The 487,587-nt window shown below is 45.7% G+C and overlaps 1 protein-coding gene and 477 non-coding genes across 478 annotated transcripts in view; 332 read left to right on the forward strand and 146 right to left on the reverse strand.

Moving 5' to 3' along the window:
* Trnav-cac (transfer RNA valine (anticodon CAC)) overlaps positions 1 to 16 on the forward strand; it is a 73-nt gene extending 57 nt beyond the window's left edge. Inside the window, exon 1 of the tRNA in view lies at positions 1 to 16. This exon is cut by the window's left edge and continues 57 nt beyond it. This is a non-coding gene — a tRNA (tRNA-Val).
* Positions 17 to 174: 158 nt separating this feature from the next.
* Positions 175 to 247, forward strand: Trnav-aac (transfer RNA valine (anticodon AAC)). Its single transcript has one exon. It is a non-coding gene; the product is annotated as a tRNA-Val (tRNA).
* Positions 248 to 441: 194 nt separating this feature from the next.
* Trnap-agg (transfer RNA proline (anticodon AGG)) lies at positions 442 to 513 on the reverse strand. The gene has a single exon. It is a non-coding gene; the product is annotated as a tRNA-Pro (tRNA).
* Positions 514 to 915: 402 nt separating this feature from the next.
* Trnav-cac (transfer RNA valine (anticodon CAC)) lies at positions 916 to 988 on the forward strand. Its single transcript has one exon. It is a non-coding gene; the product is annotated as a tRNA-Val (tRNA).
* Positions 989 to 1,146: 158 nt separating this feature from the next.
* Positions 1,147 to 1,219, forward strand: Trnav-aac (transfer RNA valine (anticodon AAC)). The gene has a single exon. It is a non-coding gene; the product is annotated as a tRNA-Val (tRNA).
* A 668-nt stretch (positions 1,220 to 1,887) lies between these two features.
* On the forward strand, positions 1,888 to 1,960 carry Trnav-cac (transfer RNA valine (anticodon CAC)). Its single transcript has one exon. It is a non-coding gene; the product is annotated as a tRNA-Val (tRNA).
* Positions 1,961 to 2,118: 158 nt separating this feature from the next.
* Trnav-aac (transfer RNA valine (anticodon AAC)) lies at positions 2,119 to 2,191 on the forward strand. Its single transcript has one exon. It is a non-coding gene; the product is annotated as a tRNA-Val (tRNA).
* Positions 2,192 to 2,385: 194 nt separating this feature from the next.
* Trnap-agg (transfer RNA proline (anticodon AGG)) lies at positions 2,386 to 2,457 on the reverse strand. The gene has a single exon. It is a non-coding gene; the product is annotated as a tRNA-Pro (tRNA).
* A 402-nt stretch (positions 2,458 to 2,859) lies between these two features.
* Trnav-cac (transfer RNA valine (anticodon CAC)) lies at positions 2,860 to 2,932 on the forward strand. The gene has a single exon. It is a non-coding gene; the product is annotated as a tRNA-Val (tRNA).
* Positions 2,933 to 3,090: 158 nt separating this feature from the next.
* On the forward strand, positions 3,091 to 3,163 carry Trnav-aac (transfer RNA valine (anticodon AAC)). Its single transcript has one exon. It is a non-coding gene; the product is annotated as a tRNA-Val (tRNA).
* A 189-nt stretch (positions 3,164 to 3,352) lies between these two features.
* Trnap-agg (transfer RNA proline (anticodon AGG)) lies at positions 3,353 to 3,429 on the reverse strand. The gene has a single exon. It is a non-coding gene; the product is annotated as a tRNA-Pro (tRNA).
* Positions 3,430 to 3,831: 402 nt separating this feature from the next.
* On the forward strand, positions 3,832 to 3,904 carry Trnav-cac (transfer RNA valine (anticodon CAC)). Its single transcript has one exon. It is a non-coding gene; the product is annotated as a tRNA-Val (tRNA).
* Positions 3,905 to 4,062: 158 nt separating this feature from the next.
* Positions 4,063 to 4,135, forward strand: Trnav-aac (transfer RNA valine (anticodon AAC)). The gene has a single exon. It is a non-coding gene; the product is annotated as a tRNA-Val (tRNA).
* A 668-nt stretch (positions 4,136 to 4,803) lies between these two features.
* Trnav-cac (transfer RNA valine (anticodon CAC)) lies at positions 4,804 to 4,876 on the forward strand. Its single transcript has one exon. It is a non-coding gene; the product is annotated as a tRNA-Val (tRNA).
* A 158-nt stretch (positions 4,877 to 5,034) lies between these two features.
* Positions 5,035 to 5,107, forward strand: Trnav-aac (transfer RNA valine (anticodon AAC)). Its single transcript has one exon. It is a non-coding gene; the product is annotated as a tRNA-Val (tRNA).
* Positions 5,108 to 5,296: 189 nt separating this feature from the next.
* On the reverse strand, positions 5,297 to 5,373 carry Trnap-agg (transfer RNA proline (anticodon AGG)). The gene has a single exon. It is a non-coding gene; the product is annotated as a tRNA-Pro (tRNA).
* Positions 5,374 to 5,775: 402 nt separating this feature from the next.
* On the forward strand, positions 5,776 to 5,848 carry Trnav-cac (transfer RNA valine (anticodon CAC)). The gene has a single exon. It is a non-coding gene; the product is annotated as a tRNA-Val (tRNA).
* Positions 5,849 to 6,006: 158 nt separating this feature from the next.
* Trnav-aac (transfer RNA valine (anticodon AAC)) lies at positions 6,007 to 6,079 on the forward strand. Its single transcript has one exon. It is a non-coding gene; the product is annotated as a tRNA-Val (tRNA).
* A 189-nt stretch (positions 6,080 to 6,268) lies between these two features.
* Positions 6,269 to 6,345, reverse strand: Trnap-agg (transfer RNA proline (anticodon AGG)). The gene has a single exon. It is a non-coding gene; the product is annotated as a tRNA-Pro (tRNA).
* Positions 6,346 to 6,747: 402 nt separating this feature from the next.
* Positions 6,748 to 6,820, forward strand: Trnav-cac (transfer RNA valine (anticodon CAC)). Its single transcript has one exon. It is a non-coding gene; the product is annotated as a tRNA-Val (tRNA).
* A 158-nt stretch (positions 6,821 to 6,978) lies between these two features.
* Positions 6,979 to 7,051, forward strand: Trnav-aac (transfer RNA valine (anticodon AAC)). The gene has a single exon. It is a non-coding gene; the product is annotated as a tRNA-Val (tRNA).
* Positions 7,052 to 7,719: 668 nt separating this feature from the next.
* Positions 7,720 to 7,792, forward strand: Trnav-cac (transfer RNA valine (anticodon CAC)). The gene has a single exon. It is a non-coding gene; the product is annotated as a tRNA-Val (tRNA).
* Positions 7,793 to 7,950: 158 nt separating this feature from the next.
* Positions 7,951 to 8,023, forward strand: Trnav-aac (transfer RNA valine (anticodon AAC)). Its single transcript has one exon. It is a non-coding gene; the product is annotated as a tRNA-Val (tRNA).
* Positions 8,024 to 8,217: 194 nt separating this feature from the next.
* On the reverse strand, positions 8,218 to 8,289 carry Trnap-agg (transfer RNA proline (anticodon AGG)). The gene has a single exon. It is a non-coding gene; the product is annotated as a tRNA-Pro (tRNA).
* A 402-nt stretch (positions 8,290 to 8,691) lies between these two features.
* Trnav-cac (transfer RNA valine (anticodon CAC)) lies at positions 8,692 to 8,764 on the forward strand. Its single transcript has one exon. It is a non-coding gene; the product is annotated as a tRNA-Val (tRNA).
* A 158-nt stretch (positions 8,765 to 8,922) lies between these two features.
* Positions 8,923 to 8,995, forward strand: Trnav-aac (transfer RNA valine (anticodon AAC)). The gene has a single exon. It is a non-coding gene; the product is annotated as a tRNA-Val (tRNA).
* A 189-nt stretch (positions 8,996 to 9,184) lies between these two features.
* On the reverse strand, positions 9,185 to 9,261 carry Trnap-agg (transfer RNA proline (anticodon AGG)). The gene has a single exon. It is a non-coding gene; the product is annotated as a tRNA-Pro (tRNA).
* A 402-nt stretch (positions 9,262 to 9,663) lies between these two features.
* Positions 9,664 to 9,736, forward strand: Trnav-cac (transfer RNA valine (anticodon CAC)). The gene has a single exon. It is a non-coding gene; the product is annotated as a tRNA-Val (tRNA).
* A 158-nt stretch (positions 9,737 to 9,894) lies between these two features.
* Positions 9,895 to 9,967, forward strand: Trnav-aac (transfer RNA valine (anticodon AAC)). Its single transcript has one exon. It is a non-coding gene; the product is annotated as a tRNA-Val (tRNA).
* Positions 9,968 to 10,161: 194 nt separating this feature from the next.
* Positions 10,162 to 10,234, reverse strand: Trnap-agg (transfer RNA proline (anticodon AGG)). Its single transcript has one exon. It is a non-coding gene; the product is annotated as a tRNA-Pro (tRNA).
* Positions 10,235 to 10,635: 401 nt separating this feature from the next.
* Trnav-cac (transfer RNA valine (anticodon CAC)) lies at positions 10,636 to 10,708 on the forward strand. Its single transcript has one exon. It is a non-coding gene; the product is annotated as a tRNA-Val (tRNA).
* Positions 10,709 to 10,866: 158 nt separating this feature from the next.
* Trnav-aac (transfer RNA valine (anticodon AAC)) lies at positions 10,867 to 10,939 on the forward strand. Its single transcript has one exon. It is a non-coding gene; the product is annotated as a tRNA-Val (tRNA).
* A 189-nt stretch (positions 10,940 to 11,128) lies between these two features.
* On the reverse strand, positions 11,129 to 11,205 carry Trnap-agg (transfer RNA proline (anticodon AGG)). Its single transcript has one exon. It is a non-coding gene; the product is annotated as a tRNA-Pro (tRNA).
* A 402-nt stretch (positions 11,206 to 11,607) lies between these two features.
* Trnav-cac (transfer RNA valine (anticodon CAC)) lies at positions 11,608 to 11,680 on the forward strand. Its single transcript has one exon. It is a non-coding gene; the product is annotated as a tRNA-Val (tRNA).
* Positions 11,681 to 11,838: 158 nt separating this feature from the next.
* Trnav-aac (transfer RNA valine (anticodon AAC)) lies at positions 11,839 to 11,911 on the forward strand. The gene has a single exon. It is a non-coding gene; the product is annotated as a tRNA-Val (tRNA).
* Positions 11,912 to 12,100: 189 nt separating this feature from the next.
* On the reverse strand, positions 12,101 to 12,177 carry Trnap-agg (transfer RNA proline (anticodon AGG)). Its single transcript has one exon. It is a non-coding gene; the product is annotated as a tRNA-Pro (tRNA).
* A 402-nt stretch (positions 12,178 to 12,579) lies between these two features.
* On the forward strand, positions 12,580 to 12,652 carry Trnav-cac (transfer RNA valine (anticodon CAC)). The gene has a single exon. It is a non-coding gene; the product is annotated as a tRNA-Val (tRNA).
* Positions 12,653 to 12,810: 158 nt separating this feature from the next.
* On the forward strand, positions 12,811 to 12,883 carry Trnav-aac (transfer RNA valine (anticodon AAC)). Its single transcript has one exon. It is a non-coding gene; the product is annotated as a tRNA-Val (tRNA).
* Positions 12,884 to 13,551: 668 nt separating this feature from the next.
* Positions 13,552 to 13,624, forward strand: Trnav-cac (transfer RNA valine (anticodon CAC)). The gene has a single exon. It is a non-coding gene; the product is annotated as a tRNA-Val (tRNA).
* A 158-nt stretch (positions 13,625 to 13,782) lies between these two features.
* On the forward strand, positions 13,783 to 13,855 carry Trnav-aac (transfer RNA valine (anticodon AAC)). The gene has a single exon. It is a non-coding gene; the product is annotated as a tRNA-Val (tRNA).
* Positions 13,856 to 14,049: 194 nt separating this feature from the next.
* On the reverse strand, positions 14,050 to 14,121 carry Trnap-agg (transfer RNA proline (anticodon AGG)). The gene has a single exon. It is a non-coding gene; the product is annotated as a tRNA-Pro (tRNA).
* Positions 14,122 to 14,523: 402 nt separating this feature from the next.
* On the forward strand, positions 14,524 to 14,596 carry Trnav-cac (transfer RNA valine (anticodon CAC)). The gene has a single exon. It is a non-coding gene; the product is annotated as a tRNA-Val (tRNA).
* A 158-nt stretch (positions 14,597 to 14,754) lies between these two features.
* Trnav-aac (transfer RNA valine (anticodon AAC)) lies at positions 14,755 to 14,827 on the forward strand. Its single transcript has one exon. It is a non-coding gene; the product is annotated as a tRNA-Val (tRNA).
* Positions 14,828 to 15,016: 189 nt separating this feature from the next.
* Trnap-agg (transfer RNA proline (anticodon AGG)) lies at positions 15,017 to 15,093 on the reverse strand. The gene has a single exon. It is a non-coding gene; the product is annotated as a tRNA-Pro (tRNA).
* Positions 15,094 to 15,495: 402 nt separating this feature from the next.
* Trnav-cac (transfer RNA valine (anticodon CAC)) lies at positions 15,496 to 15,568 on the forward strand. Its single transcript has one exon. It is a non-coding gene; the product is annotated as a tRNA-Val (tRNA).
* Positions 15,569 to 15,726: 158 nt separating this feature from the next.
* On the forward strand, positions 15,727 to 15,799 carry Trnav-aac (transfer RNA valine (anticodon AAC)). The gene has a single exon. It is a non-coding gene; the product is annotated as a tRNA-Val (tRNA).
* A 189-nt stretch (positions 15,800 to 15,988) lies between these two features.
* Trnap-agg (transfer RNA proline (anticodon AGG)) lies at positions 15,989 to 16,065 on the reverse strand. Its single transcript has one exon. It is a non-coding gene; the product is annotated as a tRNA-Pro (tRNA).
* Positions 16,066 to 16,467: 402 nt separating this feature from the next.
* On the forward strand, positions 16,468 to 16,540 carry Trnav-cac (transfer RNA valine (anticodon CAC)). The gene has a single exon. It is a non-coding gene; the product is annotated as a tRNA-Val (tRNA).
* A 158-nt stretch (positions 16,541 to 16,698) lies between these two features.
* On the forward strand, positions 16,699 to 16,771 carry Trnav-aac (transfer RNA valine (anticodon AAC)). The gene has a single exon. It is a non-coding gene; the product is annotated as a tRNA-Val (tRNA).
* Positions 16,772 to 17,439: 668 nt separating this feature from the next.
* Trnav-cac (transfer RNA valine (anticodon CAC)) lies at positions 17,440 to 17,512 on the forward strand. Its single transcript has one exon. It is a non-coding gene; the product is annotated as a tRNA-Val (tRNA).
* Positions 17,513 to 17,670: 158 nt separating this feature from the next.
* Trnav-aac (transfer RNA valine (anticodon AAC)) lies at positions 17,671 to 17,743 on the forward strand. The gene has a single exon. It is a non-coding gene; the product is annotated as a tRNA-Val (tRNA).
* Positions 17,744 to 17,937: 194 nt separating this feature from the next.
* Positions 17,938 to 18,009, reverse strand: Trnap-agg (transfer RNA proline (anticodon AGG)). The gene has a single exon. It is a non-coding gene; the product is annotated as a tRNA-Pro (tRNA).
* Positions 18,010 to 18,411: 402 nt separating this feature from the next.
* Trnav-cac (transfer RNA valine (anticodon CAC)) lies at positions 18,412 to 18,484 on the forward strand. Its single transcript has one exon. It is a non-coding gene; the product is annotated as a tRNA-Val (tRNA).
* A 158-nt stretch (positions 18,485 to 18,642) lies between these two features.
* On the forward strand, positions 18,643 to 18,715 carry Trnav-aac (transfer RNA valine (anticodon AAC)). The gene has a single exon. It is a non-coding gene; the product is annotated as a tRNA-Val (tRNA).
* Positions 18,716 to 18,904: 189 nt separating this feature from the next.
* Positions 18,905 to 18,981, reverse strand: Trnap-agg (transfer RNA proline (anticodon AGG)). Its single transcript has one exon. It is a non-coding gene; the product is annotated as a tRNA-Pro (tRNA).
* Positions 18,982 to 19,383: 402 nt separating this feature from the next.
* Trnav-cac (transfer RNA valine (anticodon CAC)) lies at positions 19,384 to 19,456 on the forward strand. The gene has a single exon. It is a non-coding gene; the product is annotated as a tRNA-Val (tRNA).
* A 158-nt stretch (positions 19,457 to 19,614) lies between these two features.
* Positions 19,615 to 19,687, forward strand: Trnav-aac (transfer RNA valine (anticodon AAC)). Its single transcript has one exon. It is a non-coding gene; the product is annotated as a tRNA-Val (tRNA).
* Positions 19,688 to 19,876: 189 nt separating this feature from the next.
* On the reverse strand, positions 19,877 to 19,953 carry Trnap-agg (transfer RNA proline (anticodon AGG)). The gene has a single exon. It is a non-coding gene; the product is annotated as a tRNA-Pro (tRNA).
* Positions 19,954 to 20,355: 402 nt separating this feature from the next.
* Positions 20,356 to 20,428, forward strand: Trnav-cac (transfer RNA valine (anticodon CAC)). Its single transcript has one exon. It is a non-coding gene; the product is annotated as a tRNA-Val (tRNA).
* Positions 20,429 to 20,586: 158 nt separating this feature from the next.
* Trnav-aac (transfer RNA valine (anticodon AAC)) lies at positions 20,587 to 20,659 on the forward strand. Its single transcript has one exon. It is a non-coding gene; the product is annotated as a tRNA-Val (tRNA).
* A 668-nt stretch (positions 20,660 to 21,327) lies between these two features.
* On the forward strand, positions 21,328 to 21,400 carry Trnav-cac (transfer RNA valine (anticodon CAC)). Its single transcript has one exon. It is a non-coding gene; the product is annotated as a tRNA-Val (tRNA).
* Positions 21,401 to 21,558: 158 nt separating this feature from the next.
* Positions 21,559 to 21,631, forward strand: Trnav-aac (transfer RNA valine (anticodon AAC)). Its single transcript has one exon. It is a non-coding gene; the product is annotated as a tRNA-Val (tRNA).
* Positions 21,632 to 21,825: 194 nt separating this feature from the next.
* Positions 21,826 to 21,897, reverse strand: Trnap-agg (transfer RNA proline (anticodon AGG)). The gene has a single exon. It is a non-coding gene; the product is annotated as a tRNA-Pro (tRNA).
* A 402-nt stretch (positions 21,898 to 22,299) lies between these two features.
* On the forward strand, positions 22,300 to 22,372 carry Trnav-cac (transfer RNA valine (anticodon CAC)). Its single transcript has one exon. It is a non-coding gene; the product is annotated as a tRNA-Val (tRNA).
* Positions 22,373 to 22,530: 158 nt separating this feature from the next.
* On the forward strand, positions 22,531 to 22,603 carry Trnav-aac (transfer RNA valine (anticodon AAC)). Its single transcript has one exon. It is a non-coding gene; the product is annotated as a tRNA-Val (tRNA).
* A 189-nt stretch (positions 22,604 to 22,792) lies between these two features.
* Trnap-agg (transfer RNA proline (anticodon AGG)) lies at positions 22,793 to 22,869 on the reverse strand. Its single transcript has one exon. It is a non-coding gene; the product is annotated as a tRNA-Pro (tRNA).
* A 402-nt stretch (positions 22,870 to 23,271) lies between these two features.
* Trnav-cac (transfer RNA valine (anticodon CAC)) lies at positions 23,272 to 23,344 on the forward strand. Its single transcript has one exon. It is a non-coding gene; the product is annotated as a tRNA-Val (tRNA).
* A 158-nt stretch (positions 23,345 to 23,502) lies between these two features.
* Positions 23,503 to 23,575, forward strand: Trnav-aac (transfer RNA valine (anticodon AAC)). Its single transcript has one exon. It is a non-coding gene; the product is annotated as a tRNA-Val (tRNA).
* A 194-nt stretch (positions 23,576 to 23,769) lies between these two features.
* On the reverse strand, positions 23,770 to 23,842 carry Trnap-agg (transfer RNA proline (anticodon AGG)). The gene has a single exon. It is a non-coding gene; the product is annotated as a tRNA-Pro (tRNA).
* Positions 23,843 to 24,243: 401 nt separating this feature from the next.
* Trnav-cac (transfer RNA valine (anticodon CAC)) lies at positions 24,244 to 24,316 on the forward strand. Its single transcript has one exon. It is a non-coding gene; the product is annotated as a tRNA-Val (tRNA).
* A 158-nt stretch (positions 24,317 to 24,474) lies between these two features.
* Trnav-aac (transfer RNA valine (anticodon AAC)) lies at positions 24,475 to 24,547 on the forward strand. The gene has a single exon. It is a non-coding gene; the product is annotated as a tRNA-Val (tRNA).
* Positions 24,548 to 25,215: 668 nt separating this feature from the next.
* On the forward strand, positions 25,216 to 25,288 carry Trnav-cac (transfer RNA valine (anticodon CAC)). Its single transcript has one exon. It is a non-coding gene; the product is annotated as a tRNA-Val (tRNA).
* Positions 25,289 to 25,446: 158 nt separating this feature from the next.
* On the forward strand, positions 25,447 to 25,519 carry Trnav-aac (transfer RNA valine (anticodon AAC)). Its single transcript has one exon. It is a non-coding gene; the product is annotated as a tRNA-Val (tRNA).
* A 668-nt stretch (positions 25,520 to 26,187) lies between these two features.
* Positions 26,188 to 26,260, forward strand: Trnav-cac (transfer RNA valine (anticodon CAC)). Its single transcript has one exon. It is a non-coding gene; the product is annotated as a tRNA-Val (tRNA).
* A 158-nt stretch (positions 26,261 to 26,418) lies between these two features.
* On the forward strand, positions 26,419 to 26,491 carry Trnav-aac (transfer RNA valine (anticodon AAC)). Its single transcript has one exon. It is a non-coding gene; the product is annotated as a tRNA-Val (tRNA).
* A 194-nt stretch (positions 26,492 to 26,685) lies between these two features.
* On the reverse strand, positions 26,686 to 26,757 carry Trnap-agg (transfer RNA proline (anticodon AGG)). Its single transcript has one exon. It is a non-coding gene; the product is annotated as a tRNA-Pro (tRNA).
* A 402-nt stretch (positions 26,758 to 27,159) lies between these two features.
* Trnav-cac (transfer RNA valine (anticodon CAC)) lies at positions 27,160 to 27,232 on the forward strand. Its single transcript has one exon. It is a non-coding gene; the product is annotated as a tRNA-Val (tRNA).
* Positions 27,233 to 27,390: 158 nt separating this feature from the next.
* On the forward strand, positions 27,391 to 27,463 carry Trnav-aac (transfer RNA valine (anticodon AAC)). The gene has a single exon. It is a non-coding gene; the product is annotated as a tRNA-Val (tRNA).
* Positions 27,464 to 27,652: 189 nt separating this feature from the next.
* Trnap-agg (transfer RNA proline (anticodon AGG)) lies at positions 27,653 to 27,729 on the reverse strand. Its single transcript has one exon. It is a non-coding gene; the product is annotated as a tRNA-Pro (tRNA).
* Positions 27,730 to 28,131: 402 nt separating this feature from the next.
* Trnav-cac (transfer RNA valine (anticodon CAC)) lies at positions 28,132 to 28,204 on the forward strand. The gene has a single exon. It is a non-coding gene; the product is annotated as a tRNA-Val (tRNA).
* Positions 28,205 to 28,362: 158 nt separating this feature from the next.
* Trnav-aac (transfer RNA valine (anticodon AAC)) lies at positions 28,363 to 28,435 on the forward strand. Its single transcript has one exon. It is a non-coding gene; the product is annotated as a tRNA-Val (tRNA).
* Positions 28,436 to 28,629: 194 nt separating this feature from the next.
* On the reverse strand, positions 28,630 to 28,702 carry Trnap-agg (transfer RNA proline (anticodon AGG)). Its single transcript has one exon. It is a non-coding gene; the product is annotated as a tRNA-Pro (tRNA).
* Positions 28,703 to 29,103: 401 nt separating this feature from the next.
* Positions 29,104 to 29,176, forward strand: Trnav-cac (transfer RNA valine (anticodon CAC)). The gene has a single exon. It is a non-coding gene; the product is annotated as a tRNA-Val (tRNA).
* A 158-nt stretch (positions 29,177 to 29,334) lies between these two features.
* Positions 29,335 to 29,407, forward strand: Trnav-aac (transfer RNA valine (anticodon AAC)). The gene has a single exon. It is a non-coding gene; the product is annotated as a tRNA-Val (tRNA).
* A 668-nt stretch (positions 29,408 to 30,075) lies between these two features.
* On the forward strand, positions 30,076 to 30,148 carry Trnav-cac (transfer RNA valine (anticodon CAC)). The gene has a single exon. It is a non-coding gene; the product is annotated as a tRNA-Val (tRNA).
* Positions 30,149 to 30,306: 158 nt separating this feature from the next.
* Positions 30,307 to 30,379, forward strand: Trnav-aac (transfer RNA valine (anticodon AAC)). The gene has a single exon. It is a non-coding gene; the product is annotated as a tRNA-Val (tRNA).
* Positions 30,380 to 31,047: 668 nt separating this feature from the next.
* Positions 31,048 to 31,120, forward strand: Trnav-cac (transfer RNA valine (anticodon CAC)). Its single transcript has one exon. It is a non-coding gene; the product is annotated as a tRNA-Val (tRNA).
* A 158-nt stretch (positions 31,121 to 31,278) lies between these two features.
* Trnav-aac (transfer RNA valine (anticodon AAC)) lies at positions 31,279 to 31,351 on the forward strand. Its single transcript has one exon. It is a non-coding gene; the product is annotated as a tRNA-Val (tRNA).
* A 194-nt stretch (positions 31,352 to 31,545) lies between these two features.
* Positions 31,546 to 31,617, reverse strand: Trnap-agg (transfer RNA proline (anticodon AGG)). Its single transcript has one exon. It is a non-coding gene; the product is annotated as a tRNA-Pro (tRNA).
* Positions 31,618 to 32,019: 402 nt separating this feature from the next.
* On the forward strand, positions 32,020 to 32,092 carry Trnav-cac (transfer RNA valine (anticodon CAC)). The gene has a single exon. It is a non-coding gene; the product is annotated as a tRNA-Val (tRNA).
* Positions 32,093 to 32,250: 158 nt separating this feature from the next.
* Positions 32,251 to 32,323, forward strand: Trnav-aac (transfer RNA valine (anticodon AAC)). Its single transcript has one exon. It is a non-coding gene; the product is annotated as a tRNA-Val (tRNA).
* Positions 32,324 to 32,512: 189 nt separating this feature from the next.
* Positions 32,513 to 32,589, reverse strand: Trnap-agg (transfer RNA proline (anticodon AGG)). The gene has a single exon. It is a non-coding gene; the product is annotated as a tRNA-Pro (tRNA).
* A 402-nt stretch (positions 32,590 to 32,991) lies between these two features.
* Trnav-cac (transfer RNA valine (anticodon CAC)) lies at positions 32,992 to 33,064 on the forward strand. Its single transcript has one exon. It is a non-coding gene; the product is annotated as a tRNA-Val (tRNA).
* Positions 33,065 to 33,222: 158 nt separating this feature from the next.
* Trnav-aac (transfer RNA valine (anticodon AAC)) lies at positions 33,223 to 33,295 on the forward strand. The gene has a single exon. It is a non-coding gene; the product is annotated as a tRNA-Val (tRNA).
* A 194-nt stretch (positions 33,296 to 33,489) lies between these two features.
* On the reverse strand, positions 33,490 to 33,562 carry Trnap-agg (transfer RNA proline (anticodon AGG)). Its single transcript has one exon. It is a non-coding gene; the product is annotated as a tRNA-Pro (tRNA).
* Positions 33,563 to 33,963: 401 nt separating this feature from the next.
* Trnav-cac (transfer RNA valine (anticodon CAC)) lies at positions 33,964 to 34,036 on the forward strand. Its single transcript has one exon. It is a non-coding gene; the product is annotated as a tRNA-Val (tRNA).
* A 158-nt stretch (positions 34,037 to 34,194) lies between these two features.
* Trnav-aac (transfer RNA valine (anticodon AAC)) lies at positions 34,195 to 34,267 on the forward strand. The gene has a single exon. It is a non-coding gene; the product is annotated as a tRNA-Val (tRNA).
* Positions 34,268 to 34,456: 189 nt separating this feature from the next.
* Positions 34,457 to 34,533, reverse strand: Trnap-agg (transfer RNA proline (anticodon AGG)). Its single transcript has one exon. It is a non-coding gene; the product is annotated as a tRNA-Pro (tRNA).
* Positions 34,534 to 34,935: 402 nt separating this feature from the next.
* Positions 34,936 to 35,008, forward strand: Trnav-cac (transfer RNA valine (anticodon CAC)). The gene has a single exon. It is a non-coding gene; the product is annotated as a tRNA-Val (tRNA).
* Positions 35,009 to 35,166: 158 nt separating this feature from the next.
* On the forward strand, positions 35,167 to 35,239 carry Trnav-aac (transfer RNA valine (anticodon AAC)). Its single transcript has one exon. It is a non-coding gene; the product is annotated as a tRNA-Val (tRNA).
* A 194-nt stretch (positions 35,240 to 35,433) lies between these two features.
* Trnap-agg (transfer RNA proline (anticodon AGG)) lies at positions 35,434 to 35,506 on the reverse strand. Its single transcript has one exon. It is a non-coding gene; the product is annotated as a tRNA-Pro (tRNA).
* Positions 35,507 to 35,907: 401 nt separating this feature from the next.
* On the forward strand, positions 35,908 to 35,980 carry Trnav-cac (transfer RNA valine (anticodon CAC)). The gene has a single exon. It is a non-coding gene; the product is annotated as a tRNA-Val (tRNA).
* Positions 35,981 to 36,138: 158 nt separating this feature from the next.
* Positions 36,139 to 36,211, forward strand: Trnav-aac (transfer RNA valine (anticodon AAC)). The gene has a single exon. It is a non-coding gene; the product is annotated as a tRNA-Val (tRNA).
* A 668-nt stretch (positions 36,212 to 36,879) lies between these two features.
* Positions 36,880 to 36,952, forward strand: Trnav-cac (transfer RNA valine (anticodon CAC)). Its single transcript has one exon. It is a non-coding gene; the product is annotated as a tRNA-Val (tRNA).
* Positions 36,953 to 37,110: 158 nt separating this feature from the next.
* Positions 37,111 to 37,183, forward strand: Trnav-aac (transfer RNA valine (anticodon AAC)). The gene has a single exon. It is a non-coding gene; the product is annotated as a tRNA-Val (tRNA).
* Positions 37,184 to 37,851: 668 nt separating this feature from the next.
* Trnav-cac (transfer RNA valine (anticodon CAC)) lies at positions 37,852 to 37,924 on the forward strand. Its single transcript has one exon. It is a non-coding gene; the product is annotated as a tRNA-Val (tRNA).
* A 158-nt stretch (positions 37,925 to 38,082) lies between these two features.
* Trnav-aac (transfer RNA valine (anticodon AAC)) lies at positions 38,083 to 38,155 on the forward strand. Its single transcript has one exon. It is a non-coding gene; the product is annotated as a tRNA-Val (tRNA).
* Positions 38,156 to 38,349: 194 nt separating this feature from the next.
* Positions 38,350 to 38,421, reverse strand: Trnap-agg (transfer RNA proline (anticodon AGG)). The gene has a single exon. It is a non-coding gene; the product is annotated as a tRNA-Pro (tRNA).
* A 402-nt stretch (positions 38,422 to 38,823) lies between these two features.
* Trnav-cac (transfer RNA valine (anticodon CAC)) lies at positions 38,824 to 38,896 on the forward strand. The gene has a single exon. It is a non-coding gene; the product is annotated as a tRNA-Val (tRNA).
* Positions 38,897 to 39,054: 158 nt separating this feature from the next.
* On the forward strand, positions 39,055 to 39,127 carry Trnav-aac (transfer RNA valine (anticodon AAC)). The gene has a single exon. It is a non-coding gene; the product is annotated as a tRNA-Val (tRNA).
* Positions 39,128 to 39,316: 189 nt separating this feature from the next.
* On the reverse strand, positions 39,317 to 39,393 carry Trnap-agg (transfer RNA proline (anticodon AGG)). Its single transcript has one exon. It is a non-coding gene; the product is annotated as a tRNA-Pro (tRNA).
* A 402-nt stretch (positions 39,394 to 39,795) lies between these two features.
* Trnav-cac (transfer RNA valine (anticodon CAC)) lies at positions 39,796 to 39,868 on the forward strand. The gene has a single exon. It is a non-coding gene; the product is annotated as a tRNA-Val (tRNA).
* Positions 39,869 to 40,026: 158 nt separating this feature from the next.
* Trnav-aac (transfer RNA valine (anticodon AAC)) lies at positions 40,027 to 40,099 on the forward strand. The gene has a single exon. It is a non-coding gene; the product is annotated as a tRNA-Val (tRNA).
* A 194-nt stretch (positions 40,100 to 40,293) lies between these two features.
* Positions 40,294 to 40,365, reverse strand: Trnap-agg (transfer RNA proline (anticodon AGG)). Its single transcript has one exon. It is a non-coding gene; the product is annotated as a tRNA-Pro (tRNA).
* Positions 40,366 to 40,767: 402 nt separating this feature from the next.
* Trnav-cac (transfer RNA valine (anticodon CAC)) lies at positions 40,768 to 40,840 on the forward strand. The gene has a single exon. It is a non-coding gene; the product is annotated as a tRNA-Val (tRNA).
* Positions 40,841 to 40,998: 158 nt separating this feature from the next.
* Positions 40,999 to 41,071, forward strand: Trnav-aac (transfer RNA valine (anticodon AAC)). The gene has a single exon. It is a non-coding gene; the product is annotated as a tRNA-Val (tRNA).
* A 189-nt stretch (positions 41,072 to 41,260) lies between these two features.
* Positions 41,261 to 41,337, reverse strand: Trnap-agg (transfer RNA proline (anticodon AGG)). Its single transcript has one exon. It is a non-coding gene; the product is annotated as a tRNA-Pro (tRNA).
* Positions 41,338 to 41,739: 402 nt separating this feature from the next.
* Trnav-cac (transfer RNA valine (anticodon CAC)) lies at positions 41,740 to 41,812 on the forward strand. The gene has a single exon. It is a non-coding gene; the product is annotated as a tRNA-Val (tRNA).
* A 158-nt stretch (positions 41,813 to 41,970) lies between these two features.
* Trnav-aac (transfer RNA valine (anticodon AAC)) lies at positions 41,971 to 42,043 on the forward strand. The gene has a single exon. It is a non-coding gene; the product is annotated as a tRNA-Val (tRNA).
* Positions 42,044 to 42,237: 194 nt separating this feature from the next.
* On the reverse strand, positions 42,238 to 42,310 carry Trnap-agg (transfer RNA proline (anticodon AGG)). Its single transcript has one exon. It is a non-coding gene; the product is annotated as a tRNA-Pro (tRNA).
* A 401-nt stretch (positions 42,311 to 42,711) lies between these two features.
* Positions 42,712 to 42,784, forward strand: Trnav-cac (transfer RNA valine (anticodon CAC)). The gene has a single exon. It is a non-coding gene; the product is annotated as a tRNA-Val (tRNA).
* A 158-nt stretch (positions 42,785 to 42,942) lies between these two features.
* On the forward strand, positions 42,943 to 43,015 carry Trnav-aac (transfer RNA valine (anticodon AAC)). Its single transcript has one exon. It is a non-coding gene; the product is annotated as a tRNA-Val (tRNA).
* Positions 43,016 to 43,209: 194 nt separating this feature from the next.
* Positions 43,210 to 43,281, reverse strand: Trnap-agg (transfer RNA proline (anticodon AGG)). Its single transcript has one exon. It is a non-coding gene; the product is annotated as a tRNA-Pro (tRNA).
* A 402-nt stretch (positions 43,282 to 43,683) lies between these two features.
* Positions 43,684 to 43,756, forward strand: Trnav-cac (transfer RNA valine (anticodon CAC)). The gene has a single exon. It is a non-coding gene; the product is annotated as a tRNA-Val (tRNA).
* A 158-nt stretch (positions 43,757 to 43,914) lies between these two features.
* Trnav-aac (transfer RNA valine (anticodon AAC)) lies at positions 43,915 to 43,987 on the forward strand. Its single transcript has one exon. It is a non-coding gene; the product is annotated as a tRNA-Val (tRNA).
* A 189-nt stretch (positions 43,988 to 44,176) lies between these two features.
* On the reverse strand, positions 44,177 to 44,253 carry Trnap-agg (transfer RNA proline (anticodon AGG)). The gene has a single exon. It is a non-coding gene; the product is annotated as a tRNA-Pro (tRNA).
* A 402-nt stretch (positions 44,254 to 44,655) lies between these two features.
* Trnav-cac (transfer RNA valine (anticodon CAC)) lies at positions 44,656 to 44,728 on the forward strand. The gene has a single exon. It is a non-coding gene; the product is annotated as a tRNA-Val (tRNA).
* Positions 44,729 to 44,886: 158 nt separating this feature from the next.
* Positions 44,887 to 44,959, forward strand: Trnav-aac (transfer RNA valine (anticodon AAC)). The gene has a single exon. It is a non-coding gene; the product is annotated as a tRNA-Val (tRNA).
* A 194-nt stretch (positions 44,960 to 45,153) lies between these two features.
* Positions 45,154 to 45,226, reverse strand: Trnap-agg (transfer RNA proline (anticodon AGG)). The gene has a single exon. It is a non-coding gene; the product is annotated as a tRNA-Pro (tRNA).
* Positions 45,227 to 45,627: 401 nt separating this feature from the next.
* Positions 45,628 to 45,700, forward strand: Trnav-cac (transfer RNA valine (anticodon CAC)). Its single transcript has one exon. It is a non-coding gene; the product is annotated as a tRNA-Val (tRNA).
* Positions 45,701 to 45,858: 158 nt separating this feature from the next.
* Positions 45,859 to 45,931, forward strand: Trnav-aac (transfer RNA valine (anticodon AAC)). The gene has a single exon. It is a non-coding gene; the product is annotated as a tRNA-Val (tRNA).
* Positions 45,932 to 46,125: 194 nt separating this feature from the next.
* Positions 46,126 to 46,197, reverse strand: Trnap-agg (transfer RNA proline (anticodon AGG)). Its single transcript has one exon. It is a non-coding gene; the product is annotated as a tRNA-Pro (tRNA).
* A 402-nt stretch (positions 46,198 to 46,599) lies between these two features.
* Positions 46,600 to 46,672, forward strand: Trnav-cac (transfer RNA valine (anticodon CAC)). The gene has a single exon. It is a non-coding gene; the product is annotated as a tRNA-Val (tRNA).
* Positions 46,673 to 46,830: 158 nt separating this feature from the next.
* Positions 46,831 to 46,903, forward strand: Trnav-aac (transfer RNA valine (anticodon AAC)). The gene has a single exon. It is a non-coding gene; the product is annotated as a tRNA-Val (tRNA).
* Positions 46,904 to 47,092: 189 nt separating this feature from the next.
* Trnap-agg (transfer RNA proline (anticodon AGG)) lies at positions 47,093 to 47,169 on the reverse strand. Its single transcript has one exon. It is a non-coding gene; the product is annotated as a tRNA-Pro (tRNA).
* A 402-nt stretch (positions 47,170 to 47,571) lies between these two features.
* Positions 47,572 to 47,644, forward strand: Trnav-cac (transfer RNA valine (anticodon CAC)). Its single transcript has one exon. It is a non-coding gene; the product is annotated as a tRNA-Val (tRNA).
* Positions 47,645 to 47,802: 158 nt separating this feature from the next.
* Positions 47,803 to 47,875, forward strand: Trnav-aac (transfer RNA valine (anticodon AAC)). The gene has a single exon. It is a non-coding gene; the product is annotated as a tRNA-Val (tRNA).
* A 194-nt stretch (positions 47,876 to 48,069) lies between these two features.
* Trnap-agg (transfer RNA proline (anticodon AGG)) lies at positions 48,070 to 48,142 on the reverse strand. Its single transcript has one exon. It is a non-coding gene; the product is annotated as a tRNA-Pro (tRNA).
* Positions 48,143 to 48,543: 401 nt separating this feature from the next.
* On the forward strand, positions 48,544 to 48,616 carry Trnav-cac (transfer RNA valine (anticodon CAC)). Its single transcript has one exon. It is a non-coding gene; the product is annotated as a tRNA-Val (tRNA).
* A 158-nt stretch (positions 48,617 to 48,774) lies between these two features.
* Positions 48,775 to 48,847, forward strand: Trnav-aac (transfer RNA valine (anticodon AAC)). Its single transcript has one exon. It is a non-coding gene; the product is annotated as a tRNA-Val (tRNA).
* Positions 48,848 to 49,515: 668 nt separating this feature from the next.
* On the forward strand, positions 49,516 to 49,588 carry Trnav-cac (transfer RNA valine (anticodon CAC)). The gene has a single exon. It is a non-coding gene; the product is annotated as a tRNA-Val (tRNA).
* Positions 49,589 to 49,746: 158 nt separating this feature from the next.
* Positions 49,747 to 49,819, forward strand: Trnav-aac (transfer RNA valine (anticodon AAC)). Its single transcript has one exon. It is a non-coding gene; the product is annotated as a tRNA-Val (tRNA).
* A 668-nt stretch (positions 49,820 to 50,487) lies between these two features.
* Trnav-cac (transfer RNA valine (anticodon CAC)) lies at positions 50,488 to 50,560 on the forward strand. The gene has a single exon. It is a non-coding gene; the product is annotated as a tRNA-Val (tRNA).
* A 158-nt stretch (positions 50,561 to 50,718) lies between these two features.
* Trnav-aac (transfer RNA valine (anticodon AAC)) lies at positions 50,719 to 50,791 on the forward strand. The gene has a single exon. It is a non-coding gene; the product is annotated as a tRNA-Val (tRNA).
* A 194-nt stretch (positions 50,792 to 50,985) lies between these two features.
* Trnap-agg (transfer RNA proline (anticodon AGG)) lies at positions 50,986 to 51,057 on the reverse strand. Its single transcript has one exon. It is a non-coding gene; the product is annotated as a tRNA-Pro (tRNA).
* A 402-nt stretch (positions 51,058 to 51,459) lies between these two features.
* On the forward strand, positions 51,460 to 51,532 carry Trnav-cac (transfer RNA valine (anticodon CAC)). The gene has a single exon. It is a non-coding gene; the product is annotated as a tRNA-Val (tRNA).
* A 158-nt stretch (positions 51,533 to 51,690) lies between these two features.
* Positions 51,691 to 51,763, forward strand: Trnav-aac (transfer RNA valine (anticodon AAC)). Its single transcript has one exon. It is a non-coding gene; the product is annotated as a tRNA-Val (tRNA).
* A 189-nt stretch (positions 51,764 to 51,952) lies between these two features.
* Positions 51,953 to 52,029, reverse strand: Trnap-agg (transfer RNA proline (anticodon AGG)). The gene has a single exon. It is a non-coding gene; the product is annotated as a tRNA-Pro (tRNA).
* A 402-nt stretch (positions 52,030 to 52,431) lies between these two features.
* Trnav-cac (transfer RNA valine (anticodon CAC)) lies at positions 52,432 to 52,504 on the forward strand. Its single transcript has one exon. It is a non-coding gene; the product is annotated as a tRNA-Val (tRNA).
* A 158-nt stretch (positions 52,505 to 52,662) lies between these two features.
* On the forward strand, positions 52,663 to 52,735 carry Trnav-aac (transfer RNA valine (anticodon AAC)). The gene has a single exon. It is a non-coding gene; the product is annotated as a tRNA-Val (tRNA).
* Positions 52,736 to 52,929: 194 nt separating this feature from the next.
* Trnap-agg (transfer RNA proline (anticodon AGG)) lies at positions 52,930 to 53,002 on the reverse strand. Its single transcript has one exon. It is a non-coding gene; the product is annotated as a tRNA-Pro (tRNA).
* A 401-nt stretch (positions 53,003 to 53,403) lies between these two features.
* Trnav-cac (transfer RNA valine (anticodon CAC)) lies at positions 53,404 to 53,476 on the forward strand. The gene has a single exon. It is a non-coding gene; the product is annotated as a tRNA-Val (tRNA).
* A 158-nt stretch (positions 53,477 to 53,634) lies between these two features.
* On the forward strand, positions 53,635 to 53,707 carry Trnav-aac (transfer RNA valine (anticodon AAC)). Its single transcript has one exon. It is a non-coding gene; the product is annotated as a tRNA-Val (tRNA).
* Positions 53,708 to 53,901: 194 nt separating this feature from the next.
* On the reverse strand, positions 53,902 to 53,973 carry Trnap-agg (transfer RNA proline (anticodon AGG)). The gene has a single exon. It is a non-coding gene; the product is annotated as a tRNA-Pro (tRNA).
* Positions 53,974 to 54,375: 402 nt separating this feature from the next.
* Trnav-cac (transfer RNA valine (anticodon CAC)) lies at positions 54,376 to 54,448 on the forward strand. Its single transcript has one exon. It is a non-coding gene; the product is annotated as a tRNA-Val (tRNA).
* A 158-nt stretch (positions 54,449 to 54,606) lies between these two features.
* On the forward strand, positions 54,607 to 54,679 carry Trnav-aac (transfer RNA valine (anticodon AAC)). Its single transcript has one exon. It is a non-coding gene; the product is annotated as a tRNA-Val (tRNA).
* A 189-nt stretch (positions 54,680 to 54,868) lies between these two features.
* On the reverse strand, positions 54,869 to 54,945 carry Trnap-agg (transfer RNA proline (anticodon AGG)). The gene has a single exon. It is a non-coding gene; the product is annotated as a tRNA-Pro (tRNA).
* A 402-nt stretch (positions 54,946 to 55,347) lies between these two features.
* Positions 55,348 to 55,420, forward strand: Trnav-cac (transfer RNA valine (anticodon CAC)). The gene has a single exon. It is a non-coding gene; the product is annotated as a tRNA-Val (tRNA).
* Positions 55,421 to 55,578: 158 nt separating this feature from the next.
* Trnav-aac (transfer RNA valine (anticodon AAC)) lies at positions 55,579 to 55,651 on the forward strand. The gene has a single exon. It is a non-coding gene; the product is annotated as a tRNA-Val (tRNA).
* Positions 55,652 to 55,845: 194 nt separating this feature from the next.
* Trnap-agg (transfer RNA proline (anticodon AGG)) lies at positions 55,846 to 55,918 on the reverse strand. The gene has a single exon. It is a non-coding gene; the product is annotated as a tRNA-Pro (tRNA).
* Positions 55,919 to 56,319: 401 nt separating this feature from the next.
* Positions 56,320 to 56,392, forward strand: Trnav-cac (transfer RNA valine (anticodon CAC)). Its single transcript has one exon. It is a non-coding gene; the product is annotated as a tRNA-Val (tRNA).
* Positions 56,393 to 56,550: 158 nt separating this feature from the next.
* Trnav-aac (transfer RNA valine (anticodon AAC)) lies at positions 56,551 to 56,623 on the forward strand. The gene has a single exon. It is a non-coding gene; the product is annotated as a tRNA-Val (tRNA).
* A 194-nt stretch (positions 56,624 to 56,817) lies between these two features.
* On the reverse strand, positions 56,818 to 56,889 carry Trnap-agg (transfer RNA proline (anticodon AGG)). The gene has a single exon. It is a non-coding gene; the product is annotated as a tRNA-Pro (tRNA).
* A 402-nt stretch (positions 56,890 to 57,291) lies between these two features.
* On the forward strand, positions 57,292 to 57,364 carry Trnav-cac (transfer RNA valine (anticodon CAC)). The gene has a single exon. It is a non-coding gene; the product is annotated as a tRNA-Val (tRNA).
* A 158-nt stretch (positions 57,365 to 57,522) lies between these two features.
* Positions 57,523 to 57,595, forward strand: Trnav-aac (transfer RNA valine (anticodon AAC)). The gene has a single exon. It is a non-coding gene; the product is annotated as a tRNA-Val (tRNA).
* Positions 57,596 to 57,789: 194 nt separating this feature from the next.
* On the reverse strand, positions 57,790 to 57,861 carry Trnap-agg (transfer RNA proline (anticodon AGG)). Its single transcript has one exon. It is a non-coding gene; the product is annotated as a tRNA-Pro (tRNA).
* Positions 57,862 to 58,263: 402 nt separating this feature from the next.
* Trnav-cac (transfer RNA valine (anticodon CAC)) lies at positions 58,264 to 58,336 on the forward strand. Its single transcript has one exon. It is a non-coding gene; the product is annotated as a tRNA-Val (tRNA).
* A 158-nt stretch (positions 58,337 to 58,494) lies between these two features.
* On the forward strand, positions 58,495 to 58,567 carry Trnav-aac (transfer RNA valine (anticodon AAC)). Its single transcript has one exon. It is a non-coding gene; the product is annotated as a tRNA-Val (tRNA).
* Positions 58,568 to 58,761: 194 nt separating this feature from the next.
* Positions 58,762 to 58,833, reverse strand: Trnap-agg (transfer RNA proline (anticodon AGG)). Its single transcript has one exon. It is a non-coding gene; the product is annotated as a tRNA-Pro (tRNA).
* Positions 58,834 to 59,235: 402 nt separating this feature from the next.
* On the forward strand, positions 59,236 to 59,308 carry Trnav-cac (transfer RNA valine (anticodon CAC)). Its single transcript has one exon. It is a non-coding gene; the product is annotated as a tRNA-Val (tRNA).
* A 158-nt stretch (positions 59,309 to 59,466) lies between these two features.
* Trnav-aac (transfer RNA valine (anticodon AAC)) lies at positions 59,467 to 59,539 on the forward strand. Its single transcript has one exon. It is a non-coding gene; the product is annotated as a tRNA-Val (tRNA).
* Positions 59,540 to 59,733: 194 nt separating this feature from the next.
* Positions 59,734 to 59,805, reverse strand: Trnap-agg (transfer RNA proline (anticodon AGG)). Its single transcript has one exon. It is a non-coding gene; the product is annotated as a tRNA-Pro (tRNA).
* Positions 59,806 to 60,207: 402 nt separating this feature from the next.
* Positions 60,208 to 60,280, forward strand: Trnav-cac (transfer RNA valine (anticodon CAC)). The gene has a single exon. It is a non-coding gene; the product is annotated as a tRNA-Val (tRNA).
* A 158-nt stretch (positions 60,281 to 60,438) lies between these two features.
* On the forward strand, positions 60,439 to 60,511 carry Trnav-aac (transfer RNA valine (anticodon AAC)). Its single transcript has one exon. It is a non-coding gene; the product is annotated as a tRNA-Val (tRNA).
* A 194-nt stretch (positions 60,512 to 60,705) lies between these two features.
* Positions 60,706 to 60,778, reverse strand: Trnap-agg (transfer RNA proline (anticodon AGG)). Its single transcript has one exon. It is a non-coding gene; the product is annotated as a tRNA-Pro (tRNA).
* Positions 60,779 to 61,179: 401 nt separating this feature from the next.
* Positions 61,180 to 61,252, forward strand: Trnav-cac (transfer RNA valine (anticodon CAC)). Its single transcript has one exon. It is a non-coding gene; the product is annotated as a tRNA-Val (tRNA).
* A 158-nt stretch (positions 61,253 to 61,410) lies between these two features.
* Trnav-aac (transfer RNA valine (anticodon AAC)) lies at positions 61,411 to 61,483 on the forward strand. The gene has a single exon. It is a non-coding gene; the product is annotated as a tRNA-Val (tRNA).
* Positions 61,484 to 61,677: 194 nt separating this feature from the next.
* Positions 61,678 to 61,749, reverse strand: Trnap-agg (transfer RNA proline (anticodon AGG)). Its single transcript has one exon. It is a non-coding gene; the product is annotated as a tRNA-Pro (tRNA).
* Positions 61,750 to 62,151: 402 nt separating this feature from the next.
* Trnav-cac (transfer RNA valine (anticodon CAC)) lies at positions 62,152 to 62,224 on the forward strand. The gene has a single exon. It is a non-coding gene; the product is annotated as a tRNA-Val (tRNA).
* Positions 62,225 to 62,382: 158 nt separating this feature from the next.
* Trnav-aac (transfer RNA valine (anticodon AAC)) lies at positions 62,383 to 62,455 on the forward strand. The gene has a single exon. It is a non-coding gene; the product is annotated as a tRNA-Val (tRNA).
* Positions 62,456 to 62,649: 194 nt separating this feature from the next.
* Trnap-agg (transfer RNA proline (anticodon AGG)) lies at positions 62,650 to 62,721 on the reverse strand. Its single transcript has one exon. It is a non-coding gene; the product is annotated as a tRNA-Pro (tRNA).
* A 402-nt stretch (positions 62,722 to 63,123) lies between these two features.
* Positions 63,124 to 63,196, forward strand: Trnav-cac (transfer RNA valine (anticodon CAC)). Its single transcript has one exon. It is a non-coding gene; the product is annotated as a tRNA-Val (tRNA).
* Positions 63,197 to 63,354: 158 nt separating this feature from the next.
* On the forward strand, positions 63,355 to 63,427 carry Trnav-aac (transfer RNA valine (anticodon AAC)). The gene has a single exon. It is a non-coding gene; the product is annotated as a tRNA-Val (tRNA).
* Positions 63,428 to 63,621: 194 nt separating this feature from the next.
* Positions 63,622 to 63,693, reverse strand: Trnap-agg (transfer RNA proline (anticodon AGG)). The gene has a single exon. It is a non-coding gene; the product is annotated as a tRNA-Pro (tRNA).
* A 402-nt stretch (positions 63,694 to 64,095) lies between these two features.
* Trnav-cac (transfer RNA valine (anticodon CAC)) lies at positions 64,096 to 64,168 on the forward strand. The gene has a single exon. It is a non-coding gene; the product is annotated as a tRNA-Val (tRNA).
* Positions 64,169 to 64,326: 158 nt separating this feature from the next.
* Trnav-aac (transfer RNA valine (anticodon AAC)) lies at positions 64,327 to 64,399 on the forward strand. The gene has a single exon. It is a non-coding gene; the product is annotated as a tRNA-Val (tRNA).
* Positions 64,400 to 64,593: 194 nt separating this feature from the next.
* Positions 64,594 to 64,665, reverse strand: Trnap-agg (transfer RNA proline (anticodon AGG)). Its single transcript has one exon. It is a non-coding gene; the product is annotated as a tRNA-Pro (tRNA).
* Positions 64,666 to 65,067: 402 nt separating this feature from the next.
* Trnav-cac (transfer RNA valine (anticodon CAC)) lies at positions 65,068 to 65,140 on the forward strand. The gene has a single exon. It is a non-coding gene; the product is annotated as a tRNA-Val (tRNA).
* A 158-nt stretch (positions 65,141 to 65,298) lies between these two features.
* Positions 65,299 to 65,371, forward strand: Trnav-aac (transfer RNA valine (anticodon AAC)). The gene has a single exon. It is a non-coding gene; the product is annotated as a tRNA-Val (tRNA).
* A 194-nt stretch (positions 65,372 to 65,565) lies between these two features.
* Positions 65,566 to 65,637, reverse strand: Trnap-agg (transfer RNA proline (anticodon AGG)). Its single transcript has one exon. It is a non-coding gene; the product is annotated as a tRNA-Pro (tRNA).
* A 402-nt stretch (positions 65,638 to 66,039) lies between these two features.
* Positions 66,040 to 66,112, forward strand: Trnav-cac (transfer RNA valine (anticodon CAC)). The gene has a single exon. It is a non-coding gene; the product is annotated as a tRNA-Val (tRNA).
* A 158-nt stretch (positions 66,113 to 66,270) lies between these two features.
* Positions 66,271 to 66,343, forward strand: Trnav-aac (transfer RNA valine (anticodon AAC)). The gene has a single exon. It is a non-coding gene; the product is annotated as a tRNA-Val (tRNA).
* Positions 66,344 to 66,537: 194 nt separating this feature from the next.
* Trnap-agg (transfer RNA proline (anticodon AGG)) lies at positions 66,538 to 66,610 on the reverse strand. The gene has a single exon. It is a non-coding gene; the product is annotated as a tRNA-Pro (tRNA).
* A 401-nt stretch (positions 66,611 to 67,011) lies between these two features.
* On the forward strand, positions 67,012 to 67,084 carry Trnav-cac (transfer RNA valine (anticodon CAC)). Its single transcript has one exon. It is a non-coding gene; the product is annotated as a tRNA-Val (tRNA).
* A 158-nt stretch (positions 67,085 to 67,242) lies between these two features.
* On the forward strand, positions 67,243 to 67,315 carry Trnav-aac (transfer RNA valine (anticodon AAC)). The gene has a single exon. It is a non-coding gene; the product is annotated as a tRNA-Val (tRNA).
* A 194-nt stretch (positions 67,316 to 67,509) lies between these two features.
* On the reverse strand, positions 67,510 to 67,582 carry Trnap-agg (transfer RNA proline (anticodon AGG)). Its single transcript has one exon. It is a non-coding gene; the product is annotated as a tRNA-Pro (tRNA).
* A 401-nt stretch (positions 67,583 to 67,983) lies between these two features.
* Positions 67,984 to 68,056, forward strand: Trnav-cac (transfer RNA valine (anticodon CAC)). Its single transcript has one exon. It is a non-coding gene; the product is annotated as a tRNA-Val (tRNA).
* A 158-nt stretch (positions 68,057 to 68,214) lies between these two features.
* On the forward strand, positions 68,215 to 68,287 carry Trnav-aac (transfer RNA valine (anticodon AAC)). Its single transcript has one exon. It is a non-coding gene; the product is annotated as a tRNA-Val (tRNA).
* Positions 68,288 to 68,481: 194 nt separating this feature from the next.
* Trnap-agg (transfer RNA proline (anticodon AGG)) lies at positions 68,482 to 68,553 on the reverse strand. Its single transcript has one exon. It is a non-coding gene; the product is annotated as a tRNA-Pro (tRNA).
* Positions 68,554 to 68,955: 402 nt separating this feature from the next.
* Trnav-cac (transfer RNA valine (anticodon CAC)) lies at positions 68,956 to 69,028 on the forward strand. Its single transcript has one exon. It is a non-coding gene; the product is annotated as a tRNA-Val (tRNA).
* A 158-nt stretch (positions 69,029 to 69,186) lies between these two features.
* On the forward strand, positions 69,187 to 69,259 carry Trnav-aac (transfer RNA valine (anticodon AAC)). The gene has a single exon. It is a non-coding gene; the product is annotated as a tRNA-Val (tRNA).
* A 194-nt stretch (positions 69,260 to 69,453) lies between these two features.
* On the reverse strand, positions 69,454 to 69,525 carry Trnap-agg (transfer RNA proline (anticodon AGG)). Its single transcript has one exon. It is a non-coding gene; the product is annotated as a tRNA-Pro (tRNA).
* A 402-nt stretch (positions 69,526 to 69,927) lies between these two features.
* Trnav-cac (transfer RNA valine (anticodon CAC)) lies at positions 69,928 to 70,000 on the forward strand. The gene has a single exon. It is a non-coding gene; the product is annotated as a tRNA-Val (tRNA).
* A 158-nt stretch (positions 70,001 to 70,158) lies between these two features.
* On the forward strand, positions 70,159 to 70,231 carry Trnav-aac (transfer RNA valine (anticodon AAC)). The gene has a single exon. It is a non-coding gene; the product is annotated as a tRNA-Val (tRNA).
* A 194-nt stretch (positions 70,232 to 70,425) lies between these two features.
* On the reverse strand, positions 70,426 to 70,498 carry Trnap-agg (transfer RNA proline (anticodon AGG)). Its single transcript has one exon. It is a non-coding gene; the product is annotated as a tRNA-Pro (tRNA).
* Positions 70,499 to 70,899: 401 nt separating this feature from the next.
* Positions 70,900 to 70,972, forward strand: Trnav-cac (transfer RNA valine (anticodon CAC)). The gene has a single exon. It is a non-coding gene; the product is annotated as a tRNA-Val (tRNA).
* Positions 70,973 to 71,130: 158 nt separating this feature from the next.
* Trnav-aac (transfer RNA valine (anticodon AAC)) lies at positions 71,131 to 71,203 on the forward strand. Its single transcript has one exon. It is a non-coding gene; the product is annotated as a tRNA-Val (tRNA).
* A 194-nt stretch (positions 71,204 to 71,397) lies between these two features.
* On the reverse strand, positions 71,398 to 71,469 carry Trnap-agg (transfer RNA proline (anticodon AGG)). The gene has a single exon. It is a non-coding gene; the product is annotated as a tRNA-Pro (tRNA).
* A 402-nt stretch (positions 71,470 to 71,871) lies between these two features.
* Positions 71,872 to 71,944, forward strand: Trnav-cac (transfer RNA valine (anticodon CAC)). Its single transcript has one exon. It is a non-coding gene; the product is annotated as a tRNA-Val (tRNA).
* Positions 71,945 to 72,102: 158 nt separating this feature from the next.
* On the forward strand, positions 72,103 to 72,175 carry Trnav-aac (transfer RNA valine (anticodon AAC)). Its single transcript has one exon. It is a non-coding gene; the product is annotated as a tRNA-Val (tRNA).
* A 194-nt stretch (positions 72,176 to 72,369) lies between these two features.
* On the reverse strand, positions 72,370 to 72,442 carry Trnap-agg (transfer RNA proline (anticodon AGG)). The gene has a single exon. It is a non-coding gene; the product is annotated as a tRNA-Pro (tRNA).
* A 401-nt stretch (positions 72,443 to 72,843) lies between these two features.
* Positions 72,844 to 72,916, forward strand: Trnav-cac (transfer RNA valine (anticodon CAC)). Its single transcript has one exon. It is a non-coding gene; the product is annotated as a tRNA-Val (tRNA).
* A 158-nt stretch (positions 72,917 to 73,074) lies between these two features.
* Positions 73,075 to 73,147, forward strand: Trnav-aac (transfer RNA valine (anticodon AAC)). Its single transcript has one exon. It is a non-coding gene; the product is annotated as a tRNA-Val (tRNA).
* A 194-nt stretch (positions 73,148 to 73,341) lies between these two features.
* Positions 73,342 to 73,414, reverse strand: Trnap-agg (transfer RNA proline (anticodon AGG)). Its single transcript has one exon. It is a non-coding gene; the product is annotated as a tRNA-Pro (tRNA).
* Positions 73,415 to 73,815: 401 nt separating this feature from the next.
* On the forward strand, positions 73,816 to 73,888 carry Trnav-cac (transfer RNA valine (anticodon CAC)). The gene has a single exon. It is a non-coding gene; the product is annotated as a tRNA-Val (tRNA).
* Positions 73,889 to 74,046: 158 nt separating this feature from the next.
* Trnav-aac (transfer RNA valine (anticodon AAC)) lies at positions 74,047 to 74,119 on the forward strand. The gene has a single exon. It is a non-coding gene; the product is annotated as a tRNA-Val (tRNA).
* Positions 74,120 to 74,313: 194 nt separating this feature from the next.
* Positions 74,314 to 74,385, reverse strand: Trnap-agg (transfer RNA proline (anticodon AGG)). Its single transcript has one exon. It is a non-coding gene; the product is annotated as a tRNA-Pro (tRNA).
* A 402-nt stretch (positions 74,386 to 74,787) lies between these two features.
* On the forward strand, positions 74,788 to 74,860 carry Trnav-cac (transfer RNA valine (anticodon CAC)). The gene has a single exon. It is a non-coding gene; the product is annotated as a tRNA-Val (tRNA).
* Positions 74,861 to 75,018: 158 nt separating this feature from the next.
* On the forward strand, positions 75,019 to 75,091 carry Trnav-aac (transfer RNA valine (anticodon AAC)). Its single transcript has one exon. It is a non-coding gene; the product is annotated as a tRNA-Val (tRNA).
* Positions 75,092 to 75,285: 194 nt separating this feature from the next.
* Positions 75,286 to 75,358, reverse strand: Trnap-agg (transfer RNA proline (anticodon AGG)). The gene has a single exon. It is a non-coding gene; the product is annotated as a tRNA-Pro (tRNA).
* A 401-nt stretch (positions 75,359 to 75,759) lies between these two features.
* Positions 75,760 to 75,832, forward strand: Trnav-cac (transfer RNA valine (anticodon CAC)). Its single transcript has one exon. It is a non-coding gene; the product is annotated as a tRNA-Val (tRNA).
* A 158-nt stretch (positions 75,833 to 75,990) lies between these two features.
* On the forward strand, positions 75,991 to 76,063 carry Trnav-aac (transfer RNA valine (anticodon AAC)). Its single transcript has one exon. It is a non-coding gene; the product is annotated as a tRNA-Val (tRNA).
* A 194-nt stretch (positions 76,064 to 76,257) lies between these two features.
* Positions 76,258 to 76,330, reverse strand: Trnap-agg (transfer RNA proline (anticodon AGG)). Its single transcript has one exon. It is a non-coding gene; the product is annotated as a tRNA-Pro (tRNA).
* A 401-nt stretch (positions 76,331 to 76,731) lies between these two features.
* Positions 76,732 to 76,804, forward strand: Trnav-cac (transfer RNA valine (anticodon CAC)). The gene has a single exon. It is a non-coding gene; the product is annotated as a tRNA-Val (tRNA).
* A 158-nt stretch (positions 76,805 to 76,962) lies between these two features.
* Trnav-aac (transfer RNA valine (anticodon AAC)) lies at positions 76,963 to 77,035 on the forward strand. The gene has a single exon. It is a non-coding gene; the product is annotated as a tRNA-Val (tRNA).
* Positions 77,036 to 77,229: 194 nt separating this feature from the next.
* Trnap-agg (transfer RNA proline (anticodon AGG)) lies at positions 77,230 to 77,301 on the reverse strand. The gene has a single exon. It is a non-coding gene; the product is annotated as a tRNA-Pro (tRNA).
* A 402-nt stretch (positions 77,302 to 77,703) lies between these two features.
* On the forward strand, positions 77,704 to 77,776 carry Trnav-cac (transfer RNA valine (anticodon CAC)). The gene has a single exon. It is a non-coding gene; the product is annotated as a tRNA-Val (tRNA).
* Positions 77,777 to 77,934: 158 nt separating this feature from the next.
* On the forward strand, positions 77,935 to 78,007 carry Trnav-aac (transfer RNA valine (anticodon AAC)). The gene has a single exon. It is a non-coding gene; the product is annotated as a tRNA-Val (tRNA).
* A 194-nt stretch (positions 78,008 to 78,201) lies between these two features.
* Trnap-agg (transfer RNA proline (anticodon AGG)) lies at positions 78,202 to 78,274 on the reverse strand. The gene has a single exon. It is a non-coding gene; the product is annotated as a tRNA-Pro (tRNA).
* Positions 78,275 to 78,675: 401 nt separating this feature from the next.
* Trnav-cac (transfer RNA valine (anticodon CAC)) lies at positions 78,676 to 78,748 on the forward strand. Its single transcript has one exon. It is a non-coding gene; the product is annotated as a tRNA-Val (tRNA).
* Positions 78,749 to 78,906: 158 nt separating this feature from the next.
* Positions 78,907 to 78,979, forward strand: Trnav-aac (transfer RNA valine (anticodon AAC)). Its single transcript has one exon. It is a non-coding gene; the product is annotated as a tRNA-Val (tRNA).
* Positions 78,980 to 79,173: 194 nt separating this feature from the next.
* Trnap-agg (transfer RNA proline (anticodon AGG)) lies at positions 79,174 to 79,246 on the reverse strand. Its single transcript has one exon. It is a non-coding gene; the product is annotated as a tRNA-Pro (tRNA).
* A 401-nt stretch (positions 79,247 to 79,647) lies between these two features.
* Trnav-cac (transfer RNA valine (anticodon CAC)) lies at positions 79,648 to 79,720 on the forward strand. The gene has a single exon. It is a non-coding gene; the product is annotated as a tRNA-Val (tRNA).
* Positions 79,721 to 79,878: 158 nt separating this feature from the next.
* Trnav-aac (transfer RNA valine (anticodon AAC)) lies at positions 79,879 to 79,951 on the forward strand. The gene has a single exon. It is a non-coding gene; the product is annotated as a tRNA-Val (tRNA).
* A 194-nt stretch (positions 79,952 to 80,145) lies between these two features.
* Trnap-agg (transfer RNA proline (anticodon AGG)) lies at positions 80,146 to 80,217 on the reverse strand. Its single transcript has one exon. It is a non-coding gene; the product is annotated as a tRNA-Pro (tRNA).
* A 402-nt stretch (positions 80,218 to 80,619) lies between these two features.
* On the forward strand, positions 80,620 to 80,692 carry Trnav-cac (transfer RNA valine (anticodon CAC)). The gene has a single exon. It is a non-coding gene; the product is annotated as a tRNA-Val (tRNA).
* Positions 80,693 to 80,850: 158 nt separating this feature from the next.
* On the forward strand, positions 80,851 to 80,923 carry Trnav-aac (transfer RNA valine (anticodon AAC)). The gene has a single exon. It is a non-coding gene; the product is annotated as a tRNA-Val (tRNA).
* Positions 80,924 to 81,117: 194 nt separating this feature from the next.
* Trnap-agg (transfer RNA proline (anticodon AGG)) lies at positions 81,118 to 81,190 on the reverse strand. The gene has a single exon. It is a non-coding gene; the product is annotated as a tRNA-Pro (tRNA).
* Positions 81,191 to 81,591: 401 nt separating this feature from the next.
* Positions 81,592 to 81,664, forward strand: Trnav-cac (transfer RNA valine (anticodon CAC)). Its single transcript has one exon. It is a non-coding gene; the product is annotated as a tRNA-Val (tRNA).
* Positions 81,665 to 81,822: 158 nt separating this feature from the next.
* Trnav-aac (transfer RNA valine (anticodon AAC)) lies at positions 81,823 to 81,895 on the forward strand. The gene has a single exon. It is a non-coding gene; the product is annotated as a tRNA-Val (tRNA).
* Positions 81,896 to 82,089: 194 nt separating this feature from the next.
* On the reverse strand, positions 82,090 to 82,161 carry Trnap-agg (transfer RNA proline (anticodon AGG)). Its single transcript has one exon. It is a non-coding gene; the product is annotated as a tRNA-Pro (tRNA).
* Positions 82,162 to 82,563: 402 nt separating this feature from the next.
* Trnav-cac (transfer RNA valine (anticodon CAC)) lies at positions 82,564 to 82,636 on the forward strand. Its single transcript has one exon. It is a non-coding gene; the product is annotated as a tRNA-Val (tRNA).
* Positions 82,637 to 82,793: 157 nt separating this feature from the next.
* Positions 82,794 to 82,866, forward strand: Trnav-aac (transfer RNA valine (anticodon AAC)). Its single transcript has one exon. It is a non-coding gene; the product is annotated as a tRNA-Val (tRNA).
* Positions 82,867 to 83,060: 194 nt separating this feature from the next.
* Positions 83,061 to 83,132, reverse strand: Trnap-agg (transfer RNA proline (anticodon AGG)). Its single transcript has one exon. It is a non-coding gene; the product is annotated as a tRNA-Pro (tRNA).
* A 402-nt stretch (positions 83,133 to 83,534) lies between these two features.
* On the forward strand, positions 83,535 to 83,607 carry Trnav-cac (transfer RNA valine (anticodon CAC)). The gene has a single exon. It is a non-coding gene; the product is annotated as a tRNA-Val (tRNA).
* A 157-nt stretch (positions 83,608 to 83,764) lies between these two features.
* On the forward strand, positions 83,765 to 83,837 carry Trnav-aac (transfer RNA valine (anticodon AAC)). The gene has a single exon. It is a non-coding gene; the product is annotated as a tRNA-Val (tRNA).
* A 194-nt stretch (positions 83,838 to 84,031) lies between these two features.
* Trnap-agg (transfer RNA proline (anticodon AGG)) lies at positions 84,032 to 84,103 on the reverse strand. Its single transcript has one exon. It is a non-coding gene; the product is annotated as a tRNA-Pro (tRNA).
* Positions 84,104 to 84,505: 402 nt separating this feature from the next.
* Trnav-cac (transfer RNA valine (anticodon CAC)) lies at positions 84,506 to 84,578 on the forward strand. The gene has a single exon. It is a non-coding gene; the product is annotated as a tRNA-Val (tRNA).
* Positions 84,579 to 84,735: 157 nt separating this feature from the next.
* On the forward strand, positions 84,736 to 84,808 carry Trnav-aac (transfer RNA valine (anticodon AAC)). The gene has a single exon. It is a non-coding gene; the product is annotated as a tRNA-Val (tRNA).
* Positions 84,809 to 85,002: 194 nt separating this feature from the next.
* Trnap-agg (transfer RNA proline (anticodon AGG)) lies at positions 85,003 to 85,074 on the reverse strand. Its single transcript has one exon. It is a non-coding gene; the product is annotated as a tRNA-Pro (tRNA).
* A 402-nt stretch (positions 85,075 to 85,476) lies between these two features.
* Trnav-cac (transfer RNA valine (anticodon CAC)) lies at positions 85,477 to 85,549 on the forward strand. Its single transcript has one exon. It is a non-coding gene; the product is annotated as a tRNA-Val (tRNA).
* Positions 85,550 to 85,706: 157 nt separating this feature from the next.
* Trnav-aac (transfer RNA valine (anticodon AAC)) lies at positions 85,707 to 85,779 on the forward strand. The gene has a single exon. It is a non-coding gene; the product is annotated as a tRNA-Val (tRNA).
* Positions 85,780 to 85,973: 194 nt separating this feature from the next.
* On the reverse strand, positions 85,974 to 86,045 carry Trnap-agg (transfer RNA proline (anticodon AGG)). Its single transcript has one exon. It is a non-coding gene; the product is annotated as a tRNA-Pro (tRNA).
* Positions 86,046 to 86,447: 402 nt separating this feature from the next.
* On the forward strand, positions 86,448 to 86,520 carry Trnav-cac (transfer RNA valine (anticodon CAC)). Its single transcript has one exon. It is a non-coding gene; the product is annotated as a tRNA-Val (tRNA).
* A 157-nt stretch (positions 86,521 to 86,677) lies between these two features.
* Positions 86,678 to 86,750, forward strand: Trnav-aac (transfer RNA valine (anticodon AAC)). The gene has a single exon. It is a non-coding gene; the product is annotated as a tRNA-Val (tRNA).
* Positions 86,751 to 86,944: 194 nt separating this feature from the next.
* Trnap-agg (transfer RNA proline (anticodon AGG)) lies at positions 86,945 to 87,016 on the reverse strand. The gene has a single exon. It is a non-coding gene; the product is annotated as a tRNA-Pro (tRNA).
* Positions 87,017 to 87,418: 402 nt separating this feature from the next.
* Positions 87,419 to 87,491, forward strand: Trnav-cac (transfer RNA valine (anticodon CAC)). The gene has a single exon. It is a non-coding gene; the product is annotated as a tRNA-Val (tRNA).
* A 157-nt stretch (positions 87,492 to 87,648) lies between these two features.
* Trnav-aac (transfer RNA valine (anticodon AAC)) lies at positions 87,649 to 87,721 on the forward strand. Its single transcript has one exon. It is a non-coding gene; the product is annotated as a tRNA-Val (tRNA).
* Positions 87,722 to 87,915: 194 nt separating this feature from the next.
* Trnap-agg (transfer RNA proline (anticodon AGG)) lies at positions 87,916 to 87,987 on the reverse strand. The gene has a single exon. It is a non-coding gene; the product is annotated as a tRNA-Pro (tRNA).
* A 402-nt stretch (positions 87,988 to 88,389) lies between these two features.
* Trnav-cac (transfer RNA valine (anticodon CAC)) lies at positions 88,390 to 88,462 on the forward strand. Its single transcript has one exon. It is a non-coding gene; the product is annotated as a tRNA-Val (tRNA).
* Positions 88,463 to 88,619: 157 nt separating this feature from the next.
* On the forward strand, positions 88,620 to 88,692 carry Trnav-aac (transfer RNA valine (anticodon AAC)). Its single transcript has one exon. It is a non-coding gene; the product is annotated as a tRNA-Val (tRNA).
* A 194-nt stretch (positions 88,693 to 88,886) lies between these two features.
* Trnap-agg (transfer RNA proline (anticodon AGG)) lies at positions 88,887 to 88,958 on the reverse strand. The gene has a single exon. It is a non-coding gene; the product is annotated as a tRNA-Pro (tRNA).
* Positions 88,959 to 89,360: 402 nt separating this feature from the next.
* On the forward strand, positions 89,361 to 89,433 carry Trnav-cac (transfer RNA valine (anticodon CAC)). Its single transcript has one exon. It is a non-coding gene; the product is annotated as a tRNA-Val (tRNA).
* A 157-nt stretch (positions 89,434 to 89,590) lies between these two features.
* Positions 89,591 to 89,663, forward strand: Trnav-aac (transfer RNA valine (anticodon AAC)). The gene has a single exon. It is a non-coding gene; the product is annotated as a tRNA-Val (tRNA).
* Positions 89,664 to 89,857: 194 nt separating this feature from the next.
* Positions 89,858 to 89,929, reverse strand: Trnap-agg (transfer RNA proline (anticodon AGG)). The gene has a single exon. It is a non-coding gene; the product is annotated as a tRNA-Pro (tRNA).
* A 402-nt stretch (positions 89,930 to 90,331) lies between these two features.
* Positions 90,332 to 90,404, forward strand: Trnav-cac (transfer RNA valine (anticodon CAC)). The gene has a single exon. It is a non-coding gene; the product is annotated as a tRNA-Val (tRNA).
* Positions 90,405 to 90,561: 157 nt separating this feature from the next.
* On the forward strand, positions 90,562 to 90,634 carry Trnav-aac (transfer RNA valine (anticodon AAC)). The gene has a single exon. It is a non-coding gene; the product is annotated as a tRNA-Val (tRNA).
* Positions 90,635 to 90,828: 194 nt separating this feature from the next.
* Trnap-agg (transfer RNA proline (anticodon AGG)) lies at positions 90,829 to 90,900 on the reverse strand. Its single transcript has one exon. It is a non-coding gene; the product is annotated as a tRNA-Pro (tRNA).
* A 402-nt stretch (positions 90,901 to 91,302) lies between these two features.
* On the forward strand, positions 91,303 to 91,375 carry Trnav-cac (transfer RNA valine (anticodon CAC)). Its single transcript has one exon. It is a non-coding gene; the product is annotated as a tRNA-Val (tRNA).
* Positions 91,376 to 91,532: 157 nt separating this feature from the next.
* On the forward strand, positions 91,533 to 91,605 carry Trnav-aac (transfer RNA valine (anticodon AAC)). The gene has a single exon. It is a non-coding gene; the product is annotated as a tRNA-Val (tRNA).
* A 194-nt stretch (positions 91,606 to 91,799) lies between these two features.
* Trnap-agg (transfer RNA proline (anticodon AGG)) lies at positions 91,800 to 91,871 on the reverse strand. The gene has a single exon. It is a non-coding gene; the product is annotated as a tRNA-Pro (tRNA).
* Positions 91,872 to 92,273: 402 nt separating this feature from the next.
* Positions 92,274 to 92,346, forward strand: Trnav-cac (transfer RNA valine (anticodon CAC)). The gene has a single exon. It is a non-coding gene; the product is annotated as a tRNA-Val (tRNA).
* A 157-nt stretch (positions 92,347 to 92,503) lies between these two features.
* Trnav-aac (transfer RNA valine (anticodon AAC)) lies at positions 92,504 to 92,576 on the forward strand. The gene has a single exon. It is a non-coding gene; the product is annotated as a tRNA-Val (tRNA).
* Positions 92,577 to 92,770: 194 nt separating this feature from the next.
* Positions 92,771 to 92,842, reverse strand: Trnap-agg (transfer RNA proline (anticodon AGG)). Its single transcript has one exon. It is a non-coding gene; the product is annotated as a tRNA-Pro (tRNA).
* A 402-nt stretch (positions 92,843 to 93,244) lies between these two features.
* Trnav-cac (transfer RNA valine (anticodon CAC)) lies at positions 93,245 to 93,317 on the forward strand. The gene has a single exon. It is a non-coding gene; the product is annotated as a tRNA-Val (tRNA).
* A 157-nt stretch (positions 93,318 to 93,474) lies between these two features.
* Positions 93,475 to 93,547, forward strand: Trnav-aac (transfer RNA valine (anticodon AAC)). Its single transcript has one exon. It is a non-coding gene; the product is annotated as a tRNA-Val (tRNA).
* A 194-nt stretch (positions 93,548 to 93,741) lies between these two features.
* Trnap-agg (transfer RNA proline (anticodon AGG)) lies at positions 93,742 to 93,813 on the reverse strand. The gene has a single exon. It is a non-coding gene; the product is annotated as a tRNA-Pro (tRNA).
* Positions 93,814 to 94,215: 402 nt separating this feature from the next.
* Trnav-cac (transfer RNA valine (anticodon CAC)) lies at positions 94,216 to 94,288 on the forward strand. The gene has a single exon. It is a non-coding gene; the product is annotated as a tRNA-Val (tRNA).
* A 157-nt stretch (positions 94,289 to 94,445) lies between these two features.
* On the forward strand, positions 94,446 to 94,518 carry Trnav-aac (transfer RNA valine (anticodon AAC)). The gene has a single exon. It is a non-coding gene; the product is annotated as a tRNA-Val (tRNA).
* Positions 94,519 to 94,712: 194 nt separating this feature from the next.
* Trnap-agg (transfer RNA proline (anticodon AGG)) lies at positions 94,713 to 94,784 on the reverse strand. The gene has a single exon. It is a non-coding gene; the product is annotated as a tRNA-Pro (tRNA).
* A 402-nt stretch (positions 94,785 to 95,186) lies between these two features.
* Trnav-cac (transfer RNA valine (anticodon CAC)) lies at positions 95,187 to 95,259 on the forward strand. Its single transcript has one exon. It is a non-coding gene; the product is annotated as a tRNA-Val (tRNA).
* Positions 95,260 to 95,416: 157 nt separating this feature from the next.
* Trnav-aac (transfer RNA valine (anticodon AAC)) lies at positions 95,417 to 95,489 on the forward strand. The gene has a single exon. It is a non-coding gene; the product is annotated as a tRNA-Val (tRNA).
* A 194-nt stretch (positions 95,490 to 95,683) lies between these two features.
* On the reverse strand, positions 95,684 to 95,755 carry Trnap-agg (transfer RNA proline (anticodon AGG)). Its single transcript has one exon. It is a non-coding gene; the product is annotated as a tRNA-Pro (tRNA).
* Positions 95,756 to 96,157: 402 nt separating this feature from the next.
* Positions 96,158 to 96,230, forward strand: Trnav-cac (transfer RNA valine (anticodon CAC)). Its single transcript has one exon. It is a non-coding gene; the product is annotated as a tRNA-Val (tRNA).
* A 157-nt stretch (positions 96,231 to 96,387) lies between these two features.
* On the forward strand, positions 96,388 to 96,460 carry Trnav-aac (transfer RNA valine (anticodon AAC)). The gene has a single exon. It is a non-coding gene; the product is annotated as a tRNA-Val (tRNA).
* Positions 96,461 to 96,654: 194 nt separating this feature from the next.
* Trnap-agg (transfer RNA proline (anticodon AGG)) lies at positions 96,655 to 96,726 on the reverse strand. Its single transcript has one exon. It is a non-coding gene; the product is annotated as a tRNA-Pro (tRNA).
* Positions 96,727 to 97,128: 402 nt separating this feature from the next.
* On the forward strand, positions 97,129 to 97,201 carry Trnav-cac (transfer RNA valine (anticodon CAC)). Its single transcript has one exon. It is a non-coding gene; the product is annotated as a tRNA-Val (tRNA).
* Positions 97,202 to 97,358: 157 nt separating this feature from the next.
* Positions 97,359 to 97,431, forward strand: Trnav-aac (transfer RNA valine (anticodon AAC)). The gene has a single exon. It is a non-coding gene; the product is annotated as a tRNA-Val (tRNA).
* A 194-nt stretch (positions 97,432 to 97,625) lies between these two features.
* Trnap-agg (transfer RNA proline (anticodon AGG)) lies at positions 97,626 to 97,697 on the reverse strand. The gene has a single exon. It is a non-coding gene; the product is annotated as a tRNA-Pro (tRNA).
* A 402-nt stretch (positions 97,698 to 98,099) lies between these two features.
* On the forward strand, positions 98,100 to 98,172 carry Trnav-cac (transfer RNA valine (anticodon CAC)). The gene has a single exon. It is a non-coding gene; the product is annotated as a tRNA-Val (tRNA).
* Positions 98,173 to 98,506: 334 nt separating this feature from the next.
* On the forward strand, positions 98,507 to 98,579 carry Trnav-cac (transfer RNA valine (anticodon CAC)). The gene has a single exon. It is a non-coding gene; the product is annotated as a tRNA-Val (tRNA).
* Positions 98,580 to 98,736: 157 nt separating this feature from the next.
* Trnav-aac (transfer RNA valine (anticodon AAC)) lies at positions 98,737 to 98,809 on the forward strand. Its single transcript has one exon. It is a non-coding gene; the product is annotated as a tRNA-Val (tRNA).
* A 194-nt stretch (positions 98,810 to 99,003) lies between these two features.
* Trnap-agg (transfer RNA proline (anticodon AGG)) lies at positions 99,004 to 99,075 on the reverse strand. Its single transcript has one exon. It is a non-coding gene; the product is annotated as a tRNA-Pro (tRNA).
* A 402-nt stretch (positions 99,076 to 99,477) lies between these two features.
* Positions 99,478 to 99,550, forward strand: Trnav-cac (transfer RNA valine (anticodon CAC)). The gene has a single exon. It is a non-coding gene; the product is annotated as a tRNA-Val (tRNA).
* Positions 99,551 to 99,707: 157 nt separating this feature from the next.
* Trnav-aac (transfer RNA valine (anticodon AAC)) lies at positions 99,708 to 99,780 on the forward strand. Its single transcript has one exon. It is a non-coding gene; the product is annotated as a tRNA-Val (tRNA).
* A 194-nt stretch (positions 99,781 to 99,974) lies between these two features.
* Positions 99,975 to 100,046, reverse strand: Trnap-agg (transfer RNA proline (anticodon AGG)). Its single transcript has one exon. It is a non-coding gene; the product is annotated as a tRNA-Pro (tRNA).
* Positions 100,047 to 100,448: 402 nt separating this feature from the next.
* Positions 100,449 to 100,521, forward strand: Trnav-cac (transfer RNA valine (anticodon CAC)). The gene has a single exon. It is a non-coding gene; the product is annotated as a tRNA-Val (tRNA).
* A 157-nt stretch (positions 100,522 to 100,678) lies between these two features.
* Positions 100,679 to 100,751, forward strand: Trnav-aac (transfer RNA valine (anticodon AAC)). The gene has a single exon. It is a non-coding gene; the product is annotated as a tRNA-Val (tRNA).
* Positions 100,752 to 100,945: 194 nt separating this feature from the next.
* Positions 100,946 to 101,017, reverse strand: Trnap-agg (transfer RNA proline (anticodon AGG)). Its single transcript has one exon. It is a non-coding gene; the product is annotated as a tRNA-Pro (tRNA).
* Positions 101,018 to 101,419: 402 nt separating this feature from the next.
* Positions 101,420 to 101,492, forward strand: Trnav-cac (transfer RNA valine (anticodon CAC)). Its single transcript has one exon. It is a non-coding gene; the product is annotated as a tRNA-Val (tRNA).
* A 157-nt stretch (positions 101,493 to 101,649) lies between these two features.
* On the forward strand, positions 101,650 to 101,722 carry Trnav-aac (transfer RNA valine (anticodon AAC)). Its single transcript has one exon. It is a non-coding gene; the product is annotated as a tRNA-Val (tRNA).
* A 194-nt stretch (positions 101,723 to 101,916) lies between these two features.
* Trnap-agg (transfer RNA proline (anticodon AGG)) lies at positions 101,917 to 101,988 on the reverse strand. Its single transcript has one exon. It is a non-coding gene; the product is annotated as a tRNA-Pro (tRNA).
* A 402-nt stretch (positions 101,989 to 102,390) lies between these two features.
* Positions 102,391 to 102,463, forward strand: Trnav-cac (transfer RNA valine (anticodon CAC)). The gene has a single exon. It is a non-coding gene; the product is annotated as a tRNA-Val (tRNA).
* Positions 102,464 to 102,620: 157 nt separating this feature from the next.
* On the forward strand, positions 102,621 to 102,693 carry Trnav-aac (transfer RNA valine (anticodon AAC)). The gene has a single exon. It is a non-coding gene; the product is annotated as a tRNA-Val (tRNA).
* A 193-nt stretch (positions 102,694 to 102,886) lies between these two features.
* Trnap-agg (transfer RNA proline (anticodon AGG)) lies at positions 102,887 to 102,958 on the reverse strand. Its single transcript has one exon. It is a non-coding gene; the product is annotated as a tRNA-Pro (tRNA).
* Positions 102,959 to 103,360: 402 nt separating this feature from the next.
* Trnav-cac (transfer RNA valine (anticodon CAC)) lies at positions 103,361 to 103,433 on the forward strand. The gene has a single exon. It is a non-coding gene; the product is annotated as a tRNA-Val (tRNA).
* Positions 103,434 to 103,590: 157 nt separating this feature from the next.
* Positions 103,591 to 103,663, forward strand: Trnav-aac (transfer RNA valine (anticodon AAC)). Its single transcript has one exon. It is a non-coding gene; the product is annotated as a tRNA-Val (tRNA).
* A 194-nt stretch (positions 103,664 to 103,857) lies between these two features.
* Positions 103,858 to 103,929, reverse strand: Trnap-agg (transfer RNA proline (anticodon AGG)). Its single transcript has one exon. It is a non-coding gene; the product is annotated as a tRNA-Pro (tRNA).
* A 402-nt stretch (positions 103,930 to 104,331) lies between these two features.
* Trnav-cac (transfer RNA valine (anticodon CAC)) lies at positions 104,332 to 104,404 on the forward strand. Its single transcript has one exon. It is a non-coding gene; the product is annotated as a tRNA-Val (tRNA).
* A 157-nt stretch (positions 104,405 to 104,561) lies between these two features.
* Trnav-aac (transfer RNA valine (anticodon AAC)) lies at positions 104,562 to 104,634 on the forward strand. The gene has a single exon. It is a non-coding gene; the product is annotated as a tRNA-Val (tRNA).
* Positions 104,635 to 104,828: 194 nt separating this feature from the next.
* Trnap-agg (transfer RNA proline (anticodon AGG)) lies at positions 104,829 to 104,900 on the reverse strand. The gene has a single exon. It is a non-coding gene; the product is annotated as a tRNA-Pro (tRNA).
* Positions 104,901 to 105,302: 402 nt separating this feature from the next.
* Positions 105,303 to 105,375, forward strand: Trnav-cac (transfer RNA valine (anticodon CAC)). Its single transcript has one exon. It is a non-coding gene; the product is annotated as a tRNA-Val (tRNA).
* A 157-nt stretch (positions 105,376 to 105,532) lies between these two features.
* Trnav-aac (transfer RNA valine (anticodon AAC)) lies at positions 105,533 to 105,605 on the forward strand. Its single transcript has one exon. It is a non-coding gene; the product is annotated as a tRNA-Val (tRNA).
* Positions 105,606 to 105,799: 194 nt separating this feature from the next.
* Trnap-agg (transfer RNA proline (anticodon AGG)) lies at positions 105,800 to 105,871 on the reverse strand. Its single transcript has one exon. It is a non-coding gene; the product is annotated as a tRNA-Pro (tRNA).
* Positions 105,872 to 106,273: 402 nt separating this feature from the next.
* Trnav-cac (transfer RNA valine (anticodon CAC)) lies at positions 106,274 to 106,346 on the forward strand. The gene has a single exon. It is a non-coding gene; the product is annotated as a tRNA-Val (tRNA).
* Positions 106,347 to 106,503: 157 nt separating this feature from the next.
* Positions 106,504 to 106,576, forward strand: Trnav-aac (transfer RNA valine (anticodon AAC)). Its single transcript has one exon. It is a non-coding gene; the product is annotated as a tRNA-Val (tRNA).
* A 194-nt stretch (positions 106,577 to 106,770) lies between these two features.
* Trnap-agg (transfer RNA proline (anticodon AGG)) lies at positions 106,771 to 106,842 on the reverse strand. The gene has a single exon. It is a non-coding gene; the product is annotated as a tRNA-Pro (tRNA).
* Positions 106,843 to 107,244: 402 nt separating this feature from the next.
* Trnav-cac (transfer RNA valine (anticodon CAC)) lies at positions 107,245 to 107,317 on the forward strand. Its single transcript has one exon. It is a non-coding gene; the product is annotated as a tRNA-Val (tRNA).
* Positions 107,318 to 107,474: 157 nt separating this feature from the next.
* Trnav-aac (transfer RNA valine (anticodon AAC)) lies at positions 107,475 to 107,547 on the forward strand. Its single transcript has one exon. It is a non-coding gene; the product is annotated as a tRNA-Val (tRNA).
* A 193-nt stretch (positions 107,548 to 107,740) lies between these two features.
* On the reverse strand, positions 107,741 to 107,812 carry Trnap-agg (transfer RNA proline (anticodon AGG)). Its single transcript has one exon. It is a non-coding gene; the product is annotated as a tRNA-Pro (tRNA).
* A 402-nt stretch (positions 107,813 to 108,214) lies between these two features.
* Positions 108,215 to 108,287, forward strand: Trnav-cac (transfer RNA valine (anticodon CAC)). Its single transcript has one exon. It is a non-coding gene; the product is annotated as a tRNA-Val (tRNA).
* Positions 108,288 to 108,444: 157 nt separating this feature from the next.
* Trnav-aac (transfer RNA valine (anticodon AAC)) lies at positions 108,445 to 108,517 on the forward strand. The gene has a single exon. It is a non-coding gene; the product is annotated as a tRNA-Val (tRNA).
* A 194-nt stretch (positions 108,518 to 108,711) lies between these two features.
* On the reverse strand, positions 108,712 to 108,783 carry Trnap-agg (transfer RNA proline (anticodon AGG)). Its single transcript has one exon. It is a non-coding gene; the product is annotated as a tRNA-Pro (tRNA).
* Positions 108,784 to 109,185: 402 nt separating this feature from the next.
* On the forward strand, positions 109,186 to 109,258 carry Trnav-cac (transfer RNA valine (anticodon CAC)). The gene has a single exon. It is a non-coding gene; the product is annotated as a tRNA-Val (tRNA).
* A 157-nt stretch (positions 109,259 to 109,415) lies between these two features.
* Trnav-aac (transfer RNA valine (anticodon AAC)) lies at positions 109,416 to 109,488 on the forward strand. The gene has a single exon. It is a non-coding gene; the product is annotated as a tRNA-Val (tRNA).
* A 194-nt stretch (positions 109,489 to 109,682) lies between these two features.
* Trnap-agg (transfer RNA proline (anticodon AGG)) lies at positions 109,683 to 109,754 on the reverse strand. Its single transcript has one exon. It is a non-coding gene; the product is annotated as a tRNA-Pro (tRNA).
* Positions 109,755 to 110,156: 402 nt separating this feature from the next.
* On the forward strand, positions 110,157 to 110,229 carry Trnav-cac (transfer RNA valine (anticodon CAC)). Its single transcript has one exon. It is a non-coding gene; the product is annotated as a tRNA-Val (tRNA).
* Positions 110,230 to 110,386: 157 nt separating this feature from the next.
* On the forward strand, positions 110,387 to 110,459 carry Trnav-aac (transfer RNA valine (anticodon AAC)). The gene has a single exon. It is a non-coding gene; the product is annotated as a tRNA-Val (tRNA).
* Positions 110,460 to 110,653: 194 nt separating this feature from the next.
* Positions 110,654 to 110,725, reverse strand: Trnap-agg (transfer RNA proline (anticodon AGG)). Its single transcript has one exon. It is a non-coding gene; the product is annotated as a tRNA-Pro (tRNA).
* A 402-nt stretch (positions 110,726 to 111,127) lies between these two features.
* On the forward strand, positions 111,128 to 111,200 carry Trnav-cac (transfer RNA valine (anticodon CAC)). The gene has a single exon. It is a non-coding gene; the product is annotated as a tRNA-Val (tRNA).
* Positions 111,201 to 111,357: 157 nt separating this feature from the next.
* On the forward strand, positions 111,358 to 111,430 carry Trnav-aac (transfer RNA valine (anticodon AAC)). The gene has a single exon. It is a non-coding gene; the product is annotated as a tRNA-Val (tRNA).
* A 194-nt stretch (positions 111,431 to 111,624) lies between these two features.
* Positions 111,625 to 111,696, reverse strand: Trnap-agg (transfer RNA proline (anticodon AGG)). The gene has a single exon. It is a non-coding gene; the product is annotated as a tRNA-Pro (tRNA).
* A 402-nt stretch (positions 111,697 to 112,098) lies between these two features.
* Positions 112,099 to 112,171, forward strand: Trnav-cac (transfer RNA valine (anticodon CAC)). Its single transcript has one exon. It is a non-coding gene; the product is annotated as a tRNA-Val (tRNA).
* A 157-nt stretch (positions 112,172 to 112,328) lies between these two features.
* On the forward strand, positions 112,329 to 112,401 carry Trnav-aac (transfer RNA valine (anticodon AAC)). The gene has a single exon. It is a non-coding gene; the product is annotated as a tRNA-Val (tRNA).
* Positions 112,402 to 112,595: 194 nt separating this feature from the next.
* On the reverse strand, positions 112,596 to 112,667 carry Trnap-agg (transfer RNA proline (anticodon AGG)). The gene has a single exon. It is a non-coding gene; the product is annotated as a tRNA-Pro (tRNA).
* Positions 112,668 to 113,069: 402 nt separating this feature from the next.
* Trnav-cac (transfer RNA valine (anticodon CAC)) lies at positions 113,070 to 113,142 on the forward strand. Its single transcript has one exon. It is a non-coding gene; the product is annotated as a tRNA-Val (tRNA).
* Positions 113,143 to 113,299: 157 nt separating this feature from the next.
* On the forward strand, positions 113,300 to 113,372 carry Trnav-aac (transfer RNA valine (anticodon AAC)). The gene has a single exon. It is a non-coding gene; the product is annotated as a tRNA-Val (tRNA).
* Positions 113,373 to 113,566: 194 nt separating this feature from the next.
* On the reverse strand, positions 113,567 to 113,638 carry Trnap-agg (transfer RNA proline (anticodon AGG)). Its single transcript has one exon. It is a non-coding gene; the product is annotated as a tRNA-Pro (tRNA).
* A 402-nt stretch (positions 113,639 to 114,040) lies between these two features.
* Trnav-cac (transfer RNA valine (anticodon CAC)) lies at positions 114,041 to 114,113 on the forward strand. Its single transcript has one exon. It is a non-coding gene; the product is annotated as a tRNA-Val (tRNA).
* A 157-nt stretch (positions 114,114 to 114,270) lies between these two features.
* On the forward strand, positions 114,271 to 114,343 carry Trnav-aac (transfer RNA valine (anticodon AAC)). Its single transcript has one exon. It is a non-coding gene; the product is annotated as a tRNA-Val (tRNA).
* Positions 114,344 to 114,537: 194 nt separating this feature from the next.
* Trnap-agg (transfer RNA proline (anticodon AGG)) lies at positions 114,538 to 114,609 on the reverse strand. Its single transcript has one exon. It is a non-coding gene; the product is annotated as a tRNA-Pro (tRNA).
* A 402-nt stretch (positions 114,610 to 115,011) lies between these two features.
* Positions 115,012 to 115,084, forward strand: Trnav-cac (transfer RNA valine (anticodon CAC)). The gene has a single exon. It is a non-coding gene; the product is annotated as a tRNA-Val (tRNA).
* A 157-nt stretch (positions 115,085 to 115,241) lies between these two features.
* Positions 115,242 to 115,314, forward strand: Trnav-aac (transfer RNA valine (anticodon AAC)). Its single transcript has one exon. It is a non-coding gene; the product is annotated as a tRNA-Val (tRNA).
* Positions 115,315 to 115,508: 194 nt separating this feature from the next.
* On the reverse strand, positions 115,509 to 115,580 carry Trnap-agg (transfer RNA proline (anticodon AGG)). Its single transcript has one exon. It is a non-coding gene; the product is annotated as a tRNA-Pro (tRNA).
* A 402-nt stretch (positions 115,581 to 115,982) lies between these two features.
* Trnav-cac (transfer RNA valine (anticodon CAC)) lies at positions 115,983 to 116,055 on the forward strand. The gene has a single exon. It is a non-coding gene; the product is annotated as a tRNA-Val (tRNA).
* A 157-nt stretch (positions 116,056 to 116,212) lies between these two features.
* On the forward strand, positions 116,213 to 116,285 carry Trnav-aac (transfer RNA valine (anticodon AAC)). The gene has a single exon. It is a non-coding gene; the product is annotated as a tRNA-Val (tRNA).
* A 194-nt stretch (positions 116,286 to 116,479) lies between these two features.
* Trnap-agg (transfer RNA proline (anticodon AGG)) lies at positions 116,480 to 116,551 on the reverse strand. Its single transcript has one exon. It is a non-coding gene; the product is annotated as a tRNA-Pro (tRNA).
* Positions 116,552 to 116,953: 402 nt separating this feature from the next.
* Positions 116,954 to 117,026, forward strand: Trnav-cac (transfer RNA valine (anticodon CAC)). Its single transcript has one exon. It is a non-coding gene; the product is annotated as a tRNA-Val (tRNA).
* A 157-nt stretch (positions 117,027 to 117,183) lies between these two features.
* On the forward strand, positions 117,184 to 117,256 carry Trnav-aac (transfer RNA valine (anticodon AAC)). Its single transcript has one exon. It is a non-coding gene; the product is annotated as a tRNA-Val (tRNA).
* A 194-nt stretch (positions 117,257 to 117,450) lies between these two features.
* Positions 117,451 to 117,522, reverse strand: Trnap-agg (transfer RNA proline (anticodon AGG)). The gene has a single exon. It is a non-coding gene; the product is annotated as a tRNA-Pro (tRNA).
* A 402-nt stretch (positions 117,523 to 117,924) lies between these two features.
* On the forward strand, positions 117,925 to 117,998 carry Trnav-cac (transfer RNA valine (anticodon CAC)). The gene has a single exon. It is a non-coding gene; the product is annotated as a tRNA-Val (tRNA).
* A 157-nt stretch (positions 117,999 to 118,155) lies between these two features.
* Trnav-aac (transfer RNA valine (anticodon AAC)) lies at positions 118,156 to 118,228 on the forward strand. The gene has a single exon. It is a non-coding gene; the product is annotated as a tRNA-Val (tRNA).
* Positions 118,229 to 118,422: 194 nt separating this feature from the next.
* Trnap-agg (transfer RNA proline (anticodon AGG)) lies at positions 118,423 to 118,494 on the reverse strand. The gene has a single exon. It is a non-coding gene; the product is annotated as a tRNA-Pro (tRNA).
* Positions 118,495 to 118,896: 402 nt separating this feature from the next.
* On the forward strand, positions 118,897 to 118,969 carry Trnav-cac (transfer RNA valine (anticodon CAC)). Its single transcript has one exon. It is a non-coding gene; the product is annotated as a tRNA-Val (tRNA).
* Positions 118,970 to 119,126: 157 nt separating this feature from the next.
* Trnav-aac (transfer RNA valine (anticodon AAC)) lies at positions 119,127 to 119,199 on the forward strand. The gene has a single exon. It is a non-coding gene; the product is annotated as a tRNA-Val (tRNA).
* A 194-nt stretch (positions 119,200 to 119,393) lies between these two features.
* Trnap-agg (transfer RNA proline (anticodon AGG)) lies at positions 119,394 to 119,465 on the reverse strand. Its single transcript has one exon. It is a non-coding gene; the product is annotated as a tRNA-Pro (tRNA).
* Positions 119,466 to 119,867: 402 nt separating this feature from the next.
* On the forward strand, positions 119,868 to 119,940 carry Trnav-cac (transfer RNA valine (anticodon CAC)). The gene has a single exon. It is a non-coding gene; the product is annotated as a tRNA-Val (tRNA).
* Positions 119,941 to 120,097: 157 nt separating this feature from the next.
* Positions 120,098 to 120,170, forward strand: Trnav-aac (transfer RNA valine (anticodon AAC)). The gene has a single exon. It is a non-coding gene; the product is annotated as a tRNA-Val (tRNA).
* Positions 120,171 to 120,364: 194 nt separating this feature from the next.
* On the reverse strand, positions 120,365 to 120,436 carry Trnap-agg (transfer RNA proline (anticodon AGG)). The gene has a single exon. It is a non-coding gene; the product is annotated as a tRNA-Pro (tRNA).
* A 402-nt stretch (positions 120,437 to 120,838) lies between these two features.
* Trnav-cac (transfer RNA valine (anticodon CAC)) lies at positions 120,839 to 120,911 on the forward strand. Its single transcript has one exon. It is a non-coding gene; the product is annotated as a tRNA-Val (tRNA).
* Positions 120,912 to 121,068: 157 nt separating this feature from the next.
* Trnav-aac (transfer RNA valine (anticodon AAC)) lies at positions 121,069 to 121,141 on the forward strand. Its single transcript has one exon. It is a non-coding gene; the product is annotated as a tRNA-Val (tRNA).
* A 194-nt stretch (positions 121,142 to 121,335) lies between these two features.
* Positions 121,336 to 121,407, reverse strand: Trnap-agg (transfer RNA proline (anticodon AGG)). Its single transcript has one exon. It is a non-coding gene; the product is annotated as a tRNA-Pro (tRNA).
* Positions 121,408 to 121,809: 402 nt separating this feature from the next.
* On the forward strand, positions 121,810 to 121,882 carry Trnav-cac (transfer RNA valine (anticodon CAC)). Its single transcript has one exon. It is a non-coding gene; the product is annotated as a tRNA-Val (tRNA).
* Positions 121,883 to 122,039: 157 nt separating this feature from the next.
* On the forward strand, positions 122,040 to 122,112 carry Trnav-aac (transfer RNA valine (anticodon AAC)). The gene has a single exon. It is a non-coding gene; the product is annotated as a tRNA-Val (tRNA).
* A 194-nt stretch (positions 122,113 to 122,306) lies between these two features.
* Trnap-agg (transfer RNA proline (anticodon AGG)) lies at positions 122,307 to 122,378 on the reverse strand. Its single transcript has one exon. It is a non-coding gene; the product is annotated as a tRNA-Pro (tRNA).
* Positions 122,379 to 122,780: 402 nt separating this feature from the next.
* On the forward strand, positions 122,781 to 122,853 carry Trnav-cac (transfer RNA valine (anticodon CAC)). Its single transcript has one exon. It is a non-coding gene; the product is annotated as a tRNA-Val (tRNA).
* Positions 122,854 to 123,010: 157 nt separating this feature from the next.
* On the forward strand, positions 123,011 to 123,083 carry Trnav-aac (transfer RNA valine (anticodon AAC)). Its single transcript has one exon. It is a non-coding gene; the product is annotated as a tRNA-Val (tRNA).
* A 194-nt stretch (positions 123,084 to 123,277) lies between these two features.
* On the reverse strand, positions 123,278 to 123,349 carry Trnap-agg (transfer RNA proline (anticodon AGG)). Its single transcript has one exon. It is a non-coding gene; the product is annotated as a tRNA-Pro (tRNA).
* A 402-nt stretch (positions 123,350 to 123,751) lies between these two features.
* Positions 123,752 to 123,824, forward strand: Trnav-cac (transfer RNA valine (anticodon CAC)). The gene has a single exon. It is a non-coding gene; the product is annotated as a tRNA-Val (tRNA).
* Positions 123,825 to 123,981: 157 nt separating this feature from the next.
* Positions 123,982 to 124,054, forward strand: Trnav-aac (transfer RNA valine (anticodon AAC)). Its single transcript has one exon. It is a non-coding gene; the product is annotated as a tRNA-Val (tRNA).
* A 194-nt stretch (positions 124,055 to 124,248) lies between these two features.
* Trnap-agg (transfer RNA proline (anticodon AGG)) lies at positions 124,249 to 124,320 on the reverse strand. Its single transcript has one exon. It is a non-coding gene; the product is annotated as a tRNA-Pro (tRNA).
* A 402-nt stretch (positions 124,321 to 124,722) lies between these two features.
* On the forward strand, positions 124,723 to 124,795 carry Trnav-cac (transfer RNA valine (anticodon CAC)). The gene has a single exon. It is a non-coding gene; the product is annotated as a tRNA-Val (tRNA).
* Positions 124,796 to 124,952: 157 nt separating this feature from the next.
* Trnav-aac (transfer RNA valine (anticodon AAC)) lies at positions 124,953 to 125,025 on the forward strand. The gene has a single exon. It is a non-coding gene; the product is annotated as a tRNA-Val (tRNA).
* A 194-nt stretch (positions 125,026 to 125,219) lies between these two features.
* Trnap-agg (transfer RNA proline (anticodon AGG)) lies at positions 125,220 to 125,291 on the reverse strand. Its single transcript has one exon. It is a non-coding gene; the product is annotated as a tRNA-Pro (tRNA).
* Positions 125,292 to 125,693: 402 nt separating this feature from the next.
* Positions 125,694 to 125,766, forward strand: Trnav-cac (transfer RNA valine (anticodon CAC)). Its single transcript has one exon. It is a non-coding gene; the product is annotated as a tRNA-Val (tRNA).
* A 157-nt stretch (positions 125,767 to 125,923) lies between these two features.
* Trnav-aac (transfer RNA valine (anticodon AAC)) lies at positions 125,924 to 125,996 on the forward strand. Its single transcript has one exon. It is a non-coding gene; the product is annotated as a tRNA-Val (tRNA).
* A 194-nt stretch (positions 125,997 to 126,190) lies between these two features.
* Positions 126,191 to 126,262, reverse strand: Trnap-agg (transfer RNA proline (anticodon AGG)). The gene has a single exon. It is a non-coding gene; the product is annotated as a tRNA-Pro (tRNA).
* A 402-nt stretch (positions 126,263 to 126,664) lies between these two features.
* On the forward strand, positions 126,665 to 126,737 carry Trnav-cac (transfer RNA valine (anticodon CAC)). Its single transcript has one exon. It is a non-coding gene; the product is annotated as a tRNA-Val (tRNA).
* Positions 126,738 to 126,894: 157 nt separating this feature from the next.
* Positions 126,895 to 126,967, forward strand: Trnav-aac (transfer RNA valine (anticodon AAC)). Its single transcript has one exon. It is a non-coding gene; the product is annotated as a tRNA-Val (tRNA).
* A 194-nt stretch (positions 126,968 to 127,161) lies between these two features.
* On the reverse strand, positions 127,162 to 127,233 carry Trnap-agg (transfer RNA proline (anticodon AGG)). The gene has a single exon. It is a non-coding gene; the product is annotated as a tRNA-Pro (tRNA).
* A 402-nt stretch (positions 127,234 to 127,635) lies between these two features.
* Positions 127,636 to 127,708, forward strand: Trnav-cac (transfer RNA valine (anticodon CAC)). The gene has a single exon. It is a non-coding gene; the product is annotated as a tRNA-Val (tRNA).
* A 157-nt stretch (positions 127,709 to 127,865) lies between these two features.
* Positions 127,866 to 127,938, forward strand: Trnav-aac (transfer RNA valine (anticodon AAC)). The gene has a single exon. It is a non-coding gene; the product is annotated as a tRNA-Val (tRNA).
* Positions 127,939 to 128,132: 194 nt separating this feature from the next.
* On the reverse strand, positions 128,133 to 128,204 carry Trnap-agg (transfer RNA proline (anticodon AGG)). The gene has a single exon. It is a non-coding gene; the product is annotated as a tRNA-Pro (tRNA).
* A 402-nt stretch (positions 128,205 to 128,606) lies between these two features.
* On the forward strand, positions 128,607 to 128,679 carry Trnav-cac (transfer RNA valine (anticodon CAC)). The gene has a single exon. It is a non-coding gene; the product is annotated as a tRNA-Val (tRNA).
* Positions 128,680 to 128,836: 157 nt separating this feature from the next.
* On the forward strand, positions 128,837 to 128,909 carry Trnav-aac (transfer RNA valine (anticodon AAC)). The gene has a single exon. It is a non-coding gene; the product is annotated as a tRNA-Val (tRNA).
* Positions 128,910 to 129,103: 194 nt separating this feature from the next.
* Trnap-agg (transfer RNA proline (anticodon AGG)) lies at positions 129,104 to 129,175 on the reverse strand. The gene has a single exon. It is a non-coding gene; the product is annotated as a tRNA-Pro (tRNA).
* A 402-nt stretch (positions 129,176 to 129,577) lies between these two features.
* On the forward strand, positions 129,578 to 129,650 carry Trnav-cac (transfer RNA valine (anticodon CAC)). The gene has a single exon. It is a non-coding gene; the product is annotated as a tRNA-Val (tRNA).
* Positions 129,651 to 129,807: 157 nt separating this feature from the next.
* Trnav-aac (transfer RNA valine (anticodon AAC)) lies at positions 129,808 to 129,880 on the forward strand. The gene has a single exon. It is a non-coding gene; the product is annotated as a tRNA-Val (tRNA).
* Positions 129,881 to 130,074: 194 nt separating this feature from the next.
* Trnap-agg (transfer RNA proline (anticodon AGG)) lies at positions 130,075 to 130,146 on the reverse strand. The gene has a single exon. It is a non-coding gene; the product is annotated as a tRNA-Pro (tRNA).
* A 653-nt stretch (positions 130,147 to 130,799) lies between these two features.
* Trnav-cac (transfer RNA valine (anticodon CAC)) lies at positions 130,800 to 130,872 on the forward strand. The gene has a single exon. It is a non-coding gene; the product is annotated as a tRNA-Val (tRNA).
* Positions 130,873 to 131,029: 157 nt separating this feature from the next.
* Trnav-aac (transfer RNA valine (anticodon AAC)) lies at positions 131,030 to 131,102 on the forward strand. The gene has a single exon. It is a non-coding gene; the product is annotated as a tRNA-Val (tRNA).
* Positions 131,103 to 131,296: 194 nt separating this feature from the next.
* Positions 131,297 to 131,368, reverse strand: Trnap-agg (transfer RNA proline (anticodon AGG)). The gene has a single exon. It is a non-coding gene; the product is annotated as a tRNA-Pro (tRNA).
* A 402-nt stretch (positions 131,369 to 131,770) lies between these two features.
* Positions 131,771 to 131,843, forward strand: Trnav-cac (transfer RNA valine (anticodon CAC)). The gene has a single exon. It is a non-coding gene; the product is annotated as a tRNA-Val (tRNA).
* A 157-nt stretch (positions 131,844 to 132,000) lies between these two features.
* Positions 132,001 to 132,073, forward strand: Trnav-aac (transfer RNA valine (anticodon AAC)). The gene has a single exon. It is a non-coding gene; the product is annotated as a tRNA-Val (tRNA).
* A 194-nt stretch (positions 132,074 to 132,267) lies between these two features.
* Trnap-agg (transfer RNA proline (anticodon AGG)) lies at positions 132,268 to 132,339 on the reverse strand. The gene has a single exon. It is a non-coding gene; the product is annotated as a tRNA-Pro (tRNA).
* A 653-nt stretch (positions 132,340 to 132,992) lies between these two features.
* On the forward strand, positions 132,993 to 133,065 carry Trnav-cac (transfer RNA valine (anticodon CAC)). Its single transcript has one exon. It is a non-coding gene; the product is annotated as a tRNA-Val (tRNA).
* A 157-nt stretch (positions 133,066 to 133,222) lies between these two features.
* Trnav-aac (transfer RNA valine (anticodon AAC)) lies at positions 133,223 to 133,295 on the forward strand. The gene has a single exon. It is a non-coding gene; the product is annotated as a tRNA-Val (tRNA).
* A 194-nt stretch (positions 133,296 to 133,489) lies between these two features.
* Trnap-agg (transfer RNA proline (anticodon AGG)) lies at positions 133,490 to 133,561 on the reverse strand. The gene has a single exon. It is a non-coding gene; the product is annotated as a tRNA-Pro (tRNA).
* Positions 133,562 to 133,963: 402 nt separating this feature from the next.
* Trnav-cac (transfer RNA valine (anticodon CAC)) lies at positions 133,964 to 134,036 on the forward strand. Its single transcript has one exon. It is a non-coding gene; the product is annotated as a tRNA-Val (tRNA).
* Positions 134,037 to 134,193: 157 nt separating this feature from the next.
* Positions 134,194 to 134,266, forward strand: Trnav-aac (transfer RNA valine (anticodon AAC)). Its single transcript has one exon. It is a non-coding gene; the product is annotated as a tRNA-Val (tRNA).
* A 194-nt stretch (positions 134,267 to 134,460) lies between these two features.
* Positions 134,461 to 134,532, reverse strand: Trnap-agg (transfer RNA proline (anticodon AGG)). The gene has a single exon. It is a non-coding gene; the product is annotated as a tRNA-Pro (tRNA).
* Positions 134,533 to 135,187: 655 nt separating this feature from the next.
* On the forward strand, positions 135,188 to 135,260 carry Trnav-cac (transfer RNA valine (anticodon CAC)). Its single transcript has one exon. It is a non-coding gene; the product is annotated as a tRNA-Val (tRNA).
* Positions 135,261 to 135,417: 157 nt separating this feature from the next.
* On the forward strand, positions 135,418 to 135,490 carry Trnav-aac (transfer RNA valine (anticodon AAC)). Its single transcript has one exon. It is a non-coding gene; the product is annotated as a tRNA-Val (tRNA).
* A 194-nt stretch (positions 135,491 to 135,684) lies between these two features.
* Positions 135,685 to 135,756, reverse strand: Trnap-agg (transfer RNA proline (anticodon AGG)). Its single transcript has one exon. It is a non-coding gene; the product is annotated as a tRNA-Pro (tRNA).
* Positions 135,757 to 136,158: 402 nt separating this feature from the next.
* On the forward strand, positions 136,159 to 136,231 carry Trnav-cac (transfer RNA valine (anticodon CAC)). Its single transcript has one exon. It is a non-coding gene; the product is annotated as a tRNA-Val (tRNA).
* Positions 136,232 to 136,388: 157 nt separating this feature from the next.
* On the forward strand, positions 136,389 to 136,461 carry Trnav-aac (transfer RNA valine (anticodon AAC)). Its single transcript has one exon. It is a non-coding gene; the product is annotated as a tRNA-Val (tRNA).
* Positions 136,462 to 136,655: 194 nt separating this feature from the next.
* Positions 136,656 to 136,727, reverse strand: Trnap-agg (transfer RNA proline (anticodon AGG)). The gene has a single exon. It is a non-coding gene; the product is annotated as a tRNA-Pro (tRNA).
* Positions 136,728 to 137,129: 402 nt separating this feature from the next.
* Trnav-cac (transfer RNA valine (anticodon CAC)) lies at positions 137,130 to 137,202 on the forward strand. The gene has a single exon. It is a non-coding gene; the product is annotated as a tRNA-Val (tRNA).
* A 157-nt stretch (positions 137,203 to 137,359) lies between these two features.
* Trnav-aac (transfer RNA valine (anticodon AAC)) lies at positions 137,360 to 137,432 on the forward strand. Its single transcript has one exon. It is a non-coding gene; the product is annotated as a tRNA-Val (tRNA).
* Positions 137,433 to 137,626: 194 nt separating this feature from the next.
* Trnap-agg (transfer RNA proline (anticodon AGG)) lies at positions 137,627 to 137,698 on the reverse strand. The gene has a single exon. It is a non-coding gene; the product is annotated as a tRNA-Pro (tRNA).
* A 402-nt stretch (positions 137,699 to 138,100) lies between these two features.
* Trnav-cac (transfer RNA valine (anticodon CAC)) lies at positions 138,101 to 138,173 on the forward strand. The gene has a single exon. It is a non-coding gene; the product is annotated as a tRNA-Val (tRNA).
* A 157-nt stretch (positions 138,174 to 138,330) lies between these two features.
* Trnav-aac (transfer RNA valine (anticodon AAC)) lies at positions 138,331 to 138,403 on the forward strand. The gene has a single exon. It is a non-coding gene; the product is annotated as a tRNA-Val (tRNA).
* Positions 138,404 to 138,597: 194 nt separating this feature from the next.
* Positions 138,598 to 138,669, reverse strand: Trnap-agg (transfer RNA proline (anticodon AGG)). The gene has a single exon. It is a non-coding gene; the product is annotated as a tRNA-Pro (tRNA).
* Positions 138,670 to 139,071: 402 nt separating this feature from the next.
* Positions 139,072 to 139,144, forward strand: Trnav-cac (transfer RNA valine (anticodon CAC)). The gene has a single exon. It is a non-coding gene; the product is annotated as a tRNA-Val (tRNA).
* A 157-nt stretch (positions 139,145 to 139,301) lies between these two features.
* Positions 139,302 to 139,374, forward strand: Trnav-aac (transfer RNA valine (anticodon AAC)). The gene has a single exon. It is a non-coding gene; the product is annotated as a tRNA-Val (tRNA).
* A 194-nt stretch (positions 139,375 to 139,568) lies between these two features.
* On the reverse strand, positions 139,569 to 139,640 carry Trnap-agg (transfer RNA proline (anticodon AGG)). Its single transcript has one exon. It is a non-coding gene; the product is annotated as a tRNA-Pro (tRNA).
* A 402-nt stretch (positions 139,641 to 140,042) lies between these two features.
* On the forward strand, positions 140,043 to 140,115 carry Trnav-cac (transfer RNA valine (anticodon CAC)). Its single transcript has one exon. It is a non-coding gene; the product is annotated as a tRNA-Val (tRNA).
* Positions 140,116 to 140,272: 157 nt separating this feature from the next.
* On the forward strand, positions 140,273 to 140,345 carry Trnav-aac (transfer RNA valine (anticodon AAC)). The gene has a single exon. It is a non-coding gene; the product is annotated as a tRNA-Val (tRNA).
* Positions 140,346 to 140,539: 194 nt separating this feature from the next.
* Trnap-agg (transfer RNA proline (anticodon AGG)) lies at positions 140,540 to 140,611 on the reverse strand. Its single transcript has one exon. It is a non-coding gene; the product is annotated as a tRNA-Pro (tRNA).
* A 402-nt stretch (positions 140,612 to 141,013) lies between these two features.
* Trnav-cac (transfer RNA valine (anticodon CAC)) lies at positions 141,014 to 141,086 on the forward strand. Its single transcript has one exon. It is a non-coding gene; the product is annotated as a tRNA-Val (tRNA).
* Positions 141,087 to 141,243: 157 nt separating this feature from the next.
* Positions 141,244 to 141,316, forward strand: Trnav-aac (transfer RNA valine (anticodon AAC)). The gene has a single exon. It is a non-coding gene; the product is annotated as a tRNA-Val (tRNA).
* Positions 141,317 to 141,510: 194 nt separating this feature from the next.
* Trnap-agg (transfer RNA proline (anticodon AGG)) lies at positions 141,511 to 141,582 on the reverse strand. The gene has a single exon. It is a non-coding gene; the product is annotated as a tRNA-Pro (tRNA).
* A 402-nt stretch (positions 141,583 to 141,984) lies between these two features.
* On the forward strand, positions 141,985 to 142,057 carry Trnav-cac (transfer RNA valine (anticodon CAC)). Its single transcript has one exon. It is a non-coding gene; the product is annotated as a tRNA-Val (tRNA).
* Positions 142,058 to 142,214: 157 nt separating this feature from the next.
* Trnav-aac (transfer RNA valine (anticodon AAC)) lies at positions 142,215 to 142,287 on the forward strand. The gene has a single exon. It is a non-coding gene; the product is annotated as a tRNA-Val (tRNA).
* A 194-nt stretch (positions 142,288 to 142,481) lies between these two features.
* Trnap-agg (transfer RNA proline (anticodon AGG)) lies at positions 142,482 to 142,553 on the reverse strand. Its single transcript has one exon. It is a non-coding gene; the product is annotated as a tRNA-Pro (tRNA).
* Positions 142,554 to 142,955: 402 nt separating this feature from the next.
* On the forward strand, positions 142,956 to 143,028 carry Trnav-cac (transfer RNA valine (anticodon CAC)). The gene has a single exon. It is a non-coding gene; the product is annotated as a tRNA-Val (tRNA).
* A 157-nt stretch (positions 143,029 to 143,185) lies between these two features.
* Trnav-aac (transfer RNA valine (anticodon AAC)) lies at positions 143,186 to 143,258 on the forward strand. Its single transcript has one exon. It is a non-coding gene; the product is annotated as a tRNA-Val (tRNA).
* Positions 143,259 to 143,452: 194 nt separating this feature from the next.
* On the reverse strand, positions 143,453 to 143,524 carry Trnap-agg (transfer RNA proline (anticodon AGG)). Its single transcript has one exon. It is a non-coding gene; the product is annotated as a tRNA-Pro (tRNA).
* A 402-nt stretch (positions 143,525 to 143,926) lies between these two features.
* On the forward strand, positions 143,927 to 143,999 carry Trnav-cac (transfer RNA valine (anticodon CAC)). Its single transcript has one exon. It is a non-coding gene; the product is annotated as a tRNA-Val (tRNA).
* A 157-nt stretch (positions 144,000 to 144,156) lies between these two features.
* Positions 144,157 to 144,229, forward strand: Trnav-aac (transfer RNA valine (anticodon AAC)). Its single transcript has one exon. It is a non-coding gene; the product is annotated as a tRNA-Val (tRNA).
* Positions 144,230 to 144,423: 194 nt separating this feature from the next.
* On the reverse strand, positions 144,424 to 144,495 carry Trnap-agg (transfer RNA proline (anticodon AGG)). Its single transcript has one exon. It is a non-coding gene; the product is annotated as a tRNA-Pro (tRNA).
* A 402-nt stretch (positions 144,496 to 144,897) lies between these two features.
* Trnav-cac (transfer RNA valine (anticodon CAC)) lies at positions 144,898 to 144,970 on the forward strand. The gene has a single exon. It is a non-coding gene; the product is annotated as a tRNA-Val (tRNA).
* Positions 144,971 to 145,127: 157 nt separating this feature from the next.
* Trnav-aac (transfer RNA valine (anticodon AAC)) lies at positions 145,128 to 145,200 on the forward strand. Its single transcript has one exon. It is a non-coding gene; the product is annotated as a tRNA-Val (tRNA).
* Positions 145,201 to 151,513: 6,313 nt separating this feature from the next.
* Trnav-cac (transfer RNA valine (anticodon CAC)) lies at positions 151,514 to 151,586 on the forward strand. Its single transcript has one exon. It is a non-coding gene; the product is annotated as a tRNA-Val (tRNA).
* A 157-nt stretch (positions 151,587 to 151,743) lies between these two features.
* Trnav-aac (transfer RNA valine (anticodon AAC)) lies at positions 151,744 to 151,816 on the forward strand. The gene has a single exon. It is a non-coding gene; the product is annotated as a tRNA-Val (tRNA).
* A 6,017-nt stretch (positions 151,817 to 157,833) lies between these two features.
* Positions 157,834 to 157,906, forward strand: Trnav-cac (transfer RNA valine (anticodon CAC)). Its single transcript has one exon. It is a non-coding gene; the product is annotated as a tRNA-Val (tRNA).
* A 157-nt stretch (positions 157,907 to 158,063) lies between these two features.
* On the forward strand, positions 158,064 to 158,136 carry Trnav-aac (transfer RNA valine (anticodon AAC)). Its single transcript has one exon. It is a non-coding gene; the product is annotated as a tRNA-Val (tRNA).
* Positions 158,137 to 164,161: 6,025 nt separating this feature from the next.
* Positions 164,162 to 164,234, forward strand: Trnav-cac (transfer RNA valine (anticodon CAC)). The gene has a single exon. It is a non-coding gene; the product is annotated as a tRNA-Val (tRNA).
* A 157-nt stretch (positions 164,235 to 164,391) lies between these two features.
* Trnav-aac (transfer RNA valine (anticodon AAC)) lies at positions 164,392 to 164,464 on the forward strand. Its single transcript has one exon. It is a non-coding gene; the product is annotated as a tRNA-Val (tRNA).
* A 6,038-nt stretch (positions 164,465 to 170,502) lies between these two features.
* Positions 170,503 to 170,575, forward strand: Trnav-cac (transfer RNA valine (anticodon CAC)). The gene has a single exon. It is a non-coding gene; the product is annotated as a tRNA-Val (tRNA).
* A 157-nt stretch (positions 170,576 to 170,732) lies between these two features.
* Trnav-aac (transfer RNA valine (anticodon AAC)) lies at positions 170,733 to 170,805 on the forward strand. The gene has a single exon. It is a non-coding gene; the product is annotated as a tRNA-Val (tRNA).
* Positions 170,806 to 176,832: 6,027 nt separating this feature from the next.
* Trnav-cac (transfer RNA valine (anticodon CAC)) lies at positions 176,833 to 176,905 on the forward strand. The gene has a single exon. It is a non-coding gene; the product is annotated as a tRNA-Val (tRNA).
* A 157-nt stretch (positions 176,906 to 177,062) lies between these two features.
* Trnav-aac (transfer RNA valine (anticodon AAC)) lies at positions 177,063 to 177,135 on the forward strand. The gene has a single exon. It is a non-coding gene; the product is annotated as a tRNA-Val (tRNA).
* A 194-nt stretch (positions 177,136 to 177,329) lies between these two features.
* Trnap-agg (transfer RNA proline (anticodon AGG)) lies at positions 177,330 to 177,401 on the reverse strand. Its single transcript has one exon. It is a non-coding gene; the product is annotated as a tRNA-Pro (tRNA).
* A 632-nt stretch (positions 177,402 to 178,033) lies between these two features.
* On the forward strand, positions 178,034 to 178,106 carry Trnav-aac (transfer RNA valine (anticodon AAC)). The gene has a single exon. It is a non-coding gene; the product is annotated as a tRNA-Val (tRNA).
* A 7,277-nt stretch (positions 178,107 to 185,383) lies between these two features.
* Trnav-cac (transfer RNA valine (anticodon CAC)) lies at positions 185,384 to 185,456 on the forward strand. The gene has a single exon. It is a non-coding gene; the product is annotated as a tRNA-Val (tRNA).
* Positions 185,457 to 185,613: 157 nt separating this feature from the next.
* On the forward strand, positions 185,614 to 185,686 carry Trnav-aac (transfer RNA valine (anticodon AAC)). The gene has a single exon. It is a non-coding gene; the product is annotated as a tRNA-Val (tRNA).
* A 194-nt stretch (positions 185,687 to 185,880) lies between these two features.
* Positions 185,881 to 185,952, reverse strand: Trnap-agg (transfer RNA proline (anticodon AGG)). The gene has a single exon. It is a non-coding gene; the product is annotated as a tRNA-Pro (tRNA).
* A 632-nt stretch (positions 185,953 to 186,584) lies between these two features.
* Positions 186,585 to 186,657, forward strand: Trnav-aac (transfer RNA valine (anticodon AAC)). The gene has a single exon. It is a non-coding gene; the product is annotated as a tRNA-Val (tRNA).
* A 194-nt stretch (positions 186,658 to 186,851) lies between these two features.
* Trnap-agg (transfer RNA proline (anticodon AGG)) lies at positions 186,852 to 186,923 on the reverse strand. Its single transcript has one exon. It is a non-coding gene; the product is annotated as a tRNA-Pro (tRNA).
* A 632-nt stretch (positions 186,924 to 187,555) lies between these two features.
* Positions 187,556 to 187,628, forward strand: Trnav-aac (transfer RNA valine (anticodon AAC)). The gene has a single exon. It is a non-coding gene; the product is annotated as a tRNA-Val (tRNA).
* A 7,045-nt stretch (positions 187,629 to 194,673) lies between these two features.
* On the forward strand, positions 194,674 to 194,746 carry Trnav-cac (transfer RNA valine (anticodon CAC)). The gene has a single exon. It is a non-coding gene; the product is annotated as a tRNA-Val (tRNA).
* Positions 194,747 to 194,904: 158 nt separating this feature from the next.
* Positions 194,905 to 194,977, forward strand: Trnav-aac (transfer RNA valine (anticodon AAC)). The gene has a single exon. It is a non-coding gene; the product is annotated as a tRNA-Val (tRNA).
* A 194-nt stretch (positions 194,978 to 195,171) lies between these two features.
* On the reverse strand, positions 195,172 to 195,243 carry Trnap-ugg (transfer RNA proline (anticodon UGG)). The gene has a single exon. It is a non-coding gene; the product is annotated as a tRNA-Pro (tRNA).
* A 768-nt stretch (positions 195,244 to 196,011) lies between these two features.
* On the forward strand, positions 196,012 to 196,084 carry Trnav-cac (transfer RNA valine (anticodon CAC)). Its single transcript has one exon. It is a non-coding gene; the product is annotated as a tRNA-Val (tRNA).
* Positions 196,085 to 196,242: 158 nt separating this feature from the next.
* Positions 196,243 to 196,315, forward strand: Trnav-aac (transfer RNA valine (anticodon AAC)). The gene has a single exon. It is a non-coding gene; the product is annotated as a tRNA-Val (tRNA).
* Positions 196,316 to 196,509: 194 nt separating this feature from the next.
* On the reverse strand, positions 196,510 to 196,581 carry Trnap-ugg (transfer RNA proline (anticodon UGG)). Its single transcript has one exon. It is a non-coding gene; the product is annotated as a tRNA-Pro (tRNA).
* Positions 196,582 to 197,349: 768 nt separating this feature from the next.
* Positions 197,350 to 197,422, forward strand: Trnav-cac (transfer RNA valine (anticodon CAC)). The gene has a single exon. It is a non-coding gene; the product is annotated as a tRNA-Val (tRNA).
* A 158-nt stretch (positions 197,423 to 197,580) lies between these two features.
* Trnav-aac (transfer RNA valine (anticodon AAC)) lies at positions 197,581 to 197,653 on the forward strand. The gene has a single exon. It is a non-coding gene; the product is annotated as a tRNA-Val (tRNA).
* Positions 197,654 to 197,847: 194 nt separating this feature from the next.
* Positions 197,848 to 197,919, reverse strand: Trnap-ugg (transfer RNA proline (anticodon UGG)). Its single transcript has one exon. It is a non-coding gene; the product is annotated as a tRNA-Pro (tRNA).
* A 951-nt stretch (positions 197,920 to 198,870) lies between these two features.
* On the forward strand, positions 198,871 to 198,942 carry Trnav-cac (transfer RNA valine (anticodon CAC)). The gene has a single exon. It is a non-coding gene; the product is annotated as a tRNA-Val (tRNA).
* A 158-nt stretch (positions 198,943 to 199,100) lies between these two features.
* On the forward strand, positions 199,101 to 199,173 carry Trnav-aac (transfer RNA valine (anticodon AAC)). Its single transcript has one exon. It is a non-coding gene; the product is annotated as a tRNA-Val (tRNA).
* A 194-nt stretch (positions 199,174 to 199,367) lies between these two features.
* Trnap-ugg (transfer RNA proline (anticodon UGG)) lies at positions 199,368 to 199,439 on the reverse strand. Its single transcript has one exon. It is a non-coding gene; the product is annotated as a tRNA-Pro (tRNA).
* A 1,134-nt stretch (positions 199,440 to 200,573) lies between these two features.
* On the forward strand, positions 200,574 to 200,646 carry Trnav-cac (transfer RNA valine (anticodon CAC)). The gene has a single exon. It is a non-coding gene; the product is annotated as a tRNA-Val (tRNA).
* Positions 200,647 to 200,804: 158 nt separating this feature from the next.
* On the forward strand, positions 200,805 to 200,877 carry Trnav-aac (transfer RNA valine (anticodon AAC)). Its single transcript has one exon. It is a non-coding gene; the product is annotated as a tRNA-Val (tRNA).
* A 194-nt stretch (positions 200,878 to 201,071) lies between these two features.
* On the reverse strand, positions 201,072 to 201,143 carry Trnap-ugg (transfer RNA proline (anticodon UGG)). The gene has a single exon. It is a non-coding gene; the product is annotated as a tRNA-Pro (tRNA).
* A 768-nt stretch (positions 201,144 to 201,911) lies between these two features.
* Trnav-cac (transfer RNA valine (anticodon CAC)) lies at positions 201,912 to 201,984 on the forward strand. Its single transcript has one exon. It is a non-coding gene; the product is annotated as a tRNA-Val (tRNA).
* A 158-nt stretch (positions 201,985 to 202,142) lies between these two features.
* Trnav-aac (transfer RNA valine (anticodon AAC)) lies at positions 202,143 to 202,215 on the forward strand. The gene has a single exon. It is a non-coding gene; the product is annotated as a tRNA-Val (tRNA).
* Positions 202,216 to 202,409: 194 nt separating this feature from the next.
* Trnap-ugg (transfer RNA proline (anticodon UGG)) lies at positions 202,410 to 202,481 on the reverse strand. The gene has a single exon. It is a non-coding gene; the product is annotated as a tRNA-Pro (tRNA).
* A 768-nt stretch (positions 202,482 to 203,249) lies between these two features.
* On the forward strand, positions 203,250 to 203,322 carry Trnav-cac (transfer RNA valine (anticodon CAC)). The gene has a single exon. It is a non-coding gene; the product is annotated as a tRNA-Val (tRNA).
* Positions 203,323 to 203,480: 158 nt separating this feature from the next.
* Trnav-aac (transfer RNA valine (anticodon AAC)) lies at positions 203,481 to 203,553 on the forward strand. Its single transcript has one exon. It is a non-coding gene; the product is annotated as a tRNA-Val (tRNA).
* Positions 203,554 to 203,747: 194 nt separating this feature from the next.
* Trnap-ugg (transfer RNA proline (anticodon UGG)) lies at positions 203,748 to 203,819 on the reverse strand. Its single transcript has one exon. It is a non-coding gene; the product is annotated as a tRNA-Pro (tRNA).
* Positions 203,820 to 204,770: 951 nt separating this feature from the next.
* Trnav-cac (transfer RNA valine (anticodon CAC)) lies at positions 204,771 to 204,842 on the forward strand. The gene has a single exon. It is a non-coding gene; the product is annotated as a tRNA-Val (tRNA).
* A 158-nt stretch (positions 204,843 to 205,000) lies between these two features.
* Trnav-aac (transfer RNA valine (anticodon AAC)) lies at positions 205,001 to 205,073 on the forward strand. The gene has a single exon. It is a non-coding gene; the product is annotated as a tRNA-Val (tRNA).
* Positions 205,074 to 211,725: 6,652 nt separating this feature from the next.
* Positions 211,726 to 211,798, forward strand: Trnav-cac (transfer RNA valine (anticodon CAC)). The gene has a single exon. It is a non-coding gene; the product is annotated as a tRNA-Val (tRNA).
* Positions 211,799 to 211,956: 158 nt separating this feature from the next.
* On the forward strand, positions 211,957 to 212,029 carry Trnav-aac (transfer RNA valine (anticodon AAC)). The gene has a single exon. It is a non-coding gene; the product is annotated as a tRNA-Val (tRNA).
* Positions 212,030 to 212,220: 191 nt separating this feature from the next.
* Positions 212,221 to 212,292, reverse strand: Trnap-agg (transfer RNA proline (anticodon AGG)). Its single transcript has one exon. It is a non-coding gene; the product is annotated as a tRNA-Pro (tRNA).
* A 32,462-nt stretch (positions 212,293 to 244,754) lies between these two features.
* LOC126458571 (venom protease-like) lies at positions 244,755 to 477,255 on the reverse strand. Its single transcript, XM_050095703.1, has 8 exons — positions 477,128 to 477,255; positions 383,796 to 383,988; positions 355,357 to 355,499; positions 330,116 to 330,276; positions 321,313 to 321,419; positions 318,726 to 318,985; positions 270,553 to 270,719; positions 244,755 to 245,103 (listed from the first exon to the last, which is right to left on the reverse strand). Exons 1-8 carry the CDS (start codon positions 477,225 to 477,227, stop codon positions 244,930 to 244,932), a joined length of 1,305 nt encoding a protein of 434 aa, XP_049951660.1. The 5' UTR covers positions 477,228 to 477,255; the 3' UTR covers positions 244,755 to 244,929.
* Between the last annotated feature and the right edge of the window lie 10,332 nt (positions 477,256 to 487,587).

Raw genomic sequence — 487,587 nt, forward strand, 5'->3', positions numbered from 1 at the left:
ATCCCGGGCGGGAACAGTACTTTCCTGCCTATGTCGTATTGTGCTCCAATGAGCCACGTCGTGTGTGGATCTGCTGCATGTCCCTTCGTTTTGCAAGTACCACATTTATTGAATTTTATAGTTACGATGGCAACATCACTACAAGTTGTCTGTGAAGTAAGGTGTACACAAGCAGTTTCCGTGGTGTAGCGGTTATCACGTCTGCCTAACACGCAGAAGGTCCCCGGTTCGATCCCGGGCGGAAACACTTTTTCATCACTTTAAGCAAGACGTACTAACATGCATCTGCTACCATCTGTACCCGAAACCCTCGTAATCGCCTTCACGCGTCGGACCCGAGTGTCAATTGCTCACATCGAATAAGAAATTCATTTGATATTGACGGCGAGCTTTTTGCGCTGACTCAGCCACTGACGTGCGATCAGTTTGCACAAAACGCTAGGGCTCGTCCGGGATTTGAACCCGGGACCTCCTGCACCCTAAGCAGGAATCATACCCCTAGACCAACGAGCCCTGTGACCCGGCGAATGCCAATTATTCCAGTCCCTCGATGTCGTCCAGGGTGCCCTAGAAGTCTCGTGTACGCTGGCGGGATGGGGGCGGCGCGAATTCCCGCGGTCGGCGGCCTTCCTGGGCTATTGGTACCTTCATGTAGAGCTGCCGCTGGGCTCGCAATGCCTGCTGCTGAGAAAGTGATTGCTTTTGCTGATATGACTTGCAATAACGACTGCGCGAAACGCCGCTATCTCGTTAGGGGTGCTACGGCAGACACCCTCTCGAGCACCCCGAAGACTTCTTGAGCCCTCGGCTGTGATGGGTTCCAGGCTGACAAAAGAACTGTCGTTTGTGCATTCGCGGACGAGAGAAAGTCTGAGGCAAGTTCGAGTGAACAAGGATGGACTCCTCGGGTCCGTCGTTTCCGTAGTGTAGCGGTTATCACGTCTGCTTCACACGCAGAAGGTCCCCGGTTCGATCCCGGGCGGGAACAGTACTTTCCTGCCTATGTCGTATTGTGCTCCAATGAGCCACGTCGTGTGTGGATCTGCTGCATGTCCCTTCGTTTTGCAAGTACCACATTTATTGAATTTTATAGTTACGATGGCAACATCACTACAAGTTGTCTGTGAAGTAAGGTGTACACAAGCAGTTTCCGTGGTGTAGCGGTTATCACGTCTGCCTAACACGCAGAAGGTCCCCGGTTCGATCCCGGGCGGAAACACTTTTTCATCACTTTAAGCAAGACGTACTAACATGCATCTGCTACCATCTGTACCCGAAACCCTCGTAATCGCCTTCACGCGTCGGACCCGAGTGTCAATTGCTCACATCGAATAAGAAATTCATTTGATATTGACGGCGAGCTTTTTGCGCTGACTCAGCCACTGACGTGCGATCAGTGTGCACAAAACGCTAGGACTCGTCCGGAATTTGAACCCGGGACTTCCTGCACCCTAAGCAGGAATCATACCCCTAGACCAACGAGCCCTGTGACACAGCAAATGCCAATTATTCCAGTCCCTCGATGTCGTCCAGGGTGCCCTAGAAGTCTCGTGTACGCTGGCGGGATGGGGGCGGCGCGAATTCCCGCGGTCGGCGGCCTTCCTGGGCTATTGGTACCTTCATGTAGAGCTGCCGCTGGGCTCGCAATGCCTGCTGCTGAGAAAGTGATTGCTTTTGCTGATATGACTTGCAATAACGACTGCGCGAAACGCCGCTATCTCGTTAGGGGTGCTACGGCAGACACCCTCTCGAGCACCCCGAAGACTTCTTGAGCCCTCGGCTGTGATGGGTTCCAGTCTGACAAAAGAACTGTCGTGTGTGCATTCGCGGACGAGAGAAAGTCTGAGGCAAGTTCGAGTGAACAAGGATGGACTCCTCGGGTCCGTCGTTTCCGTAGTGTAGCGGTTATCACGTCTGCTTCACACGCAGAAGGTCCCCGGTTCGATCCCGGGCGGGAACAGTACTTTCCTGCCTATGTCGTATTGTCCTCCAATGAGCCACGTCGTGTGTGGATCTGCTGCATGTCCCTTCGTTTTGCAAGTACCACATTTATTGAATTTTTTAGTTACGATGGCAACATCACTACAAGTTGTCTGTGAAGTAAGGTGCACACAAGCAGTTTCCGTGGTGTAGCGGTTATCACGTCTGCCTAACACGCAGAAGGTCCCCGGTTAGATCCCGGGACGAAACACTTTTTCATCACTTTAAGCAAGACGTACTAACATGCATCTGCTACCATCTGTACCCGAAACCCTCGTAATCGCCTTCACGCGTCGGACCCGAGTGTCAATTGCTCACATCGAATAAGAAATTCATTTGATATTGACGGCGAGCTTTTTGCGCTGACTCAGCCACTGACGTGCGATCAGTTTGCACAAAACGCTAGGGCTCGTCCGGGATTTGAACCCGGGACCTCCTGCACCCTAAGCAGGAATCATACCCCTAGACCAACGAGCCCTGTGACCCGGCGAATGCCAATTATTCCAGTCCCTCGATGTCGTCCAGGGTGCCCTAGAAGTCTCGTGTACGCTGGCGGGATGGGGGCGGCGCGAATTCCCGCGGTCGGCGGCCTTCCTGGGCTATTGGTACCTTCATGTAGAGCTGCCGCTGGGCTCGCAATGCCTGCTGCTGAGAAAGTGATTGCTTTTGCTGATATGACTTGCAATAACGACTGCGCGAAACGCCGCTATCTCGTTAGGGGTGCTACGGCAGACACCCTCTCGAGCACCCCGAAGACTTCTTGAGCCCTCGGCTGTGATGGGTTCCAGGCTGACAAAAGAACTGTCGTTTGTGCATTCGCGGACGAGAGAAAGTCTGAGGCAAGTTCGAGTGAACAAGGATGGACTCCTCGGGTCCGTCGTTTCCGTAGTGTAGCGGTTATCACGTCTGCTTCACACGCAGAAGGTCCCCGGTTCGATCCCGGGCGGGAACAGTACTTTCCTGCCTATGTCGTATTGTCCTCCAATGAGCCACGTCGTGTGTGGATCTGCTGCATGTCTCTTCGTTATGCAAGTACCACATTTATTGAATTTTTTAGTTACGATGGCAACATCACTACAAGTTGTCTGTGAAGTAAGGTGCACACAAGCAGTTTCCGTGGTGTAGCGGTTATCACGTCTGCCTAACACGCAGAAGGTCCCCGGTTAGATCCCGGGCGGAAACACTTTTTCATTACTTTAAGCAAGACGTACTAACATGCATCTGCTACCATCTGTACCCGAAACCCTCGTAATCGCCTTCAGGCGTCGGACCCGAGTGTCAATTGCTCACATCGAATAAGAAATTCATTTGATATTGACGGCGAGCTTTTTGCGCTGACTCAGCCACTGACGTGCGATCAGTGTGCACAAAACGCTAGGACTCGTCCGGGATTTGAACCCGGGACCTCCTGCACCCTAAGCAGGAATCATACCCCTAGGCCAACGAGGCCTGTGACACAGCGAATGCCAATTATTCCAGTCCCTCGATGTCGTCCAGGGTGCCCTAGAAGTCTCGTGTACGCTGGCGGGATGGGGGCGGCGCGAATTCCCGCGGTCGGCGGCCTTCCTGGGCTATTGGTACCTTCATGTAGAGCTGCCGCTGGGCTCGCAATGCCTGCTGCTGAGAAAGTGATTGCTTTTGCTGATATGACTTGCAATAACGACTGCGCGAAACGCCGCTATCTCGTTAGGGGTGCTACGGCAGACACCCTCTCGAGCACCCCGAAGACTTCTTGAGCCCTCGGCTGTGATGGGTTCCAGGCTGACAAAAGAACGGTCGTGTGTGCATTCGCGGAAGAGAGAAAGTCTGAGGCAAGTTCGAGTGAACAAGGATGGCCTCCTCGGGTCCGTCGTTTCCGTAGTGTAGCGGTTATCACGTCTGCTTCACACGCAGAAGGTCCCCGGTTCGATCCCGGGCGGGAACAGTACTTTCCTGCCTATGTCGTATTGTCCTCCAATGAGCCACGTCGTGTGTGGATCTGCTGCATGTCTCTTCGTTATGCAAGTACCACATTTATTGAATTTTTTAGTTACGATGGCAACATCACTACAAGTTGTCTGTGAAGTAAGGTGCACACAAGCAGTTTCCGTGGTGTAGCGGTTATCACGTCTGCCTAACACGCAGAAGGTCCCCGGTTAGATCCCGGGCGGAAACACTTTTTCATCACTTTAAGCAAGACGTACTAACATGCATCTGCTACCATCTGTACCCGAAACCCTCGTAATCGCCTTCACGCGTCGGACCCGAGTGTCAATTGCTCACATCGAATAAGAAATTCATTTGATATTGACGGCGAGCTTTTTGCGCTGACTCAGCCACTGACGTGCGATCAGTGTGCACAAAACGCTAGGACTCGTCCGGAATTTGAACCCGGGACTTCCTGCACCCTAAGCAGGAATCATACCCCTAGACCAACGAGCCCTGTGACACAGCAAATGCCAATTATTCCAGTCCCTCGATGTCGTCCAGGGTGCCCTAGAAGTCTCGTGTACGCTGGCGGGATGGGGGCGGCGCGAATTCCCGCGGTCGGCGGCCTTCCTGGGCTATTGGTACCTTCATGTAGAGCTGCCGCTGGGCTCGCAATGCCTGCTGCTGAGAAAGTGATTGCTTTTGCTGATATGACTTGCAATAACGACTGCGCGAAACGCCGCTATCTCGTTAGGGGTGCTACGGCAGACACCCTCTCGAGCACCCCGAAGACTTCTTGAGCCCTCGGCTGTGATGGGTTCCAGGCTGACAAAAGAACTGTCGTGTGTGCATTCGCGGACGAGAGAAAGTCTGAGGCAAGTTCGAGTGAACAAGGATGGACTCCGCGGGTCCGTCGTTTCCGTAGTGTAGCGGTTATCACGTCTGCTTCACACGCAGAAGGTCCCCGGTTCGATCCCGGGCGGGAACAGTACTTTCCTGCCTATGTCGTATTGTCCTCCAATGAGCCACGTCGTGTGTGGATCTGCTGCATGTCCCTTCGTTTTGCAAGTACCACATTTATTGAATTTTTTAGTTACGATGGCAACATCACTACAAGTTGTCTGTGAAGTAAGGTGCACACAAGCAGTTTCCGTGGTGTAGCGGTTATCACGTCTGCCTAACACGCAGAAGGTCCCCGGTTCGATCCCGGGCGGAAACACTTTTTCATTACTTTAAGCAAGACGTACTAACATGCATCTGCTACCATCTGTACCCGAAACCCTCGTAATCGCCTTCAGGCGTCGGACCCGAGTGTCAATTGCTCACATCGAATAAGAAATTCATTTGATATTGACGGCGAGCTTTTTGCGCTGACTCAGCCACTGACGTGCGATCAGTGTGCACAAAACGCTAGGACTCGTCCGGGATTTGAACCCGGGACCTCCTGCACCCTAAGCAGGAATCATACCCCTAGGCCAACGAGGCCTGTGACACAGCGAATGCCAATTATTCCAGTCCCTCGATGTCGTCCAGGGTGCCCTAGAAGTCTCGTGTACGCTGGCGGGATGGGGGCGGCGCGAATTCCCGCGGTCGGCGGCCTTCCTGGGCTATTGGTACCTTCATGTAGAGCTGCCGCTGGGCTCGCAATGCCTGCTGCTGAGAAAGTGATTGCTTTTGCTGATATGACTTGCAATAACGACTGCGCGAAACGCCGCTATCTCGTTAGGGGTGCTACGGCAGACACCCTCTCGAGCACCCCGAAGACTTCTTGAGCCCTCGGCTGTGATGGGTTCCAGGCTGACAAAAGAACGGTCGTGTGTGCATTCGCGGAAGAGAGAAAGTCTGAGGCAAGTTCGAGTGAACAAGGATGGCCTCCTCGGGTCCGTCGTTTCCGTAGTGTAGCGGTTATCACGTCTGCTTCACACGCAGAAGGTCCCCGGTTCGATCCCGGGCGGGAACAGTACTTTCCTGCCTATGTCGTATTGTCCTCCAATGAGCCACGTCGTGTGTGGATCTGCTGCATGTCTCTTCGTTATGCAAGTACCACATTTATTGAATTTTTTAGTTACGATGGCAACATCACTACAAGTTGTCTGTGAAGTAAGGTGCACACAAGCAGTTTCCGTGGTGTAGCGGTTATCACGTCTGCCTAACACGCAGAAGGTCCCCGGTTAGATCCCGGGCGGAAACACTTTTTCATTACTTTAAGCAAGACGTACTAACATGCATCTGCTACCATCTGTACCCGAAACCCTCGTAATCGCCTTCAGGCGTCGGACCCGAGTGTCAATTGCTCACATCGAATAAGAAATTCATTTGATATTGACGGCGAGCTTTTTGCGCTGACTCAGCCACTGACGTGCGATCAGTGTGCACAAAACGCTAGGACTCGTCCGGGATTTGAACCCGGGACCTCCTGCACCCTAAGCAGGAATCATACCCCTAGGCCAACGAGGCCTGTGACACAGCGAATGCCAATTATTCCAGTCCCTCGATGTCGTCCAGGGTGCCCTAGAAGTCTCGTGTACGCTGGCGGGATGGGGGCGGCGCGAATTCCCGCGGTCGGCGGCCTTCCTGGGCTATTGGTACCTTCATGTAGAGCTGCCGCTGGGCTCGCAATGCCTGCTGCTGAGAAAGTGATTGCTTTTGCTGATATGACTTGCAATAACGACTGCGCGAAACGCCGCTATCTCGTTAGGGGTGCTACGGCAGACACCCTCTCGAGCACCCCGAAGACTTCTTGAGCCCTCGGCTGTGATGGGTTCCAGGCTGACAAAAGAACGGTCGTGTGTGCATTCGCGGAAGAGAGAAAGTCTGAGGCAAGTTCGAGTGAACAAGGATGGCCTCCTCGGGTCCGTCGTTTCCGTAGTGTAGCGGTTATCACGTCTGCTTCACACGCAGAAGGTCCCCGGTTCGATCCCGGGCGGGAACAGTACTTTCCTGCCTATGTCGTATTGTCCTCCAATGAGCCACGTCGTGTGTGGATCTGCTGCATGTCTCTTCGTTATGCAAGTACCACATTTATTGAATTTTTTAGTTACGATGGCAACATCACTACAAGTTGTCTGTGAAGTAAGGTGCACACAAGCAGTTTCCGTGGTGTAGCGGTTATCACGTCTGCCTAACACGCAGAAGGTCCCCGGTTAGATCCCGGGCGGAAACACTTTTTCATCACTTTAAGCAAGACGTACTAACATGCATCTGCTACCATCTGTACCCGAAACCCTCGTAATCGCCTTCACGCGTCGGACCCGAGTGTCAATTGCTCACATCGAATAAGAAATTCATTTGATATTGACGGCGAGCTTTTTGCGCTGACTCAGCCACTGACGTGCGATCAGTGTGCACAAAACGCTAGGACTCGTCCGGAATTTGAACCCGGGACTTCCTGCACCCTAAGCAGGAATCATACCCCTAGACCAACGAGCCCTGTGACACAGCAAATGCCAATTATTCCAGTCCCTCGATGTCGTCCAGGGTGCCCTAGAAGTCTCGTGTACGCTGGCGGGATGGGGGCGGCGCGAATTCCCGCGGTCGGCGGCCTTCCTGGGCTATTGGTACCTTCATGTAGAGCTGCCGCTGGGCTCGCAATGCCTGCTGCTGAGAAAGTGATTGCTTTTGCTGATATGACTTGCAATAACGACTGCGCGAAACGCCGCTATCTCGTTAGGGGTGCTACGGCAGACACCCTCTCGAGCACCCCGAAGACTTCTTGAGCCCTCGGCTGTGATGGGTTCCAGGCTGACAAAAGAACTGTCGTGTGTGCATTCGCGGACGAGAGAAAGTCTGAGGCAAGTTCGAGTGAACAAGGATGGACTCCGCGGGTCCGTCGTTTCCGTAGTGTAGCGGTTATCACGTCTGCTTCACACGCAGAAGGTCCCCGGTTCGATCCCGGGCGGGAACAGTACTTTCCTGCCTATGTCGTATTGTCCTCCAATGAGCCACGTCGTGTGTGGATCTGCTGCATGTCCCTTCGTTTTGCAAGTACCACATTTATTGAATTTTTTAGTTACGATGGCAACATCACTACAAGTTGTCTGTGAAGTAAGGTGCACACAAGCAGTTTCCGTGGTGTAGCGGTTATCACGTCTGCCTAACACGCAGAAGGTCCCCGGTTAGATCCCGGGACGAAACACTTTTTCATCACTTTAAGCAAGACGTACTAACATGCATCTGCTACCATCTGTACCCGAAACCCTCGTAATCGCCTTCACGCGTCGGACCCGAGTGTCAATTGCTCACATCGAATAAGAAATTCATTTGATATTGACGGCGAGCTTTTTGCGCTGACTCAGCCACTGACGTGCGATCAGTTTGCACAAAACGCTAGGGCTCGTCCGGGATTTGAACCCGGGACCTCCTGCACCCTAAGCAGGAATCATACCCCTAGACCAACGAGCCCTGTGACCCGGCGAATGCCAATTATTCCAGTCCCTCGATGTCGTCCAGGGTGCCCTAGAAGTCTCGTGTACGCTGGCGGGATGGGGGCGGCGCGAATTCCCGCGGTCGGCGGCCTTCCTGGGCTATTGGTACCTTCATGTAGAGCTGCCGCTGGGCTCGCAATGCCTGCTGCTGAGAAAGTGATTGCTTTTGCTGATATGACTTGCAATAACGACTGCGCGAAACGCCGCTATCTCGTTAGGGGTGCTACGGCAGACACCCTCTCGAGCACCCCGAAGACTTCTTGAGCCCTCGGCTGTGATGGGTTCCAGGCTGACAAAAGAACTGTCGTTTGTGCATTCGCGGACGAGAGAAAGTCTGAGGCAAGTTCGAGTGAACAAGGATGGACTCCTCGGGTCCGTCGTTTCCGTAGTGTAGCGGTTATCACGTCTGCTTCACACGCAGAAGGTCCCCGGTTCGATCCCGGGCGGGAACAGTACTTTCCTGCCTATGTCGTATTGTCCTCCAATGAGCCACGTCGTGTGTGGATCTGCTGCATGTCTCTTCGTTATGCAAGTACCACATTTATTGAATTTTTCATTTACGATGGCAACATCACTACAAGTTGTCTGTGAAGTAAGGTGCACACAAGCAGTTTCCGTGGTGTAGCGGTTATCACGTCTGCCTAACACGCAGAAGGTCCCCGGTTCGATCCCGGGCGGAAACACTTTTTCATTACTTTAAGCAAGACGTACTAACATGCATCTGCTACCATCTGTACCCGAAACCCTCGTAATCGCCTTCAGGCGTCGGACCCGAGTGTCAATTGCTCACATCGAATAAGAAATTCATTTGATATTGACGGCGAGCTTTTTGCGCTGACTCAGCCACTGACGTGCGATCAGTGTGCACAAAACGCTAGGACTCGTCCGGGATTTGAACCCGGGACCTCCTGCACCCTAAGCAGGAATCATACCCCTAGGCCAACGAGGCCTGTGACACAGCGAATGCCAATTATTCCAGTCCCTCGATGTCGTCCAGGGTGCCCTAGAAGTCTCGTGTACGCTGGCGGGATGGGGGCGGCGCGAATTCCCGCGGTCGGCGGCCTTCCTGGGCTATTGGTACCTTCATGTAGAGCTGCCGCTGGGCTCGCAATGCCTGCTGCTGAGAAAGTGATTGCTTTTGCTGATATGACTTGCAATAACGACTGCGCGAAACGCCGCTATCTCGTTAGGGGTGCTACGGCAGACACCCTCTCGAGCACCCCGAAGACTTCTTGAGCCCTCGGCTGTGATGGGTTCCAGGCTGACAAAAGAACGGTCGTGTGTGCATTCGCGGAAGAGAGAAAGTCTGAGGCAAGTTCGAGTGAACAAGGATGGCCTCCTCGGGTCCGTCGTTTCCGTAGTGTAGCGGTTATCACGTCTGCTTCACACGCAGAAGGTCCCCGGTTCGATCCCGGGCGGGAACAGTACTTTCCTGCCTATGTCGTATTGTCCTCCAATGAGCCACGTCGTGTGTGGATCTGCTGCATGTCTCTTCGTTATGCAAGTACCACATTTATTGAATTTTTTAGTTACGATGGCAACATCACTACAAGTTGTCTGTGAAGTAAGGTGCACACAAGCAGTTTCCGTGGTGTAGCGGTTATCACGTCTGCCTAACACGCAGAAGGTCCCCGGTTAGATCCCGGGCGGAAACACTTTTTCATTACTTTAAGCAAGACGTACTAACATGCATCTGCTACCATCTGTACCCGAAACCCTCGTAATCGCCTTCAGGCGTCGGACCCGAGTGTCAATTGCTCACATCGAATAAGAAATTCATTTGATATTGACGGCGAGCTTTTTGCGCTGACTCAGCCGCTGACGTGCGATCAGTGTGCACAAAACACTAGGACTCGTCCGGGATTTGAACCCGGGACCTCCTGCACCCTAAGCAGGAATCATACCCCTAGACCAACGAGGCCTGTGACACAGCGAATGCCAATTATTCCAGTCCCTCGATGTCGTCCAGGGTGCCCTAGAAGTCTCGTGTACGCTGGCGGGATGGGGGCGGCGCGAATTCCCGCGGTCGGCGGCCTTCCTGGGCTATTGGTACCTTCATGTAGAGCTGCCGCTGGGCTCGCAATGCCTGCTGCTGAGAAAGTGATTGCTTTTGCTGATATGACTTGCAATAACGACTGCGCGAAACGCCGCTATCTCGTTAGGGGTGCTACGGCAGACACCCTCTCGAGCACCCCGAAGACTTCTTGAGCCCTCGGCTGTGATGGGTTCCAGGCTGACAAAAGAACTGTCGTGTGTGCATTCGCGGACGAGAGAAAGTCTGAGGCAAGTTCGAGTGAACAAGGATGGACTCCGCGGGTCCGTCGTTTCCGTAGTGTAGCGGTTATCACGTCTGCTTCACACGCAGAAGGTCCCCGGTTCGATCCCGGGCGGGAACAGTACTTTCCTGCCTATGTCGTATTGTCCTCCAATGAGCCACGTCGTGTGTGGATCTGCTGCATGTCCCTTCGTTTTGCAAGTACCACATTTATTGAATTTTTTAGTTACGATGGCAACATCACTACAAGTTGTCTGTGAAGTAAGGTGCACACAAGCAGTTTCCGTGGTGTAGCGGTTATCACGTCTGCCTAACACGCAGAAGGTCCCCGGTTCGATCCCGGGCGGAAACACTTTTTCATTACTTTAAGCAAGACGTACTAACATGCATCTGCTACCATCTGTACCCGAAACCCTCGTAATCGCCTTCAGGCGTCGGACCCGAGTGTCAATTGCTCACATCGAATAAGAAATTCATTTGATATTGACGGCGAGCTTTTTGCGCTGACTCAGCCACTGACGTGCGATCAGTGTGCACAAAACGCTAGGACTCGTCCGGGATTTGAACCCGGGACCTCCTGCACCCTAAGCAGGAATCATACCCCTAGGCCAACGAGGCCTGTGACACAGCGAATGCCAATTATTCCAGTCCCTCGATGTCGTCCAGGGTGCCCTAGAAGTCTCGTGTACGCTGGCGGGATGGGGGCGGCGCGAATTCCCGCGGTCGGCGGCCTTCCTGGGCTATTGGTACCTTCATGTAGAGCTGCCGCTGGGCTCGCAATGCCTGCTGCTGAGAAAGTGATTGCTTTTGCTGATATGACTTGCAATAACGACTGCGCGAAACGCCGCTATCTCGTTAGGGGTGCTACGGCAGACACCCTCTCGAGCACCCCGAAGACTTCTTGAGCCCTCGGCTGTGATGGGTTCCAGGCTGACAAAAGAACGGTCGTGTGTGCATTCGCGGAAGAGAGAAAGTCTGAGGCAAGTTCGAGTGAACAAGGATGGCCTCCTCGGGTCCGTCGTTTCCGTAGTGTAGCGGTTATCACGTCTGCTTCACACGCAGAAGGTCCCCGGTTCGATCCCGGGCGGGAACAGTACTTTCCTGCCTATGTCGTATTGTCCTCCAATGAGCCACGTCGTGTGTGGATCTGCTGCATGTCTCTTCGTTATGCAAGTACCACATTTATTGAATTTTTTAGTTACGATGGCAACATCACTACAAGTTGTCTGTGAAGTAAGGTGCACACAAGCAGTTTCCGTGGTGTAGCGGTTATCACGTCTGCCTAACACGCAGAAGGTCCCCGGTTAGATCCCGGGCGGAAACACTTTTTCATTACTTTAAGCAAGACGTACTAACATGCATCTGCTACCATCTGTACCCGAAACCCTCGTTATCGCCTTCAGGCGTCGGACCCGAGTGTCAATTGCTCACATCGAATAAGAAATTCATTTGATATTGACGGCGAGCTTTTTGCGCTGACTCAGCCACTGACGTGCGATCAGTGTGCACAAAACGCTAGGACTCGTCCGGGATTTGAACCCGGGACCTCCTGCACCCTAAGCAGGAATCATACCCCTAGGCCAACGAGGCCTGTGACACAGCGAATGCCAATTATTCCAGTCCCTCGATGTCGTCCAGGGTGCCCTAGAAGTCTCGTGTACGCTGGCGGGATGGGGGCGGCGCGAATTCCCGCGGTCGGCGGCCTTCCTGGGCTATTGGTACCTTCATGTAGAGCTGCCGCTGGGCTCGCAATGCCTGCTGCTGAGAAAGTGATTGCTTTTGCTGATATGACTTGCAATAACGACTGCGCGAAACGCCGCTATCTCGTTAGGGGTGCTACGGCAGACACCCTCTCGAGCACCCCGAAGACTTCTTGAGCCCTCGGCTGTGATGGGTTCCAGGCTGACAAAAGAACGGTCGTGTGTGCATTCGCGGAAGAGAGAAAGTCTGAGGCAAGTTCGAGTGAACAAGGATGGCCTCCTCGGGTCCGTCGTTTCCGTAGTGTAGCGGTTATCACGTCTGCTTCACACGCAGAAGGTCCCCGGTTCGATCCCGGGCGGGAACAGTACTTTCCTGCCTATGTCGTATTGTCCTCCAATGAGCCACGTCGTGTGTGGATCTGCTGCATGTCTCTTCGTTATGCAAGTACCACATTTATTGAATTTTTTAGTTACGATGGCAACATCACTACAAGTTGTCTGTGAAGTAAGGTGCACACAAGCAGTTTCCGTGGTGTAGCGGTTATCACGTCTGCCTAACACGCAGAAGGTCCCCGGTTAGATCCCGGGCGGAAACACTTTTTCATCACTTTAAGCAAGACGTACTAACATGCATCTGCTACCATCTGTACCCGAAACCCTCGTAATCGCCTTCACGCGTCGGACCCGAGTGTCAATTGCTCACATCGAATAAGAAATTCATTTGATATTGACGGCGAGCTTTTTGCGCTGACTCAGCCACTGACGTGCGATCAGTGTGCACAAAACGCTAGGACTCGTCCGGAATTTGAACCCGGGACTTCCTGCACCCTAAGCAGGAATCATACCCCTAGACCAACGAGCCCTGTGACACAGCAAATGCCAATTATTCCAGTCCCTCGATGTCGTCCAGGGTGCCCTAGAAGTCTCGTGTACGCTGGCGGGATGGGGGCGGCGCGAATTCCCGCGGTCGGCGGCCTTCCTGGGCTATTGGTACCTTCATGTAGAGCTGCCGCTGGGCTCGCAATGCCTGCTGCTGAGAAAGTGATTGCTTTTGCTGATATGACTTGCAATAACGACTGCGCGAAACGCCGCTATCTCGTTAGGGGTGCTACGGCAGACACCCTCTCGAGCACCCCGAAGACTTCTTGAGCCCTCGGCTGTGATGGGTTCCAGGCTGACAAAAGAACTGTCGTGTGTGCATTCGCGGACGAGAGAAAGTCTGAGGCAAGTTCGAGTGAACAAGGATGGACTCCGCGGGTCCGTCGTTTCCGTAGTGTAGCGGTTATCACGTCTGCTTCACACGCAGAAGGTCCCCGGTTCGATCCCGGGCGGGAACAGTACTTTCCTGCCTATGTCGTATTGTCCTCCAATGAGCCACGTCGTGTGTGGATCTGCTGCATGTCCCTTCGTTTTGCAAGTACCACATTTATTGAATTTTTTAGTTACGATGGCAACATCACTACAAGTTGTCTGTGAAGTAAGGTGCACACAAGCAGTTTCCGTGGTGTAGCGGTTATCACGTCTGCCTAACACGCAGAAGGTCCCCGGTTAGATCCCGGGACGAAACACTTTTTCATCACTTTAAGCAAGACGTACTAACATGCATCTGCTACCATCTGTACCCGAAACCCTCGTAATCGCCTTCACGCGTCGGACCCGAGTGTCAATTGCTCACATCGAATAAGAAATTCATTTGATATTGACGGCGAGCTTTTTGCGCTGACTCAGCCACTGACGTGCGATCAGTTTGCACAAAACGCTAGGGCTCGTCCGGGATTTGAACCCGGGACCTCCTGCACCCTAAGCAGGAATCATACCCCTAGACCAACGAGCCCTGTGACCCGGCGAATGCCAATTATTCCAGTCCCTCGATGTCGTCCAGGGTGCCCTAGAAGTCTCGTGTACGCTGGCGGGATGGGGGCGGCGCGAATTCCCGCGGTCGGCGGCCTTCCTGGGCTATTGGTACCTTCATGTAGAGCTGCCGCTGGGCTCGCAATGCCTGCTGCTGAGAAAGTGATTGCTTTTGCTGATATGACTTGCAATAACGACTGCGCGAAACGCCGCTATCTCGTTAGGGGTGCTACGGCAGACACCCTCTCGAGCACCCCGAAGACTTCTTGAGCCCTCGGCTGTGATGGGTTCCAGGCTGACAAAAGAACGGTCGTGTGTGCATTCGCGGAAGAGAGAAAGTCTGAGGCAAGTTCGAGTGAACAAGGATGGCCTCCTCGGGTCCGTCGTTTCCGTAGTGTAGCGGTTATCACGTCTGCTTCACACGCAGAAGGTCCCCGGTTCGATCCCGGGCGGGAACAGTACTTTCCTGCCTATGTCGTATTGTCCTCCAATGAGCCACGTCGTGTGTGGATCTGCTGCATGTCTCTTCGTTATGCAAGTACCACATTTATTGAATTTTTTAGTTACGATGGCAACATCACTACAAGTTGTCTGTGAAGTAAGGTGCACACAAGCAGTTTCCGTGGTGTAGCGGTTATCACGTCTGCCTAACACGCAGAAGGTCCCCGGTTAGATCCCGGGCGGAAACACTTTTTCATTACTTTAAGCAAGACGTACTAACATGCATCTGCTACCATCTGTACCCGAAACCCTCGTTATCGCCTTCAGGCGTCGGACCCGAGTGTCAATTGCTCACATCGAATAAGAAATTCATTTGATATTGACGGCGAGCTTTTTGCGCTGACTCAGCCACTGACGTGCGATCAGTGTGCACAAAACGCTAGGACTCGTCCGGGATTTGAACCCGGGACCTCCTGCACCCTAAGCAGGAATCATACCCCTAGGCCAACGAGGCCTGTGACACAGCGAATGCCAATTATTCCAGTCCCTCGATGTCGTCCAGGGTGCCCTAGAAGTCTCGTGTACGCTGGCGGGATGGGGGCGGCGCGAATTCCCGCGGTCGGCGGCCTTCCTGGGCTATTGGTACCTTCATGTAGAGCTGCCGCTGGGCTCGCAATGCCTGCTGCTGAGAAAGTGATTGCTTTTGCTGATATGACTTGCAATAACGACTGCGCGAAACGCCGCTATCTCGTTAGGGGTGCTACGGCAGACACCCTCTCGAGCACCCCGAAGACTTCTTGAGCCCTCGGCTGTGATGGGTTCCAGGCTGACAAAAGAACGGTCGTGTGTGCATTCGCGGAAGAGAGAAAGTCTGAGGCAAGTTCGAGTGAACAAGGATGGCCTCCTCGGGTCCGTCGTTTCCGTAGTGTAGCGGTTATCACGTCTGCTTCACACGCAGAAGGTCCCCGGTTCGATCCCGGGCGGGAACAGTACTTTCCTGCCTATGTCGTATTGTCCTCCAATGAGCCACGTCGTGTGTGGATCTGCTGCATGTCTCTTCGTTATGCAAGTACCACATTTATTGAATTTTTTAGTTACGATGGCAACATCACTACAAGTTGTCTGTGAAGTAAGGTGCACACAAGCAGTTTCCGTGGTGTAGCGGTTATCACGTCTGCCTAACACGCAGAAGGTCCCCGGTTAGATCCCGGGCGGAAACACTTTTTCATTACTTTAAGCAAGACGTACTAACATGCATCTGCTACCATCTGTACCCGAAACCCTCGTTATCGCCTTCAGGCGTCGGACCCGAGTGTCAATTGCTCACATCGAATAAGAAATTCATTTGATATTGACGGCGAGCTTTTTGCGCTGACTCAGCCACTGACGTGCGATCAGTGTGCACAAAACGCTAGGACTCGTCCGGGATTTGAACCCGGGACCTCCTGCACCCTAAGCAGGAATCATACCCCTAGGCCAACGAGGCCTGTGACACAGCGAATGCCAATTATTCCAGTCCCTCGATGTCGTCCAGGGTGCCCTAGAAGTCTCGTGTACGCTGGCGGGATGGGGGCGGCGCGAATTCCCGCGGTCGGCGGCCTTCCTGGGCTATTGGTACCTTCATGTAGAGCTGCCGCTGGGCTCGCAATGCCTGCTGCTGAGAAAGTGATTGCTTTTGCTGATATGACTTGCAATAACGACTGCGCGAAACGCCGCTATCTCGTTAGGGGTGCTACGGCAGACACCCTCTCGAGCACCCCGAAGACTTCTTGAGCCCTCGGCTGTGATGGGTTCCAGGCTGACAAAAGAACGGTCGTGTGTGCATTCGCGGAAGAGAGAAAGTCTGAGGCAAGTTCGAGTGAACAAGGATGGCCTCCTCGGGTCCGTCGTTTCCGTAGTGTAGCGGTTATCACGTCTGCTTCACACGCAGAAGGTCCCCGGTTCGATCCCGGGCGGGAACAGTACTTTCCTGCCTATGTCGTATTGTCCTCCAATGAGCCACGTCGTGTGTGGATCTGCTGCATGTCTCTTCGTTATGCAAGTACCACATTTATTGAATTTTTTAGTTACGATGGCAACATCACTACAAGTTGTCTGTGAAGTAAGGTGCACACAAGCAGTTTCCGTGGTGTAGCGGTTATCACGTCTGCCTAACACGCAGAAGGTCCCCGGTTAGATCCCGGGCGGAAACACTTTTTCATCACTTTAAGCAAGACGTACTAACATGCATCTGCTACCATCTGTACCCGAAACCCTCGTAATCGCCTTCACGCGTCGGACCCGAGTGTCAATTGCTCACATCGAATAAGAAATTCATTTGATATTGACGGCGAGCTTTTTGCGCTGACTCAGCCACTGACGTGCGATCAGTGTGCACAAAACGCTAGGACTCGTCCGGAATTTGAACCCGGGACTTCCTGCACCCTAAGCAGGAATCATACCCCTAGACCAACGAGCCCTGTGACACAGCAAATGCCAATTATTCCAGTCCCTCGATGTCGTCCAGGGTGCCCTAGAAGTCTCGTGTACGCTGGCGGGATGGGGGCGGCGCGAATTCCCGCGGTCGGCGGCCTTCCTGGGCTATTGGTACCTTCATGTAGAGCTGCCGCTGGGCTCGCAATGCCTGCTGCTGAGAAAGTGATTGCTTTTGCTGATATGACTTGCAATAACGACTGCGCGAAACGCCGCTATCTCGTTAGGGGTGCTACGGCAGACACCCTCTCGAGCACCCCGAAGACTTCTTGAGCCCTCGGCTGTGATGGGTTCCAGGCTGACAAAAGAACTGTCGTGTGTGCATTCGCGGACGAGAGAAAGTCTGAGGCAAGTTCGAGTGAACAAGGATGGACTCCGCGGGTCCGTCGTTTCCGTAGTGTAGCGGTTATCACGTCTGCTTCACACGCAGAAGGTCCCCGGTTCGATCCCGGGCGGGAACAGTACTTTCCTGCCTATGTCGTATTGTCCTCCAATGAGCCACGTCGTGTGTGGATCTGCTGCATGTCCCTTCGTTTTGCAAGTACCACATTTATTGAATTTTTTAGTTACGATGGCAACATCACTACAAGTTGTCTGTGAAGTAAGGTGCACACAAGCAGTTTCCGTGGTGTAGCGGTTATCACGTCTGCCTAACACGCAGAAGGTCCCCGGTTAGATCCCGGGACGAAACACTTTTTCATCACTTTAAGCAAGACGTACTAACATGCATCTGCTACCATCTGTACCCGAAACCCTCGTAATCGCCTTCACGCGTCGGACCCGAGTGTCAATTGCTCACATCGAATAAGAAATTCATTTGATATTGACGGCGAGCTTTTTGCGCTGACTCAGCCACTGACGTGCGATCAGTTTGCACAAAACGCTAGGGCTCGTCCGGGATTTGAACCCGGGACCTCCTGCACCCTAAGCAGGAATCATACCCCTAGACCAACGAGCCCTGTGACCCGGCGAATGCCAATTATTCCAGTCCCTCGATGTCGTCCAGGGTGCCCTAGAAGTCTCGTGTACGCTGGCGGGATGGGGGCGGCGCGAATTCCCGCGGTCGGCGGCCTTCCTGGGCTATTGGTACCTTCATGTAGAGCTGCCGCTGGGCTCGCAATGCCTGCTGCTGAGAAAGTGATTGCTTTTGCTGATATGACTTGCAATAACGACTGCGCGAAACGCCGCTATCTCGTTAGGGGTGCTACGGCAGACACCCTCTCGAGCACCCCGAAGACTTCTTGAGCCCTCGGCTGTGATGGGTTCCAGGCTGACAAAAGAACGGTCGTGTGTGCATTCGCGGAAGAGAGAAAGTCTGAGGCAAGTTCGAGTGAACAAGGATGGACTCCGCGGGTCCGTCGTTTCCGTAGTGTAGCGGTTATCACGTCTGCTTCACACGCAGAAGGTCCCCGGTTCGATCCCGGGCGGGAACAGTACTTTCCTGCCTATGTCGTATTGTCCTCCAATGAGCCACGTCGTGTGTGGATCTGCTGCATGTCCCTTCGTTTTGCAAGTACCACATTTATTGAATTTTTTAGTTACGATGGCAACATCACTACAAGTTGTCTGTGAAGTAAGGTGCACACAAGCAGTTTCCGTGGTGTAGCGGTTATCACGTCTGCCTAACACGCAGAAGGTCCCCGGTTCGATCCCGGGCGGAAACACTTTTTCATTACTTTAAGCAAGACGTACTAACATGCATCTGCTACCATCTGTACCCGAAACCCTCGTAATCGCCTTCAGGCGTCGGACCCGAGTGTCAATTGCTCACATCGAATAAGAAATTCATTTGATATTGACGGCGAGCTTTTTGCGCTGACTCAGCCACTGACGTGCGATCAGTGTGCACAAAACGCTAGGACTCGTCCGGGATTTGAACCCGGGACCTCCTGCACCCTAAGCAGGAATCATACCCCTAGGCCAACGAGGCCTGTGACACAGCGAATGCCAATTATTCCAGTCCCTCGATGTCGTCCAGGGTGCCCTAGAAGTCTCGTGTACGCTGGCGGGATGGGGGCGGCGCGAATTCCCGCGGTCGGCGGCCTTCCTGGGCTATTGGTACCTTCATGTAGAGCTGCCGCTGGGCTCGCAATGCCTGCTGCTGAGAAAGTGATTGCTTTTGCTGATATGACTTGCAATAACGACTGCGCGAAACGCCGCTATCTCGTTAGGGGTGCTACGGCAGACACCCTCTCGAGCACCCCGAAGACTTCTTGAGCCCTCGGCTGTGATGGGTTCCAGGCTGACAAAAGAACGGTCGTGTGTGCATTCGCGGAAGAGAGAAAGTCTGAGGCAAGTTCGAGTGAACAAGGATGGCCTCCTCGGGTCCGTCGTTTCCGTAGTGTAGCGGTTATCACGTCTGCTTCACACGCAGAAGGTCCCCGGTTCGATCCCGGGCGGGAACAGTACTTTCCTGCCTATGTCGTATTGTCCTCCAATGAGCCACGTCGTGTGTGGATCTGCTGCATGTCTCTTCGTTATGCAAGTACCACATTTATTGAATTTTTTAGTTACGATGGCAACATCACTACAAGTTGTCTGTGAAGTAAGGTGCACACAAGCAGTTTCCGTGGTGTAGCGGTTATCACGTCTGCCTAACACGCAGAAGGTCCCCGGTTAGATCCCGGGCGGAAACACTTTTTCATTACTTTAAGCAAGACGTACTAACATGCATCTGCTACCATCTGTACCCGAAACCCTCGTTATCGCCTTCAGGCGTCGGACCCGAGTGTCAATTGCTCACATCGAATAAGAAATTCATTTGATATTGACGGCGAGCTTTTTGCGCTGACTCAGCCACTGACGTGCGATCAGTGTGCACAAAACGCTAGGACTCGTCCGGGATTTGAACCCGGGACCTCCTGCACCCTAAGCAGGAATCATACCCCTAGGCCAACGAGGCCTGTGACACAGCGAATGCCAATTATTCCAGTCCCTCGATGTCGTCCAGGGTGCCCTAGAAGTCTCGTGTACGCTGGCGGGATGGGGGCGGCGCGAATTCCCGCGGTCGGCGGCCTTCCTGGGCTATTGGTACCTTCATGTAGAGCTGCCGCTGGGCTCGCAATGCCTGCTGCTGAGAAAGTGATTGCTTTTGCTGATATGACTTGCAATAACGACTGCGCGAAACGCCGCTATCTCGTTAGGGGTGCTACGGCAGACACCCTCTCGAGCACCCCGAAGACTTCTTGAGCCCTCGGCTGTGATGGGTTCCAGGCTGACAAAAGAACGGTCGTGTGTGCATTCGCGGAAGAGAGAAAGTCTGAGGCAAGTTCGAGTGAACAAGGATGGCCTCCTCGGGTCCGTCGTTTCCGTAGTGTAGCGGTTATCACGTCTGCTTCACACGCAGAAGGTCCCCGGTTCGATCCCGGGCGGGAACAGTACTTTCCTGCCTATGTCGTATTGTCCTCCAATGAGCCACGTCGTGTGTGGATCTGCTGCATGTCTCTTCGTTATGCAAGTACCACATTTATTGAATTTTTTAGTTACGATGGCAACATCACTACAAGTTGTCTGTGAAGTAAGGTGCACACAAGCAGTTTCCGTGGTGTAGCGGTTATCACGTCTGCCTAACACGCAGAAGGTCCCCGGTTAGATCCCGGGCGGAAACACTTTTTCATCACTTTAAGCAAGACGTACTAACATGCATCTGCTACCATCTGTACCCGAAACCCTCGTAATCGCCTTCACGCGTCGGACCCGAGTGTCAATTGCTCACATCGAATAAGAAATTCATTTGATATTGACGGCGAGCTTTTTGCGCTGACTCAGCCACTGACGTGCGATCAGTGTGCACAAAACGCTAGGACTCGTCCGGAATTTGAACCCGGGACTTCCTGCACCCTAAGCAGGAATCATACCCCTAGACCAACGAGCCCTGTGACACAGCAAATGCCAATTATTCCAGTCCCTCGATGTCGTCCAGGGTGCCCTAGAAGTCTCGTGTACGCTGGCGGGATGGGGGCGGCGCGAATTCCCGCGGTCGGCGGCCTTCCTGGGCTATTGGTACCTTCATGTAGAGCTGCCGCTGGGCTCGCAATGCCTGCTGCTGAGAAAGTGATTGCTTTTGCTGATATGACTTGCAATAACGACTGCGCGAAACGCCGCTATCTCGTTAGGGGTGCTACGGCAGACACCCTCTCGAGCACCCCGAAGACTTCTTGAGCCCTCGGCTGTGATGGGTTCCAGGCTGACAAAAGAACTGTCGTGTGTGCATTCGCGGACGAGAGAAAGTCTGAGGCAAGTTCGAGTGAACAAGGATGGACTCCGCGGGTCCGTCGTTTCCGTAGTGTAGCGGTTATCACGTCTGCTTCACACGCAGAAGGTCCCCGGTTCGATCCCGGGCGGGAACAGTACTTTCCTGCCTATGTCGTATTGTCCTCCAATGAGCCACGTCGTGTGTGGATCTGCTGCATGTCCCTTCGTTTTGCAAGTACCACATTTATTGAATTTTTTAGTTACGATGGCAACATCACTACAAGTTGTCTGTGAAGTAAGGTGCACACAAGCAGTTTCCGTGGTGTAGCGGTTATCACGTCTGCCTAACACGCAGAAGGTCCCCGGTTAGATCCCGGGACGAAACACTTTTTCATCACTTTAAGCAAGACGTACTAACATGCATCTGCTACCATCTGTACCCGAAACCCTCGTAATCGCCTTCACGCGTCGGACCCGAGTGTCAATTGCTCACATCGAATAAGAAATTCATTTGATATTGACGGCGAGCTTTTTGCGCTGACTCAGCCACTGACGTGCGATCAGTTTGCACAAAACGCTAGGGCTCGTCCGGGATTTGAACCCGGGACCTCCTGCACCCTAAGCAGGAATCATACCCCTAGACCAACGAGCCCTGTGACCCGGCGAATGCCAATTATTCCAGTCCCTCGATGTCGTCCAGGGTGCCCTAGAAGTCTCGTGTACGCTGGCGGGATGGGGGCGGCGCGAATTCCCGCGGTCGGCGGCCTTCCTGGGCTATTGGTACCTTCATGTAGAGCTGCCGCTGGGCTCGCAATGCCTGCTGCTGAGAAAGTGATTGCTTTTGCTGATATGACTTGCAATAACGACTGCGCGAAACGCCGCTATCTCGTTAGGGGTGCTACGGCAGACACCCTCTCGAGCACCCCGAAGACTTCTTGAGCCCTCGGCTGTGATGGGTTCCAGGCTGACAAAAGAACTGTCGTTTGTGCATTCGCGGACGAGAGAAAGTCTGAGGCAAGTTCGAGTGAACAAGGATGGACTCCTCGGGTCCGTCGTTTCCGTAGTGTAGCGGTTATCACGTCTGCTTCACACGCAGAAGGTCCCCGGTTCGATCCCGGGCGGGAACAGTACTTTCCTGCCTATGTCGTATTGTCCTCCAATGAGCCACGTCGTGTGTGGATCTGCTGCATGTCTCTTCGTTATGCAAGTACCACATTTATTGAATTTTTCATTTACGATGGCAACATCACTACAAGTTGTCTGTGAAGTAAGGTGCACACAAGCAGTTTCCGTGGTGTAGCGGTTATCACGTCTGCCTAACACGCAGAAGGTCCCCGGTTCGATCCCGGGCGGAAACACTTTTTCATTACTTTAAGCAAGACGTACTAACATGCATCTGCTACCATCTGTACCCGAAACCCTCGTAATCGCCTTCAGGCGTCGGACCCGAGTGTCAATTGCTCACATCGAATAAGAAATTCATTTGATATTGACGGCGAGCTTTTTGCGCTGACTCAGCCACTGACGTGCGATCAGTGTGCACAAAACGCTAGGACTCGTCCGGGATTTGAACCCGGGACCTCCTGCACCCTAAGCAGGAATCATACCCCTAGGCCAACGAGGCCTGTGACACAGCGAATGCCAATTATTCCAGTCCCTCGATGTCGTCCAGGGTGCCCTAGAAGTCTCGTGTACGCTGGCGGGATGGGGGCGGCGCGAATTCCCGCGGTCGGCGGCCTTCCTGGGCTATTGGTACCTTCATGTAGAGCTGCCGCTGGGCTCGCAATGCCTGCTGCTGAGAAAGTGATTGCTTTTGCTGATATGACTTGCAATAACGACTGCGCGAAACGCCGCTATCTCGTTAGGGGTGCTACGGCAGACACCCTCTCGAGCACCCCGAAGACTTCTTGAGCCCTCGGCTGTGATGGGTTCCAGGCTGACAAAAGAACGGTCGTGTGTGCATTCGCGGAAGAGAGAAAGTCTGAGGCAAGTTCGAGTGAACAAGGATGGCCTCCTCGGGTCCGTCGTTTCCGTAGTGTAGCGGTTATCACGTCTGCTTCACACGCAGAAGGTCCCCGGTTCGATCCCGGGCGGGAACAGTACTTTCCTGCCTATGTCGTATTGTCCTCCAATGAGCCACGTCGTGTGTGGATCTGCTGCATGTCTCTTCGTTATGCAAGTACCACATTTATTGAATTTTTTAGTTACGATGGCAACATCACTACAAGTTGTCTGTGAAGTAAGGTGCACACAAGCAGTTTCCGTGGTGTAGCGGTTATCACGTCTGCCTAACACGCAGAAGGTCCCCGGTTAGATCCCGGGCGGAAACACTTTTTCATTACTTTAAGCAAGACGTACTAACATGCATCTGCTACCATCTGTACCCGAAACCCTCGTAATCGCCTTCAGGCGTCGGACCCGAGTGTCAATTGCTCACATCGAATAAGAAATTCATTTGATATTGACGGCGAGCTTTTTGCGCTGACTCAGCCGCTGACGTGCGATCAGTGTGCACAAAACACTAGGACTCGTCCGGGATTTGAACCCGGGACCTCCTGCACCCTAAGCAGGAATCATACCCCTAGACCAACGAGGCCTGTGACACAGCGAATGCCAATTATTCCAGTCCCTCGATGTCGTCCAGGGTGCCCTAGAAGTCTCGTGTACGCTGGCGGGATGGGGGCGGCGCGAATTCCCGCGGTCGGCGGCCTTCCTGGGCTATTGGTACCTTCATGTAGAGCTGCCGCTGGGCTCGCAATGCCTGCTGCTGAGAAAGTGATTGCTTTTGCTGATATGACTTGCAATAACGACTGCGCGAAACGCCGCTATCTCGTTAGGGGTGCTACGGCAGACACCCTCTCGAGCACCCCGAAGACTTCTTGAGCCCTCGGCTGTGATGGGTTCCAGGCTGACAAAAGAACTGTCGTGTGTGCATTCGCGGACGAGAGAAAGTCTGAGGCAAGTTCGAGTGAACAAGGATGGACTCCTCGGGTCCGTCGATTCCGTAGTGTAGCGGTTATCACGTCTGCTTCACACGCAGTAGGTCCCCGGTTCGATCCCGGGCGGGAACAGTACTTTCCTGCCTATGTCGTATTGTGCTCCAATGAGCCACGTCGTGTGTGGATCTGCTGCATGTCCCTTCGTTTTGCAAGTACCACATTTATTGAATTTTATAGTTACGATGGCAACATCACTACAAGTTGTCTGTGAAGTAAGGTGTACACAAGCAGTTTCCGTGGTGTAGCGGTTATCACGTCTGCCTAACACGCATAAGGTCCCCGGTTCGATCCCGGGCGGAAACACTTTTTCATCACTTTAAGCAAGACGTACTAACATGCATCTGCTACCATCTGTACCCGAAACCCTCGTAATCGCCTTCACGCGTCGGACCCGAGTGTCAATTGCTCACATCGAATAAGAAATTCATTTGATATTGACGGCGAGCTTTTTGCGCTGACTCAGCCACTGACGTGCGATCAGTGTGCACAAAACGCTAGGACTCGTCCGGAATTTGAACCCGGGACTTCCTGCACCCTAAGCAGGAATCATACCCCTAGACCAACGAGCCCTGTGACACAGCAAATGCCAATTATTCCAGTCCCTCGATGTCGTCCAGGGTGCCCTAGAAGTCTCGTGTACGCTGGCGGGATGGGGGCGGCGCGAATTCCCGCGGTCGGCGGCCTTCCTGGGCTATTGGTACCTTCATGTAGAGCTGCCGCTGGGCTCGCAATGCCTGCTGCTGAGAAAGTGATTGCTTTTGCTGATATGACTTGCAATAACGACTGCGCGAAACGCCGCTATCTCGTTAGGGGTGCTACGGCAGACACCCTCTCGAGCACCCCGAAGACTTCTTGAGCCCTCGGCTGTGATGGGTTCCAGGCTGACAAAAGAACGGTCGTGTGTGCATTCGCGGAAGAGAGAAAGTCTGAGGCAAGTTCGAGTGAACAAGGATGGCCTCCTCGGGTCCGTCGTTTCCGTAGTGTAGCGGTTATCACGTCTGCTTCACACGCAGAAGGTCCCCGGTTCGATCCCGGGCGGGAACAGTACTTTCCTGCCTATGTCGTATTGTCCTCCAATGAGCCACGTCGTGTGTGGATCTGCTGCATGTCTCTTCGTTATGCAAGTACCACATTTATTGAATTTTTTAGTTACGATGGCAACATCACTACAAGTTGTCTGTGAAGTAAGGTGCACACAAGCAGTTTCCGTGGTGTAGCGGTTATCACGTCTGCCTAACACGCAGAAGGTCCCCGGTTAGATCCCGGGCGGAAACACTTTTTCATCACTTTAAGCAAGACGTACTAACATGCATCTGCTACCATCTGTACCCGAAACCCTCGTAATCGCCTTCACGCGTCGGACCCGAGTGTCAATTGCTCACATCGAATAAGAAATTCATTTGATATTGACGGCGAGCTTTTTGCGCTGACTCAGCCACTGACGTGCGATCAGTGTGCACAAAACGCTAGGACTCGTCCGGAATTTGAACCCGGGACTTCCTGCACCCTAAGCAGGAATCATACCCCTAGACCAACGAGCCCTGTGACACAGCAAATGCCAATTATTCCAGTCCCTCGATGTCGTCCAGGGTGCCCTAGAAGTCTCGTGTACGCTGGCGGGATGGGGGCGGCGCGAATTCCCGCGGTCGGCGGCCTTCCTGGGCTATTGGTACCTTCATGTAGAGCTGCCGCTGGGCTCGCAATGCCTGCTGCTGAGAAAGTGATTGCTTTTGCTGATATGACTTGCAATAACGACTGCGCGAAACGCCGCTATCTCGTTAGGGGTGCTACGGCAGACACCCTCTCGAGCACCCCGAAGACTTCTTGAGCCCTCGGCTGTGATGGGTTCCAGGCTGACAAAAGAACTGTCGTGTGTGCATTCGCGGACGAGAGAAAGTCTGAGGCAAGTTCGAGTGAACAAGGATGGACTCCGCGGGTCCGTCGTTTCCGTAGTGTAGCGGTTATCACGTCTGCTTCACACGCAGAAGGTCCCCGGTTCGATCCCGGGCGGGAACAGTACTTTCCTGCCTATGTCGTATTGTCCTCCAATGAGCCACGTCGTGTGTGGATCTGCTGCATGTCCCTTCGTTTTGCAAGTACCACATTTATTGAATTTTTTAGTTACGATGGCAACATCACTACAAGTTGTCTGTGAAGTAAGGTGCACACAAGCAGTTTCCGTGGTGTAGCGGTTATCACGTCTGCCTAACACGCAGAAGGTCCCCGGTTAGATCCCGGGACGAAACACTTTTTCATCACTTTAAGCAAGACGTACTAACATGCATCTGCTACCATCTGTACCCGAAACCCTCGTAATCGCCTTCACGCGTCGGACCCGAGTGTCAATTGCTCACATCGAATAAGAAATTCATTTGATATTGACGGCGAGCTTTTTGCGCTGACTCAGCCACTGACGTGCGATCAGTTTGCACAAAACGCTAGGGCTCGTCCGGGATTTGAACCCGGGACCTCCTGCACCCTAAGCAGGAATCATACCCCTAGACCAACGAGCCCTGTGACCCGGCGAATGCCAATTATTCCAGTCCCTCGATGTCGTCCAGGGTGCCCTAGAAGTCTCGTGTACGCTGGCGGGATGGGGGCGGCGCGAATTCCCGCGGTCGGCGGCCTTCCTGGGCTATTGGTACCTTCATGTAGAGCTGCCGCTGGGCTCGCAATGCCTGCTGCTGAGAAAGTGATTGCTTTTGCTGATATGACTTGCAATAACGACTGCGCGAAACGCCGCTATCTCGTTAGGGGTGCTACGGCAGACACCCTCTCGAGCACCCCGAAGACTTCTTGAGCCCTCGGCTGTGATGGGTTCCAGGCTGACAAAAGAACTGTCGTTTGTGCATTCGCGGACGAGAGAAAGTCTGAGGCAAGTTCGAGTGAACAAGGATGGACTCCTCGGGTCCGTCGTTTCCGTAGTGTAGCGGTTATCACGTCTGCTTCACACGCAGAAGGTCCCCGGTTCGATCCCGGGCGGGAACAGTACTTTCCTGCCTATGTCGTATTGTCCTCCAATGAGCCACGTCGTGTGTGGATCTGCTGCATGTCTCTTCGTTATGCAAGTACCACATTTATTGAATTTTTCATTTACGATGGCAACATCACTACAAGTTGTCTGTGAAGTAAGGTGCACACAAGCAGTTTCCGTGGTGTAGCGGTTATCACGTCTGCCTAACACGCAGAAGGTCCCCGGTTCGATCCCGGGCGGAAACACTTTTTCATTACTTTAAGCAAGACGTACTAACATGCATCTGCTACCATCTGTACCCGAAACCCTCGTAATCGCCTTCAGGCGTCGGACCCGAGTGTCAATTGCTCACATCGAATAAGAAATTCATTTGATATTGACGGCGAGCTTTTTGCGCTGACTCAGCCACTGACGTGCGATCAGTGTGCACAAAACGCTAGGACTCGTCCGGGATTTGAACCCGGGACCTCCTGCACCCTAAGCAGGAATCATACCCCTAGGCCAACGAGGCCTGTGACACAGCGAATGCCAATTATTCCAGTCCCTCGATGTCGTCCAGGGTGCCCTAGAAGTCTCGTGTACGCTGGCGGGATGGGGGCGGCGCGAATTCCCGCGGTCGGCGGCCTTCCTGGGCTATTGGTACCTTCATGTAGAGCTGCCGCTGGGCTCGCAATGCCTGCTGCTGAGAAAGTGATTGCTTTTGCTGATATGACTTGCAATAACGACTGCGCGAAACGCCGCTATCTCGTTAGGGGTGCTACGGCAGACACCCTCTCGAGCACCCCGAAGACTTCTTGAGCCCTCGGCTGTGATGGGTTCCAGGCTGACAAAAGAACGGTCGTGTGTGCATTCGCGGAAGAGAGAAAGTCTGAGGCAAGTTCGAGTGAACAAGGATGGCCTCCTCGGGTCCGTCGTTTCCGTAGTGTAGCGGTTATCACGTCTGCTTCACACGCAGAAGGTCCCCGGTTCGATCCCGGGCGGGAACAGTACTTTCCTGCCTATGTCGTATTGTCCTCCAATGAGCCACGTCGTGTGTGGATCTGCTGCATGTCTCTTCGTTATGCAAGTACCACATTTATTGAATTTTTTAGTTACGATGGCAACATCACTACAAGTTGTCTGTGAAGTAAGGTGCACACAAGCAGTTTCCGTGGTGTAGCGGTTATCACGTCTGCCTAACACGCAGAAGGTCCCCGGTTAGATCCCGGGCGGAAACACTTTTTCATTACTTTAAGCAAGACGTACTAACATGCATCTGCTACCATCTGTACCCGAAACCCTCGTAATCGCCTTCAGGCGTCGGACCCGAGTGTCAATTGCTCACATCGAATAAGAAATTCATTTGATATTGACGGCGAGCTTTTTGCGCTGACTCAGCCGCTGACGTGCGATCAGTGTGCACAAAACACTAGGACTCGTCCGGGATTTGAACCCGGGACCTCCTGCACCCTAAGCAGGAATCATACCCCTAGACCAACGAGGCCTGTGACACAGCGAATGCCAATTATTCCAGTCCCTCGATGTCGTCCAGGGTGCCCTAGAAGTCTCGTGTACGCTGGCGGGATGGGGGCGGCGCGAATTCCCGCGGTCGGCGGCCTTCCTGGGCTATTGGTACCTTCATGTAGAGCTGCCGCTGGGCTCGCAATGCCTGCTGCTGAGAAAGTGATTGCTTTTGCTGATATGACTTGCAATAACGACTGCGCGAAACGCCGCTATCTCGTTAGGGGTGCTACGGCAGACACCCTCTCGAGCACCCCGAAGACTTCTTGAGCCCTCGGCTGTGATGGGTTCCAGGCTGACAAAAGAACTGTCGTGTGTGCATTCGCGGACGAGAGAAAGTCTGAGGCAAGTTCGAGTGAACAAGGATGGACTCCTCGGGTCCGTCGATTCCGTAGTGTAGCGGTTATCACGTCTGCTTCACACGCAGTAGGTCCCCGGTTCGATCCCGGGCGGGAACAGTACTTTCCTGCCTATGTCGTATTGTGCTCCAATGAGCCACGTCGTGTGTGGATCTGCTGCATGTCCCTTCGTTTTGCAAGTACCACATTTATTGAATTTTATAGTTACGATGGCAACATCACTACAAGTTGTCTGTGAAGTAAGGTGTACACAAGCAGTTTCCGTGGTGTAGCGGTTATCACGTCTGCCTAACACGCATAAGGTCCCCGGTTCGATCCCGGGCGGAAACACTTTTTCATCACTTTAAGCAAGACGTACTAACATGCATCTGCTACCATCTGTACCCGAAACCCTCGTAATCGCCTTCACGCGTCGGACCCGAGTGTCAATTGCTCACATCGAATAAGAAATTCATTTGATATTGACGGCGAGCTTTTTGCGCTGACTCAGCCACTGACGTGCGATCAGTGTGCACAAAACGCTAGGACTCGTCCGGAATTTGAACCCGGGACTTCCTGCACCCTAAGCAGGAATCATACCCCTAGACCAACGAGCCCTGTGACACAGCAAATGCCAATTATTCCAGTCCCTCGATGTCGTCCAGGGTGCCCTAGAAGTCTCGTGTACGCTGGCGGGATGGGGGCGGCGCGAATTCCCGCGGTCGGCGGCCTTCCTGGGCTATTGGTACCTTCATGTAGAGCTGCCGCTGGGCTCGCAATGCCTGCTGCTGAGAAAGTGATTGCTTTTGCTGATATGACTTGCAATAACGACTGCGCGAAACGCCGCTATCTCGTTAGGGGTGCTACGGCAGACACCCTCTCGAGCACCCCGAAGACTTCTTGAGCCCTCGGCTGTGATGGGTTCCAGGCTGACAAAAGAACTGTCGTGTGTGCATTCGCGGACGAGAGAAAGTCTGAGGCAAGTTCGAGTGAACAAGGATGGACTCCTCGGGTCCGTCGATTCCGTAGTGTAGCGGTTATCACGTCTGCTTCACACGCAGTAGGTCCCCGGTTCGATCCCGGGCGGGAACAGTACTTTCCTGCCTATGTCGTATTGTGCTCCAATGAGCCACGTCGTGTGTGGATCTGCTGCATGTCCCTTCGTTTTGCAAGTACCACATTTATTGAATTTTATAGTTACGATGGCAACATCACTACAAGTTGTCTGTGAAGTAAGGTGTACACAAGCAGTTTCCGTGGTGTAGCGGTTATCACGTCTGCCTAACACGCAGAAGGTCCCCGGTTCGATCCCGGGCGGAAACACTTTTTCATCACTTTAAGCAAGACGTACTAACATGCATCTGCTACCATCTGTACCCGAAACCCTCGTAATCGCCTTCACGCGTCGGACCCGAGTGTCAATTGCTCACATCGAATAAGAAATTCATTTGATATTGACGGCGAGCTTTTTGCGCTGACTCAGCCACTGACGTGCGATCAGTGTGCACAAAACGCTAGGACTCGTCCGGAATTTGAACCCGGGACTTCCTGCACCCTAAGCAGGAATCATACCCCTAGACCAACGAGCCCTGTGACACAGCAAATGCCAATTATTCCAGTCCCTCGATGTCGTCCAGGGTGCCCTAGAAGTCTCGTGTACGCTGGCGGGATGGGGGCGGCGCGAATTCCCGCGGTCGGCGGCCTTCCTGGGCTATTGGTACCTTCATGTAGAGCTGCCGCTGGGCTCGCAATGCCTGCTGCTGAGAAAGTGATTGCTTTTGCTGATATGACTTGCAATAACGACTGCGCGAAACGCCGCTATCTCGTTAGGGGTGCTACGGCAGACACCCTCTCGAGCACCCCGAAGACTTCTTGAGCCCTCGGCTGTGATGGGTTCCAGGCTGACAAAAGAACTGTCGTGTGTGCATTCGCGGACGAGAGAAAGTCTGAGGCAAGTTCGAGTGAACAAGGATGGACTCCTCGGGTCCGTCGTTTCCGTAGTGTAGCGGTTATCACGTCTGCTTCACACGCAGAAGGTCCCCGGTTCGATCCCGGGCGGGAACAGTACTTTCCTGCCTATGTCGTATTGTCCTCCAATGAGCCACGTCGTGTGTGGATCTGCTGCATGTCCCTTCGTTTTGCAAGTACCACATTTATTGAATTTTTTAGTTACGATGGCAACATCACTACAAGTTGTCTGTGAAGTAAGGTGCACACAAGCAGTTTCCGTGGTGTAGCGGTTATCACGTCTGCCTAACACGCAGAAGGTCCCCGGTTAGATCCCGGGACGAAACACTTTTTCATCACTTTAAGCAAGACGTACTAACATGCATCTGCTACCATCTGTACCCGAAACCCTCGTAATCGCCTTCACGCGTCGGACCCGAGTGTCAATTGCTCACATCGAATAAGAAATTCATTTGATATTGACGGCGAGCTTTTTGCGCTGACTCAGCCACTGACGTGCGATCAGTTTGCACAAAACGCTAGGGCTCGTCCGGGATTTGAACCCGGGACCTCCTGCACCCTAAGCAGGAATCATACCCCTAGACCAACGAGCCCTGTGACACGGCGAATGCCAATTATTCCAGTCCCTCGATGTCGTCCAGGGTGCCCTAGAAGTCTCGTGTACGCTGGCGGGATGGGGGCGGCGCGAATTCCCGCGGTCGGCGGCCTTCCTGGGCTATTGGTACCTTCATGTAGAGCTGCCGCTGGGCTCGCAATGCCTGCTGCTGAGAAAGTGATTGCTTTTGCTGATATGACTTGCAATAACGACTGCGCGAAACGCCGCTATCTCGTTAGGGGTGCTACGGCAGACACCCTCTCGAGCACCCCGAAGACTTCTTGAGCCCTCGGCTGTGATGGGTTCCAGGCTGACAAAAGAACTGTCGTTTGTGCATTCGCGGACGAGAGAAAGTCTGAGGCAAGTTCGAGTGAACAAGGATGGACTCCTCGGGTCCGTCGTTTCCGTAGTGTAGCGGTTATCACGTCTGCTTCACACGCAGAAGGTCCCCGGTTCGATCCCGGGCGGGAACAGTACTTTCCTGCCTATGTCGTATTGTCCTCCAATGAGCCACGTCGTGTGTGGATCTGCTGCATGTCTCTTCGTTATGCAAGTACCACATTTATTGAATTTTTTAGTTACGATGGCAACATCACTACAAGTTGTCTGTGAAGTAAGGTGCACACAAGCAGTTTCCGTGGTGTAGCGGTTATCACGTCTGCCTAACACGCAGAAGGTCCCCGGTTCGATCCCGGGCGGAAACACTTTTTCATTACTTTAAGCAAGACGTACTAACATGCATCTGCTACCATCTGTACCCGAAACCCTCGTAATCGCCTTCAGGCGTCGGACCCGAGTGTCAATTGCTCACATCGAATAAGAAATTCATTTGATATTGACGGCGAGCTTTTTGCGCTGACTCAGCCACTGACGTGCGATCAGTGTGCACAAAACGCTAGGACTCGTCCGGGATTTGAACCCGGGACCTCCTGCACCCTAAGCAGGAATCATACCCCTAGGCCAACGAGGCCTGTGACACAGCGAATGCCAATTATTCCAGTCCCTCGATGTCGTCCAGGGTGCCCTAGAAGTCTCGTGTACGCTGGCGGGATGGGGGCGGCGCGAATTCCCGCGGTCGGCGGCCTTCCTGGGCTATTGGTACCTTCATGTAGAGCTGCCGCTGGGCTCGCAATGCCTGCTGCTGAGAAAGTGATTGCTTTTGCTGATATGACTTGCAATAACGACTGCGCGAAACGCCGCTATCTCGTTAGGGGTGCTACGGCAGACACCCTCTCGAGCACCCCGAAGACTTCTTGAGCCCTCGGCTGTGATGGGTTCCAGGCTGACAAAAGAACGGTCGTGTGTGCATTCGCGGAAGAGAGAAAGTCTGAGGCAAGTTCGAGTGAACAAGGATGGCCTCCTCGGGTCCGTCGTTTCCGTAGTGTAGCGGTTATCACGTCTGCTTCACACGCAGAAGGTCCCCGGTTCGATCCCGGGCGGGAACAGTACTTTCCTGCCTATGTCGTATTGTCCTCCAATGAGCCACGTCGTGTGTGGATCTGCTGCATGTCTCTTCGTTATGCAAGTACCACATTTATTGAATTTTTTAGTTACGATGGCAACATCACTACAAGTTGTCTGTGAAGTAAGGTGCACACAAGCAGTTTCCGTGGTGTAGCGGTTATCACGTCTGCCTAACACGCAGAAGGTCCCCGGTTAGATCCCGGGCGGAAACACTTTTTCATTACTTTAAGCAAGACGTACTAACATGCATCTGCTACCATCTGTACCCGAAACCCTCGTAATCGCCTTCAGGCGTCGGACCCGAGTGTCAATTGCTCACATCGAATAAGAAATTCATTTGATATTGACGGCGAGCTTTTTGCGCTGACTCAGCCGCTGACGTGCGATCAGTGTGCACAAAACACTAGGACTCGTCCGGGATTTGAACCCGGGACCTCCTGCACCCTAAGCAGGAATCATACCCCTAGACCAACGAGGCCTGTGACACAGCGAATGCCAATTATTCCAGTCCCTCGATGTCGTCCAGGGTGCCCTAGAAGTCTCGTGTACGCTGGCGGGATGGGGGCGGCGCGAATTCCCGCGGTCGGCGGCCTTCCTGGGCTATTGGTACCTTCATGTAGAGCTGCCGCTGGGCTCGCAATGCCTGCTGCTGAGAAAGTGATTGCTTTTGCTGATATGACTTGCAATAACGACTGCGCGAAACGCCGCTATCTCGTTAGGGGTGCTACGGCAGACACCCTCTCGAGCACCCCGAAGACTTCTTGAGCCCTCGGCTGTGATGGGTTCCAGGCTGACAAAAGAACTGTCGTTTGTGCATTCGCGGACGAGAGAAAGTCTGAGGCAAGTTCGAGTGAACAAGGATGGACTCCTCGGGTCCGTCGTTTCCGTAGTGTAGCGGTTATCACGTCTGCTTCACACGCAGAAGGTCCCCGGTTCGATCCCGGGCGGGAACAGTACTTTCCTGCCTATGTCGTATTGTCCTCCAATGAGCCACGTCGTGTGTGGATCTGCTGCATGTCTCTTCGTTATGCAAGTACCACATTTATTGAATTTTTTAGTTACGATGGCAACATCACTACAAGTTGTCTGTGAAGTAAGGTGCACACAAGCAGTTTCCGTGGTGTAGCGGTTATCACGTCTGCCTAACACGCAGAAGGTCCCCGGTTCGATCCCGGGCGGAAACACTTTTTCATTACTTTAAGCAAGACGTACTAACATGCATCTGCTACCATCTGTACCCGAAACCCTCGTAATCGCCTTCAGGCGTCGGACCCGAGTGTCAATTGCTCACATCGAATAAGAAATTCATTTGATATTGACGGCGAGCTTTTTGCGCTGACTCAGCCACTGACGTGCGATCAGTGTGCACAAAACGCTAGGACTCGTCCGGGATTTGAACCCGGGACCTCCTGCACCCTAAGCAGGAATCATACCCCTAGGCCAACGAGGCCTGTGACACAGCGAATGCCAATTATTCCAGTCCCTCGATGTCGTCCAGGGTGCCCTAGAAGTCTCGTGTACGCTGGCGGGATGGGGGCGGCGCGAATTCCCGCGGTCGGCGGCCTTCCTGGGCTATTGGTACCTTCATGTAGAGCTGCCGCTGGGCTCGCAATGCCTGCTGCTGAGAAAGTGATTGCTTTTGCTGATATGACTTGCAATAACGACTGCGCGAAACGCCGCTATCTCGTTAGGGGTGCTACGGCAGACACCCTCTCGAGCACCCCGAAGACTTCTTGAGCCCTCGGCTGTGATGGGTTCCAGGCTGACAAAAGAACGGTCGTGTGTGCATTCGCGGAAGAGAGAAAGTCTGAGGCAAGTTCGAGTGAACAAGGATGGCCTCCTCGGGTCCGTCGTTTCCGTAGTGTAGCGGTTATCACGTCTGCTTCACACGCAGAAGGTCCCCGGTTCGATCCCGGGCGGGAACAGTACTTTCCTGCCTATGTCGTATTGTCCTCCAATGAGCCACGTCGTGTGTGGATCTGCTGCATGTCTCTTCGTTATGCAAGTACCACATTTATTGAATTTTTTAGTTACGATGGCAACATCACTACAAGTTGTCTGTGAAGTAAGGTGCACACAAGCAGTTTCCGTGGTGTAGCGGTTATCACGTCTGCCTAACACGCAGAAGGTCCCCGGTTAGATCCCGGGCGGAAACACTTTTTCATTACTTTAAGCAAGACGTACTAACATGCATCTGCTACCATCTGTACCCGAAACCCTCGTAATCGCCTTCAGGCGTCGGACCCGAGTGTCAATTGCTCACATCGAATAAGAAATTCATTTGATATTGACGGCGAGCTTTTTGCGCTGACTCAGCCGCTGACGTGCGATCAGTGTGCACAAAACACTAGGACTCGTCCGGGATTTGAACCCGGGACCTCCTGCACCCTAAGCAGGAATCATACCCCTAGACCAACGAGGCCTGTGACACAGCGAATGCCAATTATTCCAGTCCCTCGATGTCGTCCAGGGTGCCCTAGAAGTCTCGTGTACGCTGGCGGGATGGGGGCGGCGCGAATTCCCGCGGTCGGCGGCCTTCCTGGGCTATTGGTACCTTCATGTAGAGCTGCCGCTGGGCTCGCAATGCCTGCTGCTGAGAAAGTGATTGCTTTTGCTGATATGACTTGCAATAACGACTGCGCGAAACGCCGCTATCTCGTTAGGGGTGCTACGGCAGACACCCTCTCGAGCACCCCGAAGACTTCTTGAGCCCTCGGCTGTGATGGGTTCCAGGCTGACAAAAGAACTGTCGTGTGTGCATTCGCGGACGAGAGAAAGTCTGAGGCAAGTTCGAGTGAACAAGGATGGACTCCTCGGGTCCGTCGATTCCGTAGTGTAGCGGTTATCACGTCTGCTTCACACGCAGTAGGTCCCCGGTTCGATCCCGGGCGGGAACAGTACTTTCCTGCCTATGTCGTATTGTGCTCCAATGAGCCACGTCGTGTGTGGATCTGCTGCATGTCCCTTCGTTTTGCAAGTACCACATTTATTGAATTTTATAGTTACGATGGCAACATCACTACAAGTTGTCTGTGAAGTAAGGTGTACACAAGCAGTTTCCGTGGTGTAGCGGTTATCACGTCTGCCTAACACGCATAAGGTCCCCGGTTCGATCCCGGGCGGAAACACTTTTTCATCACTTTAAGCAAGACGTACTAACATGCATCTGCTACCATCTGTACCCGAAACCCTCGTAATCGCCTTCAGGCGTCGGACCCGAGTGTCAATTGCTCACATCGAATAAGAAATTCATTTGATATTGACGGCGAGCTTTTTGCGCTGACTCAGCCACTGACGTGCGATCAGTGTGCACAAAACGCTAGGACTCGTCCGGAATTTGAACCCGGGACTTCCTGCACCCTAAGCAGGAATCATACCCCTAGACCAACGAGCCCTGTGACACAGCAAATGCCAATTATTCCAGTCCCTCGATGTCGTCCAGGGTGCCCTAGAAGTCTCGTGTACGCTGGCGGGATGGGGGCGGCGCGAATTCCCGCGGTCGGCGGCCTTCCTGGGCTATTGGTACCTTCATGTAGAGCTGCCGCTGGGCTCGCAATGCCTGCTGCTGAGAAAGTGATTGCTTTTGCTGATATGACTTGCAATAACGACTGCGCGAAACGCCGCTATCTCGTTAGGGGTGCTACGGCAGACACCCTCTCGAGCACCCCGAAGACTTCTTGAGCCCTCGGCTGTGATGGGTTCCAGGCTGACAAAAGAACTGTCGTGTGTGCATTCGCGGACGAGAGAAAGTCTGAGGCAAGTTCGAGTGAACAAGGATGGACTCCTCGGGTCCGTCGATTCCGTAGTGTAGCGGTTATCACGTCTGCTTCACACGCAGTAGGTCCCCGGTTCGATCCCGGGCGGGAACAGTACTTTCCTGCCTATGTCGTATTGTGCTCCAATGAGCCACGTCGTGTGTGGATCTGCTGCATGTCCCTTCGTTTTGCAAGTACCACATTTATTGAATTTTATAGTTACGATGGCAACATCACTACAAGTTGTCTGTGAAGTAAGGTGTACACAAGCAGTTTCCGTGGTGTAGCGGTTATCACGTCTGCCTAACACGCAGAAGGTCCCCGGTTCGATCCCGGGCGGAAACACTTTTTCATCACTTTAAGCAAGACGTACTAACATGCATCTGCTACCATCTGTACCCGAAACCCTCGTAATCGCCTTCACGCGTCGGACCCGAGTGTCAATTGCTCACATCGAATAAGAAATTCATTTGATATTGACGGCGAGCTTTTTGCGCTGACTCAGCCACTGACGTGCGATCAGTGTGCACAAAACGCTAGGACTCGTCCGGAATTTGAACCCGGGACTTCCTGCACCCTAAGCAGGAATCATACCCCTAGACCAACGAGCCCTGTGACACAGCAAATGCCAATTATTCCAGTCCCTCGATGTCGTCCAGGGTGCCCTAGAAGTCTCGTGTACGCTGGCGGGATGGGGGCGGCGCGAATTCCCGCGGTCGGCGGCCTTCCTGGGCTATTGGTACCTTCATGTAGAGCTGCCGCTGGGCTCGCAATGCCTGCTGCTGAGAAAGTGATTGCTTTTGCTGATATGACTTGCAATAACGACTGCGCGAAACGCCGCTATCTCGTTAGGGGTGCTACGGCAGACACCCTCTCGAGCACCCCGAAGACTTCTTGAGCCCTCGGCTGTGATGGGTTCCAGGCTGACAAAAGAACTGTCGTGTGTGCATTCGCGGACGAGAGAAAGTCTGAGGCAAGTTCGAGTGAACAAGGATGGACTCCTCGGGTCCGTCGTTTCCGTAGTGTAGCGGTTATCACGTCTGCTTCACACGCAGAAGGTCCCCGGTTCGATCCCGGGCGGGAACAGTACTTTCCTGCCTATGTCGTATTGTCCTCCAATGAGCCACGTCGTGTGTGGATCTGCTGCATGTCCCTTCGTTTTGCAAGTACCACATTTATTGAATTTTTTAGTTACGATGGCAACATCACTACAAGTTGTCTGTGAAGTAAGGTGCACACAAGCAGTTTCCGTGGTGTAGCGGTTATCACGTCTGCCTAACACGCAGAAGGTCCCCGGTTAGATCCCGGGACGAAACACTTTTTCATCACTTTAAGCAAGACGTACTAACATGCATCTGCTACCATCTGTACCCGAAACCCTCGTAATCGCCTTCACGCGTCGGACCCGAGTGTCAATTGCTCACATCGAATAAGAAATTCATTTGATATTGACGGCGAGCTTTTTGCGCTGACTCAGCCACTGACGTGCGATCAGTTTGCACAAAACGCTAGGGCTCGTCCGGGATTTGAACCCGGGACCTCCTGCACCCTAAGCAGGAATCATACCCCTAGACCAACGAGCCCTGTGACACGGCGAATGCCAATTATTCCAGTCCCTCGATGTCGTCCAGGGTGCCCTAGAAGTCTCGTGTACGCTGGCGGGATGGGGGCGGCGCGAATTCCCGCGGTCGGCGGCCTTCCTGGGCTATTGGTACCTTCATGTAGAGCTGCCGCTGGGCTCGCAATGCCTGCTGCTGAGAAAGTGATTGCTTTTGCTGATATGACTTGCAATAACGACTGCGCGAAACGCCGCTATCTCGTTAGGGGTGCTACGGCAGACACCCTCTCGAGCACCCCGAAGACTTCTTGAGCCCTCGGCTGTGATGGGTTCCAGGCTGACAAAAGAACTGTCGTTTGTGCATTCGCGGACGAGAGAAAGTCTGAGGCAAGTTCGAGTGAACAAGGATGGACTCCTCGGGTCCGTCGTTTCCGTAGTGTAGCGGTTATCACGTCTGCTTCACACGCAGAAGGTCCCCGGTTCGATCCCGGGCGGGAACAGTACTTTCCTGCCTATGTCGTATTGTCCTCCAATGAGCCACGTCGTGTGTGGATCTGCTGCATGTCTCTTCGTTATGCAAGTACCACATTTATTGAATTTTTTAGTTACGATGGCAACATCACTACAAGTTGTCTGTGAAGTAAGGTGCACACAAGCAGTTTCCGTGGTGTAGCGGTTATCACGTCTGCCTAACACGCAGAAGGTCCCCGGTTCGATCCCGGGCGGAAACACTTTTTCATTACTTTAAGCAAGACGTACTAACATGCATCTGCTACCATCTGTACCCGAAACCCTCGTAATCGCCTTCAGGCGTCGGACCCGAGTGTCAATTGCTCACATCGAATAAGAAATTCATTTGATATTGACGGCGAGCTTTTTGCGCTGACTCAGCCACTGACGTGCGATCAGTGTGCACAAAACGCTAGGACTCGTCCGGGATTTGAACCCGGGACCTCCTGCACCCTAAGCAGGAATCATACCCCTAGGCCAACGAGGCCTGTGACACAGCGAATGCCAATTATTCCAGTCCCTCGATGTCGTCCAGGGTGCCCTAGAAGTCTCGTGTACGCTGGCGGGATGGGGGCGGCGCGAATTCCCGCGGTCGGCGGCCTTCCTGGGCTATTGGTACCTTCATGTAGAGCTGCCGCTGGGCTCGCAATGCCTGCTGCTGAGAAAGTGATTGCTTTTGCTGATATGACTTGCAATAACGACTGCGCGAAACGCCGCTATCTCGTTAGGGGTGCTACGGCAGACACCCTCTCGAGCACCCCGAAGACTTCTTGAGCCCTCGGCTGTGATGGGTTCCAGGCTGACAAAAGAACGGTCGTGTGTGCATTCGCGGAAGAGAGAAAGTCTGAGGCAAGTTCGAGTGAACAAGGATGGCCTCCTCGGGTCCGTCGTTTCCGTAGTGTAGCGGTTATCACGTCTGCTTCACACGCAGAAGGTCCCCGGTTCGATCCCGGGCGGGAACAGTACTTTCCTGCCTATGTCGTATTGTCCTCCAATGAGCCACGTCGTGTGTGGATCTGCTGCATGTCCCTTCGTTTTGCAAGTACCACATTTATTGAATTTTTTAGTTACGATGGCAACATCACTACAAGTTGTCTGTGAAGTAAGGTGCACACAAGCAGTTTCCGTGGTGTAGCGGTTATCACGTCTGCCTAACACGCAGAAGGTCCCCGGTTAGATCCCGGGACGAAACACTTTTTCATCACTTTAAGCAAGACGTACTAACATGCATCTGCTACCATCTGTACCCGAAACCCTCGTAATCGCCTTCACGCGTCGGACCCGAGTGTCAATTGCTCACATCGAATAAGAAATTCATTTGATATTGACGGCGAGCTTTTTGCGCTGACTCAGCCACTGACGTGCGATCAGTTTGCACAAAACGCTAGGGCTCGTCCGGGATTTGAACCCGGGACCTCCTGCACCCTAAGCAGGAATCATACCCCTAGACCAACGAGCCCTGTGACCCGGCGAATGCCAATTATTCCAATCCCTCGATGTCGTCCAGGGTGCCCTAGAAGTCTCGTGTACGCTGGCGGGATGGGGGCGGCGCGAATTCCCGCGGTCGGCGGCCTTCCTGGGCTATTGGTACCTTCATGTAGAGCTGCCGCTGGGCTCGCAATGCCTGCTGCTGAGAAAGTGATTGCTTTTGCTGATATGACTTGCAATAACGACTGCGCGAAACGCCGCTATCTCGTTAGGGGTGCTACGGCAGACACCCTCTCGAGCACCCCGAAGACTTCTTGAGCCCTCGGCTGTGATGGGTTCCAGGCTGACAAAAGAACTGTCGTTTGTGCATTCGCGGACGAGAGAAAGTCTGAGGCAAGTTCGAGTGAACAAGGATGGACTCCTCGGGTCCGTCGTTTCCGTAGTGTAGCGGTTATCACGTCTGCTTCACACGCAGAAGGTCCCCGGTTCGATCCCGGGCGGGAACAGTACTTTCCTGCCTATGTCGTATTGTCCTCCAATGAGCCACGTCGTGTGTGGATCTGCTGCATGTCTCTTCGTTATGCAAGTACCACATTTATTGAATTTTTTAGTTACGATGGCAACATCACTACAAGTTGTCTGTGAAGTAAGGTGCACACAAGCAGTTTCCGTGGTGTAGCGGTTATCACGTCTGCCTAACACGCAGAAGGTCCCCGGTTCGATCCCGGGCGGAAACACTTTTTCATTACTTTAAGCAAGACGTACTAACATGCATCTGCTACCATCTGTACCCGAAACCCTCGTAATCGCCTTCAGGCGTCGGACCCGAGTGTCAATTGCTCACATCGAATAAGAAATTCATTTGATATTGACGGCGAGCTTTTTGCGCTGACTCAGCCACTGACGTGCGATCAGTGTGCACAAAACGCTAGGACTCGTCCGGGATTTGAACCCGGGACCTCCTGCACCCTAAGCAGGAATCATACCCCTAGGCCAACGAGGCCTGTGACACAGCGAATGCCAATTATTCCAGTCCCTCGATGTCGTCCAGGGTGCCCTAGAAGTCTCGTGTACGCTGGCGGGATGGGGGCGGCGCGAATTCCCGCGGTCGGCGGCCTTCCTGGGCTATTGGTACCTTCATGTAGAGCTGCCGCTGGGCTCGCAATGCCTGCTGCTGAGAAAGTGATTGCTTTTGCTGATATGACTTGCAATAACGACTGCGCGAAACGCCGCTATCTCGTTAGGGGTGCTACGGCAGACACCCTCTCGAGCACCCCGAAGACTTCTTGAGCCCTCGGCTGTGATGGGTTCCAGGCTGACAAAAGAACGGTCGTGTGTGCATTCGCGGAAGAGAGAAAGTCTGAGGCAAGTTCGAGTGAACAAGGATGGCCTCCTCGGGTCCGTCGTTTCCGTAGTGTAGCGGTTATCACGTCTGCTTCACACGCAGAAGGTCCCCGGTTCGATCCCGGGCGGGAACAGTACTTTCCTGCCTATGTCGTATTGTCCTCCAATGAGCCACGTCGTGTGTGGATCTGCTGCATGTCTCTTCGTTATGCAAGTACCACATTTATTGAATTTTTTAGTTACGATGGCAACATCACTACAAGTTGTCTGTGAAGTAAGGTGCACACAAGCAGTTTCCGTGGTGTAGCGGTTATCACGTCTGCCTAACACGCAGAAGGTCCCCGGTTAGATCCCGGGCGGAAACACTTTTTCATTACTTTAAGCAAGACGTACTAACATGCATCTGCTACCATCTGTACCCGAAACCCTCGTAATCGCCTTCAGGCGTCGGACCCGAGTGTCAATTGCTCACATCGAATAAGAAATTCATTTGATATTGACGGCGAGCTTTTTGCGCTGACTCAGCCGCTGACGTGCGATCAGTGTGCACAAAACACTAGGACTCGTCCGGGATTTGAACCCGGGACCTCCTGCACCCTAAGCAGGAATCATACCCCTAGACCAACGAGGCCTGTGACACAGCGAATGCCAATTATTCCAGTCCCTCGATGTCGTCCAGGGTGCCCTAGAAGTCTCGTGTACGCTGGCGGGATGGGGGCGGCGCGAATTCCCGCGGTCGGCGGCCTTCCTGGGCTATTGGTACCTTCATGTAGAGCTGCCGCTGGGCTCGCAATGCCTGCTGCTGAGAAAGTGATTGCTTTTGCTGATATGACTTGCAATAACGACTGCGCGAAACGCCGCTATCTCGTTAGGGGTGCTACGGCAGACACCCTCTCGAGCACCCCGAAGACTTCTTGAGCCCTCGGCTGTGATGGGTTCCAGGCTGACAAAAGAACTGTCGTGTGTGCATTCGCGGAAGAGAGAAAGTCTGAGGCAAGTTCGAGTGAACAAGGATGGACTCCTCGGGTCCGTCGTTTCCGTAGTGTAGCGGTTATCACGTCTGCTTCACACGCAGAAGGTCCCCGGTTCGATCCCGGGCGGGAACAGTACTTTCCTGCCTATGTCGTATTGTCCTCCAATGAGCCACGTCGTGTGTGGATCTGCTGCATGTCTCTTCGTTATGCAAGTACCACATTTATTGAATTTTTTAGTTACGATGGCAACATCACTACAAGTTGTCTGTGAAGTAAGGTGCACACAAGCAGTTTCCGTGGTGTAGCGGTTATCACGTCTGCCTAACACGCAGAAGGTCCCCGGTTAGATCCCGGGACGAAACACTTTTTCATCACTTTAAGCAAGACGTACTATCATGCATCTGCTACCATCTGTACCCGAAACCCTCGTAATCGCCTTCACGCGTCGGACCCGAGTGTCAATTGCTCACATCGAATAAGAAATTCATTTGATATTGACGGCGAGCTTTTTGCGCAGACTCAGCCACTGACGTGCGATCAGTTTGCACAAAACGCTAGGGCTCGTCCGGGATTTGAACCCGGGATCTCCTCCACCCTAAGCAGGAATCATACCCCTAGACCAACGAGCCCTGTGACCCGGCGAATGCCAATTATTCCAGTCCCTCGATGTCGTCCAGGGTGCCCTGGAAGTCTCGTGTACGCTGGCGGGATGGGGGCGGCGCGAATTCCCGCGGTCGGCGGCCTTCCTGGGCTATTGGTACCTTCATGTAGAGCTGCCGCTGGGCTCGCAATGCCTGCTGCTGAGAAAGTGATTGCTTTTGCTGATATGACTTGCAATAACGACTGCGCGAAACGCCGCTATCTCGTTAGGGGTGCTACGGCAGACACCCTCTCGAGCACCCCGAAGACTTCTTGAGCCCTCGGCTGTGATGGGTTCCAGGCTGACAAAAGAACTGTCGTTTGTGCATTCGCGGACGAGAGAAAGTCTGAGGCAAGTTCGAGTGAACAAGGATGGACTCCTCGGGTCCGTCGTTTCCGTAGTGTAGCGGTTATCACGTCTGCTTCACACGCAGAAGGTCCCCGGTTCGATCCCGGGCGGGAACAGTACTTTCCTGCCTATGTCGTATTGTCCTCCAATGAGCCACGTCGTGTGTGGATCTGCTGCATGTCTCTTCGTTATGCAAGTACCACATTTATTGAATTTTTTAGTTACGATGGCAACATCACTACAAGTTGTCTGTGAAGTAAGGTGCACACAAGCAGTTTCCGTGGTGTAGCGGTTATCACGTCTGCCTAACACGCAGAAGGTCCCCGGTTCGATCCCGGGCGGAAACACTTTTTCATTACTTTAAGCAAGACGTACTAACATGCATCTGCTACCATCTGTACCCGAAACCCTCGTAATCGCCTTCAGGCGTCGGACCCGAGTGTCAATTGCTCACATCGAATAAGAAATTCATTTGATATTGACGGCGAGCTTTTTGCGCTGACTCAGCCACTGACGTGCGATCAGTGTGCACAAAACGCTAGGACTCGTCCGGGATTTGAACCCGGGACCTCCTGCACCCTAAGCAGGAATCATACCCCTAGGCCAACGAGGCCTGTGACACAGCGAATGCCAATTATTCCAGTCCCTCGATGTCGTCCAGGGTGCCCTAGAAGTCTCGTGTACGCTGGCGGGATGGGGGCGGCGCGAATTCCCGCGGTCGGCGGCCTTCCTGGGCTATTGGTACCTTCATGTAGAGCTGCCGCTGGGCTCGCAATGCCTGCTGCTGAGAAAGTGATTGCTTTTGCTGATATGACTTGCAATAACGACTGCGCGAAACGCCGCTATCTCGTTAGGGGTGCTACGGCAGACACCCTCTCGAGCACCCCGAAGACTTCTTGAGCCCTCGGCTGTGATGGGTTCCAGGCTGACAAAAGAACGGTCGTGTGTGCATTCGCGGAAGAGAGAAAGTCTGAGGCAAGTTCGAGTGAACAAGGATGGCCTCCTCGGGTCCGTCGTTTCCGTAGTGTAGCGGTTATCACGTCTGCTTCACACGCAGAAGGTCCCCGGTTCGATCCCGGGCGGGAACAGTACTTTCCTGCCTATGTCGTATTGTCCTCCAATGAGCCACGTCGTGTGTGGATCTGCTGCATGTCTCTTCGTTATGCAAGTACCACATTTATTGAATTTTTTAGTTACGATGGCAACATCACTACAAGTTGTCTGTGAAGTAAGGTGCACACAAGCAGTTTCCGTGGTGTAGCGGTTATCACGTCTGCCTAACACGCAGAAGGTCCCCGGTTAGATCCCGGGCGGAAACACTTTTTCATTACTTTAAGCAAGACGTACTAACATGCATCTGCTACCATCTGTACCCGAAACCCTCGTAATCGCCTTCAGGCGTCGGACCCGAGTGTCAATTGCTCACATCGAATAAGAAATTCATTTGATATTGACGGCGAGCTTTTTGCGCTGACTCAGCCGCTGACGTGCGATCAGTGTGCACAAAACACTAGGACTCGTCCGGGATTTGAACCCGGGACCTCCTGCACCCTAAGCAGGAATCATACCCCTAGACCAACGAGGCCTGTGACACAGCGAATGCCAATTATTCCAGTCCCTCGATGTCGTCCAGGGTGCCCTAGAAGTCTCGTGTACGCTGGCGGGATGGGGGCGGCGCGAATTCCCGCGGTCGGCGGCCTTCCTGGGCTATTGGTACCTTCATGTAGAGCTGCCGCTGGGCTCGCAATGCCTGCTGCTGAGAAAGTGATTGCTTTTGCTGATATGACTTGCAATAACGACTGCGCGAAACGCCGCTATCTCGTTAGGGGTGCTACGGCAGACACCCTCTCGAGCACCCCGAAGACTTCTTGAGCCCTCGGCTGTGATGGGTTCCAGGCTGACAAAAGAACTGTCGTGTGTGCATTCGCGGACGAGAGAAAGTCTGAGGCAAGTTCGAGTGAACAAGGATGGACTCCTCGGGTCCGTCGATTCCGTAGTGTAGCGGTTATCACGTCTGCTTCACACGCAGTAGGTCCCCGGTTCGATCCCGGGCGGGAACAGTACTTTCCTGCCTATGTCGTATTGTGCTCCAATGAGCCACGTCGTGTGTGGATCTGCTGCATGTCTCTTCGTTATGCAAGTACCACATTTATTGAATTTTTTAGTTACGATGGCAACATCACTACAAGTTGTCTGTGAAGTAAGGTGCACACAAGCAGTTTCCGTGGTGTAGCGGTTATCACGTCTGCCTAACACGCAGAAGGTCCCCGGTTAGATCCCGGGACGAAACACTTTTTCATCACTTTAAGCAAGACGTACTATCATGCATCTGCTACCATCTGTACCCGAAACCCTCGTAATCGCCTTCACGCGTCGGACCCGAGTGTCAATTGCTCACATCGAATAAGAAATTCATTTGATATTGACGGCGAGCTTTTTGCGCAGACTCAGCCACTGACGTGCGATCAGTTTGCACAAAACGCTAGGGCTCGTCCGGGATTTGAACCCGGGATCTCCTCCACCCTAAGCAGGAATCATACCCCTAGACCAACGAGCCCTGTGACCCGGCGAATGCCAATTATTCCAGTCCCTCGATGTCGTCCAGGGTGCCCTGGAAGTCTCGTGTACGCTGGCGGGATGGGGGCGGCGCGAATTCCCGCGGTCGGCGGCCTTCCTGGGCTATTGGTACCTTCATGTAGAGCTGCCGCTGGGCTCGCAATGCCTGCTGCTGAGAAAGTGATTGCTTTTGCTGATATGACTTGCAATAACGACTGCGCGAAACGCCGCTATCTCGTTAGGGGTGCTACGGCAGACACCCTCTCGAGCACCCCGAAGACTTCTTGAGCCCTCGGCTGTGATGGGTTCCAGGCTGACAAAAGAACTGTCGTTTGTGCATTCGCGGACGAGAGAAAGTCTGAGGCAAGTTCGAGTGAACAAGGATGGACTCCTCGGGTCCGTCGTTTCCGTAGTGTAGCGGTTATCACGTCTGCTTCACACGCAGAAGGTCCCCGGTTCGATCCCGGGCGGGAACAGTACTTTCCTGCCTATGTCGTATTGTCCTCCAATGAGCCACGTCGTGTGTGGATCTGCTGCATGTCTCTTCGTTATGCAAGTACCACATTTATTGAATTTTTTAGTTACGATGGCAACATCACTACAAGTTGTCTGTGAAGTAAGGTGCACACAAGCAGTTTCCGTGGTGTAGCGGTTATCACGTCTGCCTAACACGCAGAAGGTCCCCGGTTCGATCCCGGGCGGAAACACTTTTTCATTACTTTAAGCAAGACGTACTAACATGCATCTGCTACCATCTGTACCCGAAACCCTCGTAATCGCCTTCAGGCGTCGGACCCGAGTGTCAATTGCTCACATCGAATAAGAAATTCATTTGATATTGACGGCGAGCTTTTTGCGCTGACTCAGCCACTGACGTGCGATCAGTGTGCACAAAACGCTAGGACTCGTCCGGGATTTGAACCCGGGACCTCCTGCACCCTAAGCAGGAATCATACCCCTAGGCCAACGAGGCCTGTGACACAGCGAATGCCAATTATTCCAGTCCCTCGATGTCGTCCAGGGTGCCCTAGAAGTCTCGTGTACGCTGGCGGGATGGGGGCGGCGCGAATTCCCGCGGTCGGCGGCCTTCCTGGGCTATTGGTACCTTCATGTAGAGCTGCCGCTGGGCTCGCAATGCCTGCTGCTGAGAAAGTGATTGCTTTTGCTGATATGACTTGCAATAACGACTGCGCGAAACGCCGCTATCTCGTTAGGGGTGCTACGGCAGACACCCTCTCGAGCACCCCGAAGACTTCTTGAGCCCTCGGCTGTGATGGGTTCCAGGCTGACAAAAGAACGGTCGTGTGTGCATTCGCGGAAGAGAGAAAGTCTGAGGCAAGTTCGAGTGAACAAGGATGGCCTCCTCGGGTCCGTCGTTTCCGTAGTGTAGCGGTTATCACGTCTGCTTCACACGCAGAAGGTCCCCGGTTCGATCCCGGGCGGGAACAGTACTTTCCTGCCTATGTCGTATTGTCCTCCAATGAGCCACGTCGTGTGTGGATCTGCTGCATGTCTCTTCGTTATGCAAGTACCACATTTATTGAATTTTTTAGTTACGATGGCAACATCACTACAAGTTGTCTGTGAAGTAAGGTGCACACAAGCAGTTTCCGTGGTGTAGCGGTTATCACGTCTGCCTAACACGCAGAAGGTCCCCGGTTAGATCCCGGGCGGAAACACTTTTTCATTACTTTAAGCAAGACGTACTAACATGCATCTGCTACCATCTGTACCCGAAACCCTCGTAATCGCCTTCAGGCGTCGGACCCGAGTGTCAATTGCTCACATCGAATAAGAAATTCATTTGATATTGACGGCGAGCTTTTTGCGCTGACTCAGCCGCTGACGTGCGATCAGTGTGCACAAAACACTAGGACTCGTCCGGGATTTGAACCCGGGACCTCCTGCACCCTAAGCAGGAATCATACCCCTAGACCAACGAGGCCTGTGACACAGCGAATGCCAATTATTCCAGTCCCTCGATGTCGTCCAGGGTGCCCTAGAAGTCTCGTGTACGCTGGCGGGATGGGGGCGGCGCGAATTCCCGCGGTCGGCGGCCTTCCTGGGCTATTGGTACCTTCATGTAGAGCTGCCGCTGGGCTCGCAATGCCTGCTGCTGAGAAAGTGATTGCTTTTGCTGATATGACTTGCAATAACGACTGCGCGAAACGCCGCTATCTCGTTAGGGGTGCTACGGCAGACACCCTCTCGAGCACCCCGAAGACTTCTTGAGCCCTCGGCTGTGATGGGTTCCAGGCTGACAAAAGAACTGTCGTGTGTGCATTCGCGGACGAGAGAAAGTCTGAGGCAAGTTCGAGTGAACAAGGATGGACTCCTCGGGTCCGTCGATTCCGTAGTGTAGCGGTTATCACGTCTGCTTCACACGCAGTAGGTCCCCGGTTCGATCCCGGGCGGGAACAGTACTTTCCTGCCTATGTCGTATTGTGCTCCAATGAGCCACGTCGTGTGTGGATCTGCTGCATGTCCCTTCGTTTTGCAAGTACCACATTTATTGAATTTTATAGTTACGATGGCAACATCACTACAAGTTGTCTGTGAAGTAAGGTGTACACAAGCAGTTTCCGTGGTGTAGCGGTTATCACGTCTGCCTAACACGCATAAGGTCCCCGGTTCGATCCCGGGCGGAAACACTTTTTCATCACTTTAAGCAAGACGTACTAACATGCATCTGCTACCATCTGTACCCGAAACCCTCGTAATCGCCTTCAGGCGTCGGACCCGAGTGTCAATTGCTCACATCGAATAAGAAATTCATTTGATATTGACGGCGAGCTTTTTGCGCTGACTCAGCCACTGACGTGCGATCAGTGTGCACAAAACGCTAGGACTCGTCCGGAATTTGAACCCGGGACTTCCTGCACCCTAAGCAGGAATCATACCCCTAGACCAACGAGCCCTGTGACACAGCAAATGCCAATTATTCCAGTCCCTCGATGTCGTCCAGGGTGCCCTAGAAGTCTCGTGTACGCTGGCGGGATGGGGGCGGCGCGAATTCCCGCGGTCGGCGGCCTTCCTGGGCTATTGGTACCTTCATGTAGAGCTGCCGCTGGGCTCGCAATGCCTGCTGCTGAGAAAGTGATTGCTTTTGCTGATATGACTTGCAATAACGACTGCGCGAAACGCCGCTATCTCGTTAGGGGTGCTACGGCAGACACCCTCTCGAGCACCCCGAAGACTTCTTGAGCCCTCGGCTGTGATGGGTTCCAGGCTGACAAAAGAACTGTCGTGTGTGCATTCGCGGACGAGAGAAAGTCTGAGGCAAGTTCGAGTGAACAAGGATGGACTCCTCGGGTCCGTCGATTCCGTAGTGTAGCGGTTATCACGTCTGCTTCACACGCAGTAGGTCCCCGGTTCGATCCCGGGCGGGAACAGTACTTTCCTGCCTATGTCGTATTGTGCTCCAATGAGCCACGTCGTGTGTGGATCTGCTGCATGTCCCTTCGTTTTGCAAGTACCACATTTATTGAATTTTATAGTTACGATGGCAACATCACTACAAGTTGTCTGTGAAGTAAGGTGTACACAAGCAGTTTCCGTGGTGTAGCGGTTATCACGTCTGCCTAACACGCAGAAGGTCCCCGGTTCGATCCCGGGCGGAAACACTTTTTCATCACTTTAAGCAAGACGTACTAACATGCATCTGCTACCATCTGTACCCGAAACCCTCGTAATCGCCTTCACGCGTCGGACCCGAGTGTCAATTGCTCACATCGAATAAGAAATTCATTTGATATTGACGGCGAGCTTTTTGCGCTGACTCAGCCACTGACGTGCGATCAGTGTGCACAAAACGCTAGGACTCGTCCGGAATTTGAACCCGGGACTTCCTGCACCCTAAGCAGGAATCATACCCCTAGACCAACGAGCCCTGTGACACAGCAAATGCCAATTATTCCAGTCCCTCGATGTCGTCCAGGGTGCCCTAGAAGTCTCGTGTACGCTGGCGGGATGGGGGCGGCGCGAATTCCCGCGGTCGGCGGCCTTCCTGGGCTATTGGTACCTTCATGTAGAGCTGCCGCTGGGCTCGCAATGCCTGCTGCTGAGAAAGTGATTGCTTTTGCTGATATGACTTGCAATAACGACTGCGCGAAACGCCGCTATCTCGTTAGGGGTGCTACGGCAGACACCCTCTCGAGCACCCCGAAGACTTCTTGAGCCCTCGGCTGTGATGGGTTCCAGGCTGACAAAAGAACTGTCGTGTGTGCATTCGCGGACGAGAGAAAGTCTGAGGCAAGTTCGAGTGAACAAGGATGGACTCCTCGGGTCCGTCGTTTCCGTAGTGTAGCGGTTATCACGTCTGCTTCACACGCAGAAGGTCCCCGGTTCGATCCCGGGCGGGAACAGTACTTTCCTGCCTATGTCGTATTGTCCTCCAATGAGCCACGTCGTGTGTGGATCTGCTGCATGTCCCTTCGTTTTGCAAGTACCACATTTATTGAATTTTTTAGTTACGATGGCAACATCACTACAAGTTGTCTGTGAAGTAAGGTGCACACAAGCAGTTTCCGTGGTGTAGCGGTTATCACGTCTGCCTAACACGCAGAAGGTCCCCGGTTAGATCCCGGGACGAAACACTTTTTCATCACTTTAAGCAAGACGTACTAACATGCATCTGCTACCATCTGTACCCGAAACCCTCGTAATCGCCTTCACGCGTCGGACCCGAGTGTCAATTGCTCACATCGAATAAGAAATTCATTTGATATTGACGGCGAGCTTTTTGCGCTGACTCAGCCACTGACGTGCGATCAGTTTGCACAAAACGCTAGGGCTCGTCCGGGATTTGAACCCGGGACCTCCTGCACCCTAAGCAGGAATCATACCCCTAGACCAACGAGCCCTGTGACACGGCGAATGCCAATTATTCCAGTCCCTCGATGTCGTCCAGGGTGCCCTAGAAGTCTCGTGTACGCTGGCGGGATGGGGGCGGCGCGAATTCCCGCGGTCGGCGGCCTTCCTGGGCTATTGGTACCTTCATGTAGAGCTGCCGCTGGGCTCGCAATGCCTGCTGCTGAGAAAGTGATTGCTTTTGCTGATATGACTTGCAATAACGACTGCGCGAAACGCCGCTATCTCGTTAGGGGTGCTACGGCAGACACCCTCTCGAGCACCCCGAAGACTTCTTGAGCCCTCGGCTGTGATGGGTTCCAGGCTGACAAAAGAACTGTCGTTTGTGCATTCGCGGACGAGAGAAAGTCTGAGGCAAGTTCGAGTGAACAAGGATGGACTCCTCGGGTCCGTCGTTTCCGTAGTGTAGCGGTTATCACGTCTGCTTCACACGCAGAAGGTCCCCGGTTCGATCCCGGGCGGGAACAGTACTTTCCTGCCTATGTCGTATTGTCCTCCAATGAGCCACGTCGTGTGTGGATCTGCTGCATGTCTCTTCGTTATGCAAGTACCACATTTATTGAATTTTTTAGTTACGATGGCAACATCACTACAAGTTGTCTGTGAAGTAAGGTGCACACAAGCAGTTTCCGTGGTGTAGCGGTTATCACGTCTGCCTAACACGCAGAAGGTCCCCGGTTCGATCCCGGGCGGAAACACTTTTTCATTACTTTAAGCAAGACGTACTAACATGCATCTGCTACCATCTGTACCCGAAACCCTCGTAATCGCCTTCAGGCGTCGGACCCGAGTGTCAATTGCTCACATCGAATAAGAAATTCATTTGATATTGACGGCGAGCTTTTTGCGCTGACTCAGCCACTGACGTGCGATCAGTGTGCACAAAACGCTAGGACTCGTCCGGGATTTGAACCCGGGACCTCCTGCACCCTAAGCAGGAATCATACCCCTAGGCCAACGAGGCCTGTGACACAGCGAATGCCAATTATTCCAGTCCCTCGATGTCGTCCAGGGTGCCCTAGAAGTCTCGTGTACGCTGGCGGGATGGGGGCGGCGCGAATTCCCGCGGTCGGCGGCCTTCCTGGGCTATTGGTACCTTCATGTAGAGCTGCCGCTGGGCTCGCAATGCCTGCTGCTGAGAAAGTGATTGCTTTTGCTGATATGACTTGCAATAACGACTGCGCGAAACGCCGCTATCTCGTTAGGGGTGCTACGGCAGACACCCTCTCGAGCACCCCGAAGACTTCTTGAGCCCTCGGCTGTGATGGGTTCCAGGCTGACAAAAGAACGGTCGTGTGTGCATTCGCGGAAGAGAGAAAGTCTGAGGCAAGTTCGAGTGAACAAGGATGGCCTCCTCGGGTCCGTCGTTTCCGTAGTGTAGCGGTTATCACGTCTGCTTCACACGCAGAAGGTCCCCGGTTCGATCCCGGGCGGGAACAGTACTTTCCTGCCTATGTCGTATTGTCCTCCAATGAGCCACGTCGTGTGTGGATCTGCTGCATGTCTCTTCGTTATGCAAGTACCACATTTATTGAATTTTTTAGTTACGATGGCAACATCACTACAAGTTGTCTGTGAAGTAAGGTGCACACAAGCAGTTTCCGTGGTGTAGCGGTTATCACGTCTGCCTAACACGCAGAAGGTCCCCGGTTAGATCCCGGGCGGAAACACTTTTTCATTACTTTAAGCAAGACGTACTAACATGCATCTGCTACCATCTGTACCCGAAACCCTCGTAATCGCCTTCAGGCGTCGGACCCGAGTGTCAATTGCTCACATCGAATAAGAAATTCATTTGATATTGACGGCGAGCTTTTTGCGCTGACTCAGCCGCTGACGTGCGATCAGTGTGCACAAAACACTAGGACTCGTCCGGGATTTGAACCCGGGACCTCCTGCACCCTAAGCAGGAATCATACCCCTAGACCAACGAGGCCTGTGACACAGCGAATGCCAATTATTCCAGTCCCTCGATGTCGTCCAGGGTGCCCTAGAAGTCTCGTGTACGCTGGCGGGATGGGGGCGGCGCGAATTCCCGCGGTCGGCGGCCTTCCTGGGCTATTGGTACCTTCATGTAGAGCTGCCGCTGGGCTCGCAATGCCTGCTGCTGAGAAAGTGATTGCTTTTGCTGATATGACTTGCAATAACGACTGCGCGAAACGCCGCTATCTCGTTAGGGGTGCTACGGCAGACACCCTCTCGAGCACCCCGAAGACTTCTTGAGCCCTCGGCTGTGATGGGTTCCAGGCTGACAAAAGAACTGTCGTGTGTGCATTCGCGGACGAGAGAAAGTCTGAGGCAAGTTCGAGTGAACAAGGATGGACTCCTCGGGTCCGTCGTTTCCGTAGTGTAGCGGTTATCACGTCTGCTTCACACGCAGAAGGTCCCCGGTTCGATCCCGGGCGGGAACAGTACTTTCCTGCCTATGTCGTATTGTCCTCCAATGAGCCACGTCGTGTGTGGATCTGCTGCATGTCCCTTCGTTTTGCAAGTACCACATTTATTGAATTTTTTAGTTACGATGGCAACATCACTACAAGTTGTCTGTGAAGTAAGGTGCACACAAGCAGTTTCCGTGGTGTAGCGGTTATCACGTCTGCCTAACACGCAGAAGGTCCCCGGTTAGATCCCGGGACGAAACACTTTTTCATCACTTTAAGCAAGACGTACTAACATGCATCTGCTACCATCTGTACCCGAAACCCTCGTAATCGCCTTCACGCGTCGGACCCGAGTGTCAATTGCTCACATCGAATAAGAAATTCATTTGATATTGACGGCGAGCTTTTTGCGCTGACTCAGCCACTGACGTGCGATCAGTTTGCACAAAACGCTAGGGCTCGTCCGGGATTTGAACCCGGGACCTCCTGCACCCTAAGCAGGAATCATACCCCTAGACCAACGAGCCCTGTGACCCGGCGAATGCCAATTATTCCAATCCCTCGATGTCGTCCAGGGTGCCCTAGAAGTCTCGTGTACGCTGGCGGGATGGGGGCGGCGCGAATTCCCGCGGTCGGCGGCCTTCCTGGGCTATTGGTACCTTCATGTAGAGCTGCCGCTGGGCTCGCAATGCCTGCTGCTGAGAAAGTGATTGCTTTTGCTGATATGACTTGCAATAACGACTGCGCGAAACGCCGCTATCTCGTTAGGGGTGCTACGGCAGACACCCTCTCGAGCACCCCGAAGACTTCTTGAGCCCTCGGCTGTGATGGGTTCCAGGCTGACAAAAGAACTGTCGTTTGTGCATTCGCGGACGAGAGAAAGTCTGAGGCAAGTTCGAGTGAACAAGGATGGACTCCTCGGGTCCGTCGTTTCCGTAGTGTAGCGGTTATCACGTCTGCTTCACACGCAGAAGGTCCCCGGTTCGATCCCGGGCGGGAACAGTACTTTCCTGCCTATGTCGTATTGTCCTCCAATGAGCCACGTCGTGTGTGGATCTGCTGCATGTCTCTTCGTTATGCAAGTACCACATTTATTGAATTTTTTAGTTACGATGGCAACATCACTACAAGTTGTCTGTGAAGTAAGGTGCACACAAGCAGTTTCCGTGGTGTAGCGGTTATCACGTCTGCCTAACACGCAGAAGGTCCCCGGTTCGATCCCGGGCGGAAACACTTTTTCATTACTTTAAGCAAGACGTACTAACATGCATCTGCTACCATCTGTACCCGAAACCCTCGTAATCGCCTTCAGGCGTCGGACCCGAGTGTCAATTGCTCACATCGAATAAGAAATTCATTTGATATTGACGGCGAGCTTTTTGCGCTGACTCAGCCACTGACGTGCGATCAGTGTGCACAAAACGCTAGGACTCGTCCGGGATTTGAACCCGGGACCTCCTGCACCCTAAGCAGGAATCATACCCCTAGGCCAACGAGGCCTGTGACACAGCGAATGCCAATTATTCCAGTCCCTCGATGTCGTCCAGGGTGCCCTAGAAGTCTCGTGTACGCTGGCGGGATGGGGGCGGCGCGAATTCCCGCGGTCGGCGGCCTTCCTGGGCTATTGGTACCTTCATGTAGAGCTGCCGCTGGGCTCGCAATGCCTGCTGCTGAGAAAGTGATTGCTTTTGCTGATATGACTTGCAATAACGACTGCGCGAAACGCCGCTATCTCGTTAGGGGTGCTACGGCAGACACCCTCTCGAGCACCCCGAAGACTTCTTGAGCCCTCGGCTGTGATGGGTTCCAGGCTGACAAAAGAACGGTCGTGTGTGCATTCGCGGAAGAGAGAAAGTCTGAGGCAAGTTCGAGTGAACAAGGATGGCCTCCTCGGGTCCGTCGTTTCCGTAGTGTAGCGGTTATCACGTCTGCTTCACACGCAGAAGGTCCCCGGTTCGATCCCGGGCGGGAACAGTACTTTCCTGCCTATGTCGTATTGTCCTCCAATGAGCCACGTCGTGTGTGGATCTGCTGCATGTCTCTTCGTTATGCAAGTACCACATTTATTGAATTTTTTAGTTACGATGGCAACATCACTACAAGTTGTCTGTGAAGTAAGGTGCACACAAGCAGTTTCCGTGGTGTAGCGGTTATCACGTCTGCCTAACACGCAGAAGGTCCCCGGTTCGATCCCGGGCGGAAACACTTTTTCATTACTTTAAGCAAGACGTACTAACATGCATCTGCTACCATCTGTACCCGAAACCCTCGTAATCGCCTTCAGGCGTCGGACCCGAGTGTCAATTGCTCACATCGAATAAGAAATTCATTTGATATTGACGGCGAGCTTTTTGCGCTGACTCAGCCGCTGACGTGCGATCAGTGTGCACAAAACACTAGGACTCGTCCGGGATTTGAACCCGGGACCTCCTGCACCCTAAGCAGGAATCATACCCCTAGACCAACGAGGCCTGTGACACAGCGAATGCCAATTATTCCAGTCCCTCGATGTCGTCCAGGGTGCCCTAGAAGTCTCGTGTACGCTGGCGGGATGGGGGCGGCGCGAATTCCCGCGGTCGGCGGCCTTCCTGGGCTATTGGTACCTTCATGTAGAGCTGCCGCTGGGCTCGCAATGCCTGCTGCTGAGAAAGTGATTGCTTTTGCTGATATGACTTGCAATAACGACTGCGCGAAACGCCGCTATCTCGTTAGGGGTGCTACGGCAGACACCCTCTCGAGCACCCCGAAGACTTCTTGAGCCCTCGGCTGTGATGGGTTCCAGGCTGACAAAAGAACTGTCGTGTGTGCATTCGCGGAAGAGAGAAAGTCTGAGGCAAGTTCGAGTGAACAAGGATGGACTCCTCGGGTCCGTCGTTTCCGTAGTGTAGCGGTTATCACGTCTGCTTCACACGCAGAAGGTCCCCGGTTCGATCCCGGGCGGGAACAGTACTTTCCTGCCTATGTCGTATTGTCCTCCAATGAGCCACGTCGTGTGTGGATCTGCTGCATGTCTCTTCGTTATGCAAGTACCACATTTATTGAATTTTTTAGTTACGATGGCAACATCACTACAAGTTGTCTGTGAAGTAAGGTGCACACAAGCAGTTTCCGTGGTGTAGCGGTTATCACGTCTGCCTAACACGCAGAAGGTCCCCGGTTAGATCCCGGGACGAAACACTTTTTCATCACTTTAAGCAAGACGTACTATCATGCATCTGCTACCATCTGTACCCGAAACCCTCGTAATCGCCTTCACGCGTCGGACCCGAGTGTCAATTGCTCACATCGAATAAGAAATTCATTTGATATTGACGGCGAGCTTTTTGCGCAGACTCAGCCACTGACGTGCGATCAGTTTGCACAAAACGCTAGGGCTCGTCCGGGATTTGAACCCGGGATCTCCTCCACCCTAAGCAGGAATCATACCCCTAGACCAACGAGCCCTGTGACCCGGCGAATGCCAATTATTCCAGTCCCTCGATGTCGTCCAGGGTGCCCTGGAAGTCTCGTGTACGCTGGCGGGATGGGGGCGGCGCGAATTCCCGCGGTCGGCGGCCTTCCTGGGCTATTGGTACCTTCATGTAGAGCTGCCGCTGGGCTCGCAATGCCTGCTGCTGAGAAAGTGATTGCTTTTGCTGATATGACTTGCAATAACGACTGCGCGAAACGCCGCTATCTCGTTAGGGGTGCTACGGCAGACACCCACTCGAGCACCCCGAAGACTTCTTGAGCCCTCGGCTGTGATGGGTTCCAGGCTGACAAAAGAACTGTCGTTTGTGCATTCGCGGACGAGAGAAAGTCTGAGGCAAGTTCGAGTGAACAAGGATGGACTCCTCGGGTCCGTCGTTTCCGTAGTGTAGCGGTTATCACGTCTGCTTCACACGCAGAAGGTCCCCGGTTCGATCCCGGGCGGGAACAGTACTTTCCTGCCTATGTCGTATTGTCCTCCAATGAGCCACGTCGTGTGTGGATCTGCTGCATGTCCCTTCGTTTTGCAAGTACCACATTTATTGAATTTTTTAGTTACGATGGCAACATCACTACAAGTTGTCTGTGAAGTAAGGTGCACACAAGCAGTTTCCGTGGTGTAGCGGTTATCACGTCTGCCTAACACGCAGAAGGTCCCCGGTTAGATCCCGGGACGAAACACTTTTTCATCACTTTAAGCAAGACGTACTAACATGCATCTGCTACCATCTGTACCCGAAACCCTCGTAATCGCCTTCACGCGTCGGACCCGAGTGTCAATTGCTCACATCGAATAAGAAATTCATTTGATATTGACGGCGAGCTTTTTGCGCTGACTCAGCCACTGACGTGCGATCAGTTTGCACAAAACGCTAGGGCTCGTCCGGGATTTGAACCCGGGACCTCCTGCACCCTAAGCAGGAATCATACCCCTAGACCAACGAGCCCTGTGACCCGGCGAATGCCAATTATTCCAATCCCTCGATGTCGTCCAGGGTGCCCTAGAAGTCTCGTGTACGCTGGCGGGATGGGGGCGGCGCGAATTCCCGCGGTCGGCGGCCTTCCTGGGCTATTGGTACCTTCATGTAGAGCTGCCGCTGGGCTCGCAATGCCTGCTGCTGAGAAAGTGATTGCTTTTGCTGATATGACTTGCAATAACGACTGCGCGAAACGCCGCTATCTCGTTAGGGGTGCTACGGCAGACACCCTCTCGAGCACCCCGAAGACTTCTTGAGCCCTCGGCTGTGATGGGTTCCAGGCTGACGAAAGAACGGTCGTGTGTGCATTCGCGGAAGAGAGAAAGTCTGAGGCAAGTTCGAGTGAACAAGGATGGCCTCCTCGGGTCCGTCGTTTCCGTAGTGTAGCGGTTATCACGTCTGCTTCACACGCAGAAGGTCCCCGGTTCGATCCCGGGCGGGAACAGTACTTTCCTGCCTATGTCGTATTGTCCTCCAATGAGCCACGTCGTGTGTGGATCTGCTGCATGTCCCTTCGTTTTGCAAGTACCACATTTATTGAATTTTTTAGTTACGATGGCAACATCACTACAAGTTGTCTGTGAAGTAAGGTGCACACAAGCAGTTTCCGTGGTGTAGCGGTTATCACGTCTGCCTAACACGCAGAAGGTCCCCGGTTAGATCCCGGGACGAAACACTTTTTCATCACTTTAAGCAAGACGTACTAACATGCATCTGCTACCATCTGTACCCGAAACCCTCGTAATCGCCTTCACGCGTCGGACCCGAGTGTCAATTGCTCACATCGAATAAGAAATTCATTTGATATTGACGGCGAGCTTTTTGCGCTGACTCAGCCACTGACGTGCGATCAGTTTGCACAAAACGCTAGGGCTCGTCCGGGATTTGAACCCGGGACCTCCTGCACCCTAAGCAGGAATCATACCCCTAGACCAACGAGCCCTGTAACCCGGCGAACGCCAATTATTCCAGTCCCTCGATGTCGTCCAGGGTGCCCTGGAAGTCTCGTGTACGCTTGCGGGATGGGGGCGGCGCGAATTCCCGCGGTCGGCGGCCTTCCTGGGCTATTGGTACCTTCATGTAGAGCTGCCGCTGGGCTCGCAATGCCTGCTGCTGAGAAAGTGATTGCTTTTGCTGATATGACTTGCAATAACGACTGCGCGAAACGCCGCTATCTCGTTAGGGGTGCTACGGCAGACACCCTCTCGAGCACCCCGAAGACTTCTTGAGCCCTCGGCTGTGATGGGTTCCAGGCTGACAAAAGAACTGTCGTTTGTGCATTCGCGGACGAGAGAAAGTCTGAGGCAAGTTCGAGTGAACAAGGATGGACTCCTCGGGTCCGTCGTTTCCGTAGTGTAGCGGTTATCACGTCTGCTTCACACGCAGAAGGTCCCCGGTTCGATCCCGGGCGGGAACAGTACTTTCCTGCCTATGTCGTATTGTCCTCCAATGAGCCACGTCGTGTGTGGATCTGCTGCATGTCCCTTCGTTTTGCAAGTACCACATTTATTGAATTTTTTAGTTACGATGGCAACATCACTACAAGTTGTCTGTGAAGTAAGGTGCACACAAGCAGTTTCCGTGGTGTAGCGGTTATCACGTCTGCCTAACACGCAGAAGGTCCCCGGTTAGATCCCGGGACGAAACACTTTTTCATCACTTTAAGCAAGACGTACTAACATGCATCTGCTACCATCTGTACCCGAAACCCTCGTAATCGCCTTCACGCGTCGGACCCGAGTGTCAATTGCTCACATCGAATAAGAAATTCATTTGATATTGACGGCGAGCTTTTTGCGCTGACTCAGCCACTGACGTGCGATCAGTTTGCACAAAACGCTAGGGCTCGTCCGGGATTTGAACCCGGGACCTCCTGCACCCTAAGCAGGAATCATACCCCTAGACCAACGAGCCCTGTAACCCGGCGAACGCCAATTATTCCAGTCCCTCGATGTCGTCCAGGGTGCCCTGGAAGTCTCGTGTACGCTTGCGGGATGGGGGCGGCGCGAATTCCCGCGGTCGGCGGCCTTCCTGGGCTATTGGTACCTTCATGTAGAGCTGCCGCTGGGCTCGCAATGCCTGCTGCTGAGAAAGTGATTGCTTTTGCTGATATGACTTGCAATAACGACTGCGCGAAACGCCGCTATCTCGTTAGGGGTGCTACGGCAGACACCCTCTCGAGCACCCCGAAGACTTCTTGAGCCCTCGGCTGTGATGGGTTCCAGGCTGACAAAAGAACTGTCGTTTGTGCATTCGCGGACGAGAGAAAGTCTGAGGCAAGTTCGAGTGAACAAGGATGGACTCCTCGGGTCCGTCGTTTCCGTAGTGTAGCGGTTATCACGTCTGCTTCACACGCGGAAGGTCCCCGGTTCGATCCCGGGCGGGAACAGTACTTTCCTGCCTATGTCGTATTGTCCTCCAATGAGCCACGTCGTGTGTGGATCTGCTGCATGTCTCTTCGTTATGCAAGTACCACATTTATTGAATTTTTTAGTTACGATGGCAACATCACTACAAGTTGTCTGTGAAGTAAGGTGCACACAAGCAGTTTCCGTGGTGTAGCGGTTATCACGTCTGCCTAACACGCAGAAGGTCCCCGGTTAGATCCCGGGCGGAAACACTTTTTCATTACTTTAAGCAAGACGTACTAACATGCATCTGCTACCATCTGTACCCGAAACCCTCGTAATCGCCTTCAGGCGTCGGACCCGAGTGTCAATTGCTCACATCGAATAAGAAATTCATTTGATATTGACGGCGAGCTTTTTGCGCTGACTCAGCCGCTGACGTGCGATCAGTGTGCACAAAACACTAGGACTCGTCCGGGATTTGAACCCGGGACCTCCTGCACCCTAAGCAGGAATCATACCCCTAGACCAACGAGGCCTGTGACACAGCGAATGCCAATTATTCCAGTCCCTCGATGTCGTCCAGGGTGCCCTAGAAGTCTCGTGTACGCTGGCGGGATGGGGGCGGCGCGAATTCCCGCGGTCGGCGGCCTTCCTGGGCTATTGGTACCTTCATGTAGAGCTGCCGCTGGGCTCGCAATGCCTGCTGCTGAGAAAGTGATTGCTTTTGCTGATATGACTTGCAATAACGACTGCGCGAAACGCCGCTATCTCGTTAGGGGTGCTACGGCAGACACCCTCTCGAGCACCCCGAAGACTTCTTGAGCCCTCGGCTGTGATGGGTTCCAGGCTGACAAAAGAACTGTCGTGTGTGCATTCGCGGAAGAGAGAAAGTCTGAGGCAAGTTCGAGTGAACAAGGATGGACTCCTCGGGTCCGTCGTTTCCGTAGTGTAGCGGTTATCACGTCTGCTTCACACGCAGAAGGTCCCCGGTTCGATCCCGGGCGGGAACAGTACTTTCCTGCCTATGTCGTATTGTCCTCCAATGAGCCACGTCGTGTGTGGATCTGCTGCATGTCTCTTCGTTATGCAAGTACCACATTTATTGAATTTTTTAGTTACGATGGCAACATCACTACAAGTTGTCTGTGAAGTAAGGTGCACACAAGCAGTTTCCGTGGTGTAGCGGTTATCACGTCTGCCTAACACGCAGAAGGTCCCCGGTTAGATCCCGGGACGAAACACTTTTTCATCACTTTAAGCAAGACGTACTATCATGCATCTGCTACCATCTGTACCCGAAACCCTCGTAATCGCCTTCACGCGTCGGACCCGAGTGTCAATTGCTCACATCGAATAAGAAATTCATTTGATATTGACGGCGAGCTTTTTGCGCTGACTCAGCCACTGACGTGCGATCAGTTTGCACAAAACGCTAGGGCTCGTCCGGGATTTGAACCCGGGACCTCCTGCACCCTAAGCAGGAATCATACCCCTAGACCAACGAGCCCTGTAACCCGGCGAACGCCAATTATTCCAGTCCCTCGATGTCGTCCAGGGTGCCCTGGAAGTCTCGTGTACGCTGGCGGGATGGGGGCGGCGCGAATTCCCGCGGTCTGCGGCCTTCCTGGGCTATTGGTACCTTCATGTAGAGCTGCCGCTGGGCTCGCAATGCCTGCTGCTGAGAAAGTGATTGCTTTTGCTGATATGACTTGCAATAACGACTGCGCGAAACGCCGCTATCTCGTTAGGGGTGCTACGGCAGACACCCTCTCGAGCACCCCGAAGACTTCTTGAGCCCTCGGCTGTGATGGGTTCCAGGCTGACAAAAGAACTGTCGTTTGTGCATTCGCGGACGAGAGAAAGTCTGAGGCAAGTTCGAGTGAACAAGGATGGACTCCTCGGGTCCGTCGTTTCCGTAGTGTAGCGGTTATCACGTCTGCTTCACACGCAGAAGGTCCCCGGTTCGATCCCGGGCGGGAACAGTACTTTCCTGCCTATGTCGTATTGTCCTCCAATGAGCCACGTCGTGTGTGGATCTGCTGCATGTCCCTTCGTTTTGCAAGTACCACATTTATTGAATTTTTTAGTTACGATGGCAACATCACTACAAGTTGTCTGTGAAGTAAGGTGCACACAAGCAGTTTCCGTGGTGTAGCGGTTATCACGTCTGCCTAACACGCAGAAGGTCCCCGGTTAGATCCCGGGACGAAACACTTTTTCATCACTTTAAGCAAGACGTACTAACATGCATCTGCTACCATCTGTACCCGAAACCCTCGTAATCGCCTTCACGCGTCGGACCCGAGTGTCAATTGCTCACATCGAATAAGAAATTCATTTGATATTGACGGCGAGCTTTTTGCGCTGACTCAGCCACTGACGTGCGATCAGTTTGCACAAAACGCTAGGGCTCGTCCGGGATTTGAACCCGGGACCTCCTGCACCCTAAGCAGGAATCATACCCCTAGACCAACGAGCCCTGTAACCCGGCGAACGCCAATTATTCCAGTCCCTCGATGTCGTCCAGGGTGCCCTGGAAGTCTCGTGTACGCTGGCGGGATGGGGGCGGCGCGAATTCCCGCGGTCTGCGGCCTTCCTGGGCTATTGGTACCTTCATGTAGAGCTGCCGCTGGGCTCGCAATGCCTGCTGCTGAGAAAGTGATTGCTTTTGCTGATATGACTTGCAATAACGACTGCGCGAAACGCCGCTATCTCGTTAGGGGTGCTACGGCAGACACCCTCTCGAGCACCCCGAAGACTTCTTGAGCCCTCGGCTGTGATGGGTTCCAGGCTGACAAAAGAACTGTCGTTTGTGCATTCGCGGACGAGAGAAAGTCTGAGGCAAGTTCGAGTGAACAAGGATGGACTCCTCGGGTCCGTCGTTTCCGTAGTGTAGCGGTTATCACGTCTGCTTCACACGCAGAAGGTCCCCGGTTCGATCCCGGGCGGGAACAGTACTTTCCTGCCTATGTCGTATTGTCCTCCAATGAGCCACGTCGTGTGTGGATCTGCTGCATGTCCCTTCGTTTTGCAAGTACCACATTTATTGAATTTTTTAGTTACGATGGCAACATCACTACAAGTTGTCTGTGAAGTAAGGTGCACACAAGCAGTTTCCGTGGTGTAGCGGTTATCACGTCTGCCTAACACGCAGAAGGTCCCCGGTTAGATCCCGGGACGAAACACTTTTTCATCACTTTAAGCAAGACGTACTAACATGCATCTGCTACCATCTGTACCCGAAACCCTCGTAATCGCCTTCACGCGTCGGACCCGAGTGTCAATTGCTCACATCGAATAAGAAATTCATTTGATATTGACGGCGAGCTTTTTGCGCTGACTCAGCCACTGACGTGCGATCAGTTTGCACAAAACGCTAGGGCTCGTCCGGGATTTGAACCCGGGACCTCCTGCACCCTAAGCAGGAATCATACCCCTAGACCAACGAGCCCTGTAACCCGGCGAACGCCAATTATTCCAGTCCCTCGATGTCGTCCAGGGTGCCCTGGAAGTCTCGTGTACGCTGGCGGGATGGGGGCGGCGCGAATTCCCGCGGTCTGCGGCCTTCCTGGGCTATTGGTACCTTCATGTAGAGCTGCCGCTGGGCTCGCAATGCCTGCTGCTGAGAAAGTGATTGCTTTTGCTGATATGACTTGCAATAACGACTGCGCGAAACGCCGCTATCTCGTTAGGGGTGCTACGGCAGACACCCTCTCGAGCACCCCGAAGACTTCTTGAGCCCTCGGCTGTGATGGGTTCCAGGCTGACAAAAGAACTGTCGTTTGTGCATTCGCGGACGAGAGAAAGTCTGAGGCAAGTTCGAGTGAACAAGGATGGACTCCTCGGGTCCGTCGTTTCCGTAGTGTAGCGGTTATCACGTCTGCTTCACACGCAGAAGGTCCCCGGTTCGATCCCGGGCGGGAACAGTACTTTCCTGCCTATGTCGTATTGTCCTCCAATGAGCCACGTCGTGTGTGGATCTGCTGCATGTCCCTTCGTTTTGCAAGTACCACATTTATTGAATTTTTTAGTTACGATGGCAACATCACTACAAGTTGTCTGTGAAGTAAGGTGCACACAAGCAGTTTCCGTGGTGTAGCGGTTATCACGTCTGCCTAACACGCAGAAGGTCCCCGGTTAGATCCCGGGACGAAACACTTTTTCATCACTTTAAGCAAGACGTACTAACATGCATCTGCTACCATCTGTACCCGAAACCCTCGTAATCGCCTTCACGCGTCGGACCCGAGTGTCAATTGCTCACATCGAATAAGAAATTCATTTGATATTGACGGCGAGCTTTTTGCGCTGACTCAGCCACTGACGTGCGATCAGTTTGCACAAAACGCTAGGGCTCGTCCGGGATTTGAACCCGGGACCTCCTGCACCCTAAGCAGGAATCATACCCCTAGACCAACGAGCCCTGTAACCCGGCGAACGCCAATTATTCCAGTCCCTCGATGTCGTCCAGGGTGCCCTGGAAGTCTCGTGTACGCTGGCGGGATGGGGGCGGCGCGAATTCCCGCGGTCTGCGGCCTTCCTGGGCTATTGGTACCTTCATGTAGAGCTGCCGCTGGGCTCGCAATGCCTGCTGCTGAGAAAGTGATTGCTTTTGCTGATATGACTTGCAATAACGACTGCGCGAAACGCCGCTATCTCGTTAGGGGTGCTACGGCAGACACCCTCTCGAGCACCCCGAAGACTTCTTGAGCCCTCGGCTGTGATGGGTTCCAGGCTGACAAAAGAACTGTCGTTTGTCCATTCGCGGACGAGAGAAAGTCTGAGGCAAGTTCGAGTGAACAAGGATGGACTCCTCGGGTCCGTCGTTTCCGTAGTGTAGCGGTTATCACGTCTGCTTCACACGCAGAAGGTCCCCGGTTCGATCCCGGGCGGGAACAGTACTTTCCTGCCTATGTCGTATTGTCCTCCAATGAGCCACGTCGTGTGTGGATCTGCTGCATGTCCCTTCGTTTTGCAAGTACCACATTTATTGAATTTTTTAGTTACGATGGCAACATCACTACAAGTTGTCTGTGAAGTAAGGTGCACACAAGCAGTTTCCGTGGTGTAGCGGTTATCACGTCTGCCTAACACGCAGAAGGTCCCCGGTTAGATCCCGGGACGAAACACTTTTTCATCACTTTAAGCAAGACGTACTAACATGCATCTGCTACCATCTGTACCCGAAACCCTCGTAATCGCCTTCACGCGTCGGACCCGAGTGTCAATTGCTCACATCGAATAAGAAATTCATTTGATATTGACGGCGAGCTTTTTGCGCTGACTCAGCCACTGACGTGCGATCAGTTTGCACAAAACGCTAGGGCTCGTCCGGGATTTGAACCCGGGACCTCCTGCACCCTAAGCAGGAATCATACCCCTAGACCAACGAGCCCTGTAACCCGGCGAACGCCAATTATTCCAGTCCCTCGATGTCGTCCAGGGTGCCCTGGAAGTCTCGTGTACGCTTGCGGGATGGGGGCGGCGCGAATTCCCGCGGTCGGCGGCCTTCCTGGGCTATTGGTACCTTCATGTAGAGCTGCCGCTGGGCTCGCAATGCCTGCTGCTGAGAAAGTGATTGCTTTTGCTGATATGACTTGCAATAACGACTGCGCGAAACGCCGCTATCTCGTTAGGGGTGCTACGGCAGACACCCTCTCGAGCACCCCGAAGACTTCTTGAGCCCTCGGCTGTGATGGGTTCCAGGCTGACAAAAGAACTGTCGTTTGTGCATTCGCGGACGAGAGAAAGTCTGAGGCAAGTTCGAGTGAACAAGGATGGACTCCTCGGGTCCGTCGTTTCCGTAGTGTAGCGGTTATCACGTCTGCTTCACACGCGGAAGGTCCCCGGTTCGATCCCGGGCGGGAACAGTACTTTCCTGCCTATGTCGTATTGTCCTCCAATGAGCCACGTCGTGTGTGGATCTGCTGCATGTCTCTTCGTTATGCAAGTACCACATTTATTGAATTTTTTAGTTACGATGGCAACATCACTACAAGTTGTCTGTGAAGTAAGGTGCACACAAGCAGTTTCCGTGGTGTAGCGGTTATCACGTCTGCCTAACACGCAGAAGGTCCCCGGTTAGATCCCGGGCGGAAACACTTTTTCATTACTTTAAGCAAGACGTACTAACATGCATCTGCTACCATCTGTACCCGAAACCCTCGTAATCGCCTTCAGGCGTCGGACCCGAGTGTCAATTGCTCACATCGAATAAGAAATTCATTTGATATTGACGGCGAGCTTTTTGCGCTGACTCAGCCGCTGACGTGCGATCAGTGTGCACAAAACACTAGGACTCGTCCGGGATTTGAACCCGGGACCTCCTGCACCCTAAGCAGGAATCATACCCCTAGACCAACGAGGCCTGTGACACAGCGAATGCCAATTATTCCAGTCCCTCGATGTCGTCCAGGGTGCCCTAGAAGTCTCGTGTACGCTGGCGGGATGGGGGCGGCGCGAATTCCCGCGGTCGGCGGCCTTCCTGGGCTATTGGTACCTTCATGTAGAGCTGCCGCTGGGCTCGCAATGCCTGCTGCTGAGAAAGTGATTGCTTTTGCTGATATGACTTGCAATAACGACTGCGCGAAACGCCGCTATCTCGTTAGGGGTGCTACGGCAGACACCCTCTCGAGCACCCCGAAGACTTCTTGAGCCCTCGGCTGTGATGGGTTCCAGGCTGACAAAAGAACTGTCGTTTGTGCATTCGCGGACGAGAGAAAGTCTGAGGCAAGTTCGAGTGAACAAGGATGGACTCCTCGGGTCCGTCGTTTCCGTAGTGTAGCGGTTATCACGTCTGCTTCACACGCGGAAGGTCCCCGGTTCGATCCCGGGCGGGAACAGTACTTTCCTGCCTATGTCGTATTGTCCTCCAATGAGCCACGTCGTGTGTGGATCTGCTGCATGTCTCTTCGTTATGCAAGTACCACATTTATTGAATTTTTTAGTTACGATGGCAACATCACTACAAGTTGTCTGTGAAGTAAGGTGCACACAAGCAGTTTCCGTGGTGTAGCGGTTATCACGTCTGCCTAACACGCAGAAGGTCCCCGGTTAGATCCCGGGCGGAAACACTTTTTCATTACTTTAAGCAAGACGTACTAACATGCATCTGCTACCATCTGTACCCGAAACCCTCGTAATCGCCTTCAGGCGTCGGACCCGAGTGTCAATTGCTCACATCGAATAAGAAATTCATTTGATATTGACGGCGAGCTTTTTGCGCTGACTCAGCCGCTGACGTGCGATCAGTGTGCACAAAACACTAGGACTCGTCCGGGATTTGAACCCGGGACCTCCTGCACCCTAAGCAGGAATCATACCCCTAGACCAACGAGGCCTGTGACACAGCGAATGCCAATTATTCCAGTCCCTCGATGTCGTCCAGGGTGCCCTAGAAGTCTCGTGTACGCTGGCGGGATGGGGGCGGCGCGAATTCCCGCGGTCGGCGGCCTTCCTGGGCTATTGGTACCTTCATGTAGAGCTGCCGCTGGGCTCGCAATGCCTGCTGCTGAGAAAGTGATTGCTTTTGCTGATATGACTTGCAATAACGACTGCGCGAAACGCCGCTATCTCGTTAGGGGTGCTACGGCAGACACCCTCTCGAGCACCCCGAAGACTTCTTGAGCCCTCGGCTGTGATGGGTTCCAGGCTGACAAAAGAACTGTCGTTTGTCCATTCGCGGACGAGAGAAAGTCTGAGGCAAGTTCGAGTGAACAAGGATGGACTCCTCGGGTCCGTCGTTTCCGTAGTGTAGCGGTTATCACGTCTGCTTCACACGCAGAAGGTCCCCGGTTCGATCCCGGGCGGGAACAGTACTTTCCTGCCTATGTCGTATTGTCCTCCAATGAGCCACGTCGTGTGTGGATCTGCTGCATGTCCCTTCGTTTTGCAAGTACCACATTTATTGAATTTTTTAGTTACGATGGCAACATCACTACAAGTTGTCTGTGAAGTAAGGTGCACACAAGCAGTTTCCGTGGTGTAGCGGTTATCACGTCTGCCTAACACGCAGAAGGTCCCCGGTTAGATCCCGGGACGAAACACTTTTTCATCACTTTAAGCAAGACGTACTATCATGCATCTGCTACCATCTGTACCCGAAACCCTCGTAATCGCCTTCACGCGTCGGACCCGAGTGTCAATTGCTCACATCGAATAAGAAATTCATTTGATATTGACGGCGAGCTTTTTGCGCTGACTCAGCCACTGACGTGCGATCAGTTTGCACAAAACGCTAGGGCTCGTCCGGGATTTGAACCCGGGACCTCCTGCACCCTAAGCAGGAATCATACCCCTAGACCAACGAGCCCTGTAACCCGGCGAACGCCAATTATTCCAGTCCCTCGATGTCGTCCAGGGTGCCCTGGAAGTCTCGTGTACGCTGGCGGGATGGGGGCGGCGCGAATTCCCGCGGTCTGCGGCCTTCCTGGGCTATTGGTACCTTCATGTAGAGCTGCCGCTGGGCTCGCAATGCCTGCTGCTGAGAAAGTGATTGCTTTTGCTGATATGACTTGCAATAACGACTGCGCGAAACGCCGCTATCTCGTTAGGGGTGCTACGGCAGACACCCTCTCGAGCACCCCGAAGACTTCTTGAGCCCTCGGCTGTGATGGGTTCCAGGCTGACAAAAGAACTGTCGTTTGTGCATTCGCGGACGAGAGAAAGTCTGAGGCAAGTTCGAGTGAACAAGGATGGACTCCTCGGGTCCGTCGTTTCCGTAGTGTAGCGGTTATCACGTCTGCTTCACACGCAGAAGGTCCCCGGTTCGATCCCGGGCGGGAACAGTACTTTCCTGCCTATGTCGTATTGTCCTCCAATGAGCCACGTCGTGTGTGGATCTGCTGCATGTCCCTTCGTTTTGCAAGTACCACATTTATTGAATTTTTTAGTTACGATGGCAACATCACTACAAGTTGTCTGTGAAGTAAGGTGCACACAAGCAGTTTCCGTGGTGTAGCGGTTATCACGTCTGCCTAACACGCAGAAGGTCCCCGGTTAGATCCCGGGACGAAACACTTTTTCATCACTTTAAGCAAGACGTACTAACATGCATCTGCTACCATCTGTACCCGAAACCCTCGTAATCGCCTTCACGCGTCGGACCCGAGTGTCAATTGCTCACATCGAATAAGAAATTCATTTGATATTGACGGCGAGCTTTTTGCGCTGACTCAGCCACTGACGTGCGATCAGTTTGCACAAAACGCTAGGGCTCGTCCGGGATTTGAACCCGGGACCTCCTGCACCCTAAGCAGGAATCATACCCCTAGACCAACGAGCCCTGTAACCCGGCGAACGCCAATTATTCCAGTCCCTCGATGTCGTCCAGGGTGCCCTGGAAGTCTCGTGTACGCTTGCGGGATGGGGGCGGCGCGAATTCCCGCGGTCGGCGGCCTTCCTGGGCTATTGGTACCTTCATGTAGAGCTGCCGCTGGGCTCGCAATGCCTGCTGCTGAGAAAGTGATTGCTTTTGCTGATATGACTTGCAATAACGACTGCGCGAAACGCCGCTATCTCGTTAGGGGTGCTACGGCAGACACCCTCTCGAGCACCCCGAAGACTTCTTGAGCCCTCGGCTGTGATGGGTTCCAGGCTGACAAAAGAACTGTCGTTTGTGCATTCGCGGACGAGAGAAAGTCTGAGGCAAGTTCGAGTGAACAAGGATGGACTCCTCGGGTCCGTCGTTTCCGTAGTGTAGCGGTTATCACGTCTGCTTCACACGCGGAAGGTCCCCGGTTCGATCCCGGGCGGGAACAGTACTTTCCTGCCTATGTCGTATTGTCCTCCAATGAGCCACGTCGTGTGTGGATCTGCTGCATGTCTCTTCGTTATGCAAGTACCACATTTATTGAATTTTTTAGTTACGATGGCAACATCACTACAAGTTGTCTGTGAAGTAAGGTGCACACAAGCAGTTTCCGTGGTGTAGCGGTTATCACGTCTGCCTAACACGCAGAAGGTCCCCGGTTAGATCCCGGGCGGAAACACTTTTTCATTACTTTAAGCAAGACGTACTAACATGCATCTGCTACCATCTGTACCCGAAACCCTCGTAATCGCCTTCAGGCGTCGGACCCGAGTGTCAATTGCTCACATCGAATAAGAAATTCATTTGATATTGACGGCGAGCTTTTTGCGCTGACTCAGCCGCTGACGTGCGATCAGTGTGCACAAAACACTAGGACTCGTCCGGGATTTGAACCCGGGACCTCCTGCACCCTAAGCAGGAATCATACCCCTAGACCAACGAGGCCTGTGACACAGCGAATGCCAATTATTCCAGTCCCTCGATGTCGTCCAGGGTGCCCTAGAAGTCTCGTGTACGCTGGCGGGATGGGGGCGGCGCGAATTCCCGCGGTCGGCGGCCTTCCTGGGCTATTGGTACCTTCATGTAGAGCTGCCGCTGGGCTCGCAATGCCTGCTGCTGAGAAAGTGATTGCTTTTGCTGATATGACTTGCAATAACGACTGCGCGAAACGCCGCTATCTCGTTAGGGGTGCTACGGCAGACACCCTCTCGAGCACCCCGAAGACTTCTTGAGCCCTCGGCTGTGATGGGTTCCAGGCTGACAAAAGAACTGTCGTGTGTGCATTCGCGGAAGAGAGAAAGTCTGAGGCAAGTTCGAGTGAACAAGGATGGACTCCTCGGGTCCGTCGTTTCCGTAGTGTAGCGGTTATCACGTCTGCTTCACACGCAGAAGGTCCCCGGTTCGATCCCGGGCGGGAACAGTACTTTCCTGCCTATGTCGTATTGTCCTCCAATGAGCCACGTCGTGTGTGGATCTGCTGCATGTCTCTTCGTTATGCAAGTACCACATTTATTGAATTTTTTAGTTACGATGGCAACATCACTACAAGTTGTCTGTGAAGTAAGGTGCACACAAGCAGTTTCCGTGGTGTAGCGGTTATCACGTCTGCCTAACACGCAGAAGGTCCCCGGTTAGATCCCGGGACGAAACACTTTTTCATCACTTTAAGCAAGACGTACTATCATGCATCTGCTACCATCTGTACCCGAAACCCTCGTAATCGCCTTCACGCGTCGGACCCGAGTGTCAATTGCTCACATCGAATAAGAAATTCATTTGATATTGACGGCGAGCTTTTTGCGCTGACTCAGCCACTGACGTGCGATCAGTTTGCACAAAACGCTAGGGCTCGTCCGGGATTTGAACCCGGGACCTCCTGCACCCTAAGCAGGAATCATACCCCTAGACCAACGAGCCCTGTAACCCGGCGAACGCCAATTATTCCAGTCCCTCGATGTCGTCCAGGGTGCCCTGGAAGTCTCGTGTACGCTGGCGGGATGGGGGCGGCGCGAATTCCCGCGGTCTGCGGCCTTCCTGGGCTATTGGTACCTTCATGTAGAGCTGCCGCTGGGCTCGCAATGCCTGCTGCTGAGAAAGTGATTGCTTTTGCTGATATGACTTGCAATAACGACTGCGCGAAACGCCGCTATCTCGTTAGGGGTGCTACGGCAGACACCCTCTCGAGCACCCCGAAGACTTCTTGAGCCCTCGGCTGTGATGGGTTCCAGGCTGACAAAGGAACTGTCGTGTGTGCATTCGCGGACGAGAGAAAGTCTGAGGCAAGTTCGAGTGAACAAGGATGGACTCCTCGGGTCCGTCGTTTCCGTAGTGTAGCGGTTATCACGTCTGCTTCACACGCGGAAGGTCCCCGGTTCGATCCCGGGCGGGAACAGTACTTTCCTGCCTATGTCGTATTGTCCTCCAATGAGCCACGTCGTGTGTGGATCTGCTGCATGTCTCTTCGTTATGCAAGTACCACATTTATTGAATTTTTTAGTTACGATGGCAACATCACTACAAGTTGTCTGTGAAGTAAGGTGCACACAAGCAGTTTCCGTGGTGTAGCGGTTATCACGTCTGCCTAACACGCAGAAGGTCCCCGGTTAGATCCCGGGCGGAAACACTTTTTCATTACTTTAAGCAAGACGTACTAACATGCATCTGCTACCATCTGTACCCGAAACCCTCGTAATCGCCTTCAGGCGTCGGACCCGAGTGTCAATTGCTCACATCGAATAAGAAATTCATTTGATATTGACGGCGAGCTTTTTGCGCTGACTCAGCCGCTGACGTGCGATCAGTGTGCACAAAACACTAGGACTCGTCCGGGATTTGAACCCGGGACCTCCTGCACCCTAAGCAGGAATCATACCCCTAGACCAACGAGGCCTGTGACACAGCGAATGCCAATTATTCCAGTCCCTCGATGTCGTCCAGGGTGCCCTAGAAGTCTCGTGTACGCTGGCGGGATGGGGGCGGCGCGAATTCCCGCGGTCGGCGGCCTTCCTGGGCTATTGGTACCTTCATGTAGAGCTGCCGCTGGGCTCGCAATGCCTGCTGCTGAGAAAGTGATTGCTTTTGCTGATATGACTTGCAATAACGACTGCGCGAAACGCCGCTATCTCGTTAGGGGTGCTACGGCAGACACCCTCTCGAGCACCCCGAAGACTTCTTGAGCCCTCGGCTGTGATGGGTTCCAGGCTGACAAAAGAACTGTCGTGTGTGCATTCGCGGAAGAGAGAAAGTCTGAGGCAAGTTCGAGTGAACAAGGATGGACTCCTCGGGTCCGTCGTTTCCGTAGTGTAGCGGTTATCACGTCTGCTTCACACGCAGAAGGTCCCCGGTTCGATCCCGGGCGGGAACAGTACTTTCCTGCCTATGTCGTATTGTCCTCCAATGAGCCACGTCGTGTGTGGATCTGCTGCATGTCTCTTCGTTATGCAAGTACCACATTTATTGAATTTTTTAGTTACGATGGCAACATCACTACAAGTTGTCTGTGAAGTAAGGTGCACACAAGCAGTTTCCGTGGTGTAGCGGTTATCACGTCTGCCTAACACGCAGAAGGTCCCCGGTTAGATCCCGGGCGGAAACACTTTTTCATTACTTTAAGCAAGACGTACTAACATGCATCTGCTACCATCTGTACCCGAAACCCTCGTAATCGCCTTCAGGCGTCGGACCCGAGTGTCAATTGCTCACATCGAATAAGAAATTCATTTGATATTGACGGCGAGCTTTTTGCGCTGACTCAGCCGCTGACGTGCGATCAGTGTGCACAAAACACTAGGACTCGTCCGGGATTTGAACCCGGGACCTCCTGCACCCTAAGCAGGAATCATACCCCTAGACCAACGAGGCCTGTGACACAGCGAATGCCAATTATTCCAGTCCCTCGATGTCGTCCAGGGTGCCCTAGAAGTCTCGTGTACGCTGGCGGGATGGGGGCGGCGCGAATTCCCGCGGTCGGCGGCCTTCCTGGGCTATTGGTACCTTCATGTAGAGCTGCCGCTGGGCTCGCAATGCCTGCTGCTGAGAAAGTGATTGCTTTTGCTGATATGACTTGCAATAACGACTGCGCGAAACGCCGCTATCTCGTTAGGGGTGCTACGGCAGACACCCTCTCGAGCACCCCGAAGACTTCTTGAGCCCTCGGCTGTGATGGGTTCCAGGCTGACAAAAGAACTGTCGTGTGTGCATTCGCGGAAGAGAGAAAGTCTGAGGCAAGTTCGAGTGAACAAGGATGGACTCCTCGGGTCCGTCGTTTCCGTAGTGTAGCGGTTATCACGTCTGCTTCACACGCAGAAGGTCCCTGGTTCGATCCCGGGCGGGAACAGTACTTTCCTGCCTATGTCGTATTGTCCTCCAATGAGCCACGTCGTGTGTGGATCTGCTGCATGTCTCTTCGTTATGCAAGTACCACATTTATTGAATTTTTTAGTTACGATGGCAACATCACTACAAGTTGTCTGTGAAGTAAGGTGCACACAAGCAGTTTCCGTGGTGTAGCGGTTATCACGTCTGCCTAACACGCAGAAGGTCCCCGGTTAGATCCCGGGACGAAACACTTTTTCATCACTTTAAGCAAGACGTACTATCATGCATCTGCTACCATCTGTACCCGAAACCCTCGTAATCGCCTTCACGCGTCGGACCCGAGTGTCAATTGCTCACATCGAATAAGAAATTCATTTGATATTGACGGCGAGCTTTTTGCGCTGACTCAGCCACTGACGTGCGATCAGTTTGCACAAAACGCTAGGGCTCGTCCGGGATTTGAACCCGGGACCTCCTGCACCCTAAGCAGGAATCATACCCCTAGACCAACGAGCCCTGTAACCCGGCGAACGCCAATTATTCCAGTCCCTCGATGTCGTCCAGGGTGCCCTGGAAGTCTCGTGTACGCTGGCGGGATGGGGGCGGCGCGAATTCCCGCGGTCTGCGGCCTTCCTGGGCTATTGGTACCTTCATGTAGAGCTGCCGCTGGGCTCGCAATGCCTGCTGCTGAGAAAGTGATTGCTTTTGCTGATATGACTTGCAATAACGACTGCGCGAAACGCCGCTATCTCGTTAGGGGTGCTACGGCAGACACCCTCTCGAGCACCCCGAAGACTTCTTGAGCCCTCGGCTGTGATGGGTTCCAGGCTGACAAAGGAACTGTCGTGTGTGCATTCGCGGACGAGAGAAAGTCTGAGGCAAGTTCGAGTGAACAAGGATGGACTCCTCGGGTCCGTCGTTTCCGTAGTGTAGCGGTTATCACGTCTGCTTCACACGCGGAAGGTCCCCGGTTCGATCCCGGGCGGGAACAGTACTTTCCTGCCTATGTCGTATTGTCCTCCAATGAGCCACGTCGTGTGTGGATCTGCTGCATGTCTCTTCGTTATGCAAGTACCACATTTATTGAATTTTTTAGTTACGATGGCAACATCACTACAAGTTGTCTGTGAAGTAAGGTGCACACAAGCAGTTTCCGTGGTGTAGCGGTTATCACGTCTGCCTAACACGCAGAAGGTCCCCGGTTAGATCCCGGGCGGAAACACTTTTTCATTACTTTAAGCAAGACGTACTAACATGCATCTGCTACCATCTGTACCCGAAACCCTCGTAATCGCCTTCAGGCGTCGGACCCGAGTGTCAATTGCTCACATCGAATAAGAAATTCATTTGATATTGACGGCGAGCTTTTTGCGCTGACTCAGCCGCTGACGTGCGATCAGTGTGCACAAAACACTAGGACTCGTCCGGGATTTGAACCCGGGACCTCCTGCACCCTAAGCAGGAATCATACCCCTAGACCAACGAGGCCTGTGACACAGCGAATGCCAATTATTCCAGTCCCTCGATGTCGTCCAGGGTGCCCTAGAAGTCTCGTGTACGCTGGCGGGATGGGGGCGGCGCGAATTCCCGCGGTCGGCGGCCTTCCTGGGCTATTGGTACCTTCATGTAGAGCTGCCGCTGGGCTCGCAATGCCTGCTGCTGAGAAAGTGATTGCTTTTGCTGATATGACTTGCAATAACGACTGCGCGAAACGCCGCTATCTCGTTAGGGGTGCTACGGCAGACACCCTCTCGAGCACCCCGAAGACTTCTTGAGCCCTCGGCTGTGATGGGTTCCAGGCTGACAAAAGAACTGTCGTGTGTGCATTCGCGGAAGAGAGAAAGTCTGAGGCAAGTTCGAGTGAACAAGGATGGACTCCTCGGGTCCGTCGTTTCCGTAGTGTAGCGGTTATCACGTCTGCTTCACACGCAGAAGGTCCCCGGTTCGATCCCGGGCGGGAACAGTACTTTCCTGCCTATGTCGTATTGTCCTCCAATGAGCCACGTCGTGTGTGGATCTGCTGCATGTCTCTTCGTTATGCAAGTACCACATTTATTGAATTTTTTAGTTACGATGGCAACATCACTACAAGTTGTCTGTGAAGTAAGGTGCACACAAGCAGTTTCCGTGGTGTAGCGGTTATCACGTCTGCCTAACACGCAGAAGGTCCCCGGTTAGATCCCGGGCGGAAACACTTTTTCATTACTTTAAGCAAGACGTACTAACATGCATCTGCTACCATCTGTACCCGAAACCCTCGTAATCGCCTTCAGGCGTCGGACCCGAGTGTCAATTGCTCACATCGAATAAGAAATTCATTTGATATTGACGGCGAGCTTTTTGCGCTGACTCAGCCGCTGACGTGCGATCAGTGTGCACAAAACACTAGGACTCGTCCGGGATTTGAACCCGGGACCTCCTGCACCCTAAGCAGGAATCATACCCCTAGACCAACGAGGCCTGTGACACAGCGAATGCCAATTATTCCAGTCCCTCGATGTCGTCCAGGGTGCCCTAGAAGTCTCGTGTACGCTGGCGGGATGGGGGCGGCGCGAATTCCCGCGGTCGGCGGCCTTCCTGGGCTATTGGTACCTTCATGTAGAGCTGCCGCTGGGCTCGCAATGCCTGCTGCTGAGAAAGTGATTGCTTTTGCTGATATGACTTGCAATAACGACTGCGCGAAACGCCGCTATCTCGTTAGGGGTGCTACGGCAGACACCCTCTCGAGCACCCCGAAGACTTCTTGAGCCCTCGGCTGTGATGGGTTCCAGGCTGACAAAAGAACTGTCGTGTGTGCATTCGCGGAAGAGAGAAAGTCTGAGGCAAGTTCGAGTGAACAAGGATGGACTCCTCGGGTCCGTCGTTTCCGTAGTGTAGCGGTTATCACGTCTGCTTCACACGCAGAAGGTCCCTGGTTCGATCCCGGGCGGGAACAGTACTTTCCTGCCTATGTCGTATTGTCCTCCAATGAGCCACGTCGTGTGTGGATCTGCTGCATGTCTCTTCGTTATGCAAGTACCACATTTATTGAATTTTTTAGTTACGATGGCAACATCACTACAAGTTGTCTGTGAAGTAAGGTGCACACAAGCAGTTTCCGTGGTGTAGCGGTTATCACGTCTGCCTAACACGCAGAAGGTCCCCGGTTAGATCCCGGGACGAAACACTTTTTCATCACTTTAAGCAAGACGTACTATCATGCATCTGCTACCATCTGTACCCGAAACCCTCGTAATCGCCTTCACGCGTCGGACCCGAGTGTCAATTGCTCACATCGAATAAGAAATTCATTTGATATTGACGGCGAGCTTTTTGCGCTGACTCAGCCACTGACGTGCGATCAGTTTGCACAAAACGCTAGGGCTCGTCCGGGATTTGAACCCGGGACCTCCTGCACCCTAAGCAGGAATCATACCCCTAGACCAACGAGCCCTGTAACCCGGCGAACGCCAATTATTCCAGTCCCTCGATGTCGTCCAGGGTGCCCTGGAAGTCTCGTGTACGCTGGCGGGATGGGGGCGGCGCGAATTCCCGCGGTCTGCGGCCTTCCTGGGCTATTGGTACCTTCATGTAGAGCTGCCGCTGGGCTCGCAATGCCTGCTGCTGAGAAAGTGATTGCTTTTGCTGATATGACTTGCAATAACGACTGCGCGAAACGCCGCTATCTCGTTAGGGGTGCTACGGCAGACACCCTCTCGAGCACCCCGAAGACTTCTTGAGCCCTCGGCTGTGATGGGTTCCAGGCTGACAAAGGAACTGTCGTGTGTGCATTCGCGGACGAGAGAAAGTCTGAGGCAAGTTCGAGTGAACAAGGATGGACTCCTCGGGTCCGTCGTTTCCGTAGTGTAGCGGTTATCACGTCTGCTTCACACGCGGAAGGTCCCCGGTTCGATCCCGGGCGGGAACAGTACTTTCCTGCCTATGTCGTATTGTCCTCCAATGAGCCACGTCGTGTGTGGATCTGCTGCATGTCTCTTCGTTATGCAAGTACCACATTTATTGAATTTTTTAGTTACGATGGCAACATCACTACAAGTTGTCTGTGAAGTAAGGTGCACACAAGCAGTTTCCGTGGTGTAGCGGTTATCACGTCTGCCTAACACGCAGAAGGTCCCCGGTTAGATCCCGGGCGGAAACACTTTTTCATTACTTTAAGCAAGACGTACTAACATGCATCTGCTACCATCTGTACCCGAAACCCTCGTAATCGCCTTCAGGCGTCGGACCCGAGTGTCAATTGCTCACATCGAATAAGAAATTCATTTGATATTGACGGCGAGCTTTTTGCGCTGACTCAGCCGCTGACGTGCGATCAGTGTGCACAAAACACTAGGACTCGTCCGGGATTTGAACCCGGGACCTCCTGCACCCTAAGCAGGAATCATACCCCTAGACCAACGAGGCCTGTGACACAGCGAATGCCAATTATTCCAGTCCCTCGATGTCGTCCAGGGTGCCCTAGAAGTCTCGTGTACGCTGGCGGGATGGGGGCGGCGCGAATTCCCGCGGTCGGCGGCCTTCCTGGGCTATTGGTACCTTCATGTAGAGCTGCCGCTGGGCTCGCAATGCCTGCTGCTGAGAAAGTGATTGCTTTTGCTGATATGACTTGCAATAACGACTGCGCGAAACGCCGCTATCTCGTTAGGGGTGCTACGGCAGACACCCTCTCGAGCACCCCGAAGACTTCTTGAGCCCTCGGCTGTGATGGGTTCCAGGCTGACAAAAGAACTGTCGTGTGTGCATTCGCGGAAGAGAGAAAGTCTGAGGCAAGTTCGAGTGAACAAGGATGGACTCCTCGGGTCCGTCGTTTCCGTAGTGTAGCGGTTATCACGTCTGCTTCACACGCAGAAGGTCCCCGGTTCGATCCCGGGCGGGAACAGTACTTTCCTGCCTATGTCGTATTGTCCTCCAATGAGCCACGTCGTGTGTGGATCTGCTGCATGTCTCTTCGTTATGCAAGTACCACATTTATTGAATTTTTTAGTTACGATGGCAACATCACTACAAGTTGTCTGTGAAGTAAGGTGCACACAAGCAGTTTCCGTGGTGTAGCGGTTATCACGTCTGCCTAACACGCAGAAGGTCCCCGGTTAGATCCCGGGCGGAAACACTTTTTCATTACTTTAAGCAAGACGTACTAACATGCATCTGCTACCATCTGTACCCGAAACCCTCGTAATCGCCTTCAGGCGTCGGACCCGAGTGTCAATTGCTCACATCGAATAAGAAATTCATTTGATATTGACGGCGAGCTTTTTGCGCTGACTCAGCCGCTGACGTGCGATCAGTGTGCACAAAACACTAGGACTCGTCCGGGATTTGAACCCGGGACCTCCTGCACCCTAAGCAGGAATCATACCCCTAGACCAACGAGGCCTGTGACACAGCGAATGCCAATTATTCCAGTCCCTCGATGTCGTCCAGGGTGCCCTAGAAGTCTCGTGTACGCTGGCGGGATGGGGGCGGCGCGAATTCCCGCGGTCGGCGGCCTTCCTGGGCTATTGGTACCTTCATGTAGAGCTGCCGCTGGGCTCGCAATGCCTGCTGCTGAGAAAGTGATTGCTTTTGCTGATATGACTTGCAATAACGACTGCGCGAAACGCCGCTATCTCGTTAGGGGTGCTACGGCAGACACCCTCTCGAGCACCCCGAAGACTTCTTGAGCCCTCGGCTGTGATGGGTTCCAGGCTGACAAAAGAACTGTCGTGTGTGCATTCGCGGAAGAGAGAAAGTCTGAGGCAAGTTCGAGTGAACAAGGATGGACTCCTCGGGTCCGTCGTTTCCGTAGTGTAGCGGTTATCACGTCTGCTTCACACGCAGAAGGTCCCTGGTTCGATCCCGGGCGGGAACAGTACTTTCCTGCCTATGTCGTATTGTCCTCCAATGAGCCACGTCGTGTGTGGATCTGCTGCATGTCTCTTCGTTATGCAAGTACCACATTTATTGAATTTTTTAGTTACGATGGCAACATCACTACAAGTTGTCTGTGAAGTAAGGTGCACACAAGCAGTTTCCGTGGTGTAGCGGTTATCACGTCTGCCTAACACGCAGAAGGTCCCCGGTTAGATCCCGGGACGAAACACTTTTTCATCACTTTAAGCAAGACGTACTATCATGCATCTGCTACCATCTGTACCCGAAACCCTCGTAATCGCCTTCACGCGTCGGACCCGAGTGTCAATTGCTCACATCGAATAAGAAATTCATTTGATATTGACGGCGAGCTTTTTGCGCTGACTCAGCCACTGACGTGCGATCAGTTTGCACAAAACGCTAGGGCTCGTCCGGGATTTGAACCCGGGACCTCCTGCACCCTAAGCAGGAATCATACCCCTAGACCAACGAGCCCTGTAACCCGGCGAACGCCAATTATTCCAGTCCCTCGATGTCGTCCAGGGTGCCCTGGAAGTCTCGTGTACGCTGGCGGGATGGGGGCGGCGCGAATTCCCGCGGTCTGCGGCCTTCCTGGGCTATTGGTACCTTCATGTAGAGCTGCCGCTGGGCTCGCAATGCCTGCTGCTGAGAAAGTGATTGCTTTTGCTGATATGACTTGCAATAACGACTGCGCGAAACGCCGCTATCTCGTTAGGGGTGCTACGGCAGACACCCTCTCGAGCACCCCGAAGACTTCTTGAGCCCTCGGCTGTGATGGGTTCCAGGCTGACAAAGGAACTGTCGTGTGTGCATTCGCGGACGAGAGAAAGTCTGAGGCAAGTTCGAGTGAACAAGGATGGACTCCTCGGGTCCGTCGTTTCCGTAGTGTAGCGGTTATCACGTCTGCTTCACACGCGGAAGGTCCCCGGTTCGATCCCGGGCGGGAACAGTACTTTCCTGCCTATGTCGTATTGTCCTCCAATGAGCCACGTCGTGTGTGGATCTGCTGCATGTCTCTTCGTTATGCAAGTACCACATTTATTGAATTTTTTAGTTACGATGGCAACATCACTACAAGTTGTCTGTGAAGTAAGGTGCACACAAGCAGTTTCCGTGGTGTAGCGGTTATCACGTCTGCCTAACACGCAGAAGGTCCCCGGTTAGATCCCGGGCGGAAACACTTTTTCATTACTTTAAGCAAGACGTACTAACATGCATCTGCTACCATCTGTACCCGAAACCCTCGTAATCGCCTTCAGGCGTCGGACCCGAGTGTCAATTGCTCACATCGAATAAGAAATTCATTTGATATTGACGGCGAGCTTTTTGCGCTGACTCAGCCGCTGACGTGCGATCAGTGTGCACAAAACACTAGGACTCGTCCGGGATTTGAACCCGGGACCTCCTGCACCCTAAGCAGGAATCATACCCCTAGACCAACGAGGCCTGTGACACAGCGAATGCCAATTATTCCAGTCCCTCGATGTCGTCCAGGGTGCCCTAGAAGTCTCGTGTACGCTGGCGGGATGGGGGCGGCGCGAATTCCCGCGGTCGGCGGCCTTCCTGGGCTATTGGTACCTTCATGTAGAGCTGCCGCTGGGCTCGCAATGCCTGCTGCTGAGAAAGTGATTGCTTTTGCTGATATGACTTGCAATAACGACTGCGCGAAACGCCGCTATCTCGTTAGGGGTGCTACGGCAGACACCCTCTCGAGCACCCCGAAGACTTCTTGAGCCCTCGGCTGTGATGGGTTCCAGGCTGACAAAAGAACTGTCGTGTGTGCATTCGCGGAAGAGAGAAAGTCTGAGGCAAGTTCGAGTGAACAAGGATGGACTCCTCGGGTCCGTCGTTTCCGTAGTGTAGCGGTTATCACGTCTGCTTCACACGCAGAAGGTCCCCGGTTCGATCCCGGGCGGGAACAGTACTTTCCTGCCTATGTCGTATTGTCCTCCAATGAGCCACGTCGTGTGTGGATCTGCTGCATGTCTCTTCGTTATGCAAGTACCACATTTATTGAATTTTTTAGTTACGATGGCAACATCACTACAAGTTGTCTGTGAAGTAAGGTGCACACAAGCAGTTTCCGTGGTGTAGCGGTTATCACGTCTGCCTAACACGCAGAAGGTCCCCGGTTAGATCCCGGGACGAAACACTTTTTCATCACTTTAAGCAAGACGTACTATCATGCATCTGCTACCATCTGTACCCGAAACCCTCGTAATCGCCTTCACGCGTCGGACCCGAGTGTCAATTGCTCACATCGAATAAGAAATTCATTTGATATTGACGGCGAGCTTTTTGCGCTGACTCAGCCACTGACGTGCGATCAGTTTGCACAAAACGCTAGGGCTCGTCCGGGATTTGAACCCGGGACCTCCTGCACCCTAAGCAGGAATCATACCCCTAGACCAACGAGCCCTGTGACACGGCGAATGTCAATTATTCCAGTCCCTGGATGTCGTCCAGGGTGCCCTGAAAGTCTCGTGTACGCTGGCGGAATGGGGGCGGCGCGAATTCCCGCGGTCGGCGGCCTTCCTGGGCTATTGGTACCTTCATGTAGAGCTGCCGCTGGGCTCGCACTGCCTGCTGCTGAGAAAGTGATTGCTTTTGCTGATATGACTTGCAATAACGACTGCGCGAAACGCCGCTATCTCGTTAGGGGTGCTACGGCAGACACCCTCTCGAGCACCCCGAAGACTTCTTGAGCCCTCGGCTGTGATGGGTTCCAGGCTGACAAAGGAACTGTCGTGTGTGCATTCGCGGACGAGAACAAGTCTGAGGCAAGTTCGAGTGAACAAGGATGGACTCCTCGGGTCCGTCTTTTCCGTAGTGTAGCGGTTATCACGTCTGCTTCACACGCAGAAGGTCCCCGGTTCGATCCCGGGCGGGAACAGTATTTTCCTGCCTATGTCGTATTGTCCTCCAATGAGCCACGTCGTGTGTGGATCTGCTGCATGTCCCTTCGTTTGCAAGTACCACATTTATTGAATTTTTTAGTTACGATGGCAACATCACTATAAGTTGTCTGTGAAGTAAGGTGCACACAAGCAGTTTCCGTGGTGTAGCGGTTATCACGTCTGCCTAACACGCAGAAGGTCCCCGGTTCGATCCCGGGCGGAAACACTTTTTCATCACTTTAAGCAAGACGTACTAACATGCATCTGCTACCATCTGTACCCGAAACTTTCGTAATCGCCTTCACGCGTCGGACCCGAGTGTCAATTGCTCACATCGAATAAGAAATTCATTTGATATTGACGGCGAGCTTTTTGCGCTGACTCAGCCACTGACGTGCGATCAGTTTGCACAATACGCTAGGGCTCGTCCGGGATTTGAACCCGGGACCTCCTGCACCCTAAGCAGGAATCATACCCCTAGACCAACGAGCCCTGTGACACGGCGAATGTCAATTATTCCAGTCCCTGGATGTCGTCCAGGGTGCCCTGAAAGTCTCGTGTACGCTGGCGGAATGGGGGCGGCGCGAATTCCCGCGGTCGGCGGCCTTCCTAGGCTATTGGTACCTTCATGTAGAGCTGCCACTGGGCTCGCACTGCCTTCTGCTGAGAAAGTGATTGCTTTTGCTGATATGACTTGCAATAACGACTGCGCGAAACGCCGCTATCTCGTTAGGGGTGCTACGGCAGACACCCTCTCGAGCACCCCGAAGACTTCTTGAGCCCTCGGCTGTGATGGGTTCCAGGCTGACAAAGGAACTGTCGTGTGTGCATTCGCGGACGAGAGAAAGTCTGAGGCAAGTTCGAGTGAACAAGGATGGACTCCTCGGGTCCGTCTTTTCCGTAGTGTAGCGGTTATCACGTCTGCTTCACACGCAGAAGGTCCCCGGTTCGATCCCGGGCGGGAACAGTATTTTCCTGCCTATGTCGTATTGTCCTCCAATGAGCCACGTCGTGTGTGGATCTGCTGCATGTCCCTTCGTTTGCAAGTACCACATTTATTGAATTTTTTAGTTACGATGGCAACATCACTATAAGTTGTCTGTGAAGTAAGGTGCACACAAGCAGTTTCCGTGGTGTAGCGGTTATCACGTCTGCCTAACACGCAGAAGGTCCCCGGTTCGATCCCGGGCGGAAACACTTTTTCATCACTTTAAGCAAGACGTACTAACATGCATCTGCTACCATCTGTACCCGAAACCTTCGTAATCGCCTTCACGCGTCGGACCCGAGTGTCAATTGCTCACATCGAATAAGAAATTCATTTGATATTGACGGCGAGCTTTTTGCGCTGACTCAGCCACTGACGTGCGATCAGTTTGCACAAAACGCTAGGGCTCGTCCGGGATTTGAACCCGGGACCTCCTGCACCCTAAGCAGGAATCATACCCCTAGACCAACGAGCCCTGTGACACGGCGAATGTCAATTATTCCAGTCCCTGGATGTCGTCCAGGGTGCCCTGAAAGTCTCGTGTACGCTGGCGGAATGGGGGCGGCGCGAATTCCCGCGGTCGGCGGCCTTCCTGGGCTATTGGTACCTTCATGTAGAGCTGCCGCTGGGCTCGCACTGCCTGCTGCTGAGAAAGTGATTGCTTTTGCTGATATGACTTGCAATAACGACTGCGCGAAACGCCGCTATCTCGTTAGGGGTGCTACGGCAGACACCCTCTCGAGCACCCCGAAGACTTCTTGAGCCCTCGGCTGTGATGGGTTCCAGGCTGACAAAGGAACTGTCGTGTGTGCATTCGCGGACGAGAGAAAGTCTGAGGCAAGTTCGAGTGAACAAGGATGGACTCCTCGGGTCCGTCGTTTCCGTAGTGTAGCGGTTATCACGTCTGCTTCACACGCAGAAGTTCCCCGGTTCGATCCCGGGCGGGAACAGTGTTTTCCTGCCTATGTCGTATTGTCCTCCAATGAGCCACGTCGTGTGTGGATCTGCTGCATGTCCCTTCGTTTGCAAGTACCACATTTATTGAATTTTTTAGTTACGATGGCAACATCACTATAAGTTGTCTGTGAAGTAAGGTGCACACAAGCAGTTTCCGTGGTGTAGCGGTTATCACGTCTGCCTAACACGCAGAAGGTCCCCGGTTCGATCCCGGGCGGAAACACTTTTTCATCACTTTAAGCAAGACATACTAACATGCATCTGCTACCATCTGTACCCGAAACCTTCGTAATCGCCTTCACGCGTCGGACCAGAGTGTCAATTGCTCACATCGAATAAGAAATTCATTTGATATTGACGGCGAGCTTTTTGCGCTGACTCAGCCACTGACGTGCGATCAGTTTGCACAAAACGCTAGGGCTCGTCCGGGATTTGAACCCGGGACCTCCTGCACCCTAAGCAGGAATCATACCCCTAGACCAACGAGCCCTGTGACACGGCGAATGTCAATTATTCCAGTCCCTGGATGTCGTCCAGGGTGCCCTGAAAGTCTCGTGTACGCTGGCGGAATGGGGGCGGCGCGAATTCCCGCGGTCGGCGGCCTTCCTGGGCTATTGGTACCTTCATGTAGAGCTGCCGCTGGGCTCGCACTGCCTGCTGCTGAGAAAGTGATTGCTTTTGCTGATATGACTTGCAATAACGACTGCGCGAAACGCCGCTATCTCGTTAGGGGTGCTACGGCAGACACCCTCTCGAGCACCCCGAAGACTTCTTGAGCCCTCGGCTGTGATGGGTTCCAGGCTGACAAAGGAACTGTCGTGTGTGCATTCGCGGACGAGAGAAAGTCTGAGGCAAGTTCGAGTGAACAAGGATGGACTCCTCGGGTCCGTCGTTTCCGTAGTGTAGCGGTTATCACGTCTGCTTCACACGCAGAAGTTCCCCGGTTCGATCCCGGGCGGGAACAGTGTTTTCCTGCCTATGTCGTATTGTCCTCCAATGAGCCACGTCGTGTGTGGATCTGCTGCATGTCCCTTCGTTTGCAAGTACCACATTTATTGAATTTTTTAGTTACGATGGCAACATCACTATAAGTTGTCTGTGAAGTAAGGTGCACACAAGCAGTTTCCGTGGTGTAGCGGTTATCACGTCTGCCTAACACGCAGAAGGTCCCCGGTTCGATCCCGGGCGGAAACACTTTTTCATCACTTTAAGCAAGACATACTAACATGCATCTGCTACCATCTGTACCCGAAACCTTCGTAATCGCCTTCACGCGTCGGACCAGAGTGTCAATTGCTCACATCGAATAAGAAATTCATTTGATATTGACGGCGAGCTTTTTGCGCTGACTCAGCCACTGACGTGCGATCAGTTTGCACAAAACGCTAGGGCTCGTCCGGGATTTGAACCCGGGACCTCCTGCACCCTAAGCAGGAATCATACCCCTAGACCAACGAGCCCTGTGACACGGCGAATGTCAATTATTCCAGTCCCTGGATGTCGTCCAGGGTGCCCTGAAAGTCTCGTGTACGCTGGCGGAATGGGGGCGGCGCGAATTCCCGCGGTCGGCGGCCTTCCTGGGCTATTGGTACCTTCATGTAGAGCTGCCGCTGGGCTCGCACTGCCTGCTGCTGAGAAAGTGATTGCTTTTGCTGATATGACTTGCAATAACGACTGCGCGAAACGCCGCTATCTCGTTAGGGGTGCTACGGCAGACACCCTCTCGAGCACCCCGAAGACTTCTTGAGCCCTCGGCTGTGATGGGTTCCAGGCTGACAAAGGAACTGTCGTGTGTGCATTCGCGGACGAGAACAAGTCTGAGGCAAGTTCGAGTGAACAAGGATGGACTCCTCGGGTACGTCGTTTCCGTAGTGTAGCGGTTATCACGTCTGCTTCACACGCAGAAGGTCCCCGGTTCGATCCCGGGCGGGAACAGTATTTTCCTGCCTATGTCGTATTGTCCTCCAATGAGCCACGTCGTGTGTGGATTTGCTGCATGTCCCTTCGTTTGCAAGTACCACATTTATTGAATTTTTTAGTTACGATGGCAACATCACCATAAGTTGTCTGTGAAGTAAGGTGCACACAAGCAGTTTCCGTGGTGTAGCGGTTATCACGTCTGCCTAACACGCAGAAGGTCCCCGGTTCGATCCCGGGCGGGAACGCATTTTCATCACTTTAAGCAAGACGTACTAACATGCATCTGCTACCATCTGTACCCGAAACCTTCGTAATCGCCTTCACGCGTCGGACCCGAGTGCCAATTGCTCACATCGTATAAGAAATTCATTTGATATTGACGGCGAGCTTTTTGCGCTGACTCAGCCACTGACGTGCGATCAGTTTGCACAAAACGCTAGGGCTCGTCCGGGATTTGAACCCGGGACCTCCTGCACCCTAAGCAGGAATCATACCCCTAGACCAACGAGCCCTGTGACACGGCGAATGCCAATTATTCCAGTCCCTCGATGTCGTCCAGGGTGCCCTGAAAGTCTCGTGTACGCTGGCGGAATGGGGGCGGCGCGAATTCCCGCGGTCGGCGGCCTTCCTGGGCTATTGGTACCTTCATGTAGAGCTGCCGCTGGGCTCGCACTGCCTGCTGCTGAGAAAGTGATTGCTTTTGCTGATATGACTTGCAATAACGACTGCGCGAAGCGCCGCTATCTCGTTAGGGGTGCTACGGCAGACACCCTCTCGAGCACCCCGAAGACTTCTTGAGCCCTCGGCTGTGATGGGTTCCAGGCTGACAAAGGAACTGTCGTGTGTGCATTCGCGGACGAGAACAAGTCTGAGGCAAGTTCGAGTGAACAAGGATGGACTCCTCGGGTACGTCGTTTCCGTAGTGTAGCGGTTATCACGTCTGCTTCACACGCAGAAGGTCCCCGGTTCGATCCCGGGCGGGAACAGTATTTTCCTGCCTATGTCGTATTGTCCTCCAATGAGCCACGTCGTGTGTGGATTTGCTGCATGTCCCTTCGTTTGCAAGTACCACATTTATTGAATTTTTTAGTTACGATGGCAACATCACTATAAGTTGTCTGTGAAGTAAGGTGCACACAAGCAGTTTCCGTGGTGTAGCGGTTATCACGTCTGCCTAACACGAAGAAGGTCCCCGGTTCGATCCCGGGTGGAAACACTTTTTCATCACTTTAAGCAAGACGTACTAACATGCATCTGCTACCATCTGTACCCGAAACCTTCGTAATCGCCTTCACGCGTCGGACCCGAGTGTCAATTGCTCACATCGAATAAGAAATTCATTTGATATTGACGGCGAGCTTTTTGCGCTGACTCAGCCACTGACGTGCGATCAGTTTGCACAAAACGCTAGGGCTCGTCCGGGATTTGAACCCGGGACCTCCTGCACCCTAAGCAGGAATCATACCCCTAGACCAACGAGCCCTGTGACACGGCGAATGCCAATTATTCCAGTCCCTCGATGTCGTCCAGGGTGCCCTGAAAGTCTCGTGTACGCTGGCGGAATGGGGGCGGCGCGAATTCCCGCGGTCGGCGGCCTTCCTGGGCTATTGGTATCTTCATGTAGAGCTGCCGCTGGGCTCGCACTGCCTGCTGCTGAGAAAGTGATTGCTTTTGCTGATATGACTTGCAATAACGACTGCGCGAAGCGCCGCTATCTCGTTAGGGGTGCTACGGCAGACACCCTCTCGAGCACCCCGAAGACTTCTTGAGCCCTCGGCTGTGATGGGTTCCAGGCTGACAAAGGAACTGTCGTGTGTGCATTCGCGGACGAGAGAAAGTCTGAGGCAAGTTCGAGTGAACAAGGATGGACTCCTCGGGTCCGTCGTTTCCGTAGTGTAGCGGTTATCACGTCTGCTTCACACGCAGAAGTTCCCCGGTTCGATCCCGGGCGGGAACAGTGTTTTCCTGCCTATGTCGTATTGTCCTCCAATGAGCCACGTCGTGTGTGGATCTGCTGCATGTCCCTTCGTTTGCAAGTACCACATTTATTGAATTTTTTAGTTACGATGGCAACATCACTATAAGTTGTCTGTGAAGTAAGGTGCACACAAGCAGTTTCCGTGGTGTAGCGGTTATCACGTCTGCCTAACACGCAGAAGGTCCCCGGTTCGATCCCGGGCGGAAACACTTTTTCATCACTTTAAGCAAGACATACTAACATGCATCTGCTACCATCTGTACCCGAAACCTTCGTAATCGCCTTCACGCGTCGGACCAGAGTGTCAATTGCTCACATCGAATAAGAAATTCATTTGATATTGACGGCGAGCTTTTTGCGCTGACTCAGCCACTGACGTGCGATCAGTTTGCACAAAACGCTAGGGCTCGTCCGGGATTTGAACCCGGGACCTCCTGCACCCTAAGCAGGAATCATACCCCTAGACCAACGAGCCCTGTGACACGGCGAATGTCAATTATTCCAGTCCCTGGATGTCGTCCAGGGTGCCCTGAAAGTCTCGTGTACGCTGGCGGAATGGGGGCGGCGCGAATTCCCGCGGTCGGCGGCCTTCCTGGGCTATTGGTACCTTCATGTAGAGCTGCCGCTGGGCTCGCACTGCCTGCTGCTGAGAAAGTGATTGCTTTTGCTGATATGACTTGCAATAACGACTGCGCGAAACGCCGCTATCTCGTTAGGGGTGCTACGGCAGACACCCTCTCGAGCACCCCGAAGACTTCTTGAGCCCTCGGCTGTGATGGGTTCCAGGCTGACAAAGGAACTGTCGTGTGTGCATTCGCGGACGAGAGAAAGTCTGAGGCAAGTTCGAGTGAACAAGGATGGACTCCTCGGGTCCGTCGTTTCCGTAGTGTAGCGGTTATCACGTCTGCTTCACACGCAGAAGTTCCCCGGTTCGATCCCGGGCGGGAACAGTGTTTTCCTGCCTATGTCGTATTGTCCTCCAATGAGCCACGTCGTGTGTGGATCTGCTGCATGTCCCTTCGTTTGCAAGTACCACATTTATTGAATTTTTTAGTTACGATGGCAACATCACTATAAGTTGTCTGTGAAGTAAGGTGCACACAAGCAGTTTCCGTGGTGTAGCGGTTATCACGTCTGCCTAACACGCAGAAGGTCCCCGGTTCGATCCCGGGCGGAAACACTTTTTCATCACTTTAAGCAAGACATACTAACATGCATCTGCTACCATCTGTACCCGAAACCTTCGTAATCGCCTTCACGCGTCGGACCAGAGTGTCAATTGCTCACATCGAATAAGAAATTCATTTGATATTGACGGCGAGCTTTTTGCGCTGACTCAGCCACTGACGTGCGATCAGTTTGCACAAAACGCTAGGGCTCGTCCGGGATTTGAACCCGGGACCTCCTGCACCCTAAGCAGGAATCATACCCCTAGACCAACGAGCCCTGTGACACGGCGAATGTCAATTATTCCAGTCCCTGGATGTCGTCCAGGGTGCCCTGAAAGTCTCGTGTACGCTGGCGGAATGGGGGCGGCGCGAATTCCCGCGGTCGGCGGCCTTCCTGGGCTATTGGTACCTTCATGTAGAGCTGCCGCTGGGCTCGCACTGCCTGCTGCTGAGAAAGTGATTGCTTTTGCTGATATGACTTGCAATAACGACTGCGCGAAACGCCGCTATCTCGTTAGGGGTGCTACGGCAGACACCCTCTCGAGCACCCCGAAGACTTCTTGAGCCCTCGGCTGTGATGGGTTCCAGGCTGACAAAGGAACTGTCGTGTGTGCATTCGCGGACGAGAACAAGTCTGAGGCAAGTTCGAGTGAACAAGGATGGACTCCTCGGGTACGTCGTTTCCGTAGTGTAGCGGTTATCACGTCTGCTTCACACGCAGAAGGTCCCCGGTTCGATCCCGGGCGGGAACAGTATTTTCCTGCCTATGTCGTATTGTCCTCCAATGAGCCACGTCGTGTGTGGATTTGCTGCATGTCCCTTCGTTTGCAAGTACCACATTTATTGAATTTTTTAGTTACGATGGCAACATCACCATAAGTTGTCTGTGAAGTAAGGTGCACACAAGCAGTTTCCGTGGTGTAGCGGTTATCACGTCTGCCTAACACGCAGAAGGTCCCCGGTTCGATCCCGGGCGGGAACGCATTTTCATCACTTTAAGCAAGACGTACTAACATGCATCTGCTACCATCTGTACCCGAAACCTTCGTAATCGCCTTCACGCGTCGGACCCGAGTGCCAATTGCTCACATCGTATAAGAAATTCATTTGATATTGACGGCGAGCTTTTTGCGCTGACTCAGCCACTGACGTGCGATCAGTTTGCACAAAACGCTAGGGCTCGTCCGGGATTTGAACCCGGGACCTCCTGCACCCTAAGCAGGAATCATACCCCTAGACCAACGAGCCCTGTGACACGGCGAATGCCAATTATTCCAGTCCCTCGATGTCGTCCAGGGTGCCCTGAAAGTCTCGTGTACGCTGGCGGAATGGGGGCGGCGCGAATTCCCGCGGTCGGCGGCCTTCCTGGGCTATTGGTACCTTCATGTAGAGCTGCCGCTGGGCTCGCACTGCCTGCTGCTGAGAAAGTGATTGCTTTTGCTGATATGACTTGCAATAACGACTGCGCGAAGCGCCGCTATCTCGTTAGGGGTGCTACGGCAGACACCCTCTCGAGCACCCCGAAGACTTCTTGAGCCCTCGGCTGTGATGGGTTCCAGGCTGACAAAGGAACTGTCGTGTGTGCATTCGCGGACGAGAACAAGTCTGAGGCAAGTTCGAGTGAACAAGGATGGACTCCTCGGGTACGTCGTTTCCGTAGTGTAGCGGTTATCACGTCTGCTTCACACGCAGAAGGTCCCCGGTTCGATCCCGGGCGGGAACAGTATTTTCCTGCCTATGTCGTATTGTCCTCCAATGAGCCACGTCGTGTGTGGATTTGCTGCATGTCCCTTCGTTTGCAAGTACCACATTTATTGAATTTTTTAGTTACGATGGCAACATCACTATAAGTTGTCTGTGAAGTAAGGTGCACACAAGCAGTTTCCGTGGTGTAGCGGTTATCACGTCTGCCTAACACGAAGAAGGTCCCCGGTTCGATCCCGGGTGGAAACACTTTTTCATCACTTTAAGCAAGACGTACTAACATGCATCTGCTACCATCTGTACCCGAAACCTTCGTAATCGCCTTCACGCGTCGGACCCGAGTGTCAATTGCTCACATCGAATAAGAAATTCATTTGATATTGACGGCGAGCTTTTTGCGCTGACTCAGCCACTGACGTGCGATCAGTTTGCACAAAACGCTAGGGCTCGTCCGGGATTTGAACCCGGGACCTCCTGCACCCTAAGCAGGAATCATACCCCTAGACCAACGAGCCCTGTGACACGGCGAATGCCAATTATTCCAGTCCCTCGATGTCGTCCAGGGTGCCCTGAAAGTCTCGTGTACGCTGGCGGAATGGGGGCGGCGCGAATTCCCGCGGTCGGCGGCCTTCCTGGGCTATTGGTATCTTCATGTAGAGCTGCCGCTGGGCTCGCACTGCCTGCTGCTGAGAAAGTGATTGCTTTTGCTGATATGACTTGCAATAACGACTGCGCGAAGCGCCGCTATCTCGTTAGGGGTGCTACGGCAGACACCCTCTCGAGCACCCCGAAGACTTCTTGAGCCCTCGGCTGTGATGGGTTCCAGGCTGACAAAGGAACTGTCGTGTGTGCATTCGCGGACGAGAGAAAGTCTGAGGCAAGTTCGAGTGAACAAGGATGGACTCCTCGGGTCCGTCGTTTCCGTAGTGTAGCGGTTATCACGTCTGCTTCACACGCAGAAGTTCCCCGGTTCGATCCCGGGCGGGAACAGTGTTTTCCTGCCTATGTCGTATTGTCCTCCAATGAGCCACGTCGTGTGTGGATCTGCTGCATGTCCCTTCGTTTGCAAGTACCACATTTATTGAATTTTTTAGTTACGATGGCAACATCACTATAAGTTGTCTGTGAAGTAAGGTGCACACAAGCAGTTTCCGTGGTGTAGCGGTTATCACGTCTGCCTAACACGCAGAAGGTCCCCGGTTCGATCCCGGGCGGAAACACTTTTTCATCACTTTAAGCAAGACATACTAACATGCATCTGCTACCATCTGTACCCGAAACCTTCGTAATCGCCTTCACGCGTCGGACCAGAGTGTCAATTGCTCACATCGAATAAGAAATTCATTTGATATTGACGGCGAGCTTTTTGCGCTGACTCAGCCACTGACGTGCGATCAGTTTGCACAAAACGCTAGGGCTCGTCCGGGATTTGAACCCGGGACCTCCTGCACCCTAAGCAGGAATCATACCCCTAGACCAACGAGCCCTGTGACACGGCGAATGTCAATTATTCCAGTCCCTGGATGTCGTCCAGGGTGCCCTGAAAGTCTCGTGTACGCTGGCGGAATGGGGGCGGCGCGAATTCCCGCGGTCGGCGGCCTTCCTGGGCTATTGGTACCTTCATGTAGAGCTGCCGCTGGGCTCGCACTGCCTGCTGCTGAGAAAGTGATTGCTTTTGCTGATATGACTTGCAATAACGACTGCGCGAAACGCCGCTATCTCGTTAGGGGTGCTACGGCAGACACCCTCTCGAGCACCCCGAAGACTTCTTGAGCCCTCGGCTGTGATGGGTTCCAGGCTGACAAAGGAACTGTCGTGTGTGCATTCGCGGACGAGAGAAAGTCTGAGGCAATTTCGAGTGAACAAGGATGGACTCCTCGGGTCCGTCGTTTCCGTAGTGTAGCGGTTATCACGTCTGCTTCACACGCAGAAGGTCCCCGGTTCGATCCCGGGCGAGAACAGTATTTTCCTGCCTATGTCGTATTGTCCTCCAATGAGCCACGTCGTGTGTGGATCTGCTGCATGTCCCTTCGTTTGCAAGTACCACATTTATTGAATTTTTTAGTTACGATGGCAACATCACTATAAGTTGTCTGTGAAGTAAGGTGCACACAAGCAGTTTCCGTGGTGTAGCGGTTATCACGTCTGCCTAACACGCAGAAGGTCCCCGGTTCGATCCCGGGCGGAAACACTTTTTCATCACTTTAAGCAAGACGTACTAACATGCATCTGCTACCATCTGTACCCGAAACTTTCGTAATCGCCTTCACGCGTCGGACCCGAGTGTCAATTGCTCACATCGAATAAGAAATTCATTTGATATTGACGGCGAGCTTTTTGCGCTGACTCAGCCACTGACGTGCGATCAGTTTGCACAAAACGCTAGGGCTCGTCCGGGATTTGAACCCGGGACCTCCTGCACCCTAAGCAGGAATCATACCCCTAGACCAACGAGCCCTGTGACACGGCGAATGTCAATTATTCCAGTCCCTGGATGTCGTCCAGGGTGCCCTGAAAGTCTCGTGTACGCTGGCGGAATGGGGGCGGCGCGAATTCCCGCGGTCGGCGGCCTTCCTGGGCTATTGGTATCTTCATGTAGAGCTGCCGCTGGGCTCGCACTGCCTGCTGCTGAGAAAGTGATTGCTTTTGCTGATATGACTTGCAATAACGACTGCGCGAAGCGCCGCTATCTCGTTAGGGGTGCTACGGCAGACACCCTCTCGAGCACCCCGAAGACTTCTTGAGCCCTCGGCTGTGATGGGTTCCAGGCTGACAAAGGAACTGTCGTGTGTGCATTCGCGGACGAGAACAAGTCTGAGGCAAGTTCGAGTGAACAAGGATGGACTCCTCGGGTACGTCGTTTCCGTAGTGTAGCGGTTATCACGTCTGCTTCACACGCAGAAGGTCCCCGGTTCGATCCCGGGCGGGAACAGTATTTTCCTGCCTATGTCGTATTGTCCTCCAATGAGCCACGTCGTGTGTGGATTTGCTGCATGTCCCTTCGTTTGCAAGTACCACATTTATTGAATTTTTTAGTTACGATGGCAACATCACTATAAGTTGTCTGTGAAGTAAGGTGCACACAAGCAGTTTCCGTGGTGTAGCGGTTATCACGTCTGCCTAACACGCAGAAGGTCCCCGGTTCGATCCCGGGCGGAAACACATTTTCATCACTTTAAGCAAGACGTACTAACATGCATCTGCTACCATCTGTACCCGAAACCTTCGTAATCGCCTTCACGCGTCGGACCCGAGTGTCAATTGCTCACATCGAATAAGAAATTCATTTGATATTGACGGCGAGCTTTTTGCGCTGACTCAGCCACTGACGTGCGATCAGTTTGCACAAAACGCTAGGGCTCGTCCGGGATTTGAACCCGGCACCTCCTGCACCCTAAGCAGGAATCATACCCCTAGACCAACGAGCCCTGTGACACGGCGAATGTCAATTATTCCAGTCCCTGGATGTCGTCCAGGGTGCCCTGAAAGTCTCGTGTACGCTGGCGGAATGGGGGCGGCGCGAATTCCCGCGGTCGGCGGCCTTCCTGGGCTATTGGTACCTTCATGTAGAGCTGCCGCTGGGCTCGCACTGCCTGCTGCTGAGAAAGTGATTGCTTTTGCTGATATGACTTGCAATAACGACTGCGCGAAGCGCCGCTATCTCGTTAGGGGTGCTACGGCAGACACCCTCTCGAGCACCCCGAAGACTTCTTGAGCCCTCGGCTGTGATGGGTTCCAGGCTGACAAAGGAACTGTCGTGTGTGCATTCGCGGACGAGAACAAGTCTGAGGCAAGTTCGAGTGAACAAGGATGGACTCCTCGGGTACGTCGTTTCCGTAGTGTAGCGGTTATCACGTCTGCTTCACACGCAGAAGGTCCCCGGTTCGATCCCGGGCGGGAACAGTATTTTCCTGCCTATGTCGTATTGTCCTCCAATGAGCCACGTCGTGTGTGGATTTGCTGCATGTCCCTTCGTTTGCAAGTACCACATTTATTGAATTTTTTAGTTACGATGGCAACATCACTATAAGTTGTCTGTGAAGTAAGGTGCACACAAGCAGTTTCCGTGGTGTAGCGGTTATCACGTCTGCCTAACACGCAGAAGGTCCCCGGTTCGATCCCGGGCGGAAACACATTTTCATCACTTTAAGCAAGACGTACTAACATGCATCTGCTACCATCTGTACCCGAAACCTTCGTAATCGCCTTCACGCGTCGGACCCGAGTGTCAATTGCTCACATCGAATAAGAAATTCATTAGATATTGACGGCGAGCTTTTTGCGCTGACTCAGCCACTGACGTGCGATCAGTTTGCACAAAACGCTAGGGCTCGTCCGGGATTTGAACCCGGGACCTCCTGCACCCTAAGCAGGAATCATACCCCTAGACCAACGAGCCCTGTGACACGGCGAATGCCAATTATTCCAGTCCCTCGATGTCGTCCAGGGTGCCCTGAAAGTCTCGTGTACGCTGGCGGAATGGGGGCGGCGCGAATTCCCGCGGTCGGCGGCCTTCCTGGGCTATTGGTACCTTCATGTAGAGCTGCCGCTGGGCTCGCACTGCCTGCTGCTGAGAAAGTGATTGCTTTTGCTGATATGACTTGCAATAACGACTGCGCGAAGCGCCGCTATCTCGTTAGGGGTGCTACGGCAGACACCCTCTCGAGCACCCCGAAGACTTCTTGAGCCCTCGGCTGTGATGGGTTCCTGGCTGACTAAGGAACTGGCGTGTGTGCATTCGCGGACGAGAGAAAGTCTGAGGCAAGTTCGAGTGAACAACGATGGACTCCTCGGGTCCGTCGTTTCCGTAGTGTAGCGGTTATCACGTCTGCTTCACACGCAGAAGGTCCCCGGTTCGATCCCGGGCGGGAACAGTATTTTCCTGCCTATGTCGTATTGTCCTCCAATGAGCCACGTCGTGTGTGGATCTGCTGCATGTCCCTTCGTTTGCAAGTACCACATTTATTGAATTTTTTAGTTACGATGGCAACATCACTATAAGTTGTCTGTGAAGTAAGGTGCACACAAGCAGTTTCCGTGGTGTAGCGGTTATCACGTCTGCCTAACACGAAGAAGGTCCCCGGTTCGATCCCGGGTGGAAACACTTTTTCATCACTTTAAGCAAGACGTACTAACATGCATCTGCTACCATCTGTACCCGAAACCTTCGTAATCGCCTTCACGCGTCGGACCCGAGTGTCAATTGCTCACATCGAATAAGAAATTCATTTGATATTGACGGCGAGCTTTTTGCGCTGACTCAGCCACTGACGTGCGATCAGTTTGCACAAAACGCTAGGGCTCGTCCGGGATTTGAACCCGGGACCTCCTGCACCCTAAGCAGGAATCATACCCCTAGACCAACGAGCCCTGTGACACGGCGAATGCCAATTATTCCAGTCCCTCGATGTCGTCCAGGGTGCCCTGAAAGTCTCGTGTACGCTGGCGGAATGGGGGCGGCGCGAATTCCCGCGGTCGGCGGCCTTCCTGGGCTATTGGTACCTTCATGTAGAGCTGCCGCTGGGCTCGCACTGCCTGCTGCTGAGAAAGTGATTGCTTTTGCTGATATGACTTGCAATAACGACTGCGCGAAGCGCCGCTATCTCGTTAGGGGTGCTACGGCAGACACCCTCTCGAGCACCCCGAAGACTTCTTGAGCCCTCGGCTGTGATGGGTTCCTGGCTGACTAAGGAACTGGCGTGTGTGCATTCGCGGACGAGAGAAAGTCTGAGGCAAGTTCGAGTGAACAACGATGGACTCCTCGGGTCCGTCGTTTCCGTAGTGTAGCGGTTATCACGTCTGCTTCACACGCAGAAGGTCCCCGGTTCGATCCCGGGCGGGAACAGTATTTTCCTGCCTATGTCGTATTGTCCTCCAATGAGCCACGTCGTGTGTGGATCTGCTGCATGTCCCTTCGTTTGCAAGTACCACATTTATTGAATTTTTTAGTTACGATGGCAACATCACTATAAGTTGTCTGTGAAGTAAGGTGCACACAAGCAGTTTCCGTGGTGTAGCGGTTATCACGTCTGCCTAACACGAAGAAGGTCCCCGGTTCGATCCCGGGTGGAAACACTTTTTCATCACTTTAAGCAAGACGTACTAACATGCATCTGCTACCATCTGTACCCGAAACCTTCGTAATCGCCTTCACGCGTCGGACCCGAGTGTCAATTGCTCACATCGAATAAGAAATTCATTTGATATTGACGGCGAGCTTTTTGCGCTGACTCAGCCACTGACGTGCGATCAGTTTGCACAAAACACTAGGGCTCGTCCGGGATTTGAACCCGGGACCTCCTGCACCCTAAGCAGGAATCATACCCCTAGACCAACGAGCCCTGTGACACGGCGAATGCCAATTATTCCGGTCCCTCGATGTCGTCCAGGGTGCCCTGAAAGTCTCGTGTACGCTGGCGGAATGGGGGCGGCGCGAATTCCCGCGGTCGGCGGCCTTCCTGGGCTATTGGTACCTTCATGTAGAGCTGCCGCTGGGCTCGCACTGCCTGCTGCTGAGAAAGTGATTGCTTTTGCTGATATGACTTGCAATAACGACTGCGCGAAGCGCCGCTATCTCGTTAGGGGTGCTACGGCAGACACCCTCTCGAGCACCCCGAAGACTTCTTGAGCCCTCGGCTGTGATGGGTTCCTGGCTGACTAAGGAACTGGCGTGTGTGCATTCGCGGACGAGAGAAAGTCTGAGGCAAGTTCGAGTGAACAACGATGGACTCCTCGGGTCCGTCGTTTCCGTAGTGTAGCGGTTATCACGTCTGCTTCACACGCAGAAGGTCCCCGGTTCGATCCCGGGCGGGAACAGTATTTTCCTGCCTATGTCGTATTGTCCTCCAATGAGCCACGTCGTGTGTGGATCTGCTGCATGTCCCTTCGTTTGCTGCCGCTGGGCTCGCACTGCCTGCTGCTGAGAAAGTGATTGCTTTTGCTGATATGACTTGCAATAACGACTGCGCGAAGCGCCGCTATCTCGTTAGGGGTGCTACGGCAGACACCCTCTCGAGCACCCCGAAGACTTCTTGAGCCCTCGGCTGTGATGGGTTCCTGGCTGACTAAGGAACTGGCGTGTGTGCATTCGCGGACGAGAGAAAGTCTGAGGCAAGTTCGAGTGAACAACGATGGACTCCTCGGGTCCGTCGTTTCCGTAGTGTAGCGGTTATCACGTCTGCTTCACACGCAGAAGGTCCCCGGTTCGATCCCGGGCGGGAACAGTATTTTCCTGCCTATGTCGTATTGTCCTCCAATGAGCCACGTCGTGTGTGGATCTGCTGCATGTCCCTTCGTTTGCAAGTACCACATTTATTGAATTTTTTAGTTACGATGGCAACATCACTATAAGTTGTCTGTGAAGTAAGGTGCACACAAGCAGTTTCCGTGGTGTAGCGGTTATCACGTCTGCCTAACACGAAGAAGGTCCCCGGTTCGATCCCGGGTGGAAACACTTTTTCATCACTTTAAGCAAGACGTACTAACATGCATCTGCTACCATCTGTACCCGAAACCTTCGTAATCGCCTTCACGCGTCGGACCCGAGTGTCAATTGCTCACATCGAATAAGAAATTCATTTGATATTGACGGCGAGCTTTTTGCGCTGACTCAGCCACTGACGTGCGATCAGTTTGCACAAAACGCTAGGGCTCGTCCGGGATTTGAACCCGGGACCTCCTGCACCCTAAGCAGGAATCATACCCCTAGACCAACGAGCCCTGTGACACGGCGAATGCCAATTATTCCAGTCCCTCGATGTCGTCCAGGGTGCCCTGAAAGTCTCGTGTACGCTGGCGGAATGGGGGCGGCGCGAATTCCCGCGGTCGGCGGCCTTCCTGGGCTATTGGTACCTTCATGTAGAGCTGCCGCTGGGCTCGCACTGCCTGCTGCTGAGAAAGTGATTGCTTTTGCTGATATGACTTGCAATAACGACTGCGCGAAGCGCCGCTATCTCGTTAGGGGTGCTACGGCAGACACCCTCTCGAGCACCCCGAAGACTTCTTGAGCCCTCGGCTGTGATGGGTTCCTGGCTGACTAAGGAACTGGCGTGTGTGCATTCGCGGACGAGAGAAAGTCTGAGGCAAGTTCGAGTGAACAACGATGGACTCCTCGGGTCCGTCGTTTCCGTAGTGTAGCGGTTATCACGTCTGCTTCACACGCAGAAGGTCCCCGGTTCGATCCCGGGCGGGAACAGTATTTTCCTGCCTATGTCGTATTGTCCTCCAATGAGCCACGTCGTGTGTGGATTTGCTGCATGTCCCTTCGTTTGCAAGTACCACATTTATTGAATTTTTTAGTTACGATGGCAACATCACTATAAGTTGTCTGTGAAGTAAGGTGCACACAAGCAGTTTCCGTGGTGTAGCGGTTATCACGTCTGCCTAACACGCAGAAGGTCCCCGGTTCGATCCCGGGCGGAAACACATTTTCATCACTTTAAGCAAGACGTACTAACATGCATCTGCTACCATCTGTACCCGAAACCTTCGTAATCGCCTTCACGCGTCGGACCCGAGTGTCAATTGCTCACATCGAATAAGAAATTCATTAGATATTGACGGCGAGCTTTTTGCGCTGACTCAGCCACTGACGTGCGATCAGTTTGCACAAAACGCTAGGGCTCGTCCGGGATTTGAACCCGGGACCTCCTGCACCCTAAGCAGGAATCATACCCCTAGACCAACGAGCCCTGTGACACGGCGAATGCCAATTATTCCAGTCCCTCGATGTCGTCCAGGGTGCCCTGAAAGTCTCGTGTACGCTGGCGGAATGGGGGCGGCGCGAATTCCCGCGGTCGGCGGCCTTCCTGGGCTATTGGTACCTTCATGTAGAGCTGCCGCTGGGCTCGCACTGCCTGCTGCTGAGAAAGTGATTGCTTTTGCTGATATGACTTGCAATAACGACTGCGCGAAGCGCCGCTATCTCGTTAGGGGTGCTACGGCAGACACCCTCTCGAGCACCCCGAAGACTTCTTGAGCCCTCGGCTGTGATGGGTTCCTGGCTGACTAAGGAACTGGCGTGTGTGCATTCGCGGACGAGAGAAAGTCTGAGGCAAGTTCGAGTGAACAACGATGGACTCCTCGGGTCCGTCGTTTCCGTAGTGTAGCGGTTATCACGTCTGCTTCACACGCAGAAGGTCCCCGGTTCGATCCCGGGCGGGAACAGTATTTTCCTGCCTATGTCGTATTGTCCTCCAATGAGCCACGTCGTGTGTGGATCTGCTGCATGTCCCTTCGTTTGCAAGTACCACATTTATTGAATTTTTTAGTTACGATGGCAACATCACTATAAGTTGTCTGTGAAGTAAGGTGCACACAAGCAGTTTCCGTGGTGTAGCGGTTATCACGTCTGCCTAACACGAAGAAGGTCCCCGGTTCGATCCCGGGTGGAAACACTTTTTCATCACTTTAAGCAAGACGTACTAACATGCATCTGCTACCATCTGTACCCGAAACCTTCGTAATCGCCTTCACGCGTCGGACCCGAGTGTCAATTGCTCACATCGAATAAGAAATTCATTTGATATTGACGGCGAGCTTTTTGCGCTGACTCAGCCACTGACGTGCGATCAGTTTGCACAAAACGCTAGGGCTCGTCCGGGATTTGAACCCGGGACCTCCTGCACCCTAAGCAGGAATCATACCCCTAGACCAACGAGCCCTGTGACACGGCGAATGCCAATTATTCCAGTCCCTCGATGTCGTCCAGGGTGCCCTGAAAGTCTCGTGTACGCTGGCGGAATGGGGGCGGCGCGAATTCCCGCGGTCGGCGGCCTTCCTGGGCTATTGGTACCTTCATGTAGAGCTGCCGCTGGGCTCGCACTGCCTGCTGCTGAGAAAGTGATTGCTTTTGCTGATATGAGTTGCAATAACGACTGCGCGAAGCGCCGCTATCTCGTTAGGGGTGCTACGGCAGACACCCTCTCGAGCACCCCGAAGACTTCTTGAGCCCTCGGCTGTGATGGGTTCCTGGCTGACTAAGGAACTGGCGTGTGTGCATTCGCGGACGAGAGAAAGTCTGAGGCAAGTTCGAGTGAACAACGATGGACTCCTCGGGTCCGTCGTTTCCGTAGTGTAGCGGTTATCACGTCTGCTTCACACGCAGAAGGTCCCCGGTTCGATCCCGGGCGGGAACAGTATTTTCCTGCCTATGTCGTATTGTCCTCCAATGAGCCACGTCGTGTGTGGATCTGCTGCATGTCCCTTCGTTTGCAAGTACCACATTTATTGAATTTTTTAGTTACGATGGCAACATCACTATAAGTTGTCTGTGAAGTAAGGTGCACACAAGCAGTTTCCGTGGTGTAGCGGTTATCACGTCTGCCTAACACGAAGAAGGTCCCCGGTTCGATCCCGGGTGGAAACACTTTTTCATCACTTTAAGCAAGACGTACTAACATGCATCTGCTACCATCTGTACCCGAAACCTTCGTAATCGCCTTCACGCGTCGGACCCGAGTGTCAATTGCTCACATCGAATAAGAAATTCATTTGATATTGACGGCGAGCTTTTTGCGCTGACTCAGCCACTGACGTGCGATCAGTTTGCACAAAACACTAGGGCTCGTCCGGGATTTGAACCCGGGACCTCCTGCACCCTAAGCAGGAATCATACCCCTAGACCAACGAGCCCTGTGACACGGCGAATGCCAATTATTCCGGTCCCTCGATGTCGTCCAGGGTGCCCTGAAAGTCTCGTGTACGCTGGCGGAATGGGGGCGGCGCGAATTCCCGCGGTCGGCGGCCTTCCTGGGCTATTGGTACCTTCATGTAGAGCTGCCGCTGGGCTCGCACTGCCTGCTGCTGAGAAAGTGATTGCTTTTGCTGATATGACTTGCAATAACGACTGCGCGAAGCGCCGCTATCTCGTTAGGGGTGCTACGGCAGACACCCTCTCGAGCACCCCGAAGACTTCTTGAGCCCTCGGCTGTGATGGGTTCCTGGCTGACTAAGGAACTGGCGTGTGTGCATTCGCGGACGAGAGAAAGTCTGAGGCAAGTTCGAGTGAACAACGATGGACTCCTCGGGTCCGTCGTTTCCGTAGTGTAGCGGTTATCACGTCTGCTTCACACGCAGAAGGTCCCCGGTTCGATCCCGGGCGGGAACAGTATTTTCCTGCCTATGTCGTATTGTCCTCCAATGAGCCACGTCGTGTGTGGATCTGCTGCATGTCCCTTCGTTTGCAAGTACCACATTTATTGAATTTTTTAGTTACGATGGCAACATCACTATAAGTTGTCTGTGAAGTAAGGTGCACACAAGCAGTTTCCGTGGTGTAGCGGTTATCACGTCTGCCTAACACGAAGAAGGTCCCCGGTTCGATCCCGGGTGGAAACACTTTTTCATCACTTTAAGCAAGACGTACTAACATGCATCTGCTACCATCTGTACCCGAAACCTTCGTAATCGCCTTCACGCGTCGGACCCGAGTGTCAATTGCTCACATCGAATAAGAAATTCATTTGATATTGACGGCGAGCATTTGCGCTGACTCAGCCACTGACGTGCGATCAGTTTGCACAAAACGCTAGGGCTCGTCCGGGATTTGAACCCGGGACCTCCTGCACCCTAAGCAGGAATCATACCCCTAGACCAACGAGCCCTGTGACACGGCGAATGCCAATTATTCCAGTCCCTCGATGTCGTCCAGGGTGCCCTGAAAGTCTCGTGTACGCTGGCGGAATGGGGGCGGCGCGAATTCCCGCGGTCGGCGGCCTTCCTGGGCTATTGGTACCTTCATGTAGAGCTGCCGCTGGGCTCGCACTGCCTGCTGCTGAGAAAGTGATTGCTTTTGCTGATATGACTTGCAATAACGACTGCGCGAAGCGCCGCTATCTCGTTAGGGGTGCTACGGCAGACACCCTCTCGAGCACCCCGAAGACTTCTTGAGCCCTCGGCTGTGATGGGTTCCTGGCTGACTAAGGAACTGGCGTGTGTGCATTCGCGGACGAGAGAAAGTCTGAGGCAAGTTCGAGTGAACAACGATGGACTCCTCGGGTCCGTCGTTTCCGTAGTGTAGCGGTTATCACGTCTGCTTCACACGCAGAAGGTCCCCGGTTCGATCCCGGGCGGGAACAGTATTTTCCTGCCTATGTCGTATTGTCCTCCAATGAGCCACGTCGTGTGTGGATCTGCTGCATGTCCCTTCGTTTGCAAGTACCACATTTATTGAATTTTTTAGTTACGATGGCAACATCACTATAAGTTGTCTGTGAAGTAAGGTGCACACAAGCAGTTTCCGTGGTGTAGCGGTTATCACGTCTGCCTAACACGCAGAAGGTCCCCGGTTCGATCCCGGGCGGAAACACTTTTTCATCACTTTAAGCAAGACGTACTAACATGCATCTGCTACCATCTGTACCCGAAACCTTCGTAATCGCCTTCACGCGTCGGACCCGAGTGTCAATTGCTCACATCGAATAAGAAATTCATTTGATATTGACGGCGAGCTTTTTGCGCTGACTCAGCCACTGACGTGCGATCAGTTTGCACAAAACGCTAGGGCTCGTCCGGGATTTGAACCCGGGACCTCCTGCACCCTAAGCAGGAATCATACCCCTAGACCAACGAGCCCTGTGACACGGCGAATGCCAATTATTCCAGTCCCTCGATGTCGTCCAGGGTGCCCTGAAAGTCTCGTGTACGCTGGCGGAATGGGGGCGGCGCGAATTCCCGCGGTCGGCGGCCTTCCTGGGCTATTGGTACCTTCATGTAGAGCTGCCGCTGGGCTCGCACTGCCTGCTGCTGAGAAAGTGATTGCTTTTGCTGATATGACTTGCAATAACGACTGCGCGAAGCGCCGCTATCTCGTTAGGGGTGCTACGGCAGACACCCTCTCGAGCACCCCGAAGACTTCTTGAGCCCTCGGCTGTGATGGGTTCCAGGCTGACAAAGGAACTGTCGTGTGTGCATTCGCGGACGAGAGAAAGTCTGAGGCAAGTTCGAGTGAACAAGGATGGACTCCTCGGGTCCGTCGTTTCCGTAGTGTAGCGGTTATCACGTCTGCTTCACACGCAGAAGGTCCCCGGTTCGATCCCGGGCGGGAACAGTATTTTCCTGCCTATGTCGTATTGTCCTCCAATGAGCCACGTCGTGTGTGGATCTGCTGCATGTCCCTTCGTTTGCAAGTACCACATTTATTGAATTTTTTAGTTACGATGGCAACATCACTATAAGTTGTCTGTGAAGTAAGGTGCACACAAGCAGTTTCCGTGGTGTAGCGGTTATCACGTCTGCCTAACACGCAGAAGGTCCCCGGTTCGATCCCGGGCGGAAACACTTTTTCATCACTTTAAGCAAGACGTACTAACATGCATCTGCTACCATCTGTACCCGAAACCTTCGTAATCGCCTTCACGCGTCGGACCCGAGTGTCAATTGCTCACATCGAATAAGAAATTCATTAGATATTGACGGCGAGCTTTTTGCGCTGACTCAGCCACTGACGTGCGATCAGTTTGCACAAAACGCTAGGGCTCGTCCGGGATTTGAACCCGGGACCTCCTGCACCCTAAGCAGGAATCATACCCCTAGACCAACGAGCCCTGTGACACGGCGAATGCCAATTATTCCAGTCCCTCGATGTCGTCCAGGGTGCCCTGAAAGTCTCGTGTACGCTGGCGGAATGGGGGCGGCGCGAATTCCCGCGGTCGGCGGCCTTCCTGGGCTATTGGTACCTTCATGTAGAGCTGCCGCTGGGCTCGCACTGCCTGCTGCTGAGAAAGTGATTGCTTTTGCTGATATGACTTGCAATAACGACTGCGCGAAGCGCCGCTATCTCGTTAGGGGTGCTACGGCAGACACCCTCTCGAGCACCCCGAAGACTTCTTGAGCCCTCGGCTGTGATGGGTTCCTGGCTGACTAAGGAACTGGCGTGTGTGCATTCGCGGACGAGAGAAAGTCTGAGGCAAGTTCGAGTGAACAACGATGGACTCCTCGGGTCCGTCGTTTCCGTAGTGTAGCGGTTATCACGTCTGCTTCACACGCAGAAGGTCCCCGGTTCGATCCCGGGCGGGAACAGTATTTTCCTGCCTATGTCGTATTGTCCTCCAATGAGCCACGTCGTGTGTGGATCTGCTGCATGTCCCTTCGTTTGCAAGTACCACATTTATTGAATTTTTTAGTTACGATGGCAACATCACTATAAGTTGTCTGTGAAGTAAGGTGCACACAAGCAGTTTCCGTGGTGTAGCGGTTATCACGTCTGCCTAACACGAAGAAGGTCCCCGGTTCGATCCCGGGTGGAAACACTTTTTCATCACTTTAAGCAAGACGTACTAACATGCATCTGCTACCATCTGTACCCGAAACCTTCGTAATCGCCTTCACGCGTCGGACCCGAGTGTCAATTGCTCACATCGAATAAGAAATTCATTTGATATTGACGGCGAGCTTTTTGCGCTGACTCAGCCACTGACGTGCGATCAGTTTGCACAAAACGCTAGGGCTCGTCCGGGATTTGAACCCGGGACCTCCTGCACCCTAAGCAGGAATCATACCCCTAGACCAACGAGCCCTGTGACACGGCGAATGCCAATTATTCCAGTCCCTCGATGTCGTCCAGGGTGCCCTGAAAGTCTCGTGTACGCTGGCGGAATGGGGGCGGCGCGAATTCCCGCGGTCGGCGGCCTTCCTGGGCTATTGGTACCTTCATGTAGAGCTGCCGCTGGGCTCGCACTGCCTGCTGCTGAGAAAGTGATTGCTTTTGCTGATATGAGTTGCAATAACGACTGCGCGAAGCGCCGCTATCTCGTTAGGGGTGCTACGGCAGACACCCTCTCGAGCACCCCGAAGACTTCTTGAGCCCTCGGCTGTGATGGGTTCCTGGCTGACTAAGGAACTGGCGTGTGTGCATTCGCGGACGAGAGAAAGTCTGAGGCAAGTTCGAGTGAACAACGATGGACTCCTCGGGTCCGTCGTTTCCGTAGTGTAGCGGTTATCACGTCTGCTTCACACGCAGAAGGTCCCCGGTTCGATCCCGGGCGGGAACAGTATTTTCCTGCCTATGTCGTATTGTCCTCCAATGAGCCACGTCGTGTGTGGATCTGCTGCATGTCCCTTCGTTTGCAAGTACCACATTTATTGAATTTTTTAGTTACGATGGCAACATCACTATAAGTTGTCTGTGAAGTAAGGTGCACACAAGCAGTTTCCGTGGTGTAGCGGTTATCACGTCTGCCTAACACGAAGAAGGTCCCCGGTTCGATCCCGGGTGGAAACACTTTTTCATCACTTTAAGCAAGACGTACTAACATGCATCTGCTACCATCTGTACCCGAAACCTTCGTAATCGCCTTCACGCGTCGGACCCGAGTGTCAATTGCTCACATCGAATAAGAAATTCATTTGATATTGACGGCGAGCTTTTTGCGCTGACTCAGCCACTGACGTGCGATCAGTTTGCACAAAACACTAGGGCTCGTCCGGGATTTGAACCCGGGACCTCCTGCACCCTAAGCAGGAATCATACCCCTAGACCAACGAGCCCTGTGACACGGCGAATGCCAATTATTCCGGTCCCTCGATGTCGTCCAGGGTGCCCTGAAAGTCTCGTGTACGCTGGCGGAATGGGGGCGGCGCGAATTCCCGCGGTCGGCGGCCTTCCTGGGCTATTGGTACCTTCATGTAGAGCTGCCGCTGGGCTCGCACTGCCTGCTGCTGAGAAAGTGATTGCTTTTGCTGATATGACTTGCAATAACGACTGCGCGAAGCGCCGCTATCTCGTTAGGGGTGCTACGGCAGACACCCTCTCGAGCACCCCGAAGACTTCTTGAGCCCTCGGCTGTGATGGGTTCCTGGCTGACTAAGGAACTGGCGTGTGTGCATTCGCGGACGAGAGAAAGTCTGAGGCAAGTTCGAGTGAACAACGATGGACTCCTCGGGTCCGTCGTTTCCGTAGTGTAGCGGTTATCACGTCTGCTTCACACGCAGAAGGTCCCCGGTTCGATCCCGGGCGGGAACAGTATTTTCCTGCCTATGTCGTATTGTCCTCCAATGAGCCACGTCGTGTGTGGATCTGCTGCATGTCCCTTCGTTTGCAAGTACCACATTTATTGAATTTTTTAGTTACGATGGCAACATCACTATAAGTTGTCTGTGAAGTAAGGTGCACACAAGCAGTTTCCGTGGTGTAGCGGTTATCACGTCTGCCTAACACGAAGAAGGTCCCCGGTTCGATCCCGGGTGGAAACACTTTTTCATCACTTTAAGCAAGACGTACTAACATGCATCTGCTACCATCTGTACCCGAAACCTTCGTAATCGCCTTCACGCGTCGGACCCGAGTGTCAATTGCTCACATCGAATAAGAAATTCATTTGATATTGACGGCGAGCATTTGCGCTGACTCAGCCACTGACGTGCGATCAGTTTGCACAAAACGCTAGGGCTCGTCCGGGATTTGAACCCGGGACCTCCTGCACCCTAAGCAGGAATCATACCCCTAGACCAACGAGCCCTGTGACACGGCGAATGCCAATTATTCCAGTCCCTCGATGTCGTCCAGGGTGCCCTGAAAGTCTCGTGTACGCTGGCGGAATGGGGGCGGCGCGAATTCCCGCGGTCGGCGGCCTTCCTGGGCTATTGGTACCTTCATGTAGAGCTGCCGCTGGGCTCGCACTGCCTGCTGCTGAGAAAGTGATTGCTTTTGCTGATATGACTTGCAATAACGACTGCGCGAAGCGCCGCTATCTCGTTAGGGGTGCTACGGCAGACACCCTCTCGAGCACCCCGAAGACTTCTTGAGCCCTCGGCTGTGATGGGTTCCTGGCTGACTAAGGAACTGGCGTGTGTGCATTCGCGGACGAGAGAAAGTCTGAGGCAAGTTCGAGTGAACAACGATGGACTCCTCGGGTCCGTCGTTTCCGTAGTGTAGCGGTTATCACGTCTGCTTCACACGCAGAAGGTCCCCGGTTCGATCCCGGGCGGGAACAGTATTTTCCTGCCTATGTCGTATTGTCCTCCAATGAGCCACGTCGTGTGTGGATCTGCTGCATGTCCCTTCGTTTGCAAGTACCACATTTATTGAATTTTTTAGTTACGATGGCAACATCACTATAAGTTGTCTGTGAAGTAAGGTGCACACAAGCAGTTTCCGTGGTGTAGCGGTTATCACGTCTGCCTAACACGCAGAAGGTCCCCGGTTCGATCCCGGGCGGAAACACTTTTTCATCACTTTAAGCAAGACGTACTAACATGCATCTGCTACCATCTGTACCCGAAACCTTCGTAATCGCCTTCACGCGTCGGACCCGAGTGTCAATTGCTCACATCGAATAAGAAATTCATTTGATATTGACGGCGAGCTTTTTGCGCTGACTCAGCCACTGACGTGCGATCAGTTTGCACAAAACGCTAGGGCTCGTCCGGGATTTGAACCCGGGACCTCCTGCACCCTAAGCAGGAATCATACCCCTAGACCAACGAGCCCTGTGACACGGCGAATGCCAATTATTCCAGTCCCTCGATGTCGTCCAGGGTGCCCTGAAAGTCTCGTGTACGCTGGCGGAATGGGGGCGGCGCGAATTCCCGCGGTCGGCGGCCTTCCTGGGCTATTGGTACCTTCATGTAGAGCTGCCGCTGGGCTCGCACTGCCTGCTGCTGAGAAAGTGATTGCTTTTGCTGATATGACTTGCAATAACGACTGCGCGAAGCGCCGCTATCTCGTTAGGGGTGCTACGGCAGACACCCTCTCGAGCACCCCGAAGACTTCTTGAGCCCTCGGCTGTGATGGGTTCCAGGCTGACAAAGGAACTGTCGTGTGTGCATTCGCGGACGAGAGAAAGTCTGAGGCAAGTTCGAGTGAACAAGGATGGACTCCTCGGGTCCGTCGTTTCCGTAGTGTAGCGGTTATCACGTCTGCTTCACACGCAGAAGGTCCCCGGTTCGATCCCGGGCGGGAACAGTATTTTCCTGCCTATGTCGTATTGTCCTCCAATGAGCCACGTCGTGTGTGGATCTGCTGCATGTCCCTTCGTTTGCAAGTACCACATTTATTGAATTTTTTAGTTACGATGGCAACATCACTATAAGTTGTCTGTGAAGTAAGGTGCACACAAGCAGTTTCCGTGGTGTAGCGGTTATCACGTCTGCCTAACACGCAGAAGGTCCCCGGTTCGATCCCGGGCGGAAACACTTTTTCATCACTTTAAGCAAGACGTACTAACATGCATCTGCTACCATCTGTACCCGAAACCTTCGTAATCGCCTTCACGCGTCGGACCCGAGTGTCAATTGCTCACATCGAATAAGAAATTCATTTGATATTGACGGCGAGCTTTTTGCGCTGACTCAGCCACTGACGTGCGATCAGTTTGCACAAAACGCTAGGGCTCGTCCGGGATTTGAACCCGGGACCTCCTGCACCCTAAGCAGGAATCATACCCCTAGACCAACGAGCCCTGTGACACGGCGAATGCCAATTATTCCAGTCCCTGGATGTCGTCCAGGGTGCCCTGAAAGTCTCGTGTACGCTGGCGGAATGGGGGCGGCGCGAATTCCCGCGGTCGGCGGCCTTCCTGGGCTATCGGTACCTTCATGTAGAGCTGCCGCTGGGCTCGCACTGCCTGCTGCTGAGAAAGTGATTGCTTTTGCTGATATGACTTGCAATAACGACTGCGCGAAGCGCCGCTATCTCGTTAGGGGTGCTACGGCAGACACCCTCTCGAGCACCCCGAAGACTTCTTGAGCCCTCGGCTGTGATGGGTTCCAGGCTGACAAAGGAACTGTCGTGTGTGCATTCGCGGACGAGAGAAAGTCTGAGGCAAGTTCGAGTGAACAAGGATGGACTCCTCGAGTCCGTCGTTTCCGTAGTGTAGCGGTTATCACGTCTGCTTCACACGCAGAAGGTCCCCGGTTCGATCCCGGGCGGGAACAGTATTTTCCTGCCTATGTCGTATTGTCCTCCAATGAGCCACGTCGTGTGTGGATCTGCTGCATGTCCCTTCGTTTGCAAGTACCACATTTATTGAATTTTTTAGTTACGATGGCAACATCACTATAAGTTGTCTGTGAAGTAAGGTGCACACAAGCAGTTTCCGTGGTGTAGCGGTTATCACGTCTGCCTAACACGCAGAAGGTCCCCGGTTCGATCCCGGGCGGAAACACTTTTTCATCACTTTAAGCAAGACGTACTAACATGCATCTGCTACCATCTGTACCCGAAACCTTCGTAATCGCCTTCACGCGTCGGACCCGAGTGTCAATTGCTCACATCGAATAAGAAATTCATTTGATATTGACGGCGAGCTTTTTGCGCTGACTCAGCCACTGACGTGCGATCAGTTTGCACAAAACGCTAGGGCTCGTCCGGGATTTGAACCCGGGACCTCCTGCACCCTAAGCAGGAATCATACCCCTAGACCAACGAGCCCTGTGACACGGCGAATGCCAATTATTCCAGTCCCTGGATGTCGTCCAGGGTGCCCTGAAAGTCTCGTGTACGCTGGCGGAATGGGGGCGGCGCGAATTCCCGCGGTCGGCGGCCTTCCTGGGCTATTGGTACCTTCATGTAGAGCTGCCGCTGGGCTCGCACTGCCTGCTGCTGAGAAAGTGATTGCTTTTGCTGATATGAGTTGCAATAACGACTGCGCGAAGCGCCGCTATCTCGTTAGGGGTGCTACGGCAGACACCCTCTCGAGCACCCCGAAGACTTCTTGAGCCCTCGGCTGTGATGGGTTCCAGGCTGACAAAGGAACTGTCGTGTGTGCATTCGCGGACGAGAGAAAGTCTGAGGCAAGTTCGAGTGAACAAGGATGGACTCCTCGAGTCCGTCGTTTCCGTAGTGTAGCGGTTATCACGTCTGCTTCACACGCAGAAGGTCCCCGGTTGGATCCCGGGCGGGAACAGTATTTTCCTGCCTATGTCGTATTGTCCTCCAATGAGCCACGTCGTGTGTGGATCTGCTGCATGTCCCTTCGTTTGCAAGTACCACATTTATTGAATTTTTTAGTTACGATGGCAACATCACTATAAGTTGTCTGTGAAGTAAGGTGCACACAAGCAGTTTCCGTGGTGTAGCGGTTATCACGTCTGCCTAACACGAAGAAGGTCCCCGGTTCGATCCCGGGTGGAAACACTTTTTCATCACTTTAAGCAAGACGTACTAACATGCATCTGCTACCATCTGTACCCGAAACCTTCGTAATCGCCTTCACGCGTCGGACCCGAGTGTCAATTGCTCACATCGAATAAGAAATTCATTTGATATTGACGGCGAGCTTTTTGCGCTGACTCAGCCACTGACGTGCGATCAGTTTGCACAAAACGCTAGGGCTCGTCCGGGATTTGAACCCGGGACCTCCTGCACCCTAAGCAGGAATCATACCCCTAGACCAACGAGCCCTGTGACACGGCGAATGCCAATTATTCCAGTCCCTCGATGTCGTCCAGGGTGCCCTGAAAGTCTCGTGTACGCTGGCGGAATGGGGGCGGCGCGAATTCCCGCGGTCGGCGGTATTCCTGGGCTATTGGTATCTTCATGTAGAGCTGCCGCTGGGCTCGCACTGCCTGCTGCTGAGAAAGTGATTGCTTTTGCTGATATGACTTGCAATAACGACTGCGCGAAGCGCCGCTATCTCGTTAGGGGTGCTACGGCAGACACCCTCTCGAGCACCCCGAAGACTTCTTGAGCCCTCGGCTGTGATGGGTTCCAGGCTGACAAAGGAACTGTCGTGTGTGCATTCGCGGACGAGAGAAAGTCTGAGGCAAGTTCGAGTGAACAAGGATGGACTCCTCGGGTCCGTCGTTTCCGTAGTGTAGCGGTTATCACGTCTGCTTCACACGCAGAAGGTCCCCGGTTCGATCCCGGGCGGGAACAGTATTTTCCTGCCTATGTCGTATTGTCCTCCAATGAGCCACGTCGTGTGTGGATCTGCTGCATGTCCCTTCGTTTGCAAGTACCACATTTATTGAATTTTTTAGTTACGATGGCAACATCACTATAAGTTGTCTGTGAAGTAAGGTGCACACAAGCAGTTTCCGTGGTGTAGCGGTTATCACGTCTGCCTAACACGCAGAAGGTCCCCGGTTCGATCCCGGGCGGAAACACTTTTTCATCACTTTAAGCAAGACGTACTAACATGCATCTGCTACCATCTGTACCCGAAACCTTCGTAATCGCCTTCACGCGTCGGACCCGAGTGTCAATTGCTCACATCGAATAAGAAATTCATTTGATATTGACGGCGAGCTTTTTGCGCTGACTCAGCCACTGACGTGCGATCAGTTTGCACAAAACGCTAGGGCTCGTCCGGGATTTGAACCCGGGACCTCCTGCACCCTAAGCAGGAATCATACCCCTAGACCAACGAGCCCTGTGACACGGCGAATGCCAATTATTCCAGTCCCTGGATGTCGTCCAGGGTGCCCTGAAAGTCTCGTGTACGCTGGCGGAATGGGGGCGGCGCGAATTCCCGCGGTCGGCGGCCTTCCTGGGCTATCGGTACCTTCATGTAGAGCTGCCGCTGGGCTCGCACTGCCTGCTGCTGAGAAAGTGATTGCTTTTGCTGATATGACTTGCAATAACGACTGCGCGAAGCGCCGCTATCTCGTTAGGGGTGCTACGGCAGACACCCTCTCGAGCACCCCGAAGACTTCTTGAGCCCTCGGCTGTGATGGGTTCCAGGCTGACAAAGGAACTGTCGTGTGTGCATTCGCGGACGAGAGAAAGTCTGAGGCAAGTTCGAGTGAACAAGGATGGACTCCTCGAGTCCGTCGTTTCCGTAGTGTAGCGGTTATCACGTCTGCTTCACACGCAGAAGGTCCCCGGTTCGATCCCGGGCGGGAACAGTATTTTCCTGCCTATGTCGTATTGTCCTCCAATGAGCCACGTCGTGTGTGGATCTGCTGCATGTCCCTTCGTTTGCAAGTACCACATTTATTGAATTTTTTAGTTACGATGGCAACATCACTATAAGTTGTCTGTGAAGTAAGGTGCACACAAGCAGTTTCCGTGGTGTAGCGGTTATCACGTCTGCCTAACACGCAGAAGGTCCCCGGTTCGATCCCGGGCGGAAACACTTTTTCATCACTTTAAGCAAGACGTACTAACATGCATCTGCTACCATCTGTACCCGAAACCTTCGTAATCGCCTTCACGCGTCGGACCCGAGTGTCAATTGCTCACATCGAATAAGAAATTCATTTGATATTGACGGCGAGCTTTTTGCGCTGACTCAGCCACTGACGTGCGATCAGTTTGCACAAAACGCTAGGGCTCGTCCGGGATTTGAACCCGGGACCTCCTGCACCCTAAGCAGGAATCATACCCCTAGACCAACGAGCCCTGTGACACGGCGAATGCCAATTATTCCAGTCCCTGGATGTCGTCCAGGGTGCCCTGAAAGTCTCGTGTACGCTGGCGGAATGGGGGCGGCGCGAATTCCCGCGGTCGGCGGCCTTCCTGGGCTATTGGTACCTTCATGTAGAGCTGCCGCTGGGCTCGCACTGCCTGCTGCTGAGAAAGTGATTGCTTTTGCTGATATGAGTTGCAATAACGACTGCGCGAAGCGCCGCTATCTCGTTAGGGGTGCTACGGCAGACACCCTCTCGAGCACCCCGAAGACTTCTTGAGCCCTCGGCTGTGATGGGTTCCAGGCTGACAAAGGAACTGTCGTGTGTGCATTCGCGGACGAGAGAAAGTCTGAGGCAAGTTCGAGTGAACAAGGATGGACTCCTCGAGTCCGTCGTTTCCGTAGTGTAGCGGTTATCACGTCTGCTTCACACGCAGAAGGTCCCCGGTTGGATCCCGGGCGGGAACAGTATTTTCCTGCCTATGTCGTATTGTCCTCCAATGAGCCACGTCGTGTGTGGATCTGCTGCATGTCCCTTCGTTTGCAAGTACCACATTTATTGAATTTTTTAGTTACGATGGCAACATCACTATAAGTTGTCTGTGAAGTAAGGTGCACACAAGCAGTTTCCGTGGTGTAGCGGTTATCACGTCTGCCTAACACGAAGAAGGTCCCCGGTTCGATCCCGGGTGGAAACACTTTTTCATCACTTTAAGCAAGACGTACTAACATGCATCTGCTACCATCTGTACCCGAAACCTTCGTAATCGCCTTCACGCGTCGGACCCGAGTGTCAATTGCTCACATCGAATAAGAAATTCATTTGATATTGACGGCGAGCTTTTTGCGCTGACTCAGCCACTGACGTGCGATCAGTTTGCACAAAACGCTAGGGCTCGTCCGGGATTTGAACCCGGGACCTCCTGCACCCTAAGCAGGAATCATACCCCTAGACCAACGAGCCCTGTGACACGGCGAATGCCAATTATTCCAGTCCCTCGATGTCGTCCAGGGTGCCCTGAAAGTCTCGTGTACGCTGGCGGAATGGGGGCGGCGCGAATTCCCGCGGTCGGCGGTATTCCTGGGCTATTGGTATCTTCATGTAGAGCTGCCGCTGGGCTCGCACTGCCTGCTGCTGAGAAAGTGATTGCTTTTGCTGATATGACTTGCAATAACGACTGCGCGAAGCGCCGCTATCTCGTTAGGGGTGCTACGGCAGACACCCTCTCGAGCACCCCGAAGACTTCTTGAGCCCTCGGCTGTGATGGGTTCCAGGCTGACAAAGGAACTGTCGTGTGTGCATTCGCGGACGAGAGAAAGTCTGAGGCAAGTTCGAGTGAACAAGGATGGACTCCTCGGGTCCGTCGTTTCCGTAGTGTAGCGGTTATCACGTCTGCTTCACACGCAGAAGGTCCCCGGTTCGATCCCGGGCGGGAACAGTATTTTCCTGCCTATGTCGTATTGTCCTCCAATGAGCCACGTCGTGTGTGGATCTGCTGCATGTCCCTTCGTTTGCAAGTACCACATTTATTGAATTTTTTAGTTACGATGGCAACATCACTATAAGTTGTCTGTGAAGTAAGGTGCACACAAGCAGTTTCCGTGGTGTAGCGGTTATCACGTCTGCCTAACACGAAGAAGGTCCCCGGTTCGATCCCGGGTGGAAACACTTTTTCATCACTTTAAGCAAGACGTACTAACATGCATCTGCTACCATCTGTACCCGAAACCTTCGTAATCGCCTTCACGCGTCGGACCCGAGTGTCAATTGCTCACATCGAATAAGAAATTCATTTGATATTGACGGCGAGCTTTTTGCGCTGACTCAGCCACTGACGTGCGATCAGTTTGCACAAAACGCTAGGGCTCGTCCGGGATTTGAACCCGGGACCTCCTGCACCCTAAGCAGGAATCATACCCCTAGACCAACGAGCCCTGTGACACGGCGAATGCCAATTATTCCAGTCCCTCGATGTCGTCCAGGGTGCCCTGAAAGTCTCGTGTACGCTGGCGGAATGGGGGCGGCGCGAATTCCCGCGGTCGGCGGCCTTCCTGGGCTATTGGTATCTTCATGTAGAGCTGCCGCTGGGCTCGCACTGCCTGCTGCTGAGAAAGTGATTGCTTTTGCTGATATGAGTTGCAATAACGACTGCGCGAAGCGCCGCTATCTCGTTAGGGGTGCTACGGCAGACACCCTCTCGAGCACCCCGAAGACTTCTTGAGCCCTCGGCTGTGATGGGTTCCAGGCTGACAAAGGAACTGTCGTGTGTGCATTCGCGGACGAGAGAAAGTCTGAGGCAAGTTTGAGTGAACAAGGATGGACTCCTCGGGTCCGTCGTTTCCGTAGTGTAGCGGTTATCACGTCTGCTTCACACGCAGAAGGTCCCCGGTTCGATCCCGGGCGGGAACAGTATTTTCCTGCCTATGTCGTATTGTCCTCCAATGAGCCACGTCGTGTGTGGATCTGCTGCATGTCCCTTCGTTTGCAAGTACCACATTTATTGAATTTTTTAGTTACGATGGCAACATCACTATAAGTTGTCTGTGAAGTAAGAAGCACACAAGCAGTTTCCGTGGTGTAGCGGTTATCACGTCTGCCTAACACGCAGAAGGTCCCCGGTTCGATCCCGGGCGGAAACACTTTTTCATCACTTTAAGCAAGACGTACTAACATGCATCTGCTACCATCTGTACCCGAAACCTTCGTAATCGCCTTCACGCGTCGGACCCGAGTGTCAATTGCTCACATCGAATAAGAAATTCATTAGACATTGACGGCGAGCTTTTTGCGCTGACTCAGCCACTGACGTGCGATCAGTTTGCACAAAACGCTAGGGCTCGTCCGGGATTTGAACCCGGGACCTCCTGCACCCTAAGCAGGAATCATACCCCTAGACCAACGAGCCCTGTGACACGGCGAATGCCAATTATTCCAGTCCCTCGATGTCGTCCAGGGTGCCCTGAAAGTCTCGTGTACGCTGGCGGAATGGGGGCGGCGCGAATTCCCGCGGTCGGCGGCCTTCCTGGGCTATTGGTATCTTCATGTAGAGCTGCCGCTGGGCTCGCACTGCCTGCTGCTGAGAAAGTGATTGCTTTTGCTGATATGACTTGCAATAACGACTGCGCGAAGCGCCGCTATCTCGTTAGGGGTGCTACGGCAGACACCCTCTCGAGCACCCCGAAGACTTCTTGAGCCCTCGGCTGTGATGGGTTCCAGGCTGACAAAGGAACTGTCGTGTGTGCATTCGCGGACGAGAGAAAGTCTGAGGCAAGTTCGAGTGAACAAGGATGGACTCCTCGGGTCCGTCGTTTCCGTAGTGTAGCGGTTATCACGTCTGCTTCACACGCAGAAGGTCCCCGGTTCGATCCCGGGCGGGAACAGTATTTTCCTGCCTATGTCGTATTGTCCTCCAATGAGCCACGTCGTGTGTGGATCTGCTGCATGTCCCTTCGTTTGCAAGTACCACATTTATTGAATTTTTTAGTTACGATGGCAACATCACTATAAGTTGTCTGTGAAGTAAGGTGCACACAAGCAGTTTCCGTGGTGTAGCGGTTATCACGTCTGCCTAACACGCAGAAGGTCCCCGGTTCGATAGCGGGCGGAAACACTTTTTCATCACTTTAAGCAAGACGTACTAACATGCATCTGCTACCATCTGTACCCGAAACCTTCGTAATCGCCTTCACGCGTCGGACCCGAGTGTCAATTGCTCACATCGAATAAGAAATTCATTTGATATTGACGGCGAGCTTTTTGCGCTGACTCAGCCACTGACGTGCGATCAGTTTGCACAAAACGCTAGGGCTCGTCCGGGATTTGAACCCGGGACCTCCTGCACCCTAAGCAGGAATCATACCCCTAGACCAACGAGCCCTGTGACACGGCGAATGCCAATTATTCCAGTCCCTGGATGTCGTCCAGGGTGCCCTGAAAGTCTCGTGTACGCTGGCGGAATGGGGGCGGCGCGAATTCCCGCGGTCGGCGGCCTTCCTGGGCTATCGGTACCTTCATGTAGAGCTGCCGCTGGGCTCGCACTGCCTGCTGCTGAGAAAGTGATTGCTTTTGCTGATATGACTTGCAATAACGACTGCGCGAAGCGCCGCTATCTCGTTAGGGGTGCTACGGCAGACACCCTCTCGAGCACCCCGAAGACTTCTTGAGCCCTCGGCTGTGATGGGTTCCAGGCTGACAAAGGAACTGTCGTGTGTGCATTCGCGGACGAGAGAAAGTCTGAGGCAAGTTCGAGTGAACAAGGATGGACTCCTCGGGTCCGTCGTTTCCGTAGTGTAGCGGTTATCACGTCTGCTTCACACGCAGAAGGTCCCCGGTTCGATCCCGGGCGGGTAACAGTATTTTCCTGCCTATGTCGTATTGTCCTCCAATGAGCCACGTCGTGTGTGGATCTGCTGCATGTCCCTTCGTTTGCAAGTACCACATTTATTGAATTTTTTAGTTACGATGGCAACATCACTATAAGTTGTCTGTGAAGTAAGGTGCACACAAGCAGTTTCCGTGGTGTAGCGGTTATCACGTCTGCCTAACACGAAGAAGGTCCCCGGTTCGATCCCGGGTGGAAACACTTTTTCATCACTTTAAGCAAGACGTACTAACATGCATCTGCTACCATCTGTACCCGAAACCTTCGTAATCGCCTTCACGCGTCGGACCCGAGTGTCAATTGCTCACATCGAATAAGAAATTCATTTGATATTGACGGCGAGCTTTTTGCGCTGACTCAGCCACTGACGTGCGATCAGTTTGCACAAAACGCTAGGGCTCGTCCGGGATTTGAACCCGGGACCTCCTGCACCCTAAGCAGGAATCATACCCCTAGACCAACGAGCCCTGTGACACGGCGAATGCCAATTATTCCAGTCCCTCGATGTCGTCCAGGGTGCCCTGAAAGTCTCGTGTACGCTGGCGGAATGGGGGCGGCGCGAATTCCCGCGGTCGGCGGCCTTCCTGGGCTATTGGTATCTTCATGTAGAGCTGCCGCTGGGCTCGCACTGCCTGCTGCTGAGAAAGTGATTGCTTTTGCTGATATGACTTGCAATAACGACTGCGCGAAGCGCCGCTATCTCGTTAGGGGTGCTACGGCAGACACCCTCTCGAGCACCCCGAAGACTTCTTGAGCCCTCGGCTGTGATGGGTTCCAGGCTGACAAAGGAACTGTCGTGTGTGCATTCGCGGACGAGAGAAAGTCTGAGGCAAGTTCGAGTGAACAAGGATGGACTCCTCGGGTCCGTCGTTTCCGTAGTGTAGCGGTTATCACGTCTGCTTCACACGCAGAAGGTCCCCGGTTCGATCCCGGGCGGGAACAGTATTTTCCTGCCTATGTCGTATTGTCCTCCAATGAGCCACGTCGTGTGTGGATCTGCTGCATGTCCCTTCGTTTGCAAGTACCACATTTATTGAATTTTTTAGTTACGATGGCAACATCACTATAAGTTGTCTGTGAAGTAAGGTGCACACAAGCAGTTTCCGTGGTGTAGCGGTTATCACGTCTGCCTAACACGCAGAAGGTCCCCGGTTCGATAGCGGGCGGAAACACTTTTTCATCACTTTAAGCAAGACGTACTAACATGCATCTGCTACCATCTGTACCCGAAACCTTCGTAATCGCCTTCACGCGTCGGACCCGAGTGTCAATTGCTCACATCGAATAAGAAATTCATTTGATATTGACGGCGAGCTTTTTGCGCTGACTCAGCCACTGACGTGCGATCAGTTTGCACAAAACGCTAGGGCTCGTCCGGGATTTGAACCCGGGACCTCCTGCACCCTAAGCAGGAATCATACCCCTAGACCAACGAGCCCTGTGACACGGCGAATGCCAATTATTCCAGTCCCTGGATGTCGTCCAGGGTGCCCTGAAAGTCTCGTGTACGCTGGCGGAATGGGGGCGGCGCGAATTCCCGCGGTCGGCGGCCTTCCTGGGCTATCGGTACCTTCATGTAGAGCTGCCGCTGGGCTCGCACTGCCTGCTGCTGAGAAAGTGATTGCTTTTGCTGATATGACTTGCAATAACGACTGCGCGAAGCGCCGCTATCTCGTTAGGGGTGCTACGGCAGACACCCTCTCGAGCACCCCGAAGACTTCTTGAGCCCTCGGCTGTGATGGGTTCCAGGCTGACAAAGGAACTGTCGTGTGTGCATTCGCGGACGAGAGAAAGTCTGAGGCAAGTTCGAGTGAACAAGGATGGACTCCTCGAGTCCGTCGTTTCCGTAGTGTAGCGGTTATCACGTCTGCTTCACACGCAGAAGGTCCCCGGTTCGATCCCGGGCGGGAACAGTATTTTCCTGCCTATGTCGTATTGTCCTCCAATGAGCCACGTCGTGTGTGGATCTGCTGCATGTCCCTTCGTTTGCAAGTACCACATTTATTGAATTTTTTAGTTACGATGGCAACATCACTATAAGTTGTCTGTGAAGTAAGGAGCACACAAGCAGTTTCCGTGGTGTAGCGGTTATCACGTCTGCCTAACACGCAGAAGGTCCCCGGTTCGATCCCGGGCGGAAACACTTTTTCATCACTTTAAGCAAGACGTACTAACATGCATCTGCTACCATCTGTACCCGAAACCTTCGTAATCGCCTTCACGCGTCGGACCCGAGTGTCAATTGCTCACATCGAATAAGAAATTCATTAGACATTGACGGCGAGCTTTTTGCGCTGACTCAGCCACTGACGTGCGATCAGTTTGCACAAAACGCTAGGGCTCGTCCGGGATTTGAACCCGGGACCTCCTGCACCCTAAGCAGGAATCATACCCCTAGACCAACGAGCCCTGTGACACGGCGAATGCCAATTATTCCAGTCCCTCGATGTCGTCCAGGGTGCCCTGAAAGTCTCGTGTACGCTGGCGGAATGGGGGCGGCGCGAATTCCCGCGGTCGGCGGCCTTCCTGGGCTATTGGTACCTTCATGTAGAGCTGCCGCTGGGCTCGCACTGCCTGCTGCTGAGAAAGTGATTGCTTTTGCTGATATGACTTGCAATAACGACTGCGCGAAGCGCCGCTATCTCGTTAGGGGTGCTACGGCAGACACCCTCTCGAGCACCCCGAAGACTTCTTGAGCCCTCGGCTGTGATGGGTTCCTGGCTGACTAAGGAACTGGCGTGTGTGCATTCGCGGACGAGAGAAAGTCTGAGGCAAGTTCGAGTGAACAACGATGGACTCCTCGGGTCCGTCGTTTCCGTAGTGTAGCGGTTATCACGTCTGCTTCACACGCAGAAGGTCCCCGGTTCGATCCCGGGCGGGAACAGTATTTTCCTGCCTATGTCGTATTGTCCTCCAATGAGCCACGTCGTGTGTGGATCTGCTGCATGTCCCTTCGTTTGCAAGTACCACATTTATTGAATTTTTTAGTTACGATGGCAACATCACTATAAGTTGTCTGTGAAGTAAGGTGCACACAAGCAGTTTCCGTGGTGTAGCGGTTATCACGTCTGCCTAACACGAAGAAGGTCCCCGGTTCGATCCCGGGTGGAAACACTTTTTCATCACTTTAAGCAAGACGTACTAACATGCATCTGCTACCATCTGTACCCGAAACCTTCGTAATCGCCTTCACGCGTCGGACCCGAGTGTCAATTGCTCACATCGAATAAGAAATTCATTTGATATTGACGGCGAGCTTTTTGCGCTGACTCAGCCACTGACGTGCGATCAGTTTGCACAAAACGCTAGGGCTCGTCCGGGATTTGAACCCGGGACCTCCTGCACCCTAAGCAGGAATCATACCCCTAGACCAACGAGCCCTGTGACACGGCGAATGCCAATTATTCCAGTCCCTCGATGTCGTCCAGGGTGCCCTGAAAGTCTCGTGTACGCTGGCGGAATGGGGGCGGCGCGAATTCCCGCGGTCGGCGGCCTTCCTGGGCTATTGGTACCTTCATGTAGAGCTGCCGCTGGGCTCGCACTGCCTGCTGCTGAGAAAGTGATTGCTTTTGCTGATATGACTTGCAATAACGACTGCGCGAAGCGCCGCTATCTCGTTAGGGGTGCTACGGCAGACACCCTCTCGAGCACCCCGAAGACTTCTTGAGCCCTCGGCTGTGATGGGTTCCTGGCTGACTAAGGAACTGGCGTGTGTGCATTCGCGGACGAGAGAAAATCTGAGGCAAGTTCGAGTGAACAACGATGGACTCCTCGGGTCCGTCGTTTCCGTAGTGTAGCGGTTATCACGTCTGCTTCACACGCAGAAGGTCCCCGGTTCGATTCCGGGCGGGAACAGTATTTTCCTGCCTATGTCGTATTGTCCTCCAATGAGCCACGTCGTGTGTGGATCTGCTGCATGTCCCTTCGTTTGCAAGTACCACATTTATTGAATTTTTTAGTTACGATGGCAACATCACTATAAGTTGTCTGTGAAGTAAGGTGCACACAAGCAGTTTCCGTGGTGTAGCGGTTATCACGTCTGCCTAACACGAAGAAGGTCCCCGGTTCGATCCCGGGTGGAAACACTTTTTCATCACTTTAAGCAAGACGTACTAACATGCATCTGCTACCATCTGTACCCGAAACCTTCGTAATCGCCTTCACGCGTCGGACCCGAGTGTCAATTGCTCACATCGAATAAGAAATTCATTTGATATTGACGGCGAGCTTTTTGCGCTGACTCAGCCACTGACGTGCGATCAGTTTGCACAAAACGCTAGGGCTCGTCCGGGATTTGAACCCGGGACCTCCTGCACCCTAAGCAAGAATCATACCCCTAGACCAACGAGCCCTGTGACACGGCGAATGCCAATTATTCCAGTCCCTCGATGTCGTCCAGGGTGCCCTGAAAGTCTCGTGTACGCTGGCGGAATGGGGGCGGCGCGAATTCCCGCGGTCGGCGGCCTTCCTGGGCTATTGGTACCTTCATGTAGAGCTGCCGCTGGGCTCGCACTGCCTGCTGCTGAGAAAGTGATTGCTTTTGCTGATATGACTTGCAATAACGACTGCGCGAAGCGCCGCTATCTCGTTAGGGGTGCTACGGCAGACACCCTCTCGAGCACCCCGAAGACTTCTTGAGCCCTCGGCTGTGATGGGTTCCTGGCTGACTAAGGAACTGGCGTGTGTGCATTCGCGGACGAGAGAAAGTCTGAGGCAAGTTCGAGTGAACAACGATGGACTCCTCGGGTCCGTCGTTTCCGTAGTGTAGCGGTTATCACGTCTGCTTCACACGCAGAAGGTCCCCGGTTCGATCCCGGGCGGGAACAGTATTTTCCTGCCTATGTCGTATTGTCCTCCAATGAGCCACGTCGTGTGTGGATCTGCTGCATGTCCCTTCGTTTGCAAGTACCACATTTATTGAATTTTTTAGTTACGATGGCAACATCACTATAAGTTGTCTGTGAAGTAAGGTGCACACAAGCAGTTTCCGTGGTGTAGCGGTTATCACGTCTGCCTAACACGAAGAAGGTCCCCGGTTCGATCCCGGGTGGAAACACTTTTTCATCACTTTAAGCAAGACGTACTAACATGCATCTGCTACCATCTGTACCCGAAACCTTCGTAATCGCCTTCACGCGTCGGACCCGAGTGTCAATTGCTCACATCGAATAAGAAATTCATTTGATATTGACGGCGAGCTTTTTGCGCTGACTCAGCCACTGACGTGCGATCAGTTTGCACAAAACGCTAGGGCTCGTCCGGGATTTGAACCCGGGACCTCCTGCACCCTAAGCAGGAATCATACCCCTAGACCAACGAGCCCTGTGACACGGCGAATGCCAATTATTCCAGTCCCTCGATGTCGTCCAGGGTGCCCTGAAAGTCTCGTGTACGCTGGCGGAATGGGGGCGGCGCGAATTCCCGCGGTCGGCGGCCTTCCTGGGCTATTGGTATCTTCATGTAGAGCTGCCGCTGGGCTCGCACTGCCTGCTGCTGAGAAAGTGATTGCTTTTGCTGATATGACTTGCAATAACGACTGCGCGAAGCGCCGCTATCTCGTTAGGGGTGCTACGGCAGACACCCTCTCGAGCACCCCGAAGACTTCTTGAGCCCTCGGCTGTGATGGGTTCCAGGCTGACAAAGGAACTGTCGTGTGTGCATTCGCGGACGAGAGAAAGTCTGAGGCAAGTTCGAGTGAACAAGGATGGACTCCTCGGGTCCGTCGTTTCCGTAGTGTAGCGGTTATCACGTCTGCTTCACACGCAGAAGGTCCCCGGTTCGATCCCGGGCGGGAACAGTATTTTCCTGCCTATGTCGTATTGTCCTCCAATGAGCCACGTCGTGTGTGGATCTGCTGCATGTCCCTTCGTTTGCAAGTACCACATTTATTGAATTTTTTAGTTACGATGGCAACATCACTATAAGTTGTCTGTGAAGTAAGGTGCACACAAGCAGTTTCCGTGGTGTAGCGGTTATCACGTCTGCCTAACACGCAGAAGGTCCCCGGTTCGATAGCGGGCGGAAACACTTTTTCATCACTTTAAGCAAGACGTACTAACATGCATCTGCTACCATCTGTACCCGAAACCTTCGTAATCGCCTTCACGCGTCGGACCCGAGTGTCAATTGCTCACATCGAATAAGAAATTCATTTGATATTGACGGCGAGCTTTTTGCGCTGACTCAGCCACTGACGTGCGATCAGTTTGCACAAAACGCTAGGGCTCGTCCGGGATTTGAACCCGGGACCTCCTGCACCCTAAGCAGGAATCATACCCCTAGACCAACGAGCCCTGTGACACGGCGAATGCCAATTATTCCAGTCCCTGGATGTCGTCCAGGGTGCCCTGAAAGTCTCGTGTACGCTGGCGGAATGGGGGCGGCGCGAATTCCCGCGGTCGGCGGCCTTCCTGGGCTATCGGTACCTTCATGTAGAGCTGCCGCTGGGCTCGCACTGCCTGCTGCTGAGAAAGTGATTGCTTTTGCTGATATGACTTGCAATAACGACTGCGCGAAGCGCCGCTATCTCGTTAGGGGTGCTACGGCAGACACCCTCTCGAGCACCCCGAAGACTTCTTGAGCCCTCGGCTGTGATGGGTTCCAGGCTGACAAAGGAACTGTCGTGTGTGCATTCGCGGACGAGAGAAAGTCTGAGGCAAGTTCGAGTGAACAAGGATGGACTCCTCGAGTCCGTCGTTTCCGTAGTGTAGCGGTTATCACGTCTGCTTCACACGCAGAAGGTCCCCGGTTCGATCCCGGGCGGGAACAGTATTTTCCTGCCTATGTCGTATTGTCCTCCAATGAGCCACGTCGTGTGTGGATCTGCTGCATGTCCCTTCGTTTGCAAGTACCACATTTATTGAATTTTTTAGTTACGATGGCAACATCACTATAAGTTGTCTGTGAAGTAAGGAGCACACAAGCAGTTTCCGTGGTGTAGCGGTTATCACGTCTGCCTAACACGCAGAAGGTCCCCGGTTCGATCCCGGGCGGAAACACTTTTTCATCACTTTAAGCAAGACGTACTAACATGCATCTGCTACCATCTGTACCCGAAACCTTCGTAATCGCCTTCACGCGTCGGACCCGAGTGTCAATTGCTCACATCGAATAAGAAATTCATTAGACATTGACGGCGAGCTTTTTGCGCTGACTCAGCCACTGACGTGCGATCAGTTTGCACAAAACGCTAGGGCTCGTCCGGGATTTGAACCCGGGACCTCCTGCACCCTAAGCAGGAATCATACCCCTAGACCAACGAGCCCTGTGACACGGCGAATGCCAATTATTCCAGTCCCTCGATGTCGTCCAGGGTGCCCTGAAAGTCTCGTGTACGCTGGCGGAATGGGGGCGGCGCGAATTCCCGCGGTCGGCGGCCTTCCTGGGCTATTGGTACCTTCATGTAGAGCTGCCGCTGGGCTCGCACTGCCTGCTGCTGAGAAAGTGATTGCTTTTGCTGATATGACTTGCAATAACGACTGCGCGAAGCGCCGCTATCTCGTTAGGGGTGCTACGGCAGACACCCTCTCGAGCACCCCGAAGACTTCTTGAGCCCTCGGCTGTGATGGGTTCCTGGCTGACTAAGGAACTGGCGTGTGTGCATTCGCGGACGAGAGAAAGTCTGAGGCAAGTTCGAGTGAACAACGATGGACTCCTCGGGTCCGTCGTTTCCGTAGTGTAGCGGTTATCACGTCTGCTTCACACGCAGAAGGTCCCCGGTTCGATCCCGGGCGGGAACAGTATTTTCCTGCCTATGTCGTATTGTCCTCCAATGAGCCACGTCGTGTGTGGATCTGCTGCATGTCCCTTCGTTTGCAAGTACCACATTTATTGAATTTTTTAGTTACGATGGCAACATCACTATAAGTTGTCTGTGAAGTAAGGTGCACACAAGCAGTTTCCGTGGTGTAGCGGTTATCACGTCTGCCTAACACGAAGAAGGTCCCCGGTTCGATCCCGGGTGGAAACACTTTTTCATCACTTTAAGCAAGACGTACTAACATGCATCTGCTACCATCTGTACCCGAAACCTTCGTAATCGCCTTCACGCGTCGGACCCGAGTGTCAATTGCTCACATCGAATAAGAAATTCATTTGATATTGACGGCGAGCTTTTTGCGCTGACTCAGCCACTGACGTGCGATCAGTTTGCACAAAACGCTAGGGCTCGTCCGGGATTTGAACCCGGGACCTCCTGCACCCTAAGCAGGAATCATACCCCTAGACCAACGAGCCCTGTGACACGGCGAATGCCAATTATTCCAGTCCCTCGATGTCGTCCAGGGTGCCCTGAAAGTCTCGTGTACGCTGGCGGAATGGGGGCGGCGCGAATTCCCGCGGTCGGCGGCCTTCCTGGGCTATTGGTACCTTCATGTAGAGCTGCCGCTGGGCTCGCACTGCCTGCTGCTGAGAAAGTGATTGCTTTTGCTGATATGACTTGCAATAACGACTGCGCGAAGCGCCGCTATCTCGTTAGGGGTGCTACGGCAGACACCCTCTCGAGCACCCCGAAGACTTCTTGAGCCCTCGGCTGTGATGGGTTCCTGGCTGACTAAGGAACTGGCGTGTGTGCATTCGCGGACGAGAGAAAATCTGAGGCAAGTTCGAGTGAACAACGATGGACTCCTCGGGTCCGTCGTTTCCGTAGTGTAGCGGTTATCACGTCTGCTTCACACGCAGAAGGTCCCCGGTTCGATTCCGGGCGGGAACAGTATTTTCCTGCCTATGTCGTATTGTCCTCCAATGAGCCACGTCGTGTGTGGATCTGCTGCATGTCCCTTCGTTTGCAAGTACCACATTTATTGAATTTTTTAGTTACGATGGCAACATCACTATAAGTTGTCTGTGAAGTAAGGTGCACACAAGCAGTTTCCGTGGTGTAGCGGTTATCACGTCTGCCTAACACGAAGAAGGTCCCCGGTTCGATCCCGGGTGGAAACACTTTTTCATCACTTTAAGCAAGACGTACTAACATGCATCTGCTACCATCTGTACCCGAAACCTTCGTAATCGCCTTCACGCGTCGGACCCGAGTGTCAATTGCTCACATCGAATAAGAAATTCATTTGATATTGACGGCGAGCTTTTTGCGCTGACTCAGCCACTGACGTGCGATCAGTTTGCACAAAACGCTAGGGCTCGTCCGGGATTTGAACCCGGGACCTCCTGCACCCTAAGCAAGAATCATACCCCTAGACCAACGAGCCCTGTGACACGGCGAATGCCAATTATTCCAGTCCCTCGATGTCGTCCAGGGTGCCCTGAAAGTCTCGTGTACGCTGGCGGAATGGGGGCGGCGCGAATTCCCGCGGTCGGCGGCCTTCCTGGGCTATTGGTACCTTCATGTAGAGCTGCCGCTGGGCTCGCACTGCCTGCTGCTGAGAAAGTGATTGCTTTTGCTGATATGACTTGCAATAACGACTGCGCGAAGCGCCGCTATCTCGTTAGGGGTGCTACGGCAGACACCCTCTCGAGCACCCCGAAGACTTCTTGAGCCCTCGGCTGTGATGGGTTCCTGGCTGACTAAGGAACTGGCGTGTGTGCATTCGCGGACGAGAGAAAGTCTGAGGCAAGTTCGAGTGAACAACGATGGACTCCTCGGGTCCGTCGTTTCCGTAGTGTAGCGGTTATCACGTCTGCTTCACACGCAGAAGGTCCCCGGTTCGATCCCGGGCGGGAACAGTATTTTCCTGCCTATGTCGTATTGTCCTCCAATGAGCCACGTCGTGTGTGGATCTGCTGCATGTCCCTTCGTTTGCAAGTACCACATTTATTGAATTTTTTAGTTACGATGGCAACATCACTATAAGTTGTCTGTGAAGTAAGGTGCACACAAGCAGTTTCCGTGGTGTAGCGGTTATCACGTCTGCCTAACACGAAGAAGGTCCCCGGTTCGATCCCGGGTGGAAACACTTTTTCATCACTTTAAGCAAGACGTACTAACATGCATCTGCTACCATCTGTACCCGAAACCTTCGTAATCGCCTTCACGCGTCGGACCCGAGTGTCAATTGCTCACATCGAATAAGAAATTCATTTGATATTGACGGCGAGCTTTTTGCGCTGACTCAGCCACTGACGTGCGATCAGTTTGCACAAAACGCTAGGGCTCGTCCGGGATTTGAACCCGGGACCTCCTGCACCCTAAGCAGGAATCATACCCCTAGACCAACGAGCCCTGTGACACGGCGAATGCCAATTATTCCAGTCCCTCGATGTCGTCCAGGGTGCCCTGAAAGTCTCGTGTACGCTGGCGGAATGGGGGCGGCGCGAATTCCCGCGGTCGGCGGCCTTCCTGGGCTATTGGTATCTTCATGTAGAGCTGCCGCTGGGCTCGCACTGCCTGCTGCTGAGAAAGTGATTGCTTTTGCTGATATGACTTGCAATAACGACTGCGCGAAGCGCCGCTATCTCGTTAGGGGTGCTACGGCAGACACCCTCTCGAGCACCCCGAAGACTTCTTGAGCCCTCGGCTGTGATGGGTTCCAGGCTGACAAAGGAACTGTCGTGTGTGCATTCGCGGACGAGAGAAAGTCTGAGGCAAGTTCGAGTGAACAAGGATGGACTCCTCGGGTCCGTCGTTTCCGTAGTGTAGCGGTTATCACGTCTGCTTCACACGCAGAAGGTCCCCGGTTCGATCCCGGGCGGGAACAGTATTTTCCTGCCTATGTCGTATTGTCCTCCAATGAGCCACGTCGTGTGTGGATCTGCTGCATGTCCCTTCGTTTGCAAGTACCACATTTATTGAATTTTTTAGTTACGATGGCAACATCACTATAAGTTGTCTGTGAAGTAAGGTGCACACAAGCAGTTTCCGTGGTGTAGCGGTTATCACGTCTGCCTAACACGCAGAAGGTCCCCGGTTCGATAGCGGGCGGAAACACTTTTTCATCACTTTAAGCAAGACGTACTAACATGCATCTGCTACCATCTGTACCCGAAACCTTCGTAATCGCCTTCACGCGTCGGACCCGAGTGTCAATTGCTCACATCGAATAAGAAATTCATTTGATATTGACGGCGAGCTTTTTGCGCTGACTCAGCCACTGACGTGCGATCAGTTTGCACAAAACGCTAGGGCTCGTCCGGGATTTGAACCCGGGACCTCCTGCACCCTAAGCAGGAATCATACCCCTAGACCAACGAGCCCTGTGACACGGCGAATGCCAATTATTCCAGTCCCTGGATGTCGTCCAGGGTGCCCTGAAAGTCTCGTGTACGCTGGCGGAATGGGGGCGGCGCGAATTCCCGCGGTCGGCGGCCTTCCTGGGCTATCGGTACCTTCATGTAGAGCTGCCGCTGGGCTCGCACTGCCTGCTGCTGAGAAAGTGATTGCTTTTGCTGATATGACTTGCAATAACGACTGCGCGAAGCGCCGCTATCTCGTTAGGGGTGCTACGGCAGACACCCTCTCGAGCACCCCGAAGACTTCTTGAGCCCTCGGCTGTGATGGGTTCCAGGCTGACAAAGGAACTGTCGTGTGTGCATTCGCGGACGAGAGAAAGTCTGAGGCAAGTTCGAGTGAACAAGGATGGACTCCTCGAGTCCGTCGTTTCCGTAGTGTAGCGGTTATCACGTCTGCTTCACACGCAGAAGGTCCCCGGTTCGATCCCGGGCGGGAACAGTATTTTCCTGCCTATGTCGTATTGTCCTCCAATGAGCCACGTCGTGTGTGGATCTGCTGCATGTCCCTTCGTTTGCAAGTACCACATTTATTGAATTTTTTAGTTACGATGGCAACATCACTATAAGTTGTCTGTGAAGTAAGGTGCACACAAGCAGTTTCCGTGGTGTAGCGGTTATCACGTCTGCCTAACACGCAGAAGGTCCCCGGTTCGATCCCGGGCGGAAACACTTTTTCATCACTTTAAGCAAGACGTACTAACATGCATCTGCTACCATCTGTACCCGAAACCTTCGTAATCGCCTTCACGCGTCGGACCCGAGTGTCAATTGCTCACATCGAATAAGAAATTCATTTGATATTGACGGCGAGCTTTTTGCGCTGACTCAGCCACTGACGTGCGATCAGTTTGCACAAAACGCTAGGGCTCGTCCGGGATTTGAACCCGGGACCTCCTGCACCCTAAGCAGGAATCATACCCCTAGACCAACGAGCCCTGTGACACGGCGAATGCCAATTATTCCAGTCCCTGGATGTCGTCCAGGGTGCCCTGAAAGTCTCGTGTACGCTGGCGGAATGGGGGCGGCGCGAATTCCCGCGGTCGGCGGCCTTCCTGGGCTATCGGTACCTTCATGTAGAGCTGCCGCTGGGCTCGCACTGCCTGCTGCTTTTTTTTTTTTTTTTTTTTTTTTTAAAGGACTTGTAGTCCGGGGTGATATGTTACAATACAGCATCACCGGTCTATTCCGGTCTAACTGTGTTGGTGAGGCAGTAAATTTCCACAGGGCAGTGACTGCGTCACTGCAATTCACTTTGGAGGTGTGGCGGTGGGACTTGTAGTCCCGTACCACCCTCTGACGGTGATAGTGCTACATGTGTCAGGCAGAAAATTTTGCCTAACATGGGCAGGTGAAGCTGCTGAGAAAGTGATTGCTTTTGCTGATATGACTTGCAATAACGACTGCGCGAAGCGCCGCTATCTCGTTAGGGGTGCTACGGCAGACACCCTCTCGAGCACCCCGAAGACTTCTTGAGCCCTCGGCTGTGATGGGTTCCAGGCTGACAAAGGAACTGTCGTGTGTGCATTCGCGGACGAGAGAAAGTCTGAGGCAAGTTCGAGTGAACAAGGATGGACTCCTCGGGTCCGTCGTTTCCGTAGTGTAGCGGTTATCACGTCTGCTTCACACGCAGAAGGTCCCCGGTTCGATCCCGGACGGGAACAGTATTTTCCTGCCTATGTCGTATTGTCCTCCAATGAGCCACGTCGTGTGTGGATCTGCTGCATGTCCCTTCGTTTGCAAGTACCACATTTATTGAATTTTTTAGTTACGATGGCAACATCACTATAAGTTGTCTGTGAAGTAAGGTGCACACAAGCAGTTTCCGTGGTGTAGCGGTTATCACGTCTGCCTAACACGCAGAAGGTCCCCGGTTCGATCCCGGGCGGAAACACTTTTTCATCACTTTAAGCAAGACGTACTAACATGCATCTGCTACCATCTGTACCCGAAACCTTCGTAATCGCCTTCACGCGTCGGACCCGAGTGTCAATTGCTCACATCGAATAAGAAATTCATTTGATATTGACGGCGAGCTTTTTGCGCTGACTCAGCCACCGACGTGCGATCGGTTTGCACAAAACGCTAGGGCTCGTCCGGGATTTGAACCCGGGACCTCCTGCACCCTAAGCAGGAATCATACCCCTAGACCAACGAGCCCTGTGACACGGCGAATGCCAATTATTCCAGTCCCTCGATGTCGTCCAGGGTGCCCTGAAAGTCTCGTGTACGCTGGCGGAATGGGGGCGGCGCGAATTCCCGCGGTCGGCGGCCTTCCTGGGCTATTGGTACCTTCATGTAGAGCTGCCGCTGGGCTCGCACTGCCTGCTGCTGAGAAAGTGATTGCTTTTGCTGATATGACTTGCAATAACGACTGCGCGAAGCGCCGCTATCTCGTTAGGGGTGCTACGGCAGACACCCTCTCGAGCACCCCGAAGACTTCTTGAGCCCTCGGCTGTGATGGGTTCCTGGCTGACTAAGGAACTGGCGTGTGTGCATTCGCGGACGAGAGAAAGTCTGAGGCAAGTTCGAGTGAACAACGATGGACTCCTCGGGTCCGTCGTTTCCGTAGTGTAGCGGTTATCACGTCTGCTTCACACGCAGAAGGTCCCCGGTTCGATCCCGGGCGGGAACAGTATTTTCCTGCCTATGTCGTATTGTCCTCCAATGAGCCACGTCGTGTGTGGATCTGCTGCATGTCCCTTCGTTTGCAAGTACCACATTTATTGAATTTTTTAGTTACGATGGCAACATCACTATAAGTTGTCTGTGAAGTAAGGTGCACACAAGCAGTTTCCGTGGTGTAGCGGTTATCACGTCTGCCTAACACGCAGAAGGTCCCCGGTTCGATCCCGGGCGGAAACACTTTTTCATCACTTTAAGCAAGACGTACTAACATGCATCTGCTACCATCTGTACCCGAAACCTTCGTAATCGCCTTCACGCGTCGGACCCGAGTGTCAATTGCTCACATCGAATAAGAAATTCATTTGATATTGACGGCGAGCTTTTTGCGCTGACTCAGCCACTGACGTGCGATCAGTTTGCACAAAACGCTAGGGCTCGTCCGGGATTTGAACCCGGGACCTCCTGCACCCTAAGCAGGAATCATACCCCTAGACCAACGAGCCCTGTGACACGGCGAATGCCAATTATTCCAGTCCCTGGATGTCGTCCAGGGTGCCCTGAAAGTCTCGTGTACGCTGGCGGAATGGGGGCGGCGCGAATTCCCGCGGTCGGCGGCCTTCCTGGGCTATCGGTACCTTCATGTAGAGCTGCCGCTGGGCTCGCACTGCCTGCTGCTTTTTTTTTTTTTTTTTTTTTTTTTAAAGGACTTGTAGTCCGGGGTGATATGTTACAATACAGCATCACCGGTCTATTCCGGTCTAACTGTGTTGGTGAGGCAGTAAATTTCCACAGGGCAGTGACTGCGTCACTGCAATTCACTTTGGAGGTGTGGCGGTGGGACTTGTAGTCCCGTACCACCCTCTGACGGTGATAGTGCTACATGTGTCAGGCAGAAAATTTTGCCTAACATGGGCAGGTGAAGCTGCTGAGAAAGTGATTGCTTTTGCTGATATGACTTGCAATAACGACTGCGCGAAGCGCCGCTATCTCGTTAGGGGTGCTACGGCAGACACCCTCTCGAGCACCCCGAAGACTTCTTGAGCCCTCGGCTGTGATGGGTTCCAGGCTGACAAAGGAACTGTCGTGTGTGCATTCGCGGACGAGAGAAAGTCTGAGGCAAGTTCGAGTGAACAAGGATGGACTCCTCGGGTCCGTCGTTTCCGTAGTGTAGCGGTTATCACGTCTGCTTCACACGCAGAAGGTCCCCGGTTCGATCCCGGACGGGAACAGTATTTTCCTGCCTATGTCGTATTGTCCTCCAATGAGCCACGTCGTGTGTGGATCTGCTGCATGTCCCTTCGTTTGCAAGTACCACATTTATTGAATTTTTTAGTTACGATGGCAACATCACTATAAGTTGTCTGTGAAGTAAGGTGCACACAGGCAGTTTCCGTGGTGTAGCGGTTATCACGTCTGCCTAACACGCAGAAGGTCCCCGGTTCGATCCCGGGCGGAAACACTTTTTCATCACTTTAAGCAAGACGTACTAACATGCATCTGCTACCATCTGTACCCGAAACCTTCGTAATCGCCTTCACGCGTCGGACCCGAGTGTCAATTGCTCACATCGAATAAGAAATTCATTTGATATTGACGGCGAGCTTTTTGCGCTGACTCAGCCACCGACGTGCGATCGGTTTGCACAAAACGCTAGGGCTCGTCCGGGATTTGAACCCGGGACCTCCTGCACCCTAAGCAGGAATCATACCCCTAGACCAACGAGCCCTGTGACACGGCGAATGCCAATTATTCCAGTCCCTCGATGTCGTCCAGGGTGCCCTGAAAGTCTCGTGTACGCTGGCGGAATGGGGGCGGCGCGAATTCCCGCGGTCGGCGGCCTTCCTGGGCTATCGGTACCTTCATGTAGAGCTGCCGCTGGGCTCGCACTGCCTGCTGCTGAGAAAGTGATTGCTTTTGCTGATATGACTTGCAATAACGACTGCGCGAAGCGCCGCTATCTCGTTAGGGGTGCTACGGCAGACACCCTCTCGAGCACCCCGAAGACTTCTTGAGCCCTCGGCTGTGATGGGTTCCAGGCTGACAAAGGAACTGTCGTGTGTGCATTCGCGGACGAGAGAAAGTCTGAGGCAAGTTCGAGTGAACAAGGATGGACTCCTCGAGTCCGTCGTCTCCGTAGTGTAGCGGTTATCACGTCTGCTTCACACGCAGAAGGTCCCCGGTTCGATCCCGGGCGGGAACAGTATTTTCCTGCCTATGTCGTATTGTCCTCCAATGAGCCACGTCGTGTGTGGATCTGCTGCATGTCCCTTCGTTTGCAAGTACCACATTTATTGAATTTTTTAGTTACGATGGCAACATCACTATAAGTTGTCTGTGAAGTAAGGTGCACACAAGCAGTTTCCGTGGTGTAGCGGTTATCACGTCTGCCTAACACGCAGAAGGTCCCCGGTTCGATCCCGGGCGGAAACACTTTTTCATCACTTTAAGCAAGACGTACTAACATGCATCTGCTACCATCTGTACCCGAAACCTTCGTAATCGCCTTCACGCGTCGGACCCGAGTGTCAATTGCTCACATCGAATAAGAAATTCATTTGATATTGACGGCGAGCTTTTTGCGCTGACTCAGCCACTGACGTGCGATCAGTTTGCACAAAACGCTAGGGCTCGTCCGGGATTTGAACCCGGGACCTCCTGCACCCTAAGCAGGAATCATACCCCTAGACCAACGAGCCCTGTGACACGGCGAATGCCAATTATTCCAGTCCCTCGATGTCGTCCAGGGTGCCCTGAAAGTCTCGTGTACGCTGGCGGAATGGGGGCGGCGCGAATTCCCGCGGTCGGCGGCCTTCCTGGGCTATCGGTACCTTCATGTAGAGCTGCCGCTGGGCTCGCACTGCCTGCTGCTTTTTTTTTTTTTTTTTTTTTTTTTTTAAAGGACTTGTAGTCCGGGGTGATATGTTACAATACAGCATCACCGGTCTATTCCGGTCTAACTGTGTTGGTGAGGCAGTAAATTTCCACAGGGCAGTGACTGCGTCACTGCAATTCACTTTGGAGGTGTGGCGGTGGGACTTGTAGTCCCGTACCACCCTCTGACGGTGATAGTGCTACATGTGTCAGGCAGAAAATTTTGCCTAACATGGGCAGGTGAAGCTGCTGAGAAAGTGATTGCTTTTGCTGATATGACTTGCAATAACGACTGCGCGAAGCGCCGCTATCTCGTTAGGGGTGCTACGGCAGACACCCTCTCGAGCACCCCGAAGACTTCTTGAGCCCTCGGCTGTGATGGGTTCCAGGCTGACAAAGGAACTGTCGTGTGTGCATTCGCGGACGAGAGAAAGTCTGAGGCAAGTTCGAGTGAACAAGGATGGACTCCTCGGGTCCGTCGTTTCCGTAGTGTAGCGGTTATCACGTCTGCTTCACACGCAGAAGGTCCCCGGTTCGATCCCGGACGGGAACAGTATTTTCCTGCCTATGTCGTATTGTCCTCCAATGAGCCACGTCGTGTGTGGATCTGCTGCATGTCCCTTCGTTTGCAAGTACCACATTTATTGAATTTTTTAGTTACGATGGCAACATCACTATAAGTTGTCTGTGAAGTAAGGTGCACACAAGCAGTTTCCGTGGTGTAGCGGTTATCACGTCTGCCTAACACGCAGAAGGTCCCCGGTTCGATCCCGGGCGGAAACACTTTTTCATCACTTTAAGCAAGACGTACTAACATGCATCTGCTACCATCTCTACCCGAAACCTTCGTAATCGCCTTCACGCGTCGGACCCGAGTGTCAATTGCTCACATCGAATAAGAAATTCATTTGATATTGACGGCGAGCTTTTTGCGCTGACTCAGCCACTGACGTGCGATCAGTTTGCACAAAACGCTAGGGCTCGTCCGGGATTTGAACCCGGGACCTCCTGCACCCTAAGCAGGAATCATACCCCTAGACCAACGAGCCCTGTGACACGGCGAATGCCAATTATTCCAGTCCCTCGATGTCGTCCAGGGTGCCCTGAAAGTCTCGTGTACGCTGGCGGAATGGGGGCGGCGCGAATTCCTGCGGTCGGCGGCCTTCCTGGGCTATTGGTACCTTCATGTAGAGCTGCCGCTGGGCTCGCACTGCCTGCTGCTGAGAAAGTGATTGCTTTTGCTGATATGACTTGCAATAACGACTGCGCGAAGCGCCGCTATCTCGTTAGGGGTGCTACGGCAGACACCCTCTCGAGCACCCCGAAGACTTCTTGAGCCCTCGGCTGTGATGGGTTCCTGGCTGACTAAGGAACTGGCGTGTGTGCATTCGCGGACGAGAGAAAGTCTGAGGCAAGTTCGAGTGAACAACGATGGACTCCTCGGGTCCGTCGTTTCCGTAGTGTAGCGGTTATCACGTCTGCTTCACACGCAGAAGGTCCCCGGTTCGATCCCGGGCGGGAACAGTATTTTCCTGCCTATGTCGTATTGTCCTCCAATGAGCCACGTCGTGTGTGGATCTGCTGCATGTCCCTTCGTTTGCAAGTACCACATTTATTGAATTTTTTAGTTACGATGGCAACATCACTATAAGTTGTCTGTGAAGTAAGGTGCACACAAGCAGTTTCCGTGGTGTAGCGGTTATCACGTCTGCCTAACACGAAGAAGGTCCCCGGTTCGATCCCGGGTGGAAACACTTTTTCATCACTTTAAGCAAGACGTACTAACATGCATCTGCTACCATCTGTACCCGAAACCTTCGTAATCGCCTTCACGCGTCGGACCCGAGTGTCAATTGCTCACATCGAATAAGAAATTCATTTGATATTGACGGCGAGCTTTTTGCGCTGACTCAGCCACTGACGTGCGATCAGTTTGCACAAAACGCTAGGGCTCGTCCGGGATTTGAACCCGGGACCTCCTGCACCCTAAGCAGGAATCATACCCCTAGACCAACGAGCCCTGTGACACGGCGAATGCCAATTATTCCAGTCCCTCGATGTCGTCCAGGGTGCCCTGAAAGTCTCGTGTACGCTGGCGGAATGGGGGCGGCGCGAATTCCCGCGGTCGGCGGCCTTCCTGGGCTATTGGTATCTTCATGTAGAGCTGCCGCTGGGCTCGCACTGCCTGCTGCTGAGAAAGTGATTGCTTTTGCTGATATGACTTGCAATAACGACTGCGCGAAGCGCCGCTATCTCGTTAGGGGTGCTACGGCAGACACCCTCTCGAGCACCCCGAAGACTTCTTGAGCCCTCGGCTGTGATGGGTTCCAGGCTGACAAAGGAACTGTCGTGTGTGCATTCGCGGACGAGAGAAAGTCTGAGGCAAGTTCGAGTGAACAAGGATGGACTCCTCGGGTCCGTCGTTTCCGTAGTGTAGCGGTTATCACGTCTGCTTCACACGCAGAAGGTCCCCGGTTCGATCCCGGGCGGGAACAGTATTTTCCTGCCTATGTCGTATTGTCCTCCAATGAGCCACGTCGTGTGTGGATCTGCTGCATGTCCCTTCGTTTGCAAGTACCACATTTATTGAATTTTTTAGTTACGATGGCAACATCACTATAAGTTGTCTGTGAAGTAAGGTGCACACAAGCAGTTTCCGTGGTGTAGCGGTTATCACGTCTGCCTAACACGCAGAAGGTCCCCGGTTCGATAGCGGGCGGAAACACTTTTTCATCACTTTAAGCAAGACGTACTAACATGCATCTGCTACCATCTGTACCCGAAACCTTCGTAATCGCCTTCACGCGTCGGACCCGAGTGTCAATTGCTCACATCGAATAAGAAATTCATTTGATATTGACGGCGAGCTTTTTGCGCTGACTCAGCCACTGACGTGCGATCAGTTTGCACAAAACGCTAGGGCTCGTCCGGGATTTGAACCCGGGACCTCCTGCACCCTAAGCAGGAATCATACCCCTAGACCAACGAGCCCTGTGACACGGCGAATGCCAATTATTCCAGTCCCTGGATGTCGTCCAGGGTGCCCTGAAAGTCTCGTGTACGCTGGCGGAATGGGGGCGGCGCGAATTCCCGCGGTCGGCGGCCTTCCTGGGCTATCGGTACCTTCATGTAGAGCTGCCGCTGGGCTCGCACTGCCTGCTGCTGAGAAAGTGATTGCTTTTGCTGATATGACTTGCAATAACGACTGCGCGAAGCGCCGCTATCTCGTTAGGGGTGCTACGGCAGACACCCTCTCGAGCACCCCGAAGACTTCTTGAGCCCTCGGCTGTGATGGGTTCCAGGCTGACAAAGGAACTGTCGTGTGTGCATTCGCGGACGAGAGAAAGTCTGAGGCAAGTTCGAGTGAACAAGGATGGACTCCTCGAGTCCGTCGTCTCCGTAGTGTAGCGGTTATCACGTCTGCTTCACACGCAGAAGGTCCCCGGTTCGATCCCGGGCGGGAACAGTATTTTCCTGCCTATGTCGTATTGTCCTCCAATGAGCCACGTCGTGTGTGGATCTGCTGCATGTCCCTTCGTTTGCAAGTACCACATTTATTGAATTTTTTAGTTACGATGGCAACATCACTATAAGTTGTCTGTGAAGTAAGGTGCACACAAGCAGTTTCCGTGGTGTAGCGGTTATCACGTCTGCCTAACACGCAGAAGGTCCCCGGTTCGATCCCGGGCGGAAACACTTTTTCATCACTTTAAGCAAGACGTACTAACATGCATCTGCTACCATCTGTACCCGAAACCTTCGTAATCGCCTTCACGCGTCGGACCCGAGTGTCAATTGCTCACATCGAATAAGAAATTCATTTGATATTGACGGCGAGCTTTTTGCGCTGACTCAGCCACTGACGTGCGATCAGTTTGCACAAAACGCTAGGGCTCGTCCGGGATTTGAACCCGGGACCTCCTGCACCCTAAGCAGGAATCATACCCCTAGACCAACGAGCCCTGTGACACGGCGAATGCCAATTATTCCAGTCCCTCGATGTCGTCCAGGGTGCCCTGAAAGTCTCGTGTACGCTGGCGGAATGGGGGCGGCGCGAATTCCCGCGGTCGGCGGCCTTCCTGGGCTATTGGTACCTTCATGTAGAGCTGCCGCTGGGCTCGCACTGCCTGCTGCTGAGAAAGTGATTGCTTTTGCTGATATGACTTGCAATAACGACTGCGCGAAGCGCCGCTATCTCGTTAGGGGTGCTACGGCAGACACCCTCTCGAGCACCCCGAAGACTTCTTGAGCCCTCGGCTGTGATGGGTTCCTGGCTGACTAAGGAACTGGCGTGTGTGCATTCGCGGACGAGAGAAAGTCTGAGGCAAGTTCGAGTGAACAAGGATGGACTCCTCGGGTCCGTCGTTTCCGTAGTGTAGCGGTTATCACGTCTGCTTCACACGCAGAAGGTCCCCGGTTCGATCCCGGGCGGGAACAGTATTTTCCTGCCTATGTCGTATTGTCCTCCAATGAGCCACGTCGTGTGTGGATCTGCTGCATGTCCCTTCGTTTGCAAGTACCACATTTATTGAATTTTTTAGTTACGATGGCAACATCACTATAAGTTGTCTGTGAAGTAAGGTGCACACAAGCAGTTTCCGTGGTGTAGCGGTTATCACGTCTGCCTAACACGAAGAAGGTCCCCGGTTCGATCCCGGGTGGAAACACTTTTTCATCACTTTAAGCAAGACGTACTAACATGCATCTGCTACCATCTGTACCCGAAACCTTCGTAATCGCCTTCACGCGTCGGACCCGAGTGTCAATTGCTCACATCGAATAAGAAATTCATTTGATATTGACGGCGAGCTTTTTGCGCTGACTCAGCCACTGACGTGCGATCAGTTTGCACAAAACGCTAGGGCTCGTCCGGGATTTGAACCCGGGACCTCCTGCACCCTAAGCAGGAATCATACCCCTAGACCAACGAGCCCTGTGACACGGCGAATGCCAATTATTCCAGTCCCTGGATGTCGTCCAGGGTGCCCTGAAAGTCTCGTGTACGCTGGCGGAATGGGGGCGGCGCGAATTCCCGCGGTCGGCGGCCTTCCTGGGCTATCGGTACCTTCATGTAGAGCTGCCGCTGGGCTCGCACTGCCTGCTGCTGAGAAAGTGATTGCTTTTGCTGATATGACTTGCAATAACGACTGCGCGAAGCGCCGCTATCTCGTTAGGGGTGCTACGGCAGACACCCTCTCGAGCACCCCGAAGACTTCTTGAGCCCTCGGCTGTGATGGGTTCCAGGCTGACAAAGGAACTGTCGTGTGTGCATTCGCGGACGAGAGAAAGTCTGAGGCAAGTTCGAGTGAACAAGGATGGACTCCTCGAGTCCGTCGTCTCCGTAGTGTAGCGGTTATCACGTCTGCTTCACACGCAGAAGGTCCCCGGTTCGATCCCGGGTGGGAACAGTATTTTCCTGCCTATGTCGTATTGTCCTCCAATGAGCCACGTCGTGTGTGGATCTGCTGCATGTCCCTTCGTTTGCAAGTACCACATTTATTGAATTTTTTAGTTACGATGGCAACATCACTATAAGTTGTCTGTGAAGTAAGGTGCACACAAGCAGTTTCCGTGGTGTAGCGGTTATCACGTCTGCCTAACACGCAGAAGGTCCCCGGTTCGATCCCGGGCGGAAACACTTTTTCATCACTTTAAGCAAGACGTACTAACATGCATCTGCTACCATCTGTACCCGAAACCTTCGTAATCGCCTTCACGCGTCGGACCCGAGTGTCAATTGCTCACATCGAATAAGAAATTCATTTGATATTGACGGCGAGCTTTTTGCGCTGACTCAGCCACTGACGTGCGATCAGTTTGCACAAAACGCTAGGGCTCGTCCGGGATTTGAACCCGGGACCTCCTGCACCCTAAGCAGGAATCATACCCCTAGACCAACGAGCCCTGTGACACGGCGAATGCCAATTATTCCAGTCCCTGGATGTCGTCCAGGGTGCCCTGAAAGTCTCGTGTACGCTGGCGGAATGGGGGCGGCGCGAATTCCCGCGGTCGGCGGCCTTCCTGGGCTATCGGTACCTTCATGTAGAGCTGCCGCTGGGCTCGCACTGCCTGCTGCTGAGAAAGTGATTGCTTTTGCTGATATGACTTGCAATAACGACTGCGCGAAGCGCCGCTATCTCGTTAGGGGTGCTACGGCAGACACCCTCTCGAGCACCCCGAAGACTTCTTGAGCCCTCGGCTGTGATGGGTTCCAGGCTGACAAAGGAACTGTCGTGTGTGCATTCGCGGACGAGAGAAAGTCTGAGGCAAGTTCGAGTGAACAAGGATGGACTCCTCGAGTCCGTCGTTTCCGTAGTGTAGCGGTTATCACGTCTGCTTCACACGCAGAAGGTCCCCGGTTCGATCCCGGGCGGGAACAGTATTTTCCTGCCTATGTCGTATTGTCCTCCAATGAGCCACGTCGTGTGTGGATCTGCTGCATGTCCCTTCGTTTGCAAGTACCACATTTATTGAATTTTTTAGTTACGATGGCAACATCACTATAAGTTGTCTGTGAAGTAAGGTGCACACAAGCAGTTTCCGTGGTGTAGCGGTTATCACGTCTGCCTAACACGCAGAAGGTCCCCGGTTCGATCCCGGGCGGAAACACTTTTTCATCACTTTAAGCAAGACGTACTAACATGCATCTGCTACCATCTGTACCCGAAACCTTCGTAATCGCCTTCACGCGTCGGACCCGAGTGTCAATTGCTCACATCGAATAAGAAATTCATTTGATATTGACGGCGAGCTTTTTGCGCTGACTCAGCCACTGACGTGCGATCAGTTTGCACAAAACGCTAGGGCTCGCCCGGGATTTGAACCCGGGACCTCCTGCACCCTAAGCAGGAATCATACCCCTAGACCAACGAGCCCTGTGACACGGCGAATGCCAATTATTCCAGTCCCTGGATGTCGTCCAGGGTGCCCTGAAAGTCTCGTGTACGCTGGCGGAATGGGGGCGGCGCGAATTCCCGCGGTCGGCGGCCTTCCTGGGCTATCGGTACCTTCATGTAGAGCTGCCGCTGGGCTCGCACTGCCTGCTGCTGAGAAAGTGATTGCTTTTGCTGATATGACTTGCAATAACGACTGCGCGAAGCGCCGCTATCTCGTTAGGGGTGCTACGGCAGACACCCTCTCGAGCACCCCGAAGACTTCTTGAGCCCTCGGCTGTGATGGGTTCCAGGCTGACAAAGGAACTGTCGTGTGTGCATTCGCGGACGAGAGAAAGTCTGAGGCAAGTTCGAGTGAACAAGGATGGACTCCTCGAGTCCGTCGTTTCCGTAGTGTAGCGGTTATCACGTCTGCTTCACACGCAGAAGGTCCCCGGTTCGATCCCGGGCGGGAACAGTATTTTCCTGCCTATGTCGTATTGTCCTCCAATGAGCCACGTCGTGTGTGGATCTGCTGCATGTCCCTTCGTTTGCAAGTACCACATTTATTGAATTTTTTAGTTACGATGGCAACATCACTATAAGTTGTCTGTGAAGTAAGGTGCACACAAGCAGTTTCCGTGGTGTAGCGGTTATCACGTCTGCCTAACACGCAGAAGGTCCCCGGTTCGATCCCGGGCGGAAACACTTTTTCATCACTTTAAGCAAGACGTACTAACATGCATCTGCTACCATCTGTACCCGAAACCTTCGTAATCGCCTTCACGCGTCGGACCCGAGTGTCAATTGCTCACATCGAATAAGAAATTCATTTGATATTGACGGCGAGCTTTTTGCGCTGACTCAGCCACTGACGTGCGATCAGTTTGCACAAAACGCTAGGGCTCGCCCGGGATTTGAACCCGGGACCTCCTGCACCCTAAGCAGGAATCATACCCCTAGACCAACGAGCCCTGTGACACGGCGAATGCCAATTATTCCAGTCCCTCGATGTCGTCCAGGGTGCCCTGAAAGTCTCGTGTACGCTGGCGGAATGGGGGCGGCGCGAATTCCCGCGGTCGGCGGCCTTCCTGGGCTATTGGTACCTTCATGTAGAGCTGCCGCTGGGCTCGCACTGCCTGCTGCTGAGAAAGTGATTGCTTTTGCTGATATGACTTGCAATAACGACTGCGCGAAACGCCGCTATCTCGGTAGGGGTGCTACGGCAGACACCCTCTCGAGCACCCCGAAGACTTTTTGAGCCCTCGGCTGTGATGGGTTCCAGGCTGACAAAGGAACTGTCGTGTGTGCATTCGCGGACGAGAGAAAGTCTGAGGCAAGTTCGAGTGAACAAGGATGGACTCCTCGGGTCCGTCGTTTCCGTAGTGTAGCGGTTATCACGTCTGCTTCACACGCAGAAGGTCCCCGGTTCGATCCCGGACGGGAACAGTATTTTCCTGCCTATGTCGTATTGTCCTCCAATGAGCCACGTCGTGTGTGGATCTGCTGCATGTCCCTTCGTTTGCAAGTACCACATTTATTGAATTTTTTAGTTACGATGGCAACATCACTATAAGTTGTCTGTGAAGTAAGGTGCACACAAGCAGTTTCCGTGGTGTAGCGGTTATCACGTCTGCCTAACACGCAGAAGGTCCCCGGTTCGATCCCGGGCGGAAACACTTTTTCATCACTTTAAGCAAGACGTACTAACATGCATCTGCTACCATCTGTACCCGAAACCTTCGTAATCGCCTTCACGCGTCGGACCCGAGTGTCAATTGCTCACATCGAATAAGAAATTCATTTGATATTGACGGCGAGCTTTTTGCGCTGACTCAGCCACTGACGTGCGATCAGTTTGCACAAAACGCTAGGGCTCGTCCGGGATTTGAACCCGGGACCTCCTGCACCCTAAGCAGGAATCATACCCCTAGACCAACGAGCCCTGTGACACGGCGAATGCCAATTATTCCAGTCCCTGGATGTCGTCCAGGGTGCCCTGAAAGTCTCGTGTACGCTGGCGGAATGGGGGCGGCGCGAATTCCCGCGGTCGGCGGCCTTCCTGGGCTATCGGTACCTTCATGTAGAGCTGCCGCTGGGCTCGCACTGCCTGCTGCTGAGAAAGTGATTGCTTTTGCTGATATGACTTGCAATAACGACTGCGCGAAGCGCCGCTATCTCGTTAGGGGTGCTACGGCAGACACCCTCTCGAGCACCCCGAAGACTTCTTGAGCCCTCGGCTGTGATGGGTTCCAGGCTGACAAAGGAACTGTCGTGTGTGCATTCGCGGACGAGAGAAAGTCTGAGGCAAGTTCGAGTGAACAAGGATGGACTCCTCGAGTCCGTCGTTTCCGTAGTGTAGCGGTTATCACGTCTGCTTCACACGCAGAAGGTCCCCGGTTCGATCCCGGGCGGGAACAGTATTTTCCTGCCTATGTCGTATTGTCCTCCAATGAGCCACGTCGTGTGTGGATCTGCTGCATGTCCCTTCGTTTGCAAGTACCACATTTATTGAATTTTTTAGTTACGATGGCAACATCACTATAAGTTGTCTGTGAAGTAAGGTGCACACAAGCAGTTTCCGTGGTGTAGCGGTTATCACGTCTGCCTAACACGCAGAAGGTCCCCGGTTCGATCCCGGGCGGAAACACTTTTTCATCACTTTAAGCAAGACGTACTAACATGCATCTGCTACCATCTGTACCCGAAACCTTCGTAATCGCCTTCACGCGTCGGACCCGAGTGTCAATTGCTCACATCGAATAAGAAATTCATTTGATATTGACGGCGAGCTTTTTGCGCTGACTCAGCCACTGACGTGCGATCAGTTTGCACAAAACGCTAGGGCTCGCCCGGGATTTGAACCCGGGACCTCCTGCACCCTAAGCAGGAATCATACCCCTAGACCAACGAGCCCTGTGACACGGCGAATGCCAATTATTCCAGTCCCTCGATGTCGTCCAGGGTGCCCTGAAAGTCTCGTGTACGCTGGCGGAATGGGGGCGGCGCGAATTCCCGCGGTCGGCGGCCTTCCTGGGCTATTGGTACCTTCATGTAGAGCTGCCGCTGGGCTCGCACTGCCTGCTGCTGAGAAAGTGATTGCTTTTGCTGATATGACTTGCAATAACGACTGCGCGAAGCGCCGCTATCTCGTTAGGGGTGCTACGGCAGACACCCTCTCGAGCACCCCGAAGACTTCTTGAGCCCTCGGCTGTGATGGGTTCCTGGCTGACTAAGGAACTGGCGTGTGTGCATTCGCGGACGAGAGAAAGTCTGAGGCAAGTTCGAGTGAACAACGATGGACTCCTCGGGTCCGTCGTTTCCGTAGTGTAGCGGTTATCACGTCTGCTTCACACGCAGAAGGTCCCCGGTTCGATCCCGGGCGGGAACAGTATTTTCCTGCCTATGTCGTATTGTCCTCCAATGAGCCACGTCGTGTGTGGATCTGCTGCATGTCCCTTCGTTTGCAAGTACCACATTTATTGAATTTTTTAGTTACGATGGCAACATCACTATAAGTTGTCTGTGAAGTAAGGTGCACACAAGCAGTTTCCGTGGTGTAGCGGTTATCACGTCTGCCTAACACGAAGAAGGTCCCCGGTTCGATCCCGGGTGGAAACACTTTTTCATCACTTTAAGCAAGACGTACTAACATGCATCTGCTACCATCTGTACCCGAAACCTTCGTAATCGCCTTCACGCGTCGGACCCGAGTGTCAATTGCTCACATCGAATAAGAAATTCATTTGATATTGACGGCGAGCTTTTTGCGCTGACTCAGCCACTGACGTGCGATCAGTTTGCACAAAACGCTAGGGCTCGTCCGGGATTTGAACCCGGGACCTCCTGCACCCTAAGCAGGAATCATACCCCTTTTTTTTTTTTTTTTTTTTTCTTAGACCTTTGGTACACCCTGTTAAACAAACGGAAAAATGAAGCCGGTACAATTGGAGAGCGATCCGCCTTCACCAACATGCATAAGCAATTCATTAATAGTTTATATATATATTTGAATTACAAAAAACTAATAATAAAAAAAATTGCATGGCGCGAGATTCGATCCGCCGACCCTCGGGTCACGAACCCAAGCGCTTACCGTTTTTTTTTTTTTTTTTTTAGCAGTCCAACGCCTTAACCACTTTTTTTTTTTTTTTTTTTTTTTTTTTTTTTTTTTTTTATAAATGCCTGCAATTCAGTCTCAGCTCATTATGAGCAAATGAAAGCGTAATTATTATTCCTCTAACAAATATGTCTATTGAAAAAAAAAAAATATTAAGGAAACATCCACAACACAGCCACTTCAAAAGAAGTACACTACTGAAATTAAAATCCTAAAACATGACTATATAATGTAGACTGCTTTGTGAAATAAAGATTAAAAAAAAAAAAACAAAAAAAAACACGGAATCTTCAGTCCTGGTGTAGAGAAGAAACATACATAAAGGCGGCAAATCCAGAAACAGTATAAAAGAAAATGGCTCACACAGGTGACCTTAGCCAACACCCTCTCTTTCAAATGTCAGGCTAAGCATATTGGCAAAATCATCTCGGAGGCCTGGCAATCGCAAGCGCTGCCAGTAAGCAGTAAGCATGTACTGCCGAAACGCTAGGTGTCCATCCTCTTCATGACAACTGTTGACAAAATGTACGAAATGGCCAATCAACCACATGACGGTATGGAGCTTCGTTCGCGGAAAAAAGGAAGAATCGGGCCGGACGATGATGTCAATAGTATAAGCGGCTTCAGCAGACCTAGTGACAAAGGCAAGTTGTTTCCTGAGCCAACGCCAATTAGCAAGGTGCCCACAGCAGGTGAATCGATGTTCAAGGGTATCCACGAGACCACACCGAGTACAGGTGTCCGTGTCAGAAAGACCAATACGGTGCAGTCGTACATTGGTGGGAACCAAATTATTTATTACCCTATACCACGTGGACGCCACGGCCATAGAGTGGATCGGCAGACTAACATTCTTCCAGACGTTCCTCCAGGACACAGATGGAGACGCCAGTTCTATTGGATTGGGACCGGCCAGCCCCTCCCAGCGGGCAATCAAGCCCTTGGTCGTTGGCACCGGTCGCCGCAAGAAGACGTCACCGAGGTAACTCACCGCAATGTAAAATTCCCGAATGTGTTTCAACTTAAAATTTAGGCGTCCGACATCGACAGGTGGAGCAAGGCTCGCCGGACGCACAACAGTAAAAAGCCTGGATGTAATCGAAGTCACTTCTTGCGTAACAATTAGAGTCGTTCGGCGGACGTACAAAGCAGACGCCTTGCGAGTAATGTCAGAGAGGCCCAAGCCTCCGGAGATACGCGGTTTCGTCATTACCTCGTAACGTAACTTGAATAGATGGCCCTTCCATATAAACCTGCTAGACAATTGGCGCAACCTTTTCGCCACCATCATGGGAAGTGGGAACAGCTGAGCAACATAATAAGCTTTACATAGAACGTAGGTGTCTAAAATTCTGACTTTTTGCAAAATGGTAGCAGAGCGCTGCTCATGGACCATCAGAGCCCCCTGTATCTTCTCGGTGACAGATTTCCAATTGAGAGCCGCCATTTTTAGAGGACACCGATCAATGATAATCCCCAAGGACGTATGGCGATCGACAACAGTGGCCCAAGGGACGTCAGCATCGCGAAATCCTCGAATATCAAGGAACTTACATTTACCCTGATTGAGACGCGCTCCAGAGACACGACAGTATGCATCAACTGCCCCTTTCAACAACGGGATATCATCACGTTGACGGAGGAGAACAACGACATCATCCGCATATGCCTTAACCGAGAGCTTCCCACCAGAGAGGGACATACCCTGAAGCTTGAGAGCAATAGTCCGAAGCAGCGGTTCCAGGGACAATACGAATAAAGACATAGAGAGCGGACTACCCTGAGGCACTCCGCGGCGGATAGCAATGGGCGGCGTCAGCTGCCCATTGACTGACACCCGAGCTGTTATTCCCCTATACAAATTGCCAAGAACACCACGTGATGAAGCGTTAAAACCTATTGTACCTAAAACACGATCTAAAAACACATGACTGACGTGATCAAAAGCCTTATGAAAATCAAGGAAGGCAAAGGCACAATGTACGTTTGTAACCGCCGCAACCGAGACAACATCCCGATATTCGGCTACTGGTGTCAGAATAGATCTATCATGAAAACAACATTGATGTGCACCAATCACACCCCGAAGCAGAGAGGACAACCGGCTATTGAGCGCTCTAGCAGCTGTCTTGTAGTCAAAATTCAGCAATGTGAGCGAACGAAGATTGGCAGCAGATAAACGACCAGAAGACTTCGGAATTAAAACAATTTTCCCTACTTTAAAATCGGCAGGCACATCCATCCCCCTGACAATCTCATTTAAAATCTGCGTAAAAATGCCACCCAAAAGAGGCCAAAAACGGAGATAAAATTCTTTAGGCAGGCCGTCTGGACCCGGCGATTTACTGGACGGAGAGCGAGCAATAAAATCGAAAACCTCATCTACCTGGAACTCCCGGAGAAATTCGCCGTTCGCGTCAGGCGCGATCGTCGCAGTTAGATCCCCAAAGACATCGTCCGAAAGAGACTCACCAGAATCATCGGCAGAATAGAGACTAGTGTAATACTGGTGAAGAGCACGAACCATTTCCTCCTGTGCAATAAGCTGTCGCCCATCATCCACCGTAAGAGAAGAGATGAAGGAGCGACGACGACGAGTGTGATGCCGTAGCAGGTGGTACAAGGATGTCAGTTCACCTTCAACAAGAGAGTGAGGTTTCGACTTAACTCGCAGACCATCCATCTGTCGTCGTTTAAGGCTCAAGAGCTTGGCTTTAATACGACGAACATCATGGATCCGCAGAGGAGAGGTACCCGCTGCGTCAGATAGTTCACGCAGGACAGAGTAGTAATATTCATACGTGTTCTTAAAATCACGCGCCCTTGCAGCACAGTAAAAAATCAAAGTCTGACGAATCTTGGGCTTGGCAAACGCAGTCCACCAAACCAGCAAGGAGGGGTATCGCGGGTCAGAGCGAAGACATCGCTCCCACACGCCACTTATAACATCATCCATAGCACTGTCGGCAAGGTGGGAAACATTTAACATCCACTGGGAACGATAAAGTTTTGCAGGTTGGTGACTAAGATTTACAGTTGCAGTAAAAGCACAATGGTCAGAAAAACTAGTAGGAATAACATCGACAGAAAGAATTTTATCACATAAAAAATCAGATAAATAGAGTCTGTCGAGTCTACTGCATGAGGACGCGGTAAAAAACGTATATTTCACCAGGGTTGGATATTTGTGTTCCCAAACATCACGCAGATGCATCGTACGAACTAAGTCATGTAAATCACGGCAATAATTAAAATTGGGGGACTGGTCTTCAGGGCGTAAAACACAATTAAAATCGCCTCCGAGCAGGAGACTCCGAGGACTCTGGCGCAAAAGATAAATAAGCTCTTCTTTATAAAAGCGCGATCGAGCCACAGTGTGACCCGAACCAGAGGGGGCATACAAAACAACGAGGCGGAGATCAAAAAGACGACAACCAATCCCACGGCCAGAGTCAAGGAATTCAATGTCAGTAATAGGAATGCCCTCTCGAAAGAAAAGAGCAGTTCCTGTTGAATATTCCGGCGCGACATTAAAAACAGTTTGAAATCCAGGTAGAGAGAGATCAGAAAACAACACTTCCTGCAAGAACACTACGTCCGCACAGGCGTCGTAAATAAACTGCCGCAAAGAGGCAATGCGAACGTCGGACTCAATACGGTTAAGATTTAAGGTAAGAAAGGTGTATGCTTGAACCATAGAGAGAAAAGCGAGAAAGGAAATCACCTACACCGACGCACCAACGTCACAGTCCATAGCAGGGGAGACGGAGGCATCCGAGGGAGGGGGACTGGTACCCCGTTCCGCGGATCCCTTACGCTTCGGTTTTTTACGAACAGCATTAACGTTCGGCTGAACGCGTAACTTGCGTCGGCTGACGGGCAAGGAAGCTTCAGCCGCCGGTGACGTAGGAGGGTCAAGTTCTGTATCCGACACCACCCGCGCCGGTCCACATGCGGGATCCGGGGTCGCGGGGGGAAACTCCGACAAAACGGAATGGTCAACACTTACACTAGCTTCCGGCAAACATGGACTGCACGGAGGCGAATCGTGAGCAGGAAGGTCCGAGGCCGCAAAGTTGGACGGAAGCGGAGCAGCTCCGCTGGCAGAGGTATGGGGCAGCGAAGCAGGAAGTTGTCGCGGCTCCACTTGTTGTGACATCGAAGTCGGTTCGGAAGACGGCGCCAACAGGCCCGACCGACGATCCGACTCGAGAGAAGCTGCGTCGGAGGCCGGAGGGGCGCCAGCAGCCGCCACCGTAACCGTTACCTCAGGAGAGCAGGGAGCAGCTACAGTACACAGTGGCTCGGAGGATGCCGGTCGCTCGGACTGGGGCATCTCAGGGAGATCCTCATCCGTACTATTTCCATCGTGTGGGCGACGCCTCTTATTATTCAAAAGTGGCACACCCACCTGAGGGACAGACGGAACAACATCAGATTTAGCACGCAAAGGAGGAAATTCTGTGTCAGGGGTGCGCAAAACATGTGGCGGGGCGCTACTACCACTGGACTGTGCTACACCAAGAGCAGAACCACCTGCAACGAGGTCAGCGACCGTTAACTTGCGACGCTGTTCGAGAGAGTTTTTTAAAACAAAAACCCTCCGCGGACAGTCGGTACGCACGTGACCACTTTCATTGCACAAAAAACAGGTGCCAACCTGACCACTATATGTTACATGGACACGATATCCACCGATCTGCAGGTGAGATGGAATATTCTGCTTAACGTGCATTTCGACTGAACGAATACCACTGTAACATTGCAGGCGATGTTGGCTTGACCAGCGTTCAAGGCGAATGCTCTTTACATCACCATACTTTTGTAGACCCTCCTTAAGATAGACATTATCCACCTCCGGTGGAAGGTTGTAAACACGAACATTGGTATACGTGATGGAAGCATTGGAAAGCAGCACGGTACTTACAGAATCATCCCGATGCCGAAAGAGAACTTGATGACCATATTTAGAAAGAATTTTATCAACCTGAAGTGGGTCCATAAACTTAACAAAGAAAACATACAGTTCTGTATCAAAATAAGCAGTATGCACCTGATCCGAATGAACACCAAAGGTATCTACCAACCAATCATGAATCTCAAGGGAACTAGGTTGCACATGGCGGGTTGACTTGTCAAAAGTAAAACTAACTGTAGCCTGACGAGGAATAACCTGGGACGACATTTTCAAAATATGCGGTCGAAACCGCTACACACAACACACTGAAATAAGGACAGAAAGTAACACAAGGTACTAAACAACGACGGAGAAACACTCACAGAAGTTGCAACACAACACGTAAACAAAAGCTATAGTCCACTATACGTAACGCTACGGCGAAGCGGAAGACTAGGCACGTCCACACTGCACGGCGTCTAAAGCGGAACTAACTACCCCTAGACCAACGAGCCCTGTGACACGGCGAATGCCAATTATTACAGTCCCTCGATATCGTCCAGGGTGCCCTGGAAGTCTCGTGTACGCTGGCGGGATGGGGGCGGCGCGAATTCCCGCGGTCGGCGGCCTTCCTGGGCTATTGGTACCTTCATGTAGAGCTGCCGCTGGGCTCGCACTGCCTGCTGCTGAGAAAGTGATTGCTTTTGCTGATATGACTTGCAATAACGACTGCGCGAAACGCCGCTATCTCGTTAGGGGTGCTACGGCAGACACCCTCTCGAGCACCCCGAAGACTTCTTGAGCCCTCGGCTGTGATGGGTTCCAGGCTGACAAAGGAACTGTCGTGTGTGCATTCGCGGACGAGAGAAAGTCTGAGGCAAGTTCGAGTGAACAAGGATGGACTCCTCAGGTCCGTCGTTTCCGTAGTGTAGCGGTTATCACGTCTGCTTCACACGCAGAAGGTCCCCGGTTCGGTCCCGGGCGGGAACAGTATTTTCCTGCCTATGTCGTATTGTCCTCCAATGAGCCACGTCGTGTGTGGATCTGCTGCATGTCCCTTCGTTTGCAAGTACCACATTTATTGAATTTTTTAGTTACGATGGCAACATCACTATAAGTTGTCTGTGAAGTAAGGTGCACACAAGCAGTTTCTGTGGTGTAGCGGTTATCACGTCTGCCTAACACGCGGAAGGTCCCCGGTTCGATCCCGGGCGGAAACACTTTTTCATCACTTTAAGCAAGACGTACTAACATGCATCTGCTACCATCTGTACCCGAAACCTTCGTAATCGCCTTCACGCGTCGGACCCGAGTGTCAATTGCTCACATCGAATAAGAAATTCATTTGATATTGACGGCGAGCTTTTTGCGCTGACTCAGCCACTGACGTGCGATCAGTTTGCACAAAACGCTAGGGCTCGTCCGGGATTTGAACCCGGGACCTCCTGCACCCTAAGCAGGAATCATACCCCTTTTTTTTTTTTTTTTTTTTTAAGTGCCTGCAATTCAGTCTCAGCTCATTATGAGCAAATGAAAGCGTAATTATTATTCCTCTAACAAATATATCTATTGAAAAAAAAATATTAAGGAGCATCCACAACACAGCCACTTCAAAAGAAGTACACTACTGAAATTAAAATCCTAAAACATGACTATATAATGTAGACTGCTTTGTGAAATAAAGATTAAAGAAAAAAAAAAAAAACGGAAACTTCAGTCCTGGTGTAGAGAAGAAACATACATAAAGGCGGCAAATCCAGAAACAGTATAAAAGAAAATGGCTCACACAGGTGACCTTAGCCAACACCCTCTCTTTCAAATGTCAGGCTAAGCATATTGGCAAAGTCATCTCGGAGGCCTGGCAATCGCAAGCGCTGCCAGTAAGCAGTAAGCATGTACTGCCGAAACGCTAGGTGTCCATCCTCTTCATGACAACTGTTGACAAAATGTACGAAATGGCCAATCAACCACATGACGGTATGGAGCTTCGTTCGCGGAAAAAAGGAAGAATCGGGCCGGACGATGATGTCAATAGTATAAGCGGCTTCAGCAGACCTAGTGACAAAGGCAAGTTGTTTCCTGAGCCAACGCCAATTAGCAAGGTGCCCACAGCATGTGAATCGATGTTCAAGGGTATCCACGAGACCACACCGAGTACAGGTGTCCGTGTCAGAAAGACCAATACGGTGCAGTCGTACATTGGTGGGAACCAAATTATTTATTACCCTATACCACGTGGACGCCACGGCCATAGAGTGGATCGGCAGACTAACATTCTTCCAGACGTTCCTCCAGGACACAGATGGAGACGCCAGTTCTATTGGATTGGGACCGGCCAGCCCCTCCCAGCGGGCAATCAAGCCCTTGGTCGTTGGCACCGGTCGCCGCAAGAAGACGTCACCGAGGTAACTCACCGCAATGTAAAATTCCCGAATGTGTTTCAACTTAAAATTTAGGCGTCCGACATCGACAGGTGGAGCAAGGCTCGCCGGACGCATAACAGTAAAAAGCCTGGATGTAATCGAAGTCACTTCTTGCGTAACAATTAGAGTCGTTCGGCGGACGTACAAAGCAGACGCCTTGCGAGTAATGTCAGAGAGGCCCAAGCCTCCGGAGAGACGCGGTTTCGTCATTACCTCGTAACGTAACTTGAATAGATGGCCCTTCCATATAAACCTGCTAGACAATTGGCGCAACCTTTTCGCCACCATCATGGGAAGTGGGAACAGCTGAGCAACATAATAAGCTTTACATAGAACGTAGGTGTCTAAAATTCTGACTTTTTGCAAAATGGTAGCAGAGCGCTGCTCATGGACCATCAGAGCCCCCTGTATCTTCTCGGTGACAGATTTCCAATTGAGAGCCGCCATTTTTAGAGGACACCGATCAATGATAATCCCCAAGGACGTATGGCGATCGACAAAAGTGGCCCAAGGGACATCAGCATCGCGAAATCCTCGAATATCAAGGAACTTACATTTACCCTGATTGAGACGCGCTCCAGAGACTCGACAGTATGCATCAACTGCCCCTTTCAACAACGGGATATCATCACGTTGACGGAGGAGAACAACGACATCATCCGCATATGCCTTAACCGAGAGCTTCCCACCAGAGAGGGACATACCCTGAAGCTTGAGAGCAATAGTCCGAAGCAGCGGTTCCAGGGACAATACGAATAAAGACATAGAGAGCGGACTACCCTGAGGCACTCCGCGGCGGATAGCAATGGGCGGCGTCAGCTGCCCATTGACTGACACCCGAGCTGTTATTCCCCTATACAAATTGCCAAGAACACCACGTGATGAAGCGTTAAAACCTATTGTACCTAAAACACGATCTAAAAACACATGACTGACGTGATCAAAAGCCTTATGAAAATCAAGGAAGGCAAAGGCACAATGTACGTTTGTAACCGCCGCAACCGAGACAACATCCCGATATTCGGCTACTGGTGTCAGAATAGATCTATCATGAAAACAACATTGATGTGCACCAATCACACCCCGAAGCAGAGAGGACAACCGGCTATTGAGCGCTCTAGCAGCTGTCTTGTAGTCAAAATTCAGCAATGTGAGCGGACGAAGATTGGCAGCAGATAAACGACCAGAAGACTTCGGAATTAAAACAATTTTCCCTACTTTAAAATCGGCAGGCACATCCATCCCCCTGACAATCTCATTTAAAATCTGCGTAAAAATGCCACCCAAAAGAGGCCAAAAACGGAGATAAAATTCTTTAGGCAGGCCGTCTGGACCCGGCGATTTACTGGACGGAGAGCGAGCAATAAAATCGAAAACCTCATCTACCTGGAACTCCCGGAGAAATTCGCCGTTCGCGTCAGGCGCGATCGTCGCAGTTAGATCCCCAAAGACATCGTCCGAAAGAGACTCACCAGAATCATCGGCAGAATAGAGACTAGTGTAATACTGGTGAAGAGCACGAACCATTTCCTCCTGTGCAATAAGCTGTCGCCCATCATCCACCGTAAGAGAAGAGATGAAGGAGCGACGACGACGAGTGTGATGCCGTAGCAGGTGGTACAAGGATGTCAGTTCACCTTCAACAAGAGAGTGAGGTTTCGACTTAACTCGCAGACCATCCATCTGTCGTCGTTTAAGGCTCAAGAGCTTGGCTTTAATACGACGAACATCATGGATCCGCAGAGGAGAGGTACCCGCTGCGTCAGATAGTTCACGCAGGACAGAGTAGTAATATTCATACGTGTTCTTAAAATCACGCGCCCTTGCAGCACAGTAAAAAATCAAAGTCTGACGAATCTTGGGCTTGGCAAACGCAGTCCACCAAACCAGCAAGGAGGGGTATCGCGGGTCAGAGCGAAGACATCGCTCCCACACGCCACTTATAACATCATCCATAGCACTGTCGGCAAGGTGGGAAACATTTAACATCCACTGGGAACGATAAAGTTTTGCAGGTTGGTGACTAAGATTTACAGTTGCAGTAAAAGCACAATGGTCAGAAAAACTAGTAGGAATAACATCGACAGAAAGAATTTTATCACATAAAAAATCAGATAAATAGAGTCTGTCGAGTCTACTGCATGAGGACGCGGTAAAAAACGTATATTTCACCAGGGTTGGATATTTGTGTTCCCAAACATCACGCAGATGCATCGTACGAACTAAGTCATGTAAATCACGGCAATAATTAAAATTGGGGGACTGGTCTTCAGGGCGTAAAACACAATTAAAATCGCCTCCGAGCAGGAGACTCCGAGGACTCTGGCGCAAAAGATAAATAAGCTCTTCTTTATAAAAGCGCGATCGAGCCACAGTGTGACCCGAACCAGAGGGGGCATACAAAACAACGAGGCGGAGATCAAAAAGACGACAACCAATCCCACGGCCAGAGTCAAGGAATTCAATGTCAGTAATAGGAATGCCCTCTCGAAAGAAAAGAGCAGTTCCTGTTGAATATTCCGGCGCGACATTAAAAACAGTTTGAAATCCAGGTAGAGAGAGATCAGAAAACAACACTTCCTGCAAGAACACTACGTCCGCACAGGCGTCGTAAATAAACTGCCGCAAAGAGGCAATGCGAACGTCGGACTCAATACGGTTAAGATTTAAGGTAAGAAAGGTGTATGCTTGAACCATAGAGAGAAAAGCGAGAAAGGAAATCACCTACACCGACGCACCAACGTCACAGTCCATAGCAGGGGAGACGGAGGCATCCGAGGGAGGGGGACTGGTACCCCGTTCCGCGGATCCCTTACGCTTCGGTTTTTTACGAACAGCATTAACGTTCGGCTGAACGCGTAACTTGCGTCGGCTGACGGGCAAGGAAGCTTCAGCCGCCGGTGACGTAGGAGGGTCAAGTTCTGTATCCGACACCACCCACGCCGGTCCACATGCGGGATCCGGGGTCGCGGGGGGAAACTCCGACAAAACGGAATGGTCAACACTTACACTAGCTTCCGGCAAACATGGACTGCACGGAGGCGAATCGTGAGCAGGAAGGTCCGAGGCCGCAAAGTTGGACGGAAGCGGAGCAGCTCCGCTGGCAGAGGTATGGGGCAGCGAAGCAGGAAGTTGTCGCGGCTCCACTTGTTGTGACATCGAAGTCGGTTCGGAAGACGGCGCCAACAGGCCCGACCGACGATCCGACTCGAGAGAAGCTGCGTCGGAGGCCGGAGGGGCGCCAGCAGCCGCCACCGTAACCGTTACCTCAGGAGAGCAGGGAGCAGCTACAGTACACAGTGGCTCGGAGGATGCCGGTCGCTCGGACTGGGGCATCTCAGGGAGATCCTCATCCGTACTATTTCCATCGTGTGGGCGACGCCTCTTATTATTCAAAAGTGGCACACCCACCTGAGGGACAGACGGAACAACATCAGATTTAGCACGCAAAGGAGGAAATTCTGTGTCAGGGGTGCGCAAAACATGTGGCGGGGCGCTACTACCACTGGACTGTGCTACACCAAGAGCAGAACCACCTGCAACGAGGTCAGCGACCGTTAACTTGCGACGCTGTTCGAGAGAGTTTTTTAAAACAAAAACCCTCCGCGGACAGTCGGTACGCACGTGACCACTTTCATTGCACAAAAAACAGGTGCCAACCTGACCACTATATGTTACATGGACACGATATCCACCGATCTGCAGGTGAGATGGAATATTCTGCTTAACGTGCATTTCGACTGAACGAATACCACTGTAACATTGCAGGCGATGTTGGCTTGACCAGCGTTCAAGGCGAATGCTCTTTACATCACCATACTTTTGTAGACCCTCCTTAAGATAGACATTATCCACCTCCGGTGGAAGGTTGTAAACACGAACATTGGTATACGTGATGGAAGCATTGGAAAGCAGCACGGTACTTACAGAATCATCCCGATGCCGAAAGAGAACTTGATGACCATATTTAGAAAGAATTTTATCAACCTGAAGTGGGTCCATAAACTTAACAAAGAAAACATACAGTTCTGTATCAAAATAAGCAGTATGCACCTGATCCGAATGAACACCAAAGGTATCTACCAACCAATCATGAATCTCAAGGGAACTAGGTTGCACATGGCGGGTTGACTTGTCAAAAGTAAAACTAACTGTAGCCTGACGAGGAATAACCTGGGACGACATTTTCAAAATATGCGGTCGAAACCGCTACACACAACACACTGAAATAAGGACAGAAAGTAACACAAGGTACTAAACAACGACGGAGAAACACTCACAGAAGTTGCAACACAACACGTAAACAAAAGCTATAGTCCACTATACGTAACGCTACGGCGAAGCGGAAGACTAGGCACGTCCACACTGCACGGCGTCTAAAGCGGAACTAACTACCCCTAGACCAACGAGCCCTGTGACACGGCGAATGCCAATTATTACAGTCCCTCGATATCGTCCAGGGTGCCCTGGAAGTCTCGTGTACGCTGGCGGGATGGGGGCGGCGCGAATTCCCGCGGTCGGCGGCCTTCCTGGGCTATTGGTACCTTCATGTAGAGCTGCCGCTGGGCTCGCACTGCCTGCTGCTGAGAAAGTGATTGCTTTTGCTGATATGACTTGCAATAACGACTGCGCGAAACGCCGCTATCTCGTTAGGGGTGCTACGGCAGACACCCTCTCGAGCACCCCGAAGACTTCTTGAGCCCTCGGCTGTGATGGGTTCCAGGCTGACAAAGGAACTGTCGTGTGTGCATTCGCGGACGAGAGAAAGTCTGAGGCAAGTTCGAGTGAACAAGGATGGACTCCTCAGGTCCGTCGTTTCCGTAGTGTAGCGGTTATCACGTCTGCTTCACACGCAGAAGGTCCCCGGTTTGGTCCCGGGCGGGAACAGTATTTTCCTGCCTATGTCGTATTGTCCTCCAATGAGCCACGTCGTGTGTGGATCTGCTGCATGTCCCTTCGTTTGCAAGTACCACATTTATTGAATTTTTTAGTTACGATGGCAACATCACTATAAGTTGTCTGTGAAGTAATGTGCACACAAGCAGTTTCCGTGGTGTAGCGGTTATCACGTCTGCCTAACACGCAGAAGGTCCCCGGTTCGATCCCGGGCGGAAACACTTTTTCATCACTTTAAGCAAGACGTACTAACATGCATCTGCTACCATCTGTACCCGAAACCTTCGTAATCGCCTTCACGCGTCGGACCCGAGTGTCAATTGCTCACATCGAATAAGAAATTCATTTGATATTGACGGCGAGCTTTTTGCGCTGACTCAGCCACTGACGTGCGATCAGTTTGCACAACACGCTAGGGCTCGTCCGGGATTTGAACCCGGGACCTCCTGCACCCTAAGCAGGAATCATACTCCCTTTTTTTTTTTTTTTTTTTTTTTTTTAAATGCCTGCAATTCAGTCTCAGCTCATTATGAGCAAATGAAAGCGTAATTATTATTCCTCTAACAAATATATCTATTGAAAAAAAAATATTAAGGAGCATCCACAACACAGCCACTTCAAAAGAAGTATACTACTGAAATTAAAATCCTAAAACATGACTATATAATGTAGACTGCTTTGTGAAATAAAGATTAAAGAAAAAAAAAAAAAAAACGGAAACTTCAGTCCTGGTGTAGAGAAGAAACATACATAAAGGCGGCAAATCCAGAAACAGTATAAAAGAAAATGGCTCACACAGGTGACCTTAGCCAACACCCTCTCTTTCAAATGTCAGGCTAAGCATATTGGCAAAGTCATCTCGGAGGCCTGGCAATCGCAAGCGCTGCCAGTAAGCAGTAAGCATGTACTGCCGAAACGCTAGGTGTCCATCCTCTTCATGACAACTGTTGACAAAATGTACGAAATGGCCAATCAACCACATGACGGTATGGAGCTTCGTTCGCGGAAAAAAGGAAGAATCGGGCCGGACGATGATGTCAATAGTATAAGCGGCTTCAGCAGACCTAGTGACAAAGGCAAGTTGTTTCCTGAGCCAACGCCAATTAGCAAGGTGCCCACAGCATGTGAATCGATGTTCAAGGGTATCCACGAGACCACACCGAGTACAGGTGTCCGTGTCAGAAAGACCAATACGGTGCAGTCGTACATTGGTGGGAACCAAATTATTTATTACCCTATACCACGTGGACGCCACGGCCATAGAGTGGATCGGCAGACTAACATTCTTCCAGACGTTCCTCCAGGACACAGATGGAGACGCCAGTTCTATTGGATTGGGACCGGCCAGCCCCTCCCAGCGGGCAATCAAGCCCTTGGTCGTTGGCACCGGTCGCCGCAAGAAGACGTCACCGAGGTAACTCACCGCAATGTAAAATTCCCGAATGTGTTTCAACTTAAAATTTAGGCGTCCGACATCGACAGGTGGAGCAAGGCTCGCCGGACGCATAACAGTAAAAAGCCTGGATGTAATCGAAGTCACTTCTTGCGTAACAATTAGAGTCGTTCGGCGGACGTACAAAGCAGACGCCTTGCGAGTAATGTCAGAGAGGCCCAAGCCTCCGGAGAGACGCGGTTTCGTCATTACCTCGTAACGTAACTTGAATAGATGGCCCTTCCATATAAACCTGCTAGACAATTGGCGCAACCTTTTCGCCACCATCATGGGAAGTGGGAACAGCTGAGCAACATAATAAGCTTTACATAGAACGTAGGTGTCTAAAATTCTGACTTTTTGCAAAATGGTAGCAGAGCGCTGCTCATGGACCATCAGAGCCCCCTGTATCTTCTCGGTGACAGATTTCCAATTGAGAGCCGCCATTTTTAGAGGACACCGATCAATGATAATCCCCAAGGACGTATGGCGATCGACAAAAGTGGCCCAAGGGACATCAGCATCGCGAAATCCTCGAATATCAAGGAACTTACATTTACCCTGATTGAGACGCGCTCCAGAGACTCGACAGTATGCATCAACTGCCCCTTTCAACAACGGGATATCATCACGTTGACGGAGGAGAACAACGACATCATCCGCATATGCCTTAACCGAGAGCTTCCCACCAGAGAGGGACATACCCTGAAGCTTGAGAGCAATAGTCCGAAGCAGCGGTTCCAGGGACAATACGAATAAAGACATAGAGAGCGGACTACCCTGAGGCACTCCGCGGCGGATAGCAATGGGCGGCGTCAGCTGCCCATTGACTGACACCCGAGCTGTTATTCCCCTATACAAATTGCCAAGAACACCACGTGATGAAGCGTTAAAACCTATTGTACCTAAAACACGATCTAAAAACACATGACTGACGTGATCAAAAGCCTTATGAAAATCAAGGAAGGCAAAGGCACAATGTACGTTTGTAACCGCCGCAACCGAGACAACATCCCGATATTCGGCTACTGGTGTCAGAATAGATCTATCATGAAAACAACATTGATGTGCACCAATCACACCCCGAAGCAGAGAGGACAACCGGCTATTGAGCGCTCTAGCAGCTGTCTTGTAGTCAAAATTCAGCAATGTGAGCGGACGAAGATTGGCAGCAGATAAACGACCAGAAGGCTTCGGAATTAAAACAATTTTCCCTACTTTAAAATCGGCAGGCACATCCATCCCCCTGACAATCTCATTTAAAATCTGCGTAAAAATGCCACCCAAAAGAGGCCAAAAACGGAGATAAAATTCTTTAGGCAGGCCGTCTGGACCCGGCGATTTACTGGACGGAGAGCGAGCAATAAAATCGAAAACCTCATCTACCTGGAACTCCCGGAGAAATTCGCCGTTCGCGTCAGGCGCGATCGTCGCAGTTAGATCCCCAAAGACATCGTCCGAAAGAGACTCACCAGAATCATCGGCAGAATAGAGACTAGTGTAATACTGGTGAAGAGCACGAACCATTTCCTCCTGTGCAATAAGCTGTCGCCCATCATCCACCGTAAGAGAAGAGATGAAGGAGCGACGACGACGAGTGTGATGCCGTAGCAGGTGGTACAAGGATGTCAGTTCACCTTCAACAAGAGAGTGAGGTTTCGACTTAACTCGCAGACCATCCATCTGTCGTCGTTTAAGGCTCAAGAGCTTGGCTTTAATACGACGAACATCATGGATCCGCAGAGGAGAGGTACCCGCTGCGTCAGATAGTTCACGCAGGACAGAGTAGTAATATTCATACGTGTTCTTAAAATCACGCGCCCTTGCAGCACAGTAAAAAATCAAAGTCTGACGAATCTTGGGCTTGGCAAACGCAGTCCACCAAACCAGCAAGGAGGGGTATCGCGGGTCAGAGCGAAGACATCGCTCCCACACGCCACTTATAACATCATCCATAGCACTGTCGGCAAGGTGGGAAACATTTAACATCCACTGGGAACGATAAAGTTTTGCAGGTTGGTGACTAAGATTTACAGTTGCAGTAAAAGCACAATGGTCAGAAAAACTAGTAGGAATAACATCGACAGAAAGAATTTTATCACATAAAAAATCAGATAAATAGAGTCTGTCGAGTCTACTGCATGAGGACGCGGTAAAAAACGTATATTTCACCAGGGTTGGATATTTGTGTTCCCAAACATCACGCAGATGCATCGTACGAACTAAGTCATGTAAATCACGGCAATAATTAAAATTGGGGGACTGGTCTTCAGGGCGTAAAACACAATTAAAATCGCCTCCGAGCAGGAGACTCCGAGGACTCTGGCGCAAAAGATAAATAAGCTCTTCTTTATAAAAGCGCGATCGAGCCACAGTGTGACCCGAACCAGAGGGGGCATACAAAACAACGAGGCGGAGATCAAAAAGACGACAACCAATCCCACGGCCAGAGTCAAGGAATTCAATGTCAGTAATAGGAATGCCCTCTCGAAAGAAAAGAGCAGTTCCTGTTGAATATTCCGGCGCGACATTAAAAACAGTTTGAAATCCAGGTAGAGAGAGATCAGAAAACAACACTTCCTGCAAGAACACTACGTCCGCACAGGCGTCGTAAATAAACTGCCGCAAAGAGGCAATGCGAACGTCGGACTCAATACGGTTAAGATTTAAGGTAAGAAAGGTGTATGCTTGAACCATAGAGAGAAAAGCGAGAAAGGAAATCACCTACACCGACGCACCAACGTCACAGTCCATAGCAGGGGAGACGGAGGCATCCGAGGGAGGGGGACTGGTACCCCGTTCCGCGGATCCCTTACGCTTCGGTTTTTTACGAACAGCATTAACGTTCGGCTGAACGCGTAACTTGCGTCGGCTGACGGGCAAGGAAGCTTCAGCAGCCGGTGACGTAGGAGGGTCAAGTTCTGTATCCGACACCACCCGCGCCGGTCCACATGCGGGATCCGGGGTCGCGGGGGGAAACTCCGACAAAACGGAATGGTCAACACTTACACTAGCTTCCGGCAAACATGGACTGCACGGAGGCGAATCGTGAGCAGGAAGGTCCGAGGCCGCAAAGTTGGACGGAAGCGGAGCAGCTCCGCTGGCAGAGGTATGGGGCAGCGAAGCAGGAAGTTGTCGCGGCTCCACTTGTTGTGACATCGAAGTCGGTTCGGAAGACGGCGCCAACAGGCCCGACCGACGATCCGACTCGAGAGAAGCTGCGTCGGAGGCCGGAGGGGCGCCAGCAGCCGCCACCGTAACCGTTACCTCAGGAGAGCAGGGAGCAGCTACAGTACACAGTGGCTCGGAGGATGCCGGTCGCTCGGACTGGGGCATCTCAGGGAGATCCTCATCCGTACTATTTCCATCGTGTGGGCGACGCCTCTTATTATTCAAAAGTGGCACACCCACCTGAGGGACAGACGGAACAACATCAGATTTAGCACGCAAAGGAGGAAATTCTGTGTCAGGGGTGCGCAAAACATGTGGCGGGGCGCTACTACCACTGGACTGTGCTACACCAAGAGCAGAACCACCTGCAACGAGGTCAGCGACCGTTAACTTGCGACGCTGTTCGAGAGAGTTTTTTAAAACAAAAACCCTCCGCGGACAGTCGGTACGCACGTGACCACTTTCATTGCACAAAAAACAGGTGCCAACCTGACCACTATATGTTACATGGACACGATATCCACCGATCTGCAGGTGAGATGGAATATTCTGCTTAACGTGCATTTCGACTGAACGAATACCACTGTAACATTGCAGGCGATGTTGGCTTGACCAGCGTTCAAGGCGAATGCTCTTTACATCACCATACTTTTGTAGACCCTCCTTAAGATAGACATTATCCACCTCCGGTGGAAGGTTGTAAACACGAACATTGGTATACGTGATGGAAGCATTGGAAAGCAGCACGGTACTTACAGAATCATCCCGATGCCGAAAGAGAACTTGATGACCATATTTAGAAAGAATTTTATCAACCTGAAGTGGGTCCATAAACTTAACAAAGAAAACATACAGTTCTGTATCAAAATAAGCAGTATGCACCTGATCCGAATGAACACCAAAGGTATCTACCAACCAATCATGAATCTCAAGGGAACTAGGTTGCACATGGCGGGTTGACTTGTCAAAAGTAAAACTAACTGTAGCCTGACGAGGAATAACCTGGGACGACATTTTCAAAATATGCGGTCGAAACCGCTACACACAACACACTGAAATAAGGACAGAAAGTAACACAAGGTACTAAACAACGACGGAGAAACACTCACAGAAGTTGCAACACAACACGTAAACAAAAGCTATAGTCCACTATACGTAACGCTACGGCGAAGCGGAAGACTAGGCACGTCCACACTGCACGGCGTCTAAAGCGGAACTAACTACCCCTAGACCAACGAGCCCTGTGACACGGCGAATGCCAATTATTACAGTCCCTCGATATCGTCCAGGGTGCCCTGGAAGTCTCGTGTACGCTGGCGGGATGGGGGCGGCGCGAATTCCCGCGGTCGGCGGCCTTCCTGGGCTATTGGTACCTTCATGTAGAGCTGCCGCTGGGCTCGCACTGCCTGCTGCTGAGAAAGTGATTGCTTTTGCTGATATGACTTGCAATAACGACTGCGCGAAACGCCGCTATCTCGTTAGGGGTGCTACGGCAGACACCCTCTCGAGCACCCCGAAGACTTCTTGAGCCCTCGGCTGTGATGGGTTCCAGGCTGACAAAGGAACTGTCGTGTGTGCATTCGCGGACGAGAGAAAGTCTGAGGCAAGTTCGAGTGAACAAGGATGGACTCCTCAGGTCCGTCGTTTCCGTAGTGTAGCGGTTATCACGTCTGCTTCACACGCAGAAGGTCCCCGGTTCGGTCCCGGGCGGGAACAGTATTTTCCTGCCTATGTCGTATTGTCCTCCAATGAGCCACGTCGTGTGTGGATCTGCTGCATGTCCCTTCGTTTGCAAGTACCACATTTATTGAATTTTTTAGTTACGATGGCAACATCACTATAAGTTGTCTGTGAAGTAATGTGCACACAAGCAGTTTCCGTGGTGTAGCGGTTATCACGTCTGCCTAACACGCAGAAGGTCCCCGGTTCGATCCCGGGCGGAAACACTTTTTCATCACTTTAAGCAAGACGTACTAACATGCATCTGCTACCATCTGTACCCGAAACCTTCGTAATCGCCTTCACGCGTCGGACCCGAGTGTCAATTGCTCACATCGAATAAGAAATTCATTTGATATTGACGGCGAGCTTTTTGCGCTGACTCAGCCACTGACGTGCGATCAGTTTGCACAAAACGCTAGGGCTCGTCCGGGATTTGAACCCGGGACCTCCTGCACCCTAAGCAGGAATCATACCCCCTTTTTTTTTTTTTTTTTTTTTTTTTTTTTTTTTTTTTTTTTTAAATGCCTGCAATTCAGTCTCAGCTCATTATGAGCAAATGAAAGCGTAATTATTATTCCTCTAACAAATATATCTATTGAAAAAAAAATATTAAGGAGCATCCACAACACAGCCACTTCAAAAGAAGTATACTACTGAAATTAAAATCCTAAAACATGACTATATAATGTAGACTGCTTTGTGAAATAAAGATTAAAGAAAAAAAAAAAAACGGAAACTTCAGTCCTGGTGTAGAGAAGAAACATACATAAAGGCGGCAAATCCAGAAACAGTATAAAAGAAAATGGCTCACACAGGTGACCTTAGCCAACACCCTCTCTTTCAAATGTCAGGCTAAGCATATTGGCAAAGTCATCTCGGAGGCCTGGCAATCGCAAGCGCTGCCAGTAAGCAGTAAGCATGTACTGCCGAAACGCTAGGTGTCCATCCTCTTCATGACAACTGTTGACAAAATGTACGAAATGGCCAATCAACCACATGACGGTATGGAGCTTCGTTCGCGGAAAAAAGGAAGAATCGGGCCGGACGATGATGTCAATAGTATAAGCGGCTTCAGCAGACCTAGTGACAAAGGCAAGTTGTTTCCTGAGCCAACGCCAATTAGCAAGGTGCCCACAGCATGTGAATCGATGTTCAAGGGTATCCACGAGACCACACCGAGTACAGGTGTCCGTGTCAGAAAGACCAATACGGTGCAGTCGTACATTGGTGGGAACCAAATTATTTATTACCCTATACCACGTGGACGCCACGGCCATAGAGTGGATCGGCAGACTAACATTCTTCCAGACGTTCCTCCAGGACACAGATGGAGACGCCAGTTCTATTGGATTGGGACCGGCCAGCCCCTCCCAGCGGGCAATCAAGCCCTTGGTCGTTGGCACCGGTCGCCGCAAGAAGACGTCACCGAGGTAACTCACCGCAATGTAAAATTCCCGAATGTGTTTCAACTTAAAATTTAGGCGTCCGACATCGACAGGTGGAGCAAGGCTCGCCGGACGCATAACAGTAAAAAGCCTGGATGTAATCGAAGTCACTTCTTGCGTAACAATTAGAGTCGTTCGGCGGACGTACAAAGCAGACGCCTTGCGAGTAATGTCAGAGAGGCCCAAGCCTCCGGAGAGACGCGGTTTCGTCATTACCTCGTAACGTAACTTGAATAGATGGCCCTTCCATATAAACCTGCTAGACAATTGGCGCAACCTTTTCGCCACCATCATGGGAAGTGGGAACAGCTGAGCAACATAATAAGCTTTACATAGAACGTAGGTGTCTAAAATTCTGACTTTTTGCAAAATGGTAGCAGAGCGCTGCTCATGGACCATCAGAGCCCCCTGTATCTTCTCGGTGACAGATTTCCAATTGAGAGCCGCCATTTTTAGAGGACACCGATCAATGATAATCCCCAAGGACGTATGGCGATCGACAAAAGTGGCCCAAGGGACATCAGCATCGCGAAATCCTCGAATATCAAGGAACTTACATTTACCCTGATTGAGACGCGCTCCAGAGACTCGACAGTATGCATCAACTGCCCCTTTCAACAACGGGATATCATCACGTTGACGGAGGAGAACAACGACATCATCCGCATATGCCTTAACCGAGAGCTTCCCACCAGAGAGGGACATACCCTGAAGCTTGAGAGCAATAGTCCGAAGCAGCGGTTCCAGGGACAATACGAATAAAGACATAGAGAGCGGACTACCCTGAGGCACTCCGCGGCGGATAGCAATGGGCGGCGTCAGCTGCCCATTGACTGACACCCGAGCTGTTATTCCCCTATACAAATTGCCAAGAACACCACGTGATGAAGCGTTAAAACCTATTGTACCTAAAACACGATCTAAAAACACATGACTGACGTGATCAAAAGCCTTATGAAAATCAAGGAAGGCAAAGGCACAATGTACGTTTGTAACCGCCGCAACCGAGACAACATCCCGATATTCGGCTACTGGTGTCAGAATAGATCTATCATGAAAACAACATTGATGTGCACCAATCACACCCCGAAGCAGAGAGGACAACCGGCTATTGAGCGCTCTAGCAGCTGTCTTGTAGTCAAAATTCAGCAATGTGAGCGAACGAAGATTGGCAGCAGATAAACGACCAGAAGACTTCGGAATTAAAACAATTTTCCCTACTTTAAAATCGGCAGGCACATCCATCCCCCTGACAATCTCATTTAAAATCTGCGTAAAAATGCCACCCAAAAGAGGCCAAAAACGGAGATAAAATTCTTTAGGCAGGCCGTCTGGACCCGGCGATTTACTGGACGGAGAGCGAGCAATAAAATCGAAAACCTCATCTACCTGGAACTCCCGGAGAAATTCGCCGTTCGCGTCAGGCGCGATCGTCGCAGTTAGATCCCCAAAGACATCGTCCGAAAGAGACTCACCAGAATCATCGGCAGAATAGAGACTAGTGTAATACTGGTGAAGAGCACGAACCATTTCCTCCTGTGCAATAAGCTGTCGCCCATCATCCACCGTAAGAGAAGAGATGAAGGAGCGACGACGACGAGTGTGATGCCGTAGCAGGTGGTACAAGGATGTCAGTTCACCTTCAACAAGAGAGTGAGGTTTCGACTTAACTCGCAGACCATCCATCTGTCGTCGTTTAAGGCTCAAGAGCTTGGCTTTAATACGACGAACATCATGGATCCGCAGAGGAGAGGTACCCGCTGCGTCAGATAGTTCACGCAGGACAGAGTAGTAATATTCATACGTGTTCTTAAAATCACGCGCCCTTGCAGCACAGTAAAAAATCAAAGTCTGACGAATCTTGGGCTTGGCAAACGCAGTCCACCAAACCAGCAAGGAGGGGTATCGCGGGTCAGAGCGAAGACATCGCTCCCACACGCCACTTATAACATCATCCATAGCACTGTCGGCAAGGTGGGAAACATTTAACATCCACTGGGAACGATAAAGTTTTGCAGGTTGGTGACTAAGATTTACAGTTGCAGTAAAAGCACAATGGTCAGAAAAACTAGTAGGAATAACATCGACAGAAAGAATTTTATCACATAAAAAATCAGATAAATAGAGTCTGTCGAGTCTACTGCATGAGGACGCGGTAAAAAACGTATATTTCACCAGGGTTGGATATTTGTGTTCCCAAACATCACGCAGATGCATCGTACGAACTAAGTCATGTAAATCACGGCAATAATTAAAATTGGGGGACTGGTCTTCAGGGCGTAAAACACAATTAAAATCGCCTCCGAGCAGGAGACTCCGAGGACTCTGGCGCAAAAGATAAATAAGCTCTTCTTTATAAAAGCGCGATCGAGCCACAGTGTGACCCGAACCAGAGGGGGCATACAAAACAACGAGGCGGAGATCAAAAAGACGACAACCAATCCCACGGCCAGAGTCAAGGAATTCAATGTCAGTAATAGGAATGCCCTCTCGAAAGAAAAGAGCAGTTCCTGTTGAATATTCCGGCGCGACATTAAAAACAGTTTGAAATCCAGGTAGAGAGAGATCAGAAAACAACACTTCCTGCAAGAACACTACGTCCGCACAGGCGTCGTAAATAAACTGCCGCAAAGAGGCAATGCGAACGTCGGACTCAATACGGTTAAGATTTAAGGTAAGAAAGGTGTATGCTTGAACCATAGAGAGAAAAGCGAGAAAGGAAATCACCTACACCGACGCACCAACGTCACAGTCCATAGCAGGGGAGACGGAGGCATCCGAGGGAGGGGGACTGGTACCCCGTTCCGCGGATCCCTTACGCTTCGGTTTTTTACGAACAGCATTAACGTTCGGCTGAACGCGTAACTTGCGTCGGCTGACGGGCAAGGAAGCTTCAGCAGCCGGTGACGTAGGAGGGTCAAGTTCTGTATCCGACACCACCCGCGCCGGTCCACATGCGGGATCCGGGGTCGCGGGGGGAAACTCCGACAAAACGGAATGGTCAACACTTACACTAGCTTCCGGCAAACATGGACTGCACGGAGGCGAATCGTGAGCAGGAAGGTCCGAGGCCGCAAAGTTGGACGGAAGCGGAGCAGCTCCGCTGGCAGAGGTATGGGGCAGCGAAGCAGGAAGTTGTCGCGGCTCCACTTGTTGTGACATCGAAGTCGGTTCGGAAGACGGCGCCAACAGGCCCGACCGACGATCCGACTCGAGAGAAGCTGCGTCGGAGGCCGGAGGGGCGCCAGCAGCCGCCACCGTAACCGTTACCTCAGGAGAGCAGGGAGCAGCTACAGTACACAGTGGCTCGGAGGATGCCGGTCGCTCGGACTGGGGCATCTCAGGGAGATCCTCATCCGTACTATTTCCATCGTGTGGGCGACGCCTCTTATTATTCAAAAGTGGCACACCCACCTGAGGGACAGACGGAACAACATCAGATTTAGCACGCAAAGGAGGAAATTCTGTGTCAGGGGTGCGCAAAACATGTGGCGGGGCGCTACTACCACTGGACTGTGCTACACCAAGAGCAGAACCACCTGCAACGAGGTCAGCGACCGTTAACTTGCGACGCTGTTCGAGAGAGTTTTTTAAAACAAAAACCCTCCGCGGACAGTCGGTACGCACGTGACCACTTTCATTGCACAAAAAACAGGTGCCAACCTGACCACTATATGTTACATGGACACGATATCCACCGATCTGCAGGTGAGATGGAATATTCTGCTTAACGTGCATTTCGACTGAACGAATACCACTGTAACATTGCAGGCGATGTTGGCTTGACCAGCGTTCAAGGCGAATGCTCTTTACATCACCATACTTTTGTAGACCCTCCTTAAGATAGACATTATCCACCTCCGGTGGAAGGTTGTAAACACGAACATTGGTATACGTGATGGAAGCATTGGAAAGCAGCACGGTACTTACAGAATCATCCCGATGCCGAAAGAGAACTTGATGACCATATTTAGAAAGAATTTTATCAACCTGAAGTGGGTCCATAAACTTAACAAAGAAAACATACAGTTCTGTATCAAAATAAGCAGTATGCACCTGATCCGAATGAACACCAAAGGTATCTACCAACCAATCATGAATCTCAAGGGAACTAGGTTGCACATGGCGGGTTGACTTGTCAAAAGTAAAACTAACTGTAGCCTGACGAGGAATAACCTGGGACGACATTTTCAAAATATGCGGTCGAAACCGCTACACACAACACACTGAAATAAGGACAGAAAGTAACACAAGGTACTAAACAACGACGGAGAAACACTCACAGAAGTTGCAACACAACACGTAAACAAAAGCTATAGTCCACTATACGTAACGCTACGGCGAAGCGGAAGACTAGGCACGTCCACACTGCACGGCGTCTAAAGCGGAACTAACTACCCCTAGACCAACGAGCCCTGTGACACGGCGAATGCCAATTATTACAGTCCCTCGATATCGTCCAGGGTGCCCTGGAAGTCTCGTGTACGCTGGCGGGATGGGGGCGGCGCGAATTCCCGCGGTCGGCGGCCTTCCTGGGCTATTGGTACCTTCATGTAGAGCTGCCGCTGGGCTCGCACTGCCTGCTGCTGAGAAAGTGATTGCTTTTGCTGATATGACTTGCAATAACGACTGCGCGAAACGCCGCTATCTCGTTAGGGGTGCTACGGCAGACACCCTCTCGAGCACCCCGAAGACTTCTTGAGCCCTCGGCTGTGATGGGTTCCAGGCTGACAAAGGAACTGTCGTGTGTGCATTCGCGGACGAGAGAAAGTCTGAGGCAAGTTCGAGTGAACAAGGATGGACTCCTCAGGTCCGTCGTTTCCGTAGTGTAGCGGTTATCACGTCTGCTTCACACGCAGAAGGTCCCCGGTTCGGTCCCGGGCGGGAACAGTATTTTCCTGCCTATGTCGTATTGTCCTCCAATGAGCCACGTCGTGTGTGGATCTGCTGCATGTCCCTTCGTTTGCAAGTACCACATTTATTGAATTTTTTAGTTACGATGGCAACATCACTATAAGTTGTCTGTGAAGTAATGTGCACACAAGCAGTTTCCGTGGTGTAGCGGTTATCACGTCTGCCTAACACGCAGAAGGTCCCCGGTTCGATCCCGGGCGGAAACACTTTTTCATCACTTTAAGCAAGACGTACTAACATGCATCTGCTACCATCTGTACCCGAAACCTTCGTAATCGCCTTCACGCGTCGGACCCGAGTGTCAATTGTTCACATCGAATAAGAAATTCATTTGATATTGACGGCGAGCTTTTTGCGCTGACTCAGCCACTGACGTGCGATCAGTTTGCACAAAACGCTAGGGCTCGTCCGGGATTTGAACCCGGGACCTCCTGCACCCTAAGCAGGAATCATACCCCTTTTTTTTTTTTTTTTTTTTTTTTTTTTTTTAAATGCCTGCAATTCAGTCTCAGCTCATTATGAGCAAATGAAAGCGTAATTATTATTCCTCTAACAAATATATCTATTGAAAAAAAAATATTAAGGAGCATCCACAACACAGCCACTTCAAAAGAAGTATACTACTGAAATTAAAATCCTAAAACATGACTATATAATGTAGACTGCTTTGTGAAATAAAGATTAAAGAAAAAAAAAAAAAACGGAAACTTCAGTCCTGGTGTAGAGAAGAAACATACATAAAGGCGGCAAATCCAGAAACAGTATAAAAGAAAATGGCTCACACAGGTGACCTTAGCCAACACCCTCTCTTTCAAATGTCAGGCTAAGCATATTGGCAAAGTCATCTCGGAGGCCTGGCAATCGCAAGCGCTGCCAGTAAGCAGTAAGCATGTACTGCCGAAACGCTAGGTGTCCATCCTCTTCATGACAACTGTTGACAAAATGTACGAAATGGCCAATCAACCACATGACGGTATGGAGCTTCGTTCGCGGAAAAAAGGAAGAATCGGACCGGACGATGATGTCAATAGTATAAGCGGCTTCAGCAGACCTAGTGACAAAGGCAAGTTGTTTCCTGAGCCAACGCCAATTAGCAAGGTGCCCACAGCATGTGAATCGATGTTCAAGGGTATCCACGAGACCACACCGAGTACAGGTGTCCGTGTCAGAAAGACCAATACGGTGCAGTCGTACATTGGTGGGAACCAAATTATTTATTACCCTATACCACGTGGACGCCACGGCCATAGAGTGGATCGGCAGACTAACATTCTTCCAGACGTTCCTCCAGGACACAGATGGAGACGCCAGTTCTATTGGATTGGGACCGGCCAGCCCCTCCCAGCGGGCAATCAAGCCCTTGGTCGTTGGCACCGGTCGCCGCAAGAAGACGTCACCGAGGTAACTCACCGCAATGTAAAATTCCCGAATGTGTTTCAACTTAAAATTTAGGCGTCCGACATCGACAGGTGGAGCAAGGCTCGCCGGACGCATAACAGTAAAAAGCCTGGATGTAATCGAAGTCACTTCTTGCGTAACAATTAGAGTCGTTCGGCGGACGTACAAAGCAGACGCCTTGCGAGTAATGTCAGAGAGGCCCAAGCCTCCGGAGAGACGCGGTTTCGTCATTACCTCGTAACGTAACTTGAATAGATGGCCCTTCCATATAAACCTGCTAGACAATTGGCGCAACCTTTTCGCCACCATCATGGGAAGTGGGAACAGCTGAGCAACATAATAAGCTTTACATAGAACGTAGGTGTCTAAAATTCTGACTTTTTGCAAAATGGTAGCAGAGCGCTGCTCATGGACCATCAGAGCCCCCTGTATCTTCTCGGTGACAGATTTCCAATTGAGAGCCGCCATTTTTAGAGGACACCGATCAATGATAATCCCCAAGGACGTATGGCGATCGACAAAAGTGGCCCAAGGGACATCAGCATCGCGAAATCCTCGAATATCAAGGAACTTACATTTACCCTGATTGAGACGCGCTCCAGAGACTCGACAGTATGCATCAACTGCCCCTTTCAACAACGGGATATCATCACGTTGACGGAGGAGAACAACGACATCATCCGCATATGCCTTAACCGAGAGCTTCCCACCAGAGAGGGACATACCCTGAAGCTTGAGAGCAATAGTCCGAAGCAGCGGTTCCAGGGACAATACGAATAAAGACATAGAGAGCGGACTACCCTGAGGCACTCCGCGGCGGATAGCAATGGGCGGCGTCAGCTGCCCATTGACTGACACCCGAGCTGTTATTCCCCTATACAAATTGCCAAGAACACCACGTGATGAAGCGTTAAAACCTATTGTACCTAAAACACGATCTAAAAACACATGACTGACGTGATCAAAAGCCTTATGAAAATCAAGGAAGGCAAAGGCACAATGTACGTTTGTAACCGCCGCAACCGAGACAACATCCCGATATTCGGCTACTGGTGTCAGAATAGATCTATCATGAAAACAACATTGATGTGCACCAATCACACCCCGAAGCAGAGAGGACAACCGGCTATTGAGCGCTCTAGCAGCTGTCTTGTAGTCAAAATTCAGCAATGTGAGCGGACGAAGATTGGCAGCAGATAAACGACCAGAAGACTTCGGAATTAAAACAATTTTCCCTACTTTAAAATCGGCAGGCACATCCATCCCCCTGACAATCTCATTTAAAATCTGCGTAAAAATGCCACCCAAAAGAGGCCAAAAACGGAGATAAAATTCTTTAGGCAGGCCGTCTGGACCCGGCGATTTACTGGACGGAGAGCGAGCAATAAAATCGAAAACCTCATCTACCTGGAACTCCCGGAGAAATTCGCCGTTCGCGTCAGGCGCGATCGTCGCAGTTAGATCCCCAAAGACATCGTCCGAAAGAGACTCACCAGAATCATCGGCAGAATAGAGACTAGTGTAATACTGGTGAAGAGCACGAACCATTTCCTCCTGTGCAATAAGCTGTCGCCCATCATCCACCGTAAGAGAAGAGATGAAGGAGCGACGACGACGAGTGTGATGCCGTAGCAGGTGGTACAAGGATGTCAGTTCACCTTCAACAAGAGAGTGAGGTTTCGACTTAACTCGCAGACCATCCATCTGTCGTCGTTTAAGGCTCAAGAGCTTGGCTTTAATACGACGAACATCATGGATCCGCAGAGGAGAGGTACCCGCTGCGTCAGATAGTTCACGCAGGACAGAGTAGTAATATTCATACGTGTTCTTAAAATCACGCGCCCTTGCAGCACAGTAAAAAATCAAAGTCTGACGAATCTTGGGCTTGGCAAACGCAGTCCACCAAACCAGCAAGGAGGGGTATCGCGGGTCAGAGCGAAGACATCGCTCCCACACGCCACTTATAACATCATCCATAGCACTGTCGGCAAGGTGGGAAACATTTAACATCCACTGGGAACGATAAAGTTTTGCAGGTTGGTGACTAAGATTTACAGTTGCAGTAAAAGCACAATGGTCAGAAAAACTAGTAGGAATAACATCGACAGAAAGAATTTTATCACATAAAAAATCAGATAAATAGAGTCTGTCGAGTCTACTGCATGAGGACGCGGTAAAAAACGTATATTTCACCAGGGTTGGATATTTGTGTTCCCAAACATCACGCAGATGCATCGTACGAACTAAGTCATGTAAATCACGGCAATAATTAAAATTGGGGGACTGGTCTTCAGGGCGTAAAACACAATTAAAATCGCCTCCGAGCAGGAGACTCCGAGGACTCTGGCGCAAAAGATAAATAAGCTCTTCTTTATAAAAGCGCGATCGAGCCACAGTGTGACCCGAACCAGAGGGGGCATACAAAACAACGAGGCGGAGATCAAAAAGACGACAACCAATCCCACGGCCAGAGTCAAGGAATTCAATGTCAGTAATAGGAATGCCCTCTCGAAAGAAAAGAGCAGTTCCTGTTGAATATTCCGGCGCGACATTAAAAACAGTTTGAAATCCAGGTAGAGAGAGATCAGAAAACAACACTTCCTGCAAGAACACTACGTCCGCACAGGCGTCGTAAATAAACTGCCGCAAAGAGGCAATGCGAACGTCGGACTCAATACGGTTAAGATTTAAGGTAAGAAAGGTGTATGCTTGAACCATAGAGAGAAAAGCGAGAAAGGAAATCACCTACACCGACGCACCAACGTCACAGTCCATAGCAGGGGAGACGGAGGCATCCGAGGGAGGGGGACTGGTACCCCGTTCCGCGGATCCCTTACGCTTCGGTTTTTTACGAACAGCATTAACGTTCGGCTGAACGCGTAACTTGCGTCGGCTGACGGGCAAGGAAGCTTCAGCAGCCGGTGACGTAGGAGGGTCAAGTTCTGTATCCGACACCACCCGCGCCGGTCCACATGCGGGATCCGGGGTCGCGGGGGGAAACTCCGACAAAACGGAATGGTCAACACTTACACTAGCTTCCGGCAAACATGGACTGCACGGAGGCGAATCGTGAGCAGGAAGGTCCGAGGCCGCAAAGTTGGACGGAAGCGGAGCAGCTCCGCTGGCAGAGGTATGGGGCAGCGAAGCAGGAAGTTGTCGCGGCTCCACTTGTTGTGACATCGAAGTCGGTTCGGAAGACGGCGCCAACAGGCCCGACCGACGATCCGACTCGAGAGAAGCTGCGTCGGAGGCCGGAGGGGCGCCAGCAGCCGCCACCGTAACCGTTACCTCAGGAGAGCAGGGAGCAGCTACAGTACACAGTGGCTCGGAGGATGCCGGTCGCTCGGACTGGGGCATCTCAGGGAGATCCTCATCCGTACTATTTCCATCGTGTGGGCGACGCCTCTTATTATTCAAAAGTGGCACACCCACCTGAGGGACAGACGGAACAACATCAGATTTAGCACGCAAAGGAGGAAATTCTGTGTCAGGGGTGCGCAAAACATGTGGCGGGGCGCTACTACCACTGGACTGTGCTACACCAAGAGCAGAACCACCTGCAACGAGGTCAGCGACCGTTAACTTGCGACGCTGTTCGAGAGAGTTTTTTAAAACAAAAACCCTCCGCGGACAGTCGGTACGCACGTGACCACTTTCATTGCACAAAAAACAGGTGCCAACCTGACCACTATATGTTACATGGACACGATATCCACCGATCTGCAGGTGAGATGGAATATTCTGCTTAACGTGCATTTCGACTGAACGAATACCACTGTAACATTGCAGGCGATGTTGGCTTGACCAGCGTTCAAGGCGAATGCTCTTTACATCACCATACTTTTGTAGACCCTCCTTAAGATAGACATTATCCACCTCCGGTGGAAGGTTGTAAACACGAACATTGGTATACGTGATGGAAGCATTGGAAAGCAGCACGGTACTTACAGAATCATCCCGATGCCGAAAGAGAACTTGATGACCATATTTAGAAAGAATTTTATCAACCTGAAGTGGGTCCATAAACTTAACAAAGAAAACATACAGTTCTGTATCAAAATAAGCAGTATGCACCTGATCCGAATGAACACCAAAGGTATCTACCAACCAATCATGAATCTCAAGGGAACTAGGTTGCACATGGCGGGTTGACTTGTCAAAAGTAAAACTAACTGTAGCCTGACGAGGAATAACCTGGGACGACATTTTCAAAATATGCGGTCGAAACCGCTACACACAACACACTGAAATAAGGACAGAAAGTAACACAAGGTACTAAACAACGACGGAGAAACACTCACAGAAGTTGCAACACAACACGTAAACAAAAGCTATAGTCCACTATACGTAACGCTACGGCGAAGCGGAAGACTAGGCACGTCCACACTGCACGGCGTCTAAAGCGGAACTAACTACCCCTAGACCAACGAGCCCTGTGACACGGCGAATGCCAATTATTACAGTCCCTCGATATCGTCCAGGGTGCCCTGGAAGTCTCGTGTACGCTGGCGGGATGGGGGCGGCGCGAATTCCCGCGGTCGGCGGCCTTCCTGGGCTATTGGTACCTTCATGTAGAGCTGCCGCTGGGCTCGCACTGCCTGCTGCTGAGAAAGTGATTGCTTTTGCTGATATGACTTGCAATAACGACTGCGCGAAACGCCGCTATCTCGTTAGGGGTGCTACGGCAGACACCCTCTCGAGCACCCCGAAGACTTCTTGAGCCCTCGGCTGTGATGGGTTCCAGGCTGACAAAGGAACTGTCGTGTGTGCATTCGCGGACGAGAGAAAGTCTGAGGCAAGTTCGAGTGAACAAGGATGGACTCCTCAGGTCCGTCGTTTCCGTAGTGTAGCGGTTATCACGTCTGCTTCACACGCAGAAGGTCCCCGGTTCGGTCCCGGGCGGGAACAGTATTTTCCTGCCTATGTCGTATTGTCCTCCAATGAGCCACGTCGTGTGTGGATCTGCTGCATGTCCCTTCGTTTGCAAGTACCACATTTATTGAATTTTTTAGTTACGATGGCAACATCACTATAAGTTGTCTGTGAAGTAATGTGCACACAAGCAGTTTCCGTGGTGTAGCGGTTATCACGTCTGCCTAACACGCAGAAGGTCCCCGGTTCGATCCCGGGCGGAAACACTTTTTCATCACTTTAAGCAAGACGTACTAACATGCATCTGCTACCATCTGTACCCGAAACCTTCGTAATCGCCTTCACGCGTCGGACCCGAGTGTCAATTGCTCACATCGAATAAGAAATTCATTTGATATTGACGGCGAGCTTTTTGCGCTGACTCAGCCACTGACGTGCGATCAGTTTGCACAAAACGCTAGGGCTCGTCCGGGATTTGAACCCGGGACCTCCTGCACCCTAAGCAGGAATCATACCCCTAGACCAACGAGCCCTGTGACACGGCGAATGCCAATTATTACAGTCCCTCGATATCGTCCAGGGTGCCCTGGAAGTCTCGTGTACGCTGGCGGGATGGGGGCGGCGCGAATTCCCGCGGTCGGCGGCCTTCCTGGGCTATTGGTACCTTCATGTAGAGCTGCCGCTGGGCTCGCACTGCCTGCTGCTGAGAAAGTGATTGCTTTTGCTGATATGACTTGCAATAACGACTGCGCGAAACGCCGCTATCTCGTTAGGGGTGCTACGGCAGACACCCTCTCGAGCACCCCGAAGACTTCTTGAGCCCTCGGCTGTGATGGGTTCCAGGCTGACAAAGGAACTGTCGTGTGTGCATTCGCGGACGAGAGAAAGTCTGAGGCAAGTTCGAGTGAACAAGGATGGACTCCTCAGGTCCGTCAATTCCGTAGTGTAGCGGTTATCACGTCTGCTTCACACGCAGAAGGTCCCCGGTTCCGTCCCGGGCGGGAACAGTATTTTCCTGCCTATGTCGTATTGTCCTCCAATGAGCCACGTCGTGTGTGGATCTGCTGCATGTCCCTTCGTTTGCAAGTACCACATTTATTGAATTTTTTAGTTACGATGGCAACATCACTATAAGTTGTCTGTGAAGTAATGTGCACACAAGCAGTTTCCGTGGTGTAGCGGTTATCACGTCTGCCTAACACGCAGAAGGTCCCCGGTTCGATCCCGGGCGGAAACACTTTTTCATCACTTTAAGCAAGACGTACTAACATGCATCTGCTACCATCTGTACCCGAAACCTTCGTAATCGCCTTCACGCGTCGGACCCGAGTGTCAATTGCTCACATCGAATAAGAAATTCATTTGATATTGACGGCGAGCTTTTTGCGCTGACTCAGCCACTGACGTGCGATCAGTTTGCACAAAACGCTAGGGCTCGTCCGGGATTTGAACCCGGGACCTCCTGCACCCTAAGCAGGAATCATACCCCTTTTTTTTTTTTTTTTTTTTTTTTTTTTTTTTAATGCATTGTCAGATGTGGGGTACGAACCCACGCTCCCCTTAGGGAACCAGAGCTTAAATCTGGCGCCTTAGACCGCTTTTTTTTTTTTTTTTTTTTTTACCCCTAGTCAACTTTTTTTTTTTTTTTTTTTACCTCCTGGGTGAGAGCCTGGTATCCTAGCCACTTTTTTTTTACCTTATCCATTTTATTTTATTTTTTTTTTTTTTTTTTTTTTTTTTTTTTTTTTTTGTTGTAAGGAGAATAGAAGCTTAGCAGCACGAGGCAGGTGGAGGCAAAACGGGCAGGGGTCTGAGACTTGAGGCCTGGCCGTGATGTCTCCCCCCAGTCCCGTTGCTGAGTTGCTTCATTATAATATTCTTGACTGAGTATGGAAGCTATGCTTTGTGTTCATCCTACTCCTGAGCCGATTGATCCTTCATTTTAGACAAAAAATTTAGTTCATGTTGAGGCATTAGCAATTGAAGCTGATAGCTTGTAGCGTGTGCGGTATTTATTTAGTATATATATATTATTCCCACTGCTTCTTGACAACAAAAAACATGCCTCTTTGTAACAGAAAAGTAATGCATGAAGCAATGGATGCTGATTGTGTATATGTGGTTGCTCACGTTCTAGTTTGGTTTTTTTTGTATTAGTTTGTTTGTTTTATTTTCGCTTTTTTTTCGTGTAAGGGAAGAAACTTCATTGAATGCAAAAAATAAGTGTTATGGTAAGGCACTATTTCCATAGCCATATTGTCTTCTTGATAGGTATAATAATAATAAAAAAAAGGAGAAAAATCCTCTTCCATTAAAAGAAATGGGACTTCCATGTTAGTAAGAAAATCGTAAAAAAAAAAAAAACCTTATCTGTACCCTACGATGGTGATTTTTTGTTGTTTTATGTTCTTAATTTTTTTCTTTTTTTTTTCTTTTTAACGTTTTTTTTTTCGGCTTCTGCTGTGGAACAAACAAGATAGCCGTCTGAGTTAGCAGAGTATAATTGATGGTAATATGAAGCTAAAAAATTGTAATTTTTTTTTCCTGGTTTTTAGAAAACAAGCGTCCATTCTCTTAAAGAAATGATTTGTGTTTATCTCAGCTGCATGTCAACCAATGCCCAGTCGCTCAAATACTATTTTTAGCATATTGCCGTAGTTCTTCTTGTGATCTTTATATTTCAGGGCTCTATAAAAAGCAAACTTCAAGTTCACGTAAAACTCAATGGAATTATCAGATCCCAGGTGATTAATTGCGTAGTTCACAAAGTGTCCCATTAACCAGTGGACGGAGTTGTTTTTTGCTGCGGGAAAATAGCGAGTCTGAGGCCTGAGGAATGTCACAGGGGGAAAATTTTCTACCAAAGACCTCGTAAGAAATGCAAGTTGTTCTCGAATCCAATTACAGATTTGTAGATTCCCACCGCACGTTAATCTGTGCACTAACGTATCGATCAGTTTGCATTTGAGACATAGATTCGTTTCGCTAATGCCGATTGCATGTAGCCTTTCATTAGTGCTGATGGTCCCGTTCACTGTTTTATACCATGTTGATTTGACGTCGGATGGAAGACCACGCATATGAATATTTTCCCATATGGCGTCCCAATCAAAATGTGGGTATTTGCTTTCTAATTTGTTTCTCCCCTCCATTTTCCTTCGATGACACAGAATATCGCGGGCCGTGATCCGTCGTGAGTTGATTATGACATTGCCAAGATAGCTGAGTTCCACGAAATATACTCGAACGTGCTGGAGCCGGTTATTTATTTTTTGCACATTTACCGGTGGCTGTAGACTTGCAGGCCTGACAACTTCAAATAATTTAGTTGTAATGCTGTCAGCGTGGTCGCTAAGGATAGTGGCGGTCCTTTTTATAAAAAGTGCAGACGCCTTATTTCTAATGTCAACTAAACCTAAACCTCCTTTCCTGGGATCTAAGGTCGCTGTTGTTGCAGCTACTCGGAATATTTCACCTCTCCACAGATAACTGGCAATGGTAGACATTATCTGTTTTCCAATCATTTTTGGTAACGGGAAGATCTGCGCTGTAAAGTAACCTTTGGAGAGGAGGCAGTTGTTAATGAAAAGTACCCTCTGAACCTGGTTCATATTACGGGAAAGGTTTTCTCTTGTTATTCCAAGAATTTGTCCTGACGTATTTCTCCAATTGATAGCTGCCATTTTCAATGGACAAGGCGTCAGCGTTATTCCCAGTGCTTTGCACTGGGTGACTTTTGTCGCCCAGGCTAATGTGGTGTGTTGAAAACCCCGTAGGTTTAAAAGTTTGCTTTTCTGTGCGTTGACACTCGCTCCGGAGACGCTACAGTACTTCTTAATTAGTATGTCCAATTTCGAAATGTCTTCGGCATTACGCACTACGACTCCGACATCATCGGCATAGGCGTTTATAACAGTTCGGTGAGCAGATAATGTGAGGCCAGGCAGGGTGACATGAACACTGCGGAGAAAAGGCTCTAAAGACAGCACGAAGAGGAGCATTGAGAGGGGGCTTCTTTGAGGCACGCCACGCCTGATCTGGATCTGCTTTGTCCTCTGGCTGTTGACTGAGATACAAGCGCTGATTCCTGTTGCAATATTTCTAATCACACTTAGGACGCGCTCATTAAAACCTATTTTCTTCAGTGTGGCATTAAGGAATCTATGATCCACACGATCAAAAGCTTTTTGGAAGTCAATAAACATTATAGCACATTTGATAGTGGTCACAGCAGTGATTGCAATTACATCTCTATATGCAGCTATGCTTTTAAAAATACTCCTATTAGGAACACATGACTGGTATGGGCTGACTATCTTTGTAGCGAGCTGTGAGAGTCTGTTGTTTATAATTCTGCCGATGATTTTATAATCAGAGTTTAGCAGAGAGATAGGACGAAAGTTATTAAGGTTTGTTTTTGCAGTAGTTTTTGGAATGAGTACTATTGTACTCTCTTTAAAAACAGAAGGTATCTGTTTTCCCTGAAGTACCTCGTTTGCGATTCGGGTAAACATGTCACCAATCAAAGGCCAGTATCGTATATAAAATTCAACAGGCATGCCATCCGGTCCCGGTGATTTCTTCAAAGGAGACTTGCAGATGGTTCTGTAGACTTCTTCGTTAGGACACTCGACGAGAAGGTTTTCGTTTTCCTCGTCCGACACCTGAGGAGCTATGGAACTAAGGTAATCATCGAAGGGCTCTTCACATACAGGACTGACTGAGTATAGGTCTTCGTAATACTTGTGCACTGCATTGACGATGTCTCTCTGAGTCATGAGTGTCTCGCCATTTTCAGACTGAAGTCCATCGATGAAGGTGCGTCTCCTATTTCTTTCGTGCCTCAGTAGATGGTACAAGGAAGCATGTTCATCCTCCACGACTGTTTTAGCCTTTGATTTTATTTTCAGACCCTCCATCTGCTGTCTTTTAATGCTGAGCAATTTGGCCTTGGTTCGCTTGATATCTACCAGACGGATGTTGGAAGTGTCTGCCTGCTCGTATAGATTTCGCAGCATGGTGTAATAAAATTCTATAGAATTTTTCAAGTCTTTCGATCGTTGTGCACCATAATGGATGAGAACTTTTCGCAGTTTAGGCTTTGCCCTGTTGCACCACCAGTCTAGTACTGAGACATGCCTGTTTACGGAGCGGAGGCACATCGCCCACGCTTCTGTCAAACTTTCCTCTAGTCCGTCTTCCTGCATCAGTGACATGTTAAGGTGCCATTGGCTTCTGAAACGACGAGTAGGTTGCGCAGTAAGGCTGACGGTAGCAAGCACGGCACTATGATCAGAAAAGTAGACAGGAGTCGTCTCCGCTTTAATGAAAGAGCTGACTAGACTTTGCGATATGTAGAGTCTGTCAATTCTACTTCGTGATTGAGGACCGATATATGTGAAATCCACGAATGTGGGATACGTTATTTCCCAAGCATCTTTAAGCTGTAAAACAGTGACAAAACGCTTCAATTCATTGCAGTTATTAAAATTTGGAACCTGGTCTTTTTTATTGATCACACAATTAAAATCACCGCCGATTATAAGATCCGTTGGGTTTTTCCGCAATAAATAAATGATCTCGTCTTTAAAGAACTGTGCTCTTGCCATTCTATTGGATGTGCCGGAAGGGGCATACAGATTGATAAGAGTAAAACCAAAGACTTTTATACCTATCGCTCTGCCGGATTCCAATCTTTCAATATCTGTGACAGGGATCCCCTCCCTGACTAAAATTGCTGTCCCTATGTTAGTGTCAAGCGAGACATTTGAAATAGACAAATATCCTGGCACTGTAAGGTTAGTGAGTACAACTTCTTGTAGGAAAACAATGTCCGTCCCTGACTCATATAGGTACTCTTTGAGCGCCGCAATTTTAGTCGTCGATGTAATCCTGTTAATATTGATAGTTGCAAAAGTATACGCCTGGGACATTTAGTTTACATAAAAATGTACATAAAGGAATAAAAAAAAAATTGTAAAATAATGATAAAAACAGGGAGCTGTGCCGCTTCTAGAAGGGATAAAATATTCCACTTTAACAAGCACCTGCAAGAATAATCTACAGAGAAATACCTATGAGTATGGAAAATACATGAACCACTGCGTTTGGTTCTTCCGAAAAATGACTAAGACAATAGGACAATCAGAACATAAAGCGGTTCAACGATATTTTTCCCCCTTTTTTTTTTTTTTTTTTTTTTGAATGGTGATCCTCAGTTTGGTGGAGTATTCCTAAGTTCTCGGGTTTTAGTTTTGCAGAGGGGCTTTCCATCACGAATGGTACTTGAAGGTACATCCTTAGGTTTTTCCGTAATAATTTCATACAGGACATTCTTGGCCGTTGCGTCATCTTGTCCAGGTTGTTGTTTGCTTTGGTTACGGGAAGCTTTGAGATTAGGTTGCGGTTTGAGTCTACGTCTTTGGACATCGGGGTTCAACGCGCCGTCCTTCGCGTTGTCTATCTTCACTACCGTTGAGACCGAAGCTGCCTCAACAGTGTCCTGTTCATGACGTCCACTTCCTTGTCTTTCCGGCACTAACTCCAGGGCACTGACTGAATCGGTTGGTTGGGGGTCGGTGAGTTCGTGAATGCGGTTCTGCTCCGTCACCTCATGGGGTTCGGAGTGCGGCACGTCCGTCGCCGCGACAACCGTTACTGCTTCGCCTCCGTGGTCGGTTGGTACCTGTGAGGCAGCCGACAGCGATTGGGTTGTCTTAGCCGCTGTCGTCATTTCCATACATGTACTGTCTGTTTCCTCTAACACATCTGCGTCACACTGCTTCTGTTTGCGGGTGGAGGGGGAGTTGCGGGAGGACTCGCCGTCCGAGCCGTCATCAGTCGCCTCCAACGGTCGTTTCTTATTCTGAAGATCGCATTCGGGAACAGAAGGGTGACTTGTTATTACTTGCAGAGGTGGGAACTCTGCGTTAATTACAGCGGGCATTGTAGAAGTACCTGCACCACTGTCATTAGCAGAAGGAGGGGAGTTGCTGCTTGGTAAGACGTCGCTAAGGGTCAATTTTTGACGCTGTGTTAGATTATTCCGGAGGACAAAAACACGGCGCGGACAATCTTGTCTGAAATGACCTGTCTCGTTACAAATATTACACGTACGCTCCTGTCCAGAATAAACAACATGTGCTTTATGACCTGCAACAGATATATGGGACGGAATATTGGCTTTCACCTCCATTTCGACGGACCTAATGCCATTATAACACTGTATCTTGTACAGCTTCGACCATCTTTCGTTATAGATGGATTTAACTTCCCCATATTTAGATAGAACGTCTTTGATCAACTGATTGTCAACTTCGATAGGAACGTTCAAAATCCTCACATTGGTGTACATGATATCAGCTTTTCGTACAGAAACATTACTTTTTGAACCATCTCGATGAACAAATTCAACAGAATTACCCCATTTTGCAATTAACTTATCGACAGTCACGGAGTTCAGAAATTTGACATAAACACAGTATTTTTCAGCATCTAACTGCGTGGTGTGAACAGAGTCAGAATTGATACAGATTACCTCTGTGAGCCAGTCATGGATCTCCAGTGCAGTGGGTTGGACCGGCCGGGTTTCCTTCTCGAACGAGAAGACTAACGTAATCTTCCTGACGGTGTCAGACATGATCTTCTGTGCCGACGAAATTCCGGTACAAACCGAAATCGCGACGAAGAACGAAACGGAGAATGGACAATAACACTTCAAAAACACTTATCAGGACCACCAAATGCAATAACACTACGAAAATGCACAGACAGCTGTACGTAAACACAAAACACCGGCGATTGCGCTAGCGTGTGCGGAGCAAGCAACAAGCACGTCCGACCGCAGCGACGGCTAAAGCCAGAATGCGACCAACGAGCCCTGCGACACGGCGAATGCCAATTATTCCAGTCCATCGATGTCGTCCAGGGTGCCCTGGAAGTCTCGTGTACGCTGGCGGGATGGGGCCGGCGCGAATTCCCGCGGTCGGCGGCCTTCCTGGGCTACTGGTACCTTCATGTAGAGCTGCCGCTGGGCTCGCACTGCCTGCTGCTGAGAAAGTGATTGCTTTTGCTGATATGACTTGCAATAACGACTGCGCGAAACGCCGCTATCTCGTTAGGGGTGCTACGGCAGACACCCTCTCGAGCACCCCGAAGACTTCTTGAGCCCTCGGCTGTGATGGGTTCCAGGCTGACAAAGGAACTGTCGTGTGTGCATTCGCGGACGAGAGAAAGTCTGAGGCAAGTTCGAGTGAACAAGGATGGACTCCTCAGGTCCGTCTGCTGAGAAAGTGATTGCTTTTGCTGATATGACTTGCAATAACGACTGCGCGAAACGCCGCTATCTCGTTAGGGGTGCTACGGCAGACACCCTCTCGAGCACCCCGAAGACTTCTTGAGCCCTCGGCTGTGATGGGTTCCAGGCTGACAAAGGAACTGTCGTGTGTGCATTCGCGGACGAGAGAAAGTCTGAGGCAAGTTCGAGTGAACAAGGATGGACTCCTCAGGTCCGTCGTTTCCGTAGTGTAGCGGTTATCACGTCTGCTTCACACGCAGAAGGTCCCCGGTTCGGTCCCGGGCGGGAACAGTATTTTCCTGCCTATGTCGTATTGTCCTCCAATGAGCCACGTCGTGTGTGGATCTGCTGCATGTCCCTTCGTTTGCAAGTACCACATTTATTGAATTTTTTAGTTACGATGGCAACATCACTATAAGTTGTCTGTGAAGTAATGTGCACACAAGCAGTTTCCGTGGTGTAGCGGTTATCACGTCTGCCTAACACGCAGAAGGTCCCCGGTTCGATCCCGGGCGGAAACACTTTTTCATCACTTTAAGCAAGACGTACTAACATGCATCTGCTACCATCTGTACCCGAAACCTTCGTAATCGCCTTCACGCGTCGGACCCGAGTGTCAATTGCTCACATCGAATAAGAAATTCATTTGATATTGACGGCGAGCTTTTTGCGCTGACTCAGCCACTGACGTGCGATCAGTTTGCACAAAACGCTAGGGCTCGTCCGGGATTTGAACCCGGGACCTCCTGCACCCTAAGCAGGAATCATACCCCTAGACCAACGAGCCCTGTGACACGGCGAATGCCAATTATTACAGTCCCTCGATATCGTCCAGGGTGCCCTGGAAGTCTCGTGTACGCTGGCGGGATGGGGGCGGCGCGAATTCCCGCGGTCGGCGGCCTTCCTGGGCTATTGGTACCTTCATGTAGAGCTGCCGCTGGGCTCGCACTGCCTGCTGCTGAGAAAGTGATTGCTTTTGCTGATATGACTTGCAATAACGACTGCGCGAAACGCCGCTATCTCGTTAGGGGTGCTAAGGCAGACACCCTCTCGAGCACCCCGAAGACTTCTTGAGCCCTCGGCTGTGATGGGTTCCAGGCTGACAAAGGAACTGTCGTGTGTGCATTCGCGGACGAGAGAAAGTCTGAGGCAAGTTCGAGTGAACAAGGATGGACTCCTCAGGTCCGTCAATTCCGTAGTGTAGCGGTTATCACGTCTGCTTCACACGCAGAAGGTCCCCGGTTCCGTCCCGGGCGGGAACAGTATTTTCCTGCCTATGTCGTATTGTCCTCCAATGAGCCACGTCGTGTGTGGATCTGCTGCATGTCCCTTCGTTTGCAAGTACCACATTTATTGAATTTTTTAGTTACGATGGCAACATCACTATAAGTTGTCTGTGAAGTAATGTGCACACAAGCAGTTTCCGTGGTGTAGCGGTTATCACGTCTGCCTAACACGCAGAAGGTCCCCGGTTCGATCCCGGGCGGAAACACTTTTTCATCACTTTAAGCAAGACGTACTAACATGCATCTGCTACCATCTGTACCCGAAACCTTCGTAATCGCCTTCACGCGTCGGACCCGAGTGTCAATTGCTCACATCGAATAAGAAATTCATTTGATATTGACGGCGAGCTTTTTGCGCTGACTCAGCCACTGACGTGCGATCAGTTTGCACAAAACACTAGGGCTCGTCCGGGATTTGAACCCGGGACCTCCTGCACCCTAAGCAGGAATCATACCCCTAGACCAACGAGCCCTGTGACACGGCGAATGCCAATTATTACAGTCCCTCGATATCGTCCAGGGTGCCCTGGAAGTCTCGTGTACGCTGGCGGGATGGGGGCGGCGCGAATTCCCGCGGTCGGCGGCCTTCCTGGGCTATTGGTACCTTCATGTAGAGCTGCCGCTGGGCTCGCACTGCCTGCTGCTGAGAAAGTGATTGCTTTTGCTGATATGACTTGCAATAACGACTGCGCGAAACGCCGCTATCTCGTTAGGGGTGCTACGGCAGACACCCTCTCGAGCACCCCGAAGACTTCTTGAGCCCTCGGCTGTGATGGGTTCCAGGCTGACAAAGGAACTGTCGTGTGTGCATTCGCGGACGAGAGAAAGTCTGAGGCAAGTTCGAGTGAACAAGGATGGACTCCTCAGGTCCGTCAATTCCGTAGTGTAGCGGTTATCACGTCTGCTTCACACGCAGAAGGTCCCCGGTTCCGTCCCGGGCGGGAACAGTATTTTCCTGCCTATGTCGTATTGTCCTCCAATGAGCCACGTCGTGTGTGGATCTGCTGCATGTCCCTTCGTTTGCAAGTACCACATTTATTGAATTTTTTAGTTACGATGGCAACATCACTATAAGTTGTCTGTGAAGTAATGTGCACACAAGCAGTTTCCGTGGTGTAGCGGTTATCACGTCTGCCTAACACGCAGAAGGTCCCCGGTTCGATCCCGGGCGGAAACACTTTTTCATCACTTTAAGCAAGACGTACTAACATGCATCTGCTACCATCTGTACCCGAAACCTTCGTAATCGCCTTCACGCGTCGGACCCGAGTGTCAATTGCTCACATCGAATAAGAAATTCATTTGATATTGACGGCGAGCTTTTTGCGCTGACTCAGCCACTGACGTGCGATCAGTTTGCACAAAACGCTAGGGCTCGTCCGGGATTTGAACCCGGGACCTCCTGCACCCTAAGCAGGAATCATACCCCTTTTTTTTTTTTTTTTTTTTTTTTTTTTTTAAATGCATTGTCAGATGTGGGGTACGAACCCACGCTCCCCTTAGGGAACCAGAGCTTAAATCTGGCGCCTTAGACCGCTTTTTTTTTTTTTTTTTTTTTTTACCCCTAGTCAACTTTTTTTTTTTTTTTTTTTACCTCCTGGGTGAGAGCCTGGTATCCTAGCCACTTTTTTTTTACCTTATCCATTTTATTTTATTTTTTTTTTTTTTTTTTTTTTTTTTTTTTTTTTTGTTGTAAGGAGAATAGAAGCTTAGCAGCACGAGGCAGGTGGAGGCAAAACGGGCAGGGGTCTGAGACTTGAGGCCTGGCCGTGATGTCTCCCCCCAGTCCCGTTGCTGAGTTGCTTCATTATAATATTCTTGACTGAGTATGGAAGCTATGCTTTGTGTTCATCCTACTCCTGAGCCGATTGATCCTTCATTTTAGACAAAAAATTTAGTTCATGTTGAGGCATTAGCAATTGAAGCTGATAGCTTGTAGCGTGTGCGGTATTTATTTAGTATATATATATTATTCCCACTGCTTCTTGACAACAAAAAACATGCCTCTTTGTAACAGAAAAGTAATGCATGAAGCAATGGATGCTGATTGTGTATATGTGGTTGCTCACGTTCTAGTTTGGTTTTTTTTGTATTAGTTTGTTTGTTTTATTTTCGCTTTTTTTTCGTGTAAGGGAAGAAACTTCATTGAATGCAAAAAATAAGTGTTATGGTAAGGCACTATTTCCATAGCCATATTGTCTTCTTGATAGGTATAATAATAATAAAAAAAAGGAGAAAAATCCTCTTCCATTAAAAGAAATGGGACTTCCATGTTAGTAAGAAAATCGTAAAAAAAAAAAAAACCTTATCTGTACCCTACGATGGTGATTTTTTGTTGTTTTATGTTCTTAATTTTTTTCTTTTTTTTTTTCTTTTTAACGTTTTTTTTTTTCGGCTTCTGCTGTGGAACAAACAAGATAGCCGTCTGAGTTAGCAGAGTATAATTGATGGTAATATGAAGCTAAAAAATTGTAATTTTTTTTTCCTGGTTTTTAGAAAACAAGCGTCCATTCTCTTAAAGAAATGATTTGTGTTTATCTCAGCTGCATGTCAACCAATGCCCAGTCGCTCAAATACTATTTTTAGCATATTGCCGTAGTTCTTCTTGTGATCTTTATATTTCAGGGCTCTATAAAAAGCAAACTTCAAGTTCACGTAAAACTCAATGGAATTATCAGATCCCAGGTGATTAATTGCGTAGTTCACAAAGTGTCCCATTAACCAGTGGACGGAGTTGTTTTTTGCTGCGGGAAAATAGCGAGTCTGAGGCCTGAGGAATGTCACAGGGGGAAAATTTTCTACCAAAGACCTCGTAAGAAATGCAAGTTGTTCTCGAATCCAATTACAGATTTGTAGATTCCCACCGCACGTTAATCTGTGCACTAACGTATCGATCAGTTTGCATTTGAGACATAGATTCGTTTCGCTAATGCCGATTGCATGTAGCCTTTCATTAGTGCTGATGGTCCCGTTCACTGTTTTATACCATGTTGATTTGACGTCGGATGGAAGACCACGCATATGAATATTTTCCCATATGGCGTCCCAATCAAAATGTGGGTATTTGCTTTCTAATTTGTTTCTCCCCTCCATTTTCCTTCGATGACACAGAATATCGCGGGCCGTGATCCGTCGTGAGTTGATTATGACATTGCCAAGATAGCTGAGTTCCACGAAATATACTCGAACGTGCTGGAGCCGGTTATTTATTTTTTGCACATTTACCGGTGGCTGTAGACTTGCAGGCCTGACAACTTCAAATAATTTAGTTGTAATGCTGTCAGCGTGGTTGCTAAGGATAGTGGCGGTCCTTTTTATAAAAAGTGCAGACGCCTTATTTCTAATGTCAACTAAACCTAAACCTCCTTTCCTGGGATCTAAGGTCGCTGTTGTTGCAGCTACTCGGAATATTTCACCTCTCCACAGATAACTGGCAATGGTAGACATTATCTGTTTTCCAATCATTTTTGGTAACGGGAAGATCTGCGCTGTAAAGTAACCTTTGGAGAGGAGGCAGTTGTTAATGAAAAGTACCCTCTGAACCTGGTTCATATTACGGGAAAGGTTTTCTCTTGTTATTCCAAGAATTTGTCCTGACGTATTTCTCCAATTGATAGCTGCCATTTTCAATGGACAAGGCGTCAGCGTTATTCCCAGTGCTTTGCACTGGGTGACTTTTGTCGCCCAGGCTAATGTGGTGTGTTGAAAACCCCGTAGGTTTAAAAGTTTGCTTTTCTGTGCGTTGACACTCGCTCCGGAGACGCTACAGTACTTCTTAATTAGTATGTCCAATTTCGAAATGTCTTCGGCATTACGCACTACGACTCCGACATCATCGGCATAGGCGTTTATAACAGTTCGGTGAGCAGATAATGTGAGGCCAGGCAGGGTGACATGAACACTGCGGAGAAAAGGCTCTAAAGACAGCACGAAGAGGAGCATTGAGAGGGGGCTTCTTTGAGGCACGCCACGCCTGATCTGGATCTGCTTTGTCCTCTGGCTGTTGACTGAGATACAAGCGCTGATTCCTGTTGCAATATTTCTAATCACACTTAGGACGCGCTCATTAAAACCTATTTTCTTCAGTGTGGCATTAAGGAATCTATGATCCACACGATCAAAAGCTTTTTGGAAGTCAATAAACATTATAGCACATTTGATAGTGGTCACAGCAGTGATTGCAATTACATCTCTATATGCAGCTATGCTTTTAAAAATACTCCTATTAGGAACACATGACTGGTATGGGCTGACTATCTTTGTAGCGAGCTGTGAGAGTCTGTTGTTTATAATTCTGCCGATGATTTTATAATCAGAGTTTAGCAGAGAGATAGGACGAAAGTTATTAAGGTTTGTTTTTGCAGTAGTTTTTGGAATGAGTACTATTGTACTCTCTTTAAAAACAGAAGGTATCTGTTTTCCCTGAAGTACCTCGTTTGCGATTCGGGTAAACATGTCACCAATCAAAGGCCAGTATCGTATATAAAATTCAACAGGCATGCCATCCGGTCCCGGTGATTTCTTCAAAGGAGACTTGCAGATGGTTCTGTAGACTTCTTCGTTAGGACACTCGACGAGAAGGTTTTCGTTTTCCTCGTCCGACACCTGAGGAGCTATGGAACTAAGGTAATCATCGAAGGGCTCTTCACATACAGGACTGACTGAGTATAGGTCTTCGTAATACTTGTGCACTGCATTGACGATGTCTCTCTGAGTCATGAGTGTCTCGCCATTTTCAGACTGAAGTCCATCGATGAAGGTGCGTCTCCTATTTCTTTCGTGCCTCAGTAGATGGTACAAGGAAGCATGTTCATCCTCCACGACTGTTTTAGCCTTTGATTTTATTTTCAGACCCTCCATCTGCTGTCTTTTAATGCTGAGCAATTTGGCCTTGGTTCGCTTGATATCTACCAGACGGATGTTGGAAGTGTCTGCCTGCTCGTATAGATTTCGCAGCATGGTGTAATAAAATTCTATAGAATTTTTCAAGTCTTTCGATCGTTGTGCACCATAATGGATGAGAACTTTTCGCAGTTTAGGCTTTGCCCTGTTGCACCACCAGTCTAGTACTGAGACATGCCTGTTTACGGAGCGAAGGCACATCGCCCACGCTTCTGTCAAACTTTCCTCTAGTCCGTCTTCCTGCATCAGTGACATGTTAAGGTGCCATTGGCTTCTGAAACGACGAGTAGGTTGCGCAGTAAGGCTGACGGTAGCAAGCACGGCACTATGATCAGAAAAGTAGACAGGAGTCGTCTCCGCTTTAATGAAAGAGCTGACTAGACTTTGCCATATGTAGAGTCTGTCAATTCTACTTCGTGATTGAGGACCGATATATGTGAAATCCACGAATGTGGGATACGTTATTTCCCAAGCATCTTTAAGCTGTAAAACAGTGACAAAACGCTTCAATTCATTGCAGTTATTAAAATTTGGAACCTGGTCTTTTTTATTGATCACACAATTAAAATCACCGCCGATTATAAGATCCGTTGGGTTTTTCCGCAATAAATAAATGATCTCGTCTTTAAAGAACTGTGCTCTTGCCATTCTATTGGATGTGCCGGAAGGGGCATACAGATTGATAAGAGTAAAACCAAAGACTTTTATACCTATCGCTCTGCCGGATTCCAATCTTTCAATATCTGTGACAGGGATCCCCTCCCTGACTAAAATTGCTGTCCCTATGTTAGTGTCAAGCGAGACATTTGAAATAGACAAATATCCTGGCACTGTAAGGTTAGTGAGTACAACTTCTTGTAGGAAAACAATGTCCGTCCCTGACTCATATAGGTACTCTTTGAGCGCCGCAATTTTAGTCGTCGATGTAATCCTGTTAATATTGATAGTTGCAAAAGTATACGCCTGGGACATTTAGTTTACATAAAAATGTACATAAAGGAATAAAAAAAAAATTGTAAAATAATGATAAAAACAGGGAGCTGTGCCGCTTCTAGAAGGGATAAAATATTCCACTTTAACAAGCACCTGCAAGAATAATCTACAGAGAAATACCTATGAGTATGGAAAATACATGAACCACTGCGTTTGGTTCTTCCGAAAAATGACTAAGACAATAGGACAATCAGAACATAAAGCGGTTCAACGATATTTTTCCCCCTTTTTTTTTTTTTTTTTTTTTTGAATGGTGATCCTCAGTTTGGTGGAGTATTCCTAAGTTCTCGGGTTTTAGTTTTGCAGAGGGGCTTTCCATCACGAATGGTACTTGAAGGTACATCCTTAGGTTTTTCCGTAATAATTTCATACAGGACATTCTTGGCCGTTGCGTCATCTTGTCCAGGTTGTTGTTTGCTTTGGTTACGGGAAGCTTTGAGATTAGGTTGCGGTTTGAGTCTACGTCTTTGGACATCGGGGTTCAACGCGCCGTCCTTCGCGTTGTCTATCTTCACTACCGTTGAGACCGAAGCTGCCTCAACAGTGTCCTGTTCATGACGTCCACTTCCTTGTCTTTCCGGCACTAACTCCAGGGCACTGACTGAATCGGTTGGTTGGGGGTCGGTGAGTTCGTGAATGCGGTTCTGCTCCGTCACCTCATGGGGTTCGGAGTGCGGCACGTCCGTCGCCGCGACAACCGTTACTGCTTCGCCTCCGTGGTCGGTTGGTACCTGTGAGGCAGCCGACAGCGATTGGGTTGTCTTAGCCGCTGTCGTCATTTCCATACATGTACTGTCTGTTTCCTCTAACACATCTGCGTCACACTGCTTCTGTTTGCGGGTGGAGGGGGAGTTGCGGGAGGACTCGCCGTCCGAGCCGTCATCAGTCGCCTCCAACGGTCGTTTCTTATTCTGAAGATCGCATTCGGGAACAGAAGGGTGACTTGTTATTACTTGCAGAGGTGGGAACTCTGCGTTAATTACAGCGGGCATTGTAGAAGTACCTGCACCACTGTCATTAGCAGAAGGAGGGGAGTTGCTGCTTGGTAAGACGTCGCTAAGGGTCAATTTTTGACGCTGTGTTAGATTATTCCGGAGGACAAAAACACGGCGCGGACAATCTTGTCTGAAATGACCTGTCTCGTTACAAATATTACACGTACGCTCCTGTCCAGAATAAACAACATGTGCTTTATGACCTGCAACAGATATATGGGACGGAATATTGGCTTTCACCTCCATTTCGACGGACCTAATGCCATTATAACACTGTATCTTGTACAGCTTCGACCATCTTTCGTTATAGATGGATTTAACTTCCCCATATTTAGATAGAACGTCTTTGATCAACTGATTGTCAACTTCGATAGGAACGTTCAAAATCCTCACATTGGTGTACATGATATCAGCTTTTCGTACAGAAACATTACTTTTTGAACCATCTCGATGAACAAATTCAACAGAATTACCCCATTTTGCAATTAACTTATCGACAGTCACGGAGTTCAGAAATTTGACATAAACACAGTATTTTTCAGCATCTAACTGCGTGGTGTGAACAGAGTCAGAATTGATACAGATTACCTCTGTGAGCCAGTCATGGATCTCCAGTGCAGTGGGTTGGACCGGCCGGGTTTCCTTCTCGAACGAGAAGACTAACGTATTCTTCCTGACGGTGTCAGACATGATCTTCTGTGCCGACGAAATTCCGGTACAAACCGAAATCGCGACGAAGAACGAAACGGAGAATGGACAATAACACTTCAAAAACACTTATCAGGACCACCAAATGCAATAACACTACGAAAATGCACAGACAGCTGTACGTAAACACAAAACACCGGCGATTGCGCTAGCGTGTGCGGAGCAAGCAACAAGCACGTCCGACCGCAGCGACGGCTAAAGCCAGAATGCGACCAACGAGCCCTGCGACACGGCGAATGCCAATTATTCCAGTCCATCGATGTCGTCCAGGGTGCCCTGGAAGTCTCGTGTACGCTGGCGGGATGGGGCCGGCGCGAATTCCCGCGGTCGGCGGCCTTCCTGGGCTACTGGTACCTTCATGTAGAGCTGCCGCTGGGCTCGCACTGCCTGCTGTTGAGAAAGTGATTGCTTTTGCTGATATGACTTGCAATAACGACTGCGCGAAACGCCGCTATCTCGTTAGGGGTGCTACGGCAGACACCCTCTCGAGCACCCCGAAGACTTCTTGAGCCCTCGGCTGTGATGGGTTCCAGGCTGACAAAAGAACTGTCGTGTGTGCATTCGCGAACGAGAGAAAGTCTGAGGCAAGTTCGAGTGAACAAGGATGGACTCCCCGGGTCCGTCGTTTCCGTAGTGTAGCGGTTATCACGTCTGCTTCACACGCAGAAGGTCCCCGGTTCGATCCCGGGCGGGAACAGAGTTTTCCTGCCTATGTCGTATTGTCCTCCAATGAGCCACGTCGTGTGTGGATCTGCTGCATGTCCCTTCGTTTTGCAAGTACCACATTTATTGAATTTTTTAGTTACGATGGCAACATCACTACAAGTTGTCTGTGAAGTAAGGTGCACACAAGCAGTTTCCGTGGTGTAGCGGTTATCACGTCTGCCTAACACGCAGAAGGTCCCCGGTTCGATCCCGGGCGGAAACACTTTTTCATCACTTTAAGCAAGACGTACTAACATGCATCTGCTACCATCTGTACCCGAAACCTTCGTAATCGCCTTCACGCGTCGGACCCGAGTGTCAATTGCTCACATCGAATAAGAAATTCATTTGATATTGACGGCGAGCTTTTTGCGCTGACTCAGCCACTGACGTGCGATCAGTTTGCACAAAACGCTAGGGCTCGTCCGGGATTTGAACCCGGGACCTCCTGCACCCAAAGCAGGAATCATACCCCTAGACCAACGAGCCCTGTGACACGGCGAATGCCAATTATTCCAGTCCCTCGATGTCGTCCAGGGTGCCCTGGAAGTCTCGTGTAGGCTGGCGGGATGGGGGCGGCGCGAGTTCCCACGGTCGGCGGCCTTCCTGGGCTATTGGTACCTTCATGTAGAGCTGCCGCTGGGCTCGCACTGCCTGCTGCTGAGAAAGTGATTGCTTTTGCTGATATGACTTGCAATAACGACTGCGCGAAACGCCACTATCTCGTTAGGGGTGCTACGGCAGACACCCTCTCGAGCACCCCGAAGACTTCTTGAGCCATCGGCTGTGATGGGTTCCAGGCTGACAAAAGAACTGTCGTGTGTGCATTCGCACTGCCTGCTGCTGAGAAAGTGATTGCTTTTGCTGATATGACTTGCAATAACAACTGCGCGAAACGCCGCTATCTCGTTAGGGGTGCTACGGCAGACACCCTCTCGAGCACCCCGAAGACTTCTTGAGCCATCGGCTGTGATGGGTTCCAGGCTGACAAAAGAACTGTCGTGTGTGCATTCGCACTGCCTGCTGCTGAGAAAGTGATTGCTTTTGCTGATATGACTTGCAATAACGACTGCGCGAAACGCCGCTATCTCGTTAGGGGTGCTACGGCAGACACCCTCTCGAGCACCCCGAAGACTTCTTGAGCCCTCGGCTGTGATGGGTTCCAGGCTGACAAAAGAACTGTCGTGTGTGCATTCGCGAACGAGAGAAAGTCTGAGGCAAGTTCGAGTGAACAAGGATGGACTCCCCGGGTCCGTCGTTTCCGTAGTGTAGCGGTTATCACGTCTGCTTCACACGCAGAAGGTCCCCGGTTCGATCCCGGGCGGGAACAGAGTTTTCCTGCCTATGTCGTATTGTCCTCCAATGAGCCACGTCGTGTGTGGATCTGCTGCATGTCCCTTCGTTTTGCAAGTACCACATTTATTGAATTTTTTAGTTACGATGGCAACATCACTACAAGTTGTCTGTGAAGTAAGGTGCACACAAGCAGTTTCCGTGGTGTAGCGGTTATCACGTCTGCCTAACACGCAGAAGGTCCCCGGTTCGATCCCGGGCGGAAACACTTTTTCATCACTTTAAGCAAGACGTACTAACATGCATCTGCTACCATCTGTACCCGAAACCTTCGTAATCGCCTTCACGCGTCGGACCCGAGTGTCAATTGCTCACATCGAATAAGAAATTCATTTGATATTGACGGCGAGCTTTTTGCGCTGACTCAGCCACTGACGTGCGATCAGTTTGCACAAAACGCTAGGGCTCGTCCGGGATTTGAACCCGGGACCTCCTGCACCCAAAGCAGGAATCATACCCCTAGACCAACGAGCCCTGTGACACGGCGAATGCCAATTATTCCAGTCCCTCGATGTCGTCCAGGGTGCCCTGGAAGTCTCGTGTAGGCTGGCGGGATGGGGGCGGCGCGAGTTCCCACGGTCGGCGGCCTTCCTGGGCTATTGGTACCTTCATGTAGAGCTGCCGCTGGGCTCGCACTGCCTGCTGCTGAGAAAGTGATTGCTTTTGCTGATATGACTTGCAATAACGACTGCGCGAAACGCCACTATCTCGTTAGGGGTGCTACGGCAGACACCCTCTCGAGCACCCCGAAGACTTCTTGAGCCATCGGCTGTGATGGGTTCCAGGCTGACAAAAGAACTGTCGTGTGTGCATTCGCACTGCCTGCTGCTGAGAAAGTGATTGCTTTTGCTGATATGACTTGCAATAACAACTGCGCGAAACGCCGCTATCTCGTTAGGGGTGCTACGGCAGACACCCTCTCGAGCACCCCGAAGACTTCTTGAGCCATCGGCTGTGATGGGTTCCAGGCTGACAAAAGAACTGTCGTGTGTGCATTCGCACTGCCTGCTGCTGAGAAAGTGATTGCTTTTGCTGATATGACTTGCAATAACAACTGCGCGAAACGCCGCTATCTCGTTAGGGGTGCTACGGCAGACACCCTCTCGAGCACCCCGAAGACTTCTTGAGCCATCGGCTGTGATGGGTTCCAGGCTGACAAAAGAACTGTCGTGTGTGCATTCGCGAACGAGAGAAAGTCTGAGGCAAGTTCGAGTGAACAAGGATGGACTCCCCGGGTCCGTCGTTTCCGTAGTGTAGCGGTTATCACGTCTGCTTCACACGCAGAAGGTCCCCGGTTCGATCCCGGGCGGGAACAGAGTTTTCCTGCCTATGTCGTATTGTCCTCCAATGAGCCACGTCGTGTGTGGATCTGCTGCATGTCCCTTCGTTTTGCAAGTACCACATTTATTGAATTTTTTAGTTACGATGGCAACATCACTACAAGTTGTCTGTGAAGTAAGGTGCACACAAGCAGTTTCCGTGGTGTAGCGGTTATCACGTCTGCCTAACACGCAGAAGGTCCCCGGTTCGATCCCGGGCGGAAACACTTTTTCATCACTTTAAGCAAGACGTACTAACATGCATCTGCTACCATCTGTACCCGAAACCTTCGTAATCGCCTTCACGCGTCGGACCCGAGTGTCAATTGCTCACATCGAATAAGAAATTCATTTGATATTGACGGCGAGCTTTTTGCGCTGACTCAGCCACTGACGTGCGATCAGTTTGCACAAAACGCTAGGGCTCGTCCGGGATTTGAACCCGGGACCTCCTGCACCCAAAGCAGGAATCATACCCCTAGACCAACGAGCCCTGTGACACGGCGAATGCCAATTATTCCAGTCCCTCGATGTCGTCCAGGGTGCCCTGGAAGTCTCGTGTAGGCTGGCGGGATGGGGGCGGCGCGAGTTCCCACGGTCGGCGGCCTTCCTGGGCTATTGGTACCTTCATGTAGAGCTGCCGCTGGGCTCGCACTGCCTGCTGCTGAGAAAGTGATTGCTTTTGCTGATATGACTTGCAATAACGACTGCGCGAAACGCCACTATCTCGTTAGGGGTGCTACGGCAGACACCCTCTCGAGCACCCCGAAGACTTCTTGAGCCATCGGCTGTGATGGGTTCCAGGCTGACAAAAGAACTGTCGTGTGTGCATTCGCACTGCCTGCTGCTGAGAAAGTGATTGCTTTTGCTGATATGACTTGCAATAACAACTGCGCGAAACGCCGCTATCTCGTTAGGGGTGCTACGGCAGACACCCTCTCGAGCACCCCGAAGACTTCTTGAGCCATCGGCTGTGATGGGTTCCAGGCTGACAAAAGAACTGTCGTGTGTGCATTCGCACTGCCTGCTGCTGAGAAAGTGATTGCTTTTGCTGATATGACTTGCAATAACAACTGCGCGAAACGCCGCTATCTCGTTAGGGGTGCTACGGCAGACACCCTCTCGAGCACGCTGAAGACTTCTTGAGCCCTCGGCTGTGATGGGTACCAGGCTGACAAAAGAAATGTCGTCTGTGCATTCGCACTGCCTGCTGCTGACAAAGTGATTGCTTTTGCTGATATGGCTTGCAATAACGACTGCGCGAAACGCCGCTATCTCGTTAGGGGTGCTACGGCAGACACCCTCTCGAGCACCCCGATGACTTCTTGAGCCCTTGGCTGTGATGGGTTCCAGGCTGACAAAAGCACTGTCGTGTGTGCATTCGCGGACGCGCGAAAGGCTGAGGCGAGTTGGAGTGAACAAGGATGGACTCCTCTTGTCCGTCGTTCCGTAGTGTAGCGGTTATCACGTCTGCTTCACACGCAGAAGGTCGCCGGTTCGATCCCGGGCGGGAACAGTATTTTCCTGCTTGTGTCGTATTGTCCTCCAATGAGCCACGTCGTGTGTGGATCTGCTGCATGTCCCTTCGTTTTGCAAGTACCACATTTATTGAATTTTTTAGTTACGATGGCAACATCACTACAAGTTGTCTGTGAAGTAAGGTGCACACAAGCAGTTTCCGTGGTGTAGCGGTTATCACGTCTGCCTAACACGCAGAAGGTCCCCGGTTCGATCCCGGGCGGAAACACTTTTTCATCACTTTAAGCAAGACGTACTAACATGCATCTGCTACCATCTGTACCCGAAACCTTCGTAATCGCCTTCACGCGTCGGACCCGAGTGTCAATTGCTCACATCGAATAAGAAATTCATTTGATATTGACGGCGAGCTTTTTGCGCTGACTCAGCCACTGACGTGCGATCAGTTTGCACAAAACGCTAGGGCTCGTCCGGGATTTGAACCCGGGACCTCCTGCACCCAAAGCAGGAATCATACCCCTAGACCAACGAGCCCTGTGACACGGCGAATGCCAATTATTCCAGTCCCTCGATGTCGTCCAGGGTGCCCTGGAAGTCTCGTGTAGGCTGGCGGGATGGGGGCGGCGCGAGTTCCCACGGTCGGCGGCCTTCCTGGGCTATTGGTACCTTCATGTAGAGCTGCCGCTGGGCTCGCACTGCCTGCTGCTGAGAAAGTGATTGCTTTTGCTGATATGACTTGCAATAACGACTGCGCGAAACGCCACTATCTCGTTAGGGGTGCTACGGCAGACACCCTCTCGAGCACCCCGAAGACTTCTTGAGCCATCGGCTGTGATGGGTTCCAGGCTGACAAAAGAACTGTCGTGTGTGCATTCGCACTGCCTGCTGCTGAGAAAGTGATTGCTTTTGCTGATATGACTTGCAATAACAACTGCGCGAAACGCCGCTATCTCGTTAGGGGTGCTACGGCAGACACCCTCTCGAGCACCCCGAAGACTTCTTGAGCCATCGGCTGTGATGGGTTCCAGGCTGACAAAAGAACTGTCGTGTGTGCATTCGCACTGCCTGCTGCTGAGAAAGTGATTGCTTTTGCTGATATGACTTGCAATAACGACTGCGCGAAACGCCACTATCTCGTTAGGGGTGCTACGGCAGACACCCTCTCGAGCACCCCGAAGACTTCTTGAGCCATCGGCTGTGATGGGTTCCAGGCTGACAAAAGAACTGTCGTGTGTGCATTCGCACTGCCTGCTGCTGAGAAAGTGATTGCTTTTGCTGATATGACTTGCAATAACAACTGCGCGAAACGCCGCTATCTCGTTAGGGGTGCTACGGCAGACACCCTCTCGAGCACCCCGAAGACTTCTTGAGCCATCGGCTGTGATGGGTTCCAGGCTGACAAAAGAACTGTCGTGTGTGCATTCGCACTGCCTGCTGCTGAGAAAGTGATTGCTTTTGCTGATATGACTTGCAATAACGACTGCGCGAAACGCCGCTATCTCGTTAGGGGTGCTACGGCAGACACCCTCTCGAGCACCCCGAAGACTTCTTGAGCCCTCGGCTGTGATGGGTTCCAGGCTGACAAAAGAACTGTCGTGTGTGCATTCGCGAACGAGAGAAAGTCTGAGGCAACTTCGAGTGAACAAGGATGGACTCCCCGGGTCCGTCGTTTCCGTAGTGTAGCGGTTATCACGTCTGCTTCACACGCAGAAGGTCCCCGGTTCGATCCCGGGCGGGAACAGAGTTTTCCTGCCTATGTCGTATTGTCCTCCAATGAGCCACGTCGTGTGTGGATCTGCTGCATGTCCCTTCGTTTTGCAAGTACCACATTTATTGAATTTTTTAGTTACGATGGCAACATCACTACAAGTTGTCTGTGAAGTAAGGTGCACACAAGCAGTTTCCGTGGTGTAGCGGTTATCACGTCTGCCTAACACGCAGAAGGTCCCCGGTTCGATCCCGGGCGGAAACACTTTTTCATCACTTTAAGCAAGACGTACTAACATGCATCTGCTACCATCTGTACCCGAAACCTTCGTAATCGCCTTCACGCGTCGGACCCGAGTGTCAATTGCTCACATCGAATAAGAAATTCATTTGATATTGACGGCGAGCTTTTTGCGCTGACTCAGCCACTGACGTGCGATCAGTTTGCACAAAACGCTAGGGCTCGTCCGGGATTTGAACCCGGGACCTCCTGCACCCAAAGCAGGAATCATACCCCTAGACCAACGAGCCCTGTGACACGGCGAATGCCAATTATTCCAGTCCCTCGATGTCGTCCAGGGTGCCCTGGAAGTCTCGTGTAGGCTGGCGGGATGGGGGCGGCGCGAGTTCCCACGGTCGGCGGCCTTCCTGGGCTATTGGTACCTTCATGTAGAGCTGCCGCTGGGCTCGCACTGCCTGCTGCTGAGAAAGTGATTGCTTTTGCTGATATGACTTGCAATAACGACTGCGCGAAACGCCACTATCTCGTTAGGGGTGCTACGGCAGACACCCTCTCGAGCACCCCGAAGACTTCTTGAGCCATCGGCTGTGATGGGTTCCAGGCTGACAAAAGAACTGTCGTGTGTGCATTCGCACTGCCTGCTGCTGAGAAAGTGATTGCTTTTGCTGATATGACTTGCAATAACAACTGCGCGAAACGCCGCTATCTCGTTAGGGGTGCTACGGCAGACACCCTCTCGAGCACCCCGAAGACTTCTTGAGCCATCGGCTGTGATGGGTTCCAGGCTGACAAAAGAACTGTCGTGTGTGCATTCGCACTGCCTGCTGCTGAGAAAGTGATTGCTTTTGCTGATATGACTTGCAATAACGACTGCGCGAAACGCCGCTATCTCGTTAGGGGTGCTACGGCAGACACCCTCTCGAGCACCCCGAAGACTTCTTGAGCCCTCGGCTGTGATGGGTTCCAGGCTGACAAAAGAACTGTCGTGTGTGCATTCGCGAACGAGAGAAAGTCTGAGGCAAGTTCGAGTGAACAAGGATGGACTCCCCGGGTCCGTCGTTTCCGTAGTGTAGCGGTTATCACGTCTGCTTCACACGCAGAAGGTCCCCGGTTCGATCCCGGGCGGGAACAGAGTTTTCCTGCCTATGTCGTATTGTCCTCCAATGAGCCACGTCGTGTGTGGATCTGCTGCATGTCCCTTCGTTTTGCAAGTACCACATTTATTGAATTTTTTAGTTACGATGGCAACATCACTACAAGTTGTCTGTGAAGTAAGGTGCACACAAGCAGTTTCCGTGGTGTAGCGGTTATCACGTCTGCCTAACACGCAGAAGGTCCCCGGTTCGATCCCGGGCGGAAACACTTTTTCATCACTTTAAGCAAGACGTACTAACATGCATCTGCTACCATCTGTACCCGAAACCTTCGTAATCGCCTTCACGCGTCGGACCCGAGTGTCAATTGCTCACATCGAATAAGAAATTCATTTGATATTGACGGCGAGCTTTTTGCGCTGACTCAGCCACTGACGTGCGATCAGTTTGCACAAAACGCTAGGGCTCGTCCGGGATTTGAACCCGGGACCTCCTGCACCCAAAGCAGGAATCATACCCCTAGACCAACGAGCCCTGTGACACGGCGAATGCCAATTATTCCAGTCCCTCGATGTCGTCCAGGGTGCCCTGGAAGTCTCGTGTAGGCTGGCGGGATGGGGGCGGCGCGAGTTCCCACGGTCGGCGGCCTTCCTGGGCTATTGGTACCTTCATGTAGAGCTGCCGCTGGGCTCGCACTGCCTGCTGCTGAGAAAGTGATTGCTTTTGCTGATATGACTTGCAATAACGACTGCGCGAAACGCCACTATCTCGTTAGGGGTGCTACGGCAGACACCCTCTCGAGCACCCCGAAGACTTCTTGAGCCATCGGCTGTGATGGGTTCCAGGCTGACAAAAGAACTGTCGTGTGTGCATTCGCACTGCCTGCTGCTGAGAAAGTGATTGCTTTTGCTGATATGACTTGCAATAACAACTGCGCGAAACGCCGCTATCTCGTTAGGGGTGCTACGGCAGACACCCTCTCGAGCACCCCGAAGACTTCTTGAGCCATCGGCTGTGATGGGTTCCAGGCTGACAAAAGAACTGTCGTGTGTGCATTCGCACTGCCTGCTGCTGAGAAAGTGATTGCTTTTGCTGATATGACTTGCAATAACAACTGCGCGAAACGCCGCTATCTCGTTAGGGGTGCTACGGCAGACACCCTCTCGAGCACCCCGAAGACTTCTTGAGCCATCGGCTGTGATGGGTTCCAGGCTGACAAAAGAACTGTCGTGTGTGCATTCGCGAACGAGAGAAAGTCTGAGGCAAGTTCGAGTGAACAAGGATGGACTCCCCGGGTCCGTCGTTTCCGTAGTGTAGCGGTTATCACGTCTGCTTCACACGCAGAAGGTCCCCGGTTCGATCCCGGGCGGGAACAGAGTTTTCCTGCCTATGTCGTATTGTCCTCCAATGAGCCACGTCGTGTGTGGATCTGCTGCATGTCCCTTCGTTTTGCAAGTACCACATTTATTGAATTTTTTAGTTACGATGGCAACATCACTACAAGTTGTCTGTGAAGTAAGGTGCACACAAGCAGTTTCCGTGGTGTAGCGGTTATCACGTCTGCCTAACACGCAGAAGGTCCCCGGTTCGATCCCGGGCGGAAACACTTTTTCATCACTTTAAGCAAGACGTACTAACATGCATCTGCTACCATCTGTACCCGAAACCTTCGTAATCGCCTTCACGCGTCGGACCCGAGTGTCAATTGCTCACATCGAATAAGAAATTCATTTGATATTGACGGCGAGCTTTTTGCGCTGACTCAGCCACTGACGTGCGATCAGTTTGCACAAAACGCTAGGGCTCGTCCGGGATTTGAACCCGGGACCTCCTGCACCCAAAGCAGGAATCATACCCCTAGACCAACGAGCCCTGTGACACGGCGAATGCCAATTATTCCAGTCCCTCGATGTCGTCCAGGGTGCCCTGGAAGTCTCGTGTAGGCTGGCGGGATGGGGGCGGCGCGAGTTCCCACGGTCGGCGGCCTTCCTGGGCTATTGGTACCTTCATGTAGAGCTGCCGCTGGGCTCGCACTGCCTGCTGCTGAGAAAGTGATTGCTTTTGCTGATATGACTTGCAATAACGACTGCGCGAAACGCCACTATCTCGTTAGGGGTGCTACGGCAGACACCCTCTCGAGCACCCCGAAGACTTCTTGAGCCATCGGCTGTGATGGGTTCCAGGCTGACAAAAGAACTGTCGTGTGTGCATTCGCACTGCCTGCTGCTGAGAAAGTGATTGCTTTTGCTGATATGACTTGCAATAACAACTGCGCGAAACGCCGCTATCTCGTTAGGGGTGCTACGGCAGACACCCTCTCGAGCACCCCGAAGACTTCTTGAGCCATCGGCTGTGATGGGTTCCAGGCTGACAAAAGAACTGTCGTGTGTGCATTCGCACTGCCTGCTGCTGAGAAAGTGATTGCTTTTGCTGATATGACTTGCAATAACAACTGCGCGAAACGCCGCTATCTCGTTAGGGGTGCTACGGCAGACACCCTCTCGAGCACGCTGAAGACTTCTTGAGCCCTCGGCTGTGATGGGTACCAGGCTGACAAAAGAAATGTCGTCTGTGCATTCGCACTGCCTGCTGCTGACAAAGTGATTGCTTTTGCTGATATGGCTTGCAATAACGACTGCGCGAAACGCCGCTATCTCGTTAGGGGTGCTACGGCAGACACCCTCTCGAGCACCCCGATGACTTCTTGAGCCCTTGGCTGTGATGGGTTCCAGGCTGACAAAAGCACTGTCGTGTGTGCATTCGCGGACGCGCGAAAGGCTGAGGCGAGTTGGAGTGAACAAGGATGGACTCCTCTTGTCCGTCGTTCCGTAGTGTAGCGGTTATCACGTCTGCTTCACACGCAGAAGGTCGCCGGTTCGATCCCGGGCGGGAACAGTATTTTCCTGCTTGTGTCGTATTGTCCTCCAATGAGCCACGTCGTGTGTGGATCTGCTGCATGTCCCTTCGTTTTGCAAGTACCACATTTATTAAATTATTTAGTTACGATGGCAACATCACTACAAGTTGTCTGTGAAGTAAGGTGCGCACAAGCAGTTTCCGTGGTGTAGCGGTTATCACGTCTGCCTAACACCCAGAAGGTCCCCGGGTCGATCCCGGGCGGAAACACTTTTTCATCACTTTAAGCAAGACTTACTTACATGCATCTGCTACCATCTGTACCCGAAACCTTCGTAATCGCCTTCACGCGTCGGACCACAGCGTCAATTGCTCACACCAAATAAGAAATTCATTTGATATTGACGGCGAGCTTTTTGCGCTGACTCAGCCACTGACGTGCGATCAGTTTGCACAAAACGCTAGGGCTCGTCCGGGATTTGAACCCGGGACCTCCTGCACCCTAAGCAGGAATCATACCCCTAGACCAACTTTTTTTTTTTTTCGGCGCCCCTCTCTCTTTGCGAGCATCTTTGCTCATACTGACTGGCAAGGCGCGCACCTCAAACGTCGCAGAGCAATGCTTTTGGCTTCATGCTCTGCTGGGAGAAGAGGAAAAGGGAAGCTGTAAGTAGCAATGACAGGAAGTAATCATTTTCCCGCTGAAGCGTTGAAACGTTGCGGATAACAAACAAGTAATACGTTGGCGCCCTAGCAACAGCACCACCATCAGTCACAGAAAATTAAATGCCCCCGGTGAGGATCGAACTCACGACCTTAAGATTATGAGACTTACGCGCTGCCTACTGCGCTACCTTTTTTTTTCTTCTTTTTTATCCCGTTTTTTGCCTGTGACCGCTTGTTGTGTTTTTGTGTCTTTTTGGAAGCCATCAGTAGGCGCATGACGGGGACAAAGAGGGCAGGGGTCGAAGGACTTGAGGCCTGGCCACGATGCCCCCGCCATTACTCCCACCGAATGGCTCCTTCAGTACATTTTACATGTTATAGAAAAGCGGTTGTAGTCGTGTGTGGTCTTTGCCTGCTCTTTTTATTATGGTGCTGAGCACTGTTTGTACGACGTCTGGGTGGAGATCTCATTGGAAGGCTGTCATGCGATTGATAATTCAACAGTCATTCGAGTAGGAAACATGTTATTTTACTGCAATACACCTCCAGCATTTATGAGACACATATTGGGGGGACCGACATAACAGAAATGGATAAAAGAAGAGGCATTTCCTTCATCTTGAACGTAGATCTCATACTTCATTCCTTCAGTACCCCTAAAATATTAACTTTATTGTTAGACTGTGCTTTTTAACCATCACCTATTCTTTCGAATAAAATGATCAACATGTTTCCATACATTTTCCTGTGGTCTGCATAGTGCTTAACTTTACTGTACTCCATTTTCATAAAAAGCTTGAATTCCGTTTCATCGTCACCACCTATTTTATTGATAATGTAATGGACAAACTGTCCCATTAACCAGTGTATTGCATTATTTTTGGTTTTGGGGTAATACTTAATTTCAGGTCTGAGAAGCATCATAGGAGTAATAGAATTGGGTGACGTTCGTTGCAGTAGTGCAAGACTTTTCCTGAGCCAAATCCAATTGTTGAAATTTCCACCACACGTGAATCTATGAATCACGGTGTCAACCAGTTTACATGTCCGACATAAGGGGGTTTCAGCTTTCCCAATTTTATAAAGCCGTTCGTTGGTGCTGACAATATCATTGACGGCTTTGTACCATGCCGTTACCACATGTGAATTGAGCCCGTTAAAACTAATATTCTCCCAAATTGCATCCCAGTTGTAATTCATATATTTCGTGGCAATTTTATTTTGGCCTTCGTATTGTTGTCTTTCTCTCATGATATCACGGGCTGCAATGTGCAGTGAAGTTCTGAGTTTCTCGTTAACATAGCTCAATTCTGTGTACAAGATCCTAACGTATCGCAGTCGGGGATTAATCTTTTGTACGTCTGCCGGTGGCTGAAGGCTTTCTGGTTGGACACATTGAAACAATTGTGTAGTAATACTGCCTGGGTTGGCGTGAAATATGCTTAAAGACCGTTTTATGAAAAGCGCAGAAGCTTTATTACGTAAGTCCACCAGTCCGAGGCCTCCATTTCTAGGATGTAAGGTCGCAGTTTTTAGGTTAACCCTGTAGATTTCCCCCTTCCATAAGAAATTTGCCACTCTCGACATTATTTTCTGAGCTATCAACTTCGGCAAGGGAAAAACTTGTGCCATATAGGATGCCTTTGAGAGAATGCATAAGTTAATGAACTTGACCCTCTGAACCTGGTTCATAAGTCGTTGTGTGTTCTCAATGAGTCCGCCTTGAATCTTTGTGGAAACCTCTTTCCAGTTGAGGGCTGTCATCCTCATGGGACATGCCGTCAGGATTGTCCCCAGGGTTTTATGGGTGGAAACTGACTTCGCCCAATCGATGTGTATCCGGTCAAGACCCCGCATCCCCAAGATTGTACTTTTATTTTCGTTCTTTGTCGCACCCGATGCGCGGCAGTAGTTTTGAAGAATGGCCCCTAGTCGAATTACATCATCTTGCCCTCTTATGGCGACACCAACATCGTCAGCATAGGCTCTCACTACAGTTTTCCTACCAGTTATAGTTATGCCCTTTAACCTTTCATGAACACTTCGTAAAAAGGGCTCTAACGACACAACAAACATAAACATAGATAAGGGACTTCCCTGTGGAATGCCGCGGTTTATTGGAATTTGCCGCGACAGCTGACAGTTGACGGCTAATTTAGCGTGCAGACCAGTAGCAATGTTTTTTATAACATTAACAGTTTTGTGGACAAATCCCATTTTTGTCAGTACCTCAAACAGGAAACGGTGATTCACCGAGTCGAAAGCCTTATTAAAATCTATAAAGAGTAGAGCACATTTGATATTGGAAACTGATGCTAAGGTGATGATGTCTCTATATTCAGAAATTGTATTAAAAATACTTCTATTTGCTGCACATGACTGATGTTGACTAATTAATTTGTCGGTCAGAGGGGAAAGTCTCTTTTTTAAAATCCTGCATACTATTTTGTAGTCAGAGTTTAAAAGTGAAATAGGGCGGTAATTGTTTACACTTTTCGTTCCTTTGTTTTTCGGTATAAGTACAATTTTGCTATCTTTAAAATCTTCAGGTACCGTCTGCTCGTTAAAAATCTCATTGACAATGCATGTAAAAGTGTCACCAATTAAAAACCAGAATTTTAAGTAAAATTCTACAGGCAGTCCGTCGGGTCCAGCAGATTTATTTAACGGGGACTTGGTTATTATCTCACGAACCTCTTCGTTACTGACTTCAGAAAGGATTTCGTCGTTTTCAGAACTCGTCAATTGTGGGGATAAAACACTGAGAACCTCTTGCAGAGACCCCTCGTGAGGTGGGCTGGAAGAATATAATGCTTGGTAGTATTGGTATACTGCATTGAGAATCTCCTTCTGAGACGTTAGTGTTGTCCCATTGAATGTTTTAATTTCACTAATGACAGTTCGTCGCCTATTCTTTGCATGCCGAAGCAGATGATATAAGGATGTTGTTTCATCATCTACCACCGACTTCGTCTTTGACTTCAGTTTTAAGCCTTCCATCTGCTGTCTTTCAAAGGCGAGTAATTTCGCTTTGGTGTGTTTGATGTCGTGTAATCTAATGGTTGACACGTTTGCCTGTTCATAGAGGTCCCGCAACAATCTGTAATAAAATTCCATACTGTTTTTTAACTCCCGCGCTCTTTCTCTGCTGTATCTGATACACACTTTTCTCAGTCTCGGTTTTGCAACCTTAATCCACCAATCTAATACTGTGGGGTGCCTGTTAATCGATCGCAGACATAAGGTCCACGCTTCCGATACTGTGTCTGCCAAATCTTGCTCTTTTAAGAGAGAGACATTTAGATGCCACAGGTTCCTAAAAATCTTAATCGGCTGTGGAGCTAAATTAATGCACGCCTTCATACTGCAGTGGTCACTAAAATATACAGGTACAATTTCTGAATTAAGTAGACATCGTTCTAAGTTTTGGGAAACATAAATTCTGTCTATTCTACTGCGCGAAGTCTGTGTTATATACGTATATTCAACATTCGTTGGATATTTTAGTTCCCAAGCGTCTTTAAGTTTTAAGTCGGTTACTAGGCGTTTCAGTTCCAACGAACCGTTAAAGTGTGGTTGTTGATCCTTACGATTTAACACACAATTAAAATCACCGCCCATTATAAAACTGTTTGGGTTTCGACGTAATAAATATATAATTTCCTCTTTATAAAATGCTGCCCTGTCCTGTCTATTACTATGTCCTGAGGGCGCATATAAGTTAATCAATGTGGTACCTAAAACGTTTATACTAATGGCCCTTCCAGATTCCAAACGCTCTACTTGAGACACGGGAATTCCTTCCCTGAGCAGAAACGCTGTTCCTGTATGTGTTTCACAAGATACGTTGACAATGGCGGTGTATCCTGGTATTGCAAGAGACGTCGTTACAACCTCCTGTAGCAACGCGATATCGGTTCCAGAGTCATACAAAAATTCCTTGAGAGCAGCTAGCTTTAATGAGGTTCGAATTTTATTTATATTTATCGTCGTGATTGAGTATGCTTGCATCTGTAACTGGCTAGTGGCCACCTACAACCTTGGTCAAAAACTGTTGTACTTTTGGTATGCTGAAAACCGTTTTAGAACTACAGGCGTTTAGAATTCCGCATTATTCCTCGTAACACGGTTGCTAAACGTTAGCTTGTCTTCCATTGTCATCCCGTACCTTAGGACTGAGGGGCTGTTCGACATTGAGTGTATCAGGAGGCTCATCTGGAGCACCTTCCCGGACAATGTCATATCGTATATTGTTCTGCGATTTGACATCTGACTTTTCGGCTTTTTGTTTGGCGTGGATGCGAGAAACAGTAAGATTCGGTTGTGGTTTTAGCGGACGGCGGTGGACGCCCTGAGAGCCCTGACCTGATTTTGTTGTGGCAATACTCGGCGTGGCCGCTTCAGCAACAGTGTCGCGAGAGATCTGGTTTGTAAACACTGCCTGCTGTTTACATGCTACCTTCGTTTGTTGTGATGCTTGCGACGGTGTTTGCTTATTTTCCGGTTCAGGAGTAAACACTTCCTCTTGGTTACACTCCGGTGTCGGTTGTTGTGGTGTTGCGGTGTCGCGGTGTTGTTGTTCTACCGCTTCCGCGAACTTCCCGTCTGTAAACAGCTGATTATCGCTGTTTACAGCTGGGCAAGTTGTCACTGCCTCGGGGACTTCTACTTTCTCGCTGTCGGCAGCGGCCGTTTCATTTTCTGGCAATGAGCGAGATGTATCAGAAACTGTGATTAAATCCACTTGCATTTCGTCTTGGGGCACAGGCAGAGGTTCATCGCTAGCTTTCTGTTTACGTACAGCAGGAGATGGTCGGGAGGTTTCATCATCGGAATGATCATCTGTATGTTCAAGTGGTCGTTTCTTGTTTAGTACGTCCAACTCTCGGGCAGAAGAATCACAATTCAAGCGTGGTACCAGGGGTGGAAAATCACTACCATCAACAGCAATATTTCCAGAACTAGGTACAGGATCCGAACCCTCGCCCTCTTTGGCTGTATTATCAGTTGCCAAAACTTCGCTCAAGGTCATCTTGCGGCGTTGGACTAAATTCGTTTTTAGTACAAAAACACGACGAGGACAGTCCTGCCTTAAATGACCCGATTCATTGCATATATGGCACGTAGGGGTTTGACCAGTATAAATCACGTGGGCTTTATGCCCGTCAACAGTTATATGAGATGGGATATTCGACTTTACTTCCATCTCTACCGAACGAATACCATTGAAGCTCTGAATTTTAAATTGCTTCGACCACCGTTCGTTAACTATATCCTTAACCTCACCATATTGAGACAGGGCAACCTTGATTTTCTCATTATCTATCTCGATAGGTAAATTTAACACCCGCACAGATCTATAAAGAGCATCAGCTCTCCTGATAGCTACTTTACTTGTAGTGCCGTCTCTATGCAAAAATTCTACATGATACCCGAATTTTCCAATAATCTTATCTACCGAAACGGGGCTCAAAAATTTTACGAAAACACAGTATTTGTCAGTATCGAGCTGAGTGGTATGCACCATATCAGAATTAATGCCAAGTACCTGATCAAGCCAATCATGATTTCCAGAGCAGTCGGCTGAACACGTCGTGTTTCCTTGGCGAACGCAAAAACCAGCGTATTCTTCCTCACAGTTGTAGCCATGGTATGCAGAAATCAAGGGGAGATTCAGGCAATTACCGAAAACTCCACAAACGAGAAATGAACGTCGGTAGAAAACACACAACATAACACAGTAGGCAGAATAAACACAAGTTACACAAGAAGAAAAATCACAAAAAACAAGGACACCGAAACGCAAATGTAAACACTGGCGAAGCACTGACTACGCACAGCAAACAGCGGCACGTCCGTACGCGTCGGCAGCTAGAGCCAGAATGAGCCCTGTGACACGGCGAATGCCAATTATTTCAGTCCCTCGATGTCGTCCAGGGTGCCCTGACAGTCTCGTGTAGGCTGGCGGGATGGGGGCGGCGCGAATTCCCGCGGTCGGCGACCTTGATGCCGCTGGGCTCGCACTGCCTGCTGCTGAGAAAGTGATTGCTTTTGCTGATATGACTTGCAATAACGACTGCGCGAAACGCCGCTATCTCGTTAGGGGTGCTACGGCAGACACCCTCTCGAGCACCCCGAAGACTTCTTGAGCCCTCGGCTGTGATGGGTTCCAGGCTGACAAAAGAACTGTCGTGTGTGCTTTCGCGGACGAGAGAAAGGCTGATGCAAGTTGGAGGATGGACTCCTCGGTTCCGTCGTTTCCGTAGTGTAGCGGTTATCACGTCTGCTTCACACGCAGAAGGTCCCCGGTTCGATCCCGGGCGGGAACAGTATTTTCCTGCCTATGTCGTATTGTCCTCCAATGAGCCACGTCGTGTGTGGATCTGCTACATGTCCCTTCGTTTTGCAAGTACCACATTTATTGAATTTTTTAGTTACGATGGCAACATCACTACAAGTTGTCTGTGAAGTAAGGTGCGCACAAGCAGTTTCCGGGGTGTAGCGGTTATCACGTCTGCCTAACACGCAGAAGGTCCCCGGTTCGATCCCGGGCGGAAACACTTTTTCATCACTTTAAGCAAGACTTACTAACATGCATCTGCTACCATCTGTACCCGAAACCTTCGTAATCGCCTTCACGCATCGGACCACAGCGTCAATTGCTCACACCAAATAAGTTCATTTGATATTGACGGCGAGCTTTTTGCGCTGACTCAGCCACTGACGTGCGATCAGTTTGCACAAAGCTCTAGGGCTCGTCCGGGATTTGAACCCGGGACCTCCTGCACCCTAAGCAGGAATCATACCCCTAGACCAACGAGCCCTGTGACACGGCGAATGCCAATTATTTCAGTCCCTCGATGTCGTCCAGGGTGCCCTGGAAGTCTCGTGTACGCTGGCGGGATGGGGGCGGCGCGAATTCCCGCGGTCGGCGGCCTTCCTGGGCTATTGGTACCTTCATGTAGAGCTGCCGCTGGGCTCGCACTGCCTGCTGTTGAGAAAGTGATTGCTTTTGCTGATATGACTTGCAATAACGACTGCGCGAAACGCCGCTATCTCGTTAGGGGTGCTACGGCAGACACCCCCTCGAGCACCCCGAAGACTTCTTGAGCCCTCGGCTGTGATGGGTTCCAGGGTGACAAAAGAACTGGCGTGTGTGCATTCGCGGACGAGAGAAAGGCTGAGGCAAGTTGGAGTGAACAAGGATGGACTCCTCGGGTCCGTCGTTTCCGTAGTGACCTACTGTATCAAACGGCTTCTCGAAGTATAATGAAACTGATGCCCGTTTAATTCGGCAGACACATGCAGTTGAAACTATGTACCTATAGTCGCATATATTCTGATGGATGTTTCTGTCTTTGCCTACACCTGTTTGGTAACTACCAGTTATAGAGTGTATTACCCTTTTCATTGTTCTCGCTAATACGCGGGCCATGATTTTGTAATCACTGTTGAGTAATGTAATTGGATGCAAGAACTCCTTTGCTAACTGAGTTTTTTGGAATTACAACTCTTATCCATTAAGTAAATTCTTTAGGAACGTGACATTTTCGTTCACAGTTCTTTGAACATGTATAGCATCTTGCTTTCAGTTGTGCCCAGAACACTTGGTAGAATTCGACGAAGATACTATCAGCTCCCGAAGATTTAATTTTAGGACTCTGTGCTATTGCATCTTTCATTTCGTCCTCCTTTGTCTCATCTGTGATATTTTCTGCATGCTGTGCGCTAATTCTGCCTGATACGTTCCTAACAAGATATTCCCGCGCCTTGATGTCGGTGTAACTGATATGTGTTTGTGAACCGCATCTTTATTTTCACTCTGTTTTGTGAAACTGGTTCCACTAGTTAACTTCCGGTGCATATCCGTTTCTTCCCATTTTGTGATGTTTTGTATGCTTGCTCTTATTTTAAAACCTTGTGATTGTCGCGCGCTTCAGCACTACAAGTTTTGCTTTGATTTTCTGAATCCGGGTATAGTTCTCCATTAGTCGTGTGTCCAAGTCTGTAAGGCAGCTAAACTAAAACTCAGTCGTCTTTTTAATCCAGAAGCTTTTCTGTCGTGAGTAGTCGATCGGCATTCTTCGTATTCTAGGATTAACACACTGCAGCCACCAAGCTATGGCAGGACTGTATTGCGGGAATCTTTTTTCGAAATTTTTCCATGCATAATAAATACCACGTGACATTCCTTATCTTGTAGGAGTGTAGTGTTAAGCTTCCATGTGCCCCTATCTCGGTAGCCGGCCGGGGTAGCCGAGCGTTTCTAGGCGCTACAGTCTGGAACAACGCGACCGCTGCGGTCGTAGGTTCGAATCCTGCCTCGGGCATGGGTGTGTGTGATGTCCTTAGGTCAGTTAGGTTTAAGTAGTTCTACGTTCTAGAGGACTGATGACCCCAGAAGTTAAGTCCCATAGTGCTCAGAGCCATTTGAACCATTTTTGAACCTATCTCGGTAAGTCTCTTATGTTTCCAAGAACGATTTCATTTTTAAAAAATTCCGCTGTAGCGCGCCTGTTATTGTTGCCATACGGAGAATAACGTTGAGATGCGGGCGTTATTAACGGTCGCCGCAATGCCTCTACGGTTTGCAAGTTTTTCTATTTGTGTGACATGGACGTCTTCTTTCGTGAGAACGATGGTTCCCAGCTTTGCACAGATGCCAGGGTTTGGTTATGGCATTGTACTCACGTATCTAACTACTCTAACTTAACATGAGTTACTTCCCGTAACAGCATTATATCAACATCAACTGCTTAAAAGAAGTCTTGTAGATGGTGTAAATGCAAATAGGAGAATATCCTCTTAACATTCAACATGGCGATTTTGTAGGCTTGTGCTGCCTTCATATCATCTTACTCTTTATCGGTGACAATATTTGTTATAGGAAGTGCTGTCGAAAGCATACCCTTTTTCATACGTCTGGTCCAACAAAGTTCTATCCATCGCGTTCGATTATCTTCTTGTTGGGCAGGAATAGGTCCCACCCCTGCATTTTCAGTCATTTCCCCACCTTATTTCATTTAGTCCGACTTCAAGTGTTTTCTTTTATTTCTAATCTCAGGGAGAACCCACTCTGTATCGTAATTGGCTCTCAGCTGCAAACTTTCGGGTGACAAACGGTCCAGTGACACGGGGCGTGGTGTACGAGGGTACGTGCTTTTGTAAATCTACTCGCAGTTGTCTAATTCCACTCAAGACGGGGAACCTGTGAGCGGAAGACCACTTTTCTGCAAAACTACCGATTATTCTTCCATAAGGAGCTTATCACTGAACTGGTCTCATCGGCAGTGATTTCAAAAATTAGACCAAAGATACGAGCAGATCTAATTCCAAATCCAGCATGCGAAACACAAGCTCTACTAATATTTCCTTCATGATCTACATCTACATCTATATGGATACTCAGCAAATCACACTTTCACAATTTTCTATTATTCCAATCTCGTATAGCGCGCCGAAAGAACGAACACCTATATTTTTCCGTACGAGCTCTGATTTCCCTTATTTTATCGTGGTGATCGTTTCTCCCTATGTAGGTGTCAACAAAATATTTTCACAGTCGGAGGAAAAAGTTGGTGATTGGAATTTCGTGAGAAGATTCCGTCGCAACGAAAAAGGCTTTTCTTTTAATGAAATCCAGCCCAAATCCTGTATAGTTTCTGTGATCCTCTCTCCCACATTTCGCGATAATACGAAACGTGCTGCCTTTCTTTGAACTTTTTCGATGTACTCCGTCAGTCCTACCTGTTAAGGATCCCACACCGCGCAACAGTATTCTAAAAGAGGACGGACACGCGTAGTGTAGGCAGTCTCCTTAGTAGGTCTGTTACATTCTCTAAGTGTCCTGCCAATAAAACGCAGTCTTTGGTTAGCCTTCCCCACAACATTTTCTGTGTCTTCCTTCCAATTTAAGGTCTTCGCAATTGTAATACCTAGGTATTTTGCTGAATTTACAGCTTTTAGATTAGACTGATTTATCGTGTAACCGAAGTTTAAGGAGCTCCTTTTAGCACTCATGTGGATGGCCTCACACTTTTCGTTATTTAGGGTCAACTGCCAATTTTCGCACCATTCATATATCTTTCCTAAATGGTTTTGCAATTTGTTTTGATCGTCTGATGACTTTATTAGTCGATAAACGAAAGCGTCATATGCAAACAACCTAAGACTGCTACTTAGCCGTGCGGTCTAGGGCGCTGCCGTCATGGACTGTGCGGCTGGTCCCGGCGGAGGTTCGAGTCCTCCCTCGGGCATGGGGGTGTGTGTTTGTCCCTAGGATAATTTAGGTTAAGTAGTGTGTAAGCTTAGGGACTGATGACCTTAGCAGTTAAGTCCCATAAGATTTCACACACTTTTGAACATTTTTGAACTGCTGCTCAGATTGTCTCCCAAATCGTTTATATAGATAAGGAACAGCAAAGGGCCTATAAAACTACCTCGGGGAACGCCAGAAATCACTTCTGTTTTACTAGATGACTTTCCGTCAATTACTACGAAGTGTGACCTCTCTGCCAGGAAATCAGAATGTTTGTATTTAAATCTTCCACCACTAGATTTTACAATTTTGTCACACATTTCCGTGTTTTTAAGCTTTACGTACACTAAGCTGCCTCTCAAACGTAATTTTGCACGACTGCCTTTAGCCATGTCTCAGTTTCGAACGAATTGGGTCTCTGAACATTCTACGTTACTGGCCATTAAAATTGCTACACCACGAAGGTGACGTGCTACAGACGCGAAATTTAACCGACAGGAAGAAGATGCTGTGATATGCAAATGATTGGCTTTTCAGAGCATTCACATAAGTTTGGCGACGGTGGCAACACCTACAACGTGCTGACATGAGGAAAGTTTCCAAACGATTTCTCATACACAAACAGCAGTTGACCGGCGTTGACTGGTGAAACGCTGTTGCGATGCCTTGTGTAAGGAGGAGCAACGCGTACCATCACGTTTCCGACTTTCATCAAGGTCGGATTGTAGCCTATCGCGATTGCGGTTTATCGTGTCGCGACATTGCTGCTCGCGTTGGTCGAGATCCAATGACTGTCAGCAGAATATGGAATCGATGGGTTCAGGAGGGTAATACGGAACTCCGTGCTGGATCCCAGCGACCTCGTATCACCAGCAGTCGAGATGACAGGCATCTTATCCACATGGCTGTAACGGACCGTGCAGCCAAGTTTCGATCCCTGAGTCAACAGATGGGGACGTTTGCAAGACAACAACCATCTGCACGAACAGTTCGACGACGTTTGCAACAGCATGGACTATCAGCGCGGAGACCATGGCTGCGGTTACCCTTGACGCTGCATCACAGACAGGAGCGCCTGCGTTGGTATACTCAACGACGAACCTGGGTGTACGAATGGCAAAACGTCATTTTTTCAGATGAATCCAGGCTCTGTTTACAGCATCATGATGGTCGCATCCGTGTTTGGCAACATCGCGGTGAACGCACATTGGAAGCGTGTATTCGTCATCGCCATATCCGGCGTGATGGTATGGGGTGCCATTGGTTACACGTTTCGGTCACCTCTTGTTCGCACTGACGGCACTTTGAACAGTGGAACAGTGGACGTTACATTTCAGATGTGTTACAACCAGTGACTCTACCCTTCATTCGATCCCTGCGAAACCCTGCATTTCAGCAGGATAATGCACGACCGCATGTTGCAGGTCCTGTACGGGCCTTTCTGGATGCAGAAAATGTTCGACTGCTGCCCTGGCCAGCAGATTCTCCAGATCTGTCACCAATTGAAAACGTCTGGTCAATGGTGGCCGAGCAACTGGCTCGTCACAATACGCCAGTCACTACTCTTGATGAACTGTGGTATCGTGTTGAAGCTGCATGGGCAGCTGTACCTGTACACGCCGTGTGACTCAATGCCCAGGCGTATCAAGGCCGTTATTACGGCCAGAGGTGGTTGTTCTGGGTACTGATTTCTCAGGATCTGTGCATCCAAATTGCCTGAAAATGTAATCACAAGTCAGTTTTAGTATAATATATTTGTCCAATGAATGCCCGTTTATCATCTGCATTTTTTCTGGGTTTAGCAATTTTAATGGCCAGTAGTGTAGTTAAACACAAATTCCCACGCGTCTCTTCTATTAGGCTGATTCATCTCTCCCCCTAATATGACTCCATCAGGAGTCTCAAATCAGCTAACTACTGCAACAGGCGCTTTGACTTATCGAGCGAAGCGCATGGCACAGCATACGCTGGAGGTCCGCTTTCCACAACCGCCAAATGCCGCTAAACGCCGACTGCCCCTAGACCAGCATGCCCTATTACGGCACGATCGCTAAATTTTCCACTGCAGTGTTTCCCTAGGAATTTTCTAGGGGAGCACCATGAGTCTGATGCGAATTGGCGAGATAAGAGAATCGCCTTCTGCGGGCAGTACCGTCCTTCGACAGAATTTGTGGCGACACGAAATACTGCAAACAATCCCGATATCAGGAACCGTCGTTGCTTGCGATCGACAGCCTTTAGGAGCAACTGGCACCTCCATGAAGTGTTGCTATCTCTGGGCTCGCACGGCCAGCTGCTAACTAAGTGACTGTCTCCTGATATGGTTTGCAATAAAGACTGCTCGAAACGGCGCTATCTCGCTCGGGATGCTACGGAAGACCCTCGCTAGAGCACCCCGGACACATTTTGAGCATTTACTTGTGACGGGATTCGGACAGTCACAAGCTTCACTTTTTCACTACGGTGAACAAGACATACTTACATATGTTCACTACGGTGTCTACGCAAAACCTTTGAAATAATCTTCGTAGGCCCATTAGAGCGTAGATTGCTCAGATCAAATATGAAATTCATTCAGTATTGAACGGACATTTTCTTTTTTTTTTTTTTTTTTTTTTTTGCGATGACTTGGAAAGCTTCAAATGCTGGAGGTAACCACCGACATGCGACAATTTAAAAAAAAAACGCAAGGTCTCGTCCAGGATTTAAACCCGGGGTCTTCTTCACACTGAGCAGGAATCGTACCACTAGAGTTCTTTTTTTTTTTTCTTTTTTAACGATACAGGTTTTCCTCCAGGGAACTTAGTAACCACCTACCCGCTAGATGACGATAGTTGTAGAAATTCACTTTTTCACTTTGTACCACGGCGTACTCCTGACATATTTCGTGATAACGAACGCCAGCAGTCATGAAACCAAACTGCACCGATGAAACCTGTCATTGCACCGCGCACTGTGGTATTACAATTCACAAGAAAGACACTCACGCATTGGGTGCTCTGTTTCGTTTGCAGATGACGAGTGCTCCTATCTTCGAGACAGGAAACATGAGACCTTTGGCTTTTTCCCCATTTCCTCATAGAATTAAAAAAAAATCGAACAGTAAACAAGTAATAATGTTGGCAGTCAGCTGCAGACCGGTTATGACGAAACTGGCGAGTGTCGAATTCCAAGGGTTTGTCACGATACTCCCCCCCCCCCCCCCCTCCCTGTCAATGGGATGCCCTCACACATGGTTTTTTTATTTTTTTTTCCTTTTTTGTCTATTACAATGGACGTTAACAAACCTAACGATAGCATGGATGGAAAAAAGAAGTCAGCTGCCCACAGACCACAACTGTGGTAGTGATACCCATGAATAAATTGCAAAGAACAGTACGTGATGCAGCAGTAAAACCGCTTTTATCCAAAACATATTCTAAAATAACATGGCTGACGTGATCAAAGGCCTTATAAAAATCTAGAAAAACCAAAGCCACAACGGATATTAGATTACATCTCGGTATTCCGCTACGGCGGTCAAAGTAGAACGACCAGGCAACCAAACCTGATGCGCACCGATCACAAATGGTTCAAATGGCTCTGAGCACAGTGGGACTTAACATCTATGGTCATCAGTCCCCTAGAACTTAGAACTACTTAAACCTAACTAATCTAAGGACATCACACAACACCCAGTCATCACGAGGCAGAGAAAATCCCTGACTCCGCCGGGAATCGAACCCGGGAACCCGGGCGCGAGAACACCGATCACATCACCAGGCGGAGACGTCAACCTGCTATTAATCGCCCTAGCAGCAGTCTTAGGATCGACGTTCATCAACACGAGGGGGCGGAGACGGTCAACAGAAAAAGGACCAGATGTTTCTGGAACTGAAACAGTTTTCTCCTTTAAACTTCCTGGCACATTAAAACAGTGTGCCGGAACGAGACTCGAACTCGGGACCTTTGCCTTCCACGGGCAAGAGCTCTACCGACTGAGCTCCAGTCACCACTCACGACCCGTCATCACACCTGTACTGCCGGCAGTACCTCGTCTCCAACCTTCCAAACTTCGCAGAAGTTATCCTGCGACCCGTGCAAGACTAGCACTCTCAGAGGAAAGGATATAGCGCACACTCCACTACAGAGGGAAAATTTCATCCTGGAAACATCTCCCAGGTCGTGGCTAAGTCATGTCTCCGCAAAATCCTTTCTTCCAGCATTGTTAGTCTTGCAAGGTTCTCAGGAGAACTTCTGTGAAGCTTGGAAGGTAGGAGACGAGGTACTGCCAGAAGCATAGCTGTGATGACGGGTCGTGAGTCGTGCTTGGACAGCTCAGTTGGTCATCGGCACGGTAGCTCAGCGTCTTCTGTAATAAAAAACTGAATGAATGGACCAACAACGAAATTCAATAGGTGTCATGGGACGTACACCCCGAACAAATGTAACTAACAATAACGAACAAAATGAGATTTTTAGGAAAAAAAGGAAGTTGGTAGAGCACTTGCCCGCGAAAGGCAAAGGTCAAGTGTTCGAGTCCCTGCCCGGCACAAAGTTTTAATCTGCCAGCAAGTTTCAAGTCAGCGCACACTCCGCTGGACAGTGAAAATTTCGTTCTGGAATTTTCCTCATCTTAAAATCTGCAGGAGCTGACACCCCTTCACAATACCATTTATATCTGCGTGAAAGTACCACACAAAGGACATCAAGAAAAGAGATAAAATTCTTTAAGTAAACCGTCCGGACCTGGCGATTTACAGGACAGAGGTCTAATAATAAAATCGAAAACAAATCGACCTGAATTTCTTCGAGAAAGTCACCGTTCTGGGTGGATGCGTTATTCACATCAAGGGCTCCAAGTGCATCTTCCAGACTTGTCCCTGAAGACTCATCTGCAGAATACTGAGTCCCATAATACTGACAGAGGGCACGTACCACTTCATCTTGTACGGTTAGATGGTGTCGGTTATCTACCGTAACAGAAGCAGCGACGACGACGAGCTGAAGTCGTAGCAGATGGTTCAAGGAGATCAGTTCACCTTCAACAAGAGAGTGAGGGTTAAACTCAACTCATAAACCACCCATCTGTTGTCGCTTAAGGGTCAATAACTTGGCTTTAACACGGCGAACATAGCGGATCCACAGAGCAGCCGCATCCACTCTATCATATCATTCACGCAGAGTAATAAAATTCATATTTTTTCTTAAAATCTCTCACCGCCCTGTCAGCACAATAAGAAAACAACGTCTGACGGATCTTCCGCTTGGCAAAAATAGTCCACAAATCTAACAACGATGGTTAACGCGCAACAGAACGGAAGTATCGCTTCCACAGAGCACTAACCACATCATCAAGTGTTCTATCCTGAAGGTGGGAAACATTCAACATCCACTGAGAGCTGTGATGGGAAACTGCGGCATCTTAAGAAGCCGCAAGAGTTTGCTGGAAGCACTGGGCCTAAGGGATTTCAAATGCTTCATTCACTGGTTTAATACATACACATCATTTATGAACCAATTTTCGTTACAAATTACATAAATTTTGTCATAAAACTTAATGTAAGATTAGAAATACACTGTAACAAACAGCAATTGCTCCAAGTAACAAGTTCCTTTTTAAAAAATTACAAGCATTTAAAATATAAACGAATAACAACTTTAATAAGAGCAATAACTTAGAACTGGCGGATTACCAGTATACAAATACCCCTGGATAATATGAACACACAGCACCCTATAATGCACAGTACACATAACAAAACCTACTTTCAAATAACGACGGACAAGAGCCGTCCTTTAACAAAGCGTTTAAAATAGGAACTTTCGGTTTGAATTTAATAAATGATAACTTACACTGCAGTTTTAAATCAATAAGGAATTAAGTTAGATTCCAGATTCCCCTACTTTAGAGAAAATACCCTGATGTGCTTTCAAAGAAATATTAATTTACTAAATACGTTCAAATGGTTCTGAGCACTATGGGACTTAACATCTGAAGTCATCAGTCCCCTTTTTTTTCTTTTTTTTAAAATCTCATTTTGTTCGTTTTCGTTCATTGTATCTGCTCTGGGCGGACGTCGAAAGACACCCGTTCCAGTTCGTTGTTGATCCATTAACTCAGTTTTTTTATTACAGAGGGCAGCTAGCCCTCTGACCGAACAGGCTGAGCTACCGTGCCGGCTCCTAGAACTTAGAACTACTTAAACCTGACTAACCTAAGGACATCACACACATCCATGCCCGAGGCAGGATTCGAACCTGCGACCGCAGCGGTCGCGCGGTTCCAAACTGAAGCGCCTAGAACCGCTCGGCCACACCGGCCGGCTACTAAATAGGAACTTAATTGTAAATGGAACGTCAGTAAGAGTGGCTAAGGGCCCACTTAACCAGGTTAGTTGTCAGAGACCTCAGGAAGCCCTGAAAGCTGACACTCATGTAGTGCCTAGAGAACCGATATGTCCAGAAACTTAACTTGTACACAATACAGGTGAGCGGCACTGTGGCCTCGGTCAGTGCTGAGTGAAGCGGATGCGTGGCGTGGCGGCAGGGGAGCAGGCACCGCGACCGTGCTTAAGCAGCATGACGTCACGCTAGCAGGAGAGCGGACCGCTTCCACACGAACACGTCACCGACGATCCCCTTAAGCCGTCGGCACACGGACCGTGCATCCGAACGTTGAGCGTTGAGCGTGCCGAGTTTCTGACGTCATAGCGTGCAATAGCACTTTCGGGAGTCTTTCCGAACGTGCAGAGCAACATCTGGCATGTCAGATATTCTGAGCTTGCATCTGACCGTTGACCAATGAGATGGCACAACGCCATCTGCGTCACACGCACGCCGTCTCTCTTCAGTACAGAGTTGTGAGGCGCCATATTGGCATTCATTTCAAGCCTATATGTATATATGCCGTTTCTGAGCACCAGCAAATTGAGAATCACTGGAAAACTCGTTGTTAACTGTGTGATTCGTTCCAATAAATTAATGAGACACATCATATTCGTGGCAAAAGAATTATTGCAACTTCCATATTATGAAAGTAGACTATTTGAAGGCAGCGACAAACTGAAGATCCACCCAAAAACGCATTGTTCTTGGTACAATTTGTTATAATTAAATTTCAATTAGTAACATATCTACGATTAAGGTTTTCAGCAATGCGTAGCATGACGTCACGCTAGCAGGAGAGCGGACCGCTTCCACACGAACACGTCACCGACGATCCCCTTAAGCCGTCGGCACACGGACCGTGCATCCGAACGTTGAGCGTTGAGCGTGCCGAGTTTCTGACGTCATAGCGTGCAATAGCACTTTCGGGAGTCTTTCCGAACGTGCAGAGCAACATCTGGCATGTCAGATATTCTGAGCTTGCATCTGACCGTTGACCAATGAGATGGCACAACGCCATCTGCGTCACACGCACGCCGTCTCTCTTCAGTACAGAGTTGTGAGGCGCCATATTGGCATTCATTTCAAGCCTATATGTATATATGCCGTTTCTGAGCACCAGCAAATTGAGAATCACTGGAAAACTCGTTGTTAACTGTGTGATTCGTTCCAATAAATTAATGAGACACATCATATTCGTGGCAAAAGAATTATTGCAACTTCCATATTATGAAAGTAGACTATTTGAAGGCAGCGACAAACTGAAGATCCACCCAAAAACGCATTGTTCTTGGTACAATTTGTTATAATTAAATTTCAATTAGTAACATATCTACGATTAAGGTTTTCAGCAATGCGTAACATACTGTGATTAGACAGAAATGGTATGTCGTCGGTGTAGCGTAGTAACTAGTGCCACTTGCCACTTCCAAAATTTTTTTCCTAACATTACTGTTTTTATTAGGTTCTGGTACTTTATTATTAGTTTGATATAAGTATGTACTATAATATTTGATGTTATGTAAATATAAGTTCACTCTCTTTTGAGGGGTGACTGTTCGATTGGCTTAATCTACAGGACAGCTACTTGTATAAGATATTTTGCTTCTTTTTCTTTTACGCATCGTAATTCACATGTTGCAAAGATTCTGCTACTGGGTAGGAACAGTGATCAAGTAAGACTGACCTTGGGGTTTTACTAAAATGTGGTAATGATGAAATAATGTTTATCTTATACGGAGAAGCATTCCAAATTTGTACCGCACTGCTTGTAACGGAACTTTTACAAGCCTGTGTCCTTATTGATTGGACATGGTACTTTCCTTTTCGTGGACGATGGAGGAAATGTGCGCTTCAATAGAGCTAACGTGGGAATTTTACGAGCGCCCGTTGAGTAAACAGTGTGATTTACGAACTAGAAACATCCCTCAACTGCCGCTGGAGAGCGTTGCGATCGCGTATACCACGTTGGGGGCCCACGTACCGTATGCACAAATCGCATCGTTCCTGAGCGTTCAGCAGCACGTTGAACTTGGTACGCTCAACGTTAATGTTCGACAGCACGGTCCGTGTGCCGACGGCTTTAGAGAAAGCTCAATGACACGTCCCTGCAGCACACAATAGTGACCTTAAGATATGGACTACTGTATAAACACTACCACGTTATCCACTCCCAAACACGTATTATAGCGCCAGACAATACAAGAGATGGGAAATGGTCTCCTTTAAGAAGAAAATAACAATCTAACGGCCTCAGCAGGGCCAACAAACATCAAAGAATTTTATTTTTTTTTACTTTAAGCCTTAAAACAAAATTTCAACTAAAATAGTGAATTTGTATCGCACAGTGTATACGATGGAGGCGTAGGAACTCTTCTGCAAATCGACTTAGCACCTCATAATCAAGTCAACTCTGCGGAGAAACCTTGAGACACCATTGTTGAGTATGTGCTGAAAAAGACTGGTTACTGAGTGAGTCACTGTATTACAATAAGCATATGTCACTCAGCCACTGCAGGGAAACCACAAACTAGAATAATTTTAATTTAAGGCTGTTACTTAGGAGAAATAGTATGTCGTGATTAATCATCCAGTAAATATGCATCAACTCTTTCCACACTGAAAGAAATTTTGTTTAACCTTTACCTGAGATGTACCAATTTCCATGCATTGTGGCCTACAGAAACAAGTAAAAATACTGAAAAATCTCTCATGGTGATAGTTTGTCCAAAACGTCTCTAGCATTATTGCAGGCTTCACAGCGCGATTCCTCACGAGTACACCCGGCAGAAAAAGGACGTTACAGAATGGCAGTCTGGCAACACTGTAACCACACGTATAGTAATTACGATGTCAGCATAGTTCATGCGTGCTGTACAGTTGGTGCAGTGGATAGAGTTTTGTGTTCGGACGCAGGAGGGCAAGGGTTCGATCCTGGGTTAGGGCGCATTTTTTTATTTGCTAATTTCATTCAGACATTTCACATTATAATATACACCGTTTCTTAATTCACATGCATCCTAAACTTACAACATTTTGTTTAGCGGGTTAGTCAAATAAGAAATAGACCGTTGAAACAAATGACCTTTCATTGAACAATAACTACAACCACATTACCAATTTCGAGATGCTAAAGATGACCACACAGTACAATAACACAACGTCTACTTGTCATTTATACTAGATGTAATATGAGCGCTCAGATGTCGCACATTAGCAACCAGTGACAATAATAATGTCTATGTTAATGACCACATGACTTTCACAACAGAATACGTTGTTCTCAGAACGACAGATGCTCAAAGCGACCTCCCTACACGTCCAAACATTTGGTAATCCACCAGATCATATAGCTCCGGAGCCTTCACAGCAAAGCTGCATCCACAGTAACAAGAGCAGCATGAACACGCGCTACCAATTCTTCCACATTCGTCAGCGGAGTACAGTACATACGCTCGTTCAGCTGTCCCCACAGAAAGAAATCCAGGGGATTTAGGTCAGGTAAACACGGTGACCATACAACTGTACCTCCACGTCTGAGCCATTTCCTTGGAAATGTTCTGTCCAAATACTGTCACACACTAATTCCAGAGTGTGCAGTTTCACCATTATATTGGGTCCATATCCTTTGCCGAACATGTAGTGGAACATCTTGCAGCGCATCAGGCAGACAGCTTGAGAGGAATGCATGATACTTTCATGCACTCATCTGGTCAGGCAACATGTAGGGGCCCAAACACCTGTCGCCCAATATTCTGGCCCAGACAATGATATCAAAGCGACCTTGATATCCACAGCTGCGGGTGACATGCGGGTTAACCTCACACCAATGTTGGGCATTGTGCACCTTGAGGACATCCTCACAAGCGAATGCTGCTTCATCTGACCATATTACGATGTTCACGAAGTCATCGTTAGTGTCCTGTTGATTTTGGAGCCATTCACGGAATTGCATCCGCTGATGGCGACCTGCAGGATGCAGGTGTTGCATGAAAGCATAATGATAGGGGTGCAGCCCATGCTCATTCAGCATGCTAACGACCATGGGCTGCGAGACACACAGCTGCCTTGCTATGCTATATGTACTTCGCTGAGGTTCTTCATGTATGACTTCCAGAATACCTTCCTCAGTAGCTGGAGAACAGCAAGTCCATGAATGACCTCTGGATGGTGAAAGGAGAGAACCTGACTCCCGAAGGTGCAGATCCAAATGACAAACACATTTTTATCTGGATGGCATCGACGAGGATATCTAGCAGTAAATTCACGAGTGGCAACACCAGGCCGGTTATCAGATTCACCAAGGACCAGAAGCATATCCGCATATTCACTGTCTATGGATGCCATACGTCTGCCACACTGGTTTCGAGGTTTACAATCACAAAATTCGATGCGTGTATGTATGTACAGTCTTAGACAAAACGAGCGAAACCCCTCGCCTTTTCGTCATGCTGATCCGCACAGCTTTAAAGTCCGCTACACAGCATAACAGGCAGGGCGACGAAGTTCTACAAACATACTATGCACATGTGTGAAATTGAAAAACTATCCGAACTTTGTCAGACTGTTTCCAATCATGTGTAAGACTATATTAATGCTGATTTGTGTGTTAAACACAACACGTAAATATAAGATATAAATGAAACAAGAAACGCGAATTAGTATGAACTGTACTAATAAAAATGAATTTCAGCTTATCGAGATAACATAACTGTTCTAGTAAGACAAAGTACCCCAAATCGTTACGTATTAACAAAATATTATGCGCATTCGGTCGCGAAACGGTTTGTGTCAAGGTGCAAACCAGTCATACTGGATTACCGTTGCTGACCTACCATGAAAATGCGCCAATTCAGCAATGCGTGAAGATTCATAACGAAATGCAGGAAAAATCATTCAGTGCCACACTTAAGTCAAATCAGTTATTGACAGAAGCGGAAAAAGTAGGCAGTAACGAGTATGAAATTCTACAAGAGTATCATATCGACATCCGCTGGACGTCAGTACAGAATAAAGGTAGCAATAAAACGTACTGGGGGCACGAGAATTTCTTAAAATTATTTTACTGATAGTCTAGTTGGCTAAATCGAGATTAGAACCGAAAACAAACCAGACCTCCCTTCCAGGAGCAAACACCTTTCACTATGCTAGCAGACAACCCAGGCAAACAGCCCTCTATTATTACCCCAGACATGATTAAGCCAGCAACATACTTTTGTGGGGAAGGCAAACGAAAGACTGCGCAACAGGTCTACTGAATGCACTGCCTACACTACGTTTGTCCGTTCACTGCTACAGTATTCCTGCACGGTATGGGATCCTTGACGGACGTGATTGACGGTGAACGCAAAAAACGTCCAAGGAACGATAGCACGATTTGTAATGTCACGAAATAGGGGAGAGAAAGTCCCAGAGTTGATACGCGAATTGGAGTGACAATTATGAAACCAAAAGAGTTTTTCTTTGCCGCGAGATCATTTCACGAAATTTAGATCACCAACATCTGTTCTGAATGCCAAAACATTATTTCCTCGTGAAGTTACACAGGAAGAAATGACCATAATAATAATGTAATTCAGGGCTGTTAAAGCGTGGGACGGTAAAGAAATAGTCCGAAGGTGGTTCGATGAACCCTCTGCCAGGCACATAAGTCTGGATTGCAAAGAAATCCTGTAGATGTAGTCATGTAGATGTACCAACGAAATTATGTTGTAATTGCGATATGTGAGTTACATTTGATTTGAACATCGAAATTCTTTGCTGTTTATTGATTTTTTGTTCATTATTTTCAGCCATAGACAAACACCTAGATGCGTTGAATTGATACTGGAATAAAGGACCAATAACAATAAATTCTTAACTAGTTGTTACGGTACTGCGGTATCTGCCAGCATCTTCAGAAGTGGATATCGCAAGCGACGTTCCTAGGATGTTTATAAGTGGATATTGCAGACGGCTTCAAACAAAATTTGAATGTAGCTTCGTAAAAGTTCCCTGATATAACGATCTGAGTTGCTGGTGAATACAGTGTATCCTCACTAGACAGTATATATTATAATTATACATGAGGTGAAAAAGGTTTCGCCTGGGTGCGGTGGCCGAGCAGTTGTAGGCGCTTCAGTCACGAACCGCGCGGCTGCTTCAGTCGCAGGTTGGAATCCCACCTCGGCCATGGACGTGTGTGGTGTCCTTAGGTTAGTTAGATGTAAGTAGTTCTAGGTATAGGGGACTGATGGACTAAGCAGTTTCGTTACATAGTTCTTAGAGAAATTTTTTGACCTTTCGCGTAAATTTTCTTTACATAAAGGGCCGTATCATTAGATTGCGTTGACATAGAAGCTCACATTTTTACACCACCAGTGGACCTTATGCCGCAGGAACTGCGATACATTTCCGCTTATTATGTCTACCCGTACTCGAGGTAAACGGGTGTTAAGGGTTGGATAGACAGATAGCCGGTCAAGAAAGTGAGACTAGAAGGGATCCATTTTCACCGATTTAGGTGACGAAATCCTAACGACAAAAATAGCTACGACAGTTACTGAAGATGAGGTCCGCATAATAATTCCCCCTACTCTTTGTTCGAAATATTCTAGTTGCAGTCGATACATCAGCATATTAATCGTAGCTACGCTTTCGATCCAAATCACATTTACAGGAATGCAAATAAAATCCATTTGCCTATACACGTGGTAATCCAGATCCCAGTATTAATGCCACCGCGTTTTAGAAGTGCGGGTATTCCCATTGCTAGCTAGCTTAAGAAACACTTCGGCTAATGAACGTTTTCTGGCTGTGGTGACTCCAATGGAGAATTCGAAACATTGTAGAATACGTTTGGCAGCTATGTCGGGTGGTGCAAAATTACCCTACTAAATTTACTCGTTAATAACAGTATTCTGTTGTTTCGATAAACATCCCCAGTGATTGTCACATGGGCGGTGACATAAAGGCAGAAAATTCATGTTTTTGAGTCCACAAAGCTCTACGCAACAGAAACTGCAGATCATTTTGCCATTTTCATTGCGAAATTGCCGGCTTTATCATGTCTGGGGTAATAATAGAGGGCTGTTTGCCTGTGTTGTCTGCTAGCGCAGTGAAAGGCTTTTGCTACTGGAAGGGATGTCTGGTTTGTTTTCGGTTCTCATCTCGATGGAGGCAGATAGACATTCAGTAAAATAATTTTAAGAAATTCTCGCGCCCCCAATACGTTTTATTGCTACCTTTATTCTGTACTGGCGCCCTGTGGATATCAATATGAAACTCTGTAGAATTTCATACTCGTTACTGCCTACTTCTTCCGCTTCTGTCAACAATTGAATTGACTTCCGTGTGAAACTAAATGATTTTTACTGCAGTCCGTTATGAATCTTCACGCATTGCTAAATTTGCGCTCTTTCATGGTAGGTCAGCAACGGTAATCCAGTATGACTGGTCTGAATCTTGACACAGACCGTTTCGCGGCCGAATGCGCATAATATTTTGCTAATACGTAACGATTTGGGGTAATTCGTCTTACTAAAACAGTTATGTTATCTCGATAAGCTGAAATTCATTTTTATTTGTACAGTTCATACTAATTAGCGTTTCTTGTTTCATTTATACCTTATATTTACGTGTTGTGTTTAACACACAAATCAGCATTAATATAGTCTTACACATGATTGGAAACAGTCTGACAAAGTTCGGATAGTTTTTCAATTTCACACCTGTGCACAGTATGTTGGTAGCACTTCGTCGCCTTGCCTGTTATGGTGTGTAGCAGACTTCAAAGCTGTGCGGATCAGCATAACGAAAAGGCGAGGGATCTTGCTCGTTTTGCCCACGAGTGTACACTGAAGTCTGTCACGGCCGCGTTACACCACTCGCAACTAGTCCCTGTCTGTTGGACAGAACATACAGCATAAACACACCATCATTCCTATGCGCTGTTCCACCTAATGTGCATTACCCCTCTGATAGATATTGTTCTGCATGATTCATCACGACATCGCTAATTGTGAAATGTTTGTTTCGAATTACACTGTTCCCATAACAGTAATTTACGTGACGTTTCCACAATCCCATAGATAGAACAATAATAATAATAATAATAATAATGCATTGAGATACACACTAAACAGCATGCGGTTACCAGATTCAATGGTGAAAGGCATAATTAGTGGGACCATGGTGATAACACATACAAATAGTGACAGAGTTTCGACATTATTCGCAAAGCACGTTGCTAGTCCTACCGGTAAAGTAAGGCCCTAACGAAATGTAATGGACCTGAACGAGGTACTAATCTATGGGACCACTGGAAGAGGGTACAAAGACACCAGGTTTGGTACATAGCAGATGGAGTGGCGCGAATAAATTCATGCCCAAGATGTGGAAAGGGCTTCTTTCAAAGCTGACCAGTCTTCCATATCTACGATTGTAGGGTGTAAGTGCAAATGTTTTCTAGAGGACCCACTGCAATCGCTATTGACGATTAAGATGCCAGATACCGTACCACCTGGTCTACCTTTACCAAATTAAAAAAAAACATATGCCTCAACCCAGGAACGATCCCTCGACCTCTCGCAGGGTAACCCAAAACTCTAGCCACTACACGAATGATCTCAGCTTACACATAGTTACCGTACATGTGGTTACCGTGTTGCCAGATTGCCACTCTTTAACGTCCTTTTTCTACCGGATGTACTCGCCGGACGAAATTTTGTGACAGACATTTTTTTTATCGCTGGCACGTGAGGAATCACGCTGCGAAGCCCGAGTGTGCGAATTTCGCTTCATCTTGTATATTTAATCATACTCTCCCAGTCTAAAATTATGCAGGAGTGGCCTTAAACTAACGAAATGTAGGAAAATATATGACACTTACTCCAAGGGAGGAATGCCCCTGTCTTCTAATTAAGGTTTGAAATCATCTTTTGCACTCTGGTGGTCACAAAATTAAAAACAAAACAGTAACAAATGGAAGGCGGGAACTGGACAATCGTTGCTCGCCGGAGTGATGCAGGAAAGTGATGTAGTGAAGCCACCGCAAATTAAAAACCAAACCCGCACAATCGTGCAGGTAAGGGTGGAAAGGTTTAACGAATAAAGCCCCATAAGTCGGGTTACATATTTTAGTGCTGACATAGCAAACCCGAGCCAACCCAAATATGATAATTCATTCCACTAAAATAATTTGACATAGGCTAGAATTTACAACATTAATTCGTGACACGTGCCTCAGACATCCTCGAGAATTACAATTTGGAGTTCCTTTAAACACCAAGCGGAGTTACCAAACTGCCATGAGGCAAAAATATGGCATGTATGAAAACACAACAAGAGTCGGGGCTGCTTAGCATAGTGATCTCCTCCTTTCAAGAACACTTGACATCAATAACAGGCCATTAAAACAATCCAAGAAGATAACAATTTTCATTCAACGGCACATCGGAGTCAAAGTTCCAGAATACAACTTGAAAGTCTCATAGAAACAATATTTAAAAAACCTTGATGTCAACTCGCTCTCTTAACCGCAGGAAAGCCACTGCAACCGACCACCATGGAGAAGAGACTATCCACGAATCCAACACCGTAGACAAACACCTGTAAGCAACTCCATGATCCTCAATGCTGCTGAAATATCAATATAAAGTTCCTTCAAGCCGCGATGTCGACAGAGCCCTATTGCACCGACAGACCGGACGCGGCCAGGAAACTCACTTTTGTTTCTGCTACACAGCCCATTCTGTCACGACAGGAGAAACCAAATCCCCAGTTAGCTATCCCCCCTCTCGGCGACTCCCAAAGTCAATATTGCCCGATAAGCCGCAACGGCTCAGGAGCGATAAAGTTTAACAGGTCGACGACAAAGACTGATAGCGGCAACAAAAACGCAGTCGTCCGAGAAACTAATAGAAATATCAAGAGCAAGAATTTGGTCTAGTAAAACATCAGATAAGTAGTATCTGTCGAGTTTGCTATGGTTGGTCACGGTGAAAAACGTAAATTTCAGTAAGGTCGGACATTTGTGTTCCAAAACGTCCCACAAGTGCATCTACCAGACCAGTAGACCAATTCATGAAAGTCACGGCAAAAATTAGAAATAGAGGATTGGTCTTCAGGGTTCAAAAAAACACAATTAAAGACACCTTCCCCCCCCCCCCCCCTCGCGTAAGACACGAGAGCTCTTGCACAAAAGATAAATAACCTGCTACTTACAAAACTGTAATCGACCCACAGCACGACTCGAACCAGAAGGTGCATACAAGACAACGAAGGTGAGGTCAAAAGGGCGACAGCCAATCGCTCATCCAGAGTCAAGAAATTCAACATCGGTAATGGGATACACTCACGAAAGAGGAGGGTAATACCAGTCGAACATTCGGGGATCACAATAAAAACGGTTTGAAATTCAAGGAGAGAGGGGGATACCGGAAAACAACATACTATTTCCGCACAGGAATCGTAAATACACTATTAACATTTAAAGTAACAAATTTATATGCCTGAACGATTGAGGGGAAAGAAAGAACACTGTCCATCCCACCGCTCCAACGTCACAGTCCTTAGCAGGGTCCATGGATGAGTCCAAGGGAGTGGGCTCGACCCCGTTCATGGAATCCTCACACTTCGACTTTTTACGTACAGTACTGACTGTCGGCTGCGCGCATAACTTGCGCCATCTAGCAGGCAGGAGAGACTTCAGCCACCGGCGAAGTGGGAGAATCGACTTCAACGTCTGATACGACCCGTGCCGGTCCATAGTCGGAATCAGACGTCACGGCGCCGACGCCCGGTGTAACTGACTGGCCCACATTAGTAATAACGTCTGCATCACAACAGGCAAAACCTGTGCAATAGCGTCCGAAGCCGGAATCTCCAACGAAAGTGGAACAGGAAATTGTTGCGCCACCACTTGCTGTGACAATGGAAGACGACGCTAGCAAGCCCGACTGCCGATGTGGTTCGATGTGGGCCGTGTTGGGGACTGGAGTTACGTCAGAAGCTGCCACCAGAACCATCGCTTCGCCGGGGCAGGGAGTATCTACGCAACATGGTGGTTCTAACGATGCTGGTCGCTCGGACTGAGGCAACTCAGGGGCTCCTCATCGTTGCTACTCCCATCTTGGGTGCAGCGACGTTTATTGTTCAAGATCGGAGCGTCCACTTTAGAGGCAACCTGAAAAACATCCGTCTTCGACCGTAAAGGGGGAAAGTCGCCCCCAGGTAATTGAAAATCCTGCTGCTGCATACCACTAGTGGTGCTGTGACAATGGAACTGCTCAACAGTTTCTTAAAACTAAAACCCTGCATGGATAGTTGTCACGAAGTTGGCTACTCTCACTGCATAAAAAAACATCCCACTGTGATCACTACACGTGAGATGCAAGCGACAGCCACAAATCTCGTGTGATGGATAGTCATTTCGAAAGAGCAAATGCCACTGGAACACTGTTTCCGATGTTGGCTAGACCAACTGCCTAGGCGAATACTCTTACCACCACCACACTTTAGTAATCCCTATTTAAGAAAGGCATGTCAGCTTCCGGCAGGAAGCTTATAAACACGAACACTTGCATGTTCAATAGAACCATTGGAAATCAGCATCCTATTATGCTACCAATACCAACGAGTCCTCTTACAGCACGACAGCAACATATGGCAATGCAGCCCATCCCCTGGAATCCTCCAGGGCACAGCACACGTCTGATGTAAATTGGCAAGACGAGAGAAGCGCTTTCGGTAGGCAGTGAATCGAGCCCTGTTGTCAGAAAGCGTCGTGGCTCGTGGTCTGTGGCTTTTCTGCGGTATTCGTAGTATCTTCATGTAGTGCCGCTGCTGAGCCCGCAGTGCCTGTTGCTAAAAGAAGTGATTAGTTTTTGTTTTTGCCGATATAATTTGCAGTAACGACTGCGTGAAATAGCGTTATATTGCACAGAATGCCACGGAAGATACGTCCTCAAGCGGGCGACATGTTTCCATAATCGCAGTAGGAGTGACGTAGAAAATTTTCTTGTTAAAGATGTTTCGCTTGAAGGAATAACCTGTAAGATACACTGTGTTGTATGAATTAGGGAGTATTGATATTAAGACTACTTTAGCGCAACAGTATGAGTTTAAAATAAAAACTGCCTATGCTGTCTGATTGCCATTACTGTTTTGTCCTTAAATAAAAAGCAAATGAAAACTGTCACAGTGATTGACAGTGATTGAAAGAATAAAGCAAACTGAAAAGCACATATTTATTGTAAGAACCAAGATAATACACTCCTGGAAATTGAAATAAGAACACCGTGAATTCATTGTCCCAGGAAGTGTAAACTTTATTGACACATTCCTGGGGTCAGATACATCACATGATCACACTGACAGAACCACAGGCACATAGACACAGGCAACAGAGCATGCACAATGTCGGCACTAGTACAGTGTATATCCACCTTTCGCAGCAATGCAGGCTGCTATTCTCCCATGGAGACGATCGTAGAGATGCTGGATGTAGTCCTGTGCCATTTCCACCTGGCGCCTCAGTTGCACCAGCGTTCGTGCTGGACGTGCAGACCGCGTGAGACGACGCTTCATCCAGTCCCAAACATGCTCAATGGGGGACAGATCCGGAGATCTTGCTGGCCAGGGTAGTTGACTTACACCTTCTAGAGCACGTTGGGTGGCACGGGATACATGCGGACGTGCATTGTCCTGTTGGAACAGCAAGTTCCCTTGCCGGTCTAGGAATGGTAGAACGATGGGTTCGATGACGGTTTGGATGTACCGTGCACTATTCAGTGTCCCCTCGACGATCACCAGTGGTGTACGGCCAGTGTAGGAGATCGCTCCCCACACCATGATGCCGGGTGTTGGCCCTGTGTGCCTCGATCGTATGCAGTCCTGATTGTGGCGCTCACCTGCACGGCGCCAAACACGCTCACCTGCACGGCGCCAAACACGCATACGACCATCATTGGCACCAAGGCAGAAGCGACTCTCATCGCTGAAGACGACACGTCTCCATTCGTCCCTCCATTCACGCCTGTCGCGACACCACTGGAGGCGGGCTGCACGATGTTGGGGCGTGAGCGGATGACGGCCTAACGGTTTGCGGGACCGTAGCCCAGCTTCATGGAGACGGTTGCGAATGGTCCTCGCCGATACCCCAGGAGCAACAGTGTCCCTAATTTGCTGGGAAGTGGCGGTGCGGTCCCCTACGGTACTGCGTCGGATCCTAAGGTCTTGGCGTGTATCCGTGCGTCGCTGCGGTCCGGTCCCAGGTCGACGGGCACGTGCACCTTCCGCCGACCACTGGCGACAACATCGATGTACTGTGGAGACCTCACGCCCCACGTGTTGAGCAATTCGGCGGTACGTCCACCCGGCCTCCCGCATGCCCACTATACGCCCTCGTTCAAAGTCCGTCAACTGCACATTCGGTTCACGTCCACGCTGTCGCGGCATGCTACCAGTGTTAAAGACTGCGATGGAGCTCCGTATGCCACGGCAAACTGGCTGACACTGACGGCGGCGGTGCACAAATGCTGCGCAGCTAGCGCCATTCGACGGCCAACACCGCGGTTCCTGGTGTGTCCGCTGTGCCGTGCGTGTGATCATTGCTTGTACAGCCCTCTCGCAGTGTCCGGAGCAAGTCTGGTGGGTCTGACGCACCGGTGTCAATGTGTTCTTTTTTCCATTTCCAGGAGTGTATATGTGACTATGTTTCTTTGATACGATCTATAAACTTATAGTCTCAGAAATGAGGTATTTAAATTGCATGTAAGGCAAATGAAACATTCTGTACCAGATTGTTCAAATAAACATTTTTTTATTTTATCAGTTTTGATTTTGATGAAATATTGTATAAATTACACACATGAAAAGCCTAGTATTTAGCATGTGTGAAAAATAATGTTGTGGCAACAATTCTTTCCATTATTTTCTGGGAGGGATAGTAAAGTTTAAGGCTTTCAAGATTGGAAGTCAGGGAGAATGAACTTAAAATTTAATCTGTAGTAAGGCCAACCATGTTGAAGAGAAACCTGAGTTTCTCACCTTCTCAAATTATTTTCCCTCCCAATGTAATGAAAAAATAAGGAAGTATTGTTAATTTGTAAGAAAATATTGGCTATCATGCCCGTATCTTGGGCAAATTGGCGATATTAAACTTTTATTACCTCCTATGTTGCAGTGTATTAATTGCAACTATATTTATCCATTTTCCCAAACGGAAGTTTCATTAACATAAACAAAATCACTACAGGCTATCCAAAGCACGAGAACCATTCACAAGTGTCTACTGTACACTTTCGTAGTCTGCCTCTAGAAAGCGCCAAGAGCTGTAAAACTGACGCCAGCCGAGTGCAGCCAATTGGCACCAAGATTTACTGTCACTAGACAAGTCCAATAATAGTGGTACTTCAATTATCGGGAAGAAAACCTGTGTCAGTTTTATCCTTGTTGTGAGGCAATAAACAAGTTTTGAAAGTATTTTGACTGTTTCAGCTCAAGAAAAAGAGTATGTATTGTGTCTTGTAATTTATTCTTCCAAAGTAACATAACATATTGACATGGCATGGCCAACCATCCACATCATGTGGTGTTGGAAAAATAAAACTGAAAAATATTTTCACTGTATATTTTGGATTGCCCTGATAACCTGATGATCACGTGTGTTATTGGTTCCATACAGTGTACGTGGTTTCTTCAGTAAACAGTATCAACAGAAGCACATCAGAACAGGTACCTGTAACCAAATTCAACTTTTGCAGTACGTATTGTTTCATATATGAAGATGTTATGCGTGCTGCATGTCAAATGCATATACGATTTTTCCAAACAATATTTGAATCAGGGCCAGTTCGAGGACATTTTTCCACGTAAATGACTTACGGTATCATATGGTACCCCCCCCCCCCTCCCCTCCTCTTCTACCCACCACTTCCTCATACCCTTTCACCTGAGTCAGTTTTCAAGTTTTCACAATTTACTGTGATACACACATTGTACAAATTTTGCACTTGGGCACCTCTAACTTTGGCACCCCAAGCGACTGCTACTATTTCATGAGAGATCCTGTGTAGAAATCCTACAGTTGTGGAACCCCATTCAGCTTTGCCAAGTGGTGACTTGTGACTTAAACGAGCTCTGGTTTGAAATGTACTCACGAGAAACATCAAAATGTGCTAGTTGTTGGAGTGGTACTAAGTATCTCTGACCATAAAGGTCTTCAAATCTAACACATTGAGATTTTTATTTATGGTGTTAATGAAGGCAGAAGTGTAAAAAATAAAGGTAAATATCCCAGTTGTTGTAGAATGATATTGTCCCTCTTATTTTGTTGAATTCCTGATTCAAATAAAACATCCACTGTTGCATCTTTCCACATACCGGTACTCAGATTGTGATGAAAAGCTATTGGTTTCCAGTCAGCTGGCAGTAGTGAAATACCATGACATTTTGAAAAGTGTCATACACTTATCTTCAAAACCCCAGAGCTTTTCATCAGTAGCATATGATGGGAAAGTCTACAACCACATATTCATGCAGTATAAAACTTGGTAAACACAATAATCTGAAAATTCAACAGCAATAGAACAGATTATCATTCTTCACCATATTAAAGAAAATACACTCTCTAATCAAAAGTATTTGAATATCCAGCTGGAATTCAGAACTGATCACTAGATGCCACAAGATGCAGACCCACCAGTATGAAAGGATTCAGGGAGTATTGTGTTGCATGTAGAAAAGTGGTGGCAGCAGAGTGGGTTGGTGGGGACAGCTCAACAACTTTGATCATGAACCAGTCAATGGATATCACTGGAGTAACGATGTCCATTAGGGACACTTCAACCCTTCTACAGTTGCACCAGTTGACTGTGGGTGATGTGGTTGGAAGTGGAAACGTGAAGGAAAAACTGTAGCTAAACCATGACCAGATAGATCTCTCATACTGATGGACAGGGACCATCGAGCACTGCAGTGGAGTTACATCTCTAACTACGAACCCCTCCCCACCCCCCACACTTTCTCCGTTCTATCCCTGTTCGCACCCACTAAATCCACCTCATCCAGTCACATCTGCCGTCCCCCTTCTCTACGCTTATCCGCCCTCAAATCTGCTACCCACAGTAATATACATATATTTATTAATGATTAGTTATTCGCTACTTTGACCTTTGTGACTTCTCGCCAATTTTGGTGAGTTTTCGCCTTCCACTATCGTCGTTTTCCTCAGATTTCATCTCTTTTTTTTCACCCTATACATCCATTTCGTATTTTTCACACGTATTTGGGTGTATTTTTTTGCGTAATTTTTCGGACGTAATTATACTTTCTCACATATTTTTTCGCCACCATGGATCCTTGCTCCTTCCATCTGCGTCATTGCAGAAAAGTTTCCTTATCCCTAGCCAGATTCCAGTCCCACATAATTTTCTTGCGTTGTTGCTTGGCTCATGAAATCACCCTAATGGCCTTACCATCAAATTATCCATTCTGGTTGCCACCCCTCCTTCCACAATGACCTCTACCTGTTCAGACTCCGCCAATCCTTAGCCCTCACCAACATAGTCCTGCAAAACCATATCAACCAAGCCCAATCCTCCTTGCAGTACCTTCTCTACATCTGCAAAATTCTCCTACTATGTAATCCCAAATTCCTGGAACCCATAACACACATTGAAACTCATGCCCTCCAGGAACTTAAGCAGCATGCACAACACCACCTCAGAATGCTCTCCATCCTGCTCACTTCCTACTCCCACCTCGGAGTACCACCGTCCACCACTTCTACAACAACCTCCAAACCTCCCCCACACTCCCTCACAGCTGATAAACCTTGTCTCGCAGATCGACTACACTTACCCCATCCTCCAAAACTCCCTCCCACCACCATACAGAACTCAAAACCTAAACAGACCCGCAACACAGACATGAACCTTTCCTCCAGAAGCCTTAGTCCCAAAGAAATATCAGTGCTTTCCAAAGGCCTCACCTTTTGCCCCACTCCCAAATTCAACCATGCAGGACTAGTTAAAGACCTTCTCTCCTTCTCCCGGTCCCTACAGTGAAAACACTTTTTAGCCACCAACCCAACCAATCAGACTAAATCAAAGACCAATATTGAACCTTGCCTAACTCAGTTCACTCCTCCATCCAACCATGATCCACCTCCACTGCCTCCAAACCACCCTCTGTTAACTTTCCAGAATTTCTTGTCCTCGAACCTTGCCTCACCATCAAATCCCTCAACATGCATACTAACCATACATCAGCAGAAAGAACTGCAGTCTACCATCTAAAAACTGATACCGATCTTATAATCCTACCAGCAGACAAAGGCTCCACCACCGTAATTTTGAACCGCAAGGATTACGTGGCAGAAGGACTCCGTCAGCTGTCAGATACTTCCACCTACAAACCGTGCCACAGTGATCCCATTCCAGCAATCCAGCAGGATCTCCAGTCACTACTCAAATCCTTAGGCCCATCCCAGAACCTCTCCCCAGAGTCCATCTCTCTACTTACCCCTACCACTCCCCACACTCCCACCTTCTACATGCTTCCTTAAGCCCATAAATCCAACCACCCAGGACGCCCCATTGTGGCCGGTTACTGTACCCCCACTGAGAGAATCTCTGTTCTCGTAGACCAACACCTTCAACCTATTACCCGGAACCTATCCTACAATACCAAAGGTACCAACCATTTCCTCGACCGATTCTCCACATTTCCTTTCCCTTTACCACACGGTGCCCTGCTTATCTCTGTTGATGCCACCTCCCTGTACACTTAACATTCCTAATGTCCATGGCTTTACTGCTATCGAACACTACCTTTCCAGACGCCCTATGGATTCTAAACCAACAACCTCCTTCCTAGTCTCCATGACCAACTATATCCTCACCCACAATTACTTCTCCTTTGAAGGCATTAACTACAAACAAATCTGTGATATGGCTATGGGCACCCATATGGCACCATCCTATGCTAACTTATTCATGGGCCATCTAGAGGAATCCTTGCTAAAAACCCAGAATCCTAAACCTCTCACCTGGTTCAGATTCATTGATGACATCTCTGCTATCTGGACTGAAGGTGAGGACACCTTATTCGCATTCCTCCAGAACCTCATCAACTTCTCCCCCATTTGCTTCACTTGGTCCTAATCAACCCAACAAGCCACCTTCCTAAATGTTGACCTCCACCTCAGAGATGGCTACTAGAGTCCTGCATGACCGAGTACGCGAGCACGAAATACGAGATGGGGCGAGCACACCCTAACTGGATAGGCTGCCCGCACTAGTTCTTGTGACCAAGTATAGAAGCCGTGACCGAATACGTAGCATGGAACTTCAAACACATTAGACGTGTCATTATCTGTGTGAGACTGCAGCCAGTACGGGCTTCTCATTTGTGGTGTGTGTCTCTCTCTGTAATCAAGCAGCACGAGGAAGCCAGTGCAGTAAGACCTAAGATTGAAACCATTGTTTACACATTGAAGGAATGGGAAGGTCTAAAAAGCCAAGTATGGAGTACATTTCTGTTGGTTGTAGACGAAAACAGTGCGACTACTGGGTTCATATCGTGCATAGACGGCTGCACATTATTGTGTTTCCAGTCGAGAAACCCTCATTTAAAGGAACACAGTTGCAGGAAACCTTGGTCACAAAGATACAGCTCCCTCAGGAATACCAGCACTAATAAAAAATAGTATTACAGCAAAATGTGTTGCAATCTGTGCTAAAGATATGAGACCTTTTAATGCTGTTTCCGGTAAAGGTTTCAGAGAATTAGGCCAAGAATTACTACATCTAGGAGCGCATTATGGAGAAGTTAACGCGGCAGATATCATGCCACATCCCTCTACTATAAGCAGACATGTCAAAGAACAAGCTGATGCAATGCAAAGCAGCATAATGCCTTCTGTTATTGCGGAAGTTATTAATAAAACAAGTGCTGCGACAGTTGATATGTGGACTGATTCGCGTAAGCAGGTGCACTGTTTGACACTTACAACACATTACTTTAACACAGATTGGTCTCCTGTGAACAACAAAATTCCCTGACGTTAAGAAGACGGGAGTAAATATTATGAAAGTAATTGAAGAGAGGATGGCTGATTGGGACATTTCGCCGCTCATGTTGCACAGTTTTGTTTTTGTCTCCGACCAGGTTGCTAATGTAATAAAGGCTTTGGAAAATCAAGAAAGGATTCCTTGTGCTGCTCATTGTATAAACACAGCACTTAGCCATACTTTCGATGAAGATAACTTCTTGTTAAATCATGCCCGAACATCACATCAACAATATATACTGCATTGTTAAGGTTCATTAAGAAAAATGGCCTCTGCTCATCTTTGAAATAATCGTTGAAACAAAAGGTCTGCACATGCTGGACCAGCTTGTACACTATGCTGGAATCCTTACACAATCAGTATAAGGAAGTTGCTGCTTTGCTGACGGAAAAGCACTCCGCTTACAGATTGCAAGAATATGATAGTGAGCTTGGAGGAAAAATTGCGCATTTTCTGAGACCATTTAAAGAGGCCACAAATGAATTAGAAGGCGAAAAAGAACCGACAATCCAGTTAGTTCTTCTTCGGTTTCACAAACTGCAACAAATTTGCAGTGTCAATGACACTGACTGGCAGGTGAGTAATTATTGCAGTTAAAAGCACTGTTTCATTATGACACGCGATAGATTTATAATTAACTAGCGTAATTGATGTGTAGTAACAGATATGTATTTTTTAAGAGGAGGTACAAAGGATTAAATATCGACCCTTGACTTTCATTTGTGAGAAGCCTGTGATCACTTCCAGACATAAAATTGCTACATCTCCTATCTGCGATTATGTTGAAATATGATATTACTTTACAAGTGCTTTATGAATTTAGCTGTGTCACGTACTCATTCTTGGAAACGTTACTTTTGTATTAAAAGAGAGGGACAGAGATAAATACAGTGTGTGTGTGTGTGTGTGTGTGTGTGTGTGTGTGTGTGTGTGTGTGAGAGAGAGAGAGAGAGAGAGACGTTGGACTAGTACAGTACAGTGCAGCGAGCCGGGGAGAGGCAAGGTGAGACGTCAGCGGTGACCGGCCATGCTCGGTTATCCGCGTGCACGGGATCCGGACAACAGACATGGGGCGAGTACGTGACCGAGTCGAGTCGTGTGGGGCCGGACACGAGCGGCTCGGTCCCCCCGTCAACTGGCGAGCGGTGACCGGTCAAACATTGAGCGTTGCAGCACTCTAATGGTTACATCAGTACCTCCGTCTATATCAAACCTACTAACCACCAGCAATACCTCCACTTCAACAGCCAATAGTTTCATACCAAGAAGTCACTTCCATACAGCCCAGCCACCCGTGGTCGTCGCATCTGCAGTGACGAGCAGTCCCTCTCTAAATATACCGAGGGTCTCACTGAAGCCTTCACTGCAAAAGGCAAAGGTCCTGAGTTCAAGTCTTGGTCCAGCACACAGTTTTAATCTTCCAGGAAGTTTCATGTGAAACTCAGTTTGCTCTGTTTAATTATGAAATACAGAAGTTTGTAAACAGTAAAGGTCATGTTCATATCATATATTTATTGACTTTCAGAAGGTCTTTATTACAGTTCTGCACCCATGTCCAGTAAATATAATACATGCATACTAAATATTGTGTCATTAGAAACATGTCAGAAAATGTAACACGACTTACAGATGACCAACATTTTATGCAAAGGTTGGCAGCTAATTCTTAATATAAGTAAATGTAACACAGTTCATTTAACTAGACAGAAAGATCCAATAGCACTGAAGTAAGTGTTCAGTGACCAATGACTGGAACTTATCACAAGTTTGAAGTATCATCAATAATTAAGGTGGAATTACCATACAAATCTATCAATGGGGAAGGAAGGTGCCACTATCATTTATTGAATGAATCATAAGGAGGAAATGAGTGTTTGGATGTGTAATTTCATGCACAAGAGATCACTTACGTGTGTGTGTGTGTGTGTGTGTGTGTGTGTGTGTGTGTGTGTGTGTGTGTGTGTGTGTGTGTGTTTTAGAAGAAGGCCTGTTCACAGCCTTAAAAGCATTTTAAATAAAGACAAGTAGAATGCTCTCATAGATTTAAGGGCCACATAAAGTGAGGAAGTGTAGGGCATTAATAAGTCATTCAAAGGAGACAAGAGTAAAACAAAGGTGACTGCTTGCAGTTTTCTTGAAAACCATTATTCATGAAAGTCACAGTATTCCACATCCACAATGTGCGAGAGTCTTTACGTTTCAATCAGTCCATTAATTTTTACTGTTATCACCAGTGTTTCTTCAGTTTATGACTAAAAGATTGACCAGCTGTGATAGATAAGAATTTCATGTTACCATTGTACTAGACTGTACTATACTGTAATATTATTTTACCAACAAGAGTGAAACCTATGAGTTTTAGTCTTTACTACTGCCAAGAGTCATAATATGACAGGAGCTGTGGTATTGCTTTACTGTTATATTTCCTTTTCTGTTGTATGATTATGGTTGTCAGTTGAATTTTTCTACATGGTGTTCACACCTAGTCAACTGTGCAGGGAACTTACCTTTCATCCTATTGGTACTGTACCATTTCATCATTTGCAAAGTTACCAATATCCCATAATTACTGAAATAAGATAGTTAGTGTTGATGACATCATTATCATCTCATTTTTTCTCTATATATATGATCTCACACTAGATATTTGTAGCTAGAATATAGGGTTGATTGTTTGGAGAAAAAAAAGTAAGTCACTTTGCCTGATATTTTCTTGATATTATACACCATGTAGGCCTATATATTATATAAGTATAATGAAATGCATTATCAGTGTATGTGTCACATACATACATTTTGCTGTTTTTCATCATAAAACTTATAGATGACAACTTTCAAATGTGAATACATAGTGGTAATTTATGCTTACTGCACTCACATTGATACAGATCTGACACAGCTTAAGTCTAACTTTATTCACAAAGAAGCTCATTACAAATTTTATCTATGTAGAAAAAGACAGATTGGCACGTAATGTAAAGAAGACATGCCAAGATGCAGATGGGCACAATTAAAAGCCACTTACATACAGCTTTCCGCCACAGCATTCTTCAGTAAAAGAGAGACACACACATCTAGGCCCAAGATGCTGGAGCAAGTGGTGTGCATGAGGTTTGCTTGCTTTTTGTGTGTGTGTGTGTGTGTCTTTTACTGATGAAGGCTGCAGCTGAAAGCTATATGTAAGAAGTGTCTTTTAATTGTGCCTGTCTGTAACTTGATGTGTCTTCTTTATGGTAAGAAGCAATCTGTCTTTTCCTGCATTGTTGATATTCCTATCTGGAGTTTCCATCATTTCATTACAAATTTTAGTATTTTCACTAGGTGCCTGTAACATTTTAGTGTTAGTAAAAAAGGGGTGGGGGGGCAATATTGGTTATAATGTACATTGAAGTAAGTGATTTTGTTTACGGTGCTCTTATGAAGAGAGAAAAACTGTGATGTTATTGTTCTTCAAGTTATGAGATTTGTGATTAAAGTTCTTAGTCAAAGTTAAATGCCACAGATAGAAGAATCCATATTTATATCAAAATTAAAATGTCAATTTTTTGTGTAAAGTAAGGCCATTTTATACGTAATGGAAAATGTTTGATAGCATATGTAGTGAATTGATTTTAACAACTTTTTGGCTGAATATCTGAGTGTCAGATCTGTAACCACAACATACACCAATGAAACAATCAGGTAACCACATGAGACATTCCTGATTTCAGCTTTAAATTTAAAATATATGACAAGGCTGACTTTTAAAAACTTTTCTCAAATTAGTGATCCGTTCTTTAAGCTAACCATCTGGCCACACAATGCTCTCAATCCATGGAATAAAAGAAGAGAGACGTGTATATATTCCTGGTGAATCTTCTCCAGCACAGTAACTCCCAAATGATGTCACTCCAATAACATGATATACACATTGATTTCCTTTGGTAGATATCTGAATTGGTCCACCAGAATCACCCTGTAAAATAAAAACTGTTTATAAATTTATCACAGTGATGGCATAATGATTCAAGAGAAAAAATTTGGAATGCATTTAATGTTATGTAATTGATTTGGTTCTGGTATTATTGAAACAAGGTTTGCTAACTTTCTTGGAAATCTTATGATGCAAAACATAGGATCTAATATGGTGAAATCATCTTTTCCATTTCAGGAAAAATACAGTTAAACTTGATGAACAAAGATGGCAGGGAATTCTGTACACAGCAATTCTCACTCTGCACAATAGAGACTATTAACTTTCAGTTGAATACTTTGAATAGTGACTGATCAGCTTTGAAACATAAAACAAACTTGCTGCATAATGCATACAACAAAGCTTTGCTATCACTATCACAAAATGTCAAAATCAACATACTGATCAAAAGGCACAATGAAAAAGACTGCTTAAATATTGAAGCTAGTACCCCAATGGCCATATGTTTGCAAGTTGTTTTTGTGTGAATGAGTGTGCTTTTTATTCCAGAAGGAGGACTTTTCAGAAAGCTTTTTAGTTTAAGAGTCTACTTCTTTGTGCCTGCTTGCAACTCAACACCTCCTCGGTCTGATGAGTAGCAGTCTATTCCTTCAATATTATTGTTTTTCGTTCAGGAATTTCCATTGTCAGACTAATAGAAATGCTTACTGATACATTCACTACGTAAAAAAAAAAAAAAACGGGGGCAACTGCACTGTTACTATTAATTACTAAGGTACCTCACTTCCACCAGATACACACGAGCTCCCTCCCTTGGCAGTAGTGTTATTAAATGGACAATTAGAACACAAAATTAATGACTGTCAGGCTGTTTTTCAAAATGGATGAGCTGATGTGAAACAAATGAGGAATCTGAAAGCATTACTGAACGACAGAAATAAGAAATACATAGTTGTTTTTTACATTATGAAAGCTTGTGGTCTTTGTAATAGGTGTGAACTTTATGAAATACATGTAGATACATAAATGAGTACTAAGGCACTGCTAATAATAAAATGTGTTGTCAAAAGAATCATTGCAAGAGTTAAATTGATGGATGAGATTTTGGGATCACTTGAAATGAAAATAAGCTTAAAATGAGAGTGTGGTCTACCTCCATTCCTTTTGAACAGTTTCCTTGTTAAAGCCATCAAAGACTCATGAAAAAACACTTGAAGAATAAGGAATTACAGGCAACATTACAGGTTGCAAGTAGGAGAGCACTCCTGTCAGTTGATTATTATAAATTGGCAATCATGCATAATTATCAAAACATTCTCGATTGTTCATTGTAGGTTAATATCTTCAAGGTGATAGCTTTGAAAACAGACCTACAAATCTCGTTAGGGAAGACAAGGTGTATCACAAGTACTAAGAAATCCCTGAAACCCATGTTAACGTTTGGAGTAACTGTCAAGGTTGGTCAGTATCTTCATAATACTATTCAAAGCTGGCACTCTATCTAATGAAAAATCCCTTTAATAAGTAGTAAGCACCACATATATATGGCAGAATACTAAGCAGTATATAAGAGCAAAGCATTAACATCTTTGGAGACACCTCAAGAATTAGCCACAGTAATCATTTATCATTTAGCAACAACCCCAGCAGAAAAAGCAAATCATATGGAACATGGTTTATTATTGTCAAAAAAATATCTGCAATGTATTACAATTGTAGAACTTTAAGAAAACACATATACTATGTGATAAAAAGTATCTTGACACCTGGCTCAAAATGACTTACAAGTTCGTGGCGCACTCCATCGGTAATTCTGGATTTCAATATGGTGTTGGCCCACCCTTAGCCTTGATGACAGCTTCCACTCTTGAAGACATATGTTCAATCAGATGCTGCAAGGTTTCTTGGGGAATGACAACCCATTCTTCATGGACTGCTACACTGACGAGCGATATCAATGCAGGTCGGTGTGCCAAAACATCCCAAAGGCGTTCTATAGGATTCAGGACAGGATTCTGTGCAGGCCAGTCCATTACAGGCACGTTATTGTCGTGTAACCATGCTGTCACAGGCCGTGGATTATGAACAGGTGCTCAATCATGTTGAAAGATGCAATCACCATCCCTGAATTGCTCTTCAACAGTGGGAACCAAGAAGGTCCTTAAAACATCAATGTATGCCTGTGCTGTGATAGTGCCATGCAAAGTACCAAGGAGTGCAAGCCCTCTCCATGAAAAACTCGACCACACCATAACACTACCGCCTCCGAATTTTACTGCTGGCACTACACACACTGGCAGATGACATTCACCGAGCATTCACCATACCCACACCCTGCCATTGGATCGCCACATTGTGTACTGTGATTTGTCACTCCACACAACGGTTTTCCGCTGATCTATTGTCGGTTGTTTACATTCCTTACACCAAGTGAGGTATCATTTGGCATTTACCAGCATGACATGTGGCTTATGAGCAGCTGCTTGACCATGAAATTAAAGTTTTCTCACCTCCCACCTAACTGTCATAGTACTTGCAGTGGATCCTGATTCAGTTTGAAATTCCTGTGTGGTGGTCTGGATGGATGTCTGCCTAGTACACAACTGTCGGTGGTCTCTATCAGTCAACAGATGAGGTCAGCCTGTATGCTTTTGTGCTGTACATGTCCCTTCACATTTCCACATCACTATCACATCAGAAAGAGTGGACCTAGAGATGTCTAGGAGACCACATTCGAAGTCCACAAGTTTCACGGAGTGCCCCATCTGCTCTTTCACCATGTCTAATGACTTCTGAGGTCACTGATATGGAGTACCTGGCAGGAGGTGGCAACACAATGCACCTAAAATGAAAAACATTTGTTTTTGGGGATGTCTGGATACTTTTGATCACATAATGTATGTACACTGTTGGCCACTAAAATTGCAACACCAGGAATGGTAGGAAACACTAATAATTTACTTATTGTGCATATACAGGATAGTAGTAAGAATATATTATTGAATTTGTAGGTGATTTGAGGGCACAGAGTGTGTAAAATTTAGTATAGAGTGCTGCCAAATCTGGTAGAAACAATAGCACTAACTTGACTAGAAAATGACTCAAATTCATCCTACATGACAGATACAGGTACATCTTTCCACGATGTTTCAACTTTATTCCAGACTTGATCAGTCTTACTGGCTGGCAAATGATGGCATTCCTATCTCATCGTAACCTATGACCAAACTTTTCGGTGGGCGAGAGGTCTGGAGAATGTGACAGCCATGGTAATAACCACCCCCCCCCCCCCCCACACACACACACAGAGAGATATATATATATATATATATATATATATATATATATATATATATATAAAAAAAACAAAGATGATGTGACTTACCAAATGAAAGTGCTGGCAGGTCGACAGACACAAACGGACACAAACATACACACAAAATTCAAGCTTTCGCAACAAACTGTTGCGACATATTTAAATATGTCTGCTTGTGTCTGTATATGTGTGGATGGATATGTGTGTGTGTGTGCGCGCGAGTGTATACCCGTCCTTTTTTCCCCCCAAGGTAAGTCTTTCCGCTCCTGGGATTGGAATGACTCCTTACCCTCTCCCCTAAAACCCACATCCTTTCGTCTTTCCCTCTCCTTCCCTCTTTCCTGATGAGGCAACAGTTTGTTGCGAAAGCTTGAATTTTGTGTTTGTGTTTGTTTGTGTGTCTATCGGCCTGCCAGCGCTTTCGTTCGATAAGTCACATCATCTTTGTTTTTTATATATATATATATATATATATATATATATATATATATATATATATATATATATATATATATATATATATACACACACACACACACTGTATCCATGTATGTCAGGACAGCACAGACAAAATTAAATCTTACATTAATTTTGTTGAAAGATAAGGCCAGAGAGAACTTGAAGGTAGGGCACAGTCACAGACTTTAACACTTAAGAAATTTAACAACTGTTGTCTGAATTACTAACTGTGTGAACTAGAAGTGATCATGTACATCTACATCCATACCCTGCAAGCCACCTTAGGTGTGAAGTGGAGTTTGCCATATGTACTGGTGTCAGCTCCCCCTTTCCCTGCTTCAATCACATATGGTTCACAGGAAGAACAATTAATTGCTGGTAAGCTTCCATGTGGGCTTGAATCTGTCTAATTTTATCTTAAACATCGACATCTATAGCTACTTGATTATTCTGAAATTCACAATTGCATGCCTACCAGAGAGTTTGTTGAACCATCTTCAAGCTATTTCATTATCATTCTACTCTTGAACAGCACATGGGAAAAATTAACACATCTTTCCAAGTGAGCTTTGATTTCTCTTATTTAATTATGATGATCATTTCTCCCTACGCAGGTGAGTGACAGAAAAGTAATTTCACACTCTAAGGAGAAAGTTGGCGACTGAAATTTCACAAGAAGATCCTGCTGCAATGAAAGACACCTTTGTCTTAATAATTGCCACTCCACTTTGTATATAACATCCATGGCACACACTCCATTATATTGTGGTAATACAAAAACAGAAGGTGGCAGACAATTGTAAAGTAATTAAACTCTGCAGTAGACCTGTCGCATTTTCTAACAAGTCTGCCAATAAATCACAGTCTTTGGTTTGATTTCCACACAACATTATTTGTGTGATGTTTTCAGTTTAAGTTATTCATATATGTAATCCTGAAGTATTTATATTTGTGTGATTTATCATTCAACTGAAGTGTAGTGGAATCCTTCTAGTACTCATGTGAATGAATTTTCATTATTTAGTCAGTTGCCACTTTTTGCACTGTACACACAGCTTATCTGTAACATTCTGCAATTGGTTTTGATCATCTGATGACCATAAGAGATGGTAAATGACAGCATTGTATACAAACAATATAAGAAGGCAGCTCAGACTGTCTCCTTAATCACTTATATATATCAGGAGGAGCAGAGGGCCTGTAACATTTCCTTGCGAAACAGAAGACATTACTTCTGTTTTACTTGATTTTCCATCAATTACTGCATATTGTGACCTTTCTGACAGGAAATCCTGAATACTGTCTCACAGCTGAGATGACATTCCACAGGCAAGCAATCTGATTAGAAATCATTTGTGAGGAATGCTGTCAAAAGCCTTCTGGAAATCTAAAAATATGGAACCCACTTGACATCCCATTTTGATATTACTCATTGCTTCATAAGAATAAAAGGCTAGTTATGTTCCACAGGAACAATATTTTCTGAATCTGTGTTGGCTATTCGTTAATAAATAATTTTCTTCAAGGTAATTCATGATGTTTGAACACAGAATGTGTTCCAAAATTGGGTATTGGTGTGACTTGTGCAACTTCCCAGTTTTTAGGAACAGATTTTTCAACTAGTGAGCCACTGTATATGACTGTCAACTATGGAGCTATTGTATCAGCATATTCTAAAGGGACCTGACAGGTATACAATTGGGACCAGAGGCCTTGCCTTTATTAAATGATTTAAGCTGCTTCGCTACACCTAGGGTACCAACTTCCAAGTTACTCATGCTGGCAGTTGTTTTTTATTCAAATTCTGGAATACTTACTTCATCTTCCTTGGTGAAGGAATTTCAGAAAACTGTTTAGTAACTCTGCTTTAGTGGCACTGTAATCAGTCCTTGTCGTGTAGTGAAGGTACTGATTGCACCTTGCTGCTGGTATAAATACGACCAGAATCTCTTTGGGTTGCCTGCTAGACGTCGAGATGGAGTTTCATTATGGAAACTATTAAAAGCATCTTGCATTTGGAACTTCTGTACAACTTCACAAATCTTGACAGTTTTACATTCTTATAAATTTGACATGTTTTTCCCACTGCTATTGCAATAGTGTTGCGAGCTGTTTTGTGTACCATGGAGAATCAGTACCATCTCTTATTAATTTATTCTGTATATATCTCTCAATTGCTATTGATACTATTTCTATGAATTTAAGCCACATCTGGTCTACGCTTATGTAGTCAGATTGGAAGCAGTTGAGATTGTGTTTTAGAAATTCATCAAGTAAATTTTTATCTGTGGTACTTTTTGATTTACTCGGTCTCCCTAGGTCACTAATCCCTATATCCATCATGATGCTCCCTATTTGTTCAGAATTATTCGTTGAAAGAGGGCAAGTATGTTATCAGAACAATTTACTGTCCATGTGGGCACCTACACAGAAGAGCCCAAGAAACTGGTACACCTGTCTAATATCGTCTAGGGCCCTCCAGAGCACACATAAGTGCCCCAACACAACATGGCATGGACTTGACTAATGTGTCAAGTAGTGCTGGAGGGAACTGACACCATTAATCCTGGAAGACTATACATTAATCCGTAAGATTACGATCGGGTGGAGATCTCTTCTCAAGAGCACGTTGCAAGACATTCCAGATATGCTCAATAATGTTTTTGTCTGGGGAGTTTGGTGGCCAGTGGAAGTGTCTGAACTCAGAAGAGAGTTCCTGGAGCCACTCTGTAGCAATTAGGATGTGTGGGGTGTCGCATTGTCCTGCTGGAACTGCCCAAGTCAGTCAGAATGCACAGTGGACATGAATCGTTGCAGGTGATGGCACAGGGTGCTTACGTACATGTCACCTATCAGAGTCATATTTAGATGTATCCTAGCATGCAGGGTCCATGGATTCCTGCTTTTCATGGTACACTCGTGAAATGGTTGTACAGGAAAATCTCCCCGCTTCATCACTACCTCAGAAATGCTGTGTCCAATTGCTCATGCACTGACTATATCATGACATTAAAACTCACTTATACCTTGATAACCTGCCATTGTAGCAGCAGTAAACAGATCTAACAACTGCACCAGACACGTGTTGGTGTTCTGCCTGTTTACATATCTCTGTATTTGAATATGCATGCCTATACCAACCCCACTTCTTTGGCACTTCAGTGTACACTAATTGTTCAACATAATTTTCTGAAAAGCATTTGGTACAATTTTGGATGATGATTTATGCCTATCACCAGTTTTAAACACGTATTTTAGCCATTCAGGGTAGACTGAAATTGCCACAAACTATATTTGTGTGAGTGGGGTACCTATTTGATATGACACTATAGTTTTCCTTGAATTGTTCAGCAACAGTATCATCTGCGTCAGCAAGTTGGTAAAAGGAACCTATTATTAATTTATTCTGGTTGTGAAGTTACAGAATATGTTAATGAAAAGACCCAATATTACAATACAACTAACAATGTAATAGTGGTTGCTAGATCAAATGATAGTTACAATGAAGGGGAACCATACCTGTTCTGAAAAGCTGTTAATGAAATAATACAAACCAAAATTCAGACAAAATTGATATTGTGTACAATCCCATACAGATATGAAATTCCAATCAAAAACCACTCTATTTATAAATTAAACAGCCAAATAATTAAAGCAGCAGCTAAGCATGATTATGTTACAGTAACTGACATAAACACCTTCCTAAGCAGAAATGATTATACAAGGCATGGCTGCAAATGATCCCTGCGAGAGTCACTAGAATTGATTAGTCAGAAGTTTGACGAGAAGACCACTGAACTTTTTAGGCATGTCTTGACTTCCACGTATTTTCTTTTTAATGGAGAATACTACGAACAAACGGAGGGAGTCGCCGTGGGTAGCCCACTCTCACCGGTGGTAGCGAATTTGTACATGGAGAACTTCGAGGAGGAAGCCCTGTCGTCATCCGTATGGAAACCTACTTGCTTTTTCCGTTACGTGGACGACACTTTCGTCATCTGGCCACATGGTATGGATAAACTCCTTGACTTCCTTACAAATCTAAACTCCATACACCCCAACATCAAATTCACTATGGAGACTGAAACGGAGGGCAAATTACCTTTCCTTGACGTCCTGGTCAAGAGAAGGGCTGACGGCACCCTAGGTCATGGGGTGTATCGGAAGACAACGCACACTGATCTGTATTTGCACGCAGACAGCTGCCACCACCCTTCACAGAGGAATGGGGTACTTTAAACTCAAGTACATAGGGCGCGCACTATCTCTGACGCAGAGTCTACCCCAGGAATTGGAACATCTGAGAACTGTATTTCGAAAAAATGGGTACTCAGAGTGGCAGATTCAATGTGCTCTCCGCCCAACCACTGCAGCACAACCTGTTGAGATGGATGAAGTCACAAGGGAGGAGGTAGGCACTGCATTTATTCCATACACAGGCACACTCTCGGGGAAAATCGCCCGCATTCTGAAGAAACACCGGGTTGGAACTGTGTTTTGTCCTCCAAATAAAACTCGTGCACTGTTGGGGAGCGCCAAAGATGACCTCGGTTTGAGGAAGGCCGGCGTGTACCAGATTCTGTGTCAATGTGGCAAGTCGTATATTGGTCAGACAATGCGTACCGCCGAGGATCGATGCCGTGAACACCAGAGGCACACTCGACTGATGTATCCGAGCAAGTCGTCGATCGCTGAACATTGTTTGTCGGAAAATCACGCCATGGAGTATGACCGCACGAGGATTCTGGTACAGACGTCGAGATACTGGGACAGCGTTGTTAGAGAGGCCATCGAAATTCGCACCAATGACGACCTCATAAACCGTGACTGTGGCTATAATCTTAGCAAGGCTTGGGAACCAGCGATTGGGTTAATCAAGAGTAAATCGAGCAAACGTATAGTTGTGACGACCACGGCGGACAAAGCCATCACACCGACGTCATATCAGACGCCGTTGCAATCTGTTCCACCGCGCAACCGTGGCGCGGGGCGCGGACGGCGGAGGGAGCGCGCCGTGGGCGGAGGGTATTTAAATCGGCCGCCGCCGCGACCGAACCCAGTTCCCTCTGAGCAGCCTTAGCGTACAGATCTCCGTGCCGGCACGTTCACAGGAGCTCAGTCTGTCAGTTCACCTGATGATGGCGACATGTATGATCGCCGAAATATTGTGCCCGTTGGACACTATAGACCGGCAGCACACCCGTGGATATTTTGATTATCAAATACGCCAGGAGAAACTCAAGAATCACAAGAAAGAAACAGCTTTGTGTGACAGAATGAATAAGTGAGATAGAGAAAAATTCATTGTCAATATATCTACAAAATCCAAAACAGCTATCCAACATTTATCTGACAATAATGATCTGATCTATGAGATCTCCATAGTAGAAATAATGAAACTAATCCAAAATCTGCCACCAAGAAGAAACAATGTCACTGCAAATTACACCAGTAGACAAAAGCAGTGATGAAGAGTGGCAACAAGTAGCTAGGCTTAATGAGACTGAACTGAACTGTGAGATATCCTCAATAGAAATGCAGACAGTGATTAAAACATAAAATCCTCTGTGGAAGAGGAGTGTATGTCACTGAAACTAAGTGCACAAAACAAAACCAACAAATCTGATGAGTAGCAGCAAGCAGCAGTTACACTAAGGAAAAAATAAAACCTAAGTGACTAGTGCCCACCAAGAGCTTCAGTAAGAAAAAGAATGGCATCTCAACAATTGGTCAGTGATTTTGTGTGGCACAGCAACGAAGGAAAAAAAGTTTAATTTAAATATCAGTGGCAAGAAATATGAACATGATAACCAAATAGAGACTAAGAGCTTACTCATTGAGGGAAAAGATATAACACTCAGAATTCTGCATCAAAATATGCAATACATTAGCAATAAAAACATTTGAAGCAGAAATACTTACAAATGAAACATGCCCAGACATAATACGTGTATGTGAACATGGATTAAAAGAGAATGAAATATGCAATTTTCCTAAAAAAGAATGTTCTTACAAACTAGTTCTGTAGTCAGAATAAAAAGGTGGAGAGGTAGCAATATTTATTAAAACAGCTGAGAATTATGACAACAATTTGAATGATACATACAAAAGTTTACCCAGAAGTAAAGAGAAAGATTTTGAGATTCCAAGTACAGCATACAATGAGTTAAAAGTATTCTGTGTGCACCGACTACCAAGTGGCAAAATAAATACTTCTTCAAAAAAAAGTCGTCTACTAGGGGGGAAAAAAGGAAAAGAAAGATTGTGTAGTATGTGGTGATTTTAATATTGATATGGGAAAAGAGGACACAAAGAAACCAAAAATTTGAGGAGATACTAATACATCACAACATGAAGGCAACTGTAATGAAACCTACAAGATTAACTTTGGAAACGGAGTCAATTGTTGATAATATTATCACTAATATAGGTATCAATGTATATACCACAAAGGCTCTACAAACAGGACTTTCTGATCATTTAGGACAGCTATGTGAAGGATATGGAAATCTGAACTCATGAACAGAAGATAAAAATGTAGAAAGAGGTATTAGACATTTCAATCAACAAAACATCAACATATGTAAAGTAATATTGAGAAAAGAACATTGAGCAGACATTCTGCAAGCTCAGGTAACACATCACAAAGACAATGCTTTTCAAGTAACTTAATTATTACTTCAATACAGCTTTTTCAAAAACCAAAAGGAAAAGAAAAATCTTACAAAACAAGCAGGGGATTATGGAGGAAATATATACCTTAAGAGTGATGAAACAGAGGGAAAGTACTGAAACCTACAAATAGCACCAGAAGAAGTACAGACAGTTGATAAGACAAAAAAAGCCAAATCAATTAATGAGAGTATTTCAACATCAACAATAAGATGAAAACAGCCTGGGACATATTCAACTCTGAGAGGGGCAACAAAAACCACATGCAGAAAATAAATAAAATAGAAATTATGAAAGTGAGTAACAAAATCATTACAAACAAAACAGAAATTGCAAACTTCATGAATAATAACTACATAGATACAGTAGCAAACCTAAAGCATGTATGCAATAGTCAAGGAACTCATCAGACCACAATGAAAGATAAGTCAAGCCAGTCAATGTTCCTGAAACCAGTATCTAAAGAGGAAATGACAAAGGCTACAAATAAAGCTTAGTGGAAAAAAGTCTGCTGGACATGATGAAGTGTCAAACAACCTAATCAAGCAGGTGGCAGCAGAAACAATTACACCACTGCTGCACAATGTCAACTGCTCATTCCAGGAAGGAGTATTTCCTGATCAATTTAGTTTAATTAAGGTATAAGGGACATACAAAAAGGAACGAGTTGGAGGCACAATTACAAAAACCAGCACCTGTATGTTACAAGTATTGACCCTGGCTGTTGAGATGCTTGTCCCACTGTGACACAAGCCAGTGAATGGCTGTCTCATAAAATTCCCGGGGCTGCAATGTTAACCAGTTCCGCACGTACAGTTGGATGTCATCATCCGAGGCGAATAATTTGCCCCTCAGTACCTTTTTAAGGGGACCAGAAATGGAGTAATCACAGGTAGAGAGGTCCAGACTGTATTGAGGGTGGCCGAGAACCTCCCATTTGAATTTATGCGGGAGTGTTGCGACTATGTTGGCCATATGAGGCTTTGCATTGTCGCAGAGCAGAATGAACCCATGGGTGAGACTGCCAGGCCATTTTTATTTGATCACTTGGAGCAGGGTGGTCAAGGTTTGCGAGTAACACTGGGCATTCGCTGTTGTCCTGTGTTGCATGAAGTGAATCAGAAGGGGGCCATCTTGCTCAAAGACGAACATCAGCATAATGATTCACCTCAGATGACGATGTCCAGCTACACAAGCAGAACTGGGTTACATTGCAGACCCAAGAATTTTATGAGACAGCCATTCACTACCTTGTGTCACACTAGGACAAGTGTCTCAATAGTCAGGGTCAATACTTCTAACATACAGGTACTGGTTTCTGTAATTAAGATTCCAGCTCATTTCTTTTTGAAAGTCCCTTATAGGACTTGCATAAAAAAAGGGAAAGGATGATGCTCGTAATAATTACAGGCCAGTATACTTAGTCCCAGGATTCTCCAAAATATTAAAAATGCTCATGCTCAACAGAATAACAGAAAACCATAATATACACACTCCAGCACAACACATACACCAGAAAGGGAAATCAATGGAAACAGCAATTTAAACATTAACAGAATTTATTCTATAGCCCTTGGACAACCAGACAGTAGTGTCTGACATTTTTCTTCACTTATCCAAAGCATTTGACACAATCATGCAATCCTAGTAAAGAAACTAGAGAATACTGGTATTCATGGACAAGCATCAGGTAGAATAACATCATATCTCAGTAACAGGAGGCAATATTTAACATTAACAACTTACATGGATCAGAAGTTAGAAGGATTAAGTATGCTATACCTCAAGGATCTGTTATGGGACCTATCCTCTTCAATTTATTTGTAAATAATGTACAAAATGTATGAAAATGAAAATAAGATACCGTATGCAGGTGATATGACTGTACTAAATCTTTCCAACAGTTTTGAAGCACTTGAGAAAAACAATTCGTATCAGTCCATAATACAATACAATGGCTCAAGAACAATGAGTTCATTATTAATTTGAAAAAAAAAAAAAAAAAAAACTATGTACATGGTTTTCAACACTACACAAAAGGAAGAACATATAGATGTTTCTATAGGTGAAAAAGAACTGGAAGAAGTAATTTCAATTAAGTTATCAGCCATAACAGTAGACAGTGAGCTTAACTGGAAGCAGCAGATAAATACTGAATCCAACAAGCTAAGCTCAATGATATTTGTAATGAAATAACTGGATCAGTATGCAAATCAAGACCTCCTGTGCACTGCCCTCATGGACTTTTCGTACCATACATGCAATATGAAAAAGGTATTGGGAAACTCAATAATTACAGGAATGAAAAGAGTGTTCACCCTACAGTAGAAAGCCATTTGAATGATATTGAAAAAAGAAGCAAAAAGAATCTTGTAGCAACTACTTCAAAGAACTTAATATTTTGACATTTCCATCACTGTATATATTCAAGATGATTGTGTCTGCACTGTGAGATCCCTTAAAACTGAAGATCAGCAAGACTGTTCATCCTCATGACACAAGGAACAGAAAAAATTGTGTTGCATTTCACACAGACACAAGCTTTGTCAAGGGAGTCACAAAACCTCAATGTTCCCTGCATCTCTAAAAAAGTTTTTAATAGAAGAATTCTACAGTGTGTCTGAGTTTGTAAACAGAAAGCGAGAAAAAGTTCATACTGTGAATGATAAATGTTATGTGCAATATTAATCCAGCAAGGATGTGGTAGGGTCAATTTGTTTTGTTGGCAGTTCTTTGTTATGCAGTTGCACATTGCTGAAGTTATTAGTAGCTGAAATTACTGAACTCATCTCCCTAATGGATGCATGCACTCAGTCGGCTGCCATCCATGAAAGAGATAAATGAGTGCAAATGGTAAGAGGGTATTTCTGACTCCTCCACAACTGGGAAGTAGTAATTCTGTGCCATTTTTCAATTTATGTTTCGTATTTTTTGATGTTTTCAATCAAAATGGACAATGAAGAAAAGGAGGCTGAGCTTATACGTCATTGGCTGGTGGAATTATCAGACAGTGGAATTGACTTTATTACAGATGGTAGAAAAATGAAGATTGTGTAAGTGAGCGCAATTGCAGTAGCGGTACTGAGTAAGGTCCAAGTGAAGGCAGTGACAAAGAAGATAATATACCACTACATGATCTACAAAATAATTCCCACAATGCTGTGTTACCAGAATTAGTCAATAGCAATTGGAAAATCAGGTACACAGTTCATTTTATTTTGGTAAAGATGGATCCAAGTGGTGCAAAAATCCACCTCAACAACAAGTTTGGGCACGTTCTGAAAATATCATCAGGCGGGTACCTGGCGTGAGTTTAGTGGCAAGATTAACGAAGACAGAGCTTCAATGCTGAAGTCTTTTTTGCTATGAAAATATGCTTAGTATTATCTTGAAGTACACAAACTTGCAAATTGCAGAACAGAAAGCAGCTTGTGAAGTAGTTGCAAATGGAAATGACCATGAGTGAGCTGAAGGCTTATATAGGCTTGTTGGACATCGCTGGATTTTACTGAACACCACTGACCTTTGGGCTTTGTATGGAACAGGCACTGAAATATTTCAGCTGACATTACATGGCAATGTTTTCATTTTATTCAAAGCTGTCTTTATTTTGACAACAAATCCACACATGAAGAAAGAGAAAAGCTTACCACAAATACATTAGATACTTGAAATATTCATTGAAAAGTGCAAGAAGGCCTATTTAATAGGAGAATATACAGCCACAGATGAAATGCTAATTGCATTCAGAATCAGATGCAAGTTTAGACTAATATATTCCATCAAAACTGGCCAAATATGGCATAAAAATATTTGTCTTGACTGACACAAAGAATTTTTACATCTTCAGCCTCCAAGTATATGCTGCAAAGCAGCCAGAGGGACCATTTTCACTGATTAATGAATAAACCATTTTACGTGGAGAATCAGCTGGTACAACAAATTAAAAAAAAACAAGCTTTAATGTTAATTTCTATAACTGATTTACAAGCTATAAAGAAGTGTCACATCTGCTGAAAGTAAACAAGCTGACTTCTGTGGCAACAATGCATAAGAACGAGAGGCAAATCCCTACTGAATTTTGTAAACCTCATGATAGAGAAATCCACTCACCTAAGTTTGGTGAAAAACAAAGCTGTTTTTCTCATGTCTAGTCTTCACCACAATGCTGAAATTTATCAACTGACAAGAGATAAACATGTTTTATAATTTTACAAAAGGTGGAGTTGACGTTGCAGATAAGCTGAGACATGATTTAAGACGCAACTCAAAATACTGAATACGGCCAGCATAAATGCTGCTGTAGTTCAGTGATCAAATAACAATAAAAACTGAAAGTATCATAATTTCATAAAAACACTAGGCCAGGTGCTCGTAAGTGAACACTTGAGTGCCCAACAAGGAACACCTCAACTGCCAAGCAGTTTTCATAAGAGACTCAGAGAATTTAGTGGAGAATTTTCACAAGAATTGACTGTTGGAATCTATGGTGTACAAAAAAGATGCCAAGTGTCCCTATGCTAGACATCATAAGACACCTCATGTTTGTGAAGTTCATTTGTGAAGAACACACTGTTCCATTTGGCTAACAATGTGCTATGGCAAGAGATGATTAACAGCTTATGTCAAAAGTTTATTGTTCATTTTGTGTTCAAAGAAGATTTATCTCATAAATACTTAGCAAACAAATCCAAATTACTGATGAGATTGTATGGTTTTGTAGATTTTAAAAAATATGTAACCTTAAGAGTTGTTAAAATGATTATTTTGTAGACTTTATGTAAAAATTAAGAAATAATGAATTTGTATGCTTCATGGTGTTTATTTCTATGAAAATCCTTTAATTAATAAATAATTCATAAATTTAATTCCTATCTTTTGTTTAAAAGTGCCAATAAATACTTAAAATATATAAATGACAAACAGGGTCAAATATGAATCTCCACATACTTGATGTACACTTTTTGCACCACATCCTCATAGGTTTAAGAGAAACTAGAATTACACATTACATAAGAAACTAAACTACTTAAAAGCACTCATGTACAATATATGATTCACAAAAATGTATTTTAACTCTGATGTAAGTCATTTAGCTTTCTGTTCATCCTGTGCAAGCTATTGTATTTTTTTACTGTGTAGCCTATTATATGTATAATGTCTAGATGTAAGCAAAATGATGCACTTTATATTACATACTTGTACTAAAGGTAATTTACAATAGCAATATACATCACAACTGCAATCACCCCTATTCATATTAGCTCATGGGAACCATCTATTTCAATTTCACTAGAAGTTAAAAACTACGACCACCAACTGCATTTAATCCATCCCATCTGAACATTGTTAGGTCCCTTGCAAGAATTAATGCTGAACTTATTTCTGGCTTTATCCATCTTTCAGTACCTATAACCATTTGAACTTCAGCACTTTGTATTAGTGCCTGGAGCTCTGGTCCTTTTCCAGCTTAGCTATGACAGTTTGAAACTACAATGCTGATAGTTGATAGATCTACTTTTCTGTGTTTGACTTCCATCCTCTTTGACTGACACCTTTTCTATTCTTTCTCTAGACCCTCTAACCTGAAACACTTCCCATTCCTCTCCACAAAGCGCCCACGTCCATTTAGCTGCCTCCTGAGTAGTGGACCCCTAAGCTGTCATGCGAACCCAGACACCAACAACCCTAGGGTGCAAGTCGAGGTATCCTACAAAGTTGCAGTACCTTCTGAGCCTCTGGTTCTGGTCTTTGTACCAAAGAATTGCTGTCAGTTGTGTTGATAGTGCTACAGATGGTGAGCTCCACCTTCACCTCCCAAGCAAAACTGGCAGTCTTTACCATTTCAGCTAGTTGCCTAAATCCAGAGAGGATCTCTTCCACTCCAAAGTGATGTGCATTATTAGTACTGGCATGAGCTACCACCGGCATGAGCTACCACCAGCAGTTGGCTGCACCCTGTGCTCTTTAAGGCATCCAAAAGCAACCTTTCCCCATCTGGAATGACTGCTCCTTGTCTGCACACTGAGAGCACACTGGATTCCTTCCCCTCCTTGGCAGCCATATCCCTAATGGACCTCATCACACACTTTATGTTGGAGCTCCCAACTATCAGTATTCCCATCCTCTGTAAATGCCCAAACTTTACAGGCCAAGAGGCTTGCTCTTGAACAAGGCGAGCTAGAGCATCTGGCACACGACTTCATCAGCAAGAGACAGTGCCGAAAACCTGCTCGTCAGGGAGGCCCTGTGATTGGCCACCCAAAAAGTCTCTCACTGCCTGCCATACTTTGGAATTACCTGCCGGTAGACCATGAGTGAGGCAACATCCTCAGTGAGGGTAGTACTCCGGGCAGCCACTGTAATAGACCAATCAGGGGACCCATGGGCCATGGTGGACATGCCTCAGATCACTACACCCAGTCCCCCACGGTGATGCCCATTGGCAGTAGCTGTGCAACCGAAGCCAACACCATCTGGAGATGTGAGCAAATGGTCACCAACTCTACTTGCATATGAACACAAAAATCACAGTACCTATCCATTCCAAAGACAGCAAAACTCTGCCCTGCACAATTATTGGGACACTCGACCATGCCTAGTAAGCACACAAACACACAAGAAATTAAAAAAACTGAGCTAGTAAACACACAGGTAAGTGAAAATAAGTCGCTCCAGTTTGAAGCTCATGAAAAAAATTCACAAACAGTGTATGCTGTATCTGTAGCAGTAATGCAAGATGGTGTTCCATTAACAATCTTGATTGTGTTTTTGTGAGAGATGCTCCACATAGGAAGAAGTCATATAATGGTGAAATCTTCTAGGAACATATGTACTTGAAACTTGAATGGTAGACAACAGCATGTTGTAGAACACCTCTCTTACAGTATCTGCCAATGGCATTGGCTGAGTATGTGCATGACATTTTCTCACTTACTAAATTATCCTGTAACAGACTGTGCTGTTCTTCTTCGGATCTTCTCTGATTCCTACACTGGTCCCATCTGGTATGGACCCCATACTTATGAACATTATTCAAGTACTGGCCGAACAAGTGTTTTGTAAGCTACTCCCTCTGTTGATGGACTCTTGGTGAGTCTTCAAATGAATCACAGTCTGGCATCTACCTTACCTGTGATTAATTTTATGTGGTATTTCCACTTTAAATTGCCCCATATGCGTATTCCTAGGTATTTCATGGAAGTAAGTGCTTCCAGTGACTGTTCTGCAGTTTTGTAATCATCTGTATATGTATTTGCAGTACATTATATTGTTTATGCTGAGGGTCAATTTCCACTCCCTCCACCAAATGTTAACTCTATGCATGTCTTCTTGCATTTTGCTACAATTTTTCGAGGTCATGACTTCTATGTATACCACAACACCATCTGTGAAAAGCCTTGTTGAACTTCCAATGCCGGCCGGGGAGGCTGAGTGGTTCTAGGCGCTACAGTCTGGAACCGCGCGACCGCTACGGTCGCAGGTGTGAATCCTGCCTCGGGCATGGATGTGTGTGACATCCTTAGGTTAGTTAGGTTTAAGTAGTTCTAAGTTCTAGGGGACTGATGACCTCAGAAATTAAGTCCCATAGTGTTCAGAGCCATTTGAACCATTTGAACTTCCAACAATATCTACTCATACAGGGTCATGTATTATGAGGGTGGTTTTAAAAGTTCTCAGAATGTAATAGAAAAAAAGTACTTACATAACTGAAACTTTTTTTATTTTTCAATGTAGTCTCCTTGTAGAATAATCCACTTGGTGCAACGATGTTCCAGTGCCTTGATCCTATCTTGAAAATGAGTTTCCTCCAGGCCTCCAAAATAGTTGCCAACTCCAGCTATCAATTCTTCATTTGAAGTGAATCTTCGTCCACCAAGAAAAATTTTTAGTTTTGGAAAGAGATGGAAGTCTGATGGAGCCGTATCAGGTGAATAAGGTGGGTGGGCAACAATTTATACCTTAGTTCATGTAATTTTTCCATGGCAACGGCACGTGTGGGCATGCATTGTCTTGATGGAAGATGAATTTCTTCCTTGCTATATCTGGCCTTGTTTGGCGTACCTTTTGTTGCAATTTGTCCAGGAGGTTAGTATAGTATTCTCTAGTAATTGTTTATCCAGTGGTGGAGATAATCTACAAACAGAATCCTCTTCACATCCCAGAACACTGATGCCATGACCTTTCCCGCTGAAAGAATTGTCTTTGCTTTCTTTGGTGGTGGAGAATCAGCATGTTTCCCACTGCTTTGACTGTTCTTTTGTCTCTGGGATATAGCAGTGCACCCAAGTTTCATCTGTGGTCACAGACTGACACAAAAAATCATCTTTGTTTCTCCTAAAATGGACCAAACATTGTTCCAATATGTCCACATTTTAACTGAAAAATTAGAAATCTAGCATCAAGAGTCGTGGCACCCATCTTTCAGATGACATATGCGAAGCGTGAGCAATTTCATGCACTTTGTGTACGATGGGGAAGGCATGCAATCTATCCGAGTTTTACTAAGGGCAGGTTGTGATAGCCTGAAGGCTTGGCAGGAGCATTTCACAAACTGTATGACTTGTCTGGTGTTTGAAGAGTGCTGTAATGAGTATCTTCAACACATGGCAAAACCGAGATGAAACCATGTCCAGGCTTCATGGGGTTGGGTTTAAAGAAGTCAGATGTCATAGGCTGAACAGATTGGTAAAACAGGACAGGTGGTGAACAGTGGAAGACCTAATGTCAGACTTTAATGCTGGACAGAGTACAAGTGTGCCTGAACACACAGTGCACCGAACTCTCCTAATAATGGGCCTCCGCAGCCTAAGACCCATACTTGTGACACTGCAAACATCACAACAATGGCAGCTACAACTGAAATGGGCATGTGACCATCAGCACTGAATGTTGGCAGTGGCAGTTGAATCCTGATGCCTTCTTCATCATGCTGATGGGAGGGCACGAATCTGTCATCTTTCAGGGAACAGCTCCTTGGCAACTATACTCCGGGACAGAGACAAGCTGGCAGCAGTTTCATTACACTCTGGGGAATATTAACGTGGGCATCCACAGGTCCAGTGGAGCTCTTGTAAGGCACCATGACTGCCAAGAAGTATCATACACTGATTGCAGACCACATTCACCCCTTCAGGTAGATAATGTTTCCTAATGGCAGTGACACTTTTCAACAAGATAATGCACCACACCACAAGGCCCAGAGTGTGATGGAATTGCCTGAGGAACAAAGTGGCAAGTTCTAATTGACACGCTGGCTTCCCAGCTCACCAGGTCTGAACCCAACCGAATACATCATTGAAATCATTGAACGTGGCGTCACATATCCCCCCCCCTCCCCCCCCCCCCCCCCCCGAAATTTATGGTACTTAGGTGACCTGTGTGTGCAGATGTGATGCCAACTCCCTCTAGTGACCTACCAAGCCCACATCACTTCCATGTCAGGATGCGTCACCACTGTTATCTGTGGTGATTGTGAACATACCAGCTATTAGGTAGGTGATCATAATGTTGTAGCTGATCAGTGTATATGACAATGGCAAATGCTATCTGGTAATATTCACTCTTCTTAGAGCCTCCATGCATGGATATATTTTTTGTGATGCTACACACAGAAATGTGGTGCCACACTGTGTCATGGTTTGTTGTAGGCAACATCACTATCAGTCTGCCTCTCTGCTGCTGTATCAAGAAAAGCTGCAACAATGGTCACCATGTTGACAGTCTGTACTGCATCAATCATCATTACTCTGTCTGTGTGGATATGTATCTTGCTATGAACAAGCCCATATCCTGAATCAAGGTATGTAACATCAATGGAGGCTCCTGCATCCCTGAGTGAACAGTACATCTATTCCCTCAGATGCTAGTTGTACAGGGTGTTGAGTTTGGCCCCTCATGAAACCATGATTTCATATTTGCACGGTAGTCACAGGACCCTTACCAGTGCAAGAGGCATTGTAGTCAATCAACAAACTGTAGTCTTGATAAACCACAATCCTGATACTGTTGAATTTTAATTCCATCACATGCTATATTTTTCTTCTTCCTGCACACGACATATAACACGATCTTTTCAGAAACAATCAACATTTAAATGCAGTGTCAAAATGAGAAACCTGCTGTGTAATCTTTCCTTGGATGCAAAATACAGATTGCATTACTCCTCCCAATTTTTTATGGTGCAGTAAAATGCTAATAACCTGTATATCCAAGAATGTAGTACACTTTACTTTTTTCATTCTGTTTCCACGGTATCAATTTTAATCGTCAATAATGAATTTTAGGTGTTCCAGGAAATTTCCCTCCAGATCTATGAGTATTTTTATCCCACCAATTACTCACTGTCTCATCAGAAAGAGGAACTTCTGGTACAAGAAGATAGTATTTCCACTACCTTCTGTTTGTGCTTCTCTTTTCTGAAGACTGGTAAGAATGGTTCTTATTTTCCTCTACAGGGTGTATATGTGTACAAGGAAAAAAAATCCCAGATTTCCTGGTTAAAAATACACATTTTCCATGTAAAGTTACAGTATACTTTCCTTCGGGGTTGTAAAATTTATCAATCTTATGAATGGTTAAGGTTTTATACACCGGTGTAGAACTTTCTGGTACTTTAGAAAACAGAACACGGAAAAAAACGCTACATATTTTTGTGTTACAAAAGTATAAATTCGAATTCCACCAAACACAGCACATTAGTTTCCGAAGCATTGAAATCAAGATTATGATGTGCTGTTTTAGGCCAATCATAGCTCATGTCATGTGATATCACCAGCCGATGACAGCAGATATTCCACAGTCTGTCAATATTCAGAGCTCAGGCAACATGATGTTGTCAGTCAATACAACATTATTGTTAAGTAGCGTGAACACAAATAGGAAAAGTTTATGGTAATATACATGATGTACATATAGTGCATATATAATATTGGTCATTTTTTGTGTGTGTTACACTTTAAGATACATCACACAAATGTATCACAAAAATTTTAGATAATTAATAAATGTGTGGTTCTCTGGGCTCGAAATTCTTCTAAGCAGCTGGTTCTTAAAGTGATGTTTTAAATTAGAGTCAAATGCTCTGAGAATTAAGAAATTCATCCAACATTCTCAGACGTAACATAATCAATCTTGCGTAAAGGATATTTACTTTGAAACTAATGCTTCTCAAACTAACATTCGTAATATTTGCCTGCGGCCTGTTAGAAACAGGTTCATTTTAGCAGCTGCCAGAGAGCATCAGAAAACAGGCATTACTGCGCTTCCATAGCTACGATGCCTTAGGAAGCCCATATGTTCATACAAACTCACATTATGTCATAAAAGAAACAGGACATCAGAGGCTGTTTCAGAAGCATCAGAATTTGGTAAACCACACTAAAATGCGTAATTCCAATGTAAGTGGACATTCGTATGTCCAAATTCACAATGGAGGAGGCCCTAATCAGATATTAAGTTTTTCAGAGTGGTTTTTGGGACGTAAATTTTCTTGGAGTGCCACTATTGTATTTTCTCATGTTAGGTTCTTTATCATGGCTTAACCTTCCAATTGGTGGGCAAATGTGTCAGATACGCAGCGACAATGTTTGTTACCTTTCCTTGGAAAGCAGGAGGGAGGGAAATCCCCCCTTTGTTCTAGCCTCCTCATTTGACCCCACCCTACTTCAGTCCTGACCGCTGCCTGCTACGGTAAACAGCAAGCTAATAACAAGTGTTTCGTATCTGAGTAATACACGCAACCCTCCATTTAAGTTTTTAACTTTACATTTTCCATTATTTATTGCTAAATGTTTAATGCTTATTAGTAATTTAAAGTAGCGTACATGATGAATTTATATGTGTCTCAAATCGACAATGAAATTAAGTTAAATCGTATGTCAGATACGCGTGACCTTCAATGCTTCCATCATGTTATTTATTCAGTTTCATTTCATATTTATTTCTTAGGTACTATAATTTAAACAATCCTTTGGATGTTGAAGCTGTCTAAATGCAATTCTGCACGACACCGACAATTAATATGATCAGGACAACAGTTTTATAGAGGACAATGACAGTGATGAAGACGAGCACATATCGGAAAGAGATAATGATTCTGATACGGAAATGAATGCTCAGTTCAGCTCAGAAGGTGACAAAGATGAGAGCACCAAATCAACATTTAAAGCTGTTCAAAGGTAAAAAAATTCAAGGTTTGGGATAAAAAAAAAAGGAACAGGCGAAGGCAAGGAAATCCAAATATTTTACTTCATCTGCCCGGAGTAATCAGACCTGCGAAAAACATGACTAATATTCTAGATTCTTGGAAGTGCCTCCTATCTTACACAAGGATTCAATGTATTGTAGAAAATATAACCAAATTGATTATTACAATACAAGATAACTATTCTCGTTCAAGGGACGATCAACAGACAGACACAGTGGAAGTGAAAGCCTTATTCAGGCTGCTTTATCTCGCTAGGTTGTACCACACGAATCGTCTGAATCTCAATGACTTATGGTGGATGGATGACTTCCTAACCGTCGTGAGTATAGAAAGATTTCAGTTCTTAATGTGATCTATTCGTTTTGATGCTGTGGAAACAAGAGAAGAATGAAGAAAAACTGACCGCCTTGCTCCTATAAGAATTATTTAAGAAGAATTCATTGTGAACTGCCAAAAGTGCTATTCACTTGGTAAAAATGTCACAGTTGATGAAAAACTCGAGGCTGTTTGAGGTAGACGTGGTTTCATACAATATATGCCAAAAACCAAGCAAATATGGCATAAAAATTTATGCTTTAGCCAACTCTCGGCTATTTTATACATATAATATACACTGGAATGCAACCAGAAGGTCCATTTAGTGTAAGCAATAAACCTTCTGATGTTGTGAAAAGGTTAGCAGCACCCATCATCTACAGTGGGAGAAATATGATGGTTGACAGTTGGTTTACGGATTACAATTTGGTAAAGGAATTGGCATAAAAAAAATTTCATACGTTGCCAAGTTACGAAAAAATAAGCCCCAAATTCCTCCAGAATTCACTGCAACCCCACTCAAGTCTGTTTGGTTTCAGCAAAGAGACAACACTTGTTTCATACATGACAAAAAAGTGCAAGAATGTTTTGTTGATATCTAGGTGAACTCAAGAAACCAGAAATTATAACTTTTTATAATCACACAAAAGGAGGTGTTGACACTGTCAACGAACTTCGTGGGTCTTTCAATGCTGTGAGAAACACAAAGCGATGGCCTCTGGTGGTGTTTCTTTTGATGATGAATGTTGCTGTCATAAAGTCATTTATAATCTGGAGAGGCAACACAAGCAATAATCTCAAGAGAAGAAAATATCTCAGATATATTTTGAATGAACTTGTGCAGGAACATGTAAAACGGAGAAGTGCTAAACTGGCTAGAGACCTCCGCACAAAAGTTTTAAATTTGTTGCACACAGAAGGTGAGCAGCAACAGCAACAAAGAAGAGGAGAGGAAGATCAATCTCTGGAGCCTCTGAAGAAAAGATGTAGGCCGTGTTTAGTCAGTAAGAAAACGAGAATCACCTGTTTCAAATGTGAAGTATGTGGATGGTTTGTTTACAACATTCAAGAAATGTTTGCAGTGATTGCATTTCAGCTTCTAAATAATCACTCGTTTCAAATGTGTGAGATATAGATGGTATGTTTTGGTTACATCATACAAGAAGTGTTTGCATTGATTGTATTTCAACTTGTAAATAACTTTAGAATATTGAGAAACCAAAATTTCAAGCATAATCCTGTATAAATTTGACATTTGTACACGGAAAGTAAGTATCAGTATCTCGAGAAGCTGTGGGAAGAAAATGTGTGTTTTGAAACATAACTTTATTTCTAAATAAATTTTTTACCTTGCTCCTGTTTGTATAACCTGTGAATAATACCTAATATTACTTTTATGATAAAAAATTAATGTTTAAAAAGACAAAGTTTATTAACAACAAGTGGTATCTGTAAGATACGCGCAACCGTCCTTGTCTGACTAGATGATGCGCCTATCAGAAGGTTAATGCTATATGTGCCAGAAGATGAAAAAGTGCATTTGAAATTCAGCAAACAGTTGAAACTAGCTAACAGTTTGGACTAAAACACTTCATTTCAAATAAATTGACTACCTCTGTGGAAAAGGTTAATAAAAGCCAATTTTTTTTAGCGAACTGACATAAATAACTTCATTGTTCTGTAAGGTGCTTAATTCCACAGCCAAAAATGTGATAATAAAGTTAAATCATAAAACAAGCTAATAACAATTTTAGCCTTCCATAATTATGTGGAAGTATTTTAATTCACTTGATAGCCCAAGCCAAAGAAATCCATTTTGTTTTCATTTGACGTGTGAACTTTAAATGAAGAGAAAACAGCAAAATCACTAACATCCACACTTAAAATAACCAGAAGCAGGAAACTGCTCATACACAACTAAACTAAGGATGTGCATGAGCCTGCTGGAAAGTGCTCAAATGAACCTAATGCTAACAATTGTGACATTATGTTCATTCTTAAGCAGTGTTGTTATGAAGTATTGTAGAGTCTTTGTCATAAAGCCTTTAACACATTTTGCTGTTGATAGACGTTACAGTATAGTTCTTACAAGTCAAAATTACAAAATGTTAACCAAAAACTAGAACACTAAAAAATTCCCAGCTTTTTCCCAGTTGTCCCAGGGTGTATACATCTTGCTCTAATTAATAATTTTCTTGATATGAGGTACCACAGCAATGTAATCATGCATAATTAAATAAATGCATACAAACAACTGCGAGAAGTGGAACCTCTACAATGTCTGTTTAGTAGATAGTTGTTGTTTCCTTTAGTCATCTGCAAGAGGTTTTCATGTATAATCAGTGACAGTTGTTCACCCATTGAACCAAATACTACACATGCGTATGAGAACTATGCACAGAAAACTGTCACCCTGAATTTGTTTTTTATTCATTGAAGTGCTAACTATGTTAACAGATCTATTACACAGTGCAGATATAATAGATTACCTGCAGTAGTATAGCACATTACAATAGCATACCTGACAAGTGTCTTTGCCACCTGTAAGGACCCCAGCACACATCATTGATGGTGCAATTCCACGAGGCAGACTTGTGAGCTTGCGAAGACTTTTCCATAAGTTATTGCACATTTCATTATCTATTATATCAAGAACAACTTTCCGCAAAGTGTCACTTGTTTTTCCAGCTGCAACATAGAACACCAACAGAAATGAAAACAATATCAGACAGTAAGACTTTACTTTTAGGTGTGGCTTTTAACATATTACTTACACTGGTCAACATGAGAGATCAAAAGATTTGTTTTATAATTAAACGTCATTTAAGTGTGAAGGAAATGGTAGTGTCAGTATTCAAACTAGATAGTTATAGCTAGGTATGTGTGTGGATTAACTGCATAATACAGACTAAAAATATCAATAAAAATAATCAGTTTTTGAAAATATAAATGGATAGACAAAAAAATCTTCTCACCAAACAGTGGCAGGAGAACACACACAACAGTTGACAAAATACAGGGTGTCCCACTCAAACCTCCCTGACTTCAAGGACCTAGTACAGGAAAACCACAGTAGATATAACAGTGAAAAATGCACCACGTTGTAGAGAATCTCAAAGAATTTATATTCCCATGTCAGAAGTGCCAAGTATCGTTGCCAGAGTACAGCACGGTCGCATGAATTTAAAATGGTGACTCCACAGCAGCGTGTGCAAGGAGAAACAAAATTGCTGATTAATGTGCAAAGAAATTATTATCATGTGTATGAATGTGATCCACCTGTTGTTAAAACAATTAAGGAATGGAAGTTTCTGGTAACAGGAAGTGTTCTGAAACATTCTCGCGGTGCACATTATGGAGTTTCAGAAGAGACAGTGGATGACATCAGACAAACATTTCTCAGAAGCCCACGTAAGTCAATTCGTCAAGCATCTAGGCAATTTGATGTACCTCAGTCAACACTGAATCATGTAGTTCACCAGTGTCTTCTTATGTGTGCTTACAAAGCGGGAATTCTGCAACATGTGACACCAAACGACAAACTACACCGACAACAATTTGCTGTGGATATGCTGCAGCGTATTGATATGGATGCCAGCTTCCTGGAAAAATGTTTATTCTCAGATGAGGCAACCTTTCATCTATTAGGAAGTGTTAATAGACATAATGTTCAGATTTGGGGTTTGAAAAATCTGCACATTGTCATTGAACATGTTCGTGATTGCCCTAAACTAAATGTCTGGTGCGGGCCAATGCATGACAGGATTGTTGGACGATTCTTCTTTGAGAAACAAACAGAGAATGGGTCAGTTGTTGGAGCAGTTTGTGTACCCTCAAATACAGGTAAGATTAATGACTCAGTACCTGCACAACAAGATGGAAAGGATCCCACTACTTCCAACCATTGCAGTTAAGTCAGAAGCATTTCCAACACTGTAAAAGACAGGGTGATGCATGAGAGCTGCCATGTGATGTACCAGCTATGTCGCAATTACTGTGCAGAATATTCTATGAGCATAATAATAAAACAGATAACCGTCTACTTGCATGAGTTGCCACTGACAAATTGCAGCCAACTGCAAATGTGACTATCCAGTTGCTGAACATGCTGCAAACCATAACACAAATGACTAAAAACTACTTCATTGTATGTGGCATTTGGATATTCCTTCCAGAACAGGTTTCTGTGAACTACATATTTGGGAACTGTGTGTCTAGAAAATCCTGTATTCTTGCAATCCCCCTCTCCTAAACCTCCACTAACCTGTTTCCCACTGTCTCATCTTAGCTTTTCCCTTCTCTCACCTGTCTACACCTCTCCTTCCCTTTTCATCACCACCTTACTTTCCATTCCTCACCTTCCTGCCCCTCCTCTCTCCCCCTTTTTTTCTCTCTATCCCTTATATGCTCTAGCCTCTGATCTACTTTCATCTTATTCTACAGGCACTGAGTCATTTGATGAAAGTCCTGAGTCATTTGATGAAAGTCCTGCCTCATACAACCATGCTACAACCTCCTTGCCCCACATGTCCTACCCTGCCCCTTCTCACCTCCATCTACCCAGAACACTGCTTTCAGTAATTGATATTCAATTATCAGTCTCACCACTACCATGAGCATGTAAATTTGTGTGTGTGTACTTTTACAAGAAAAAGGGCAAGGACTAGAAAAAGAGAGCAACTGTTTTCTATTACCTGTTTCTGTGCAGCTCACACCAGTCCTCTATAGTTAAGTTGTTGCCTTTGCCTTACATTACACACAGGCAGTTGTATATTTCTAGGTAGAACACTTAAAGCAGGTTCCTGAAACTTATAATTAGTCTTTTGTGGGATAGTTTATGTCTGTCTTCAAGTGTTTGCTAGATCATTTCTTTCAGCTTTTCCATGGCTAAACAGAAAAATGGGAAAGAAAAGAAAACAACAGTGACCATTCATACAGTCCTTATTAGCGTATGTTCAATATCTCTTGTTAGTTCTATTTGGTGTGGGTCACACACAGTTGGGAAGTGTTATAAACTAGGGCACATGTGTGTATTATAAGCTATCATCTTTGTGGACTCACTGTATTTCTTTAGAGTCTACCAATGAACCAAAGTCTGCCACATGGTTTACCTATGACAGTCTACGCAGCTGATCTATTTCATATCCCTACCAGTTGTTAGAATCAATTATTTGTATGACTAAACTGGTTCTAATTGTGACTCACTGACTTGTTTGCATAGGATAATCCATACTTTCCTATTTTGAGGTGCACCATTTTGCATTTCTGAACATTTAAAGCTAACTGAACATTTTCACTCTACTTTGAACTCTTATCAAGATCTGGGAGCCGTCCAGCTTGGTTTTACCAAATTCTTTTGTGATGGTTTTGCTACACCTTCTAACTTCATGGATAATTCAATTGTTCTCCCAAAATGTTCCCATCAGACGATTTCTTGTGCAGTGAGCACAAGCCTATATGGACTTGTGTGGGTTTCTGTGGGGTTCTGTTTGATAGAAGCACTAAGTGGTTATCCATAAGATGTTGCAAACTGATGCAGATGGCAATGACAAGTGCTTGGGCAGTCAGGTGTAGTGCATCCTGAAGAGCAGATCAGGAGACTGTGTGCTATTTTGAAATTCTGTGGAATGGGCTCTTGTGGAGTCTGCAATGAATTGATGACATTGTGGCAGCAGTGAGAATTTCTGTATTATTTATACTGTTCCCATTCCCTGGTTACATTTGAAAGCCGAATTATGTTTAATCACATGTCAACATTTGAACAGTGCTGTGACCTCAAGTTTGTTGTGTTTTGTTAACATTCTAATCAATAACTACTGCATGTAACAAGTGAATAAATGCCATCCCTCTTGTTTTAGTTATGTTGGTTGGTACTAGTAACAAATCTATGTTTCAGGTATTTGTACTTGAGTGTTGTTCTTTATTACTGCAAATGACTGATGTTTCGTTAAAAACCCAGGAAGGAGTCATTTGACAGTGGAGCTTGTAATGGGACACCTTCCTCCAGAATTACCTTTTTTTATAGAAATAACCGATACTATGTATGCTATCGAATCTTGTATAGGTGAAAATTATAACATCTGTTTAACTGAATGAACTTCATATGGTTTTGTGTATGGTGTATTATATTTCAGGCTAAAATGTATAAAAAGAAAGTAATTTGTTACAATCGATGTGTACTAACAGTTAAAATTTATTCTTGTTATAGAAATATTTCAAATTCGAAATTCTGGCATACTTAAAATTCATATTATTAATTGTACAATCTAACAACAATTATTAAATTTATTTCTGGGTTCATTTACAAAATAATGATATATTTTAGTGAAGATTCTTCTTTTGTTAAGAAAGTTTGTAAGCTCTTTTGCTTTGTTAACTCTTTGGAATATTGTGAATACCGCAGACTGTTAAGAGTAGTGGGCATGCCTCTCATGGAAACATAAGCATTTTGCTAATCTTCTCAATAACAATGTAATTGAAAGATTTATGAAAGTTGAGCTTGTGAAGTCAGTGTAATATAGAACAATGGGATAAAATGAAATAAGTATACACACAAATCTTCATAAGTTATTCAGTCATCAAGAACCCACAATGTAAAATCAAAATTTCAGCTGCAAGAATGTACCCCTCAACACAAAACTTGGTGCCAACAACAAGAAGAGAAAAAGAAGATATAAAAAGTTCTTCTTTTTTATATCTTATGCCTCTTAACCCCCCCCCCTACCCATGAACCATGGAGCTTGCCGTTGGTGGGGAGGCTTGCGTGCCTCGGCAATACAGATGGTCGTACCGTAACAGAGGGGTATCTGTTTACAGGCCAGACAAACATGTGGTTCCTTAAGAGGGGCAGCAGCCTTTTCAGTAGTTTCAGGGGCAACAGTCTGGATGATTGACTGATCTGGCCTTGTAACTCTAACCAAAACGGCCTAGCTGTGCTGGTACTGTGAACAGCTGAAAGCAAGGGGAAACTACAGCCATAATTTTTCCCGAGGGCATGCAGCTTTACTGTATGGTTAAGTGATGATGGCGTCCTCTTGGGTAAAATATTCCGGAGGTAAAATAATCCACATTCGAATCTTTGGGTGGGGACTACTCAAGAGGATGTCGTTATCAGGAGAAAGAAAACTGGCATTCTAAGGATTGGAGCGTGGAATGTCAGATCCCTTAATCAGGCAGATAGGTTACAAAATTTAAAAAGGAAAAATGATAGGTTAAAGTTAGATATAGTGGGAATTAGTGAAGTTCACTGGCAGGAGGAACAACACTTTTGGCCAGGTGAATACAGGGTTATAAATACAAAATCAAATAGAGGTAATGCAGGAATAGGTTTAATAATGAATAAAACAATAGGAGTGCAGGTAAGCTACTATAAACAGCATAGTGAACGCATTACTGTGGCCAAGATAGACACAAAGCCCATACCTACTACAGCAGTACAAGTTTATATGCCAACTATCTCTGCAGATGATGAAGAAATTGATGAAATGTATGATAAGATAAAAGAAATTATTCAGGTAGTGAAGGGAGACAAAAATTTAATAGTCGTGGGTGACTGGAATTCGAGAGTAGGAAAAGGGAGAGAAGGAAACTTATTAGGTGAATATGGATTGGGGGTAAGAAATGAAAGACGAAGCTGTCTGGTAGAATTTTGCACAGAGCATTACTTAATCATAGCTAACACTTGGTTCAAAAGTCATAAAAGAAGGTTGTGTACATGGAAGAACCTTGGAGATACTAGAAGGTATCAGATAGTTTATATAATGGTAAGACAGAGATTTAGGAACCAAGTTTTAAATTGTAAGACATTTCCAGGGACAGATGTGGACTCTGACTACAATCTGTTGGTTATGAACTGTAGATTAAAACTGAAGAAACTGCAAAAAGGTGGGAATTTAACGAGATGGGACCTGGATAAACTGACTAAACCAGAGGTTGTACAGAGTTTCAGGAAGACCATAAGGGAACAATTGACAGGAATGGGGGAAAGAAATACAGTAGAAGAAGAATGGGTAGCTCTGAAGGATGAAGTAGTGAAGGCAGCAGAGGATCAAGTAGGTAAAAAGACGAGGGCTAGTAGAAATCCTTGGGTAACAGAAGAAATATTGAATTTAATTGATGAAAGGAGAAAATATAAAAATGCAATAAATGAAGCAAGCAAAAAGGAATACAAACGTCTCAAAAATGAGATTGACAGGAAGTGCAAAATGGCTAAGCAGGGATGGCTAGAGGACAAATGTAAGGATGTAGAGGCTTATCTCACTAGGGATAAGATAGATACTGCCTACAGGAAAATTAAAGAGACCTTTGGAGAAAAGAGAACCACTTGTATGAATATCAAGAGCTCAGATGGAAACCAGGTTCTAAGCAAAGAAGGGAAAGCAGAAAGGTGGAAGGAGTATAGTGAGGGTCTATACAAGGGCAATGTACTTGAGGACAATATTATGGAAATGGGAGAGGATGTAGATGAAGATTTATTTATTTACACGTCAAGTTCCGTAGGACCAAACTGGGGAGCAAATCTCCAAGGTCATTGAACGTGTCAGTACATGAACTTACAACATAAAAGTAATAACAGATAAAAATAAATGTTCATGAACCCAAAAAAAAGTCAGTCAATAAGTTTAAGTAAACGCTATCAGCAATACAATAAGAATCAGCTTAATTTTTCAAGGAACTCCTCGCCAGAATAGAAGGAGTGACCCATGTGGAAACTCTTCAGTTTTGATTTGAAAGCACGTGGATTACTGCTAAGATTTTTGAATTTGAGTGGCAGCTTATTGAAAATGGATGCAGCAGTGTATTGCTCACCTTTTTGAACAAGAGTTAAGGAAGTCCGATCCAAATGGAGGTTTGATTTATGCCGAGTATTAACCGAGTGAAAGCTGCTTATTCCTGGGAATAAACTAATATTGGTAACAAGAAATGACAATAAGGAATATACATATTGAGAGGCCAATGTCAAAATACCCAGACTCGTGAACAGAGGTCGACAAGAGGTTCGTGAACTCATACCACTTATTGCCCGAACCACCTGTTTCTAAGCCAAAAATATCCTTCTAGAATGGAAAGAGTTACCCCAAAACATAATACCATATGACATAAGTGAATGAAAATAAGCAAAGTAGACTAATTTACATGTCGAAGTATCACTCACTTTTGATACCATTCGAATAGTAAAAATGGCAGTATTAAGTCTTTGAACAAGATCCTGAATGTGGGCTTTCCACGACAGCTTACTATCTATGTGAACACCTAGAAATTTGAACTGTTCAGTCTCACAAATCATATGCCCGTTCTGTGAGATTAAAATGTCAGGTTTTGTTGAATTGTGTGTTAGAAACTGTAAAAATTGAGTCTTACTGTGATTTAAGGTTAGTTTATTTTCTACAAACCATGAACTGAGGTCATGTACTGCACTATTTGAAACCGAGTTGCACACAACATCCTTTACTACCAAGCTAGTGTCATCAGCAAACAGAAATATTTTAGAGTTACCCGTAATACAAGATGGCATATCATTTATATAAATAAGGAACAGGAGCGGCCCCAACACTGATCCCTGGGGTGCCCCCCCACTTGACAGTACCCCACTCAGATCCCACATCACAGCTGTTATCAACATTGTGAATAATTACCTTTTGCTGCCTGTTGCTAAAGAGGTGAACCAATTGTGAGCTGCTCCCTTATTCCGTAATGGTCCAACTTCTGGAGCAATATTGTGAGATCAACACAGTCAAACACCTTAGTTAAAACAAAAAATGTTCCAAGCGTTCGAAACTTTAGTGCTCAGAGCCATTTGAACCATTTTACTTTATGAAGCACTGAAATCGAGATTGCGATGCACTTTTGTAAGCCAGTCATAGCTCATGTCATGTGATCTCAATAGCCGATGAAGTGGATATTCAGAGCATAGGACACTTGATGTAGTCAGCCAATAGCAATGTCACTGTTAAGTAGTGTGAACACACAAAAGGAAAAGTTAATGGTTTAAATTAATATACATAATGTTGCTACAAGATAATATTGGTCTCTAAGGTTAATAAGCTGCAAGAGAAGCTAAGCTTTCACATGGACATTACACATCAAGTAATGACCTGCCAACCAAAACAATATTTGATCAATTTTTTAATGCATTCTTGACCCTATTTAACCATAGTATTCCCATAAAGAAAATCAAAATAATGGACAGCAGCCACAAATCCAGTTCTCAAAACAGACAAAATAAATGGTACACTAAACAGCTGACAGAACTTAAGAAACAAGTTTTGTTACTGTACAACATATACAATAGTATGAAGTCTGACTGTGCCAAATCAGCCAATGTGGACTGCAGGAATGAATACAAAAAAGCCATCCTGCAAGCCAAAAAAACCTACAATGCCAACAGCATACATAATTCCACCAATAAATGCCAAACTGCTTGGAAAGTAATTAACAGTGCTGCCACAGATACTAAAAAAGACAAAATTAATATCCCACCACAAACACTCAATGAGTTTTTTATTAATTCAGTGAAAGAAATAGGAGACGCAATTATCAAACCAGACATTAGTCCATCAGAGTTACTCTCCCAAAATTGGGGTAGACAGTCACTAAATACAAGCATGCTAACCTTCTCCGAAGTATCGCCTAGATATGTACAAGGGGTCATAAAACAACTGAAATCATCTGATAGCTTAGATATATATGGCATATCATGCAACCTGCTAAAAAAAGTGTGTGATTGCATTCTGTACCCTTTAACCCATTGCATAAACAAGTGCTTACTTGAGGGATATTTTCCTGATGAGTTAAAACTGCCTAGGATCGTCCCAGTATACAAAAAGGGAGATAAAGACTCTCCATCTAGTTACAGGCCTATTTAAATAGTACCCGCATTCTCCAAGGTAATAGAATGCATTATGTACCAACAATTATCATCTCACTTTGAGAATCTAGGAATAATTAATGCTACACAATACGGGTTTAGGAAGAATCTGTCAACCATTGATGCAATCGACACGATAGTCAGTTACATCCTCAAAGTTTTTGAGAACAAAGGCATTGCTCAGGTCTCATTCTGTGACCTAAGCAAGGCCTTCGACTGTGTTGAGCACACGCCACTACTAGAGAAATTAGAATTCTATGGCATCAAAGGAAACAGTCTCAGACTATTAAAAGCTTATCTCAACAACCGTAAACAGTTAGTTTGTGTTGGTAAGGAAATGTCAAACATAGAAAATGTTAAAGTAGGTGTGCCTCAGGGATCTGTACTGGGGCCCTTCCTGTTTCTAATAATGATCAATGACCTCCCCTCGTTTATTAGATCCACCACTGTATTGTATGCAGATGATACGACTTTTCTTCATAGCAGTAACAATCTTACTGATCTTAAAACCTGTGCTGTTAATACACTCACTCATGCAGCATATTGGTTCAGAGCAAATGGTTTCCTGCTAAATGAAAATAAAACTCAGCAGATAATCTTCACTCTAAGAGACAAGCCACTATCTGATGAACCTAGTTCTGTTAAATTCCTGGTTGTTTATTTAGACGAAAATTTGTCCTGGGGCCAACATGTAAACTATATTAGTAGTAAGCTATCTAGAGTAATTTATTTATTGAGACAACTCAGAAATTGTGTACCTGAAACATACATCAGATCAGCTTATTTTGCATTTTTTCCAAAGTATAATATCCTATGGCATTATCTTGTGGGGTAACTGTAGTCATATACATGACATCCTATTATTGCAGAAGAAAGCCATTAGGATAATTACAAATTCTTCACTTAAGGCTCACTGCAAACCCGTATTTACTAACAAAAAATTATGACAGTAATAAACCTCTATATATACAATGTCTTAATCTTTACGAAGAAGAACCTACAAGATGTGAAACATAGAGAAAATGTACATTGTTACAACACAAGAAGCATCAAACACATATACACGCCTTACCATAGACTATCAAAATCAATAAATAGCTATGAAGTCACAGGGCACAAACTATTTAATAACCTGCCACATGCTATACAGGATCATCCTGAACATACGTTCAAAGAAAGATTGCATGAATGGTTTATTGCCCACCCGTTCTATGATATCAATGAATTCTTCAACTGTAAAATGCAGTAATCCAACAGATGACCCACTGTACATTTATTGTAATATAAGCTAAAATATTTCAGTAGTCAATACCTTCTCACACTGAATTATAAATTGTAACTTCATTTGACATTGTCAATTGCTGTAATGGCCTAAAGACAATAAAATCTTTATTATTATTATTATTAAATAATGTTGACCTTTTTCACGCGTGTTACACTTCAAGATATATCACACAAATGTGACTGTAAAATTTTTAGTAATGACAGAAGTGTTTGGTCTCCTGGGCTCGAAATTCTTCTAAATGGCTCATCATCAAAGAGTTCATTTTTAAATGAGGGTCAGACATTCTGTGATTTAAGAAGTTCATCATACATTCTCGCACATAATTCAACTTGTGTAAAGGGAAATTTACTTTGAAAGTAACACTTTTCAAACCACCATTCACAATATTTTCTTGCAACCTGTTAGAAATAGGTTCATTTCAGCAGCTGCCAGAGAGAGCAAGATAACAGGTGCCATTGCACTTGCACAGCTACGATGACGTAGGAAGCCCTTATGTTTGTACGTGGAAAACATTTAAAGATCTTTCATTATGTCATAAAAGAAACAAGAAGTCAGAGGATACTCCAAGAGCATTGGAATTTCATGAACCATACCAAAATGTGCACAGTTAAAGTGCATACTTACAGTGCACAACTGTATGTCCAGATTCCCAATGAAGTAAGCCTCAACCTGGTATTAAGCTTTTCAGTGTGGTTTTCAGGATGTAAATTTTCTTGGAGCACCAGTACTACATTATCTCATATTTGGTTCTTTATTATGACATAATGCCGTACATGCTAGAAGATGAAAATGTGCACTTTAAATGCAGCAAACAGTTGAAACTAGCCAATAGTGTGGAATTAAACACTTTGTTTAAAATACATTACTACCTCAGTGGAAAAGATTAATAAAAGCCAAATTTCTCTAGCAAACTGACAAAATTAACTTCACTGTTCTGCAAGGCAATTAATGTTTGTCTGTCAGAAAGATAAAAATAAAATAAAATCTGAAACTAATAACAAAAATAAAATAAAATCTGAAACTAATAACATATTTTAGCCTTCCGTAATTATGTGAATAAATTTCAATTCACTTGAATCCATTTTGTTTTCATTTGACATGAGAGCATTAACTGAAAAGGAAACAGCAAAATTACTAAATGCAAATATGGGTCGTGTGGAGACTACTCAGTTCCTCACTATAACCCATACTGCTCTGTGCATCAGCCCCGGATCTACGATATTTTCGAACCAGGGCAGCACTAGACAGTGACGGCCTCCCCTCCCTCGAGTGTTTGAGATAGGACATAACAAAAATAAAAAATAAATCGAATTTTCAAAAATTTATTCCTTTTGTAGCACACATCTTTTTCAAGAGTCTGATGCATAGAACATATGTTTTCAATAAAATTTAAGGCATGTTATTTGGTCTTAAGTGTGCCAAAGTGGATTGCCACAGCTCTTCACACAGGATTCTTCTATCGCACATTACTGTATTTTACTCTAAGGAATTGAAACATGTATATTTTGTAAAGGATGCCATCAAACTATACTCAGGACAGTGGAAATCAAATTGTCCTGTGTTGCCTCTCCTGCTCCCATTCTGCTGGTTTGACATCCTGCCCCTCTTTAAAAAAAACTCATGATTAGTACTGGATGGCATTATTTGTAATCAGGAGAACACGAACTCTTCAGAAAATTTGCACTCTGTGTTGCCTATTAGCTAATAACTTGCTGTTTTGTGTGACATAAAATTAAACGTAGGGTACAGAAAACCAGTATTATTTACACTCTGGTTACCTGAATCTATAGATTTCAGTAGTAATTATAACAATGCTGATCATTTGCAAACCCAATCAAACACAAAATCAGACAGTGATTGGGATTCATCTGTTTGGATTCACTCTGGTCAGCTCGTGTAGCCCCATCCCCTTTTGTCTGCAGGAAAGTTTATTACTAGATGCGATGAGGATTCTCCTCTATACACATACTCTATGCATGCATTCAAAAATCAATTTATGATTTGTTCAGAAATCAGCTTAGAGTGTGTTCAAAAATGTTCAAAAACCAACAGGAATGAGTTTCAAGATCATATGAATAATCAATAGACCAACGTGTGCTGTGTGCTAGGCTTCTTGTGAAACAGGGGTTTTTCCTAAAGAATATGAATTTGTAACACCCCCCCCCCCCCTCCGAAATTGCCACCCAGGTCAGATATCACAGTTTTCTGGGCAGCAGGAGCTGCTTTGTACAGCATCTCTGTTTCAGATGAACTTTAGGTATGACAGCTGCCTGTCATCTGTGTGGGCAGTAAACAGAAAGGCCCAAACAAGTAATGACAGTTAGATGAGTGGAAATGCACCATTCTGGTGACAAAAGATGCAACTGAATGAGCCACTTTGCTGACCTTCACAAGTTATATTAATGTTTATATATATATATATATATATATATATATATATATATATATATATATATATCTCTTTATGTCCTAAATTAATGTGCTTTTAAATTTATAAGTGAATGAATTAGATTGCAGTTTTGGATTTCTATAATGCTATTGTTCGTTTCAGATGTTAGTAATATTGTTACTGGTATGAAGTGAATCTTTTCAAGTAAGAATGCAGGGGGTCCAGTGTAGATAATTTTAATATAGAGATAAGTAGACATAGAATGACTGGGAACATACAAAAGGTTCACACTAAAATCTGTGTTGGAATAACTGTGGGCTTATCTGCCTTGTTAGTATTACAGTGTTGTTATTATCACTGTGAAAGGGATACTTGTATGTCTGGAAATGAGTGTCAGGGAATCTGTGATGTGTTGCTTTTGAGTGTAAGTGAACTTGATCCTTAATGTCTTTCTGTAATGACTTGTCAACCATAAACTGTTCTTGCTCTGGAAGCTAATTGTATTATATTTTCTATGAAGGTTTTTTCATGACAGGTTGTAACATATTACATAATGTAATGTTAATGTTGTAATAAATGTCACTCTGTACTCATTTTCTGAGTTTAATTTGTGTAACTGAAGTTCCATGGCACACCTCACACCCTGGTTTTGGACTGTGGTCCTCAGTTCACAGCACATGGACTTTCATACACATAATGGCATTTGCGTCATCATGGAGCTTCCCTTCATTCACAGTCAAAGAGTGAAGCAGTATGCCTTGTCCAAATGTTTAAGATGCAGATGCACAAGTATATAGAAGATTTCCCAACCAAGGAGATTCCCTTACTCTTTAAAAAACTCTTACAGAGTGCCACCAATTGGGACCAAGAGTCCTGCCAAGATCTTGCAAGGACATCATACATAGACGGTACTCAACTTCTTGCTGCCAGGCAGGTGTCCCTCAGTGGCACTGGTGTTGTCACTGTTCATGCCTCGTGCACCAGTCTGAGCCAGGGTGTTTGGTCAGTGCCACTGTGATGAAGCAAGCTGGGATCTGTTTACTTCCTCTGTTGTTTTGCTATCTGCCACCTTAAATTCATTTTTTCATTTTTGACTAATTACCATTAACATAAAGGAGTATAATCTGCATTTTTATAAAAGAGAAAGGTTGGCTCTCAGTCTCAAGAAATATAGCACCAGATCTAACTTTGTGCTTAGTTTTGTGTATGTAATTAATTCCTCATTTATTTTGACAATTCCTAGTTAATATCTTTTGTTAAAGTGTGAAATCAGTAATTGTTTCATGACTTAGATTCTATTGTGACTTACCAACAAATACAAATTCAGTAATAATTATAAACATTTGGAAGAACTACCAGGATTCTTACAGTATTTATTTGGTTCCATTTAAAAACATATTAGCAAAGCAAGCCCTTAATAAATTCCAAAATAATTACCAGGTTTGTCAAAAGCATTGTTTGCATAACTATATCGGTTAATTTCATTATTTAAACAAATGATTTGGCCTGACCTATGTGGTAGAAGAAAGTGTTGAAAAGAAGGAAGTTTTTGAGGTACTCAGTTAATTGAATGAGTTATGTTTTAATTGTAATTTCTGTAACTTAAACATTGGATGATGTGTAGTTTCAGTGCCTATTATTGTGAGGATGTATAAAGGCCCAATTTCTTGTCCCAAGACAGTCAGTCCACAGCCAATTATGAGATGTGAAGTCCATATCAGTTAGCGTAACTATAATGCATTAAAATAACAGTGGAATTTGTGTAACATAAATAGGTCATGTGTTAAAATGATAGCAGTGTCTGTTCAATTTATTTGAGAAATAGTGAACTGTGTGGTTAGGTATTTACTGCTCATAGATGTTCAACAGCAAACTACTGTAGCAGGATGCTGATGTTTGCCAGTATTAATGAGGCTTATCAAAAGTTAACCAATAGTGAACTGGCCATATAACTATGTAATATTGGGGGTTTCGAACTGAAAGTAAAGAACTGTGGAACGCAACTGTGCAAGTGTCAGCTACATCATTTACAGTAGACAGTGTTTAACTTCCACCCCCCCCCCCCCCCCCCGCCTCCATTTTTCAACCATTATAACAATATAGTACATTGACACCAAGGACTATCAATTAAGAAATAAAGCAGGCGAACGTCACACCATCATTGGTTTCCAGCCCTTGTCCACAGCCAGTGCCGTCACTACATCTTCTTTGGTTCACACCAAAGATTAACTTGGGGCATGTCATTTGAAACAGTTGCATCCCAGGATGGGCACAGGGCCTCCTCCTCCTCAGTCTATTGGCCTGATGACCCTTCATTGGCCCTAACCATTCTGGGGGTTCGATCCGGCCTTGTTGTGCCCACCTACCCTGGCAGTTGGGGCTTCATCAACACCAACACATGGTTTCCTCCCGGCAGATGGAGCCAGTGCATCCCATTGTACTGAGCAGGTGCAACAGCCATGAACAAATTTAAAGAATTTAACAATTTTCAAACTAAGGAAAATACTTTAAAATAAAAGAAGACATCAGTTATTGGTTGTGCAGTCATGGCTGCTGAAGTACACAAAACTCCATATTGCAATACCAACAATATAAGGAAGCGATAGATTGCTATTCAACATGAAGATGGCATGTTGAGTTGCAGACAGGCACAACAAAAAGACTTTTACACAACTGGTTTCAGCCAAAGCCTTCTTCAGAAAAGGAAAGAAAAGCACACACACACACACACACGCACGCACGCACACACACACACACACACACACACACACACACACACACACACACACACACAAGAAGTACACCTTGTGCTTACGTAACTGCCCTCCAGCAGCTCAGGCTGGAGTAAATTCATGGACGTCCTGTAGAAACCTCTTCAAAGAACTGGGTATACTAACTTACTGCCTCTCAGTATATTTACTCCTTAATGAAATTTGTCCTAAATAATATATCTCTTTTTCCAACAAACAGCTCAGTTCATACATTCAATACCAGGAACAAAAATGATCTGCACAAGGACTTAAAAGCACTTACTTTAGTTCAAAAAGGGGCCCACTACTCAGGAACACTCATCTTCAATAATTTGGCAACAAACATAAAAAATTTAGTTACAAATAAAGATCAGTTTAAAAGGAGCCTGAAAGACTTACTACTGGCCAACTCCTTCTACTCCACTGACGAATTTTTTAATAGAAACAAATGATGTATTTTATATATTCATACTATTACAGGGTGCATACAGGGACAAGGAAAAAAAATTCCTGGATTATTCCTGGATATCCCGTTTAAAAAAAAAAAAAAAAATGCTTTTTCCCACACGAAAATACACTTTTTCCTTGCTAAGTGACAGTAAGTTTTCCGCAGATTTTCCCTCGGAACTGTAAATGTTGTTGTTGTGGTCTTCAGTCCTCAGACTGGTTTGATGTAGCTCTCCATGCTACTCTATCCTGTGCAAGCTTCTTCATCTCCCAGTACCTACTGCAGCCTACATCCTTCTGAATCTGCTTAGTTTATTCATCTCTTGGTCTCCCTCTACGATTTTTACCCTCCATGTGGCCCTCCAATACTAAATTGGTGATCCCTCGATGTCTCAGAACATGTCTTACCAACCGATCCCTACTTCTAGTCAGGTTGTGCAACAAGCTCCTCTTCTCCCCAATTCTATTTAATACCTCCTCATTAGTTATGTGATCCACCCATCTAATCCTCAGCATTCATCTGTAGCATCACATTTCGAAAGCTTCCATTCTGTGCTTGTCCAAGCTATTTATCATCCACGTTTCACTTCCACACATGGCTAGACTCCATACAAATACTTTCAGAAATGACTTCCCGACACTTAAATCTATACTCGATGTTAACAAATTTCTCTTCTCCAGGAACACTTTCCTTGCCATTGGCAGTCTACATTTTATATCCTCTCTACTTTGACCATCATCAGTTATTTTGCTCCCCAAATAGCAAAACTCCTTCACTACTTTAAGTGTCTCATTTCATAATCTAATTCCCTCAGCATCACCCGACTTAATTCGACTACATTCCATTAACCTTGTTTTGCTTTTGTTGATGTTCATCTTATACCCTCCTTTCAAGACACTGTCCATTCCGTTCAACTGCTCTTCCAAGTCCTTTGCTGTCTCTGACAGGTTTACAATGTCATCGGCGAACCTCAAAGTTTTTATTTCTTCTCCTTGGATTTTAATACCTACTCTGAACTTTTCTTTTGTTTCCTTTATTGCTTGCTCAATATACAGATTGAATAACATCGGGGATAGGCTACAACCCTGTCTCACTCCCTTCCCAACCACTGTTTCCCTTTCATGCCCCTCCACCCTTATAACTGCCATCTGGTATCTGTACAAATAGTAAATAGCCTTTCACTCCCTGTATTTTACCCCTGCCACCTCCAGAATTTGAAAGAGAGTATTCCAATCAACATTATCAAAAGCTTTCTCTAAGTCTACAAATGCTAGAAACATAGGTTTGCCTTTCCTTAATCTTTCTTCTAAGATAAGTCGTTGGGTCAGTATTGCCTCACGTGTTCCAGTATTTCTACGGAATCCAAACTGATCTTCCACAAGATCAGCTTCTATCAGTTTTTCCATTCATCTGTAAAGAAATCGCGTTAGTATTTTGCAGCTGTGACTTATTACACTGATAGTTCGGTAATTTTCACATCTGTCAACACCTTCTTTCTTTGGGATTGGGATTATTATATTCTTCTTGAAGTCTGAGGGTATTTCACCTGTCTCATACATCTTGCTCACCAGATGGTAGAGTTTTGTCAGGACTGGCTCTCCCAAGGCCGTCAGTAGTTCTAATGTAATGTTGTCTACTCCCGGGGCCTTGTTTCGACTCAGGTCTTTCAGTGCTCTGTCAAACTCTTCATGCAATATCATATCTCCCATTTCATCTTCATCTACATCCTCTTCCATTTCCATAATTTTGTCCTCAAGTAAATTGCCCTTGTATAGACTCTCTATATACTCCTTCCACCTTTCTGCTTTCCCTTCTTTGCTTAGAACTGGGTTTCCATCAAAGCTCTTATTATTCATGCAAATGATTCTCCTTTCTCCAAAGGTCTCTTTAATTTTCCTGTAGGCAGTATCTATCTTACCCCTAGCGAGATAAGCTCCTACATCCTTACATTTGTCTTCTAGCCGTCCCTGCGTAGCCATTTTGCATTTCCTGTCGATCTCACAATTAAATTCAATATTTCTTCTGTTACCCAAGGGTTTCTACTAGCCCTCATCTTTTTACCTATTTGATCCTCTGCTGCCTTCACTACTTCATCCCTCAGAACTACCCATTCTTCTTCTACTGTATTTCTTTCCCCCATTCCTGTCAATTGTTCCCTTATGGTCTTCCTGAAACTCTGTACAACCTCTGGTTTAGTCAGTTTATCCTTTATCCAGGCCCCATCTCGTTAAATTCCCACCTTTTTGCAGTTTCTTCAGTTTTAATCTACAGTTGATAACCAACAGATTGTGGTCAGAGCCCACATCTGTGCCTGGAAATGTCTTACAATTTAAAACTTGGTTGCTAAATCTCTGTCTTACCATTATATAATCTATCTGATACCTTCTAGTATCTCCAAGGTTCTTCCATGTATTCAACCTTCTTTTATGATTTTTGAACCAAGTGTTAGCTATGATTAAGTTATGCTCTGTGCAAAATTCTACCAGACGGCTTCCTCTTTCATTTCTTACGCCCAATCCATATTCACCTACTAAGTTTCCTTCTCTCCCTTTTCCTACTCTCGAATTCCAGTCACCCACGACTATTAAATTTTTGTCTCCCTTCACTTACTTTTTTACTTTTACTTACTTTACACGTGGCTAAGGCCTTATCGACCATACACCTGCTCTATGAGCCTCTCCCAATTATTTCTATCCAGGGAAATTGTTGTCCAATCAGAGTTGATGCCCATCCTAGCTGCATCTTCCCGGATATTCTCCATCCACCTAATTCGAGGTCTTCCTCTTCTTCTCTTTCCTTCTAATTTCTTAGTGGATGCTATTTTGGGTAGTCTGTTCTCCGGCATCCTTGCTACATGACCAGCCCAGTTCAGTCTTCTCTTCTTTAACATTTCCACAATGGTACTATGTTTGTACAGCTCCCGTAGTTCTTCATTTTTCCTTATCCTCCACTCCATGACATTTTCATCGAAGATTGGTCCAAATATTTTTCTTAGTATTTTTCTTTCAAATATCAACAGTTTTTCTTCATCTTTTTTCCTGAATGTAATAGCTTCACATCCATATAATGCTACTGGTACAATAGTTGACTGATAAAAACGGATTTTGAATTCAGTAATAAGTGATCTCATCCTTAAAATTTTGATACAACTGTAAAAAGTTCTATTAGCTGCTGCTAGACGGGCGTCTATTTCTATTTCTGCTCTATTGTCTCTGCTAAAAAGACTCCCTAAGTACTTGAAGTGGTCAATTGCCTTGAAAGTGAGACCATTTACGGTCAGTGGTGTATTCTTTTGGAGTTTTTTACTTATGACTAGATATTCTGTCTTTTCTTCATTAACATGAAGCCCAGCTTTCTCAGCTATTTTGTAATAATTTTGCATCATCCTGATTAATTCAGCTTTTGAAGTGCTTATTAAGGCTACATCATCTGCATAAGCAAGTCTAGTAATGTTCTGTCCCTGCAGTTGGATCCCTTGTGGATTAGTTTTGGTGAATTCTCTATCAATCTTCTCTAAGATAATATTAAATAGAATAGGTGAGATGGCATCCCCTTGTCTCAGTCCAGTGTACACCTTAAAATTTTCAGTCTCTCCTGCAGGTGTCTTAACTTTGCATATGGTTTCTTCCAAACACATTTTAACTAATTTGATTAATTTTAATGGTATTTCAAATTCTTTCATGGTGTTTAAGAGTGTCTGTCGGTGTATGCTATCATAGGCCTTCTTGAAGTCTATAAATAGAATATGGATATCTACATTAAATTCCCATGCCTTCTCATTTATTTGTCTCAATGTGAATAAGTGATCCAAAGTGGATCTGTTAGTGCGGAAACCACATTGGTAGTCCCCAATCAGTTCTTCGGTTATGGGAATCAGTCTGTGTAGTATACACATCGACAAAATTTTATACGTGACATCGAGTAGGGCAATTCCTCTGTAGTTATCACAGACAAGGGGATCATTCTTCTTAAAGATGGGGCATATAATTGCAGTTTTCCAATCGGCTGGTATGTTTTCTGTCTCCCAAATTGTTTCAATTAAGGAATGTAGTTCTATTTCCAATTGTGGTCCTCCATTTTTTAAAAGCTCAGCATATACCTGGTCTTCCCCACAGGCCTTGTTGTTCTTTAATTTCTTTATTGTTTGTCTTATTTCATTTACTGATGGTGTGGTGACTTGTATATCAACTGTATCTGGTTCTTCAAATGTAAAGTAATATTGTGGATCATTGCAGTTGAGCAGCTGTGTAAAGTATGTCTTCCATGTTTCTTGTATGTCATTCTTGTTTGTAAGTATTTTCCCATTATGGTCCTTTATAAACTGTTCCCTTTTAGTGAATTTTCCCAAGGACTTTTTTATATTCTGGTACATCTGCCTTGCTCTGTGATGCTTGAAATCATCCTCCGCTTCTCTTACCATGTTGTTGTAGTGTTTTCTCTTCTCTTGTCTTAGAGTTCGTTGTGTTTCCTTGCGGATTTTATAATATCTCTCCTTTAGTGTAATATTGTCCATGTCTTGTAGCCATGCCTTCCTCGCATTTTGCCTCTCCAGTACTCTTTCTTGGCACTTTATATTAAACCAGATTTTGTTAGTTCGTTTTCTTTTACCTATAGTTTTGGAAGCTACATCTTGAATACTGTTTCTGAGGTGTCTCCATCTACTTTCCACGTCTTGCTGGTCACTATGTGTCAGTCTAGATTCCGATAGGTTAATTTCCATTTCTTTCCTAAAGTTTTCTTTTATTTTTTCTTCTGCCAGATTTTCTACATCGTACCCTTTAATTTCAACCCTATTTGTACTTTGTTTCTTTTTAGCTTTATTTTCATTTGAGCTATGATTAACATATGATCTGTCTCACAATCTGCTCCTCTAAAAGTTCTAACGTCTTTAATACTGTTTTGAAATCGTCTTTGGATGGCGACATGGTCAATCTGGTTCACTATTTTTCCATCTGGTGATATCCATGTCCCTAAATGAAATCATTTGTGTTGGAATTTTGCCATTGCAAAGTTTATGAGTCGCACACCATTCTCTGAACTTTCATCATGTAAGCTGTAATTCCCAATGGTTGGTTTGTAAATTTCTTCTTTTCCTACTTTGGCATTAAAGTCTCCTAACACTATTGTTACGTTATGTCTACTTATTGAATTATATGTCTGTTCCAGTTGACTATAAAATTCTTCTTTCACGTCATCTTCCTTATCTTCTGTGGGTGCATGAACATTTATAAATGTAATATCAAACCACTGAGCCTGAACTGTAATGTGTGATATTCAGTTATTAATTGATTTGAATTCCTTTATTGTGTCAATTGCTGTTTTATGAATGTAAAAGCCCGTTCCAAATTCATGACGCTGACCGCAGTCTCCATACATTATTGTCCCGTCTCCTATTTTCATTGATCCCGTTCCCTGCCATCTTATTTCTTGGAGCGCTACCAGTTGTACCTTGTATTTTCCTAGTTCGTTTATTAGTATTTGTGCGCTTCCTGGGCGGTATAGACTTCTGACATTCCACGAACCAAAAGAGAAATCCTTGTAACTTTGCCAATTTCTGTTCCAGTAAATTCTGTCCTGTTTCCGAGGCATACCTTGAGTGTCCTGACCGGCCATTTTTTTACATGAGTGGGTTGGTAGCCCTCTGCACAACCCCCAACCTGGAGGACCAGGAGTCTTGATTTTGGGGTACTCTACCCCTAGGGATTTGCCTTCACCATGGCTTAACGAGTCTTCCCTACCCGTGCTAGTTTTGGTCCACCCCAGGTATTTTATTTCCCCGGTACCCCCCATATCTGGAGAGCATTCCCCAATCCGCCACCCGGGGAGGCGCCCGATGGGGGACTAGCAACCCCACACGGGTGTCTCCCTTCACTACCTGAATAATTTCTTTTATCTCATCATACATTTCATCAATTTCTTCATCATCTGCAGAACTAGTTGGCATATAAACTTGTACTACTATAGTAGGTATGGGCTTCGTGTCTATCTTGGCCACAGTAATGCGTTCACTACGCTGTTTGTAGTAGCTTATCCGTACTCGTATTTTTTTTATTCATTATTAAACTGACTCCTGCATTACCCCTATTTGATTTTGTATTTATAACCCTGTATTCACCTGACCAAAAGTCTTGTTCCTCCTGCCACCAAACTTCACTAATTCCCACTATATCTAACTTTAACCTATCCATTTCCCTTTTTAAATTTTCTAACCTACCTTCCTGATTAAAGGATCTGACATTCCACGCTCTGATCTGTAGAACGCCAGTTTTCTTTCTCCTGATAACAACGTCCTCTTGAGTAGTCCCCGCCCGGAGATCCGAATGGGGGACTATTTTACCTCCGGAATATTTTATCCAAGAGGACGCCATCTTCATTTAATCATACAGTAAAGCTGCATGCCCTCGGGAAAAATTATAGCTGTATTTTCCCCTTGCTTTCAGCCGTTTGCAGTACCAGAACAGCAAGGCCATTTTGGTAAGTGTTACAAGGCCAGATCAGACAATTATCCAGGCTGCTGCCCCTCTTCAGGAAGGCAAGGTCCATGGTTCATGTGGCGGGGGGGGTGGGGGGTGGGGGACTGGTAAAACTTATCAATATTTTGAATGGTTAACGTTATACACACTCGCATAGAACTTTCCATAAAAAATAAAAAAAAAAAAGAAAAGACAGGGAGAGAAGTTTTGGAAAGACTTTTAATGAAAAAACAGGAGAGACGATTTGGAAAAATCTCTGATTTGCAGCAACATATACACTGCATATTTTTGTATTACAAAAGTATAAATTCGAATTGCACCAAACACAGCGCGTTAGTTTTCGGAGCGTTGAAACCGAGGTTGCGATGTCCTTTATAAGCCAATCATATCTCATGACACGTGATCTTGCCAGCCGATGACAGCAGATATGCAGAGCATAGGACACGTGTTATAGTCAGCCAACAGACATATCACTGGTTACGTAGCGCTAACACACAAAGAGGAAAAGTTAAAGGTTTATATTTATATACATAGCTACAAGAAAAGCTAAGCTTTCACATATAATATTGGTTTCTACGATTAACAAGCTACAACAGAAGCTAAGCTTTCACGTGTAATATTGATCTTTTTCTGGATGTGTTGCGCTTTAAGATACATCACACAAACGTGCCAGTAAATTTAAAATTATGACATAAATGTCTGGGCTTGAAAGTCTTGTAAGTGGCTGGTCCTCAACTATTCAGTTTTAAACGCTCTGTGATTTAGAAATCCATCCCACTTTCTCACAAATAACATAATTCATCTTGCGTAAAAAGAAATTTACTGTGAAAGTAATGCTTTTCCAACCACCGTTCGAAATACTGCCCAGAGACTGTTAGAAATAAGTTCAATTTAGCAGTAGCCAGAGAGCGCCAGAAAACAGGCACTATTGCGCGTGCGCTGCTGCAGTGGTATAGGAAGCCCGCAAGTTCTTATGTATAAAGCACTAAGAGAAACTGGGGATCAGAGGATGGTCCCAAGGGCATTGTAATTTCGTAAACCATACTAAAATGCATAATTCGGCTTGAAGTGCACATTGTTTTTTTTTTTTCCAGATTCAGAATGAAGTAGGTCCCATCTGATACTCTATGATCTCATTTTTGGTTCTTTATTATGGCAAAATGCCATACATGACAGAAGATGATAACGTGCACTTGAAATTCAGCGAACAGTTGGAACTAGCCAATACTGTGGAATGAAACACTTCGTTTCAAATAAAATGGTTGCCTCAGCAAAAAGATTAATAAAGCCTAATTTCTGTAGCAAACTTGCAAAAATAACTTATAATGTTCTACAAGGTGATTAATGCTTGACTGCTAATAACTTGGAAATAAAATTAAATCAGAAAACTGAAACTAATTATATATTTTTGCCCTCCATAATTATGAGAATGTATTTTAATTCACTTGATAGCTCCCAGCCACAGAAATTCGTTTTGTTTTCATTTGACGTGGGAGCTGTAAACCAAGAGAAGCAGCGAAATCACTTAACGTCACTTAATGCAAATACGGGTCACGTGGAGACTAACCCCCTCCCCACTACCACTCAGAAAACTTAGCACATGCACAAATCTGGCAGCTAGGGTGCACGGGAAAAATTTTTCTCGTTTACATCTGGCTGTTTGCTGCTACTGCCCATACAGCTAACAGCCACACTTCAAGGAGCAGGAAGCGGGAGAAGGTACTGCTCATACGCGAGTCAACTACGCATGCGCATCAGCCCGCTGGCAAGTGGTCAAACGAACCTAATGTGAACAGTTGTGATGTCATGCTCACAGCAAGCAGTTTATTGTTACGAAGAATTACATAGTCTTCGCACTACGGCCTTTGATATATTTTTGTTATTTGCAGATGCTTGTGCGTGTACGGTGTTTTGTTGTTGTAAATTGCGCATTTCCTTTGCCACTAAAGTTTTATTTTTTCCTCTCTTTTATATTTTATCATTCTCCAGTTGCAGGATACAGGAACATTCTTTTCTAAAGAATAAATTCTTACCAGTCAAAATTACAAAAATTTAACTGAAAGCTAAAACAATTAAAAATTCCTGGAATTACAAAAAATTCATGGGTTTTTCCCAGTTTTCTCCTGGATGAAAAAATTCCCATGTTTTTCCCGGATTTCCCGGTTGTCCCAGGTCATATACACCCTGTATTAGTATTGTTATTTCATCTTTAAAAAAAATATAAAAAACAAAAAAATAAAAGATTGACATGTTCCACATCCATAAGGACCTCCTCAGCACGGACCCACGGAATGAAAAATTAATCTAATCTTATCTCTAATCTAGGCTGGAATTCAACCTGTGACACAGGATAGAAGCAACAATCTGGAGGGGGAAGGGAATGCTGGGACTGGACTGCCAACAATGCAGTGTTGTTGGGAGGCTGTGGGCAGAAAAGTGGGGTTGGCAGACATTGGTACACAAAGAGGCAGAGTGTACAAGAATAATGAGGAGGTGATAGGACAGAGGGTGTGGAAACTGTTTGGTAGAGGGTTTGGGGACATTAAGTTATGGCAAGTCAAGGCTGGGATATTTTTGTGACTGGAGGATATTTTGTAAGGATAACTTCCATCTGTACTGTGGCTTGGGTAGTGAAACATCCATTGAAATCAAGCACATTATGCACTTGGGTCTTCCACAGGGATAAGATCCCTTGATGCAAGGGATTAGGATTTGGAATAGCATAGGGATAGACTGTGACGTGGAAGTTGGTTGGGCAATGGAACACCACTTTAGGAGGGGTGGGAATGATCCTGGGTAGCATGTCTCTCATGTCAGGGTGTGATTGCGAATAATCAAAGCACTAGTTAAGGATATGATTTAGCTGTTCCAGTCCAGGGTGGTATTGGGGGATGAGGGAGTTGCTTCATTGTAGCTATCCCTTTGGGTGATGGGATGACTGGAGGTGTGTGGGACAATAACTGGAAATCTTTTCGCAGACACGGTCTGTGGGACAGTGTCTGTCTGTGAAGGTCTTGAGATGGTCAGCATACTGGGCAAGGGAGTTTGTGTCAGTGAAGATACTCCATGCTCAGGTGGCCGGACTTTACAAGAGGGACTTTCTGGTGTGGAAGGGATGACAGCTGTTGAAATACAGGTGGTTTGGCAGATTTAATGTTGACAGAGGTGTGGCTGGAACCATAAGAGAGGAGGAGGTCAACGTCCAGGAAGGTGAAGAGGAGGGCTGAAGAGGACCTGGTGAAGCATATGGAAGAGAAGGTGTTGAGGTTGTGAAGGAATGAGGGTAGGGTTTCTTGGCCCTAAGTCAAGGTCATGAAGATATCATCAGTGAACCTGAACCAAGCCAGGTGATGATGATGATGAGGGTGATGGTGGTGATGATGAAGTGATGGTTTGTGGGGTGCTCAACATCGAGGTCATCAGCACCCATACAAGTATCCAATCTTTCCAGTTCCAATCTCACCACTTCCCAAATGATGGCGAGATGAAGACAACACAAACACCCAGTCCCCAGGTGGAGAAAATCCCTGACCTGGCCAGGAATCAAACCCAGGACCCCGTGATCCAGAGGTAGCAATGCTTGCCACTAAACTACAGACACAAACCAGGCATTAGGCATTTTGGAAGATGAGGAACATCTGCTCTGTATAGCACAGAAACAGGTTCACATAGGAGAGTGCTACGCAGGTGCGCATGACTGTACCACAGATTTGTTTGTATAAATTCCCTTCAAAGAAGACATAGTTGTGAATTCAGATAAAGTTCGCAAGGTATATTTGGAATGAGGGTTTGGAGTGCAAAAGATGTTTGGAAAGGTAGAGTGCAGTAGCCTTAAGACCATGGGCATGAGGGATGTTGGTGTATCGGAAAGTGGTATCAACAGTGGCAAATAGGGATCCATGAGTTGAAGGGGTGAAGTTGGTGGAGAGTTGGTGATGGAGTGAGTGGTACCTTTGACATGGGAGGCTAGCTTACAGGCAATTGGTTAGCCATCTTCCAGGAATTCCTCACCTTAAACTTGGCCTCAGTGTCCTTCCCCAGGTTCCATCCTCAGAACCCCAAACTTTATGCAGAAGAAAGGGCAGACATACAACATCTCAAAAAAATCCTAACTTAATAATACTAACTGCAGACAAAGGTTCAACCACCATTGTTATCAATCACAGTGACTAACTGGTGGGAGGCCTCTTCCAATTATCTGACTACTCCACCTACAAACTCTGCCAGAGTGATGCCACCCCAGAAGGCCAGTGTAACTTCCAATCCATGCTTAAAGATTTAGGCTCTTCGCAGAACCTTTCCTGTGAGTCCATTTCCCTCCTCACCCTTATGTACACCACACACACACCTTCTATATGCTCCCCAAAATCCACAAACCCAACAGTCCAGGACATCCCTTGTAGCTATGAAAGAATTTTGGCTCTCACTGACCAACATATCCAACCAAATGCCCATAATCCAGTCTCCTGTATCAAAGATACCAACCACTTCCTTCACTCACTCTCTGCCATCCCCACCCCTTTATCTCATGGATCCCTACTTGTTACTGCTGATACCACTTCCCTATACACCAACATCCCTCATGCCCATGGTCTTACAGCTACTGACCACTATCTTTCCAAACATCATTCACACTCCAAACCCATTCCTTATTCCTAATACACCACACCAATTTTATCCAAACTCACAATTACTTTTCCTTTGATGGAAAAGTATACAAACAAATCCATGGCAAAGTCAAGGGCATCCTCATGGCACCCTCCTATGCCGACCTACTTATGGAACTTCTAGAGGAGATGTCCTTAGTCTCCAAAATGACTATCTTAGGTTCATTGATAATATCTTTATGATCTGGACTCAGGGTCAAGACACTCTACCCTCATTCCTTCACAACCTCAACACTCTCCCTCCCATCTGACTATCCTGGTTCTCTTCATCCTGGCATGCCATCTTATTGGATGCTGACCTCCCCCTCTACGATGGCTGCATACACATCCATACTGGATGGCATACCTTCTGTGACAAGAACTCCCTTGCCCAGAATGCTGAGCATCTCATCAAGACCTTCACAGACAGGCAGTATCCCATAGACTTAGTACGCAAAATATCTACCGTGTCATTTCCCCACTCAACCTCATTCCCCCCACCACACCCAAGAACCAGCTACAAACTAGTGCCCCCTCCATCATTCAATACCACTCCAGACTGGAACAGATGAATCACATACTTAATGAGTGCTTTGATTACCTATTGCCATGACCTGAAATGAGGGGCATACTAGAGCAAGATCCTTCCCACTCAGCCTAAAGTGGTGTTCCATCAACCATCCAACCTTCAAACATCCTAGTCCATCCCTATGCCACTCTCAATCCTAACCCCTTGCCACAGGGATCATATTCCTGTGGAAGATTTAAGTGCAAGTCCTGCCCAATCTACTCACCCAGTACATCTTGTTCCAGTCCTGTCACAGGCACATTCTTCCCTATCAGAGGCCAGGCCACTTCTGAAAGCAGCCATTTCATTTGTCACCTCTGTTGCAATTATTGCACAGCTTTTTATGCTGATGTTACAATCCACCAGCTGTCCACCAGGATGAATGGCCTTTGCCAAACTGTGGCCAGGAGCAAAATAGACCACACTGTGGCACAACATCCACCTGAACATAACAGGCTTGATTTCAATAGCTGCTCACTGCCTGAGCCATCTGGGCCCTCCCCAGCTTTTCTGAAATGCACAGATGCGGGTTACCTTTACAACAAACCCCCTGTATCCAAAATTATCCTGGCTTTAACCTACAGCAATTCACTGTCCCAAAATCCTCCATGCAACAGTTTCCACCCCCACTGTCTTATCACCACCTCAGTGTTGTCTATAAACCCTCTTTGTATGCCACCCTCTGCCAATACCCCTGTATGTGTCTCTCCTTCCCTGCTCCTCTCCTTTTTCTCTCCTTGTTTACTCCCACCTTCCACGCCACTTCACTGCCCCACAGTCTCCTGATACTGTGCCTGTTGTCAGTCTAATCCCTGCACCCTCCACCAGACAACACATTTCTCCCCAACACCTGCACCCTGCTATCCCTTCTCCCTCCTTGCCCCCTCCAGATTATCGCTTCCATTCTTTGTGACAGTTGCATTCTGATCAGAGCTGCCAGAGGTTAGATTAGATTAGATTAGATTTACTTTCATTCCAATTGATCCGTAGTGAGGAGGTCCTCCTGGATGTGGAACATGTCAGAAAAACAACAATACATGACAAATATTTACAACTAAAACAAATAAAGTAATGTACCATTCCACAGGTCCCAAGTGGAATGATCGTCATTTTTAATGAACACTAAGAGTCATTTTACAAATACTAATGCACTGAATTTAAAATAAAAAACATTTTTTTATTTATTTATAAGGTAATAAACATGTAATACAACTACTGTAATACTTATTTACAATGAACACATTACTGCACTGAAATGGTGCAGAAGTTAGATTATACTTACACACACACACACACACACACACACACACAAATTTTCAGTGAACACATTACTGCACTGAAATTGTGCAGAAGTTATGTTGTACTTATATACAAATCAGTTGGTTTTACTAAGAAATTCATCAATGGAGTAGAAGGAGTTGGCCACCAATAAATCCTTTAGGCTTCTCTTAAACTGAATTTCATTGGTTGTTAAGCTTTTTATGGCTGCTGGCAAGTTATTGAAAATGTGTGTTCCTGAATAATGCACACCTTTTTGTACAAGACTAAGTGACTTTAAATTCTTGTGAAGATTATTCTTATTTCTAGTATTGATTCCATGAATTGAGCTGTTGGTTTGAAAAAGTGATATATTTTTAATGACAAATTTCATTAAGGAATAAATATACTGGGAAGCTGTAGTTAGTATCCCTAGTTCCCTAAACAGGCTTCTGCAGGATGTTCTTGAGTTCACACCACATATAATTCTTACTGCACGTTTTTGTGCCCGGAAAACTTTAGCTTGGCTTGATGAATTACCCCAAAAAATAATCCCATATGACATTATGGAATGAAAGTAAGCATAGTATGCCAGCTTTTTCATTTTTATATCCCCTACGTCTGACAAAATTCGCATTGCAAACAGAGATTTGTTAAGACGCTTCAGCAGTTCTGTGGTGTGCTCCTCCCAATTGAATTTATTATCAAGCTGTAATCCCAAGAATTTAACACTGTCCACTTCTTCTATCTTCTTGTCATCATATGTTAGACATATACTCTTGGGACACCCCTTACAAGTTCTGAACTGCATGTAGTGTGTTTTTTCAAAGTTTAGTGACAAAGAATTGGCTAGGAACCAGTGATTAATGTCCACAAATATTTTATTGGCTGATCTTTCTAAGACTACACTTGATTTGCTATTTATTGCAATGTTTGTATCATCGGCAAACAAAACAAACTTGGCATCTGGTAATGTTACTGATGAAAGGTCATTGATATACACAAGAAAAAGTAAGGGCCCCAAAATGGAACCTTGTGGGACCCCACATGTAATTAGTTCCCAGTTGGATGATGCCTGATAGACATGTATCAAGCTCTTTCCTAATAACACCCTTTGTTTCCTGCCAGAGATATAAGATTTGAACCATTTTGCAGCATTTCCTGTTACACTATAATATTCTAGTTTACTTAAAAGGATATTGTGATTTACACAGTCAAATGCCTTTGATAGATCACAAAATATACCAGTTGCCTGCAATTTTTTGTCTAATGAATTAAGCACATTTTCACTGTAAGTGAAGATAGCCTTCTCAATATCAGAACCTTTTAGAAATCCAAACTGTGACTTTGACAGTATGTTATTTGAGATAAGATGGTTATAAAGAGGTGGCCGTTACATGTGTGTGATCTGTGTTTGCTTGTGTGACTGAATGTGTGTGTTTCCTTTTCTGAAGAAGGCTTTGGCCAAATGCTAATGTGTATGTGTATGTGTCTTTTCACTGTGCCTGTTTGCTTCTCAATGTGTCATCTTTATGGTGAGTAGCAATCTATCTTTTCCTTGTATTGTTAAAGTACACAGAACAAAATTTGAAAATGACATCACTGGACAGTTCCAGTTCCCTGAGTGCTGTTTAGGAGGCTCTTCCATTTCCTTCTGTCCATGGATAAACTGTCATGGAGAACAGCATTAATTGTCCTTCCTCTGGCAGTGAGGTTTTCATTGATCATGTCCTTCCACCTCTATTTTCAGATTTATTTGGGCTGTTCTTGCAGGCTGCAACCTCATTACATGCCTGTATTAATGTAGTCTGGGCATTCCAATCTGATCCATAAGGGTTGTCTTAATTCCTGCTTTCTCTCCAACCACCTCATCATCCATCTTGGTCTTCTGGATACTAGATCCAAGGGATTTTATTTCTGATGCCTGGAATCTCGATGACACACATTCTGTGATGGTGTAAGCTTTGATACCACACGTCAATACTGCAGTTCAACATGACTAATTATGCTTTTTCTGTAATCTTGCAATCTTGTAGAATCATTCTCACCTGTTGGTAGGATTCAGCACTCTTTCACACTGTGTTGGTCATTTCTGTCTAATTGAATTTCCTTGGAGATTGTTCTTCCAAGGTACTGTCCACAGACACTTGCTGTTGGTCTCCTAGTTTCACATTTCCAGCATACGTACCTCTACTGACTACCACCACTACTGTTTTGACTCACTGATGTGGAGGCTGTATTCCTGGAACTGATATGTCCATAAGTTGAATATTATCTGAACTTCCTCTCCTGTTTTTCCCCATCTCTGCCTAGCTGAATTCCACTTGTGGTCTGAAACCATGAAGGTCATCCTTCTTAAACTTGTTCACAGCTAGTACAGTTCTTGTACTGTGTTATAAGTTAGCAAATAAAACTATAAGACATGATCTAATTACAATTATGTCATGAGAATTTCCTTGTGCAATGTGAACATCTCTCTCTCTCTCTCTCTCTCTCTCTCACACACACACACACACACACACACACACACACACACACACACACACACACACACCCACACACACACACACACACACACACACACACACACATTACATAAAATCAACAATTATCAGTTCCTTCTGTTGCTATTTCAGATCTGTTATGAACAGAACAGTGGTGTGATAAACTAGACAAGTTATCTGAATGTGATACACAAAAGGCCTAGGAATACCTGAGAACCACAAATAAAAAAATCCCAACATGACTGAAATCCATGCATACCAGTCATCCACGCCATAAAGATTTTCTGGTGCAAGTACCAACATCAATATCAATACACCTAGGTACAAATTAAGTGCCAGCAATGGCCTGGGAGCTTTGTCTATTTATAAAGTAGCTGTAGCTGGTAGTCTGAATGCAAAATAAGTACTCATTAATTAAAATTATTTGATGAGACAAAATAAGCAGCTCTCAAGAAAAATAAGCAGCTCTCAAGATAAGAAACTGATATACAATATGTGGAAATAAAATCTGTAATTAAAAGCGAGTTAAAATGTGTAAGGAGTAACAATGGAAAGCTGGCAAAGTAAATATCATATCAATGTACAAAAGTCAGAACAATAGATACAAAAGTACTCATCATATCAAATGTATTCATATAAAGCTTTCTGTTTGACAAAGCAATTAAATATAACCAACTGTGGAAGATAATTAACAGGATAATGACTAATTATTTAATGTCTCAATGTTTAATAACAATTTCAGAGTGGAATCTAGCTGATGGCACCATGCTGCTTCCTTGTAATTAGTTTTTGTTTTTCTGTGGCAGAGATCATGGAAGAAGGCCCTATCTCCTCACTGCTGGTGGCTCACACACACATACAGCTGCCCACAGAGCTGCCATTGTGCATGAGACTGTTGTAATTAGTAGGTTCCTACATATATCAAAAATAAGCTTTCAAGTTAAATCTGCTTTGTCCTTTCAGCATTTATCCCAATTACCTTTTTCCATGTATATTAATTTCCATTTCATCCAGTACGTGTCATACTTGTCCTTTGGTGCCTTTGTAATACTTCCATATTGTCCTGTGTATTTTCTTTATCCAAATGTTTGCCAAATACACTCTTATTTTGGATATATGCATATTCTTTAAAATCGATCTTGAAATTTCTATTCGTCTCATCAATATAAAAGTTTTCCCACAAACAAATCTAGTCATCTGAGTCAGTTATCTCCTCCTTGTCATGTACTGCTGATCTTATGTTGTTACAAAGGTTTTTCGTGCCTCTAGCATCTTTGTACTAACTTTGTTCTATTCTCTCTCGGTGCACAACTTTTGTACTACCATGTTGATCTCACTTACTTCAGTGCCAAATAAATGTATAAACAACATCAAAGTGTGTTATTACCACCCTACAATAAGTGATAACCACAGTGATGACCCCAACATCGTCATTGTATGTTTGAGAGTTATTTTGTGCTTCTGTTCATCATTAACAGACTTCATGTGCCAACCCACATTGTCTTTGGAACAATAGACCTACCAGTGTCTTTTGGTGCTAGTACTATGCATCCTATTAACTGTGCTTGTGACCACGAGTGGTCACATGTACATAATGTGTGTTTAGTTAAAAGTGAACGATTGTCTATGCCCAGCCACACCGGTGGCCACTTAACCATAACTGATTCAACATGGCCAGCTTCAAGTGCAACTAAGCAGCAACGGCCGCTATATGGACAGTGCACACTGCCTAGGGACATTATGAATGACAACCCAGTTAAGGACGTTGTGGTTTACCCATCGGCTATGCAGTCTCCTTCTATTTGGTTTGATGTGCAGGCAAAGTTCCAGAACTGTGAATCGAACATTCTAGTGCACGGAGTTGCACATTCTTATATACCTAATGTTGCAACACCGCCCCTCGTATACTGTTTCAGCGATGCCAATTGCCTTGACCGCGCTGGTATCTGCGACCGTTGCTCTGTGGTTACACCATGATCGCCTTATGCCCACTTTCGTAATGGCACTGGCCGTTCTGCTTGCACCGGTTACTGGATCAGCTCCCCCATGGTTGCAATGCGAGTGCCTTCTGTCCACTGTTGCAACAGCACTGGCCGTTACAACCGCAGCATGTTCGTCAACAGGCCTGCAATTGGGACACATTGTGCCATCTGTTTCACCTGCTCATTCCACATCGTGAGTTACTTTCGGCCGCCCCCACACGCAGGCCTCGGGTGACAAACCATCCACTGCTACTGCACTACCGGTGTCAGGGGCTTCCTGCCCCACATGCACAGCTCTTTGCCTGCCAATGCTGCATCAACATGTGTTATCCGGCAGTTTTCCTAAGCTGCCTGCTTTGCAAAAGGACAACCCTAAACTTGGTTCGCATTGGTGGATCACCTAATGGATATCCACAGGAGTTTGGACGATGACACACTTTTCATCTGCCTGATGAGTGACCTCCATGCTCATCCATACCTCATCAGTGATGTGCTCCTCACACCACCTGCCTTCTGCTACTTATCATTCTCCTATCACAGTCCTTGGCTCCATCAAGATGTCACTTCATCTGTCACCAGTTGCCACCTTCCTTCGGACTTTCCACGTAGCCAGATTGGATGAACTTGTGATCAGGTTAGACTTTCTACACCATTACAAACTTTCACCAGACCTGCAGTCCACCATGCATCTGGTTCTACTGTTCCATGCTCGAACGAGTTCAGCACGACTTCGCTCTCCAACTCCTTGGCTACACTTTCCTCATGTGCATCTCTGCTCGAGTGCATTACTGCACAGCTGTGTGATTTGTCAGATGTGCACTCACTAATCGATGAACTCCACAAACAGAACAAGGCATTACACACCTGCATTGCTGGCACCTCTGCTGAATTGTCACATGCAAACAGTATGATTCATGGCCTTCCTGCAGAGCTGCAACTAGAGGAACCAACACTCACATCTACTGTGTTTTCGCACTATATTGCTCCAGTGTCGAGCTTTCCTCTGCCTGCTGCCATTTCTGCAACACTGCAGGCGATTCTACAGGACTATCATGCTCTCATTTCATGGGATTTCTCGCATCGCGTGGCTACTGCGCCTTATCATCTGCAGCCAACTTCCCACCCATGCTGTTCTGGGCCAGCAAGGTCAGTGAACCGTAGTCACATCTGCCCCCCACCCTCTCAGCCCCCCCCCCCCCCCCCTGCCATCAGCAAGGGCACTTTTCATAGAATCTGCACCACAGCCGGCCCAGACATACGTTATAAAGCTAGACACCTTAACGCTTCCAAACTTCTGCACACAAAAGAAACAATTCAAGATTTATGGCTTCAAGCATGCTCCAACCATCCGACAGCAACTGGTCTTCACCTATCCACCTTCTCCTAAGAAGGACGGCTCCTTAAGCATTTGCAGGGACTACAGGTCCCGTAATGCCCAGACAATTATTGGTAACTATCCCATTCCCCATATCCAGGATTTCATGCAATTACTACATGGTTCCAAGTTCTTCTCTGTGTTAGATTGTTCAAAGACATATCACCAAATCCCTACACACCAACCGGATATTCCGAAGATGGCCATCATCACACCCTTCAGCCCTTTTTGAATACTGTTACATGTCTTACGGCTTGAAAAATTCTGTGCAGACACGACAACGGTTCATTGATTCCATTTTGCTACCGCTGCCTTTTGCTTTTGCGTATTTGTACGACATTCTGATTTTTATCCTCCTCTCCTGAGGAGCACCAGGTTCACCTCGATGCTGTCCATTCGGCCCTCATGGCCAATGGTGTGGTGATCAACCATGATCAATCTCAACTCCATTCTACATCAGTTACATTCCTGGGCCCATACTGTCTCAACCGACGGCCTCCGACCAATGGATTCTCATGTTGAAAGCATTCTTGCCCTGCCTCTTCCTGAAGATTATGCTCAGCTCCATCGTTTTCTGGTTATGGTAAACTTTTACCAATGTCATATCCCTCAGGCTGCCTCTGTCCATTTGGCCCTCACCGACTCCTTCTCCAGCAAAAATAACATGGGGAAATTTAAGCTGGACTGGACCAAACCCTTTCTCAGAGCATTCGATTATAATAAAACTTCCCTCGCCAAAGCTGTCACACTCACCCACCCCAATCCTGGAGCCGATGTTTCTATTACAACTAACGCTAATGACTCAGCTGTGGGCGCTGTTTTACAACAGCACACTGCCAACTCCACCCACACACTCCACTTCTTTTCGAAGACACTAGAAGCCAGTGTAAGTGTTCGGCTTTTGACCATGAACTTCTCAGGGTTTATGAGGCAATCAAACACTTCAGGAGTGATCTCAAGTGGTGACCTTTTATGATCTACTTGGATCACAAGCATCTCGTGGATGCAATATGCAACCCAGCTTAGAACTTTCTGCCGAGACGTTTCCACCATATGGACTATATTTGTCAACATTCTTCAGACGCCTGCTACATAAGTGATGCGGATAATGTTGTAACTGACTATCTACCTTGTATCTCAGTGCTTACCACACCCTTGAACTTAGATGACCACACCCAACTCCAGACTGAAGACACTGATACAAAGCGAGTCATCACTTGCTATCCAACCTCTAGTCTTGCACGGGTTGATGACCCCAGTCCATTGTGACGTTTCTACGGGCACTCCTCACCTCTTCGTGACACCCACTCTTTGGTGCAGGATCTTCAATGCCTTACACAAGTTGGCCCACACCAGAATGCAGGCCATGATGAGGCTAGTCACTGAACACTTCATCTGGCCTCATGTGTGGTACGACAGCCTCACTTGGACCTGCGAATGTGTCCCATACCAGCATAGGAAAGTTGGCAGACATGTGCAGCCTCCACTAGGCAAGTTCAATACCCAAGCAATCACCTTCGGCATGTCCACATCAACGTGGTTGGACCACTCCCCCATTCTGACAAGGGAACCTCCCCATCGTACCCCCCTCAGATTTAGTTATAAGTTGGCACAGTGGATAGGCCTTGAAAAACTGAAGACAGATCAATCGAGAAAACGGGAAGAAGTTGTGTGGAACTATGAAAAAAAAATAAGCAAAATATACAAACTGAGTAGTTCATGTGCAAGATATGCAACATTACGGACAATGTGCGTGCAGGAGTGCCGTGGTCCCGTGGTTAGCATGAGCAGCTGTGGAACGAGAGGTCCTTGGTTCAAGTCTTCCCTCAAGTGAAAATTTTACTTTCTTTATTTTCACAAAGTTATGATCTGTCCGTTCGTTCATTGACGTCTGTGTTCACTGTAATAAGTTTAGTGTCTGTGTTTTGCAACCGCACTGCAAAACCGTGCGATTAGTAGAGAGGCACGTCCTTTCGTCTACTATTTGCATGGTTTTGCGGTGCGGTCGCAAAACATAGACACCAAACTTATTACAGTGAACACCGACGTCAATGAACGAACGGACAGATCATAACTTTGCGAAAATAAAGAAAGTAAAATTTTCACTCGAGGGAAGACTTGAACCAAGTACCTCTCGTTCCGCAGCTACTCACGCTAACCACAGGACCACGACACACCTGAACTCACGCTCTCATTGATGTTGCCTATGTTGCGCATGGACTACTCAGTTTGTATATTTCGCTTATTTTTTTTGCACTTCCACACAACTTCTTCCTGTTTTCTCGATTGATCTGTCTTCAGTTTTTCAAGGCCTATCCACTGTCCCAACTTATAACTAAATCTGAGGGGGGTGCGATGGGGAGGTTCCCTTGTGAGACGTACAAATATATATTATCTTGATCGACCGCATAACTCGTTGGGTCTGCAGAGACCTTCACTCGGTCTTTCATATTTGTGAGGGTCGAGAGGTCCGGCTGCCCTCTTTCCCTCACTACTGATCAGGGACAACAGTTCAAATCCACACTTTTTGCTCGACTGTGTGAGCTGTGCAGTGTAGCCAAATAGCACACCACGGCTTATCACCCACAGGCAAAAAGCCTGGTCGAACGGCGGCACTGAACTCTCAAAGCCGCACTCATATGCCAAGGTGAGTTATGGCCCAACGCCCTTCCTTGCGTCTTACTGGCATCCGCTCCACCCATAAGGAAGATCTGAATGCATCGCTGGCAGATACTCTATACAGAGAGCCCCTCCTCCTTCCAGCAGAGTTTGTGGAGGACGCACCTCCGGCTGCTGCCATCGATCTTCCGGCCCTTGTGGAATGGGTACCTGCACACGTCACTCACCTGCACACACCCCTGCTTCGCGCTCATTCCACACTGCCAGTGTTCATCCACAAGGAACTTGCATCATGTGAAATTGTGATGCTGCACGATTGCTCCATGCGAGCGGCCTTGCAAACACTTTATTCGCGACCACACCACATCTTACTTTGTGGAGTGAATAGTTCATAATTGATCTAAATGAACGACCTCAAACAGTTTCCATTAACCGCTTAAAACCAGCGTGGTCCAGCTCCAACCCGCTTTCCAATGCTTGCAATCTTTCTGCCATCACTGCTGCTCCGCCTCCTGACACCACAGATGCTTCGAGCAACATTCTGCTGCCTACACAGCTGTTCGATGCACGAAACTCTGGCAGCGCAGTTTCCAACGTGCCAACTTCTTGCTCTGGACGCTGTATTCAACCAGCACGCTTGCACGATGATTACGAGTACTACATTTGTTCTATTGTCTCTCGGAAGGCAACATTTGTACTGCCATGTTGTTCTTGCTTACTTCAGTGCTAAATAAATGTATAAACGACATCTAAAGTACGTTATTACCGCCCTATGATATGTGATAACCACAGGTTCATTATATCATGATCTTTGTAGCCAGTTTCCCTGGCTACTTGTTTAGTCACATTCAACTCTTCTGCTTCATCACCATGGGTGAGTGGTAGTTTTAGCAGCCTCTCAATCATGGCTGCAAAGTAAGCACTTTTATGGTTTTTAGGCTGACAGTATTTTGCATTTATAGTCATTTCAGTAGCTGTTGCCTTCCTAAATATGACAATCTCATGTGTGCCACCTTTTATAGTTAACCTATGATCCAAAAAACTTAAACTTCCTTCTTCCAGTTGCACTGTGAACTTAATTTGTTCATTCATCAAACTTGTTGTTTCTGCTATCTTACTTATTTCCTTTTCATCATCTTTGTACAGCAGTACGATGTCATCCACAGAATGTCTGTAATAAATATTTTCTTTCTTTTTAATACATCATGTTTTTGTTCAAAAGTTATTGTCTAGTTCACTCACAAAGATCTCAGCTGCAGAATCTGACAAACAGTCACCTGCTCCAAGTCTCTCCTTTTGATAAAAAATAAATAAATTTGACACAATTAAATGACAACACATGTTCTGAAATTATGAAGTGTTCTACTATTTCCATGGGACAAACCATCTTGTGTATTAACAGGTTCTTTCTTATTATTACTTATGTGTCACTTACTGGGGCATTAGCATGTAGATTAATGATAACAAAGAAAGCCTACATAGCTTCTGCTGGGATCAGTACATCTATAATATCTCTTGTACACTCTTAACAATTTTTAACAATATATGTCCTTTTGTGAGTTTATGTTGCTCTCAGTCTTTGGTTGCATTCTCAGTTAATATTATAACTGGGATGTGATACGTTCTTAATTTGGCCTAATTGGTTCCCTTATCTTAAGTAACAATTTGTGATTGTAGCATTGGAATATTCTCTTTCCTTTCCATAAACAAAAAAACCCTATTTTCTGTTTTTTCTCTATTTCTAATTGAAATTTATTCACAGGACATGTCTTAATCTCAACTATGTTGTTATATGCATAAAGATCTTTGGTTTTTTGGATGTAGTCACAATAGTAAATTGTGACAGCAGCCTTCCCCTTGTTGGCTACTGGTACATTTACAATTTAGGTTTTTAACTGTTTGGCTCTGGCTCTGAGCACTATGGGACTTAACTTCTGAGGTCGTCAGACCCGTAGAACTTATAACTACTTAAACCTAACTAAACTAAGGACATCACACACATCCATGCCCAAGGCAGGATTCAAACCTGCGACCATAGCGGTCACGCGGTTCCAGTCTGTAGCGCATAGAACCACTCGGCCACTCCGGCCGGCTTTAAGTGTTTCTATATGTTTTGTCTTACTATGTTCATCATGAACTGTTTTGTTCTACTTTAAGGTGCAAAAACAACTAGGATCATATGTGCCCCACCAAAACTGTAGAATATGAAGACAAAGAGAGGACTTAAAAATGTCTACATATTAATCCCAATTGATGGGAGGGAAAAAAGCTAAAAACAGGGATATGGAGAAAGTTCTATAAAATATGCGATAGAGAAACAAAGGTCCTGAACTAAAAATTAAATGTCCTTCACCATATGGCTACAATGCATGAAAAGTAAAACACAAGCAACAGCCTGCACAGCATTCATTAAAATGACCAATAACTCAGATTTAAAACACCAATGAGAATTTGAATGGTTAAAAAAAGGGCATTCCATGAGGAAATGGTGGGCTGTCAAAGGTTGGGCACAATGAGCACAAAGTCGTGGGGGAGCACCACTTAACAAATGGCGATAGCTAAAAAGACAGTGCCCAATACACAACCTAGCTAAAATGATCTCCTCATGGTGAGACGGCTGAGAGGAGATCGCCCAAGTTGCTGGGAGAGGCTTCATAACCTGGAGCTTATTCCCAAGAAGGGAGGACCAATGGTGATGCTGAAGTGACATCACCTGCTGGTAGATGGCAACACAGAGATCACTGGAGGGAATATAAGAACTACTTACTGAGGTACAAGTACTGCAGCCTTGGCAGCAGTGTCAGTGGCCTCGTTTCCTGTCAGACCAATGTGAACCACATAAACATCCCAGTGGCTCCATCAAGAGTGAGCAAGTGACAGCTTTCCTGGACTGGTTGCACTAAGGGATGGATGGTGTACAGCACAAAGAGGATCAGAAGGGTACTAAGAGAGTCAGAGCAGATGACAGATGAAAAGCCTGTGTCACCAGCTGCACTGCATGGCCTGATACAGGGCCAAGATCTCTGCTGTAAATACTGAGCAGTGTTCCTGAAGCTGATACTGAAAAACATCAGTGCCAATGACAAAGGCATATCCAACACCACAGTCAGTCCGAGAGCCATCAGTGTACACAAATGTACTATCGTCACACTCCATGCAAAGGTTGAAAAACTTATGATGATAGAGCAAGGCTGAAGAAGTGTCCTTAGGAAGCGAATGAAGACCAAAGTGAACAGGGGCCACTGCACAAAGCCAAGGCAGTGACGGGTTGACACTCATCAGGAAAGTGGCAGGTACTGAGAAGTTAAGTTGCCAGACCAAGAGCCGAAGGCAAACAGGAGGGATGCATTAAATACTGGTGATCCAAGGAGTCACCAAAGAAGGGGGCATCGGATGGGTGGATACACATGTTGGATAAACGGCAGGCATATTTGCTGAAGAGAAAATCGTGGTGGTTCAATCTGCTCCCCAGGAAGTACCACTGAGATACTTAGGACATTGAGGGTCCGCGTACAGTGGATTGCCAGGTAAGACACATGGGAGGACCAAGAAAGTTTCCTATCCAGAAATTTTGTAGTTTCAATGAACGGAAGAGCAATAGGCCCAAGATTTAAAGATGGTGTAATAAACCAATTGTGCTGCCAAAAATTAATATGAATGATTATGTCAGTGGAGAAACAAAAGCCATTGTCGATGCTCCATGAGTGAAGATGATTGAGATGTCACTGAAGATGCTGCTCAATGAGACAAGTCTGTGGAGAACTGCAATAGATGCCAAAAACATCAACGAAAAGTGAGCCAGAGATGCTCAGCAGGAGACAGGCCATTATAGGGTTAATGGCGATAGCAAAGAGGGTGATGCCAAGAACAAAACTCTGAGGCACACCTTTTTCCTGGATAAAGATGTCTGACAAGGCAGAACTCACACATACCTTGAAAATTTGGTCTTTTAAGAATTCCTGAAGGAAATGGGGTAAGTGGCCATGGAAGTCCTACATGGAGAGTGTACAGAGGATACCAGTCCTCCAGCAAGTGTCATAGCCTTTCTCCAAATCTAAAATCATGGCTACAGTCTGGGATTTCTGCATAAAGCTATTCATGACCTGGGTGGATAAAGTGATGAGATGGTCAACTGCAGAACAGCACACTCAATATCCACACTGTGGAGCCACTATATCAGCTGGGCATGAACCATATGTTCCATCACCTGGCAAGTGCAGATGGTGAGAGAAATGGAGCATTAGCTAAATGGAAGGTATTTGTCCTTATTGGCCTTAGGTATGAGTATAACATTGCTTCACATGAGCATCTGGGAAATGCACCCTCTGACCAGATGCAATTGTAGGAATGAAGCAGAAAGTGCTTGCCTGCAAGAGCAATGTGCTGAACATCTGAATGTGAACATCATCTGCCACTGGGTCAGAGGATTGGGATGAAGTGAGAGCATGATCTAGCTCCCTCACAGTAAAGGCAGCATTGTAGCACTCACGGTTCTGAGAAGAGAAGAGTATCACCCGAGCCTCCTCTGCTTGGACCAAGGTGTTGGAGATAGCAACAGGGCCCTCTATGACATCATCTACTTCTGTCTGGCTGGAAATTGGGGACTGGATCTTGGTCCCAGAGAACTGTTGGAAGTTGGCCCACATGACAGAAGAGGGAGTGGAACTGTTAAAGGAACTAGTGAATGAAATCTAGCTAGCTTTTTTTGCTATCCCAAAGACGGCGATGACATTGTGCACACAACTCTTTATAACGAATGCAGTTTGTCATTGTAAGATGATGGTTAGTTAGTTAGTTAGTTACGTGTTCCATTGATCAATAGCACGGAAAACAGTTATGATGTGGAACATGTCAAATGCACAAGAAATGCACATAGGCAACAAGATTTTTTTTTATTTTTAATTTTTTTTACATTGTACTGTTATACCTAAATATTTCTATTATCTATTCCATTCCCTTGAATGGTGCAAAATGCATATATTATATCTCCAGATTTATTTACTCATATTCAAGAATTCATCTATGGTATAGAAGGAGTTGTCAAGGAGGTATGATTTCAATTCGTTTTTGAAACTATTACTGCTGTCTGTCAGACATTTTATTTCATCTGGTAATTCATCAAAAAGTTTTATAGCAGCATAATTTACCCCTTTCTGTGCCAATGATAGGTTAAGTACAGGATAGTATAGGTCTTTCTTTTTTCTGGTATTGTAATCATGAATGTCGCTGTTGATTTTAAACTGGTCCATGTTGTTGAGAAAAAACTTCATTACTGAGTAAATGCACTGTGAAGCAGTTGTAAGAATTCCTAGCCTTTTAAACAGATACCTACAAGATGTGCGACTATGAACCCCACACATTATTTTAACTACTTTCTTTTGAGAAGTGAATACCTTTTGCCTAAGTGTTGAGTTGCCCCAGAATATTATTCTATATGACATTGGAGAGTGGAAGTATGCAAAGTATGTTAGCTTACTAATTTCTACATTCTCAAAATTGGCAATAATTCTGATTGCAAAAGTTTCTAAACCTAGTTGGTTTTGGAGACCCAAAATATGAATTTTCCAATTAAGATACTCATCTATATGTACACACAAAAACTTAGTATGCTCTATCCTGGCTACTGGCTTCTTTTGATGTGTTATATTTATTGTAGGAATTATACTTTTTGCAGCAGAAAATTGGATGTTCTGTTTTTTTTTTTCAAAGTTCAGAGCAAGCCCTTTCACAGAAAACCAATTAATAACTTTTCCAAAGACCTTATTTGTATCATTATCTATCAGACTTTCTTTTACTGGATTAATAATTATGCTTGTATCATCAGCAAACAAGTGTCAGTTCAGCATCTTGTTTCACATAAGAAGGGAGGTCATTCACATATATCAAGAACAGGAGGGGACCCATGATCGAACCTTGTGGAACACCTAATGTAATTTCACCCCAGTTAGATGAAGTGGCAAACTCCTTTGAATCACTTGAAGCTTATAATGAGACTTTTTGCTTCCTGTTCTGTAGATATGACTTAAACCACTCATATGCTGTTCCATTTATACCACAGAATTGTAATTTCTCTGACATAATGTCATGGTTCACACAATTAAATGCTTTTGATAAGTCACAGAATATTCCTACTGGTGACATTTTACTATATAAAGACTCTATTATGTGGACAATGAAATTGTGTATTGCTGTCTCAATGGAACAGCATTTCTGAAATCCAAACTGTGATTTACTAAGTATCCCATTACTGTTGAGATGGCTAACCACTCTTGAGTACATTACTTTCTCAAATATTTTTGAAAATGCTGTAAGCAAGGATACTGGCTGCTAATTACTGACATCTGTGGTTTCCCCCTTTTTGTAGAGAGGCCTGACAATGGCATAAATGAAGAGAGCCCGTCTCCACATGCAAAATGCATTGCGGCATGCCTCAGTCCACCAAGCGACCGGGACATGGTGTGGAAAAGAGGAAGTGTGAGGAATGGAATGTTCTGCAATAGTAAGGGTAACATTTGTAAGATATTCTACCTGATTATCACAACTCGGGAAATGTTGTTCATCAAATGTCATCAGGGAGGAGTAAAGCCTACAGTTGGCCTTAGTAAACTGCCATTTGGGAGAGCACATAGGTGGGGTAGGAGTCAGCAAATGGATAGCACAAGGGAAATAGTCACTCAAGTATGTGTCTGAGACAACAGATCACTCGAGGTGATGGGCAAGCTGGGCAGTACAGACGAATAGGTCTGAAAGGAATGTGAGTGCTCCTGTGTTAAGGGAGATGAGGTTAAGTTGATTGAGAAGGTCAGCCAAGAGGGCACCTCTCAGACAGGTTCTGGGAGAACCCCAAATGGGATGGTATGCATTAAAGCCACTGAGCAGCAGAAAAGGGTGAGGAAGTCTGCCCTGGTGACACTGAATGACAGAGGGATGTAAATGGTACAAAGGGAAAAGACCTAGTGAGGAAGAAAAAGGTGAAATGCAACAGCTTGAAGATAGGTAGTCAGAGAGATGGGTTGACTTTAATCAGCATCCCACATGAGCAGCATGACTCCCCCATGAGATGGAATGCCTTCTTCAGGAGGAAAGGTCAAAACGACCAGGAAGAAATGAAAGAACTCAAAGCAGTCGCAAGTATGTAATTTTGTTTCCTGGAGGCAGAGAACAAGTGGATGCTGCAACTCTAAAAGCAGCTGTCAAATCTCTTTGTTTGACCAAAGACCACAAACATTCCATTGAAGCAGGGTCATAACAAGTAAAGGGGAGAAGGGAAGACATTAAGGGGTGTTATCTCTGCAGCTGCTCAGTGCCAGCCTTCAAAGATCACTGCTATGGGGTGCAGAGGATCCTGCTCCATGAGATCTACAGAGGTGTCAGTATTCTCCCTCTGTCGATCTGTGGGGTCCAGGGCGGAAAAACAGTTGGCAGTGTTCACCAGTGACATGGAAGTCGGCCAGGTGAGGGTATCATGAGGCAACACTATCGAAGACGATCTCCAAGTCTGTGAAGGAGAAGAGCATTTGCCTTTTTTTGACTTCTTTGAGCATTTCCAGTTGGCAGAGGAAGACTCAGATGTCTGTTGGCTAGAGGGACATAGGAAGTCTTCACGGGATTATTACTTCTGTCCTTCCAGCCTGCTGGTTGTACACCAGGTGACTTCAGCCCAGGAGGTGAATGTTTGGTCACCTGTTGCATGGCTGGATGAGAATACGGTGATGCTACCATGACAGTGGGTGATTTCACAACCACAATATTGCATTTGTTGTCGCATGTGTGTGGCCATATACTACACGGAGTAGGATGTAGAAAGAACAGTACTGTAGGTGCCAGATGGTAGAACACAGGGTTTGCGTCTAGTCAACAACTTGCGAGGGACCAGGTAAGGTACTTTTTCCTTTACCCAGATCTCCTGGACAGACTTCTCTTCAAGATACATAGGGCGATCTCTAGAGGAGGCATCACTGTCACCATTGCAGTTGATACAACAGGGAGGTGGGCAGTCACCTTTGTGCACATCCCTGCCACAGGTTACACATTTGGCCGAGTCTCGACAGGACATTTGAGAGTGGTTGAAACAATAGCACTGGTAGATCATGACCTGCTTTGGATAGACATTTGTTAGCTTTTACTGCTCAGTCCATTTGTTTAAATTTATTGAGTTTGCCAACATCAAAGCCAATGTTTCTTTCTGAATTAGTGTTTTTCATTGTGCCTGACCTCAGGTAAAAAGTAACATTAAAAAGTAGATCCTTATTTAGAAGACCCACTTCATTATGTCATTTTTACATTCATAAGATAGACTACTTTGCCCAAAAACATGTTTGAATTACGTATCCAAGGTGAACAGGTAGCCAAGTCAAATGAGTGTAAGGAACATGACCTAATGAACATTTATAGCAAGCTATGGTCAATGTACATGACAAGAATGAGACAATAGATTCACATAAAAAAGAGATCTATTATTATGTCATGAAACACTGCACTTTCCAAACAAGTTGCACAGACATTCTGAAAAAGTAAAAACTGTATTTAAAACAAAAGGCACAGTTGGTTCTAGGCTATGCCACAAAGTTAACAACAACAGCGACAAATATTTGGAATCCTGCCTCTACACAATCAACCACAAGGACGATCAGTCAAATAAGAACGCATTTCACAAATAATTATAGGGAATGTGTATAACCACAATAAGAGTGCATTTGGTACACATTTTGATAAATAAAAGCATGTGGGAGGAAATCTACAAGAAAAGAGGTGTTTATTGATAATGTACCAAAATGACAAATGTTGAGTCTCCTGGAGGAAATGGGAATTGATGTGTATAGAAAATGGCAACCAGGGTAATGCTGAACAAACAGAGTGAAATTAACCTGAATGCTTATTTATGATCTACTGAGAGCTGCTTCACTCATTGCAGTGGACTGGCTTGCAGCATGTGTGCAGTCCACCAGCAGCAAGGAGACTGGGCCTCCTCCTGCAAGCTCTGCCACACGAAAACAAGAACTTCTTGCACAGAGGCCACTATACATACTAGCTAGATTCCACTGCAAATGCGTTATCAATTATCAAGAGTCTAATTAAATAGTCATTGTTTTGTTAATTATATTCCACCTATGGTTACGTTAAATTGATTTGTCAAGCTAGAATGTTTCTATTAATACATTTGAAGTTACTTCCTCATCTTTTATTATTACTTTTTGAAATGATATGATATTTACTTTGCCGGGGTAGTGGCTTTCTATTGTAACTCTGTACACATTGTAAATGGTTTTAAGTAAGGATTTTGTTTCCACATTTTGTATGTCAATTTATGTTTTATTGTTAGATTCTCATTTTGCCATATGAAGTATTACTAATTAATGACTACACATATTGCATTTTTTACCTCTGAATTTACCATACTTTTCTCTTATGTTCATTAGTTCAGTGCTGCCTCTATATAATGCCCCCAGGACATCACTAGCACTTACTATGTACCGAGGTGTTTAGATATTGTTGATATATATATTGGTGTGGCGGAAAAAATATTGTAAATGATAGTTACTTTGTTATGTCATTATAATAGGCACTTAAATTGTCTGTGCAGGCTTTACACCTACCTTTGCCATTTACAAGAACCTGAAAATTATTTTTTGCTGTCAGCCAGAAAGTGCTGGGGAACATACAGACCATAATTTTCAGTTTGCAAGTCTGCGTTTCCCTTTGTGTTCACTGAAAGGAAATGTTCTTACTTTTTGTTTACTCGGCACGATCAGCAACTATGACTATAAATAAAAGTTTCTGAATTTTTACTGTCTGATATATTCTATAGAAGTCCACCTGCACAAAATACAATAATACCCCTATTGGTAACAACACTGTTGAATAGTCTATTGCCCTGACTTTTAACCACTAAAAGTTAATTGCTTGTCTTAAAAGTGGAAAATGGATTCAAGTCTGCCCAGCCCTTATGTCATCCAAGGCCAGACTCATGCAGACCTTTGACTAACATGAACAGATTGCTATCTTGGCGTGAAGTGTCTCTTCCCACTGCCTGTCTAGCTGTATTTATACATGGACACAGCAGACCACCAAATGGAACATTTGCTATCAACTGCCCAACACACAGGCAGCAGCATCTAAATGGCCCCTTTCTCAGACATATATTAATTAATAGTTCTGTGATTTGCAGTCTTCTTAATTTTTACATAAATAGAATTAAGTTTACTTTAGTTACTGAAAATTTTTTAGCTCAACAGCAGTTAAACTTTGTAATTAGAATTTTTAGAATGCAACCAACAGTAGAACATGATGTCTGAATTGTTTTTAACATTCCTTGTATTCATAGCTATTTACAACACATTTTTGAAACTTGGTGCAGCTGTATTATTACATTATTGTAATCCACTCTATTACAAACACTAATTAAGCTTTATCTATCATGAATATGGACATTTTCATTCCAAAACTGGTTTTTAGTAAATAACTTGGAAACTGTTGTTGTTGTTGTGGTCTTCAGTCCTGAGACTGGTTTAATGCAGCTTGGAAACTAGGTGTCACATATTTACTGTTTTTCTGTAAAACTGAGGCTAACATAAAAATTTTCATCTTTCTGTGTCTAACATTTGGCACCTTCAGTTTTTGGTTTAAAAAAAATGACCAAAATTATAGCTCTGATGAGAATGAGACTTGTAAGTTTTAATGGAGACATGCTTTTGCATATTCTGACCAATTTTCAGATTCCTACTTTATAACTTATTCATTTGAACATTCTGAGACCTAACAATGTTAACATTAATATACTGAAGCATACACTGATGATTATTGTGTAGTCCTTTGTATGTTGAGCACAGGCATGTTATGATGACGTGGCAGCTCTCTCTCTTGCCTCTGTACCTCTTACAATGATACAGTGCTTGTCTTGCGTCAGTATGTATGACTGTATTGGATAGTTGTTAGTCATGTTATTGTTTTCTTATTTGTCACTCGTGTATTTCTAGGTGTTTTGTAGATTAACTTAAGTTAATTCATGGGTTTATCATACCATTGTTGTTCCATTCATAACAGATCTGAAAATTGCAATAGCTGAAACTGCTGATTGTAAACTTATGTAATCAAGACAGACCTTTACAAATAACGTGTATATATGTTGCCACCTAAATTCTTATCTGGTTACATTAAGCTGTCAGAAATGATATTAACTGAATATCTACACAGAAGGTAGTTGAATGGGTTTGGAAATCTGCAGATGCTCATTGGTGCCTATGTTTCTGATGCTCTGTAGCAACATTAGGTTAGCTTCCTGGACACTGCTACTATCCTCACTTCGTTCTTACAGGTACCTTCTACAACACATTTTGTATGTGGTTTTAGAACATGTTGTACTTGTGAATTAGGTAATAACTAGTTACTTTGGAAGTATTATGCAGAGCAGTTCATTACAGCTTAAAGTTGCATGACTTATATAAATTTCCAGGTAAGTAATTTTTTGTTCTTACATTTTTGCAATGGTGTGTATTTTTTAAAATTTAATGTGTTTCACTTTTTATACTCACCATATTCAATTTTACCCCAACCAGTAGCAACTGTCTTGCTGACAGAGAATTTATCATGTGTGTAGAGACAAGCAGGTCGTATAAACTTGTTGAAATCCACACGCTCACTAAGACGTAACAGAGCAATATCATTGTATTTGCTTGGTCCTTTGTATTCAGGATGGCGCACTAAATCTGCAATGTGATAATCCACAGGATGTGCTCCATCATCATCACGTTTCAGATTCATCTCACCAAGACGAACTATCACTGCAGGATACCTGTAATTTGTTAAAGAACCTTTCTGTTAAGAAATAAGTAAAAATAAGTTTCTATAGTATGTGTTTAAAGACAAGTTAGTAACATTTTCTATAACTGACATCAGTATGGTTCACAGTTTGTATATGAAACACTGCAAATACAATGTTTCGTTTTAGCAGCTCAGATGTAATGACTGTTAACAAAAATTAATGTGCCTTAAATAAAATTGTATCATATTGATGGAAGATAACTCCCCTGTCTATGAAGATGTTGCTGTTACATACACTGTCTTTAGTGTTTGAAGATGTCTTATGAATTCTTGAATGTTGTTAGTAATAGAATTTCCAGTAAACAAAAATAACAGAGAAGTTATTGAATCAAGAATTTTGTGGAACTGGAGCACAATGACATGAGGGAGTGGATTGGGAGGGGTTGACATAACAGAGGGAACTATTTAAAGGTGTGTGTGGGTGCAGGTGGTTAGTGGAGACTGAAGCCAAGGGGATTATTGGTATGGCGGATATACTGGAAGGGTAACTAGTATCTATGTAGTTCAGAAAAGATGGAGTTGGGAAGAAGGATCTAAATGGCAGGGGCTGTGAAGCAGCTACTGAAATCAGGCATGCTGTGTTAAGCAACAAGCTCCACCACTGGGTGCCAGCAACAAGCTCCACCAGTGGGTGCCACAGTTTGGCAGTGAACATTTATTTGAGTGGACAGTTGCCTGGTGATCATATTCGTATAAAATATTGTGCAGAAACTGCAGCAGAGCTGGTATATAACCTGGCTGCTTTCACTGGCAGCCCCACCTCCGATAGGGAAACACAGGCCTGTAACAGGAGAGGAGAAGAACGCATCGGGTGAGTGAATCTTGCAGGTGTTGCACCTGGGTGCTCCATAGGTATATGGTTCATGTGGTAAGAGGTTGGGCATGGAAGTGGCACAGTGATAGGGGCAGACTAGGTTATTGTGTACATTGGATGGGCTGCAGATAACCACTTTAGGAGTGTGAGAATTATTGTGAATAGGATGTTCCTGGATTCTTGGCATGTTAATAGATAGCTAAGGATAGTTAAAGTGTTAATGAAGGGCATAGTTCTATTGCTCCAGTCTGCAATGGTATTGTGTTATGAGGGGTCAATTCTTTTGCAGCTGGCTCTTAAGTATTATGGAAGGATTGGGCATGTTTAAGGATGTGGCATGCAAAAATTGTTTATGAACTAGATTTGGGGGACAGTGCCAGTGTGAAGATCTTAGCAACACCTTCAGTACATCGGGGAACAAAATTATGGCCACTCAAGATACAGTGTCCACAGGTGACCATAATATAAGGAAGTGATTTCTTGGTCAGGAATGGATAACAGCTTTCAAAATGCAGATACTGTTGTTGGTTAGTGGGCTTAGTATGGACATAAGTATGGATGGAGCCATCAGAATGGTGGAAGTCAGTGTCCAGGAATGTGGCACATTGAGCTGAGGAGGATGCTGGGAAGTGAAATGGAGAGAAGTGGGAGTTGGAAGGATGTTGGAGTGGTAGTGTTTGATAGCACAAGGCTGTGGACTTGAGGGATGTTAGTGTCTATGGGGAAGGCATCAACAGTGATGAGTGTGCACCCAGATGATAATGGAGTGGGAATTGTTGAGTGTCAGTCAAGGATGTGGTTCACATCTTTAACATGAGAACTGGTTAGTGGTGTTCATTGACAGGAGCATAATATCTTTTAGTGGGAGCACAGTAACCAGCTACAGTGGGGCATCATGGATTATTGGATTCTACTGTTTGGTGAGCTGTTACCTTCAGTCTTAAATAATTTACATTCTGCCAGGACTTTCCACACCACATTAATGAAATAAATGTTAAGTTCTCCAAATTATCTTGAGATTTACTGTAAATGTTTTGTGCATGTCTTTTCAAAATGCGATCTCAATGAACATCATGTGTGTAGTGCATGTATGGAAGAGGCACACGGGGATGTGGAGGGTGATGGTGATCCTAAGTTGAATTCCACTGTAGTGTTAATGCAGGTACATTCAGCAACAAATGCTCAGTAATACAGCTGATGGTGACTAATTTTGAACTTAATTCACAATTTCGTGCGATCTGTGTGCGACTCATTATTTATACATAGGTAAGTCATTACCTTTCTAATCTGTTGTTTTGTGTAAATGTGATCAGTAACTATATATGATGACATTTTGTTTAATTTTATTAAATTTACAACTAACACTAATAGACAATATTAATGAGAACACTTTTGTTTTGTTACATTGTGTCTTTGACTAACATGTAAAACAGCAATAATGGTTAGCAGAATACAATCCTAGTTGTTCTGAGGTCTATACTCACTTTCCAATATGTGTGCAGTGTGCAGCAGTAAGGACATAATATTCACTGATTAATGATCCCCCACAGTTCCATTCCAGATTACCATCAACTTGATAACCAATAGCAGCCTGTTAACATATATTGTTTATCACACATATGTAGCTAAGTAGTGGTGGTAGTAGTAGTAGTAGTAGTAGTAGTAGAGAAGTTTTAACATGACAGGGAAGATAGAAAATCTGAAAACCAGTGGAGTGAAATGGAAATAAGGTAAGGTTATCTGGCCAGATGAGTACAGGATAACAGCAACAACAGTAGAAAGTGGTGTAATGGGAACGGGATTCATGAACAGGAAGGTAGGGCAGAGAGCGAGTTACTGTCACCATTACAGTGATAGGGTTGTTATCAGAATTGACATAAATGAACACCAACAACAATAGTTTTGGTATGAATACTGATGCTGCAAGCAGAAAATGTAGAAAGAGAAAAATGTATATGTGGATACTGAACAGGTAATTCAGTATGTAAAGGGAGATGAAAATCTAATAGTCACGGGGCATTGGAATGCATTTTTAGAGGAAGGAGAAGAAAACAGGCTCATGGAAGAATATGGGCTTGGCAGTATTAATGAAAAGACAAAGACTCAGTTCTGCTACATGTTTTAGCTTGTAACAGCAAATGGTGTCTTGAAAAATCACAAGAGGAGAAGGTACACTTTGAAAAGGCCAAGAGTTATGGGAAGATTTCAGAAAGATTACATCATGGACAGGCAGAGATTCTAAACTGAGATACTGAATTGTAAGGCATACCCGAGAGCAAATATAGACTGAGATCACAATGCAGTAATGACGAAGAGTAGGCTAACTATAAGAGACTGGTAAGGAAAAATCAGTGCACAAAGAAGTGAGATACAGCAGTACTAAGGAATGAAAAGATACACTTGAAATCCTCTGAGGCTGTAGACACTGTGGTGATGAATAGCTCAGTTGGCAGTTCAGTTGAAGAGGAATGGACATCTATAAAAAGGGCAATCACTGAAGACAGACATAAAAACTTTGGTACAGGGTAGGTAACTGCAAAGAAACCATGGGTAACAGAAGAAATACTTCAGTTGTTCAATGAAAGAGTGAAGTACAAATATGTTGAGCAAAATTCATTGATACAGAAATAAAAGTTACTTAGGAATGAAAGAAATAGAAAGGGCATGGACCTAAGGCAAAATGGTTGTATGAAAAATGTGAAGAAACTGAACACAAAATAATTGTTGGATGGACTGATTCTACGTACAGAGGGGAAAGACTTGTCTGATGGTGTGATAGAAAAAGAAACAGGAATAGACAGGGAAGTGCTGTGGGATCCACAATTAGAATCGTACTGAAAAGAACTTTGGAAGATCAAAGATAAGGTAGACAGGATAGAGGTAACATTCCATCAGAAGTTCTAAAATCATTGAGTGAAGTTGCAACAAAACCACTATTCATATTCAGGAGTAGGATGCCCAAGGTTGGCGATATCTCATTAGACTTTTGGAAAAATGTCATTCACACAGTTTTGAAGATAGTAAAAGCTTAACAGCTCATGCAACTGAGTTGCTGACAAGAATATATGTGGACGAACAGAAAACAAAACTTAAAATCTGTTAGATGATTATTAGTCTGGATTTATGAAAGGTAAAGGGACCAGAGAGGCAGCTCTGATGTTACAGTTAATAATGGAAGCAAGACTGAACAAAAATCTAGAAACTCTCATAGGATTTGTTGACTTAGGAAAAGTGTTTGACAGTGTCAACTGGTGAAAAATGTTCTAAATTCTGAGAAAATGGGGGTTAAGGTGTAAAGTTACTCATAACAGATTGAGATTTTCTGGTCTGCACCACACATCATTCAACTGAAGATGAGTGGTTCCCTTTCCTTATGTTCTGTTTGTTGTTTTCATCCTAGAATTAAAATTATGTAGTACCAACAAAAAATGTATTTCACATAAAGTAACTGAAGAAAACTTCATTTCAACTAAAAACATCACTTAGAATATAAAAAAATAACAAATATGAAAAATGAACACTTAAATCATTCTGAGGGAGCTCGAATTTATCTTATTTTATTAAAGCGGTCATTTCTCCCTATATATGTGGGAGACAACAAAATATTTTCACATTTGAAGGAGAAAATTGGTGACTGAAAATTTATGAAAAGCTCTCACCACAACAAGAAACAATTTTAATTATTGGTATCCTATTTGTGTAATACTCTCTCCCTTTTTAGCAATTATATCTTTCTTTAAACTTTCTCAGTGTCCACCTTCAATCTTTACTCTGTAAGGATTCCATACTGTGCAGCAAAACTGCAGGAGAGGATGGGTGAGCACAATGTAAGTGGCCTCTTTGGTACATATGTTACATCATCTAAATATTCTGCTAATATATCACAGACTTTGGTTTGCATTCCAAACTACATTTTCTATGTGATAATAGCAAATTAGGCTGTTCATTATTGTAACCCCCAGGTATTTAGTTGAATCCACAGCTTTCAAATTTGTGTGATTTATGACATAACCAAAATTTAATGGATTCCCTTTAGTACTCACCTTGATGATCTCTCACTTTTTACTGCCAGTTTTTGCACCTTACAGGTATCACGTATGCATTATTTTGCAATAGGTTTTGATCTTCAGATGACTTTACTTGATCATAAATGATAGGATCTTCAACAAATAATCTAAGAGGGTGGCTCAGAGTCTCTCCTAAATTGTTTATATAAATTAGGGACAGTAGGAGGGTCTGCTACGGTTCCTTGTGGAACGCCAGATATCATGGATCCAGTTGTGCAACTATATCAACACACTCTAGGCACACAATTTTATTAGAATCCACTTGTAAGGAACTGTGTCAAAAGCCTTCTGGAAATCTAGACATATGGACTTCCTTAAGATCATTCATTCATGTGAACAAAGAGAGAGCTGTGTTTCACAAGAATATTTTCTGTATCTGTGCTATGTATCAATAGATCATTTTCTGAATCCTACTGCCAATCGATGTTAGTGACAGGGGTCTGTAATTCAGGAGATTAGTTTCTTTTCCTTTCTTAAATACTGGTGTGACCTGTGCAACTTTTCCTGAGTACAGATCTTTCAGGGAGCAAACAGTTATATATAATAGCTATGGCACTATTGTGACAGCGTACTCTGAAAGAAACCTATATGATATATAGTCTGTATTAGAAGCCTCGCCTTTATTTACAGATTTAAGCTGCTTAGCTCACTGAGGACATAGACTTCTAAGTTACTCGTGTTTGCAGCTGTTCTTTACTAATTCTGGGAAACTTAGTCTTCTATGCCAAAGGAGTTTTGGGAAACCATGTTTAGGAACTCTGCTTTATTGGCACTGATACTGGTAACATCACTGCTATCACGCAGTGAATGTATTGATTGTGTCTTGCCAATGATCATATCTCTGAATTATGTATTTCTGTTGATGTATAATGGAAAATAAGAGAACAATATTTGTTGAAATTGCTGGTATGCAGTATATTTAGGAATGCATTGTGAAAGGAGAGTATAATTTTGATTCTTCTCAGAATGAACCTTTCTATCTGCAGTGAAGTGTATCTTATTTAAAAACCTCCATTACTGAGGAAAACTGTTTGCCAGACCAGAACTCAAACCTGGAACCTTGCCATTTGCATGCTTTGCTCTTACCAACTAAGTGACACAGCCATAACTCACAGTCAGCTTCAAAGATTTATTTCTTCCACTACAACTCTCCTACTTACCAAACTTCACAAATTTTACACTGATAGTCATAACTAGACACTCACAGCCTCAAGCTGTCATGAGACACACCTAAATACTCAGCAGTAAGGGCACAGTATGCAAGAGACAAGGTCCCAGGGAGGCACACAATTTTAATCAGTCAGGAATATTTCAATTTTTATTTTTGTTTGTAAGATAAAATTGTGCTGTTGCTGATATGAACATGATGCTGGAAAATACTGGATGCAATATAAATAATGAAATAATGGGAAGAGTAATGGTAACTATTCATGAGATAGTTGAACAGTTGACATGCAGATAGACATAATTGTAATTTTGACTTAGTTTTCAAACTAGGACTCTTCAGAGCTAGTACACGCAGAAACACTCCTCCCTACACAAACACAGACATAGAAAAACAAGAGAATATGGCTGCATTGTCCTGGCATTTGAAATGTGTATGGGGTATGTAAATTACCTTACTGAAGTAGTTGATCCAAATCTCTGGTACATTTCACGATACAAACTTTCTTATGTATGACACAGTACAGATAGTATGTATTGGGTCTCATCACTTTGGGTTATCGTCAAGTTTTTCATCTCATGAATTATTCTGGGACAGAAGACATACATAGAGATCCAAAGGAAAACCTACCTATATGTTTAATACTGTAGTTTTCTATTATACGATCTATTAAATACGAAATGAATAATATTCAAACTTATACAAAATGGATTTAGAATGTTTTGGTTTGAAGGTTATTATTCAGTATTTAGTCATCAGCACCCTGAAAGTAACAATATAGTTTGTTGTGTTAAAAATGTTTTATTTAAAGAGAAATCATATGACATACAGGTCATCTGGTAAGTCTTCTCTGCCCCAGGGTTTTGGGTGTCTTATGAACTCTCTCCTTTTCCTAAACCTCATCAGTCTCTTTCCTTGTGCCCTCTTCCATCCCCTTCAATGCTTCTTCCAGAAGGAGGAGCCACTGGCTTAAATGCCTTTACATGTTTTCTGCTGCCACTTGATGAGCAGATATTTTATCCATCCCATTACATTATACACCACATCCACAACTACACTATGAAAATCACCATGAGGTGCATGGCAGAGGGTATGTTCCACTGTAATTGTTATTAGTGTTTCTTCTTGTTCCATTCACGTATGGAGAGTGGGAAGAATGATTGTTTGATGCCTCTGTGTGTGCAATAATTATTCTATTCTTACCCTCATGATCCCTATGTGGGGGGTACACTGGTGGTTGCAATATATTCCTAGAGTAATCATTTAAAGCCAGTTCTTGAAATTTGTTAATAGACTTTCTCAGGATACTTTATGTTTGTTGTCAAGAGTCTGCTAGTTCAGTTCTTTCAATATTTATGTAACACACTCCCATGGATTAAAAACAACCTGTAACCATTCATGCTGCCCTCCTCTGTATACATTCAATAATCCTGTGTAACACCTTTTTTATTTATTTATTTTTCACAATATCATACCTTTTTATTTTTTTCTCATTATTAATTTCTATGAATGGTTTCTTTTCCTCATTAGTAATAAGAAATTTGTACATTGCCACAGAAGATGGCAAAGATAGGCTCTTAAAATTATCTTTGTAGCAAAAGAACAATGTCCAGACAATATTCAATTTTTTTAAACAACTTTTATTACAATTTCACTTGAGAGTACTTATGTTTCAGATTTCACACAAAAAGGATGTGTAACGTTTACTCATGCATCAACAATATGTTTAGTAAATGATGTGTGTGATAAAAAAATGCAAGAAAATACCTACACTAAGAGTTATCATAGACGTAAGAATATTTTTATTGAAACTTCCTGGCAGATTAAAACTGTGTGCTGGGCCGAGACTCAAACTTGGGACCTCAGCCTTTCGCGGGCAAGTGCTCTACCAATTGAGCTACCAAAGCACGACTCATGCCCCATCCTCACAGCTTCAGTTCCACCAGTACCTCATCTCCTACCTTCCAAACTTCACAGAAGCTATCCTGCATACCTAGCGGAATGCAGTTTTAATCTTCCAGGAAGTTTCATATCAGCGTACACTCCGCTGCAGAGTGAAAATTTCATTCTGAAATATTTTTATTTGTTACGTAAATATTCATTCACAAGCATAACTTCTGCCTGCAATTACAACAAGAGTCAATAATTTCTTCCATTGTGCAAGACTGACTTTTTGTTACACACCAAGTTTGCTGCAAAATATGGCTTGTGTGATATCAGTATTGGTATGTTGCATTATATTTTTCTTATGTTGCGAGGAAGACTATTCATGGCACCAATTTCGTTTCAACCAGAATTCATGCCTTAATTCCAGTACTGCAAGAACTAATTATCTCTCATTATGTGAATTTCATGTCGATTTATACTCGTTGTGTTATCTGTTAGGCTGCCTCCCAACACATTTATTCCAAAATCAACCAACAGACCTAACGCTATTGATGACCGATTTTCCAGGACAAAGTCACAGCTACACATTGTAATGGTACTTGAATTACGTAACCATTACAGCACCTCACCCCTTTTTCTTTTTGGATTTCTCTCGCTGCTGTTTGGGTTTCCCTGGCTGGGAGGACTTCACTGATTCAATCTCCGGGACTGAGGATGAGCTTGAAGCCCTAAGATCAGCTGCTTTTGGGCTCTTCAACCACTGGCGGGTGTCATCTTTGCCACTAGCAGAAACCTGGGAATGGAGTGACCCAAGGGACCCCTTCCTAGTGAGAGAAGCTGAAGACGACTTACGCTTCTCCTGCTTAGGAGGAGGCAGGTGTAGTCTTCCAGCTCTGAGATGTGACTGGGGTTGGTGAAACTGATGGTGCCAGAACTGTTGTAGCAGTTGCATAAGACTATGTCATACACACAGGATGCAGGCACTCGAATTTTCTCTTAGCCTCAGTGTAGGTCAGTCGGTCCAGGGTCTTGTACTCCATGATTTTCCTTCCTTTCTGGAGAATCCTGCAGTCTGGCGAGCAAGGTGAATGGTGCTCTCCGCAGTTGACACAGATGGGAGGCGTGGCACATGGAATATTGGGATGTGACAGGTGTCCACAATCTTGACATGTGATGCTGGAAGTACAGCGGGAAGACATATGGCTGAACTTCCAGCACCTAAAGCACCGCATTGGGGGAGGGATATAGGGCATTACATCACAGCAGATCATCATCTTGACCTTCTCGGGCAATGTATCAGCCTTGAAGGCCAAGATGACGGCACCGGTGGCAACCTGATTATTCATCGGATCCCGGTGGACACGCCGGATGCAGTGTACACCTCGCAGCTCTAAATTGGTGTCATCATCAGACTGCAAAAGAAGTTCCCTTCGAAATATGATACCCTGGACCATATTTAAGCTCTTATGAGGCATGATGGTTACAGAAACATCCCCCAGCTTGTCACAAGCGAGTAAGGCCTTTGACTGGGCAGAAGACGCTGTTTCAATCAAGACTGACCCAGATCTCATTTAGGACAAGCCCTCCACCTCCCCAAACTTGTCCTCTAAATGTTCAACAAAAATCTGAGGCTTCATTGGCATGAAAGATTCCCCATCAGCTCTCAAACATACAAGGTACCATGGCGAATAAGATCTGCTGCCATCTTTAGCCTGATTTGGGGAACGATTTGGGGTCATAGTTCTGTGGGGTCATACTTCTGTACTTCTGAGCTCATGAACACTTAGATTCTGCTAGTGTTTTACCACCAGCAAGAGATGAGGGACTATGTTTCATCGTGTGTCATCCACCCTGATGCCACCCACTCCAACCAGGGGCCCTCCTCACGGGTGCCACCTTGCCACAGCAAAGGCCACCTGGCAGGATGGCCATTGCCGGGAGTCCTGATGCCCCAGGGGAATGGGTATTTACCCCTTGGCATATGTGGGGAGTTAACGGAACAGGCATCAGCAGAGCATTCCCAGTGTGGTCAGGGGGCTACAACCAACAGGGTACATGGTGGCCTCACCACAACGGACTGGCTACCGTGGTGGATATCAGGTGCAAAAAATTCCATGGTCATCGTTGACACAGAAAACAACACTGCATAGTGCATGGTGGAAAATGCACACAGGAAGGTGTCCTTGCCCAAGAGATGGAGAATGGGCGGGACTGCAATGCGACGACAAGAATGTGGGCCAAACCCTCAATGAATGGATACAATGCACCATGTAAGGCACCCTTCCCCAATTGGCTCGCTCTTCAGGAAAATTTTGAGGATTGGAGGTCAAACCCTACAGGGGACCATCACATAAAAGCCAAAACTTGTGAAGCTCCTTTTAGTCGCCTCTTACAACAGGCAGGAATACCTCCGGCCTAATCTTACCCCTGGACCAGCAGGAGGGTTCAGCAGTAGATAGACCGTGAACGTGGGGGATGTTGGCATAGGGGGATTAAATATGATGTTCACCCTAATGACTGTATGCTCAGCTTTTAAAACAACCAGTTCAGTGTTCACGTAAAATGCCTTAGTTCACATATGAAAGAATGAGAAGTTTTGGTAGTGTGTTTCGTTATTTGTATTTGATGTAAAAGATTCTTATGTTGTAAACATTTTATTAAAATCATTTACTTAGAAATTCTGATAATGACTCTGTATAGTAACAATTTATGATTTTCACTTATTACTTTGTTGAATAGTACAGTTAATTGCAGATCTGGAGGATATTCTTTATTACAGTTATTCACCGTGAAGGTGCTACTTTTTTAGTTTTCCTTTTTCCTGCATAAATACAACACAAAAGTTAATTCAATCGAAGGTAAAGATTACTTGAGAAAGCTATAAAATTACAAAAAGACACAATGGCCTGCTGACCTGTACAAAGCAGCACAATTTAATTACTGCCAACAGATTCACTTGAAAGTGAAAACATTTATCTTAGCTTAGCTTTTTCCACCTGTGAAAGTAACTAATTGTTTTGCAAGTTTAGATTAGTGTTTTCACTTCTGAATGTATAGGAATTCTGCCTTGTGAAATTAAGTACTGGTCAGACAATCTGTGTCTTTTGCAATTTTACAAGAAAAGTTAATTTAAAATACATAGTAAGAATTAACTACTTGCATATTTACCATGTGAGGAAACTCTCCAACATCAGTGTCCTCCCCTCCAACAATTAGTGGCAGATTCTCAAAATCACATTTGTCCACTTTTATAATTAGTGGATCAGCATCTGGAAGGAGTGGTAGAGCTTCAAATATATCTTGCACCGACCTTGTATACTCGTCACATTCTGAAAAGAAGAATTTAGAAAAGTGTTTTGCATACATAATCTCCATGAAAATGTGATAACAAACTTGGGTGATACACAAGTTGACTACAATCTATGTAGGACAGCACATAAATTAATATTATATTTTGATTTACCTTGGGTTATAATGAAGTGTACCAAAATAAAATGCTGACATCTTCAGCAGGCAAGGTAACAGTGCACACAAAGTGACAAAGTATCAACTGCCTAGTCCCTTGGTGCTTAACAGAGCTATGTTGTAGTCTCCCATTTGTTCTTACAGCACTCTTGACATCAATACATGTTTCTTCTTTACTAGGTATTCTTTTGTTAGAATAAATATACAATAAGAAACTTTCTGGCCGATTAAAACTATGTGCCAGACCGAGACTTGAACTCGGGACCTTTGCCTTTCACAGGCAAGTGCTCTACCAACTGAGCTACCTAAGAACGACTCACGCCCCGTCCTCACAGCTTTACTTCTACCAGTACCTCGTCTCCTACCTTCCAAACTTTACAGAAGCTCTCCTGTGAACCTTGCTGAACTAGCACTCCTGAAAGAAAGGATACTGCACAGACATGGCTTAGCCACAGCCTTGGGGATGTTTCCAGAATGAGATTTCCACTCCGCTGCAGAGTGCAAATCTCATTCTGAAAATATACAATAGTTACATAAAATAGCTAATTTATTATTCATGATTTATTTAATTGACATTAGTATTCACTGGAGAGTTTTCAGACTACTGATAATAGTAACACATTCACTTGTAAAAATACTGTCTTTGAATGATTTACTATACATGCACATCACACAGAGAGAAAAATTTCAAAACTCCTGCAGTCTGCAATGTTCCAGTCTTAAACAATGATAATTTCCAAACTTAAGTACCCCAGTTTTATAGGCCTGTTTTTCTGATTCCAAATATTCCTACTTCTACTAGAATAACGTGTTAGTTGTTTTAATACTCAATTGGAAAATTGGAATTTCTTGACACTTTTGATGTCTATACAGAAATCAGAAATCATCCTTGTTAAATAGTACATATTACACACACACACACACACACACACACACACACACACATACACACAATTATCCTAATGGTATGGGAATTGGCAGATGTGTGTAAATGTACAAACAAATGATTACAATTCAGAGATATTGGATAATTTATTGAAGTGAAAGAGCTTCACAAATTGAGCAACTCAACAGTGCACTGGTCCACCTCTGGCCCTTACGCAGGCAGTAATTCAGCTTGGCATTGATTGATAGAGTTGTTGGATGTCTTTCTGAAGGACATCATGCATATTATTGTCCAATTGGTGCATTAGATAATCAAAATTCCAACATTGTTGGATGGCCCAGTCCATAATACTCCAAATATTCTCAGCTGGATAGAGAGATCTGGCAACCATGAAGGTCAACAAAACAGTTCATAGAATGTCATCTAAGTACCACTGTGCTTCAAGGGCACTGTAGATGACAAAGCGATCCTGCTATGACAAGAAATGGTACCCCAGACCATAACTCATGGTTGTCAGGCTGTAAAGCATGCAACAGACAGTTTGTTATACCACCACTCTTCATGACATCTCCAGACACATCTTTGCCCTGGAATCTCACTGACTGGAGTAGAACTGTCATCAGTGATTAGTCATGCTTTGAATTAAGTCCCAATGATCAGCAAAGATGTGTTTGAGATGCCCCAGAAATGGTAGGATAGGAACCTGACTCAACCGTCATATGTCCTGAAAACCAGGTATAATAGTCTGGGGTGCCATTTCTTTTCGTAGCAGGTCCCCTTGGTTATCACCCATGGTAACTTTACAGCACAGTGGTACATCAATGATATTCTATGCACCAATTAGTTGTCCTTCATGACAAGCCATCTGAACTTCGATTTAAGCAAGATAATGTCTGCCCATACACAGCAAGAGTTTCTACTGCTTTTCATCATGCTTTTCAAAGTCTATCTTGGAAAACAAAGTCGCCAGATCTCTCCTCAACTGAGAACATTGAGAGCATTATGAGCAGGGTCCTCCAACTGGCTCAGGATTTTAGTGACCTAACACACCAATTGGACAGAATTTGGTGCAACATCTCTCAGGAGGACATCCAACGACTATCAATCAATGCCGAGCTGAGTAACTACATGCATATGGGCTATAGGTGGACCAACATGTTATTGACTTATTCAATTTGTGAAACTGTTGCTCCTTACATCATATAGTTTTCCTGAAATTTTAATCATTTGTTTGTCTCTACATGTACATCAAATTTATTGATTTCCATACCATTCAGATAATCACTTTGTGCTGCGTAGTTTTTTCCCTTCCTTAGAATATAGACTATTTTCTACTTATGCAGCTTGTAGTTAAAAACATTTGCTTCTTTGCCGGATGTATCTTTGTTTGTCCTCTGATTTTCCAATTTTTTTATGTCATTATTCGAAATGTAATAAGAAAATATTATTTTTAATTTTTCACATAGCTATTAATCGGCTTGATATACAAAGACACAGTCAGTTGTTAGTTCGCACTCATTGTGAGAACAACATGCAGCCAATAATTTATGAGGCTGGGCCTAACAGTCAGCTAGTACTCGATCTATGTTGCGTGATGCAATTTTCAATGGGTCTAGTGAACACACAAATCCATTCATTAAGTCATTGTTGTAGTTGTTTTCAGTCTGAAGACTGGTTTGATGAGGCTCTTCACACTACCCAACCCTATGCAAGACTCTTCATTCTGGAATAGCTACTGCAACTTACATCCTTCTGAATCAGCTTTCTGTATTCATCTCTTGGATTCCCTTTAAGATTTTTAGTCCTGTCCCCTCTCTTCCACACACACACACACACACACACACACACACACACACACACATTTCCATTTCCCTCCAGTACTAAACTGGTCATCCATTAATGTATCAGAATATGCCACATGAACCGATCCCTTCTTGCCAATTCTATTCAGTACCTCCTCATTGGTTACATGATCTACCACCTAATCATCATGATTCTTTTGTAGTACCACATTTCAAAAGCCTCTATTTGATTCTTTTCTGAACTGTTTATTGTCCATGTTTCACTTCTATTCAAGACTCACTCCAGACAAATACCACATAACAGACTTCTGAACACTTAGATCTATATTCAGTGTTAAATTTCTCTTCTTCAGAAACACTTTTTTGCATTACTGGACTACAATTTATATGCTCTCTAATTTGGCCAACATCAGTTATTTTGCTGCCCAAACAGGAAAACTAGTTTCATTGATTTGTTTCATAATCTAATTCATCCAGTATTGCATGATTTAATTTGACAAAATTCAATTCCCTATGCTTTGCTTTTCTTAATGTCCATCTTATCATCTCTGTTCAAGACACCACCTATTCTGCTCAACTGCTTTTCCATGCCCTTTTTATCTCTGACAATCAGAATGTGACAAGCAAAACTCCGAGTGTTCATTTCTTCTTCTTTCCCGCTCCAATTTTTTCTTTGATTTCCTTTACTGCTTGCTAAATGTACAGATGGAATAACATTGGGGATAAGCTACAACCCTGGCTCCCTCTCTGTAGTCACAGCTTCCCTTCCATGCCCCATTGACTCTTATAGCTGTCATCATGTGTCTGTACAAGTTATAAATAGGCTTTGACTCCCTACATTTTACTGCTGATACCTCCAGAGTTTCAAAAAGTGTACTCCAGTTGAAACTGTCAAAAGCTTTCTCCAACTTTACAAAAGCTTTAAATGTAGATTTGACTGTTGTCAGCCTATCTTCTAAGATAAGTTGTAGTGCAAGTGCTGCTTCACAAGTTCATACATTTCTCCAGAATCTGAACTGATCTTGTCCAAGGTCAGCTTGTACCAGTATTTCTATTCTTCTGTAAATAATTGATTTTAGTACTTTGCAACCATTACTTATTAATCTGATAGTTCTCTAATATTCACAACAGTCAGCACTTGCTTTCTTTGCAGTTTGAATTATAACCTCCTTCTTGAAGTCTCAGGGTATCTTGCCTGTCTCATTCATCTTGCACTCCAAGTGGAATAGTTTTCCTACAGCTGGCTTTCTCAAGGATATCAGTAGTTCTGAGGGAAGGTTGTCTACTTTGGGGACTTACAACTTTCAGTGGTTTGCCAAATTATTCTTGCAGCATCATATCTCCTACCTGATCATCTACATCCTCTTCACTTGCCTTCAAATTCATTTCCCTTGTGCAGTTCCTCTACACACTCCTCCCACCCTTCAGCTCTTCCTTCATTGCTTACAGTACTGGTTGTCCATCTGAGCTCTTTACGTTCATGCAGTTGCTTTTCTTTCACAATGTCTAATTTTCCTATAGGCAGTATCTATCTTTTCCCTACTTACCTATGCTTCTATATCAACATTATGAAAAGGAGAGATTGTTACTGAGTGTACCAATGGTGCAGGTGTAGAGTCTTTGACTAGTAGTCACAACATCCTGGATACTGGGTTCAAACCTACACACTTCTTAAATTTTGAATAAAAATCATCATCATCAGTTGTAGCCAAAAACAAGTGGCATAAGAAGTCACCCTCATTCTGCTGGCAGCATTGCCAAAGAGGGTGGAGTTGCAGACAGGGGTTCAGAGCACTCTTTTGTCCTTGGGGTGGGAAACAACCTGAAAGGTGGAAGAATCAGCAATAATCAACAATATGAGGATGCAGAAGGCAATGGAAACCGCAACATTAAAGACAAATAATGTGTATCCACAAGACATGTGGAATGTTATTGGAAAAGTGTAAAGTTGATCTCTGCGGTGGCCTGAGATTCTAGGCTAGGCCTACATTTGGATCTCCAGGAGGGGACTGCCAATGGTTAGATGACTATTAGAAAAAAGACTGAATAACCAATAAAATCGTAACACTCTATGAATTGATGCATAAAATGCCAGAAATTTGAATGTGACAGGGAAAATAGAAAAACTGAAAAGAGAAATTGTGACGTTCGACTGCTTTATTTCTTCACTGATTATCCTTGGTGTCAACGAACTGCATTGCTACACTTGCTGAAAAATAGGGCGGTAGAAGTTCAACACTGACTACTTTAAATGATGTAGCCGACAGGTGCACATTTGAGCCAGACCTGACAAAACTCTACCATCTGATGAACAAGATGTATGAGACAGGTGAAATAACCTCAGGCTTCAAGAAGAATTTAATAATTCCAATCCCAAAGAAAGCAGGAGCTGACAGGTGTGAAAATTACTGAACTATCAGTTTAATAAGTCACAGCTGCAAAGTACTAACATGAATTCTTTACAGATGAATGGAAAAACTGGTAGAAGCCGGCCTCAAGGAGGATCAGTTTGGATTCTGTAGAAATGTTGCAACACATGAGGCAACACTGATCCTATGACTTATCTTAAAAGAAATATTCAGGAAAGGCAAACCTACATTTCTAGTATTTGTAGAGTTAGAGAAGGCTTTTGACAATGCTGACTAAGATACTCTCTTTCAAATTCTAAAGGCGGCAGGGTAAAATACGGGAAGAGAAAGGCTATTTACAATTTGTAAAGAAACCAGGTGGCTTTTATAAGTCAAGGGGCATGAAAGGGAAGCAGTGGTTGGGAAAGGAGAGATACAGGGTTATAGGCTATCCCCAATGTTATTCAATCCGTATATTCAGAGGGCAGTAAAGAAAACAAAAGAAAAAGTTGGGAGTAGGAATTAAAATTCATGGAGAAGAAATAAAAACTATGCGGTTTGCTGATGACTTCCTTTTTTTTTTTTTTTTTAATTTTTTTTTTTTTTTTTTTTTTTTTTTTTTTTTTTTTTTTTTGGTTATGGTTTTAGAGCATAAAACTGCTATGGTCATAAGCGTATATTCTGTGGCTTCGGGAAGGGTAAAAAACTGAATGTGAAATCAGCAGCAATGGGAGCGAAACTCAAGAAGGAGAGAAACTAAGAATGGAAGGAAATCTTAGAAAACTGCTATGGAAGGGGGAGTTGCATTCCCCAAAAAGGAGCTTCAAATGACCGATGTCATCTCACTGACACTGATAAACGCCAGGACTCAATCAGCTGAGCACCTGTCATCTACTAAAAGGGAAGATATATCAGGCGACAACTGTAAACTGGCGCGTTGCAGATTAAAATGGGTGCACTGAAGTAAATGGTGTCTCACTGTCCATGGTTGAGAGCAGTGAGGACAAAGTGGGGGAAGATCACCAATTAAAAGATGTCAATGGCTAAAAAGACAGTTCCCTATCCGGTGTCTAGTTAAAATTACCTCCCCTCAATGATGAGGCCAGCAGGAAGAGGTTCAAGCACAGGGAAGAGGTTTTATGTCTCATAATTTATAATCGGGAAGTGTAGACCAATGTTTGTCCCATAACAGAGTAACGCAACGACATAAAATGCTCTGTAAATCAGCAAAGGAAACCATGCAGACAGCAGGCCGAGGAAGACAGACTGCAGCCTTGGACGCTATATCAGCTGCTTCATTTCTGTAGCTACCAACATGCCCTGGGATCCTGGGATCCAGAGGAATGCCACAGAGACTCCCCCCAAGTAGAGCAAGTGGTGGCTGTCCTGAATCCAGTGGATCAGTGGGTGGACAGGATAAAGAGCTTGGAGGCTGAGAAGAGAGTTGAGCGAATCCAAGCATATAAGATACTGTAGCCACTTATAGCGATGGATATATTGGACAGCCTCGAGAACAGCATAAAGCTCCGCAGTAAAAACCAAACACTGGTCAGGAAGCCAAAATCTATTAGGGGCTTTGCCAAAAATATAGGCACTCCCAACACCAAATGTGGTCTTTGAGCCGTCAGTGTAAATAAATGTGGCATCCTCCATTTGTGCGCGTAGAGCAGCAAATAACCAACGACAAACTACAGGGGGGCTACCATCCCTGGGAAGATGACAAAGGGCACAGAGAAGGCAGGTCCGGGGATGAAGCCAAGATGGCACTGTACCCCCATTTGTCAAAAAAGTTTTAGGAAAGTGGAAGGAAAGAGAACGTAGTAGAGAGGAAGGGTGCCCTGCAACCCTAAATCCAAGGAGGCATTGAAAAAACGGGCATGTGTAATGACTCAGGAGGACAGCTCACCGATTGGACAGCGGAGGTTCAGCAGTCTCAGCGTAAAGGCTCTTCACAGGGCTGGTATAAAAAGCTCCATATGCTACACTCAGTCCACCGTGGTGGACAGAGTCGAGATGCCAGAGAATAGACAGACATGCAGAGGAGTAAAGTATGCTTTCGTAGTCCAATTTCGAGCGCACTAAGGCACAAAAGGGGCGCAGGAGGACCACTCGGTCCGCTCCCCAGGAGGTACCACTCAGAACACGTAGGGTGTTGAGGGAGTGCATACAGCGAGCTGAAAGATATGAAATGTGGAAGATCAGTACAGTTTTCTGTCAAACATAAGTCCCAAGAATTTGGCTATGTCGGTGAACAGAAGGTCGACAGGACCTATGCGTAGAGAAGGTGTACGATGCCCAAATTTTTCACAGACTGTCTTACTGGGAGAAAAGCAGAAGCCAGTGTCAATGCTCCATGAGTGAAGGCGATCGAAGCATCCTTGAAGGCTGATCCGTTGAGAGCTGTAGTAGATTGTAAAATCGTCGACAAAGAGGGAGCCCGAGTCATCAGGAAGGAGACAATCCATAGCTGAATTTATGGCGATGGCAAACAGTACAACACTCTGCATGGAGCCCTGGGGCACCCCATTTTCTTGGGAGAAAGAACAGGAGAGAGTGGTATGCACACACACCTGAAAGGTGCGCTCTGCCATAAATTCAAAAATAAAAATGGGTAGCTGACCTCGAAAGCCCCAAGAGAACAGTGTGCAGAGGATGCCTGTCCAACAGATATCATATGCTCTTTCCAGGTCAAAAAATATCACTATTATTCGGCATTTCCCAAGAAAATTATTCATGATATAAATGGAGAGAGCAACAAGATGGTCAACTGCAGAATGATGCTTTCGGTAACCACATTGGTCAGGTGTTAAGAGGTTTTGAGACTCTGGCCACCAGCCTAAACAGCAATTCACCATACGCTCCAAAACATTGCAGACACCACTCGAAAAAGATGTGGGGCGATAGCTAGAGGGGAGACGTTTGTCCTTTCCAGGTTTCAGAACAGGAATGATGATAGCTTCCCGTCATCTTCTGGGAAAGGTACTGTCAGTACAAATTCTATTATAAAGGTGAAGGAGGTAATGCAGACTATGGTGTGATAAAAGCAGCAACATTTGGACGTGGATGCCATCTGGTCCTGGGGTGTAAGAGCAACAGTGTTCCTGCATAGAGGAAACAGTATTATAGCTTTCGCAATTTTGAGAGGAGAAAGCAAGAGGTCGCACTTCTGCTGCCCATTCCATTGGGAGAAAGGCTGGCAGGTAATTTGACGAGCTCAAAATCTCAGCAAAGTGTTGACTCATTGAGTTAGAAATTGCGACTTGGATCACTAAGGTATCAGGCGCACCAGTGAGCCCAGAGATCGGGCAGAAACTAGACATGCCAAATAACCATCGAATTTGACTCCAAACTACAGATGAGGGAGTGAAGGAATTAAAGGAGCTGGTAAAGAAGTCCTATCTTGTGTTCTTGCTATGTGGATGATGCCACAGCATTGTACACATAATTGCTTATAGCGGATACAGCTGGCCAATGTAGGATGGTGGCAGGAAATACGAAGAGCATGTCTCCGCTTGCGTACTGCATCACGGCACATCTTGTTCCACCAAGGAACTGGGGGTGGGGGGGCACTGAGGCAAAGGGGAGGTACAAGGTATTGAACATACCGCAGCTGTAAGAATAACTTCTGTAACATGAGTGACCTGATCATCGATGCTAGGAAAGTAACGGTCATCGAATGTCGCTAGAGAGGAGGAAAGTGTCCAATTGGCTTGGGAAAACTTCCAGAGTCTTGGGCACATAGATGGCAGTTGTGGCTGTAATCGAAGGACACATGGAAATTGGCCACTCAAATGTGTATTAGCATGAGTGAACCATTCATAGTGCCAAGCTAGCTGAACACTACCGACTGTAAGGTCCAAATGAGAGAAGTTTGACGTGGAGGCAGACAAAAATGTAGGTTCCCCACTGTTGAGGCAAACAAGATCCACTTGGTGGTAGAGGTCAATCAATAGGGAGCCTTGCAGACAAGGACGCGGAGATCGCCAAAGCAGGTTGTGGGCAATGAAGTCCCAGCTGACCAAGGAGATGAAGGGGATTGGCTGTGGCTATTGTCATTGGTGTGGACGATGGAATGTATATTGTACAAAGGGAGGTGTATCCAGAAAGGGAAAGATGTACACCAACAGCTTGGAAGGAACTGTTTAAGGGGGTTGAGTGATAATGGACAGTATCATGGTGAAGAATCATAAGTCCCCTGTGTGCCAGAGTGCCATCAACAGAGCGGAGATCAAACAGGACCGACTGGAAATGAGGGAAGGGAAGACAATGCAGTCATGGGGATGTAGCTTTGTTTCCTGAAGACAGAAGTTGACCGGGGAGTAGGAATGTACGAGGATCGACATTTCATCCTAAACGGAGCAAATTCCACAGATATTCCAATAGATAATTGACACAGGGCAGACAGAAAAGGGGAAAAATCTCACCATGGTTGCCGTCAAGTCAATGACCACTGAGAGCTGATAGCCGATGGCATGGAACGGCATTCAGCCAAAGGCAGAAGATCCAGATCCATAGGTTGCTCGGAGGCAGCTCCTGCTGCCAGTGATCGGCTGGTGGATCGGCCACCAGCAGCACATCTCGGCGACACAGAAGACGGCCGAGGGCGGCTACCACTGACTGGCGCTGTAGATAAGACACGCCGTGGCAGAGAAGGAGAGGAACTGTGTTTCTTTTGAGCCTTCGTGGAAGCAGGACAGTGAGAGGAGAGAGAAATCGATGGTTGGGAGGTTGGGGTACGTAAAAATCTCCACGAGTGGGCTCTTTTAGAAGGCCGGGCATCCGATTTTTGGGCCTGTGATTTAGCAGGAGCCAATGAAGGGTGAGCTTGAGAGTGAGCCAGGTGATAGTGGGGAGGATGACCGGGCAATCTTTGAGCTAGCTGATCTGACAACCGTAGCACTAAAGGTGAGATCATGAGTCTGTGTCGCTACTTCCTTAGTAGGCCGAGGAGATGCAAGGACAGTGCTGTATTTTCCCACTGGGAGCACAATGGGCTTTCTACCAGCAAATAACTTATGAACAGCAAATGTTGACACCTTTTCCTACACAGATTTCCTGAATAATTCATTCATCTTTGAAAATAGGGCAATCTCTAGAAGAGGCACCATGGTCACCCATACAGATGATGCAATGAGGGGATGGAGGTGGACAATCACCCTCATGGGCATCCATGCCATATATAACTTATGTGGCCAGATTGGATCATGACTGGCTGGTATGATTAAACCGTTGACACCGATAGCAACACATACGGTTGTGGATGTAAGGGTGAACTGAAATGATCTCGTATCCCACTTTAATGTTCAATGGAAGTTGAACTCCGTCAAACATTAAGAAGAGAGTATGTGTTGGTACCAAGTCCCAGTCAACCCTTTTCATGACTCAATGTATGGTCATTACGCCCTTGTCAGGCAGGTAATGTTAAATGTCCTCATTGGATAATCCTTCGAGTGAGCATGTATAAACCACCCCACGTGATGAATTTAAAGTACGGTGCACCTCCACCCAGACAAGGATGGTGTGTAGCAGTGTAGTTTGCAGCAATTTTTGTGCCTGGAGGCACAACAATGTGCCATTCCGTAATTGGGATTAAGACTTTACAGGACCTGCAATTGCGTCAACTCCTTTCTGAATAATGAATTGTTGACCTTCGTCAGACTAAGAAACAACTAGGAACTTTGACACTGATGGAAGAATTGTCCATGGCTGAGACTCATCTTGCTTTCTCTTGTAGGCAGAAGTTGTAGGAGTAGAGGAAATCATTGCAAAAGTATCCCCAAAGATTACCAGTGTCTCCGATGGTGCAATCCTTCCTCATGGGGGCCCCTCACTGAGAGCACTCCCGCCTTTGGTGATTGTCCACACCTCAGGTCACACCTCTCGAGAAACAGATGGAGGGACCAATCGGCACATTCAGAAGGTACCACCTTGGGTGATCACCCCTCTCCGGGCATGGCCTTTACCAGGGGGTACGTACATGTCCTACTTGTCTACTTGGGGTGGGGAATTACGCATTACCCCATCACCGGCTATGTGTGGGAACACGTTGGTTGGCCTTCAGACAAGCACAGGGAGGAAAGAAAGAGAAAGGGGGAAACAAAGAAAAGGAAAGAAGAGAGGTCTCAAATTCCACAGTGAAGAAGAGGGTGAAGAGAAAAAGCAAGGAAAAGAGAAGGATAAAGAGAGGACAGATACTTTCCAGCAGAGAGAACAAAGAAGAGAAACTATGTCTTTGAGCTTTAACCAATTCTATTTGTGCAGTTAATTTTCGTTCCGTCTCTTCGGCCTGATCTTTAAGTTCCTTGTCTCTTCGGCCTGATCCGCTGCTCTAATTCGGAAAAACTGCTATTCACATTCAAAATAATGAATATGTGAAAATCATTCAGTTAAATTACACTTATTTTATAACATACGCTTCTCTGGTCATGTACAGAAATCATATTAAGAAACGCAAGTAAGACTACAACATTTTAAATAAAAAAAAAGGCGTAGAATGACAGTTATTAGACATGTACATAAATTTGATGTAGGTATAATTGCAAGCAATCTGTTTAACATATCACTGATAGTGTAATGGTGAACGGAAAGCATCGTAATCCGGACATAGGCACGAAACATGCTCCCAAATAGAAGGAGAAGGGGAAGGGAAGAGGTGGGGGGGGGGGGGAGGTGGCAGGGAAGGAGGGGTTGACAGGGAGGAATGTGGAAAAGGAAGGTATGCAGCTTGGAAAGGAAAGAGAGTCACACTAGTTCGGGGTCCAATGTTCGCCATGCACGTATCCACAAAGGAGCTGTGGACCCCCTGGGCGGCCTATGACATTGTAGTTCTGTCAGAGACAGCAAAGGACCTGGAAGAGCAGTTGAATGGAATGGACAGTGTCTTGAAAGGATATAAGATGAACATCAACAAAAGCAAACAAGGATAATGGAATGTAGTCAAATTAAATCAGGTGATGCTGAGGGAATTAGATTAGGAAATGAGACACTTAAAGTAGTAAAGGAGTTTTGCTATTTTGCGAGCAAAATAACTGATGATGCTTGAAGTAAAGAGGATATAAAATGTAGACTGGCAATGGCAAGGAAACCATTTCTGAAGAAGAGAAATTTGTTAACATCGAGTATTTGTATGGAGCGTAGCCATGTATGGAAGCGAAACATGGACGATAACTAATTTAGACAAGAAGACAACAGCTTTCGAAATGTGGTGCTACAGAAGAATGCTGAAGATTAAATGGGTAGATCACATAACTAATGAGGAGGTACTGAATCGAATTGGGGAGAAGAGGCATTTGTGACACAACTTCACTAGAAGAATGGATCTATTGGTAGGACATGTTCTGAGGCATCAAGGGATCACCAATTTAGTGTTGGAGGATAGCGTGGAGGGTTTGTTTGTTTGTTTTGTTTAGGGCACAAAAACAACTGGGGTCATACAAGCCCAAGTCAAAACTATAGTACACAAACACAGATACGAGAGAAACAACTATATTTCAGTCCCAATACACAGAACAGGAGACACCTAAAATAGGCATATGGAAAGAGGGCTAAAAAAACACACAAAAATGGAGGTCCAAAACCAAAAATTAAATGGCCTTCGCCATATTGCTTTGGTGAATAACGATGGCTAAAAAGGCAGTGCCCAATACGCAGCCAAGTTAAAATAATCTCCTTCCGGCGGGAGAGCCGAGAGCAGTCGTCCAAGGTGCCGAGATAGCTTAATAAGCTGAAGCTTATTCCCATGAAGGGAGGACCATTGGCGACGCCAAATGGACACCACCTCCTGACAGATGACAATGCAGAGATCATCGGAGGGAATATAGGTACTCAAAGGCTAAGGTAAGAGGACTGCAGCCTTGGCAGCACCATCAGCAGCCTCGTTTCCTGGCAGACCGACATGACCAGGGACCCACAGAAACATGACATTGGCTCCACCAAGAGTGAGCAAGTGACAGTTTTCCTGGACCTGCTGCAGTGTACAGCACAGAGAGACTTTGGAGGGCTGAGTGAGTCTGGGCAGAGGACACAATTGGAAAGGCTGTGTCACCAGACGTACTTCGTGGCCTGATACAAGGTGAAAAGCTCAGCTGTAAATACTGAGGACTGTACCTGAAGCCAATGTTGAAAGACATGGGTGCCAATGACAAAGGCACACCCAACCCCACAGTCAGTCCAAGAGCCATCAGTGTATACAAAGATACTATCGCTAAGTTCCATGCAAAGGTCGTGAAACTGAAGGTGATAGACTGAGGCTAGGCTAGAGTCCTTAGGAAGTGAATGAAGGCCAAGGTTAACATGGGCCGCTTCAAGAAGCCAAGGTGGTGAAGGGTTCACACCCACTGGGAAAGTTGCAGGTAGCGTGAAGTTAAGCCGCCATAGCAAGTGGCGAAAATGGACTCCAGGAGGTAACAGAGAAGAGGGTCAAGCCCCATACTGACGATCACAGCAAACATCAAAGAAGGAGGCATAGGTGGGGTGGCAATGCATGGCAGACAAACGGCATGCGTACCTGCTGAGGAGAAAATCACTGCGGTAGGACAGTGGTAGTTCAGCAGCTTCAGCATACAGACTCTCAACCAGGCTGGTGAAAAAGGCACCCGTGGCCAAACAGACACCATGATGATGGACAGTGTTGAGATGGCATAAAAGGGATGGGCATGCAGATGCACATCAAAGCACCCGTAGTCGAGTTTCGAACGGACAAGGAACTGGTACAAATGGAGGAGGGTGGTTTGATCAGCACCCCAAGAAATACTATTAAGGACACTTAGGACATTGAGCGACAATGTACAGCAGGCTGCGAGGTAAGAGACATTGGAGGACCAAGAGTGTTTCCTATCGAGCATGAGCCCCAGGAATTTCGTAGTGTCAGCAAACAGAAGGGCAATATGCCCAAGATGTAGAGATGGTGGGAGACGGTTTTGTCAGTGGAAAAGTGAAAGATATTGGCAATACTTCAGGAGTGAAGATGATCAAGACAGCGCTGAAGACGCCACTCAGAGAGACAGGTCCTTGAAGAACTGCAGTAGATGGAAAAATCATTGACAAAAATGGAGCCGGAGATGCCCAGCAGGAGGCAGGCCCTTATAGGGTTAATGGCAATAGCAAAGAGAATGATGCTCAGGACAGAATTCTGAGGCACACCATTTTCCTGAATAAAGGTGTCCAACAAGGCAGGACCCACATGTACCTTGAAAACTCGGTCTCGTAAAAATGCCCGAAGAAAACAGCCCACAGAAGCCCACTTGTAAAGAATACGGAGGATCCACTTCTCCAGCAGGTGTCGTAGGCCTTCTCCAAATCGAAAAAAACAGCCACAGTCTGGGATTTCCACAGAAAACCATTCATAACATGTGTGGACAAAGTAATGAGATTGTCAACTGCAGAATGCCGCACTCGAAATCCACACTACGCATTCATGAGTAAATGGCAAGACTCAAGCCACCACACCAGCCGGGCATGAACCATATGTTCCATCACCTTACAAATGCAACTGGTAAGAGTGATAGGGTGGTAGCTAAAAGGAAGGTATTTGTCCTAATCAGGTTTAGGTATGGGTATGATGGTGGCTTCACACCAGCAGCCAGGAAATGTGCCCTCAGCCCAGATGTGATTGTATGTGTTAATGAGAAAGTGCTTGCCTGCAAGAGAGAGGTGCTGCAACATCTGAATGTGGATGGCATCTGGTCCTGGGGCGGAGGACCGGGATGAACTGAGAGCATGATCTAGCTCCCTCATAGTGAAGGCGGCAGTGTAGCACTCACAATTCGGAGAGGAGAGGGGTATTGCCCAAGTCTCCTCCACTCGTTTCTGATGGATGAAGGCAGGGTGATAGTGGGAAGAGCTCAAAACTTCCACAAAATGGCAGCCCAAGGTGTTGGAGATAGCAAAAGGATCCATGATGACATCAGCACCTACTGTCAGGCCGGATGTGGTTCCAGAGAGCCGTCGAAAGTTGGCCCAAACGACACAGGAAGGTGTGGAACTGTTAAAAGAACTAGTGTAGGAAATCCACTTAGCTCGTTTGCTATCCTGAAGAACTCTATGACACTTAGCACGCATCTGTTTATAATGAATGCAGTTTTCCAGCATTGGGTTGCAGTTGAAACTGCAGAGAGCACATCTCCATGCCCAAATTGCATCGTGGCATGCCTCAGTCCACCAAGGGACTGGGACATGATGTGGTAAAGAGGAATTGTGAGGAACAGAACATTCTGCAGCAGTAAGGATAACGTTAGTGTGATAGTCCACCTGGTCATCACAACTGGGGAAATCTTGTTCTGCGAAGGTCGCCAGAGAGGAGTAAAACAGCCAGTCAGCCTTAGTAAGCTGCCATTTGGGCATGCATTTGGATGGGGTAGGAGTCAGCAGATGGAGAGCCCATGGGAAATGGTACCTTGAATAGGCGTCAGAAAGAACTGACAACTCAAGACGATGGGGAAGCTGGGCATTGCAAAAGGATAGGTCCAAATGGGAAGTGTGCAAGGAGTCAGAAAGGAAAGTGGGTGCTCTAGTGTAAAGGCAGAAGAGGTAGAGTTGGTTAAGAAGGTCAGCCAAGAGCGCACCTCTCTGGCATGACCCAGGAGAACCCCAAAGGGGATGATGTGCATTAAAGTCACTGAGTAGTAAAAAAGGGGGAGGGAGCTGCCCAATAAACTGAAAGAAGTCTGCTCTGGTGACATCGAAGGATGGAGGTATGTATATGGTACAAAGGAAGAAAGTCAGATGGGGAAGGAAAAGGCAAACGGCAACAGCTTGAAGGTGGGTAGGCAGGGAGATGGGTTGACTATGAAGATCATCCTGTATAAGCAGCATGATGCCCCCATGAGATGGGATGCCGACCTCAGGGGGAAGGTCAAAACTAATCGGTAAGTAATGGGAAAGCTCAAAGTGGTCTTGAGGGCGCAGGGCACAATTTCATTTCCTTAAGGCAGAGTACAAGGGGATGCTGCAATGCTAGGAGCAGCTGTAAATCCTCTTTGTGAGACTGAAGGCTGTAAACGTTCCATTGGAGGACAGTAATGAGGCGGAAGAGATTTAGTGGTCTCAACTCAGCAGCTGCCGAGGGACAGTTGGTGTAGAGTCGCTACTACAGGGCATAGAAGCAGGAGGATCCTGCTCCATGGGATCCACAGAAGCATCAGTGTGCTTTTGCGGTCAGTCTGTGGAGTCCAACGATGAAAAATGGTTCATGGTGTGAACTGGCAAGACAGACGTTGCCGGGCTAAGCGAGCACGTGGCAACACCATCGAGCAGATCTTCGAGTTGGAGAAGACCATTTGTCTTTAGAAGACTTCTTTGAGCCCTTCTGGTTAGAGGAAGACTTGGGTGTTTGGCTGGAGGGATGGAGGAAGTCTTCTTGGGAGTACTCCTTCTGTTCTTTCCTGCCAGATGGGTGTGTAGTGGGTAGCTTCGCCCCTTCAGGCCAGAGTTTGACGGCTTGTTGCACAGAGGGATGGGGCAACGGTGATGCTACTTTGACACTGGGTAACTTCAAAACCTCAGGGCCAAATTTGAGGTTGCATGTCTGCGTGGCCATGTCCTTTATGGAGCAAGGTGTAACAAGAACACAACTATAAGTGCCAGATGGGAGAACACAGGGTTTTTGGCTAGCCAGTAATTTGCGAGCTACTGGGTAAGGCCTTTACCCAAATCCCTTGAACAGCCTGTTCATCTAGATACAAGGGACAATCCCGAGAGGAGGCAGCATGGCTGCCATTGCAGTTGATACAGCGGGGAAAAGGAGGCGGACATTCGCCCTCGTGTGCATCCCTGCCACAGGTTTTGCATTTGGCTGGGTGTCGACAAGATGTTCGAGTATGGTTTAAATGATGACACTGGTAGCAGTGCATCAGATTCAGAATGTATGGCTGGACTCTGATGGTTTCATAGCCTGCTTTAATCTTGGGCAGCAGCACCACTCTATCAAAGGTGAAGAAAAGAGTGCGGGTGGGCACCAAGGAGGAATCGACCTTTTTCATTACACGATGGACAGCAATGACACCCTGATCAAAGAGGTAAGATTGTATTTCGGCCTTGGTAGACCATCAAGCAGCCTCGACACAAACAGGGTAGCCCTGGAGAAGTGAGGCAGCAAGCAGTTGTTGTGCTTGAGAATCAGAAGCCATCTCCAAAAGCAAAGTTCCATTCTGTAAACGAGAGCAGGATTTCACAGGGCCAGCAAATGGCATCAACACCTTTCTGAATAATAAACAGAATATCCGTGGCAAAGGACTGACAGTCTTCAGTAAGTGATAACACAAGGAATTGCGGTGCAGTAGGAAGGGTCTTCGAATCAGTAGCCTCATTACGTTTACATTTCGTCGACGTTGATGGAGAGGATGATTGACTCATTGTGAGGAAATCCCCCATGATTGCCAGCATCTTCGAAGGCACTCTCCTTCTGACTGGGGGCCCCCTTCAGAAAGGGGTCTACCCACCTTAGGTGATTGGTCACACCTCCTGAATACCTGACAGAGGGACCAATCAGCAATTTGGGAAGGTTAATGCTCAGGCAATCACCCCTCCCTGGGCCTGGCCTGTACCAGGCATTTGTGCGAACCCCACCTGTTGACCTGGGGCTGGGAATTACACGTTACCCAGTCACCTGTTATGCATCAGCACACAGAGAGGAAGGAAAGAAAGAGGATCCTCAGACACTGAAGTGGAGGAACGAGAGAAGAAGGCAAACAAAGAAAGGAAAAGTGAGCAAAAAACAATGGTGAGATGGTTCTTACGTCAGCAACACACAATACAGAACATTTCCCGTAACACCCCAGACATTTTCCCCAAGGGAGGGGAAAAAGAATAGCAAGAGGATAGACATACAGCATGGAAGGAAAAAGTGCTGCAAAGGCTGGGGCCCCATGATAGCCAAGCACGAACCCACAAAAGAGTGGCGAGCCCCCTGGGTGGTTGTGGAGGGTAAATACCACAGAGGGAGACCAAGAAGTGAATACACTAAGCAGATTCAGAAGGATGTAGGTTACAGTAATTACTTGGAGATGAAGAAGCTTGAGCAGGATAGAGTAGCAGGGAGGGCTGCATCAAACCAGTCTCTGGACTGTAGACCATAACGACACACTGCTTGTAACATGAGTCATATGTAGACGCCATTTTGATGCTGCACTATGGCTTTCCATCTGCCAGAATGATTTGAAACTTCACCAGTGCACAGAACAAACATCAAATGTGAAGCACCAACAAGGATGCTTGTCTATGTATATTAATATCTTCTTTAAAAAATGTGGGTCAAACCTCTTATCTTAGACACTGTAGCTACAAAAAGGCAGACCTTGTTGACAGTGTTAATACAGAGACAAAGATTAGCAGTCACATCATTATGGCAACCACAGTTACGAAAGTTAATAATTCAGTCAAGAAACTATGAGAGTGTTTCTACTAAATAGGGCAGATACGTAGTTGTTAGCATCTCATGTAAACATTGTTAGCATCTCATGTAAACAGTGAACTGACATCTCTCAATTCCAGTAACATAGATGTAGAGGAACTATGGCCAAAGTTTAAGCAAATTGTATATCGTAGTCTTGAGAGTTACATGCGTAGTAAGTGGATAAAGAATGTGAAAGACCCACCATAGTTTAATGACAACATTTGGAAGATGCTGATGAAGCAAAGACTGTTGCACTCTCGGTTTAAAAGAGAGTACACAAATGACAACAAGCAAAGGTTGGTGGATATTCATGTATTCAAGAGTAGCTTCACATATCTGTAAAAATGAAGTACTAACAAAATGTCAGTTTGGTTTCCAGAAAGGTTTTTCAACAGAAAATGCCATATATGCTTTCACCAGTCAAATTTTGAATGATCTGAATAACCGAACACCACCCATTGGGATTTTTTGTGATCTCTCAAAGGCTTTTGATTGTGTAAATCATGAAATTCTGCTAGACAAGCTCAAGTATTGTGGCATGAGTGGGACAGTGCACAAATGGTTTAATTCGTACCTAACTGGAAGAGTGCAGAAAGTTGAAATAAGTAGTTCTCGTAACACGCAAAGATCAGCACATTCCTCAAACTGGGGAACTATCAAGAATGGGGTTCCACAGGGGTCAGTCTTGGGTCCTTTGTTGTTCTTATTATATATTAATGACTTGCCATAATGAAGAGGCAAAGTTAGTTCTCTTTGCTGATGATACAAGTATAGTAATCACACCTGAGAAACAAGAATTAACTGATGAAATTGTCAATACTGTCTTTCAGAAAATTACTAAGTGGTTCCTTGTAAACGGACTCTCACTGAATTTTGATAAGACACAGTACATACAGTTCCGTACAGTGAATGGTATGACGCCATTAATAAATATAGACCTTAATCAGAAGCATATAGCTAAGGTAGAATATTCCAAATTTTTAGGTATGTCCATTGATGAGAGATTAAATTGGAAGAAACACATTGATGATCTGCTGAAACGTTTGAGTTCAGCTACTTATGCAATAAGGGTCACTGCAAATTTTGGTGATAAACATCTTAGTAAATTAGCTTACTACGCCTATTTTCACTCATTGCTTTCATATGGCATCATATTTTGGGGTAATTCATCACTGAGGAATAAAGTATTTATTGCACAAAAGCGTGTAATCAGAATAATAGCTGGAGTCCACCCAAGATCATCCTGCAGACATTTATTTAAGGATCTAGGGATATTCACAGTAGCTTCTCAGTATATATACTCTCTTATGAAATTTGTTATTAACAATCAAACCCAATTCAAAAGTAATAGCAGTGTGCATAACTACAATACCAGGAGAAAGGACGATCTTCACTATTCAAGATTAAATCTAACTTTGGCACAGAAAGGGGTGAATTATACTGGCACTAAAGTCTTTGGTCACTTACCAAATAGTATCAAAAGTCTGACAGATAACCAACAAGTATTTAAGAAGAAATTAAAAGAATTTCTGAATGACAACTCCTTCTACTCCATAGAGGAATTTTTAGATATAAATTAAGAAAAAAAAATATTAAAAAAATAAAAAATAAAGAAAAACAAAAAACACAAAAAATAAAGTTGTTATATTAACTTAAGTATGTTGTTAAATTAACCTAATTATGTCATGTATTGGAAAATTCGACTCGTTCCACATCATTACGTAATATCGTATTCATGATCCATGGAACTAGTATTAATCTAATCTAATCTAATCTAATCATGCATCTACGAAAAGATCTATGTGCAAAGCATATGACTACCACTGTAACACCTTAGCAAAAATCTGAAAGAGAACCCGAGAAAATTCTGATCCTATGTAAGACTGCTAAGAAGGCTTGCATTTAGTACCTTGTTGACCAGTCTGGTGTGGCAGCTGAAGATAGCAAAACAAAAGCTGAATTTTTAAATTTCAGTTTCAGATATCACTCACACAGGAGAATCAAATAAACATACTGTCATTCGACCATCGAACAAACTCCCATAAGGATGACTTAGTAATGAGCATCCCTGGCATAGAGAAACAACTAAAAGATTTGAAAGCAAAAAAATCACCAGGTCCAGATGGAGACCCAATTTGGTTTTACAAAGAGTACTCTATGGCATTGGCTCCTTACCTATATTGCATTTATCTTGAATCTCTCATCCACCATAAAGTCCCAAGTGACTGGAAAAAAGTGCAGGTGACTCCAGTATTTATGAAGGTTAGAAGAATGGATCCACAAAATTACAGTCCAATCTTGCTAGTTACAGTTTTCTATAGAATCCTTAAACATACTCTCAGTTTGAATATAATAAACTTTCTTGAGACTGATAAGCTTATATCCACACATCAGCACGGTTTCAGATATCATCGCTCATATGAAACTTTGCTTCCCCTTTTCTCACATATATAGGGTGGTCCATTGATAGTGACCGAGCCAAATATCTCACGAAATAAGCATCAAACGAAAAAACTACAAAGAACGAAACTCGTCTAGCTTGAAGGGGGAAACCAGATGGCTCTATAGTTGGCTCGCTAGATGGCACTGTTATAGGTCAAATGGATATCAACTGCATTTTTCTAAAATGTGGAACCCCATTTTTATTACATATTCATGTAGTACGTAAAGAAATATGAATGTTTTAGTTGGACCACTTTTTTCACTTTGTGATAGATGGTGCTGTAATAGTCACAAACATATAAGTACATGGTATCATGTAACATTCCGCCAGTGTGGACAGTATTTGCTTTGTGATACATTACCCATGTTAAAATGGACCGTTTACCAATTGCGGAAAGGGTTGATATTGTGTTGATGTATGGCTATTGTGATCAAAATGCCCAACGGGCGTGTGCTATGTATGGTGCTCCGTATCCTGGATGACATCATCCAAGTGTCCAGACCGTTCTCCGGGTAGTTTAAGTTATTTAAGGAAACAGGAAGTGGTCAGTCACATGTGAAACATCAGCCACGGCCTGGAACGAATGATGATGCCCAAGTAGGTGTTTTAGCTGCTGTCGCGGCTAATCTGCACATCAGTAGCAGACAAATTGCATGAGAATAGGGAATCTCAAAAATTTCGGTGTTGAGAGTGCTACATCAACTTCGATTTCACCCGTACCATATTTCTATGCACCAGGAATTGCATGGAGAGGACATCATGTACAGTTCTGCCACTGGGCACAAGAGAAATTACGGGAAGATGACAGATTTTTTTGAACACGTTCTATTTAATGACGAAGCGTCATTCACCAACAGCAGTAACGTAAACCAGCATAATATGCACTATTGGGCAACAGAAAATCCATGATGGTTGCGACAAGTGGAACATCAATGACCTTGGCAGGTTAATGTATGGTGCGGCATTATGGGAGGAAAGATAATTGGCCCCCATTTTATCAATGGCAATCTAAATGGTGCTATGTATGCTGATTTCCTACGTAATGTTCTAGTGATGTTACTACAAGACGTTTCACTGCATGACAGAATGGCGATGTACTTCCAACATGATGAATGTCCAGCACGTAGCTCGCGTGCGGTTGAAGTGGTATTGAATATCATATTTCATGACAGGTGGATTGGTCATCGAAGCACCATACCATGGCCCACACATTCACCGAATCTGATGTCCCCGGATTTCTTTCTGTGGGGAAAGTTGAAAGATATTTGCTATTGTGATCCACCAACAACGCCTGACAACATGCGTCAGCGCATTGTCAATGCATGTGCGAACATTATGGAAGGCAAACTACTCGCTGTTGAGAGGAATGTCATTACACGTATTGCCAAATGCATGGAGGTTGATGGACATCATTTTGAGCATTTATTGCACTAATGTGGTATTTACAGGTAATCACGCTGTAACATCTTGCATTCTCAGAAATGATAAGTTCACAAAGGTACATGTATCACATTGGAACAACCAAAATAAAATGTTCAAACGTACCTACGTTCATTATTTTAATTTAAAAAACCTACCTGTTACCCATTGTTCGTCAAATTGTGAGCCATATGTTTGTGACTATTACAGTGCCATCTATCACAAAGCGAAAAAATTGGTGCAACTAAACCATTCATATTTCTTTACGTACTACATGAATATGTAATAAAAAATGGGCGTTCCTATTTTAAAAAACGCAGTTGATATCCGTTTGACCTATGGCAGCACCATCTAGCAGGCCAACCATAGTGCCATCATTTCCCCCTCCAAGTTAGACAAGTTTCATTCTTTGTAGTTTATTCGTTTGACCCTTATTTCGTGAGTTATTTGGCCTGGTCACGATCAATGGACCACCCTGTATACTGCGAACAATGGATGAAGAGCAACTGGCTGATTCCATGTTTCTAAATTTCTGGAAAGCATTTGACATGGTGCCCCACAGCAGGCTGCTAATGAAGGTATGATAGTATTGGTTAAGTTCACAGGTATGAGAGTGGCTCGAAGGCTTCTGAAGTTGTAGAGCCCAGTATGTTGGCCTCGACAGTGAGTGTTCTTCAGTGACAAGGGTATCATCGGGACTGCCCCAGGAAGTGTGATGTTGTTGTTGTGGTCTTCAGTCCTAAGACTGGTTTGATGCAGCTCTCCATGCTACTCTATCCTGTGCAAGCTTTTTCATCTCCCAGTACCTACTGCAACCTACATCCTTCTGAATCTGCTTAGCGTATTCATCTCTTGGTCTCCCTCTACGATTTTTACCCTCCATGCTGCCCTCCAATACTAAATTGGTGATCCCCTGATGCCTCAGAACATGTCCTACCAACCGATCCCTTCTTCTGGTCAAGTTGTGCCACAAACTTCTCTTCTCCCCAATCCTATTCAATACTTCCTCATTAGTTATGTGATCTACCCATCTAATCTTCAGCATTCTTCTGTAGCACCACATTTCGAAAGCTTCTATTCTCTTCTTGTCCAAACTATTTATCGTCCATGTTTCACTTCCATACATGGCTACACTCCATACGAATACTTTCAGAAATGACTTCCTGACACTTAAATCAATACTGGATGTTAACAAATTTCTCTTCTTCAGAAACGCTTTCCTTGCCATTGCCAGCCTACATTTTATATCCTCTCTACTTCGACCATCATCAGTTATTTTGCTCCCCAAATAGCAAAACTCCTTTACTACTTTAAGTGCCTCATTTCCTAATCTAATTCCCTCAGCATCACCCAACTTAATTAGACTACATTCCATTATCCTTGTTTTGCTTTTGTTGATGTTCATCTTATATCCTCCTTTCAAGACACTGTCCATTCCATTCAACTGCTCTTCCAAGTCCTTTGCTGTCTCTGACAGAATTACAATGTCATCGGCGAACCTCAAAGTTTTTATTTCTTCTCCATGAAGTGTGATAGGACCACTGTTGTTCTCCATAAACGAAAATGATTTGGTGGACAGAGTGGAGGGTCATCTGCAGTTGTTTGCAGATGATGCTATCATGTACAGTAAGGTGTCAAAGTTGAGTCACTGTAAAAGGATATAAGATGATATAGACAAAATTTCTAGTTCATGCAATGAACAGCAGCTAGTTCTAAATGTGAAAAAATGAAAGTTAATGTAGATCACCATGAAGAACAAACCTGTATTGTTTGGATCCAGTATTACTAGTGTCCTGCTTGGCACAATCAAGTCTTTTAAATATCTGGGTGTAAAATAGCAGAGTAACATGAAGTGAAACGACCATGTGAGAACTATGGTAGGGAAAGTGAATCGTCAACTTTGGTTTATTGGGAGTATTTTAGGAGAAAGTGGTTCACCTGTAAAGGAGACCACATATAGGACACTGGTGCGACCTATTCTTGAGTACTGCTCAAGTGTTCGTGATACGTACCAGGTCAAATCAAAGGAAGACATCAAAGCTTTTCAGAGGCAGGCTGATTGATTTGTTACCAGTAGGTTGAACAACACACAGGTGTTATGAAGATGCTTCAGAAACTCAAATGGGAATCCTTGGAGGAAAGGTGACTTCTTTTCAAGAAACATTATTGAGAAAATTTAGAGAACCAACATCTGAATCTGACTGTCCAAAGATGTTACTGCTGCCATCATACACTGCAGCTAAGGACCACAGACATAAGATTTGTGAAACTGGGGCTCATATGGAGGAATATAGATAGTCATTTTCCCCCTCACTCTATTTATGAGTGGAACCCATAAGGAAATGACTTTAGTGAGTCATGCACCGTACAGTGGCTTGCGGAGTATCTACGTAGATGTAGATGTAGGTGTAGGTGTAGGTGTAGATATAGACAGAAATATTAATTAACTAAAACCATAAAAAAAGCAAATGTAATTAGATTTTTAAAAAATGATTGCCAATTCTTGCATAAGAAATTAACTTTAAGCCATAAAGAGTTCAATGCTTTACATGACAAAATCCATACAACGTAAATTCTTTCACATATTAATAAGGCAATCAATCAAGCAAACATAACATCTGAAAATTCAAAAACCTTAAGAAAAATTGCAACTTACTCTCTTCACTAATACTCCTCCTAGTTTTCTGACTGGAAGTGTTACCAAATTGTGTGGTAGGAGGCTGGAACTCAGAGCCAAACCTTCTGTTTGGTTGTTTGGTTGGTGATTCAGGTAGTCCATTTGGTGGTGTTTCTGGCTTTCTGTAGGAATGAAAAATCCACTTTAGCTACGAACAATGCGACACAGCAGTAACAGTTATTGAAAAAGCATATATCTTATGATAATATACAGAAATATGTAGATTTTGTAAATTTATGACTTTTCAACAATGAGAATTACAACAGAATACACTTCATATTAGTTGCCAAACAATGGAAAATCCAGGATGAAATGTAACAATATCATGAAACGGAAAGTTGCTACTCACCATGTAGCGGAGGTGCTGAGTCACAGATATGCACAACCAAAAGAATGTCACAAATAAATAAAGCTTTTGGCCTTTAAAGGCCTTTGTCAACAATAGACATAGACATAGACATACACAAAACACACACACAGCTCTCTCTCTCTCTCTCTCTCTCTCTCTCTCTCTCTCTCTCACACACACACACGCACGCACGCAAGCGCCCGCGCGCGCCCGCACACACACACACACGCACGCACGCAAGCGCCCGCGCGCGCCCGCACACACACACACACACACACACACACACACACCCCACACACACACACACACACACACACACTTGGAAAGCTTTATTTATTTGTGCCTATCTGCAACTCAGCATCTCCACTATACGGTGAGTAGCAACTTTCCTCTTCATAATATTGTAATATTAGTTGTATGTGTTTTATATTTAGATGCCAGTCTAAGATGAACAGCCATTTAGAAAAATTAATATGATGTTTCCCTTTAACACCTCATTTGAAAACAGATCGGCAAATAATTTTGGATTGTTTATTCACCAGGAATCTTCAATAATAAATAAAACTAATTGAGTCCTGTTTATAGCAAAGTATTTCATTTGAAAATCAACTTCAGGGCTACAGGGCTTTGGTTTGACACATCAGTTATCTTCCCTGAAGTACTGCAGAGTGTATACCAAGCCAACATTGTGTAAGTCCTATTTTAACATTCCTGTTCAAATGTTCATTATGTTGCGTTATAACTAAATTGCTTATAAGTTATGTAGTGTATTCTCCATTTTTAATGACAGTATGAGGGAAGACAACTACTCACTGCACAGTAGATTATTTATTTTGCCTAAAATGATTTAGGAAAACCACAGAAAACCTAAATCAGGTGAGTAATTGTCTTTATTCATTCCATTATTTGTATTCCATCACTGATTTTCAAACGCTATAGTGCCTTCCTCTATTTCATATATTTCTATGCACTATTGTTATGGCAACTGTACTATTCATTCACTCAGTCATTCCTTAATTATGATCTGACAATCACATAATCCAAGAGATTCTACTGGAATTTGGCACAAACCAAGGTATAAACAAACATGGTGAAGCAGCAATTAGGAACTGAATTACTAACTGCTATCAACTATTTATGTTTACTTGAGCTAAATTTAACACAGTAAAATTAACAAGAAACTTTTGCTTTGAAAAAGGTTGTAGCTTCCTTAATTACACTATGTAGTTGCTGCTGATCTACTTCTAGCTTATTATGAATAGGACCACAGTGCTTTTCCTCACCGAACAACAGTTCTCTTTGAACACTTATTACTATTCTCACTACATGATTTGGAGCACTGTACGTTTTCATCAAATGATGTGTGCTGTGTGTGTGTGTGTGTGTGTGTGTGTGTGTGTGTGTGTTTGTATTTTGTTGGTGTCCAACAGCGAGGCAATCAGTGCCCTTACACTTATCAAAAGAAATTAATGTGGAGATAAACTAAGATTGTTGTACACTCATGCACTTGAAATGACCATACAGTCACACTATCCCACATGCTCCAAAACCAATTAGGAGAGAAAGTAACTATACATGAAATTAAAACACAGAAATCGAAACACAGAAGAGCTAAGAGAAAATGCAGAGGAATGTGACTGGCTGACCCTTACAAAAAACTTGGGTGAGCCAGTCACAATGTTGACACACTAAACACATCTCCCTAGAATCTTGTTAAAAATGTTGGACAATTTACAAAACTTTAAACACATTCTTTGGAACATTGCTTAAAATAGAAGGCAGATCTGTCAGCAAACCCACCATAGTCTGCTAGTCGGCAAATAATAATGCAGTGCAATAAATTGTAGTTGTGATGGGGCTGTGGTTTATGTGAAGACAAGTAAGAAGGACCTTATCCATCGACATGGCTGAAAAGAAGTACGTCACGGCCAAGTTGTGGGCTTTACTACACAGAGCTTCTTGTAAGTCACTTCCAGCCACTTGTCTTCCCCTGGACACATGACCTTGTACTCCAACAGCAAGGTGACAGTATGCAGGGAGATGGCACGCTGAAGTACCCACAGATCATGACATGCCTTCTTGGCTGCTTGATCTGCCCTTTCATTCCCCGCAATTCCCATGTGCCCAGGGACCCAACATTGTAGTTGGAGTATGGCATCCTGGATATTCTGGATGACTTTATCTGCTGGGTACAAACTTGGAGAGAGTAAAGGATGCTCAGAGAATTTGAACAGACAAGAAATTTAGCACCGAAAGAATGTTGCCTCTGCTCCAGTGCCTGCAAGATCGCATGTAATTCTGTGTCAAAGATGGTAAATTCCTGAGGCAGTACTACCTTGAGGGCATGATCTGGAAAAATGACAGAGTAACCAACAGAGTCTCCCTGCTTAGACCCATCCATAAAGACAGCTACATAGTTGCAGTGTACATATAAAATGTCTGTAAATATTGAACTAAAAACAGAAACAGGAATACAATCTCTCCTGTACTGCACTAAATCTAAAATGACGCTGGGTCTCTGTAGTAACCAGGGCAGCAGGTGGTTAAAACCCTGGATTTAGGGTTGTACTTGCTCCACACTGAATGACTCCAGCGCACACTGCACATGGATCCCAAATGGCTGTGTGGCTTGTGGACAGTTGAAGAAAAGGTGTTCCAGAGGCAGATGAGCAACAGTATGGTGTATGGGTGGAGTCGGAGCTGCAAGGAACTTACATGCCTGATGCAGCATGAGGAGCTGCTGCCAGATGGTAAGTGGCAGTTCCTTGACATCAGCATAGAGGCAGGGTATGGGGTTGGTCTTATAAGCACCCGGGGCCAGCTGAATCCCCTCATGGTGGATAGGCTCAATGATTGATGGTCTTGCTGATCCATACACCATGTAGCCACAGGCTAGCTATGAACACACCAAAGCTCTATAAAACTGGAGCACATGTGCCCATCTGCTCCCCAAGACCTGCGGCTAAAGCACTTTAAGATACTCAGTGTCTTGAGGGTTCTGGCTTTCAGGTCTCTTGGGTGAAGCAATAACGGCAATTTTGAGTAAAAAATGTGGCTCAGAAACAGCACTGAGTCTCTAAAACGTCCAAGTCAGGCAAATTAAAAGAAACAATGAGAATTATTAAAAGAAACATACACACTTATCTGCAGAAAACTGAAAACCCATCTTTGCAACCCACTTCCCTAACCTCTGCACTGTAAATTGCAACTGACTGCTTGCTGTTGCAACACTGTAGGAGGAACAGAAAACAGCAAAACCATCCACAAATAAGGAGCAGTGTACAGGAGTCCTTACCATAGACGTGATATCATTTACAGCCATGGCAAACAGGGTAACACTTAAAACACTGCCTTGAGGGACACCTTTCTCCAGCTCAAAACAACCTGACAGCGAGGTGCCAACTCAGGTCTGGAAAAACTGTTAAGACCGTATGAAGAGGGGGAGGTGGCTACGAAAGACCCATTGACACAGTTTTTCAAGAATACGGTGTCTCCATGTATTATAATACGCCTTATTGATGTCGAAGAATATACCAGTACAATGATGGTTGAGTAGGATAGACTGCTGAATAGCTGTTTCTAGCAGGGTAAAGTTGTCGATAGTGGACCGAAATCTCTGGAATCCACACTGAGAGCGGTTAAGGAGTTGTCTGGTCTTTAACAACCCGACCAAAAGACTTAACCATTTGCTCCAGAAGACAGTTAACCATTTGCTCCAGGGCCTTTCCTACACAGCTTCTTAAGGTGATACCCCTGTAACTACTGGGAGATGTTTGGTCCTTTCCCAGTTTCAGGAGAGGTACCAGAACTGCCTCCCTTCTTGAGTTGGAGAGGTTACCTTTCTACAATATAAGATAAAAATGTTTGAGGTAGATTTCTCTGACAGTGCTGATTCGAGCTACCACATGGAGAAAGGATACCTACATCACCTGAAGTTTTTGCAAAATGTTCAGGCAGTGTCTGAGCAATGTCTGTGGGCTTCACTTGGAGACACCCCTGTTTCAGCATTGCTGCTATTGGTGAAAGACTACCTTTACTGGAAATCCTCCTGATGGCTTCCCATACTTTTGTAGAACAAGTGGAACCTTAATGGAGTCTAGGAACGCTCTCCTTAATGATGTGCCGAGCCTTGGCTCTAGCGACTCGAAAGGCAGTGCGGTTGTCTGCTGTCAGGCAGTATTTACACCATTGAAGAGCCACACATCTGACCCAGATGGCTGAACAGCACTCTTCTGTGCACCAAAGTACAGGCCACCTCCTAAAGGACTGAAAGGCTGTGGTAGAGAGAAGTCAACGGCATGATCAATCATAGCCGTGATGTTGTCCACCCATTTCTGGATGCTGTCATGGTGTTCAAACACAGTCAACTGGCTGAAAAGGGTCCAGTTAGCCCTGCCAATCATCCATGTCGGTGGCTTCTGTTCCAGCAATGCACCATCCAGCAGGTGACTGCAGATTGGGAAGTTGTCACTGGACTGAAGGTCATTAATGACCTCCCATGAACAGAGTCAGCAAGGGCTGGAGAGCAGAGAGATACGTCAATGGCCGAGAATGACCCAGTAGCAGCATAAAAATGTGTGGGAGTACCAGTGTTTAGGATGCACAGCTCTTGAGATGTCAGGAGGCTCTCCAAAACCTGACCCCGAGGGAAAGTAGAGGTCAAGGCCTACACGAAATGAGCACTGAAGTCTCCCAGGAGGAGAAATGGTCGAGGGAGTCGTTCCACAAGATCTGTGAAAGCCTCGGAGCCTACTGCATCCAAAAGAGATAAATACAGAGAGCAAACCATAAGCCACCCAAGTGCATGAATTTCAACTGCTACTGCTTGCAGGTCAGGGGGAGAGCAGAAGAGTGGTGCACATTAGTGACAAACACTGCAACCCCTCCCTTTGCTCTTTTCCGCAATAGGTCATTCTTGTACAAAAGCGTATGCCCCCTAGCACGGGGATGTCTGCATTTTTAAAATTCATTTCTTGTGAACACAAGCACAAGGCATGTGCCTGCTTTAGAAGTTTCAGTTCCTCCAAATGAGTCCTTAACCTGTTCATGTTCCACAGAAGTATAGGAGTCGTGCCACTAGTGTGGTTTTAATTTACCTCCACCTTTGCACTGGGGAGGTGAAGCACTTGTAGAGTGAGAGCAAGTGAAGGGGCTGCCTGGATCAGAGGCATCTAACTCCATGACATCCTCCTCATCAGTCACATATGCCAGAGTGATTTCTGATGATGTGGTGCCCAGGACAGCTTATGACCTGAACACTGGATCCTTTCCCTGCACCCTGTCCCACTGAGGTTGAGGGGTAAAGGGATGCTGAGGGGCACTGTTTGATATGTACCTTTTATGTATTTATTATCTTTTTTTGCATATAGTCACCAACTGGTGACTTTTGAAATGTCATACCATTTTTATACAATTTTTGTACAAACAGTAGGAATTTGCAATTCACATGTATAAGAAGCCTCTTACGGGTGACATACTTGGCAATGTATGGTACAGTACTTCATAATGCAACATACACTTGTTACATAGCATAGGTATTTGAATTTACAGCATGTTGTTGCAAAAATAATATATATTACAATCACCTCAGAATAGTACATTGTATAGATATAAGAGTTAGGCCTACATTTAAGAATAGCTACATTTTAATATCAGTATTCATTCAGTGAGTACAAACATTTGAGAGTTAAGAATGATTTTAATTCCCTTTTGAATACTTTACCTCTGTGGCATCTTATAGCACTTGGCAGTTTGTTAAACCATATCTGGCCATTAATCCAAGGACTATGATCTGTTGTCTTTGGTTTAGTTCTGTTTCTGAAGAAGCAATCTTTTTGTCTTGTGTTATGGGTATGCACATCAGAGCACTTAGTTTCATTATTTTTATAGTCCACAAAAAATGTTGTTATTTGTACAGATATAAGGAATATACTGTTACATATTTACGTTGTTCAAAGGTTTCCCTACATGAATCTCTGTTTCCTAGTCAATGCATGGTCCTGATTGCTCTTTTCTGCAGTATTAGGATTCTGTTCATGTGTATCAGCAGCACATCCCAATACCTCTATTCCATAATTAATATACGCAAATATTGTCTCATAATAAGCCGTTTTTAATGTTTGTTCAGAGACTAATTTTGACAATTTGCTAATTAAGTGCAGCGAACTGCTGATTTTATTGCATATGAAATTGATATGGTCTACCCATCTAAGATTTTCATCTAGGTATAGCCCCAAAAATTTACATTTGTCAGTGTCTACTTTTTTGATGCCACTTATATTATCAATACAGGTTTGGTATGAATTACCAAGTTTAAATGGTAATAGCTGGGATTTGCTAATATTGACTTTTAGACCTTGATCATGGAAGTAAGTAGTTATTTGACTGAAGCCATCAGCTGCAGCCAATATTAAGCCTTTAATTTGTTTGCAAAAGAACAAAAGTGAGTTGTCATCTGCATAACTTACTAATTGGAAGTACAGAAGTGCCTCTAAATCATTAATGTAGACCAGGAAAATGAAAGGGCCCAATACGGAGCCCTGAGGTACCTCTTGTTTTACTGTTTTGTAGGTGGATTGGAAGTGTTTGATCTGACCATTAATTTCATAACTCAGCTTTGTACACTGCTTACGATTGGTTAGATAAGTGATCTGTAGTTGTACGGATGTGGAATTTATATTGTAAGTTTCCAGTTTGCTTAGTAGTAGCTCATGGTTCACTGAGTCAAATCCTTTAGTACGGTCTAGAAATACCCTGCTGTCTGCATTCTCTCATCCAGGGCATCATACACCTTGTGGAGAAATTCAGTAATTGCCATAATGGTACGGAGATCCTTTCTGAAGCCATGCTGTGTTTCTGCTAGTAAATTATTCATTGTGAAATAATCAATAAGTTGCATCAACAAAACAATTTCAAATATTTTACTGAAAATTGGTATTAGTGATATGGGCGTGAAGTTTCATAGCTTTTCTTTCGATCCTTTTTTATGCACAGGTTTAACTGTACTTCTCTTCAATATATTTGGGAATGTGTGCTCCCTGATACCACTGTTGATCATATGCGTAATTATTCCAACTAATTCCTTATTGCATTTCAAAATTATAATACTACTCAGTCCATCCCAGCCAGATGAGGTCTTATTCTTTAAGTTATTTATTACTTTTCCTATTTCCTCCACACTCACTTCCTTAAATTCAAAAGCGGTTTCCAGCCTAGGGTAAGGCTTTACCATCCAAGTCGGACCTGTGTTATTAACTGGATTCACAGCTGAAGATATAAAATATTCATTAAATATATTACAGATTTTATCTGGATTCTTAATATGGTTTCCTTCATGTTGGATTCTGTCAATGTGAGCATCTAACTTAGGGGTGGCTTTGCGATATCTATTTATTATATTCCATGAAGTCTTCCCTATATTTGTTGACTGAGCAATTTCCTTATCTAGGATCTGTTTTCTTAAATCTGAGAGCTATTCCTGAAATTGTTTTTAGCTTGATTGTACTTATCCTTAAATATTTGCAACTTGGTTGACACTTAGATCCTGAATATTTTGCCTGAGTTTAATCAAGTATACTGGAAGAGTCAGTCTGGTGTTTTTGACATTTTGGTTGTGAGTTACTACTTTCTTAATTTCTTTCACTGGGCAGCAAAAATTAAGATATTGTAAAATAATATCATAAAATTTGGCCCATTTGTATTTCGACTCTTTTCGCTGAAGAACTAGTTGCCATTTCTCAGATGCTAGTTTACTTTTAAAAGCATTAATGTTTTTCTCTTTAAGCATTCTTTTGTGTTCTATGACCTGAGTCCTTTCTTGGATGCTTGTGTGCTCATAGTCTACAAATTGACATTTGTGGTCTGAGTAGTCGTACTGCACATTCCAGCATCTAATATTATCCTTTACCTCTTTACTTAGTATTATGTAGTCTATTCTACTAGAGGTAGACTGAGTTACTCTTGCATCTGAATTTACTGCATTCATAAGATTATAGGAGTTAAGGGTATCTATTAGCCTGCTGTTATGATAATTGCAAGATGTTGCCTCTATATTCAAGTCACCAAGTATTGTTACATCATTTGGGTCACAGTGTCCCACTATTCTACTAAAAGTATCTATGAAACGCCCTACCTCTGATTTTGGTGGACGATAAATCCCAATAATTTTCTGTTTCATTGTGCCCTTTCCGCAACCTTTGATATGGAGTTCAACACCTGTCACTTCAGTCAAGCCTTCATTATTATAAAGATCTAGATGGTTTAATTTATTCACTTTGAGCTGCTCTCTAACAAATACTGCTACATCTCCCCTTTGAGATGCTGTCTACAGTAGCTATTTCCTAGGAAATAGCCATCTAGTTTAAAGTAAATAATTTCCTCAGGTTTCAGTCCATGCCCGGTTAACACAACTACATGATGTTAATGATCATTTACAGAAGTCTGCAAAATATTGAGCTTATTTCTAAGATATTGTATATTTATTGCAAGAGCCTTAATGGATGCTCACTGTATAATTGTTGTTGGTACTTCCTATTGCGGCTGCATGATTGCTTTGTCCGTACTCTTTTTTCCCTTGGCAAATACACATGCAAGTACAGGTGCTTGTGGTGGATACAGGTATGTTAGATGTCATCTGCGTTGAAGTGTCCACCTTGGGAATAGGTTTCTGCACCATGGAAGAAGACGGTGTTTCGTCACCTTATATTCTTTTATGGCTTCAGCACGGGGGAGCTGCTTGGTCACTTTCATTTCCTGTATTTTGCGTTCCTCAGCAAAAAAAGGGTGATTCCCAGAGCAGTTGAAACAGATTGCCGGAGATGGTCAGTCAGTCCCAGCATCAATGCCTTCTTTTCTACACTTCTCTAAATTCGCTTCACCTCCACCACTCATGTTGTATGGCCATAATGCTGGCATTTATAGCACTGCATAGGGTTTGGTATGTAAGGCCGAACATTAAGCTGAAGGAATTCGACCATAATATGTTCAGGCAGTGTCAGAGAACTGAATGTGACAATGAAAGTGGCAGCCTTTTCAGTGTCTCCATTGGTTCTTCACATTCGCTGCACCACATTGACTATTCACTCGGTTTCCTATTCTTGTTTCAGTTCTGCAATGTCCATATCCATGATATCTCGGCATGTGACAACACCCTTACTGGAGTTAAGAGAGGTTTGCATCTCAACAATGATATCATATTCATCCAGTTTCTGTGATTTCTTAAGAAGTTCCATCTACTTTGAAGTGTTAGTTTCAACCAAGAATGAGTCATTATGCTGTTGTTTTATAGATTTTAAAGTGCCAGTAAGGCCTTCCAAACCCTTATGGATATAGAAGAGGGACACACTTTCAAACGTCCCTTCCTTCCGCTTTATCACCAAAAACATATCACTATTCAAGACTCCATAAGCAATGTTACTGGGGTCCAAATTATTCTTATCATCAGGAGGCCTAGTGTTTCATTCTCTTGACTGAATGGGAGTGAATATTTCCTGCCGGTTCACCTTTCCTGCTGGGAGGAGAACATGATTTCAAGGGCTCTAAGTCGGTCCCACAAGCAGCTAGGGAAATAAGTGTCCACTCAGACAGAGCCCCACATGCCTGAGTAAGCCTTATACAACTGAGATGTGACAGGCTTCCTCATCAGCATGCAGCACACCTTGAGATTGAGAGCTTTTTATATATGTGTTTATTCCATCCTCTCCATCCGCACAGTCAAGACAAGATCCCTGTTCCCTGAGACACACCACATTCCATTCCACTGCCACGCTGCACAGTGGTCGATGAAGCATGCCAAAAGCTTACGGTCACGGGGGACTGGCAGCGTTTACCAATCCCCAGCTCCCACCAATGCTGAGCCCCTGAGGGCATCAGATCATATGGCATTATAACAACATATCTTATGTTCATCAGTTGTGAGTTTGGTTTTATTCCTGTAGTGTATTTTGTTAACATTCTCCTCTGTTTTCTCCAATGAAGCTGAAGCTTAGCCATATTTACCCATGCCAATATGGTCTCGGCAGCAATGCCTCCATCAAATCTGACCGAAAATTTGGTGGTGGAGACAATATACTACAAATTACATGGCTCACAGAGAATCTGCAGTTCAAACACTCGAGTTGCAATTCAGTTTTTGAATGAACTACTGTTTATGGCCAGATGAAGTGTCGTCTATTACAATTCATGCACAGATAAACAGCTAGCCACACGCTACACTCTGTTAATGTCCTGTAATGTGACTAAGTGCAATAACCCAATTGTTTAACATGTAACAAGTAAAGTATTAACACAGTTACCGAGTAAAGTTGACAAATCACTGTCCTTGAAATCTAACAGTCAACTCGACTGGTTGGTTTAAGATTTAAAGGAACCAAATTACAAGGTCATCAGCTCTTCCTACATGGAATGGGCAACTCAACAATACTACACATCACAGAAAGGCCTAGTGCACAAAACCCAAGGAAACAAAATACCAAGGTTTATCAGAAGTCAACAAAGCCTAGAGAAAGAACAAGAAAGAAGAAAAGGTGGAAAGCAAGAAGGCGGGCTAGGCGCCCACTTCAGGGAGCAGCCAGAGGTTCTCGAAGGCAGTAACTTTGATGGAGGGACATACCCTATGACTTACCAGGGGCACCCCTCCCAATGATAGACAGTAAAGACTAGTGAATGGACAAATCACAATGGTGGAACCCCCGCCTCTGCTAAGAGGCTCATCATAGGGCTAGTCCAAAAGGTGATAGTTGCCAGTCATATCCACAAGGAAAAGACATCCCAATCCACATTAGTATAGGTCCACCTGGAAGGCCATTCAGGCAAGTGATGCTGAAAAAAAGATAAGATGGTCAGAAAATGATCACTGTTGCACAAATCAAACCCCCCCATTGAATGGAAGGGAGGAATCCAGGGCTACAGATGGAAAGATCAATTGTCTAGGAAGTACTGTGTGCCACACTGAAATGTGTGGGGGCTCTAGTGTTGAAGAGGCAGAGATCAAGCCCTGCTAGTAGGCTTTAACAATCCTGCCCCCATCACTGGTTGCAGTACCACCCCACCGAGGATTATGGGTGTCAAAATCCACATAAGAAGGACGGGAGGCAGCAGCTGTTGAAGGAGGGCAATAGGAGCAGGAAGTGTAAAGATTCCATATTGTTACTGCAGAGTCTAAATGGATCCAAACAGCCACCACTCCCAGTGTGATATGAAGAGGAGCTAAGGAACCACCAATGTCCATGTCGACCAATGTATAGACACCACTGGAGGCTCACAAAGGGCTGACCCAGTTCTGACAGAAGGTTTGGTAATCATGAAGAGTCAGTGAATGAATATCCATGAAATGAGATTCCTCATATACAACAAAAGCTACAAAGTACATAGAAAGAAGAGACTGCAATTCCAGAAGGACACAATAATAACCATTACAGTTCCACTGGAGGAGAGTAGCACTAAAGCCCAAATGGATGTCTAGTAGTCCACAATTGATCATTGTGCCAAGTCAGTATCTGTAATGGTAAGGACAGAGTGGTGTCCATGAATGTAAGAACACTCCCTGATTGAGAGGGAGAGGCCATACCCCTTGGATGTCTGAGGCCAACATCCAAAGGCATACACATAATCTTCTCCTTTGGGGTGAGAGAAGGTGTGATTGCGAAGAGAGCAAGTTGCAGCATTAACAGAATCCAAAAGAGAACAAGCAGCCTTGAGGCCCACAGAGTGTGGATCCCATGTCCAGTGTAAACTAACAGGCTTCTTTTCCTGGAGATACCAGGGGGTCCTAGAGAGAGTCTCATCCCCAACAAGGCCGAGAGAAGAGAATTTCTTCTCTGAGCAAGGGGACGGAGTTGTTCTATGAAGTTATGGTACAGGAACTGCCAGGGACGAGGAAATGAAAAGGAAGTGGGAGATCATGGAGGTAAAGAGTTCAGGAGGAGGAGGAGGAAGAGGAGGAGGAGAAGGGGAAGGAGAAGGACACAACAGAAGCGAAGGCAGATGTTGAAGATACTGGATGGAGATAGTCAAATTTCTGTCAGGCCTCAGAGTAAGACAGATGGACAGGAGTTTAGAATTTCTGAAACTTTCTTCACTTTTTATTCATCGGGCAGTCTGGCGAGTGAGGGGAATGAGGACTGGAACAGTTCATGCACTTGGAAGGTGGGGCGCAAGGGCTCCCTACGTTGAGAGGGTGGCTTCAGTCACCCCAAATAGGAGTCATCACACATCATGAAGATGTGTGACCAAAGCAGAGACACTAGAAATGGAACATGGGAGGTAGGCTATAGGGATTCACATTGCAACACTAAATCATAACTTCAACTTCTCCATAAGCGTACCCCCCTCAAAAGCCAGGATGAATGTGCTGCTATCAACATGTTTGTCCTTAGGACCTCTCCAGACTCGCCTGATGAAATGAATGCCACACCATGCCAGATTAGTTCTGAATTTCTGAATTTTCTGAAGAAAATAATGCCTTTAGACTGTTGAGGGGTAAAGTTCACTAGGATGTCTCCTAAGTGCTCACAAGCACTAAAGGGAGCCAACTGATTGGCAGAAGAGGTTTTAATTAGTAGAGAACCAAATTGCCTTTTTCTAAGAGAGTCAGCTTCAATGTTTTCTACAAAAAAAAGAGTGGTTTGGTAGTGGCGAAAGTCTCTCTGTCTCTCCTGTAACAAATAACATAATCAGGAGAGGGGTTTCACTCCAAGCCATCACTGGCCCTCCTCCCAGAGAGAGAGAGAGAGAGAGAGAGAGAGAGAGAGAGAGAGAGAGAGAGAGGCCAGTGATGAGAAGGACGCAGATGCCAAAGTAGGAGCAAAGAGAGAACCATTCCAACCTGGAGAGAGAAGAGCAGAAGTGTGGAGCTTATCACACTTCAAGTGCAGAGTGTCTGCCCTGGTACCACCCATTCTGATTGGGGGCTCACCCTGTGGGCACCACCCAATCACAGCATGGGCCACCCGGTACAGTGGCTGTTGCTGGGTGTTCAGATGCTCCAAAAAGGTGAGAAACCACTTCTAGGCACACACAAGGTGGAGATAGCTCGGGTACCAAAAGTGTGATCCCTGAGTAGTTATGGGGTTCAGCCAGATAGGTACATAACAGCACCACCATATGGACTGGCTACCTTGTTGGTGACCTAGTGGGTGTGGAAGGGGTGTAGCATACAGCAGGGATGGAAGGGCAAAAGAGGGGGGGGGGGGGGGTAGGAGGAACCCATGCTGGAGACACTAAGGATGGAATTCTTCTCCAAATGGCTCACACTACGGAAACACTTTAGAAAGGAAGGTTGAAATCCAAGGGGGACCAGAAAAAGCTGAAAAAAAGAAAGGGAGAGTTGAAACATGAGACAAGACCATAAAGGAGTAGCAGAATCAAGGGAACAGCCAGGTCATCATAAAGAAAGAAACAGGGGACGCAGGAGGGGGAGAAGACAAGATGGGAAAGAGTGGATAAGGGAAATGGAATGCAGTCCAGGAGAGAAGAAAGGCTATGATAGCATGGGGCACCTTTGCATGCCACACACATTTGCACTAAAGAGCTGTAGGCCTGCTGGAGAGGCAGTCAACTCAGTATGAAAATGATGTGCACATTAAGTATCTTTGGGAAATAACACGGTTCATGGCTGGAAGCTACTCTCCCAGTTTGCAGAATGCATTGTTAAAGATTAATACAGATCCAAATATTCATTGCAAGATCACAGTGTATCATTAAAAACAGTCACTGAGTAAACTCTTGGACATGCAATTTAGGAAAAAGGCAATATATTTTCTGACTAGTGACGGATGCTAAATCATCTGCAATACACTTTCCCATTTTTTAGCAAACAGATCTTGCAATTTTATAATCATCTGCAGACCGAAAACAGATTCCAGCAGCCTCTCTTTTATCAGATTAAGTAATTAGAACTACATTTATCTATTGTTGTAGTGGTACATAACAACACATTTCATTTTCCTTTCACTAGACTGATGAAAGATATGCATGTAAAAAAACACGACTTTAATCGTTAGTAGTGTAAAGAGCATACACTGTACCCAGTTTGTTGGACTCTATGTGCAGATGTGAGAAAGAAAAATGTGGGCACAGCACAGAAACTGACAATGGATATGTAATTTGGACTGGACGACGAGCGGTCACTTCCACTTTTCAGTTGTGCCTTGGGGGTGCTGTGAAACCAGAGAAGAAAGAGGCCTGATGGCAGTGGTTGAGTACTAAAGAAAAATGAATGTTGTTATATAGACACTATGCCATGCTATCTCACATGAAGTATGGACTTATGGTTTTGGTCAAGCATTGAAGCATAATATATGAACATGTTGTCTGGAAAACTTTGTTAATTAGCAGTTTTTGTGGGTTGAAACCTTATTTGAATGTATGTAGGAGAATTATGGAAACCATGCTTTGTGATTTTGAAGTGAGTTTTTTAAATGTAGAAACTATCTTGTAGCCCTCGCCCCTCTGCAATCAGAAAAGAAGTCAGCAATCAAACATGTGGCACTGCATAGCAGAACCACAACATTGAGAGAAAGCAAGATGTTGACTGGGAAATTTGGAAAAGTAGGTAGCCTATTACAGAGAACAAGTAAAGACTTGGCATCTTGCAATGAATCGATCATATAAAAATCAACCCACAACAAGAAAAACACCTCTTTGTTAACTGGCTTTTTAAAAATTACAATTAAAAATATACATTTCTAATTAACTGAACAGTGAAGTGAGGTTCTTTTCAATGTGAACATTTGGATACAACAGTTAAGGATACTGAATTATACTGTCCAGTTTCCCAAAATATGATATTATTTTTCAATAACACTGCTGTAACTATGACATCGAGTATAGATTTAAGTGTCAGAAAGTCGTTTCTGAAAGTATTTGTATGGAGTGTAGCCATGTATGGAAGTGAAACATGGACGATAAATAGTTTGGACAAGAAAAGAATAGAAGCTTTCGACATGTGGTGCTACAGAAGAATGCTGAAGATTAGATGGATAGATCACATAACTAATGAGGAGGTATTGAATAGAACTGGGGAGAAGAGGAGTTTGTGGCACAACTTGACAAGAAGATGGGACCAGTTGGTAGGACATGTTCTGAGGCATCAAGGGATCACAAATTTAGCATTGGAGGGCAGCGTGGAGGGTAAAAATTGTAGAGGGAGACCAAGAGATGAATACACTAAGCAGATTCAGAAGGATGTAGGTTGAAGTAAGTACTGGGAGATGAAGAAGCTTGCACAGGATAGAGTAGCATGGAGAGCTGCATCAAACCAGTCTCAGGACTGAAGACGACAACAACAACAACAACAACAAGTATGGCTGCTAATTACTCTGAAACTAAATGAGATTAGAAGCTGGTAACATATTTTTGACAATAGCTGTGTAAATGCTACCATCCTTCACGCAGCTTTTTTTATCTACTTACCAGTAAGCTAACCATCAGGTATATGTTTACATATGAATGAAGTTTGAAATTACTGGTATTTGTAATTAATGCAGTTTGTAGGTAATGTAGTAACACCAATGAATTCTAACTAAAAGAGTGAATTTAATGGATAATAAAGTTAAGTTGGATAAGCCCATAAGTTAATATTAGAGATTTTGGATAATGTGCTCATGCCAAATAAATAATATTGAAAGCTGTAACAGGAGTAAAAAAACTACAAGGTTTGTTACAAAGGGAAGACTCAATCCTTGCAACAAAGCTGTTATTAATACTGGAACAGTTCCATTCACTGTTTATGGTCAACACAATGAAAAACATCGCCGAGGTTACAGAGTAAACCGGAAAGACTTTTTTTCCAGGCCCACCAGGTTTCCAACAAGCATGGTACCATTAATAGGGACCCATTTACATAATGTAACTGACAGTCAGTTAATAGTTATGATGTGAAAAATGAGAAGTATGTAATATCAGAAAGTACTCCCCCCCCCCCCCCAACAGAAATTATTTGCCTTCAGAGATATCCTGATGTGAATAAATAGATAAACTTGATTTTAATACTGATACCTGAACTTAGAAGCAGTAATTTCTGTAGCACTTCTGGTTAAGCAGTCCAATAAGGACTCAGTAGTTGTGTACTTTCAGTGCACTTGTATTTTTAGTTAATAGTACAAGATGCAGTCGGCAGTTATCATGACTGTTCAGTAATTTTTAAGGCATGTTCAGGCAAAAGAATATTTAGTTAGTTATTATATGAAGTCTGTAATATGTGGTTTCACAATGTGGTTCTATTTAACCCTTGAGCAGTCATGCCAACTTGTGTAACATAAGTGGGAGCACAGCATACTTTGTACACATTAAAGAGTAGCTGCCTATGTGTTAACATGGGAAAAAAATCACAGTTTAATCTTAGTTTAATGAAACAACAACAAAAAATGTATTATATGTGGTAAATTACTGTTCAATGGAACAATAAAAAAATAAACATTCATCGTATCACTCTGTCGCTGTGTTCAAGTATTACCCAACAGTGATGACCTTGTTGGAGTATTAAACAGTGTAGGTGCACCAAATTCCTGCTGAACACTTAGCTGTTTACTAATTATCTCTTAGACAACTGTCTCAATGTGAGATCATGCTGTTATCTCAGAATCTGGATCATTTTCTTGCATGGATCATAAACTTTTTTCTCACTCATCTTGCTGCTTATTTTGTGTAACTGTGGCTAGCATGAATGTATGACAACACAACTTTTCACTGCACTCGCTAAAGCAATGATGAAGGAATAGGCATGCAACTGTAAAACAACAGAATAGTACAAGACAATATTATTTGTTGCTCGAACACTGTTCAAGCAAGAAATACACTGGGAGAAGTTGAAGAATCACAATATGATTTGTGATTAGTGCACTTTATACACACAAGTGCCCACTCAAGGGTTAACAGAATCTGTGCTTAATTGTGAAATCCTACTTTGTGTCAAAGCAAAATTCAGTTGAGAAAACTGATAAATTATGCGACGGAATTACTGGCCGGGAGATTAAAAGTACAGTTCCACCAATACACATTTGTGAAAGCCAAAGGGACACACTACCTAGCTTTGAGAACTAACAGATCCTTCATTGGGCATGAGCGAGGTATATGCTGGGGAAGGTTAAAATGGAGCAGCAGCTCACTCAGAACCCAGGACATGTGAGACCCACTTGTAGTAAGGACTAGAGTTGTGTCTGACTCATTACTCACCTGTTATGTGTCTTATGGTTGTTTTAGGAAACTGCCAGAATGGTATACAAAAACTACTCCAGATCATGTCACACCATCTTAAATTAATATTAAATGTTACCATTCAGCCATTTATAACAGTGAAGTATGGAAGCAAACCTTTTATCGAGAACTGGCAATAGATTTATAATGTAGTCTATTTTACAAATATTTTAGTTTAAATAACTTTCTTATTTTTCTAAGACTGGAAATAATGAATAATAGAAGTGATTTGCTTATTTCGTTTTTATATTTTCATGTTAAGTCTCGATGATTATGTCTACTGGAAAATAGGCCTTGCCCCATGAAGTTATAATAAAGATGTCTGAAGGACAGTGCTGCATAGTTAGCACAAGATTTTAATACTCTTCTAGAAAACATGACTAGAATTATGCGACTTATGGCTCTTCAGTGTAAGTTTTTGGATTTCTTTCTCGGGCTCTCTCTTTCAAAAACATAGGTCTTCGTTGTGACTAATTCAATACATCTGTACTTGACTGATTATTATACAGGTTGTGTATCGAGTATTTCATGCCCATCCATATCCAGATTCCTTTACACTGATACTGATATATATATAAAAAAAACAGAGATGATGTGACTTACCATACCAAAGCACTGGCAGGTCGATAGACACACAAACAAACACAATCATACACACAAAATTCTAGCTTTCGCAACCAACGGTTGCTTCATCAGGAAAGAGGGAAGGAGAGGGAAAGACGAAAGGATGTGGGTTTTAAGGGAGAGGGTAAGGAGTCATTCCAATCCCGGGAGCGGAAAGACTTACCTTAGGGGGAAAAAAGGACAGGTATACACTCGCACACACACACACACACACACCCATATCCAACCACACATACACAGACACAAGCAGACATTTGTAAAGGCAAAGAGATTTGGCAGAGATGTCAGTTGAGGCAGAAGTACAGAGGCAAAGATGTTGTTGAAAGACAGGTGAGGTATGAGTGGCGGCAACTTGAAATTAGCGGAGGTTGAGGCCTGGTGGATAACAAGAAGAGAGGATATACTGAAGGGCAAGTTCCCATCTCCAGAGTTCTGACAGGTTGGTGTTAGTGGGAAGTATCCAGATAACCCGGACAGTGTAACACTGTGCCAAGATATGCTGGCCGTGCACCAAGGCATGTTTAGCCACAGGGTGATCCTCATTACCAACAAACACTGTCTGCCTGTGTCCATTCATGTGAATGGACAGTTTGTTGCTGGTCATTCCCACATAGAAAGCTTCACAGTGTAGGCAGGTCAGTTGGTAAATCACTTGGGTGCTTTCACACCTGGCTCTGCCTTTGATCGTGTACACCTTCCGGGTTACAGGACTGGAGTAGGTGGTGGTGGGAGGGTGCAAGGGACAGGTTTTACACCGGGGGCGGTTACAAGGGTAGGAGCCAGGGGGTAGGGAAGGTGGTTTGGGGATTTCATAAGGATGAACTAAGAGGTTACGAAGGTTAGGTGGACGGCGGAAAGACACTCTTGGTGGAGTGGGGAGGATTTCATGAAGGATGGATCTCATTTCAGGGCAGGATTTGAGGAAGTCGTATCCCTGCTGGAGAGCCACATTCAGAATCTGATCCAGTCCCGGAAAGTATCCTGTCACAAGTGGGGCACTTTTGTGGTTCTTCTGTGGGAGGTTCTGGGTTTGAGAGGATGAGGAAGTGTCTCTGGTTATTTTCTTCTGTACCAGGTCTGGAGGGTAGTTGCGGGATGCGAAAGCTGTTGTCAGGTTGTTGGTGTAATGCTTCAGGGATTCCGGACTGGAGCAGATTCGTTTGCCACGAAGACCTAGGCTGTAGGGAAGGGACCGTTTGATGTGGAATGGGTGGCAGCTGTCGTAATGGAGGTACTGTTGCTTGTTGGTGGGTTTGATGTGGACAGACGTGTGAAGCTGGCCATTTGACAGGTGGAGGTCAACATCAAGGAAAGTGGCCTGGGATTTGGAGTAGGACCAGGTGAATCTGATGGAACCAAAGGAGTTGAGGTTGGAGAGGATATTCTGGAGTTGTTCTTCACTGTGAGTCCAGATCATGAAGATGACATCAATAAATCTGTACCAAACCTTGGGTTGGCAGGCCTGGGTAACCAAGAAGGCTTCCTCTAAGTGACCCATGAATAGGTTGGCGTATGAGGGGGCCATCCTGGTACCCATGGCTGTTCCCTTTAATTGTTGGTATATCTGGCCTTCAAAAGTGAAGAAGTTGTGGGTCAGGATGAAGCTGGCTAAGGTAATGAGGAAAGAGGTTTTAGGTAGGGTGGCAGGTGATTGGCGTGAAAGGAAGTGCTCCATCGCAGCGAGGCCCTGGACGTGCGGAATATTAGTGTATAAGGAAGTGGCATCAATGGTTACAAGGATGGTTTCCGGGGGTAACAGATTGGGTAAGGATTCCAGGCGTTCGAGAAAGTGGTTGGTGTCTTTGATGAAGGATGGGAGACTGCATGTAATGGGTTGAAGGTGTTGATCTACGTAGGCAGAGATACGTTCTGTGGGGGCTTGGTAACCAGCTACAATGGGGCGGCCGGGATGATTGGGTTTGTGAATTTTAGGTAGAAGGTAGGGGTGTGGGGTGAAGCTCCGCCTGGACATCAGGAAAAGGATTACCTTGGCAAACTTTGTATGTGGTGTTGTCTGAAAGCTGACGCAGTCCCTCAGCCACATACTCCCGATGATCAAGTACCACGGTCGTGGAACCCTTGTCCGCCGGAAGAATGACAATGGATCGGTCAGCCTTCAGATCATGGATAGCTTGGGCTTCAGCAGTGGTGATGTTGGCAGTAGGATTAAGGTTTTTTAAGAAGGATTGAGAAGCAAGGCTGGAAGTCAGAAATTCCTGGAAGGTTTGGAGAGGGTGATTTTGAGGAAGAGGAGGTGGGTCCCGCTGTGACGGAGGACGGAACTGTTCCAGGCAGGGTTCAATTTGGATAGTGTCTTGGGGAGTTGGATCATTAGGAGTAGGATTAGGATCATTTTTCTTCGTGGCAAAATGATATTTCCAGTAGGGAGTACGGGTGTAAGACAGTAAATCTTTGACGAGGGCTGTTTGGTTGAATCTGGGAGTGGGGCTGAAGGTGACATATTTAAATATGTCTGCTTGTGTGGATGGATATGTGTGTGTGTGTGTGTGTGTGTGTGTGTGTGTGTGTGTGTGTGTGTGCGAGTGTGTACCCGTCCTTTTTTCCCCCTAAGGTAAGTCTTTCCGCTCCCGTGATTGGAATGACTCCTTACCCTCTCCCTTGAAACCCACATCCTTTCGTCTTTCCCTCTCCTTCCCTCTTTCCTGATGAGGCAACAGTTTGTTGCGAAAGCTTGAATTTTGTGTGTATGTTTGTGTTTGTTTGTGTGTCTGTAGACCTGCCAGCACTTTCATTTGGTAAGTCACATCATCTTTGTTTTTGGATATATTTTTCCTATGTGGAATGTTTCCCTCTATTGTTCTGCAATTTAGATATTTTTTCCACAACTTATTTTACTGTTATTATTAGGCACAAATGTTTTTTTTTTTTTTTTTTTTTGGTGGGGTTTAAGGGCGCTCAACTACTGAGGTCATTAGCGCCCAGTCACAGTTGTTAGAGCACATGGAATCTAGTAAAACTCAAGGGGAGGGGGGACACCAGAAAGTCCTGACAAGGATGCAGATAAAATAAGTAAAAAGTTAGATGTCTTTGGACAAGCCAGTCAAAGTCATAAAACGCAGAACACGAGCAGCTGCTCGAGCGTCATCAGCTAAAATATCCGGTAAAGTAGATGGCAGGGACAGGACAACACGAGATTGACTAAAGCGGGGACACGACAGTAAAACATGGTGCACTGTTAATGCTTGACCACAAGGGCACTGCGGGGCTGGGTCACCGGAGAGCAGGTAGCGGTGGCTAAACCGGCAATGCCCAATCCGCAACCTGGTCAGAAGGACCTCCTCTCGCCGAGATGGTCGGGAGGAGGTTGTCCAAGCAGTTGGGAGCGGTTTTACTGCCCGGAGCTTGTTTCCTTGGAGGGATGACCAAGCATCCCACCACAACGACACAAGCCTCTTACAAACATCCCCACGAACGTCAGATGACGGGACACAATAAGGGGCTGGCCGAGGCAGGACGACTGCAGCCTTGGCTGCAGCATCCGCAGCCTCATTCCCAGGCACTCCTACATGTCCGGGAACCCACAGAAAGCTGACAGGAGAACCATTATCAGCGAAAGAATGGAGGGACTGCTGTATCCGTTGAATCAAGGGATGGACCGGATAGGGAGCTCCAAGGCTCTGAAGAGCACTGAGTGAGTCAGAGCAGAGTACATACGATGAATGGCGGTGGCGGCGGGCATACTGAACGGCCTGATGGAGAGCAAAAAGCTCGGCCATAAAGCTCGAACATTGGTCGAGGAGCCGGTATTTAAAGGTGGCGGCCCCGACAACAAAGGCACAGCTGACACCATTGTCAGTTTTGGAGCCATCGGTGTAAATAAAGGTGTGACCGGCAAGTCGAGCACGAAGTTCGACAAACCGTGAGCAATACACTGCAGCCGGAGTACCCTCCTTCGGGAGTGAGCTGAGGTCGAGATAAATATGAACCGGAGCCTGGAGCCAAGGTGGTGTCGGGCTCTCACCCTCTCGGAAGGTGGTAGGGAGGGAAAAATCCAATTGTCGAAGCAGGCGACGGAAGCGGACTCCAGGGGGCAGCAGGGCAGACACATACAACCCGTACTGATGGTCGAGAGAATCGGCGAAGAAGGACTGGTAAGAGGGGTGGTCGGGCATAGACAACAGCCGGCAGGCATACCGACACAGCAGTACGTCGCGCCGGTAGGTCAATGGCAATTCGGCAGCTTCAGCATAAAGACTCTCGACAGGACTAGTGTAGAGGGCTCTGGTCGCAAGACATAACCCCCGATGGTGGATGGAGTTGAGACGGCGTAAGAGGGATGGCCGAGCGGACGAGTAGACGAAGCTCCCATAATCCAGCTTCGATCAGACTATGGACCGATACAAGCGAAGCAGGACAGTGCGATCCGCTCCCCAAGATGAACCGCTAAGAACTCTGAGGACATTAAGGGAACATGTACAACGGGCCGCCAAATAAGAGACATGCGGAGACCAACACAGTTTCCTGTCCAACGTGAGCCCTAGAAACTTAGTTGTTTCCACGAATGGGAGAACAACGGGACCGAGATGTAAGAATGGCGGAAGGAACGCTTTATATTGCCAAAAGTTGATACAAACCGTCTTCTCTTCAGAGAACCGGAAGCCATTTGCCACGCTCCATGAGTAGAGGCTGTCTAGACAACGCTGAAGGCAGCGCTCCAGGAGGCATGTTCTCTGGGCACTGCAGTAGATCGCAAAGTCATCGACAAAGAGAGAGCCTGAGACATTAGGTGGAATACAATCCATAATTGGATTGATCGCGATGGCAAAAAGGGCTACGCTCAAGACAGAGCCCTGAGGCACTCCGTTCTCCTGGAGGAAGACGTCGGACAATACGGAACCCACAAGTACACTAAACTTTCGATCCGTTAAAAAGGAATCAATAAAAAGGGGCAGGCGACCGCGTAGGCCCCACCTGTGCATAGTGCGGAGGATACCTCCTCTCCAACAGGTATCATAAGCCTTCTCCAAATCGAAGAACACGGCTACCGTTTGGCGCCTTCGCAAAAAGTTGTTCATGATGAATGTCGACAAGGTCACAAGGTGGTCAACAGCGGAGCGGTGGCGACGAAAGGCGCGTTGGACATTAGTAAGTAGCCGTCGAGATTCAAGAATCCAGACTAACCGAGCATTAACCATGCGCTCCATCACCTTACAGACACAGCTTGTAAGAGAAATGGGGCGGTAACTAGAAGGAAGGTGTCTATCCTTCCCGGGTTTGGGTATAGGAACAATGACGGCGTCACGCCAACGCATGGGGACCTGACCTTCGGTCCAGATGCGATTGTAGCTACGAAGAAGGAAGCTTTTGCCCGCCGGAGAAAGGTGTGCCAGCATCTGAACGTGAATGGCATCTGGCCCCGGAGCAGAGGACCGGGACAGTGCAAGCGCATGTTCGAGTTCCCACATAGTAAAGGGGGCATTATAAGTTTCCAGATTCAGCGAGTGGAAGGAAGGTCGCTGAGCCTCTTCTGCCTCTTTCCCGGGAAGGAAGGCAGGGTGGTAATGGGCGGAGCTTGAAACCTCCGCGAAAAACCGGCCGAAGGCGTTGGAGACAGCCACAGGATCAACTAGGACCGCATTACCTGAGGTCAGGCCAGGTACCAAGGAGTGGGCCTTAATGCCCGACAGCCGGCGCAGGCCACCCCAGACGACAGAAGAGGGAGTAAAACTGTTAAAGGAGCTGGTGAAAGAGGCCCAACAAGCTTTTTTGCTGTCTTTGATGACTCTACGGCATTGCGCTCGGAGTCGTTTGTATCCAATACAATTCGCCAACGTAGGATGGCGGCGAAAGGTGCGTAAAGCACGTCGTCGAGCACGGTTAGCGTCCCTACAAGCCTCGTTCCACCAGGGGACGGAAACGCGACGTGAAGAAGAGGTAGTACGAGGAATGGAACGTTCGGCAGCATTGATGATAACAGCCGTGAGGTATTCGACCTGACTGTCACAACTGAGAAAATCGTCGTCCGGAAAGGTCGCCAGGGAGGAGTAAAGTCCCCAGTCAGCTTTCGGTATGTTCCAGCTTGAAGGACGTGGGGATGGGGTGTGGTGCAGGAGACGAACGACACAGGGGAAGTGGTCGCTCGAATAGGTGTCAGAAAGGACATACCACTCGAACTGACGGGCAAGAGTGGTAGAACAGATCGAGAGGTCCAAGTGGGAGTAGGTATGAGTAGAGTCCGAGAGGAAAGTCGGGGCGCCAGTATTGAGGCAGACAAGATTGAGATGGTTGAAGACATCCGCCAAGAGTGAGCCTCTTTGACAGGATGCAGGAGAGCCCCAAAGGGGATGATGGGCATTGAAGTCGCCAAACAATAAAAACGGCGGGGGAAGCTGAACGATCAGGTGCATCATGTCAGCCCGACTAACAGCAGATGACGACGGAGTGTAGATGGTACAAACTGAAAAAGTAAAAGCAGAAAGAGTAATATGGACAGCTATTGGTTGGAGTGGGGTGGTCAATGGGATAGGACGGTAATAGACATCGTCCCGAACGAGCAACGACCCCACCATGAGCTGGGATACCATCCACAGGGGTGAGGTCATACTGCACCGAGGTACAGTGGGTAAAGGCAATATGGTCAGTCGGGCACAACTTGGTTTCCTGGAGACCAAGGACGAGCGGACAGTGCAGGCGGAGGAGCAGTTGTAATTCCTCCTGATTAGATCGAATACCTCTTATGTTCCAATGTAACAAGGCCATCGCTAGTCGAAAAGTTGGGGGAACAAGACGGGGGAAGAGCTGGTCACCTCGACGGCCGCGGAGGGCCAGGTTGCGAGGGAACTACGCTACAACCAGCGGGAGGCGGATCCGGTTCCATCGAGTCGTCGCCAGCTGCGGCCGCTGTCCCTGGTTGTGTAGGAGGGGCAGCATCATTTGCCGACGAGAGGCCAGCTGAGCGCCTGGCAGCAGAGCGTCCCGGCGAAACTGAGGACGGCCGGGAGCAGCGACTCACGGATGGAGCGTCAGACGAAACGCGCCAGGGTGGAGAGGGGGATAGAGACTTCTTCTTGGAGGCCTTCTTGGAAGGCCGAGGAGGCACAGGGATGGTGGCCTGGGCCCGAAGAAGGTCCTCACGCGCGGGGTCCATTTTGGAATGCTGGACCTCGATAGCTGGGGTCCGGAACGTTTCCCCGATGGACGCCTGAGAAGAGGATCGCTTCACAGGCGGCGGGGGGAGAGGAGGAGGAGGAAGGGTGGCCCCTGGGGCAGAGGGGGCAGGGGCCACGGGGACGGGGGAGGAGGATTTGGAAGGGAGGGATTTGGGAGGCGGAGGCAGAGCCCCCTGATGGGGGGAGGAGGCGGAGGGGGGACAGGATAGGGGTGAGGATACCACGGAAGGAGTGGACACAACTGAGGCAAACGAAGTGGTCAACGGCATGGGATGGAGGCGGTCATACTTCTTCCTGGCCTCAGAATAAGAGAGCCGATCCAAAGTTTTGAGTTCTTGTATCTTCTTCTCCTTCTGATATGCGGGGCAGTCTGAGGACCTAGGCGAGTGGATGCCAGGACAATTAACGCACCGAGGTGGTGGGGTGCATGTATGTTCCTCACGAAGAGGACGTCCACAATCGCCACAAAGGGGCTCAGCCTCACACCGTGACGACATATGCCCAAAGCGCAAACACCGAAAACAGCGCATAGGAGGCAGGACGTAAGGTCGCACGTCGCACTGGTAGCACATCACCTTTACCTTCTCCGGGAGAATGTCCCCCTCGAAGGAGAGGGTAAAGACCCCGGTGTAGATGCGATGGTCTTTGGGGCCGCGCTGGACTCGCCGGACAAAATGCACGCCTTAGCGCTCCAGGTTGGCCCTGAGCTCCTCATCAGATTGCAGCAGGAGGTCCCGATGAAAAATAACCCCCTGCGTCCTATTTAGTGCCAGATGCGGGACAATAGACACTGGGATGTCCCCTAGGCAGTCGCACGCCTGGAGCGCCGCCGACTGTGTGGCGGAGGTGGTCTTTATAAGAACGGACCCCGAACGCATCTTACTGAGAGCCTCGATTTCCCCGAAGATGTCCTCAATGTGCTGAACAAAGAACATGGGCTTGTAGGTGGCGAACGTCCCCCCATCGGTTCGAGAACAGACCAAATAGCGGGGGAAGTATTTCGCCCCAAGCTGGCGGGCCTGTCCCTCCTCCCAGGGAGTGGCCAAGGGGGAAAGGGCAGGAGAACCAGAACTAGAAACGGTACCTTTTCTTTTGAAAGACTCGGCCGCAGAGCGACCTGATACGTGTTGACGTTTCATCTGCGAAACGTCCGCCCCGATACCACCCACTCCGACCAGGGGCTCTCCCCACGGGCGCCACCCAGCCTCAGCAAGGGCCACCTGGCAGGATGACCGTTGCCGGGAGTCCTGATGCCCCAAGGAGACAGGCATCTACTCCTTGGCCGACGTGGGGAGAGTGCAGCTCAGGTATCGGCAGTACGATCCCTGTGTTGTCAGGGGGCTACAACCTAGAGGGTACATGACGACCCCACCACAACGGGCTGGCTACCGTGCTGGATTTCTGGTGCCATGGAATGTCCATCATGATCGTAGGTGCAGATGGGGACGCACTATGGGCGTAACTTGTACAACCCATCAGGCGTTTAGGCCCAATTTGAGGAATAGTGGGTATGGTTACAATGCCGGTACAATGCTGAGTGCCAAGGTCTTACTGCACTTAGGACCAGTGGTACACCACGTAAGGCGTGCTTCCCCAAAAGGCTCGTACTTCTGTAGAATTTTGAAAAATGGAGGTCAAACCCCAAGGGGGACCATCACATGGAAGGCCGAAACGGTCGAAACTCCTTTTAGTCGCCTCTTATGACAGGCAGGAATACCTCGGGCCTATTCTTACCCCGGACCCGCAGGGGGGGTGGCCAAATGGTCAGTTATTGATGCAGTCATTGTAGTAATCTTTATTCCACTGCTGACAAACAGAGACATCCCATACCTCTGAAGGATATTTATGAGAGTGCTAGTAGTTTCATTTTTGATATCTTTGTTTGTGGCTTCACAAAAAATTATGCTTACTTTTGTACTTCAGAATTTATCTGTGATGTCTGTTAATTTATTGAAAAAAGTGTCCACACTACCAATGGGAGATTGATAGATAAACCGAATGATCAATTTCTTGGTGATATCAAGCCCTTTTAATTCTATAACTGCTATTTCAAATCTAAACTTACAGTACTAATGTCATGCCATGATTTGGATTGTTTTCTTTTTCAACTATAAATACATGGTCCTCCATCCTGTGAAGTAGTCCTACGGTAAGTCTGTCCTTTCTTAGAATGATAATACTTAATACTATATGTTGGATTTCTGTGTCTCTACACCAGCGGTCAGTGACACTAACTACTGTGCAGTTAAAAGAATGGAGATCAATTTCTAATAGTTGTATTTTATTTTTTTATTAAATGTTTGTTTTGTTGATAGATAGTTAAGCCTGAAAAATGTTCCATGTTGCTTTCCACAATGGTTTCTTTTCCTTTATGAAACAGTATATGTATGATTTGGTTTTCCACCCCACCTACTATCACTATATGGTCTTCTTTCAAAAAATCATTATTTAAAGACTATAAGTCCTCTATCACTAGACTTAACCCAGCATATCATTTGAAAATGTTGGTGGCCTTGTACACTGTCCTTAAGCTTTCCTGTAACTGAAGGCCTACACCCAGCCATGACTGCTGCCTAGCAGGACCACTTTATTTTTCCCCACAATTTGCACATTCCTAAGCTTCCTGATCTTGGCTGAAGTTTGCTGCACATTTCCAGATCCTAGCCCTAGCTAAGAGTCTTCTCAATTAATGAAGATTTAATGAGGAATAATGTAGACTTCGTGATTTTGTACTCTGAGAAAGAGTTTATATATCACAACAGACAGTAAATATGCTGTAGTGCGAACATTAAGTTACAAGAGATAACTAACCATCATGTTGTGCCAACAAAACAGCAATATTTTGTCAGAGCTGCCTTGTGTGTGAATCATGTTTACAGTACTACATACAACTATCCCTTAGTCAACACTGTCTAGGCACATTAAGTACAATTGTATCTACCATCAGTTATGACAATTTTAATGCAAGATATTATTTGTCATCATATCCAATGAGAGTGTGGCACATGATATACTTAAAGCTGTCAGCTGTCACTCAGTCATACTACTATTTACTAGTATCTACTGTTTTAACAATACTGAAGTGCTACATGAAAAGAAAGTTATAAGGTAATGTTTTGTACCTAGCTGGTTGATCTCCTGCAATTACTTGACTGGAGGCAGAAGGATCTTCACAACACACTATGGCTGCACTGCCTTGGAAACCACATATGTCCAGCTCGATACCTTTATACACCCTGTGAATGGCTGATGGACATAAGCTGATATGCAGGCACTTTCCAGAGCCTCCATTTTTTGAATGGCACAGTTCACCCTCTGTAACAATAAGAATATATGTAAATGAAGTAATTAGACTCCTTTAAATGATCTAAAGCCACCTGCAATTGCCTTTTTTTTCTTTATTCATTGTACAGTTACACCTTTACTAATGGTGCTTGTGATACCAATTTTACAACTACTACGACACCTATACACAAGCACTATGGTGGTCAACAAATTTTTTGTGAAGACATTTGCTAATGAGCTAACATCAAAATTGTGCAACTGACTGACAAATAAAGAAGAATATCACAGCATCACCTGACATTAAATCATTTAAATAATTCAATGCAGCTGTGGATGCAGTATCAATGGAGAGCATCAAATGATATTTTCTTGCAATAGCTACACGAGCATAGGGCAGAAACTGCTAGTAATGTAATTGACATAAACTATCACTGGTGACTACAGCATGCCACAAATTTCATAATAATTTTGGAAGCCCTTTGACATATTTTCAACTCCACTGATTTGAAATTTGATAATGACCACACAGTTCTCTCTGTCAGATTATGGAAATCAACGGCAGGTTAGAATACACAATGCATGGTCAGTACATGTGTGTATTTTAACACTCAATGCATCAGTTACTTTGTCACAAACCATTTAACTGTCACATCTGCTGGCATACAGAGATAGTTTAGTACTTGTATTTCAGTAAACTAAATTTGTATGTTGTGCAATAAAGGTGGGATCTTGCCTATTGAATTGGAAAGTTGTCTGAACTGTAAGATGAGTCCCAACTGGTGCTTTGTGCCAATCTCTCTCTCTCTCTCTCTCTCTCTCTCTCTCTCTCTCTCTCTCTTTTACACAGAAAATAAGGGATCGAGGAGGAAGCCTACAATATAAATAATTCAAATAGTTTTTTACTTTCAACATTGCAGCACTGTCATCCAATCGTGATAATCTAATATATAAGAAATTATCAGCCTCGATTGCGGATACCGCAACTAGTTTCACTAGTTTCTTATTTATTAATTCGAATAGTGTTTTCTACAAAGAAATATATTTTAAATGTGCATACATGTCTTACTTTATATTATTACTTGTATTTATTTACAGACTTTTCTTCGTTTTGCAAAGATTTGTTGAATTTTACATACTTAAAGAATTCTCTACAGTTAAAATTCACTGCTGTTTGCAGTTTTGCTTTTATAAGCTTGGTGGTACATTTGTTGCAAACCTCTGCCATTTATGGTTCATTAGAGAAAACATTCTTTCTGCCTCTGCATTTGAACCAGGAATGCTTATTGCAAAGCTAACTGCTGTGTACACAGTTCCACGTAGTCAGAGCGTACACAACTTTCCCACTAGATCGCACCCTGCTAAGCAACACAGCGCACGCGCAGCGCTCGTCCGTCTCCGCACTACGAAATGGCGCTGCCTTAGAGACGGACCAAATTCTGCTTCCGTCGATCCGCGTATTAATATGTAATGCAGCCAATGAGATTGCTGCTAACGTAAAACCTTTTCCCCTCGTGGATCACACTCGCGCAGTGATACCTGAACGCGCGAGGTATTATAACAAGTGTACAGACCTCCGATTACTCAGTCTGCATTTGTCTGCATCAGTCTGTACCAGTCTGCATGAGTCTGTACCAGTCTATAGTCAAGTTACAGTCTGCACCTAAGAAGATTATCATATTCCTGTACATAGCCATGAAGATAAATGTATAGACACTTTGTCAAGTATCAGAGACATGTGAGAATAAGATTAATGTACCAAGACCAAAGGAACTTCAGATTGTCAATTGTAAATCGCATCCAGAATCAAGTTACGTAATGTTTATGCTTGTTATTATTTTAATAAATGTGTGTGAAAATTAATCAAGTTCTGTTTAAAGTTGGTCACCGTCAATCTGCTACTCTAAGTGTGCAAGTGGCATTTCTATCGTCTGACCTAACGGCAGAAGATAAACACGCCACGATAAGACCACGAAACATATTGCTGACACTCGCCTACTTCGTTAGAGCAACAAGTCAAATAATCTGATGGTGTGTGTACCAAAGGTCTTACAATATGCACACCACACTAACATTTTCAGCAAATTGGGGATCTGAACATTTTCGGTTCTCAAGGTACAGAAAACATTAGCTCACTGTCCGTTTGCATTGCCTTCCACAGATATGCTTTGTTCCAAACTCTTCTTTACTTTGCAAAATTCCACACACAAATAATCTTCACCTACTTCACTTATCTGCACCGACTCCATTATTCCTTGAAGATGCTTAAATTTTAGCTGAGAACTTAGACAAACAGGTATCCAAGACTCAACTGACAATGGCAGTTGATCTTCAAATCTGAAATTCTTGACCAAATACGTTTTCACCAACACATAAAATTCCATAAGATTATCTTCAATCCGTTTTCTGGTTATGCGACAAGTTAACTTATTTAAAACTTTATATGTGCCACTACCAAAACATCTGTCACTCATTCTGTGCTCAATTTTACTGATTAAAGTCTTGATTGTCTCAAAAAGTTTCTATTACAGTAACATCACAGCGTTCTGATAACTTAGAACAATCTAGAACAACTGCACCAACATGGGAAAAAAGTTAAATAAAAGTTAACTCTTCTTCAGTGTCGTCAGAATCATTTAAAAATAGCTGAGTGGTCAGCGCGACAGACTGTCAATCCTAATGGCCCGGGTTCGATTTTCTCCGCTCAGGGACTGGGTGTTGTGTTGTCCTAATCATCATTTCATCCCCATCAACGCACAAGTCGCCGAAGTGGCGTCATATCGAAAGACTTGCACCCAGCGAACGGTCTATCCGATGGGAGGCCCTAGTCACATGACATTTACAATTTTATCAGTACTTTTCATATAACTTTTAATGGGTTCCCAATTTGTAATGATTGTGTCAACTGCTTGTGTTAAAGAAAGCCATCTAGTAGGTACATATCGTAGAATTTCACTCCATTCTACATCTACATATTCAAAAAAGTGTTTTATAAATTCCCTTTGATTTGAAAAAAGTGAAAAGTTACCATATAATTGTAGGGCCAAATTTTCAAGATTAACATCTAAGGTATCACAGGCATGTTTCATCGCATTATGCAAAATATGATTCGATCAGTTTGCCTTGATATTTGTTTGTTATCATCATTTAACAGTCAAAATACTGAATTACACTTTCCAAAACTAACGTTGGTATTATCAGCACAAAAAGCACTACAGCTGTTTCTATCAAGTTTGTGGGACTCCAAGGAACGTTTCAACAAATTGTGAAGAGACATTGCTGCTTCACTGCTCTCTTCTACAAAATTCTGAAGTTTATTTTGAATTCCAATTTCGGGTTCAAACATCTCAACACAATCGGAAACATCTTCCCATTTTAATGGTTTGAAGCATCAGTTGCTATAGAGAAAAATTTACTTGACTGATTTGAGATTGTTTTAAAACCGTAACAAAACCTGAAACACTTTTGGAGCCAAAACTTTGTTCTGCTTCAGTGCGCCCACAACATTTTTTTTCTGTAACACTAGAACCACTGAATACACCCTTCGCCGTTTTAACATTGCAGTCCAAGCTATTATAACTGAGATTATGTTTAACTGTGTGACATACAAATGTCAGTTCTCCTTCAACAGCTCCGTGTAATCCACTTGTGGTGAAACCACTAGCAGGAAAAAAGGTGGAAATCTTGGAAGACTCCTTCACGTCTTTCTCCTTGTTTGTATGGCCTAATGATATTAAAGATATTTATTACTACATTGAATTCATATTTACATAATCTTAAATTGCACCAAACAAAGTAATACAATGGTACTACAAAATTGATTTATGGCTTACCTGTAGTTTCCGCATTCTGAGAACAGTCGGTATTGCCTCCATGTACCACATTAATTTCCCGTTTGCAGGTACAACAGAAGGCTTTGAAACAATTAGCTTTCACTGGACGAATCCACAAATATGTGTCTTCCCAACATGAACGGTAAAACACATGTTTCTAGTTCTCTTCCTTGTGGGTGATTTCACCCAGTCATCATCACTACTCATCTTAAATCAAGAAATCACAAACTCCGAATCTGACCACAACGTCACATCCTCTACTACAATCATGTGTTTTGAGCTTCCACAAAAGCAGCTATGCACCCAACTGAAGTAACCAGTTGGCAGTTACACACTTGGTGCCATTGAAATTGATATCACTATTAGTACTGATAACGCGAAATTAGGAGCAGATATGAATTGCAAAGTTGACGACAATGCAGACAGAAATTCAGTCAACCCTGGCTATTAGTATGTTGCACAGTTGGCATTGGCAACGAACATCTGTAAATCGCTACGAGACGAAATCCTCTGACAGCTACCGATCAGAAACAAAGGAGCCCGCGTGCTAAGTTACAGTTCCGCGTAAGTGTACGTGTATTGGGAAAGAAATGTCCAGTATAGAACAAGTTAAGGTAGGTGTTCCGCAGGGATCCGTGCTTTTCCTAATAATGATAAAAGAGCTGCCATCATTTATTAAATCCAGAACAGTACTCTATGCTGCTGATACAACATTTCTGAACAGCTGTAATGATCTTAATAGCCTCAAAACATGTGGTACAGAGATAACTGAGCAAGCTTCACTCTGATTTAAAGCAAATGGGTTCTTGCTTAATGAAAGCAAAACCCAGCAGGTGGTATTTAGTTTAAAAGACAAGTTTCCATCAGATGATCCTAGTTGTGTTAAATTTTTGGGGGTATATTTGGATGATAAACTTTCTTGCAATCCACACATTAAGTATATTAGTGGTAAATTATCTAGGGTAATCTATTTGTTAAGGCGATTAATGCACTGTGTACCTAAAAATTATGTTAGAGTATCTTACTACTCATTTTTCCAAAGCATCATATCCTATGGTATTATTTTATGGGGAAACTCCACTTACGTGCATGATATACTACTGCTGCAAAAGAAAGCTATTGGGATAATTACAGGCTCACCATACAAGGCTCATTGTAAACCTTTGTTTACTCAACAAAAAATCATGACAGTAATAAACCTATATATTTATTATGTTTTAATCTACACAAAAAAGAACTTACCTAAAGTAAAACGCAGGGCAAATATACATTGTTACAACACTAGGACAAACAGCTGTATCTATACGCCCTACCACAGACTGTCAAAATCAGTTAACAGTTATGAACTTATAGGCCACAAATTGTTTAAGAAACTTCCACAAGCTGTACAAATTTACCAGAGCAACAATACAAACAAACACTTGATGACTGGTTAGTTGTAAACCCATCTACAATATAAAGGATTTCATGACCTGTGATATTAAACTGTAACGTTATTAAAAATTCTGTTCTTTTATAGCGTGTACTGTATTGTATTATGTGTATTACTTTGTCTATTGCTGTAATGGCTTAGAGACAATAAAATTATTATTATTATTATTATTATTATTATTAGTATAGACGAGCGTTTATTTCACGTGCGGCATCGCCACACGGCGACTCTCTCATGTAGTGTGAATCCCCTCGGCTACGACCACATGAGCATTTCTTTCACGCGCGTTTGTAAGGCAAGTCATGCCGATAATACAGATCACTATTTGTTTTAGTACTGCTTCGGTGAAAGCTGCGGCAACTTTTACTGCGCACAGTTAGTATCAACTGTGAGTGTGAAAGGCGAAATACACTATTTGAACTACTATTGCCAAAGACAGAAAAATATGGGATAAATTCGAAATAATGCGGGACACGGGATCTGGGAAAAGCGTAGCCAAAATACAGGATTTCCCGAGGAATTTGAGATAGTTGGCAACCCTAACACACACACACACACACACACACACACAACACACACACAACACACACACAACACACACACACACACACACACACTTCCACCTAGTTATAGAAAATGGACACCTTTTTGAACTAAAGTAAATGACTTTATTCATTCCATGAACTAAACTGTTGGTTTGAAAAGAAGTAATGTCTTTGACTAGCAATCAAAACGTCCTTAGTCCAAATTCGACCCCAGCACTGCTTAAATTTTGAATAAAAATCATCAGCAATGGCGGCCAAATGCTTCCAGAATGAGAGGTCACACTCATTTTGACAATGGCCTTGTCAAAGAGGGCGGACAGGCAAACAGGTTCATTGGCTCTTTAGCCTTTGTGGTAGGAAACGGCACCTAAAAGGTAGAAGAAACAGCATTGATCAAAGGCATGAAGATGCAGAAGGCAATGGAAACTACTGCATTACAGATACTCAATGTGTATCCACATGACATGAGGCCTGTAATAAAGAAAATTAAAAAAATTAAAAAAAGTGTTTTTGATCTCTCCATTGGGAAAATATTCTGGATCTCTAGGAGGGGTACGCCAAGAGGGAAGTGATCATGGGAAAAATACGGAATAGTCAACAACAAAATTAAAATATAAGAGTTGGGGCTTGGAATGTCAGCACGTCAGAAGTTTTAATGTGATATGGAGGCCAGTGAAGTGAAATGGAAAGAAGACAAGGATTTCAGGTCAGATGAGTATAGGGTAATATTAACAGCAACAGAAAATGGTAAAATAGAAGTAGAGTTCATTACAGGTAGGATGGTAAGGCAGGGGAGTGAGTTATTGTTAACAGTTCAGTGACAAGGGCAGGGGGTGAGTTTTTGTTCAATGACAGGGTTGTTCTAAACAGAATCAACACAAGCGAACAACAACAATAGTTGATGTATACATGCTGATGCTGCAAGCAGAAGATGAAGAAATAGAAAATGTATTTGAAGATATTGAATGTGTAATTCAGTATGTAAAGGGATATGAGAATCTAACAGTCATGGGAGATTAGAATGCAGTTGTGGGGGAAGGAGGAGAAGAAAGGATTACAGGAGAATGTGGACTTGGTAGCAGAAATGAGAGAGGAGAAAGACTAACTGAGTTCTACCATAAATGTCAGATTGCGACAGCGAATGCTTTCTTGAAGAATCACAAGAGGAGGAGGTAGGTCTATATTTGGAAAAGGCCAGGAGATACAGGAAGATTCCAGATTGATTACATCATGGTCTGGCAGAGATGCCAAAATAAGATACTGACTTGTGAGGCATAGCCACGAGCAGATACAGACACTGATCACAATTTAGTAATAATGATGACTATGCTGAAGTTTAAGAGAGTAGTCAGGAAGAATAAATGAACGCAAAGAAGTCGAATACAGAAGTACCAAGGAATGAAGACACATGCTTTAATATCACTGTGGCTATAGAAACCATAATGATGTATAGCTCAGTAGGCAGTTCAGTTGAAGAGGGATGGACATCTATAAAAAGGGCGATTACAGAAGTCGGAAAGGAGAACATAGGTATACTGCAAAGAAATCATAGGTAACAGAAGAAATACATCAGTTGATCAACGAAAGAAGTAGTATAGAAATGTTCAAGGCATTTCAGGAAGTCACTTAGGAATGAAATAAATAGGAAGTGCAGGGGAGCTAAGGCGAAATGACTCCTTGAAAAAATGTGATAAAAGCGAAATGAAATGATTGTCAGTATAGACTCAGAATACAGAAAATTCATAACAACCTTCGGTGAAACTAAAAGCAAGGGCAATAACATTAAAAATGCAATGGGGATTCCACTGTTAATTGCAAAGGAGAGAGTGGATAGATGGAAGAAGTACATTGAAAAACCTCTAGGAGGTGGAGGATTTATATGATGGCGTGACAGAAGAAGCAGCAGCATGAGGTGATAGGGAAGAGACAGAATATTCAGTATTAGAATCAGAATTTCGAAGAGCTTTGGACACTTAAGACCAAATGAGGCAGAAGCGATAGTTAACATTCCATCAGAATTTCTAAAATCATTGGGGAAGATGCAACAAAACGACTATTCACTTTGATATGTAGAATGTATGGGACTATCAACATGCCATCAGACTTTCAGAGAAATGTCTTCCACACATATCCTAATATTGAAAGATCTGGAAAGTGGGAGAAATATCACACAATTGCATAACAGCTAATGCATCCAAGTTGGTGACAGAAGTAATATACAGAAGAATGTAAAAGAAAATTGAGGGTCTGATAGATGAAGACCAGTTTGGCTTTGGGAAAGGTAACGGCACCCGAGAGGCAGTTCTTATGTTGCAACTGATAACAGAATGAAGACCGAAGAAAATTCGAGACACGTTTGTAGAATTTGTCGGCCTGAAAAAAGCATTCGACAATGAGATATGGTGTAAAACGTTCGAAATTCTGTGAAAGATAGAGGTAAGCTATGTGAAAAAATACGCATTATGTACAGGAACCAAGAAGGAACAATAACACTGAAAGACCAAGAACTAAGTTCAAATGGCTCTGAGCACTATGGGACTTAACATCTATGGTCATCAGTCCCCTAGAACTTAGAACTACTTAAACCTAACTAACCTAAGGACATCACAGAACACCCAGTCATCACGAGGCAGAGAAAATCCCTGACCCCGCCGGGAATCGAACCCGGGAACCCGGGCGCGGGAATGCTACCACACGACCATGAGCTGTGGACCCAAGAACTAAGTTCTCGGATTAAAAGAAGTGTAAGATAGGGATGAAGTCCTTAGCCCCTGCTGTTCAATCTATACATCGTAGATCAATGACAGAGATTAATGGGAAGTTGAGGAGTGCGATTAAAATTCTAGATGAAAGTGCATCAATGACAAGATTCACTGACGGTAAGGCTATCCTACATGAAAATGGAAAAGAATTACACGAACTGTTGCATGAAATGAATAATATAACAGTTTAATCGGCGAAGTTTGTGGCGTATTTATTGCAGTAAGATAGGTCTACTCGATAATATCCAGTGAGGTTGTTATGGATTCTGAACGTGAATGAATCTGGGTGAAGTTAATCTGGGTGAAGTTAAGCACCAAAGGTCGGTCAAAACTGGTAATGGGATGCTTTTATTGAGCGGCTGGGTCAGGAGCTGTACCAATAGAGCGCTTCAGAGAGAACTATAGTGCGCGTCATTTACGACGGCGGCCGAGTTTAGGTTCGTTCTGTGCATCTGACGTCACAAAACGTGCGTGTCATTTACGACGGCGCCCGAGTTTTGGTTGGTTCTGTGCATCTGACGTCACAAAACACAGTCAACACAGAGAACAACGTTGCCAGAGCTCGACTGAAATGCAGAGCACGGACGAGTGTCTTCAGTTTTAGAAACGTTCAGTCATAAATAAAGAAACTGAACAAAAACAATGTCTTGATAGCAGACTTTCGTTTATAGAAAGTTTGGAAAAAGCATTCTTTATACCAGTTGCTTCAAATTCTATTATTAATTAAACCAAACAAGCAACAAGCCTCCTAATTCAGGCGACAGCAAGGAAAGGTGTTTCTACCATTCTCACGAACCGCTTTTTTGCAATAAATAGCAGTGATAATTGTTTATTTCCTATAGTACTTCGACGAAATGTGAATAATTCATAGTCATACCAACAGTGGTTGTTGGTATTTTGCGTGACAGTCCTCCAGGAATTCTGTTGAATGACGAGCTTTGTTATCGTAATGGTTCAGATGTTTGGCTGCTAAGTGAAAGGTTATGAGTTCAAACCTTGATCAATGCTTGATATTTTCTTTATTTAAAAACAATATCGAAGTGTCTTACTTCATGAATTTTATTCGTTTGAATTCAATTTTTTGAAATTTCTAGTGCTCTGTCTCTTCATTATAATCGTAATAAGTTATCGGTTTTTCTAATTTTGTCCTCCAATATTTCTTTTCACAGAAATTAAAAACAATGAAAAGACACACATACACTATTCATGTTATCTGTTTTGTTTGTATATCTTCTCTTCCGCAATCGCTGTTTTACTATTCACATTGAGATATATTCTTTTGGACTGATGACCATAGATGTTAAGTCCTATAGTGCTCAGAGCCATATATTCTTTTGTGACAGTATTAAAAGTATTATTTAGAGCAGAATTTCGGCTCGTACGTTGCCAAGCTACTTGACTGTCTGACGCAATTCTTTGCTTCGCTGCTATGGCAACATCATATTCAATGTTTTCGTCGACTGATCTACGTTTTTGCAAGTGTTTGCTGTCCGTTGTGACAAACACAAATTGTTTACGCACTGCGCCTCACTGACAATATATGTTAGTTTCTATGTTTTATTACCTCCACAATTCAGTTTTGTGTACTTTGCCAACTTTTGTTTAATCAGAACGTTTTGGAAAAAAGCGAAATGACTCTGGTATAAATAAAAGTTTTATTACAGTCGCTAAAGATGGAATATTTCCCAATATTACATACACCTATCTGGTACTTAAATTAAATGAGACATTGTTAAGATTTTCTGCAAGCCATATGCCAAGAAACTTGACAGAGTCCACACACATAAGCTCTTGGTTATTTAGAATCACATCAGGCATTTCTTGTTTTTGGGATGAGAGTCTGAAGTTGATGTAGGTTGTTTTCTGTATGTTTATAATCAGTTTGTTCTCGTTGAACCATTTGCTGAGTGACGACATAAGCGGTTTAATTTTTTGGTTGTGATCCTCTGTATCAGTACCCGTTATTAGAATACTTGTGTCATCGGCAAATAGTGTGGTATGTCCTGTAGCAAGCTTTGTGCTTATACATTGATGATATAAGCACAAAGCTTGCTACAGGACATACCACACTATTTGCCGATGACACAAGTATTCTAATAACGGGTACTGATACAGAGGATCACAACCAAAAAATTAAACCGCTTATGTCGTCACTCAGCAAATGGTTCAACGAGAACAAACTGATTATAAACATACAGAAAACAACCTACATCAACTTCAGACTCTCATCCCAAAAACAAGAAATGCCTGATGTGATTCTAAATAACCAAGAGCTTATGTGTGTGGACTCTGTCAAGTTTCTTGGCATATGGCTTGCAGAAAATCTTAAGTGGGAGACACACACAAATTATATCTCAAAAAAGCTCTCAACTGTGTGTTACATTTTAAGGATACTCAAAAAATCAGTCACAAAATCTGTTCTCATACATGTATATTATGCTTACTTCCATTCTACATTACAGTATGGAATCATATTTTGGGGGAACTCACCTGGAGGTAGATATATTTTCAAAATGCAAAAAATGGCAATACGCATAATATGTAATCTAAGACATAACGAATCATGCAGACAACATTTCAAAACAAATGGCATTATGACACTGCCCTCTGCTTACATTTATAATATCGTCTCATTTGTCAAGTCATACCTGTTAAACAATGACTGCACACTAAAATTCAATGGAGATATTCATAACTATGCAACAAGGCAGCAATCTGACCTACATATGATTCAGTCCAGAACTACCTGCTACCAAAAAAGTGTTTTAAATGTTGGGATAAAAATGTATAATAATTTACCCAATGAAATCAAAGCAACAAAGAACCCAAGAGCCTTCACACATAAGTTAAAAAAATATCTCTTGGACCATTGCTTTTATGCAGTTGATCATTTTTTTGAAAGGGGTTAAAAATGTAAAAAATATGATAAATGTTCAATTAGGTCTGAAAATTATATACTGTGCATGTCCATGAAATACACTGGACTACTTTACTATTACATTTGTATTGGCTGTTTGTATTTTACCATACAACATTTGCATTTACTGTTTTGTTAAAGATAGCTAACTTCCTCATTGCAAAATAATGTAAAAACAATTTATTAAATATTACCTGCAAATATGTTCCCTTGCCCTATCCAATATTGTATGTAAAACCTTACATCTCTTTGATTTGTATTAACTGTTTTGTTGAAGAAAGATAATTTCCTTGCTACAAAATAATGTAAACATCAATTTGTAAAAATTACTGTAAATAGCTCTCTTGACCTATCCAATATCATATGTACAGCTGTACAATACTATGATTGCCTGGATCAATAAAAATACAATACAATACAATACAATACACAGTAAATTTTATATGAAATTTAGCTATCTTGTCCACATTTCTTTCTCAACATTGTGGCAACTAAAATCGACCATACAGAAAGTATACGCTATGGATTTTTAGCTCTGCAAACTCTTCAAAATTTCGTGCAATGGTTTACTACATTTAATGCTGCACAATAACTGCGTTGAACAGCGAAACAAAATTAAGTCATTTATGGGGAGAGGTATCAGCCAAGAAGATGTGTAAAAATCAAATTTTTGGGCCAAATAGTTTTTGAGAGATCGAATGATAAGTGTATCAGTCAAAGCAGTAGGAACTCCATGTGTCTGCACAGGCAAGGCAGTGCAGTGATGACAAAATTGCGCACAGCGCGAAATGCGGGGAGCACGTCTCTGTAGCAGCGAAAGGGTTAATGCGGCCGTGGTGGCTTTACTTCATAAATGCGCGCTCCCCCCTAAACGTAAGTTTGTGAACTATGCTTAACCATGGCGCTGCTTCTCTTGGCGCGTGCGTCGTTTGCAACTGGCAACGCAGCAATCTCCCGCGTCTGGGCGGGCATGCGCGAGCCGCTAAGATAAAAGAATTGAACTATATCAGAATATCGTTGGTAATTTTTCTGATCATGCTGTTGTAATCGGAGGTGACCTCTACTTACCAGATATAGACTGGGGAGTCATGCTATCAACACTGGTACGAGAGACAGGAATTCGTATGTTATTATTTTGAACGTGTCCTCCAAAAATTACTTGGAGCAGATACATAGAGAACCAGCTCTCGGGGGTAACGTCTTAGACCTCCTAGCAACGAAGAGACCTAATCTTATCGGCTCAGTTAACATATGTATCAGTGATCTTAAGGCTGAGATAGTAACTATCATTTGCGTTTTTACAAGAAATGAAGAAACCCAGGAAGGTGTTTCTGCGTAGAAAGTGTGACAGGATGCAGATTATCTGAATATTCAGTATCAAATATTCAGTGATGATGTGGAGCACAAATGGGAAAAATATTTAAAAGAATCGTTCAGTATATTCCGAGAAAGGTCTTAATGGACGCGAAACACCCACCAATGGTTTAATAGCCGTGTTAGAAAACTGCTCCGTAAACAAGAGAAGTCGAAACCTCGCTGACAAACAAAAGCTGAAAAATGGCTCTGAGCACTATGGGACTTTACATCGGAGGTCATCAGTCCCCTAGAACTTAGAACTACTTAAACCTAACTAACCTAAGCACACCACACACATCCATGCCCGGAGCAGGATTCGAACCTGCGACCGTAGCGATCGCGCGGTTCCAGACTGAAAAAAAGCTGAAGGAAGCGAAAATTAACGTAAGGAGAGCCATGAGAGAAGCCTTCAGTGACTGTGAAAGTGAAATTTTGCTAACCGATCCGAGTTAAAACAGTAAGAGGTTTTGTTCTTATATAAAATCAGTAAGTGATTCGAAATGATGTTTTGATTCATTCAGAGACCATTCTGGCAACGAAACGGAAAATAGCAGAAATTCAGAAATTGTTTTACTACACTAGATAGTACACAGTCCCTCCTATAAATCATCGTACGAATGTCGAAATGGAAAAAATTGAGCTAACCCACCAGCAACTGTAACAGTCGTAGAATTATGGAGCATATTTTATGCCCGAGAATAACGACGTTTTCGGAGAACGAAAAGTCCTCTGTACAAAACAACATGGATTCTGCAAGCAGAGATCTTGCAAAGCTCAGCTCTCTCTCTTCCTCAGTGAGATCTACAGCGCTATAGACGATGGCGTTTGGGTTGATGCCGTGTTGCTGTACTTCAGTGAGGCATTTGAGACAATCCTGCACTGCCGTTTAGTGGAAAAGAAAATACAAGCTTGTCGAGCATCGGGCCACATTTGCAGCTTCCTTACAGACAGAATTCAACACGTCGCTCTTAACGGAAGAAAACCTGCAGGTGTAGAGGTAATTTCCGGAATACCCCAAGGAAGTGTAATACGACCGTTATTTTATGTAAATGATCTAGAAGAAAGCGTCGAATGCTCTTTAAAACTGTTCAGAGAGGATGCAATTGTATACGAATAAGTATCAACGCCAGAAAACAGTATCGATTTGCACAGTGCCTGCAGAAGATTCATGAATGGTGCAGGCTATGGCAGCTGACACTGAACGTAAATAAATATAACATATTGCGCGTACATAGGAAAAGCAAGCCACTTCTGTGCAACTACATTATTGATGAGAAACTGCTGGAACCAATATCTACCATAAAATGTCTAAGAGTAACTATCCAGAGCGACCTTAAGTGGAATCACCGCCTGAAAGAAACAGCACGAAAAGCAGATGCCAGACAGATTCATAGGAAGAATCTTAAGGAAACGTATCTCATACACTAGGGAAGTGGCTTATATGGCGCTTGTTCGCCCGATTCTTGAGCACTGTTCATCAATATAGAATCCTTACCAGGTAGGACTGGTTGGGAGTGGGGGTGGGGGGGGGGGGGGCAGAGGGAGAAAATACAACGAAAAGTGGGGCGGTTTGTCATAGGATCGTTTAGTCAGAGCGAAGGGACATTCTCAACAAACTCCACCGTCCGCTGCTACAAGAGGCGTTCAGCATCACCGAGAGGCTTACTACTGAAATTTAGAGAGAGCGATTCCTGGAAAGAGTGTGGAAGAATAGGATGACACAAGACGACTTAGACGAAGTTTCTAAGTTGGTGTTATGAGTGGCAGCTGGTTCTAAACGGAGAAAAATGCAAGTTAATGCGGATGAGCAGAAAAAAGAAACCTGTAATACTCGAATACAGTTTAGTAGTGTCCAGCTTGACACTCATGTCGTTTAAATATCAGGGCGAAACTTTACATGAAATATATTTGCAGCTGCGAACACGAACAACCATCGCTTACATAAGGAACTGACGACAATGAAAATTTGTGCCGGACCTGGACTTGAACGTGGACTTCCCTATTTATCCGAGCGGTCACCTTAACCGTCGGGCTGTCCATGCATGACTCTTGGTCGACCATGGCGTCCATATGTCTTCGTTCCTGTGTCAAACCTTTACCAATACACACATTATGTAATTCCAATACAGGTACAGAGGACGATATTTTTTAACAAAGTTTCTGTACAGTATTCGAAGGATACATACAACATTGCAGTGCCTCAGTTGTTAAGAAGAACGATACCATGTTCCTACCGACATGGATGAGTTTCGGATGTAACAGGCACCGCGCCGACTGCACCCAGCCGGCCGAAGTGGCCGTGCGGTTAAAGGCGCTGCAGTCTGGAACCGCAAGACCGCTACGGTCGCAGGTTCGAATATTGCCTCGGGCATGGATGTTTGTGATGTCCTTAGGTTAGTTAGGTTTAACTAGTTCTAAGTTCTAGGGGACTAATGACCTCAGCAGTTGAGTCCCATAGTGCTCAGACCCATTTGAACCATTTGACTGCACCCATCATCAAATACATGAAATCATTCGCAGTTGCAAATGCCAACAGCCATCAGCTGTGTAAGGGAATGCATGCATGTCCGAAGGAACAATGCATTGTTCTTCTTAAGAATACAGGTACTGCAATATCATACATACCACTTTATACTGCATCCAAATATTTTTTTATGATTCCAGGTACTTATGACTTGGTTGGAGAATGCTACATGATTTATAATAAAATAACACTTCCGTTTCCTCACACACAAACAGAACCAGTGGATGTATGATAATTTTGTCTTGTCTTTCAAAATTGCACCATTTTTCTACTACTAAGTGAAATATAATGACACACCCCTCCTGCCTCTAGTCGTTACAGTCCGTCTCGAATGATCATCCCATCTGTATAGTGATTTTGTTTTCTCTGACTATATCTGTGATGTAATATCTGCCCTCCCTCTGTATAAATAAGAAAATCCGCATCTTTCTTTCAAGGGCCGTGTGACTAGCAGATATCCGTAAATTTTACATTAGACCCTTGGAAAAAAATATATGGATGTTGTTAATTTTACAGAGGGAGGGATAGACATGGCATCACTGATAAGCATAGAAAAGACAAAATCGCCATACGGATGGAGTAATTGGACGAGAGGGACTGTGAAAAGTAGATATGAGAGAGCAACTGATACCACCTAGGATTTAATTGTGGAACGACAGTGCATTCTTGAGAGACAAAACGAAATTGTCATACTCTTACTACACTGAAGAGCCAAAGAAACTGGTACACCTGCCTAATGTCGTGTAGGGCCCCGCGAGCACGCAGAAGTGTCGCAACACGACATGGCATGGAATCGAATAATGTCTAAAGTAGTGCAGGAGGAAACTCACATCATGAATCCTGCACGGTTCTCCATAAATCCGTAAGAGTACGAGGGGTTGAGATCTCTTCTGAACAGCACGTTACAAGGCATCCCAGATATGCTCAATAATCTTCATGTGTGGGGAGTTTGGTGGCCAGCGGAAGTGTTTAAACTCAGCAATTATGGACGTGTGGAGTGTCTCATTGTCCTGCTGGAATTGCCCAAGTTCGTCGGAATGCACAATGGACATGAATTGATGCAGGTGATTAGACAGGCTGCTTACGTACGTGACACCTGTCAGGGTCGTATCTAGACGTATCAGGGGACCCATATCACTCCAGCTGCACAAGACCCACACCATTATAGAGCCTCCACCATCTTGAACAGTCTCCTGCTGGCATGCAGGGTCCATGGATTCATGAGGTTGTCTCCATACTCGTACACGTCCATCCGCTCGATACATTGTGAAACGAGATTCGTCCGACCAGGCAACGTGTTTCCTGTCATCAACAGCCCAATGTCGGCGTTGAGGGGTCCAGGCGAGGCGTAAAGCTTTGTATCGTGCAGTCATCAAGGATACACGAGTGGTCCTTTGGCTCCGAAAGCCCATATCGATCATGTTTCATTGAATGATTCGCACTATTGAAATCAGAAGAAAATTGTGGAAGGGGTGCACTTCTTGAACGATTCTCTTCAGTCGTCGATGGTCCCGTTCTTGCAGGATCGTTTGGCCGCAGCGGTGTCGGAGATTCGATGTCTTACCGGATTCCTGATATTCACGGTACACTCGCGAAATGGTCGTACTGGAAAATCCCCACTTCGTCGCTACCTCGGAGATGCTGTGTCCCATCGCTCGTGCGCCGACTATAACACCGCGTTCAAACTCGCTTGCATCTTGGTAGCAGCAGTAATCGATCTAACAACTGCGCCAGACACTTGTTGCCTTATATAGTGGTTTGCCTATCGCAGCGCTGTATTCTGCCTGTTTATATAACCCTGTATTTGAATACGCATATCTATACCAGTTTCTTTGGCGCCTGAGTGTAGCTCTGTCTCTCTGCGAGGAAATAGTAGTGTTTTGTTATTCTGAATGTTGTGACATTTTCCACGCAATACATGTTAGTCGCAAGTGAAATGTATTTGACATCACAGAGAATTATTTGGACGCAGGTTAAAGTGGTGCGATTTCAGAAGCGAAAGAATCGACACACGTTACTGCATATTGACGTTACTATAGATGAAATAATGAGAAGTTTGCTGACGGATGATGATATGGGGCTATGTGGACAACATGGATAGCATAATTTTTAATCTACATAATTTATATTAGATTGTAATATTATTGCTTGGTGCATGTCTAATTTTTAAACTCATTTATCATACAATGGTATCAGCTGTGGGAAATTTACTGCTTTCAATACTTCCACAATGGAGTACTTTGGAGGGTATTCCTGCGATGCTGTCGGCTCAATTGCCATTTCGTGTCTCCGCCTTACTACAACGCTGTATGGTAGATTACGGCTATCTTGCAGCTGAATAGTCAGCATCATCCAATAACTATATCCTCCTACCCACCTGCGTTGTTATGAAACTAGTATTGCCACTAGAGAAGGGCAAACTGAAACACACAATTAAGCAGTTCGAGTTTTGTAATAATAGGCCCTCACATTGTATTATCTTGAGTGTCTGCTGTAAAAATATTGTCATAAGAACACAAATGAGGTGCGAGAGGGCCAATCATACCGAAGAATGACCACACAATCTTACTTCATAAATTAGGGCAAATAGGAATAAGAGGTGTGTCAAAGAAGTGGTTCAAATCATACTTGGAAAACAGAGTTCAACGAGTTGACATATAACAAGTTTCAAACAATTCCCTTGTAAAACACCTGTCTGACCCAGAGCATGTGAATATAGGCGTCCCACAGGGAAGTGTATTAGGCCCAATATTGTTTCTTATATACATTAACGACTTCCCACAAAGTATCAGACATGGAGAAAAAATACTTTTTGCTGATGACAGCAACACAGTAATAACAGGTGAAAATCCAACACAGCTGTCAGAAAGAGCAAACAAGGCTCTCAATGATGTCCACAACTGGTCATTAAAAAATAAAGTAACCCTAAATGTAAAGAAAACTAACTATATTAACTTCCAATTGAACAAAAATACCACTAGAATAAAAGTTAATGAATCAGAATGTGTAACAAGCACCAAATTCTTAGGGATGAATGTAGACAGCCAACTGAAATGGACAAACCATGTCAACATTTTGGCAAATAAATTATCCACAGCATGCTATGCTCTTAGAATCCTTGCACCGGTATGCAATAATAGCTGCCTTAAAATAACATATTACGGATATCTACACTCACTCCTCAGCTATGAGATCATGTTTTGGGGAACAAGTGCCAGTAACATACAAACTGTGTTCAAAGTACAAAAAAGAGCCATAAGGATAATAAACAGCAACAACAGGGCCCACTGTCTAGAATTATTTAGAAAGCTAGGCATTCTCTTTCTTGTGAGTATATCTTTCAGAACATAATGTTCAATTAGAAAAATCTCAACAGGTATAACACAAACAGCCTAATACATGACCATGAAACAAGATCTTGTGACCATCTCCATCTAGAAAGAAAGAACAAGGCAAAGGTGCAAAAAAGTATAGTTTATAATGGGATAACATTGTATAACAAATTCCCACAGGAAATTAAAGAAATAAATGAGCCCCTCACTTTCAGACAAAAGCTTAAAACCTTCTTAGCAAGTAAAAGTTGTTATACTGTAAAAGAATATTTAACGTAGATGTACATTATTAGCAACATATGATATTATCACCAAAATATGATGTAATTATAAATGTGTGTATGACTAGTTATAAAAACTACACAAAATATGAGAAATCTGTTTCATTGTAAATGTAAATGTATGCTCATGTATTATAAACTGACGACATCCATACAATATATATTGTTCCAAGGATGAATAAATAAATAAAAAAAAGTATGAAACTTTCACTTAGGTGTCTTTGCAGTTCCATATTTCTTGTAGCAAATGCGCTGCTTTCGTGTCATGTGACTTTCATACTTTCCAACTGGCTGAGGACAGACTTCATATGTTTCACATAACAGATTTTCCCAAACTCGTTTCCCTGCATTCCAGTGCCTAATTTTGATAGGTTTTATGAGTGATAATCTGTATGTGCTCTTAAAAAGACATATGATTAGATATAATTTATTGAGAAAACATTTTGGGAAGCGAGACATTGAATTAACGTTTATGAGTGTGCCACTCACCCTTTTCTTACTCACAGTTAAATTTTCCATTGTTTGTCACACAGGGCAGGATGCAATGACTGATGCACACAGATCAAAATATTACTGTATCAGACTGGAGTATATAGCACAGTGGTCAAGTATGGCAGTTTTTCATCAAACATTCACAAGTTATCTGGATAATCGCATGATATATACACTTGATAGAGCTGGAAAACATGTTAAAACATTTCAAGGTAACTGAAATGCAGAGATCGGTATGTTTCCTTGAAGTATAAAATCCAGCTAAAATTTAGAACAATTCATACAGAGTAGTGTCTTTGTGATACCTATATCATGGCAGATCTGGCTCTACATCAAAGAAGTTTGTTTGAGTTACAGGTACATGGAGTTCCCTCAAGAACTCACAGTAAGCAGATGTATTATCATTTTATTATAAACTTCTCCAGGAAATCAGAGATGAAGTTCCTGTTGAAATGCAATTTTTGTCACAGTATCTGAACGCCAATAACAGAAGTATCAAAGCACCAATGTTGATTTTCCTGAGAATTATTTATGATACACAAGTATCAAGATTCCTTTAGTATAATAACCAAACATAGCACATTTACAAAAATAAGCACACAAACACATATTTTCATAAATCAGATAATTATTATCAAACACATAAATAAATAGCATACTCAAAAGAAATTAAACTCCTTGAATGGTGAGCAAAAACGCGTCTTCCGTGTGCAACAAATTTCAGAAAAATATCCTTGCAAGATAGCGACATGCAGGATTTAGCGGACTAAACAAAATACAGTCAAATACAAATTCAGTGCGCACTGTCCATAGAAAAACAAAATCAATTAAAATTTTACTGTTTCATTTCTGAGTACATCTGCTGTACCTGTTCTACGTTGTAGTTTAGAAACATCATTTTTTATACTTTTTCACTTGAAAGACGGGATCGTCTGTCTGTTATTGTTTGCCCCTGCTTTGAAAATACGTGCTCGCATGGAACAGAGGTGGCCATAATACAAAGACGTCATTTCATTATTTTAAACAGTGTAGGAAATAACATGACTTTCTTTCCACCACAGCAAGGGATCTTGTGATCTGTGTATCAGTGGGATCTTCATATACGTGGGCAGTTCAATAAGTAATGCAACACATTTTTTTTCTGAAGCAGGGGTTGTTTTATTCAGCATTGAAATACACCAGGTTATACCCCAATCTTTTAGCTACACAGCACTATTTTTCAACGTAATCTCCATTCAATGCCACGGCCTTACGCCACCTTGAAATGAGGGCCTGTATGCCTGCACGGTACCATTCCACTGGTCGATGTCGGAGCCAACGTCGTACTGCATCAATAACTTCTTCATCATCCGCGTAGTGCCTCCCACGGATTGCGTCCTTCATTGGGCCAAACATATGGAAATCCGACGGTGCGAGATCGGGGCTGTAGGGTGCATGAGGAAGAACAGTCCACTGAAGTTTTGTGAGCTCCTCTCGGGTGCGAAGACTTGTGTGAGGTCTTGCGTTGTCATGAAGAAGGAGAAGTTCGTTCAGATTTTTGTGCCTACAAACACGCTGAAGTTGTTTCTTCAATTTCTGAAGAGTAGCACAATACACTTCAGAGTTGATCGTTTGACCATGGGGAAGGACATCGAACAGAATAACCCCTTCAGCGTCCCAGAAGACTGTACCCATGACTTTACCGGCTGAGGGTATGGCTTTAAACTTTTTCTTGGTAGGGGAGTGGGTGTGGCGCCACTCCATTGATTGCAGTTTTGTTTCAGGTTTCATCGCCTGTAACAATCTTTGCCAAGAAATTGTCACCCTCAGCCACATGACGAGCAAGCAATTCCGCACAGATGGTTCTCCTTTGCTCTTTATGGTGTTTGGTTAGACAACGAGGGACCCAGCGGGAACAAACCTTTGAATATTCCAACTGGTGAACAATTGTGACAGCACTACCAACAGAGATGTCAAGTTGAGCACTGAGTTGTTTGATGGTGATCCGTTGATCATTTCGAAAGAGTGTGTTCGCACGCTCCGCCATTGCAGGAGTCACAGCTGTGCACGGCCAGCCCGCACGCGGGAGATCAGACAGTCTTGCTTGACCTTGCGGCGATGATGACACACGCTTTGCCCAACGACTCACCGTGCTTTTGTCCACTGCCAGATCACCGTAGACATTCTGCAAGCGCCTATGAATATCTGAGATGCCCTGGTTTTCCGCCAAAAGAAACTCGATCACTGCCCGTTGTTTGCAACGCACATCCGTTACAGACGCCATTTTAACAGCTCCGTACAGCACTGCCACCTGTCGGAAGTCAATGAAACTATACGAGACGAAGCGGGAATGTTTGAAAATATTCCACAAGAAATTTCCGGTTTTTTCAACCAAAATTGGCCGAGAAAAAAAATGTGTTGCATTACTTATTGAACTGCCCTCGTATTTTTCAATCCCGACTACACTTGCAGCACATGGTTTGTCTACACTTTGGATCAGGCCACCTACAGCTTGGTCAAAATCTTGCCAAATGTTGTCATTGCTAGAGTTGAATGTGCTCACTACAACTAGTTTGGCTGGTGGTGGATTATCTGTATAACAACCGAGTGGGTTTCGGTCGTATTGCACAGCACTTGTTAATTATGACATCTTTTGTTTCTTTTAATCGATGGCTAGTTTTTGGGAATCCATGCTCCCAGAAGAGAGGTTCCAATAATGTTTCTTCTCAAGCAATTGCTTTATCTGCAAACTTTTGTACGAGGCGGGTACAGATTGCATCCTCAAGTTTAGCAGTTACTGTATTAGTGGCTTCATTGCTGTGATCTGAGTTTTTCAGTCTCAGATAATGACTTTGTAAACCTTTGCTTAATAAGACAACTTTTGACAAGGTTACATTTCATTCGCTGCTAATTTCAGTTGGGACTTGTTCAAAACGGAGATAGTATTTCACAACATTTTTCAAAAAATAGTTCAAATAGCTATGAGCACTATGAGACTTAACTTCTGAGGTTATCAGTCCCCTAGAACTTAGAACTACTTAAACCTAACTAACCTAAGGACATCACATACATCCATGCCTGAGGCAGGATTCGAACCTGCGACCGTAGCGGTCGCGCGGTTCCAGACTGTAGCGCCAAGAACCACTCGGTCACCCCGGCCGGCTCAAGATTTTCCAATAACTGACCAGTCTTCATTGGACAGTTTTGTTTGTGAGTCCACACTGAGGATGGCGAGGGTGCTATGGAAAGGCTCTTCGATTTTCAAAAGCCTGTCAAACATTTCACACGTGGAATTCCATCTCGCAGGGCAATCTGATTTCGGTGTGAAAGTAGGGAAGCCCATTTCCCTATGAATATTGTGTGATTTCTCAAGTGCTTGAATACTTCTTTTGAAAAATTCCGCTATTGACTTCACTTTTGCCCTTGTGTCTGTAATTGGTTCAAGGCTTGAATGCACAATTAAATTCGGTGTATGTGCAAAACAAGATACATGCCACCATCTACACATCATCACTACCTTCACCATATTAGGTGCATTATCTGTAGTACAAGCTACATTGTTATTGGTAAAACCGCAACCTGAAGTCACATTTTGTAATTTACTGGAAATGTTTTCTTCTGTATACTTGTCATGGAATTTAAAGCCACATAACAAATGTGACTTCAGATTTCAGTTTTCATCAAAGACGCGAGTAGTCACTGGAATATAATTATCATTTTTCACAGATGTCCATCCATCAGTCGTAATGCAGATGTAGGCTGCAGCTTGCACTGCAGTTCTTACTCACACTAGTGTGCTGTCGAACACTTGGAGAGTAAACTGTGGGAGAGTGTTTTTCTACTGGGAGGTACATAGTTTCCATTTAATAAATAAGTCATTTTTCTAAACTCTACACTCTCAACTACATTAAATGGAAGATATTCTTTAACGACAAGTCTTAAAATCTGTTCGTCTACTTTGGCTCGTTTGGATGAAGGCACTGGTCTTGATGCAAATCCAATAATCTTTGTTTGTCTAACACACCTACTCAGAACTGAACCGGTGGAAGTGCTGGGCATTTATTGCACAGATTGTTCATCTTGAGGCACAGGCACTGAAATATCAGATTCCTGAACAGTTGCTGTGGGAACTGAATTGGCTTCGTCACTGCCCAGATTCATGAAAACTGGTTTCGAAAGAGTTTCACTTAAATTACCTGTTGGATGCTTATGTCGCAAGTGTCTGTTTAAGCAAGAAGTTGAACTGCTTTTAAACGACAACACTGCCGAGCACAAGTTATATTTAATTTTCTCAGGGTTTATCTTCATAAAATAATCCCACATCGGGCTTCGTAACGCTATAGCTGAAGACAGAAGAACCAACATGAAAGGAACTGTAGGCGGGAGCAAACTGCAGAAACAACGGATATGCTACGGGGATTCCCATATTTCGTTAGTATGGATGGTATACCCGTCCTGATAATTTCCATGCACACGGAAGGAGTCATTGTGGGGAATAGGCACATTGACCGTAGACTCACAAATAAAGCCACATAATTCGAATAAATAACAAAATATAAGAGAAAAAATTTCTGTCCCCCAAGGTGTTTCGAACCATTATTATAAACCCATCATGCTTCCCAGCCCTTCCCGTACACCACTACACCATCAATGATCCGTCGATCACAATGCTTGAAAGTACATCCAATTTATGCATGTCTAAAAACTGCCACTCTACGCCTTTTTTTAATTCAAAATGTTCTAGGTTTACTTGCGTTTTTTAATATGATTACTGTATATGAACAGCGGTGCGTATGTTATAAGAAATGCGTAATTTAACTGAATGGTTTTCACACTTTTATTATTTTGAAAGCGAATAGTGTGCGTTATTTCATTGTTTGTTAGTGTTTATAAAGCATATATTACGCCATTTGGGAATAAGGCAGTCAATCAGAAATGAAGCTTTATTTTCGGAAATCTTAAGCTTCATGCTGATGTGTGTCAAAAAGATTTCGACACTCTTGAAAGTGTTTTGTGAAGTAGTATGTTACACGTGTTTCAGTATCTATGCCGTGCCTGACTCTCGTCCGAGACAGAGCGAAATGAAACATCACCGTTTCGATACAATTAGTCCGTTCCAAGCACAAGTGTACTGAAACAGCGTTATTTTGAATGAACGATACAATTTCCGTGTCTGGCCCGAGATCGAATCTGGTCCCGTTATCCGACACAGGGCGGCATAAACACCACTGTTTCGAAACAGTGAAACATAGCCATTACGAAACACTGAAACAGTTCCACGCGTCGATACACTGTATCGAAACATAGAAACAGTGGCCAAGTCTCATTACCACATTGCACTCAGAATCGATCGGTTGACGGTTTTATAATGTGCCTGTAGTGTCATATGAACAGTGCGCACCAGGTGGCAGCATCGGAGTTGCCGACTCCAGGGAGGACGTATAGCCCAGCGACTGCCGTACCAGGCGGGGAAGTCGCATCGGCTGCGCCATCAGACAAAAGATATGGGCCAGCGCCACAGCAGAACGGGCAGTTCCAACTCAACTGGACTAATAACAAGACCGCCTTCTACTTGTGTACATCGCACTGCATTGTCCGCTTCTAGAGCGTCCGCACCAGCCCATCTTCAGTGAACATTTTTGTGGAACAACTGTCCTTAGCTTCTGAAACAACAGTTGAACTTCAAGATTTGCTGTCTGAGCTGATCTGTACAAAGTTGAGTATTCGTCAGTAAATGTGGATGTTCTTGTCACTAATCATTATCAGGGTTTCATTGTTCTTCTCGTGCTCCTTAGCGTTTCCCTCAGCGTACGGTAAAATGACGACGAGCCAAATCTCCTTCTCTGGTTGCATTAAATTCAGGATACAACAGTTGCTATTTATTTTAGAAATGTTAGGAAAAACATGTCTAAATGATTTTATTTGCGAGTAGCTTAATAAAAGAACGTGAAGTGAGTGGTCAGACACATTTTAAAACACAAAGCAATTTGAAATAGAGACCTATTTCTCCGGGAATCTGCCCACCTCTACCTATCTTTCCTAACATTAAGTTACATTACGCAGAACGATACTGACCGATGCGATGATTAACCGTCTTCATGTAATTTAGAATATGGAACTGAAAAAAAATTGATCCTGTAAAAAAAAAAAATAAACAGTTAAATTTTTATCATTAAAACAGTCTATTTCCTCGATTTTTAACGATTTTAATCCTGAATTTAGAAAAAGAAGTTTAGATAATTTAGTTCCTAGAAGTATGTTTCTTTGTGGGTGAAGGTTGCACCGGCAGCCGAGAACAAGCACCCACTCGCCATGGATGTGGTGACGACAGGAAGATATACCTTTGAAATGTTTTGCAACATTTGGGAGAAGTGACTTCAAGCCCTCACAGATTTCGATACAATCTTCTTTTTTGGTGTTCCAAAGAGACGGCAGATGCATCTGAACCTCATTTTCACTAATGTTTCCAGAATATGTTGATCACTTACTTGTCACAGTGTAGTTTTAATGGCTTATTCGGTAGTGGCAGGATGTAATAGCTAGATATACTACTTAAAAAAGGAGACAATGAGGACCTATGTTGGTTTATAAAACTGTGCGCCTGCAGTTTTAACATGAAAATCAATTACACAAAAAACAGTGATACTGGCAGCTATTTAGTAACGAATGTGATGGTGGAATTCAGAGTTAATGTGCCTGATGATTGAAATCATCTCGTCTGCCCACGTAATTTCCTACAGAACCAAGACAGGGAAACTAGCCTTATTATGCGCTCACAGCTATGGCTGGCAGTGACATTGCTTTTCCATATACAGGGTGAAAAGTATTTAAACCGACAAACTCTGGGAGGTTGTAGGGGACATCAAACCAAACATTTTTCCCTAATGTCATTTTTTCCTATGAGGAGTATTTAAACCGATGGAGGCCGTAACGATCTTCTGTTGTTAGAGGGCCGTATTACGATCTTCAGTTGTAGGCAACTGCTGTGCACCAGTGTAGTAGTGCATTGTCTCTGTTTACTAATGGAGCGATACACCTGGAGTGAGTACACTGATATGGTTGGTACGTACTACGTAGCACACCACAACGGACGAGCTGCATAGCGGGTTTATCAACAACAATATCCTAGTCGCCGTATCCCGCATCATACGACCTTTGCTGCTGTGCACCAACGTCTGCGTGAGACCGGGTAATTTAGCAGATTACCTGGACAGGGATGCCGTCGCACGGTAAGAACGCTGCAATTTGAGGAAGCTGCCTTGCAGCATGTGGAGGGGGATCCTTCAATCAGCACTCGTGCAATTGCACGTAACATGGGGACGAATCAGACGAATGTAAGAACAGTCCTTCGAGAGCAATTGTTACGTCAATTTCACTTACAGCGTGTTCACAACCTGGGACTAGTTGACTATCCACCCAGTTCACAGTTTTCGCAGTGGTACTTGGAACAGTGTGAAATGCATTCTACATTTCCATCCTCTGTGTTGTTTACCAATGAAGCAACGTTCTGGCGTGATGGAGTCTTCAACATGCACAATTCGCATGTTTGGAGTGAGGATAACCCACATGCCACAGTTACTAGCGCTCGTCAAGTGCGGTTCTTCGTTAATGTGCGGGTCGGTGTTGTTGGGGATTGTTTAATTGGGCCGTATCTCCTACCTAGGCCATTAAATGGCAGGCACTACTACAATTTTCTCGCCAGAGCATTGCCAGAATTACTGGAAGACGTACCGCTCCCTCCAAGACAATGCATGTGGTTCCAACATGACGGGGCGCCGGCACATTTCAGTAGTCGATTCCTGGACCAACGGTTCCCAGAAACGTGGATTGGCAGAGGTGGTCCTGCACCGTGGCCTGCTCGATCCCCGGATATGTCCCCTCTGGACTTTTTTGTGCGGGGAGAGATGTGCAGCTTGTTTACGCAACTCCTGTTGCGTCAGAAGAGGATCTGGTTGCCCGGATAGTAGCAGCAGCAGCAGGAACAGTTCAGGATACTCCTGGGGTTTTTACCCGTGTCAGACAGAACATGATCCTACAGTGTAACCTTTGTTTACGTGTCAATGGAGGCATTTTTGAAAATCTACTGTAATTGAAATTGGGTTGAGTTAATGTGTTGTATCTCGGTCATAAAAAAATGGAAAAATGTTTTTTGGTTTAATTCATTTGCCGCCAGAGAAATATTTCTCTACTGGTTTAAATACTCCTCATTGGAAAAAATTACATTAGGGAAAAATATTTGTTTTGATGTCCTCTACAACCTCCCAGAGTTTGTCGGTTTAAATACTTTTCACCCTGTATGTCATGGTTCCACTACACAGTGCTAATGTCAGTATGTTGTTGTAAATAAATGCCTATGAAGGACTTTCAATCGGTAATTATTAATTACATACATAACATATAGAAGATTTTAGTGTTGTGTTACAACAAAACACGAGATTTTAGCGATAGTCTGAGACACCTACTAAGTTGGTTTAATGGATGTGGGCTATAATAATGAATGGTTTGGTGCAAGAATGAGGCAGCTCCACACTCTACTTTTGTGGCAAATTAAAAAAAGTTTTAAAAATTCAGTTTTCACCGAAACCAAAAGATAGTCACCCTTGTTTTAGGTTGTGGGGCATCTAATACTACTGACCAGAATACACACAAACGGATGCAATCAGGTACGTTCAATGGAGTTTTGAATTTTGGAGCTGCCACAGTTTTGCTCCAAAGTGAATGAAAAACTCTTTGTAGGGCCATTTTCTCCATAATTAACCTTATTAAAAAACATTAATAAAGAAAGCACAACATTATTAGCATAAAACATCAATATGTACCGTTCTTCTTCAGTCTTCTAGCTCCCCTCAGTCTCCTCAGGGTCGTTTGAAGCATCTGGTCGTAAAACCACATTTCGTTTTGCACAACATATTTTCTGGCCAGCTCTTTGACATCTTTAAGCTTTTGGTCTTTAAGCGGGAGAGGGCAATCATAAGCTTGATGAAGGTGGTCCATTGTTATGAGACTCGCAGGTCCTTGGTTGCATATTTGCCCATTCTCGAAGACAGTCATCCCTACGATCGCACTTCATTTGAATAATCCCTTCACCGATGTATGGCTGTCCATAGAGAAGTATTTTGTACTTAGTGGTTAAATATTTTCCTCTTTTACAGTTCGATAATGATACGTGAACAAAAGTTCTTCAACTTGTCAACAAAGTTGAAAGTAAATCCCTGGTCCACTTCAGTGACATGAAATTTAGTCCATCGTCCTGAAACACATTTCTATATTACCGAACGCTCTGTCGCATGGTATAAAGCTGTGGCCCGGTTCTGGGAATCGATGAACGATCTTTGTAAAGCGATAAAACAAGTACTGCGTTAACGAATGATTTTTATTTTGTGAGACACAGTTATCGGAAAATAGGTGAAGTATTTTCATATCATCTGTTAGAACGTGGTTGATGTAGCGATGTATAAAACGTATTGGCTCATTTGGCGTCTTTTTTCCGATGGTTTCATCATAGGGATAAAAATGATGTTTTCCAGTCTTACCAGACGAAAACGCAATGTTGTAGACTCACAACTGGCGTTTATAAAATGCGTCCTCAGAGAAGCAACTTTGGGGAGGGGCATATTTTGTTTAGAGTCGAAGCACATCATCTCGGTGTCATTATTACGTTGTGCAAGTGTCATCTTGTCTTTAGTGTCTTCATAAAATGATTCCGCCCGACTCTGATGAAGTAACTTGGCACCCTAGTGCTCCTTAAGTCTCTCAGCTGAGACAGAAGAGGCACTGAGTTCCCTTTGTATGTTGTCACACTTTTGACACGTGTCCGATCTTGGGCGCCCGAATTGGATGTTGAAGTGTGTCCTGAAGTACCGAAAGTAAAAATCATATTCTACTGGAGATTCAGAGTGATTCTCCATGTACAAACGATGAATTTCTTTGATAGTGAGGTCAGCAGTATTGTCTATTGCCATTGTCTCGTCGACTGCAATGCGATTCTCGCCTAGGAAAACTGTACAATGAACGTTTTGCACAGTTTCATCTGAAATTTTGTTGCTTCTTGTATTATGCTTTCCCCTACCATCTGGTTTTGGTGTGATAGCTCCGTCAAAAGAAAGTTCTTTGCACTATTTTCCACTCGCTTTCTGGACACACCATCCAGTGAAGCAAACTGCTTTTTTTTTACAGACTCTTGCATTACTCTCACCGACTCTAACAGTACAGAGATTTGAAAACGCCCTAGGCTTTGCTGTTCCACTTTTTGGCCTATTTCTTTTTACAAGTAAACCTTTAATGCAACCAGCCAAATACACATCTTGAGGATGCTTATTCGTTAGGCCATTAAAAGCATTAACAATACGATGTCTTGTTTCAACGCCAGATTCAGTAAAACACAGAAACTTTCAGTTATTTAATCCCGAAAAGAGAAACCTCCATCCGATCGTGTTTCTCCGATCATTTTCCGGAATTTTTCCGCCAAGTTGGTATGATAGGCAAAAGATACAGTTTGTAATCGGACATATTACGGGAGGGTCTGCTATTTGGGGAACCGAAATGGTCGATCGATATCTTGCTTACCGTGATTTTAAACAGGCATTTTTAGCCAAGTTTTGGAACGAGGAAGTTCAGAAAAGGCTGAGGAAAGAGGTATATCAAGCAGAACCTTTCGATCCGAGAAATGGAGGCTTAAGGAAATATTTCGAAAAGTATTTGGGGAAAATTAGATACTGGGATACACCAACCTCAAGTAAGGATGTGATTATGATCTTGAAGTCGAAATTGCGGGTATCAATTCAAGAAAAATTAGTTAACGTCATTGATGATGACGAAGAGACATTTCTTTCCATATTAGACTCATCTGACCTTATACATGAGGAACAGAGAGCAAACAATAAGCAGAAATCGCATAACAACAGGTGGAATTCCTCAACAATGGTACACACATTTCAGATAGAAAAAGGCATTTTAACGGATCAGTATTGTGACAAGCAGAATGGAAATGGACAATTTAAAGGTAATAAGAACTACAACCGAGCGAGATATCACCGACGAATCAGGTAAACAATTTTAACTACGGCAAAAAGCCACAGCACACTGCGTATGGCAATGAATACGGCAACAAAAGTTGGCAGCGCGGATTCCCACAGCAAGTGCAAGAATGGAATCCTGGCGCGCGGAACACGAACGTATACTATCAACATACAAACCCAATAAATACTCAGCAAAAATTTAAGCCGAATAATCAGCAATTTGTAACATCGGCACCAAACCAACGACAAATGCATGAACGAGAATTTCGGACGCAATTTGAACCTCAGAATAGAGGAAATAACCAAATGCAAAGAAACGGTACAACCCACCGGTATTTTTCACTCAAGCTGACAATCTTCCGACTTTTAATCCAGTAAATGAACCATAACAGTTTCATACCCAAGTAATTCACAACACTCAGTTTTATTCGCCGCAATCAACTGAAATGAGTGTACAACCTGATAGGAATAACAATGGCTGTACCACCAACTATTCAACACCGGAAAACTAATCACAGCATTTTATCACTCCCTACAAGGTGCTGTGCGGCAGGAAGAGAGTAATGACAACCCAAATCACACTAGCAGGATACGTAACTGCAGCAATACTGGATACTGGTGCAAACGTAAATGCAATCTCACTATGTTTTTTCAAACAGATAACAGGCACACAAAAAATACCCACATTACCCGTACAAGGAATTTGCATTACAGGAGTTATTAGTTCACACACACAGGAACTGCAGATGCAAGCTTTGATCTCTGTTAATGCAAGCTTTGATCCCTGTTAATGCAAGCTTTGATCCCTGTTATTATACACACAGTAACAATTGAATGTATTTTCCTGGTGGTAAAGAACTTGTCAATACCCTGCTTGTAAGGTATTAAGTTTCTCAAATAGACGAAGGCCAACATTGATTTCGCCGAAGGAACTTGCACTCTAAATGCAAATGAACAGGTAATCACTATCAGACTCACACATGGGAAAGTACGTAGTTATCCCCCGGGAAACATTTTCAGACTACATAAACTTATCAGAAAAAGCACACTAATACACAACGGCTGGAACAGTTCCGGCTGTGACATACAAGGGCCAGATGAAACAGATTACTTACCAGACAGAGACGAAATTACAACTAAAGCGGCAGAATCCACTAATTTGACAGATGAAGAGAGACAAGAATTATTTCAAATCCTTTTTGACTTCAGATCTGCTTTCTCGACGAGACCTGGAATAATTCGAGACTTTCAATACAGAATGGAAGTTATACCCCATCTCACCTTCTGTCGCACCACCTGTTCGGTACCATTTTCGAGAAGGGAGGCTGTAAAAACTGAAATTAGAAAAAATGTTAACGTGGAAGGTGATTGAACTATCTGATTCACTGTATGGTAGCCCCTTGCTAACTATACCCAAGACTGATTATACTGTACGACTAGTTCTTGATGCTAGGAATATAAACAAAATTATTGTACCAGTCAGGACTCGTCCTGAAGCCATAGACGAACACCTACAGAAATTTTATGATGTGAGATATCTGACCAGCATTGACCTAAAAATGTCATATTGGCAGGTGCAACTACATAAAGAATCTAGAAAATATACTGCATTCATCTTTGCAGGGCATTCTTGCCAATTCCGAGTTATGCCCTTTGGATTGAACGTTAGTTCAGGTGTATTCATATCCACTTTGGATCATGTGTTAGGAGATGACTTAGTTGATCAAGTTACCATTTACGTTGAGGATCTCCTCACTGCCACAAAAACTTGCGAAGAGCATCTTTACCTTATGATGTCCTCCTCGTCGTGTCCGGCGACAGCGACTTCGTCAGTCTTCTCTGTCCTTGTTGTGGTAGGCTCGGATGTGGCTCGCGAATCCGAATTTCGCTTTGAATATCCTGTTGCATGAAGCACAGTGAAGTTGACCAGCCGAGTTGTAAGTATACGTGTAGACAGGCTTGAGCTGAGATTTTCGGAGCTCTCTTTTAGCATCCAGGTTCATTAGACGCTTTTGCTCGAATTGTTCGATGCTCTTATGTACAGTTGATCGCCACTCCGATCGGCGCAATGCTAGCTCCTCCCAACGGTAGCTTGGAATGCCACAGGCTGCAAGGAGGTGTTTAATGGTGTCTTTATATCGCAGGTGTTGACCACCTTTCCTCCTCTTCCCGCACGATAGCTGAGAGAACACCGCTTTAGGTAGCCTACTGTCATCCATGCGTACTATGTGACCACTCCATCTCAGTTGATGTTTCATTATTAAAGCTTCAATACCAACCAGTTTCACGCGGCGCAAAATCTCCGTGTTTGGGACACGGTCTTCCCATTTGATGCGCACAATTGATCTCAGACATCGAAGATGAAATTTATCTAGCTTCTTAATGTCAGCTTTGTAACAGCACCAGGTTTCCGAGGCATAGAGTAAGGTGGATAATACTACTGCTTTGTAGACTGCAAGTTTTGTTTGTAGTTTGAGATCATGTGATTTCCATACTCGGTCATTAAGCTTACCGAAGGCTGAGGCTGCGCTGGCTATACACGCTGCGATTTCCGTTGTTAGGCTGTTGTCACTTCTAATTTGGCTTCCCAGGTATTTGAAATTTGACACATCTTTACCTTATACACCGTATATTTAAGAAATTCAGAGAATTTGGAGTGACTGCAAATCTTCAAAAGTCCCGATTAGCCCGATCAGAAATCAAATTTTTAGGTCACATTATTTCGCCCTCTGGAATAAAACCTGATCCTCAAAAGATTAGTACCATTAGAAATTTTCCAAGATCTACTACCAAAAGTCAGCTAAAAGGATTCTTTGGCGTGTGCTCATTTTTTCGAAAATTTTTGTTTGGATGGATTTTAAATAGTACACCTTTGTTATCATTGCTAAAGAAAAATGTCTATTGGAACTGGACCGACGAGTGTCAACAAGCTTTTGATTCCATTACGAATGCCTGTAAGAATGCCTTGGTAAATAGTCCCATCTTACATCATCCTGATATGAACAAGGAATTTTGTATCGCTTCAGATGCCTCTTGCCAGGGAATCTGTTCAGTCTTGTTTCAACTCGAGGAAAGGAATGAACAAAAAGAAATCCGAATTATCAGTTTTGCAAGTAGAGTCCTCACTGAAGCAGAACGATTTTACTCTGACAGAATTGGAAGCTCTTTCTATTGTTTGGCCTTTCAAGCGTTTTAATCATTATATACACAGACGCAAGGTAAAAGTTTTTTCTGATCATCTAGCATTAAGTTTTCTGTTGTCATGCAAATCATTTCACCCTCGATTGACACTTTGGTGTCTATTTCTTCAGGAGTACGACTTCGAAATTGTGCATATAAAGGGGCAAAGACAATATAATAGCTGACACCTTTAAGCACAAGATCGCACAATATTGTTATGTTCCAAGTCTTCATGCTAAAATACACAAGCTACTGCGAAACTGCGTGATTTGTCAAAAGGCCAAACCCTATAATTTATCCAATGCATTACCTTTGAATCCAATTTTAACAATGAAACCCTTAGAGATCATAGGAATTGATATTGCCGGTCCGTATCCTCGTGGACGTAGAGGCTTACAGTATGTTGCTTATATTATTGATCTGTTCACAAAACATGTAAGACTATATGCAACGATAACAGCAAACACCAGGCAACTTATTAAGCGTATAGAAAGTGACTACTTTCCAAGATTTGGCATTCCTAAGAAAATATTGTCAGATAATGGTCCCAAATTCGTTAGTAAACTTTGGAGATATTTTTTAAGCAACAGCAACATACAACAGACCTTCATCTCGAAGTTTAGGCCACAAAGCAACCCAGAAGCACGAGTTTTTAAAGAGCTGAATAGATTTATAAGAACATACATACCTAACCATAACACACATTGGGTCGATTACATTTCAGCCTTTGAAGAAATTGTAAATCACTTACCACACATTTCGACAGGATTTACTCCTTGTGAGTTAATGATGCATCGACTGGAAAGTAATGAATGGACAACACCAATTCCCAAAATCCCAAATCAAGAAGCTGATTTGGAAGCCAAAGTAAGACAGGCATTACATAATCTCACCACCCAAGCACAACTCCTAAAGAAAGCATTTCATTCTAAGATCAAGAAAGTAGTAGAATACAAACAAAGTGGAAGAATTCTAATAAGAACGTATTTTAAGCCATATCTTTTACACAAGTGAAACAAGAAATGGAAAGAACTTTTTCGAGACCCATACATTATACTCAGAAAACCGCATACAGGGTGCTATCTCATCGCCAATCCGATTACTGGACGCGTCAAAGGCCTTTGCCATCATGCTGACCTCAAAAAGTATCACTGTTCAACTTAAAATATATACAACACATATACACTGAATATATTTAGCAGAAGAAAAACATTAAGAAACTCAATGTGATAACGTGTTTACAAGAGACAAGTCATGACAAGTATAGTTAGTACACCTGGAATACTGATCTTTACAGTAGGCCTAACCTAATGTGGAAATAGGAAGTATACATATTGTAAGTGAAAAATGTCAAGCACATCAGAAAATTGAAGGGAAGCTTCGTATCTGAGTGACATTTAGATTTAAGTCATAATTATAAGTTAATGTCAGATTACACTGAGCCAAAGAGCCAGGTAAGTCTACAAAAGAAGAGAAGGACAATTCGACGCGCTGTTTTAGTTATAAGGTACCCAATGTTTGAGGAACGAAGTACTTCTAAGAATAATGATGTATAAATGCGCAGTGTAAAACTTTTCTAGTTGTCTGAACAACAGAAACGCGAATTCACCACAAGAAATTAATACATACTTTACAGGAAATATTAAGCTAACGTCAATTGAAAGAGTAAACATGAGTTTGATGATGTCACTTTTTAGAGCAAGCGCTTGAAGTAAGAATAAGTTAATGTGTTCAACTAACAGTGATGTATACATTTCCATGAGATGCACTTTAGAATAACAGTACAAGATGGTAAAACTTACGTCTATATAAGAATATGCGGTGATTCTGAAAAGCAAAGACCTTCAGATATGTATGTAAGTTAGATATGTTCTTGTGGGAGAATAAATCTAGGTAACACCCTCGCATTCGAGTTTTGACACATGTTAGCGCTGATTAGAACACGACTGAATAAGAAACACACGCATCGCTGAGGAAGCTTGCGTGGTGCAGTTTTGGAAAGCAACATTGCAACATTTGAATGCAAAATAGCTATATTCTTTTATTAAAATACCTGAAAGTTTTCCCATGTAATTTGAATTTCTTTTGTTTACATGCAATCTAAAGTTTATGCATATAATGTACATCCGATCTTTGTGAACCTATCCATAAAAAAAAAACACATCAAAGAGTTTGTGACTTGAGAGTGTGCTAATGGAATTTCGTACCCTTGATGGAAATAGAAACGAGAACCACTCGTATTTTTTTTTTTCTCTCTTCTCGGGAAACGCTACGATAACGAGTTCAGTATTGCAGCGGCCCAATACTAAAGAGAATGGATTCATTGTTAACAATCCGTTCTCAACACTGAGAGAGAACAATTTTAATAGAGAGATACAATTTCCGTAATGTCATATGCTTATCAGAAGTTAAATATGCAATTTTGTTAATGAGTAACAGTAATGCCGAGTAACGGTAATTTTGCAAGGTTAATGAGAGGATAAGTTAGTAAGAGAGAATTGCAAATGAGAATGCATTATTCTGAGCTCATAGGAAGTCATTCACGAACTGATATTAGTTAAAGAACATTCCATGAAACAATGATAGACTGATATGGAAAGATATACACGAACATTACGTTTATAAAGACAACATTAAAATGAAAATGACATCTGATAGTTGCACAATACTGTTGTTTCAATAAATGAATCGTGCAACGGATAAATTTAGTATTCCTGTTTAATACCGCAGTACCACGAAAAATTGGCAAATTCAGCAGATAACATTGCGTGCGACAAGTTTTAACCCCCGTGTGCATCGCAATCAGCTAAGTGATCAGTGACAAGTGTATTTTTTCAGTAGCATGATTTTCCGACAACTTGGGCTTACCTTTTGAAGCTCACTGTTTCTGCAGATATGACTCATTGTGTTGACAGTGTGGTGGATCCAATCGAGTTTTCACTTCACTAAGTCTTCATGAGTAACACATAGCAGCGAAGGAAACTACGACTGTCGCATGTAAATAAGCGCCAGTCGTCGAAGGTGCGCGCGCAACTGGTCACGTGCGCTCATTAGCAGCACGCCACTGGCCATGCGCAGCTACTTCCGCCCATCTGCCCTCGTGCTTAGCTCACGGGGTAGACGTCAACAATATTTCCGAATGTCAAATGATTTCCAGAGTATAAACAGTTCTACGAACGCTCAGGAGGAGCGCAAATATAAACCAAATGACATTTTTTTCCCCATGATGATACGAAAGAGAGACACGAACTGGATAGTTACTGTAGCCAAAACAGTAAATACAATATATGAAAGACTAGAAGCTAATCTCGGTGCTTTCAAAAGTTCGATGTAAATAAAAGCACAACTCCAAAAATACCATCCTTTGACCATAAAACCTTCGACATAAATTTTTTGAGCACCTAATTAATCCTATGTATTTTCTGTTCTTTCGCGGGCAAGTGCTCCACCTCTGAGCTACCCAAGCACGACTCACGCCCCGTCCTCACAGCTTTACTCCTGGCAGTACCTTGTCTCCTACCTTCCAAACTTTACAGTTCTCCTGCGAACCTTGCAGAACTAGCACTCCTGAAAGAAAGGATATTGCGGAGACATGGCTTAGTCACAGCCTAGGGGATGTTTCCAAAATGAGATTTTCACTCTGTAGCGGAGTGTGCGCTGATATGAAACTTCCTGGCAGATTAAAACTGTGTGCCAGACCGAGACTCGAACTTGGGACCTTTGCCTTTCGCGGGCAAGTGCTCTAACTTTTTTTTTTTTTTTTTTTTTTTTTTTTTTTTTTTTTTTTTAGGGCCTCCCATATGCCCTTCTAGCCCTTCCAAATCATGTAATTCTTTTAGATAAGCTAAATCATTATGGTTTGAGGGGGGCAGTGCACAAATGGTTTAATTCATACTTAACTGGAAGAATGCAGAAAGTTGAAATAAGTGGTTCATGTAATGTTAAAACAACAGCTGATTCCTCAAACTGGAGGGCTATCAAGTACCGGGTCCCACAGGGTTCGGTCTTAGGTCCTTTACTGTTCTTGATATACATTAATGTCTTACCATTCCACATTGATGAAGATGCAAAGTTAGTTCTTTTTGCAGATGATGCAAGTATAGTAATAACATCCAAAAACCAAGAACTAAGTGATCTAATTGTAAATGATGTTTTTCACAAAATTATTCAGTGGTTCTCAGCAAATGGACTCTCTTTAAATTTTGATAAAACACAGTATATACAGTTCCGTACAGGAAATGGCACAACCCAACTCCAGTAATAAATATAGACTTTGAACAGAAGGCTGTAGCTAAGGTAGAATTTTCAAAATTTTTAGGTGTGTCCATTGATGAGAGGTTAAACTGGGCGCAACACGTTGATGGTCTGCTGAAACGTCTGAGTTCAGCTACGTATGCTATTAGGGTTATTGCAAATTTTGGTGATAAGAATCTCAGTAAATTAGTTTACTATGCCTACTTTCATTCACTGCTTTCGTATGGCATCATATTCTGGGGTAATTCATCGTTGAGTAGAAAAGTATTCATTGCTCAAAAACGTGTAATCAGAATAATTGCTGGAACCCAACCACGGTCATCCTGCAGACATCTATTTAAGGATCTAGGGATCCTCACAGTAACCTCACAGTATATATATTCACTTATGAAATTTGTTATTAATAATCCAGCCCAGTTCAAAAGTAATAGCAGTATGCATAGCTATAACACCAGGAGAAAGGATGATCTTTACTATGCAGGGTTAAATCTGACTTTGGCACAGAAAGGGGTAAATTATGCTGCCACAAAAGTCTTTGGTCACCTACCAAACAACATCAAAAGCCTGACAGATAGCCAACTAACATTTAAAAATAAGTTAAAAGAATTTCTAGATGACAACTCCTTCTACTCATTGGCTGAATTTTTAGATATAAATTAAGGGGGGCCAAAAAAAAAAAAAAACTTAAACATTAGTGTCATGCAATATTTTGTGTAATGTAATATCTTGTACAGACATCTTTTATTAACCGACACGTTCCACATCATTAAGAAGCGTCATATTCATGATCTATGAAACAAGTATTAATCTAATCTAATCTCCTTCATGCGCCTTCTTCGGCGAGGTTCAATGCCCCAATTTAAACAAAAATGAGAGAGAAGCAAAAGTAGAAATTAAGAAAGGAAATTAAACTTCTTCAGTGATGCACGTCTTATGCATTGGAATAGTTTTTCCTTACTATTCTTGTGCTGTGGCATGACTCCTGTTACTTCGTGGGAAAACATGCTTTTTCGGGGTTCTGTTGAGGCCTTCACGGCGACAGTATCGGCCCCGTGGCACACGAAGTCCCCACCTTACTTCACCCTCAACAGCAATCCCCTCCTTTGGCAGTCTATCTTGTTCCGTCGATTGCATATTATTTAGGTATTAACTGATGCCTTGTTTCTGAAACAAAATTTGCATCATATCCCCGAACTTCTTTTTATGGTCTTTGTTCCGGTATATTTTGAAGTATTCGTCTTTCATATATTCTCGATATTCATGTAGATTGTCATTGCCTTTGTTGTTGACAACATAATTGACAAAATTTCCGAATAGCCACAAGATGAAATTGTTTTTTTGTGATGGAAAGGAAACTTCTTCTGGGAAGAGTATATCGTGTGGTGTGATTTCTCTTCCATCGGTCCGTTCGAGAAAAGCGACTTGCAATACAGTGTCATTCCAAATATTCTTGTATCCATTACAGATGAAGCGATGCTTTAAGGAGTCCAAATTGTGACATTTTTGGCACACATTGGTTGCATGTAGTCCTACTGAATACAGTTTTTCATTGGTACTAATTATGTTGTTGACAACTCTGTACCACGACGCTTGCACTTCCTTAGTCAGTGTTTTGTTATTTGTATTAGTCCATATTTTTCCCAGTTTTCGTTGGGATACTTCAGCTCCATTTTATTTTGGTTTTCGCGTGATTGTAACTTCTCTACTATATATTTACTTGTCCTCTTATTTTTGTCTGTTAAAATGCATGTCAAGTAGCTTAATTCTACATAAAAACCCTCAATATGCTTTAGATTGTAATTTATGTTGTGAACATCTACTGGAGGCTGCATGCTTCCGGGTTTAAGAAGGTCAAATAGAGCGGCAGTTATGCTGTTTGGCTGCGTCTCTATAAGTTTCAGCGTTCTTTTAATGAAGAGGGCAGTGGTTTTCCTCCGAAGGCCTGTCAGCCCTAGGCCTCCGTTTTCGGGTCTCGATGTAGTCGTTCCTACTGCTACTCTAAAAATATGATCTTTCCATACGTATCGACAGATTGTGCTCATTATAGATTTCGCTATGTCTGGAGGTGTTGGTAAAATCTGAGCAACATACTCAGCTTTCGAAAGAACTGCACAGTTTATTAGTTTAATTCTTTGCTTGATATTTAAGTCTCTCGTTTCATGCAGTATTAAGCTGCCTCTGATTTTTCCTAACACCTGTTTCGAGTTAGCAGCCGTCGTTCTTAATGGGCAACTGTAAAAATTTCTGCCCATAGCAGTGTGACGGTCCACCCTGTTTGCCCACGGTAGCTGCAGATTGTCAAGAGCCTGTAAATTTAAAAAGGAACTTTTCGTTTCATTTATCCTCGCACCAGTTACCCTGCTATAAAGCAATAACTTGTCCGTTAGTTGGGCACAGTCATCATCGCTCCTTACTAGAACTCCCACATCGTCAGCGTATGCATTTGTAACCGTTTTCAGCCCAGCTATTGTTATGCCTTCTAAGGTTGTGTTCAAAAGCCGTAAAAGGGGTTCCAGAGAAACCACATAGAACAACATGGACAGAGGACTTCCCTGAGGAACTCTACTAGATATCAATACTTCATTAGTATATTGTCCATTGACTGAGATTTTGGTTCGTATGCCTCTGACGATGTTCATTAAAACCGTCAAGTTGCCATCATTGAAACCTATGTGTTTCAAGGTTCTGAACAGATATCCGTAGTTGACTCTGTCAAACGCTTTAGCAAAATCAATGAAGGCAATGCCTCCATTCGCTGACGAAAATGAGAAAATAGAAATAATGTCTCGATATTCAAATACAGTCTTAAAAATGGTACGTCGAGGGAGACACGTCTGGTGGCATCCAATGACTTTTTCTAAAATCGGTACCATTAGTTCTTTAATTACACGTGCAACTACCTTGTAATCTGAGTTCATTAGACTGATCGGTCTCATTTTAGTAATATCTTTCGTGTCCGTACTCCTTCCCTTTGGAAGTAGTACAGTTACACTTACCTTGAAAGCAGCAGGAATTTCCTCTCCCCTCAAGACGTCATTAACTACTTCTGTGAATTGGGAACCTATTAGGTGCCAAAAGGTCGTATAAAACTCCACAGGTAGGCCGTCTTGGCCGGGAGACTTCCGTGAAGGTGAAGATTTTAGTATATCAAAAACCCGTCATTCGTAATTTCTAACGTTAAACCTCTGTTCTCCTCCTCTGTAACAACTGCGTCTATTTCGGAGTTCTGTAAAAACTCTTGTACTGAGTTGTCGTCAGTAGCATTTCCAGAATATAATTGCTGAAGAAATCTATGTGCTTCATTTAAGATATCCCTTTGTTCTGTCAGGACTCTTATCTTCCGTTCTGAGGCTGGCAATAAAATTTCTTCTTCTGCTTTTTGTGTGTTTTATCAAGTGGTAGATTGAGGTGTTTTCTACCTCCACCGTCGTTCCAGTGTGTGATTTGATTTGTAATCCCTCCAAATGGCCGGCCGCGGTGGTCTAGCGGTTCTAGGCGCTCAGTCCGGAACCGCGCGACTGCTACGGTCGCAGATTCGAATCCTGCCTCGGGCATGGATGTGTGTGATGTCCTTAGGTTAGTTAGGTTTAAGTAGTTCTAAGTTCTAGGGGACTGATGACCACAGATGTTAAGTCCCATAGTGCTAAGAGCCATTTGAACCATTTGAACCCTCCAAATGTACCCTTTAACGGTTGTAATATTGACAAAGACGTCTTGAGACATTGGTTGGTCGTAAAGGTCTCTTAATCAAGAGTAGTAAATCTCAATTGTGTGTCTTGACCACATTGACCTTTCTTTGGCTTAAGATATCAGCGCTGCTCTTATCTTTTTCTTAGCAGCCATAGTCCGCCATTCAATAGTTGTTCTATATTTAGTACGCATCCTTAAAACAGACTGGCAAATTTCTTGCATCTTTAAAGCTAGAGCGTTTTCAGAGAGGGTATTGATATTTAATTTCCATAGTGGGCGACCCCAATATGTCTCTTGCCTGGTTAATTTGATGCTGCACCTCACTCCGAGGTGGTCAGAGAAGGCAGCTGGTACCACCTCGATACTACAGACTTTAGTGTCTAAAGTGGGGGTGACATATATTCTGTCGATTCTACTCTGTGTAGCACCAGTGATATACGTGAAGCGAACCAGCGTTTTCCAGGCGTCAAACCACTACATGTTGGTGACCAGCGTCTGCAGTTCTTGGGAGAAGTTAAAATTTGGTCGCTGATCCTTTTTATTTAAAACGTAATTAAAATCTCCACCAATGACAATTTCTGCAGGGTTTTCTTGGAGTAGAAATAAAATGTCACTTTTAAAAAAGGCTGCCGTCTCTCGTCTCGCATTGTTGCCTGATGGTGCGTAAAGGTTTATAAAAGTAGTGTTAAAAATTTCGCAGCTAATTCCCATCCTCGACTCTAAAAGGCACACGTTTGTCATCTCGATCCCTTCTTTAGCAAGGATGGCTGTTCCACACGCGTTTTCTGGAGCCACATTCAACACCTTTTTGTACCCTGAAACATACAATTCTTTGACATTAACTTCCTGCAGGAAGGCGACATCTGTATCTGACTGATACAGGAAGTCCTTCAGTGCAGCTACCTTTGCTTGACTCTGAATTTTGTTTATGTTTGGGGTGGTCACGTTACAAGTATGTTCCACTGTGAGGCGCTACAAGACAGTAAATAGAGGACACGTTATTGGAGCCGCGTACAATTACTTCTGTTTAGATATATATAGTGTTATTTTATTTTACTTTTATTCCATTGAAGGTTTTCCTTCTTTTTTCTTTCTTCTTAGAGTTCAGTGCGACAATTTTTAATAAAAAATTCTTCCTCAAAAGCCCTTTCCGCCCCCATAGCATCGGTCTGATCCTCCTTTTCGTCCGCCCAGTTAAATTGTGGCGCGGTGATGTCGTGTCCATGTCCTTGTCGATGTTGGGTTTTATTGTCCATATCTGATGTCGTATTGTCATGCAAGGGTTCAAATGTTCCGTGTGGCGAGTCAGACCGTTCTTGTTTCTTGTTCCGATCCGAAGACTCGCCGACCGCTCCCTTTTGTGTATCTTCGTCCTTCTTTTCTGTCTCCTGTATCTTCCTCAGCCGCTCTCTTAAAGGAGGGGCCAAGTTCTCTGCAGCTTGATGTGCTCTTCGTCTCCTTTTATTTTTTGATGATTTCGGTGAAATCGTCGGTGAAGCCTTTGGTGAACTTCCTGGCGACTCCATGGAAGGTCGAGGAGACGTAACCTGTCCCGCTTTCGTGGCGGAAGATTTTTGAGCCCCGTTAATTTCGGAGTCGGCCGTAGCTGCTGTGTCTGGGACACGTGAGATGAGTGGTGTCATTGGTTCGTCTTCTTGCGCCCCCCCTTTTCCTTGGACGTTTCCTGAACCAGTCTGTGGTGTCCTGTCATCTGTGTGGTTGTTAGTTATTTGTTGGATCACTTCCTCTTTATGTTCATCCACTGTAGTTCCCTCTGGGATGTTGGCCCTTTCGTGTGTAACTACCGCTTCGTACTCTACCATGTCTACATCAGGTATTATGGATGAAGCTTGTCGCTCGTTGGAAGAGTTGTCAGACTCAGAGGGCAAGCGCGGTGCGTCCTCAGTGACGTCACTACTGGCCAGATTCTGATTGTCGTCGTTAGTGAACTCCGCGGTGCTTCCCGTTTCCGTGCGCGCGTCGGAAGGTCCCGCCTGCTCGGCCATATTCTGTTGTTAGGGGGCCCGGCTAGCTGCCGCGGTAGCGTACGTCACTTGCATGCTAACAACTTGTACTGGGACAGCCGCTTCGTTAGTCGGTAACTGAGGAATACGCCTTCTACTGCACTCACTTCTGACGTGCCCTGTGGCGTTACATAACGCACAAGACCGTGGCTGCCCATCATAAATTATGAGAGCGCGATGGCCATAGATATTCAAGTAAGAAGGGATATGTCGTAAGAGCTCAATCTTAATCTGTCTAACTCCATTCAAAACCGGAAACATATATTGTTCCGACCATTTTTCTGCAATATTAGATATAACCCTACTTTATGGCTGAACAGCAGTACTGATTGCTCCGGCAGGGACCTCGAACGGCAGTTCGAAAACTCTCACTGTTCGAATGCCTAGCCCAGCATGGGAAACAAGAACGTCACTAACGGTTCCGTCTGCATGATTAAATTTCATTTTGCCACCACACTTGTCAACTATCGGGGAGCACAAATCAGAAGAAATCAATTTCAAAAAGACAGAATTGGAAACGAAAGAAAGATGAACGCCAATAATTTCGTCTCCTGTGATCTTAACTGTTTCTGAAAGCCACCTTTTGATCTCAAAAGCCTTTGGTCTTCTGCAGGTCCAATCAAAAGTGAATCTAACCGTATCTCTTTTTTCACAGTTAATTTCGTTCATTTTGTCATTCCAAATCACTGAAAGATGCAAAGTAAACAAAGCGCTCTACTGACCTTCGTAACAGCCACACAGCCGCTGTTCAAGCCAGCCCTCTTAGCGCTGCCGCCACACGTCCGTCCGGCTCGGCGGCCGAGCAGCGAATGTGCATTTGAGCTACCCAAGCACGACTGATTACTGTTTGATCGTATTTACTTACACCAGTTGTCCCTTAGGTATGATAAGCTACGAAAACTTGGGCTCAAAGCTATCTGCAATACGGTCAAGTAACCAACAGAGTCGTACTTTAAATTGTAACCTCCCCACAATAATTTAAAATCATTAATTTAAAAAAATATCGTCATTCAGTGTAACCTGCCCACAAAATTCTTTCTGATTTAATCTAAGCTCAAAATTCATTCACAGTTAGCGTAATCTCAAAACAGAAAAATTCCTAAACCTCTCAACAGTAAAAATTATAATTATGTCGTTCACATTCAGTGTAACGTCCCAATAAAAAATGAATTCAGTAACCTGCTAATAAAACAATATAACTAACCTCTCAATTAAATTGTCGCTCACTTATGACTTTTCAATAATTCACTGTGAATTTAACCTGGTAAATTTTGGACGACAGCAGTGTTGCGTCATGGCCCTGAAAGATCATTCTGAATAAAAAACGAAAAAATTCTTACCTCAATGAAGTCGCCGGATATATCTGCTCTTACAATAAATTTTTCCGGCACAGCTCTGTGCAATGCTGGCCGACCTATCTGTCATTTATGAAAGGAAGCAACTGATTTTTGTATTGCAATAATCGGGATGATCATGGATGGGAGAAATTAGTAAGTTCTTTAAATTGAAATGAATGATTGTTAAAAGTTACTTTTTTATGAGGAAGTTTATTATTACGAGATTTTTAAAACATTTACATGCGATTTGAGATAACATTACTACTTATGCGCGAGGCTGCTTTTTACCTTATACAATAATACTCAGGTTCCGACATCGGTGCACCGCGACCGGGCCAGCCAACACGATACACCATACCAGACCAGAGCAGACTCCAGACTAGCCACAACTTACTGCTACAGCTACACAGTTCCTACTGCAGTCAACACTGCTCTCTGGTCAGAGATTTTCTTATACCTTGCATATCGCAGGCAGCGCATGAGCAATACATGGAAATTACATCTGCTCGGACCTCTTACAAAATCTTAAAGAACGTTAACTTCCTCCAAATTGTGATACATCGCCAACTGGTGCAGAAGCTGATCATTTAAGGAGGCAGCAACCAAAATTCAGGTACGAGTTACGACTTAAAGTCTCAATCAAAATCAATCTCTGTCTCTCCAAACACATATACAAATATTCATATTATTAAGATAAAAGTCATTTTATAAATTTGCTTGTCACCCTGAGATCCACACTGAGTTGCGTTAATAGGTGTGGAATACGGAACCTATTTTTAATGCATGATATCTAAACAAATTATACAGCAGAGTCCTATAAGAGGAATATATGACATACAAAGATTAGGACCATTTTTTTCAGATGAGATGTTGCTTTTACCATCTTAGAAGATAACGATAAAAAGATTTAGCAATGTTCTTTCGACAGCCTTCTCTCCTGGCCCTCAACATGACTCCCATATTACCTGATTGGTGATTCGTCATCGACAACTATGTCGTAGACGGGCTGTTATCGGAGCTTTAATGATATTTGGGAACCTGAAGGGATGTGGATTCATGGTAAAATCTTAGCGTGCAGTACTATACGCCTGATGATATTGCTGCAACAACTACCAGTAGGGAGTTTTTTTGCTACTACATAATGCACTTTTGTTAAGAAGACTATGGATAAATCCAGCAGATCACAATAGTGCAATAAAATAATATTTGAATGTTTTATTCATGCCGATTCCTCTGGCTGCTTCGTGTTTCGAGATATGCCACGCTGGTAGCCTTACCAAAACGGCCTCTGGCGATTATAGCCGCTGGCGCTGCCGTGTGGAGACTGCTCAGAAATCACTTCGTAACAGCTACATTGCGGCCACAGTCTTCTGAGCGCTCTAATCATGGGCGCAGGGGAAGGAATTTTCTGTCCATTAACTCGACGGACTCACAGGCCGGTGATTCCCCCCTTTTTTTTTATCAGTTTGATGTAGGCTGTTTTCCTCCGAATACTTGCAGCCAATGAGATGGCTGTTCTCTGAGACTAGCTGGAGGGGCGATGGGACGTCCCCATCGGCTTATAATCCGGGTCTCGCTTCCGCAGGAGTCACGGCCTGCTGTCCTGGGTCGTTAGCTTCAACAGAAATGCACAGCATCTCGTCATTAACATAGCGGTGATTGTACTGTTATCAAGTATGCGCAGACTGTGCTCGATATCTAAGGTCACTATTTATCATGTAGCGAGGTAGGCATCATGATCTCTGAGTCTCTATTCATATGTAGGAAGAGTATATTTTTGATGCACTGTCGCCATTTCTGAGTTTCGTTTGTACCTGGCGAGGAAGCATGTATTTCGGATTATTTCTGCGTCTATTTTAAGAGTTTCATAGTGACTTCATGCACGAACACTGCGACAGTTACGGGTCTTTATATTCTGCCTGGCAGATCTCGTCCTGTCAGTGTTCTTGCAGGATTGTATGTACAGGATTTATAAAAATGTTGAAATGAGTGTGAAATCTTATGGGACTTAACTGCTAAGGACTGATAGTCCCTAAGCTTACACACTACTTAACCTAAATTATCCTAAGGGCAAACACACACACCCACGCCCGAGGGAGAACTCGAACCTCCACCGGGCAGGATTTATAGCATTGCCAAATACTGCAGTGTTCTAGCTGTCCAGCCTGTGTCTTTGGAATGCTGCGGATTAGTCGAAAATACGTCAACAGTGATGACCATATTCGGATTTTACTGTAGTTCATTAACAGCTCATAGTAATGTTGCATATACTAATAAAACGGCGTGGTTTATTTATTTATTTATTGTTCCGTGGGACCAAATTAAGGAGAAGTCTCCATGGTCATGGAACGAATCAATACATGAAATTATAACACGATAGTAGAAACAGATAAAATGAAATACGAGAAACATATTCAGGCGACAAGTCGTAAGTTTCAATACAGAAAATAAACAACGTAACACTGGAATCTGCTTAATTTTTCAGCTCTTCCAGGAGCTCCTCGACTGAATAGAAGGAGTGAGCCATGAGGAAACTCTTCAGTTTAGACTTAAACGTTTTTGGGCTACTGCTAAGATTTTTGAGTTCTTGTGGTAGCTTATCGAAAATGGATGCAGCAGAATACTGCACTCCTTTCTGCACAAGAGTCAAGGAAGTGCATTACACATGCAGATTGATTTCTGCCTGGTATTAACTGAGTGAAAGCTGCTAACTCTTGGGAACAAGCTAATATTGCTAACAACAAACGACATTAAAGAAAATATATACTGTGAGGGCCGTGTCAGATTTCCCAGACTATTGAATAGGGGTCGACAAGAGGTTCTCGAACTTATACCACATATAGCTCGAACAGCTCGTTTTTGAGCCAAAAGTACCCTTTTTGAATCAGAAGAATTACTCCAAAAAATAATACCACATGACATAAGCGTATGAAAATATGCGAAGTAGACTACTTTTCGTGTTGAAATGTCACTTATTTCAGATACTGTTCTAATGGTAAATAAAGCAGCATTTAGTTTCTGAACAAGATCCTGAACATGGGCTTTCCACAACGGCTTAATATCTATCCGAACGTCTAGGAACTTGAACTGTTCCGTCTCGCTTATAATATGCCCATTCTGTCTGATCAAAATATCGGTTCTTGTTGAATTGTGAGTTAGAAACTGTAAAAACCGAGTCTTACTGTGATTTAGCATCAAATTATTTTCCACAAGCCACGAACTTATTTCATGAACTACAATATTTGATACTGTTTCAATATTACACACAAGATCCTTCACTACCAAGCTGGTGTCATCAGCAAACAGAAATATTTTTGAATCACCTGTAATACTAGAAGGCATATCATTTGTGTAAATAAGAAACAGCAGTGGCCCCAGCACCGACCCTTGGGGAACACCCCACTTAACAGCGTCCCATTGAGACTGAACATCACTACCACTCTCAATATTGCGGAGAATTACCTTCTGCTTTCTGTTCTTAAAGTAAGAGGCGAACCAATTGTAAGCTATTCCCCTTATTCCACAATGGTCCAACTTCTGCAGTAATATTTTGTGGTCAATACAGTAAAAAGCCTTCGTTAAATCTAAGAAAACACCTAGCGTTCGCAACCTTTTATTTAATCCGTCCAAAACCTCACAGAGAAAAGAGAATATAGCATTTTCAGTTGTTAAACCATTTCTAAAACCAAACTGTACATTTGACAGCAAATTATGTGAATTTAAATGCTCCAGTAACCTTGTGTATACAACCTTCTCGATAACTTTAGCAAACACCGATGGCATAGAAGTAGGTCTAAAATTGTCAACATTAGCCCTGTCTCCCTTTTTTTAAAGTGGCTTCACTTAGACCTCTTAATTATAATTACGAGTCTTTTTCCACCTGGAAGTGCTGCCTGGCTGAAAAATAGAGTTGCGCAAGCAAGTTTTAAAAGCATGGTCGTTGGTGGGAAGAGGGCAACCTTGTTTCTGATTGGTCTAGAGAGGAAAGGGGAGGTGATGCAAGTGTTGGGCGTTAAAACTGTTAGCATCATTAATGTGCGAAGGAGTCAGCTAGTTAAGACAGATTTTCTCTGGTGAGATGTCCCCTCACTGAATGACTGAATGTCTTTTGTGCCAGCCACCAGATCAGAGATGATTACACATGCTTATTGATTAAATAATGCAAATTTCTCTACCATCCCTGGGAAGAAGATCTGGCTAGTATTGCGTTGACATGTGGAGTTCCCTCATTTGCAGTCATGGGTTCGAAGGCAATGCCCGGCTGCTACAGGGTGGCGCACGAAATGTGTTACCATTTTGTTTTTGAATATAAACTTTATTGTCAATACCATCTGAAAGGAACATATACTACAATGAAGAGCCGTCAATGGAAATTTGTTCTAACTCAGCACATGCTCAATATGTCCACCATTTCGTTTCCTAACTTCCTTCAAACGAACACTGAAGTTAGTGATTACCCTATGGCACATGTCTCCCGTAATTTCACTGCAAACCTGAAGAATAAGTCTTCTGAGCTCCATTAAATCACGTAGACGTTTCGCGATAAATTTTTCCTTTAGGTACCCCCAAAGAAAAAAGTCACATAGATTGAGGTCTGGACTATTGGGGGGCCAATTTTGTCCGTCATTGAAGCGACCAGGAAGCCTGAGTGAAATGATCCACATGTCGAAATGCTCGTGTAAAAACTCCAACACAATGTTTGCAGTATGTGGCCTTGCTCCATCTTGCATGAACCACTGCGTGTTGAAGGACAAGGCAGTAGCAAGAAGCTGTGGAATGAAGCTATTGCGAAGCATGCTCGAATAACGCTCGCTGTTCACAGTTTCTTCAAAGAAAAAGGGTCCAATAAGTCCGCGACTGGAAATTGCTGACCACGCTGTAATCCTCGGAGCATAATGTTGTTCATGAAGCACTTGTGGATTTTCAGTGGCCCAAAAGCGTACATTTTGTTTGTTAACCACACCGTCTAAATGAAAATGCGCCTCGTCTGAAACCAAACGTTGTTGAGTGTTTCTTCACTATCCTCCGCCCACTGAGCAAACAGTAGTCTCTGCTGCTTGTGTTCTTCAGTGAGCTTCTGTGCACAGGCCATCTTGTATGGGTACATATGGAGTTCACTTTTAAGAAAGCGTTGAATGGAGCGTCTTGATATTCCCAGTTGCACTGCTCCTTTCTACACGATTTCCCGGGACTTCTCTGTACAGCAACTCGTCCCGCTTCAATATCCTCTGGCGAACAAACAGGCTTAGGCCGAGGTCGCTTCGCTTCCAATACTGTTCCTTCTTGTACAAATTTATCGTACAACATGTGGATGGTCGTTTTGCAAGGGACCCATCGTGTGTTAAACTGTTGTCGAAAACGCCTCTGCGTCACAACGAGGCTTTTCGTTTCATGAAAAAGTAACACAATTGCCGATCGTTGCTGTGTCGTCAGTCTTCCATTGTCAGCCATTGTTGCTTACTAGTCTCCTAGCGGCAGTATCGTGAATTACACGTCATTTCGTAACTCATTTGTTTCTCCAAGCTCTGCTGGTACTTGTGTAGAGATCCCAGAGGGATATCTAATGTGCGTCGTAAATTGTGAAAGAAACAATTGGTATCACATTTCGTGCGGCACCCTGTATATGATGCATCCCATGTGACTCATTCGACCTGTGAATGGTGGGGAGAGTTCGTCGGAATCTAGGCGTGTATTTGCATCAGTCTTCGATATTTTCACCGACATCTTGATGTTTTTCTGCTGCTATTACCACTGGTGGGAGATCCCTCGGCCATAACTAATAAAGCAACACTGTCAGCCACCATGCTGCAGAAGATAGCCCTGCAAACTTCTCAGCCATTCATGTTTTGTTGGGGGAGCGGGGGGTGGGGGGGGGGGCGGTTACAGTGTTCACAGCTGCACCCTGCTACCCAAGTCTGAGGGATGAGCTATTCTGTAGGCGATATGTTATTCTTTGGGGTTGCCACAGCACTGCTCACCACTCTAGAGGCATATTTAGTAGCGCTGCGCCATACATACGCCATTTTTTGTTCGAAGCATCAAAATTTTAGTACCATGTCACATAATCAAGTAGTAGGGTAATGTATTGTCTATTGAAGTGTGGTATTTCTTATCCATACAATATCTTTCGTTAGAAACTGGTAATGATTATAGAAGTTGCTATGGCATCATTTATATAGTAAGTTATTTTTTCTACATCAATTTTTTAGCTTCTAACACATACACTAAGACGTCACATGCATGCACACGTGCACGCCTGCAAACACGTGCGCACACGCGCGCGCGCGCGCACACACACACACACACACACACACACACACACACACATACAGTTCTGCTGGAGAGAGGGAGTGGGGACATCAAGGAGCCCAAGTGAGTAACCTGACACTAGTTGTGTAACACGAAACTGGTTGTGATAAGATCGCTATCTACACCCAAAAGCCCACTACTATACTATTCATGGACTGTGAGACATCTGGAACAGAAAGCAATCGAAGCATCTGGGATGTGTTGCTACAGAAGGATGTTGAAAACTAGGTGGACTGATAAGATTAGGAGATCTCTGCAGAATAGGCGAGGAAAGTAATTTATGGAAGACACTGACAAGGAGGAGGGATGGGATGGTAGACCATCTGTTAAGACATCAGGGAATAGCTTCCTTGGTATTAGAGGGAGCTGTAGAGGGTAAAGACTGTGGAGACAGAGATAGATTAGAATACATACAGCAAATAACTGAGGACATTGATCCCATGTGCTATTCTAAGATGAGATGGTTTGCACTGATGAATTTGTGGCATGCCACATCAAATCAGTCAGAAGATTGATGACTCAAAAACGAAATAATTTTAACAACAAATTTCATTAAGTTTTAAATGTATTGGGAAGCAGTAGGCAGTACAGCCCTGCAAGTGCATTGGCTATCTGTGTGGTCTGCCTGTGCCTGTGATGTGCAAGTGCAAGTGTGAATAACTTCTGCCTTGGGACAGTGAAGTAAGGAGTAGCTTCAACAGTCTTTGGGTTCTCTCAGAAGCACTTTGTAGATTGGCAGTTTGTGGTGCATGCACTGAAATTAGCAGCAGCTCAGCGCGACTGAATTGGGAACTGGGTGTGCACACTACTAGTGCCTTGCCAACTCTAGAGTCAAACAGCAAATACTATCCCTACGCAAACAAATTGGTTCAAATGGCTCTGAGCACTATGGGACTTAACTTCTGAGGTCATCAGTCCCCTAGAACTTAGAACTACTTAAACCTAACTAACCTAAGGACATCACACACATCCATGCCCGAGGCAGGATTCGAACCTGCGCGGCTACGCAAACATAGTCTGTCCTTCTAGCTTATTATTTAACTGAGGAATTACTCTGGACATTATACAGTTTTATATGCTACTTTACATACTCAGCAAAGAAAATGAAACCAACTCATGTACATCTACATTCCACAAGCAGTCTAACAGTTTTTGATGGAGGGTACTTCTGTACAACTATCATTTCCCCCCCATTTCCTGCACCATTTGTAAATGGTGCATTGAATAAAGATTGTCAGATAAGCTCCATATGACATCATCTTCAACTTTCGCATGGTAATTTTGCAAGACGTCTGTGGGAGAAAGTACAATGTTGCTTGACGCTTCAGGTAGCGTAAGGTATCGAAATTCCGAAATGAAACCTGTCTGTGAGTAGTAGGGTACAGGGGCTCTGAGGACACTCATGATATCAAATTGAAATTGATAAATTAATTATCCTCCACCTCATGTTTACTATACACTGATAAGGGGTGCTGCCGTCCTAACCAAGCACGGATCTGGAGACGTCTCGTGCACTTGGGTGGGTGCCATGGGTAAGATTGGTGTAGAACAGTGTTCACGAGATGTGGAATGTAGTGGGTATAGTACCCTCATACTTCTGGTCAGCCGAAGATTAAATTGGCAAATATGTTGCATGGAGGATTGGACAAGGACAATGTGGGGGGGGGGGACTGGGATCTGTCAGTCTCCAACTCTATCATATGAACATGAGAACACTCTGTGACTCCCATCCACACAGGAAAAGATAGCCAGACGTAATCATAAATACAGCACTATTATTGATGTGCTAATGTAAAGGGTTCACCGCCCTGCTGGAGCAAATGTAATTTCGATGTATTGCTCACGCGCTGCCTGCGACAGAAAATATCTTTGCTATAATAGAGTCGCAGGTCAGAGCAGTCTCCGCAGCAGTTGCAGTCGCTCGCTGCTACAGTGCAGTTGCAGTCTGTTGCTGCTACAGTGCAGTTCATAGCCATGTATTGTAAGATAAATTTTATTATTTTCATTTTCATGCGCTTAGTTAAGTCACTTGACTGAGACCTTAACATGAATTTGTTTGAATCTTTTTGCGATTCGTCAGCACCAGTTGACTCAGATTTGTAATATTCAATTTTTCAAAAAATGGTTGGCTCTGAGCACTATGGGACTTAACAGCTGTGGTCATCAGTCACCTAGAACTTAGAACTACTTAAACCTAACTAACCTAAGGACATCACACACATCCATGCCCGAGGCAGGATTCGAACCTGCGACCGTAGCAGTCGCACGGTTCCGGACTGCGCGCCTAGAACCGCAAGACCACCGCGGCCGGCTATTCAATTTTTCATTCAAGGTATTGCAGGCCTTTATGTATAATGTAAACGATTTTCAGAATAAACTTTTTACCAGTCTACAATAAAAGGATGGAATAATTTTGCCTTAAGTCATTACCAGTCCCGATCCGGTCATTTATTTAAATTTAAATATTTCAGAAATTTTCTCAGGTCATAGTCATGTGTTTGTTTAGTAATCAGACGACCAGCTGTGCAGCTGTGTCAATAAGTAAAGTCAGTTTTTCTAATGATTCAGATCTCAGACAAATGTTGTCCAGTATTAGTAGATAGGCCAGCATTGCACTAGGCTGTGCCATTCACGAGCAGATACATAGACAGCGTTATCTGGCGACACCATCATGAGGTAAGAATTTTTCAGTTTTATCTACATCTACATCTACATGGATACTCTGTAAATCACATTTAATGCTTGGCAGAGGGTTCATCGATCCACCTTCACAATTCTCTATTATTCCAATCTCGTATAGTGCGCAGAAAGAATGAACACCTATATCTTTCCATACGAGCTCTGATTTCCCTTATTTTATCGTGGTGATCGTTCCTCCCTATGTAGGTGGATGTCAACGAAATATTTTCGCATTCGGAGGAGAAAGTTAGTGATTGGAATTTCGTGAGAAGATTCCGTCGCAACAAGAAACACCTTTCTTTTAATGATTTCCAGCCTGAATCCTGTATCATTTCTGTGACACTGTCCCCCATTTTCCCGATAATAGAAAGCGTGCTGCCTGTATTTGAACTTTTTCGATGTACTCAGTCAGTCCTATCGGGTAAGGCCGGCCGGGGTGGCCGAGCGGTTCTAGGCGCTGCAGTCTGGAACCGCGAAACCACTACGGTCGCAGGTTGGAATCCTGCCTCGGGTGTGAATGTGTGTGATGTCCTTAGGTTAGTTAGGTTTAAGTAGTTCTAAGTTCTCTGGGACTGATGACCTCAGAAGTTAAGTCCCATAGTACTCAGAGCCATTTGAGCCATATCTGGTAAGGATCCCACACCACGCAGCAGTATTCTAAAAGAGGACAGACAAGCGTAGTGTAGGCAGTCTCCTTAGTAGGTCTGTTACATTTTCTAAGTGACCTACCAACAAAACGCAGTCTTTGGTTAGCCTTCTCCACCACATTTTCTATGTGTTCCAATTTAAGTTGTTCGTAATTGCAATACCTATGTATTTAGTTGAATTTATGGCTGTTAGATTAGACTGATTTATCGTGTAACCGAAGTTTAACGAGTTCCTTTTAGCACTAATGTCGATGACCTCACACTTTTCGTTATTTAGGGCCAACTGCCACTTTCTGCACCATTCAGATATCTTTTCTAAAACGTTTTGCAGTTTGTTTTGATCTTCTGATGACTTTACTAGTGGATAAACGACAGCATCATCAGCAAACAACCAAAGACGGCTGCACAGTTTATTCAGATTGATTTCACAGGACTATGGCGTAGCGCAGCTTACGTCAAAATTTATCAGTTTTCATGAGTTAAGGTATTTAAAAAAAATAGCCTTTTTATTATTTTTATACGGGAAGGTAACACTAGGAATATGTAGATAACCTAATTGCATCAATATAGGATGCTGTCTGGTTTACTTCGGAGTATATTACCGAATGAACATACTGTACAGTCATCTATCTGCATTTGCAGTCTGGTATATGGTAGTTACAAAGTAGTGGAAGGTGATTTGGCGATGATACAGAAATTGGGTTAAAGTTTAGATGCAAATAGTTTGTAGTTTCTTTCCTACTCTGGATGTTACAAAATAATGACGAGGAGTGCTCTCGAATGTACTAAATGATGGTATAGGTGCTGAACCGAATCGGAATTTCATACATCTGAAATTAATGTAATGCCCTCATGCAAGACAATTTGTAATCTGAACATGCAGAATGCTCTCAAACTGCAACGATTTTGCTTATAAAACTAATGGAAATCGACCGTATCTTTTCTCATGGTATCAATACTGTTTTTATTACTATCGTCAAGACTGCATGTTCAAAAACGTGTGTTACCAGAAGTCCTGTGTTATTTCATTCTTCACAACCTCAAATTATACAGTAGGGACCACTCTCATTATAGCTCGTTGTGGAACCTAGAAATGATACTGTTGTTCTCGACATATGAGTGGGCTGCATGAAACAGGCTGTTCTACGTATTATAACCAAATTGCTTACAAAATTAGAACTCAAGAATCTGCTGCTACTGCGAATGATTGACTGCTGGAAGACAGAAACCTTACACACAAGTCGCTATAGACGAGTTATGGAGCAAAGAATATCAGATGTCGTCACACATATGGTAGTTTTCTTAGATGTATTGGAGGAATCTTATAGGGTTCTCTACCAGGTGACGTTAGGAGGTTCTGTTAGAACACATGCTCTCATGATTTGTTTCATTAACGCCAGTGCAATATCACATTGCGTTGGTAAAATAGAAAATGGGACCTGCTATGGTGTACAAATCATCAATTTCCTCTTGAATTATAGCTTCTTGTTGTTAAACGTAAAATGATTGTGTTTTTCCGACATATGAGCAAATGGTGTGAAAGCCTGTATTCTGTAATGTTATTTCACATGTCTGAAGTGTGTGTAGTACACACTTGAATGACAATATATTTACAGACACTGATTTTAACATGAGAGATGCTCTCAAGCCACGTAAATACGTCCACCAAACTGAAACTGTAGTTTGGTCAACAGTAATCAGTGGCTGTGCTGTAGTTTTTTTCACTTCGTTAGGTGTCCACAAAATAATGGGAGGGGGGGGGAAGGGGGGGGGAGAGCGATGCGAATTGTATCCTAGTCTCCTGGTGCATGATTTTCCTAGTCCCCAGTACAAGTGTTGCACCATGAGCCATTGATTATGAGAGCTGGTTTTTTCCCCCAACAATTTCGATGTGTAATTAGAACAATAAAGCGTTTTTCATCGGTTGTGATAGTGTGTATTGGCTTTCCTGAATCTCGATTATCTGAGCTGCAGTGTGATTGTCGAGCAATGCAGGGGAAGACATCTGTAGTAAACTCAGACATCAAACGGCGACAGATAAAGTCCTCAGGTATATGCTTACAAGTCATATCCCACCAAGAAAATAAAGATAGTACCTTCCACTCAGCCCTATTTCCCGGCAGCTTCTAGGTGAAGGGTAGAATCTGAGTATGTCTGCCATTATTTCCGAGTGACATTGTGTCCCTTTTTCCCAGCAGGATAACACCAGGAGTATGGAATCATAAATGTTTGAATTGTATTGCGATTTTAGGTGCTCCTTGTGTAGCGCTAGGCTTGTAGTTGTCTAATCACGACTGACATTCATGATTAATTACTTAATTAGGACCGATCTTTATTTCGGTTTCCCAACCAAAATAAATGAAGTACAGTAACATGGCCTTTCTCTCCTGCACCTGGATAGTGGCCATATGATTTGGGGGGGGGGGGGGTGTGCACTTGAGCTTTCCATCCAGAAGGACTGTGGTTCGAGTCCCAGAAGGGGCACCGCCATTTTGGATTTACCGCCAATCCAGGGTGGGGGGTGGAGTGGGTTGTCAGCAGACCCCTGGGACAAAGAAATTCCCGCCAAAATTCGAAGTTACCTACAAAAATCTAAGTCTTCTTCTTCTTCTGTCATGCATTAGGCTTTCCCTCAGGCTGTTGCAGCTACATCTGATCCTTCCATCGCTTTGCAGGTGTTCCACTGCACCTTTTACCTTGCGGCGTATATGGCCAAAAATGTATTGGTAATCTCGATTTGTACATTTATAACAGACTGGATATCCATTTTTGTCAGTATTCGTCAACCTTCCTGTTAATATCGAAAAGATTTAATTCCTTCCTGATATCTGTATTTCTTTTGTAATCTAGCTTGGTGTATCCTGCTATGTACTTGAGGAATGACATTTCATTCTCTTGTAATCTTATTTTATCTTTCTTTTTCATTACCCAAGATTCACTTTCATATAGTAATGTTGCTACTGACATAACTTTATAAAATTTTTGATATGCTTCTGTTCTTATTTAACGTTGAAGGGCTCTTCTGATGTGCCATTTAAGTAGATAAAATTTCTCAATTTTGTCTTTTTGAAGTAGGTCTCCCCTATATGACAGCAGTTCCTACAAATCTGAATCTATATACTTGCTCTATAATCTTGTTGTCTATAATTATTTTAGCTCTTTTTCTCCACAGAAAGCCATGGCTTTTGTTTTTTGTATTGATATTGACGTATTATATATCTGGTATAGTTTGTAGGCAGCTCTCTGCAATCCATCTTCATTATCCGAAATTAACACTTGGTCATCTGCGAATAACAAAATCACAACATAACCTTTTTGGTTGAAGTTACATGTATAGTTCTTCAGTTTCGTTCTCCATTGCCGTATAAAGTCGTCAATGTACATATTAAAAATCAGGGAGAGGGGTTGCAACCTTGTCGAACTCATAAATTAATAACCTTTGTTGTTTCTTCATTATCCTCAATTATTTGGATTCTTGTATTAACATAGGTCTTTTAAACTACGTGTACAATGTGTATTGGTATGCTTCTTATTAAAATTTCCCACAGTAGCTGTCTATTTACTTTATCAAAAGCCTTTACATAATCGATGAAAAGGATGTGTGTTTCTTTATTGAATTCCTTATCTTTTTCAATAATTTGCTGCAGCATAAATATGTTGTCTGTACTTCTTCTCTCCTTCCTGAATCCATTTTGTTCCTCTGACAGCAGGCACTCCATTATGGGTTTTAGTCTTTCCGTTATTATTCTAGCACATAATTTATACGCTGTATTTAATAGTGATATGCCTCTATAATTTTCGTGTTTTTATCTGTCTCCTGTTTTTAAGTACTGATTTTATAAGTGAGATCTTCCATTCTTTTGGTATTTGCTTTGTTATCCAGCAAAGATTCAAAAAGCTGAGGAACCTTTTTTTTTAAAATACTACTGAAGAATATTTTATTAGTTCGCTGTGAATACCATTACTTCCTACCGCCTTTCGGTTCTTTGTATATCTGAGAGTATGTACTAATTCTTGGAATTCAAGATGATCTGGATTTGTTTCAAGCTCTTCATCATTCTCTGTGTTCATTTCATCAGTCAACATTTCTTTGTAATAATGCAGCCAGTCTTTGTTCGTTATTACATTGATATTTGCCATATCCTTTTCGCTGTTATTCAAGTGTCTTACCATTTTATATGCAAGTGTTTGTCTCCCATGGACATCGGTTTCGATCCTGGCAACAAAGTTATTCCAACCATCTTGATGGAGTTTCCTGGTTAGTTTACATTTCTGCTGTCTACTTCTTGTATGCTTCATTATTCTCCTGATTTGGGTGTTGTAGATTTTTTTTATATAGATTTCTCTTTATTTCAACAGCCTCTTCAATTTCTTTTGTCCAAATCATGCGGCCTTTTATGTTCTTCCAGTGTTTCGTTTTACCTAAAACTTCACTGGTTGAAATTCTTAATACGTTCTTAATCTGTTCCCACTCATTTTTAATACTCTCTGATTCTGGAACTGTGCCCATTATTGTGTCTAACCATCTTTGATAAAGATTCTCGATTGACTCCCGTTCTAGTAAGTAGACTTAATATACCTCCCTTGGTTGTTCTGGGGATTTTTTTACTTGTTTTATGCCATCTCTGTTTTAGGGCAACTTTTGCTTGTAGTAATTCGAAGTCCTCGCCAAAATTCGAGGTCACCACCAAAAAAATTCGTAATTCGACCAATAGGTTAGGTGGGGGGGGGGGAGTTTTAGGGGTGGGGAGGGGGATGGGGTGGGAACTCACATGCTGGCTGGGAAAACACATGACATCATCCAGTGGTTGGGGTTGACTAATTTAATTAATTTTCATGTCATTTTGATATCAAAAGTGTCCTTGTAACCCCCTTACCCTACTACTTCCGTAGTGTCTGCTACATTTTTAATACCTGTTTATCACTCTCGCGCCCATTAAAACGATGTCTTGAAGAAACTCACCTCTCTTCGTAGTTATGTTGTCTATGTCTTCTACTATTCGTACTTTGCAAGTGTCACCGACTCACGAACAGTATGCAAGAAGTGTTTTATATGCCTCTTCTTTCGTGAATAAATTACACTTCCCTACGAGTCTTCCAATGAACTGAAATCTGCCTTTCTTTCTATTTGTTTTATGTGGTCGTTCCACTTTAGGTCGTTTCGGATGGTTAGTTCTAAGCATTTTTCTTAAGTTACTGTTTTCAGTAATTTGTCGTCAGTAGTATAATGTACCTTACGTTTAATTTATTTACGTTCAGGGTCAATTACCAGTCCCTGTACCAATCGCCAGCTCTCTGCATTTCGCTACTGTCTTTTGGCATTTTAACTTTCCTATAGATAACAGCATCATCAGTGAAGTACCTCATAGAGCATCAGATATTATCCACTAGACCATTCATATAAATTATAAATAGTAGTTACCTATAACACTCTCTTGAAGTACCTCATAGAGCATCAGACATTATCCACTAGACCATTCATACAAATTATAAATAGTAGTTACCTATAACACTCTCTTGAGGTACTCTCGAAATTATCTTTATTTTGTATTGAGTTCTATCTCCACGAAATTTGGAAATCGCATGTTGTTCATTAAAAGACAGTGCGGAGCTGTATCGAATGGCTTCCAGAAATCGAGGAACACTTCAGCAGCCTAGGAGCCGTTGTCTGCTGGGCAGTGGATCTCAGACGAACAGAGCAAGGTGAGGCCCACAATCTCTTTGTGTGTGGAAACCATATTCAGATTTACAGAGGAGATTTTCATTCTCAAAAAGAGGCATAATAAGAGAGCATGAAACATGTTCCATAATCTGTGACAAATTGACATCAGCGCTACTGGCCTACACTAAAGACCTCCTATCCATTAGCGTTTCTTGAAAAAGAGAATGATCTGCTCTTATTTCCAATCGCTATGTATTCCTCGTTGATCTACTGACCTGCGATAAACTATAGAAAACGGGGGGCAATTTATTTCGGATAATCTCTCTAGAAACTGACAGGTTTCTCATCCGAACTTGTTGCCTTTCCTCTGTTGAGTATTTTAGTTTATTTTCTATTCCGCGATCTCAGTACTTGCCACTGAGGGATAACAAAGGAAGAAATTTATTATGTTATTCCACAGTGCAACTTTTCCTGAAGACCGAATTCAGTTATTCGGCCTTGTCTCTGTCATTTTATGTTTCCGTGTGATCAATGAGCGACAGAATATGTGAGCCGCTTCCTGGCTTTAAGTAAGACCAGAACTTCTTAGGGTTTCTAGTCAGATCATTAGGAAAAATTTTACTTTGAGATTCACTGACTGCTTATCGCTCTCATTTTGGCTTCACTCAGCTTCCACCACGCCTGACTTGCTTACATCGGAGACCTGTCACTTTCCTTTCCGAGTAACTTTCTAAAATGGGTGTTCAAGTACAAAGGGCCCTCTCCATTCCTCACAACCTTAGTGGGCACATTTTCGTCTAAGGCATACTGTATAATGATTTTCAGTTTTACGCATTTGCGCCCCACACCTTCGTCGTCAGAACTGACAAACTGATCATGACTACGTGGATACTCTGTAGTTTGACTCTTTTCACTCTTACTGACTACTCATTTTGGTATTTTGGAGCTACCACAAGGTCCTCGCAAAGGCGTTAAGATCTCGGGCTGCAATTTTAGGGGAGATGAAAAACAAGCAAATGGGAACGATTGTTTCAGTACATTTGAAATGTATTAGGATGGCATAAAAAACGCTCATCTTCAGAAGATGGACGCAAACACATCCGAAACCTGTAACCGATAAAGTTTAATCAAGTTTTTAAGACAAATCAGTGAGTGGTTGTAATGTCATTTCTTAAGTATCACTGCCACAGTAACGCTGATCTAAACTTCCAATACGGCTTTCTGTGCAGCGAGACAAGCACCGCAGGGCAAACGTATTTTTGTAGCACTGTCAGTCAGGGTTGGCACACGAATCCTATTTCACCCCGAAAGACATGAATTTATTGTAAAATTGGTAGCAAACAAACAGATGCTAGCAAAAATGCAATTAGATATGCTCCCAAACGAAACTGGAGAATGGTTGACGATTTCTTGATAGGGAAGATGCAGCATGTTGTTATCGACAAAGGGTCATTGACAGAAGTAGAAGTAACTTCAGGTGTTCCCAAAGGAAATGTCTTGGGACACTTGCTTTTCGCGTGTATGAAGACCTGACAGACAATATGTAAGTACTCGGTTGTAACAAATAGCAGGGATATGAAACTGAATGATCACAAAGGCTCAATAGTAAGTAAGCTAGGTGTCAGATTCCAGTTCTTCAGCACGACACTGTGAAAAAAGCAGTCAGAAAACAAAGAAGGCTGCCTAAAAAATCGTTTGTGCGACCCATTTTAGAATATCGCTCAACTGTGTGGGACTGATACCAAACAGGACCAACTGCAGATATTAGAAGTCTACAAAGAAGGGTAGCACGGGTAGTTCAGGGGTTCGTTTGGGAGGTGGGGGAGGGGGGGGGGGCGAACTTGGAAATGTTAAAGCACCTGAATCCGCAGATGACTTACGTTTTATACAGCAGTTATCCCTTGAAAGACTGCTTACAGAATTTCAAGACCTGGTATTATGTGAAGGATCTAGTAGACATTTTCCATCTCCCTACGTTCTGCTCCCATGTGTACTGTGAAGGCAAGGTTAGACTAAGTGCCGCATGCGCAGAGGCATGTAAGCACTCATTCTTCCCGCTTTTTATACTTGATAGGAACGCACGTGAGCCGTGCTAAGTACCCCCCTGTCACGCCCAGCACAGTGTTTCACATAACATGTATGTGAATGTAGATTTAGAAAATACACAGGCAAATTGAATTTTCAGGACAGTCTACATTCTGTGTGGGAGTTTGGATGTGGGACACTTCAGCATTTTTGTTTGAATCAATTACTCCCTATATTGATAATCATGGCTGTTGTACATATGAATCTTGGGCTCCATAAGGTTCCCTTTCTGTGCAGCGTCCGTGGAATATAAAAATGTAAAGAATGTAGCAACCAGTCGCGGAAACATAATTTATTTATCTTTCTGCAAATCTATTTTGACTGATCATCATCGGTGCATTTTTCTAACCGATACATGCCATAAGTAGAAGTACTGTCCTTGGCAAATTTCTATAATGAAGTCAACTGAAGCGCCTAGAACCGCTCGGCCACACTGGCCGGCAAACTTTCTGTCCAACCGCATATGTCATCGGATAGACCGTAAGCGCGCACTTTTTGGAGAAAGCGACAGTGCGGAACTGAGTCGAACACCTCTCGAAAGTCGAGGAATATGGCATCAACCCAGGAACCAGTATCTAGAGCCTGTTGTATAACATGCACAAAGAAGGCCAGCTGTGTCTCGCATGACTGCTGTTTCCTAAAACCTGCTGGTTTCTGCAGATGAGCTTCTCAGAGTCTAGAAAGATCACTATGTCTGAACACAAAATATGTTCCATGATTCTACAACAAATCGATGTCAGTGAAATTGGCCGGTAATTATGTGCATCCCATTTTCTAACCTTTTTATAGATAGCTATGACCTGGGCCTTCTTCCAGTCCCGTGGAACTTTCCGCTGTTCCAGTGATCTCTGATAGATGATGGATAAGAATGGTGCTACATTTGTATCATAGTCACCATAAAATCTTACTGGGATACCATCTGGGCGGGACGCCTTCATAGCGTCTAAGGATCTTAACGTTTTACAATCCCAGATACACTAAACACTATGCCAGCCATCCTTGCGTTTGTTCGATAATTGAAACGGCGAATGGTGCTGCAGTCGTCTACCGTAGACGATTTTTTGAAAGCTAGGTTTAGAATTTCGGCCTTCTGTTTATCATCATCCGTTACATTTACCCGTACTGTCAGCAATAGAAGGTATTGAATTATTTGTAGCGTTCATTGATTTTACGTACGACCAAAATTTTTTGGGGTTATTTTTAGAATCTTCAGATAAAATATTGCCTTCAAATTCGTTCAAAGACTCCCTCATTGACCTTTTGACAGCTGCTTTCATTTCGCATAATTTCTGTTTGTCAGCGGGGCCGTGACTGCGTTTAAAACGACTGTGCAAAATTCTCTGCTTTCTCAAATGTTCAAATGTGTGTGAAATCTTAAGGGACTTAACTGCTAAGGTCATCAGTCCCTAAGTTTACACACTACTTATCCTAATTTATCCTAAGGACAAACACACACACACCCATGCCCGAGGGAGGACTCTAACCTCCGCCGGGACCAGCCGTCTGCTTTCTCAGCAGCTTCCTAATATGTATATTGAACCAAGGTGGATCCTTTCCCTTCCCTATATTTTTGCTAGGCACATATTTCTCTAGAACGTGGTGGACAATACCTTTAAATTCCGACCAAAGATGCTCAATATTTTTGTGTCCCGCGGTGAATGCTTGGAGCTGACTATGAAGATATTCATTAATGACACTTTTATTGGCTTTCCCAAACTAGAAAACTCTACGCTGCTTTTTTTTTTTTTTTTTTTTTTTTTTTTTTTTTTTTTTTTTGCAACTTTCACTGACATAGAAGCCACAACGACATTATGGTCGCTAATACCTTCTTCTAGATTAACTTACTCAAAAACATCAACTCTGTTTGTCGCCAAGATATCTAATAGGCTCCCATCTCGAGTTGGTTTTCTAACCAATTGCTCAAGCTTGTATGTTGAGACCGCTCCTAGAATAACTTCACACGAGTCTTTGCTTTTGCCTCCTGTGATAAACGTGTAATTTTTCCATTCATTGGACGCCAGATTAAATTCACCACCTATAACTAATGGATAATTTGGATTTTTATTTCCTATGTACTCAAGACTTTCCCTGAAACGTTCTGCGACGTTTGTTGCGGATGTTGGTGGTCTATAAAAAACATCGTAATACAATGGTCACTCCTTGTCTGATTGACAGCTTTATCCAGACTATTTCACAGTCTGACCCAGTATCGATCTCAACTGCGTTTAAACAGCTTTTATCTGCAATGAACACACCACCTCCCATAGCATCAGTCCTATCCTTCCTAAACATTGTCCAATCCGAGTACAAAATTTCACTGCTAGTTATGTCTTGTTTCAACCTAATACAATATTGGCACTACTACCGTTTATTTCTGACAGTAACTCGGGTATCATGCTACAAACACTTCGAAAATTTACTAACATGAGATTTAGCATATTTAAATCCTTTGGAATGACCTGTTTAGGCGAACTACCAATTTTTACAGTTGGCACACCCACATCAGTGTCATGAACTGGTAATTTTTTCAGGCCAACGGTTTGTTTACCGTGGGGAGGAACCAAATCTAAAAAAAAAAAAATAAATAAATAAACCATATGCACGCCACAAGTGCTGTGCTACCCATATAGCTGCTTTCTGTATGTAGTGCACTTCTGATCTATCGAGGAGCGTCCTACAAGCTTCCACCCCATAGCATAGGTCGAGGAACCTACAACCATTTTCGTCACAGAGTCGATGTAGCCTATGGTTTAAATTTTCCACTTGACTCCAAATCAGAGGACCCCAGTCAACCCTGGGTACGATGCTGCAAATCGTCAGCTTGGCTTCCACTCCTCGAGCCACCGAAAGGACCCAAGGATTTCCTCGGAACCCCGACGACTGGCATCGTTGGTGGCAACATGTGCAATAGTCTGCAGCTAGCTGCACCCCTCACGCTCGATAGCCGCCGGAAGAGCCTCTTCCACATCCTGGACAAGGCCCCCCCGGCAAGCACACCGAGTGAATGTTGGACTTCTTCCCTGCCCTAGCCGCCACGTTCCTGATGGGCTCCATGACCCGCCTAACATTGGAGTTCCCGATTACTAACAAACCCCTACCCCCCGCTCCTGCCCGGACCTTGCTGAAGGAGCGGCCACTATCCTGGCAGAAGGTGCATTACTGCAAGAGTTTGTCGGAAACCGCTAGATAATAAAATGAGAGCGCCACAGAACGGTTGTGCATTTGATAGTAAATCTCTAAGAGTTCGACCAAGCGCTTCAAGCGATTTCTTTTGAGTCATGGTGCATTCGTCTCAGACAATGTCGTTGCAAAATTTTCTAACCTCAGCCATGTGAAATCCTTTTGAAATGTTACATGTTGTAGGATCCGAGAAACGCATCTCCATTGGCAATTTGACTGCCCAATACACTGTTCGTCCACCATCTAATAATATATCCGCAATACCTGGTGAAGCAAGAGCGAAAGAAATTCCATTTTGAGTTGTGAGCAACTAGCAAACTGATGATGAACGTTATTCCAGTACAGCCAGGCGCATCAGTGAAGAACAGACCACCTCTGCCATTTGACAGGGCATTTGTAATTGTGCCATAGACCAAATTTTGCTCTGCAAGCAAAAGTTGTTCATTTGCTTCAACAAATGCACGCAAATCATTAGCCTGTACTGCAGTTCTCTCACTAAATCGCGATCATAAAGGTCAAGTGTAGTATGTTCTGGCGCAATCATACCAGGATGAGTGAGTTCTTTGTTGTTGATGGTTAAGCGTGTGTCCTCGATATTGATTAGAGCTTTGATTGAAAATACCGTCCGAAAAAAATCTATGGAATTATCGCTGCTGTACGAATACGGTGCAAAACGTCTTCACTCAAATCCTCTCTAAATTGCTCAAAGAAACCGTTTAGGTTGGATAGCAGACATTTCGTCAAAGTGATGGCGAACAGTGTTCGAACTTGTTGCGGATTACAGCTGGCACCTGCGTTCTTCAATGGTGTTTCCCAGTGAAGATTATGACGAGTTTCTATATACGTCCGGCATTCTACACCATCAACCGATAACAAATTTGCAAATGAAATAGGATATCTGACATTAACCAACAGCATTCTCAGATAGTAACTCTTGGCATTATTTGAATGTACTGTGTAAATACGGCCCAGTGCGCCAGACGAATACAGATTTTGATAGCCTTCAACACGGAAGCCGTGCTTCCGTCGTTAGAATTGCTTGGATGTAACATTCCATGTATATCACTTTGGAACTTCTGTGTACAGGAAAGTCTTCGAAAATTCATCATCTTCATGCAGAGCAAACAATACTTCCTCCATATTCAAGAGAGATGAACAACTGAGCTGGAGATTGAGAAGTGGGAAACTTGAAACACGCCGAAAAGCCTCGTTGTTGCTGATACATCGACCTGTTTCAAATTGGCTAATCTCATCAGTGTGCGCAGGTCTATCACTACTGACTACTGCCACATCGCTGCCTTTGTTGACGTATTTGGATACATACTTGATCGATTTGACTGAATGACAATATTCCACGATGATATTAATATTGAATGTTATCTATAACAAAGGAGAACGTGGCACAATCCATGTGTTATCGATTTCAGTGTAAACATTCCTCACTCTGATTGTTATTGCAGGACCTCCATCTTCTGGATTTCGGCGTCTGTATTGTGGATCTCCGTCATCATTAGCGCGTGTTTCATGAACTAAGTCTATGGGATAGTTTTCAGTGCATTTTTTTATCTACCAAGCAAGGAGACGGTGGGATACTTTTCCGTGCATTTTTTTATCTGCCAAGCAAGGAGACGGTGTGATACTTTTCCGTACAATTTTTTATCTACCAAGCAAGGAGACGGTGGGTTCATTGTTCCGCATGGTTCATGCACCATGTTTTTGTCACAATTTAGAACAGCAGTGAATCTTCTTCAGGATTAGGAACTTCTGCAGAAAAGACATCATCAATTTGAGCTGCGTGTATTTTCATTTTGAACCATATGACAATATGAGCACGAGGAAGTTCTCCTTTCTGCCATTCAATTGCTTACAACCAGAAGCAAATTTCACCATGAATGTGATGTTTCACAATTAAGTTCATCAATGTAGTGTGTTTTTGCTTTAATATTCGTGCAGTTACATTGTGTCGAAGGGATGTACGCTGAGAGAGCAATAGAAGCTCTTCCTATCTCGTCCCATGTTGGATCACAAGTAAATGTGATGATGTTGGGGCGGCCATATGAAAGAAAACATATCATGGAATCTTTGCGTATTCATGCATACGCCATGGGCTGCCAGTGAACGTTTTGGAAATACTACCATTTTGCCAATGTCGGAAACATTTCCATCGTTTGCCATTGCATCTCGTAAAAAAACGTATTCTTCAGAGGACAACGATGTTTGATTTAAGTGAATGAATAACAAAACTTCGGATTCAATTTATTCACATAAGTCTACCACGTATTGATGTAATAGTTGATGGCATTGCAGAAAATGAATTGTTCCTTGCTAAGGCATCATTACGTGGTATGAATAATAATTGATTGCTGATACACTTGTATTGAGTTTTAACCTTTGTGTATGATGAAAAAAGAAGAAGATTATTATTTGAAAGCTAAAAAGAAAGTAATATTTTCATTTGATAAAATGAAATAAAGTTATCTGTATTTACCTGTAATTGTACGTATTATCTGCAAATGATATACGTCCTGTCCCACCCAAAAAATTATGGGATACTGCAGCGAATCGTATGATCAATGTGTTTCAGCGACAGGTTGAATCGTTTTATTCTGTCGCTGAAGAAATACATCACACGTATCACGATATTCGACAATTATGGCGGTCGCAACTTCATTAATGGTAGATGCCTGTTTTGTCAGCTCGTATTTGAATTGCGTAATTATCCGCCCATAAGTTGTCAACTGAAGTTTTGAATAAAATTTCATCAACGCATTGTGTTCGAGGAAAAATGTTTGACAGAATATAATGTGCCGTTAGGTGCCTGGCATTGCATCGCAGCCTTGATTAACTTGTGCATCATCGTCACCCATAAAGTAGATTTGTAGAAATTTATTTTCAGCGTCGGAAAAGGATGGAAATGAAGCAATGTGGTGATCCATTTGTCCTTGAATTTTGAAAGTAGAGAAATGCTAATCTGCGAAAACTTTGTCGTCTGAAACGATGAATTACGTTTGTGAATGTCATTGTTGAACTTACAGTGAAGAACAGTGCTCACACATTTTATCCATTTTGTCGATATTTACACAGGGACGCAATGTAATCGTAGTTAACATCAAATCGAACTGCAGCAAGGTTCAAGTGAACGTGCACTGTTCATCGAGATCGATTATCTATAAACATTCTCGTTCAACTCTCGCTGCATGATGGTCTTCTGATTCTGATGGATGCAATCGAGTAATTAGTGAACTTTCTCTTTCAGTTCTCGCTGCATGTTGGTATTCTGCTTCTGGTGCGCCATCGGGTGCTGCGGGAACGTTGTCTTTAGATTCTCGCTTAATGTTTGTCTCCTGATTCCGATGCGAGCATTTGGGTAGCTCGTAAAAGTTTTCTTTCGATTGTTGCAACATGTCCATAATCTGATTGTGATGCACGTGAATAAAGGATTAGTAAGCGTTCTGCTTCATTTCTTGCTGCGCCGGCCGCGGAGGTCTAGCGGTTCTAGGCGCTCAGTCCGGAACCGCGGGACTGCTACGGTCGCAGGTTCGAATCCTGCCTCGGGCATGGATGTGTGTGATGTCCTTAGGTTAGTTAGGTTTAAGTAGTTCTAAGTTCTAGGGGACTGATGACCACAGATGTTAAGTCCCATAGTGCTCAGAGCCATTTGAACCATTTGAACCATTTGAACCATTTCTTGCTGCATGTTGGTCTTCTGATCGTGATGCAAGTGATCGGATAGCGCGTAAGTTTTCTCTTTCAATACTTGCCGCATGTTGATTTTGAGAATCCGTAGCACGTGTATATGCAATTCGTAAACGATTTGCAACATTGCTCGCTTGTCGTTCCTCGTTTGTTTGAGAAGCTCTAATTTGCTTACCTGTAGGTGCTGCGTTGGTAGATCTACTAACAAGGGGAGGCCACGACGTTTGGAACGCGGATTTACTGCAAACTTCGTACACTCGAAGTACTCCATTAGGACAACAAAATGTGTAAGCAGTAGCGCGTACTTCTCAAGCGCTACGAAAAAAAAAATGGTTCAAATGGCTCTGAGCACTATGGGACTTAACTTCTGAGGTCATCAGTCCCCTAGAACTTAGAACTACTTAAACGTAACTAACCTAAGGACACCACACACATCCATGCCCCAGGCAGGATTCGAACTTGCGACCGTAGCGGTCGCGCGGTTCCAGACTGAAGCGCCTAGAACCGCTTGGCCACCCCGGCCGGCTACCGTTATTGAGAAAATCGCAAGATAATTTCGGTCGTCAAATATATACCTGTGCGTGGCCATTTTTACCATGAAGCGCCGGCAGCCGAGTGGTTTGCCGGCACGGTAGCTCAGCGTGTTCATCAGAGTGTTTGCTGCTCTCTGTAATAAAAATGAACTGAGTTAATGGACCAACAACGAACTGAAACGGGTGTCTTGCGACGTCCGCCCCGAGCCGATACAATTGACGAAAACGAACAACATGAGATTTTTTTTTTTTTTTTTTTTTTAATTGAGTGGTTAGCGTTCAAGCCCCGTAATAGCTGGGTCGCTGGATCGAGTGCCACTCGTCAGTTTTTTTTTTTTTTTTATTTCTAACACAGTCATTTTCTTTACTATTTGTATTACAATTGATGTAATGGGAAAAATACGTGTAATCGGATGAACTTTTATTAAATTTACAATGTTATTTGGCAGTCTACAAATTTTTACTATCACAAATAATATAATATTCATAATTACCGACTATTAAAAGGCCAAAATTCGGAGTAGGTATTAAAATCCATGGAGAAGAAATAAAAACTTTGAGATTCGCCGATAACATCGTAATTCTGTCAGATACAGCAAAGGACTTGGAAGAGCAGTTGAACGGAATGGATAGTGTCTTGAAAGGAGGATATAAGATGAACATCAACAAAAGCAAAACGAGGATAATGGAATGTAGTCGAATTAAGTCGAGTGATGCTGAGGGAATTAGATTAGGAAATGAGACACTTAAAGTAGTAAAGGAGTTTTGCTATTTGGGGAGCAAAGTAACTGATGATGGTCGAAGTAGAGAGGATATAAAATGTAGACTGGCAATGGCAAAGAGAGCGTTTCTGAAGAAGAGAAGTTTGTTAACATCGAGTATAGATTTAAGTGTCAGGAAGTCATTTCTGAAAGTATTTGTATGGAGTGTAGCCATGTATGGAAGTGAAACATGGACGATAAATAGTTTGGACAAGAAGAGAATAGAAGCTTTCGAAATGTGGTGCTACAGAAGAATGCTGAAGATTAGATGGGTAGATGACATAAGTAATGAGGCGGTATTGAATAGGATTGAGGAGAAGAGAAGTTTGTGGCACAACTTGATCAGAAGGGATCGGTTGGTAGGACATGTTCTGAGGCATCAAGGGATCACCAATTTAGTATTGGAGAGCAGTGTGGAGGGTAAAAATCGTAGAGGGAGACCAAGAGATGAATACACTAAGCAGATTCAGAAGGATGTAGGTTGCAGTAGGTACTGGGAGATGAAGAAGTTTGCACAGAATAGAGTAACATGGAGAGCTGCATCAAACCAGTCTCAGGACTGAAGACCACAACAACAACAACCTGGGAGGAGCCCGAAACGACTTGTTACCTCCAAGTTTTGACCGGCACAAACGGCTTTCGAAAGATGTACAATTAATCGTCGCTGTCGACATTGCGAGTACAAGTTGCGCAATGGTATTTTTCGTAAAAACACGAGAAACAGAGTTAAACGGCATCAGCTGCATTGAATATGTTTCCGCACACGCAAGGTATTTTGAGGTTTTCCGTGGAAAAACAAATCTCGTTAACATTTTCAAAAACCTCTCTTTCAGCCTATAATCTGGAAGCAAACCACGCATAACGCAGCATTTCCTTAAATATCGGCGCTGATCATTGGTCATGCAGTATTGAGTGTACTTTAATAGCGTCTTAGCGTCTTTACGAGAAGCAATTTCTCGTTCTCTTTCGATTAAATACGAACAATTTTGAAGACAAGGACAAGCATACATTTTCAGTATCACTTTATGCGTTTGGTCGTTTACTAGTCGGTAGTTATGAATATTATATTATTTGTGATAATAAAAATTTGTAGACAGCCAAATAACATTGTAAATTTAATAAAAGCTCATCCGATTATACGTATTTTTCCCATTACATCAATTGTAATATAAATAGTAAAGAAAATGACTGTGTTAGAAATTTAAAAAAAAAACTGACCAGCGGGACTCGATCTAGCGACTCGGCGATTACGTGGCTTGAACACTAACCACTTTTTTTTTATAATTTGAACTCATTTTGTTCGTTGTTGTTTGTTGCATTAGTTCGGGGCGGACGTCCCGTTACAGCTGTTCAGATTCATCGTTGATCCATTAACTCAGTCCATTTTTATTACAGGGGCAGCTATCCCTCTGACCGAACACGCTGAGCTACCATGCCGGCAAACCACTCGGGTGGCGACGCTTCATGGTAACAATAGCCACGCACAGGTATATATTTGACGACCGAAATTATCTTGCGATTTCCTCAATAACACTTGAGAAGTACGCGCTACTGCTTACACATTTTGTTGTCCTAATGGAGTACTACGAGTGTACGAAGTTCACAGTAAATCCGCGTTCCAAACGTCGTGGCCTCCCCTTGCAAGTGACAAAAGTTTGGCAAGCACATTTTTTGACGCAACAATTAACACGACACACACTTGTCGAACCGAAATATCGTTCATCGATTTACTGGAAAAGTGGAAAAATTACTGTTTGAATTGGAAAATTTCGATTACATATGAGTCAAATTTATCGGCATCGAAATTAGTAAGACAGAATAAAACACTGATCACTCTTTCTGTCCCATTCGGTCATCTTACTACTTCCATGCTCTTTCAAACACATTTGCCGGTACGACATGCGCGCCACCTACTGTTAACTCAATTTTGCACTAAGCCTGTAACCGTCGCGCAAGTGTGAGTAATAAGTCGCCAAAGTTTCATAAGCATAAAATACGAACAAACATTAATTTTTTGATATCAGATGAGAAGATTTCAAGCAGTCGTTGGTGGTGCTTCGCTTTTTTTTTTTTTTTTTGTTTTCACTTGTGGTTAGCCCGCGGTCTTAGGCGTCTTGCCGCGGTTCGCACGGCTCCCCCCGTAGGAGGTTCGACTCCTCCCTCGGGCCTGTGTGTGTGTGTGTGTGTGTGTGTGTGTGTCGTCGTTAGCGTAAGTTAGTTTAAGGTAGATTAAGTAGTGCGTAAGCCTAGGGACCGATGACTACAGCAGTTTAGTCCCATAGGCCTTACCACAAATTTCTAATTTTTACTTGTGGGTAGTAAACAGCAATAAGCGTCCCCATCCGGCTATTGTATCTGTTAACTTTCTCTGTTTTATGGAATTCTTAACGAACACATGGCCTTTCATCAGCGAACTGCTTTCAACAAGTCATTTTGCAAATATAAAGACGGCGTGAAACAGTGTGTTCGTTTTATGAAACCTGAACTATTGGATTGTGTTTTTTACTGTTTACTTTCTTTCAGAACGAAATAATTTTTAATTAACTTAGTTTTATTGAAAAATAATTATTTTAATTAGCTTTGTATCGGATGTGATGACCTCTAATGAAATTACGAGCAAATCAGACCGAATGTGGCTCTGTATGACGTTGCTGTAAACGAAATGTCTTGTACTACTGTACTGTACTTACAAATGAACTTTTTGCACGTTAGTTATTGAGATTTTATTATTTTATATTACTATTTCTATTTTACACGTCATCGGAAGTGATGCCCTCTAGCGGTACGGCTCCGTCAGCGGTGCCTTGACACTGTCTTCAGCTGCTGGATAGGTCTACTTCTTGTATGCGGCAGCACATTGTTTGCTTGATCTTTGTACGAACATTATTCAACGTCCGTGTCAATGCATGTAACATGGTCATAGATGATATGTAATTATGTTTGTCAAAACTATATAACCTTATTTCTTTGGTAAAGGTGTGTTGTATGATATCATAATGTGGACTTCTCCTTATTTTTTTTTTTTTTTGTCACTAGCTCACCTGATGATGTGCAATGCCCGAAACGAGTCATGACGACAATAAAGGATTCGTATAATATTTATGCGACATATTAACATTTTTAACTCATTTTCAAAGAAACTGTAAAGGAAAGTCACATTCAGCAAATAATTGAGGACATAAACTGCAAGTACTACACTGAGATAAAAACGTCGGCACATTAGAAGACTGATCACTAAAGAACAAAGAAACAAAAAAAAATTACACTCGTTTGTACACACATCAAAAAAGTTTTGCATGACCTCGGTTCCGAAAGTTCCAAACCTGTAAAAAAATTGGAATAGAGATCAACATAAACATAATTTCCGCTCTTTTTATTCCTCATGAAAACCACACATTGCATGTTGTAACACCACACAGGGAGACCTTCAGAAGTGGTGGTCCAGACTGCTGTACACGCCGGTACCTCTAACACCCAGTAGCACGTCCTCTTGAAATGATGCAGTCCTAATTCGTCGTGGGATAGTATCCACAAGATCATCAGGGCACTGTTGGTTCAGATAGTCCCACTACTCAACGGCGATTCGGCGTAGATCCCTCAGAGTGGCTGGTGGGTCACGTCATTCATAAACAGCTCTTTTCAATCTATCTAAGGCATGTTCGATAGGGTTCATGTCTGGAGAACATGCTGGCCACTGTAGTCGAACGGTGTCGTTATCCTGAAGAAAGTTATTCACAAGATGTGCTCGATGGGGGCGCGAATTGTCGTCTATTAAGACGAATGCCTCCCCAATATGCTGCCGATATGGTTGTACTGTCGGTCGGAGGATGGCCTTCACGTAATGTACAGCTGTTCCGGGCCTTCCATGACCACCAGCGGCGCACGGCGGCCACATATAATGCCAACTCAAAACAGCAAGGAAATTCCCACCTTGCTGCACTCGCTGGGCAGTGTGTCTAAGGCGTTCAGCCTGACCGGGTTGCCTTCAAACATGTCTCCAACGATTGTCTGGTTGAAGGCATATGGGAAACTAACTGGTGAAGAGAACGTGAAGCCAATCCTGAGTGGTCCATTCGGCAGGTTGTTGAGTCCATCTGTACCGCGTTGCATGGTGTCGTGGTTGCAATGATGGACCTACCCCTGGACGCCGGAAGTGAAGTTGCGCATCATGCAGCCTATTACGCAGTTTGAGCCGTAACACGACGTTTGTTGCTGCGCGAAAAGCATTATTCAACATGATAGCGTTGCTGTCAGGGTTCCTCCGAGCCATAATCCGTAGGTAGTGTTCATCTTGTGCAGTAGTAGCCCTTGGGCGGAATGAGTGAGGCATGTCATCGACAGTTCCTGTCTATCTCCTCCACGTCCAAACAACATCGCTTTGGTTCACTCCGAGACACCTGGACACTTCCTTGTTGAGAGCCCTTCCAGGCACAAAGTAACAATGCGGACGCGGTATTGACCGTCTGGGAATGGTTGAACTACAAACAACACGTGCCGTGTACCTCCTTCCGGGTGGAATGACTGGAACTGATCGGCTGTCGGACACCTTCCGTCTAATAGGCGCTGCTCATGCATGGTTGTTTACATCTTTGGGCGGGTTTAGTGACATCTCTGAACAGTCAAAGGGACTGTGTTTGTGATCAATATCCACAGTCAACGTCTATCTTCAGGAGTTCTGGGAACCGAGGTGATGCAAAACTTTTTTTGATGTGTGTATAACGTTTCTGTGTCGAATACGTACTTAAGCATGGTAGGCAGTTTGCACATTCTACAGCCTAGCACTACCTCGTTACTAGCACAATGCACACTCACAAATCAGAGTTTCAGTTGCCTTGTCCCTAATCTGAGAAAGAAAAGGAAGGAAGGAAGAAAGATTAGCTGTTAACGTCCAGTCGACAACGAGGTCGTTAGAAGCGGAACACGAGCTGGGATTGTCGTAAGGATGGGAAGGAATTTGACCGTGCCATGTCGAAAGAACCATTTAAGGAAATCATGGAAAATCTCAATCTGGATGGTTGGACGTGTATGTAGTCTGTGAAATAAATTTCATTGCAATCACATGTATCCTTCTTGGTGTTGAAATTTTTGAGACCAGTAGTGCAAAAAAATGGTTCAAATGGCTCTGAGCACTATGGGACTCAACTGCTGTGGTCATCAGTCCCCTAGAACTTAGAACTACTTAAACCTAACTAACCTAAGGACATCACACACATCCATGCCCGATGCAGGATTCGAACCTGCGACCGTAGCAGTCGCACGGTTCCGGACTGCGCGCCTAGAACCGCGAGACCACCGCGGCCGGCACCAGTAGTGCAGATCTTAAATTGAGTGATGAGGGCCAGACAAATAAATTTCACGACACTCTGCTGAAACTGCTTCACGGGTCTTCAGCGCTGAAGGCACCTGCGAAGAAAGCTTCACATTGCTTCTCTAGTGTCCAAAATGCCGTAAGGCGAGTTCCGTGGCTGCAAGGTAATTTCGGTTTCCGCCTAGTCACATTTTTATCCAACTTCCACAGTTTAAAAAAACTTAGCGGTAACTCTCATATCTGTCTGTCAGACATGATAAACCTCGGCCAAACTGTACAACACGTCGATATCAAATATAATATTGTAATATTTGTAAGCACCTTCAGCAGGTTAATAACACTCCACAGCTTGTAGCAGCAACATCTCATATCGGTGCCTCAAACATTCTCATTTATATAGCAACCAAATATTCCAATGCAGTAATAAACAAATTAAAGGTTAATTTTTCGTATATATGAAAACTGAGGCCCGATTTTTTCAATGGGTAGCGGAAAGTGTGGTATTTACAGCTGTGGGAGTTTTACGAAAAACATTTGCCGCGGAAGTAAAGGGTCTGGATTCGAGTTCTGGAACAACAGACTTAATGTCTCAGGGCGTTTCATCTCAAAATTTTATATGCACTGTTTTACAGGAGATAAAGTATTGCTCACTGAAGGTTGCAAAGTAGGTGATGACACATTACAATGTAATATCGGAAACTTCCTGCAGATTAAAATTAGCATCCCACGGAAGAAAAGATATTGTGATGAAATATCTCAGCCACCGCTAAGAGGTGTTTTCTAGAATGAATCTCTCTCACTCTGCTTTTCTGAAACCTACAGTCATTTCCTACGAACGGTAATGTACCAGGGTCGATGGACAGTCTGGCGCAAGGTTTCAGTCTGCCAGGAATTTTCCAAATAGCGGACACTTCGCTGCAGAGTAAAATATTCATCTTGGAAAGAATCCTCTGTTCTATTGCTAAACAGTTTCTCTCCAACGTCCTTTCTTCAAGGAATGCTTCTGCGAAGTATCGAAAGATACTTTCGGAAATAAAGCTGTGAGGGTGGATCGTGAGTGATCCCTAGATAGTTCGCTTGGTAAGAGGAATTCCCGTGAATGGCGATGTACCGTGTTTGAGCCTCAGTCCGGCACACAGTAATATTTGCAAGGAAGCTGTTCTCTGTAGAGTTGGCAGGCTTTTACGGTATGAGCTGATGACCACAGAAATTGCTTCCCTGCCATACAGAGTGTAACAGAGGTATGGACAAACCTTCACAAGACATTCCTCACCCCTTAAGGAATACAGTGAGCCGGCCGCTGTGGCCGGGCGGTTCTAGGCGCTTTAGTCCGGAACCGCGCTGCTGCTGCGGTCGCAGATTCGAATCCCGCCTCGGATATGGATGTGTGTGATGTCCTTAGGTTAGTTAGGTTTAAGTAGTTCTAAGTCTAGGGGACTGATGACCTCAGATGTTAAGTCTCATAGTGCTTAGAGCCATTTGAACCATTTTTTTTTTTTAATAAAGTGTGCTATATAGAAAGCGGCCCAGAAACGGGTTATTTCCATGTTAAAGCTACTTTTCTACTTCTCTTCATAATCATGAGCCGGCCGGAGTGGCCAAGAGGTTCTAGGCGCTTCAGTCTTCATAATCACATCAATCATGGGAAACACACAAATAGAACGTATCAGCATTACATCAAACGTTTCTTTACATCAAATTTTAAAAATACAGTCTTGGCTACGGATGGTTAAAATGTACAGGATATTTTGATTCTTAGGTTCACCGTCAATATTCATCACGGACTTTGCTTCCGGTACACTGCAATGGAAGTGCACTCCAAACGCGGAGTTGGCAGATGCGCATTAGCCGTAGGGTTAGCATATCGGAATGGCCATGGCGCTTAACGTTTGTTTCGGAAGAGATTTCCAGAACGAAAGTACCCTGACAGGAGGCCCTTTGATGCAATTGATCAAATGGTTCAAATGGCTCTGAGTACTATGGGACTTAACTTCTGAGGTCATCAGTCCCCTAGAACTTAGAACTACTTAAACCTAACTAACCTAAAGACATCACACACATCCATGCCCGAGGCAGGATTCGAACCTGCGACCGTAGCGGTCGTGCGGTTCCAGACTGTAGCGCCTAGAACCGCTCGGCCACTTAGGCCGGCTGCAATTGATCGTCGTCTTATGGAGCAAGGGACGTTTAAGCCAACTACTCATAACTTGGAGAGGCCTAGAACGACGAGGACACCTGAACTAAAAGAGGAAATTCTTCGTGAAATTGACAATCTTCGTGTCAGCGTAAGAGAATTATCTGCAACAAATGATATTGACCACATGTCTGTCTGGAGAGTGCCACATGAAAACCTGCTGTATCCGTACCGAGTACAGCGCGTGCAGGCACTATCAGCAGATAATTTCTGCGAAAGGTTAATTCAAAAAATGTGTCAACGTTCACTTTAGAGCAAATGTGCTGTTCACGGATCAGGCTTAATTTCAAGGTTGATAAGGCGTTGAAACGCTGTAGGAACTGAACTCTAGCAGGAAAATAAAGCGTCCATATAGTTTCTATTTTTCCTTCCTCTACACGCGAAGAAATATGACTTGTGTGATGGCGCGGGGTATCGTCAATTTTGTGTTGTATATGGTCTATCTACGGCGCTTTTGTTGTTTTCAACGGTAACGTATGAGTACCTAATTTATCATCACTTAACTGACTCCAGACCAGAGCACGAGCAAACAGCGCGACACGATATGCAGTCTCGCATAGTGATCAGGAATGAGCTCCAATACTCACTTCAGACTCCGCGTCGTCTCCAAACTCTCCCTCTCTGTATACTCTAAGACGCCCTGCCGGTGATCGTTTAAGCGAACACTCGTCGCTTCGATATCGGGTTTAAGTGGATTCTGCCATCTTATAAAGGGGACGAATACACGAATTTGCAATAATAATTGCGGATCGGGGGTGCTTTGTCGCTACATACGCAATCGTTGGACGCAACGTTTGTTAAGTATCAAGAAGCTGGGTACCTGGCGTTTATTACAGTCATCTGTTAATCCATCTCAGCTTCCTTCCCTTTCTCTGTCTATCTCTTTCTCCCCTCTCTCCCTCTCTGTCCATCACCTCCTCCTCCTCCTACACCCCTCTCTCTGCCCATTTCCTCATCTCCTCTGTCTCTATGTCCATCTCCTCCTTCCCCCCCCCCCCTGTCTGTCCACATTATTATCTCCACCCTCAAAGGAAATTGCTGGTTCTTACCCCCACAGCATTTCTTTACAAATAGTGAGTAGTATATGTACCATATTGGGTTGAAATAGACCCAGGGGCTTAGAAGCTGTTCACCCTTAGCCTTGCCCGTGTTCGACCTTGTCACATGTGTTTCACAAATATTTAACATATTTGTACAAATAATTCACTGTATCTGTAGCGAATTTCGCACTGCAGTTTCGTTTTCACTCTGCTCGATATTTGTAATCTTCGTGAAGTCATACCCTGAACTATGTGTCGTACAGTGATGTCGTATAATTTTGGAGGGACATTAGGTGGTATGCGTCAACACTATCTGCAAAATGTATCCCGAATACACTAAGTAGTAAAGAAATTATAAATTTAAGCGTCTTGCTTCGTGCGGCAGTTTTACTGCATGAGCAGCAGGAAAGACAGTAAGCGATAAACTTTTTTCTTTCATTATTATATGGGTGTTGTCAGCGAGAAAGAGTTTCGTAAAGGTTTGAAATTATATGTTAAGTTGGTTTCAAGTCAATAAATGCTTTCGTCTCAAACACTGGATGAATACATTCTGGGCTTTCACGCGTCGTGGCCTACGATTTTTCATCCCCACCCTCCCCTTTTGATAGGCTGGTGGCCTAACCCCACTGCGATTCTTTTAACAGTAAACGACAAGTGTACCAACGTTGGCTGAATTCGGTCTAGTGATTTTGGAGTAGATGTGGAGCATAAATACAAACATTTTTATAATATTTATAAATATTTTTCCGTCATCCGATTTCAATGGCATATAGCGTATACGGTGCTCCTTCCTACGCTTAAGTTACGAGTGACAACCGCATAGAAATCCGTCTAGAACGTAGTTTTCGATATTAGCGTGTTCAAAGACAGGCGGACCCAACAGTTTTCCCAGTTTACTATTAATGTAGATTTAATCTCATATCAGCTTCGTTAGAGGCCATCTGATCCCGACAATCGGTCTTACCAAATCACGATTAACCGTAAGCCGCTGCAGACTTTAGTAAGAGACAACGAGTCGACGAGTAGGAAGCAACCCCAGCGCCAGCTACAAGGCTATTACGGGGACTAACGGAACTACTGGTGGTGATGGAGGGAAGGAAGGAAGCCGTTATAGCGCTAACGCAACAGCTGCGGCTTGGTTTCTAATGTATACAACCGGCAACATCGGAGTAGTACACGCAAGATTCTGCCATGCGGTAGGGAGAATGTTTATATGATCGTCCTATTCCGATTTGGCACCAACGTTGCATAAGGCAACTAGACCAACCCTAGAAAGACTAAGCACGGTCAAAAATTGCCCGTAAATATTTATTTTTTAAAAATGTCATGGGAAATATCCTATGTTTTTGGGTCTTTTTCTACCTTATAATACACTATGCTGTACGTTTCTATGGTTAAATTTTTACAATTGCAAGTACAAAATATGAATTTTACGCCCATGGGCACATTTTGCCCGGGGTTGGTACTCCACGCGACCATAATTATTATTATCTTCCCTACAACCACCAAGCATGGGCAAAATTTTCCGGTTTGTTTTTCTTTCTTTTATTCGGTTGGCAACCTCGAACATGAGTTTTACAGTGTTTTGTTGAGCGTCTAATCGTTGAGTTTCACTTTCATTGTTGATTTTAGACTTGCCATTATTACTATTAGCAGTTTGTCACACTAGAGCGACGCCTGTATTGTAAAGTAGATTTTGTAAGATGAGCTATAGAGACTTGAAAGACGCAGAAGTTCTTGCAGAACTGTTACTCGACGATGAATTATCAGATTTAGGCTAAGTGATTTGAGTCAGATCATACAGAAGTAGAAAAGGATTTCAGTGAAGAAGCGGAGGACAATGAAGAAGAAACAAAGCATGCAGGTAACAGTCCAAATAAATATGTTACAAGATCTGCCAGAGTGTATCTTGCAGAAACTCCGAGACATAGTAAAAGGGATTTTGGTAACATAGTCCATGAACGTCAAGAAATAACCAATGCTGGGAAAGTAACAAGCATATGTGAATCATTTAAAAAAATTGTCACTCCTGAATTAGTACGGAAAATACTTGACCATACAAATGAAGAAGCTGAAAGAGAAAACGTATCTCCCGTTAGCGATTCTGAAATATATGCATTCATGGGAATTTTAATTCTAATGGGAGTTTACCAGGACACCAATATTTCTTTATCTGATTTATGGTCAAATTTATTGGGAAGAGCTATTTATAGAAGAGCTATGGGTAAGACAAGAGCATATCAGCTATCCGAAATTCTTGGCTTTGATAAAGGCAGCAGGTCAGAAAGACGCGTACATGACAAATTTGCGCCGCTGCGTGAAGTATTTGAAGTATTGAATGGAATATTCCCACGGTACTTCAGATGTGGACCTGACAATACAATTGATGAAATGTTGTGTCTTTTCAGAGGTCGTTGTCCTTTCAAAGTTTTCCTCAAAGACAAACCTGGAAAATATGGAATATTAGTCAGAATGCTTCTTAGTGCAACTGAACGATACATAATATAAAATGGAAGTGTATGCTGGAAAGGACAGTAGCCCTGCCAGTGAACGAGGTCCTCTTGAGATTGTGAAGAGACTGGTGGAGCCAATAAAGAATATAGGCGACAATGTCACAACTGACCGCTTCTACACTCCTGTGGAGTTGGCGGACATTCTCTCTCAAGACTACAAACTTACAATGGTTGGGACACTCAAATCGAACAGAAAACATGTACAGCAGGAACTTAAGACGACAGCAGGCAGAGAACTGTATTCCTCCAAATTCGCATTCACAGAGCTATCTTCTAAGAAGCCGCCAGTAACAATTGTCTGCTACATCACAAAGGAAAAACCAAAGTAAAATCTGTTGATGTTGTCTACACAACATCGTAATGCAGGAGTAGAAATTGATACACCAAAAAAGAAAACACACATACTCCTATACTACAATTCCACTAAGGGAGGAGTGGATGCCGTAGATCAAATGGTTAGGACATACTCTACAAAAAGGGTTCGAGTAGATGGCCAGTGTCAATGTTCTACAGCTTACTTGATATAGCTGCAGCTAACTCAAACACACTGTTCAAGATGAATGCGCCTAAATGGAATGAAGGGAAACCAAACGCCAGAAAACTGTATTTCCATGAATTAGGCCACGAACTTTTGAAACCATATGTAGAAGAGCGAGCCATGGATTTGTAAGGACTCCAGTTGCCTATTATTTGCGCGACGGGAGAGATCCTAGGAAAGAAACTGGAGGTAAACAAAATTGCTGCAAATGAAGAACCAACCAGAAAAGCAAGGTGCTACTTATGCTTGAAGAATGCAAGTAACCAAAGAGCAAGAGACAACATCACAAAAACCAAGTTAACATGTGGAAGCTGTGGACGCCATTTGTGTAAGACTCATTCAGAATCAACCATTTTGTGTTCAGGAGGTAAATGTCATCTGTAAGAGAAAATATTGTCTCTAAGCGAAGAGTGTTTTCCGAGCGTTTTCAATGTACAATAACATGTATTTTAGCGAGTGTTTTCATTTCTGTTTTTGAAAGTTTCTCTCAATGACAAAGCTGTATTATTAAGTTAATAGATCAAAGTGTGCACAGAAACTTTAGACAGCCTTTGTATTCAGTTACACAACCTTCTTATCTTGTTTACACAAACTTTCATTGAACAGGATTTGACCATTCTTGGTTGTTATATTCAACCTATGAGTGTTAAAAAATTAAGCTTTCAATTATATTGTCACTATTTCCTGTTAAACTAATATCTCAATGGAAACAGAATTACATAAAATAAATACATATTACAACAAATTACAAGATTTACAACTTATTGTAACACGGGCTAAACTTGCCCTTGGTTGGTGCTCCGTGTGACCTAAAATACCTTGGTGTTTCTGGGGTTAAATCATGATATTGGCACAACTCGCCAACCTGATGTTCTAACGAACCAACCAGTCGTGTCAGAATGAATATCAATACAGCTGTGGTGGTTCTCATTAATCATTAATAGCAGTCAGCTGTGGAGCTCAAATTGATCAAGATTATGGTCTGACTATTATATCGAGCTGGTGAACGTATAAGGTTTGTATATCTGTTGGCGCTAGTTTTTAACGCTGCAGGGCGCATTGTCCTTTTCCAATGATTTTTCGAGATTAGACGGCTGATCTTGAGCTAATACATTCGAAAATAATGACATGTTCCCAAGCGCCGCTACAGTTATCTCTTTGGCATGTTAAGCGATTCTTCACGAGTCTTCTTCGTGAGACAGTAGGACTGGTCGTAAAATTTTACGTCGAGACCACCAAAGTATTCTTTCTCTATAAGCAACTGCAGTCATAGAGAGGGAAACGATGACTACAGGTCAAAATTGAAATCAGTAAGCGGATCGAAATCATCTGTTCACTCATTCACAGACTATGCTGGCACCGGAATGGGACATAACAGAGAAAAGGCCATAAAATATTGATTTTTGTCCTCCGAAATTGTTTCACCGCTGAAGATAGTAACACAGTCCCTCCTGCCAATCATCATGTGACTACATGGTGGATACTTAGTTGACCGATCGCTGAACAAAATAGCAACTACGAGGGTTGGAACTTAAATAGTGGCAACTATTCACTCACAACCAATGCAAAAGAGTTACATGTTTGCACCTGTTACTGTCCTTCAAAGCAGTCACCAGCGTTGTGTAGAGCCCGTTGCCAGCGATGTGGAAGGGGTAGTATACCGTTAGCAGAACCTGTTCTGTTGATGGTGCGAATGGAGCGGTCTGCTCCCTGTCGAATCTCTGGAACAGTTCTGAAGCGATTGCCACGAAGTGGTTCCTTCATCTTAGGAATCAAATCAAAGTCACAAGGACTTAAGTCCGAGTAGTATGGTGGATGGTACAGTACTTCCCAGTCCTGTATTCAAGATGGCGCCGAATGAAATTCGCGAGTGTGTTAGTTCCAGTAATAAATGTAAATTTAATGAAGAAAAGTGTGCATTTTGCAGAAATGTCGGTTGGTATTGTGACCAGTTATGTATTACGTGTTATATTGTGTTAAAAGTATCTGAAAAAAACTGTGATGCATCTATAAACTGTGAAAAAGAAACCATGTTGACGATCAGTAAACAGAACAGCATGAGTTCCGCAAATAAAAGCAAACAATCCGAAGTTTGTGTGAAGTGTAAGAAGTTCGACGTATTTAGTGATGGGAAGTGCATCTCTTGTTATTTAATTATGAAGGTGGTAGTAAAAAATGAGAAACTCAGTGTTTGCTTAGCATCAACTTCATCATACAGCCACGAAATTGCGCTTCAAGAAATAACAAACAGCAAACTATGCTCATGCAGAAAGAAAGTCGTTACAGGTATTATGTGCTTTAAGTGTAAAATTGTTTATCATTATAACTGTGCAAAGGTGGACTCAAAACAAGAGATATGGAAATGTGATAATTGCGTAAAAGTGGGCACTATAGACAGCAAGGAAGAAATAATTTCCGTGTTGTTAGAAGAACTGCAAAGACTGAAAGCTGAAAATGTCACATTGTCCGCCAGAAGTCAACAGAACAAAAGTGAATCCCAAGACGAGAGCACAAATTGTCACCAGCCCAAGAAGATACCAAAACATCTCGTTTCTCAGCAGTTATATCATCTGAATACAAGCAACCGTTTTAGTGCCTTAAGTGATAAAATTGATGAAACAGAGAAATCTACTCAGGTGGTAGGACGAGACAATGTTCCTAAAAATTCGACAAAAAGACCAATTGAGAGTCAGCCAACGAATAAGATTTTATTACTATCGGACAGTCATGGGCGAAACTGTGCATCATTGCTAAATGAATTTTTGAAACCCAAGTATTACACATCATCTGTTGTTAAACCAAATGCATGCCTCAGTGGTGTAGTTGAAGGGGCATCAGATCTTACTAGTGATTTCAATTTGGACGATGCAGTTATTATCCTTGCAGGAATAAATGACATTCGTAAGAAAATCAACTTTATTCCAGACTTAGAAAAGTTGACTGCAGCACTTGATCATACAAAGCTATTGTTATGTACCATTCCCTACTGTTATGACAAGCCAGAAGTCAACGAAACAGTGTACAGATTTAATGAATATATAATGAATTTGTCATCTAATTTTGTTAATGTGAAAGTAATTGATGTCAATTTATTCTTGCAAAGGCCTGATTACACTAATCATGGACTACACCTGAACAAAACAGGAAAGCTCAGACTGTGCAGGAACATTGCTTCATCAGTATCAAACCCATGGAAACGGTGTGATGTAGTAAAAACACTTACAACCAGCTCTGCAAGAAAGGTCAGATTTTGTACCGGTACTGTAGAAACCAATTCATGCCAAGATAGACAGGGAACCAATGTGAATACAAGAAACAGATGTATAGCTGTGTCTCATCCTGTCACTGCCAATGACATATTAATACCATATGATGAAGTTCCACCCAAAGAACCTCAAGGACTGGAAAATAATTCCGATGCAGTATCTCCAAGGATAAAAGGTAATCCCCGATTTTCTACGAGAGAAAGAAGAATTCCAAAAAGAAACAGTGATTTTTTATGGCCAGCACCCACCAGACCTCGCCAACGACATCTAGTGAACAAATCTCCAGCTGCGACATAGGTCTTAATGTATCCAACACAGTTTTGAGTGCAACGGGGACTAACGGTGTTAATGGACAAGCAGACCAGCAGAAGGACAGTAGAGGTAGCTATAAGAATCTTATTATTCTTCATCAAAATATCAGAAGTCTCAAAAGTAAATTAGAGTTTTTATCTGTAAATTTAGGGGACATGGACACTGTTGACCGTCCTCATGTTTTATGCCTTACTGAGCATCATGTAACAGTTGGAATTGATGGGCTGCAGCTTGATGGGTATGATCTAGCTACTCATTACTGCAGAACAAGTAAGGAGAAAGGTGGTGCTGTAATTTATATAGACAGTAAAATCATTTATAAATCTTTAGATCTAAGTAAGTATTGTGTAGATCAACATTTTGAAGTTTGCGGGACTGAAATTTCTGCAAAGGACATGTTACTTACTGTGCTTGCAATTTACAGAGCTCCAGCAGGGAAGTTTTGCATCTTTATGAATAAGTTAGAATCTCTTATGACCAAATTGTTCTCTAAAACTAGAAATTTAATAATTGTAGGTGACTTTAATGTCAACTTCTTAACTGATAACAACCTCAAAACTGACCTGGACCACTTAATGAATTCTTACAACTTGGCTGCGATGGTTACCTGGCCCACTAGGGTTACAGAAAATTGCAAGAGCCTTCTAGATAATATTTTCATTGACAAGAATAGAGTCAACAGTGCTAGTGTGAGCAAAGTAATTTATGGCCTGTCTGACCATGATGGACAACTTCTGAAAGTAAATAACATCAGTTTGTGCAATAAAATCTCCCACACCTATAGGTCCTATAGATGTATAAACACTGAAACTGTGTCTGCCTTTAACGACTATTTGTCACAGATAGATTGGGAGCCAGTGTACAGCACATCAGATGTTAATGATAAATTTAACCTTTTTTTAAATGAATTTATATCTGTATTTGAAATGGCTTTCCCAAAAAAAACTGTCAGAAAGAACAATGAGGTTTCTTCCAGTAAACCATGGATTACTGGAGGTATAAAAATTTCTTGCAGGACTAAGAGGGAGTTACATGCCTCACTAAGAGTATCAAATGATCCCCTTGAAAGGTCTCATTTTAAGTTATATTGTAAAATTTTAAAAAGGGTGATAAACAAATCCAAGAGCCTGTATATTAAGTCTGAAATTGATAAATCTGAGAACAAAATAAAAGCAGTTTGGAATGTTATAAAGAGAGAGTGTGGCAAGAGTAACAAGAATGTTAATACCACAGAGATAAGCTATAAGGATGAGGTTATTCATAATCCTGTAACAGTTTCCAACATATTCAACAATCACTTCATAACTGCAGCAGAACAAGTAGGTTGTAACGGTTCCTTAAATGCTGCTACGCATTTATTACACAGAGCTAACCCTAACACGTATGACCCAATTTGTATTGCCCCAGTTACTATTACTGAAGTTAAAAATACCATCAAGGCCTTAAAAAATAAAAATGCCACTGGTATTGACAACATTTCACCAAAAATACTGAAGCATTGTAGTGACCACATATGTCAAGTCCTGTGTCACATTTTTAATGAGTCTATCCAGCAAGGTGTTGTCCCAGAGAGATTAAAGCTTGCCGTTGTGAAACCACTTTTCAAGAAGGGTGACAAAACTAATTTATCTAACTACCGTCCAATATCACTACTAAGTAGTTTCTCAAAAGTATTAGAGAAACTAATGTATTCAAGAATTGTAGAACATCTTAACAGCCACAACATACTCAACAGAAACCAGTTTGGTTTCCAAAAAGGTAGATCAACTGAGCAGGCTATTTTTTCTCTCACAAATGAAATTTTAGAGTCAATAAATAATAAAATGTCACCTATTGGAATTTTTTGTGACTTGTCTAAGGCCTTTGACTGTGTGGACCACAACATTCTCTTACATAAGGCTAATTTTTATGGCTTGCGAGGTAGCATTGGTAGATGGATAGAATCATATCTGCAAAACAGAAAACAGAAGATGATAATTAATGGTGCCAATGATAGTCCCATTTCTTCTGATTGGGGGACATTAAAGTGTGGTGTGCCTCAGGGGTCCATCCTAGGACCTTTGCTTTTCCTTATCTTCATCAATGATCTCCCACTTTGCACAGACACCGAGTGTAAATTTACTCTTTTTGCCGATGACACCACTATTCTGCTTGAAAGTCGAACTAACAGTGACCTAGAAAATAAATGTAATGCTGTACTCGTTGACATCCTACACTGGTTTAAGTGCAACGGACTAACTCTAAACATTCAGAAAACTCAGTATATGCAATTTCACACATCTCAACAAGAAAATGAAGTATGCCACTTAAACTGTGGTAACCAAAATATACTACACTGTGAATCATCTAAGTTCTTGGGCATTCTAATTGATGGCAAGCTGAACTGGTCTGAGCATATCTTAGACCTACATAGAAGGCTCAGTGTGGCAACTTATGCTCTGCGTGTAATCACCCCCATTGGTGATGAGGACGCTACTAAAGCTGCCTACTTTGGTTATTTTCATTCTATCATGTCGTATGGCATAATATTTTGGGGCAACAAGCCTTTAGCCAAAAAAATATTTACTGCACAGAAGAGAGCTGTTAGAATCATGAGTAGTGTTCATCCAAGATATTCTTGCAGAAGTCTGTTTCATAAGTTACAAATATTAACACTTACCTCTCAATTCATATTTTCTTTGATGATTTTTGTTTCTAACAACCTATCTCTTTTTAAAACTAATAGTGAATGTCATGATCATAATACTAGGTCTAAAAATGATCTACACAGGGATCTGAAACATTTAAGTCTTGTTCAGAAAGGTGTTCATTATTCAGCCACAAAAATTTTCAACTCCCTTCCATCAGGTATTAAAGATCACATTAATGTCTTACCTACTTTTAAATGTAAATTGAGAGAATACCTAATGGTAAATTCCTTCTATTCTCTTGATGAGTATCTACAGATAAAGCAATGATTTTTTATACTGATAAAAATTTGTTTGCTATAGATCACATTAACTGTTTTGGAAAATGTACTATATTTCCTTTTTAGGTATTGTTTTATATTACTTGAGCTATACCTTTGATTTGATTTTAACCTACAAACTTATTCATAATCTTATGGTACATTTTTGTCATTTTATATATGTGTATTATTTGTTTAATTTGGAAAATGTACTATATTTCCTTTTTAGGTATTGTTTTATATTACTTGAGCTATACCTTTGATTTGATTTTAACCTACAAACTTATTCATAATCTTATGGTACATTTTTGTCATTTTATATATGTGTATTATATCAGTTGTATGTAATCATGACTCATTCCACATCCTTGTGATTTATCACAATACGGATTAATGGAATACGAAATAAATAAATAAATAAATAAAAAATAAATATCGACCGAACAGAGCAGCCACAGCTTACGCTGTATGCGCCCGCGCATTGTCGTACAAAATGATGGGTGGGTTGCGCAGAAAGTGTCGCCGCTTCTTTCGCAAAGCTGGTCGCAGGTGATGCTCCAAAAACGAACAGTAATACTGTGCACTGACGGTTCGCCGTGGAGGAAAGTAATGCGTTAGGATAACACCACCACAGTCGTACACAAGAATCGCCATAACTTTCAACATACTGGGGTTCTGACGCACTTTCGACTTTCGCGACGATCCATAATGACGCCATTCGTTGGAATGGCGTTTCAGTTTTGGCTCGTATGATGTGTCCCATGTCTCATCCACTGTTAACGTTACGGCGTAAGAAAGCCTCTCCTTCGCGATCATAGCGCTCCAAGTGCATCTGAACAGCTTCGTAACGCATCCATTTCTGCATTTCCGTCAATTAATGCGGAACCCATCGTGATGCAATTTTTCGCATGCCCAGGCGTTCCTTCAGGCTGCGAAGCACAGTCGTATGCGCTAATCCGGCTTCATGGGCGAGCTCACGAATCGTATGGCGTCGATCACTGTCCACTAACGCGGCAACAGTATGAACTTCCGAGACGCTAGAACGACCTGCCCGATGCATGTCTGCCACAGTTTGCCGACCTTCGTAGAAGGCTTTTGCCCAACGTGCCACTGTTCTGTTCGGCAATGCCGATTCCCCGCACGCCTCTTGAAGACCTTGATGAAATCTCCGTGCTGTATGACCTCTGGTACATTCAATCCTAATCCAACTCCGTTGTTCCTGTTTCGAAAACATATTGACACCGTTACGTTAAACCGCTCGCTCGCAAGTGAATGCTTTTCTTTCGATTGTGCGCACGCCGGTGACGTCGGACGGGCGAGTCCATTTGCTCGCATGTCAACAACGTGTGCTACCAGCGACAATAGTAGATTCTATTGCATAGTGTCTCCACAGCAATGTTGCCACTATTTAAGTTGCAACCTACGTACAATCACTTAGTATGTAAAGGCATCAGGACTAGATGAGATACCTACAGGACTCTACGAAAATCAAGCGAAAGAACTTTCTCCTCTTCTACCAGCAGTTTATCGTAGATCACTGGAAGTACGACCAATCCTGTTCGAAATACTCTCCGCGCAAGGCAAAAAGCCCCTACAACTTAAGATGAGGGTCCTTTCAGTTCCGTAATGAATGATCTTGATTTGCACTATACGGGTGTCTACCGTATCCCTTACAGTTGTGGCATGTCATACATTGATCAGACCATCAGAACTGTGAAGGACCGGTGTACGGAGCGTAAGTAGCACACATGCTTACAAGAGCCGAGCAGCATTGTCTTGGCACCCCAGTAATCCTTTGGAATAAACACGGAGATTCTGGCATGAACTTCCAGGTACTGGGATAGTGTTATTAAGGAAACTGTAGAAATTAAATTAGCAAGTAACCTTATAAATAGAGATTTTTTAATTCTGCATGAAATCTTGCTGTCTCATTTGTCAAAAAAACAGAGACACAGAGCTCATGCTATGTCACCTGTTGATTATTAATTTCACTATCGACAACTTTTGACGTCCGTCATCTTCGGTTTGTGATTGCGCAAGTGTGTGTGTGTGTGTGTGTGTGTGTGTGTGTGTTTTGTGTAGACAGAGAGAGAGAGAGAGAGAGAGAGAGAGAGAGAGAGAGAGAGAGAGAGAGAGAGAGAGATCATTACGTAGTTTCTGTGAAAACCGAGGTATTAAATTCGCTTGCACAGCGCTTACTTGCTCCAGTTTTGCCTTGCAAATGGCAGTGTGTGCTCCTGTCGAAATATTGCCGGTTGTCGAAGTCACGCGCCTGCTTTCCCGTAAGTTACTTGAATATTTTATACTTCGGGAGAAATTACGGTCTCCCATTTTTTTCTTTATTGCTAAAATCTATGTTTCAAGCGTATCCAGATCGCTTTGCAGCAGTTTAAAGTATTTGACTGTTGAGTTCACACTAGTGCTAATATTAGTAAACAGTCACTGCATGACCAAGGAGAGTCCTTATTTATCAATTTCAGACGCCTTACATCAAAAATATGTCGAAAAGCAGTTAATTGCACTTCACACAAAACATTCTTTTTATAACTCACTTTTCGCATTTTTTGCACAAGGAACTGTTGAACTTTTGACTTTTTGATGAGAGCTGTCTGTTAAGGCTGTCTTACAATTTAATTGGAAAGGAAAGCTGGAGTTTAAAGTGTTGTGGGTATAGATGTCGTTAGAGACGGCGCTCTGACTCCAGATCTTTTCAGAATACAGCGATGGCCGACTGCAGAGACCAAATACAAGATATCTGGCGAATGTAGATAACTGTAGCCTTTGCATCGTTGAACACAAGCTTTGAAGAGCAACAGAAGGGACTGTAAATGATGCTTTCGAAAAAAATTATTGAGAGTTTCTCAGAAAATCGACTCTCCCTAAATTTTGAACAAAAATACTCTATTCACTTCTGTACAACGAAGAGATCATACCAACAACTGACGAAGCGCATTAACAGGAGTCGATAAATAGGACACAATGCACCAAATTTTTAGGTGAACATATTTATGAAAGTTTGAACTAGAAGAACCATGTTATTAAGCCCCTCAAGGTATCAGGTAAGATAACTGCTTATATAACAAATGCCGCAAATTTTCGAGGCATATGTTAAGTCACTAATCATTGTCTTGGATGCTACTAGCAGATAAGTCATTTGCCTAAATGCTGCAAACCATCCACCTTGGATAGAGGCGACTCGAGACGTTCTAGGCGGTGCTTAAATTAAATAAGAAATGTGAACTGAGGGAAATATCCATAAGTTTGTCATAGCGAAGCATAAACAATCCAGTAGTTACCTCTGAAGCGTGAATTGATAGTGTCAAAATAAACACGTTTCGTTTATGAGAAAGTATTCAGCCCAATGCTAGACGTCTGTTCGTCGATCACGTAGAAAACATGTAAAGCTTAACATTAAGTGTTGAATGACTAATAGGAAGTGAAGCTTCAACATTAAACTTTTAAAAATTACAATGTAACATTTTGGCGCTGCGATTCCCGGCAAATACAAAAAGCAAATAGATAAAACGCGGCAGAAGTTAAAATATTTACGGCAGGCTAAGAACATTTTAGTGCGTTTCTAAAGCGAAGAAAAATATACAGGGTGTCCCTCCTAAGAATCGTCATGCGCATTTTCTCTGATGTTTCGGCAGATTTATAACAAATTCTCTGTACAAATCATTTACTGAAAATTGCAATTTCGTTTTTGTAACATAATTATGGAGTCATTACGTCTTTCATGCGATGCCCCGTGACGTGTTTTCGATTACAAACAAAACGATTTCTAAAGATAGTTTTTAAAGCGGAATTTTACCCGCTCACCCAATAGCGTGGTCCCAAATTAGTCTAGAGGCGTATTTGTTTTTATCGATATGTGTTGACAGGGTAGTAGTCCGCCTCGTATCGTAGCGGTAGCGTTACCGACTACCACGCAGGGGGCCCGGGTTCGATTCCCGGCAGGGGACCGAGTGTTGTGTGTCCTTCATCATCATTGACTCGCAAGTCGCCGATGTGGCGTCACCTAAAAAGGACTTGCAATACGGCGACCGAACTCCCCCGAAAGGGGCCTCCCGGCCAACAATGCCATACGATCATTTCCAACAGGGCAGTTAATACGTAGATGAAACAAATACTGCAGTAGGCTAATTTGTGACCGCTCTACTGAACGGGCACTTAAATTTCCTCTCTAAAAATCACTCTGTTTATAATGGGAAAGAAACCGGTGCTTTCCGTCAACAATGGGCGTGGCATGATAAGCTGTATTTGTTTTTCCCCTTCACATCCCCCCCCCCCTTCTCCCCCGCCCCACAAAGCAATGCGAGATCGATTCTGCTATTGCAGGCTCTATGTTTTTATGTTTAAACTGGACTTGAGTACCATGGTTGTTTACAGTGTCTTAATTAACAAAGCTATTAAGCCACACGAGCGACAGTTGTCATGCATTATCATAGCGTGGTAATAGTGTTCACATATTGCAGTAGTGACAGGCGTCAATTTTCTCCCTGTTTGCCCATGTGCACACACAAGATCATTATATATATAGACTCACCACCGCTTCTGGCGCTGGTTGCCGCTACGAGCAGAAGCACGATCGTAGCAGACGGCCACTTCGAAGGCCCCGCGCGGGAGAGAAAACGTCGCACTGTCATATCACTAACAACAGAACGCGTACATGGCACGTCCCACTCCCCGGTTGTCATCAGCCGACTGAAGCGCCCCTCAGACCTTACCAGGTTGGTGGCTGCGCTCTCGACTGACGTCACAGTTTGGAAGCCCGCGCACGCGTGTAGAAAGCCGTTCCGTTCCCACCCGGATGTTGGGGTGCAGCTGCTCAGATCCGTTCTGCCTCGCTGCCGGCGACACTGCCTACCTATCACCGTGATCTTCGCGATCCTGGTACAGTGTTCGTTGTTATTTCCACAGGTTGCCTCTTAATCTATACGTAATGCGAGATGCCTTTAATAGGTTCCACAACGAAACATTATCTCGAAATTTGGTAGAAAATCCGAAGAAATTCTGGTCGTATGTAAAGTACACAGGCGGCAAGACGCAGTCAATACCTTCGCTGCGCAGTGCCGATGGCACTGTTACCGACGACTGTGCCGCTAAAGCGGAGTTATTGAACGCAGTTTTCCGAAATTCCTTCACCAGGGAAGACGAATGGATTACTCCAGAATCTGAAACGCGAACAGCTGCTAGCATGAGTTTCTTAGAAGTAGATACCTTAGGGGTTGCGAAGCAACTCAAATTGCTTGATACGGCAAATCTTCAAGTCCAGATTGTATACCGATTAGGTTCCTTTCAGATTACGCTGATACAGTAGCTCCCTAGTTAGCAATCATATACAACCGCTCGCTCACCGATATATCTGTACCTATAGATTGAAAAACTGCGCAGGTCGCACCAGTGTTTAAGAAGGATAGTAGGAGTAATCCATCGAACTACAGACCTATATCATTGACGTCGGTTTGCAGTAGGGTTTTGGAGCATATACTGTATTCAAACATTATGAATCACCTCGAAGGGAACGATCTATTGATACGTAATCAGCATGGCTTCAGAAAACATCGTTCTTGTGCAACGTAGCTAGCTCTTTATTCGCACGAAGTAATGGCCGCTATCGACAGGGGATCTCAAGTTGATTCCGTATTTCTAGATTTCCGTAAAGCTTTTGACACCGTTCCTCACAAGCGACTTCTAATCAAGCTGCGGGCCTATGGGGTATCGTCTCAGTTGTGTGACTGGATTCGTGATTTCCTGTCAGGAAGGTCGCAGTTCGTTCTAATAGACGCAAATCATCGAGTAAAACTGAAGTGATATCAGGTGTTCCCCAGGGAAGCGTCCTGGGACCTCTGCTGTTCCTGATCTATATAAATGACCTGGGTGACAATCTGAGCAGTTCTCTTAGGTTGTTCGCAGATGATGCTGTAATTTACCATCTAGTAAGGTCATCCGAAGACCAGTATCAGTTGCAAAGCGATTTAGAAAAGACTGCTGTATGGTGTGGCAGTATGGTGTGGCAGTTGACGCTAAATAACGAAAAGTGTGAGGTGATCCACACGAGTTCCAAAGGAAATCCGTTGGAATTCGATTACTCGATAAATAGTACAATTCTCAAGGCTGTCAATTCAACTAAGTACCTGGGTGTTAAAATTACGAACAACTTCAGTTGGAAAGACCACATAGACAATATTGTGGTGAAGGCGAGCCAAAGGTTGCGTTTCATTGGCAGGACACTTAGAAGATGCAACAAGTCCACTAAAGAGACAGCTTCCACTACACTCGTTCGTCCTCTGTTAGAATATTGTTGCGCGGTGTGGGATCCTTACCACGTGGGATTGACGGAGGACATCGAAAGGGTGCAAAAAAGGGCAGCTCGCTTTGTATTATCACGTAATAGGGGGAGAGTGTGGCAGATATGATACGCGAGTTGGGATGGAAGTCATTTAAAGCAAAGACGTTTTTCGTCGCGGCGAGATCTATTTACGAAATTTCAGTCACCAACTTTCTCTTCCGAATGCGAAAATATTTTGTTGAGCCCAACTTACATAGGTAGGAATGATCATCAAAATAAAATAAGAGAAATCAGAGGTCGAACAGAAAGGTTTAGGTGTTCGTTTTTCCCGTGCACTGTTCGGGAGTGGAATGGTCGAGAGATAGTATGATTGTGGTTCGATGAACCCTCTGCCAAGCACTTAAATGTGAATTGCAGAGTAATCATGTAGATTTAGATGTAGAAATCTACATCTTCATCTATGCTCAGCTCGGTGTGTGACCGAGGATTCTTTGTGTATCACCGTCATTTCCCTCTTTTGCCTGTTCCAGTCGCAAATAATTCCCGGGAAGAACGATGGCCGATAAGCCTCCGTGTGGGTTTGAATCTCTCCAATTTTATCTTCATTAAGGTGACCATCCGTCTCGTTTTTTTCGGGACAGTCCCGGTTTTTGTGTGTCTGTCCTGAATTTTTTCAAAGGTAATTCGGGACACCTGTTTGTCCCGAAATTAACAATCATGATCCAATTTGTCCCGAATTAGACATTCATTTTACCTGTATCGGTATATTTTATTATTAGTTTTAGTTATGGTGGGAAATTGTTTGACAAGAGGGTACGACAAATTGTCGAAATCGTTATCAAACTATTTCTACTGTGCAAACACGTGTTGGCCGCAGCTCGGACAGCTAATGGGCAGTCAGAGACCACGGCAACTGGCAAAAAGTCGCACTCGAACGCATTCGTGTGGTCGAAACGGTTCTAACCGTAACTCGAACAGAAGAAGGAAGAAATCTACATATTTTCTGCTAGACATGTAAGAGGCAGAGGAAGTTTTATGGCAAACATGCAGACGAAATACAAAGTAACTCGAACAGACGAACACTTCTGACTGATGCATCTAACCACAAAGAGATTAAGGTCTTTCCTATCCTCGTCAGATATTTTGATTACAAAACTGGTGTAAAAGTAAGAGTATTACAATTAAAATCGTTGCCTGGGGAAACATCTACTATTGTGAATGGCTATTTAACAGACTGCCTCAGAAAAAACAGCCTAGAAGAAAAAGTTATTGGACTGTGTGCTGATAACACTAATTGCAATTTTGGAAGTGCTGAAAGAAAAGGTCAGAATAATGTTTTTACTCAACTACAAGTGGAACACGGTCATAGACTGATAGGGGTTGGTTGTGCTGCTCGTATACTGCATAATACTGTTCGAGCAGCTACTGATATTTTGCCTGTAGATATAGAAATGGTAGTTTCCAAAATATTTCTGTATTTCAAATCATACACTGTGAGAGTTGAAACTCTGAAGGACTTTTGCAGCTTTGTTGAAACAGAATTATCAATGATTTTGGGTTATGCTCAAATAAGATGGTTAGCACTGTTGCCTGCTGTTGAGCGAGTCATCAAAATGTTTAAACCACTAAAATCATACTTGCAATCTGAAAAAAAGTGTCCATTGTTACTTCAAAACTTCTTTCAAAACCATTTGTCTGAAGTATGGCTATACTTTGTTCACAGTAAGGCTTCATCATTTCATGAAGCAGTTAAAAAAGTTGAAGGACAGACAGGAACTATATTTGAAGTGGCTGATTGTATTAGCAAGTTGAAAACTACATTGCAGTCCAAAATTGAAGACCAGTTCCTTCCCTCAAGAGTTAAAACAATTCTTGAAACTCTTGAAACAGAGGTAGGTCTGCTTCCAGCAGAGGTAAAGAGTTTTCATGGTGCTGTATTATTTTTCTTTGAAACTGCTGTATCCTACTTAAAAAAGTGGACTGAAAAATGTTTCCAGGACTTGGACTGCTACTATTGGGTTACCTTGAATCAAATACCTGTATGGGATGTTATTGAAAGAACTTCTTCTCTAGTTATCGAAACTGAGCCATATGTTCAGTTTGCAGAAAATGTAATGTATGATGAGTATGTCAGTCTCAAACAGTTTGTAACCACTGAGAAAATCATTGAACGGACTGCTAACAACCCTGTTCCAGGTCAAAGATGGGTTGAGATGATTTCTCATTTCAGCCATAATCATTTGCCATTCTCAAATGTACTCAAGCTAGTGGAGTTTCTTTTCAGCCTTCCTGGCACTAATGCCGCTACTGAAAGGGTATTTTCCCACATGAACAATATATGGACAAGTGACAAAACACAGTTGTCTGTAGAAACCATGAAAGCAATGTTAGTAAGTAGAATAAATTATGATGAAACTTGTGTCGAGTTTTTTCATATGTTGTTGAAAAATACAGACTTGATAAAGAAAATTCACAGCACTGATAAACAAAGTTGCCCTTATCACACTCATTCAACTTAGAAGGTATTAATAAAATGTAAATGTGCTTTTCTTTGTAACAAATTTAATTGATATTTTGTATTTATTACATTTAATTGAAACCTTCTTCTCATATAATAAATAAATAAATACAGCCTATTTTGCAAAAATTTTAATGTGTCCCGGATTTGGGTCTAGTAAATATGTTAATGTCCCGAATTAATCTTCATGGTCCTTCCGCGAGATGTACATAAGAGGACACATTACATTTTCTGACTCCTCTGTGAACGTATGATTTCGGAACTTTGACAGTAAGCCATACCGCGATGCAAAACGCCTCTCTTACAGGGCCTGCCACTGGAATTGTTTGATCTACTGCGAGACACTGTAGTGCTTAGTAAATGAAGCTTTAACAAAACGCGCTATTTTTTTTTATCTGCTCCATTTCCTCTATCAGTCCTGTCTGGTACAGATCCTAGAATGCCGAGCAGTATTCAAGTACTGGTCGAACGAGCGTTGTAAAATACCTCCTTCGTTTATGCACTATATTTTCTGAGAGTTCTTCCAATGAATCTCAGCCTGGCTTCAGCCTTTCCTGCTGTTAGTTTTATGTGGTCGTTCTGTTTTAAATCGCCCTATGCGTATACCCTTAATTATTTTATGGACGCGACTGCTTCCAGTGATTGTTCTGGAATCGTGTAATCATACAGTGAAGAGTCTTTCTATCTATGTATTCGCAGTACCTGTGCGTTACATTTGTTTATGATGAGGGCAGCTTGCACACGTTCCACCAAGCGTTGATTCTCTCCATGTATTCCTGCATTTGTCTTCAATTTTCTAGTGTATCCACTTCTCTGTATACAACAGTATCACCCATGAAAAGTCTCACAGAACTTCAGATGCTATTACTATGTAATTCACATGCAGGGTGGACCGTTTTAAACCATAATAGTGAATAACTCGGGATAACATGAGATACGGCAAAATGTTTTAGATAAAAGTTGTAGGTGGAAAAGGAGGTCAGGGGGTCACCCTCTGGTAATAACTGCCGTGACGATGAACGTGATTTCCAAGATGATTTGGAAGTTAATGTGATTTTTTTAAATGACAACCCTAATATTGTTTTAAGATTTGAAAAGTGTGACAAATTTTACGTATAAAATGGTACATTATTCAAGGTCATGACAAGGTTTGATGAAGGTCAAACAAGCAGGAATTAGCTCGGAATAGAAGAGGGATACAGACAAATACAGTGTTCCAGATACTAAGTATACATGTTACCAATAACCATGATGGTAAAGGTAGTTACTGAAGGTCATTCGAAGGTTGTGTTTTGTTTCATGGAGACCCCTGTTTGTGACATCGGATTTAGAAAGAGCGAAGAGAGAGTTGAACTTTAACTTTTAATTAACTTATTTATTGGCATAAATCAATAGATCACAACGCATAAACGTTATTCTGACATTTGTGAGACAGAAGAAACATAAATAAAACGTAGATAATTGTTTAAAAGACGTCGAGTGAGTCCTGTTGCCTCTCATTCCTCGGGGTGCTCGATTTAAAGAGTTCCCATCCCTTTCATTTTGGTTCAAATGGCTCTGATCACTACTGGACTTAACTGCTAAAGTCATCAGTCCCCTTAAACCTAACTAACCTAAGGACATCACACACATCCATGCCCGAGGCAGGATTCGAACCTGCGACCGTAGCGGTCGCACGATTCCAGACTGTAGCGTCTAGAACCGCTCTGCCACCCCGACCGGCCCCTTTCACTTTGCACCCACAAATTAACCATGGAACATATGCTCAGAGTGACCAGCGTTTGCTTCCAATTATAAATTAATCCTCTGTAAGAAATATCTGAAAGCGGAAAGCAGGGTATCTCGTGGATTGGCTGCACAAGGTCTCAGTATACTTTTGGTCATGAATTCTCTTGTCGTTGGCTGCTGCTCGTAACAAATATTTTTTGAATGTCCACAAAGATAAAAATCAGAAGATATTAGATCGGGTGAACAAGCGAGCCATGCAAATGGTACCACCACGTCCAGTCCATTGGTGTGGACATCGTTCATTTAAAAATGTCCTTTAGATCCGGTGAGTAATGAGGCAGTGCACCATCCAACTGCACCAAATTCACTGTCTGACCTCTGAGTCAACATCTTCAAGTCAGCGCGGTAAATGGTCCGTCAACAATTCTAAGAAATTAAAAAAATAGGGACCTGTCAGATAGCCACTGACAATTCCACACTAAAAATTAAGGCTCCAACGATGCTGATTGTTAACAGTTCTGTACAACTGTAGATGAACATCCGACCAATAATGACAGTTGTGCCTGTTTAATTCACCAGTATTTGTAAATAAGGTTTCATCTGGAAAGGACGTGAACACCTCTTGATGATGTACAGCCCAGCGGCAAAGTACAAGGCATTCTTCGAGCTTCCGAAGCGTTAGTTCTTGCGTCATTATGATATGGAAATAAAAGAAATCTCTGCGCCTTTATGATTCTGTTGATGATGATGTGTGTAAAATCTTATGGGACTTAACTGCTAAGGTCATCAGTCCCTAAGCTTACACACTGCTTAACCTAAATTATCCTAAGGACAAACACACACACCCATGCCCAAGGGAGCACTCGAACCTCTGCCGCACAGTCCATGACTGCAGCGCCCCAGACCGCGCGGCTATGTTTCTGAGAACCTTAGACTTCGATAATACTTGATCCGTTTTATTTTGTCGTGAACTAATATAAGGATATAGCTGGACCACAGCATGGACGGCTACGATGGAATTATAATTTTCCCTACATTCATGACTATGACGTACACGATGTAACTGTCTGCAGGCTCTATCAGTCACATCGCGAATAGTGACGTGACGTGAGTATAGTCTGTTGGGAAAACGTCCAGCCACGTTGACGCCTACACCCTGGCACTCTCCTAAAGTCGTAGTCACGTCTGCAATTTCATTTGGAGTTTAGTCAACCGTTGTAGCTATGTGACTCAAACAAATAAAGCAAAACAGAATCACAATTTTAAGAGACTCTAATTGGCACAGAAACAAGAACACTGTTCCAGCATACGGACGTGTGCGACACCTCTCTCTCATCCCGAGCTCTCAGAGGGTCGAGCACTGTGGTCCCACACGATCGTCCTCTCGTCCGCTCTGCCTGTGGCACTGTACAAGACCACCAGTTTAGACTGTGTGACGATCTACCACAATATACCCACCTACTGGTAATTAACAGTTACTTAATCTGATTGAAATTTAATAAATAAACGAGACTATTATGCGCATAAGTTGTGTTACAATACAGCGCTAGTGTCTTATCCAGTTTATTACCTTCTCGAAGTGAGCATGATCTACAAGAACTTGTTTTCTTCGTTCAGAGAACATCTCATTTTTGTTGTTAGTGATTGCAACTTCCACAGTGTCAAAAACTCTAACAACTATAATTGCAGCAGCCAGCAGCGCGCACTGTTTCACTGTTTACGATGCATTTGTCTCTGCCATGACATTGTTATTTATCTCTAATTATCTCTCCAAAGAAAGACGACATTAACTATCATCAGTTACCATTCAAAAATGAGAATAACTGCACGAAATCGAGCAGTAAGAACACCCGTTAACGAGTGCCTTCCTTTGGTTGGTTGGTTGTTTTGGGGAAGGAGACCAGACAGCGAGGTCATCGGTCTCATCGGATTAGGGAAGGACGGGGAAGAAAGTCGGCCGTGCCCTTTGAAAGGAACCATCCCGGCATTTGCCTGGAGCGATTTAGGGAAATCACGGAAAACCTAAATCAGGATGGCCGGACGCGGGATTGAACCGTCGTCCTCCCAAATGCGAGTCCAGTGTCTAACCACTGCGCCACCTCGCTCGGTTGCCTTCCTTTGAGCTGTATTATAGAATATTAGTGAAATCAGGCCTACAGGTTCTGCTCTACGAAATAAGATATTCGCTTCGCTCTTTACCGCGTTCGCACATCTGCACGACTCACAGACTGCAAAAGTATCTGTTAACATGCAAATTCCTCCTGCAGAGAGGCCGGAGTTTCCGTGTCAACTGCTCCTGAAAAGAAAAGAATTACTGAGCTGTAATACACAGAGAATTAAAAACAACAATGCTTAAGAGAGGAAGTATACACACACATCAAGAAAAGGTTTGCATCAGCCCGGTTCCCAGAACTCCTGAGGATAAACGTTTACTGTGGATATTGTATCAGAGACACACCCCCTTTGATTGTTCAGAGACGTCACTAAACCCGCCCAAAGATATAAACAACTATGCATGAGCAGCACCTATTAGACGGAGGGGTCCGACAGCCGATCAGATCCAGTCATTCCACCAGGAAGGAGGTACACGGCTTATGTTGTCTGTAGTTCAACCATGCCTAGACGGTCAATACCGCGGTTCGATCGCGTCCGCAATGTTACTTTGTAGCAGGAAGGGCTCTCAACAAGGGAAGTGTCCAGGCGTCTCGGAATGAACCAAAGCGATGTTGTTCGGACATGGAGGAGATACAGAGCGATAGGAACCGTCGATGACATGCCTCGCTCAGGCTGCCCAAGGGCTACTACTGCAGAGGATAACCGCTACCTACGGATTATGGATCGGAGGAACCCTGAGAGCAACGCGAATATGTCGAATAATGCTTTTCGTGCACCCACAGAACGTCGTGTTACGACTCAAACTGTACGCAATAGGCTGCATGATGCGCAACTTCACTTCCGACGTCCATGGCGAGGTCCATCTTTGCAACCATGACACCTTTCAGCACGGTGCAGATAGGCCCAACAACATGCCGAATGGACCGCTCAGGATTGGCATCATGTTCTTTTTCACTGATGAGTGTCGCATATGCCTTCAACCAGACAATCGTTGGAGATGTATTTGGAGGCAACAAGTCAGGCTGAACGCCTTAGACACATTATCCAGCGAGTGGAGCAAGGTGGAGGTTCCCTGCTGTTCTGAGGTGGAATTATGAGGAGCCGACGTACGTCTCTGGTGGTCATAGAAGGCGCCGTAACGGCTGTACGATACGTGAATGCCATCCTCCGACCGATAGTGCAACCATATCGGCAGCATATTGGCGAAACAGGCGTCTTCATGGACGACAATTCGCGTCCTCATCGTACACATCTTGTGAACGACTCCCTTCAGGATAACGACATCGCTCGACTAGAGTGGCCAGCGTGTTCTCCAGACATGAACCCTGTCGAGAATGCCTGGGATAGATTGAAAAGGGCATCTTATGAAGGACGTGACCCAGCAACCTGTCTGAGGGATCTACGCCGAATCGCCGTTGAGGAGTGGGACAATCTGGACCAACAGTGCCTTGATGAACTTGTGGATAGTATGCCACAATGAATACAGGCATGCATCAATGCAAGAGGACCTGCTACTGGGTGCTAGAGGTACCGGTGTGTACAGCAATTTGGACCAGCACCTCTGAAGGTCTCGCTGTATGGTGGTACAACATGCAATGTGTGGTTTTCATGAGGAATAAAAAGAGCGGAAATTATGTTTATTTTGATCTCTAGTCAAATTTTCTGTACAGGTTCCGGAAGTCTCGGAACGAAGGTGATGCAAAACTTTTTTCGATGTGGGTGGTTATCTACTTAATAGAGACAGTGGTTTTCCTCTTAGTAGGACGTGAAGCCCTGTACTGTCCAGCAGCAAAACACAACGTTTTGCGTTGCGGGCGCCCGAGTGTCTGAAAATAGTGTGTGCCTGCAATATATCGTTACCGGCGGTGTTCTACTAATGGCGGCGCCGCCAATCCAATATTGGAGGGCGGCAGCTGTGGTGAGCATCGGATGTGTCGTGTACGGTCTGTCTAGGACGATTTACAGTCTTGGCATCATGAAAGCAAGACCACCCCAATGTCATCCTAGCATTCCCAACCTCCTCGGACAACACACTGTAGAAGTCCTGGATCCGATGGGAAGTGACCACTTACCAGCACTCCTCACGATCTCCTAGACACAACCTCATCCTCATACTCCCCATTCCAGTCTCCATCCAGGAGACATCCCAGACTACTTCAGGACCGACTGGAAGCCTACCGGAACTTCATAAAACCCAGATTAGAAACCACTCACAGACCTTCCAGCAACTTGTCGATATCTCTCACGCCGCATCCTTCCTGTAGCAGACCTTGTCAGACAATATATCCATCCACATTCCTACGAAGGTCACATATCTTCTACATTCCACCCTTCTCTCATCGGCCCTACTCCT

The sequence above is a fragment of the Schistocerca serialis genome, chromosome 2 (assembly GCF_023864345.2).
Source record: "Schistocerca serialis cubense isolate TAMUIC-IGC-003099 chromosome 2, iqSchSeri2.2, whole genome shotgun sequence".
In the NCBI taxonomy this organism is placed as follows: domain Eukaryota; kingdom Metazoa; phylum Arthropoda; class Insecta; order Orthoptera; family Acrididae; genus Schistocerca; species Schistocerca serialis.

Bases quoted from the DNA above. Each gene is read 5' to 3' on its own strand.
- LOC126458571 (XM_050095703.1), bottom strand. From the start codon at position 477,227: ATGACAGTGCGACGTTTTCTCTCCCGCGCGGGGCCTTCGAAGTGGCCG. The intron at 355,500-383,795 runs GTACAAAACATT...TCATTCCTACAG, and splicing joins GCAGGAGATCAACCAGCTAG to AAAGCCAGAAACACCACCAA. The intron at 321,420-330,115 runs GTAAATATGCAA...ATATGTTAACAG, and splicing joins TTGGAGAGTTTCCTCACATG to GCTGCTATTGGTTATCAAGT.